The sequence below is a fragment of the Alosa alosa genome, chromosome 5 (assembly GCF_017589495.1).
Source record: "Alosa alosa isolate M-15738 ecotype Scorff River chromosome 5, AALO_Geno_1.1, whole genome shotgun sequence".
In the NCBI taxonomy this organism is placed as follows: Eukaryota; Metazoa; Chordata; class Actinopteri; order Clupeiformes; family Clupeidae; genus Alosa; species Alosa alosa.
Genome location: NC_063193.1, coordinates 21,005,492 through 21,525,491, shown reverse-complemented (window position 1 = coordinate 21,525,491; position 520,000 = coordinate 21,005,492). Strand labels below are relative to the sequence as shown.

The following is a 520,000-nucleotide window of genomic DNA, read 5'->3' as shown; positions in this document are numbered from 1 at the left end:
TTACAGTATATTCTATTCGATTGAGGAATTTTCTGGATCTGCTCTGGAGCATTCCACAGGATATCCCAAGTGTCCTGCCTCATAATCCCTTTCATTCGTAAGATATAGATATTTTATCCAGTCTGCTATTTCCATGTCCATAATTTCCAGAGTCATAGAATTCATATCTTTTAGTATCAAGGGTGATGATTCGACTCGGCACCAAATTACTCAATTTTCCTCTCCAGATCTCCTGGCAAAGGGAGGAAAAGGTTAATCTTCTTAAGAGATGATACTCGCCAGCCTCCTTTGCCTTTTACATTCTACCCCACTGGGACCAGAGGATCAGAGAGAGTGAGGTGCAGATGAGCATCATCTAGCAGTTTAAATGCAGAAGTTGATATGGCCATAGTTAGACTCTCAAGTGATAATGCTGCTTTAAGTATTAGATTTTGTTCAGCTACATCCAGCAGACAGGTGAGTTGAGATGGATATTTGTATTCACAGACAGCTAAACTCAGTTGGCCTTTTAACGTAATCCACTTTGGGTTCCAGCGCCATATGAGGTTATGAGGTAGCTAAGGTTCAGATCAGGTCATCTCCATCCATAGACAGCTCTGTTCAGATGCCTCTATCTGAGGGGCCCATGCATTCTTACCGGCCTTGATCTCAAGCCAGCATGGCCCAAAATGCTGTGCTATCTAAGGACTAGTTGGCACTTTTAACTTATTGGACTGAATTCACATTCATGTTTAAACAACTTGCTGCTGTACCAGGATCAGTGGTCTGGGGGGGAGTTGCTGTTTATTCCTAGAGCAGTGTCCAGGGGGCTGTGCTTTTGTCAGCTCTGAAAGGACACCTGGATGATGATGTCTCTTCTAGCAGGATGTGGCTTCCATTTTGATCCCAAATTCGTGCTTTGACATCAAAGCTCAGTGCTCGCCTTTCCTGTCGGGGGACTCAATGAGATTCCCATCGGGGTGCCTGTTGGAATTAAAAACAATCAGCTGTAATAGACAGCATGAGAAGAGGGAGAGAGTTCAAAGTGACTTTATATAATTTACGACTCCTTTATGTGAGAGTTTTTCATGAGAGGACAGATATTCTGTCCTAAATTGCATTTACTTATCCTTTTCATCCTAGTGCAGCACCAAGCAGCAGCGCATCCCATGTATGGTGTTCTAATGTGGCCTACCTTTGGGCTTTTTAGTATTAAGGCTTGTATAGGATAGGAAGAGAGGATACTGTGCCGACGACCAAAGTTCAGTCCCACTGGGATTGTGTAAGAGTTTGTTGTGCCACTTGCAAGAGTTGGGAAGAAGTTGCATTGTTGTGAACAATTAATTTATGTATCAGTTTACAAATGCAAGATAATACATTTCTGGGGGACTACAGTAATATTCTACATTAAACAAATTTCTCTAATCAAAGTCCATAATACGAGAACACATTAGTTCAACTCCAAACTCCGCACGACACGCACAGTAAATGTGTTGACCCTGATCCCCTTTTGGCTGCCTCACACTGGACGTGCACACGGACTGCAGCAGCAGCACTGCATTGTAAAGCAGTGTGTCCTCCTCGGCTATTGATTTATTGTTTTGTGGCTAAATTCGTTGGCAAGGCGAGAGGTCAGACACAATGACATCCATCAACCATCCAATTGGGGTGTGGTAATGGAACTCATTGTTAGAGGTCGAGGGAACGGGGGATGTTGGAGAGAAAAAAGAGCAGGAGGAGAGATCTGACTCCTGCTCTGTCTCGAGGGCGTAGGGCAAGCCAGAGCAATCGGACGGGGTCAAGGTTCGGCTATGTCCGGTCACATATCATGGGGGTAGAGGGGGATCAGGGGATTGGTGGTGGTGGTTTGGGGGATAAAGGTGAATCCTAAACGTCCATCTCCGAGGAAATGGGGTTTTTTTTTGCATCTGTAGAAAAACTCTTTCAAATTAATCTAAAGACCATTTTCTCCTTATCCCACTGGTCCACCAGGACACTGTGTCTTTCTCTCTCCTGCTGTGTCTTTCCTACCGAGACTGTCCTTCTCTGGCAGATTAGCTGGCCTCACGGCGTGGTCACTCTGTCCTCAACGTGCTGCTGTAATAATGTCCATCTTTCATGTCCAAATAGTGACTCACCTCTTCTTCCTCTGAGAAATGTGAAATTTCACTAGCCACCCAGAAACATGAAAACTTTTACTTAAGGTGACCTGGTCCATTGTTTTGGGTTCCACTCAGAATGGATAAGGTGTGTGTAAACCTGTCACGTTGTCACCATAACAAATATATGTGCTGATGCTCCTTTCTGAGACCCAGAGGTCAAGGTGTTTTGCAATATACTGAAGCTTGGTGGTGTGCTTTCTGTGTTGTTCAGCATATAACAGAACCATTCAAGTCTTGCCTCGGCTATTCAGTATCATGGCCATGTTCCACCACAAAGCAGACAAGATGACTGAGGCAGTTAACATACCTTTAATGCTGAAGGACAAACAGTTATTTATACTGCAGTGTCACCCAAAATGTAACTTCCTGTATGTCGTTTTCTCCCTTTTCTTTCCAGGCTTGAGGGGTCCTTCTACGAGGTCATGTCCGTCGACTTTGAGATTGACAACTTTATCAACCTGAAGTCCACCCAGACTATCCGATGGCAAATTGAGTATCCAGCCATGGGCCTGCAGGCAGAGGTCCTCTCCCATATCTACATCAGCCAAAGGGACATTGGGGGCATAGTGCCCCTGGCAGAGGTAAGACTTGTTAAGTGCCTTTGCAGTGAGAGCTCAGTTCTATGGAGCACTCTGGTCATTCATTTCTTTTTTGTTTTATCAAACAGTTTATTTGGTTTAGCTTTTTAGTGTCTTGTATCCTTTTATTGATGGCTTGGGTTAACTGGCAGACATAGAGACACCAGAGGAGATGTTTGAGAGGTTTGCTGTGTCTTTTGGAAAAGTGGAAAATTAGAACAAATCGACTTTTATTTCATTGCATGTCCAGTTAGTTGTTGACAAGAGGAACTCCGCTTGTGTCGGTTGACAAAGGCCAAATTCCCTTAATGTTTAATGGATAAGTTTTAGTGATTTCCCAAATATCCTGATCATACTCTTTCTGCATTTCTGCCTTAATGTGAAGGCCTAGCCCACTAGTCAAGCCTCAGGCAAGTTGAGTAAGCCATCGTTTTCCAAGAGCAACGCAAATACCGTATTTGAGTCACTAATTTCTGACACAGTGGCATTTTTAACAAGGCTCTCGTTTCCACTCATTTAACACCGAGTGGTCAGGGCCAGAGGGGAGGACCCCCTAAATGTCACAGGCGCCCATTATTTGCACAGCCCTGGTGCTTGGCCGCGTGTCTGTCCTCCAGTATCACACGTTTCCATCTCTTAATAAGAACCCGCAACTTTCTCATTGGGCTTAATGACCAGACCTCACCGCCCCCAAGGTCTGCTCACTCAACTTTGTTAAAGGTCAGGATGTGTTCACTCCCCAACCTCTGCCACAAGCATCCCCCCTACACACACACTGACACACACACACACACACATACACCTCTGCCACAAGCATCTCCCCTACACACACACACACACACACACACACACACACACACACACACACACACACACATACACCTCTGCCACAAGCTCTTCCTCCTACACACACACACACACACACACACACACACACACACACACACACACATACACCTCTGCCACAAGCATCCCCCAGCACATACACACACACACACACACACCTCTGCCACAAGCATTCCCCCTACACACACACACACACACACACACAACACCTCTGCCACAAGCTCTTCCTCCTACACACACACAGACACACACACACACACACACACACACACACACACACACACACACACACACACACACACACACACACACACACATACACCTCTGCCACAAGCATCCCCCAGCACACACACACACACACACACCTCTGCTACAAGCATTCCCCCTACACACACACACACAAACACCTCTGCCACAAGCATTCCTTCCTACACACACACACAGAGACACACACACCTTCCCTCTCCCCTCTGTAGTGCATCTTGGCCGCAGCTGGTGGAGATGAGAGGTGACGGGACGCGCGGCGGTGGCGTCCAAACAGAGCGTGCTCTCTCCTGGAGCTGGGAGCACCGCACCGCACCGCACCGCACTGCTGTTTGTCTCTGCCACTGGCCTGCCACCACCGGGCTGTCTGGCTGACAGCGACAGACCTCCCTGTGGGGAGGTGGAGGTGTTGCTTCCTGACCTTGTCCTCCCTGTTTATCAAAAAAGGGGAGGCAAGACATTTCAAACTGAAAACAAAAGCAAGGGACAGAGCAGGGAAAAGGGCTACCTGTAAAGCCGTCAGGTAAAAGGACTACAGTACCTGTATGAAAGTGTATGAAAGGCTGTGTTGTCCTCTCAGGGAACAATAAGTGCTATATCTGGCCATCTATGCCACATTTTCATAACATTAATATCCAGAAAACATTTGTTTGAACTTAATATTAGAATTTTTATATCTAGCTGTGCTAAAAAATATTCGCTGATATTAAATTTGTTACTCCTGACAATCACTCTGTCCTGAAGAGGTGCACAAAGCATCAATAAAATACAATAGCTCCTGTGAAATTCAAGTCAGTAGAAACTAAATGGGTGATCTCATACATACATATGCCAGATACCAGCAGTGTGGGCTCACAGTGATATAACCCATTGGGATCGCTGGAACTTTTATACCATTTCAGCATCGAGTCTCACTCACATAATCTCATTTTCTGAGATATTTTGCATCTAAATTTGCCAAGGTGGAGATCAAGAGATAATTTAAGACATTAGATTTTAATACTTCCTCTCCAGATGAGACAGGAAGATTCTCTCAAGACTGAGTACAATTTAATACCTTCCCACAAATGTGAATATGTGATCTTATTTGCTGCTGGTTTGAAGGTTAGAGGTGGTTAGGATACTCTCAGAACTGATGATGGCCTGGTGATAACGTGGCTTCTGGAGAGGCAGAGAGAGGATCCAATCTAGTACCTGGAGAGGTACACAGATGAAAGCACTGGAGGAGAGGCTGGGAGAGATCTCATTAGACCTGCACTCTCATCTGGATTAGCACTGGGAACTGGACCTCCACTGGTGCCATTAAGGACTGCCAATTGAACACCATCTTGACTTGAGCACAGCAAGGCTTGGCAAGAGTGTCCATACAGCCACACACTGTAACTAAGAACAGTGTGTGTGTGTGTGTGTGTGTGTGTGTGTGTGTGAGAGAGAGAGAGAGAGAGAGTGTAAAGAGTTTCATTGGTTCATATATCCAAGTATTTTCAATACAGACACATATTCTCTCTCTCTCTCTGTCTGTCTGTTTTTTCACCAGCAGACACAGAAAGGATTTTAGGTATCATGATATACCTTACAAAATATGATTTAGAGCGGAGTCTACTCAGTTTTCCTGTTTTCAAACAGTAGCAGGTCCTGTTTTTGGTCATTTGGTAAAGAGAGGTCCTCCTGAAACTACCGTCCATTACATGTGATTAAGCTCATAGTGTTGAAAGCTGGCTTTTTATAACGGAGAGGCCTGGGAAGAGGTGCATTTTGGGTACCTTTGACTTGAAAGGCTGTGATAAATTGGATCTGTGAGGTTGTTGCTTTATCTTTAAAGCATGGTCATTACTCTGCTCGGGGCTTGTTATGGTACTTTTGTGTCCCTTGCTCAACAGAATACTCTCTCTTTTTTTTCTGCTCCATTTCAACATGATTATTGGTCCCCCATCTCTCTCTCTCTCTCTCTCTCTCCGTCTCACTCTGTTTGTTTTTCCCTCAGAAATATGCCATATTTTTTTCTCCCTTCATGCTGATTTATGCGCTCGCAGTCCCAGCAGAGTCGACAGCAGTGCAGGGTGGATGATGCGTAATTAATTCTTAATTGGAACACTTGTTTATCTTTGTTGTTTGAAGATTCTGAAGAGGCTCTGGAATAACCAATGGGCCTGGCGCATTCAGGATGGGCGGAGTTCAGAGCTTGGCTGTTTAGATGGATCCCTCCTTAATTTGCATTATTTTATGTGGAAGGCAAAAAAGAGAGAGTGACAAAAACAGTGAAGTTTAAATTTAATAAAATGCAGCAAACTGTTTCAATAAAGAATACACCATAACTGCACAATCAATCCCTGAGTTTAGCAAACACTATAGTTATTGTGTTTATGAGTTGGCCTTAATGATGGAACATTTCAGCTTGCTTTCTTCAGGGTTTTCATGGAAATAAATAGTTTTCGCTCTGTTAATAACCTTTAGATGCTTTGTGCTGTGTACCACACCTGAAGTTTAAACTTAAAATATTTTGCGGTTGACTGATTGTGATTATGAAATGGTGCGTTCCCTGCTTCTGCATGTGATTATAGGCTAAAGTAAGGCCACCAAGCAGTGATTTTTTTAATTTGTAAGGTGTACACTGTGATCCTTGCATCATAATTCATCCCCAGCTTCAAGAACGGCAATATCATCAAATATTTCCAGCGCGGAAATGCATAATTGTTAAATAATAAAGTGTTCATTATGTTTTTCTCAGTCTCAGCCTTCAGTGGTGTTTTTGCATTCCCCTCCTGAAGGCTCGAGTGTTAGTTGCTCATGCAAATCGGATGGAACTGAAATGTTCTCCTCGGTCAGATTCGCTGGCGACACATCTGATTCATTTCCTCTCCTGGCAGGAACCCCCTGCAACGATCTTCCCGTGACTCCGCCACTTTGAAGCGAAGAGGTCGTTCGCGTCAAAGGGCTAGATTACGCGAGCGACGGCACCGTGGTGTTACCAGTACATCTTCCCCGACCACTGCCGCCCTCTTATCTCCGCCGCGTTAATGTCGCCACACAGAGGCATGGGGCTCTCCACAAAACAAACCTGCCTGGATACATAAACATCCACTCTCTTTGCCTTTGCTGGCACTTCAAAAATGCTGTACACGCCAACCTTACAACCGAAACAACAGTGGGGTTGCAATCAAGGCCCAATTAATCATGTCATATGTCAAGCAGGGCCAAACAGCAACCGGGTCATCAGGAGATTGGAGCTGGGGGGGCCCTTCTGAAGTCCATTTCCATATGGAGCCAGCACTCCAATCAGTCAAGCGCTTATTAAGCTCCATCACTGTTATAAATAGAGCTGCAGGCAACCTGTCGAGTGTGTGTGTCTGTGTGTTTCTGTGAAAACAATGAAATTGGGACAGGATGTGTGGTCGTACTTGAGGGAGGCAATAGCAGTGGCTGAAACAGTAAAACAAGCTGGTGGTAAGGTGCTGGGTGTATTGACTTTATACTTTCAGAGGTGTTTTGTAGAGGGACATAAAATGAAGTCTGAGTATGCAGTTGGAAATTAGAATCGGTGATGCCATGAGTTTAGTTTAAGTAAGTAAATAATAGAAAGGAAGAGAGACACTGAAACGAAGAAAGAAATGGAATGAAATAAAGAAAGATGAGAAGGAAGGATGAAAGGATGATGGTGAGGAAGAGTGGAAGAAGGAATGAGGGATAGTGAGGAAAGAAGAGGAGAAATGTACCCAGCGGAGCTGCTGGCAGGAGAGCAGAGTAGTGAGGAGAGAAAAAGGCTGTTTCAGACAAAATTAGGCAAGTTCTTAAAGTCAATTTGACAGACATGTAAAATGGAAAGCCCGGTGGAATTCCAACAGAAGCCTGCTTTAATAGGCCCAGTGGGCGGCGGAGGCACCGCTCTCTAATGCAATTAGAGGCTTTGGAAATTGAAAGAATGATCCTCCTGTGGATGTTCAGATGGGCCATTAGGTTTCCTATCTACAAAATGTCTTCATCCTTTATCTCCATTCTCCTTTTCTCTTCAGAATTTCCCCTTCTTCTCCTCTCCCTCTCCATCTCTCCTTCCCTTTCCCTCTCTCTCTCTCTCTCTCTCTCTCTCTCCCATCTCCCTCACCGTCACTCGGACTCCCACTTTGCGGCTGCCAGCTATTCTTATTCTCGCTCTCTCTCTCTTCCTCATTAGCCAAGAAGACCCGATGCGAAGCAGAGCAGCTCTTGTTGTAGGCTACAGCATATTTATCATGGGCGTAAGCAAGGGGCTGCCGCGTGTTGTTTTAATAATGTGGCATGATGAATGGCCGTTTCCCCCGTGGGTCACTCCGTAATAGCGGATTGGACGCTCGTCGGCGAGAAATCACGCAATCAAATGCGCCGCTCCGTGTGTAAATCGAGGGGGCCTCACATGCTCCTGTCGCTGGGGTAACGGAAGAGCTCTGGTGGGGTGCCTCGAGTGAGATTCCCCGCACACAACGAGACAGATCCCCCTCTGACAAAATGGATTGCCTCAGGTGTGCTTACAGGACACACTTGGCTTTGTTGTTCATGGGTTACATGTCATAATCAATCATACCTCTGTGGTGTACGTCGCAATCACGGCACACTCTTTAAAATGTAACGCCTTTTTACTTCTGAAGATTTAAGGTGATAGCCCAGCGGATACCAGGAAATAGTCATTTCAGTGTTCATTTACCTAATTACATCTGAGTTTATAGACTGTAACTATGTTAATAGCTGGAAGTACCCCAGAATGCTGCAGTGCAATGGTAAAATATGGGTGAGAGTGTTTCGATAAATAGTATAATGCATTGATGCAGTGTTTTTCCCCTCTGTCTTTAATGGTGTTATAATCAGCCATCTGCACACAATTATCATCGACTTCTCTGCTTTTAAAGGGTGTTATTGAGTTTGTCTCGAGAGAGGGAGAGAGCCAATGCACTGACCTCTTCCGCGTGTTTGTGTTAATTTTATAGACTCTGTCACTTTCAATTTAAATGGGGGGAAATTGGGTTAGCGGGATGGTAATTGGCATACCCATTTGCAAGCTTACAAATAGCCGTCAGCCGCGCATCTGTCTATAGGCAAGTCATTTTGAAGACGGGGAGGTGAGAAGTCGAGACTTTGGAGTTGTAGGTGTAATTAAAACTCATCATCTTGGAGCGGGGGGGTGTTTGAGGGTGTGTGGGCGTGCAGCTCTAAAGCCTGTCAGCAGTCCTAGTAGCCACCAACCACCCACCCACACCCCCTCCCCTCTAACTGGTGGTCATTACTCTAACTGGCGGTCACTACTTCCCCCCAGGGCGCTTCATTAGTACTTAGTACTAATGACTATTAGTGCCCTCTGTGACCAGGCTGGGGCCCCTCAGGTCAGGGATGCCACCGGATCATGGGTCAGCTGGAAGGGGGCAGCTTAGGGCTGCTTACTGTTTGGGCCTTTAGCATGACCGGACCTGCTGTGTGACCATGGCCTGTTTAGGAGGAACGAGGGGGCAGGAATGCATAGAGAAAATAGTGTTGCTCCTAATAGACGAGCTGTAATTAAGATTGTCACCCAGCTAATTGTCAATTAGTTCTGTGCCATCGGTCTCAGACGGAGTTGGGTTTTTATCTGTTTCGGGCAGACTTCCCAGACGCCTTCCTGCTCCCCCACCCAAATATTTCACCACTTTCTCTACCTCTGACAACTTGCCCTGTGGATCTTTTTCTGTGCCTTTTGACTTCAAAGCAAGTTAGATTGCTTCATAATTTGCTTGGGTGAAATGGAATTGTGAGCAGCATATATGTGGGTGTGTGTGTGTGTGTCTGTGTGTGTGTCTGTGTGTCTATGTGCACGTTGTGTCTGTTAGTGTGTTTATGTGTGTGTGTGTGTGCCCGCGTGCACATTGTGTCTGTCAGTGTGTATGTGTGTGTGTGTGTGTGTGTGTGTGTGTGTGTGTATATGTGTGTCTATGCTTTGTTTGCGATTCTGCAGGGGAGATTTTCAGTAAACAGTTTAGGAATGTTCAATGTTCTCTGGGCCGTAGACAGAGACGAGGTCCTGAAAGGATGTCATCAGGGGTGCATTTGTCATTTCACACAGCCAAGCGGGGTTCCAATTTCATTCATTTGAATCCGGCGCATGTGATCTGCCTTTTTTAAACACCAGCATGTGTTCCCACCCCCACCCCCACCACTGCCACCATTGCAACCCCCCTCCTCGCTCAATTGTCAGAGTTCACTTATTTTCATCTAAACAAGGACTCGCCCGCCGTTTGTGGAACAAATAAGTGATGCATTAAGGCAGTTAAATCTAAATTTGTCTCCTGTGTGGTGCACAGAGCGGCGCGGAGCAAGCTGGGGGCAGGCGCGCTGGATGCACTTGGTGTGTTTAATGGGTCCACAGTAAATCGCTGCTAAGTGCCTTTACCAATTTGCCCCTCACAGCTCAGGAGAGTAAAACAAGGGAGACAGAAGATGCATGGCTAGAACGGAGGGGTGGGAAAAAAAGGAGCACCCGAGAGGAGGATCAGAGCTGGAAGGGTGGAAAGATAGAGGAGAGAGAGAGAGAGAGAGGACAGAGAGAGAGAGAGAGAGAGAAGGAGGGAGAGGGACAAAGAGAGAACGAGAGAGAGAGAACGTGTGAGAACGAACGAGAGAGAGAGGGACAGAGAGAGAATGAGAGAGAGAATGGTAGAGAGGGACAGAGAGAGAGAGAGAAGGAGGAGGGAGAGAGAGAAGGAGAGAGAGGGACAGATAGAGTGAGAGAGAGAGAAGAGGAGGGAGAAGGACAGAGACACAGAGCAAGAGAGGGCAGAAAAATGGTGGAAAAGATCAATTATTTTTCAAATTGCTGTGGAGGGCTTGGGGAAGGGAAGGGGCATCGGAGAGAGAAGGAGAAAGAAGGTGCTCGGTGGCAGGCTCTGTTGTGCACTTAACATGGGTGGGTGTGTGCCAAACAGCTACACACTTGTTAGGGAGATGAAAAAAAAAGGCAAACTCTTAGGCGGCCTGAAATATTGATGGCGAGAATGTCCCCACGGTGGTCCTGCGTTAAAATTTAAAAAGACATTCCCCACGCAAAAGAGAGGAAAAAAAAGGAGCGCAGTCCACGCTACGATGTCGTCCGGCCACCACGAAAACAAGTTCGAGACCGCTCCGGCGATAGGCTGAGACATCACTAACGCAGTCATAACACAATGGTTCCTAATTGGATATTTGGACAGTGATAGAAAGAGCGTGAACTAAGCCAATAATAGACTGCTTACAAGAGGGAAAGGCAGTGCAGAGGTGTAATCAGTCACCCCTGTGTGATACAGATTCAGCTCTACCAGCAGGCCGGAGCTGTACCCACACACATTTATGTGCCCTCTTTGGGTTTTTTCACCAAACGAGCATTAGCGATTAGAACGCTTGAGCCTTGTTTGTTTTCTACTCCCCCTCCCCCCTCCAAAACATTTAATCGTTTTGATTTTGTCCTCTTGAGCTTGTTAAAACAATGTTTTACCATCTATCACCATCAGAAGACTGTCACAATAATAAGCCAAATGAACATGAGGCCGATTGAACAGGATTGGGCTTTTCTGAGGGGACCGTTCTCTTTTGTTCAGTCACCTGATTGCTTCTTGCAAGTTTTGGCGTTAATGAGAAATAATTGCCTCTTCAAGCCGCCTAGAACACAATAGCATGCTATGAGAGATAAAAATAATAATAATAGCAGTTGGAAAGCAGTGTGATGAATGCTTCCCTGGCAACGGGATGGTTTTGATTATTTCACGTTAAATGAATTACTATTGAGCAAAGCAATGTCATTTGGTTTAAGTGACATTTATTGACTGTCATTGTTTGAATGTCTCTGAGCCATCTCTCAGTGCTTTGTCAAGCAGTCGTCAATGGAAACACTTGGAATAGGAATTAAGTGTAACAGTGTTGACAGCAGAATCCCACAAGCCATAGAGAGAGAGAGAGAGAGAGAGAGAGAGAGAGAGAGAGATGCTGTGTGTGTGTGTGTGTGTGTGTGTGTGTGTGTGTGTACAAACATGATTTCTACATCCACATACAGTGTAAATCCTATGTCTGTGATACTACACATCCTGTATGTCTGTCCCCTTAGCAAGTTGTGTTTTCAGTCAGTGGCTGCGGTTGCCCACCCAGTGCACCAGCACGCCCCCTCCAACCCAATTAGCCAAAAGTAGCCAGCTGAATCGAAGTGTCTGTCACACGAGGGCACCGGCCTTATAGGCTTTCAAATCCAACCCCTCGTTAACCAATTAGCCTGGTATTTGATTAGCTTCAGTAGCCCGTGTTTTCCAGCATTTTCCATGCACAGCTTTCGACCAGACAGAAATAGTAGTCATTATTGGCCTGTAATAAAATGCATTTTTTGCACAGGAGCCCGAGCAAGCCCAAACGTACGCCGCAGTGCTTCTTGTTCCGTACACACAGACTCAGGCCATTACCTATTCCCTCGTCTACTATTTATGAATGAGTTTCGACTGCATGCATGCTCTCTCAGCACCTCTGTGGTAAATACATGTGTGCAGTCTGTCGTGCACCTCCTCTGTTTCCCTCCAGAGCTCGAGAAGTTGTGAGCGATTCTATTCAGATAGATCACTAATTTGGGCCCGAGGTCATGGTGATGCTTTATTGATCCCTTCGGGTCATTCGGCTGAGCCACAGGGACAGGTGAGTTGTTGTGTCGTGTTTGTCAGGACTTTTTTGGAAGTCCTGGAGTGTTATTGTAGTTCTGTTTTAGTGCTGTGGTAATGCCGTAGTCCTTCTGACTGACTGAACTCACAACAGTCCAAGTCCAACTCAATCTCATGGCAGTGAAGTGAGATTTTTTTTACTACGTCTCCCATGGGTTTGATGTGACTGCTCTTCAAGTGGATTGAGCAAGAAATTGTGAACAGTTATGAATAATGAAATCTTAGAGGACGGCCACACTGACAATACTTCAAGTTAGGCCGAAGGAGTGCTGAATACTAAAATATGATACTACTTTATTGTCAGTTTACACTGAGATCTTACCACATACACTTATACAAGACAGAATACATAAAACAATTCTCAACAAATCTTACAGCACATCACCTACTGTAATGTCCCCTGGATTAAGAACGCATTGGTTCAACTGGTTTTGTTGGTTCAACTACAGAGTATATTGGTGTAAAAAATCATTTTTATGTCTGTTGTGTGTGAAAGAAAGGACTCTAAAACACCTGTTAGAGGCCAGAAGCTCACATACCAAAGGAAATCTATAATGGTAACGCAATTGTAAAATGAAATACTGTAGCTTCTCACAGGATTTGATTTCAGCACTGGCTTTACATTCTTTTAGTAGCTCTTGCCTGTACACATTTAGTCTAGTCTAGAAAACAGTCTTGAACATATATTATGCATGCTGCACAATTAATAGCTACATTTCTGAGATACATTTTGACTAGTAGCTCTCATGCAGTGGAAGGAGAAATGGTTTCAGATAAGTGGATTACTGGCAGTTGGCAGACCACAAAAATATGATCAAGGGTCACAATTGATTTGGGCTCAGGAGCACTCACAGCCTCCAAATGGGCATAAGACACTGGCTAATAAGCCCAGCTGTGCTCGGAGCTCCTCACTCAATGGCCCTCTCGAACAGGCCTGGCATCCTAATGACATGCCAAATGCCAATTTATTTACGGAGCTGATTTAGGCCTTCCTTTTCAGGGCTGATGCTTGATGCCTTTTGTCAGCGTGTGTGCGGTGAAGAGTTCTAGCAGGAAGTCACAGCTTCTGGAGTGCCTCGTTTGCTCCGAGAGTTTGCTTGAGTTCAGCTCACGACAAGAAAATATCAGTTAGTCCAGCATGGCGACAGAGCCTTAATTTGGATGGTGATGGTGGCTGCTCCTCCTAATGGCGCACCTTGTGCCAGATGCGCTGAAGATTTACCAGAGTGTGACAACAGATAGCTGACAGTATTGTGAGTTTTGTTGTGTACCGCTTTGTTCACTTTCTCTCTCCCTGCTTGTGTGTGTGTGTGTGTGTGTGTGTGTGTGTGTGTGTGTGTGTGTGTGTGTGTTTGTGTGTGTGCGTGTGTGTGTTTGTGTGTGTGAGCTTGTGTCTTTGTGTACCAATTAAATAGCATGTCCTCCCTAAATAAATGTCATCGTCTACACTAAGAGAGTAAATTGGTTGGTGTAGGGTGTAAACAGGCGCTGGACCGTAGCGAGAGCGAGGACCGTTAGAGGAAATAAGATGCATGGAGGTAAGGGCTGGGGGGCTCAGGCAAGTCACAAAATTAAATCCCCAATTTCTCCAGACGGACCCGCAGCGATAGCCCACTCACGTGTTATCTGAGCTGTGAAAGTGGCTGACAACACGAGACGCATTATTATGTCTGCCAGGTTAGGTTATGTAACATAATGAACATGATTTGCTTTTTTGTTCCCCACACAGTGCCACATGAAACTTTCCCAGTAAGAGTTGCTTATTGTGTTGCTTATGACACAACTACCGGTAACTCAAAACATTCTTCTTTTTCTGAGTGGGTATTACATGTATGTTAATCACTACTCCTCTTTCAAAAGGATCCTGAAAGATATTAGATGTTATTATGCATTGTTATAAACCTTAGAAAATGTTAGAATATGTTTCCCATTCCAATTGTCTTAGTCAGAACCAGCTTTTGTGTAAAGAGTTGCAATATAAGTATTAAGTATAAGTATACGTATATATACTTTTTTGATCCCGTGAGGGAAATTTGGTCTCTGCATTTAACCCAATCGGTGAATTAGTGAAACACAAACAGCACACAGTGAGGTGAAGCACACACTAATCCCGGCGCAGTGAGCTGCCTGCGTGGCCTTCGAGGGGGGCAGTGAGGGGTTAGGTGCCTTGCTCAAGGGCACTTCAGCCGCGGCCCACTGGTCGGGGCTTGAACCGGCAACCCTCCGGTTACAAGTCCAGAGTGCTAACCAGTGGGCCACGGCTGCCCCCCCCAAGATTATTAATATTAATGAACTATTAATTAAATGAATTAACTCATTCTGAATACGCTCTTTGCCCTATCTTTTCCATGGCCCCCGTTGACATGCATCCTCAATTTGCATGGTATCTTTATAACACTGTTTTCATAATGGTTTATCAGATAGGTCTTTCTCCGCACCCTCTTTCTGTTCCGGAGGCCTTTTCTGTTGTGGAGGCCTCGTCCAAGTCTCTGAGGCAGTCATGGTTTGAATAGTCACAGTAAACCCGCGTGCCTGCTAAATGCATTAGTTGCAGGCAGGTGACCAGTCAAACTGCGTTATCTGTATCCGGCGCCACAGACAAGGAGCTGCTGCTTTTGAAGATTGCACAATGCATGTCATATGGGAGAGCACATAGTAATTTGCTGGGACAAGCATGAAATATTTCCTCTCCTCCCCCTTTTTTGCTTCTTTTTCTTTTCTCTTTTGGAGACATCAAAAGGATTGTAAATTTCCTGAAACTGTGAAATATAGTTGCACAATTGATATGAAGAGATTTGCGGTAAAGTCCTGTGACTATCATTTATTGCAGCGTAGAGAAATGGTGTCTTTGACATATTAATCAGTGTGGTCAAATTATTTGATGTTGCGACAGATTAAAATGGACGCAGCACTATGAAGTCGAAGAGCTAACCCAAAATGTGAGCCTTTGAGTGTGAGTTGTGAATGCAAGGAAAGACTCCCTTTGCTCCAGTTCGGAAGGGTAGTAAGTATGTTTGTTGAACATGTACTGTAACTGCAACTGTGTACACATGTTTTAAGTAAATTATGCCTGTGGTCTGATGTATTTATATAGATGAGGCTTTGTTGATTTCATCAGATCAAAGATATTTTTCTTTCTAAGCCTTAGGTTAATCAATGCATAGTACACATACAGCAATAGCCATGACAACACGTTTCCTATTCATGTCTACTTTTGCCTAAGGGCAAAATTACTGCTCTACTTCTCCTCTCATCCCTTACCACTACTACTTTAGATTTCATCCACTATCTTGTTCAGGGTTTACGTAAAGAGAATTGAGCTTCAATGACTATATAGAATGCCCAACTTCAACTCTGGAAAGCCAGATTTAAAATCGTCAAAGCCTTAAAATGAAGTTAGTGTGTGTGTGTGTGTGTGTGTGTGTGTGTGTGTGTGTGTGTCATCACATTATATGTCTTCTTTAATTTACATACTGTACATGTTAATACGTTCACAGTAACTAGCACCTCATCTTCCGAATAAAAACAGCTACGATTTAATGGACTATACTCTAAATTAAACTTTACTGTAAATCAACTTTGCAGAAGTTGTTAATGTACTGCAGTCTCACTGAAGCACACACACATACACTACTGAGCCTGACTGAGTAATCAACTAATCACATTGTTTGCATGTGGCAAAAATGGGAGGCAAGGCCTAATTGTTTGTTATTTCTCAGTTGGTGGCCCTTGGTAGAGCAGTGAGTCTGTCTTGATTAGAGCTGCTGCTACAGGGCTCAGCTAGCCGTAAGAGGAATCAAAGGGTTTGTTGTATATCTGCTTTTTCCCCACTACACTCCCTTAAGGACCGACACTGCTGCACACTCCAGTCTGTAGATCCCTGTTCAAATCACCACTCTGGAGACGGAAACAGGGAGAGTCAGATATCAAGGCAGACAACAACGACTGGTGGAGTGAGGCACTTGGGTGTCACGTCCATCTGTGGATATCACACTGCGGTCCCTGATGTCGAAAGGAACAAAAGAAATCTATGGCTCTCCAGGAGAAAGTCTCCTGGAAATGATTTGTAGATATCAGGATGGAAGATGGATTCCTGTCTTTGCAGCTTCTCGCGATGTAATACATAGTTGTACTGAATAAAAGGCCTTAGCATGAATCTCAATCATGCACGCCATGCCTAAGGAGCTTCAGCAAAGATACCTACAGTAGTATGATACAGTAGTAGATACAGTACAGTGTGTATGTGTGTGTGGAAGTGAGATAAATGCCCATGCTTCAGGGAGTACTCAGAGTAGGCAAAGGAGCTTTTACAGTAGGCAAGAGTGAATCACAGCTCCCTCTCCTCTCCTCTCTTCTCTTCTCCTCTCATCGTCTGTGGTCAGTGGAAGCCTATTCTTTTGGTCCCTATCTTCTCCTGGCTTGCAGTCTGTGTGTGTGTGTGTGTGTGTGGCATGGCAGCGAGGTCATCGGTGAGGCTCCTGCTGTAACACACTCGCTCGTAATTGCCACGGATACGGCTGATGGGGCCGTCCAGGCTGACCCGCTCTCTCAGAGCAATTACCGGGCTTTTCATAAAGTTGAAATGTCATTCCGGCTTGGCGATTCCGAACGGCCACCAGTCCCTCCTGTGATCCAGCCTGGATAAAGCCGGAGGAGACTGTGTCACCTCCCCAGAGAGGGTTGGGGGCAGCGTCGGGGTGGGCTGTCGCACATTAAATATTTATACAGTAAATACCGAAATTAATATGCGCCTAAATAACTGCGGAAGGAGAGCTCATTGCTCATTCTGGAAAGGAGGGGGGCTCAGACTGTAATGAATAGCTAACGTCCTCACGTCAATGAGCGGGGGTCGTGATATTGATCCAGTAGCCTTTGTGTGCTTGTTATCATCTGCATAAATGCATAAATGCCACCCTTCAGATTATGCTCTTGCGCATTTTGAAGTGGCAAGTTTTTTTTTTATTGTTTTGTTGTGTTCTGAGCCAAAATTATTCATGCATGCAAGATGTGTTTGAGATAATATAATACAGGCGTATACCCAGTATTTCTAAGAGATTGGATTGGAGAAGAGTTAACAGAGTGAAGGTACTAGTAAGTTTAGAGCTCTCTGACTTCAATGCTTTTGGACAACACTGTTGGATGACACAGATGAATGCTTCAGTTACAAATGCATTAAAGGGTTACTTTTCCATGACATGCGGGGGTCTTACTAAGGTTTATCCATATCTTCACATACTGTATGCATAAACCTTTATACAACCAACCAGCAGATGTATCCCCAGTGTACAGTGTAATTGTATAGGGCTTAGTGCTGCCATTTTACAGCTATTACCAAGTAAACCTCTGATGAGGGTAAATGCTCACTTTTTCTCTCTCTCTCTCTTCTCTCTCTCCCTCTATCCCTCTCTATCTCTCTCTCTCTCTCTATCCCTCTCTCTGTATATCTTTCTTTATGTTTCTCAGGACACAGAGATCCTGAACACTGCCATTCTGACTGGACAGCGCGTCTCCGTCCCAGTGAAGCTGGTGACCGTGGAGCAGGACGGCACCGTGAGGGAAGTGGACGGCATGGTGGGCTGTGCGTCCACCGATGAAGACGTGGTGAAGGTACCCCCCAACTGCACTCACTGAAGCTTAAATCAACACCACACATTGATCTTTGTCTTCTCTCTCGGTTTTATCTCTCCCAGTGAAAATTCCCATCACATTTAATCTTGTTGCCTACAGTGTACCTCAAAGGGTATTACTGCTGTTGTTGTGGCAACGTGTAACCATAAAGCCTGAGACGTAGGCCTACTCTTTTGTAGCATGGATCCACTAGAACGTGCATATGTATGCATGTTGTAAAAATAGCCCTGACAGAAGCACAATGCCATGTCCTGGACTCTGCCCAAAAACAGAGGTTGGATCTTCCGACAGATTCAATATTGAAGCAATTTCCTGTTACAAGAAGGGAGGTGGCTCTTTAAATACAATCAATACGGCCGAGCAAGAAGCGTTTTCCCTACCAGCAGAAGAAGAGAAACTACAGCAACAAAGCGCGTTATTAGCGCTAACGCTTGCCTTCTCAATTGCTGGCTTTGTCACCACAGCACCAGAATGTAGGATGTCTGTGTACCTCGGGTGGGAAATTGAACTGAAATTCTTTGTCAAGTTTGTCGCTTGAAAAGATAAAGCAAACAGAACTGTGTGTGACCTAACTGACAATTGGAAACAACCAACATGACAACTTACATTAGAAGCAAACAAATACCTTTGACAGATTTTCCCGGAGCCTTTAACAGGGTATAATTTTCTCTCTGAAAGTGACCCAAGGGAAACTGTTTAATTGTACCTACCGGTATTTATAACCACTTACCTTATAAAAGTTGTCAATATACTGTTATACAATAAACAATATACTGTAGACAATACTGTTGTCAAAGGTAATATTTAGGTTTGCAAGTAAAGAGTTTTTTAAGATGTACTATTTTTCCCAGCACATTGCAATAAAGGCTAAAATGTGATGCAATTTTTTATTAAAAACATATGAAATGGGAAGAGTAAAATGCTGCCCTATACTGCAATGACAGCATTAGCAGTCTTAAGGATGGCTGACATGAGTTTGAATCAGCCTTCATAAATATTTATGTACACTTACATCAGTTGTCACGAAGGACAAATGTAAGTTATCACATGAAGAGAGCCCAGGACTAAAGCATTACTAAACCATAGCTAATGTCATGTCAGAACAATCACCTGGTACAGTCGAGGTGGGAGAGCATGCTGGAAGACTGCTCTGTGGATTACGCATGGAGGGAGTGGGGGTGCGCGGAGGTTGCCGTGGTTTCCAGTGTTTCTTAATTGCGTTTTCATGGGCTGAAGGGTGGGCTCATGATGGCGCCTGGATAAAACAAATAAACTTGTCAGCAGTGGTCCTCGAGGCTTAGCATTCAAATCCTCTATTTAACGGCACGCCGTTAAGCGCCCGGCGTGGAGGGGTTACGCGCGTAATTGGCTGTTGTGAAGATTCCCCCAGTAATGTCCGTCCTAATTGAATCTGACAAAGAGAAAGAGGGAGTGGTAGCTAGTGTCTGGGAGAGGAGGGGGCTCCGTGTGTGTGTATGTGTGTGTGTTTGTGTGTGTGTCTGTGTGTGTCTGTGAGTGTGTGTGTTTTGTGTAGAGATGTGGGGGTGGGTAGGGGGTTGTAGGGGTTGTTGGAAAGGCGGGTGCCAAGCATACAAAACAAAGAGGATTACAGATTGATCGTTTTCTTTTTTCCGATCCGACATTCATTTAATAAAGCGGATGCTTTGTTTGACACGTCTCAGCTGGTTGCATGATTGAAAGTGTCCTCTGAAAGAAAGCTGGGCTCTGTGGCTGTCTGTGTGTAGATCGCCAAGCATACAAAACAAAGAGGATTACAGATTGATCGTTTTCTTTTTTCGATCCGACATTCATTTAATAAAGCGGATGCTTTGTTTGACACGTCTCAGCTGGTTGCATGATTGAAAGTGTCCTCTGAAAGAAAGCTGGGCTCTGTGGCTGTCTGTGTGTAGATCATCTGTGTGTGTTAGTGTGTGTGTGTGTGTACCTATCTTGCGGGAGGGGGCAGAGTTACAAGTATGAGATGCAAGCGAAGCAAACTACGCGGGGCTCGTGGGAGGGAGCAAGGTGCCCAAGACAGCCCTTCTGCTCCTAACCTGATCAAACTTTACCAGATTAGCATCAACTCTCTGGAAACCTGTGTGTGTGTGTGTGTGTGTGTGTGTGTGTGTGTGTGTGTGTGTGTGTGTGTGTGTGTGTGTTTGTGTGTGTTTGTGTACGCTCTCTGATGATAAAGTGAATGAATTGGTAAGTGGATTAGTGCAGCACACAGCAAATACCCACACCTCTCACTCCTGTGTGTGCCATCTAATAGACTTTAAGAGGGCTAACATGCAGCCGGCAGAAGCCTTTCCAATGCACATCATTCTCTCCTTTCAGACTCAGCCAGACAGGTTATCAGCCTACTAGGCTAAAAAGAGCAAAGAGAAAAGAACCCTTCCCTGTCTCATATTTCAGCTGCTTTAAAAGCCCCTTTGAAATGGTACCAGGCCATTTTGGAATTGTTTTTAAATTGATTTAACTGATTTTTTAAACCCCATTCATTGGCTTGTGGTGTGTCAGTTCACATCCAAAACAGTTCACTGTCAGTCCCTGTTAGGAATCACCTTAACCTAGAACAGTAAAATGCATAGTGTATCTTGATAGACATTTAGATGAGGCCTTTTCTAATACAGCTCTGGCCTGAAATGCAAACTGACTTGGTCATCTGAGGAACATGACCAGAGTTTAGAGTAGTCTTTTTTTGTTGTTAGAGCAAAGCTAGAGACCCCAAGGCATCACTTTGTGTTAGCAACTAAAAACTAGAAAAACAAAAACTTGTTCCCACACCTTTTGCCATGTGTTTATCAATTTACTTGCTGACGGGCTTACTTTTATGTTCTCTTTTGTGTTACTGTTTTGTTTACCTTTATTCGTTTTGAATTAGGCTAATCTCTTCTTTCTATTTGTGCTGGCTTTTATTTAATTATTTACTATAAGTTCATTTTTGGTATATAATTTTTTTCTTGATGTATTTAAGCATTGTTTTGGTCTTCCCTTCTCTTTTAATGTGTCTGAGTCCATCTGTTAGCAGCATTGTAGAATGCTAAAGAACTTTGCAGTCAAATGCATACATTAAATGTACAAGCACATATTAGTTGATATTGGTATTATCTACTGTATCTACACCCCTCCAGAGGGAGTTCCCAAATCCCCACTCCCATACATTTGATATCAATTAAAGGTCCTAAATGTCCTCTGTAGAGAACAAAAGCAGTTAGTTCAGTAGTATGCATGATATGGGAGATAGTCAAGTGTACAAATAGAGGACAAAATTGGACTGCTGGTAGTCAGGAGGATATGCTTTATACAGATAAATCTCTACTACTAGATTAGTCTGTCATTTACCTTTTTAAAAAGCTTTCAGCATTCAGCAACACAGTATGGAAGGATTTGTTGAAAGACACATTTAGATTTCGTAAATGACACCATTAACACTTGATGGAAGTTTCAGAAAAGAGCAGTATGATTTCATCTCCAGAGTGTGGAGTAGACTGAAGGGCAGAGTGACCTTGAGCAACCCTAAGGAGTACAAGGTTGTCATACAAGGCTTCAGCCTGAGCTGTTGTAGCCCCCCACACTATAAACCCCCATAAACGTAACTGGCTCTCAGATCAATAACTAATTAGCCTGTAATTACTTTACAATGCTGACACATCCCCACCCAAAGAGCCTGTTGAAGAGGCTCATAGTGGCTCTCACTAAAAAGGCTCCCTCGACACTGATCCGTTTCCGTAATGGACACACCTCGCTCCGCTGAACTGTAACTCAGGCCCAGGGAGCTCTGCCGGTCAGGGGAGGGTCGTTTGCCAGCTTCCGAAAGATTTCTGGCCTGACCCTCCCTGGTCGCCTCTCTGAGGAAAGCGGCCATTCTCCGCCCCCCTCATCCACCCCCTGACAACTGGGTCCCCCCTCCTGAGGACCATTATGGCTCTTCTGCTGTGCATTAGCGTGCCATCAGTCGCACACAGTGGAACAGCCTGCCATTACTAGCCTACGCTAATGCTCTCTCTGTCCCTCATCCTATCCTCCACTGTCCCTCAGCACACATTTAGACCCATCGCTGGTGAGGAGTCTTTCACAGATGCACTGTGGACCAGGAGCGATAGCAGTAATAAATACATCAAAGAGCTTATCAGCATTTAAAGTGTGTTAGCCATCATATTCTATACAATGGTGATAATAAATAAGGTTGAAAGAAATCTGTCAGGAAAAGCTAATTATGTGCATTATGGTATCCATTCTACAAAGATTGGGGTTGAAAGGCATACAGTTTGCATATTAGTAAACTACAAACCCCATCAAGCAGTATGACTGAATGAGGTTGAAGTTCTAAGGGAGGAAAGCCTCAGACTCCTTTTACTGTAAATAACAATACGACTGGGGCTTCTGGGTTTTTACAGAGGAATTATCTGGCTCCTTCTTTGTCTCGCACTTTAAGGAAATCTCCTTGCCGTGTATGTGTGTGTGTGTGTGTGTGTGTGTTAGGCAATGGCATGATAGGATCCATATGGGGAAACAAACAATGAATCGAATGCAAAACACAAACAGCAGCTCTGGGGGGGGGGGGGGGGGGGGGGCAGGCACCACACACACACACACACACACACACACACACACACACACACACACACAAGCTGCAGGTAAAGCGTCACCTGCTCCGTAATGACAACGGCTCCTGTTTGATATGCAGGAATCTGCCAGTGCCAGGCACCTTGTGTTTGCACACCAGCGTGTGCATCACCAATTACAGCTCTTTCAGAGCCATTTCCCCCCCAGCCCCCAGTGCTGCGAGTGTGGCAGAATTCAAATGTGCCCTGTCACACCAAAGAGGACATTTTCTGCAGGAGTCGTGCACCTGAACCAAATTTTTTATCCCAGCAGTGCCTCCTGCACACAATAACAGCCACCTGTATTAAAACGTAGTTCATCTACAGGAACGCCACCTATTACCGCCTATGCAAACCAAGACGGCGGATTCCTAAAGAAACGCAAGCACCCACACTATAAGTGTATCTAAATTAGCTATGTACCAATGACATTTTACTGTGACTCAAAGAGCTGTAAACAGTGTTGTAAGGCTGCGTGTAGAAATCCGCTTGGAGCTCTAGTGGATTTTTTATTTGTGACGAGAATTCTCGGTCTAACCATTCATGTGCCGTGTGAAAGGGTAGAAATAGGCTCCCACTAGCCCTGCACTAAACTCAGAACGTGGTAAACAAAATAGGATATTTCAGGCAGGAAAAGCCCTGGTAAGAACCAAACCAGATTTAGTTCAAATCTACACACCTACTGTATGACTACTGAAAAATGTAAGGTTAATTTATCAAAATGTTATTTTGAAGTATTAAAAAACATTGTTGTTTTAGAACAGTGGTCCCCAAACTACGGCCCGCCACCTCATTTTGGGTGGCCCCCCAAAACATGTCTCTGGTATATAGCATCCGGCCCGCACGGGAGTACAACATCGTCAAACTATAACCTCCGTAATTTCCCCCATTCATTCTCTATGGCGAGTCTAACAATACACATGTAATATTATTTTTGTCCACTGGTGGTTGTCTGCTCAAAGTATTCTAAAAGTGTATCAAGACACAGAGTTCACACATTTTGAATAAAATACACTTTTGGGACTCCCAGCTAATACCTTTGGGAATGCTAAAGTCTTTTTATTAGTATTATTTCATTTGAGCTACATTTTACATGGTATGATGGCAATATAAACACAGCTAACAATGGTATTAAATTGCAGTAGCCTATTAGCCTGGCTAGCGCCACCACTTCTCAATGAGACGTGGTCTGGGAACCAAATCAAATTTTCTCGTATTTGAAAAAAATGCCCAGATCCGTTTATTGGGTGCCACGGATGTCTATCAAATGTGTCTGTGCATAGCTCATCATCGTCTTGCTTTCCCCCCTGTTCTGTGATTGGTTCCCTATCTGAGGCAAACATTAGGGTGGTAGTTTCTAGGCTGCCTTAGCAGCGTGAATCAAATCGCGTGCAAGGCAGCATGGGAACACCCAGGCTAGTAGCCTATGATTAAATGTAATGGAATATTCAACTAAGGTAGACTGTTGTTGTTCACAGCACAAAGCTATTTATGGTTACTGATATACTCCAAGTCTCTGGCCCTCTCTTAGAGCCAGGCATAGTGAGCTGGCCCTCGGAAGAAAAAGTTTGGGGACCACTGTTTTAGAATTTTCGAACGAAAGGGGCGGTAGTTGGTGCTTTTACGATATATATTACGTTTCATGTAGGGAGTCTTTACTGTTGGTACTGAGGTGAAATACCATAACAGATTGCATTTTTCATAAGGCTAGCATCAGTTAGCAACTAGAATAACTTGTGGAAGTGTGTAGCCTATAAATGTCAGACACTATACCTGTGCCCTACAAAAAAATGGGCAATTTCTGATATGTTTCAGACATTGATGGTGTAGCAATTTCTCTCACCGGCTCACATTCTATTCTCGCTGTTCAGAAATCCATTATTGTATTATGACACATTGCTGCCAATTCTACCGTTTATCATCCATTTCCCAGCATAGGATCTCTGCAGCTCACTTTGGTGACACTGAAGTGCCATTACTGCTGTGTAGAGCAAGTCAAGGGAAAGTCAAATGAAGCTGTAGTGTCTCAACTCTCTCCTTATGAGGGAACATTGTTTTCACTGCATCAAATACTCATCGGGGACACGGTCTGGAAAGGCTTATACCACTAATAATAATATACCCGGAGACACATTCAGGGCACACTTGACTTATATCCCTATGCAAATACTTATGTAAATGGCTGAATCTCTTTTTTTACCACTAAGTCCAGAGTCCTTTTTAACTCTCTTTTTCCCCTCTCTCTGTGTCCCTCTTTGTCCAAGCCTGTGTCTCCCACACGCCGTCTCCTATTTCATATTCCTTTAAAATGTGTGGAATTGACTCCTGTGTTATGTATCTGATTTTATATCTCTTTCCCTCTCCTCTCTCACACTGTTACTGTGAGATAGTGTGAGTGAGCTAGTGGGCTGGCATGCGCTGTAAACTTCAAGGATTGTCTCTCTGTCTTCATCCTCTTTTTTTGTCTGTATATCGTTTCAATATTGCTCTCCTCAGTCTCTCTCTTTACCCTCAATCTCTGCCATCAACACTGCATTGGAATGGGCCATTAGGGAGCAGTTTGGTTCCAGGTAAATGCGAGGTGGCGGGCAATATGATTATCCCTATGATTTTTCAGAAGAAATGCTATTAGACTAAACATATAAGAATGATAACGTGGGGAACCGCTAAAGTCGTCTGGCTTCATTGGGAGAGCCTGCCAGGCAGCCTCGTAATGTGCACTAGGTGCACAGTGGATTGATGTGCTCTGCCCCCATAGGATATGATTGAGAGATGGAATCTCAAACGCGTAAAGAAAGTTTGCTGTCCCTGAAATCCCTTTCTCCGGTGCCAGGGGACCCAGCTGCCTCGGGCAATGTCACATTCAATGCTCCAAATTTAAATATTTGTCTTATCCTCCCGAGTGGGAGAGGCCGTTTAGATTCCAATTTAGTCCAACTCAGTGCGGTCAGATGGAGCGGCGGCGGCAGCAGCGGTGAGTTGTTTTTTGGGGGGGTGACTGGGATTAAGGCGTGATTTATGGCGTGAATGCATCAGCTACGTCCAGCAGGGGTCCCTCCGTACACAAACGCGTGGATGACAAAACACGGCAGCGTCGGGCGGCACCCAGTAACAGCCCCCGTTGGCTCGCACCGAGCTGCTGCTCGGGAAATAATGTGGGGAAATAACAAGGAAGATCCAGCCCCTTTTTTACTCTGAAAAGACCTCTCATTGCCTGCTTTTGCTTTTGAAAGGAGGTGCCCGCGCCGTTCCCCCAGCCATCCAGGAAATGAATTCACCTGCTCCTCTTGCCTGCTTTCTCTGCTTTGAAGCCCTTTTTTTTTGCCCTGCCTTGTCTTCCATTTTCTATCGCTTCCTCCTCTTTCACTCTCCTCTGGCCTGGCACAAAGCAAGTGCCAATTCTTCCGAGTAATTTGATGCCCGGGCCTATGAAATGATTGGTCTATCTCGGCTCCGGCAATGTTTTGCATTGTCAGCTGAATAATCCACCATTTGTCACAGTGTGGGAGAGCAAGCGCTGAAGTTTTTGGAGGTTTGCTGTGTGCGTGTACTGTATATGTGCATGTGTGTATTTGTGTAAATGTGTCTGTGTGTGTGTGTGTCTGTGCGTGTCTGTGCCTTTGTGTGTATCTGTGTCTTTGTGTGTGTGTGTGTGTGTGTGTGTGTGTGTGTGTGTGTGTGTGTGTGTGTGTGTGTGTGTGTGTGTGTGTGCACAAATACTTTGATTGCACAAACTGTGTTGTGGGATACTGAGAAGACAAACACGTCCTGATTGGTTGAGTGGTTGCTTTTTTTAACATATGACTAAATGTATTATACGGTTCTTCAGAATGCTGCAGAAAGTTCCATTAATATGAAAGGACCTTCCCAACGTTTGGAGGGTCCAATAATTCCGCATAATGACCACTGCAAAGAATTAATGACCACTGCCAGTGGCAATGGATTTTGTACTTCTGATTCAACAAGTCTTTCATCAGTCCTTGAGTAGTCCATTCACTTATGACAATGGAGCTTCATTGAAAATGAAAGTCAGCAAGTAATACTTTGCCATGAAACATCTGGAACTTAAAAGTTGTATTTGTGTGGCAAACTATTTGTTTCGAAACGGTAACAAAATCATTTAAAAAGACACATGTGAAGGTTCTTTTCTTGGCAAGTTCTAGAATAAGCGTGATAATGTGTTGTCTACTGGTCATTATCTGAATATAAGTCCCTTCCGGACAAAGCAAGACCAAGTCCTGTTCACCCTGTTGGGACTTATGTAAGGGATAATGTACTGTATTGTCCGCCGGTAATTATCAGAAAATAAGTCCCGACAGGGAGAATTTTCTGATAATTACCGGCGGACAATACATTATCCCGCTTATTACACAGCTACTTGCCAAAACGAGAAAAGAAACCTAACACAATGGGTCTTTAAAAATGATTTTGCTACCGTTTCGTGTCATCCGCTGACAAAATAAATAGTTTGCCACACAGATAGAACTTGACAGTTTCAGGTGTTGCGTGGCAACGTCTTACTAGCTTACTTTCCCTTCAATGAAATTCCATTACAATAAGCGAACGGACATCTTGCGGAGGGATATGAAAGATGTTAATCAACCCGTTGCCATTGACAGCGGTGATTATATACTTTGCCGGTGATTATGTAAGGGATAACGGTCGCCGAGGTGTCCTGTTATACAGAATTAATGGACGAGGGCGAGGGGCAAAGAACTCCCCGGCGCGCAGCGGAGGTGGAGTTGCCTCCGGTGGAGTCCATTAATTCCATATAACTGGACACACCTCGAAGGCCGTTATCCCGCTTATCACCCAGTTGCCACTGTAAAGCAAAGGAAACACGTGGTTCCGTTTAAAAAGAAGCTCACTAGTTCAGCTTGTTGTACAATTTTCGTTGGCCCTATAACAGTGATAGCATGGACAGTTAGCTTGTTTACAGTTGATTCCATTGTTGCGAAGCCTGCCTCCAGGCTCAACTGTTGTCCTACTATCGTTGTTATAGTTACCATTCCTAAGCATTGATATGAAACAGCGATTAAACTTTTCTTTTACCAGATCTACTTCATAGGTGTCCTGTTATTCAGAATTAAAAGCCACCCCGCCAGCCAATCAGAAAAGAGTATTTATTTTCTCCGGGTGATAAATAGATATAACATAGGTCCGAATGTTGGGAAGGCCCATTCATGTGAATGGAACTTTTTGCAGCACTCTCAAGAGCCGTGTAATAATGTCCATTATACAACAATTGGGTTCTATGGAACTATTTTTTTTTTTCTGATTGGCCGAGAGACGTTCCATGAGTTGGAATATCCCTGGACATTTCAACTCAGATTAATAAATCACTCCGCGATACAATGATTTTGACACAATGTTCTCATCCCAGCTCTGCAATGGGTCCCTAATATCTTTTACTGTCTATGGTTACTTTCAAACCATAGCAAACAGTGCTTCACTTTTAAGCCACACAGTCAACTCAATGTAATAAATAAACGAGGATGCTAATTGTTCTCAGCATTGCCAGCATTGTGTATAATATGATTGTCACTTGGAGGAGACTTGTAGATAACTGAGCATAGTTAGCAATGTTCTAGCATCCCGTCAGGCTGTGCAATAATGTCCATTATACAACAATTGGGTTCTATGGAACTATTTTTTTTTTTCTGATTGGCAATGGGTTGGAATATCCCTGACATTTCAACTCAGACTTTGCAGCTAATAATTTTACAATGTTTGACACAATGTTCTCATCCCAGCTCTCTTTCAAGCAATGGGTCCCTACAGTATCTTTTACTGTCTATGGTTACTCCTTAAAACCATAACGAAACAGTGCTTCACCACATCTGTGGATTAAGCCACACAGTCAACTCAATGTAAAGTAAGATAAACGAGGATGCTAATTGTTCTCAGCATTGCCAGCATTGTGTATAATATGATTGTCACTTTGAGGAGACTTGTAGATAACTAACGTTAGCATAGTTAGCTAACCGCTGCTAACCTGCTAGCATCGTCACGTCAGGCTGTGCACAGTAGTGTAACATTTATTCACCATAAATTAATAAAGTTGAGTGGTTCTGCAATGTAGACTATGTTTCCGTTTTTTTGCAGTACCATGTCCCTTACATGGCATGGCCCATCCTTGTAACATGCATGCAGCAAACCTAGATAAGAATGTGATTTCAGCCCGACTTTCAACATTTCTTTCAAGAAGACACGTAAACCACAAAGACCCGTAATGAGGGATCTGGAATGTTGGTTACCTAGCAACCAAGACGCTGTCTATTGAAAAGGGAACTATTTTTTGGTGCGTAAAGAACGATGTCGAAATTAACATTTTTAAACAATAACGGGATTGTAGGATTGACAATAACAGCCCTCACCCACCTGGAAAAAAGAGACTCATACGTGAGATTGCTGTTTATAGACTTCAGTTCTGCATTCAACACCATAATACCACAACAACTCATCTGCAAACTTGACAAACTGGGACTCAGTACCTTCCTCTGCAACTGGCTACTGGACTTCCCTCTGTCAGAGGCCTCAAGTAGAATGCGTGTTGGCAACAATACCTCAAGCAGCATCACACTGAGCACAGGAGCCCCCAAAGCTGGAGTGCTCAGTCCGCTGCTCTTCACCCTGCTGACGCATGACTGCACTGCAACCTACAGCAACAATCACATAGTGAAATTTGCTGACGACACAACTCTCTCATCACCAAGGGCGTGAGACTCAATATAGGTTGGAGGTCGACCATCTGACCACATGGTGCAGGGACAACAACCTCCTGCTGAGCGTCAGCAAGACCAAAGAGATTGTTGTTGACTTCCGGAGAGGTCACACCCAACACCTGCCACTGACCATCGATGGTGCTGTGGTGGAGAGAGAGCAGCACCAAATTCCTGGGGGGTGCACATCAGTGAAGACCTCTCCTGGACCACCAACACTACATCACTGGCGAAGAGAACTCAGCGCCCGCCTGTACTTCCTCTCAGGAAACTCAGGCTGAGCAAGTGCTCCACCAGCCATCATGACCACATTCTACCGAGGCACCATTGAGAGCATCCTCTCCAGCTGTATCGCTGTGTGGGGGCCGGAAGCTGCACTGAATACAACAGGAAAGCCCTGCAGGCGCATAGTGAACACAGCTGGAAGGATTATTGGTGCTTCACTCCCCTCCCTGAAGGACATTTACACCACCCACCTCACCCATAAAGGCGACCAAAATTGTGAGTGATGCAAGTCACCCCGCTCACAATCTGTTTGATCTACTGCCCTCTGGGAAGAGGTACAGAAGCCTCGCTCCCGCACTACCAGACTCACCAACAGCTTCATACACCAAGCTGTAAGGATGCTGAACTCTCTCCCTCCTCTCCCCTCCACCCTCAGCTACATAACATCCTGGACATTGGACCCAAAATGGCCGCCTGCACTACTCCACTTGCACACTTGTACACTTTGCAACTTGTTGAAAACACCTGAAAACACAACACTTCTGCTGCTCTTACATAACTTGCACCACTATGCCACTTTCTTTCTTACTTAGATCAAACAGAACTACCCCAGCCTTTTATTGGCCTGACTTTGCACTAGTATTTTATTGACTGTCTATGCACAATTTCAACCAAATTTTGCTGCTCTTATTTTTTCATTATATGTGCCCTCTTATTTACTTATTTACTTACTTTTTTGTTTACTTGAATGTTATGTTTGTCTGTGGACTTAAATTGGCAAAATATGTCTTGTCTTCACCGTGGAATAGTGAGAAACGTAATTTCGATCTCTTTGTATGTCTGGAACATGTGAAGAAATTGACAATAAAGCTGACTTTGACTTTGACTTTGATGTTTTCAGATTATTTAGTTTGTGGTAGAATTGTTGTATAAAAGCAATATAGCACTCGTGATCGTGGGATTGGTCATGGATATTCCCACGGCTGTTGTTGCCTGCGCCACTCGGCCTCCGGCCTCGTGGCTACGGCCGAACAACACCCGTGGGAATATCCATGACCAACCCCACTCTCACTCGTGCTATATTGCTTAAATAATGACTGGTGGACAATAGCCTGCATTATGCCTTACATAAAATAATGTTTTTCAAAAGTATCTATGCAGTTTCCTTACACACTGGTGTTTTAAATCCCATCTACATCTCTACTAACTGCATGTACATGTTTATCAAATATTAATTCTACAGTGTTTGGAATTATTTTTTTAGTGGAGAGAATGCATCACACTACGGGCCTTTGCATACTGACAATCAATGTGCACGTTTAATTCTAACTGACAAAAATGTCGATATGCAAAGTGGAGAGCCATAAATGTAACAGGACTCCTTCTAAATCATTGTGGCTTGTCTGGTGTTGTTGCTATGTAGTTTGCATAAAAGTGAGAGACTCCCGAACAGTTTTTATAATTTTGAAAAAAAGGAAATCCTCCATTTTCTTCAGATGTATTTACAGAAAATTGATGGGGAAAGCTGAAAACATAAGATAATTTTGCCTAATCGGAGTCTGTAAATGATGTGTGAACCGTTGGAATTGAATTGCTGCACAGTGCATTTTCCCCATGGTAATTTTGTATTTTGCTGTGAAATTTTGTTACTAATAGCTTTGGAGATGTTTAGGGTATATACCCCCCCCCCCCCTTCCACACACAGACACACAAATCTCTGAACGATTTATGCGAATGTCCTCTTGGGTGTGAGACTGTAGCCTTCATCCTTGTTCCAGTTCAACCATAATTTTTTCTCCTTCCCTCTCCCTCCCTCCCTCCCTCTCTCTCTCTCTCTCTCTCTCTCTCTCTCTCTCCCTCTTTCTCTCTCTTTTGGCTTTTTTGTGGGGACAGCTGTCTGGCCTCTGCTCCGCAGAGGAACCTTGTGCTGCCATGCACTCTACCCCTCCACACACACACACATACACACACACCCTCCCCACGCCATCCCCCCACCTCGCTCTTTAAGAGAGAGACAGAGATTAAATCAATTTTTCAGTGTCATCAAACCCATGGCTCAGCTGTTTGTGTTGACAAAGGGGAATGTGTTTACACTGCCCCTTGTAGCTGCTGCAGAGTATGCCATCAAGCACTGGAGACTGAGACAAACAAGTCCCGGGGAGGAGGAGCAGGGAGAAAAAGAGTGGCAAGAAAAGAGCAAAGTCACACATCTTATCCGTCGCGCACAAACATGTCTTCAGAAAAGCAGACCCGGCCAGTGTGTCACAAAGATGCGCTCGTAACATGTTGCTTAGCTCTAATTAACGGCCTAATCAGTGGCGCTATTTAATTTTAATATACAGGTGGAAGCTATTGGATCTGACACGTTTGTCCTTGTTTGGATTATAGATGAGCATGTGACTCATCGCAGCGCTTTCCGCGTTTCATTACAGTGCCATTAGGGCTGCAGATTTCCTGTCTAATCGCATGGCCCTTGACAGGCAGGCTCGACAGATGCCTCTCCACACTCAGGCGCGGGCCAGCCAGCTTTGATATCCCAGCCCCTGCCGAACCAACACCTGCCTCTCAATATAGATGGAGAGCGTGAGAGTGAAGGAGAGGCTCACAGAGAGGGAGAAAGATAGAGAGACACAGAGTGGGAGAGATGCAGAGAGAGAGAGAGTGTTAGAGAGAGACTTGAGCAAATCTGATGAAGTACAGTTAATGAAAGGGAGAGGGGAGATGCTGAGACTCCTGGCAAGAAAGATGGAATTCTGGGTAACTGCTCACTCAGTGGTGCACACAAGAATGATACTCTGGCAGACAACAGGCCTCATGGAAAGAAAAAACTCCTCCTGCCGTGTCGTTGGTAATAAGTGAGAAGTTGGGGGATGCGTAATAATGTTCTTGAGCATATTAGACATCTGACTGTCACCATCGTTTCCCGCTAATCTGAGAGCACCGTATGGACAAGAAAGGCTTTTATCATTGTTGACAAAAAGATGTTCAAACTCATCAGCTTGCCGACACTCATTACCACTTAATATCAGTTAATTGTGGCGTATTTCATTCAAACTCAGTGTTAGGGAAATGAATACTCTTTTCCCTCGCTGCCTATTCAACATAATATCTATTTGCTCTTCAGCAAATTTTCACACTCTTTTTGTCTTTAAATGAAAAAGGAGCCCTCATCTTATTACTAGTCTCTTTCTGAACACCATCATTCCCTTGATGGTCTCATAGTTATACTGAAATTACTCTTTGTATCACATATGTATTGTATTATTACAATGTAATTATATGATATTTTCTTTGTCATAGCATCCCATAATGTCTTCACATTTAAGTGTGTGTGTGTGTGTGGTGGGGGTGGCGGGGGTGAGGGGTTGGCATGGCGGTGGTTGAGCTGAGTATGTCTGTGTGTTTAGGTGACTTGATAGCCTTCACAATGCTTCAGAAAACCTACACTGATGTCTGCTTCACTGAAGCCTTGACTCTAAGTGTGTGACCATGAGAGAAAGGGGTGTGTGTGTGTGTGTGTGTGTGTGTGTGTGTGTGTGTGTGTGTGTGTGTGTGTGTGTGTGTGTGTGTGTGTGTGTGTGTGTGTGTGAGTGTGTATGTGTGTGTGTGTGTGTGTGTGTGTGTGTGTGTGTGTGTGTGTGTGTGTGCGTATTGGGGATAAATATGACAGGAAGTAAAGCATCGGTGGGTATGGCAGGGCCCTGAAAGCTCTCTGGCTGATAAGGGAGAAGAGATGGAAGGAGGTCACCTCACACATGAAAAGCCTGTATGTGTGGACGCTACAGTAAATGCCCCCCAACGGGCACACACACACTGAGACACTACTCCAGCAAACACACGGCTAGGAATGCCTACAGAAGCACACAGGCATGCACTCATGTCACACACACACGCACACACACACACACACTCACACACAGACACAAACAACACACACTGATTCACTCTCATACAGACATGTTTACACCCACACACATCCACAGATTTGCACACAGACACACACACACACACACATCCACATATTTGCAGACACACACACACACACACACACACACACACACACACACAGATACATTATTTATATATTTATTTGATCATTATACACATACACACACACACCCACAACCACCCGATAAACACACTCACACATACATACACACGCACACACACACACACACACACACGCACACACACACACACACACACACACACACAGGCACTCTATTAAAGCCACATCCGCGTGTCCCCTCTGTGACCCTGAATAGGAGTCAGAAAAGTGTGACACATCCACAGCTCTGGTATGCCGCACTCTGATGACTGCTGCTGCCACCGGCAACCAAGCTTCAGCGTTCCGAGGAGATGGGCGGTCTGTATCCTAGGGCAACGTCACACTCCTCGACAGCCAACAGAGCCTCATAAATGTCCTTCAGATTCCACTGTCATTCCAGTCCTGTAAAAGTATGGGGAGAGAAATAGACACTGAAAAAGAGAGATAGAGAGATAGAGAAAAAGAAAGAAAAAAGAAAGAAAGAAAGAAAGATACAGTAGGTAGAGGGAGAGAGGGAAATTAATGTCTCTATGCTTCCATGCTTTTCAGACAGTGTAGTTTGTATCAATATCGTCAGCAGATTGTCAAGGCAGCGACCCATTGTGGAGTCGCATTAAACAGACTCAGTCTCTCAGCTTGACAGGACAGCTGCTAGACTAGAGACATGCACATCATAGGAATGAGCACAGCTTTGCTAACAAGAGACCAGCAGGTGCCAGTAGACAAGCTATAGAGTTTGGTCAGTAGGTTGTGTACATCATTTTTACCCCTCATAATCAATTGTGTGATCTATTCCTGAGTTGCATGTTGTATTCCCTGTTATTTAGATGGCTCATATGTTATCATGTGTTTTGCAGCCTTATTCCATGTAAATATACTGCTCAAAAAATTAAGGGAACACTTCAATCATACACTGGATCGGTAACCTTACTCTGACACTGTTTGGTTCTGAGCACAAGTAAAACTTTTGAGGCGAGTGTTTTATTTTGCAAGGACATTCTGTGAATGTAGTTTGAGAATGGAGAAAAGGGTGGAAGGTTTCAAAAAATGTGTTTTAACAATTGTGGAAAAATGTAAGTGTTCCCTAAATTTTTTGAGCAGTAGGGGTAGGAGGTCTGTGGAGATGCCCTGGGTGAAGGATGCTATTTAACTCAAAATATTGTTATTATATGAATGTGTAGTGAGGGCATATATGAAGTCTGAAGCAAGCAACCTTGAAATGATTTTGAAGTCAAGAGGAAGTTTAAATAATCTGCATTGTTTGCAAAATTGAAAATCTGCTTAACATTCTTCAAGCAGCTAAGCACTAAATTTTGAGTCACAGATATTTTCAATAGCTTTTTTGTTTTGTTCAAAAGAGAAACAAGTCATCTATTAGCAGCAAATCAAAGATTCAAATAGATACCTTGTGACAAATAGATACCTTTAGACTGATTGTTAATAAATGTATGAGGAATACAGACCAGAGAGAGAGAGAGAGGGAGGGAGAGAGAGAAAGAGAGAGGGAGAGAGGGAGCCGGATGAGAAAAATAATGTGAAAGAGAGTCAGGGATGAGGCTAAGGAAGGTGTAAGAGAGATAGAGAGAGAGAGAGAATAGAAAGAGAGAGAATAAAAGAGAGAGAGTCCCATTGCAAGGCCCTGACTTCCACTCCCTCTCATCTAGGTGTAATTTGCAGGTAACGGAGTGGCGAGCCATACCAAATGGCAAAGCAATCACAGGAAGGGATGTGTGTCATCATCGGATCCAGCACACAGAGCTTAATCACCCCCTTTCTAATCATCCGCCACCTCTCTGGCTGTTGTTTTTTTAACCACCTCTTCCGCAAGGATGTTAACAGTCAGTGAAAAAACACATTAGACTTGCAAATACATGAGATCTTTTTAAATCGGCACTCTCTACTCCGCAAAGTCAGTCAATCTAGGCTGATCAGCTGAAATTCTCCCGTTAATTACCAGTAGAAAATGGGTTGGCTTTCCTTCGTTTTTCCCCCCTATGGAGCTATTAATTAGGCTCCCATTGAAAGAATGTTTGAGGGACACCTTTTGGGAAGCAAAGGAACGCATGTGATTGCAGGCTTTGGCTGTTACACATCCATCCGAATGGTACTACTGCACCAACTTCACAACGTTGGAAGAACCAGTTTCATAGTGAACAAAAACAAAAACACAGCAACAAAATGCCAGGCAAGGGAGCGCTTAACCCAATGGAACCTTTTAGCCTTTCACTTTCACCATGGCTACCAAAATAATCGGTTCCCAGTTTAAAAATAGTGTTTTTTTTAACTGGATGAACATTAACATGCTTTCTTATGCTATAGCCTTGTGTGTGTTGGCTTGTGCACTGTGGGGTATATGGTACAGCTGCACATATAGCATAGGTAAGATGAGCAACCGTGCAGAAATGTAAATAACATTTAGAGGGCTGAGATCCAGAGGGGCGTAAGTGACATTTTTGGCGAAATTGAGATATACATCAAATGAATGCTCTTTATCAGCTCTTTCGACTGTCAAAAGGAGAACATCATTTTAAAAGCAATTAGTCTAATTAATTTAGAGTTATTAGTGAAAAACCAAAGGACCTAACACTGAACACAATCAACCTAGCCAGTGAAATGTTACCATGCCAGCAGTGACTCCAGCAGCAGCCTTCTATCATGGGAAGGTGGCCTAACAGTGAATGCATTACTTTACCAACACACAGTCACACAAAAAAACAACATATAGGCAGCAGTTGGTTCAACAGCAGCATGGTTCACACTGTCACACCCTTTCAGACTTTGTGGAGATGGGGTGTAGCATTGCTGAGCATCTGTAGACTAGAGCAAAGGGGTTAGAGTTTTACTCATCTATTTTTAAGGGAGGAATTGTCAATGCCCATGAAGAATTTCAAGCAACTCGTAGTCTGACTAGAAGGAAAGAGAGGTTCATGAAGTAGTTTGAGGGAGATCTCCGCCGGGGGGGACTGGTCGTGAGTGACGTGTGTAAATGGCGGCTTTGTTCTCGGCGCTGACACCAACGGAGTCCTGTCAAAACAAACTATGATGCTGTGCTGAGCCGTGTGGCTCCACACAGCACACAGCCCAGTTAGCACAACAAACAGTGTTATCATAGACAAAGCACAGGCACATGGTGTGGGTATACTCACTACCATATACACAACATAGTAAATATGCATATCTACACACACACACATACACACACATGCACATGCATTTCTCTCTTTTGTTCTCTCTCCCTTTCTCTCTCTCTCTCTCTCTCTACTACTCCACTCTTTCTCTATTTCTAACTAATTCTCTGACACACACTCTCAACATATATATATATATATACACAACTAAACTAAACAAAGACATGCATAAACACAAACACTAAGCCTTGCATTTACATACACACTCTAATGCATACATACAACTGAACACACTAAGCGCAGGGACATACAATATGCATGCATACCACCTTAGCTATCTCTCATGGCATGGAACAGGCTCCAGGGCTGTATATTTAAATGAGACCTTCTGCACTTGTCACCAAGGCAATTACACAGTGGAAGTACATGTCAGGCCCTTCCCTATCCCTACATACAGTATATATATATATATATATACACAAGGAAATATATCCCTCGCATGATCTCTGAAATAGACACACACTCACACACAGACACACACAACATAGACACACATTTGGACCAACACACTCACAAACACACACACACACACACACGCACAAACCCCTTTGGCCTCATCTCTGTCTGACAGATATGATCCCTAACTAACATACTCACACACAAACACAAACACACACACACACACACACACACACACACACACACACACTTTTGGCCTCATCTCTGTCTGACAGATATGAGCCCTAACTAACACACTCACACAAACACACACACACACACACACACACACATTCGAACCCCTTTGGCTTTGGCTGTCTGAAAGATACAGTACGATCTTTGGCTAACACACACACACAGACACACACACATACACACACACACACACACACACACATACGCACACACACACACACACACACATTGCTGACTGCCTCCTCTGTCTGCTTGTGTGCTCCCAGGTATCCCCCGGCTGTGATTCGGTGCTGGTGAATGGGAAGGAGATGCGTGGGCGCCAGTCCCTGATGGTCAACTTCACCTACCTGTACCTGAGCACACAACTGGAGCTGACCGTGTGGGTGCCGCGCCTGCCCCTGCAGATCGATGTCTCCGACACCGAGCTGAGTCAGGTTAAAGGCTGGAGGGTGCCCATCCTCTCCAACAAAAGGTGTGTGCGTCATATGGATGTGTGTGTGTGTGTGTGTGTCAGTGTGTTTGTCACTTTCACCAAGAGCTCGTTTCTTCATTTCTTAGGTTAAAGATGTTTGTATCTATGTGTTCATTTGTGTCCGTGTGCCTGTGTGTGTGTGTGTGTGTGTGTGTGTGTGTGTGTGTGTATGTAACTGCCAACCATTCTTTAGAGCAGTAGTTTAGAGAGGTAGCTGGCTGCACACATTCAAATCCTCTCTCTCAGTGAGCAGCACCTGGGCACCTCCCTCTGTGCAGGGCTGCAGAATGAGCGCTGCTCTTGATTATCACGCTCCCAGTTCATTTAGCCCTTTCTCATCCAAGTCTCATTGAGCTGCCGCCAACGTCACAGCGGCACCCTAATCTCCGCTCGCCCAGGAGGCAGCTCGCCGCATTACCGGGGGCTCGTTCGGGAGGGCCGGCCGGCCGGCGGGCGTGATGAGTTGCGTTGTTATCGGCAGCGCCAGGACCGCAGCCTTCACTCTCTGTCTCCTCGCGCACTCTTCTTTCAATTTGGCCAATTTCTCCTGTCGCCCCAAACACGCCACGGCATACGCCTGTGAAATGGGGGAGCTTCACCTTCGCCACTGGAGAGACTGTGTGTGTGTGTGTGTGTGTGTGTGTGTGTGTGTGTGTGTGTGCATCTGCGTGTGTGTGTGTATGTGTGTAAGAGAGAGAGAGTGAGATAGAGAGAGAGGGAGATTAAAATACCTGTTGCAGTTCATAGGTGTCATATTTTATTCATGAATAGTGAGATAATGGCTTTAGATAGTGTCTGTTCTAGTCAGTAAAAGTGATGTAACTGGATGTAACTGCCTGATTCATAATAGTAATACAGTATAATTAGGTTTGTATCACTGTTTCCAAATCCATAGCCTTAATGCAATATTATAGTGTACTACTCTCTGTAGTCTTTACTGCACCAGCTGTTAGCTGTACACTGTGTTTGTGAGAGGATATGAAGGAATTGGTGTGTGTAGTGTTTGGACATCTTCATCAACGGAATATGTTACAGTGAATTAGGACAAAAGGGAGGAGTGTATCCAGAAGAGGCGTCTGCATGCGATCGGGAGGTAACCGAGAGTTCAACGTGAACATCTGAATAATTAAGAGCTTTATCTCCGGCATCCCCTGTCGATTTTATGGAGGCGATAATAAGGAGATAATGGGTGCATAATATGAAAATGTAAAATTGCGAGTGAGATGCCAAGTCACATGCCTCTGAGCACAATGCCACTGTAAAACTGTGATGCCCAACTTGGAAGCAGCCGCTAGTGTTAAAAGCACTCCAAGCAACACCATTATCTGACTATCAAAGCCTCTTACAAGGATAAAACCTTCAGATTGGACTCGAAATGATAGCAAGCCAGGATGAGACTAAATTAGCTAAAACATAATGGTGTTGACACGAAAGGTGCCTTGAGCATCTAATGCGTGGAAATGTGTTGGTGTATTTTTACCTTTGGCAAATGTTTTGTGTACAAATTGTCTATATGTGTATGTTTGTCTAAGGTTGCAGTTACGTGTTGCGAAATGCTTTCCAGTTGTGGACAAAACTTAAACCCAGATTTGTATCTGTGAGAATGCTTAAAAAAGGCAAAAGAGTAAATATGCTGTCTGAAAAAAAAGTGCTGGACTAATTTAGATTTTGAAATTCCACAGAGGCCTTTAGAATCAATAACAAGAGTTCAAGCTGTGTTAACCTGGAGGCAAATGCAGACATCACAAAAATGAGTTCTAGTAAATATTAAAATCTATTTGTGTTCTATGCAGTCAGGCATTTAATTGACAATCTAAAAGTTAGTTTGAATTAGAATTGTTCTTTTTTTTACAACTCATGCTGGGTCTATTTCATCTGCTGTATAATGCATGAAACATTTATCAAGATGTTGTACTTAATCAATTATTTGGCCCATGCCAATTGGAGAGTGATCATGTAGAATTATATTCAGTGAATGCAGCACCTGTTGTAAACAAGGATGTGAGCAGCTTTCCGTCAGTGATAAACCAGCAAGCCAAAAGCCTCCTCTTAGACCACATGATGTGCTTTTCTATCCAGTCATCTAAAGACTACAGGCCTACAGTCATTTCCTGTGTATTAGCTGCATTGTGTATAAGCCGCAGGGCAGTGTTTTATGCAAGTTAAAAGAAACAAAGCCATATTAATACCTCCGTGTATTAACCTCATAGTTGAAGAAATTTTGCAAAATCAATATATAAACCTATAATAGCTAAATAGTTGGGAAATTACAGCACAGTCCCTGAATACAATACTGTTGACACTGTCATTGCACTCACTTATGTGATGTTGGCTAACGGATAGCCCCTCTTCCTGACACCAGGCCCACACGGGACAGTGAGGATGACGAGGACGACGAGAGGAGAGGAAGGGGCTGCGCGCTGCAGTACCAGTACGCCCTGGTGCGGGTGCTGACCCACTTCGTGGCCGAGCCGGCGGACCCGGGCGGGGAGCTGGTGTACATGCTGGGCGCGGACTGGCAGGCGGACATCACGGAGATGGTGCAGGACTACCTCAAGGTGGAGGACCCGCGCATCGCCCGCCTCATCGATGGCCGCGTCCTCATGGGCAGAGACCTGGGCATCACAACCATCCAGGTACGCCAGGATGGCACCTTTGCCTTAAACCTCGGCTCTTGCCCTTGGCCTATGCCTTTTGCCACCATGTAGGGTGGACATTTGAGAGTGACAGAAAGCGAGTCGGAAAAAGATGGGCTGGGAGCAGGAAATGACTGTGGGCCAGAACCCAAGCGGGTACTTGGACCTGAATGTGCTACAGATACTGGCACTTGTGCTTCAGCTGCCCCAGGCACCAAAGAATCCAACCTAACCAAGACCTCCAAGGCCACATTATAAAGGTCTCAACGTAGTTCTTGAGGAAGACATTCCCATACCCCCAAGGCGCTAATAACAAGCTCTGCCCCTCCTTCAAGGCGCTCATAACAAGCTCTACCCCTCCCCTATGTGCACTCTGATTGTGAGGGCAAGTGGCACTGACAGACTGCTTCCAGCATCTGTTTATGTGTTCATGGCTCGTAAACCTCTATCTCATAATGTACCTTTGTGCCTGTTAAGTATGTCAGGAATAGGCGGGTCTTGTGATATTGACAACACTACGTACGCAGTACACATCTGTCACATCAGGTGTGAAGGTGAGACTTGCCACATCTACGTACCTACATGCTAACAAGCTCAGTCCCAGGATAGAAAACTGAGATCACTGTTCAATTTGCTGCTTACAGCCCTAAAAAAGGTATCAGAAGAAGTGGCATAATATGTGTCTCTTTGTGCCTCCGTGTGTGTGTGTGTGTGTGTGTGTGTGTGTGTGGAGGCAATCATTTGTACTGCACGCATACTGTCCAGGAGAAATCCACTTGTTTATTGGTACAGCGTGGAGTTGGGAGCGGAGTTGTGACGGCCCCCCTTGGGAGGAGCTGCTGTGGCTAGTTTAATGGAAATTCCCCATGAATGAGGAGTGTCAGCTCGCACACTCACTGCTTGTCCCTCACTGTCACCGTTTAGCGCGCCTAAGCTCTTTTGATTTCTTGACGCTTCAATCTCCATGTCTCCCACCCCCTTTCTCTCTCTCTCTCTCTCTCTCTCTCTCTCTCTCTATCTCTCTCTCTATCTCTCTCTCTCTCTGTCGCTGTTGGAAATCCCAGTGGTGTCAGTCAACAAATGCCTTGGCATGAAGACATTTTGCTCAGAGTTGACATTTATTCTAAATTTCCCTGGTGCTGAAATCACAGCCTTCCTTCCTTTTGGTTTCCTGTTGGTGGCATTCAACACTATGCTTTGGTTTCCTGTTGGTGGTGTTTAACACTATGCTTTGGTTTCTGGTTCAGTTTCTGGTTTTGTTTCTGTTCCTAGCAAAACATCAAAAGTCTCTGGTTTTCGTTTTCGTTCCGTTAACCGGTTCAAAGCCTTGCTTCATAATAATATTTAGTGTGATTGCTTTTTGATTTTTTTTCAATACATTTTGATTCAATACATGTTGATTTAAACAAACCACCAGGATTAACTCAGCTGTACTGTTCATTCTGGTTTATGATTTCAGCGCAGGCTTGGTTATTTATTGCTTATTCTTTGTATCAAATCACAGTAGGGGGTTTGTAAAGGGTAAAAAGCAACCATCTGGCTTTGAAAGCCACCAAATGCAGAATGCAGGCTTTGTGAAAATGATAGCTTTTCTTTAATAGGGGATTAAGCGGAATTGCAGTGGCAGAATGGGGTCCTAGACATGAATGGGGCTTTTCATGCAGCCCACTGATGATTACCTTGGCACTTGTTTTGCAGGTAATCTCACCGCTCTCAGACTCCATCTTGGCCGAAAAGACGGTCACGGTCTTGGACGACAAGGTGACCATCTCAGATTTGGGCGTCCAGCTGGTGGCCTCCCTCAGCCTGTCCCTGCTGCCCAACCCTGCGGACGGCCGAGCCATCTACGTCACCACCACGGCACAGGACCTCCTCCACACACCCAAACAGGTGACGGACAGACACGACATCCATCTTGTTTGTGTGTGCCGCTATTTATCGTTTTAGATTGAATTGTAGTAGGACTCAACTGATCCGAGTTAATGATACTAGAGGCTCGCGACTCATGGGTTAATTTAAAGACACAGGTGAAAGATCCGAGTGAGTCACGACTCAAACATCTTTAGTTTTTTGGGCAGCTTGTGCTTTGCCAGTGGTGTGACTTACTTCACTCAGACTTCATTATCATAGCCCCTTACGTGCTGGATAGCAATGCAACAAGAATATACAGTTGAGACATAAAAACACGAGAGAGTAAAAAGAGATAATAAAATGAGATAATCAAACATTGATTAAAAATAAAAGTATGTATTGGTCACTGAATGATGCACGTCATCCTCATATGTGCTTGAAAAGCATTGTACAAGAGTGGAGTGCCAATTAGAGGCTAATCTGAACTTTAATGGGAGCATGATAAAAATGGTGCCAGTGTATAACAGTTTAGTGAGGTGTCGTGTCATTATTCGAACCCCACACTTGGATGCACACACAGATGTGCAGCCGACTGCACATATTTAACCCTGCTAATGTAATTCCGAGGGTGTGAACAGAGCACACAAAAAAGGGAAGCAAGGGTCAGAATCATTTTCTGTCTGATTAAAAGAGCTGGTTGAAGCATGGCTCCTTTAATAGGTCTAAATGGTAGAGCTACATTCCAGGTCTAAACTCTTATGCTTTGTTGGAGATAATGTGTCCAACTCGCCTTGAGCAATTCCCAGCAGTTTAGTCATATATCTGCGAGGAGTAGCCTAAATTACTATTGGAGATTAGAAACTCAAACACTATTTCAGTCCTACAGATGTCTACACAGAAAAGCTAAATGATTTAACAGGGTGCCTGTACATTCATATGGCAAAGTGTTATATGCAATATGATAATAATATTATTATAATTATTTCCCCCACTAATGGTTGCTGCTGTAGCTTTCTTTGTTATGCTAATGTATGGTAATATAAAATACTCTTTGCAGAGTATGTGCAACTGAACTGATATTTTATCCTACAAACCCATTGAGTTCATTGTGTGTGATCTTGTTAGTATCTATGTTTGGTGTATGGACATGTTTATTACGTTACAATGCATGCCATGTGTTTGTACCTTTTATTTCATTGAAAAAGTGTGAGGTGCACAAAGGTGTTAGGTGTGATTAATTCACATAATTACTTAGTCATTTACACAAGTAAATACAAGTAAAAACAATTGCACCTGATGTACACATTTAACCACTCTTCTTTAATTGTTTTGGGTCTTGCCAATGCAAGGCACAGTGTTGATTAAAAATAAAACAGCAGTGCCCCTATTTTATCCAGGGAAATAAAACATCCTGCCTTCTTCCAGACTAAAAACAACCTCAGCTGTCTGGTCTTATTTTGTCAGCATATTGTACCAAGTCTGTGTGTTTCTTGTGTGGTTTCAACATTTTGGGTTTTGCAGTCATACTGTAAAAAGAAGCATTTCATGTGCTCTCTGAAGGTCAAAGCCCTCTTTTCATTGAGACAACATGCATTGCATCTTGTTTGATTCCTGTGTGCTGTGCTCCATAGATTTAAATTTGAAATGTGTGACATCTGAGTTTTTGAGTTTATCTCCTCTGATTTGTCGTTTGTCGCTTCTCCTGCTTTTCAGGAAGCTGTCATCAGTGCCTGGATTCAGTACAGCGATGGCTCTGTGACGCCCCTCAACATCTACGACCCCCGGGACTTCACCTTGACCGCCACCTCCTTGGACGAGGCTGTAGTCTCCACCTACCAGGAGTCCCCGCAGAAGTGGCCCGTGGTGCAGGCCGAGGGAGAGGGCCAGGGGGCCTTGGTCAAGGTGGAGATGGTCATCTCCGAGACGTGCCAGAAGTCCAAGCGCAAGAGTGTGCTGGCGATGGGCGTGGGCAACGTGCGTGTGAAGTTCGGCCAGAACGACGTGGAGCAGCGAGGCGGCGGCAGGGGAGGTGGGCAGGACGAGGGCGAGGGAGGCCTGGACAACAGCACCAGTGAGCAGAGGAACAAGGGTCAGGGAGAGGAGGGCAAAACGGGCTCCGAGTTCACCAAGTACACCAGTGCCGCAGCTGACCGCGAGGATGGCGTGGTGAGGAAAGTGAGCACCACAGCCAAGACCGTGGTGACCAAAAAATCTGCCGGGGCCAAGCAAGGGGGCAGTAGCGGCAGTGGCGGCCAGACCCCCGTGGACTACACCAGCTTCCCCGCTCAGGTGGAGCTCCCCGGGGGTGCGGAGAATGACCTGACCCAGAGCCCGCGCGGGCTGTCCGACCTGGAGATCGGCATGTACGCGCTGCTGGGCGTCTTCTGCCTGGCCATCCTGGTCTTCCTCATCAACTGCGTGAGCTTCGCCTTCAAGTACCGCCACAAGCAGCTGCCCGTGCTGGAGCAGGGCAACATGAACCACGCACACGACTGGGTGTGGCTGGGCAACGAGGCCGACCTCATGGACCACCACCACCACCACCACGCCAACCACCACGGCCCCCTGCCCCACACGGACGAGTGCACCACCGCCATCGACCGCAGCGACAGCTGCGAGGAGAGCAAGTACCTGCTGAACGGCAGCGGGACGCTCAAGGGCAGCGTGTCGGCCCACGGCCAGACACTCCCGCGGACTCTCTCCGACACGCGCGGCCCGTGCGTGGGGAAGGACCAGTCGGGCAAGGCCGAGCCGCTGAACAACTCTCCCCGGGCCTCCAAGGGCAAGCGGGTCAAATTCACGTCCTTCGCCACGGTGCTTCCCGACGAAGGAGGGCCCTACACCAACTCCATCCTTGTCGGGAACGAAGACGACATCAAGTGGGTGTGCCAAGACATGGACTTGGGGCAGTCGGCCGAGATCAGAACCTACATGGAGAGGCTACAAGACAATCTGTGAGAACACAATGTTGGGGTGGGGAACTGGACTCGACAAATCTCACCTGTAATGCCTTTGCGGTTGCTGTTACTTTTTAGTGAAGGACTTTGACGAGGCGACGTCAAGTAGTTTGGAATGCAATGCAAGTGACATTCATTGATTGACATGACAATGACTGAGCAGGGTGAGGGGTGAATGGGTGTGTTGAACAGTTGCCCTGGCTGGCTCTGAGAACTTGAACTAATGCCAGTCGAGGGCGTGGAAAGTAACTAAGTGAAAATGAACCACTGGATGGTGAGACCACGTAAAAGCATACAAGAATGGTGTACATTTATTTGAGCATAAGAATTTCGAAGAGCGAGAATTGAGTTAACTTTTTTTTTTTTTGGTTCAAAAATTCCATCAGTTGGTTTTGTTGAGTAATGTGTTTTCTGACTTTATCTAGCATCGCAGACTGTGTGTGTGTGTACCATCTCATGCAGTGACCAACACTAAATGCCTCCATCAGTTGTATCCATTTCTGTGATCTACATTGATGGTTGGCTATCCCCCACACCTTTGCCACCACCCCCATTCGAAAATGTATGTGCTTTGTGTCACTTGTAGACATCATTTAATCCCATCCCGAATCTGACTACATCAACCCAAAACTATAACCATCATGTAGGCTTTTAACTGCCCATGTAGGCAAATATTTTAGACATCCCAACAAAGAACATACCTGTGCCAACCATGCCCCAGCCAGAAGAAAAATATTAGAAATCCTTTAATAGCTTATGAACGTAACAGTGCCGCCCTACCACCCTTTTTTGCAGTGAATGTTTGAACTGGAGAAAGGAGAAAGAGATTTTTCGAGCGTCCTTCACAGTGTCCCATTGTGGCTGACGGAGGCGCTCACTTGCACAATCGGAGGAAGCTGTGGTGGTCTCTTTCTTCTCCTCCTCCTCCTCACGCTATTCTCACTATAGCGCCGCCTGCCCTCCCTTAGTCTGTGTACAGTATTAGGACGACTGCACAACCATACCAGTAGCGCAAGGAGCTCCACCCTTCCCTCCTAGGCCTGGATGAGTTGGAAAAGTTCCACGGTTGGTCTCAAAAGTAGCACTTCAGGATCTAGAACTAAGGGAAAGAACTGTCTCTGAAGCGATAGGTGAACATTATTCTGTACAGATAGATATTCTTCTACTAACATATATGGTCAGAGTGTGAATGCTTGTTTTACATTGTGTTTACATTGTGTTTTTTCTTTTCTTTTCAAAGGTGTTCATAAACTTTATTTGTGATATTCCCACAAGTTCAAAGACACAAGGTGTCTGTTTGCTCCATTATTGGTTTTGTTTGTCCTGCAGTATCGCTCCACTCTCTAATTTATTTGACAATTCTTGCAGGTGAGAAGAGGCAAAAATGACCTCTTGAACAGCTCAGGTGAAAAAAAAAAACAAATGTATAAAAGAGAAATTGATAGGATGAAATCTGAAAAAGTAGATTGTAAGAATGCAATATTTATTTGTAAGTGTAACATGAAATAGGATGTAAATAAAATCACAAAAAATCTTCTGAAGAGCAAGACTAGGTCATGGCCTACATGGTTAATTTTGTACATTTTGCATAGAAGTGAAACAGAAGGTTTTGCATTGATGCACCATCTTGGATTAGTTTCCCAAACACTATACATGGCTGTGATCTTCATAACTGAGAGAGTTGTCTGTGTGAGATTCTCTTGAGTTATTCTGTGATGGCCGTAGACACAGTCAGCACTCTCATGTTTTTGGGAAACTGAACCTTTTGCTTTTTTTTAAAGGTCCATTCCTTACCCTTGATCATAACATTCATGGAATTTGGGATTGCACAGGAATACCGATACAAGGCCATCAAGGCTGGGGTCACATTTTGTTTCTTGTCAGGATGCTATATTGCCACATAGCTGGACCTGCCACACAAACAAAAAACATACAGTATGGGAAGAAATGGCCACAAGAAGGATGTCCAGCTCACTTCTCTGGCGCATTACTACTGTGTGGGGGTGACAGAAAAGAAAGCAATTTTCTGAGCCAAGGTTTCAGTAGGGGGAAAATAATACCACTCCCGTAAAAAATGTGGGCTGCTGCACTGATGAGAATCTGTCAACCACTGAATGGCTTGTTTAGCCAAGTGGGTGGAACATTTTTTTGCTTTTTAAAGAATAAAACTTTAAAAAGGAATCACAAAGGTTTCAAGGCGACGAGATTCAACAGGGATTCAGACGCAGTCATTCTTATTCTGTGATGTACAAAACTATACAGTCACCGAAGCCTCCTCTCCCATGAGTATTCAGTCAACAATCGTAAAGAGCCAGTGTTCCCTTTTCAAAATATAGCATTCAACTAATGAGCATTATTATATGGACTGATTGTAGCCATTTTTTGTACTCTTAAGTGCAAGTGTGAGTGTTCTGGGCAGTCAGAGCACTTGGCCTTCTGTGAATCATTGTAGTAGATTCATTTTTTTGTTAATTTTTTGGTTTCCTTTTCTTTTTTGTATTCCATACCTCTTTTTACAATATGAGGATGTGTACCTGAACAGTAAAGAATATGTATATAAAACCTTGAAATGTTCCCCATACCAATGTCTCTTGTCACTTATTTCACTCCACTACACAAGATATGTGTACAGATACCGTTTCCTCTGTTCAGGTGTTTCCAGGTGTTTTTTCAGTCCTCCAGAAACCATATAATGTTCTATAAGCATATTGAGAGGCCCTTCATTTGGAAATAAACTATGTTTTCAGCCATCTGAATTGTTCCTGAATCTATAGACAAATATATTTAATTTCTCTTTTCAGTGCTTCTTCCTAACAACCATGTAACCCACTACATAGCACTTTGCTATTGGCTGTAACACTGACTAATCAGGACTCTTGAGAGTCAGAAAGCATATTAATGATACTAGATGTAATCATAGATATGCACTTTGCATGCTTTTAGGACTTAGTGTCCACAGATGTTCTGAGATGTAATGACAAGTGTAATCATACACACACATCCTTTGAAGTCTGCTTTTTATGTGAGCCCATTTTAACCTCTGAAGGAAATAAATGTGTCATGGTGGTACATCCTAGTACTGGCATTACCATTGTTTTATTTATTTATCTATTTTCATATGGTGACATTAACAGATTTATCTATTTTCAAATGGTGACATTAACAGAGAAAGAAGACTTTTGGAAAATATCACATAATTTCTTCCTATATACACACGTCATGTACCTGATATTTAGTTTAATAAGGTGTGTGAGTTTGCTATATATATCATGATTACTGTATATTTTAAGCCACTGTGGTACTGTGGGGGGGCACTGAATTGAAGCCCAAGCTGCAGGTTAAACATATACACAGAAGAATGGTGTCTGCCATTTCGTTACCTTGACTACTATGGAGCTAGACAGAATGTGCAGAATACCTTTTGCCACCTTTTACCTGAATTATTCTAGGACCTCCTTGGGAAAGACATTATCTAGATGACAGCATTTGTTGCTCAAAACCTATATACATATCATTAAGCATTATCTGTACCTTTCCAGATGTGCAAGCTACCCATACCATATAGGCACTAATACACCCCCATACCATCATGGATGCTGGCTTTGGAACTTTGCATTAGTAACATGCTGGATGGCCTCTCTCCAGTGTGCAGTGTTATCTGAGGTCCCAAAGACCACAGCCATTCAATATTGTTTTTCAGCCCTGTTTCTTGTTTACAAAGATTTATCTTGATTCTGTGAATATTTAATGATATTAGCATTATAGATGATCCCCAGATTATTTTCCATTTCACATTGAGGAGCATTATTCATACATTGTTGCATTATTTGGCCAAAGGCTTATACAGAGTTAGTTCTTAAAGACTCTGCCACTTTGTAATGTTTTTTATACCCAACAATGGTGAGAATTATCCTAATTTCTTGTGAAATGTTCCACAGCGTCCCAACGTTATTGAGGATGTAGCCTTGCACCACGGTCGCTGTCCGTGGTGCTGAACGTGTACCACAGTCACTCCCTGGTGCTGGGAGAAGTTGTGCAGAAATAGTCTATTCCCTATAACCATCAACACAACTTTATCAGAATAACTTCTACTTTTCAGATGTTTATTAGATGTTATCCCCCCCCATATACAGTCACACTATCACACACAAATTAAGAAGTAAATGTCTTTGCCTTCTCCAACTGGCGCGTGCTCAGTTCCCCTTTCAAACAAATTCTATTTCAATTTAGTGGCTTCCATTAACATGTGTTTCCCTTCCACGGCGTTGATTTACTGCAGTTATCAAATACATATTGCCAGCCAAGTGAGACATGCAACCTTTCATTTTCACGCCGTCGCCTTACAAATTCGACATGCTACATTAACAAGAAAAATGACTGCGGAGGCCGAGCCAAAGGGAAGTGGTCTGTGTCTTCGCGTGACATTTCGTTTTCATTCCACAAACATTAACCGGCTCCATAGCGTTGCTTAGCGGTGCAGGATGGCGACCAAAGACAGATGCTAGACACAGGTAGCCCAAGCCCAGACCTGTCGCCCGACCCGAGATGAATAGTTAACCTATAGACCAGTGTGTTTGTGTTATTTTTTCATTCATGGCGCGTGTGAAGTTGTGCAAGCAGAGTTTACTCAGGAGGGTGATAGAGCAGGCGAGACCCATAGACGACATTCCTCTCCTCCGTCAAGACCAACATTAAGCGGCTACAGCACTGCCCTCAGGAAAGGTTGTTATTTTCCTGAGGCGGTCACACCAAATACTCCCCTGGGGCGGCTAGCTGCAGGGCTTACTTCCTTCATGTATGTTTCCTCAGAGATTTTACCACAGGCTTTCTAGGAGGCACACTCACTTTAATACGTATTAAAAGTGAACTCCCACTAACAGTTAATCCCTATAGGGTTATCTATTATAATGTGCAATTGACGTCTATACACTAAGGAATAGAAACACCCCAGAAGTGCATGTCTTTGGTTAGGAGTATGCTGAAAACTGACAGTTGATTAACTCAAACATACATAGGCATGTGTTAATCCAACTCAATCTAAAATTCAGTCAAGTGACATATGTAAGCCTACAACAGAAGCACTTTTCAGGGGAGCACACATAGGCCTACATGATTTTTTACAATTGGTTTTACTTTTTTTTTTTTTCAGTTCATGTGGTAGGCATACTGTACTTAACCAAGCCCTTGTGTAGGATGCAATGTTCAGTGAAATTAAGTCTCAAAGTCAGGATATGTGGATTGAATCCCCATCCACCATTGTTCAATTCTGTGCAAGCACATTAGCAGACACCATAAAGAGAGATGGCCCTTTTCTGTGCCTCTCACGTCCACCAGTCCAACAGTGGCATGCGCTCCATTAGGTCACAGCTGACCTGATAAATGAGCGCCTTGACCAATGTCTTCCTCTCTCTGCGCTCTTCCCTCGGTCTCTGTCTCGCAGCATAACCAGAATAATAGGGCTGAGAACGCAGCTGCTGAATAAACAACTTCTTATCAAAGGTGACATTTGCAGAAGCTCACGCCACCACCTGAGCAGTGTGGGAAACAAGAAGCTCACGCCACCACCTGAGCAGTGTGGGAAACAAGAAGCTCACGCCACCACCTGAGCAGTGTGGGAAACAAGAAGCTCACGCCACCACCTGAGCAGTGTGGGAAACAAGAAGCTCACTGGTTTCGTTGTTGCCACAGCTGTCATTTCATGACGCACAGAGTGCTGTCCTCCTTTCTGATAGTTCTGATGCAATATTGGAAGTATTAAGGGTTGACACTACATTCTCAAAAATATATAACTTCTATTTCATCCCAGCTTCTGAGTATTGAATATTTCAACTGATCTGGATGATTAAAGGTTTTGTCAAAAGATTCCATCCAGTATATTGAAACGATACAAGAGCCATTAATCATAAAAAAGAATATCAACAAGTGCATAAGATCAATGGCTACCTAAAATCAGGCTCCTGTGATCTCAGAGGCTTATTCTCCAGTCTTTTACCAGCGAATCAGAGCTTGATAAACTATTAATAAGGATACAGAAATATGGTCATGGGAGTAATGAGTCACATTGTGAGAAACCATTTTCTTTGTGCTCGGGCAGATTGAAAAATATGACTACAATATAAAACTGGATATACCATCAAAGCCCTGAATGTCAATCATTAATAAATGAAGAGGCCTATCTGTCGTCATGTCAGCATCTATGCATCGCTCAATGAATGATTTAGGGACTCTGTCTGCCAATGCGCACACCATGCTTTGACTCAGCTGTGATCTAACTTTGCTTTAAAGTCTGTGCATATGCATTTTTTTGTTTGAAATATGCTCAAACGTACCCGTGGGCTGTGGCACATGTCTCAGAGGTTGGAGCGGATGCCATCAGAGAGGTACTGGTACAGCCCCGCCACCTCCTATCAGTGAATTGTTCCCATGAACCTCAAAGTGAAGTAGCACAGAGAGACTCAGATTCACTGACAGGGCCATTGGGTTGTCAGTCCAATATAAAAGGTTAGGCAGGAACAGGGACAAGGAGGTAGTGAAAGGCAAACATTTTCATTTCAAATCTCTGACTAATCTCTCTGGCAATTGTTGTTTCAAGACATGGTGATGTTTGACTTTCTTCATGCCCATAGTTTCACAGCAGGCCTGCCACCTGAGTTTTTCTCAGTTGTTCTCATTTACACATTTTTGAGTGGCATAGCCTTTTGACATAGCCTACAATGAGGTGTCGCACCCGCAAGTTTCTTGCAGTTCCTCATAGGCAACATGTGGTGTTTTAAAAACAGATCAGAGATATCTGCCCAGCACATCTTTCTGCACAACAGCCCTCATCAATCTGCCCAAAACATGTACACACACACATACAGTACACACACACACACACACACACACACACACACACACACACACACACACACACACACACACACACACACACACACACACACACTTTCCTTCCCCCTTCCCCAGAAACAGCTTAATCACAGAAGCATATGCACATCGTCAACCATCGTCTCCTTGCCCCCTTCTGCCTCGGAAAAACTTTGCAATTCCTGTCCCCCTTTACTGATTTGATGTATGGCGAATGAGGGTGATGCACGCTTGAGGTTCAGCCCATTTCATCTTCCTAAATGACTTCCCATCCATTTCTTCCCACTCTGAGTTATTTAATGAAGGCTGTATATTTTTAGTCCGACAGCTTGGGAGTCTGGAGATGGGAAAGGAGGAAACGTGTAGGGGGGTAGGGGAAGTGGAGGGTGTGTGTGTGTGTGTGTGTGTGTGTGGAGGGGTGGGGGGGGTTGAATTATGGGTGGCATCCAGGCAGCTGAATGTTTGAAATGTATGGCAATTAGTTATTAGGCTCTGGCTGCACTTAGAGACGGTTAGAATAAGCCCCATCGACACGCTGGATACACAGCAGGACACCATAATCACCACTACCTGGTCCAAAATAATTTTGCCGTTTTATGGACCTACTTTATCTGTCAGACATGTAATGACGTTAATCATGGTTGACTGTGTAGCATTAAATAAACAATAGAAGTCTGTATGTATTCATTATGTGCTTGTTTGAATGTGCTTTGTGGTTTGTTGTGGCTTAAAGTAACACTATGTAGGAATTCCCTTTTTCATCAATTTTCAACATAGCGTACTGATTAGGGGGTACCTAATTAACCTGAAACTTACAAAAGGGGTCATGCTCCTACCCATGGCAATGTTACATGCCATAAGTACCGAGCATGCATCGGCAATGTCAGACACTCTCTGTATTGTAGCATTAAAATGAGCTTGAAGTCACTAAAGGTAAAAGAACTACAATGCTGGTTTAATGGGTAGTAGTTTTAACGTCTGCACAGTGGCACAAACAACTACAGACTGCACCAAAAGCCATAATACAATACACACGAGATTCATCTCAGGTTTGAACTAGTTGCTATAATTATAAGGACTTGTGGTTTCAGATGACCAGAATCCATCTATACTCATCTGAATTTCACATGGCTTTCCAACGGTTTGAAGTGAATAACTTTGTAGATGCAACATGAAGGTCTCCAGTCACGCCCAGGCAAACGCCCCAATCACCAGCGCCCTTCCAATTAGTCTGGCTAGCAGGCATGACTAGAAATTATATGTTGCCAATTAGGACATTAATTCGTTTAAATCAAATAAACAAGGGATGTGTTGATTACCACAGCAGCATCAGACAAAACTGAACCACTTTTTTCACAATGCCAATACAACAGGAAATGCATCCAAACAGCAAGGTTTTCATTTGCCTTAAGAAGTAGTTTTGTTTGCTTATTTGTTTTGGAAATATTTTGTGTTCTTTTTCTGGGAAAACAGTAATTGTTTTTGTGGGCAGGGTACCCAGAATCCTAAAATGAAAGCTGAAAATGCTGAAATGTCAGTCATGAATAAATAGTTCAAAAGAGTGTGTGGCTACTCTTTCTTTATTTAGAGTACACAGACACAGGGCCAAACTAGGGCCTCCTGTTTAAAGAATATGATAAACACATTCTTGTGTTTGACTGCATAATGACTGCATATATATGCTGTTGGGATCCTAAGGATTAACATTTTATGCAACAAACTGTATATTTGACAGTTTGTGTCAATGTGTGTGTGTGTGTGTGTGTGTGTGTGTGTGTGGTGTGCCTAAGCATGCATATGCATTTGGATTATTTTCCAGTTGTCTTGGTCTGAAACAGTGGCTCAGAGGGAGGAGTATTCATAAGTTAATTTTGCCTCTAAATTCTGTCCTCGTCACCCTGTTATGTTTACCACCAAAGCGGATGAGCTGAGCTCAGGTGCATCTGGACAGGAGTGCCCGCAGTGATCTCAGAAGGAGGCGGAGGACCACGCCTTCCCATCATCCCCCTGTGTAGGTGCCCCAGTGCCCACTGGGCTGCCTCTGTGGGCAGATGGCCGATAACTCCCCTGGTCCCCCCGTCCCCAAGCCCCCTAGCATGACCATCCTAGTGATATATGACTCGCTTCATACACAGATTACTTACTACTACTTTTCTCTCCAACTCTCTCTCTCTCCTTCTCTCTCTCTGTCTCTATCTCTACCCCTTTCTCTCTTTTCTCTATCTCTCCTTCTCTCCCTTTCTCTCTCTTCCTTTCTGTCAGGGAATCCTAGAGCTACAAGGGATATCTGAAATAGATTAACAGCCTCTATCTTCCCTCCACTGCCCAGTCGGTGTGAAAATTACTTTTCCATGCCTTGCTGAATGCTCATATCAGTGTTTTTCTGTTTTTGCCTTTTATTTTATTTTATTTTTTTCATTCTCTTTGTCTGGGGACGTTCAAATCTCCAGCACTACGCTTATTTCCATTCCCCTCATCGCTGGGCATCCTCTGCTGCGGCACACTCTCTGTGGGCTGGCCACAGAACAAACCGTCGCCACCAGAGTGGGCTTCTGTGTGGCTCAGAAGAGGGTTTTGTTATCCACTAGTCATGGGCATCATTTATTGAAGCAAAATAAAACTCAGCACTGGCCACTCAGAAGGACTGAAGGACAAATGGTGGTCAAAGCAGTTTGAGGATTGTGGTAATATGTAATACAATATATATATATATATATATATATATATATATATATATATATATATATAGAGAGAGAGAGAGAGAGAGAGAGAGAGAATAAAAGGGAGAGTCCCATTGCAAGGCCCTGACTTCCACTCCCTCTCATCTAGGTGTAATTGGCAGGTAATGGAGTGGAGAGAGATTTCAGTGTTTGCAACCTGCATCTATGGTTTAACATAATAAATGTATCATATGTGGAAACAGTATACAGTACATGAGTATGGTGTACTGTATGTACAAAAGACTATACTCCAATATGTATAGCAACAATAGCCCATATTCACCACTAACTTGATTATTTCAGCTGGTCACCATAAAATAAAAGCTGTCATATAGGCACAATGAAAACATGGTGGTCTTTTCTTTAAATGGCAATACAGCAATTATGGCTGGATAAAAGAATACCTTGTAAGTATTTAAAGTGAGAAAAAAACTAATGTCAGAACCCTTTGTTTATGTGGTGCTTTAAAGGAATCTGGTTTTGGAGTGAAAGTTTTGTATTGATAAATTCATAAATTGGCCCTTTAACAGCCCTATTATTTCAAGACACCGGAACCCCTTTTTACTTAAACTAATTAAGTCGGGACAGATAAAGCCACATAAAATGGAGGTATAAAGCATGTGGCAAGAATTTTATACTGTCCACAGCCCTGCAGAGAGACATAGAGAGGGATTAAATTTTAAAATGCAGCCGGGCTTGTAAATCTCTTGATGTTCTCCTGGCATGGGCCGCAGATAAGATGAAAAGATTGAGAGTTGGTTGAATGTCATTTTTATAAAAGTATATCTCCCTTTTGTTGTCTCCTCCATCCTCCATTTCCTTCCACATGGCCATCCAAATTGTTCAATTCCTCCCCCCTCCTTTTTCAACCACAGAGGAAAATGCAGTTTTAAAATCTTCACTTCAAAGAATGCCTTTCCCAATGCAATGGCGTAGATCAGTGCACAATGTAATAATTTCCCATCTCATTTCACACCCACTCACAATGTAGCCGTGGCGGGGAGGCACATTTGTACCTGTCCTACATTATCACAAGTTTAAATAGTGTGCAGTTGTGCGGAGATGTTTAAATTTGTATTTGAAATACAACAGTACTCTCCAACATTCACAATATTGACTATTTTCTTTCATTTGTATTATAAGACACTGTGGAGGTGAGAATGTTGTAATATGAGCAGTCTTATCTTACTATTATCCCCATTCTCAACAAGATATTTTGAACAAGTTTTATATCATCACCTTATCTGAACTTTTAGAAACTGTGTCTCATATGAAAGTGTCTTCCAGCCCTCTTTATATTGTACCAACTAAGTTCCTATAAGAGGTAATGGAATCTGTTAGGCCCTTCCTTCTCTCCATCTTTAACAGTTTCTTGTGTAATGGTAGTGTCCCTGATTATTTTAAAACTGCCTGTGTGAACCCTTTGCTAAAAAAGCCTGGGGCTTGATCCCTCTTCCTCAAAACTACAGACCTATATCCAAATTACCTTTTATATCTAAAAATAGCGTCCAATCAATTTCATTCTGCTCTTGATAACAACAACATTTTTGAGAGGTTTCAATCTGGTTTCCGAAAACATCATAGCACTGAAACAGCACTACTGAAAGTTACTAATGACCTTTTAAGAATAGCTGATGGTGGCTTGGGCTCTGTTCTGATACTTCTGGACCTTAGGGCGGCCTTTGACACAATTAATCACTGCATACTGTTAGACAGGCTGAGGCATTGGGTGGGATTATCTGGTACTGCATTGCAATGGTTTACATCCTATGTCAAATAGAAGGTTCTGTGTCTCTGTGAACAACTATGCATCTTCGTATTCTTCTATTAAATATAGTGTACCACAGGGGTCTGTTTTTGGACCAATTTTATTTTGCTTATACATGCTCCTCTTGGTCACATTTTCCAGAAACTTGGAGTCGCTTTTCATTTCTATGCCGATGATACACAAATTTAACTTCCACTTAGAACCTCAGATGCTAGTAGCTACTAGCTTAATTCACTGAATGACTGCCTTAGTGATGTTAAAAGCTGGATGTCAAAGAATTTTCTCCAGCTAAATTCTCACAAAACAGACATCCCTGTAAGTAGATCCCAGCACATAGTGAATCAAATTTTGCCATTTTTAGGTCCCTTACAGGATAAAGTCAAGCCTGTTGCAAAGAATCTCGGCATCTGGTTTGACGGCAACACCATATGAACACCATATTGCAAAGTTTGTGCAATCTTGTTTTTACCAACTAAGTAATATTTCCAAAATAAGACCTATTTTATCATTCAAAGACACAGAAACCATCTTACATGCTTTTATCTCCTCACGCCTGAATTATTATTGTAACAGTCTTTTCACATGCCTCACTCAAAAGTCCTTACACAGGCTTCAAATAGTCCAGAACTCTGTTGCCAGCTGGCTCCTAAATAAGACCAAATGGTATGAACACATCACTCCTGTTCTAGCATCACTACACTGGCTCCCAATATGCTGGAGAATTGATTTTAAAATGTTACTCATTACATTGAAAGCTCTTCATGGCCTTTCCCCTGGTTACATTTCTGATATGCTAGTGTCCTATAGTCCTACATGCACATTAAGGTCTGCAGCCAAAGATTTATTAACTATTCCCAAGTCCCGACTTGCTACTAAGGGGGACAGATCTTTCTGTGTTAGCCCCAAAGCTCTGGAATGCACTGCCTGAGCTGTTAGCTGATTCTGTGACATTTTTTTAAATCTCTTCTTAAAACTCACTTGTACTGCAAAGCCTTTAAAGAGTTTATTTAAGCTTAATTTTTGTTTTGTCTGGTTTTGTCTTGTTTTGGTTTTGTTTTGCCTTGTATTCTGTCTAATTCCTGAAGTTCTTTGTTATTTGTATTGTTTTTACACATTTAATTTTGTTCTGTTTATTCTTTTATGTAAAGCACTTTGTAACTTTGTTTAGAAAAACGCTCTATAAATAAAGATTATTATTATTATTATAAGATGGGTGATGTTTATAATCGATGCCAAGAAACTCAACTCTGATTAAAACAACACTTTCGACCCAGTCATGTAAAAAGCTTGACCAAGCAGCTCAACCACAAGTAATGCAGCAGAGATGACTGGGGAGATGAGAAGGATTCTAGATTAAACAAATTTCTCGTTAATCTCGTTGTTTTTGGGTGGTTCAGTTTTGATCTTTTTGTTTGACTTTTCTCTATTGTGTGAGTAATGAAATGTGTTCTAATTATCCTGGCCTCCTCTCAGCTCCTGATGCCTTTTGCTGCACACATTTACATAAGGCTCTGTCAGGAATCTAGGGCTAGTGACTAAGGCAACCGCAATTCATCCCTCAGTTTCTTATCAAGATATAATTACCAGGCATGAACAGATCTGCCCCCATACCTGTTCCATCTCCCCACTTGCACCCTCTCTAAAAGGTCCCTTCATCACTCTCTGCATTGACCCCGGCCATATTTTTGGTCCATACAAAATCTACAGTGCCTCTTCCTCTCTCCCTCCTCTGCCTCGTTTTTTTCTGTATTTGTGAGGTCACGGTCACTTTGTTTCTGCTATGGATCCTGACTCCGTTTGTTACATCAGTGAGTAATGGCCGACGAGAACAATGGCCCCCCAAGTATTATTGAGCAACCGTGCGCTATCCTACTATCCCACCATCCCACCATCTCTGTCTCCTTTCTATTTTCTACTTTCTACTCTCTCTCTTCATGCTCAATATATAATCCATTTGAGGAGCGAGAGAGGAGATGGGGGGGGCAAGGGTGGAGGGCAAGTGACGGAGTGGGGTGGGGTGGGTGGGGTGGGGGGGGTGCTCATTGTGGGAGGTGTGAATAATGAGCCATCCTCTTAACACTTTAATCAATGCTTGATTAATATTTATTCATTTTCCTCTTGCAGGAAGGCTATTGTAATGGAATCGGTCGGCTGTTTCCTCCTCCAATTGATTGTAGGAGAGAGGGCTTATTATGCAGGACTGATCAGGCCCCCACTGCCATGCTTCCATGTAAGACCAGGAATCTGTGACCTAGCTGTGGCATCCTGCCATTTGCCATTTCAAGTGGTTGCTCCCTTGTGCTTGTTGAACAAACTTCCCAATTTCTCACTGCTCTAGTAGATTTGTTTCACTGTTTAACTCTCATTGGCGAGTGGAGATTATGCAATGCTTTTGTGATGCCTCTGGCAAACAACAGAACACTACTCAAATCCAGTAGTAGAGACATTGATTGTTTTAAGCACAAGCAACTGAACATTTGGAGCACAATTTGTCAGATGCAGCTTTCAGCAGTTGTAGATTATTTGCAGATACACTTGCATTAACTCACTATGCTATATAGATATTGAAAGCATGACTAAATAAACTGTGCTACCAGCTGATTTACAGGATCTGCTGTATGTGAATGTGAACTGAATGTATAGACAACATACATTAGCCTTCGCTCACCTGCACTTTTGCTCACGCAGCCCAGTAATTCATGGTATTGTACGAACACAACACAGACTTGATTTCCCCGCTCCGTAATGAGATGTCTGAGCTCTGTTCTGTTGAATGAAATTAACTCCGCACCCCAGCGTCCTCACACCAGCAGTGGCGAGGCGAGAGCCTGTTATAGCACATCAGGTCTGCCGCGCCAGACCGCCACGCTCGGCGGCCCTGGCCACGGCGTCCGCCACAGCTCAGGCAGGCCTCACACCGTTCATTCCTCCCTCCCTCTCTCCTTCCCTCTCTCTCTCACTCCTTCCCTCCACTACACTCATTAATAACATAGCCTTGGGATGTCAGTGGGATAAAAGCTGTTTGAGAAGCTGAAGATCAGCACGCCTTTTTTTCTCCTCTTCGTTGGCTCTTTTTTTTTTTTTTTTTTTGTAGCTTTCGCCAGACCAATTTAGTTGTAATACACCCTCTCCACTTGGGCCATGATATGTTTACTGGGCTGCCAGGAGGAAGGCAGCCACTGGGTCTTTGTGCTGTATAACATGCATCTCTATCCCCCTGTGTTATTCCTTCACTCTTTTACCTCTGTATCTTCCATTCACAGCCGTTTCCTTTGTATCGACCTTTGATTCGCGCATCATTTGCAGAGACAGCCGTATGTGAAATCACAGCGACGAGCAGTGATTTATGGCTTGCCATTGTCCTCTGCTTTGCTCCGAGTTAGACGGTGAGTCCCCTTTGCATGCTGCTCATCTTTATCTCAGAGGAGGCAAGCACTCGGAAACGGACGTTTCAGACTATGGCCGCCTGTGGAGAGAAGAAGAGGAGATTAAATGAAGTCTGTTAAGAGGCCGCTGGACAGATGCTGGCGTCTACTGGACAGGTGTCTACTTCCGCCCCGAAGTCAGTTAGATGGACAGACCTTTAATTCAGTGAGATGCGTTTTCTACAGGGTCCTGACACCAGGAAAAGAAAAAAAGCAGTCACTGTAATGTTATGTTTAGCCCATGGGTGACTGGAGCTTGCAGCCATTAACATCTCTAAATGAGACATGACATCAAAGCAGGTATCAGTTGTGTAATGGTTTTCTGCAGAGACTCTCTCTTTGGAGATGCACTCTCCAAACCACTGACCATGACGGAACAAAACGTGTGCTAGGCACTATCTCTGTAATCTTCTATATTATGTCTAAAAGTGCTTCTAGAATAATTTATGATGGTGAACTGTTTTTGACACTCAGTGAGAATGCAGCTAATAAAAAAGCATGATCAATTTGTTCAGTGGTCAAAGGAGCAAAGCTCTTTATCCCTCATACAGAACAGTAGAATACTTCTACTCCTGACAACAAGCAGTGTGCTGCCAAAACACAAGGCTCCTATTGCTGTGTGTTTGTCTGTTCTTCAATGTCTTCCACTCTGAACGGCGATCTCTCACACACAACTCCCAACTCCTCAGCCCTTCAGGATGCCCTGATTCATTCACCTGAAATAAATTCTGACCCACACAGGTGGAAGCATTCCATTCCCAGATAGCAGAGCTGTGCCCACCACTGTTAACACACACACACACACACACTCTTCATATGACATCAATCAGTCAGATGGGACTTGGTGTGGGTAGAATGGCACATCATCCGTCACTGGTTAGCAACTACGTCAATACTTCAACTCGGCGGAGTGATTCACATGCAGAAGTGTTAGCGGCTGTCATGCAACCAGCAGACAGATCATCTGCTCCATGTCCTCCCATCCCTTTTGACAAGGACACAGGCAGCACACACTCGCAGGTAAATCCAAATGATACGGCCATAATGGAACCAGCACCAGCAGCAGTGTATGGGTGGAGCCGGGGTGTGTTACATGTCAAATGAAGCAGCTAAATCATTGCTGTCAACACATTCAGCCAGAAAAAAAAAACTCAATCTATTCATTCCTACATGCATCAAGGTGGATGCACTAGTGGAAAAGTTTAGTAGGTCTCCTGTGATGATTTAGCAGGAAATGAAGGGCGGGTTCAGAGATGACAGAGGCTGTGTTCTCGCCCCCAATCTTTGCTCGTTTCTTCTCTATTCTCTCTCCTACAGCATTCATCTGAGAATTGTGCATTGCCTCGTAGCCCTACATTTAAACACATCAACAAAGACAGTTTTACTATTATGTCACTGAGATGATGGTTGCAGTGGGTGCATGTGGCTTGACTGCACTGGGGTGCAAGATGAATTGAGCACAAGAGTGCACTGGGTTCCATGTGAGAGACTCAATCGAGCACTAGAATGAAGCAGATTCAAGATTAAAAACTCAAAGTTTCCATCCTGTGTCTGTGGCAGGGAGAAAATAAAACACTACTGCCCGCATTCACTTCACACCACCTGGTAAAAAACTTTTTATAAATACATTCTGCATGGAATGGGTTCCTCCGGCTCGAGACAGCAATGCACTTGAGTTGCAGATTAAAAATGTTAAAGCTTTCATCACTGGGCGGAGGTCAGGAACGACACCGTGGCGCTCACATGAGGAGTGGGGAAGTTATGAGCTGACGCAGAAGCTTGTCTTTGGACAGATGCATGCTGGGAGATGAGGTGGTTTGTCACAACTGCTGCGGCTTTTGCTGTGGCTGGGACGCTCTCTCCACACACGCACACACGCACACACGCACACACACACACACACACACACACACACACACACATACATACACACGCACACACAAGGCAAGCATATTGAAATGATGCGAACCACCACCCAAAAGCGCTCCATCATCCTGATGTTTTCATTTTTATCTGTTTTCAGCTGATTTATTGTTGGATGCTGGCTATTTATTACCTTAAAAATGGCCCAGGCCTCTGAGCAATCTGACTTTTTATTGGAGAAGACATGTCCCTCTCTTTCTTGGCTTCTTCCTTGCTTTCTTCACAGGTTGGAGTGTAAAACTGTATTTTAGCTGCCGTGTGTCAGTTAGAGTCGAGGTGCACAGGTATTCCTTAACTAAAGCAGAGGTGGTGTATCTGCAGGCCCTCTGTGCATGTATAGGTGCATCTATAATGCAGTCACTAAGTGCTGAAATACTCTCCTGTATGTATACAAGGTTGATGGCGCAAACGTTAAGCAAAAGTTCCACAGGCTTCACTGGAATGTTGTGGAGCTTTTGGTTTCATTCACTATAAAAATCACAGTGCATACAGTACCTTCCATTCCATCAAATACATTTGTTTACACATCCCAGATCATACACTACCAAACGTGTGTTTAAAAAAATATTTAAAAGAGAAGCTTGATACCAATCCAAAGTTTTTATTTATTGAATCTACTGTGATAATTCACAAGACCCTGTGTTGTGTTTAGACATTTTGAATTGTTAATGTCTCACTCTTTCCACCTTCCTGTGGGCTTGTGCTAGATTACTGTGTAATGCTAGTGCTATGATTGCAGTAATTACTCTATTCTATTCTATTCCAACTACACTATGTAATCACTCCAGTGAGAAGGTGATGTTTTTATAGTTTTGCCGATGTCGGCCCATGAGTCTCCTTTCCCTACGTAACGTCTTTCCGAAACACGGTGGTGTCAAGTAAGCAACTTCACAGTTGCTTTTAAGTTTACAACAAACGTTTTTAACAAAAGTTTACAACAAATTTTTCAACAAACGTTGTTTAACAAAATACCACAACCAGCATAGTCTACTCACCCTAGAAACAAATTCGGAGGATTCAGCCAGCTACATTGGTTTACCTTGTAGTGGCTCAAAAGCATATGCTCAGTTACGTTATGATTTCCACAGCACACAGTTGAAATGTATGCCTTTTTTTTTTATCATGGGATGTGCCAGAGTGAAATAAAAAAAATAAACTATTTAGAACATCCAGAGGGCCAGACATGCATTTTTAAAGAGAGTCACGAGGGTGGGCACTGATTAATATGGCAGAACACCAGGTAGGGCAGGTGCGGCTCCATTTCTCAAACACATAAACAGGTGTGGGTCAGCGAAAACTGACCCAAGCTCCAGGGCCACATGGTGACAAGAGAATGAGAAGCCGAGCACATGCTACCAGAAGGCTAATTTAGATGGCGCTTGCACTCTGCGCTGTCCTGCTGGGGTCATTTTGCAAGTGAGCGTGTATAACATGAAGCGAGGAGATTGTCAAAGTCAAAGTCAGCTTTATTGTCAATTTCTTCACATGTTCCAGACATACAAAGAGATCGAAATTACGTTTCTCACTATCCCGCGGTGAAGACAAGACATATTTGACCAATTTTAAGTCCACAGACAAACATAACATTCAAGTAAACAAAAAAAGTAAAGTAAATAGAGTAAATAAGGGGCACATATAATAATAATGAAAAATAAGAGCAGCAAAATTTTGTTGAAATTGTGCATAGACAGTCAATAAAATACTAGTGCAAATACTGTAAAATACTATAAAATACTGTTTGACCTAAGTAATAAAGAAAGTGGCATAGTGGCATAGTGGCATAGTTGTACTCGGTTCCTTCATGGTGGTGTAATATCACACCACTGATTGGCTGAGACACCTGTGCTGTTCATTTTGGTAGACAATGAGAGCCGTATAGGCCTAATGGCTCTTCTTAGGAGGGAGTAGGTTTTATTGCCTTTCAGGGAAAATGGGATATAATCCTGGAGCTTATATCATTATGTTTCCTGCTTATTACAAAAAGTAAATCACATACAATTTGGGTGTCATTTTAGGATTTAGGAGTTTTGCTAGATGATGGTCAGAATGACACCCCATCCTATGCGATATGCATTCTCTCATGATTACAATGAATGCCTTAGTCACTTAGGCCTGGACGCTTTTACACAATGTCTTTGGATGGTGTGATTTTCATTTGATGCAAATTATAGAGGTAAAATGTCCAAACACACACACAAAGAAACACACACATATCTTGCCTAGGAGACTTGCATTTTTAGGCATCTTCATATTATACCATTGTATGCTGTTTTCAAAGGATTTAAACTGTGTCTTAAAAAGTACCAGTACAGTGTACACTGTTGCCTGCACTGAAATGGACCCTGATTGGATGGTATTCATTTAGGTAAAAAGAAGGCAGACAACTGGATTGTGTTTCCTCATGTTTAACCCTTAAAGGTGTAGGTTTTTGAACATTCTAAGTTCCGCAACAATTGAAGGTTCTGAAATTCTATGTTGAATTCAATGAACCCAGATATTCTTTAGAATGTTCATTTCTCAACATTCCCGTCACACCGGTGTGACGGTACTCCTTTAAGGGTTAAGTAACCTAAGGACAAACCTTTCTACAGAGAAAAGGGAGAAATCAAGAAGACATGTACACACACAATGACTGTCCTGGTGCTCCAGAGACTAGTGTTGACAATTCAAAAATGCCAGCAACCTTCTGTGTTTCTGTAGAGATAGAATTAGGCACCATGCCTGTTTCTGTAAGGGCAATAGCATGCAGGATTTACAATTTAAATGGATCACAATGAATGACAAGCTTCATATGCTCTTAATACAGTGGATGTCTCTATAGTGTCACATTGTGGTCTTTAAGATCCTTTTTAACAGCTTTCCTCTCCTAGTCCATGAATCTACTATGAATTGTGCTGTAGGAAAACTAAATGCAATTCTGTTTCAAATCGCTCCAATACATACTGTACCCACATACCTATATGCCCCAAAGGCAACAAATCCTGCACCAGTGTTTAAGCCTTATCAAAAAGACTCTTCCCTTAACATCAACAACCATGAGGTATAGCAAAAATGTTTACATTAGCACTTAATGCATTACTAATGCACCCTATTCCTGTCTACAGAGTTGTAGGGGGGCATTTTTTATTCAAAGATGCGTTTCAATCATGCTCTACGTTCAATTAGCATGCGGCTCCGGCTTCAGAGAGATGGAATGTGATGCGGGGGATGCCGGTGATTCTGCTTTCTTGTGACAGGCCCGGGCATCATTAGGGACTCTGCATGCAGACAGTGTGACAAAGTGTCATTTCGCATGACTACTGATGTTGCGAGTGTCACCTGGAATGATTCGCTCTAATCAAAGGCTTGCTTTTGGTGGAGGGCTCCCTCAGATCATCCGAATGAGTCAGAATCTCTGTGCAAAACACGTATGAAGACTCCCACAGACACACAAACACACACACATGGGTGCACACACACACATGTGTGCACACACACACACACACACACAAACACACACACACACACATACACACACAAAACACAAATACAAGCTCACCGATATGAAACACCAACAGAAAGATGCACAAACACACACACACGCACAGACAGAAAGGTGTTGACTGAATTATCCATATGTATGAATGTTGCCCATATCTAAATTGGATATCCCCCTCCTCTCCTCTGATGTGCAGGAATTGAAATGGAAATATCGATTTCCACAGAATATATATTTGCCGCTGATTTGACACTTTGTTTATGTGTAAGACATGTCAGGGGAGGCACAGCTGTGTGTTTGGAGTCGAATCGTGACACGCAGAAAGCCAAAGTGACATTTTGCTGGAAAATAATAAGTGGCCCAGCTGTCTGGCCTGCTCTGGCCCTTCCTCAGAGGACACACTTTGCAGATTTTTATTGTGAGCATCCCACTGCTGCACTTCACCACTCGTTCGTGTTAGTCTAATTCAAACAATAGATGTAATGAGGGCAAGTATAAATGGTGTTTGTTCAAGTGGGTCATTTATTATCGGTGTGAAGTAGAGAAGGAGACAGAGGCATTTTGCAGCTCAATTTCCACTACCACACAGGCCAGGCTAAGACAAGAGGGCCCTACAGTGGTGCTCTATACATTGCATCTATATTTTGTGAATGATGCTAACTTAAAGTAATGTTCCTGAGCAAAAACAACCTAGTTTCGAAAGATTAACATGTTATTGTATGAAGGGTGTGTTTTTAGCCTACCTTTGCTGTCTTCCTGTCGTGGCCACCTTGAATAAAAGCTTCAACAAGTAGATTAACAAGAACGATTTAGTGAATAAGACAGATGGATAGATAGGACAGATGGATAGATAGGGAAATTAAAAAAGGACCATCTCACTGTTGAACCTAAACATTGTTTAAGAAGGACTATGCAAATTGTGTTATTTATTTATTTATTTATTTATTTTCCTTTGTATTCAATGATTTTGCTTTTCTTCAAGGGTGGAAATAATGAATGTAAAGGGGAGAAAAGAAAAAGAAAATGTGTTCCTCAGAAATGGAAACAACAAACTATGATTGTTATAACTTACTGAAAATTGAATGAATGAACACAATAAAGTATAAAAAAATAAATAAAAAAAAGTCGTCTACTCTTCTTTTGCGTTCATTGACTGTGATTTGCGCTGCATTCGTTAATCGACTTGTTAAAGGAGAATTCCGGTGTGATATTGACCTAAAGTGTGTTGAAACATGATACCGAGTGTGAACGTATGTCTCATAGCCCATCTCGGCTTGTCCCCTGCACTCCAAAATCTGGCGCTAGATAGCCGATGCTACCAACAGCTTTTTCAATGGTGGTGCTTCGGCATCGGGCTAGCCATGCAAATAAATCACTGTTTTACACCATTTACGAGGCTCAATGTATCTCCACACTTCATTGGTAGACTTCCGAGGGCCCTGACATTTAAAACGAGACATTGAGAACTTTGAAAAAGCACTGGTAGTTTACTTACAAGACATCTATATACATCATATTGTATTTATGTGTGCATGTGTTCACACGCTAGCAGTGCTTGTCCCTCCTGCCTCTGGGGAATCAGCGGAGGCCTTTTCTCTGCGAAGAGGACTCTTATCTTGCTCCTCTGGACCTCCTGTCCCACTTGGAGACTGAGATAAGATCTGTGAGGTTGTGATACAGCTTGTCTTTATCTCTCTTTCTCTCTCTCTGCCTCCCTCTCTCCCTCTCTCTCTCTCTCTTTTTCTCTTTCTCTCTCTCTCTTTCTCTCTTTCTCTCTCTGCCTGCCCGTGGAGACTTTTAGTCACTGTTACCTTGTATGTGTGGCAGTGTGACTGCCATAGAAACCAAAACGCATAAGTACACAAACACAGACACACACACACACACACACACACACACACACACACACACACACACACACACATATGCACACATTGATACCCTTCAATTGAGTACAGTATCCAACACAAAGCATGGAATAATCAGATGTTTCATCACAGGGTAACAATGATTATTGTTTAGCTTAATTGCCATGGTGATTGCTACATCAATCCTCCCTTGACTGCCTACTCTAAGCGACATACCCTTGAAAGTGATTGACAGGGGAGAGTGTGTCAAGAGACATTTAACATTTCTAGTCCACCTGAAAAATTATTTGCATACTATTATCAGGGCAACATTTTTCCACTTGATTATTAAAGAGAGATGTGCAGTCAGTCACCTGTCTTTCTTTGCTAAATGTTTACTGTTTCATTATGTGGAAGTCTATGAATAAGCATAGCTCCCACTGTGGGGATGGATGAGGATGTTGATAATGATGATGATAATGATAATGTTAGTATTAATATTTGAAAGGCATCATTACATTTGTCTCTTTTGGGATTCATAGCAACTCAAATCCAGTGTGAAACAGTGAGAACTGTGATTGCCACTGTAGTAATGTAATATGCTTATGATGAGAGCTCTTTAGGGACACTATGTCAGTGTCTGCCTCAGAGGTACATTTAGGATAATGGATCAGGGGCCGAGTGAATGCACAACAGATGTTTGGAAAAGTATGACTGTTAAGCTTTGTTTTTCACACTATTCAGGGTGATGGAATTGTGTGTGTGTGTGTGTGTGTGTGTGTGTGTGTGTGTGTGTGTGTGTGTGTGTGTGTGTGTGTGTGTGTGTGTGTGTGTGTGTGTGTGTGTGTGTGTGTGTGTGTGTGTGTGTGTGTGTGTGTGTGTGTGTGTGTGTGTGTGTGTGTGTGTGTGTGTGTGTGTGTTGGGGGGAATAAATGGTTCATCTAAACTAGCTTTAAACAGAAACCATGAAATGAAAGAAACCTTTTAAGAACCCCATGATTTGCATACAGTTTTAATCTCTTAATGTATTATCACAGCACATCGCTTTCCAAACCAATATAAAATGAATTCCACCTCAGACAAACTGCAGGTTTTCTTGCAATAAAACAGAGCCAGTTAATGCCATTGTTACTGTTTTATTGCCACTCTGCCGAGATGCCAGTCAGTTCTCATCTGCAGTTCTTAAATCAGCTTCACCCATAGAGCTGCTCAATCTGGAACTGACCCAAGTCATCAGCAGAATCTGGACCGGATCTGTTTTGAATCCAGTCTTCTCATCGGAATTGATTTTAAAAATCAGTCTTAATCTGGTCAGAATCTGGTCTGACTCTGAGGGTTTTTTTTACTGAAATCTGGTTTGAATCCAGTTTTACTGTAATCTGACATGACTCGGGCTCAGATTTGATTTTACAGTAATATGATCCAAACCTGGTCCACAATCTAGTTCACTGATAGGTCAGTGCTTTCTGTAAATCCAGATGATGACATGTTCTATTCTCATACAGAGAGGGACAGACAATATGATAATCTGAATAAGGACAACTGTTTCTGTGAGTGTTCATTGGAAAGGCAAACATAAGGGGAGGCCTGCCCAGCATTGGCACACTGCATGAGACTTAATTATCCGTACTCTGGAAATGTTTTATAATTACTTCTGAAGTCCTCGATAGCGTTCTCCCCAAACTGCACACATAAATCATTGCTGGGTCTCCACCAAAGCTCTGTCGCAGCAGGAAGGACTGTAATGAAAGAGCGACTGAATGAATACAACACTTTTATCAGGGCACCCCTACGCTGGCTCCTTTGAAAGGCATTTTGCTCACTTAAGCAAAAAAAGGAACAAGATCGCTTCTGAGTGTTTTAGCGCCGTTATTTTTTGCTGTAGTAATGCATTCCATTCAGATTGGGTTGATATGATAATTTAACTTTCCCACTGCTTCCCAAGAGCATATAGGAATTACTGCTACTGTAAATATGATTTCATTTCTTCCTCATTTTATGATTCTTGCTTTCCTACAATAGAGCCTGCAGGTTAGGATGAATCCATCACATTGCATGGCTATTTGCTCAGATATACAAATTACAGAGTAACACATAACAAATAAAATCTTTACTTTTCAACCTTTTAACCAGCAGGGCTTAGCACAACACTCACTTGTTCAGGATGGCATATCCGCATATCCACTACTATTGTGTTGGCTATACTATACTGAATGGAAGGACCATTCATCCATTGCCATCTCAAATCTCTCTCTCTCTCTCTCTCTCTCTCTCTCTCTCTCTCTCTCTCTCTCTCTCTCTCTCTCTCTCTCTCTCTCTATATATATATATATATATATATATATATATATATATATATATATATATATATATATATATATATATATCTGTGTGTGTGTGTGTGTGTGTTTTATTGCCTTTGCACTATATTGACAGTATTGTGTTCATGGTAGTAAAAGAGGGATACATGAAGAAGATGTATGTTACTCTAAAAATGGGGGGAGGGATAAAAGGAGAAAGGAAGGAGAGTTCTCCTCTCACTTTCCATCAGAAAATACAAAACCCTGGCAGCCATGTGAGACATTACAGGGTGTGACTTGACTGAACATGACACCATTTGCAACAGCACCATTTCACCATTGGCAATTCAGACAGAACAGAACATCTCTCTGCATGCCACTCCAGTAAAGAGACTCACCAGCCCCCTCTGCAGGACTGGAGTGGCTCTGCACCAAACTAAAACACTGCCCCTGAAACCAAGAAAGCTCAGTTCCATTTATTTCCTCCGTTCACTGGTTTACGAGCGCATTGACAGCTGGCCACTGAAGTGCTCTTGATCGAAGGATCTGCAGGCGGCGTTACATGAGAGGGTGCAGGAGTTTTGAAGGAGGCTTTGGAGGACCTAGTCAAGCTGCACTTGCCATGCTTGCTTAAATTTAGCTCATCATGGTTTATTCTGAAATAAAAGTCCAATGAGAGGTTACGGCCTGATTACTGCAATTAGTGCATGATTTTTTCACCTGAACTGGATGATGACTATTTTTGAAAGGCATTATCTAACTAAATGTCTCGTCCCAGGCCTTGAACCCAAAATTACAATTAAATACAGTTCATCTTCATTACAGTTTTTTTTTCAATTGCTTACCATCTAAATCTTTGCCTATCACATCACACACATACATGCGTGCACACGCGCGCACACACACACACACACACACACACACACACACACACACACACACACACACACACACACACACACACACAGTACAGTTTTTTAACAACTGTTTACACACATTTTCAAAACTCTGTGTCTATTTTTCAAATTTCTACACACAAAATGCAAAATTCCTTAAATCTCCAGCAAAATGACAAACAACATTCAAAATGTCATAAACACATCTCTAAAACAAACATTCACCTCACAATACTCTTGTATGAAAATATATACAGAAGCCCATAAAAGACACAAGAGCTTTAGGTTTTGAGCAACAGTGTGTACATGATGTATCCAAAATGTCATATGACAAAAGTGTTTACAATGTGAGGCAAAAGAGATGTGTTTATGACATTTTGAATGTTGTCATTTTGCTGGAGATTTGAGGCATTTCGCATTTTTTGTGAGCAATAATAGGTTTTGTTTGTAGCGTTTTGAAAAAAAAGAAAATGTGTGTAAAAAATAATATAATATAATATAATAAATTAATAAATATAAAAAATATTTTCAGAAAAGAGAGGAAGCTTAAAATGTGGGACATATTTCAAAATAACTGTTTTAAACTGGTCTGATTTAAGGAACAGGTCACTAAATATGGTGCTTAGGAACAGATTTTGCACAATTCCAACATGTATTCCTGTTCTGCTAAATGAAAGAGATTTAAAGGGTATCATAGGTCATAGAAGTGCTCTCCATGGTGACATACATTGATGAGGGATAATATTCCATTTTCAGTTATTTGGACTCTGGAGACGTAAAAAGTAAAGTTTCATTACGGAAGCCACCGCACACACACACACAGCACCACTTCTCACCCCACCCCCTGTGTTCTCCAGCCAGGCACCAGGCTCCACGCGTGGGCCGTAAACGGCACAGAGAGGGGCTGCATGTGCACTCAGGCCTCCATGATGGCTGTGTTTTGCCCTAATTATCCCTGCAGGGAGCCATGGATCGGCAATTAGTTCTAATAATAAAAACACAAGGAGGTGTTTGGGAAGTGGGGGCTGGGGTGGGGTGGAGTGGAGTGGGATTTGTGGAAGTGTTATACCCACCAGAGTATGCAGACATTCTCCACTTCTCTCTTTCTCACACACCATATTTTACAGTAAACAGTTTGAGGTTCACGATCACACCTCTCTGTAATGAGGTGGAGAGAAGAGATTATGGAGCGTGTGGGCCGACGTTGGCAGTTCAAAACGATTGTCAAGTCGTATCCTCGGGAAGCAAGAGCCTCTGAAACACACATCGTGTTACCAGCCACTTTGAATTTCTCTCTCTTTTCACTGTCCTCTGCATGTGTGTGTGTGTCTGGGGTTTGGTATGCTGAATTGAGTGCTTTGTGTGTGTGTGTGTGTGTGTGTGTGTGTGTGTGTGTGTGTGTGTGTGTGTATTTGTATGTGTGCATTTGTATACGTGTGAGTGTATGTGTATTTGTGTGTATGTGTGTGTGTGTGTGTGTGTGTGTGTGTGTCTGTGACTGAATCCCTGCCTCTCTGATTTCCACACGAGGCGCGTGGTGGAGATGAGAGCAGCTCATCTTCACAGCGGCGACCTCCCCCAGTCCTCCATCTGTTCAGGCTCTTTGTCTGGATCCCCAAAGACACAGAGGGACCAGAGAAGTTTACCAGTCAAAACATCGTCAGCAGGAGGGGTTGTTGGGAGAGGACTTTGATTCGCAAACAAACCCTAAGCTTGCATTTCCGCCCAATAAAAAGACAAAGAAAATGACAACAACAACAACAACAACAACAACAACAACAACAACAACAACAACAACAACAACAACAACAACAACAACAACAACAACAACCACAACCAAGCTTCTGGCAACCAGCCGAAACATTCAACATCTGTGCTCCTTCATTGTGCGTCCAAGAAGTGCCTTTGCTCTGAAGGACGTGATGACCGGAGCTCCATATTCTGAGCTACAGTATGTGTGAGGTCTTGTCAAGAGAGAGGAGCTCCGTGCTGGACAGCCACCCTATCACACCTTGCTGGTGCGACAGACTGAGTGGGCATGAGCGGCCAAGTTGGCCAGACACTGCAAGGTGTCGCTTTGTTTCGTGGGTGACAAGACACTCATCATTCGTTTTCTCTCCCACATGACGCTGTTGCCAAGGACTAGTTATTATGTAATGTCTTTCCAAGAGGTTCTTTTGTTTATGGTTATGTTTAGAACAATACAAAATGATACGATTTACCAAACATATTTTGACAAATATAGTGTTTAACAAAGTATTCTTGTCATTCACAAGTGTCACATTTTCAGACAAATTGGATCCTCCCTTTGGAGGAAGGGAAAGTGCTTTTAGCGCTCACTTGAGAATCACACAGCATCTGGAATTACACACATGGCAACGTACAACAGGCCCTGTTAAATATCCATCTCATGTTATTATGGCAGATTTACATTCCCAAGCAATTTTCAACAGTGTTTACTTACAAGGAGTCGACCCAGGGGAGTGTGGGAAACCAACGCACTGAACATGCCCCAGAAGGAGCCTCAGCCCATGCACAATACACAGCGGTGTATGGGTGGATGATTAAAAAACTATATCATGCAATATTGTGTGGGTTTGAAACTCTTAGCGATTTATCACTGACTAATTTGACTGGCTTCCGCACAATGCTGTTAGACCTACAATATGTTGGTGGATACTAGGAGATTATCAAGCCCATCAAGCTTGTTAAAATGTAATGTGCGCTGCTGGAATTTCTCTATCTCCCTGAGCATGCCCAGTAAACATAGTGCTGCTATCTCAACATCTTTTTGCTGACTGTTAGCTGGTAACATTCACACAGAGATTAGTGATTGCTCTTCAATGGAGCAAGCAACATATTTCAGGTAGTGGATTGCACCTGACAAGACAGACATTCTTGTATGCAAAGTCTGCCTTACTTGAAATCGTTTAGAGGTTTCACAGAAAAGGTGTTGTTTGAAGGCAGCCATTTAATTATGGAAATCATGTCTGTAGGTGGACACACATTGCACTGACAAATTGTGACTAACTGACTAACCTTACACTTAGAAATCTTGATTATGTTATAAGATTTGCAAAAGGATCTGCCATGATTTTTATCTGCCATGAACTTCATGCATTGCTGTGCTGTCCATCAATGAAACTGTAGGGCCCCTCATGAATCTGTCCTGGTAGTGCATTTTGGGAAATCTACAAGAAACCACAATCAAACCGTATACAGTGTATGATGGCACAAATTTGATGTAGGTCCTGCAGTGCAACTGGTATAGAGATATGGAAACCACACCAAGGCCATGGGTTCACTGGGTTCTCCCGTGTGTATCTTCACTGTACTTTAAGTCACATCAGATAAAAGCATCTACTGCTAAATGAATAAATACATGCAGATATATGGAGAGGTCTAAGTCCTCAGTTATATTGACCAAGCTGTGAACACAGTAACAAACACAGATCATTAAATTGCCCTTGTGGATAAAGTCTGTGGCACGGTTGACCTGCAGCGCTGGCACACACTCCCACATGTGAGAGTTGTTTAATATATATGCAGCTTCCTCTTGGCAGAACACAGGGTCTCCAGGGGTCATGGAATTTCTGGAATATCATGGAATTTTGGAAAGTCTATTCCAGACATGGAATTTTTAGCATTTTTGGGGCAAAGTCATGGAATATCATGGAATTTTATTGAAGCAGTTTAAAATTGACTTGCCAAAATACATTAAAGGCACACTCTGCAAGATTTTCACCTTTACGAAGCCATTTTGACGGTAAACAAACGTGTAATAGGCGAATCGTTCGACTAGCATAGCTATATAGTATAGACATAGCGAGTCCCTACCGAGAAAACCAGCAATGCAACTTCTAAGAGCAGCGCCATTTTTCGTGGCCTGTTTGCTGTAGGTAGCCTGACATGGTCTAAGAAGCGAATCACAAGCTGTTTAGTGTCTGACCCCTGTTTTCTCATGGGCTATTTTTGTTTTTAGATGTGTACACTATAGAGTTTTGTGTTTCTTTTTGTCCTTTGTGTATAGTAACTGCTACTTAGTTAGTTGCCATCTCACTCTTATGCATGGCCTCTGTGCTGCAGGTAATACTCCACTTACGACACTTCATGGTGTGACTTTTAATCTCTTGTGTGTGAACTTTTCTTAGAGTTAAATTACGAAATGCAGTGCTATGTGCTATGTGTGCAGTGCAGTGCTATGTGTTCTAGATTTCATAGTTTATTTAGAGGCGTCCATCATATGTAGTGTGTCAAAATAGTTCTGCTGCAGAAAAAGAGCATAAATATTGCTTTAAAAATCTTTCAAGTAAGAAAAAAATCAGTGAGAAGGGGTAGCATCCACTTACAAAAACGATTTAATAAAGTTTTGCAATGACACAAAAACATTGTATTACTGAGTGGAGTGTTTTTGTGAGCTCTTATTTGTCAGAAAGGTTTCTTTCATCTGGATTTAACTTTTTTGATTTTATTTGTGAAGTCCCTTTTCATTCAGAGTGTCGAAAGAGGACTTTTATGCAAATGTTCATATTAGTTTAATGAATTGATCAAAAGCATTTTTTATGCTTTTGAGGATGTAGAGAGTATTTCCCATGAGTTTGTTAAAATATTAATTTACCATATGTAGTCCTAGGGGTGTGCTTTTGTTGGGTCTTCTAATTTGTTGTTGTTGCTTCTAACGCTTACCTAACTACTAAGGCAGCAAGGGAAATGAATCTACAAATAGTCTCAACACAAACACACTCTGAAAAAACTGAAAAAGCTCCCAATTACAGTGTTCTCTGGAAATGTGGGGATAGTGGTGGTAGTGGGGGTGGGGGTACTTGAAGGTGAATAAAGCTTTTGCACTGAGAGAGATGATGTCAAACAACAACACAACAAATCTATCACAGTCAAAGAGCTTTTTAGTTTTGCTGCATTGCCACCCATTATAAGCTTCACAGCCACAAAGCATCCATAGAGCAACCAGTGATAGCATTTGGCATTTAGTTGATTGGATTCTGTTTAAACAAATCTCAGCATCTGCCTTTGGAATCTACTCTGCTATCCATACCTGGTATATGTGTCAGCTTTCAGTGTGACCAAAGTATACAATGCACTCACACAGACACACACACAGACACACACACACAGACACACACACACACACACACACACACACACACACACACACAAACCACTAATCTGTTTTCTGTTTCTGGCATATCCTTGGGTGGAGGTTGGGGGGCCCCTCTAATCCCTCTCATTCTGCCAGGCTACATAGATAAGGTCTGTGGGAGGGAAAAATGTAGCAACCATTCTCTTTCCATGTAGCCGCCTCTGAAACGAACACCACCTTGCAATGGCGGATAAGCCAATCAGGCTGCCAAACAAGACGCTGTTGTTTTGTCTGTGTGCGCTGTACACATTCAGATCTCACTGCTGCGTTCTGAAGCACTGCTTCCACCATGGGCAGCATTATGTAATGGAATATTTGTACTGTATGATTTCTGCTCTGCAAAACTGCCAAATGGAGTCCGCTTGGTGCAGGGCCACTGTAAAATCAGTCATTCCTTCAGCAATTCCTCTGAGATTGTCTTTTTTTCATATTTTCATGCTTAAATGGTTTAAAAGTACAGTACATATGCTCATCTGCAGAGAACTCGGATACCTTCGGGGATTTTGATACAGATGGATGGACAATTATAGACAGTGAACACCAGTTGTTTTCCCCCTCTTTTTTCTATTAGAATAACTTCAATATAGCGATGCTGAAAAAAAGGGGAGAAACGTTTCAACTTTAGGTTTCTTCCATCAGGACTCATCTTAACAAAACATTTTTCTTAGCTAATTAAGGAAAATATAAATATTTAGCTTTCACCTCATCCACTTGACGGTCATCTTAAAAACTGTGAAATAGGCAAATGGGACTGAATATATTATCCCACCAAGAGTAAGGCAGACGTTCTGATATTGCAGAGTAAATTTAACTTAGAGGACACTTTTAATTCTTGGAGGACAGCGCCATTGTTTTCCAAACAGTGCAACTGAATGACCTCATCTATTAGTCGTTTCATTCGTTGTCTTTATATGGCTTTAACGACACCAAGGTGACTTACCAATATCTCTCACTGATCTCCTCACACTGTGGTATCTAAAAATAGTGTCTGTAATCTGACACAGCATCTGAAAATACCCACTGCATAATGGTGAGAAGATGGTGGAACAACGGCACAAATTTGAATTTGTTTTTGTTGTTACCAGCTGAAGGCTAATGAACTTCTCCTAAGACAAGGAAAACAACTGGAGCCAAGGCTATGGTTTATTTTGAACAATAAGTGATCTTCAAGTATGATATCCAAATTTAAACTGAATGCAATGTTTTAGGGCCTCAGTAACAGTAGATAACAGAGGGATGTGGGAAAATAAGAGACCTGTTTTTGATTTGGCCTGTTTTGACAAATTAAGTGTATGGATTTGTCAAACATGAAATACCGTAGTGGCTATGCCCACTGGTTCTCCTATTTTAGCATCCCACTGCTGCACATGTCCTCACTTAACACCATCTTTAAATGGAAAAAAGCTTAGTTTATTTCCGAGCAAAATTAAGAGCCTAATGAATCCATTTGAGCATATCCCAGAGAAACCACTTCATGGATTACTCCGATAAGTGTCTTTCATGACTGTGTGGTCCTTGTGCTGCACCAGAAAGTGAAATTATACAATTGAACAGGAAATGCAGCCTACCATATGTGACATCCTGTTCAAATAATTTAATGTCCTTTGAACTGACATCACCCTGTGCTGTGGTACAAATTAGGTATCCTTGTATGTTGTGCATCATCAAAGCTGTTCTATTGGGAAATCCATGATAAAAGAATTGTCTGCATGTCAGTCAGGGCATTCTTTCACTGCAGTGTGAGGGGATGGTTTAGATAATTACCTCTATCAAATGCACATTTAAGGCCTGCTGCTTAGGTGTAAAGACATATTGCACAAACGCTCCCCTCTCCAAGAAAGTTGATTATGATTGCAGTATATTCTGAGTATAATCTCTTTATAATCTCTGAAAACAAACTATCCTCTTAGTTGAGAACAATTTGCCTCTATATGGTGCTATTCATAAAATCCGATGTAATTATATCATATTTCAGTATATACCGTGGTGTAATGTATTCAATCACTTTCCACTGCAGACAATATGTAATTTCCCCAAATGTCTTTAAATGCAAGAAAGCATAATTGTCAGTGATGCTAAAGTCATTGCACAGTAAATCAAAATGCATAGACGTCTTATGTTTAACCTGTCATAATTACCTTTAAATACATCATATGTACACTCCATACTGTGTATTACAGATATGTACAGCATATAAGACTGATGTTTTACTACTGATGTCTTACTTACCATACTAATAGGCATAGCTTCAGCCTCAGTTACCAAACAGGCCCATGTTGGACAGTCTAATAGAGTAGTGGGTAGACAGTGAGCCTATGTCTTCCTGTTCATTATATGATGCATTTTCCATATGCCTATAAAACAAACTGTTTGAATGTTGGTCACTGCTTGCAAAATAAGTCAATTGTAGCACATTACCACCCCTGGTTGTCAATCAAATCTCTCCCTCTGCCTCTATGCTTTGACCTCTACTCCATCTCCTTGTGCCTCTGACGGCCACAGGTTTGCCTATTTCAAGGCACATAAACTCACAAGCATCCACAGAGCCACCACCGGCACTCTCATTGCAACTGTAAAAGCCTCTTGTGGGCCCTCCTGATTTCAAACCTTGTTTTAACATGCTGTACCAATGGACCTGCTAGTGCACGCTGTCCTCCGTTATTAAATGTGAAGGCGAGATTAAGGTGGCAATTCTGTGAGAAATCAAGCAGTGCGGCCGGCGGCTCGAGCTGGCTGCCTGCATCAGTCCCGGGGCAATGGTAATGCCTCGCATTAGAATTTCAGAGATCGGCTGGTGCCGCTGAGACTCAGTAAGTGATCTGACACAACTGTTGTTATTTCTCACCGGCCTGAAACATTTTAATGGGTTTGAATAATAATAAAAGGAGACGGCATCTTCGCTGTGGATGTGGGAGCGAAATTCCGTCGTAGCAGTGAAAATTGAAAAAAAAAAAAAAAAAAAAGTGAAAAATCAGAGCACCTATCCCAGGCTCAATGGGCCTATCAGTGCAGAAGTACAAAAAAGTTAGTAACTGTATTACCTATAGTGGAACAGTGCTGTATTAACCATAATGTAGATTGTCATTACAGTGTGACAGTACAGTGTTTTAGAAAATATTGACAACATCTGCATGAAATGACTATTAGAGGATCGCATACTGATATTAGCTAATTTAAAATTAGAGAACAACCCCTTGTTTCAGCCATGTCAAGTTACTTGAAGAAGTCATAGTTTAGAAACCAAATGTGTTGGTCATTATCACTAGTGTGGACAATAATCTAAAAGCATGTACAGTACACTAATCCCGAGAGAGTTCTTTGACAAAATATGTAACTTTGGTTGTCAGTCACAATGATGAGAATGGAGTTTCTTACTGATTACTCTTACTGATATTACTTCTGATGTCACTTATCAAAATAAAGTCCTGTAACTTTGTCATAACCCATCCACTAAACGCCATCTAAAAACTATTATTCACTCAGTCAGTATTATTAATGCAGTTAAAGGTGTAAAAGCAGTGCTTTGAATTTTAGTGACCCCCAAAACGTTGCATTTGTCCACGATTTATCACAGGTGAAATGATGGCTACAGGCGATGAAAGACTAATTAGACATGATGGGGATGAGGCAGGAGAGCAGGCTGGGGAGAGAGGCGCGGGGACAGAGTGAGCAGGGTGAAGGATGCCTTTGCCAATGGGGGAAAACTTTGATTTCTTTTTTTCTCAGCTTACTCTGACTTACTCTGAACTGGCCAAAGTTTCTGAGCAGTAAAAATACTCGTGCCAGAGTGCCATCAGATATACAGTATCCTGCTTGTGGCAAAGCAGTTATCAATTTCAAATAATGGGTCATTCCATGCATGCCAAATCACTGAGATGTCCCCAAGGATGGTTGGTATAGAAATTGTATAATTAATAGCAGTTTATTTTCTTGAAATTTTAGTTGGCATGGAATGATTGCAAAGTATTTTAGTGACTACATTTGATGGCATACATTGCATCTTGATTACACCATGCAGTATGTGAAGTGATTAGAAGTGATGTCAAAGTAGAAATGGCAAAAAGATGATAATGTTTTTTATAAGCAAATATTAACATTCAACAAACCTTTTAGCTCATGCACAAATGGAAGAAGTAATTTTCTGTAAAAGGTATAATGTTTGAACGCATGCTAATTAAACCTGGATGGCTTAGTAATGCTTGTCATTCTTTATGTCAAAACTTTTGCCTGCTACCAAAGTGTAAGTCTTACACATCTAGGACATAGACCTAAAAACCTGTTTGATGTCAAAGAAAGTGCACTATTCTGTCTGAGATAAGGCTGAGATCACTATCAGTTGCTTGTAAACAATGAATTTCACATCTCTCAGAACAGAAGTCTCTCTTGCGTTCCTGCTGTTTCCTCAGTTATAAACTTCCCCAGGGTACAGTTGAGCATAATATTGATTTCCACTGATATGCAGATAAGAGTTAGATATATGAAGCAAGATGAAACTGTGCATCTTGCTGAGGAGAGTGTCCTTGTAAAGGTTTGGCCAACTCAGAGTTTGGATGCAAAGGATTATGGGAGAGGAGTAGCATTCTTTCAGCATTCTGTCAAGAAGTGTTAGTCTAAACCTTTCAAGGGCATCAATGTCTAGTTTCTATGTTCAGCTTTACTTACTCTTTCAAGGATACAAGGATACAAGGAAGTTTATTGTCACATGCATATAGTTACTGGAAGTAAGAAATGCAGTGAAATTATGTCTGGTGTCAGCCTATTTGTGCATTAATGGGGGGGGGGGTAAAAAGTGCAGTAGAAGAGGGGTTTAGTAGATTAAGTGGCAAGGGCTGCATAAAAAAAGGTGGGGGAGGATTGGGATTGGGTGGGGGGCACCAACAAGGAGCACCCAAGAGCAACAACACTCTTCTATGATAGAAAACTAAAAATCTGGGTGTGTGGTCAAAACAAGACATTTAAGGAAATAATTACTGATCAACATTTTCCCCCACTATTTTCTAATATATTATCTTCCAAACTAGCCTGGGAATTCCCATACAAATTTGAGATTTGCTCTGCTGGTCCATCTGGCCAAGAGGCCATTGAAGCCCATTTCCAATGTCCCTAAAACACGGGCACGCAAATACAAACGCTAATTTGGTATGGGCATGTATTTCTTTGGAATTGAGTAAACAACTGCATTTAAAACCTTTGTTTACAAGACTGCTGCACTTCTGCAATGATTTGGTAAGAGTTGCACCAATTTAAGTTTAATTTCACTGCTAGTAACACCCCTGCTGGAAGTCGTAAGTCAACAAATTTTTGTCAGACCCACTCTCAATCTCAAGTGAGAAGGGTCTGGTGTCAACGAGGTTACAGCCAAACAACTAATCGATTAATGAGAAAATAACCGATAGATTATTGATAGATAAACTAGACCTATGAAAATAATTGTTAGTTGCAGCCCTAGTCCAAAATCCAAGATATCTTTTGTCTCAGTTCTTGTCAAAGTTTGCAGGGACAGTTTTGACTTATTTTATGGAGCGCCATGGTCCAGCAATGAGGAGCCTTTGCTACTGGCCCTGGGGCATCGTCTTGTCTGTTGTTGGCAGGTAGAGACAGCCTCTGGCGTGCCAACATGACACAATCTCCCAAAACAAGCATTCCTTTGTTATGCTGCTTTGGGTTTATTCTAGCATCTGTCGCAGATAGCTTTACGCCTGTTGCTCTGTGAACACTTTTGACACCTGTTACTGTAGGTCTCCTCTCAGTGGATGTTAGCAATATCAGCCATGGGACTATTTTCACTCTTTCTCATTGGATAACAAGTGAGAGGCCCTTTACTGTTTGACTTAAAAATGACATAGAATGGAAAATTGTTTTTACCTTAGCTTTGTTGAATAAGGAGAGTTCAGAGCATAGCTACTATGTACTAGTAACACGGTTGTTCCCAGCCAATCTCAGACCACTAAAAAACAATTCTGAACAAAGACAAACTGTGACACAAATAGCCTACAAACTATGACTATCCCTCTGATCATCGGCCCTTACAGTACGTTTACATTTAGAGTTGAGTTTGAGATTCAGGAAGAAGTTGCTGGAGCCTATTGTGAATGGTCTTTGTTGTAAGGGTCACTTAATTATTGATGTGGGTACCAAATAAATATGAGGGGCGCTAGATCTCATTATGTCAAGCTTCCTCTTCAGGGCTGCAAGCTTCCGATGATCTTAAGTGCCTCGAAAAAAATCCTCATGTTGCACAAACCCTACTGAACTGATCTCATCAAACTCAAAAGGACTAACTCCAAATGGACATCTGGCAAATATAGACAGCTATATAGCATGGATACATCTATTGTGTGAATGTTTGAGTTCCCCAAACTTACAGGATAAGAGAAAACATAGGTCAGAGTTACAATAGGCTTAGTTTCACATAAAGTCAACTAATTTATGTGGCTTTATAAAACACCCCTTTTAAGTTGAAATAAAACACTTAACTGCATTACAACTCAGCACAACTTGAATTCCTTGATGTGGCTGTAAACGTGATTTAAGTGTACCTCCTGCAGCATTGAGAGAAAAAAAAAGGGTTTCCAATTTCTCCTCTCGACAGGGTCCGTGAGGCAGGCTTTTGTTAGGATTCTGCTCCATTTGTTCCAGCGAAAATTAGGAGTACTTAACTAACCATTGCACTGTAAACGGCCATTATTGAAAGCCTTCTGCATCTGGGGATAGTGAAGTGGGTCTCCAGCAGGGAGTCATTAGGTGCTGCTGCATTGAAAACCAGCACTGGCAGTGAGACGTATTCAGCAAAGTGCAGAGGCACATCCTAGAGACAAGGCCATACGCTGCCTGGGCCATGCATGTTTCAATCGCTTAATTGGCTTCAAGTGAACTTTACTCCCACTGTGTGTGTGTGTGTGTGTTTTTATGTGTGTATTTAAAAGCACAATAGGATAAACATTTTTGAAACAATGTATACTGTACAGATGTTTAAGATGTGATAGAGGAAATACTACCCTTTTGATTTTTGAGCCCTGTGCGCTGCTTTCGTGCTTTCTAAATAATGAAGGATCTGAAAAATACTACATTATAATAGGCCACCCAGGATCCAGAGCCCCACAGGCTGCTCCAGGCACCCGTCACCATGGCAATTGGTTTATGTATTGTAAATGTGAGCGTACTGGAGTGTCACTGGGATGGATGGTGGGAGATGCTGTCCATCAAGCAGGAGTTGAAGGCAGCACCTCAGGCCGACAGCAGTAGGGGCAGCAGAATGTTTTTCTAAGAGTTATTCTGCGTGTTGGTGGGACTCACATGTCAGTCTGGCTCTGAATTTAGCAGTTCTGTGGAGTGTGTGTCTGCATGTGTGAAAGAGTATGAGTGTGTGTGTGTGTGGGTGTTTGTGTGAAATAGAGTGTGAGTATGTGTGTGTGCATAGACACATGTGTGTGTGTCTGTTTGTATGTGTATTATGAGAAAAAGTGCACTTTTGGGAGCTATATGCTAGCTGGTGTAACCCACTTTTAGTGAACTATGCTAAACTAGGCGGTCAGACTGCGTTATTGCACACAGCAAGAGGAGAACACATCCTCTCTGGGGTACACTGCAAATAAGCACATTTCCCAAAAAGTTGGTGTGTTCCTTTAATTTTATGGAGTCAGATAAATCGTGGTTTCTTGTTATATTTACCACTAATGCACTGTCCCTTAAGATTCAAGATGCACTTAACCTTTTCAGCCAAAGTGTTTATAGTGGCAGTATTCTCTGTAGGTATTTCAATGATCCAACTCCATTGCAATTGGAGCACACTGTAAGTGAAATATGACAGCTCCAAAACAGTGGAAAACCCGTTATAGTCCAGTTCTTCCTCATGTGGTCTTGTGTTAATACCAACAAGGATGAGTACAGAATTGCTAAGGAGCGATTAAAGACTAGTTTCCTTTACGTTTCTATGACTTGTCTTTAATGGACCTGCTTCTAAGTAATACACAGAGCAAAATGAATCATTAACTTAAAATGGGGGGGAAAACAGGAAGTATATTCATCAAAAAGTACAGAGTGTAATTGATTACTTGTATTATGAGGACAGCACTAAAAGAGATATCAAAATGGATTATATATCTTGATTAATATTGTTGATTTTTGGTTCTCATTTTCTCTCCAAGCTCACGGTCCTTGAACGTGCCTCCTATTTAAATAATGGTAATGTGTAAGAAATGTAAGCATGTCATGCCAGAAAAACACAATTTCACATACCGGTGTGCATACATACATTCACATCACCACATTAGTCTCTATCGGTCAGGGCCGGTGAGGCCAGGTAAGGGACTGTGGAACCAAAAGCAGACTCAGAAGCTGATTAAAGGTTAATTAGGTTTTAATGTTGAAAACAAAAAATAGGCAGCCAGGCAAAACCACTTGGTAGGCAAAGTCAACTTAGTAGGCGAAAAAAAGCACAGGCAGCAGTACAGGCAGGGCTCAAGCAGATCTCCAGAGTGGCAAAAACAGGCAGAGTTCGTTACACAGGTAGGCCGCAGGCAGTTAAGCAAAGGGGCTAGGCAAGACTCACGTGTCAGAACAGGCAGAGGTCGGAAACAAAGAGCAAGCAAAGGTTTCCAAAAAGGTTCAGGCAAAATAACAAAGTCCAAAAACAGTAAATCCAGCAAGAACACGAGACAACGCAAGAATCCACACTGAAAGACGTGACGATTTGGCAAAAAGTGTTCTACATGGCATGGCTTAAAAGCCATGGCTGACGAGGAGAGTGGCAGCAGGTGTAGCAGAGCAAACACAGGTGATTGGACGCCTCCCTTGTCAGTCAACCAAAAGCCAAGGCAGAAGGAAAACCCGGACCGGAGCAGCAAAGGCATCTCAAGTCACAGGCTACGAGGCTTCTGGACCGGGTTGTGACACTATCAAATGTATCCTGTCATGTAATTGAGTGGTTGTATTGGTGTGTCCTTCACTGGAGGATCCGGCGCATTGATTGAACATTGTTGCCTTCACCTGGCTTCTGCATCACCTTGACCCTTATGCATATGCTGATTTCCTGTCTGACCTGCAGGTTTCCTGGGAAGCCGCGCTAACACCGTGCATCAGGGGGAAAGCTAAACTGATGTTAACTGACAACAAAACGCCTCAGCAACACCATCAACAAAAACTGGGCTTCGTAAAAACTCAAAGTTGCTTTATTTCCTGTGTGGAAATGAGGCCTGGCGCAGACGACCATGAGAAGGGGAGTGGGGAGTGGGGGGGGAGGAGCGTTGAGAACCGACTGCATCTTTATATGGGCATCATTAATTTTTTTATGGATTCAGCAGGTTGTGCTCGGAAAGAAACCGTTTATTGATTTTAGATTTGGCAGGACGGGGGGGAATCGGTGGCGAATGTTAGGGGGCTGAGCTTTGAGCCTCGTCTCTCCTCGGCTTTCCCTTTCTATTTGAGGAGGGATTCAATCCAATACCTGGGCATGAATGTAAAGGGAGAGATGAGGTCATTCATCAGTATGACTTTGTGTCTTTGTAAATCAAAAGGGATGAGACCGGGCTTGTGCCAGCGTCCTTTTATTGAATATGTAAAGTGGCCACTCTGCATTAATCCCAGCCCTGTTCGAATCGCAGCCATGCGACAGCAGATGTGAGGAAGCAGGAAACAGCTTGGCCTTCATGCTGATGAATGAAATACATTAATTGTATGGGACACAATTAGGACAAATTGGGAGTTTTGAAGTGACAGGCAAAATAACACAGAAAAAGAACTGTGTCGGAAAAGATCTAATTATTGATTATATTAGGGTATGTCTTAACTGTTTCACAAAGTAAATAGAAACCAATATAATGTAAACATATCAGTTCACAAACACATTTCTCTGTAAACCTTGACAAGTTAAATTAACTCAAAATATTTGAGGAAACAAATTACCTTTAAAAAATTTAGACAAATGTAGCCTACACATTAAAGTGACCAACCTATGGTTGGAATAAAGCATAGGCTATCAAAGCAGTTAAGTTGCTCTTTATGTATTTTCAGGTTAAATTTGTATGAGTCACTTTCATTTTTCAAGGATTAAGTTGTGTTAAATCATTATTCTGAGTTAGTTTGACTGTTCAGGTGTAGCCTACAGGGTTGTGTTTGTTAATCAACACACTGTCTAACCTCATACATTTTAAAATGCTTTGGTCACCCTTTGTTCAAGGAATAGCCTACATGCCTGGAGTTCCTTCAGTGAGGCCCCTCCAATGAGTTTTTTCCCGTTAGGCCTACCCTTGACTTGACTATCCATCTTACTACTGCCATGCGGAAAGGCCACTTCAGGTTTGTCACTGCTCTCTTGACAGAACTGCCATCAAAATATTATGTTAGACATAATATCATTTCAAATAGTTTTCTAATGATTAGCCACATTCATCCAATTAGCATGTGAAGTAAAAATAATAAAGCCTTTGGAAATAGCCTCATAGTTGGCAGAGATGAAGCTTCCAAGGACGAACAACATTACTAAGGTTAATGGTAATGTTTAAATAATCATATTGCTTGGCATTAGTAAGTGCTCTCAGGGAGGATTCATTTTTCATTATTGTCAGGGGGAAACATTCAAGGGATCTATCTGCCAGAACTTGTAGAACCAACACATCCCAAATGAATAAATTGCCTGAAACAAATAGCGCTATTAAATGCCAAGTGATATATTTTCACCATTGGCACTTTTTTTCCTGTTTAAAAATGTAAATTTTACATTTAGCTTAAGTTTGGTGCTTCTCCAATATGCCCACACACATCCACAGAAAGTAGCAGAGGGCTTGTGTGCCAACCAAAACAACTTAAGCTGATGCCACCTTTTCCGTGCCAGTGCCAGATTCTGGACTGCAAGGTTTAACATTGTATAGCACATAAAATGTCAAAATAGAGGCTAGTAAATAGTCTATAGGCCTACTGTACTAATTATGAGGATTGACTGTCCAGTGAGTTGTCAAGGCATGCTTGTGTATGCCTACCGGTAGAACCATATCACCACTTTTGTTCAGAAATTCTCAGAAAACAATGTTGTTCAGAAAACAAGATGTTTTTAACACTTCAAAATAACATTTGCTAAATCAACCTTACATTTTTCAGTAGCCATAGGTGATACATACAGCGGCGCCGGAACGAGTTTGAAAGTGGGGGTGCAAAAAGTCTACCAAAAATTGTCATTATGTTAGGTGCGTGGTTAGGTGCTGTGTAGTGATTTCGGGTGGTTTCATTCAAGCTGATTGGACTGCAAGTAGCGTATTTTTACGCACAGAGTGATTTAGTCTAGGCTACAAATTCTAAATGAATAATCTGCTAAAATAAACTGCGCCTGATATTGACAGACACAGACACACCAGCATAACCTGAATTTCCATTTAAGGAATAAAGGAGGTAGTCTATAGCAGCCTACAATAATAATGATCACAGTCTCCATTTTCTGTCCTGTGCACGCAGCCTTGTCAATGACTGTGATGAAAAGATCTGCACGTAACCTACAGTACTTGCTACATTTTGAAGGTTAGCGTAAAAGGTCCCCCGGTAACCTGTCACTGTTTATCCCCGTAAGAAAACGACACTAGAATTAGTTACCCAACTGTGCCTGTTCCCTTTGTGTTTGACTGTAATCATGTTATACATTAATTAGTGATTAAAATGACCTTTTTGCGCTCCATATCTGTAACACGAACTGATCTGACCTGACTTGACCCGAGTTTACGTGTAAGCCTGTCTGTGCCTGTCAGCACTCATGATTCTACAACTTTTTACTGCATTGCCATGAACAAAGTAAAGGCAAAAAAGGTGATCTTTGTCGAACAAATTGGGATGCAATGTGAGCCTTGAATTGAATGCCATGCAGGAATTTGCTAGGATCTCAAAACCGGATTATGAACATTCTTTACCATAGAGAAACACACAATAGCGTTGGATTATAAACATGCTTTGCCACAAAAACAGAGAAAAACGTGAGGTAAGTCGAGCTATATGAAGTTATTATTTTGCTGTCACTTCGTCTGTTTTATAACCCAGAAGGATGTACTTGGTATCAAATGATAGCTCTGTGTCTCCTCTTTCATCTGCGTGGCTCTATTCGATGACAGTTCCGCGAGTAATTCAAACGAGAGTAATGGGTGTGCAGTTGGTTTTTGTACATGACGTTATTATTTTGCAGTCACTTCGTCTGTTTTCATAAGCCAGAAGGATCGACATACTTGGTACCAATGGATAGCCCTGTGTCTCCTCTTTCATCTGATATGCTTGCCATATCTATGCGTTCACGGGTTTCAAACGAGAGTAATGGGTGCGCAGGTGAACGCAGAGACTGTAAATATGATGCAATTTGATTTAATTTCATGAATTTAACGTACAGACAAGTGCGTGATCTCGTTGGAAAGCCCCACTTCTGCTCTGTCACACAATAAAGGCTTCTCGCTGCTAGTTGTGGACCAATGTAACAGAGAAGAAAGGGTGTGTTTTTTGACGCACTTTGCGCCAATCGGCTTCGAAAGCGTTAAAATCTCACGTATCCCCTGGAGTGCCTTCACGTGCCCCCATTTGGGAACCACTGGGCGATGCCGTGTCGGTGTTGTGGTCAACAACTGCCCTTTTTTGTTTTTCCCCCTAAAAGTGGGGGTGCGTTCGCACCCCCTGCACCAGTGCTTCCGGATACATATAATGGCTCTGGTTAGACCCGAGCATTCTCGTAATGAAATTAAAATTCCACTGGAGCTCCAAGCGTTGCAGGCCTACAGGCATCCTTACAACACTGTTTACAGCTCTTCAGTCACCGTGAAATGTAATTTTTGGTACATAGCTAATTAAGATACACCTATGGTGTGGGTGGTTGCGTTTCTTTAGGATTCCGTCGTCTTGGTTTGTATAGAAATGGATATTAAGTGAATTATACACGCAAGACGGTGGAAATACGGGACCGACGGTAGGCTAATAGGGAGAGTTCCGATAGGCTGTTGATGTTAGTCTTAAGTAATCGAGCCGCTCATCGGTTTGCCTGTTTGTCAAGGCGGCAATTAGAAATACTTTTTAAGGTTAAAATCAAGGAAATAATACCTTGGGAAGATGGCCGAGCAAGGACGTGCAAAGGATTGAACATGAAAAGGGAATGCTAACCACCATGGGCATAACATACTGTAGGCCAGTGGTTCTCAAATGGTGGTAGGCTACGTGAAGGCACTCCAGGGGGTAGGCTACGGTATTTTTTAAACACAATTATTTAATAAATATTTCAAGAAAATATAAGTTCATAAAAGGAATTTTATATTTCAGTAGGCTTTTCAATTTCATTATCCTAAAAACCCAGAGCCCCCCCCCGTACCAGGATGGTTCGACCCAACCTGTCACATGCCACCCGCCATCACCTGTCAATCACTGTCCAAACTCAAACGGTAATTCTTGTGAAAACACGGAGGGACAAGTGGCAAAGAAGGCCAAACCAGAGCCTAAAGAAGGCCTAACCAGAACTAAAAATGCTTTGCGCTGGTTAGGGGGTACTTGGTTAAAAAAAAAAAATTTTCACAGGGGGTACATCACTGAAAAATCTTTGTGGCAAGGTAACGTTGATACTAACTAATGAAACTACTTAAGGGTCTGTTTTACTGTCTGTAATGCAATGTTTGTTCTCTGTAAAATGTGTAGCATACATATAGCAATTATAAATGAGCCTATTAGTACACTTTCAGAAGTAGCCTAAACTTTACCCCTTAAAAAGTCTGCACTCTTGTTGCAGTCAGTTAGGCCTACCTATGTATTTTGTCTTAAACATTTGCTATTCATTAGCCTACTGTAATGTAGCCTACATCAACATTCTTAAAAGCACAATTCATAAATGTAGCATGCTAAGTGAGTGCATTTAGCCTAGCCTACTTTAGAATGTCATAAATGTTAGAGGTTGTTTGGCCTATCCCTCAATTCCGCATCTTGCATGTCCCCCTCACCCAGACTCAAAACTGTGTGTGTGTGTGTGTGTGTGTGTGTAACATTAACATTTAGATGGAAGAAGTTTTGAAGAACAAGAATATTTTGACTAATAATTCCACAAACTAAACACTTTCTGACATAAAAACACATCTCTGTTGCTGCATTGAAAGTTGTATGTCATCATTAGGTGTATACAATAATTGAGCAATTATATGTATTGTTGTGGTAGCGAAAATGAAATTGAAGATGAGATTGCAAATAGACTCATCAAATTATCATCAGTTTGGGGAGATGAGTGTTTTACAAATGTGCAACTATATTTTATTACTACTAGCACTCCCTGAAAAAGTGTTGGTCCCACACATAAGTCAAAAGCCAGCCAAAAGAAAAGTAGGCCTAAATGACAGTGTACATGGAACAACAAAACAAAACAAAAAACGATTAAGCTCCTAGAGTGAAGATGCACTTTTGCAAACTTACCCTATATAATAGTATACACTTTAAAAATGGCCGACTGGTGCAGATTTGTTCATTGCAGTCCATACAGGTTTCCTCCTAAACACAGACCTTTCCACCATCAGCACTATCAGAAATCCCTGTGTGAGTAATGCACTGGTATCACCACCTTATTGATACAGTGATCAATGAACTGTGCCATCCATCACTGCCAGCAGGTGGATTGTGTCTGACTCTAAAGAGGTGTCTTATTAGGGTTTAAATGTTAGTGTGTATACTCAGAAACACATTGTGGCCTTATTGAGACATGCACTAAGTTACACTACTGGTCAAAGGTTTTGAAACACCTACTTGTTAATGGGTCTTTCTTTTTCTGACTATTACATTGTGGAACAAAACTAAAATATGTAGTATGAAGTAACACCTGTGGGGTTATGTAGTAAACAATAAAAAAGTAATAAACAAAGCAACGTGTTTTATATTTCAGGCCCTTCAAACCAGCCAACCTTTTCTATGATAATAGCAATTCAAACTCTTGGCATTCTCTCAGCCACCTTAAGTTAGACACTGGGAATGGTTTTCCAGCAGCCCTGAAGGAGCTCCCATAAATGTTGAGCACTGCTTTTCATTCACTTACCGGTATGTTACACATTCCAGCATTACAGGTCAACATCGGGGTCCGGGTGCATGTAGGCCTACTTGTTGAGTAAGGTGGTTGCTCTTATTCCTTTATCATCCTTTACCGTCAGAAAACACATTGTTCAAAACATTGCAACCTGGCTTCATGCTGGTGCAAGTGATTACTTTAACACTAATGGATAGTATTGATTTGAGATTTGAGTTTTGTGTCTTTAGATATTGATATGGAATTAGAATAGCACACAAGGCAGACCTACTGTATGCCAATGATGTTAGCAGAGGGAGAATACTGTAATAGTGTCTTTGCGGAAACAAATGAAAGTGAGACATTTATATGCTGAAATAGTTCAAAGTAATCTGCTGAGTTCGCAGTCTGTTTCCCCCTTGTGGTCTGACGAGGGAAGGCACTTGAATGAGAATAATATGGATGGTCATTATTCAGGCTAGCCTACTGCGTGGTATTGTTGTGTTATAAGTTGCATTCATGCAGACCAATCCATAACAATGTTGCTAGTTACATTGTTGATACAATGTGTGAGCAGTCATGTTATGATTTTACCAGGATATAACTTAACCTTTACCTAGAGCATACGTACATATACACAGGTTATAATGATGGTCTTTTACAACCGTAAGCCTCTGATTGTTAGTTGCCATCCCAACCGTTATTTGCTCCTGAACTATTTTATTTGACTGCATTGCTTTCGTTATGCAGACAGAAATACTATGTCATTTCATCCCATCAACGAATTAGTTTTTTTTTTAATGTATCAATACAAATTCTCTCTAATCCTGCATAATAGACTTATTTCTTCTCATTGGCCTCTTGCCTCAGATTCCTGGGGGGGAAAATAGATTTTTTTATATCAAATGATAACAATCTTTTTTTTTCCCCTGCCCGTGTTAGAGTTAATCACCAACGGAGCAGTAAGTCTGATAGAACGCTGTGCATACTGATGATGCCATCATATTTCTCTTTATCAGATCTGCTGTATGGAAGTGGAGGTACGAAGTCGGAGGCATCAGCCATTACTGATGTCCCCCCACCCAGAAACACCTGGCACCACGGCGATAACTCCTCCTGCCTCCTTTGTCAACATTAAGGGAAGTGGATCCTTGGAATTGCATGAATGGAGACAGGTAGGGACGGGGGAGGAAAGATAAGGGCTTGTGTTTCGCGTGGCGTGCCCGTCGTGTTCTCTTTGTGGTTCCTTTCATCCGATTGTTTTCCCGGCCCCTTTATCTGCACCCTGGAAGAAAAATGCCGCCATACCAAGCTGAAATGAAGTTTCTCTCCTTCGCTTGCAAATGTTTTTTTTTTTTTTTTTTTTTTTTATCAGAAGGGGGCTGGAATTGAAAAATGCGCTGTAAATTCTTTCCAAATTGCCCTGAAAGCCATTTGTCTCTTGTTGTCGGTGAAAAAGAGGTGTCCCGCGCTCACTTTTGTGAAGTTGAGCAGCTGATGTGCTTTTAAGCATTTGCCCCTGTTAGCTGATAGATTGTACTTTTTCACCCCTATTCAGACAAGTGGGTGATGAATGAGAGGGTCATTGATTCAGGCATTGGAAACACGTCCTTTTGCTCTTATGCATATTCTCCTTAGGCAGTAGCAGCTCACAGAATGCATTCATTATGTACAGGTATTGATTATCATGTGATCAGCAACCTTAAGCATAACAAGTTTGGCTCGTCTACAGATTCACTGATAACATAAGTGGACTCTGGAATGTGTATGACAGACACACACACACACACACACTCACTCACTCAGACACTTAACAGGAGTTAAGTGTTATGGTTTATGGCATTTTTCTTCATAGCCCACATTTTACATTCAGTTCTTATTTGCCCAACTGCACAAGAAACAAACCGTGTAGTCCCAATGCTTCCGTCCCAGGGTGAGGAACATGGGACCAATTTCAGACTCTTTCTTATGATGTAGCTCCCTGCCAGAAGGCCTTAGAGAAGTCTTACTAAACACTGTTGTTTGCCCAAGCATCAGATTGAGTTCCATTGAACATCAATGAAATGGTAAGCCAGTTTATGGCCCAGATTACCTTTCCCAGAATACTGTTATCATCACAGCAATGCTCGCAGAGAAAAGCAGCCCCTCTTTCAATACATCTCAGTGGAGAGAGTGTGTGAGAAAGGTATACGCAGTGATGGGCAGTAACGTCGCTATTTACAAAACCAAGTAACTTTTTAGTAGCTAAACTCTTTTTTTTATTGATCAAGTAGCGCAGTAGCGTCCTCGAAAGCTAATTTCTCCTGGACATTTCTGACATTTCACACATAACAGCGTTTCCCTGCAGCCATTAAACACATAAATTAGGAAAATAGGATGTTTCTGTGTCGACGACAACACGCCAGGTACAAGCGCATGCGTAGGCATACAGACTAATGTTCACGGTGACGACACACCATAGACAGCGACACACACACACATACAGACACTGGAGGGAAAAGACAGAATAGCCCAAGATCCGTTGTAGAGCATGAACATGTTACCCCATGGCCATACCTTCAAATGTAGGCTAAGTCACTTTAGTCGAGACCAACGAAAATAAATATATTTTCAGATGCCTTCTGTGTGTAATCCAAAGAAAAAGTTCCTGTCGATGTCAACGACATCCAACACAAACATACGAATACACGTTCAGGTGATTGAATTTTATTGAACTACCGTTTTCCCATTTTGCATCAATGAATGAAATTAAGCTTATATCAGCTAACAAAACAAATTAAGTAGGAAAAAGGTGGGAGAATGGAATAATTGATGAAGTTCAAACAGTTAGATAACTCATGGCAATTATTTTTTAGCCTTTATCTGACTGACAGTTGTGTTGATCACTAAAATTGCATTGACTTGGCATGCAGTTTGATTAACTGAAAGTAGCTACTAATGTAGCTGATCAAGCTACTTTTGACAGTTTGTAACTTAGCTTGCTACGGTGCCTACGGTGTGGGACGCCTGACACTGCACTACAGCACATTTTTCGGTTACAATTTGCCTAATTAGTGTCATGATGTATAACGGACAATGTTTTCAAAGAGCCATGGACAAAGCAAACCAAGAGAGCGATCACCCCCATAACCAAACTTGCACCCTGACCCAACCCCTCACCGCACTTTTCAGTTCTCCCATATTTTTTTGGGGGAAAACTGAAAGTTATAATTTACTTATAGTTATAATTTACTTGAACCCACACAAACCTGTTAGCAAATTTGATATTGCTCTGCAGGTTGGTCTGGAACGGAGGCCATTGACGCCCGTTTCCGAATCACCAAAAACCCAGGAACCTGTGTAACACCCACCAACGTAATAACTTCCCACCAATGTAATAAAGACCGAATGTAATAAAAATCGGCACAAAATCAGCACGTTTGAAACATAATAATCCTACCAACGTAATAATTTCCCACCAACGTAATAACTGTTGCCTACTGCCAACGTAATAACCCAATTTCCCACCGTTTGCAGGAAGTTATTACGTTGGTGGGAAGGTTAAAACATGATTACATTAACTTCCCACCAATGTAATAAATCACTGATTTAGTGATATTATATCTGTTTTATCAGTTGTAAGGGTATAGTTGTCAATAATTGTCACCATCTAAACTATCTCATGACCATAAAACTTTATACCCCCACATCCTTTACTTATACCTCAACTTATTATTCATCACCTTTCCTAGGACCCAAGCAAAGCTACATGGATCTTTTGTTATTATTTCATTTAAATAACTGTCATATTTGCAGTCTGTGGCAGCCCTAGAACCATATAGTAAATTATTTTTAAATGTAGTATACTGTATTTATAGGGACAGGTCCCAGACTTTTTTGACAAAGTTTATTTGTCATCCATTGTGTTTTTACTAGGGCTTTCAAAATAACTGATTAATTAATTTGAGAAAAAATAACTGATAAAAAATAGCACAGATTAATCATTTCTGTATGACCTTTGACCCCGAGCCGTTCTAGTCAGACTGTAAGATAAAGGAGAGGGAAGAAAATGTGTTGCCTAGATCATTGATTGGAACTTTATTTACTTTTAAAAAACGGCCTGATGGTGTTGATAAAAATAAAGTGTTGATTAAAATAAAGTCCTCTGCAATGTCTGCAGCAAGGAATTTGCATATCACCGGAGTTCGTCAACTCTAAAGTCGCACATCAATGCAAAGAAATAGTGTTGACATTAAGGGGAGTGTTAATTTATTTTCATTGTGTCCCCTAGGTTATATCTGTGGCCTGAAATGCCTTGTATGTGAAAAAAAACTTCTTCCCGAAGCACTTTTGAATTTATTTCCTCAGCATATTAGGTCATATCATAGATTATTACAGCCATTATTTGAACAGTGAAAATAATAATAAAATATCACTAATGCTGATTATTCAATGATTCATTTGAATTTAAATATTTAAAATACTTTTACAGCAAAAATTATATATGCGATTAATTCAGATTAATTATATCACAGAGTATGTAATTAATTTGATCGATTGACAGCCCTAGTTTTTGCCTTACACAACACCTTTAGTGGGGGCCAAGCAGATTACTGCATAAGATATCATTGTCTTTCTACCTTAGTTATTTTCATCATCTTTTTACTGGGGGCCAAGCAGATGTGAATGCACCCATTGTGTTTCTGCCTTCTCTTACTGGGGGCCAAGCAGTAAAACTACAGTGTTTCTACTCTACTGACTTATGTTTTGTTAATATAATCGATGTGCCCCAATATACAGAATTAATGGACAAGGCTGAGGCAGAGGCAAAGCAGATCTTCTTGACTTTAAGGAGATAGGTAAATTACCCCCAGAGCTTGAATGACTAGATGATGGACATTAAGTAGAGAGGGTGAAGGGAATGGGGGGTTGACTATGGCCTGCGGATTTCTTTTTGTGAGGGCCACCAAGTACCGCTAATAACTGCCGTACAATGTAACTTGGCACTCCAGACCCACAAGTATCGTCTTTTAATTAATATCACTGAGTCTTGGAGAAGGTTATACTCAAGTAAAGTATGTAAGTGTAGTGATTATAACGACAGAAAATGACATTATATAGTGATATAATATATATAGCCTAATACCCAAAACTTGATTAATTAACAAAATGCTGTTTACAAACGGAAGTTCGGGAAGAGCTTGACGGAATTTGCCACGCTTCCTTTTTCAATCAGTCAGGTTACTTATTAGCAGTCTACCTGCCGAAGTTGCAGCATCGGCGTTACTCCGCTCACACCTCCCCTCACGACACCCGTCTTCCATAGTTAAAGAATAAAGGGGTGTGTGGCGAAATCCTGCTCGACTCCTGCCTGCGCAGTCGACTCCTGCACGATCCCGCGAAACACTTCAGGACCATGGCCAGATACTTCACCAAACATGCTCTTCTATTATGCTATTATGTCTTTATGCAAATTCTGGAATATGAACTAGTGAAACATAAGTTAGAAGGGTTGCATTCACAACTGTGTGGCCCCCAGTAAAAAGGTGATGAAAATAACAAAAGGTAGAAAAACAATTATTGCCTATGCAGTAATCTTCTTGGCCCCCACTAAAGGTGTTAAACTATGTGTAAGGCAAACACAATGCCAAAGCAACTTTGCATAAAGAGTCAGGGACCTGTCCCTATAAATATACTACATTTAAAAACGATTTACTACACGGTTCTAAGTGCTGACACAGACTACAATTATGGCATTTATTTAAGTGAAATAATAACAAAAGAACACAAGGGTTTGAAAAACCTTGTAGCTTTTGCTTGGCACCTAGTAAATGTGATGAATAATAAGTTAAGAGATAAGTCGGAGGGGGGGGGGGTACAAAGTTTTATGGTCATGAGATGGTTTAGATGGTGACATTTTTACCCTTACAACTATACCCGTACAACTGATAAAACAGATATAATATCACTAAGTCAGTGATTTATTACATTGGTGGTTAATGTAATATTTATTTACCTTCCCACTAACGTATTAACTTCCTGCAAACGTTGGTGGGAAATTATTACGTTGGCAGGATTATTACGTTTAAAACGTGCAGATTTTATGCAGATTTTTATTACGTTGGTGGTTTATTACTTTGGTGGGAAGTTATTACGTTGGTGGGTGTTGCAAACCTGTATTGTCTTTGGAATTAAGTAAACAACTGCATTAAAAACCTTAGAAGAAAGATGTGTTTGCTGCCCTTCTGAAACAATTAGGTTTGGTTTTAATTTAGGTTATTATAATTTAGGTAATTTCACTGCTGGTTACACTCCTGGAAGTTGGATCTGCAAAGCAAATTCAGATTTACTATCAAGTTTGTCTGGGTTCAACCCAGGCTATAATTTACTAGAAATAAAGCTAACCTGTGTTTTAAGATAACCTGTGTTTTCCTGATATCACATACCCAATTTGCAAAAAAAACCCCCCACAGGAATGGCAATTTGTAGAACAGGTATTATCCTTCCTTTCTTCAACTCATGAATTGATTTTCAGTTTACTGGTTGGATGTACAAAATGGAAATAGCTGGTTGTATTGATAATTCAAAAGTGAATAAAGCACACACAAAGGGTGGTTTCAACCACACAAGAACACTGAATCCCTGGAGAACTTTCCCACCAAAATAGTCAATGATTTCTTACCCCACAGACGTCAGCCAAAGGGGCTGTTTTAAATGGGGAATTCTCTGTACTGGTCTTTATGGGACAGAAATGTCCTTAAAGGAGAATTCCTTTGGATTTTGCGCATAGATCTCCGTTTCTCAAGGTCACCAAGTACAGTATCAAGTACTGTTGGTACGGGAAAACCCCCCAAAAACAATCGGTTTTAACCTAGCTCGAGTTGTTGCAGCCAGCAGCTAAAGCAGTTAGGCAGCTACAACGCTACACTCTGGGGGCATGTTGGTGAGCCCCCATGTTCATACCCCAGAATGTAGCGCTGTAGCTGCCTGGCTGCAACAATTCAAGGTTCTGGGTTCTTTTTTCTCGGTGACCTCAAGAAACGGAGATGTACTGTATGTGAAAACCAGAGGGCTGGTCTGGCATGCTGGTCTGGCATGCCATTACAGTAGACTCAGATATGATCTGATACCACCTCAGTAAGCTACAGAATACCATCTTAGCTAGTTACTGACAGCTACCTTAACGGGCCACTGACTACCACCTCAGCTAGCTGCTTGGAAATGGTGTTGGTGAAACAGAGTCAAAGTGAAGGAGAAAAAGCGTGCAACGGCCACCATTTAATCTCACATGCAGTCATGACAGTTTATAACTTTTTACCCATTCCGCTGCACACACACGGCGCACACACACACATACTGTAAGCACGCACACACACAAACACACACACACACGCATGCCAGCACACACAGTGTGTGTCCCTGCAATTGACAGTCGCAGGCTTTAATTGGCTCATCCTCTTCTTTGCTTTCCTCTGCTTTTCATGGATGGAACGGAATTAATTTGGCATCAACCTGCCCAGTGTTGCCTTTCATCTGACACAACTGAAGGGATCCAGAATAAACTTGTTTATACTTTTTTTTATAAGACATTCTTAGGCTGCCCTTTAAAGGAGGTTTAATGGAGGAGAAATGTGTTGTGTGGCCTGTTGGTCTACCTTTGGTTGTGCATCCGGGGTTGTTTGTTATATGTAAACCCCTTATATGTAAACCACCAAGACCATAACATATTTTTTAATGGTAAAACAATTGATTGATCATATTGAAACTATTATATACCTATGACCTGTTTCATTGGGATCTATCTTTGATCAAATGCTAATCAAACAATAGGAAGCCACAACAAAGTGTGTGTCTACTACTCTCTGTACTGAATCACAGTATTTAAAGGGACACCATGATGCTTTTTCTCCACAAAACTCCCCCTCGCTCGGTCTGAAGCTCTTTTCCTTTTCTTTGCATCTTCCGTCAAGAGTTTTCGCTGCTTCTTCGCCGGCTCTGCCATTATACACACGTTTGCAACAATCGCTAGCGTTTCGTTAGCCTGCCTCTGTGCTGTGGATGCAGGATGTAAACTGAAACGGCTTCAGTCGCCGGGTACAAAACACTGAACTTGCAAGCGGGATATTCTTCCTACAGGCAGTAGGGGCGGACGAGAGAGTCTTCATTTGCCCTGTAATGAGTCATTTAACCATAAACCGACTTACGAAGATGAGTAATTAACACGAAAACGATGCCTGGTGTCCCTTTAATGATGACATCACCATTGTATAGCAAAATATGAAAGCATACAAATGCACACATACAGTTGTTTACCAGTTTTAACAATAAGTTATAGATACTCCAAGACAGTTGATCATTTTTTATGAAATGTTTCAAATGATATATATAATCGTTTGTAATGTGATGATTAGCAATCATTTTGGTGTGAATAAAGGAAAATGTAGCTGTTACCAACTAGGCCATTAAAGATGATCGGATTTGATGACAACAGGGAAGCTTCTTTGCTTTGTGGTATGACTCTTCATTTTTGCTTCCTGTTGCAGGCTCCCTGTGTACACCCATTGTTTGATCACCAATCACCAACACCTGAACATGCCCTGCGTCTGACCAGGTCTGTACAAATGCCCCGAGCTGCCAGCTTGGGCTTGTCCATTCATCTGCCTACAGAAGGAAGGGAGGCAAATTCAAAGGGCAATCACCCCTTCTCTCTCTCTCTCTCTCTCTCTCTCTCTCTCTCTCTCTCTCTCTCTCTCTCTCTCCTTCTTTCTCTCTCTCTCTCCTTATGCTCTCCCTCCACACTAATCACACACTAGACAGTTCCACAGGCTCCAATTCCACATCAAAGCCAAACCATTTCCAGCAGTCTGAAGGGCTTGTCACAGCCCCTGCACTGGCGAGGGTCGGATAGTAGTGGTGGGGTGGGTGGGGCGGCGGGGTTGGTGTGTGGGGTGCGGGGGAGCAGTGGAGAGGGTGGGTGGCAGGCAGATAAAACGCATCCCAGGAAAGGCTGGTGTTAACCGTTTTACCGCCCAGGAAGAAAAAGGTGCATAAGCATGTCTTTTACTTTACGGAGCGAAAGAAAGAAGAAGATGAGGAGTAGGAAGAAGAAGAGGAAGAACAAGAGAAAGAAGACGGACAGAAAAAAACATTGCTTTTTTCTTTCTCTCTCTCTCTCACTCTCGTTCTTTCTTTCTTGGCCCTGAGTTGCCTTAAGTGAGAGTGCCGGTGTCCTCATGTTCGCTGCCTCGGCACGAATTGAGTTGCATCCCACGTGTCATTGTTAGGATAATGGGAAAAAGTTATCTTCAAAGGGGAGCCGGGAGAGCCGGAGGGGCCCGGCAAGAGCTTCCTGCGCCGGGGCTAATCCGTGAAATTACACCTGCCACAGCTGCCACGCCGATCCTTGTAAAACTATTAAAATTAACAAAAGTTTGAGATAGGGACTTAATTAACACCCTGGCCTCTCCCGTGGCATTGCATGGCCACAGGTACCCTTTCATGTTGGAGAGAGAAGAAGAAGTGGAAGGTGTGTATGTGGGGGGGTGGGGGGACTACGTTAAATTGGATTTGGATGAGAAATTGCCAAGGGCTTGTGGTTTTTCATACACCTGCACGGCACTTTCGGAAGATGAAACGAACGAGACGAGCTATTTAGTGCGCAATCCTCGTCCACGCGATCCACGGCCTGCTCGGTGCCGACGTCCTCTCCCTCTCTCTCTCCCGCTCGCTCCTTTTATCAATGCGAGGTTGAAAAGTAAATACGAAACAAAGAGGAGAAAGTAATGACTCTCACTTCCAGCACATTCGGTGTCCTGAGGTGCTGTTCAGTGACTGTAAACAAGCAATTTCCTCATGTCACTCTGTGCTCTCGCACCACTGAGGTATTTCCTGTGATGAAAAAAATGGGCTGTAATGATGAAACACTCATGGGGTGGGGGGTGGGTGGAAGCAAAGCCATTTTAAAGACATTGTGGTTCATGGTTCATCTACCGGAATATATTGACAAATACACCAAAAATGAAATTCATAGTTTTTTTGTTTTCTTTTTTTTTAGTGATGCGACTCCTGCTTTTGTCAATATTGTTCTCTTCACTGCAGAAGGAAAGCGCTCACATTTATGTATTTCATTTAGCTTTCCTGGCAGAGCTTTGATCAGTGAACTAGCGCATATTCTTATGCAAAAGAGAAAGTGTAGCTTTCCACATTTGAGATTGAATTGGTCATTTCACAGGCTCTGCATTGAGGATGGTGCAGCATTGTGTAAGCCAAATGGGTTTTGAGAGAAGTCACTGGCATATGTGACCTGTCTGAGCCATAGTCATCATGAAACAGGTGGTCCCACTTGACAGTCACATCACTCTCTGAGAAGTCACAGCAAATTCGGACATTGCTCTCGGCTTTTGGGATATCAGTGCTCTTTGCATGCCAGTGGAGGTTTGCTCTCCTTGAAAGGAAAACTCCAGAACAGGCTCATGTGAGCAGTTAGCTTCAGTGTAAACACATACAATCTTTACCCACAGAGAGTTTTTAATAATCATTTTCTACCATCAACTTTACATTTACTTATACATGTCCAAAACAGCTCTAAAACCCACATCCTTTAACAAGACACCCTTTTACCATATAGCAAAGCAACATATTGAGTAGGTTTGAGTATAGCTGTACAGTACGTAGGCTTACTAGTCCAGGTGGACGGTTCTGTATGAGGGCTTTGGACCTCCTCCAGGACCTCCCAGTTAATGATTTGCGTAGAGGAGAGGAAAGGGCGGAATAATCTGGTCCATCTGGTAACTGTAAGTAACACTCATCAGGACTAAAAGGTGAATGGCTGCGTTCTCATCCCTTTGAAAGCAACTTCCTTTCAACTGTCAGTGGAAGAGATCAAAAGGGCCCTGATGCATCCGCAGCAGATTCAAAGCGCTGGATGGATTTATCAGGTAAATAAAATATGAATGTATTAATGAATCAGCTGCAGCATTTTTATATTTCATATGTTCAAAAATGTGCACCTGTTACTCAACTGATGAAACGGCTCGGTACGTGTGGGCTGAATTTTTTTTATTTCAGTTCATTTCAGTCAAAAAATGAGCCACATTTAATATGTATATGAAAGTAAATGTGAAAAGGGGCAGCTGTGGCCTTTGTGGCCTATAGTCATGTATTATATCTGAAAGTAAAACTAAAGACATTTGGTAACACTTTGTTTAAAATCAAAAATCTTGACCCACATTTTGAAACCCATGGAACCCCAGAGAAATCTAGTGCAAAAGTATACTTTGGCAGCATTCCATAGATAATGGATCCAGATGAATGCCACAAATGATCCGTTTTGACAAAACAGATAATGTACTCCTTATTTGTTGCTCATGAGCGTCATAGTGTTATAAAACAACAAACAAACTGGATCAGCAATAATAAAAGTTACTGACTGACAACTCAAATAACCTGAGAAGATAGATAATGATTTTATCAGGACAGAAAGGACAGAAAATGGGAGAGACAGAGATAGATCGAGTACAGTAGCTCCCTCTTTGAAAAAGAGGGTTAAAGTAGTACACCCAGTATAACCCTGTTTCCTGTTTGTGTAGTGCAGCCCCAAAAAAAAATATCTTTGTCTGAGCGTACGTAGAGGCGGTAGAAAGATCTCAAAGGGCCTATGAGAGGTGTAGAGGGTGGTGGTTTTAGAGCTCATCAGCTCACAGCATCTCCCCCACATCCCTGCCCCCTCTTCTCACACCTCACCCCCACTCTGGCCACTGAGCCCTATCAGATGTGAACCAGAGCCATGTGCGAACCAACCCGCCATCTGTCTCCTCAGCGGCCTCGCTCGCACGCTGATGGCCGCCGGCAAAGCCAGCACTTGGAACTGGAATGCAGCTGGGTGCGAGGGGAGCTGTTTTCTAATCAGAGTAATTGGAAATATACAGATTTCGCTGGTATTGAAATGGAGTAATTAAGGAGTCTGGCTGTCTCCCCCCCTGTGGGTTTGGTCGGAACCGTGCCTCCCTCACCTCGGATAGGCCAGCGTGCACCTGCCACGACTGGAATAACAACGATGCCACTGTTTATTTGGAACCGTGTCCTGTTGCCATGGCACCAGTGGGCGGACAACCTCTGCCAGCTTTACAAGGTCCATGGCAACATCGGGGGTCATTGAGATGACTCTGGAATGGTGCCAAGGCTGTGGGCGCCATGGTGGCTAATTAGTGTCATTGGTGACATATAGTAACATCCTAAACAGACTTTTATTTTGACCTAATCAGACCTTTCGCCTCCATGCTCCTGGTAGTGACAATTGTAATTGGTAGCTGAAGAGGAGGAGTTTATATATATATACAGTCTGTTCATGACTTATGGACAGTTTGACTATAGATTTTCAAAAATGTTTTCTCCAAATGTTTATTTTCCTTTTAGTCAAACTCAACAAGTGTTTGAGGGCTGAATGGCACTTGGTGTTGTTTGCCAGTGTGATTTTGTTGTCAGGATTTGTCTGAGAGGTTTGCCATTGGTGCTGTGCATCTTTGCACTTAGTGAGGGTTTTAAACTTATGGTCACATACTGTGGGATTCCCTTTTTAAGAGATCTATGAAGGTTTTATTGTGCTTCCTCTTCTGGGTGATATCCACTCACTGTCTGACTCCAGACTCCCCAAAGTAAGTGTAATAGGGGAAAAATCATGTCAGCCCCTCTAACAAAGAATAGTGAAAGAGAAAATGCCCTTACCTTCTCAGCTGCCACACGTCACCCCAGGGAAAAGGTTATCAGGTTTTTGTCTGCGCCATTTCTATTTTTAGAGAAGAGGTGGTGGCAGGAAGTGGTGGTGGTGTGCCTTTTTTTTTAACACCCTCTCAAAAGACAGAGTGAAGGTACAATTTGATGGAGTCAAAGAGGGAGTGCATTGCAGAAGAGTGGAGAGAGAGAGAGAGTGAGAGCAATTGAGCTGATATGACTGTTTGCATAAACATGTCATAGGAGACTTCATCAAAAAAAATCAGAAGCAAAACAACAGGAGAGAGAGAGAGAGGAGGAGGGAGGGGCGGAGGTGTGAGGAGAATAGGGAGTAAAAAAAACCTTAAGTCATTAAGTGCGGAATCCCTTGACCACGACAACAATGCCTCCGTGGTCGGGGCTGGGTAAATGTGAGACGGATGATGCGCTAAAGTACGTGTGACAGATTGTGAGGAGCTTTGTTTGCCCACACTGCCGCCCCCATCCATCACACTTAGCATCCATGGCTACAGATGTCAGGGGCAAAGCCATGGCAGTGTGCCCTGGGAGCCCACAGGAACATTTGATAAACACCTCCATCGGTGGCAGGGGAGAGGGCACCGCAGTGCATGCCCGTGGGCCTGAGTTATTGGACCGGGGGGGGGGTTGCAATACACAGGGACGAGAAAGGCAATGTCTGTGCTGATCAAGAGCAGGAATGTAGCAGGGTGTAGGTTCACTGTGCTTCACTTGACATGCTAGAAATGATTACAAGGAAGATTTTTTTTACCTTTCTCCAGTTCATTCAGCCGTTCTCTGGCGAGTCTGGCGATACCACTTTTAGCTCCAGCCTAGCATAGACATGGGCGTAGGTTTAGGGTGGGACGCTAGTAACTAGTCCCAATAAAAATTTTGAGATGACAAAATTGTCCCCACCAATATTTTAGCGAACTCCTTTGTGCTATTTGGACTAGGCCTATTCCAACGGCAAGGACGACAGTAAAATAAACACTGTCATTTGATTGGCTGAAACCAAAGGGGGTTTATCTGACACACACAACAGAGTCAAAGCATAGCCTAGGCCTACTTTGTAGTGACACTGTCAGAAAAGCGAGCGAGAGTGTATGCTAAGTTATCGAGCGAGTGAGTGTGTATGCTAAATTATCAGGGATGTCTACCAATACATAACCCAAAAGAGGCCGGTGTAAAACATTGTAATATTCCCTTTGCCCTTCAGCATGCACATTTTGCCTCTTTTGCGCTTTGTAGCCTAGATCAGCTATGCCGCCAAAGAAGAAAAGGAACATTCGAAGCGTTTTCATTATGCAGAGTCTAAGTAGGCATAGTAACTACAGACTGTGGCAACTGGTGACAAGGTTTTCAAATGCGGATTTTACTAAGGAAAATAGAATTAACTGTTAGGATATTACCCAGGATATTGTTACAGTTAACCTAGCTTCTGTAATCTTTCAACCAAGGTTAGGAGTCATGTTGAATAGGGGTGTGCTGCACAGACAGTGGCATATAGCACAGAATAGAAGTCACCATCACTGACTGTTAATTGGGCTACCAATCTTGCAGTCGCAATAAACAATGGATCCGAGACATTTTCCTGTTCCTATATTCTGTTGATGTAGGCTAATGTATTTGTGAATGTAGGCTGCACAATGCAAAGAAATAAAAGACAAACTATGGTGCATATACATACTTATAGAAATGAACATTGCGAGACACTTGCGTATCTCCTTTTATAATCTCATTCAAGAAAGATTTTCTTTGACTCTTTTTTTGAACATTTATTTTATCTAATGATATAGCAAACATGATGAATTGAATCCACATATCCTTGCACTATGCGAAACTATTTTCCACTAGCCTAAAACCGTGAGTTTGAAAGATAATTGCGTTCACGTTCTCCTTAAAGTGACAGGCACACAATTAAACTTGCACACCACAAATGTGATGATATTGTAGACTAATAATTTAAATATCATTATGATGTATTCAAATGACCAAATATGTTTAGCTATTAGTAATTATGCAGATCATAAAATGCTATAAATAATTAACAATATACAGTATATAAAGTTTATATGAATACCAAAATAAGAAATAGAAACCTGATGACAACCATCACTTTCTGTGTGTGTGTGGTTTGGGTGTGTGTGTGTGTGTGTGTGGAGGGTCAATCAAATTCTATGATTGCCACTGATGTGAAATCACACAATATTCAATATTACTGATGCCGTCAAATCAAATTTAAAAAAAAAAAAAAATTAGAAGGTATCGAGATTCTTCACTTGGTATTGGTATTGAAACAATAATGTTGGTATTGTGACAGCAGGAGTTGGGGATGTGTCCCCACCAAAGCTGAGACCAAACCTACGCCTTTGAGCATAGACCATTGAATCGAATTAGACCATTAGCATCTCGCCTGCTAGCATCACACTTAAACATTTCTGGTAATTTTCCCGTTTAAAACTTGTCTCTTCTCAAGTTAGAAAGTGTAATGAGACTACTGGAAAATGAAACGAGATGATTTTCTAGACTGATTTCACATGGAACTATACTCTTATTCCGGCATTATAATCTGCTGCAGCTCAAACTTGTTGCTGGAAGTTATAGTCTACGGGGACTATTTTCAGGTGCTGCGTGATATTGTGCTGCTGCGCCCGTGGTACGTTTGCAACGTTCCTTAATTATTATGCTTGTTTATTGAACGTTATAGGTTCTAATCCCTCATGAGGTGAGCTCGCTTTTGTTCCTGACTACATGTAGTGAAACTATTATATTTAACTGATGTCATGTTCCTAATGGTCTCTTGATGTAGAGCAACTATAAATATTTAATTAACTATTATTGTGTCACGTAGGCCAACTCTTACTCAAAAGTGAAAGGAATAAATAGGATGCAAACTCTGGTCGCGCGCACAGAGTACCGATGTGCAACAGTTGAGCTACGAGATAGCTTCAGCAATGTAGGCACGCTCACTCAAACACTTAATAAAATATTTTGGGTGTGAGTTAGAAATGTCAGTCTTGAAGTGGAGGAAACCGCACTCTCTTGTGTATTATACTTAGCCTAGAAATCTAGACGCACCCTAGCGGCAGCAAATTAAATTTGCTGCCAGGGCTAGTCTAGCAACTCTCCGTTGGCTTGTGAGCTCGAAAAATTAAACTTCTATCAGGCCAATCAAATCGTGTAGAGAGTCGTTAGGCGGGCTTAACATAATGATTGATGGCAGAGTTGCAACGGTTTGGCTTGAATTCCCTGCTACTTGAAAACAAATAAGGTAGCCTAATGTTGCTGTTGGCGAACAGTGTGACACGAGTTAAGCTTTTATTAAGTTGGCAAAAGTTTGAACTAGCCAACTAGCTCCGCTGGTGGGAAACATGGGACTCATAGCTGTCCTATTGAGTGCAGAGGGAATTTGAAAGACAACCGATTATCCCGCCCCTCGGACTGAACACTGCAAACGGTGAGTGCCCAGACCCTACATTTTAATGTGGGTCTGGCTCGTCAGGCTACCCAGAAACCTCAATCCATTACTGTATAATTATTAATTTGCACATAAATAACTGGCGTCAGTGACGTCTTTGACATGAGGATCCCCTGAACTTAGGTGGGGATCACATTAGCCAGCGGCAAGCGGCAGGTTTCCTATTGTTCTCTATGGTTCGGCAGCGGAACGGTGGCAACGCTAGCTTAACACTAGCGTTGAACAAGCTGAGCATTGAATTTGGTTCAACTTTCAAAGCGCAACGCGAGCGTATTTAATTGACAAATCGTTTGTGTTGCTTAGGAACGAGATAAAACGTATTATGGTCTGATCGTTGCGTTACGTTTGCCGCTGCCGCTTGCCGCTGGCTGATGTGATCCTCGCCTTAACGATGTAGCTTAACGGTGCATCAGACTATGTAAGTTGCACCACAATAGTTCAAACTATCGTTTAGTTTCAACCATGTTAGTTGCTGACGTAGCTGCTAACTATGCTTTTGGGAAACGCACCCCAGGCCAACATGAACCTGAGGCAGGTAGACCGGTATAGGGCCACTGCAAACAGTATGCTCCAGGATTAATAATTCCAAAAAACAGTTGGTAGGATCAATTGGAAAACATCTGTATTGCTTTCTTGGGGATGATTCAAGCTGTTTATCGGAATGCCATTTGCATTGCATTTGCATGACTTTAGGTTTACATTCACTCATGTAGTTTTCAATTTGCACCATTTTGAGCTGATATCAATTCTGACACCGAAGTCGGAGCCTGATCACTGCCTGATATTTTGTGGGGAATTTTGTCTTCATGAAGTTTCTAATTCCTCTAACAGTCTCCATCATCCCTCATCTCAAACAGAGAAGAGAAAATGCCAGGACGGCGCCAGGTTTTAATAGGTCTGAGGCAGGATTTTTGATCTGTCATGCCCAATTCGTCCACATTAATTCTCAATTTCTCAATGCTCCTGTAAGCCCACCCTGCTATCCCAACCGGGGAGCTCCCCTCCCCCTCCATCTCATTCACTTGGTAAAAATTGCACAGATTTAGAAGGTTTTGAGGTCCCATAATTCATCAGCATGTCATCTCCTAGCACATTAGAAACTACTAAAGATGGGGAATCAGCCACTGTCATGTTTGCTTTATGTCAATGTCTGAGCAGGTCACAATCTGATTGGCTACAATTAGACTACTTCAGAGGAAAATAAGCAAGTGCGCGGTGTTGCCAAGCAACCATAACTGTTAGTGGTCATGGCAGCTCCTTGAAGAGCCTTGACAGTAATGTCCAATGTTAAATGTCCAAGTATAGCCCATTAGTGGATTTTAGACCCTCAGCTTATGTGAGATGTATAAAAACAATTCCTAGTTTGAAGACAAAAACAATGTATTGAGTAATGGCTAATTGGTTTGGGGTACATTGAAGTAAATCTTATTTATTGTATGCCATGCCATGCATTACCTGCCAAAACAGTTGAGATATTGTCCTCATTTAGGCTAATTGATGGTTTTGCACAGAACATATACAGGATAAAGAATGAAAATAAGATGGCTGCGTATGAATAATACAAGGAATTTGTGTTTCTGCGTTTGCTTTCAGGCAAGTAAAAATAACTGCACTTATCTGCGCTTTTGGTGAGCTAATACTAGGCTTCCACCATCTGTCCTGTGGATGGACTTGAATCCATAGGGGGACCGAGCTCATCCCCTGTGTGGTGTGTGCATGTTTTTGTGTGTGGCTCTCAGTTTGTTTTTGGCTGTGTGCATAGTGTCCACATATCTTATGTGTGAAGCTGTCCATGTGTGTGTGTGTGTGTACGCGGTATGGGTATGGGTCTGTGTGTGTGTGTGTACATAGGTACTCTGTATGTGTCATGTGTCTGAGAGACATAGTGAGAGAATGAGGGAAAGCACCTGCATGACATGATTTAATTAAATCTGTATTACCAGACAGATTACAAAATCGAAACCCTTTAATGCAGTGAGGAAGAGGGCAATGAAGGCACCCAGATGGAGGGATTCCACATAGTGCCCAATATCGCTAAAGTACTTAAGCATCATCTTATCCTACACAAGCTCACTTTCATGACCTATGAAAGAATGGGCCCCACACCATGCAGAGAGACATTTAAGAGATATGCATTGTTCTGTATGAAATTCAAGAGAAATGTTAAAGAACCAACCAGTTCTCAAAGGACTTGGCGAACAAGATGTAAGCTGCACAAAAAGTAGCACATTGTCAACAAAGTCTTTTCGTCTCTCGTTCTCTCTCTCTTAGCCCCTTTTCTGACCCTGGTTGAAGGCCTTGTTTTGTTGTCTTTAAAGGCTGGACCGGCCCTAAGGGATTACTAGGGCAGTAATTGCTTTCTTGTGCAGGGGTTGACCTCTGAGCTCATTGGGAAATGAGGAACTTCTATCCTGGATCTCACAACACGGGTGATCGATGCCCAAGCCGGTCTCTGCATGCTTCTAAAACAAGAGTTGGATGTTTGGTGGTGTTAGAACACACAGAAAACTTCACAAATATAAAAAGTGCAGTACAGTAATAGTCAGGGGGCCCATGTGGTTTCTGTGGGTTTGAGATGTTAATTTTTGGAGAGTGGTTGGACTGTCTGGAGAGGTCATTGAACATGGAGAAAAATTATGTCTCCATTTTTTTTTTACCTGTTTCAACCCTATTTTTCTGAAATTGTATATTTCACTGTAATTAACACCAAACATTTTGCTTAAATCACTGAATAAAGTTCACAAAACAGTTATTCAACAGTATGATTGAATGTCAGTATTATGATTGTATGTCAAACAATTAGAGATAAGATCAATAACCAATCAGTTTCACAAAATACACATACTCCATTGCTGAAAGATAACGAAAACATAACAGAATCACAGATGAGACCTCAAACAACATTTAATTCATTTACATATACACAACATGTAGCTGCTCCCAAACGTATTCTTCCGGTCAGATTAAAACGTACGCTTCAACTGATGTTTGTTGTTTCTTTTATTGCATTTCTTCGCAACTTAAGCTCATTCAATCACCATCAAAACACCGTCAAACACCATGAAAAACTGAAATAAAATACATAATACATTCTCACATGAGCATATTGTACATAAGCATGTTCTTAAGAGTCCATGAGCAAACATACATCTTGCTCACGTATTAAACTAGTATTAATGGCCCTAAAACATTGCACTATTATATTACAATACACTCATGAAACAACATCACAAACAAGCATACCGTGTGCGCCTTCTGACCAGAAATTTAGGAGTTGCTCTCACAATAACTGTTTACTCTTCCACTCTTTCTCTGGCACACCTAACTCCGTGTGCAGCGTAACACCAAAAGGACTTCAAGCTTATTTTGCACTGCTATTAGTTAGGCTGATCACATGACCACAGTAACTTAAATGAAATGCAACTAACTAGTTTGACCTGTAGGTGCCACTATTTTGCAACCCTTGTAAACAAAACTCACATAGGCAAATTATTATTAATATTTACATTACATTATTGTAAAAACAAATAACATAACAAACAAGTATTTTAAAGAGTTTAAGAAAGAAAAAGACATGTGTTCTCAGCGACAGCTACACAACATATTAGATCTCACCTCCACAATTTCCTCATCAAAATCTACAACATGTCTACCAGACCCTATTCCTACTCACCTTCTTAAGACTGCCCTCCCCTTCCTGGATAGCCTAATGTTTTGCTCTAGATTATAAATAATTTAATGCTATCAAGGTATGTACCACAGTCATTTAAGACATCTGTTATTAAGCCATCAATCAAAAAAGCTAGCCTTGTATCAATACTGGTCCTCCTGGACCTCAGCGCTGCCTTTGACACCATAGACCATGACATACTAATTAGGCTTGAAAATTTGATAGGCATCAAAGACTCAGCACTCGCTTGGTTTAGATACCTTCCTAACGGTCAACAATTTGTACAGGTCCATAATAAACCATCTACCCAGACTATTGTAAAATATGGAGTGCCTCAAGGCTCAGTACTGGGGGCCCTGTTGTTTTTATTATTCTAATGCAGATGATACACAACTATACCTCTCCATAAAACCTGATGAATTAACCCCGTTAGCCAAACTTGACACATGTATAAGAGAAAGATATAAATACATGGATGATGAATAATTTCCTGCTTTTGAACTCAAATAAAACAGAACTCATGGTTTTACAGTTCTAAAAACATGACCGGTTCTAAAAACATGAGGGATATCCTATCCACATCACAGGCTACATAGCGATCCTCCACTGACCTTATCCACAAGTGTTAAAAACCTAAGAGTTATAATTGACCAGGACCTAGCACTAAATAATAACATAGCACAGATCACCAAAACTTAATTTTACCATTTAAGGAATTCCAAAGATAAGGAATCCTTAACCTTACCAGATGCCGAGAAATGAATCCATGCTTTTGTCACCTGAAGGATAGACTATTGCAATGCTCTATACGCTGGCTGTAATAATACCTGTCTAAAGAGCTTACAGCTTATACAAAATGCAGCTGCTCACACACACAAAAAAAATATGAACACATGTTAACAACATGTTAAAAGTCATTGACTTCAAAATATTACCTATATCTCTTGGTTGGTTGCCTGCATTGAAAGAGGACGCCTCATGAAGACGTTCTTTTGTCTGCTTCTGACAGAAGAAGCACTTATCTATGCTGGCAGCAGTTGCTGCTGAACAAGTGTACAAAGTCCCTCTAGATGGAAATGATGCAGTTGCAGGTGTTTCTGCAGGTTCAGAAGATTGTCTACCACGTCTTTTCTGAAGACACTGAGGGCCAGATGTACGTACATTTGCGAACGTAGCGTTATCAGCGCCATGGACACACCCCAGATTGCGAGCGCTGTCAGACCCAAGTTTCTGTCGTATTTATCAATCGTTCAATCCTTAGTGTAAACTGTGCCTTTCTCTGCCCTTCTCCGCCCATAAACGCAATTAACGAACGTCCACAACTGAATGGCAGCGCCTACAAGCGCAGTTGAATGAAGTTAACTGATAACAACATTAAAAAGAATCAAACGTTTAGCGATCATGAAATAATACCATACATGATAAGATGTCAACAAGCAGGGAGATAATGAAGATCAGTAGTTCTACTCAAACTACTTGTGCACGTAGGCTATGGGAGATTGGTCAAATCTAGCAAGTTGGAAAGTTTAAGTGAATGACGTGAAAGTAAGACATGCGAAAGGCCAACGAAAGTTAAGGTTGCTTTTGGTAGTACAAATACTTTCACCACAAAAACTGGTGTTCTAAATAGCGATTCTGTTGTCTTTGAAAGGTTCTCTTATTGACGCATTGAACTGCAATGTGGATTAACACCTGCTTTTACAAGGCGGAAGTATTTAGGCGCAGAATAGACGTGCGCTTTCAGGAGCAGTCTTTGTACATACCGCGGAATACATAACTAGGCGCTCTTTACTCTTCCCCTCCTATCTTTTTACGCTAAACTCCCACTTTCCCCTGGATCCTCCCATGAATGCATACATCATTGCGGCCTGTTTGTACATACCTCGCAATGATTTTACACGCACATTGCGAAACAAATACGCCTAAAATGGGCGCAAAAGCGTTAGTACATCTGGCCCTGCCTGTCTCACATGATTTCTAGTTGCGAATCTTAGCATGCTGCAGATGCTCACTGTTACAGGTGGATTTGTAGCAGTTGGGGGCAGCCGTGGCCTACTGGTTAGCACTTCGGACCTGTAACCGGAGGGTTGCCGGTTCGAACCCCGACCAGTAGGCACGGCTGAAGTGTCCTTGAGCAAGGCACCTAACCCCTCACTGCTCCCCGAGCGCCGCTGTAGCAGGCAGCTCACTGCGCTGGGATTAGTGTGTGCTTCACCTCACTTTGTGTTCACTGTGTGCTGAGTGTGTTTCACTAATTCACGGATTGGGATAAATGCAGAGACCAAATTTCCCTCACGGGATCAAAAGAGTATATATACTTACTTATACTTAGTTCCTGTGCCAAACTGCTTTGTTCTGTTGTAAAATAACTGCACTGTAACATTGTAATCGTTGGCTGATTACCATCTCCATACTCTCTCATGGACAAAAACAAGAAATTTGGCATATGTCTAGTGATGGGTCATTCACCAGTCCACACATATCTGCCACTGGATACATAGCCCAAAATCTGTTTCTTTTAGAATATATGTGCCATCACCTGACTAACAGAAAGACACACTCACCTGTCTGTTTGACTATCTGATCCTTTACCCTTTCTTTTCTTCACACTTACATAGGCTACGGAAGGCCCTACAGACTTCAGCTGGTACTAGCTATGTAAAAGTCTATAACTTGATTTAACAGAGATGTTAACTCTGCATTTTGTGCTCTGAATGGATGTAGATAAGAACTGGCATAGCAGCCTAGGCCTATACTCAAGCATACTAATAGGTATGAATTGATAGTATTGATATTGAAGTATTATTTTTTTAAGCGGACAATTTTGAGCATTTTAGGCACAATTTCTTGTTAGAGATCAATCATCAGCCTAAAAATGTTTTATAATGTTGTATTGTTTATGTGGTCCACTTTTGCACACTACCTTGTAGAATATATTTGCTTTTTGGCACCAAACCCTATGCCATAATACCAGCAATGTGAGGTTTATGGGCAAAACACCAAATTTGACCTTTTCTGAATTTGACCTTTGATTTGGGTCCGTCAAAACCTTCAAAAAAAATGGAGAAATTTTTACTCTTAAGAACCCCTAGAACAAAGATATAATACTCTCCAAAAATGAACATGCGAATCCCACAAGCCCCCAAATTAGACACATAGGCCCCCCTACTATAAGCATGTATAGTAATGATTTAAAAAAATGGACTTTACATTTTTGTTATATGGTGACAGAAATGTGATGTCAATGACTATGTTCTATAATATAGACATAAACAATAATATAATGTACATGTAACTATTTGAAGATATTGGAGATACTATTTTTATTTGCCTTCAAGATCTTCTACATGCTGAATATATGTTTGAGAGTTTATCCCATTTCAGAATTATATTTTGTCCATTTTCCACTAAGCTGGCTTGCTGTTCCTGGCCCAGCTGATATAGACTTTTCCATCACCTCAAAACTCCTAGTGAAAACAGGCATATAAATATTGTGAATGCATTTCCAGCAGAATATCTAGATTTGAATGATCTTTTGACACGTTTTATCTTTTTGTGTTTGAGGAAGAGGAACCCTCTTTAAATTACTTGGGAAAGCAACCTGATGTAGGCTTGAGATGTCCCAGTTCGACAGGCACCGTTCACCCCAATGTGCCGCATCTTAAGCGTGTGTGTGAACTCAACTTTATCTGTCAGACTTCAGGTGAAGCGGTTCAGATCAAACGCTATCTGCCTCCACAAACTCTGTTCTTAAAAAAAAGTGTCTGCTTCTGTCAGCTGCTTGAGTTCCAGCCGCACCAAGCGTTGTTTGGAAACACCACAACACAAAAAAAAAGTTTCATAAATAAGCATATATTTTCTGATTTTGGTATAATACAAAAAAATGAGAACTCCAGTAACAGGTCGTCAAATTTTGTGATCACCCCATAAAAATCCTAATGAATCACCAGCTTATGCATTGTAGTGCATTAACAATGCATGTTAAAGAGAACAATGTTACACAGGGAATTCAATACAATTGATCATAATTGATAACCCCATTAGTCCTCCATTGATTAGACCGTAGGGCTTTGCAACATCTACATTTTTGCAGCTCTGGATTCAGCAGCACTGTATGAAACAGATAGAGATGGAAAGAAATGCACTTGTCATGGGGTCCCCAAGCCTGCCATCCATCCCACCCCATCACTACAGAAAGAGTGGCTGCAAGACCTATGCATCAGCAAGACAGAGTAGGAAGACCATTGTCATTTGTGTGGTGTCATCATCTTTCATAGGCCCGATAGTCAAGTCAGGCCGCTATTGCGTTGTGCGCGCGTTGAGAAGAACACGTTTAATATTCTGCCCATCAAAGGGAGCTCATTGTTCCCTAATCCGAAAGCTCCTTAACGGAAAATTAAAAAGCCAGGATTAGTCCGTGTCACTTTATTCTTCACGAGCCACAGTAATTACCCAGTTTACACGCTGAGATGACAGGATTAAGGGGCGCTTTAGTGGTGTTTTTAAGGAGTTTTTTTACATGAGTGACAGTGCTGACTAATGCCCTTCTGTGAATACCTTGGAGGCAGACAGACAAACCGAAGAGTAGTCATTTTTATTTAAGCTTCAGTGGAAACAATGTCAACATTAATGCTAGATGTTTTAATAGAAAAGCTTTGTTGTTTACCACTATCAATTTCTGTGACTAGACTAGACTAAGATGTGGTCTTCATGTGAAGCTGTCATAATGAAATATATGACATTGTTTCAGCTGAAAAGGTCAATTAGGTGTTTCTGCTCTGCTATTAATAGTTTTTAAATGTGGTAAAGACACTGTAATGTGAATGAATAGTTCTCCATCAAGTATAGAATTGTGTATTGTCCAGTTGCATTGTGCTGTCACAAAACAGTTAGCCTCTGCTTTAAACTACGTTTTTGGGTCTATCGTACAACCCAGAAAGGCAGGGATGGTTTTTATTTATCCTTCTTTTGGAAGACTGACATGTTTCTAATCTATCTTTCATCATGGTTGTATTTGATCTGATATGTTTGATGTCAGGTAAATCACCCAAGTGAGATAGGTGTCTCTTGCTGCTGATATGAGTATATAACTGTCAAACACCCATATTATACTTGGGTGTGAAAAGGTAGTTCCCCAATCCTTCCTGGAACATTTAAACTGACTATTTTTCTCTTACACACAGACACTGAAAAACCCTCACACACACCCAATTACAGGGATTGAAAATGTAGCTTGTTCCCTGATTGGAAAATTGACCTGTGTGTGATAAGTGTTTGATTGTACATTGTGTTGAGCAGATTCCCCCATCATAGTGGTATCAACCAATTGGCCCCTAATTGGTTGGCTTTATTTAAAGCAGGGCTTTTCTGCCTGGGTGAAAGAAGTCTAGGAGAGTGCATGTTGGATGCAACAACTTGTTGTGAGATTGTGCGCTGAGAAACTTTTGCATTGCAAAAACGGTTGGTTAATTTTCTTTTGTTTTGTTGTCAAATATTTTTGTTTGCTATTTGTTTGCACTGTTTTTGCACTGTAAATAAATCTGCACTCTCCACCAAAATCCACGTTTGCTTGCTGTGTCTTCACCCCATCATCACTTCACCTCAGTGAGTCCTAGCCGCTCATCTTGCGTCTGAGTATGGACCGCAAGGGCCGTATTTAACACTTGGTTTGGTGTTAACTGGGATTTTCTTGGTGCCCTTCTCACCATTTAACATTTGTCATTGATATTGATTAATGTTCATGTCAGTTATGAGATTGGTCAGGGTCGCCACGTCGAGGAACTGATCTTGACCACAGATGAATTACTATCAGGTCACTGTGTGGTCACCATGTCACGGTAAACATTGATTAGTGTGTTGAGGTTGGATGTAGTCTTCTGGGTGCCCAAGGCGATGACGGGCCACCTACTGAGGCCTTGAAGGAGCAGTGAGGATGCTGACCACTGCTTGGTCAAGAGTTAATCTTGTCAGTGATTCTAATCCAATACATTTTTGGTCAAATTCAGCAAATGTTTCCTCACAATCTTCTAGCTGTCCTTTCTGTAACGGTGGAAAAATGGAAAATGGTTTCAGAGTCACAGCCCTGGCTCTGTAAATAGGAAACATAGTGGCTCAGCCCAAGTCAATGACAATTCCACCCAATCGGCACACTTCCTCAGGGGCACAGATGGGAGTGGTGTGATTTGATTGGCTCCTGACTTCAAACTAACTTTTTTCACCAGAACCGTGCACACTGACTTTAAACATGAACATGGCTGCATATTGGGCCTGGATGTTGGTGGCTAGATATGATGGAAGGTGCTGTTTGCTCAACACATTGGTGCATCATACTGTCCATGTGGATGAACAACCTGTTGCTACCTCCTGGCCGGTGAAGGAGCACCTCTGCAAATATTTGTTGAAATACCCATTCACCAGCCATACACTCAAGCCGAAAAAACATGACCCAGCTGGTCATAGTGCTTACTGTATCGAATTAGAGAAACCCTGTGGGCAAGTGCCTCAGACTATGGGAAGATACACTGTATTCTTAGTCATCTGTTATTTTAATGCACAGCCACTGATAAAGTCATTGAAAGGGCTTCATTCAGCACACTGACTGGCATTTGGTTGTGCTTAGAAACGCCATACTTTTAAATGTTTTAGTCTGTTCGTTTTCTAATTATTATTTTTTTTTTTCTGTGATATTCTGAGATATAAGTGAGTCTCTAGACAACGAATTAGATGAGAAGAGCACAGCCAGAGAGGGTTAAAGCGGAGCTAGTAATCAAGGATCTTTGGCACAGCACATGAAAAACGTTATTTCAAACCCTTATTTTCACTTAATCACACACACACAAAAAAACATTTTTGTCTTTGTTATGGTACTAGCATTCCTACAGTAGAAGCTACAATGTACAGTATGAAAACAGCACAGATCGCATGGGGGGTGACTAGAAGGTGTATCACTTTAATGTTTAACTATTTGCATAAAATCTAGGTTAACAAATGCTAAAACTCAAGTTCACAAAAGCACTAAAACTAGACATTTCTCACCGTGTCAATTTTATCCACATTGGTACGTCAGAAAAGCAGGCACTGCAACCTTAAATTCACTCTCTGCCAGACAATGTGTCGCGTCACCTGATATATAACACACCGCTTTCCTAATGCATGCTTGCTTTAAAACCTGCTGCTACACCTAGTGCCTGGTTTTATATGGTGTTACCCTGAGAGCTCTCGGTGGACCAATTAAAATATTTTCCTTCCTGTTGTAGTGTTTTCAGAACCTGAGTGTCTAACAGATGGCTGTGGGCTCGACAACAACAGTTGGCTTTTGTCTTGGCTGGTCAGACATCCAACAAGAGTGTTTCCATGTAATTGCCAACAATAGAAAACTCAGCACAAAGGCATTGGCAAAAAATGCCTTGATCTCAAAGGAACAAAAAAAAATACATGTTTAAATACAGGGAGATAATGTTAACAGGAAAATATGCCCATGGGCAAAACAATCCTGTGGAATGAAATATTGGAAGATGTAAAAACACTCCCAGAACCAGACAAAATGTCACAGAAGAGCTTGTATGAAGTAAAACTAAAGCAACAATACACTGTTATTACAATGCAGGTTTTTGGACCCCAGACTACAAAAATAGGCCTGATAGATCTTCAGCAGTCATGAAAACAGACTAAAGGCAGCTGGGATTGTGAACACTTTATGCTTCAGATGAAATGACACACACTTGCTGTATTTATTCTATGGACCAATTGGTTTCAATTAAATGCTGTTCATCATGAAGCATGATTTGTTACCTTAAGGATTACTCTGTTGTATGGCTGTTACATTTGTTCATAAACATATTTAGTACAATATATTTACAGTAGATACAGTAACATGATTTGGCCCATTCAAGAGTTTTATTAAAGATAATATTTCAGTTGTTAATCCTAGATTAAAGACCTTATTTTAAATTAAGCTAAAATGAAAGCCTACAGTTACTTGTAAGATTAATTACTTCAGATAAAATACAGTAGCTGCCGTGCCCAATCTATGTATGCATCTCGATAGACTGTGGTTATGATCCAAACTGTATTATACCTATTGGCTGGTGGTTGCAAATCATTTTTAGTGGGGTTGATGATGTTATAAACTGATAAGTGGCTAAGTGTAACATAGCTGCCACAGAGCCACACTAGCACTGAGATTAATATGGAGCATTGAGCGTCTATGAAACCCACTCAAACAGCATGCTGAATGGAACTCAGATTGTCCCTATTACGGCAGGATTGATCACATCAGGTGACTGCTCTCCTGAGTGTCCACCATCTTCGAGCGACCCCTGTGCGCCTGGAATTGTGCGGAAACAACCTGGATAGAGCGGGCCTGTGGATGTGGAACAATCGATTCCCTCAGTAATTCTGAACAGGATTAAGGATTTGATCATCGCTTTATAAAGGCTTGGGAAACAGTGGTTGTTAAAAAAAAATCAAATCTTGTTCAGAGTCACTGTCTTTTGGTTGCTGACTGTGGCTAAGACAGTGAACTACAGGGATTCGGTGGACCCGCAGAGGAAAGGTCTGCGAGTGAGTTCGATTGAACCTTGAGGTTTCAGCAGCTGGGTCCTTCTAGGGAGTGTACATCTCTTTTAGAGCATAGCAACTGATATTGATATCACAAAGATATAAAAAAAAGAACCATGTATGAAGACTGCCATGAGCAAACCTTCCACTGTTAGTGAGAGAACACTCTGAGAAAAGGGCATGACACCAGGAGGCCCATTTGTGTGTGGCTACATGGACAGAATAGGAGGGAATGTGCTAACAAGCCAGGAAGGAGACTAGACAGGGTGTAATAGATTCCTGTTGTGTAAGGGATTCTGGATCAGCGGATTTATTGGAAAATGAACAGGATTTTAGAACAATGTCTGTGACTATAATGTGTGTATTGTATTGTTTTACATTTTGTCTTGTTTTTTTTTTTTTTTTTCATTTTGAAAGTTGCTGGGGTATTCTTTCTTCGCATAGCATAATTTTATGTACAACCATCACTTGTTCAGGGCATTGCCTTTGATTGAGCGTTTTGTAAATCTTCCCACAGGAAGAGGCCGATGAGGGCAGATAACAACGATGTTAGATAAGCATGATAAATGTTACCTGAGGGACTTCTGTCAAGAGTTTTGGAGCTAGGCAAGTGCTCGCTTTGTGTCATTTCAACAAAAGTCCTCCCTCATCGTAGACACAGAGTTGTGTGATTTAAAGGAGCGATTTGTAGGATTGTTACCGAACGTTCTTTAGGCCAAAATCAAAACACTGGTGAACGTTCTCAAGACTACCTAGACCATACCTGTCAACACCCAGGTTTTTTTTCCCGGGTTTCTCCCGTATTTCAAGGTCATCTCCCAGCACCCTCCCGTTTTGTTATTTCTCCCGGAAAACTCCCGTAATTTGGCCATCAAACTTCATTTTAAAATCATTGATGCATTCAGGTTGCCAGATTGTGTATGAAATACACCCTACACATACACGATCACTTAGTTTCAATTTCAACCGTTTTGTCATAGGCTAAAACCTGGCAACCCAAAACCCAAATAAGGAAGCGGGTGCCAACTGCGCAGCCTGAGTCTCGTCGTAAGCAAGCGGGCTAGATGAATGGCCTACTCCAGAACTAGCTGTTGTGAAATTGTTGGGAATTTAATTGATTAACACATCACATAAACTGTTATTGAGTGTTGTTGATACACTGAACTTGTTCCCTCGGAACCAAATCTGACAGCAAGCAGCTTTGGCGTTTTGGAAGTAGGCTGCAGGCAGGCAGCTGGTGGATACATAACTGGCATGCGTAAGGTAATGGTAAGGTAAAAGCAACGACCGAAATGCAGTGTTGAAACACGTGTATGAAACGTATTAAATATGCAAACACAAATCCGGTACAAACACTGACCCCCAAAAAAAAAAAAAAAAAAAATCTCCCGTTTTGGAAAGCTAAATGTTGACAGGTATGACCTAGACGCGAGCCTCTTCTGGGTTGCCAGATGTAATGCAGACTTAGTTAACGTTAGTTGACCTGCAGCTGCTTAAATGTTTCTCCAACCATGACCCAGCTACACATTACGGAAACAGTGAAAACCAAAAATACCTCTCTAACCTATTTAGCTGAAGTTAGCGATGCATATGAAGTTTAGCCTAGGCTACCTGTTGTGGAGAAATATGGCCAGCCCCTGCGTCAGACTTTATATTCTTCGTTTAACGAAGACGTCGCCATCTCAGGAAGCTCCTCCGATGTCCACTTAATTGGTTTCTTGTTTTAATTTTGGTAATGTGCCTGCCTCTCGTAGGATAGGCTACTCGTTCATGACTAGCCTACAACTGACAGCTGTTGACAGTTGGCCTTTGCTAATTTGGCAACCCAAATGGGGGGACGCGACAGCCCATTATTAATACGCTATTCTAGAATTAATCGTTCAAAACATAAATGAAAATTCCAAGAGATTCCGCCCCGTAACCCATTTTTTCACTGGTTTTACGGGTATAATCTAGTAATGTTGTCAAATAAGCCATTACTTCAATTCATCGTGTTTCCTTACTCTCTGATGACATCTGGTGATCATTTTTGGAATGGTTACAATTTATTTTCCATTATTTCCTACATACTGTACTGGTCCTTTAAACCAGGAGAGCGGCGTGCAGGAGGCGAGGTGGGGATGGAGGTCGCCAGGGCCCCACCCCAGTTATATCGTCTGCCATGTTTGCTGAACACTGCTGCCCATTACTGCAAGACCAGAAGCCGTATGACCTCCATGGGATGGGGTAACTCTCCTAGAAACTTACACAGGCACAAACTCTATCACAGACATACAGTTTCATACACACACACACACACACACACATGCACTTTCATACACACACACACACACACAGGCATTCAGGATGTACCCAAATCCAGATGTGATATTCTGAAAAGGCTGAATAACGTGACATAAACAGATACTGAATCTTCCTGCATACAGGCTATTTTTCAGAAAAAAAGTCATCAAAATGTAACAGCTACTGTGTTTACTGAAATCAATTAATGGATGGTCACAGGACAAAATGCCAGTTCGCAGTGTCAGACTTTGTTCTCACAAATTGCATTAGCCTACTTTGACTAATTTAAAAGAGATCACTATTTCCTGAACTCTGAAGTCGCCCCACTGTGTCAGCATGGCCATTCCTGCCAGACTATCAGTCAGAGAAAGGTGGTGGATTTGCAGATATCATTTAATCAACACCAAACCCCATGACTGTACATCATTGTCAATTTTAGCTTTTAACCTCACCCATTAAAACAAGTCCCAATATAAAAAGCGAAGTTGTGGCAATACACTGTCAGTAATCAATTATAAACAGACAACAGGGAGTTCAAGTGAAAGCCATATTTAATCAGTTAAAATATAGAGCTTAATATTTAGTTTGGTGACATGCTTCTTTGACTTTTTGAGTCAGAGCATGAGCGCAGCCCCTTGTAGCCTGTCTTTAAACACACCTTGGCAACCGCTCCTGGTGTGTGTGTGTGTGAGTCTAGACTAGTCTATTGTCCAAACTGATTTTTCATTGACCCTCGTAGCCTTACAAAACCAAAAATATACCATATTCCTAGTCAACATTGACTGGTTATTGTTGCTAAGCTAATGTAGTCAACATTACAACATTGTCGAATGTCATTGTGAACAACATTCGCAATGAGATTCAGTTTCAAAGTACTATATCTGTATAAACGTCCACTTCCAAGTCCCCAATCCGAATACAGATACAGATCATTTTTTGGTTGTACAGATACAAATAGAGATAAGAGATAATGATGTGACACACACACACACACACACACAAAGTTAACACTGGGTCTCCGAAAGAGAAATTCCTACACAGAGGAGAGAAGGGTAGACCAGCCTGTCTAATATGAAAGTGACCTTTGTGTTGCCTATCCTAAGAAACATATTGCACCTACTTTCCGATTCTAGTCCACGCTGTCTTCTCCTCCCCAGTGTCCTGTCTTCAGGATGCGCCCCTTGTTTCATGTCTGAAATGAAACAGTAATGAAACTGAACATCTGAATCAAGAGAGACTTTGGTAACTCGAGTGTCCAAGGTAACTGGGGTGGTAATTGTTAAGATGTTGGATTGGTTAATGGAAAACGAGTGCTAGATCTTGTGTGAATATAGAATTAAAAACATAGTATACCCGAGGGTTAATTCATTTTCTTCTGCAGGTGATGACAATTAGATTGTAGAGGTGTTTGTGATTTGTAGTTGAGACATTAAGTAAATGGATGAGCCTTTCATGCTAACTTAAAGGTTAGGTCCACAGTTCTGGCAGCAGGTTGCTGATATTGAGTGAACAACCAATCAAATTACACCCTCCCTTCCGTGCTTCAGAAGCAACATGTTGATTGGCTAGGATTGTTTATGGCTTGGCCTAAGCAACATATGTAGTTCCTTTCCCAGCTCCAGGACTGCGTATAAACACGGGAGCGTATTTGAGCCAATGTACTGAACAGACATCTACAGTATTACAAGCTCACAGGATTAGAAACTCAGACTGCACTTATAATCTAGCATTATTTAATTTCACTTTTATTTCACTGCTACATGCCCTTACAGAGCCTTGTCCATGTTCACTGCAGAGACATTTTGGTGGCAGTTTGAGTTCTGTTTTTATAATAACACCTCTAGGAGATGGCACAGAGACCATACAGTTACAACTGTTTTAAAGTGGCTCAATATTATTTGGCCCGCCAGATTTTTCTGGTAGTCCGATTTTTTAAAACATTTTTATTTAACAATATCGAGTTACAAATAGCCTATTCACTAATCAGACCGTGGTGCTTAAACAAACATGAGAAAGAACCCTAGAATGCAATAGGATCCTGCTAGCCAACTGCCAGCACTTCAATGATGCACTTTGTGCTGCTGTCTGGAGCGGACTGGCCACCTTCAAGGTGCCGCTCCGTCTCGTAGGCTAGTGCCGTCTGATATTCTTTTCAAACAACGAAAGCATCGTAGCATATCGGGCACACGGCCTTTGCATTTGTAAAACCAGGTAAGATGAACGCCAAGTTTTCTTTCCATTCCTCTTAATAGGCTCAACGTTCATGGTAAAACTAGTCTCTTTAGACTTTTTGACTAAGGAATTTTCTCCCAGCTAACTCCTGTAGTTTATTCCTCACTCTGCACGCTAATTTTCTTGTAGGCAATCAATAAACATTGTAGCACTGTCAATGTCAGAAGGTTGGTCAACCAAGTATTTAAGAATAAAAGTAAATGACTTTATCCAAAGGAGTAATTAGAATAGGCTAGGTTAAGTTATAAGGCAGATTCCATGTTAAACAGTCCATCATTGTCAAAATTATTGTAGCCTAGGGCAGTGTTTCCCAAACTTTTTTTCTGGGGACCCACTTTTTAAAAAGGACAGACTATAGCGACCCAACTCGTGACTGGTAGTTAACAAACTAGATCCTAATAGAAAGCTGTTAGCTTTCCTAAGCTATATAAGGTATAAGCTAGGGGTATTCCACAACATACATTTTCACTAGGCTATGCTGGCGACCCAAATAAAATCTCCTACGACCCACCTGTGGGTCGTGACCCAGTCTTTGGGAACCAATGGCCTAGGACATTTACTGTTACCAATATTGAAAGGGGAGATACTGTAAAGCAAGTTAATCAAGACCATTTCATTACTCAAGTAGACCATCAATGGGCCCATCCATGGTTTATTTTTATCTATTCTCCTTGTAGATGCGTGTGGACTACCATCCACCGGTGCTACGTTTAAATATTAGTATACTCTGGCCCGCCGTCTATTGGTTATGTAAAATAATGGCCGATGGCCAAAGTTACTTGCCAACCCCTGCTGTAGGTGTTTGTAAAGAAAATTACACAAGTGAGAGCTTCCACCAAGACTACACCCTGCGCATGTATCAACTGAAGTTACAGTAGGCCTATTTGTACTGCATTTCAGGTTATGCAGGTCAGGTTGTGCAATCTCGGCAGAGCCCACAACTGTGTTGCCCCTACCTCACAAGTCTTGGGTTACACTGCGGAAGGCTGTCAGTCAGCTGTCACGCACAAATCTAAGCAGCATCTCCCACAATCCACATCATAACATGACAGTTTTTGTTGCTGTCAAACATTGCACAGCAGCATACTGTACCTAACCTTAATACTTTAAAATGAGAGACTTGCTGCCAGTAGGATTCAGAGCGCTGGGTGACAACTTCACCTCATCATTTAGCCAGTGTTCCATCATGTGTATATTTGTTCTTCCAGGCCTTTCCTTCCCTTGATGAATGTATTGTTGTGAGTGATATTAATACTGAAGCGAAATGGTTAGTAGCACACACGGAAAATGACAAAAAAATAATTAAATATTGACAGTCCCTCAAGGCTATACTTTGTTCTGCACAGAGCCGCCTGCAATGTCCTGAATTTGCCATATATTGTAAATATTAAATTGAACATACTTTTTTATGTGTTGCATGGCTGTAAATAGACTAACACTGTATATACAGCCTGTAGGGGACACTGGGGGTATGAGGTGGTGAGGGTGGAGGTGGAGGTATAGGCGGGTGTTGAAGTTATTTTCATAAATAAGCTCTTCACTCTCACTACTTGAAAACACCACTGTGTACAATCCCCTGTTTTGTCATTTGAAGAGTGACCAATTGAGCCTTGAACCAACGGAGCTAACCTGTTTTTCAGCGCGCACTCCTCTCCACACAGATGGTAAATCTCTCAGGCACACTCGTGATTCATCAGTTCTTCTCCATCTCAGCGGGATTGGGTGCATAAATCTGCCCTTTGTGTAACAGGAATAACTCAGGTCACTCTCAAGAGATGGCTGTAAAATATCCACTTCAGAATCTATTAGGTTCCCCAGCTGCAGTGGATAGGAGAAAGAAAAAAGGACGAGAAGAAAATAAATAAAGTTGAACAAATTTGTGATGGCAAAAAACCCTTACCCCATTCAACAACGTAATCTGCATTCAGAGGAGTTACTGCATATTGATTGGAGCTTATAGAAAGAGGAAGAGACATCAGGGTGGAACATAGGAGGGGGAGGACACTTAGGGTAAATATTCACTTTTAGCATGTTTCTAAAGTTTGACAAATACCTGCCAAATACAGGCCTTTCTGAAACCCCCACCCCCCCAAGCCAATTTCTTCCAGGCATGTCACTGGATTAGTGTTTGAAAAAAGCAAGTTGCATTCAAATTTTTTGAAGCAGCATCCTGAAGCCCTGCGGGTCCATCGCTGAGCTGCAGAAAAACACAGCGCACTGAGCTATTCATTACCAAAATTGATTTAGTTACATCCCCACGGAATACCACAGTCTGCTGTTCTCCATATAGATCTGATACCAGACTGAGATTGCAAATACATAAATATTGAGCAGAATCTTAATGCTTTCATTATAGTGCTGCTTTGAAACAGGCATTACAGAGTAAATAAGTTTATGACTCGCGTGCCATCAGAAATGCCCTCAGAAGAATCCACAAGGGCTTAAAGATTCGGGGTCCCAATTAGGGTCAGTCCAGTCACATATGTATAATTAATGTGTAGAGCTGGGGGGATTTTGTTTGTATTTGGTTAAATTCAGTATTACCGTAACATTAGCGTCAGCAGTAGAGAGAAAATGTAAAGAACATTGCAACATAAATTCAGGGCTTTTAAACATTGTCTGAGTGCATCCATATCTGAGCACCTCCATTCATCCAGGTCATTAGTCAGCTGATATAACTAGAGAAGTGACTTTACCTTGAATGCTATCTGGGCCATCAAACGGCATGTTGAATCAAGTGTTAACTATTCTGGGAACATATGAATAGGCCTAGAGATACCGTTTGAGCTTGTAGCCTTGTAATTTGCTAAGGAAGGATGGATGCACTGCTCACTGAGCTCTAACTCACCATTCCCCAAGCGTGTGGAACTACAGTCTCAAGTTTATTTACTGTAACAACAGATGCTGTGAAGGGAAACAAAACAAAAATATTCTGACTCTAGTATGTTTTCAAACACAAAAGGTGTAAAGCAGGTGTAAGAATACTTGTCAAAGAGGCATGCGCTTAGTGTTATGATAGTGTAGCATTTTGGATTGCACATCTATGTAATGATTGCACAGTTTCTGACAATGCCTCCAGGTGGAAAAAAATGCACAAATCCAAAATGTGCGATTTGTTTCTACTATTGTGGATTATACCTCTAAAATAAATTAAGTGTCTTTCTGTTTTTAACACTAAATAAATGCCCCATTAAGGCTTTGTATGCTTCGTTATCACTGTATTTTTGGCAGCTCTGCTGTTTACTTCCACTCTTCAGTAATGAGAGCAAGTCATTTCAACAATAAGTTTTGTTATTTCTGTCTAACTTTATCACTGTAATTAATAACTGCACAGTTTTCACTAAATCAAACAGTGGCCTAAATTCATGAAGCTGGGTTAAAGCTAGATTTGGGAAATTGGGATGCTGCAACTTTGTCGTTCTTCATTTAATTGTTTTTTTTTTTCCATTCAGCACAGTGGCTTTCACCTACACATTAGGAATGAGCTTTAGTTATTCAGCCATATCAATGGTTCTCTTTCCCCAATTAAACCCCTCAAACTGTTGGTTGGTTGCATTTGAAAACACATCAAAGCAATGAGAAATATTGTTTCCTAGGACTAGAAAGATGGCGGAGGACAGTTGTACCACATAACCATTAAACTGCTGAAACTTATATGGGACATCTCAAAAAAAACTATCAGATTTGTAGTGAAATTGCCCAGCATCGATTTGCCCATCCAAACTTTCAGGCGATGCAGTAACACAGTGCTAATTTGAGATTACAACTTTCTGTGCAGGCTTCTCTTTGGTCATGCCTCACCCTACCTCTGTCTTCACACTCATCTGGTGCCTGTGTGAGCCGCTGCCCCTAGCGTCAGTGCCTTTCTTTGTGGACAAACAGATCGCTCCACACCACTGGTCTCAGTTTACACAACAGTGTATATACATGGGAGAATATTACTTAACACAAGGCAATTCCCAGGGAATACATGGGAGAATATTACTTAACACAAGGTAATTCCCAGGGAAGACAGGGAGAATATTACTTAACACAAGGTAATTCCCAGGGAATACATGGGAGAATATTACTTAACACAAGGCAATTCCCAGGGAAGATAGGGGGAATATTACATAACACAAGGCAAACAAGAAGATTGTCATATAAAACACTACAAAACTGGGTGAATTATAAATGCAGTGGAATAAATCTTGCTGGTTTTCTCAATACTAAATAGCCTCAGTGGGCAGAGAGAGACTTGTCTTTCTAAGGAATCTCAAATCTACAGACGAGTCAGTTCAAGGCCACACAGAATCCTCTGTCTCTGCCTTTGCCTTTGTGAAGGGAGGAGGTGGATATGGGGAGAGGGTGGGGGGTGTGGTGGTGGGAGGTAGGTTGCTGCTGACTATGCAAACTTAATCAACGAAAGGCATGGGAGAAAAATAGGGATCCAGAAACAATATGAGGAAATACAATTTTGCACGGCTTGCCCTGATCCGCCGAGATTCAATGTTCTTTCAGGTCATTCAGCCAGTTCACATTTCCCTATCAAAAAAAGTGTTTTGCATCAACAACAAATATGGTTTCAGGCTATGTGGAAATCATATACACAATATAAGATATAATACTTCACTGTATACTGAAAATAGACCGTTTTTGGGCTCTGTCGGCTGTTTGTATAATATCTTTGAAGTTGGAGTGAGTCAAATTAGTGGGCCCTATACATAACACTGACTGATTTTCCATGCTGTTGTTCTTTTCCTATAATTCATTTCTAGCATCTTCTGTGAAATATTTGGCTCCTGCTGTTTAACTCCCAGCAGATAGGGAGAGGCTAAACAAAGCAACAGTGAGAGAGAGAGAGAGAGAGAGAGAATAATTTTTCCTGTTTTAGGAAACAGCTGAAGGTAACCATGATAGGTGAAACATTCTCTCGGTGTGACAATTCCCTGGAGACATCCACTTTGAGATGGCTCGCTCGCGGGGTCTTGATAAGGGAAGGATGCGTCTCGGAAAAACAATGAAGAACCATCTGGGAGTAATAATGGTGGCTTGTTAGCTGGGTAACAAGCCTTGCATCCCGTCACCTGAATCAGCCCGCTCCCTCCTCTCAGGGAAGTAATTCACTTCAAACAGTACAGAGGCTTGCCGATTATCCAGTCTGACTGTTCGTATTAACCAGTACGATGACAGTGTTTAGACATTCTTTTTTTGTTTCTGTTTCTAGTGTCAATGGCTGTTACTTTGTATTGTTTCATATCACTAGTGTATCGTTTCAGAATAGATACAAAGATATTATTATTATTGTCATTTCCCATTTACTGAATAACAAGAGAGGGAACACATCTCTTTAAGGAAAAACTCAGGAAAAACTAAGCTTTTTCTCTTGTGAATGAATGAAACACAATATTATGTCACTCTTTTTGGATTTAACATATATAAATAACAAGAATGATATGAGGTCGCTGCGTTTTGATTGAGGTGCAGGATTTCCTCGCCTCACAGATACACAGCACTGCCATAACATCTTTCCAATCATTGCCTGTAGTGTTGACATTATTACAGTATTTTTGATACATGCCGTGGCTTCTGTATTTTGTGGTTTATTTGGATACATTTAAAATGAGTGTAATTGGTATTTTAATTTAAAATACATTTGGATGTATTTTGGCCCATCTCTGCTGACAGGTGACAACTGTAGTGGAGAAAAAACAACGATGCTCAATAAGAAATAGAGAAACTTGCAAAGAAAAGAAGGTGACCTAATTCTTTCAGTAACGCAGGGTATTTTCAGTGACACCACTTATCGCTGGGTGGCCTAGCTCAATTCATGTCTGAAAAAAAGGCTTGAACGTGTGGAGCAGTCAGAGAGGGGAAATAAAGTTAATTAAAATGTTTTTTCTCTCTCTCTTCTCCTCTTCTCCTTTTCCTGGTACCATTCACTTGTATTAGACAGTTTAAATAGCTGTCATTTTGCCAAGGAGGAAACAGGCCCGTGCGTGTGTGTGTTAGCAGAGCCTTAATTAGTGGAGGAAGATAGTCCAAGCCCATTACCTCCTCTACAGCCGAGTCCAAAAGATAATGATTAGGCAGTCGGAAGAGAAAGTGGCTGAAGCACTCACATACTTACCTATCTTTCTGAGATGTGAGAGAGAGAGAGCTGGGAGGGAGGGAGGGAAATATGCATATATCAATTTGGTTTCCCTAAAGCATGGCAGACCTCTGTTTCCCGCTCAAATTGCCTTGTAATTTGAGAGTGAATAAAAGGGGGGAAGGGGGGAGCTAATGGAATGGGAGAGGACAGCATGTGATTTGAAGAAGTGTCGAGGAGTGGATACTGCAACAGTATTGTGAGAGAGAGAGTGTGTGTGTGTGTTTGTTTGTGTGGAGTAGAGTATGTGGGGGTTATTCATCTGCCAAAAAATAAAAGATGTCTCAGTGAACGTGGCTGGTCTTTAGGTAAATGTACATTGATTTAAATATTTACAGAGCATGATAAGTGGCACAGGAGCAATTTGTTTGTGAAGCTCGGCAACTTTTGAAACAGGCTCTCTGTCACAAAGTCAATATGATGGCAATCAGAGACGATACCTATAGATTCACAGAGGGCGACGTGGAACATATGTGCAGAACAGTGCTAGTGATCTGCATAGGGGACGTGTAGGATGCATGCAGCAAATGATGCACACTCTTCACAATACAGATGCAGAGCACGTGCAGAGCACATAATGCCTGGTGTTATAAGCAGTGCAATATGTTTTTACAAAGACTATGTATTCATCAAACCACAGGTGCTTATTCAATGTCCTGTGAGCCCTATGTTGCTGATAAGAATCCCTGTATTGTTTTTGGGAGTCCTTTTTCAGTGTGTTGACATAAGCTTCTTATTGTAAAACCCTGCATTTAATGCTTACCGGTATTGCAGTGTTTTGTGACAAATTGGTTTGTTATCAGTTGTGCTTTGTGAACAATGTTGTGATGTTAGACATAATTTAACTGAATAAAGGACTCAAGTTGAGTGACAAAGTTAGTCTTTGCAAAGTCAGTGTATTTTGTTGAGATGTTTTAACGTGAAGAAAACTAGACATACTGTGTTTGAACAATGATATTCCTTAGACCAGACTTTAATAACTGTTCCCTGTGTCTCTGTCTCTCGGCTCTCTGAGAAATTATATAACCAACACCAGGTTTGCTGAACTTTCCACACCAAGGTTCTCATCAGCAAAGGACAAGCATAAATGTCTTTCCAATTATAAAAAGGACAGGCTTCTTCAGCACCCCATCTTAAAAATAGTGGGTTCTTTTGGGGAAACAACAAAAATACACACATTTTCTGCTGCCATCTTGCCAAACAATATTACAAAAGCAATTCCAGAGCTCAATATAGTATAGGATTGCTTCTCATCCTTGCCCTCCCAAAGGAGCTTCAGAATCATCAATATAGATTTATCCTCCAGCACCTAATATATCCAAACGCCAATACAGACTCACCCTAAAAATGCATCTAGCAATCTTCCCCAATTTCATACACTGTAATAAAAGTGCTCTGTTATTGATAAGCTGCTACCTCGGACAGAGGCTGACCGACTTTCATAAGGAAATTGGAGGTGGTTCCTCCTGCATCTTGATGTTGTCCATCACTGTATGTCTAGGAGCACTAATAGGGGAAATGTATTTGACATTGCCCAACATGGAACCACTTGTCAGCTTGTCAGGTGATTCCTGTTCTATGGCACGACTGTGATAAATGTTACATCTGGCACAGGTGATTGAATGGCTTCAAAAATGATGTATTTCCTGAAATAACATTGCACGCTGACATCCAGTTTTCTCCAAGATATCGATTGTCAAATTCATGGCAAATGTCGGTTATGTAATGTTTAGAAGCTATATCATTTAATAATGTGCAACTAGCCTCCCTCAAAAGGATTATGATAACATTTTCATAGAATTGTGTTGCAGTTTATCAGCAGAAAAGTATTTTGTCTCTAAATCTAAAATAACAAATTTCTTTCTGCATCTCCTGGTTATGGGTCATATGCTCTTACTAGTTCTTGTTTTATTTTTGATGAGGTGCACAGTTGTGGTCAAATTGATAGTTTGGAGATGTAAACATTCTCATTGCCATTTTGAAAAATATAAATTCTAAAATGGATAGTTCCGGTCCGGTCGATGGCGTTGTAAAATCCAGCACAAACATACACCTTTACTGCATTTTGTTCTATATTACTGCGCTACCACAATTTAAAAGTAGTTACACAAAATTTAGAGTAGCTGCGTCTCAAATATACTTCTTAGCGGAAGAATAGTTATGTAGAAATAAATTGTTACATTTCTCGTTGCTATGCCTTTATTTTATGAAATCTTGCCAGATATACGTATGTAGTAACCGTTTTATAAAAGCAATAAACCAATAGAGTCCGTAGGGGACTGATTTTAGAACAGCTAAAAAGGGGGGGTTTTAGGCACTCCACTTGCATGTTGTGCCTAACAACACCCCTTAGCTGTTCTAAAATCAGTGTAATCTATGGCCTCTCAGGGCTTTCAGGGACAAAATATCAGAAAAATACTAGCAAATTGCCTTACTCCAAGTCTCTGGGAATGCAACTGACATGCAAACCTGGCAACATGAACGCTCCGGTTCAGCAGAATGCAGTTGTATTTACACTTTATCCTTGAGAAACTGACATCACATCTGCAGGGAGATGTCTTTCAGACGTCATTGTTTGATTTCAAAGGTGTGAGGCCAGAGGCTTTGATGACTCAACAAAGGGCCGCATGTTCTGTTTGAGGGCCCTGACATTCTGTCGCTGAGAGAGGGGGGGATGAGAAGAGACAACGCAAAAAGTTCCATCTGTTCCCCCTCACACCCGCTCCCCCTCCTCTGGGGCATGGAGTGCCAACATCAGCTGTCCCGAGTGAGAGAGAGTGGGGGGGGGGCTAACGAGGCGTAGTGCGACTGGCGCTGGGGGGACATCGCCACAGCCAGATGGAGCGAGCTGGGACACTTCTGACGAGGCACCTGCACTGGCATCTGGTGCCCGTGACCTCCATCGCCACGGCGCACTTTCCCGAACGGAACGTTCGTACGGGGAGAGTAGGGAGGGTGATGGGGAAACGCCTATTAGCAAAAGGGTGAGAAGTTTTCACAAACGTGCACTATGGCTTTAAACAACAACAACCACCATCAAAAGTGTGACATCTCCGAAAAACCGAACAAACCAAAAAAAGAGGAGAGACGAAAACATTTGTGCGTTCTGGGTGCCTTATGTTTCGGCTGCGAGGCTCTGTGCTATTCCCCCACCCTCATGTGTCCCCAGGACACATTACAGCAGAATATATACGCCTGGCATTTTACCATTGCATTACAGGATCATTTCATACCAGTCACATTGTCTAGCACCCAAGTCAGGGAATAGATTCAGCCTTTAAAATAAGGATGTGCTGCAAAAATGGCTTCATCTGTGGAGCAGATGAGAGACTCACAGCCCATTGCTGTCCCTATCTCTCACTCTTAACGGCACAGTGCTTCTGGTTGGTGGATAGCAGGCTGTATGCCAGATGACGCCATGCTAGACTTTCTGTATCCATGCTGTAGTAGGGAGTACTGATATGTTGTTCTAAGATGGAAAGTGGATCTTCTCAGGTGCTATTGTAAAGCAGAATGCAGTGCTAAATGCAATAAAAACCATTGTGGTGTTTATGCTGAACATTAGACTGGGTGCATTAGGCATTGCAGTGCAGATCATCTGCTTTTTATTGTAATTTATACAGGTATTCTACAATTATTAAGGGAGATACCATACATCCATACTAACATCGATCCATACTGTATCCATCTATCCATCTATACATACATACATACATACATACATACATACATACATACATATACATACATACAAACATAATGAAAGGAGATGATACTCAGTGTTTCCCACGGAATTGGATTCAATTTGTGGCGGTAGCTGACTTTGACAACGGGGGGTCTCCTTGGGACAAGCACTTTTGAATTTTGGAAAAAACTTTTCCATTTACATCGGGATTTTGCAAACATTCAGTGTCAGAGTCAATGAAATGAGCCCTTCAACGAAATTGACAAGCAGCTGTAAGTAGACTAGCATGCGTAAAAAGCGCAGCTCAATGGCAATTACACATAATATATTCATCTGTGGCGGCCGATTTTTATTTCGTGGCGCCCCGCCACAGATTAGTCAATGTATGGGAAACACTGATACTGACTTATAAACCATACTGTATGCTCCTGTCTGAGAATGAGCAGGGGATCATTTCAGAGGGTATTTGTCTACCTGGTACCCCCTGTGGGTCTCACCGCTCTCCTTTAGCACAGAGGACTCTCACGGGATGATGGTATTGTCACTTCATTACAGGATTACACTTCTGGAGACAACGTGCTGAGAATTTGACTGATGACACATTCCAGTGTGGACAAAAGCCAAGAAAAGACAGATATTAGCAAAAGCACTATGGTACTTTTTTTTATATTTCAGATGCCCCCACTCTTACTTTTAGACACTCCATTACAATGTGTACAGAACTCTGAATAGGTGGCGAACTACATACGTACAGACAGTAAAGGAGAGGTGTTCATCACTTTTAAGTGCCATTAAAATGTTAAGATAAACCCAAATACTTACATTTCAAGCCAGATTTCTTCAGGAGCTGTTGTTGTCACACCCGTTCGCCACCTGTTCAGAGGTGTTCATCTTTTTTAAGTGTCCCCCGGAAACACTTCCGTTGTGTTGTGAATTTTGTAGCGCGTTTTTGAAATGTAAATGTTCTCTGAATTTGCAGCGTGTTTTCTAAATGATGTGCACGTCATCAAATGAAGATGAAGATGTTTTCTTAAGTTGGCAGTGTTTTATCTATTTGCACATGTTTTGTTGATTTGCATCTGTTGTCATAAGTTGCATGTCGTTTGCACCTGTCAGCCACCATAGTCCTCTCTCTGTAAATGAGAAAAGTGGCTCAGACTAAACATTTTCAGCCAATAAACTTTCAGGAGCAGAAAAGGGAACAGTATAATTTGATTGGTAACACCTGACCAAAATCACAGACTGCATCTTTAATTGACCTGACATGAGAACCAATGCCTGTCCTGTTATGTTATATACAGTATGCCCCTAGTTTGTGCCTGGGTAAAAATAGTGTCATAGGATGCTTTCCAATATCATGTATCATTTGTGGGGACCAATTTTAGAGTGAAGAGCCAGCCACAATTTTCACTCTAAAAGGCCTGAGAGTCTTGGAATTGTGCCTCAGTAATAGCTGCAATCACAGCTTCCATGTTGTCCCTGTGTTTTTCTCTCTGGTGGAGATCAAAGATAGGTAAACACTCACAGGATGTCTGAGACTGAAAGCAAAAGCCTCCCCCTTCTTCAGCTGTTGGGACTTTTTTTTTTTTGCATAATGTTTTTCTTGTGCTGCAAGACGACAGTAAATGTGATTGTTATTGAAGTTTCTTTAAATGTTTATCCAAAATTGTGAAGACACGAAGTGTGACACGCAGTGTTGATATTTTTCCCCACCCTTTTTGTCATATTCCACCATCCCTGACAGCGATTGGGATTGATTTGGCACTTTCTTTGCGAGCCCCCCTTCTCATGATTTCTCCTCCACTGATTTGAGAATCGATGGCCATGCACAACTGGTGGTTGGCCACGGTCACGTTGCTTTTTCCCACAATCCCGCTCGCTGAGTGCAGAAATTTGGATTTGTGTGTGTGTGTGTGTGTGTGTGTGTGTGTGTGTGTGTGTGTGCGTGCGTGTGCCACCGGAAGCGGAGCGGCAGAGGCTCCGGCACAAGCCCTCCATCATGTTCACTTCTCATTGGGAAGAGGGAGTGGGCCCCAGGGCCGCCCGTTGATGAGAAATTGCCCCCCGTCCCATGGGCGCCAGAATAAACAGTGGCCCTCTCTTGCCCAGCATCACCTCACTGTCTCCGCGAATCCAGCCTCGCTTTCATCATCCACAAAAACAAATAGCCAGGGCTCTACTGGACCTGGGAGAATCATTTATTTGTCTAATTTTTTTCTTGCCGTACAGAGCAGGATGGTTTATTTGTTCCTGCAGTGATAGATGTGCTGGCAGTTTTTTGATTACTAGACGCTTCGATCCCCTCCCTTCTGCAATTTAATAAGAATAAATGTTCAACTGTAAAACCAGAGGTAAGGAGCAGTCAACAACTGCTTAAAACACTTACCTGCAACTCCAGCTTGTTCACACATTCTTGTTGTTCTTATTTGTTGAGGTCCATCTCAAAGTTTGTCCCACTGAAATAGAACCTCCTTGGCAACTTTAGGAGACTTTGGTCTCTTTTGATTCAGGTTTAAATATAAAAACCAATGTATCACTGTCTCATTACCCTATCCTACGGGAAGCCTGACTTTCCACAGAACCCATCTCCTAGTTTTTATTCTGTGGGTGAATAATGTAAAGAGATTGGATTGTATATATTGCACATAGTACTGTATATAATGTTACTGTACTATTAGCGTATGCAAGTGTGTGTATGTGATGCTTTTTCTAGCTTGAGCCTGATTTAGTGTTTTTGCAGCCGGCAATTGTGACAATAATGACCTATTATGCCTGTCACCTCCCGGTGCCTCTGGATGATTGACAGCCGACACCAGGCCTATTTGAAGAGAATGGGCAGGCATTTAATCAGCCTAATGTATTTTTTCAATGCTAAGAACATTTAGACAATAAATTTGGAGTTGTTGTCACGCGGCAGCCACAGAGCGCATTTACCAAAATCATTTTGGCGGCGGCCGAGCCACAAGAGAATCATTTGGCTGTCAGCTTGCGTTTCGTTAGGTGCTCTCCGACACATACAATCCCATCAGACCGACTCCTTATAAGCTCGTCGTGGCCCCAGATCTGATTAATGTAATTTCATATCAATTAAGAAATGAGGAAGGAAGCTCAGGGGCTCGTCCCACACAATGAACTTTGAAACAGATTCCATTTTCATTGCTGACAGTGCTGAGAATATACGGTGGGAGGGCGCAGTCCAAACAGACAGTGACATCCTCTGGTTCTCCCTCCTCCTCCTCCTGATGAAGCCCAGTCAGTTTGTGACTGCCGAGTATGCCATCACATTTGGTGCGTGTGCCGCTGTCATCCTCGAGCACAAGCTGTTGGCACAGCCGCGACTAGCTGCAGCTGTACACTGTAGAGAGAGGATAATGACTCGGGTCCTCACGGAGCGGAGCTTTTGCGCAGGTCTCTCAGGCCTGCGGTCTCCAAAAAGCCACGCGCTTTCCAATCTGCTAACTCTCAAAGGCTTCCTCTGGGCTCAGATCTTCAAATGGCACACATCATTCAAGTCCTTACCCTCGACTGGATCTTAAAATGGATCTGAAGAGACAAGCTGAGAGGCTCTGAGCATTTTCATCAAGGAGCCTTGCATTCATATTCAGACAGTCATTGTTATTTTTACCATGTGACTACAATTCTCTTGCTTCTGCATTCTATTGTGCCAACCTCTTGGTTGTAAGAAATGGTCAGTTGTATTCTAATAGTTTAGTTTTAATTTTAACCTCTATAAATGAAATTAATGGTAGTTTATAGAGAAAATAGAGATAGGATTGTGTTAGTATTGTAATTGTACAAAAATGGTCTTCATGCTTGTGAGAAGAATGGTGTTTGTGAAAGACTATGGCTGACAAGGCTGTCTTTTTCTGCTCTTTCACTGGGAGAGCAGCAATGGTGATTTTGCCATACTGTTGAATTTTATCATTCCATTCACATACTTTGTTATCAAAGAAAACTGACTTCATGAATTCAAACACGGTGCGCGACTGACAGAAAGTGTCCGATATTGAAGCGCTTTATCACAGGTGTTACCAAAAGATGACATTGTCATTTTCATTTTCTTCTTTAGAGCTTCTTTTTTTTTGTTCCTCAGTAGAGGTGGTTTTATTGGTTCATTGGATTTGTTTTTCGGAACATGGTGTACCATCACTCTAGGCTGAAGTATTACATAGGCACACACAACACACAGAGGAAGAGAGAGAGGGAGGGAGAGGACTGTAAATATAATTGCACTTCACCTGTACTTCAAAGCTTTTAGCGCCGTCAGCACAAAACCAATCAGTGAGCAGAGAAGGCACATGTCTCTAAATTGTATTTCCTTGTAATTGTCCCTCAGATCACTGGGTACCTGAGGCTTGCACTTTGAAATGTGACACAGGCTCATTTTCGCTGGCCGCTCTCCCCTTCCTGTGGCAAGTGATACAGGTTCTAAGAAGTCAGTGTTCTTAGTACTGTGTTTAATTTCAATTTGGCCTGTTTGTAGCTGTTATGTTAGAGGATGGTGTAATGTGCATGATCTGTGTAGCATTGCTTGCAGTATCATAAAAGTACCAATTTCCACCCGTTTCGTTCGAAAATATGTTTTTTAATACTTCAAAATAATATTTGATTGATTAACTTTTTTTCAGTAGCTATAAGTGTGTAGATTTAAACAAAATCTGGTTTGGTTATTACCGGGAGCTTTTTACCGTGCTCAGAGATTGGTGCTGGGCTGGTGGGTGCCCTATTTCAGCGCACTCACTCGGCACATCAACGGTTAGACCGAGAATTCTCGTTGCAAAATCAAAATTCTACTGCCGCTCACACGCAGCCTTACAACACGGTATACAGTTCTTCGAGTCACTGTACAATGTCATTTTTGGTACAGAGATAATTTAGATACCCTTATGGTGTGGGTGCTTGCGTTTCTTTACGAATTCGTCATCTTGGTTTGTATAGAAATGAATATTAAGTAACACATACACATAAAAGGGTGAAAATAGGGCCCAGAAATAGGTCTCTCCGATATTTAGATTTCTTCCTCTTGTTCAGCTTTTGTCAACTATTCAAATTGATTGTCCAGTCATTCATTTTATTTCATCTTTAATTTACTTTGAAGAAACCAACGCAGTTAGAATTAAAGAACAGCATTGAGCATAGCATGAAAAAAGCTGCATTAGCATAATAAACAGTAAAAAGGTAGCAGGAGAGGGGGAAAATGTACTCTACTTTTACCTCTACTTTGTCCAATGTATCAGAAGCTTTCAACAACCAATCAGTAGAGGGCTATCATTACAACTGAATGGGCATTTTTCTACACCAACCGCAAAATTCACAATAACCATAAAACACATCCTAAAAAAATGTGTTCAGTGGTCACAGTGGCCATATAGTGTCTTTGTAATGATATTGAATATTTTGATTCATAGTGCAAAAATAAACACAAAAAACAAGTCCACAGTGTAATTGTGCTAGTGCTTAAACAGTCAGACATTATAACTGCAATCCAGCACCACCCGCATGTGACGATCACCTATTGTCTCTGGGAGAATGAATGGGTTTTTTGCTAATTCTACGGAAATAAGGTGTGAGCAAAAGTCACAGTAGTAGAAAACCATGACAATTGGTTTGGTGAGTTAAAATGTATGTATCATTCAGTCTTTTGTTAGAAACTGTTGTCTCGTAAAAATAAAGATGTTGTCCGAAACGTTGAAGCAAAAATTAAGTGGACTGCATGTTGCTTGCTTGGAGCAAAAAAAAGTAGTAGGCCTACTCTCGAGAGGTACTACTCTACTCACTCTTATTGGCTTTTCATGTAACTTTATGTTACAGCCATAGTACCTAAAACATCTGATTAATACTATCCAACAGATTGTGGCTTTCAACCTCCTCAGTAATCAATATGTTAACTTAAGTTAACTGTGTGAAAGTGGCGAAAACTTCTGCTTGCCTTAACCAGGAGGCGCTTTGTAGTGCTGTGTTAATCTTTTAAAGACATACAGTAACAGACGTAACAAATCCGCAGAGACAACATACAAGCTGAATTATTGAAAAGAAATGAATGTGGGGTCACTCAAGCGTTATTTGTATGATTTCCCATAACCCCATTCATTCTCATTTTTTCCCTATAGGAACCAGAACATGCAAAAATGCTAATCCGCTACATACTGTACAAAATTACGGTGGTCATCTCCACATTCTATCACCCCAGTTATAGATGCTGCAGGCATCCTGAGGTCCACTCTGTGCCTAAGTTTCAGGGGTGTGAGTCCTCAATGTCGGAATCGGCTTATCAGTTTGTTCCTTCACAACAGGTGGTGTTATGGATTATCCCATATGTGTGAGGCTTGTTGTTGGGGTTGTTGTTGTAGGAGTTGTCTTTCTAGACGGTGAAACTCCTTTGTTGTAGAAGTCCTCTCTTCTACTTCCTTTTTATGTCTCTGCCTCCTATGGGTGGCAGGCACAATGTTTTCTGCTCGTCTGCCTTTCAATTCCATCCACTCAGTGGAAAGGCATTTTAGAATCTTAGGATTTGAATCTAACGTGTGCATACCCCTTAAGTGGTTAACTCATGATATCTCCTACACAATGAGCAGGGACTTGTCCGATGCTCACATACATGGGGGTCATGGGGTCAAAAGTACATACATGGGGTCAAAAGTCAGGGTTAATCCAGAATCAAACAGCCACCATTACATTACATATATTTTCATATTATTTTATTTTCTAATATTGTATTATGCTCTAAATCATGTTGTTTTATATTATTTAATGCAAAAATGTTTCAACATGTCATATACACCATGTTGAAGGGCTGTTCAAACCAAGAACTAACTATAACGATAAAAGCAAAAATTTATCGTTCTAGCTAATATGAATGACGTCCACACATAAACTATAACTATAAGACATGAAGAACAAAATCGTTGGCAAACAAACTTTTTTGAGTGATTTTGAGAACGATAAAAAGCTGACAGCCAATCAAAATCCATAAAATTTTAGCCGTCATATTCATCAACACGAGAGATTTTCATTTTTGTCGGTCAGTGTGGCCGCTTTTATCGTTATAGTTATCTTTATAGTCATCGTTCCTGGTATGAATGGCCCTTAATTCTTGGTTGACGGTATGTCATGGTCAAGGACAAAGCCATTGCATCACACAATTTCTCTGTTTGGGGAAGTATAATGGTAAAAATTCCTAAACCTTCATGAGTCAAACAAATATACAAATTAAGTAGCAGCGGATGTTGATACAAGGCATCATGTTCTACTGTGCTATTGGTGTACCTGATACTCAATTTTCAAGGTGTCAAAAAAACACCTTTTTTTCTTATGCTTCCCTTTCCTCTGTGGAACACAGTTCCAAAAAGAGGCTCCAAGACGGTCTCTCAGGTTGATTAAAACAGCCTCTGAATACAAGATACAGTCACAGATTCCCAGACATTTCTAGCCTGACGTAGTCATACTCAATTCTAGTCAGAATATGAGTCTGATACTGCTCCATTGGGACGTAATTATGGGGCGTGTTTCAACCAGTACGGGGATGCCTCTGCACTCAATTGAATAGACGTAACCAATCAGAGCAACAAAATAGCTTACCGTGAGGTGTAGGAAGAAAACACATGAACCATCCTTCTTCTCCTATATCCCCTCCGTTTTTAAAAATAATTCTGTTGAACAGTGATATGCTACAAACATGTTAAACAGCTGGGAAAGGCTGTCGCAAATCCCTCGAACAGGTGGTCAATCAGAGATTTTAAACGAACGAGGGAACATGTCGCAATGCAACAACGCTGGTTTCCCTTGATGAAAGTGAAACCACAAGTTTTCCCACATCTCAACTTTGGCCAAAGTTTTCAGAAATAATCGTTTTCAGTGATACAACCTTATTAAATAATATGAATTTTCCATATGGGGTCTTAAAAGCCATGTATCCTTCTAGCCACAGCATTTTTGTTTCAAACATAAGCCAAATATAAGCGTGCTCAGATGACGTGATAGACCAGGCACTGTTGCTCACCTGTCCATCATCATAAAGCCTGATTTGATTGGTCCTCCCGATATAGGGCGAGCATACTTCCACCACAATGGAGCAATGCCAGACCGAACTTCCCGACCTCAAATGTTGTGGGCGGGACTAAGTTCGGAAAGGCACCCAGGCTAAGACATGTCAGCTGATAATCACAAATCAGCTGATTACAGCAGTGAGTGAACTCAGAAGTCAAAAGAAATTCAAAACTACATGCAGATGGCAATGGGAGTTAAGGTTACTACCAGTTATATTTGCAATCCGCATAAAAAAAATAACAGTAAAAGGCACTTAGATAGCATAACTGCTCAGAGTTTCCACAGCCAGACTCTCGAGTATATCCTGATACCTCTCCCAGGCACACAGCAGTCTGTTGGACAGCAAGAACAATTTAATTCAGCATGTAAGGGCAGCTTGCCGAGTTTTCAGGTCATACCATTTCTCATCTTTATTCAGTTGCCCAAGGCCTGCCAAGTGTGGTTGCAATGATAATTTCTAGGATTTGTAGAAACAGAAATTTACTTTTAAACTTTTTTTTTACTATTTTTTTACCCGTTGAGCAGCAACCAAGTCACCAATTGCTTGCTGTACCTTGGGACCTGACTCTATCAAGAATCAAATAGAGACTCACCAAAGGCAGGGGTGTGAAAGTGCCAGTGAATACAAGATAAATGCAAGATATCTACATACAATTACATAAAGACCAAGACCATAGCATTGCATATCTAGTCAACACTTCAGATCGGCTCTCCATTCATAATTCATTAACCTTTAGAACATAACTAAAAGTATGCCAGCCAGTGTACAATGAATGCTAATAGAGAATCTAGCATTGCCTATTTCGATAACTTTTCCCCCATTAAATGCAATCAGTCAATTACTAACAAATCAATAGATATTCAACATCAATCGTAAAATTGGTCCTTATTCACTATATCTGCTCTGGATGGTGATGCTGGACCTCTTTCTGTTATGCCGATTGGACGTATATAATTTAATTTCCCTTTGGGGATCAATAAAGTATCTATCTATCTATCTATCTATCTATCTATCTATAAGGATGTATGTATTACATACACATCGAAGGCATCGCAAATTTGTGTGCCGCAAATGTCATGATATGATTGTGCAATATAACACTTGTGTTTGTGGGGTTGGTGAAGGATATCCCCACAGCTGTAATTCAGGCGTAGGCACAAGGCTGGAGGCCAAGCACAGCAGTTAATCACAGCCATGGGGATATCCTTTACCAACCCACAAACACAAGTGTCATATTTCTTTTATACCACTAACCAATCCAATTTGAAGACACTGAAATGTTTTGTTGTTGGTGGTGATTAGTTTATTTGGATTTTGATTATTCCTTCTCCATTCCAAAAAAGTATTGGAGGGTTCAGTGTGAAGCATTGTCAAGCATTGAGTCTGACCAAAACAGAAGGCAGCCAGCTAGAAGCTACCTCGCTAACTTCCACTGTCACTTGCCATAGCAGGCATCAAGGTAATAGCTATGAACTTTGTTTTATACAGTTTTATACCGAAGTGTCTTCAGTAATGTTGCCTTCACTGAATTCTCTCATGGCACCATCAGGATCTATGGGGTGCAGGGAAATGGGATTCCTGCTGAGTTTCTCTGCAAATCTCTCTCTCTCTCTCTGTTTCTGTTTCTCTCTCTCTCTCTCTCTCTCTCTCTCTCTCTCTCTCTCTCTCTCTCTCTCTCTCTCTCTCTCTCTCTCTCTCAACTGTACACGTAAGAGCATCTCAATGCTGGCTCCGGGCCTGGATGGCCATGGAAATGCATAATAGGCAAAAGGTACAATGAGGCGAAACCGTATTTTTCTGATGTGCCATTTGCATCCACTGAGAGACGCCCAATTAAAAACCTTTAAAACCTTACACAGAGGGCTGATCAATAGGCCCACAGCCCCCTCCTTGAGAATGCTATAGGCGGAGATGGGATGTGTGGGGGTAGGGGGGCAATATTTATGATTCAATTCTTCTTCATTCCCAGGAGAGAGGAGAGCTATTGAAAGATTCGTATTGACTTTTCATGCCAGGCTTTCATCTTGTTTTATTACGTTTTGGTGCAGTTTTTTGGGGAGGTGGGGAGGGCAGTAGGGGTACATGAGGAGAAAGGAGGAGAAATGGATCTAGTGTCTGGAGGTAAATGGGAGGCTGACTTTCCCCAGGATCCCTCTCTCTCTCTTCTCTCTCTCTCTCTATCTTGCTCGCTCCGCGGGGAGCTCCATTACTGCGTGGAAGACATGTCATGAGAGGAGGAGGGCAATCTGAGCCGCGCTCCAAGGCGAGCTATCCCAGCATGCCAAGCAAGAACATGATGCCGACAACCACCCACTCTCACACTGGGGTCTGTTGTTTGGGAGGGGTTTTTTCCCTGATCATTTTAGTCTTTCCAACTGGAAAGTTTGGGAACTCAAAAGTGGAGAACCAAAAAAGGGCCAATGAACTGTGAATAACATTTTGTATTAGATGGTTCATGGCTAACTAGTCAAACGTGAGCGATGTGCTTGTGAGACTTTGACATTTTTGAATTGGAAAAGAAAATGGAAGCTTAAGCAAGTTCTGTCAGGAAGACTAATGCTACATCAACCATTCATTTATTACTCCTGATCAGTCATCGTTTTGCTTTCCTTGTCTGCTGCCTTCCGGTGCATACATTCCAATGTTCCCCTCTCTCCTCCCCTACCACCACTAGGTTGGTCTCTCTGGAACTGATTCTTAATGTTCCAAGACCTGGAACGAAGAGGGGGCCTATGCAACTTACCTTGCAACTTTTAAAATCCCTTCAAGGAATAATATTATTTTATTTCACTTCTGGTTCCTTTCTGGTAGAAATCATTACTTTCTGCTACTGCCTTGAGTGCCTCAACTACCTCAAATACATCAACTTCTGTCCTTACAAAGGACTTAACCAATAGGAAATCAATGATGTGTGTCAACCACATTACTGACAGAGATTTGCATGCGCTTCTTTGTACCTGGGTTATTTGTATTGACTTGAAAAAGCCAAGCATTGTTAACTTATGGCTTTGAACTTTAAATAGATATAGAGACCAAAATTGACTCCATGTGGGAAAGAAGTTTATACAGTAAAATCCATGGCCGCAAAGTTGTGTGTAGCCTATTCAAGAGGATTAGTTTTATTTCCCTTATCAAGAAGAAAGGAAGCCCCAGGTAATTACAGATTTTTGCTAGAGTGTAAAATATCTATTTGTGTGCTGAAACCTTTCCATTTTTTTGGTTTATGTTGAGGATATAATTACATCCCTTCTTAGGGGGGGAAATGGAATTTGGACATATTCTATCTAACATTAGAGTGTGTGTGTGTGTGTGTATGTGTTTGTGTGTGTGTGTGTGTGTGTGTTTCTCTCCCTGTCTTATTTTGTAATACGCTTATGTGTTGATCTTAATGAGTTTGAAATGTAATCTGAATGAACTGCTGATAATACCTCTTCAGACAGTGGGGTAAACAGCAGATTTGAAATAATGAGATCACTCGTGCAGAGTTTAAGCTCAAAGCCAACCTTGCCTCCGTGAGAAACGCGCACATAGAATGATTACACAACTAAGGCTAATGGAGTCGAGGATGGCTAATTATTCTGTTCACGAACCGTTTCTCTTTTTTTGTCTTCCTTGAAGTATTAGCTTGCTCACCGAATGTGTTCTGATTGAGTGCGAGTGGTTGACAAAGCTACAGTGGGTTCACAGACACTAATTTCTCTTTCTAATAATTACCCAACACTTCCTTTGCATTTAAATGCCAAATAGCTCAAGGGCTAAGGTTGTACACGGTGGTGGTTTAATTAAAAATGCATACTTGAGAATGGCAGGCCTCAGTCATTTTTGAAAAGCGAGAAAAAGGTCACCATGACAAACCCATCTGACTTCACACGTTCAGTGGGGAAGAGACTCATAAGCTCTGTTGAGATACTATTGTGTGACAGTTGAGAAATGATTGATAGTAAATGGAGTGTGGAACTCTGTGTATTTCTCAGCCAATTCTAGCCTGTGAAAGGTATAGGACACGACTGCCCCCAAGAATGAGGGAGAACACTGGGGGGAATTATGGGAGATATTAGGGGCTAGGAAGATGGGAGAGAGCTGCTAGTTATATTGTATTGTAGTTTAGTTTTATTTTGGAAAATCAAAGTATGCTGGAGTTATTGAGACTTAAGGATAGGAGTTTTTAAGTATTACAAATAATTGAATGTGTTTAAAAAGTGTAAAATGCCAGAGGGTTCTTCAACATTGTGGGTTTACTCTCTAAATAACAGATTCTATTCCTGACATTCATTTTTGAACTTAATTTGACAACCAAACATACCTCATATTTTTGCCCTCAGTATTATTTCTTTCTTTCTTAAATAAATAATAGACCACTCTATATCAACAATAATAAATAAGTAATGGGAACTGGGGCCTACACAAGAGCTTTGTATTATTGAGACTGGCCTTGTTAGATGATGTTTTACTAATTCACCTGTTTCATAGTTTAAAACAAATGAGCAGCTTTTTTTGAGCCATGTGACATTTTAAAAGTATGACCAGTGACTATAATTGATATAAATTGAAATAAAAAATAAATGATTGACGTCTAACATTCAGCATAGCAATTAGAAACCCATCTATAAAATGATACAGTACATGTATGCAGAATAAGTTGAATGTGTCCACAGAACATCCTATGTTTGGCTATTTTATCAGAGTCAAAGTTCAGAAGTCCATTTCAGTTCTGCTGAATCTATATGGCTTTTCTGGGGCTCACTCTGCAGTGAAAACAGGTAAATGTGTTGGTGTTCACTGGTAATCAGTTTAGCAGACGACAAAGTCTCTGATGTTACAATTTCCCGGATCGATGGGCAAACCTTAACGCTGATCACTCGTCCATGAGCTCCCTGATTTATACTTGTTTACCCAAAGTCTCCTTTTAAACTAGTTACATACGGGAACCCCCCCTTCATCTCGGTTCTGGTAACTGATTTATGCATAATGTACCTAATGTGCCTGTCAAAGTCATGAATCATGAGTCATCCACAGTGGGTGATGACCTGTGTATGAACGTTACACACTATCCAGAGGAAGGAAGGAGAGAGGGGAGGATGATGAAGGAGGGAAGGAAGGAAGGCAAGAGAGGCTCGAAAAGCTTGCAAATGAAGTCCATCAGATCATTAAGCAACGAGTTCTGCTCCTCCTGCGTACGACTAGGATGGTATATCTCTATAAATTCATCTGTTTAGCCCTGAGCTTGGTGCTTGACTCATTGACACGCCCTGGTAATTTAGTCCCTCCCTACAGATCGCTATATGTAAAGGGTTTAATTACTAATGGCTTCAGTGTGGGAGGTGGTTGAAGCTCAAGAATGGCTACTAAATAAACATTATAATGTAATATCTCCTATTTTTCAGATACTAGCAGTAAGAAAAACTACATATCCTCAACGAAATAATCAGATGCTAAAGGTCCATCAGGTAAAAAAAATCTCTTTGTAGATATAGTTATGTCAGTGGAATGAGCATGTGATAATGGTATGGTCTGTAAGTGATTTTCCATTCTGCTGCTTCGGAAAAATTCTCACAACACCCACTCGGTCTCTGATGTAGAAAATGAAATATTAATATTAATATTTCTTCTGAACATATAAATTTAAAAAGCTCTTTGTATAAAACCTTTGAAGGACATCATACAAAAACAATGACGAAAATAATAAAAACTTTCACTAATCTATTTCTGTGTTCTTGACTTCAGACTGCCAGAGGGGGGTCTCTCTCTCTCTCTCTCTCTCTGTCTCTCTCTCTCTCTCTCTCTCTCTCTCTGTCTGCGTGTGTGTGTGGGTGGGTCTCTGTTTTTGCCAGGAACTCTGTCAAAGTTTTCATCTTGTGACTGATGAAGTGGCTCTGCCGCACGCACTCTTTTATTTAGCACTATCATGAAATGTGTCGGGCTTCAGGGTCCCTCAACTCTCCTGGCTGCTTGTGTCATCATGGAGGTGCAGGTCTGAACTCCTTATTATCTCCTCACGTTTATTTCACCATGGAAATAATGAGATTAAATGGGACTTAGGTTGGATTTAGGTTTAGTCCACTCTTGTCCTGTTTCTCAGATTTCTGTATGAACTAAAAGTCCAAAACGCTAATCTATTATAGGACTTAACTGTTAGCTAAAGGTAGGGGGCTGCTTGGGGGGACCCTGTGACAAAGGGCCTTGTCAGAGTCAAACTTATGTGCAGTACAAATTCATTTAGAAGTTTCATTTTATATGCAGTTTTCAACCAAAACTGAAAATCACATATTTTCACCATTAAAGTAGACAAGAAGAGTGTTATGGAGAAAGCTAAGAGGATAGCTAAGAGATTTTTTTGTGAATTATTGTTTATTCACAATAAAGTGCCCCTTCTCATCTTGGTTTCTATTGTTTCTTCTCAACTATTTTTCAAACTGAAGTTACGGAAAAACAATAATCTTATGATATGAAACAATACTCTTTGAGAGACCAATTTTGTAAGATTGATGGCACACTTATGACACCAAAACACTATATTACCGTTGAAGTGGGCCTAGTCAGCCTGGACTACCTCTAAGGCCTCAGAAGAAACGTCCACTAACCAATAACTGATCTGAGCTAGAATACCGTCACATCACACTGTTTTCTTGCTCTTGCTGTCCAGTCCAGTTTCAAGTTTAAGCATTGTAGGATTTAGTGGAGGCAGCGCTGTAGATGTCCACTGTCAGAAATGAGATGTTGGCTCAGACGGTCAGGAGGGAGTGGTGGCATTCTGAGACCCGCGGCGTGGGCCGGCCTGAAACAGCTCTCCCCCTGGTGCTCGCTCTGATATTTGTGCTGTGCTCGCTCATGACCGCCTGTCATTTTCTCTCCTTCGCTGTGTCATCTTCCACAGAACAGCACCATAACATCTTTTCAAGGAATAATACTAAAATTGGCCTTTTTTATATTCCCATTCTCTAGAAGACCACAACCTTTTATGCTGAAGCTACCTTTTGGATATCAATCAGGTCATCTACAGTATTTTTATGGCTCAGGTCCTGAGATCACCATCCAGTGATAGAATGCTACAACAAGAAGCACAGCGCACAGCAGGTCCACCATTACACTGAGAAACACTAATAACCACCCTGCCGATGTGTCAAGGTTGTTTTTAGGAGTTGTGTATGAGTGAGATGTCTAGAGAGGTTCAGATGTGCACACTGGGTAAGAACATAAAAGCCCTTATATGTGTTTTAGTACACATTTTATTGCACGTTTACAATGACATAATGGCATAAACTCACTTGGGCATAGCATTTCTATACAAAGGCTCTGGAAGGATTTCCCCATCAAACTACTCACTTGTACTGTCTTCTTTTTTGTCTCCTGTCAGGAAGAAGCCAGGAGGAGTGTAAGGTCTCAGCTTTAGGAGATGGACCAGAGCTTCTACCCAAAGAGCTCCCCACCAAATGGCAGTCTCTTAGGTGATTACCATACTGAAAGGTTAAGTTCAGTGTTAGGTCCCAGTGATTTACAGACAGACTGGAGCAGCAAGACCTCGGTGGCAGAGAGTACAAAGTGAATTAATTACCCACGCCAAGTCTCGCCTTTAAAAAGGGCACAGGCCAGGCTGTGTCATCCCATGTCAATTTCTCTGGAAAATGAAGCACATCTAGAACTCATTTTTGAAGGATGAGCAACAGAACACATGGAAGTGTTTTTAAATATGTGGAATTTATTTGAGCAGATGCTGTTTTTCCCTTCTCTCAGATATTAATTTTTTCATAAATTCAGTTAGGTCTATTTTGAATTCTTGATCAGTAATAGTTATATTGTGTAAGCAGTATATATTTACGTCCTTGTTGAAGCTGAAGTGAAATAAGTCAAATAAGTTTTTGTCTTCTCTTTTTGTGAATGTGTGATTGCTCAATGCTCACCTTACAAAGGTGTCTTTGTAAGTGTGTCTGTGTGTGGGTGTGAGAGAGAGAGAGAGAGACTGTTTTAGAGTTCCTTTGTTCTACATGGCTGTTACATGGCTACATACATTACTACTTACGTACATGTACGTACATGTAAGTGTAACCTATACTGGCATACAGACTTAACAAACATGCTATTTTAGATGAAAGGATTTTCATGTGGTGAGAGGGTAAGTCTTCTACATAACACATTTGAAGAGATCACCTGTAGCGTACAGATCCACATAGTGATTGGTATGAGCCAGGCTTGTACTCGAGTCACAGACTCGAGCCCTAATTTTAAGGATTTGTGACTTGGACTTGGACTTGAGCATCGACTGCATTCGGACTCATAAATTGGAAATGAGGACTTTTTTTGTCACTAATACTTACAGTATAAGGTATATCTATCTATAAAGCTAAAAGCGTCTGTGTGTCCTAATGTCTGTGGCATGCATATCTCGCTGACCGTTTGTCAGACTGACCTAAGATTTCGTATGTGGCTCGCGCGTGGCACAACGGTTTGCAATCTCGATTTTGAAGATTTTTGAATGCATATTTCAAAATATGCTTATTTACGTAGGACGTTTATCGCTGCACTGCACTGTTTCCAAGGGGACCAGTTTCAGGGGAGCTCCACCCCATGTCTATTGTGTGGCTAGGTCTCACTTTGATGAAAGTCACCGAGAAAACACGCTTTGGATTCCAGCGGCTGAGTAATTTCACCTCATCTGCAATTTTCCGAATATTTGTGAGGAACTCACTATCAGTAACCCAATAGAGTACCGAAGCCATGACGTAGCGTTGCCAAGGCAGCAATTTCACTGGATCTAAACAAATCAATCTAACCATTGAAATCGCCATAGCGGTGGCTTTCTTAATATATTTCAATAATTTTACAACGTTTCTAAGACGTTAGTATATTTTTTTACACTGTAGGAATCACATACTACAACATATGTTAATACCAACACGATCAAATTCGTGACTACAGAGTTTTATTTTAGCATGGGTTTCCTCCGTAAAAGAGACCTGCATGTAACTTCACAGCATGTGGTTAAAATCCTTAAATTCACGGACGTGTTTTGGCTTTATTTTTTTGGCAAAAAACGTCGCTCTTAACAGCCGCCAGTCTTTGAGAAGACGTGAAATATCCACTGGAATTTTGTTTCTTTCTATTACACCTGCCAGGGAATCCGTGTTATGTGGCTAAGCTGCTGCCTAGCAGGTAAAACACGTTTAAATGGATATATTTATTTTTATTAGCTAGAAATGATGCCACATGTCTAAAGTCAATGCTATTTATGCCACTTCGAAAGTTTGTTTAGATCCAGTGATTCTGCTGTCATGGAAACGCTACGTCACACTTCGGGACTCTATTCGCTTTGGATTTGTACGTCTGAGTAATCTCATCTCATCTGCGAATATCCGAATATTCGAGAGGAACACACAGCAGTATTTACACCCTGAGTAGCTGCTAATCTCATCTCATCGGTAAATCTATTTAGCCTACCTGTCTTGCGGAGTGGTTCTAATAATATTCAAATAGTTTTTAGTGAATATTAATGTTTAATGTGTATATGTGCTGGATGGTGTGCGTACCTACGGGCACTGCACTAGTTATAGTATATGCCAGGACCAGATGGGGAGATGAATTTAATGAGTGTTCTTCTCTACTGAGGTGGGCTCATGGGTGAAATGTGGGTTGAGAGTTCGGTGTGATAGCATACAGCATCAGCTTGAGGCTACGTTTATACATGGCCGGCTATTTTCATAAACGGACATTTCACCCTCTCCGTTTTCAAAAATAACATCATGCACACCTGTCAGTTTTCAGAGAAGTTTCCCCGTGTATATATGCCGTCAAGAGCATGCCAAACCTGTCGGTGGCAGTGTAAGGAAAAGCTCAATCCCTCGTTAGCCAATCAGAATCCCGAAATTAGCAACAGAAACAAATCACTTCCTATTTCTCTTTTGAACTATATTTGCAAATGCAAACAGGCCTAAAGCGTTTGCACAAACGTAAAAATGAGTACCACCTTAATAGCATCCATAATCACTAGCCAAACAAACTGTAAACATAGGGCGCTCACATGAGGTTAAGCATTTTCTGGCGCGTAATGTGACGTTTTAGAACATAAAACCCCGTTTCTCCCAGTTGACACGACAACACATAACCGGCGTTATCAGAAATCTCCACTTTGGCCGGAGTTTTAGAAAAAATCCTTTTCTGTGATAAAAACGGGGTTTTCGTGTAAATGAGAGGCCAAACCGCAGGGAAATATCTGCATCTTCTCTTCGTGTAAATGGGGCCTGAAGCTTGCTGTGAAGCTGTATTGAGGTAACTGTGAGTTTGTATTAACTCTGGCTGGTTTTCTTTGTTTAAAGTTTTTTTGCAAAGTTTTTTATCTTGTTGGACTCAACTCAGAATCAGTGAGACTCAACTCTGACTTTTTTCAGATTTTTAAAAAATGACTTGGAATTAACTCGGACTCGAACACTATGGACTCGAGACTGAACTCAGATTCGACTACAACACTGGTATGAGCTGGTTTAGTTTGTTTAATATCAGGTTGAGAGGTTAGGGTGCCAGATGCTAAAATACGTTACTGGGATCACAAGCTCTCTATGAAGTTTCTCTCTATTGATTGTTTTCACAGTAGTATTTTTATGAAAACTTGGGTTCCTGGGTCAGCTGTCTGGTTAGTGTGTGTGGTGATTAGTGCTCACATCCTGAACACATGCTGGTGTTCTGATAGTCAAATCACACACACACTTGTCATTTGCCACGCTAAAAGTACACAAAAGAGATGGAGAGGCTTTTACAGTAATGGTGTTGCATGTAGTATTCCTGACAAAATAGCACCTGGGCGAGAATGACAAAATAATGTTCAATTATCTTAATCTGCTCCTGAGCTGAAAACTAATATTCAGCATTTGTCTCGGATGAAGGTTATAGCTGTACTCTATGCAGGGCCGGTGGAAGTCATGGGCATTCTGGGCAATTGCCCAGGGTGCCGAACTACCAGGGGCGCCACAGCGTGGCGAGCTATACGCGAGGATCACATCAGCCAGCGGCAGCGGCAAACGTAACGCAACGCTCAGACCATAATAAATTTTATCTCGTTCCTAAGCAACACAAACAGTTTGTCAATTGAATACGCTCGCGTTGCGCTTTGAAAGTTGAACCAAGTACAATGCTCAGCTTGTTCAACGCTAGCGTTACTCCAGCGTTGCCACCGTTCCGCTGCCGAGCCATAGAGAACAATAGGAAACCTGCCGCTTGCCGCTGGCCGCTGGCTAATGTGATCCCCGCCTTAGGCTACAACATTGAAAACATATAAGGACATAGACGATTTAAATGCGGGAACAGCAATTAATTTTTTAGTGATATCGGTTAAATATGAATGAGACGTTCAAAGCCTAGTGCTGCAGAATTCAGAAAAGTGCACAGGTTGAAAAACTTTTCTCCCGCATATGGGTGCTGATCTTCAGCCTGAATTGTCAGGTTGCTAGCAGTGGAACGTAGCAGAGGGGGCGACAATGTAATAAGGTAAAATCTGAATTATGGGGAGCAATGAGCTCGTTTCCCCGCAATAAGACAGTCCTATAACGGGGTGATATGAGACAGCGACACTCGAAGTGCGTTCCTAATGTCACGTTTCAATGCACACCTAACAGACGGCATCATATTAAATAGATTGTCCAATTTATTCCATGAAAGACTAATTGCTTAATTTAGGCTACCATTTTTTCCATGAGGACTGGTCGCAATTGTCCCACAACATTTTTTTTATTTTTCCATGCAGTCCAGGGCCCAGTTTCCCGATAACGACGGAGACACGCTCTTAGGAGGGTTTTCTACGATTCATCTTACGATCGTTCGTTTGGTTTTTCCGACTGTTTCCTAACATGCATGCTCAGAAGCGGAACGCCGCGTGCACTGCTCTTAAGACGCTTTTAAGGGAGCTGTCCACGTTAATAGTTCTGAAATATCCTCTGATTTGATGGTGATGTCAGGTGACTGCACGTCACAGCTATAGGCCTACTGTTTAAGCTTCGGATCTACACATTAATTCACATCAATACAAAAATAAAAACACTTTGACATCTGCATGTAAGCATCCCAAGTAGGTTATATACCACACACAGACATAAATAATTGTAATTATTTAAGATTAGATTGTTGCACCATGCAATAGGTTACTTTTTCGCTGTGTCACTTAAGAACACGTTTGAAGATAAGAAAGAAGTCGAGTAAAGTGAGGAAATGTGTAGGCTTAGATTTTGATGCAGTAGGCCTACAGACTAAACCACATGTTCCTTTCTCTGCTTGTACCCTAATAGGCCTAATAAAATATAGCCCTCACTTAGCAAAGATAATGGCAAACTATTCTGTCAATGTCTCGTTTAATAACTTGATTGCATTTTTGTCCGCTTTTCATCACATTATTATGACCATTAAATGTAGGCTATTTTGCACGCTAAAATCTGATTCATCACAGGTAAACACAATAAAGAATGGGAACGTAAGTTGGATTATGTATTCTAAGTTGTAATTCCTCTGTATGTCCTGTTGGTGACCTCAGTGAGAAGTACTGTTAAAGGTGCCATGTGTAATGTCCGCCAAAAAATCAATTCATCCTCCACATTCCATAAAAAATGGGGGCAGTATACCTCCAGAAAGTAAGATGGTCTACCCTAGAGTAACAACCGGGAAACGTGTCTTGCAGTTTGGCTGGCGGTTATGTTGCCCGCATACTGCCTCCCATGGCCGAAACTGGTATTATGACACCTGTCGGGCTGTGGCTAGTAATTTAGCATGCTAATTCAGGTTGATATATCTGCAGCACTATACCTTGTCATTTTTTTTAATGACATAATCGCCCTTATTTCTTCTCATTCTTTTGATGCGTGTAGCTCATTTTTTGGATATTTTTACCTCAATTCTTACACATGGCACCTTTAAGACGCTCTTAGCCGGTAACGACAACTCTGGAGCGCTGGAAAGTAGCAACGTTGAGCCAAGGTAGCACACAGTCAAAAGTGGCACACAGTCTATGAACATGGGGGCGACATATTCCTATTTTGCCCAGGGCGCAGGATTGGCTTCTGCCGGCCCTGACTCTATGGGTCACCTGAAAATGGAAAAAAAATATACATTTCTCGGAAAGATATAAAAGATACCCTATGCTTTTTTTGTGTGACTTTCAGGTTTTTTTTTATGGACCATTCTGTACATGGGCCCTTTTGGCAGTGTCCACATCTTGTCAGTATTTGGAGGGTAGCCACATTAAAGTGAATAGATCAATACAAATGTATTGATCCATAAGCCAGAAGGATCATAAGAAGTAGAAATGTTTATATCTGACAGCATTTAGTTCACTGTGGGTTTTCTCACAGTTCTTATATTTTAACTAGAAAATATTTTTCATATTTGCTTTACTGTATGCAATATTTATGCAACTCAAATTTTAAAGGGATTAAGTGTCACCTTTCTTCTGGTAAATTTCAAACAAATGTGAGCTGAAGTTGATCTGGAGAGTTGAACACTCAATCTCCCTTTATGAAGAAATCAGGTCCTCTCTTGGCATTTCAGCAGACGGTGACATAACAGAGGCATCACTCACACGTTTAAAAAAAAATACACAGAGGAAGTCAGTCTGCCATCTATTTTATCCCACAAAACGTAGGTGGAACAGCAGGAGCCTGTGAGTGTGCGTTTTTTCCCCTTCAAAACAGCGCCGAGGCTGTGCCATGGAGGAGTAACTTAATCTGAGCCAGGGTCGGAGCGGGTCAAACGTCTCATCTGGACTCAGATGAAAAGCAAACAGCAATCGGCGTCTCAAATACACATGTCCTTCGCAGCAATTGCTTCCCTTTTTTTGCAAATGTAGGTTTGCCATTTATATTTCATTGGACGGATGGCGCTTTAAATTGAGGCTGCAGTGAAAGCAATGCAGGGCCCTGCTCTGTGCTCTCCAGAGACCGTGCCAGGTTAATCTGGTTCAAACATACATTGTAAAACACGAACAGGCCAGAGCGTTGTTTAGGGAAGTGTTGTATCCTAAGATAAAAAAGAGTACCTAAAAAAGCCTTCTTTTGTCTTGTGGAAAAAAATAACCTGCCTTCTCCACACTTTTCAAACATCCCCATCAGAATTCATTTCAGGTATAAAAAGGTCTATCTAAATGGTGATATAACATGTTTTCAGCTTGTAAAGCATGTGCTAAAAGTATGATAGTTTCATAAAGGTCATCTACAGGTTAATTATGCATGTTACTGTATGTGTAGTTTCTCGCGCAGTTAACAAGGCTCCAATTACCATAAAATGAATTATTATTTTAAATTAGCTGCAATAATTAGCGGAAACATCTCATCTTTGGCTAGTACTAGGATAACCTGAATAAATTAAATTCCTCTATGAAATCCAGCTCTGTTTACGTTATCAAGTTTACAACACTACAATTTTTGTTTTGAGCTGAAGGTTCAAGTAGCCCATTCATAAGCTCATGTATATCCGTATAGCCTATCTGACTCAAACTATATGTGATATGTATCTAAATGGTTTTAATTGCACACTGTCCTTTACAAATAAAATTGAAATTGAATTTAATTGAATGTAGAGGTAGGTAGTACTCAACTCTTCAATTTGCACCTCTGTACTGGTTTCAACAGTTACTGCCACCTCTACACACAGGTTGTCAAATGTCATACCAATAGCAAAACTTGTGAGGGCTATTTCTTCAAGCTGCTCTTAGGATACAAAATGATTACAGAAGAAATCATAAAAAATACAAAAGTTACATCAACTCTCGCTGGCACAAAACCAAATTTTCCAATCAGTAGAAACCATGTTTGACGTTTGACAACCTATGACAAATCTGGTTCAGGAAATGATATATAGAATGTAGTCTTGCTTAGAATATGCTGACTGTATGGCCAAATGCAATTCTATACATATCGGCATGTAAAGAGACTGAATTCAGGAAGATCCGAAGGTGCTTTTTGCTCCATAGGTCTTTGTCCCCATACAGCACAAATGGAGGGAAGGAGTGGATTTCAGGCTGGATAGCGGTGATCCTGGGAACAAAGGCTTGTGTGTGATCTGTGGTTATCACCACAGACATTACACATTTACATATGAATCTAGGTTCCTTCTTTGTGACTTTGCTTGGAATCATCTGCTCCCAATACCTAAGGGTATTTCTGAAGGTGCCTTTATGAGCACTTAAAGGGTTCAGGGAAATCGTATGTGTTCCACAACATATCCGTAGACACTGCCATTGAATAGGACTCGGTGAACCTGCCAACTCTCCCTGTTTCTCTTTTCTTGGCCTAGTTTCTTGAACAGGAAAGTGTGTGTGTGTGTTTGAGTGTGAGAGAAAGAATGAGAACGAGTGGAAAGATGAAGGGGGTGCAAACGAGAGAGGAAGTGTGGAAGGGAGAAGCTGGCCATTTGCCTGAGCAAACAGGGGGAGCTGACAGCTCAATCTCTCAGCGTTATTAGAATACACACGTCAAGATAAAGGCTCATCTTGCACTGAGTGTGGAGTGTTTATCCTTCACCCTTTATCAACACATGTTTACATCTTGGTGAGTGAGCGAGTTAGTGTGTGTGTGTGTGCGTGTGCGTGTGTCTGTGTGTGCATCTGTTGGCTTCCGCTGCACACTTTTCATTGCCACTGCCAAATAAGAAAATCTTATAACTAAATGTATCCACGTTGCCTAAGCAGTATGACTCTACACGGAAAGCCAACAAAAATGTCCTAAATACATCTGCATTGCCATGAACCCTATTTTAGAACTCCCAGTGCAGGACATACAGTAGGGATCCCAATAACAGTAAATATGCCCCCCTGGTCATTTAGTTACCAGAGCAACCACCACTGAGTGTGATTTGACCAGTAGGCGTGTCCTGCGGAGCAGTGGAGACATACAGTGCAGTGCTGGACACTAGGCCACATGAGACCATGTCTCACCTGAGAAGTGTCAGTCAAGTAAGGGATGATGAATTATCCATCGGTCAATATTGGAAAATAAGTCCTGACATGGTGAACAGGACCCCGAAGCAAATGACAATACATTATCCCGCTTATAAATACATAAATTATACTTGATTATAACACATAATATATGTTTTTAAATTCATTTGTTACCGTTTTGTGGTCTCTGCTGAGAAACAAATAGTTCACCACGCACTTCAAACTTCAGTTTCAGATATTGCACAACAACATACTGCTTGCTGACTTTCACTCAATGAATTTCTGTGGTGATAAGTGAACAGACTGTTTGCAAAGTGATATGAAAGATGTGAATCAGAAGCACGAAACCTGTTGCCACTAACAACGGTCATTATACAAAATTGTCGGACCTTTCGAACTTTAGGAAGGCCAGTTAATGTTAGTGGAACTGTCTGCAGCATTCTAAAGAGCCACGTTTATAAACCTTTTCAACCAAATCATTATGATGTATGATCATCATAATCCGCTTCACGTCGTATTGCCGCATTACCACCTCGAACGTGCATCAACGTGCATACTACTTTTCTGTCCATCTTTCATCTCTCATCCTGTTGCAGTCAATTTGAAGCCTAAAACTATTTGATAGTATCAGAATGCTTTTCCTCAGTTGTTGTCTAGGTGACCTACTGACATATAAACCCATAATCTGCACATTGTGCAGTTTAGTAACACAATCATTGTTTACACTTCTGAGAGGCCATACTGAGTGAAAGGTCAAACTGTTTGAACTTGAGCAAAGTGTTCCTGTGTCAGCTTGTGTTGCATCTCACCGCAACTGTATCCAGATGCTCTTCACTGGCTTCTCAAGAATACAGAGGGTGCCTTTTAACTTCATACCTTAAAGGAGAATTCCGGTGTGATATTGACCTAAAGTGTGAACGTATGTCTCATAGCTCGGAAGTCTACCAGTGAAGCGTGGAGCTACTTTGAGCCTCGTAAATGGTGTAAAACAGTGATTTATTTGCATGGCTAGGCCGATGCCCGAGGCACCCCCTTTGAAAACCTGTTAGTAGCTTCGGCTAACTAGCGCCAGATTTCGGAGTGCAGGGGACAAGTCGAGATGAGCTATGAGACATACGCTCACACTCGGTATCATGTTTCAACACCACTTTAGGTCAATATCACATTAACACACTTTAGGTCAATATCACAATATTCAATTTAAGTCATGTATATGAAAATGTAGGTAACACTTTACTTGACAGTAACAACATAAGAGTGACATGACACTATCATGACACATGAACCCTAACCGTAATCCCATCCCTAACCCTAACTCTAACCCGAACCCTAATCCTAACCCTAATAGAGTCCCGAAGCCATGACGTAGCGTTGCCAAGGCAGCAATTTCACTGGATCTAAACAAATCAATCTAACCATTGAAATCACCATTAGCGGTGGCTTTCTTAATCTATTTCAATAATTTTACAACGTTTCTATGTTAGTATATTTTTTTACACTGTAGGAATCACATACTACAACATATATTCATACCAACACGATCAAATTCGTGACTACAGAGTTTTATTTTAGCATGGGTTTCCTCCGTAAAAGAGATCTGCATGTAACTTCACAGCATGCGGTTAAAATCCTTAAATTCACGGACGTATTTTGGCTTTATTTTTTAAGCAAAAAAACATCACTCTTAACAGCCGCCAGTCTTTGAGAAGACGTGAAATATCCACTGGAATTTTGTTTCTTTATATTACACCTGCCAGGGAATCCGTGTTATGTGGGTAAGCTGCTGCCTAGCAGGTAAAGCACGTTTAAATGGCTATAGCCTACATTTAAAACAATTTATTAGCTAGAAATGATGCCACATGTCTACATTCAATGCTATTTAGGCCACTTTGAAAGTTTGTTTAGATCCAGTGATTCTGCCGTCATGGAAACACTACGTCAGACTTCGGTACTCAATCCTAATCCTAATCCTAACTTGTTATGACAAAAACAGAATGTCACTTAATAACAGAAGCGCTATGTCATAAACGTTTATGACTTATTTATGACACGTTCATGACAGTGCCATGTCATTCTTATGTCGATACTGTCAAGTAAAGTGTAACCGAAATGTATATACAAAGACACCTTTTAAGAGTGCTGAGTTAGAAACCATATTTTATTTCTGTTATGGGCGATCATTATAAATTGGCAGCATTATCAACTCTAAGCTGGGGGAATGGGTTGTGTCTGTGTTTGTTATGTAAAGCTCTTCATCAGAGCTCCCTAAGTCTTGTTGCCCAGATGTTTGTTATCCATATTATGATCCAGCATTACCCATATTTTGACATGGTAGTGGCCTGTCAATTTGTGAGATTTCAGTTTCGAATGTAGGTCAGATATATTGCATTAAGAGAAAGTTGCACACACGCGCTGTATAAATAAAATAAATCTATCCGCTAGCACCTGTACTGTAGGCTACAACGAATCATGGGGATCATGAGAGATATCTTCCTAATGATCTGGGTTCATGGATTTGGACTTGGGAGAAGACAGAGAGAGGGCAGGCTGGTGTGCACCAGGCAATGAACGTGCACCTCTGATGGCAGCGAATGGTACTCATGTGGACTTTGATCTGGGATGTGATGGCGCTGATGAGGTCTTTGTGTGCGGAGCTCCTCTCTACTCCGCTCTGATGGGCGCGGCGGTGGCGCGGAGGCACAGTGGTGTTCGGGCCCCCGCTAGGCGCGCTAATGAAAACAGAAATACCAGCACGCCTCGCCTCTTTTTCTTCTCTCACACCCACGCTGAGCCAGCGCCTGCTCCACATTTCACCTATACAGGAATCCATTCAGATACATACTGAACACACACAAACATGCGCACACACACACACACATGCACACATACACACAAGCACACACACACACGCACAGTCGCACACACTCACTCACTCACACACACTCACTCTCTCTTTCTCTCTCACACACATACACACTGAGGCTTTCACTTTCATGTGCACACACACACAAATACAGTACACCTTTATTTACACAGATACAGATGGTGCATTCACTCTTCATGGAATCTTTATCGCATATCTCAGTTCTATAGAATCCCACACACGTACACACATCAGTGAGCTGCACAGTCAAGCGTACTCATTTGTGTGAGTGTGTGTGTGGATACTGAGGCACCAGGCTGAACACTTGCACGTGTTTGAGTTGTCTGAGGATTTCTTTTCAAACTCCTGCTGCTCTTGAACTGATGCTGGCCAATAATGACCTCCAAGACAAAAATACTTCTGACCTTCACACGGACACAATGGAGGTCTTCTGCTTGTGGAGTTTGTCGGCCAAAAAAAAAAAAACTGAGTGCATGTCTTGTCCGCTGCGTCGTGCCCAGAGGTGGGGTGGGAGTTAGAGTCAGGGAGACATGATCTAGACAATTAACCAGCACAGCCCAATGACATAAAGGCAAGTAAACAAGCAATTGCAGGCCTCTTTTATGAAAACATAAAATGAATAATCTTTAAACAGAGTGTTGCCATGCGATAGAAAAACAAGGAAATTGCATCATTAAAAGTGGCACTGGACACGACTCCTTGATTAATAGCATTTTATGGACTGCTGCAAATAGTGTTCTGGACAGGTGCCAACCACTCCAAGGCATTCCCTACCTAGTGAGGCACAGTGGCCCGGGTGTGATGTATTCTGCTTAAACTCAATGTGCAACACAGGCTGCATATTAATGTGGCTAAACATTACACTTGTTCTGCATTAATGGCTGGGAAGATAGATGTTTATTGGGTTATAGTTCTCATATCCAGTGTGTGTGCTCTTCATTACAGTGCGATTTTGTGATCTGCCCGTAGTTTTGTTGTGTTGAGCGGGAGGGAAAAAATCCAAGGCAAGCCATTTATTACAGTGTTTTTATTAAACAGTGTGTGACTGCTGCACTGTCATTACAGTTGGTGGACTTATTAAACTGGGTTCAGAATGCAAATCGGGGTTAACTAATGGTGCTTCAAAGCATGGCCTGATTTTTCTGGTTCATCTCTGCGTTGTGTGATCTGCGTTTTCGCCTCCAGACCTGGGCCCCTGATACACACACACACACACAGAGTGTTTTTTTTTTTTTTTTAAATCAGCGGTTAATCTTGGTCGCCACTCCTCCTCACCGCTCTGTGTTTATTAATGATGGCAGAGTGGAATGAAACCGCAGGAAAAAAGGTCAGTGTGTGTTAATTAAGAAACAGGCCTGGTGTGGCAGTCAGTTTGGATCAGGTAGGAGAGGCAGATGGGGAACACACACGCACGCACGCACAAACACACACACACACACACACAACAGACACAGACGCACACACACATCTAAGGTGCTACAGTATATCAACAGTAGAAGTCCTCATTAGTGTGTGGGTATGTGCCATGTAGGCCATGCCTCGGAGGGTGAAGATGCCAATTTTAATCACAGCGCGTGTCGCTCAGAGATGTTTGAGTTCCGGCTGGTACTCCAGGGCCTTGCTACACAGCCTTATCTGAGTTCTCGTGTCCACATGGGCGCAGCCAACAATGAAGCCAATTAACAATATCAACCATTTCACATCATGTCCACCTCCAAAAGCACTCCAAGGCAGAGATTAGTTTGAAACATTCAAAATAACAACACAAGAGAAAATGAGTCTTTGGCAAAAGTCCATCCATAGGCCCGAAAGCCTTCCTTAATGAACAGGAATCAAACTGATGATCGTGGTGGAGGTGATGACTTCAAAGATGAGTTAGAGAGTCTGACATCATTTTAAACAACAGAAACAGCACTCTCAGCTACTCTCAGCTACAAAGCAACGTACACATGACAAGAACTCATTCCGTCTATGTCGGGGAGAAGATATTGATAGAATGGCATAACCCACAAATAGCATGAGAGGAAGAACTTGTGCTTAAAGCCCAATTACTGAGGGTTATTGTGTTCCTCAGTAAAGAGTTGGCAAAGCAAAATCTCATTTCTTTCAGAATGATTGTAATTGTTTAGGAGCTCCAAATATATTAAGTATATTAAATGAAAATGAAATTAAATCATAAACATCTAGAGCCATTGAAAGTGATATAAAGTATATATATATATATATATATAAAATATATATAAAGAAGTGTAAAAATGTACACCTTTACCAGAATATGTACTGCATGATCCAGTAGATGCCACATCTACATTTGTAGTTGGAGCAAAACTTGTAAATATATAAATGTCTAATGCAAATGAACTCATATTACATATGCTGCATATTTGCATAATATAGGTCAGACACTAAAAAAGAACGAGAAAAGACTAAACATTGACTAAAACATTGGCACATTAAAAACACGTACAACCATATTAGCAAAAAAAAACAAATGAGAGTAAGCCAGTTGGCTTCTCCAACATAAACTGCAAGGTCCATTCTTTCCTCTGAAAGCGCTTCTTGCCTTGTATGAAAGACATCTAAAGAGTGAAATAGAAGGCAAAGGCTGTCTGTAATGTATTAAATGACTGCCTGTGGCAAGCCTCTCTGGGCAGAAAATCGACTTCTCCCAGATAAAGTTAACTTCACCTCTGTGGCTTAGACAGTCATCACTTGTCAACATCAGAATCAGCTCCTATGACACCATTTGTGTGTGTGTGTGTGCCTGTGTGTGCTTGCTTGTGTGTGTGCGTATGCATGTGTGTGTGTGTGCATGCTTGTGTGTGTGCGTATGCATGTGGAGTGTGTGTGTGTGTGTGTGTGTGTGTGTATGCCTGTGTGTGTGTATGAATGTGAGTGTGTGTGTGTGTGTAGTTCTCTCACACACCTTGCCCAGACTCCAGCTAAATGAAGAAAGCCTTGAACACCTCTTCCGTGTGGCCTTTTCCTATCAAATCATACGCATTGCACACCTCCTCAGCTGGGTAGCTGGGGGCCTTCCCACAATCCTTTGAGGGCTCTTTACAGGATGTGTGGCCTTATGAACAGGGTGTGCTTCAGAGGGCGCCTCCAAACGGCCTGCAGCTGTGAAGTGTTCAGCTTGGCTTCCGTCATGCCAGTGTTTATGGCCCTGGTCAGATGGGGCCCCTGGACTGAGGCGATGCAGCCGTGTCCTGCAGAGACCAGGGGCGTTTTACATCAAATTAGTATCCACCTCGCCGCTACCCTCCGAGGCTGTGCAGCACCTGAGAACACCTATGTGGAGATGAGATAAATGCCCACGATACTGAATGAGATGGAGATTATGCTACTTCGGCTGAAAAATATAGACAGGAATCATTTAACTCGTCACCCCTTACCCCAATAATTGCTAAGATTATTATGCAGTGACATAGCTGAGTTGAAACTAATGATTCCAAGTCATGGCACAAAAGATGATGAACACCTTATTAACATAAACTATCTGGATTAATTGTTACAATTAGGTGAACTGAATGTTAAATAAACCCAAATGGATACAATTAAAGAAAAGTCTGTAAAATTATGTCAAACGGAGAGAGAGAGGGAGCTTGGATATCTCATTTGCATATTATTTGCATATGCCCAATAAACAAAACTACCACTGAACAGTAAACCGAAAGGTGCTTTCATATGATCTGCCTTCCACTTATGTTTTCCCCAGTATGAAGTGAGCTATAAATGTAGCCAGAGGGTTTTGGTGAAGATTTGGTAACACTCCATAATAAAGTGCCATAATAAATAGCAAACTAGTAATTACCTAACCCTTTGTTAATATTTGTTAAATGTTACCAACATATCTATTTGGCACAAGTTAATAGTTTTTTCATCATCTAATTAAATATTTGTTGTTTGCATAAAATCTGTATGTTAATGTTTAGCAAATATATTAACTAATATTGTATTAATATGTGTTAATAGTTAACTAAATGTCTTTTTGGCACTAATTAACAGTTATTTCTTACATCATTTAAATGTTAAATGTTTATTTACAAACTATATGTTAATAGAAAAGTTAATGACTTATTATTTAACTAATTGTTATTAAACTGTGCTTCTGCCTTACAGGACCATTTTACAGTTACAAAATTAAAACAAAGTGGAAAGTGCTTTACACAGTCAACCTACCCAATGCAACGCATACTGCTTCTGATCAGCTATGGCAAACAATACAAGGACAAAATGCAGCAGAGCTGCAGTATACTGTTTCTCCAAAGGGGGCTCCAAAACACCAAAACTTAATAAAGCTGCTTAATTACGGGTGAAAATCACATACAAACACTAAACTACATTTCTAACTTTGTTACACCCCCTCCCCTGAATTTCACCAAATTCAAGCAGCAACTAAATACTTCCAAAGGCAAAGAGTACACTACTTTCAAACACTAGAAAAAACGCTATCAGAAAAAGTGGAGTCAGGTCTCAGAAAAAATGCTGTCAGAAAAAGTGGAGTCAGATCTAAAAAAAAAAAACGCTGTCAGAAAAAGTGGAGTCAGGTCTCAGAAAATCAGGTCTCAGAAAAACGCTGTCAGAAAAAACAGAGTCAGGCGAAAAGTCTCAAATGAAAAGTTATTGTGGGGACAGAAGAAGGCGACAGATACAGAGCGGTGAGTTTAATATTATGCTTAATACATTTATTCTGTCACTGGCATGTTATATTTGGTGCTTGGTTAGATGTAGACATTATAAGTAAAGGTAGAAAGTGATCCAATGGTATACGCATTGTAGGAAATCCATTGTAGGAAATCGCTAGTATAACATTAGCAGCTGCTGTAAGGCACATACCGGAGTAAGCTACGTACTACAAATAATTTGGTATTATATGGTATTAGTGAGGTTAGCTAAGTTACATACATGGATTTCCTACAATGTGTATACCATTGGATCACATTCTACTTATAATGTCTACATCTAACCAAGCACCAAATATAACATGCCAGTGACAGAATAAATGTATTAAGCATAATATTAAACTCACCGTTCTGTATCTGTGGTCTTCTTCTGTCCCCACAATTAACATTTTTTGAGACTTTTTTCTGACAGCTGCTTCTTGGAGACCTGATTTTCTGAGACCTGATTTTTCTGAGACCTGATTTTCTGAGACCTGACTCCTGAGGCAGTTTTGTTTGAAGCAGTTTTATCTGAGGATGACAGAGGTTTTTCTTACGCTGAGGCAGTTTTGTCTGAAGATGACAGACGTTTTTCTGAAGCTGAGGCAGTTTTGTCTGAAGATGACAGATGTTTTTCTGAGTCTGGTTTTTCTGACGCTGAGGCAGTTTTGTCTGAAGATGACCGATGTTTTTCTGAGTCTGACACCTGAGTCTGAGGATGTCCTCAGCAACAAAACTAATCATTCCTTTAAACAACACAACTTGTGGTCTAATCAGTGTACACATTCAATCAATCATTGATGAGCACCAGGGCTGTAGTGGAGGCTAAACATTAAACGAAATTTCAGAAATACAGTTTATCCACCTCTCAAAATAGTTTATTCACCAATTGCAACATTCAAAAATCACACTGTATTATCCACATTCACAATATGTACACTCATCAACACTCTAGGAACCATTTAATACCACTGGTATTGTTGGAGAAGGACCACAACCATCATCAAACATGTTCTGAATGCCTTTTTTAAAAAATAATAATAATCTGATACCACATGGCGCAGTCTACCTCATCATGATCACCGAATTCATAGTTTAACCACCTCTTATTTTACCACTACACCCCTGATGAGCGCTGTTAACCTACTGAAGTGAATCATTAGTAAATTCTACATAAGATGGCCAGGTTTAGATAACTAAATAATATTCTGAACTGGCCCAGAACATAGAAAGGAAATAGAGGTAGATGTATACACAGCTTAGGCATAAGCTAATGCAGGGTTCACTCTCCTCACCACCCTCAAATTACCCACAACACCTCATCTGACCCATGGCTGCAATAAAGGCCTCTGTTGTCCCCCCCTCTCTCTCTCTCACACACACACACTTTCCCTCTCTCTCTCTCTCTCTCTCTCTCTCTCTCACACACACTCTTTCCCTCTCTCTCTCTCTCCCTCTCTCACTCTCTTCTGCCGCCTGCACCTTCACCACCCCCCCGGGGGGAGCCACTCGCTGTAGAGCTCACCTCCAGCCAAATCCTCCCTCTCTCCACCTCCCCCCTCCCTCCTGCTCCAGCGCCCGGTGCGGAGGAGGAGATGTCAGTAATGAAAAGCCCGCATGAAACAACTTTCCCTTGTAGCCGCTGCCCAGCCAGCCAGCCAGCCAGCCAGCGGGTTAGTGACTTCATCATCATCTCAGGCCTGCTGACAGGACTGTATTAGTCCTGCCCGCCCGTCACTGGCCACCTGTCACGACCATTTGAACCCAGATGTGTGTGTGCGTGCGTGCATGCGTGCGTGCGTGTGTGTGTGTGTAGCCCTCACTACTCGTGTGTTTTAATCAAGGCTTTCAGGGTGTGAGAGTCAGACCAAGTCCTACCATTACAGAATCTCATTGGGATTAAGGTGAACGGTTGTACAAAGCTGATACATGCGTGTGAATGGCATTTGTATTAGTGCAATAGATAAAATCCATATGCAGTTACATGCTAGTTTTTTCAATAACACATCAAAACTATGTTTGCCTGCCACCCTAAGCATGGATTTATAGGTAAAGACGTGTGTTTTACTTGAGTGAGGTACATTAAGCCAATATTCACTGAAAAAGTAAATGAATATTCATATTACAAATTGTATGCATGTAAGAGGAATATGATTATGGCAATGAATATAATAAATAAATATATAATTCTTTATGTAATATAATTCATATAGAATACATTTGTTTGATGGGTTTCCAGTACCCCAAAAGTATACTTCAGTGAATGATGGTGGGCTTAGCCATTGTAGTCCACATGGCCTAATATGACTAAGCTAAGGTCTCTATGGATGCTGTCTGACGTTGGTCTACTGGGTTTAATGACGGACGTCCCAAACCAGGCTGATGAAACCTGACTGTGGCTGATGACAGCGCTTAAGATGGCCTGCTATTACAAGCTTAGCCTAATGCCGTCTAGCCTGTTATGTGAGGACTGAGAACTTTCAGATAACTTATCTTCTCTGACCAGAATCATGACCCTTCACCCAGTTCACGACGCTTTGGCTTCCCCAATGCATGTGCTTGTGTAAGGCTGCCTGCATTCATATAACATGCACACGCTAAACATATTTTCATTGCTTGTTTCACCATGGATATGTGTATCTGTGTCTTAATTTGTGTAAATAATCCTGTAGCGAAGGTTGATTAAGACTGCAATATGACTGCAAATATGGGGAAGAACACTAAAAGATGGAGTAGAGTGCATGTTGAATTGAATTGTTATGGTAGACTTATATGTAAATTGATACAGTGAAGGGTCAATACAAATGACTTAAATAAAGCGTAGGCAGACATTGAAATTGCTGATCACATAGAAAGAGTACAAATTAGCATATCTGTGAGTATAAGCTGTTCGCAATATATTCCTCAGAACTGGGATACCGCCAAACCTAAACCATGACACAGGATGCTCCATGCGGCAGCTGTTTATAAAGAGCACATCCACATGGTAGCCTCATAGCCATGCAACGGCTTTGTCTAAGATTGCTGCCTATAAAGTCTTCCCTTACCCATTATTTATTTGCCACAGAAAGTAGCACAACCACAGCTTGGCATTTTTCTTCGATGATAAGCAGCCATCAGTTGACCTATTTGGGCTAAATAAATTGAAGGTCTGGAGTGCTAATGTAGTGGCTAACAAAGCATTGGCTGTGGGCAGTGAGTAATGGCCGAGACAAGTCCCGCGGGAGAGCAAAGCACTCTGGGTCATAACTCTGAGGAGGTAGAGGAGGTCTGAGGAGGGCAAGACTGATTTTCCTCTGCTGGGGGTTTCCATGTTGAGTCTTAATCCCTCTGTTTATATTAGTGTCTAACACACTTACACATACATACACAAATAACAGCCATGATTAGTTGGATTAACAAGAACCATTTATTGGATTTAAGCATTGCAGTTTACCAACATAATATTACTTACTGAAGATGTTTTCTACACTTGATGTTTTTGTTTCTTGCACCTTAAACTGCAACAGGCACCTGTGCGTGGGCCATCTAAATCTAGCACTGGCACAGGAAGGTGCCAACCAGCCAGGTGTGCCACCCCCCACCCAAACCCACATCAAATGTACATATCGTACTGATACTACAATGAATTGTAGATGATGATCAGATCAGAGACCACAGCATCAGAGGCAAATCCAGGTCCCTGTGGGCACTTGCCACAGCTCCCCCATACAACTCCAGTTTTTTTTTCTGGAAGAGCCTTTGGTCACTTGAATGTTCAGATGAGTGGGGCTTTGCCCCAGACATCAACATGGTGCCCCTGTACTGCATATACATTATCTGAGTGTGATGTTTATACTGTATCTTTGGGACTGGGGTTGCAAATTAGCCAACTGGCTAGAAACCTTTTATGTAACACATCTACAGACATTGTTATGGCATTGACTGTGATATTTATAAATGTAATAATGTGCGCTGCATTGTCCCTGACAAATAAACGAATAAATAAAATAAAATAAAAAAATCTCTCACACGGATTTAGATTCAATTAATAGATTAGATATGGAAAAATGCCCCAGTCCCAAAATCAAAATGTACTCAAATGTCAGAAATGTACTCAAAATCACTGCAGATACGAGTTTGATGTTAATGATGTTTGTAATGATTTAGATTGTCATTAGATTAGATATGTAAACCTGCCCCAGTCCAAATAGTGGTGCAACAATAGTCGGATATGTCTCCTAAAACATTGCCAATGGCACCTGACTAGTGGGACTTCATCCTTCACGGCTGGATAATGGCACATGTTGTGATGACTTACGGGGTGTTTAGCTGGGTCGGGCCAGTGGAAACTCTTTAACAAATGGCCCCCTGAACAAGATAAAGGACAGGCCACAAACTTTGACCAAGGTCACTCAATCTTCAGGGGGGAGTGGATCACGGGCAGATTTATCTCCAGGCTAAACTGGCCAAACTTTTTTTTTTTTTTTTTTTTCATTAGTGGGGGTCCTCTTGTGTTCTTGCGGAAACGTCTCCTGCATGCTCGCTCAAATAAGAGGCGTTACAGGGAGGTGCCCACAAATCAAGTGTGCGGTCCCAAGGTCCTATGTGTGAGGAGGGGAGGGGGGTGGAGGATGGTCGGGTGGGGGTTGAGAGAGTTGCCGCACAGACAACATCATTTCATTTTTATTTCTTTCCTTGTCACTTCCCTTTTCGACAATGTCATTTTGTCTCTAGCTGTGTTGTTGTGTCTGAATTTAAGGTTGAATGATATGAAGTAACAAAGTAACAAACTGTAATGTAACAAAATGTGATGTCAGAATGGATGTATTAATTTCATTTTACAAGACATGTATAACATTTATAAACTCTTCATTTATGAGAGTTTAAATGCTATAAAACTTATATGCATATAGACATGTAGCCTGTGCAAGCACACACACACCCACAGCAAACCGTGAGCCTGTCGTCTGCTTATAATTCCGCCTTAATTCACAGCCTCTGAAAAGACCAAAAATAAATCCATACACTATGTTGCCGAGACCAGTTTATAATGATTGATTATTTTTTTATCTTAATAGTAATGAGCCAAAAGTTGAATTTGGCATGTTATCCATCGTTTCCACAGACTATGATCTTTTGACAAGCATAACAGATAAAATAGCTCGGAGGGGGAGTGAATTTAAATTCACTCAGCAATAATGAGGAAAGTTTCAAGCACTGGTTTAGAACATTAACCAAACCTACGAGCCTTATTACAATATTAATGAATGCTGATGAGAACCTTGGAGTATGAAATAGAGTAATCTCGAAAATAATAGAGCGTTCTTCTCACATTCATTACATTCAGTGCCACAGATACAAAAGGAGGGGTTTTACTGAGAGGAATGGGGAATTACATAGCTTTTACCTGGCATAATGAAACTCACCATCTCCCTTCACTGAACCATATTTCAACAGTAAATACTAGTGACAAGGCACACAAGGTCTCCTGTTTTTTTTATATCGATCCATAATACAAGTGTGAAGTTCAAGTAGGAATCATGGTAGAATCAAGTCTCAAAACGTACAGCTCATTAAGACCTTGCTTGCTGTTCTTGCTGAGTGATCAGAATGGAACTGAATTAATGTTTGTGGGTGACTGTTCATTTGACTGAGCATTTTTCCCTCTGTCATTAACATTCAAACAAAGATAACAATCTGTCCAAATACGCAAACCCTTGTCTTGAGCATCAATCAAAAGTGCTCTGAGAGAGCACACAAAGACAGAGAAGGGATTGCAACATCTCTTTCTCCTGGTAATCCATTCCCTTCCCAACTGGTAATGTAAGCAGCACTCATCATTATTGTGACATGATGTTCAGTTTAGCACAGCTTTATAGTGTAAGAGCTCTTTGGTTCATTTTCATTCCAGGAACTCCTGTGCACAGCTAACCTTAACTAATAGGATCACATTATAATATCCATGCTCCTCATGGTCCTGTGATACAGCTCCACAAACAGGATTAGCTACTTCTGCATGGAAATCTAATCTAATACCAAACACTAATAACCTCTCGCATAAATCACAGGGTTAAGGGTGTGTGTACATGCACATGTATTTAAGATGTTAACATTAGGTTCATGCCATGGATAAGATCTTAAATTATGGGGAATTACAGACCGACAAGGACATTCTTGATTATATTGGCTTCATGAGACGGGGACTGACTGAACAGCCTGCTACAGTGCAAACATCATTAAATAAAATGTAAATGAGAGGACTTACGCCACTTTAAAGAATGTAATCGTACAGGTAAGTTGTGGCACAACAGTGAATTGAATGTTATACTGCATGCATTAAACATTATATGCGGTACTTATACGCCTAAATGGTGTAGTGACTATATGCTAATCACGACTTTATACAACAGTGTAATAACATTGCTGTTACTGGATTGGGCACATGGACTGAGTTCTGTGACAACTTGTCTGTGTACACACTTCAGTTTTTTTAACAGTAAACATATGTGTAGTTCCTGTACAACTTTTTGTTCTGCTTACTGCGTGCTACACATTCACACAGAAACAAATGGGTCTGTTCACTGTAGTCTTGACAGAAACTGGGTCCTTTGACACGGTCCTCTGCTGAGCGGCCCATTTGACACATTTGTGCTGTGTTATTCTTTGACACCTATGCCTCACATGAGAATTGATCCACAAGTCACATGTCAACCATTAAAGCTAATTAAAAAAAATCAACGACTGCACAAAAACCTTACCACTGTGTTGTGTGGTATGCTACAATATTAAACCGCACTCTGACTAAGAATGTACAAGAAGACATCAGAATGCTATGGTCATACAGGTTGAGATAGTAGTTACAGAAAAACATTGTGTGTAAAGCTAAGCACACAACAAAAGTAAGGATTTTTCCTTGGTGCTTAACCAAAACGTCAGCCCCAACATGCTGTGTTCAAAAAAGCCTGAAGTGCTTCCCCAAACAGCCACACTTATGGGAATAGGGCAGCGAGCCCAGATTCACAAAATAAAGGTCACTCATTGAATGTTTCTTGACAACCAGCGAGATGTGCTAAAAGCAGGATGCCATACTAATGAGTGAAATGAGCAGGATCAGGCCACAGATCAAGAGCATGCTGTTTAGTTTAAGGGCTTCAACTCTCTGCCCTTTTTGCCTCTGTGTCTCTTCTATTAGACTGTGAAAGAAAGCCTCAAAGACATCGCCATAGCTACTGCTACTCTTACCGGATTTGGATGCAGCTGAGGGATAATGTATTTGAAATTAGGCTATGTTTTTGAACAAGCTTGAAAGTAGCAGTTACCTACAAGGACATTAGAGCAGATGTGAGAGTGAGAGAAAAACAAGTCAAAGATGAAAACAATGTATATAGGGAATGGAAATGATCACCTTAAAGAAATCTTGGATATTGAAGATCAAATAGCATAATTTCACTCACCCTGACAAGGCAGCTGAAGGAGTTTCTATGGAAATGCACACCTTAAAGAATCTCCTGTTGAGAAACAGGGAAGTATTGCATATTAAATTAAGTATACATAAACATGACCTCTTTGAAAGCCTGATATAACCTGACTAATGAGGGTTTGGTCTGACATCAAGACTTGGAGTATGTGTACTAAAGGTCTGACATCAAGACTTGGAGTATGTGTACTAAAGGTCTGAGATCAAGACTTGGAGTATGTGTACTACAGGTAACCAAATAGTTATTTTCCAGAACATGCACACACACAAAAAAACACAAACCCATGCAACCCAGTACCAACTCTTCCCCTAACCACACACACACACACACACAGAAAGAGAGAGATAGAGCGAGACAACTGACCAAGCCCAGCCCACCCCACCCCATATTTCCCACACCCTCCTCACTTTCCTGACGCTCCATGAAAATTGACTTCACAAGGACTGCACTTTATATTCCTCTTTTATTGGGTAACATCCATTCCTGTCAGACAAGAGGGTGGGGGATGGGGGCGATGGGGGTCTGTTCAGTAGGACAGGCGTGTGATTAATCTGACTACAGCGCCCTGACTGCCCCATTTTTCAGATGCAGGTTGTTTAAGAACCTGTGGCTCCCGAAACCCCCCTCCCGGCAGTGTATGCATTTCCCCTTGGTGTTTATTGATATTCTGTTTCCCTAAATATAGCGCTATTCGTCTTGCCTGTCGCCCTGCAAAACCCCCCCCTTCGCCACCCCTACCCCCACCCAACTGGACCGTGTGCGGGAGCGGTCACAGAAAGGCGCTTTGATTGATGGGCGATATCAGATTGGCATCTGCAGTTTCTCTCAGCGAGCGCGGCATCTGTAACACCCCCGCCATCGCTAGCGCTGACACAGGTGCCCCCTCTCCCCGCCCTCCCGACGCTTGCTCACTCTGAAAAGCACTAATTGCCAATGTCCTGTCACTAATTGCTGAGTGTACACGTCTAGCGGTATAAAAATGAATTTGTTCTCCACTCTCCCGCTTTTTTTTTATGGGCAGGCCAGCTGACAGCTATTTAAAGACACATGGCAGCCCTCTGCATCCTTACAGGCCTCGGATCAGTGAAAGCTGTCGTGAATGAGCTGCAGCTTTGTGAACATGCTGTAAAGTTCGAATGCTTTTCATGCTATGCGATTTCAGATGTTATTGATGTGCCACTTCAGTTGAAGCGAGCAACCTAATTGGTGTTTGATGATTCAAGGTTTTCCGTGAGCGAGCTACATGTAACTGTGTCTTAAAGGGGAAAAAAACTGTTAGACACAGAGGAAAGAGGAAGAAAGAGGTGGCAGAGATATTCTTTTGACATACTCTTATACTCCAAAAAGTGATTTTGAGTTAAAGTTGTTCTATTCATTTTCTCAAAAAGTACTTTTCTGAAGTGATACTTTTTGTATCTATGTGGATCAATTGCAGAAAGCTGTATTGACCGCATACTCAGTTCACTTCATCCTGGCCACCTTCAGGAGACATGAATGCAATATCAAGGACCATGTCTGAACCACAGTGCCAAAGTGTGAACCAGAGCTGAATAATTTGTACATGGGTAATTATTGGGTTACACTTTGCTTGACAGTATCGACATAAGAGTGTCATGACACTGTCATGAATGTGTCATAAACAAGTTAGGTTAGGGTTAGGGTTAGAGTTAGGATTAGGATTAGAGTTAGAGGTTAGGCTTAGGGTTTATGTGTCATGATAGTGTCATATGTTCATGACAGTGTCATGTCACTCTTATGTCGATACTGTCAAGTAAAGTGTTACCAATTATTGTGTACAGTAAACGTGATTTACTGTAATCTTTACATCACACCATGTGTTTTAATGTCTACCCATGGACTGTGTGAAAGCCGATACTGTCCTTGATGTGGCCCACTATGCCTTATTGTTCATCGTACATAGCTGATGTGGTAACACCATGCCGAAGGACTTCCTTTATCACTGAGAACAAACACAAGGTGAGCATGACCACTGAACACATCACGTACAGCTCAATCTGGACCAAGGGCCACAAAAGGCTTTTTCTGCTGTCAAGCTTGAACAAGTAACAAAATAAAAAAAAGTCTGTGAAAAAATACACAGGGTGTTACTGAAATGTAAAGAAAGTTCTGGAAATAATAAGGGCAGTTTTCATCGTTGAAGCAACAGGTATTGAAAAGAATGCAGACCACTAAACTTGAACTACCATCTTTTTAAAAATATTTTCTCCACTGTATCTGTCTTTCAGAAACATATTCATTCACACTTCAGTCTCAGCAGCCCTGTCAGATAGGGGTCTGTCTGTGTCCTGCTGATGCCAGCGCAAACTCAGCTGGTTGGTCCAGACTCCACAGGAAGAGGCGTATGGATGTAGGGAGTCGAAAGTGACCTTTCACATGCGTCACAGGTATCTGTTGCAAACGTGTCACTATCTGATGCCAGTGGAGCTGTCTGTGTGTGTGTGTGTGTGTGTGTGTGTGTGCAAGATTTTCAGTCCTTGTTGAATTTAGCTGTACAGTATTTCAATATTTCTACAGTTTAAATTACTTTCCTTCACATTTAACATTTACGTAAATTTACACTGACATTTTAATGGAGACAAATTTGTAACTTTATTTTATTCAGAGTCATCTCTCTCAATGTTATAGTACTACTAAGGTGTTTGGGAAAGATTGAAGAGACTACTCTCTGAAATTTATTGATCCAATCACTCCATTCTCCAAATGTGTTTGCACAGAGTTATGTTTGTCATGGCGGTAAAAAATTGTTTAATTTTGAATTTAAGAGGTCATAAAAGACAAGGCTTTGCATCAACCCAGCCCTGGGAGAGGGGTTGATATCAGTAGCGTTGTCATTAATTGTTCAACAGGAGAGCAGTGTATCACCAATGCACACTACACGGCCACACTGTCAGTATTAATTTGAACTAATCACCTGGTCTTCAGCATGAAAAAAAACACTCATCAAACAGACTTGTCTTTTTTCTTTGAATGTGACAGACAGAGAAGCCAGAGCAGGGAGAAAGGAAATTACTTTGCCAAACTGGCATGTTGGCCCATATCTTCAGGAAACAGTGTGTGTGTGGGGGGGGGGGGTCGGGGGTTGGGTATGCTTACTGTAAGCTTCATTTTAAATACATAGGCTAGTTATTTCTTATCAGGGGAAAGTTTTGTGACTTGTCATGTTTTGAATGGCACTACTGCTTTGTCGTCTAGTAATTCAATTAAGGAGATGCAAATCTTTGCAATTAAGCATTCCAATTATTTCGAGTCTTTGAATTGTAATGAACATTTTTTAGGATTTCTCTCCACACTCTTTATGGCAAGGCAGTTGTGATAAGGCCTACAGTTTCATCAGAAGGTTACTCGCTCTCTATTGTTCCTGCTACTAAAAATGATGACTTCTGTGCTGATTAATGAGGCTTGTTCTTGCAAAATTGTAAGTTGTAGCATTTTTCTTTTTTTTTTTGAGGGGAAGCTACCTTGATCTCAACTTCCTTTTCCCTTCAGCTTGTACTTTTGTCTTCATTTTCTCATGTTGGCGTGCAGATCGAAGAGATGAAAACAATCCTGTAAAAGCATGCCAGGCCTCTTCTCGTTTACTAGTAGTGTACTAGTGCATGGTGCAGAATCACAGTTGCAGATTGCCAAACTTGCCGTCACAACAGTTTTTGAGATATTTAAAAACGCCTGCTGGCAACTCAAAGGCGATGCCCACAGTTGTGTCAAATACAGTGCAAAGCCACAATTCAGTGTGTGAACTGCAGAATGATTTCAATAAAGAATAATACCATGAAGGTGCTTCACAGAAAGCCTATTCCATATCCCCCGGGGCAAAAGCCTTACCATGGCATACACTCTGTTTCAGTAGCAAGTGAAAGTGTTTGAGCTGCCAAGGACAGTCTGTAAGGTGGTTTTAATCCTCTCTCAATAGGCCATGTTGTATCTATGATGAGGTCCTGTTTCAGATCTTTAGTCACAAATATGTAAATAGATGAACCATATGCAAAACTGTGCATTACTGGATTTGTTTTATGGCATCCTAGTTTGTAGTTACTTATTGTTTTATCCAGATAAATCAATATCCTGCAAGACTCAGTGGTCTTCACCAAATACTCAGCTCTATAGAGTAAACAGTGGTCAGTCGTGGGCAGTCGTGGCCTACTGGTTAGCGCTTTGGACTTGTAACCGGAGGGTTGCCGGGTTCGAACCCTGACCAGTAAGAACGGCTGAAGTGCCCTTGAGCAAGACACCTAACCCCTCACTGCTCCCCGAGCGCCGCTGTTGTAGCAGGCAGCTCACTGCGCCGGGATTAGTGTGTGCTTCACCTCACTGTGTGCTGAGTGTGTTTCACTGATTCACGGATTGGGATAAATACAGAGTCCAAATTTCCCTCACAGGATCAAAAGAGTATATATACTTACTTATACTTAAACAAGAGCAATGTTTGCTGGGGAAAGTGCCTTCCAGTATTGTTGGGACATTATGATTTGTATCACAATGATACATATATATATATATATATATATATATATATATATATATATATATATATATATATATATATATATATATATATATATCGAGAGAGAAAGAATGGTATGATTAGCAAATACTTTGCAGGAATATACAGTTGCTAAAGGACACAATTTCATTATATCTGCTTATAGGATATAGGAGAGAATAATAATAATTAATGTTGAATTGTGTAGTTTACTAAAGGATCTGTCCTACAACTTTGCTTTTTAGATACTGGCTAAATATCTGAATGGTGCTCAATCATGCATTAACGTGCACACCCACACACTCACACAGACACACATACATTCATACATACAGTATATCCCATTTAGGGCAGGTCTGTTGATTCCTGAGGGACATGTGTCCAGCCCACTGTGTGAATAAAGATAGGATGGTGTTTCACCCGGGGCCAAGCATGCCCTGACCACCCCGTCACTTATCAGATGGATTAATTGTCTCTCTAAGAAGCCTATGATTGATGACCCATTATTGGTAAATCAATAAATCCATTTGACCAATAGTGGGTGTGTAAAAAACCATCATTTGGATCACAAGTACTGCTTTATTGGACAAAATATAAAAGCTTAGTCCTGTTAACATGGTCTCATCCTCGCCATTGTTTTTTTATTAAAAAGTTGACTTTTAGAGAGTGCTACTACAACTGGAGTTATTACTGGTCTTAATTGTCTCCAAGCAAGACGAGTCCCCTGACAGGTCATGTGCTCAAAGTTGTCCGCTGTGGTGAAAAAACGACTAATGCATTAAAATTGAGAATAAACTTTTGCTAAACAAATATTGTTCTCTAATTACCACGGTGCATGAATTCATAGTTGCATAAGCAACTACACCCATAGGGCTTCTAATACATTGGAACTGTGAAATGTGTCGAAGCCTGCATCTCTAATGAAATAAACAAACCAGCATGAAATTCGGAAATTCCAGACACTTTTTCTGAGTTATTCATGACCTTATGTAAGTATTTCCACCCTATAAACTCTATGGTGGTCCTAAACATTCAAAATTGAATAAGGTTGGTTAAGGAGTCTGCCTCAGCAGAATAAGCGTCTATTGAAATTAGACATGTTGATGGCACTGCTGGCCAAATATATGACATCTATACATCCATCTAGTCCACTATCACGTTGATTCATGCACTTCTCAGCACCGAGTGTAATGACAGGGGCTCAGTAAGTGGGAGAGACTACAGCCCCTCTCTTGTCCTCCTGACTATGCCCCTGACAAGGTGTGCGATTAACAAGTTGCTGTGTTACTGCTGAACTACGTACATGGTCACATCAATCAAGGTCCCTCACACATTTTGATAGCGTCTCTCCGAGCCTCCACCTCCTTATTTCTCTATCCCCTTCTCTCTCTCTCTTTCCACATCTTTCTCTCCCCCCTCCCTCTCTCTCTCCCCTCTCTGTCTTTTTTTAGTCAGGCTGTGATGTGCCGCCTATGTAATGGGAACATTAATTTTGAGCTCCTTTCTTTATCACTAATAGAAATGTAAATCTCGGACTGCCTATAAATTTCTGCTAACCCAGAAGCTGTCTCTACCATTAATCATAATGGGGGACCTTCTAGTCTGCTTTTTGATGGCGACTCACGCAATGAAACACTCAGGAGGTAATGAGAGATGGAGTGGTGGGATAACTACCGGACATGTGTAGAACAAACCCAGAGGTGGCTGCCCGATGACCGAGGGGACACTTTGATAAGGGGCGGCCTCTGTAGTCATCCAAGTAGTCATCTCTGCAGTCGAATAGAAAATACCACAGCACTAGAGGGTAAAAGGAGAGGAATGCTGAAATAATTAATATGACTTGATAAGACTCGGCCGATTTAAATGATGTTCCAACCCCCACATTTTAATAGCCTGGAAAATCCAGACCCTGGTAATCTAGAAAGATTAAGGGTCTGGCCATGAACAATGTAATGGCCCAACTTGAGGCGCGGCAACAAGCATGCATTTAAAAATCTCACTGCACGCAAACACTAGACCATGTTTACTCTGAATGATTTTGGACTTTGACGCAATCGGATAACACTACGACCAATGTGTACTGTCCTCCAACGTTGCAGCGCTGTCTTTATCAGTTTAGTTGGTTCCCCGGAAAGCAAGAGGAAAAAGTAACATGCATCATTGCTCATTGCCAGAGTGTCTCAAGAGACACAGAGACAATTCCATTGTGCTTTCGCGAGAACTCTGGATTTCCAGGGTTAACATTTTAATAGTCACTCAGGTGCAATCATAATCACAAATGGGCTGTAACAGTGGAAGCTGATGAAGTATGTATACTGACATGCATTTTTGAACCATGACAGCGGTTAATCGGTTAAAAAAATGAATCCTCGCCAATCTGTGGAGCCATTTTTACCCTAAATGTTTCCTCTCCCCAGCAATTCGCATGCAAATGTGGGATGTTGTCATAGGCAACTTCGACTGAGCTGTTGCCGGGCCTCGCGTGGGATAATTTCCCATTCTGGTCACCACGATGACCTTGACCCCTCATAAATGGCTGTATTCATTTACAGAGATAAAATGCAGTCGAGATGTAATGCCAGTGACATAAACGGCCTCACAAAACCTGCTGAGCAGGCAAAAAAAACTAGCGCTAATAAACCCAGAGACCAGTTCTAATAGTTTAATTACAGCTTCATCGTGCTACTAATACCCCCTCCTCCCCCCACCACCATATTAATAATGCCTATGTGAGACATATATGAAAGCATGGAGGCTTTTACAGTAGCTTCCATTTTTATGACTAGTTGATGCCCGCTATGTGTGAGGCCTTCTCATCCATCCCCCCACCCGATTTCAACCCTCTTGCCCACGAACCCCCTCGCTGGCTTCCCCCCTCGGCCCATCCGACAGGACTGTCTGCCAAGCAGTCCGAATCCTCTGATAATTACAATTAAATCCCACCCAAAGCCGGCGCGCTCTGCGGCTAATCACAGCAACAGCGGGCCACGTCGGAGCCAGGCTAATAAAATAGCCCAGCAGCTCAGAGCAATCCGGAGCATCATCCGATGTGTGTGTGTGTGTGTGTGTGTGTGTGTGTGTGTGTGTGTGCGTGTGTGTGTATTGGGAAGGGGGCACTGAACAGAAATGGGTTGATTCCATCACAGCAGCCCTGGGGGACTGGGAGAGGGAGTTTGTGTGTGTGTGTGTGTGTGTGTGTGTGTGTGTGTGTGTGTGTGTGTGTGTGTGTTGTGTTGTGTTGTGTTGTGTTGTGTTGTGTTGTGTGTTGTGTTGTGTTGTGTTGTGTTGTGTTGTGTTGTGTGTGTGTGTGTGTGTGTGTGCGTGTGTGTGCGTGTGCGTACGCTTCATCCCAGAGTCTCTGCATCCTCGCCGGTGGGTCTCAAACTTCATGCTGGTCCTTAAATCTGAAGACCACATCAGGTTTGAGGTCTGATTAGTGAGATTGGAGGCTGTTGAGATGAGAGCTCAGGAGAGCCGATGGATGAGAGGGTGATTGCCAGCAGCACTCCTTGATTCCATCTTCTGGAATGTTTTTGTTCTTGAATGTTGCTCTCGAGTCAGCATGACACCCTTCACACTGCAACCTAATTAGCTCTGTCATTATACTGGAGGACTGTGTCAGAACACTATAAAGTACAGTGTTATAGGCTACTTACACCATAAGGCACTGTGCAAGATGCAAAAAAAAAAAAAGACACAGGAATACACAATTGGGCTATAGAGTAAGCGTCAATATGTTTTTGGTTGATAATGTGTTGCACTGTGCTTCAAGCTATCTTTTACAGCATAAGAAAGCTTTTGTGACAGTGTCACACGTCTCTCTCTCTCTCTCTCTCCACTGTTTAACGGTTTGCAATTCTCTGAGGACATCTGACCCAATGGCCACTCTGGTCAGTGGAGCTGAACTTCAAGTCAAAAGTATGAGCTGCAGCATGGGGTTTGAAATCAAACTTTATGACATCATCTATTAACCTTTGTAACTGAAACTACTCTTTGTGAGTGACAAAGGTGGCTAAGTCCTTGGAGGACTTTCTTTTGAAAGATTTCACCTTTTCTGAATTTAAATGGTGGATTAACTGTCCTCGCCTTTGCTGTCCACTTCACCAAAAGACAGAATTATGCCTACAGGGCCACCGTACAGGACACCATGAACGGTGCTGCAGAGATGATAGGACAGGTGAGTAACACCTCTGACACTCAACAGCTGGATGCAAGGACTTTATATTGAATCAGCACAGTCAGAGCAGAGGTGTAGTAGGACTCTATATGAATCAGCACAGTCAGAGGTGTAGTAGGTCTATACAGGCATGCCAAGTTTTGTTCTGATTTGAGTTGACCTGTCTCAGACTATGTGAAAGGTGGCTTTGAGTTTTTTTTTTTTTTTTCATGCCCTGAAATTAGTTTTTAGTTCATGGTGGTACTTCGTTGGCATCCACTATGCCTGTGCATCCAACAGGGACTGAACCCCAAAACAGAACTATTAGTTGTGAATACATTAAATTAGTGTTGCTCCCTTTTCTAAAGTAAATATTAAATTCTCAATTTGCATCCTAATGTCGCCTCTCCTTTGCCAAGATTCTATGGCTCTCTACCTCCCTCTTGTGCCAGGAAAACTCAATTTAAAAAATAATCCCGGTAATCTCAGGATGTTTTAGATTCTGTCATTCTGACATATTTTTTTACCTCGTCGGAAAGAGATGATTTCATCTTAAAATGGAAGTGGATGTTGTTCTTCTCTGTCTTATAGTGTTAGATTGTTTAGCTAAGTGCGACGAGCACAAAGGGAAAACATAGGCGTCTTAGCCTCACGCTATTGAACTGGAACTGATTGAATGTTGATCCTCTTCTCCGTACCTGTTTACTCCAGCCAAACATATTCGTCCTGCTGCATAAACGTGATGGGAGGAACCGGCATCCGTGACCACTGACCGGAGAAATCTCACCACCTAAATCGAACAAGCAAGGTGATTGAAAGTGTTGGCTACAGAAATGAAATAGCCTATGAGTAGCCAACTAGAAACAAAACAGAAACTACAAAAGCTTTTAGATAGAATTGGAGGATGACGAATTTGTAAGTATTAATGTAATCAGATGCTTTCATCCAATGCATGAATGAATGGGGGTAGGCTGTAGGCTATACTTTTATCACCATGTGAACTTCTTTGGAATTGAATAGCCTTACTTCCTACTGCCAGTAGGCTATAGGACGCGTTTACAAGTGTAGTTGAGCAACAGAGGCTAAACATATGTTTGTTTGTTTGTGTGTTTAGTCAGCAGTCTCAATATTTTTCACTGAAATGTCAGCGGTCAGCTCAGTTGACATTTAATAATGCTCAAGGACAGTTCCTACTTGGTGGAAATTGTGTTAAGAGAAGGTGTCAAATAGATACAGTACGATCGATTACCTAAATGTTAACAGAAAATGCTACAGGAGGACAATATTCCATCAACTAAAATGTCGTTCTACCTAAAAGCTCCCAACTGGATGCTTTGATGTTGGTATTAAAGGCCCCATTTTTATGTTTATGAACTCTCATCTCAGTGGAAGTTTTGATACTCCTTCTGAGGGTTTTCCGGCTTCTTTCCACACCAAAGTAGGCCTACCAATGTTTTATTCATCTTGATACTCAAGAGTGGTCTAAACGAAACAGCCTGACAGGCACGCATAACATTACAACCCCTAGTTTCCCACCTTATCGTCAGTGGCACCAAGCATCAACCTGTAGTTTCACAAGGTAACACGAGGCAGTCAAAAGACCACTTAAACAGTTATAAAGAACAATTCAAATCAAACTGTGTGGTCTGAATGAAGGACAAAACCCCAGACTCCTTCCAGCACCCTCCATTTGCCTTTGGTTTTCGGCGTAGAGGCCAACTCTTTACACACTGAGGCCATTTGCGCCTCTCTCTAGTCTGGGCTCCTTCCCTTGCCTCGGGCCCAGCACTGTCCACTGAAGAGCAGTGAAATGAAATGGCTCCTATAAGTATATTGTCTCCAGCTTAAGAAAATAGAGGATCCTGTGGAAATCCAGTTAGCGGGATAAAGGTGCGATGGTGAGAGCCGCCCCTGCCCTCGGCCCCCCCTGCACGGACCCCTCGCCCCCCCCCCCGCCCCCAAATTAGAACCTAAGAGGGTTTTACGTAACAGCACTTATATTGATTACCACCATAGATTCTCCCAAGTCATTGCCAGAAGAGAATCTCGCATTCAATTACAGAAAACTTGTTTCATTGATTTTTCATCTGTGTCCCAGTCCAGCTGTGTGTGTCTCTTCCACTGTGTGTGTGTGTGTGGGTGGTTGAGTGTGTGTGTGTGTGGGTGGTTGAGTGTGTGTGTGTGTGTGAGTGTGTGTCTGTCCCCATTCCCCTGTCCTTGAAACGGAGAAGGCTCCACTAGTGTATACCTAACAAACAGATGGTCCTTAATAGGCCTTTCTTGTAGCAACGTGCAATTTACCGCGTGGCCATCAAGCACGTGTGTCACCCTCCATATCCACCATCATCAGGTGTCATGCGGATTGAAAGAGGGGCATCAAATGTCCCAATCTCCCACTGCCCCCAGGTAACAGAAATGGAACTCATCTAACAGACTCTGCTGAGCTGTACAATTGAAGGATCCCTCGACAACAGTGTAATTTAATTCCAGAATTATTTCATTCAGTATTGTGTTGCATTTAAACAAGAGAGTGGGTGGTCCAGATGGAAGGATGGGTCAATAGATCTGCTTAACACAGAATAGCATTTTCTTTTTTAAACCGACCTTGGTATGAAATCCTACAGTAATAGTAGTAAGGACATGGAGACAGTTGTTTTCAGACTTTATTTTGTGTTTTGACTTCCTCATTCAGATCATTATTTAAGGTCAACATTCCTGTGTCCTGAAGAAAACTAATCGTCATTGGGACATTATTTCAACAACCTTGGAATGGCATAACCTTTGAATGATATTTTTGTTTTTTATGTTAATGCTTCCCCACCATATATTCTTCTAATATAATTACTGAAAAATGTTCCATTTAGGCTGTAGTTAATTATTTGTTTAAGGAACTTGTTCACCTTCACCACTTGCACCAGATCTAGATTGATATGTAGATTCACACCCTGTAGGCTGCTAGTGATGCTACTATGCATTGGTTGCTACTCAGCTCACATTTTCTTCGTCTAGATTCAGATATGATGCGCTGTATGTAATCACTCCCCTGAGAACTGAAACTTGTATCCAATATTTCAAATATTTCATTTTACTTTCTAATTCCTGATACACAACAGTGCTTTTGAGATACATTCTGAGATTAAAATTCAAATACTGGGTATACAGTATGTATATGTAAAATGCACTGATTTCTCCCTGGAAGAATTAATGTCACTGAATATTACATTAGTGGGGTAAAATATATTAAAAGTACAAATCCCTTGAAATGCAAACAGAGGCAGGCACTCAGAGCGTATTTAAAGACCTTGCACTGGGGCCCACATGCTATTCAGATTATATATTTCTTCATGCTTATTCTATTTAGACTCAGGCAAGGAAAAGCAACCCCCAAAACACATACACATGCACACACACTCTCCTCTCTCTCTCTCTCTCTCTCTCTCTCTCTCTCTCTCTCTACCTGTGGTCCTTCCCTTCTGTGCTGAATCACCAATGAGGCAAATGAAATGGCTGAGGCTTAGGGAGGTATCCTGCTGCACCTGGGCCTCGCCTGCAGGGGATGGACCACTCTAAACCAGACCTCACATCCAGTGGAAGACATTCTGTGTGGCTCAGTGAGTTACAGCCCAAGAACATGGCCTTCATGTTGGACTGTTCTTGTTGTTGTTTATTTGTTTGTTTGTTTTATTGGGGAGGACTAGTGGACTGTTACATCTGTATAGTTAGGTCATAGAGAGAGAAGAGAGAAAACAGCAGACCATGGCCATATCATTATGATCTCTCTCTCTCTCTCTCTCTCTCTCTCTCTCTCTCTCTGTGTGTGTATGTCTGCAGGGTTATTCATTAATTTTATTCGTTGACTAATTAGCTGATTTCAGACACATCCTCCACAGTATATGCGGATCTTTGTCATATATGAAGGTCAGACTCTTTGGGTGATTCAGATATAATGCTTACACAGAATCGCCGCGTGGTTGAAAAGGTTGAAACAAAATCTCCGCATGTTCTTCGCTTTGTTCAGACATGAGCTCATTTACATAATGTCCGTCGGAAATACTAAGAAAGTGTATAAGAGCAGCCAATTGTCCGTTATGTTGTTCAGATACACTTTGACATGTTACACCTATGTCTGAAATCAGCTAATAACTTTGTGTGTCTGTGTGTGCAACGTTTTTCCTACTGAATGACATCTGTATGTTGGAAATCAATATGCTATCTATTTCTTTATATTAGACCATAGGACTGTATGTTGTGTGCAGCATAGTGGATTCATACAGTACATCCAACACCCAAGAGCTCACCTCAGATGTTTGTGAGCAGCATTCCATTAAAACCTAGCATTCCATTCCCCTAGCATAATTTACTTCCTTTACTTGCAGCTGTTAAAAAAAAGCAGGTCTCGTCGTAGACACTTCAATAGCAAATAAATAACGCTTTGATCACTGCGGCTCTTAGAAGATCAGGCTTATCAGTCTGTCTGCATGACTTCAGCGTGGAGGCCCAGCTCACCTGTTCCTCCTGTTTGCCTTTAGAGCAGTGGAGGAGTGACACCCCCGGAGCAGATTCAATTAGAAAGCCAAACTTTCTGTTTGCCTGGGGAGATGTGACACCCCGGGAGTCGGAGCAGCTTGAATCCGAAAGCCAAACTTTCTGCACACCATGCGAGTGTGAGGATGGAGGTGCAGGCTATTTACAGGTTTTACTATTTACAGGTTTTATAGTAGAGCATATCAAAACAAAGAGGTACAAAATACAGCGCCTCTATGATAAAAGTTTATTGCAATATGAGAATTCTTGTAGGCCTACTAGTGCACACAGTGATATAAGAGCAACAGTGGCAAGTTCCCCCCCAATTCCTATAACGCTGTTAATGTTTTTGTGACATGCAACTGTCTGCTATGTATCCTCTCTCACTCCATCACCGGGGAAACCAACAAAAACAACCTCCAATGAGCCTGGTTCAAAATCACATCCACTACTCTGGGATTATTGCAGCACTGATTGTAAAGTACATGCAAAGCAGGCTTCGGGTCCATGGTGGGTCAGCGATTATACGCGCCGGACGCGAGATGTTTCCATTAAACCGAACAACACCGCTGGGGCCTGTGCAGTGTGAGAGAGAAGGGCAGTGGTGTGTGTGTGTGTGGTCAGAAGCTTGTGAATTCCCTGTGCACACACTGGTAATTACTGCCATGGTAATTCTCCTGACAGTACATCATTATGGATGCTTAGCAGTCAGCGCATAATATTCAGAGAATGGAGATATTAGATTATGAAGTTATTGTTTTAATTGTTTGGTAAGTAATGTTTTTGGGCGATGTTGTTAACCCATGTTCGTCAGATGTGTTATGACTGGGAGTATCTGCATCAGCAGCTGCGCATGTTACTTATTTCCTTTGCCAGTAGGCCCATGCATCCTAGAGTTGATTTAGTTTTAATTTATTTTTTATTTTTTTTGGAAGAACAAAATGTCAGGCTGCTGCTTTCTAACTAAAGCAGCTTCCTGGTTCTGTGATGAGGAGCCCAATTCCCCGCTGTAGCTATCCCCCTCACACTCACAAGCATCCACATGATGGATCTGTGCTCCCTCTGATTACTGATAGGTCTGTGCGCCATGCCACAGCAGAGCCTGAGCCGTAGCCTGAGCGGCGCAGACGGAGAGCCAGACAGACAGGGTGTCAACTGGCACTGTTTGTTTGTTGTGGGCTGGTGACTTAGATTGCTCATCAGCGAGTTCCAGCAGAACTCGGCACATGGGATAATTGAGTGTGATTGCATTTGAATGCACATCCTCCATTCTGCTGATTAGCTGCTGGGGAGTGTGTGTGTGTGTGTGTGTGGGGGGGTATTATGTGTTATGTGGGTGTGTGTCTGCCCACGGAGTTTGCCTCAGATGGGTGACTCATGTTTCTTTCTTTTCTCTTCTTTTTTTGAAATTCATTTGAGAAAGCTGATGACAGTGACAAGTGAACAGGGCTCCTTATGCATGAGCTGGCAGTATACATATGTGTTCATACTGCTTTATGGAGTGTGTGTTGGGGTGAGGGGTGAGTAGATATTGTTTTTACAATCTCACTATACTTGTTTTCCTGGATGGGAGGGCACCGTCACCATAAAAAAGTTATTGACATAATTGGTGAAAATGGCTTAATTTCTTCAGTGACTGACATGAAAGGGGGGGGGGGTCTATTCCAGACATGGAAAGTCAGGGAATTTTAGCATTTTTGGGAAAAGTCATGGAATATCAGGGAATTTTATTGTAGAAGTATGAAATATGAATATATTTCCCCTCAGAATCAGTGTATGTCTGGTTATTAGCTTTACTGCTTGCTCGAGTAGTTGTAGTTAATCAAACGTTTATTCAATGCCCATTTATTAATCTCCCGCTCTAAAAAGGTAAAAGATTCTTGGAAATTGTGGCTGCTCTGAAATATTTGGTCGGTCTATTGTACCATTCATTATAAGTCATGGAAATTCATTTTTTTTGTCATAGAAAGTCAGAGAAAAGCCATGGAGTTTTAGATTTGCCTTAGAGTGGGAACCCTGTGATATTTCATGTGCCAACATTGGCACAATTGTTCAAAAGTCAGAGAGTCCCAAATAGTCTCTGCTTTCAAATGTTATGTTTGATCAGAGGCTGCTGCTTTACCATTCTAGACACGCAGGGGGGAAAAAACGTGTATAATTTCTCAATATTCTAGGATGCAAATTGTATAAAAAGATAAATTGGCAGGCGTAATAGAACTCAGGGAATGATGATTTGCAATGAATATTGCATATCTGAGTAGTAACACAAGCGCCTTCAAAACTCACCATTAGCTTGTCTTCCAACAGATGACAAGGGCCAGGCGAGCCTGCCCAGCACAGAGAGAAGAGCAGCCCTCTGTGCACTTGATGGGGTTTTCATATGTACTGATTGCCGCCATGTAATCACAGTATATTCATTTTAACAAGTGAGATTGCCCCATCACAGTATACAGTACATGAGTACTTAATTACTTTAACAATAAATGGACATATGAAACAAAAATGCATAGAATATAACAGCTTGCATCTTTCATTCTCAAATTCATCTAAATCACAAACCTATCTATCTCTATTTTTTATTTATTTATTTTTTTTTTTTTGGGGAATCATGGGTGAATTGGTGTAAAATCACATTTTTCCCTAATTACTCCAGTTTTCATTTCTTAATTCTTTTCTTGTCTAATGAAATATGGCACCAAGCTTGAGTCCCCTGGAACACATGCTTACATCTGCCAAAATGGTGGCCACAACTGACAACAGAAAGCTGCGTCCCCCACCTCCACACACACACATCCCGACTGAGCAGACTGGCACCCAGATTGTGCGAGCCTGTGCTGTGCGTCGCCCGGGCTGCTGACGGACAGACGAGCAGACGCACCCAGACGGACAGACACACTTCACAGATCCTAGATTGTATTTACACTTGGAGATCTCTGGAGCATCAGTGGCCACCCACACTCCCTCTGCAAAAGGAACGTTCCCGAAAAAAATTGCAGCTTTTCTGCTCTAGACCACAATCCCTGCCTGGAAACAGGACTTGGAACGGCATCCTCGGCAGGCTGTGTCCACTCCAGCTTAACTGGGATTAGCCGTCAAATGGGATGGCGATGGAAGTAATGCCATTGTTCATGTTTTGATGAACGCCTGCGACAAGACTGTGTCCTGTTGTTTGATTTCATTTGGCTGGCAAGGTCCCATTAGATGTGGCTCAATAGCCTTCACACACTTTGCAAACCCCAAACAACACACACACACACACACAGAGGCTCCTCTGATAGTAGTATAGTATAGTAGTATATATACTTTTTTGATCCCGTGAGGGAAATTTGGTCTCTGCATTTAACCCAATCGGTGAATTAGTGAAACACAAACAGCACACAGTGAACACACAGTGAGGTGAAGCACACACTAATCCCGGCGCAGTGAGCTGCCTATTTCAACGGTGATAGCCATTGTGTGTTATGTAGTCCTGTCAGAGGACAGTTGTGTTGTGTGTATGTGTGTCTGTGGTGGGGGTGATGTTGAAGCTGTTTTCCCTGAGGCATCGGCTGTGCGGTATATCCAACCTAAATCATTTCCCTCAGAGAATTTACAGTGTCGCAACCACCACTGACAATGCTGAGGGGGAAAAACCTCTCTTGTTTTCAACCTTGAGAAGGATGTCATTGCTTGGCTCTTATCTTCTGAGGGGATGGTGGAACAAACAGAAAATCACTTTAATAGTGATGGACTGGGACGCGTGTCATCCATTTCAGATTCAAGGTTCACCGGTCTCCATTCATAGCACACACCCTAAAGTTCCCCCTCACATGGCATTAGTTGCATTGTAGCTAACATCAAGTCTTGTGCCAAATGAAAACAAAAGTGTTCAGATGATTCAAATGTCTTAACAACTCAAGACTGACTCTAGCCTATCTGAGAGACAGAGCAGGTGTATTATCCTAACACATTGCAAAATGACTGATTATAAGTTTATGATGGAGCAGGTATATTATACTATAATATATTGCCTGCACATTTGTTTTTAAGTGCCAAATTTCACTTCCAGGGTGAAATAAGGGAGGCACTGTGCACCCCAGCTTGTTTGAACTGCCTGAAGCTGTTCCATTTCCAAACTGAAAAAACAGATAATTAGGTGGGCCTGGCTTTGAATTGTATATCACTTGACTACATGACAATTATTCTACAATCACCCCAAATATGGCAAAACATATTTTGGCACATTTGCCTGTTTTAATGTTGACAGGCACCTGGTCATATAAATTCGTATTTAAATATGATTAGCTTGATCTGCTTCTATCTGGCATTGAATATATCACTATCACCTATACTATCAATTATATATGCCATTAACATATACCATTACTTGAACAAAAATTAGAAATACACTTTCTGTGGTATTATTTGTGTTACAAAATGCCACAAGGTATACACTTTAAACAAAACCATGAATTATTATATTAACTACGAATTGTTATGTGTAGACTGTCAATATCAGTTGCACATCCGAGCTATTTTTTGTTTTATTTTCAAGCTTCTTAGTTTAATCAGAATTCATCAGGCCAGGAATACTGCCTTGTTAATGATAAAAAGCTCACTCTAGTCCTTTCATAACGGTGTACTGTGACAAGAGCTTCCCAAACAAGCTTCCTTACATCCTTAATCAATATCACAGTTGTCAGATATCTGTCCCATGCATTTGTTCAGATCGGTCTTAGTTTTGAGACTTGATGACAGCATTTTTCTAAGCCTCGCAAAAGTGTGATAACTGTAGATAGTCTAGAACGCCTTCATTGCAGACCCAGATGGTTTTGAATTGATCACCATCCAGGTTGGAAGGCTTCAGTCACAACAAATCTTTCAAACAAATCAGCAAATGCACCTTCTGCAATGGGACAGTCAGGCACAGTCTGCATGTCCTGGTTAAGCAAGATTGGTAAATAAAAAGTTTAAAACAGTGTTAAACATTGGTCATTATACAAAGGGTATTGGGCTTGCAGTATGACCTTTAGGCAAGGTTAAACAGGTCAAGCAATCATGCATGTGTTTCATTTCATGACATAATCAAGATTGAAATCATTGCAACACTGATAGGGGTGGTACAACTGTATCACAAACATTTCTCACACATAGACTGAAAATATGTAAGATGGTTTTCCCTTAGGTGGGGAATGGTGGGGGAAAACTGTAAAAAATGTTGTTAAAACCACCGGGAAATTAAAAGTTGAAATGTTGTGTTATAATTATGATTATGGTGTCACAATATGGTTGCGAGCTGCTCTTTAATGGAAATGGCCCAAGGCATTGCGGGGCAGCAAATGATTGAGACAATTTGTTACCAAATTAAAAGGGCGCAGATTGGTGCTAAGCAAGCTGCACATCACATTTCCGTACAGCCCCAAACACACGTCGAAACGACCTACAGGCGCTGTTGGGTGAGCAGTGAGCACGGCAGAAAGTCACACAACAGGCTGTGCGGTTAGACAATCTTCGGAACATGGCAGAAATCCAGAACTCATGTTACAGTCGAGTGTTGTGGCATGTGTTCTGGATTTCTTCCATGTTCCAAAGATTGCCTAACTGTGCAGTCTGTTGTGTGACTTTCTGCCTCTGTCTCATTTCAGTCACAACCACATTCATTGAAAACAATTGTGAAATATGTGAAGCTACAGTCTCAGACCTGCAGAGATGCATGCACTTGTATTCATGTAGAATTATTATCACAATGTAGATTGTGTCTGAGGCTTTCTCTCTCTCTCTTTCTTTCTTTCTTTCTTGTGCGCCTTCTCTCTTTCTTCCCTTTCTTTCCTTCTTCCTTTTTTTCTTCCAATCTTCTATCTTTCAGTTTTACCACACTTGTTTCCTTGACAACACGTCTGTTGTATGAGTGAGTGAGCTGTCACTGTGGCCCTCATGAATCCGCTAAGAGGACAAATGGAGAGGGACACCGACTGCAAATAGAGAAGCTTTTGTGTGTGTGTGTGTGTGTGTGGGTGTGGGTTTGGTTGAAATACATGGGTGTTTGTATGTCTTTATGAGTAAATGTGTGTGTGTGCTTTTGGCTGAAATATGCAAGTGTGTTGGTATGCCTTTATGAGTGAGTGTGTGTGTGTGCGCGTGTGTGTGAGTGTGTGTGTGTAGATAGAGGCCGTAGGCGGGTAAATTAGGCTGTGCAGACTGCCAGTCATGGTGAGCCATCACTGGGTGTCCCATCCATTTGTACGCCTGTCTCTTGTTTTCTGCTCCCTTTCTCCCTCACTTCTTTCTCTTTTTCACCCCTCATTCTCTTTCTTTCTCTTTTTTCCTTCTTTCTGTCATAGTCAGCACACATCATCACCCACACAGGTACATTATTCTCCTCCAAGTTTGCAGTCAGCTATCTTATGTCAACTCCTTCCGTCACAACGGACTAGATTATTACGTTCCGTGAAGATACACAACAATCAACAATCTATCAAACTCATTATGGCAAAATTCAGGAAAAAGGAGTTGATATGGCAAATAGCAATGTGAATCAGAGAGGGGGGGGGGGCTATCAGGAGTCATTTTTATTGTTGATGTGGGGAGGTGTGAGGTTTGCACATTAAACATATCCAGGCTGGATAGAGAATGACTGTCTAAAGCTCATCTTCCTCGCTTGAGTGGAAACTGTGGAACTCAAAAGCAATCCTTGCATCATCTTGTCAAATGGCCATTCACACGCACATCAATATCCTCCACGACACTGGCCTGACAGTCTTAATGGTCCATACCCGAAACGAGAGAGAGAGGGGAGAGAGAGAGAGAATAGGAAAAGGAAATGGACAATGAGAGATAGATGGAGAGATAGACAGAGACAGAGAGAGAGCGATAAAGAGAGGGAGAGAGAGCCTTCTGTACAACACAGCAGTGTCCCAGTGGATGCCTGAGCCTAAATAAAGGCAAGGTAAAAAAAAAAAAAAAAAGAAATAAAATAAAGACGAATGTGGTTACAGCAGCTGTGTCTCACCTCCAGGCAATCCCATCTTCCCCTCTCCTGCTCAGTTGGAGCGCGAGAGAGACCCCCCTGAGACGGCGCGGGGCAGGCCATGTGATCTCACGCCTGTCGGGGCCGTTTTTCCGCACTCTGAAGAGGCCGCGGAAAGGTGTCCAGGTGCTCAGCCGCCGGTGGATGAGGAGACGCCGCCACGCTGCGCTGGCTTTTGGGAACAGTTGTTCCTGACAACGGAGGTGAAGTCATTCACACTTCAATATTCAAGAGAAGTAGGGGAGAACGTTGGAATTCACAACCACTAGTCATCAACACAGGAAATGTTGCAAGGCAGAACAGATTACACACACGATAAATGAAATGTATAAACATACACTCTGTTTGTAAACATACATTTTACCATTTCAATCCACTTGAGTAATTGGATTTGGATTTTTCATTTTGTAAAAATAAAAAAAATATTCTGAATACATTCTGTTTCTGTCGACTGTGTGGACATGGTCAAATGCAGATGTGTTAGAGATCTGCGCCATTTGAGGGCTGAGAATGGGATCCTCAGACAGTGGCAGGTCCTCAGTAGAGCGCAGAGTGTGCAGAAGGCAGCTGGCTTTGCTTATCAAATCAAATAGTGATTACACAGAGCTGCTCTCGTGTCACACAGAGCACTGCTGCCTGCGGAAAAGTTTCCTGTATTACTTACTCACCTCGCTCTGTCCACCCTGGGGGGTGGGGGTGGTGAGGGGACCATCTAATGGACCTGCATGGACAAAATGGAAAGTCCACCGCCACAGACCAAATAGATTCAAAGATATGCATCTTTTTTTTTTTGGGGGGGGGGATGGTCAACTGGTCACAGTCAAATTTGTTTCCTGGTGTTTTCATTGTTCGAAACAGATTTAGCATCAGACTCCAAATCCACCAAATCTCTGCTCCTTGCATAGAACCACATAAACCCTATATTTAGTCAGCAACATTCTCTAATGTAATGCAGATGGACTACAGTCTAATGCCTTCACGTCTGAAATTTGTAAAGACCACCCCCCCCCCATTTTAATATCAAGGTATTTAGCTCTTCGTTTCTCCCCCCATGCCTGAATTTACAAAGCTAAGGATTGTCCTTTTTATTGTTGGATGGAGAGACATACTCTACTTCTTTTTATGTAACAATCTATTTTTATAGCAAAGTCTGCATTTGGTCCTTATTGATCCGTTGGGATGCCTGCGCTGTTTCAGATAAGTGTCTGTGTGTGTGTGTGTGTGTGTGTGTGTGTGTTGGTGTTGAGGAATGATTCAGGTGGTGGGTCTGCTATTGTTGCTATTGTATTTGCTATTGTATTCTGATAGTAAAGAATATAGGGAATGTATACTCAGGGTTGTAGTACAACTGTGATAATAGTGATTAAGTCAGCTCTCTGGGGTGTCGACCACACATGGTCAGAGATATTAAAATGGTCAATCCTCTTAGGAATAATTAACCGCAGCCCAGAATTGTAAAAAGGTAAAATCCTTTTTTATAATTTTTGAAGATTAAAATTCTGATGGTTGAGCAGAAGTCGCTGCCTAATTTCCAGACGAGGTTATTTTTAGTAGTTCGGTGAATAATTCAAAGAACTGCAATCGCTGCAGGTGTTCCGGAAAACAGGAGCGCTCACCCTCGCGCATACACTGGCTCCCACGTTATTGACAGGTGAGCCAGCGTTTACTGACCTTGTCATGGAGTCCTTGCCAGAGTGTAGGAAGGCTCAGCTCTGTCTTGGGCAGCTCAATGCATCCCCAGTACCAGCATGGCTCTCTACTGCCCTCCTGTGGTCATCAGTGACACTTAGCCTGAATAGACTGACTGAATACACAGAATTGATAACAGGGTACAGAAATCAAAGTGACCTCAAATAATAACTATTACTATTACTACTAGCTACTATTTCAAATGGTCATATAAAAAAGGAAAATGTTGGGACTTAATTGTATGTTTCTCCAACGTTGATGCCATAGAAGCTCATGAATCACCACATAATCATATTTTGCATCACTAGACATCTCTTCTTCTACCGTTTGGATGACTCAGATTAACAGGGGGAGGAAATGACAGGTACATTAATCTGAGGGTAAGACATAACAAACCCCAGTGATTGAACACCTGCATGGTGCAAGCACTAAAGAAATTAATCAGTTTTATTAAGTAGAACTATAGCGATGTGGGCAGGCCTATGTGGATAATAGTGTTGCCTCCTGTCTGTTGGTGTCTTCGCACCTCTTACCCTCATTCAGAGTTTCCATACAACAATCATACGACTCTAAAGGGAGGAGCACATTCTAGTAAACATTTGTGGAAACGAGGCATGACACTGTTTTAGCAGGCAACACCACCTGGCCAATCAAGCAGCTCTGTGTCCAGTCTTCACAGACAATCAGCCAACAACCATCATCCCTTGAAATCCTGCACTGAACTAGTGCTGTCCTGTCCACTTCCACTGATGTACAGCCCACATGGACAGCATGTTGTGTTTTTGGGTTAAAACATTGAAAAAATACCAAGAAATAGCAACAGAATGAGAAGGCAACCATTTTGACAATGTCAATAAGGCCTATGCTCTGGTGCCCAGATACCCACCTAAGTTAGCTTGATAATTCGGCAACGATGGGCCGTATCTCTTGTAATACTATTTGTACATCAGTGGAGCTGTATTATCAGCTACAGCTACATGCTAATCAGCTACAAACATGCTATAACCAGCAGGACTCCTGCCATTCTGTTGAACGGTCTCTCGTGGAATACGCTAGGAATGGAAGCTGCACTGAAGAGCACCACAAAGCTGTCTCAACTCCTGACGTGATATGAAGTGACGCACACACAGAGTGTCTTCAAAGCACAGGCCATAACATTGGTCAATTGTTTATTTTTTTTTTCTAACTGTTGCTTTGCCCCCATTTCATAGAAAACTGGAAAAAAACAAAGAAAAACAAAGAAAATGTCTTATACAAACATTTACAAATGTCTAACAGAGAGAAGCTGTACAAAGAGAGGGTTAGGGCAAGAGTGGAGCAAAGGGCATAGTCTGTAGTCTCCAGGGAACAAGTCCCACCCCCACAGGCACCCTTTAGTGCGGTCACAAGTGTCCAACAGTGTCCTGTCCTGGCGATTCGAGCTTATCTCATGGGGCAGGAAAATGGGGGTGTCCTTTCTGGCCCGGCAGGAGGCGATGGCTCAGAACACCTCCTGGAGCTCCGCTTGGACTCCCCCCCACCACCTCTAATCGCTTCCATGTCGGCGCCCGAGCGTTTCCGTGGGGGCATCTTAACCAGGGTCTGATCGTCTGTGTGTGAGTGTGAGGGTAGGGGTGATGGCGTGTGTGGATGTGAGTGTGAGGGTAGGGGTGGGGGCGTGTGTGGATGTGAGGGTAGGGGTGGGGGCGTTGGGGCAGGCAGAGGGGTGACTGATGACGAGGGGGGGGGGTCTTAGCAGAGTCTGCTCAGTACAACTTATACAGGGATCATCATCTGTCAATTCTATACATCATTGGCACCATTTTCTTTGTACACATTTTATTAGACAATAAAAAAAGAAGAAAAATGACCATAGTTTAGTATTATCACCATTATCATTATTCTTATTATTAATAATAATAATAATAATAATAATAATAATAATAATAATAATATCCTCATTATTACTATTCAGAGAAATAATTTGAACCAGGTTCATCACCATCCTATGGACAGTGCTTTCCTTTGGGTCAGGGAGGCTGGATGAGAGTAGGGGAGGGGGGACGAGGCACATATCCCAGGAGAGAGCACCAAACGCGAGCGAGTCTGCCGGCTAACGGGCCCAGGCTGTCAAACGCGTGGGGGGTGGGGGTGGGGGGGGGGCAGGTTTTTTTTTTCCCTTCTCCAAGACTCTTCAGAGGAGAGATGGCACGACGGAGGAGAAGAAAAAAAGTGCTATTTGTTCCGGAGCAGCTCCAGCTGGTCCTGGTACTCGGTGAAGAGCCTCTGGAAGCGCAGGTTCTGGCCGATGACGGGGAGAACCTCGTGTAGGAGATCCCTCTTCCGCTGGCCCTGAGGGGGGGGACACAGGAGAAGGAGCAGTTCAGTTTTAGCCCACCGCAACACACAACAGTAAACACACAGAGCATCAAAGGGCATCAGTGGCTCAGCTGGGGAGTCCTTCTGAATGTGCGGAGAGTCCAGCACTCACACATTTGGGATTCAAAACAATGCATTCTAACAACCCACCTAAGGCAGATCCAGAGAAACACCAGCAATGAAATGCTTGCCATTTTGTGACAAGTAGCACAAGTAAGAGAATTATGTGGCTTGTTGTTTGTCGTTTTTTTATGAGGAAAAGCTTCAAGCGGAAATTTACACTTGCGGCGTTGACGATGCATGACGCCGCTGAGTATGAAAGAATATTACCAGAGAAATAAAGGATCTGGCAAACAAAGATTGGCCCTTTGTATTTCACGCTTTGTAAAGGAAACGGTGACTTGGCACGAGGAGAAGAGGAAGGAAGAAGTGCGTGGTTATTACCAAGACAGTGGGCTCCCACGAGCTGCCAGCGGATTTGTGGACTGGTCCCAAAAGGTCTTTACACAGCTCACGCAACCGCTGCTCATAGCCTGAAATTCACAATAGACAGGAATTACACATGTTGAAATATATCCGATATCTCGCCCGCCCGTCAGACACACACAAACTTAAGCACTCGAGGTTTAAAGTATATTCTCTATTTTAAGTCTGACCTCCATTTTTTTTTTTTTAAGTGACAATCTTTTTCACTGTATACTGGCGATCGAACCCAACGATGGCGTTCCACCATGGCCCAAGTCTGTGCACAAGAGGTACTTCCAACTCACCCTCGTTGACGAGGAAGCGTGTGTAGACGATGAGCCAGTGGCGGTACTCGGGCGCAGAGGTGAGCGTGAGGGCCGACGCCAGCTGGTTCTCCAGGAAGGCCAGGGTCATGCCCTGCTGCAGGTGATGGGGAGTGGACGACAGTCTGGAGGCCAGGCGACCAGCGCTGCAGACGGGTAACACACAGACACACACACACACACACACATTACAATGTCAATAAGTCAAACAGGTTGGCGGAAACAGAATCGGAGACAGACACACACTGCCAAAAAGCACATGACCCAGAAGTCCCTATGCAATGAGACCAGGACCAAGGAAGCCCTGTAATCTGAACATGAATATGGACTTTAAAAGGATTTACTTGCATTTGCAGAAAGACACAAAAACTCATATATGCATACCTGTATACACACACACACAAACATACATTGCAAAGACAACAGAAGGGCATGTAAACCTATGTACAGATACAGATACATGAGTCTGGCTGCATATGGCAGAGATATGGGGCTGAGGAGGCGTGTACCTGATATTGCGGCCCTGCATGATGGCCAAGGGTCCCGTGGAGCCCAGAGCATCCTGGGAAGTCAGACAGTTCCTGAAGTCGGCACACTGCACCAACGAGTCCTGCTTGTCAGCAATCAGATTCCTGAGAGGGAACACATAGTGTGTTAGTGTGTGTGACTCTGATTGTGTGTCAAAGAGAGAGGGAGAGAGAAAAAAAAAAAAAAAAAAAAAAAGAGAGAGAGAGAGAGAGAGACAGGCATTTGGTATTCTAACCCACCACCTAAGGCAAGTCCGAAGCAACAACATAAATGAAATGTTTGCTACGTTGTGACAACTAGTCCAAGTAATAAAACGTGGCTTGCTTTGGTAATTCTATTTATCTAGGAGGTGCCTCGAGACGCCATTCCGCTTGCAGCATCGATGGCGCATGATATTGAGTAAGGAAACAACATTACAAACAGAATTACAGATTCTTGCAAATGAAGAGTGTCCTCGCTCAAGGCTACCACAGACAGCTAAACACAACACACATTTCACCCCTGTCTCCCTGCTCCCTTCCAGTCATGTTTCATCACAGTGACTATTAACAGTACATGCTCACAGGGTTTCATTTTCAACCTCCCCCTCCCATCATCTTTAATTAAATGCTGTATCGGGGGAAGTGGTGTGTGTGTGTGTGTGTGTGTGTGTGTGTGTGTGTGTGTGTGTGTGTGTGTGTTGCGTATACTCGGCGGTGCGAGCCTTACCAGGTCCCCAGGGAGGAGCTGAAGCAGTAGGACTTCCCGTTAGAGAGGCCGATCACAGGAACGCCCTGCTGGGTGAGCAGGGACTGGGTGACACTGGTGCCTGAGCCTGCAGGGAGCACGGTGGACAGGAGGATGAGGGGGGAGGAAGAGGAGGAGGAGAATAATAATAGGGAGGAAGAGGACAAAGAGGAGAAGAGGGACAAAGAGGAGGAGGGGAACGAGGAGGAAGAGCATGAAACGAGAAGACAAATAAAAACGTGGGATGAAGAAAATGACATGAGGGAATCAATCCAATTCCTCCAAAACCACCTTGTGAGCAGCACCCACCTCCAAAACAAGCCTGTCTTAAGAGGGGATTAGACTACTTGGCGTGCCATGCCAAGGATAACACATCCACGCCAGCTAGCAGCTAAATATATATCTGGGGCCCTTCCACTACCCAGAAGCCAGCCATGGACTTACCCCAAATGAAGACGAATTGCATTTGGACAAAAGAAAAAAAAACACACACACCAGTGATGTAAATTCTCGGTTTCTGGACGATCACTCACCTGAGAGGATGGTGTGCAGGGATTCGTTTTTGACAAGTGCCATCTGTTTTTGCACATCCCTGTATTAAACAGAACACACAGCCAGACAGGCAGACTGTGAGAGACTACAAACTGCACAGCACATACCGTCTGATGGTCCTTTCAAGGACAAAAAACGATTAATGAAACCGCCATCTGTCCATAAACATGACTACCATGACGGCAGCGTTAAATAAACTAGGACATTTACAAAATGCAATTTATTTTGAAAGCGTGTAAACAAGAATCCCTTTCAACTAGTAGTATAGTACTAGAACATAATGAAATCATGCACATGTAAATATCATTTGATAGACATTTCTAAGAATACAGACATATTTTGTAAATAAATCCTCAGACTCTAACACTCTGTAAAGCGTTATGTGACATGTGTAATGTTTTGGCGCTCTATTCACCTTATTCAGCCCCGCCCATTTTTTTTAATTCCACGTTGTCTTTAAACTTCCGGGGTGACTAGCTACGTCCTAGTTAGCTTCATTGGGATAACACGCAGAAGAGGATAGAGAGGCTAACTTTACAGAACAGCCGCCCCAAAGTCAGTTTTTCCTAACTTTAGATAGAAAGCTGTATAACAGAAATGTCTTAAGTCACCAAAATCCTAAATAAACGCTCCTAACTTTAGGATGACCCATAATATATGATGCCAGTCATCCTCATAGAGCTCTTGCTATCTCAATGTATCGAAATGGGATGTACTGCTCAATCGGAAGTTCGAGACAATGTGGGCAGTTTAGCTCTGGCGTTTGCGCCACAAGGAATAAGTGAAATGAAATCGAAGTTGAAATGGAGACTCTTTCGTCGTGTGCTGATGGCGGTGGTGGGGTGTTCCTCACCAGACGGAGAGCGTGGCGGCGGCCGTCAGCGCCATGGCGAACCAGCCGGAGCAGTGCAGGGCGGAGATGGGGGCCGGCAGCAGGATGGACGGGATGAGCCGCCGGCCACACGACGAGAAGACGGACAGCGTGCGGTCCTCGCATGCAACCGCCACCACCTCACTGGACACAGCGATGGGGAGGAAGGGCAGAGAGAGAGAGAGAGGAGAGAGAGAGAGAGAGAGAGAGAGAGAGGGGAGAGAAGAAGGAGAGAGGGAAAGGATTACCCAGGTGATTTATAATGCAGAAGTAAATGGGGGAAAAAAACGATCAGGAAGTAAAGTTGATCATGATCATCATCATCATCATCATCATCATCAATAAACAGCTCCACCCAAGTGTAAGGGAGGGCTCTCTAATGGCACTCATTTCATATGAACTCAGTGACGCCCGCCTAGCACAGAGGCTGCTGCATGGCCTCTCATTGGAGAGCTGCCTCGCATCAGGTCCTCTCACTTGAAGGCGCCTCTTTAATCCCTCTCCCTCTGAGTAAGGAGGCACCCCTTCAGCCTAACAAATCAGTCATTCACATCTCCTCTGAATGCAATTACTGCTTTACCCACGATAGACTAATTAAAGCAGCGGGGACCGCTGCCTAGCACGCTCCTGGTCGGCCGAGTAACAGGGTGGCACACCAGGCCTTTGCAGTCTTGTGCTCATTCCTGGCTAATTAATTGTCGATTCATTACTGGCAATTAAGCTGGAGATCATGTTAGGCTTTAGTGACACCTTGAGTTTGCAGAGTTCTTAAGAGACATTAGGCAGTTATCAGGGCTCAGGATGTTCTAACCCTACACTTCTCCAACCCCACACCTCCAGAGGCCAAGCACAACTGATTTATGAAAATGTCTCCATCAATGAGAGTAATGACTGATTTGTTCATTTAGTAAAGAACAAGAGAGAGAGAGAGAAAAGGAGAGAAGAAGGAGAGAGGGAAAGGATTACCCAGGTGATTTATAATGCAGAAGTAAATGGGGGAAAAAAACGATCAGGAAGTAAAGTTGATCATGATCATCATCATCATCATCATCATCATCAATATAAACAGCTCCACCCAAGTGTAAGTGTGGAGGGCTCTCTAATGGCACTCATTTCATATGAACTCAGGGGTGACGTCCTCCGTCTAGCACAGAGGCTGCTGCATGGCCTCTCATTGGAGAGCTGCCTCGTGCATCAGGTCCCTCACTTGAAGCTGCGCTTCCTTAATCCCTCTCCTCTGAGTAAGGAGGCAATCTCCTTCAGCCGCCTCAACAAATCAGTCATTCGCCATCTCCTCTGAATGCAATTACGCCCGTTTTACCCACGTATTAGACTAATTAAAGCAAGGGGACCGGCTGCTCTAAAGCACGTTCCTGGTCGCGTCGGAGTAACAGGGTAGCACAATCAGGCCTTTGCAGTCTTGCAGTTCATTTCCTGGCTAATTAATTGTCGATTCATTACTGGCAATTAAGCTGAGATTATGTTAGGGCTTTTAGTGACACCTTGAGTTTGCAGAGTTCTTAAGAGACATTAGGCAGTTATCAGGGCTCTGTGATGTTCTAACCCTACATCTCTCCAACCCTACACCTCAGAGGCCAAGCACAACTGATTTATGAAAATGTCTCCATCAATGAGAGTAATGACTGATTTGTTCATTTAGTAAAGAACAGTAGCATGTTGATGATGATTATGATGATGTAACTCTAATCTGCACAAAGGGAACTTTTAGGTCTCCAAGGCAGTGGCACACAGCTAAACAGCTGGTGAGGGTTCCCTTACAGCACAGCCTGCTATTGGTCTCTATCAGAGAGAGAGAGAGATTCATAGCAAATCTGAAGTATAGTATTTACCTTAACATACAAAGAAATCTATAATTAAAATCACCATCATAACCACATCCAACACAAATCTGGAACTTTTTTTTCCCAATTTAATTGAACAGTTTGCCGGTATAGGGAGCAACTTAACTTAACAAATGATCAATAGAAAGTCTATCAGCAGTGTTGGGTCCTGATACACAAGGTAACGTCATCTATTAAATTCTAATAATTTACGACCTCCATTAATTAACATCACATAATAATTGAGTTAGTGGTCATGTGTGGACATCACACCCCCCTCCCTGCGGGATGCTCACAGGCTGCCGCTGGCGATGAGGATGCGGCTGGGCAGCAGACCTTCCCACTCACGGCCGTCTCTGGTGCAGCGCACCTGGCTGAGCCGAGCCCCGGCAACCGACGACACCTCGTTCTCCACCTCCAGGTACACGGAGGGGTCCGCACTCACCTGCGCTCAGGACAGAGAGGGAGCGAGCGAGAGAGAGAGCGAGAGAGAGACAGAGAGAGAAAGAGAGAGACAGACACAGACACACACGCCTTTTAGCTGAGAACAGCTGAGTTCTGTACTTCTGTTTTGAACATATTAATGACATAGTTTATGTAAAGATTTAGACTTCAAAATAAGAAGCAAAAGCTTAGTTAAACTTTTCCATTTTACAAAAGATTAAATTTCATGTGCTCCGTCTAGTCATCTAAATAACCACATTTCAGCTACTCTATGTGTCGGTAACTATGTACTTAGCATAAATGCACACCCATCTCAAATTTTCAAGAATGATTTCAATCCATGAAGCCGTCTTTACTTTTCACTGCGTAGAGGTACTGGGGAAGAGTGCTTAGCCCACCATGTGCAAATGGACTGAAAAATAATTCCATGGAAATGCATGGATTCCAGTTGCTGCTACTGGAAACAACTGGAATCCATGCATTTCCACAGAATTATATACCTTATCATACCTGTTCATTCGTACTCGTCGCTTGACTTATCGTGACTAAATTCAAGATGGCGGCGAACGGTAAACTTCCTGAAGGTACGGTCTGTATAAATCGTCTTGTAAATAAACTACCAGTGCTTTTTCAAAGTTCTCAATGACTCATTTTAAATGTCAGGGCCCTCGGAAGTCTAACAGTGTGGCCCTCGGAAGTCTAACAGTGTGGAGCTACTTTGAGCCTCGTAAATGGTGTAAAACAGTGATTTATTTGCATGGCTAGGCCGATGCCCGAGGCACCCCCATCGAAAACCTGTTTGTAGCATCGGCTAACTAGCGCCAGATTTCGGAGTGCAGGGGACAAAGCCAAGATGACCTATGGGACAAAAGTTCACACTCGGCATCATGTTTCAACACACTTTAGGTCAATATCACACCGGAATTCTCCTTTAAGTGTGTGAGACAGAACAGACAGTTCCTCCATGTGCGGAGGCAGAGAGCAGGATGCCCATGTCAGGGCCCATGAGCTGACCTGATGGGTGAAAGACTTCTGTGCTGACGGGGTGGTGAGTTTCAGCAGCACAGCGGGCGGAGCGGCTACTGCTGCTGCTGCTACTCCTGCTGTTGCTGCTCGAGCCGGCTCCTTCTCCACCGCCACAGGGGTCTGTGGGCAGAACAAGCAGACATAACCAATCGATCACCCAACTGGGGGCAAGGCCAATATATCCAGCCACATCCGGCAATAACCTAACATACTCAAGGTAGTTTGTGGCTCTGGGCCACAAAGGGAATCAAAGTGTTTATGAGAAGATAAGAAACTCAGGCCATATAACTCTACTAGTTTACCGTATTTTCCGGACTATAAGTCGCACTTTTTTTTCATAGTTTGGCTGGTCCTGCGACTCCGGTGCAACATATATATATTTATGTTTTTTTCCTCTTCATGACACATTTTTTGACTGGTGCGACTTATAGTCCAGAAAATACGGTACAACTGTAGCTGTAGTTAAGGATGCTGGGCTATGCCACACTACCTGTGGGAATGGCTGAGAGAGGGGCATCATCATCTTGGTGTCTTTCCTGGGCCGGCCCTTCTTCCTCTTCTCCACCACCTCCCCTCCTTCCATCTCCACCTTCCTCTTGGGCGCCGAGAACGACTTCATGGCCATCTTCTCCTCACTGTCACTGCTCGTGTCGTCCTTCAGCTTGGAGTCCTTCAAAGTGCTGCTGTCTTTAGCTCTGAACACACACACACACACAACTTAAAGTGTCAATGTGTGAGGTGTTCACTGTTTAACAGTAATGAATACCAACCTGTATAATGGCATCTAACACTAACACACACACACACACACACACACACACACACACACACACACACACACACACACACACGCACACACACACACACACACGCACACACACACACGCACCTGTCCAGTGGGGTCATGCCTACAGGAGTGGAGGTGATTGTGAGCCCTGGCGTGGCCTTTGACCTTTCGGTGAACCTTGAGTCCAGAGCCTTCATGGGCTCCATCTTGGTGGCGGGGGGGAACAGGCCGGCCTTCATGCCGATAGAATTAGTAGCCAGGGGGGCACTGCAGGGAAAGTGAGGAGACAAGCAAGAACAGCTATGGTTTACACAGTTTCCATTCATGAGCAGGAGTATTTATGTTCATATACAAGATGATGACACAGTGTTTGTCCAATCCTTCTCCTGTACGCTTCCAGCTTTAAAAAACGTTCGAGCCTCTTGATTAGCTGAACATGTTTGATTTGTCTAATCAAAAGCATTCTAATGACCCTGACCAGGTGAGCTTGGAGCAGCGGCCGACAGGCTGACGATATGCAGGGCTAGGTGGGCTCCAGGTGCAGCCCTGTGGTTTTAGCTGGCCAGCGTGGGCACTCACCCATCTTTGTTGTCCTCGGCGCCCTTCCCCGGCGACGTGTCCTGGAGCGGGCGCAGGCCCAGGGAGTTGGAGGCGTTGGACTCGGACGAGAGCTGCGGGGTCAGTTGGTTGGACATGCTAGAGCCTGGCAGGATGGGCGCGCTGTTGAACAGGGCCGGAGAGAAATCCCTGAGCAGAGGAACACATGGACAAAGATGTCAGGCTGATGCTCAGAAGGCAGAGCAGGACGAGCAATGGGGTTGTAGCCAGGCCAATGTGCACGTGTGGAGTGCCGTCCTAGTGGCTCATAGGTCACTCAGCATCCATTTTGTTACTACCCCTCCGCAGTTTACTGGGTAAACAATTTCAGGCTCCTTCACAAATGGTGAGAGATCAGCTACTCCCCTCTGAATGGTTACAGACATTAAAAGTACATCACATGAATCCATATATGAAGTGGACAATTATTTTTGAGACCAACAATAATTTATGAATCGTGTTTCATTTTGCTGGACTTCCAGTACCAAATCCGCTATATACTCCCTGTACATTTTACCAACATTGATTTGTGTCCTCCCTTATAATCTAATAAATTATGGAACCGATGGATGTCAAGGTGCATGGACAAAACAAAATTATTCATGTGTAACACAGCAGGCAAAACTGGCTAAAGAAACCCTTAAACAGAAATTGGGGAGCTTCTTAATCTTCTACAAACAAATCATGCTATGCTATCTATTTCAAAGAACATCACCAATGTTTACTGAAGAGGGCACCTTTTAATGGTATATACACTGACATATGTGCCATAACAAGGGTAGTCCTTAATACTCTACTAAGGTGGCCTGTCTAAACTATTTAATCCTGTCTCAGTAGGTATGTGTGTGTGTGTGTGTGTCCCACCCTCTAAAAAGCAGAAGTTTTACCCTGTGTCAAGCTGTGCGATGCACAAGGGGGTAATCCTTCGCCGGCCATCTGCTGTCCTGGTCTCCACTTGCTTCTTCAGCAGATTCTGTCAACAAAACACGACACGACAGAACTTTGGGTGCAAGCTCAAGGTGGTTTCATTTAAATGTTTGTTCTGTCCTTCTGCTGTCTCACTGTTAGCCGTTTCTAAACTAAAGCATATATAAAAAAACAACATTAAAGTAATGTACAACTGATGTCAAAACTATGTTGAGATATTGGTTTTATAATGATGTATTGTACATCAGATGGTAATTCGTCTGATCAACTTCTTGCTTTATGGACAAAGTATGAACAACACCTCTGCAGCTGTTCAAGGTCACCTCAACAGCTAGCATCCTAAAGCATCACTGGAGTCATATCTCACCTTACGGATGTCTTCGAGGGACTCTCCGTTGACCACATTGGTGAGCTTGGGAGTCTGGTTCTCGTGGCCGACGCTTGGGACCGCGCTGGCCCGCTCGCCCACTTGTCTGTCGGGCTGGTACTTCAGCATCTCGGGGTTCTCTATGATGGTGGTGGAGAGCTGGGCCTCAGTATTGGTGATGGCTAGGCTCTTACCGTAGATGTTCTGATGAATGGAGTTCTGCATAACAACACATGGATATAAAAGTTGTAAGAAATGATTCAGATTTATGAACAAGGGAACAGTCACATCACATAGGGTTTGCTGATCAAGAATAGCAAGTGTCCAGTTCACATTTAAGTGGGGATTTAGGCTAAACCTTTAACATGTACTGTAAAATGTAAATGTAAATCAGGTTTCTTGGCCAAGTATACTTGCGTATTCAAGGAATTTGGTCACTGCATTTATCCCATCCGTAAATTAGTGAACATGCAGAGCACACAGTAAACACACAGTGAGGTGAAGCACACACTAACCCAGAGCAGTGAGCTGCCTTGCTCAAGGCCACTTCAGCCGTTCCTACTGGTCGGGGATCGAACCGTCAACCCTCCGGTTACAAGCCCGAAGCCCTAACCAGTAGGCCACGACTGCCCTCATCTTATGTCAGAATAGAAGTTAAAATCAGTGTATCAATTCATATGACATTGCAGGCCAAATGTTGGTCATACCTTCTCCTCTTCATTGAGGGGGTCTCCAAGCTCATCCAGGTTGAAATCCAGGAACGCTACAGTGCCATCCATGGAGCACACCAGGATTCCCATGCCATTCAATGTCCTACACAACAGCAGAAATTACATCACATATATATCTCATTTTCAGGAAGGGGGAGACCAATAGAAGAATGTAATGTAGGAAGATACAAAATAGAAGAATATACTTGCCATGTACTTTCCAGCAAATTACCATGTTACACACAAGTATTTTATTCCACACGGGTAACTCACCATGTAATATCCATGATAGATTTGTCAAACAGGTCATGGATCACAACCAAGGGCCGTTTCAGTGATGTCAACTGAAAACCATGAAAACACACACACACACACACACACACACACACACACACACACACACACACACACAGCAAGGTGATTAATTTACTTCAGAGACATGATTCACTCCTCAATTCTGACAGTAAGTAAGCCACGTCACATCAAGCCTGATTCATTTCAGAATTACTACACATCATCTTGCCATTGAGAAAATAACAGGATGACTTGAAAACAATACAGCCAAACTCCTTAGCCAGTGAGTTTTTATATTTATTAAGCTTTATGGACTCCACCACCCTGGAGACCGGAGAACATCATCCTGCTAAAGAAAACGTGCAGGTAAGCAGAGAGGCAATGGAGAAAGACCAAACTCAACGTCTGTTATCTGTATAAAATATAAAACCTGCCTTGTCAACTTCAACAAGGTAAATAGAAATGCAGGACTGAATTTCTTCTCAGAGCTGATATCAAGATATTATCAAGCTTTTTTCAACTACTGGATCTAATCTACACACAGAAAGACCCGTATTAATAACCTTCATCTCAGTGTGTTTTCTGACCCTGATGTGAGCGGAGTCACACATTAGTGATATTGCCAATAATGCCTTTATCCCAAGACATATTGCACAAGTGCAGCCTTTTCTCTCAAGGGCAGCTACTGAGAGGTCAGTTCATGCATTGTTATAAACAGACTAGATTGCTGCAATGCTGCAAAAATCTATCAACCGCTTACAAGCCATTCAAAATACAACAGCCCACAAAAAGGGTTTGGCATCCCTTTAATTTTCTCTCTTTAGTTAGCATTTTAATTGTTTTTAAAAACATTTATCAACACATCTTCGCTTTAACCTTTTTACTTCCTTTTTTTGTCATTTTACTGTTCTAACCTTGTGTTACAGTCCTTGTATGAAAGTCGCTATAAAGACTGATTGACTGATTGAAAAAGGGCCACTAGTTTATACATGGTGAAATAGGCTTAATAGTCCTAATGTGCGTTGGTAATATAAACATGCAGTCAAGCCCAGTTCTCATTTTCAATTCCATCGGAAACCAACCATGCAGTGCTGGTTCAGGAGATGTTTTGTAAGTCTGTACATGTCTAACTGCAGTGAAAATACTGCAGATAGCAAGTTCAATACAAGACTGAATTTGTGTATGAAATTATACAGTGTGTGTGTGTGTGTGTGTGATAGGGTCAGAGCATAAGAGAGCGAGCGAGCGAGAGAGTGAGAGAGTGAGAGAGTGAGAGAGAGAGAGAGATGCAAGATATAGAACTGGTCTTTATAAGGCCCATTGGTATGTTAATGACTGGTCTATGTAAACATCCATATGTCTGCATGTTCCTTCCTTACCCATACGGAGAGGGAGCGGTCTTTGCTCCCCACAGCACAGCAGCAGTAGGGCCCGCTGCCCTTCTGAGAGCTCCCATTCTTTTGTTTCTTTTTAAAGATCTTGGGATTGAATTTCTGCAAGAGAAAAAGGAGCTGCACGTTCAGGCTTCACATAAACAAGGAGGCTCGGCTGGCTGGCTAACTAAAAAGAAAAGAAAGTCTGACTTCAGCATCAGTTTGTATCTAAAAACAATATTTCTCTTTTTAAATTTAGACAGCTGTGAACGCCTAAGAGGTGATTTACAGAGCAGCCCTGGCCTTCAGTGCGCTAAACTGAAACTAGGGTCAGCTTAAGTAAAACACTGCTTACATGGTTGGTGAGGCTTACACGAGACCGAGGGTAGAGTAAAGAACAGAGGGCCGAAAAGCATCACTGGTTGCTTACCACGACAGTGACGGCCTTCCTGTGTCCGACAAAGTCCATGTTGGTCTTCCAGCCGTCCCTCTCAACGATCTGAGCGGTGGGGCCGGAGTTGTTCATGGCGTGAGCGGACACCAGGTACTGTCCGTCGGGAGACCAGCTGAGACGGAGCACGTGAGTGGTCCCACCGCACTGCAAAGAGAGGCACAAGGAGAGACCATGGAGGGCATTTAATCACAGTGTCCTAACAGGAGAAGTTAGGACATGTTACATTTTTTATACTAAGTAATTACTAAATTTGCTAACGATACAAATCACAAGAGACACCATGGCAAATGACCAAGAATTACATATGAAACAATATACACGAGGGCCTGCTCTTTTGCCCAGAGAGGAGCAATGGTGATTTAAAGCAATTCAATTATACTATAAAACCCTAGCAAACAAACCCAGCACATAGATATACCTGCCGTGACACACTGTACTTCACAGACCAACTTCCAACTGGAATAGACCATTGACCTTGTAGCGCAGCAAACACAAAGGTGTCAGCCATGTTATACCGAAATACTTTTAGGCAAGTCCCTCCACTCGGCAGCCAACAATTATCGCACTTATCGGGCATCTTTTTCAGCAGAAATGCGTGTGCGCAAGGCTGCACGACACCAACCTTGCTCCAGCGGCGAGATCAGTATCATCGAGTATTTTGAATGGCCTCATTACCAGTACTGAAAAGAAATGCATGCCCAACTCCCCTTTCAAAGCTATTATACATGGCTGCACCACACACACACACACACACACACACAGCCATATCAACTCCAACACCATTGTTATGCAAAGCGATGACACATGAGAGCCCTTGCACCCTCTGGCCTTGTGCCTCACCTCGTTGAAGGGCTTGGTGATATTAGTTTCCAGCTGCCAGTCCATGGTCCTCCACACCTTAAGGCTGCGGTCGTCTGCCTGAGAGGCGATGTACTTCCCCACAGGATCCCACGTGAGGCCCTTCACCAGACCAGTGTGACCCTTCAGCGAAGTTATAATCTCTGGGGAGGAGACGAGGGACAAAATGACGTTTCAAGTCATTGCAGGAGATATATTCTGTGCCACTGTTGTTGTGTTATCTTGGTTATCACCAATGGCTCATTTATCTATAGCAATTTAGCTTTTTTTCTGTGTCAACATTTTTCACCAATAAAACAGATTTAAAGATTCAGATTCTAAATTGTATTTTTTAACCAAGTGTATTCATTATCTCCAAACTTTTGAGTTTTGAGCAGGCTTAAGGGTTTAAAGATCCAGCTCCCTTCCAGCATTTTTCATGGAGTGGTTTCAAAGGGAATACACTCTGCATGCATCTACATACCAGCTATCCAAACTTCGTGAACACCTGAAAAAGGTTCTTAGAGAGGTTTTGAATAAGGACCTCAACTACACTAATCACAAAAACAAAATGTAGCTAATAAGTATCACTTCTGTGAACCCACCTGGAAATTTGCGTGCATTCCAGATGACAATGGTGTTGTCCACACTGCAGGAGGCCAACCACACATCATGTGGGGACCATGCCACATCCATTACATCTGAAAAATACACCAAAAAAAAAACAGTACATTGACAATACAAATGCAAATTCATATCTGATCATTGTCTTTGGAATATTTTGTAATGTAATGCATCGTTTTAATTTGTTCGTATAGACTTGCTCACCTCCGGTATGATTTCTCAGAATGGTCACGCATCGCCACTGTTCCACATTGGCAAGCTTACTGCTGGATCCAAAGACCGTGCTGGGGCCAATGAACCTGTTCAAATGAATGAACAAATTAGCACACAATTTAATATTCAACTGGATGATGCTGAGGATATTACCTCTCCAGATTTATCATATGCTTTTCATGACCATTCATATAATAACAAAAAACACACCCTTAGATATGATCATTTTTCCAGCTGCTGAAATTGGAATGTGGAAATATGGTATACATGCAAAGCATACGTGTGTCTGTGTCTGTGTGTGTACATGCACATGTGTGTCACTTACGCTGCTCGTTTCCACACCATAACCAATTTGTCGTCTCCACCTGAGGCAAGGTACAGGCCATTGTTGGACCAGCGGACGCAATTTACACAAGCTGCAGACAGGAGAAGACAAAAACACGACGAGTTTAGTGATCACGTCCTGTGTGCACATTATGTACCTCACATCAAATGTGCTTCAGCAACCAATGCCCTTATAAGCCACTGCCAAGAACACCATGTGAATGGCTAAATAAGAAGCCCATTTGAATGGCTAAATGAGACCTAGATGATTGTCCATCTGGCAGAGCATCTTGGGAATGTTCTCATTCTTCTCATCCTCCTCCCGGAGGACTGGTGCCATGTTCCAAATGACCACCTTCCCAGAGTCCTCCCCTGTTCAATTACAAAAAGTTGCCATGAGTAATCCAATCACTTCAAATGATAGCTTACCCTGTTCTGATTTATAAATATGGCCAAGGCTGAATTTACATCTAAAAAAAGCCTTGACAACATCACAATATTTGTTTTGTCATTTCGCCATTAAATGCAGTTCACTGTAATATGTTGGATTCTCAACAGGTCTCAACAGTGTGTAGTCTTTACTTTACCTTGGCCACCAGTAGCAAACTTGGTTCCATCAGGATGGATATCGACTGAAAATATTGGTTTTCCTGCAAAAGTGCAATCACAGTGAATGTAATGTGTCAAGTAAAATGCTGGAGTCAGCTCCATATACAACAACATATGACAGCCTTACAGTATGGATATGGATAACTAAACAGTTGCAGCAACAATGCATGCTGATTCTGCATACAGTGTTTACAATTCAGATTCTGTATGAAATGTTGCAAAAGATGGTAAATACAAATCTGCAACCATGTAAATTGCACTAAAATCTATGAATTTGCCATAACAACTCAGAGTAAAATGTGAGGGAGCCTTGCGAGTTTTCTATATCTTTGTTATTTACTTGACAGGCGTGCTCTCCTTACATGATTGGAGAGTGTAACCAGTGTAACATGTAGCCTAGGCATTCATTCACAAAGCCAACAGAAACAATGACCAAATCCATAAATTCGTAAAGTAAGTGTTGACGTTAGCTGTAATATGTGAGCTTTACAGATAAAAACAGATGCACGACCCTGTGCTCTAGCAGCATTGTAATTCAAGACATGCCGCCACTCGATTTAGTTGCCTTTGCAACTTCCAAAATGGGTCCCGGTGACTGCTGGATTAATATGTAGCCATTTAATCCAAATTCTTAAAAAATAACTCGTAAAAACATCGTACTCTCGAGGATAAGCACGTAGAACTAAGCGCAGGTGTTTACAGAAAGCTGCATCCTGGCTGATGGCAAGCCTATCGTCATCTTGGCTCGGGTAAGCTTGCCCCAAAAAACAACAAAAGCCCAACTTGAACCTCGGATTCCAGCACAACCGCGATTCAGACACTTACCATTGTGACTGACCCAACTTGGTTTCAGCAGCTTCATCTCAAGCCAGTCACCTTGAAAATAATCTGTTTCGCAACTTGATGTAGCTTCAACCGAATCTCTTCGTTGTATCCTTTTTGGGTTGAAGTCTGTCCGTTACTTTAGTCTTCACTGAAACTCCATTTCTCTCCCCCTCCGCGCATCTCTAGGTCAGTAACCGCAGCAGCAGCAACACAGGAAGTATCCGCTCTTTCCCAGTCCCTCGAAAAACACATGCTCAAGGAGAGTTCAGGTCCGCATCCAGTTTATTATTTGACTCTTTATGGGGAGTTACCTCGGTCCTCAAATGACATTGCATGAGTTAACTAATGACCATCGACACAAAAACCTGCCAAGAATGTTCGTTTTGTGCATTTAAAATGCCAAGGCACAATGTAGCGAATTTACCGACAAGCTATGAAATGCATCAAGAGGAATTAACTTTTGTTGATTTTATGTCTTCTAAATCGAATAATGTAAATATATAATTGTTCAAATGGTCATTTAGTGTCGTTTAAAGGTTGCATCATAATAATTTACTCTAATAAAATAACAAAGTATTGTTTTTACATCACCGGAAGTGTCATGTATTTTGACATAATGCCATGCTGCCGGAAGATACGACACTGTTCAAAATCTATGGGCGCTTATCTGTCATTGTCAAAATCTAACTTACACATTTTTCGCACGCAGTAAGTGTGCAGGAAAGTGAAAATGTTAGTTGTAAGTATATTTTATTGTTTTCACTTTGATGACATCGTAGTCCAGGAAAAGTCTGGCAGACATCTAACTGGACGGGCTCTGATCTACTCACAGGTGGCCATATTTTCCCCATATCGCAGCAGCTAATTGGAGAACAGATTCGTTCCATCCATTATGCAACGTGTTCAAAAAGGACACCAAATCTGACTCCCCATACAGTACAGTCTATGATGGCTCCCTTAGCCTAGGCGGGGCCTACTTCAGTTGACCATCTGCATCAGGCAAGATTTTGTTTGTTTGCTGCATTGTAAATTCATACATTTGGATGAACCTGAAATAATAATAATAATAACAAAAATGTAGACTCCATCAGATTTTCTACCTCCTCAAACAACTGACCACGTGAAATGTGTTCTCCTGAAACATGCATGCCTTTTAAGATCATTAGAACTCGACCCTAATGACACCCGAGTCGGCTGTAAGGCCTGAGACATATGAAATATGGGAATTACATTGTAGGGCCTACACAAGCTTTGGTCTCTGGTTTGAAGTGTGGCCATCCCTCACACTAGTTCATCAACACACACAGCCTAAGAATACTTTACTGGGAAATTTGTGGAAACCAGCAGAATTGGAAAAACAGTCCAAAAGAAAACACAATAACAATTGTTTTTGTTTTTTATTATTATTATTATTATTGTCACATACAGAATGGAAAATGAAATTAAAAAAAGAAAAATACACAAGGTGAACAGAGATAAGAAGGGAAAGCATAACTTCACTTGTCTCACTTAGCAGACGCAACAGGCATACAAAAACATACAGCACACACACAAGATGAGCACTGAGCATCACAAGGTTTAGTAATAGTTGTACTAACTAAAGAGCAAAAGAAGTAAATCCCAATGCCCTGAATATTTTGGTCACAATGGAATCCATTTATCACTCTCCTTCCAAAAAAAAAAAAAAAAAAAACCACTGCATCCACTCGCTTGAATCATTCTCAACATGTTTGCTGCTACGTGAGGTCCTTTAATTGAGATTCTTCCACATCTCAACTTAGAACGCCAGTGACCAATCTCAAAGAGACACCTCACTGACACATCCTGTCACTCTTATTGCATGACAGTGCAACTTTGCAACAAAGCACAGTGACATCAGTCAGTAAAGTTGTATAAAGAAAAAAGCACACACTGAAAACTCCCCTCTTGCGGTAAATAATGAGATGTGGTGTTTGGAATGTGTCACCCACTCCAATCAGGCAATCAAGCACCCACACAAGCACATGGGAACAATGTTTTTTATCTTCATTTGAACCACTTCTTCAGCATTTACACTAAAAAGTGCACACTACACAGCCAATGCCACAAATGGATGGTGGGTGAGAATCTGTACTGTGTAGAATCTGTAAGCATGCTCAATTACACATGGAGTTGTAAAAAACAGGAAGTACAGTTTAAGGCTTTTATCAGGATAAATGATTTTTAAGCACTTATTAAATGCCAGTGCTGTATCTCAAGGGTATGATCAAATAATGTCTCCGTTTTTCACAATCCAGCACTTAGACACACAATGTGACAATTCTGAATATTTTGAATGCCATACATCTTTGATTGGTTATGCTTTACAAATAAAAGCAATGCAACATTTTAGGTCATTGAAACTGAAATTGTCTACATCATTTTCAGTTCTTTCTATCGGACTCATCACTCTGGTGAGTAAATAACTGAAAATAACATTCATCCTAGAAAATCAGATTTTGGTTAAGCTTTTTTCCCCCTATCACTGTGCAGGCATTAAATGAGATGCTAGTCCATAGCTTAATTTGAGAAAAGGGCAAAGTGGGTTGCTGGTCAGCAATAATGACAGTGGGGCATGGTTGAAAATACTGTACTGTTGAGAGGAATGGACAAACGATTTGTAAAGAGTTTAGCATGAACATACATTCCACACAGATTTTATAAAAAGCACATTCAGGTTAGTGGATGCTTTGGAATGCCTGCTAAAATGACTGGCTCACAAAGTTAGGTTAGCCTCCATGAAAAGACATTCAATTTATATATTATGATTCTTTGTTAATATTTAATTGTCATGTATATACGTATGCTCCCTTCAAAATAATAAATAAGAAAATAGAAGTCTGTGGTCCATGAGGTACAGATAAGGAAGGAAGGGGGGAATCAAATGTTGAGTTTACGTAATTCGGTAAATACCTCCCCCGCTCACGTACACATAATAACAGTGAATGAGTTGGGTGGCAAAAAACAGTACAGGCCCAAAGTGGATATGAGGGTCAATAATCACAAAAACAAAGACATGATGGGAGCAAGTCTTAGAAGGTGTCAATTCAGTGCACCCTCCATTCATTCATTCACTCATTCACTCACTCATTCAGTCATCATGTATTCATTCATACAATGCTTAATATCAATATGCACCCACATCACCCCATCCACACAAACAGTATTTACAATGAAGCAATAGAAAACTAGCACTCATATTTCCTAGCAGAAATGAAATAAACAACAAAAGGTTTCTTGCAAAGCTCCAAACAGCATGGTGAAATTACCCCTCTCTTTTTTGTTCAACATCCTCCTACGTCAGATGTCTCATAATGGGTTTGCAGTGTCAGACACAGGCTGCAGGCTACCGTGCCAGGCTCAGAGCATACTTGGTGGGTGTGTGGGTGCGTGTGTGTGTGTGTGTGTGTTTAACCTGTGACACATCGCCGTGACACAGTGTAGTCACTGGAGAAGATTGAGAAGGAGAGCCACCCAGCCTGGCATTCCAGGAGTGTAATGGAGTTGTTTGCAGTCTGTTGCCAGACGTGACATGACCCGATGTGCGCGGTCGACCAGCATTTCGAAATTCACATTTGCACTGCTGAGGATGAATGAAGTCCGTTCAAATCCATTCAATCATTCTCTTTCTCTATTTTTGTTGTTTTTTTGTGATTGTCTGAGACTGAACCCTCGCAGGCGTGGAGCCTGTGTTCACCCTTCCTCCTGCAGTCTGTGCCCAGAGGAGCTGGCAGTGTCTGGTACTTGAGAAGGCTAAAGAGGTGATGTGTGTGGAGGGTGAGAAGTGTGGACACTGGCCACCATATCCCATCTCCCACCACTAGAGGGAGCCCACACGCCTGGGAGGAGTGGCTGCCCGCAGTGTGCAGTGGCCAGAGAGAGAGAGAGAGAAAATCAGAAGAGGGCTTTGGATCCTTGGTTCTCAAACTCAGACCAGGCGTCGTTCAGCTCCATAAAGATCATTTTAGCATATTCTTCGTAAGGCTGACCTGTGGCCTAGAAAATGTTGATAAAAGAATGTCATGTTTTTTTCATTTTCTCAAAATATATTTTTGATGAAGCCAAGAAATGAATCATGGAACTCCACACCAGTGATACAAATGAGAGAAAAGCAGAAGCAACTCTATTGCAGTTAATGAAACGAGTAAGGGTTTTCACCTTGTCGGGATGCACCACGAGCACAGCTTTCCTGTAAGCCTTCTTGACCTGATCGGGGGTCACCAGGTCGGCCATGCCCATCGGCCTCCATTTGGTCTCTCCCTCCCACAAGACCGTATGAAGGGTGGAGATCAGGGCCCGGATGTTCCGCTCCTTCCCCTCGATCCAGTCCAGGATCTGAGCAGGTTCAGGGAACAAGAGAGGGGGACATTCAGACACGGCGATGACCACATCTGATCACACACCACTATGACCATCCTCATGAGCAGCAGTAATCCACAACCACTCACAAGCTTTCACATAAGCATAAGTATAACTAAACGGTCATTCCACATGAAATCAACCCGACTCTGTCACTAGACTTTGATGAAGTCAAATGTGTGTGTGGGGGGGTGGGGTGTGGCGGGAAGGTTTCCTTATTTGGCCTCACCCTAACACAAGTCTAGCCTAAAGAGAACATTAAAGACGCTAAATCAAAGATTCTTATCCAACCAACTCCTGAAGGATTTAGGGATTAGGACGTTGAACCTGGAGTTTCAAAGGATCCATGTCTCTGGACAGCTCCTGTCTCCTCATCTCAGCGATGGTTCGGGGCCCTCTCCTATCTGGCTTGGACGAAAAGCCCTGAGTGGACAGCAGGTCCCCAAAGTCATCCTCCTTCACTTTCGGTTTTGGGCCTAAAATAAAAATAAGACAAGACAAAAGAACTAAATAACAAGTCGTCACAGTAAAATAACACAATTAGTTATCCTTTCTCTTAATGATCAGAGACAAAACACAAATAATATAGGATACATTTTTGTCCCTTTTCACAAAGACTATTTTCACTTGCCGCTCTCACCAAAGCCCGGGCCCCTGATGCCTCTCTCCTCCCGTCCCCCGATCACACTGAAGTTGACGTTGTAGTTTGGTTTGCCGGACTGGGGGGCAGATTTGGGTGGCTGGGGCTTTGAGGCCGAAGCAGGGGGCATCCAGCCTTTACCTGCCCCTGCCTGAGAGCCACCAGCCGGCCACTGTTGGCCTCCGCTTTTGGGGGCAGCTGAGGGCCCTGACTTCATGCTGAACCCAGAGCCAGAGAAGCCCCCGCTGGAGGAACCTGTCAATATAAACAGCAGGGAAGTTAGAACAGTCTGGTGGAGACCTCAGGGGTGAAGAGGTCTTTCTGCTGATGTACCCAGGGCTGTGACGGTATGATTATTTCTTAATGCGGTTTTAGCTAAATAAGGATTCTAGTGTTAATATTTCCAATCTCACACAATATAACTAACTTTCAAAGGACAAATACAAGAAAAAATGCGGTAATGACCTCAACCCTGTGGTAGGAATCACATGACTGCGCTATTATGGTGATGCGTTGAGGCATGACCTTACCTGGTAATGTGGCTCCCAGGTTTCCAAGATCAGCAAAGGGATCAAAGCTCTGTGACTTGGTCTTGGAGATGGATGCCACACCCGGCGCTGGAAGTTTACGAAAAATACTGTTACATTTCAGTTTTTTTTTTTATGTTATGCATGTATTTGTGTGTGTGTGTTTATGTAGGAACAAGGACAGGAATGAAACACAGCCCCTCAGCTGCCTTAGTTTGTCTGCCTTCCCACAGACATGCTGGGTGGTTCCCTGAGGTGGTGTTATTTACCGGGGAAGGAGGGTTTTTTGGGCATGGCGTTCATGCTGGCTGCTGCAGCGGGTCCACCACTTTTCGTCCAGCTGTCCCATCCTCCAAGCAAGTCTGGCTGGCTAGCGGACGAGGTCATTTTGGGAGGCTCGTTGGTCAGCTTATCTGAGAAACGAACAACAGACAGACAGACAGACTTCACTATTCTGCATCTTCAGACTGGTAAACAGTCACTTCACCAATCCAGTCTAAATCAGAGACTGACAACAACTACTTTGAAAGTGTTATTAGCATGCAAGGTTGGTGATAATGGAGTGAAGGGAGGTAACGCAGACATGCATGAGAGAGAGAGAGAGAGAGAGAGAGAGAGAGAGAGAGAGAGAGAGAGAGAGGTCACTCACTGAGGTCAAAGAGGCTGGAGTTGGAGGATGGAGGCGGGTTGGAGTTGCTGGAGGCTCCCTCTGAGCCAAGGAGGTCCCCAAACAGGTCGGGCTCTGACTGCTGGTGTGCAGACGGACCTGATCCCATTCCGAATGGGTCAAAGAAGTCATTCACTGCGGAGGGAACAAAAAGGACACGCTAAAGCCAACCAGTTCACTCCTGATTAAGAAAACAGTCGTCACGAGCCAGGCTGCTAGGCAACATGTTGCAAGTATCCAATCAGAACACTAGGAATCAGTCATGTGATTGCCAGGCAACATTGCTCAAAAAGTTAGCCCATGTATCATTACCTTTAGATGTGAATTGTTATGCTACGGCCATATAACAAAACTAACACTTGATCTTACATTTGGGAGGCTGGGCTGCAGCCGTGGTATTGCTAGGCGCATTGTTAAAGAACAGGTCCTGGTCCGCTTGGTCTCCAATCAAGTCGTTGCTGCTATCTTGTCGCACACCGATCCCGGGTGGGGCAAAGAGGTCGTTCAGGAGGTCACTGTTGCTGGAGGAGGCCTTCATGCCACCTTCTGTGCTGGTCTGCGGAGGAGCCGGCGGGCCGGGAGTGTCCGAGTTCAGGCCCAGCAGGTCTACAGTGTCGCTGGGCTGGGGCTCTGGAGGCAGGGTCGGAGACTGGAAGTCCGTGTCGAACAAGGGCTCGCTGGCATCGCGGGACAGTGGTTCGCCCGGCGGGCCCGAGTAGGAGTAGGACTCGTCTTCCGAGGCATCGCTCAGGTTGTCCTGGTCGTCCATGGGACCAGACAAGCTGTCCGGCCCATCGTGTTGACCACTAACATCTGAATAAGACAAGGTGGCATCTTAGAGTTGAGCTAAGCTATTATGGCTTTATAACGTCATGGTCTTCATTTAACATATAAATACCTAAACAGGTATCTATGCTAAAACAAACCAAAACAAAACAAACCAAAAACCAAACCAAACCAAACCAGAACAAAACATAATCATCTAGGAGGTGTACAGTCATCACACAATGTGAAAAATGTTAGAGCAGTAAAAATAATAGTGGTTGCTTACCCTGCCAGTCAAGGGTCTGAAAGAAGTTGTTGGCGTTGGGGTCGTTGTCCTGGGGGGACTCCGACTCGGACCTGTTGGAGCCATCAGGCGTTTGCTCCGTCTGGGGCGATTCAGCGTCATAGAAGGCCGTGGAGCCTGGTTGCCGTGGGAGCTCAGGCTTGCCTGGGTGGGCAGGAGGTAGAACAAGCAATCGGTCAAAACAGAGATTTACCCCGTAAGTAGTGCTGTGTGAGTGATGAAGAAACACAGAATGTGTAACTGACCTAAAGTCCATGATGTACAAGAAATGTCTAGAGTTGACAGCCTTGATCAAAACACTTCCATAGGCACACACAAGAGGCAGAGTGGTCTTAATGACGTACCAAACTTAGAGAGAATCTCCTGTTGCTCGTCACGGCTGGAGAAGAGGATCTTGGGATTGAGGCCTTTGGTGGCAAAGTTGTCCCATGGTGGAGATTTGTTGCTTGGGCGATCCTGAGGCTCCACCTCCACGTTCAGGTTGGCCTGGAAGAGGTCGGGATACTTCTCCTGGATGTCACAGGCGTCTAAATCATACCTGAGCAGCAGACAGAAAGCACCCTTATAACTCAGATCATACCGTGTTCAATCATAATATAATACGACTTTCAAAACGTTTGATACCAGAGAGACAGTGTGGACATGGGTGGGTGTGTGACAAGAGACCAAATGTCTAGTTTCAGGATCCAGTACTGGACTAAACTCAAAGGAAAAGCCAAAACCCTACACTTTCGGTAACATCGGACTTACTTTGCAAACTTGACTGTGGTAGCATTTCGCGGCACAAAGCCTGTGTGGAACTGGATCTGGAACATCTTCATGGAGGCCATCTACAATCACAAGACAGGATCAGACCATAGCACATGACAGTGGAGCATGAAAGTTAGTTTAAACTCTTCTGTATTAAAGACTAACAGCAGGGTGTTTCCTAGTGGTCAGTGTGTACCTTGGCTTGAAGACGGCCACCCAATGTGGAGCGGGCGTGATAGATGACGATGAGCACGTCCCCCTGCACTGTGATGTCAAGAGGAATCTCAGCACGTCCATCCTCTGATTTAAAGTCCCTGCAAACAAGGCAGACATCAGTCCACAGATTCTAGGGATCCCCTAATGAGGTGCTGTTTAAAGAAACAGTATGTAGCTCTGCCTAAAGGTTGTTGATATCTGAACTCAACAGACAATCGAATTACACGCCTCCCTCCCTTTTGTTATCCTGAAACAATATGTTAATTTGCTGGAACTGTTTATGGCTTAGCCTCAATCACACACTGCACCTTTAAGTCATTAACCAGACAGCCTTTAATAGCTAACAATACCACACTTCCAATTTGGCCATCCTTGGGTTGAAATGTTTCCTTGCACATAAGTCACCAGTGATTTTTACCCGACATGTCTACTTCACTGGGGGCTTTCCTGTTCGACTGTGCTGGTGCTTGTCAAGAACGCTTGGCCTCATTCTCCTCGACATGAGCTCTATGAATACCCGGGCCAAATCGGTATGACAACCGAGTTCAGCACCTAAGACAACGCCCTTGCATAGAACAAATCACAATACACGCCCAGTGCCATCGTGAGGAGCACACGCAGCCGAGAGCTTCCTCAGCATTACCAGACTGATGACATCAGTATAAACGGCATGTCACGGTGCGCTGCCTTTATAATGTGCTATAAAACGCTGCCAGTACAAACAGACCTCTGATCCTTTAGAGAAATTGCACGCAATAGAACTTAAGGCTTTTTCTTCCCAAAGGCCAGCCCTGGAGACGTTCTAGTAAGCCACTGTGGCACAGACGTGTCCCACTTACAGATCAAATTCAACTGACGGCCAGATGCAAGTACACATCTACTGCAGCTCCCCTGTTTATCTCATTATACTTTGGTGTATGTGTGTGTGATAAACAGCGCTCTCTGCAGGGCGTTTTGGGTGGGCTTACTTCATCCTGTCGTACTCCTGGGAGGTGGTGGCCACGCGCTCGTCGCCCACGTACACCTCGCAGAAGGGCCGGCAGCCGTTGCGCTGCTTGTTGAAAAGGGGCACGGGCGTCATGGCGATGGAGCGGATGAGCAGGGGCTTGCTGTGAGGGATGATGGGCTCCTCGGCCATCATGTCACACATGTACTCGATGTACCTGCACAAGACACACGCGCGCACACACGCACACATATACACACACACACACACACACACACACACACACACACATACAGTGATTCAGTGCTACTTATTACACAATACATAGTGTATGAGTCAGCACACACTAACGCTTCTGAGGCAAAGTGGGCCAGCTCTGAGTAAGCAAGGCCATGAGAACAATGCCAAACATCAATGAGTGCTCATGGGTGGGAGCTGATGTTGTTTATCTTCTCTACACTTCATTATAGATAACACACACTGCACTGCACTGATCTTAAACGGGATTAAAGCTCTTTTACAGCATAAAGCTTTTCAACAGGCATATAGTGTCAGATCACTGAATCATCAGTGCATCTCAGTGATGCACTGCAACTCTATATGTAGTTCACCTGCTTTGCTGTCTAGTAGGTGATATGTAGGGGATAAGGATCTAGTGGCACAGATGCGTCCCACTTTCAGATTCAAATCACCTGATCAGTGAACTGAAGACCTGGCATGTTCACACACCAACTGCAGTTCCTCTGTTTACTTCCTCAGAAACTGGCACACAATTCTAATCAGATCAATTTGCCAAATCCAAATCCAATTTCACCCATTTCAATTTGATATCTTCTTAACTTCAAATACCTCTTGACATCATGTGTTTTATGATGTATGAGCGGTCTTCAACTCTGATATCGGAGTCCAAGCAGGTGGCTTATTGGACTATACTAAAGCTGAACTGAACTACACTGAACTGACCATTGTCCTTATGATTAGGACAGCAGAAAGCTTCAAGACAACCCAAACATTGCAAAGAACGCAACTCATTGTTACCAGCTGCATTAGAAGGCTGGAGTGTTTGAGTGCTAATTCTTTTCCTAACTGAACTGAGTGAACATTAAATTGTGATCATTTCACTATTCATTTCCCACAAGTCTTAATGAGGAGCAATCTTACACACTAACCTTACCAATGTTACTGATACATTTATAACATATAACAGACTTACAAGATCAACAGTAATCTTTATCTTATGGATTAATCTCACTGATTCACTTGTGAGAAATTACCACCATGTGTTCAATACCTGCCATGTAAACCTACCTCTCACTCTAAAATGGTGAAGTCTCTAATTGTGTGTGTGTGTGTGTGTGTGTGTGAGAAAGAGAAAAAAAGGGAGAGAGAGAGAGAGAGAGAGAGAAAGAGATGCCCCTCAGTACCTTTTGTGTGAGGGGGCAATACCCGGCGGGCAGCGTTTCATGCTGAACATGTAGACGGCCGCCTCAGCTGTGGTGAAGAGACGGCAGAAGCACAGGAAGGAGCACACGGCCACCGCGGAGGCTGCACGCCCGTCCTACCGGTCAGCGAGAGGGACACACGCCAACAATGATTAGTTACACATTCTAAAACTGATAGTTCCGTTCCTTGATTGTGACAGGCTGAATTGTGTTCGATGTCGTTGTAAAATGCAGCATAAACATCCACCTTTACCGCATTTCGTTCTATTTTACTGAATTAAGAATGGTTAACTATGAATAAATCGTTACATTTCTCTTTGCTGTGCCTTTACTTTATGAAACTTTGCCAGGAATTTATAGTAACAGTTTTACAAAAGCAATAAGCGACTCGAGTCCATAGGTTACACTGATTTTACAACAGTTAAGGGGGGTTTTAAGCATTCCGCTAGCACATCGTGCCTAACAACACCCCTTAGCTGTTGTAGAATCTGTGTAACCTACGGCTTCTCGGGGCTTATTGCTTCAATAGAGTACAACACACATTAAAGTACATGTCATAGAAAAGTGATGCATCTTGGCACATCACAGATACTGAAAAATATATCAATCAAATTTCAGAAAATATGAAAGCACTTAAATCAGTTTTAAGACCTCTAAGCAGTTTGGGTAAGTTGGCGAACACAAACTATGATATAAATGGCATTATAGAACATAACAGCGGTTCTCACCAGACAGTGCACCACGCAGATGTTCCTCTGGTCCTGTTTGAGCCACTGGTGCATGTTCTTGCAGATGCTGTAGAGGTTCCTCAGGTTGGGGGCCCGCCTCGCCTGCCACCCACACTCAAACACCTGCTCAAGAACACACTCAGGTTTAGACACCTGGAGCTAGGTGGCAGGCGCTTTCAACACACCAAATATGCTCACTGAACAACAATAACAAACACACTAAAATGTACAGTAGCCTCAGTAAATATACATATCAGTGGAGCGGCAGACTAGCGTACCCTGTTGTGGAATCGGGAGGGCCGGTAAGAGCGCTTGGAGAGGTTGTAAATGGCATAGTGACCCGGGTGGCGCGAGTCCAGGAACAACCGCACGTCCTCTATGCTGTTCTTAATTGCAGACTCAACTCCTTCAGCTGGGAAGGACATCACTGTGCAAACAGAAATTACAGTAAGACATAAAACCTCGTAATTCTTTTAAAAGATTTTAATAGATGAGAACTTCCTAATTGTAACTGCTTGAGATGGGTTTTTAACAATCTTTAAAAAGGTGGCATACCTGCTATTCTGGAGGTGATGTAAGAAATGTCGAGGTCTCCTTTTGCATAGCTGTTGGGTAAAACAAAGTCAAGATGAGCGATCAAAGGCAACCAAGCCCTGGATATGGTTGTGGTCATGCATCAAACCACACTCTAAATCTAAGATCATTTTTAATTCATGTCAGTGCACACAAATACACACAATGTAGACAGCTGAACATTACAGTCCATTAGACTAATAATCTACGGTCAGTTTACAAAGATATTGAATGAGAGAAAAGTCACAATGCACAAAAGGTGTGCTTTCCAAAGACTGATTTTAGTGGACAAGGTATCATCTAAAGAACTATCTACTTCTACACGATTTATGGGATGTAGGCTGGAAAACAGATGCAGACAAACAGAACAAACAAAAAAAAAAAAAAAACACACACACACACACACAAACACGGTGTGGCACAACTCAAATCACAAACAGAATGCATGTGGTATCCCATAATTACCTGGGGCTAGTGGGCGGAGAGATACGACCACAAGACGAGAGTCGAACAGAATTCAGCTCTCAGCCGTTCAACTGCAGGGCCTACAAGTAGAACATTACAGTCCATTAGGTTTCTCAGCTCAGCACCCTCTCAAGGCACAATTGCATGGGCTAGCAAGTTAGCTTTTAGGTTTCTCAGCACCCTCTCAGAAAACAGCACAATTGCATGGGCTAGCAAGTTAGCTTTTAGGTTTCTCAGCACCCTCTCAGAAAACAGCACAATTGCATGGGCTAAAGCAAGTTAGCTTTTAGGTTTCTCAGCACCCTCTCAGAAAACAGCACAATTGCATGGGCTAGCAAACTAGAGTCGAACGGAACAGAATGAACGACATTAACATAAAGAAACAGAACAAAAATATGGGCAAAAACGGAGAGATACGACCACAAGACGAGAGTCGGGAACAGAATGAACGACATTAACATAAAGAAACAGAACAAAAATATGGGCAAAAACAGATTGACCAAAAATGCACAACTGATGAGTGGGAGATGAGTGGGAGCTGGGGGTTTGGGCATGGATGGGAGATGGAGATGAGCACAGCAATGGCTTCACAAAATCCATTCAAATTCATGAGTCTCGTGATGCTACTATAACCCAGCCCCTACCAAAAGAATCAAGCGCAAACGGAGCTGAGCGATTCATAAAGGTCCTCATCTCCGTGGAGGCAACTTCTGAGCTCTCAGAAAACCGTGCAACTGCACGGGCTAGCAAATTAGCTTTTAGGTTTCTCAGCACCCTCTCAGAAAACAGCACAATTGCATGGGCTAGCAAGTTAGCTTTTAGGTTTCTCAGCACCCTCTCAGAAAACAGCACAATTGCATGGGCTAGCAAGTTAGCTTTTAGGTTTCTCAGCACCCTCTCAGAAAACAGCACAATTGCATGGGCTAGCAAGTTAGCTTTTAGGTTTCTCAGCACCCTCTCAGAAAACAGCACAATTGCATGGGCTAGCAAGTTAGCTTTTAGGTTTCTCAGCACCCTCTCAGAAAACAGCACAATTGCATGGGCTAGCAAGTTAGCTTTAGAAAACACACAATTGCATGGGCTAGCAAGTTAGCTTTTAGGTTTCTCAGCACCCTCTCAGAAAACAGCACAATTGCATGGGCTAGCAAGTTAGCTCAGCACCCTCTCAGAAAAGCAGGCATTCAGCACCCTCTCAGAAAACAGCACAATTGCATGGGCTAGCAAGTTAGCTTTAAGGTTTCTCCGCTCTTCCCCAAAAGAAGCAAGCTCAAAGTTTGCAGGGCAGATTCATAGAGGTCTTCATGACCTCTGGGGATGTCCCTTCTGGGCTCTCAGAAAAGAGCCCAATTGCATTGGCTAGATAGTTAGCTAGCTAATTCCAATCCAGGAAGAGAGGAGAAGCTGTATTAAAAAGCAGCTATACAGTTGCGGTGGGCAGTATCCCGATATACCATAGCTGAAACAACAGCTATATCGGAACGTTAAAAAATACTGTGACAACTCTCTGGTCATACTGCCTAGCACTACTGAAGGTGTTGAAACTCCGCTTAGAGCTTGTGTTCATACTGAACACACATTCCTGTGCAGAGAAGCTAAGTGAGTATTACAACATAACAATCAATGCAAAGCAATTTCACGCAACTCTGGAAGATCCAGATATGGGCGTAAACTGTTAGATCGAACACTGAATTCAAATAAAGGGTTTTAGAGATCCAGTAAAATAAATGAATGACCCCACAGATTAAACTACAAGTAGGAGCTGCTCACTAAACAGAAGTGTGAACAGCAGGAGGCCAGATAAATCCATTTGGAGCAGATAATCTGCCACTACATCTCAGTCTTGCGCTCTATTGACCTTCCCAAGGCAGATGGTTCATTTACCATTCACTAAAGTTAACCCTCAACCAACTAAACCAGACACAATCTACTAACCCTACATCACCCAAAAAGTAAGAGTGGACAATGACATGAGTGAGCAGAACTACTGAAATGACCTCACACTAACACTGTAGATGGCAATAAAATAATGGCATGAGACTGCTATTCACTATTGAATACCTTACTTACAATAGGTGCTGCACAATATAGGCCACTGGACCCCTGGTGAATGTCCTCTTGGCTGACTCAGCCTTTGACCTCTGAACTCACTCACCTGGCCACAGACTGGATGACCTTTGAGGAGGTGTCTTTGATGTTGGTCAGGAAGCGTTCAGTCCCTCCCTTGAGGATGTCCAGGAAGCCACTGCCTGATTGGTCAGGATCAGCCCCATACATCCCTAAGCAGAGCAAACACAAACCAAACATTTGTCACTGATGGATCAATAGAGGTGATTGGTCACATTTGCTGTTTGTGTTGTCAACAAGTTAAATGTTCTGCACTGACAATTAGCATTTTTGAAGCAATCATGGTGAAAACACAGCGGACACAAAAGTTAGGATGAAGTTCATCAATATTTAATTTAATGTCACAGAGGGGAAACTCAATCAGACCCACACTATACTAGTTTCATGTAGGTAACAAAATTGTTAATGAACACCCAACTCTACCATTTTGAAACACAATACATGGCATCTCAATACACTGACCACAGCTGTAAAGACCGCCTGCTCGCCCACCCACACACACACACACACAAAGGCAGCACAACCACGGTTGAATATAACGTCCTGCCATAAACCCATGCAACAGGTGTCACGCCATTAGACTATTGCCTGATGCACAAGGCACAGCACAGTGCACCTGCACTCTAATGGGACTGCCATGACGGTGGCCGTCACTTTCCTGCCCACTCACTCATCTGAGCCACTTCTCGTTCTCAGCAGATGGTGGGCTGCTCAGAAACAGCAATCCTCTTACAAGACGGCACGGAGCCCCTGGAGAAATTTAGGAGGTGCAACAGTGCAACAAAGCAGTTTGCATGAATACTCACTGCAGAAAGCACAAAAGTACTGCCAAATGGTTTTTACAATTAATTTGAATGGGTTATACGGGTTGTTAGCAAAAGGCCACATTTGATGCGAGGTTGGAAAATGAGAGTGTAGCCATTAGGCAGTGACAGAGCTGCAGAGAATAAAGAACAATCTAGAACCTGGTTTTATGATGGCTTTATGACCAGGCTCGGGTGCTGACCCCACATTTAACCAACTGCACTCAGTTTTTAAGCATCAGTCTAGAACTCATACTAGGAATTAAATGTACAAAAGAATGAACCCACACACACACATAAATCAGACAATGAATTATATAGAGAAGTGAATTCAGGAGTGTGCTTGCCACATAAAACACACACACACACACACACACACACACAGACAGAAATAGAGACATTCCCCCAGCACTCACCTGCATTGTGGATGTTGTTGATCTGCGCTGGCAGTTGGGCTCCGTTGTTTCCGTAGCCTCCGTTCTGCTCCAGGAGCTGCAGAGATTCATAGCCATCGTAATTGGGCTTCAGGCAATAGTAGGGGCTCAGCAGACTCATCGGGACAAAGGTCACAGACTCAAACAACAACAACAAACAACAACAACAACAACAACAACAACAACAACAGGGCTCCCGGACACCAGTACAGACACACTGATGCACTGACGAGTGGCTGAGAAGAACTGGAGCTTTTTTCAGACGCCAGAGCTGTGATCGTTTACATCTCCCGCAGCCACGACTGCCGGTGTGAGCAGCACAAGAAAGCCTTCGCCACGTCAGCCGACGCAAAAACCCTCTCCAGTACCGCAGCCAGCCAGACCTGGTCTGGCTTCTCCTATCTCTCTCTCTCTTTCTCTCTCTCTCTAGAGGTAGTGAGCTGCGTAATCCACAGGGAAACCCCAGCTTAACCCAGATCAGCTGGGTTTTAAAAATCTGCCCTCGCAGACGTGCGGCCGGACAGCCAGCAGGCTGGTCTCTCCAGGCAGGGGGCGACCCCCACCCCTGCTACCCCAATATAATGACCGCCCGCCTGCCTGCCGTAGTCACTCACACCCCACACACACACACACACACACACACACACACACACACACACACACACACACACACACACACACACACACACACACACACACACACACAGGGCAGTCGGGCTCAAGTCACAACTCTACTCCCAATACGATAAACAAACCCCTCAGGACTGAGTGAGATCTATAAACAGAGACTGCAATACAGCCACTGTTGAGACTAGAAAAACAAAACAAAAAAAAACAATGACTAGACAAGACAGCCCAAAACCACATAAAACTGATGACCTAATAACCTACACTCCGTTACCCAACAACAGGCAACACATAGCTTAGTTCGAGCATGTTCAGAGTCCAGAGATAGCAAACTCACAGCCCTAGACCCTGCCACCAGCCACAAACAACACAAGCCAAAGCCAGTTTGTCAACATCTGACGTTTGGTCTTCTTCAGAATCCCCAACATACTGGTGTTTTCGTCTTTTTCCTTGTCTCCCTTACTACAAGATCTCTCTATCCACATATGTCCCTCCTTCCGCTCTGTGACATCACATGCCATTAGGCTGGGCACAGAGGAGGAGATCAGAAGCTTCTTTGTCTGAGCGACGGCAGAGAGGGGAGGGGAGGAGGAGGAGAAGAAGAAGGGAAGCAGTCTTCCAGCGGCGCTTCAGAAGAATGCTTTGACTACAAACGGGGGGACTTGTTCCTGTTTACGCTCGAGGATCCGGGGGTGTTTACAGACAGCCCTGGAGAACTGAGAAGACCTTGCCTTGAACGTGAGCCAAGTCTCACCATCTCTCTGCACTGATCTGACTTGAGTATATGACCACCACATTAATTATTCACTATAACTATTCATGCATTTAGTTGACACTCTTACAGAGTCCAATTACAGGGACAGTCCTCCTGAAGCATGTCAGGGTTGAGTGCGTTGCACAGGGCCACAACGGTGGCAGCTTGGAGTCGAACCCACGACTCACTTCTGATTTTTCTATATTTCAACGTTACACTGTCACACTGTAGATATTGCAGCAGTACATGGACATCACGTTACACTTTGTGTTGAGATTGGAGCGAGGTTGCACAGCTTGCAGAACATTCCCTCCAAAGCAGCAGACACTTCATGTGCTAAAGGAGCAGCCTGTTAGTTTTAAATTAAAACTATCTAGATGTGCTCTATGACCTGATCTTTGAACGTATAATGATATTTGAAAGTATAAACAATGAGTGAGGCTAGCTCAAAACATGAGAGCTCTACACACTGCTCCCCCACTTTCCCAGCATGGTCCGCTGTCAAACACCCAGGTGACCACACAAAGCTTTCTGTGCGACCGCACAAAAGTGAGTTACCGTCAGTGCTGTGCTGGGCTGTGCAGGGCTAGGCTGACTCACCTCCGTGATGGGGGACTTGGGATTGACGTTCCTAGCAGCAGCAACCTCCTGCAGCTGGTTCACCAGCTCGTTGATGGACAAACGCTCCTCTGGGTTGATCTTCAGCATGGACCCTGCAAGACAATCAACAATGTCCTTAAGGGAGGGTGCACACACAACAATAACAAACAGCCACTCAAAGACTGATTCTTATCAAAGTATTATAGAACAAAGGAGAACAAATCTCAAAGGAAGCTATTTATATATTCTACAAACATAACAGTAATCTATGTATACTCAACAAATAACAAAGAGTGCAACATTTTGTATGATGCCAAAACATCCATAGATTCATAAAATGAATGCCGAGTGCTGAATGCATGGGGTTTCTTAGACAGATGCTCATTAAGGAGGTAATGGGCACTGCATTTTCACTCATATGAGAATGTGATGGCCAATATGGCCCAAGCAAGTCCTCAGTGATTATTTACACTCAAGAACTTAAAAAAGGGACAGCTTAGGAACATACAGGAATAACCATAGGCCACTGGTGCACCTCTCCACACCTTTCCAACACATCTCAGGTATGTAGTCCCCACCCCAGCCAGAGGCAGAGATACTCACGGATGAGCTCGTGAAAGACAGTGTACTTGACGTCATTCTGCGGGATGGAGTATTTCCCATTCACAATCTGCAGCTTTGCACCCTCCTCAAACGGGTGCTGTTTAAAGCAGAGCAGAAAGAGGATGCATCCTAGGGCCTGCGGAGAGGGCAGAGGAAGTGGTTAAAGCAAGAGCAGGGTTGGGCTCCATGGCAAGCACTAGCAGATGTCACCTAGCACAGAAAAATAACTGCACGGACATTTTTTCACTGTTGCGAGAAGTGCAGAGAGTTTTCTTATTGTCAGTTATTCTGTTTGTTTTATCTCTCAACAACCAAATATCCTGAAACAAACAATTAACGTTGCTTCTGATACAACCACAGGAAGAGGCAAAATTATGTATTATTTGATACAAATTCTACTGAGTTCAACAGAGTTCCTTCCTCACCCAGATGTCCTGCTTCTCATTGATGGGGAAATTAGAGTACATGTCGATCATCTCAGGCGTACGGTAAGCAGGAGTAGTGTTTCTGGTGATCTGGTAGGGAGTAGGAGGGAACACAACATTAACATTGAGGAAATCACATACATTACACACATAATAACAAGTAACTCATTTAAACAAAACATTAATCCAATCAACACAGTGGGAAGCAGGCAATGACCGAGAGGAAATGCAAAATTAGATATGAATTCATTTCTATGACGACTACCTGCAGAACAACGGGGCTGTTAGGTCGCCGGTGCACTCATGAGGGCATGAAACAAACCAGAGTGTCCTGATTCAATTAATCATTACATGGCCCAGGAAACAAACAGCCTGCTAAATACAATTCCTCTAAGCTACTTCAGGAATTATGATCCTGACAACAACAGCAATGTGAGAGGTCAACACAGATTCGTGATTCTATTTCTGTAGCTGTGTATGTATATGTTAAATAAAAAAAGGATCTTTCAAATCGCACCTAACAAACAAGCCAGGGGATATTTTCCACACAGAACTGAGTGATTGCAAGTGACAGCCAAGAAAGGCAGGTGAGCAAGAGGCATTCACCTGAAAGCACTGCACAACCCATCGGACCAGACATCTGACATATCCAAATATGCATTATACTACATGATGCATGAAAACCAAGACACATAAACAACGGTGAAGAAAACGCAGCATATATGTGGTCGTACCTCATCCTCCACCATGGACCTCTTCTGAGCAGACCAGCTGTAGTCAGGGTAGTGGGCGATTGTGGTGGAACTGCCAAAGTCACACAGCTTAACGGTGCCCTGTTGGCTGATCAGCAGGTTCTCAATCTGGAACGCAAACATAAGGCATCACGATGAGATGGCTGAGAACACATTAGCATCATCCATCAGCAACACGTGTGAACTAGATCACCATCCATCAGTCAGACGTGAATAAGAACAGTGCATATGAAAACATTTCACACATGCCAATCTAAACTACTGAAGACTGTAAACAGAACACACATGTCAATCTAAACTACTGAAGACTGTAAACAGAACACACACGTCAATCCAAACTACTGAGGACTGAAAACAGAACACACACGTCAATCTAAACTACCTGAAGACTGTAAACAGAACACACATGCCAATCTAAACTACTGAAGACTGTAAACAGAACACACACGTCAATCTAAACTACCTGAAGACTGTAAACAGAACACACATGCCAATCTAAACTACTGAAGACTGTAAACAGAACACACACGTCAATCCAAACTACTGAGGACTGAAAACAAAAAACACAAACCAACCAACAGTAAACATAATGTAGTTCAGTTAAGTAGAATAGGATGTAGTAGGTAAAAGAGAACAGGCAACCATATTATTTTCACCACCAGTTGTTACTTTACATTAGTAATCAATGTGAGAGAGTATTATCCATTGCATGAATGAGAGCAGCACCCATCATTGACAAGTGCAGATGATGTGAGCAGCACCCATCATTGACAAGTGCAGATGATGTGAGCAGCACCCATCATTGACAAGCGCAGATGCTGTGAGCAGCACCCATCATTGACAAGCGCAGATGCTGTGAGCAGCACCCATCATTGACAAGTGCAGATGCTGTGAGCAGCACCCATCATTGACAAGTGCAGATGCTGTGAGCAGCACCCATCATTGACAAGTGCAGATGCTGTGAGCAGCACCCATCATTGACAAGTGCAGATGCTGTGCGTGCACGGGGCGTCACCTTGAGGTCGCGGTGGATGACGGGAGGTTTCTGCTTGTGCATGTGCTGCACGGCCCGGCAGGACTGGTAGAAGATCTTGAGGATCGTGTCACATGATATGGAGCCCTTCTGCTCCACACGCTTGATGAAGTCCACCAGCTGACCTGCAAGACAACCCGGGGAGAGCAGGACGGGGGGGAAGTAGGGTGGGGAGGTTGAGACAGAGGAAGCAGACGTTTGAGACCGGATGTATGTGACAAGAGGGCTGCTGCTGACTCCAGGGCGGGAATGCTCACTACACAATCTGCATGCTCGGCATTCTGACGCTGAGACAAACGTTTATGAGTTCCCATTCAGATGTGTGGAAATCTCACATTTTTTGAGGTGGTGCAGACAGGAAGTGGATGGTATTGCGCGATAACAAAAGGGCTCTTTAATACTTCAGACTAGAACACTCTGTTGATGTACGAAACACAAAAGCATTTTATATATTGTATTCACAATCCACTCTGTGTGTGGAAGAGACACAATAGAACAATTGTAGGCAACAATATTAACTGACAATCTGTAAATCTCGGCCAGCATACCCAACGTTTTCAGTTAAAGTCTCCAATTGGAAAGTGTGTATTAGGCCCATTCACACCAAGAACGATAACGATAACTATAAATAAATATCGTTCTCGTTAATATGAATGACAACGTTCACACATAAACTATAACGATAACGACATGAAGAACGATATCGTTGGGGATCACTTTCAGAGCAATTTTCACAACGATAAAATGCTAATAGCCAATCAGAACCCATCGAATTTTAGCCCTCACATTTATTAACACAATAAGAGACTTTGTTTATCGTTGTTCAGTGTGAACGCTTTTATCGTTATGGTTATGGTTATAGTTATAGTTATCGTTATTGTTCTTGGTGTGAATGGGCCTTTAGGCCCTATGTGTCTGAACATAGAGAACTTGATGGATGTCTGTGTCAGCTTTGGCATACTGAGCGTGGGAGAGGACGAGGACACTGTACCTTTACACAGTTCTGTTAAGATAAGGAACTCCGCTTGACCCGTGTCTGACTCTTCTTTCCCTATAGAAGCAGCTGAGCAGAACTGCACAACATTCGGGTGGCCAGACAGCTTTTTCTGATGGATAACACAAACGGAAGTTTTAGTTCGAGTACAAATGAGCAAATGATAATTCTGCTTTACTATTTAAGCATGCTCAATATATTCATAGTGCAGTTAATGTTATGTGTCTGTAATTTCACAAATAAAAAACACAATATGTAGCATTAAGCATTCACATTAAGCACGTGTAGTACCATAAAGCAAAAATAACATGTTATACCATGAAACAGACTTCTTGGATGATTTCTTTGTTCTTCTCCTCCTCATGGGACAGGAGTCGCTAGAGAGAAATACGTATTGAGAAAAAAAAAAAACATTCAAATGGTAGGCTTGCCAACTACTGGCAATAGTGTATGCAAATCCATTATCCGACTGGCGTTGCATGTTATGTACAATATATTCTGATAAGCAATTTTGATTGAACAGTGTCAAACATGGATAATTAAGAGGCTGGCAATAAGAAAATCACATACCTTGAGGGCATATTCTTTGCTGCTACCTAAATCCTGTGCTTCATACACAAAGGCAAATCCCCCTACAAGAGCAAAAAAAAACAAAAAACATTTGAAGTCTAGAATAATATCAACAAAATAGTTTGTTACATTCACATTCTTATTATGTAGAAACAGTACCAAGAAGTGTACACATTTCAGAGGAAAACAAAATAGAGCAGCAGGATGCATTCCAGGAAGAGGTCCATTTAAGAATTAGTCATCTGGTGGTTCAGTGAGTCAGCATTAGCCTAGAAGTCAGCATACAAGTTTGCAAATTCTCTCCGGCACTCTGTGAGACAATCCAACTTCACTCAACTAAATGACCAGTCCTTCTAAAGTTTGTGGAGTATAGTCATATTACTCTGGGATGATGGTATTCTATAAGTAAAGCAATAGGCCTAGTCACAACTATGTCGGGCAACTGTGATTAATACTAAACCTACACACAAAGAATGTTTTTATTGAACAAGGTCAACAGAACAAGGGCATAAAAAGGCATTTTTACATCTCTTTTCACCCTATAATTTTTCATCTCTCCACAGTTAAAGGTTATGCACAAACTCCCATATATGTTACGTTGCTTTCATTCAAGTATACATTACTTTAAGTAGGTTGTGCTTTATGGTTTGCCTATTATCCTACAACCCTCTAAAGACCCAAAACAAAATCTGCACCAAATGGCACAACAGAAAAGAGGTTTCGGTATGCAGTGTGGCCAATGAAATCCTCAGCTCAGCAAACAAAGACAGACATAGTTCAAACACTATGTGTAGTCCTATCAGGCTTCCACCACTTGAATAGTAGCAACAGCTGAGGCTGTGGAACCAGTTTGTGTACAGTTTCAAGACACTAGATACCTGGCACAACAGTCTGGAAAGAAGGGAACAGAAAATGGCCAGTCAGGTGGCTTCAATGTCTTGGTCACCATGGAAACTAGTAAATCAGTGGCAAGTGCCTTTCTGTGCCCTGGTCTCCTGGAATGAAAAGGCCTTTAAACGTTCACGCTTCCCAGTTGTAAATGGACTATCTACATGCTGAACAACAACATCTTGACAAAGTTGAAAGAGAGCAGAGGGGCACACCAAAGAGGCACTGAATTAGAGACGCTCCATTCATACACCAGAGACTCATTTCCATTAATTTAGCCAAGGGATTTTACTGCCAACATGCCTGGTCTTCAAGCATTTTATTTTTCAAATAAACATGTAGGCCTGCCATGTGTAGGACTGCATTCACAACTAGGTTTCTTTCAGAAAAACTGTAAGGATAAAATCATATGAAGCTGACCATTGCCCAAGCCATTCAGTGGGCTCACAAATACAAATTGCTGAGTTTAATCACTTAGGAAGTGATACATTTCCTTTCCCACAAACTTCCCTTGCTCTTCATCTGTGTGCATCAGGAAAGGGAATGGTGGATTTAAGCATAAGATAATATGACAATCAAACCACTTGCAAACAAAGTAGCTTAAAGAACCCTCTGGCTAATTCTACACAGGAGCTTTTACAGATATCAGCTGTAAAACGCCATAGTTATGCAATGTTTCGTCACACTGGGTGTTAAATTACACAACTAGCTATCTTGTGATAATTTACAAGCTAAGAGAAAATGTTTCAGATGATCAGATTAAGCATAACGTTACTTGGTACTGTTGCCTAACAGTCTAAGCAACCATTACAAGGCATACAATTTTTCAGAGGGATAACGTTAGTGCATATCATTAAAATGAAAAGTGCTTGGCAGGGGAAAACACTCCCTTAAGTTAGTTAGCCAAGGAGCTAAACAAACTAACGTGACTAATTGTGCAAATACAAAAAAGTAGAATTTATCTTCGTTAGCTATCAATACTTGATGCAAGACAGGGGCTCATTAACGTTGCGTTAACGTTAGCTTAACTAGCTCCGGATATTAGCTCAATGAAGTTTACGGATCGATAATTATTAGCTTAGCGTTCAACAGCAGAGCTGTCAGCACCGAATATATGAACTAAAGTTATACACCAAGAACATCGAACGACACTACAAGCGACTGGCATACTAAGCTTAGAGTTGGAGTGTTTGTTATATGGGGTGTTTGTCAAGCTAAAGCTAACGAGATAGCTTGCTTGCTACGTGACATTGCTAACTGACACGTCAAACGAATGGAAGTTGCTAGCTTGTACTAGCTCATAGCAGTCAATTGCTAGTTAGCTAATACAACAGAATAGAATAACAAGTAAGGTTAAGGGTTCGTTTACCTTCTGCAATAACTCTTTTAATTCTAAGTTTCATATCACCAAGCTCGACAATCTGCCCAACAAAGTCATTATGGTCCCGACTAGCAGCTCCTGCCGAACCGGGCCCAGCGAGGAAATCAATTGCGGACTGGAAGAGGGACATTTTGTCCGGCGTCCCTCCGTCGAACACCTTATGTTATCCAAACGTACGAGGGCAATTTTTGCGAAATATAATGCCTTTTGAAATGAGTAACGACACTCTCCTCAGCCGAATTCCAAAATGACTAGTTGAACATATGATCTTGGATTTAGCTAAACATTCTCGTCCCAATGGTTTAAGACGACTATATTTTCACTGTATTTCCGTAAGGTCCTGACGTAGGCATGATGTCATGCACGTTACTTCCACTTGAGTATATCAGGTACCTGAGATTGCTTTACTTCCACAGTTGTCTGTTGTTTTTATTACATATGTTTGGCATACATGGATATACAAGTTTAACCTTAAATATTTCTTCTAGAATAACTACTCTAGCTGGTCGTTTTCTTCCTAAGGGTAATGTTTTTAGCTGAAGTCCATCTGCTATAAATGGTTTAGTCCACAGAGACACTGCAATGTAACAGCTCTTTCAAATTCTTAAAGCAAGAAGGAAAATTCAACAGTGGTCAGGCAACATACTCAAGATAAACTACGTCATATTCAGTTGGAAATGGAAAGTCAGTGTGATGGGCATTACAACGTTTAGCTTTTAACTTTCTTCTTCAATTTAAATGTACACCCAATCAAGAACAATTCCTGCACACTATCAATGGGAGTAATGTTTTCAACTTTTCATAGAAAACATTCAGTTTGGCATGGTCTTACAATTTCAAGCCACACAACATAACATCACACGACATTCCCTCACAAGAGAACATCTCGGAGGAATTTCAAGTAGACTACGTGGTTTAGTTACAAATACTGGTAAATTGGTAAAGTAAACCTCCTAATAGAAGGATGCTGTGGCTTTTTGCTAGGAGGATGAGGATCTACCACCAAGTTAACTTACTCAGGTTTTGTCACTAAACCACATACACAGAATATCCCCCTGGTGTTTACCTTGATGTTGTGGGATAGAAATATAACATTCACAGTAGCCTTAAATACATGCTGAATGACTGAATTGGGTTATGTAATCAGAAAACTCAGGCAGGAAATGTCAATGCCTCAAAATGATATCCTATATTTTCACCCACAAGAGGTCAGCATTGACCTTGTTTGATAAGATCAGACACTTTCAGGCCTTCAGCAACCACTCATTGGACCGATTTCAGTTTTAGCAATAACATTTATTTTTTTAAAAATCATAAAAAATGAAGCACAAATATACAGTTGGTATAATTTAAATGCATAGAACTACATGAAAAGTAAGATTGAATATAACTAATAGGTTTAACAGGAAGATGTTTTCTGGTTAAATAAGCTAAGAGGGTACAGGGGCCCTAAAGGGACATGGTGGGAATTTATTCTCACTATGGAGGGAATACGGTTTTTTTGAGCTCCTATTGAGTTCCCTCACAATAGTTTTGCGTTCTCTCGCAATACGTTTTGTGTTCCCTCACAAAGACAAAAGTATAGCAAGGGAATGCAAAACTATTGCTAAGGAACGCAAAGGTATTGCAAGGGAATGCCAAGCAGGGAATGCAAATCTATTGCGAGGGAATGCAAAAGACAACTCAAAAGTTGCTCAAAAAATAAATTCCACCCTTATATACAAATTTTCCACCATGACCCTTTGGGTGCTCTGTGGGAGGGTGAGCAGGACAAGAGGATTTTACAGTGGTCTTCTAGAATCAACAGTATAGAGAAGGTATACATTCATTGTGTTTGACCTTTCAGGGAGACTGGCTTTCAGACTTAGAGAGCGAGAGTAGAACTCCACCAAGGGACACTTCTTTGACAAGATGACAAGACCGCTCCAAAGAAGCATCAGTAATGAATACTGAAGTGAATCTGTTCCTGGACATTAATGTCAATAATAAGACACTGTGGAGGTGATGGGTCATTATTCTCTGTACAAATTCTCTTCATAAAAACACCATGACCAATGGGCTTTTTTTAGGATAAAAAAATAAGTGTTTTGTTTTTGATAGAAGAGACATTCTGGGTCTATTGCAGCGTGTGCTGGGATGCTAATGCTGCCAACACATCTGGATGTAAGAAGAGTGGGTTCTTAAGTGCAGCGTTCCAACATTGCAACGGACCCTTTGTGTCAAAAAAAAAAAAGAATAAAAAAAAATATATATATGAATGTGATAAATGCTGATTCACCCGTTTCCCACTTCAGAGTGTGGGTCCATGGTGCTGAGCAATCTGGAAACTTTATGAACGAGGTAGTAATACACCGGTACAGTTTGCATTTCTATTTCTGTAACAGCTGCAAACACATGTTAATGCAAAAAAATAGACTGGGGCTTTGCAAGTGAGTCACACAACGTGCTAGTCCAAAGACAGGGGCAAAAGGCGCACGCGGTCTGAACAGAGGTGTCTCAAGTACTCCTCTATTTTGGCTGTACTTGTACACGGCAGTGCAGTGCTGCTGGTGTGGCAATGGTGCAAAAGTTCCAGGATAATTCACCACAAAATGCTTAAAATAAAAAATTAGCAAGAACAATTTTATATTTAAGCTTGTAGGAGTGGCAGGGGTCACAAAGACTACCGTTGCATTTCTTTTGTGTGTGTGCACAAGACACAAGCTCTCTTAACAGCAAGAGATGGGGAGGAATGCCACTTACATGCTTTTGGCTGTGCGGGTGTGTGCGTAGTTTATTATGGCAGATTTAAGAGTCAATAAAAAGCATTCTGCATAAGGTATTTGATCTACAACAGCTTAATCAGATTTGGAGCCAACTATGGCAGAAGATCACTGTGCATGAAAAAAAACCCATGGGTCATAATACCAGACGGAGGGAAGTGAAAAGTGACGAGGCACGTTGGCTTTCTTCCTACTGGATGGGCCCAACCAATAATAAGAGTCAATCTTGTTAAGGCATTAACTGCGCTCGTCTGTGTGAACTATTTCTTCGAAACGTTCTGATATTTAAAACAGAAACATTTTAACAAAACTTTGACATTGGCACAATATTTGTTGGCCGTGATGTGTATGGATTTTTTTGTACATTTCTCAGCTATGTTAGTGTTAAGCGACAGACAGACAGACAGACATTTACTGTTAATATGAGAATGGAAGACAACTAGTGCTTGAACACTGAAGCAACATTTTGGTTAGGTTATACGAAAGAAGAATGTTTAAAATCAACAATAAACCAAAACAGTAGCTTACATGAACTATGGAGTCTGGATGTGACGGCATTTGTTCAATACTCTAACACGTAAACCATCTAAATATTTCAAATATACATCAATTTTAATGGGTATAATGGTGTATAATTGTTCAAAGCTGACAGGTTTTGATTACCCTGGAGAGCCTGAAATTGGGAAGCATGAGCGCACCTCTAGGTGGTGCTACAGGCCCATACTGTTCCTGCTTGTTTGGATATTAATGCTTATTGCTATTAGCTGTGCCATCTTGCAATAATCATTTGCAGATATAATAATCCCTGAACTGACCCATGCTAATGACATATTCTGTTATTGCTTGAATGAACTTCAAAAAGAGTATGCCTCTATTTTTTTTTTTTTGCACTGTGCACTGTATGTGTGTGTGTGTGTGTGTGTGTGTGTGTGTGTGTGTCGGAGGAGTTGGATTATTGAAGACTGTGGGACTCTCATCTGTGTCAGGCCTCGAGGCCTCACTCTATTTCCACGTCCTCAGAATGCAAGCACATCCCTTGCTGTCTTGCAGTGAAATTATAGCATTGGCAAAGATCGACTGCAATAGAAAAAAAAAAAAAAAAAAAAAAAAATACATTCATGGAGGACACGCAAATGTCAATATGAGACGCAGGTGGAATCCTGAGTCAAGTCTGGGAATCGCTCACTCAAACACTGCATACACATCGCACACAAACACATGTGTATGCACTCAAAAACACACACACACACACACACACACACACACACACACACACACACCAATGGTGTGCATCTACTTTTGTGTGTCAACAGAGCCTACGCCACAACAGTGTGGTGCGCTGCTCAAGTCTCATGGCGCCCGCTCCACACTCAGTAGCTCCCCGTTAGTTGGGAGGGGAACTGACCGTCGAGGGGTCCCTTGCATCCCCCTTTGTCTGTGGTACTGTGTGTTGATGCCTCACCAGAGACATCCTGTTACGGGGCCAAGGGGCAATGTGCCTTGGCCTTTTTGCCACCACCGCAACACCCCCACCTTCTCTCTTTCAACTCCACTCTACTCGTGCTAGGGTGTAGATGGTGTGGCTTTGATGTATGTGGTGGGTGGGGGGTGAGAACGAACTCGACGTGCTGTGAATGCCTTTCCACGGTTTCGCCCTCAAAGGAACATGTACTGGTTGTCGATGGCCCGCTTGTGGCTCCTGCTCGGGGGCTCCAGTTCGTAGTCCGAGTCCCGCTGGGGCAGCAGGGGGGGCAGGGGGTTGGGGTGGCGCTGGAGCATCGGCCGCCGGCCCACCGACTCGCTCCGCCGGAGGGGTGGCGGGGCTGGCCGGTCGGGGAGGGCCGGGGGCCGCTGAGGGAGCGAGGGGTGCTGGTGCTGCTGGTGCTGGTGGTGCGGGGACGTCCCCGACGGAGCCAGGCCGGACGTGGGGGAGAGGGAGTTGGCCGAGGGGGAGAGGCAGGAGCGGCTGGGCGGCGTGCAGAGCGCCAGGCTGGGCTCTGAGCTCCAGCGGTGCAGGGAGAAGGGCACCAGCACGGCCGGGGAGTTCTGACCTGTGGGCGGATGGAACACACACACACACACACACACACACACACACACACACAAGAGACAGGGTTTAAGTGATAAGGCAGGTGTGCCGTTTGTGTGTGTGTGTGTGTGTGTGTGTGTGTGTGCATGAGATATTACTATAACAATAGATAACATAGATAACAATAGGGAGCGAGAGCCAAGAGTGCACAGGTTGTGCAATTGTGTGTGTTTTTGAGTGTGTGTGTATGCGTGTTCTGCATGAATTCTCAGAAGTGCTCAGTTGCTGTCTCAACCACATGACAGAAGTGGGAATCCTGGCCGTCAGTCTACCCCTAGTCTGTCACAGACCATCTGTTCGAGAGTCTCTCAGACACTCAGACACACACACACACACACACACACACACACACACAAAAACACACACACACACGAACACACACACGAACACACACACAACACACACACACACACACACTTCAGAAAACAACGGAAGCGCCCCATTCCAGTTCTCATTAACAGCCCTACATATCTGTAGTTTCACTTTCAGCCATCAGGTACACCGGATAAGTGACACAATCTGACACAATCTGTGCTGTTAGCCTAGATATGGGCTCTTGGGGCTCTGGGATCTGTGCATTTGTTGTAGCCTTTTAAAGACTGTGGCATTATACAATATATGGAAATGAGGGGTGTATTCGAGTGTAGTGGCAGTGCATGAATGTGTCTGCGTGTGGTTCAGGTTGCGTGTGTACTACCTTTATCTTCTTGTGACTTTGAGCACCTGAGGCATGCTCTATGTGTGTGTGTGTGTGTGTGTGTGTGTGTGTGTGTGTGTGTGTGTGTGTGTGTGTGTGTGTGTGTGTGTGTGTGTGTGTGTGTGTGTGTGTGTGTGTGTGTGTGTAACTAGATCCGTAAATGGCATGTGCGTGTTTGTGTGTAACTAGATCCGTAAATGGCATGTGCGCGAGTGTACCTGCTGAGGTGGCACTGGCCACTACGTAGCTGGACAGCGTGACGTCGCAGGCGGCTCCACACTCCAGGGGGATGGGGTAGAGGCGGAAGTGACTGAGCATGTCCATGACGGAGGGGAAGCGCAGATGCTGCACGCGACACTGACCCCACTCCGTCAGCGACAGGCGCAGGTGCTGCGGAGAGGAAGGAGGGAAAGGAGAGTGAGAGAGAAAGAGAGAGAGAGAGAGAGAGAGAGAGAGAGAGAGAGAGAGAGAGAGAGAGAGAGAGAGAGAGAGAGAGAGAGAGAACGGGACAAAAGAATGGTGACAGGCACCAAATGCCGTATCTCGCAACTGTAGCAAAAGTGGGACGTTTTCGGAGGCACCCGGCGAGTTCACTTAAGGGGGTTTTCTCTGGCCTCTGCTGCACCTTTCCACCAAATTTCATGTGAATTGGCCCGTGCAGTTTTTGCATAATCCTGCTCACAGACAGACCACACAAAAACTCATAGACTCTGTGGTGGAGGCAATAATGAAGGAGTGAGCAGGAGAGAGAGAGAGTGAGTGGGTGGAGGGGTGGTGGAAGGAGAGGTTACAGAGGACATTTCACAGAGAGGTAAGACAGGAAATGACTTCTCTAAACATTGCCGGATTAAACTATGCAAACCACGCATCCCAAGTGGGTCCCAGTACTGCGGCGGCGCTTGAGCTCCTTCAACCGGGGGAGCGCGGAGCCGACAACACCAAGGTCACTCTGTAGGTGCAGGTCCATGGGACCATGAGCACTTCTCCATGTGTGCCTCTAGAGTGCTTTTCAATGCATCTGATATACATGTTGATATGTATACAACTACGAATCCTTGAATATTTGGTAGAGTCTCAGGTGTTTTTTCAGGTGTTTTTTCTTTAGGTCAAGTTGTCCGAAAGTTGTGGACTAAGAGGTAAGACAAGCTTATAAGCAGTTGGTTTCTGATGTATAAAAGGGTGATTAATGAACCCAATGCTGGAAAAAAAAAGTGTTCACGTAAGCACATGCTAGAAAAACAAAGACCACCAGTGTCATTAGCGGACATGAAATATATGTAATTATCTGTGTCCTAGTGATGTGTCCCCGTCTTCAGGTTTTCATAAAATACGGCTGGAGTGGACTGTGCAGTTGCAGGATGGCCGCGGGGGCAGAGGGAGAGTTTGTGTTGTCTCATCCTGTCAGATTTATGTTGTCTTTTGTTTTGCCAGAAAGGATGTATTTGAGGATCTGGAGGCCTAGGCCGGAGTACTGTTAAATCTTCTTCAGATCTGGAAGGAGATAGCATGTCCAAACTAATGGAACCATTCAGTTCAATTTGGGACAAATGAAAATGTATGCTACACCGAAAGTCTAGTAAATTAATGTGCAGCCAGTTGTAAAATAGCAACTGTTTTTGAGATATAATTCATCCACAATTCTGCCAAAAAGTTGTCGCTGTTTGAGCTCAGCCAATCAAACTAAAACCCTTCTTTCCGTGCTCCTAACGTAACGTGTTCATTGGCTGGGATCATTTATGGCTCAGTCCAGGCCACTATGTTTCTTTCCCATTTTCGACTGTGTGTAAATGGCTTTGTGTACAAAGCCCAGAGCTTTTCTGAGCACCCGAACAAAGTGTGCAGTCAGAGGACCGTGGGGACCATTTCACAGAGATATGTTCGCAAAAGGTGTACTGGATCAAAATCGTGGACTACACCTTTAATAACACCGCTTTCAGATAAGTTTAGGTTTTAGGGTTTCCAAATTGAAGGTGGTATTTCCATAAACAGACCAGATGGCTGACTGTTAAATGTAAGCCAGCAACAAGTGTTGCCACGGTTTCGTGTGGGTGCACATGTGGCAGAAATCAGACCAAAGAAGGGGGAGGAAAAAAAACGTTGGCACAAGCCAGGAGTCCATAAAACATGCGCCAAGGGGGCGAGAGGAAAGGTGCCCTATTTATTAATAAGCCACAGGTGGGTGACGTTATCTAAGGGCTAGCACCAAACAATCAGTGATCTATCCCCATGTGACCTATACAATCCTAACACTATTTCAAGCTGCTTTGGACATTCAATTTATAATGGATAATAATGTATACAATGCATTTCAATAAAATATCAGGTTTCTATGAAAATAATATCGTAATGTGATTATGTTTTTAACTTAAAGAGTGATAAATGAATTTGAAACCCATGTCCCATAATGAGACAAATATCTCTAAAACAAGTCCACAGATTTACATTAGAGTTAGCGGCCATTAATAAGAGGAAAGATTTGTAGCTTAAGTTCCAAAATGCCATGCTAATCAGTTCTGACTGGGATGAGTGCCGGTCCTGGTGCTGTACCTTGGCCTTGCTCTGGTAGTTGAAGGTGAGGACGTAGTCCCCGCGCCGCGTCTCACTCTGGCGCACCAGGAAGACGCCGTGGCCTTCCAGCCCCGAGCTCTGCACCAGGTGGGCCGCCTTCACCCGCGAGATGGGCCCGTGGAACCAGGGGTACGATGACAGGAAGTGATGCGTCTTATGGTACACCCGCTCTGGTGGCGAGAAGGATGGTGAGCCTGCAGAGGGTGGGAAGATGTGAGATATGGCTCACAAAGACGCGGACAGTGTACATTTCAAACAACCATGAGTCAGCTGAATGAGTCTTCTGATGATATTATAGTCTCGAGATTTTGTCTTTTTTATTGCAGTATCTCCACCTATGATTGAACATAAGTAAGGCTTTGCTTCATAGACAAAAAGCTGCTAGTCTTTCCGCAGCACCTGACAGCACACCCATATCAGGGCCCCAAACTCAGAAACCTCAGAGGCGCTCACCCACCTCATGATCACAGAGATCAGAGATGCAAGCTACGCAGCGATTTCTGATCATGAGGTCTAATCTCCATTCTGTTCCTCACGGGCTGTTGGTTACAGGTTTGTCGGGATTATTTGATTTGTTGCACCGGTGAATGTGCAGTCATACACACCCTGGCTGGTCGACTCGGAGCTCTCTCTTCTGATTCCTGTACTGGAGTCTCCCAGAGAGGGAGATAGCAGCTGCAAATCCACACTGTCGGACCTAACACACACACACAAGCATATGCACACACACACACACACACACACACACACACCTGATGAATATGATGTGGATTCATCATATACATTTCAACCAGAACAGGAACAATCCAACATAACATAACATACACAGCCCAATATTTGCATTCTGTTGCATTATGTTATTCTCACGGGTAGGAGCATGACCCCTTTTGTCTGTTTCAGATGAATTGATAGAGGAAATAGGCCCTTGACTCTGTGTGTGTTTGCAAGTGTGTGTTGGGGGTACAAGATGGCCTACTTGATAAGTAAAATACTGGCATTTAGTCTCATTCCGTGTCCATTTACTTCAAACTGGGTCTATCTTAATTTTCCGACTATTAACTACATTGCATGTTGACTGCATGATGTAAAGCTATGTCATGTATGTAAGACATAATCAAAATGCATCAAGTAGTCTTTTGTTATGGCTATGGGATTTGGCAGACACTTTTATCCAAAGCGAGAATCCAACTCAAAAGGTGGATCCAGGATTGTTTTTTTTTTCTTCGAGGGCATTTTATGAACAGAGTGAACTGTAGGTTTGCACTCTCCAAGTGCCTATTTATTATTTATAATTTGCTTAATTATCTTTTTTATTAAGTGCAGCATACTACCCTCAGCTACCCCAACTGCCTCTGGACCCTCGGTCATCCTGAAGGATGAGCAACTGACCCAGGTTCAGTTGGTCACCACGATTCCGATCCCCACGACGTCAATAGGAGAGGAAAGAAATCGCTCAGATCAGATTCAAAATAGGAAGTGTGTGAGAGGGGCAGACCAAAAGGAGGGAGGGGGGATTGGGGCAGGGGTCAAGGGGGTCAACAGGAAGAGAGAGACGAGGAGAGGGCAGGGCAAAGACAGAGGCCGACTCCTTGAGGAAGTACATGAACACAGTGCAGAGCGAGAGAGAGAAAGAGCGAGAGAGAGAGCAGAGAGAAAGGGAGAGAGAGAGAGAGAGAGAGAGAGAGAGAGAGAGAGAGAGAGAGAGAGAGAGAGAGAGAGAGAGAGAGAGAGAGAGAAAGAAAAATGGGACAGTAGGGCCTAGAGGAAGGGAGGGAACCCACACAAAAGCCTCGGGGCTAGGTCAGGAAGCGTCCCTTGTAATTCTTGGACAAGCAAAATGTTATTGTATGTGATACCCAAGCAGCAGCGCCATCCTACACAGACCCTAAACTACATGTGACATAGAGACAGAGGGGGGGAGAGAGAGAGAGAGAGAGAGAGAGAGAGAGAGAGAGAGAGAGAGAGAGAGAGAGAAGAAAGAAGAGAAAGGGTTGAAGAGACCAGGGTGAGAGAGAGTGAAAGACAGAAGGAGAGAGAGCGTGAGAGAGAGGCAGGCCAGCTGAGATCCTGCTGAATTGCTGACTTCAATTCTCAGTAATCTCAATAACAGGAAGGCAGCACATGCTAACTCCTGCAAGCGCTCTGTATGTGCCTATGCACTTCACGTCTCACAACTCTCATTCTCTCTCTCTCTCTCTCTGTTTATTCTCATTGCACTGATTCCCTGGCTGCCTGCTCTCTCAGGCTTGCTTTGTTCCAGGTCTGTCAGCTCCAACTCTCTTCCTCCTCCTTTCTCTCCTGGTCCCCTGCTGGGTTTGTACAGTTTATGTGTGACTGTGTGTGTGTACGTGTGCATGTGTGTGTATGAGAGAGAGAGAGAGAGAGAGAGAGAGAGAGAGAGAGAGAGAGAAGAGAAGAGAAGAGAAGAGAAGAGAAGAGAAGAGAAGAGAGAAGAGAGAGAGAGAGAGAGAGAGAGAGAGAGAGAGAGAGAGAGAGAGAGAGAGAGAAAGAGAGAAAGAGAGAGAGAGAGAGAGAGAGACTGTGTATCTGAGAAGAGGAAGTCAGACAGAGAATTCCAGACATCTGCAGAAATGTGAAAGGTCCTGAGATTCCCCCAGTGAGACCTCCCCCGGCTTCCTCTTGAACAGCTCTCTCTTTTGCGCCTCACGCACACACACACAGAAAACATCCAAGAAAAATACACACACACACATAGAAAGCACACATTGCCATCTATCTATAAAGCAAGAAGCGTCTGTGTGTCTGTGTCCGTGTGGCTGTACTGTACTAAAGCGCCTCGGCCGTTTGTCAGACTGACCTAAGATTTTGTATGTGGCTCGCGCGTGGCACAAAGGTGTGCAATCTTGATTTTGAAGATTTTTGAATGCATATTTCAAAGTATGCGTATTTACGTAGGACATTTATCGCTGCACTGCACTGTTTCCAAGGGGACCAGTTTCAGGGGAGCTCCACCCCATGTCTATTGTGTGGCTACAGTAGGTCTCACTTTGATGATAGTACGCAGATTTTGCAACAACACGCCAACAAACATGGGTATAAAAGTATAAGCAATAAACAGACGCATCGAATAGCCCAGGCTACTTTGGACTTGAGACTTTGACTAAACAAACGACAATTCCGACTGCAAGGTCCCAAATTGAAATGAGCGATAGGTTAATGCAACATAGCTAGACAACAAGTGGCAGACTGAGCGACGTCACTTATGCTAAAGACTGTTTTGAGTCACATCGTTGCAAATTTCAAACAATGATGCATCATTACACAAAATGGTTTGTCTTCAGTATTAGGAAGTTATTCAGTAAGCTTAATACACATTTAGCCTTAACTCAAAACAGTTGTTAGGCTTATGTCATTCTGATCTGTAGAAATGTCACATGCAGCCATGCCTAAATTTATTACACATTTATTAGAGGCCACGTTAACAGAAATGTTCTAAGAAATGTTCTAACAGAAAACATCTAAGAAGATGCACACACACCACTTGTATTGTCACAACACTGTGCGCGTGCACGCATAAAATCATGCGGGCCAGCGGGCGCACACACACACTCACACAAATGCAATTGCAGCATACACACAGTCACAGAATAACCATGAGCAGCTGACAGTATAGATGGAGTGGGTGGACTCACCTGTTGTTGATACATTCTTTCAGTTCTGTAGTCCAGGAGCTGACCTGCTGGTCATTTTCTGTCTCGAATATGAGACTGCCTGGATAGTGATTAACCTACGGGAACAAGCACAAACCTACCGTCTTTAACAGTGTGGCAGAGAGGAAGAGCTCAAGATCAAACAAACACACACACACACACACACACACACACACACACACAGCTAATGGATGAAAATGACTACCGGATGAGATGAGTGTCACTTAAGGTCAGAGAGCCATTCATTCTTAAAACAAAACAAAAAAATGAAGCTAAAAATAGACATGGAAATATTCCGAGGAATTGGAAAAAGAAAACCAGGCTCTCCAAGTTTCTGCTGCTGCTCCGAGGCCAAGAGGGAGAGGAGGAGAAATGACTTCTGTTCAACGGAGAGGGGGGGGGGACTAGCGTAGCGTCCACGAGCTAATTTTGTGGCTTCTCTGCCGTCTCACCTTTAAAACAAACGTGTTGATATTGTCAGGCATCTCCAGACGATTGCAGCGCCGAACCTCCAGGATGTCTGAGCAACGGGCTGTCAGCTTGGGACTCGAGCCCTGGAACAGACAGACAGATGGACAGAGATAAAACATACAGCCGTGCACACAGACAGATGGACAGACGGATGCATTGGCAGACAAGATGTACAGACAGAGAGAATATGAGAGAGAGAGAATATGTGAGAGAGAGAGAGAGAGAGAGAGAGAGAGAGAGACAGACAGCAACCAACAACACTAAAAACCTACTTTTAACAGTGTGACACAGAAAAAAAGAAATATCAAGTTTTAACACCCTCCCCCCCAAACACACGCACAAACACACACACTCATTGAATTACTGTAGCAGTGATTTTTAACAAAAAAATCTTTAACAGACAGTAAGTTCCTTGAATTTCCCCTTGGGGATCAACAAAGTATCTATCTATCTAAGTTCAGTGTTCTCTCCGTGTGGCTGTACTGTACTAAAGCGCCTCGGCCAGCTCGCCCACACACTGGGGCCAGGACACTTTCCTTTATTATATTTACACATGCAGGTTACAACATGGAGTCTTTTTGCTTCCTTTTGTGTATGTGTGTGTTTGTACGCATGCATGTGTGTATGTGTGTGTGTGTGTGTGTCTGTGCATGTGTGTGTCTCTCCTCCTCATGATGACTCACACACTCTTTTCAATCCTCTTCCTGGCGAACAGCCGCCCTCGACGCCGACGAACTGGCTCTGCCTCGGCAGGCCTGATCACCAGCAGCTCAATGCCAAAGCAAACCGGGGACCTAATAAATGGGCCAAGATCAAACGCGGGCACTCCCCCACACAGAGTCAGTCAAAGGGGTGGGGTGGGAGTCACACGGGGGTGATTCACTCTCCCGTCTCCTGACGGGACACAGACGTCGGTTCCCAGGCCGCGTCGCCGCTCTCCGACTGGCCCCAGACCTCAGGGGCTGTCTGCACATCTGTCAGCTTCTCCGAGCAATTAGCCTAATTTCAGCCTTCCAACGTTCCACCTCTCTTCCTGTATGTGACACGTATGTGTGTGGGTGTGTGGGTATGTGTGTGTGCGTGTGGGTATGTGTGCGTGTATAATAGATGTGTGTGATATGTATAGTAGTCCATGCATGACATGTGTACGTGTCACATGTGTGGGTGTACGTGTGAGAGATCGAGAAACTGAAAGGGAGAAAGGAAAGACAGAAAGAAAGAAAGAAAGAAAGAAAGAAAGAAAGTGATGGAGAAGAGGAGGTGGGGAGGAGAGTTGCGTGGAGAGGAAGTGTCCTGGCCAGCTGTTGACTCATCGGGGTTCTGAAGGTTTTGGACATGAGCTGGACTTGGTGAAGCACACAGTGCTTTTCCCTCTCTCTCTCACTCGCTGACTGTCTCTCTTTGTCAGAGGCTGTCTGTGGGGATTAGACAGAGCTTGTCTCCATCTGGACATAAAGCAAGAGCAGAGTCTGACCTAGTGCTCAAGCCCTTCACCTCCGCCTACACACACACACACACACACACACACACACACACACACACACATGCATGCATGAGCGCACGCACGCACACACACACACACGAGCGCACGCACACACACACACACAGAGAGTGAAGGAATCTCTCTGTCACACATACACACTATAAAAACAAACAGAGACAACACACACACACATATATGTATGAAGGACAAAGAACTCATACACACACACACACTCTTTCTCACAAGGACATAGGAAGCACAGGGTGGGGGTAAGACGACTGAGAAGTGGGAGAAAACTCAGGAGAGGGAGAGGGAGCTAATGGGAGGGGGCATGAAGATGGACAGACAGAGAGACAGGGAGGGAGGAAGGGAGGAAGGGAGGAAGGGAGGAAGGAGCGTAATGGATTCCTGGAAGTTGAACGAGCTGAAAAGTAACTCTGACTAGAGGAATGTCTGTTTGCATCAGCCAACTTCTCATCAGTCTGTGTGTGTGTGTGTGTGTGTACATGCGCATGACTACTTAGCATCGATAGACTCTGTAGTCATTTCTCTGTATCTGATAATCGAATGCTACAAAGCCGCAAATCAGACACAACGGCAGGGTCTCGCATGTGCATACTGTACATGTCATGTCAGCACACAGATGTTTTGTTTCTTTGCTTCAGCTCTCGCCACTCGCCCACTCGCCTGCGCCCACGGCCTTCCCGAAGCGTCGGGAGTATTTCAGTCAGCGCAGTGGAACGTGTGTCACACAGGGGGTGGGGTGGGGGTCCCCTTTGTCGCCGTGTCCGAGTGGGGACTCGACTTCTCTCCCAGGCCTCCGGGGTGGGTCTCGCTCTCACACAAATCAGAAAGTGCCGCATTTCCTCCGACTGCCCTGGACGCCGTCATCCACAGTCAACAGGCCAAACTTAGAAGGCCGCCACACAGCACAGCAGCCAGGTCATCCAGGCAACTCGAGAGCAAAAGAAAAATAACAACCCCTGAAGATTGAACACCAGCCCAACGCAGCAGCGAGGCGAACATAAACGCCCCCGACGTCAGCCCAACACAGCAGTCGACTTCCAACTCCACCACTGCAGCTCAAAATAACAGCATAGCCTGGAATGCCCGGGCCCCAGCCCCCCCCCACCCAAAATGATAGCTTCAACTCAAAAATCATAGCTTCCGCAACACAACAGCACACAGTCCGAAGACCGGCACACGTGAACTCCAAGCAAAGAAGCACAAAACACAAGAGCTCATAGGCTTAGTTAAAGTAACAGTACTTCATTCAGTATAATGGCTATTTAACTCTGTATCGGTTAGCTATATAGCTTGGCCTGTCTTCAAAGCAACAGCAACACTTTTTGAGGTATTGTTTCACAGGTTACTAGTTTTGATATCGTCTTCAACTTAATTTTGATGGCTTTAATTTTGGACCACATAAAATCTTCATGACATCGGCAATTACATTGGCATTAGAAAGTCTGTTAGCAAGCTTTTATCAGTGCCAAATGCGCTGGTATTGGTGTTTTCAAACGTTTCATTGGCATTGATTGCATGCCTTTTGAAGTAGTTAGCTGACTGGTTTAGCTCTAGAGCCTTCTGAGGGAAATCAATCGAGGAGCCTGCTGTCTAAACACCTCTGAGGAGGCATGGCAGCCAGGGCCCACATAGGTCGACTCAGCCAGCCAGAGAGAGAGAGAGAGAGAGAGAGAGAGAGAGAGAGAGAGAGAGAGAGAGAGAGAGAGAGAGAGAGAGAGAGAGAGAGAGAGAGATTGAGACGGCCATCAGCCTAACTGGCACGCCCAGAACCTGACAGCATCATCATGACTGAAAATCTCCACGAAGGAGGAGGAAAAGCAACAAGAGTAAATATCCAAACTGCCGCTCTTTTGCTCACTTACTCGTTTGCTCACTCACTTCCCTCTCAATCGTTGGCCCCTCTCGACAGAGGCCCCCAGCAGGAGGGAGAGAGAGAGGGGGGATGCATCTAAATTAAAAAGGACCAAAATTCCAATGAGTCAGTGTCATAGATACAAGACCTCGTCAGGACATCATTACAGGAAACAAGGAGAAACACACACACACACACACACACACACACACACACACACACACACGGACCGCATCTGCATCTTGTGACCGGAATATTTACCTCTTCTGTACACAATGCGCCTGGCTTGTTTGTCAATCTGCGGCCAATTTGTTTAGCGTGTGCATGCTCCACTCCACTCCCACTTCCTCCTTCATGTGTTGTGTTCAGCCCGGCAACTCAAGAAAGCAACTGACCAGGCTCTAGGTAGAAGAGGACCAATAGGCCTTTATCACGGCAGCCGAAGTAGGAAGTGAACAGCCCTGTTCCTGTGTGAGCACAGGTGTTTCTAATTAAGTGTCAGATTCGGCCACAGTTACTTCAACCAGAGGCCTCGTTAATGTTTTTAGGAACACCTGTGGTTTGCCTGCCAACAGGAAAGTGAACAGCCCTGCTTCAGCTGCCGTGATAAAGGCCTATATCCGGCCCTGTACAGCCTGCGACCGGTGCCCAGTCATGAACACTTAAGATGATGACCCACAAATAAGAGGGCGCACAACAGGCCAGCTTTAGAGACTAATAAAGTGGGGTGTATTGAGATATTTGTACTGGATGAACTAAGTGGGGCCCACAGGATACTAACAGCTGTTCAGGGCTAGAGGAGGCGGGTAGATGAAGTCCACAGAGGAGCTTGTCCACTCTCGGTCCACAACATCTGCAGCCAGAGGAGAGCTGGGTCTAACTTGCGTCCGATTCACACCAGAAATGTGGCGTGTGCGTGTTGGCTGCGTTACCCATACGTTTTCATTTTGGCGCCCATGATGACAGGTTAGAGCATTCATATTGCCTCAAGCCACGCTGCAACTATCAGTGAGATAGAAAATAAAAGTGGCACCCATTTCTCACGCAAGAGCAAGTTAGTTGGAAGCGATCCTGTGAAAAGGATACAATGGAAGACAGGCAAGTAGCAGTTCCTCAGTAGCCCCGCATTTAACAAGGTTCCTGGTGTGAATACACCAAAGCAGTGACCGTGCAAATACCATGGATCTGGTGAAAATGAGCCATTAGTTAGACTTACTCAGAATGAGAAGAAAAAAAACTCACCCAGGACACACCCACATATTTCAGTTCATATACATCCTGTGTAGTGTTGACACGATACCAAAATTATGACTTCGATACGATACCAGCCATAAATATCACGATGCTCGATACTGAAACGATACTACGGTGAAATCCTAAGATATCTGGAAAAGAAAGGACTCATACCTCCTCCAAGTGTATTGGGTCATTTGTGTTGAATTCAGTGCACTTTTGTAGTGTGCAGGTCAATTCTGGGTTCTAAAATTCTAAACTTCCTACATAATAATTATTTTTTTATAGTCAGTAAAATAGTAGGCCTACTTTGTGTGATTAAGTCCTTTATTGTTCTTTAGTTCATTTACATTGTGTTTTGGCAATAAAGTAGCTTTAAATAGCCAAAATAGGCTAGATCAAGGTCAGTGTTGAAATTACTGCATGCAAATCACTGAATGCTATGCAGAGGGGCCTAATCTTTATCTTCATCTGATGTACAGTATAGGCTACCCTAGGCCTTCCCGTGTTCATGGGATTTCTTTGACAGTTGCAAAGGGAAAAATGTGAGGATAGTCTTCTTTGCGCCCAGTGTACAAGTACGACGTTCCAACCACTCAGGTCTTCGTCAGATAGGCCTACACCATTACCTGTTGCAATATAGCTGTGTGCATTCCTACATTACGTCTATTTCTTTGATAACATGATTTGCTACCACGTAACAATAAGCCGCTATTGTTATCAGGACTCAACACGCTTTGGTGGTAATATGCTGTGGGCTTTAATTAGCGCATTTCGGGTAGCCTATCCAACCTCTGGGCAATAATTATTGAACAAATTGCAGTCTACATGCCATGACAGATATTACCAGTAGTACTGACCGAACATGAAATAGATTGTTTACAAGTTATGGTAATGATATTCTGACGTGAACATTGCGCTTTCATCACATGATTAGGCTACAGCTTGTTATGTCTCGTCAAAATGATTACCTCGTTATGTCTCGTCAAAATTCATTGATGAAGGAAGGTTCGCTTTATCCCAGAAAATCCCTCGTTTCACTTAGGCTAGACTAAAGCAGAAGAGAAGAACTTGGCACTAACCATGTAGTCGTGTTTTCTATAGCATATTCGTTAACCTGTCGTTCTTTGAACTCTTTAAAAATGCTGGGATATGTCTGCGAGGTGTTTAGCCATGTGTAGCCTAGGCTACTGCTTATATATATGACTTTGAAACATATTTTACAAACGGGCCTCTGTGTACCTGATGGCTTGCCTTCACTACTCCCCCTGATGGCTTGCCTTCACTACTCCCCCTGATGGCTTGCCTTCACTATTCCCCCTGATGGCTTGCCTTCACTACTCCTGATGTATCCCATATAGTTCCAGATGTCACTTCACCTTTTGTTTTATCCACAAGGCAGAGTACTGTCGGCAAAAAACTATGTTGACGTTAGCTGCGCACTCACTCACTCAGAGATGCCTGCTTGACACGCCCACTTGCCTAGAAGCGTGCAAGGAGTAATGAGAGCAGCAGTTCACACAGACGCAGAACGTTATTATTTTACTAAAGTATCGATTCTAAAAACTTCGGAAATCGTATCCTTTTTTTGCGTGAAGGCATCGTGATACCTTTTTAGTATCGATACACCGTGCAACACTAATCCTGTGTATATTTACATACACATCTGAGAGAGCGAGAGAGAGCGAGAGAGAGAGAATGTGTGCTTCAATTCAGCATGTGCAAGTACATATTTGCATTTATTAGACCCACTCAAATTACTGATAAAAATGATTCCCCTGATTTCATTTAGGTCTCTAAAAAGAAATGTCCCTCCTTTCTTCATATCTCAGAGTGCTTGCATATTTGGTCTACTGAGCCTAGCTTCCAATAACCAATGGCCTCTATACCCAATGACTTCAGAGAACCTCAGAGGACCTCAGCTGTATGGGGCAATGATTCTAGCTAATCCAAAAATAATAAAAATGTCCCTTTATATGAAGCCTCATCTAGAATGCTGAGACTGACAATTATAAAAAGAACACAGCGACAACTTCTTGACAACGCACCCAGGACACACCCAAATATTTCAGTCCATATACATCCTGTGTGTATATTTACATACATATCTGAGTGTGTGTGCTTCAATTCAGCATATACAAGTACATATTTGCACATTTCTTTATCTGTGTGTGTGTGTGTGTGTGTGTGTGTGTGTGTGTGTGTGTGTGTGTGTGTGTGTGTGCGCGCGTGCATTTTTTCACTTAGTATGTGTGTTGCAAGAGAATGCTGCTTTCATTGACATACGTCACCTCACACGCAAACACACAGACACACACAGACACACACACACAGACACACACACAGAGACACACCGCTCATTGAGACATTCTGGCACAGCGAGCAGTAAATCACTCATTTCCCTTTTTGCGCAGAGTCAGAGCAGTATTAGCCACACTCTCGTAAGTGTGTTATAGTTATAGTCATAGCTACTTCACAGGAGACGACACAGTTCCACTGTTATCAATAACACAGTCGCATAAACACACCTCACCATTCAATTTCATAATGAAATTCTTTGAAATCTAAAAACCCTCTAAGTAACAGGTTCCTGGGTACCAACACATGAGTCACCTCACCATTCAATTTCACAATGAAATTCTTTGAAATCTAAAAACCCTCTAAGTAACAGGTTCCTGGGTACCAACACATGAGTCACAGACACCTCATAGATAGTGATGAGTCACCGCTATCAGAACATGAGTCTCATCATCTCAACATCTCAAATTGCTTAAGGTTTGACATGTCAGAGTAGCTACTGCAATCAGCTATTGCATTTGTGGCTGAATGAGTTGTGGTCAGAACAAACTTAAACTTGCTGCAACACATGTAAGCATTTGGTAACCTTTGCTTGTGCAACTTATTTTGTTGCATCAGCTTATAATACGCAAAGTCAATAAGGGCACAATCAACATATCTGAGGATATTAACTGAGAAAGCTGTGCTTTGCTTCTGGTACTGTCCTTACACTTTAGTTATGAGTGCATAACACAGTCACAACAATGCTCATGTTGAATTGAAAAGTAGGCTGACTAATTAATTCATATCAAATGGCTCGCATAACACTGATAAAGATTCTCCTGATTTCATTTAGGTATCTTTTTGATCTACTGATCCGATCTTGCAACAACCAATGGCCTCTATACCCACTTCTCACTTCAAAGATTTTTTGAAGGACCTCAGCTATATGTGACAATGATTCTTGCTATCCCGGACACAAAAAATTTCCAAGAAACCTCACAAAAATGTTGAGACCATCAATTTCAAAAAGAACGCAAAGCACTTCCTTCAAACCGCATGCAATAAACCATGGGGACAAACAAATGACCAGACAAGCACAAAGACGAAACAGTTGATTTCAGTTGACGAAGGCAGCGCTGCCTGGAAGGCGCTAGGGTTAGGCATGGGCTAAGGTTAGGGTTAGAATTAGGTGCCTTTAAGTCAACGGTGGCAGCGCTTCCCACTGATCTATAAAGAACACTTTTATAGATCAGTGGCGCTGCCTGGAAGACGACGTTGGGGGCTTAAAACACCATCGAGCAACCAAAGCACTCCAATCACCTGCCTGTATGTCACATAGGCCTAACACCAAAGGAATTTCCCACATACTTTACATCAGAATTACAGGACATCTTTACTGTTTTTATCAGTTAAAGATTATGTTAGATTATAGCAACTAACTTAGGGCTAGAATTTCAACAATTATTCAATTAATCAATTAGTTCTCAACTACAAAATAGAAATATACCTTGTTGCCAGTCTATCATTGAATAATTAGTTTGAGATTTTTTTTAAAGAAAAGTAGTTAAAACATCGGAGTGGTTTCTTTCATTTGAATATATTTTGTTTACTTAACTCCTCCATGAGCGTACACTGAATAATGGCGTGTTTAACGTCACGACATGACCTTATTTTGGGCTTTGATAAACAATGATCAACATTTTTCATCTGTGGTCTTCTCAAGCTCAATTCATGCCTAAAAGTAACCTATGAAACAATGACTACACTCAATTCAGCAAAAAAAAAAAAAAAAAAAAATGGTTCAATGCCACTACGCTGTTACCCAATTCCTGTGGCATACCCTTGACACAGAAAAACGTATGCCTCTAGTCTATTTTGTGTTGAAGACGGCTTTGATTTCAGTTGTTACTAATACATGTATGGAGTAGTATACCGACACGAACATCTGATAGACCCAGCAGCCACAGGTAGGATACTCAACTGACAGTGTTCTTAGCCATTTCTCAGAGGCAAGCTGCATTTCAATTAACTTGTCACGGTATACTATCTGCATACAATATCCTGTGTCGCTAGCATCGACACCTCTGGGCTGATTACACTTGCGTCTCTTTTCAGCAACTCTTGTAATGAGAGCATGCTCACCTCTCAATATCACTCACCACTCATTCTAGGAACAGATGCTGACTGTTTAATACCACAATAAGCAAACCAAAACGAAGAAGAAAAAACCTGTGTGCCATTGCGCAGCTTTAGCGCTCTCTTAGCTTTGACCCAGCATCAGATAGTGGCTGGCCAGGCTGGTGTGAAGGACTTTCGCATCTCTGTCATGGTTTTTTTTTTATAAACATGGCATTTTATATTTTTACCCTCCCATCTCGCCACGTGAAATAGTGAAATGTCAATCAGTCTGACCTTTCAGCCATGCTCTCGAAAGCGTGACCGCAGTTTCACAGAACGTTGTGGGCCCGACGCTTTCTGAGAAAATAAAAAGAGAAAAGAGGCGGGGCATAAAAAGAGCAAAAAAAAAATATAATATATACAGCTTCCTGTTTCTTCTGTCTCAGTAGCTCTAAGCTTCAGGTCTCAGCTCTGTGTGTGTGTGTGTGTGTGTGTGTACACAGTTCAGATGTTGCTGATGCAAAGCAAGTGGGGAGGCCATTCATGGAAGACGCAGGCATAGGGCAATTCACAGTAATCTAGCCAGCATCTTATCTGTTCTTAGTGGGACACAGCCAGTGCTAACCGCTTGCTGTATCACCACTGCATTAGACATCCTGGGATGCACAGAAGTAAGATTCATCCAAACTAAATGATGCCATCGCAAAGGACTCAGTACAGTTCATGTAGCAGTAGTGGAATTATCTATGCAAATTCTGGGAGGCAAGAGTCTGTCTGCATGCACGTTTGCAAATGCAGACATCTTCTATAGTTAAATGACAAAAAAGGAAAAAGTGTCTGCTTGTACAAGGGTTTGACTGCCCTTCAACAGACAGACAGACACACACACACACAGCTCTGCACTTTTTCGGCCTCTGCCCACGGCTCCTAAAACAACAGGCGCCCTCCAAACTCAAAAGGGCCGGCGATGCTGTGAAGATAACTAATCTCACAGGAGCTGCCAGCTTAGGAGGACCATGGTTGTGTGAGTGTGTGAATGAGTGAGTGAGTAAGTGTAACTGTGTGAATGTGTGTGAGCGTGTAGCTTCACTGACACTGCAAACAGCATTGATACTCAGCCAGGTCGAGCGTGCATCCTGTTTACGGACTAGAGACGGTGAACCACAGCTCAGGCTGTCACCAAGAGAGGCAGAGGGAGAGAGGGAGGGAAACAGAGATAGATGGGTAGATGGGGGAGAGAGAGAGAGAGAGAGAGAGAGAACAGGGGCTTTCCGTGGGTAGCTTAGCAAGGTCAGGTATGCTTGTGCATACAAACACTATCACCAGTGCCCACACACACAGCTCACAGGTAAAAGTAGGGGTATGCGTGCGCTATCACACACACACACACACACTTAAAAAACACAATGATGAGCACAAGAATGCAACACATCACTGCATCACCAACTATGCATGATGCGGTTTAAACACAACAAAGAACAAAACAACAGCACTCAGTGGAACAGACTCCAAGTACCCCAAACAGTTGGCCTTCCATATAAAGCATACCATAAACACACACACACACACACACACACACATTTTTACACCAGCTGAGCGACTATCACAGATATTTTGCGCAAGCTAGCGCACCGAACCACTTCAAACCTCTTTCTGATCCTACAGATGTGACGAGTGACTCTTGAGAAAAACTACACGAGCCCAACAGAACTTGCTCTCTTTTTTTGGCTTTTGATGGACAAGACGAAAGCAACCACAAAGTGTCACTTTCCGTGTCATAATTGACAAGAATAATTTTCAGAAAGTTTCAGCTCTGCAGAATAGTTTAACACCTATACAAAACTTTTAAGGCATAATGACTTGTAGGTAAATTTACTCAGATCTGCATTTGACTAAACTTTTTTTTTTTTATTTATGCACTCATTAAATAATTTTTCTAACTTTGCATACCAATTATTCAAATATTACCTGCATACTGGAAAAACAAGGGAGGTGAGGGTATTGGATTTGTTTCTCCTCCTCAGTTAGGGCCAAAGTGTTTCACACAGCTCCAAACCGTCTCTGTAAGAGTGGGTGAGGACCGTGGAGCCAAATTGAATTTAGTTAATTGCAATTAAATTCCCTGGGTTCAAAGACACCAAACACATCCCTGCCTAAACTGAGAAGGAAGTTAATTTGGAATTTACAGGGTGCAGTTCTTTTGATTAGGTAATGCCATTTTCTGAACGTGTCAGAGAAACTGAAAGTAAACTAAATTATGAAAGTCTAGTGTTGAGGGCAAATCTGAACATTAAACATGTTCAGAAATTAACTGCATAAGCCTATTATTTGCAGATGTCCTTTTTTTTTATTATTAGTCTATTTTTTGCAGAATTGGTTTCAGTTCATCTCCTTGAAACACTCACTAATGCTACTATATGAAGCACTGGGTAAAATAAATAGAGAGCATTTAGCCTATCTGTGCAATATACTTCACTGCTAGAACACCTGTGAGATAAAATATATTAAAGTGGGGGCAAAAATAGCTTGACCTCTCTGGAAAGCTCTATCAAACAGAATCTCACACAGCTGCCTCACAGCCCAGCAGAACCAGTCATTCAGAGAGCCTTTGAAGTCATTCAAAACGACTATGGTTTTGTACTCCAAAGCAAGAACTCGCTAGCAATCTACGTCCTAGCCTTGCCCTAGAGGAACCTCAGTTTTCACATCCCAAGTTCAGCCAGCATTAAATTATTTGGGCATTCTAATCCACATTTCTAACTGTTACAAGGCCACAGAAACATGAACTCAACAAACATTTGTTTCTCCCTCTCTTCCTTTACAGTGCTTCATCTATTTCTGCAAATCTCTTGGGACTTGGTTTCAGGGAATCCAGCACTTTGCTAGGCAAAAAGGCAGCATGATAGTTGCTATTTGACTTAAATGAGGACGCTGAGGGCCTTGGACAGCCTGCGTACCAGCTTGGGCTATGGCCCAGTGTGAGAGTCTGTGCAAGCCTGCGGAGTGTGGCTGTAACGCAGAGCAGCTGGAAGGATGCGGTTTGGTAGAATTAGAAATATTTTCCATCACACTGGTGGCAATTATGGAACAGAAAATAGAATGCGCCCAGTCAAGGCTCAAAGAAACAGATGGGGGTGTGGGGGGGCAGGGAAGCTAGTCAGATCTTTTTGTGATAAAAGGATGTATGGTGTGGTGGTAGGCTTTTTTCTCTCTCTCTCCTCTCTCTCTCTCTTTTCTTTCTCTCACTCCCTCTTCTCTCAATTTTGTCGCACACACACAAAGTCAGAGACACAGGAAACCCTGAGGAAACGTGGGCTATTAAGAATTGCATTAAAAGACAGAGTTGATAAAGACTGTACGGTCACGCCACATTTAAAGTCGAATTCCTGGCAAATTATTCTGGAGCAAGTAGAAGACGTGAAACCCGTTTCAAAATCACCTTTCTGAAACATGCACACACACCAAGTGTGACAATTTAATCGTGTTGGGGTACACTGAAGCCGCCCCAAGATACTGTCTGACCACATCCCCTAGTTTCGCAGAGGCACGGCAACTATGACGTCCGAACATAGCTCTGCCACTGCCCAGTGTGAACTTAATGTGCGCAGCTCGTGACGTTTTTCCCAGTTTAAAAGGGGCACCGGTCTCTGAGGACAAGAGCCAGGCTGACAAGCTCAGACTCTCCAGCTTCACTTTGAAGAGACTGATGATAATAATACCGGCGTTTCTGTGTAATCTGACTGCAGATAGGCCCAATCTAGGGCATTTATCTGCTGCTGCACACTGCACACACACATGCTTTTATTTAAGTTAGGACTTCCCTGCAACAAGACTTTCTCACACTAGGAAATTATCAGCCAGCGTACAGCTTCCTCCTTCTGCAAAACAACAGCGACGCGAGGCTCCTATTCTATTTGAAGGGTCCGGCAGCATCCAAAGTTAGGTTTCTCAACATCTGCTAAAGCAGCTGCACCACAGGCAGTGCTGGGGCTCACGTGTGTGTGTGTGTGTGTGTGTGTGTGTGTGTGTGTGTGTGTGTGTGTGTATGTATGTGAGTTAAAATTCATATTGCGACTGTGTGTGTGTGTTTTTGTGTGTTCAACACAATCTTGTATTGCCCCCCCCTTGTATTGCCCCCCGCCCCCTTCACCCCCCTCAGAAATAGGGGCCATACAGGACAAAAACACTCCACACATAATCCAGTTTCAATGCTTCTCTTCTTCTCGCTTTTTGCTTTGAACTGACAGAGGACAGTCCAAAACACACACACACAGAGTCGCAATATGAATTTTAATGTGAAAAAGAATTACAAATGAAAACTCAATAGCAATAGTGGTTAAGTGTGGTGAGCAGTGAGCAGCCTATGGGTTTGCGTGTGAGTATGTATGCGTGTGTGTGTGTGTGTGTGTGTGTGTGTGTGTGTGTGTGTGTGTGTGTGTGCATGCGTGCACGCACACACCATGCTCTCTCTACTGTACTGTAACCCTTCCTTTTAAGGTCTTTCCCTGTTGCTCTACGCCTCCCTGCCAAGATTCTTCAGCAGCGAATTGCAGCTTCAATAGCACTTTCTCCTGAGTGCAAAGGCCGCTCCATTGACCACTTCAATGGACCAGGCAACACTGCCTAAAAACTTAAACGTCCACACAACCGAGTAGAGACATCGACAGCAAAGAACGTGGTGAAAAATGACAAGCCCATGACTTAAGGCCATGCCAACGCCTCATGGGAGGACATGAAAATAGTCTGATCAGCGAGAACAGATGGTTCTCTTCCGTTCCTGCTGTCCATGTTAAGCAAACTCACAGACAAGCCTAATCACCACTGTTTGGCAGTAAAGGTTAACATGAATGCAAATAGCAGAGAGATCTATCAACACTCAACAAACAAACAGTTTGTTTCTTTACTGAAACGTTGCTGCTGATTTAAATGTCAAACAATGTCAAACTAACTGCAGTGAAACAAAGTAGGACACTGAACCCATTCACAACTAGATGAAAAGTCCAGACCTCCGGAACGGCCAAACTGTCTCATGCTAAAAAAATAAATAAAATAAACAAATTGTCAAGCCAACCCGTGAGTTGGATCTGCAAAATTCATGGGTTCATTCTTGGCCCTTGGTACCTTCACAGCAAGTTTCATGAAAATCGTAATCCTAGTTTTAGCATGTCTTGCTTACAATCAGATGAACAGACAGACAAACCACACTGAAATCATAGCAGAAGGGAGAGTGGGGACAGGCCCCCGCTGCTTACCTTGGGAGGGTCGTAGAGTTCCAGCTGGTATATCTCTGGAGCGGGGCGCTCGTTGGTCCTCCTCACCAGTAGGCGGCAGCGCTGCCAGCGCGGCTGCGAGTCTGAGATAGTGTCGTTCACCAGCAGGTACCTCAGCTGCCCCTCTTTGCACGTGCTCCTGACCTCAGCCCGCTTCCGCACACTGGGCCCCCGCAGCTTGCTGGCCAGCCCCCACAGGAACGCCGTCGAGGTCGAGGTGTGCGTGGTCGCCACCGAGGGGGCCACTTGTGGCATGAGGTTGTGCGCGGCCGGAGGTGTCAGGGGGCAATCGGCGGACATCGGAGAGATGCCCACCGGTCTGTTCGAAGTGTCCCCCGAGTCCTCGGAGGAGGAGGGGGCAGCGGCGGGTTCGTCCGGGGCCGGCTGGGGCCGCTTTTTAAAGATCCGCCGCACGCTCTGGCGGAGCTGACTGGAAAAGTGCATGACGTCCGAGGCGGGGGCGTGGCGAGGAGGCGGGGCGTACCGTTCGGAGGCGGCCCGGCGCTCCGCCGACTCCTGGCCGAGGCTGTGCCTGCGCGGGGTGCGCGCCGCCGTGCTGCCCGTAGTGTCGGCCGGCGTGCAGGACCGCGTCAGCGGCTGCTCCAGCTGCAGCGCCACGCCCAGCCACTCTGGCTCCGGCTTGGGGCTCAGCACCGCCACCAGGCCGCCGCCCCCCGGCCCGACGCCGCCCATGCCCCCGGGGCGCCCCGCCTCCCGGTAGTCCAGCGCGCCCGAGAAGGAGGTGATGCGGAGGCGGCCGGTCATGGCCGACAGGCGGGGCGATGGCGGCAGAGGAGGGAGGGCCGGCGGCTCGGGACTTTGCGGCGGCGTGGGGCTCTGCTTGGCGACCTCGAGGCGGAAGTGCTGCTGGAAGGCGTCGCTGAACTGCCGCGAGAAGCTGTCCGGCGGGACCACATCCTGCTCCGGGCACTCGCTGGCAAAGCGCCAGTAGTGCTTGGCGAGCTCCCGGGCCGTGGCGCTGGCATGCAACTCGCAGAACTCCCTCCAGCCACAGGTGTGCACAGCGGTCGTCGTCGGCAGTGTCTGATGGATAGTGTTACCATTCATTGCAGTAACCAGCACAGCTGAGGATCGCTGATGGAGGAGAAAGAGGAGGTCAGAACCACAGTCTTTTTTCCTCCTTTACAAACATGCTGGGCATTTCACAACAGAATGAAAACGTCTAAAAATGTCAACTAGGCTTTCACCCAAAGAAGAAGAGCACATCTGAACCATGATCTTTACGGGATAACTCCCTGAGAACTCAAATCAAGTTCAACTCCCTGAGAATACAACTCAAGTTGTGTAAACTGTTGTTACCAGATGCTCATCATTGATTACATGAGCTAAATTACAAATAGCTGAAAGCATGCATCACTTGTCACTGCACAGCAGAGGAAAACGGCTTAGCTGGCTACTTAAGCATACTATAAGTATTATCATCATCATCATCATCATCATCATCATCATCATCAGTTCCTCATTGAGACGGATGTCTCATCCGGCCACCTCCCAAGATACAGAACGACAAAGACCAGTCTTCATTGCTTTGGATACAAATTCACTATGACCAAAAATAATTTTGTTAAATATTTATTAAGCCTAAATATATTTAAACAGAAATGTTGGAATTTCTATTTTTGAGTGGATGTTGAGTGCTACTTTGATGGCTGGTTGCCTTTCTGGGGGTATGAAATGAGGTGTGAAACAAACATTGCTTTTTTTTTGTCAATGGTGGAGGAGCTCAAGCCAGAAGTCAGACTAAGAGTTGCTCCTGAGCACATTCAGTTACTGAAATCAAAGCTCCTCAGGGATGAGTAGCAGAGATATTTTTAGTCCTTCAGCAAAGCATGTTGCATGATAACACTACAGTCATTTTGGTACATTTGCAATAGACTCCCACATTAGGCCCAACATCAATAGCATTAAAAATGCTTTAAAACCAGACTGGGTGAAGAGAACAACATCCCTAGAAAACATGTTGTCTCTACACTCTTCCTGGAGAGGAGGCCACTGTTTCCTCTGAAGCCTGTTAGTCAAAACGAGCAGGGGCTCAAACTATGAGGTCATCCCCTCCGCATCCCAACAGACACCTGCACAAGGGAGAGACAAACATTCCTTTTGTAGCGAGCAGGGCACAGCGCAGACATGACTGGAACCAATCTGTTCTGCGTTCATCTCGCCACATCCGCTTTGATCTGGAACTTGCCAGTAAAACACGCTTCCCAATTAAGAATTTCCAGACTGTCTGTTTGCATTTTAACACAGCTTGAAAATCCCGTAAAAAAATGGCTGCACTTTCGCGGAAGCCCTCGGTTATAACGGCCATGCAACACCCCCCCCCCCCCCCATTCATCCTCCTGCATGACAGGGGAGCTTTTACTAAACTAGGCAGACCCACAAGCTTGCGACAGATCGCAAAAACCACAAAATTCGAGGGGGCAGGGTCTGTTGCATGCTGGGTATGTCTTACCCAGCATGCAACAGGGTGCTTGTTATCTTTGGAAGGGAAGTGGTAACCTAAATAAAAAGGGTAATCCATGTAACATTTGGCTTTGCAAAGTAGACTAGGGTTTGTTTGGCATGTGGGACCGAGTGGTCGACGCAATTGTGACCCACCACCTACGCCCCCCCCTCCTCCCTGGCTGCGTAGCCTCGCCTTCCCCCACTCCCACTCCCTGGCTGCGTAGCCCCCCCCACTCCCTGGCTGCGTAGCCTCGCCCCCCCTCCTCCTCCTCCTCCTCCTCCCCTCCTCCCTGGCTGCGTAGCCTCGCTCCAGTCCTCTTCCCCCTGTTGTGCACGCGCCCGCTGCTGGCTGTCCTGCCCCCCTCTCTCTGGCCCCCTGGGTCACGGCTTCTATCAGCGCTGCCAGCCCGCCGATGACTCAGCAGGATCCAGCACTGCTGAGGTCACTTCCTCCCCCCAGCTCCACTCGCTCCCACCGGGCCACATCGGGGCTTTTTTCAGCACATGGTGATGCCATCTTGCTCTGTGAGGTCAACTTGCACACTCGCCAACTCCATCGCCATCGCCATCGCCATCGCCTCCCCCCCCCCCCCCACCCCACACCACACACACCCCTCGCCCTTAAAAGAAATCACCAAACAGTCACTGTCAGGTCACACTCACTGACTGCGGGGGACACTAAGGTGACCAGTCCTGAAAACTAGCTTGTCAGACCTAGATGACACGCACATGAACACAGACACACACATACGTCCCCATCACCAAGTCAGGCAGCGCATTATCTATACTGGTGGAACTCCTGTCAGGGTGGTCCTATTTATATCTCTGAAGGCGATATCTGCACACACACACACACACACACACACACACACACATGTTCCCTTGTCCCTCTGCATGATGAGTCACCCAATCGGAGACATTTGTGTGCCTCATTTTACTACAAACTAACAGCACACCAACAACCTTTGGACCACTATATCGTAATGAAGGTGTGCCGAAACATTAACAGTCAGTAGCCATTCAGCAGTGAGGCCTTGTTTAATCCGCAATGAACCCTATACAACAAAAATAAATAAGATGCTAAACCTTCAAAGAGTTTTGCTGCAAAGAATCCAGCAACAAGCATCAGCATTTTCAACTGACCTTGTGGTGCAGCTGGTTGGTGACTGACCCTCCATCTGCATGAGTGGGCATCGTGTTTGCACAGGCCCCTGACTACCTATCTGGGAGGACGGACATCACAAACCACTCTCAAGGACTCGGCAAACAATACCAGCTTATTCACAGTCAACAACCTCTCCTCACTGATAGGCCTTGTGCCAGATCAACTGCCCATGCGTGTGTGTGTGTGTGTGTGTGTGTGTGTGTGTGTGTGTGTGTGTGTGTGCACGTGTGTATGTGCGTGTGTGTCTGACGCACAATGCAGCCAGACACAAGCATCCCTGTCAGATGTCACTGTGCAGCTGATGCAATAAATCTGTTCGGAGTCAAAAATCTGTGACAACTCACTGTTCCTCTTCTCTCCCATGCCGTATCTGGCCGACTTGAAGCACCACAGAGAGTGCCTGCTATTAGTCATCCAACAGATTTGAGACAGCACATCTAAGGGCCTGATTCAATTCAGACTGCATTCTTGTGGTGCTCTCCAGGAATTCATAACGGCTTTGCTGTGAGTGTGTGTGCACGCCTGTGCGTATGTCTGTGTGTGTGTGTGTGTAAATACAATGGTAGTACATGTATGAATCAAGAACTTGTGAATGAGATAAAAAATAAAAAATAAAAATGTACAAAACTAACCTCTATTAGTTTTCAACATTGTATTGTTGCATTGTATTTCAACATGTTGTATTTACCAAACTTGTCCGCCATCACTGATGAAGAAAAACGGGAACAGACAGACCGCGTGAGCAGGGGCATAAAATTCATCCTGCCGCGAGGGGCTGAGAGAAGCAGCAGTGGGAAGAAAATAAACACCGCAGCCAAACAGCCCTCTCACAGGCACTACCCTCAGAGACAGGAAGCCCTGCCCAGTGCCGGCAAACCAGCTCAAACTAACTCCAAACGGGACGAGGCCTTTTGGCCCATCGACTCTTAAAAGACCACCTGATGGCCAGCTCAAATAGTGGAGTGAGTCAACCCAAATGAGGCACTTCACCACTGCGAGTTCACCGGAGACAACCAATTCTAAAAGAAGAAACAGGTCATAGACAAGACCCAGCAAGTTATGGTCAAACTGAGAAGCTTTTTAGGGTCGAACTGTGAATTTTGCAGTGTGTTACTTCAGATGTGTGAAGTTGGTGAAAGGAGCAAGAATGACAAAAACCATTGAGGGTTAAAGCTTAATACAGTTAGGCACACACACACACACACACACACACACACACACACAAAGACTCAATAGGTAGTCTAATAAAAGTTCCGCTATTGGTCACAGGTCCTGACAAAAGACAAGGGTGAAAAGATAGTGGAAATAAGATTGTATGGTAGTCAGAGCGACAAGACTTAAAACAACTTGTTTACCTTTCAACTAGAATGCAAATCAATAGAAATACTGAAGAACAAACAAAATGTGTTTGTTTTGAAATACATTAAAGTTAAAATATGGGCTACATTTCACATTTTAAAAACAAAAGAAACAAAGAAAAGTAAACATGGTAGGGGTCAAGACCTTACTGTGAACACCCTTGGGCAAAACTTAAATATGTTATAGGTCAAGACCTTACTGTGAACACCCTTGGTCAAAACTTAAATATGTTATAGGTCAAGACCTTACTGTGAACACCCTTGGGCAAAACTTAAATATGTTATAGGTCAAGACCTTACTGTGAACACCCTTGGTCAAAACTTAAATATGTTATAGGTCAAGACCTTACTGTGAACACCCTTGGGCAAAACTTAAATATGTTATAGGTCAAGACCTTACTGTGAACACCCTTGGGCAAAACTTAAATACCAGCGGCCTGTTTCCGCAATCTCCACTCATTCCACTCAGGCATTGTCCAGCCTTTGTTTATGTCCATTATTGTCCCAGAGTGGTCTCGTACATGGGCAGTCTCGCCACACAATGAGAGCGATTCTGTCTCGACTCCACTTAGGGAGTGAAAAAGGCTCAGTTTCCTGAGTTTTCAGCCAGAGAAAGGTGCAGACAGGAGAGTGGCCTGTGCCTCTCAACACAAAGCAGAAAGCAACCCGTTTTATACTTCAGGTTCTACTGTCCACAAACACTAATCAAACACAAGGGACTGTACCCATTATTTTAACAAAAAGGACATGGGAATGTGTCATAGACATTAAAAAGCTGAGACCTCTTAAGGTAGACAGCTGAATAGCAGATAATCAATCAGAAGAGTTGTGCAATTAACAATAACATACCTTGTAGGCCCATGCACTCATCTACATTTTGTTAGGGTATAGGACAGTCTAGAACAAAGTATGGTGTGCACGCGAGTATGCATGTGAGTATGCATGTGTGTGTGTGTGTGTGTATGCATGTGTGTGTTTCTGTTGCTCTCTGCCAAGCCACTTCCTGTATGCGAGTGTACCACTGTTTCTGTCCTCTCTTCCTCTCCACAGAACGACACACACACACACACACACACACACACACACACACACACACACACAAACACCTCTAGCATTAGTGTCAATTCTCCATCATTAAAGCTCCACTGAAATACAAGCTTTCTGAAGTTGTTCAAAGCCAGACAAAACAAAACAAAGAGCACACAAAGATAGGAATGAAGCAGACTGCCACGCTGACATCAGAGGCCTGTAATTTTCCCTAGGCCTGTTGGCACAGGCCCATGCTCACACGCATCTTCCCAGTGTCAGCTCATTCACAAAGAAAGACATTTTGTCATACCGAATGTCACAGCGCACACACACACACACACACACACACACATAAGGGTCCCAGCACAGACTCCAATCTGGGTGCCTTGATAAACCTGAATAAATACAGGAGAAATAGGAAAAAACATCCTACACTGTATTGGATGCTTTTTATGCCACCTAATGATCAACCCTGACAGGGAAGCATAGGACCCATTGCAGGGCAAGTGAAATAGTCTCCACCCAAAAAAAGACGGTATGGCTCAATGAAGCAAACCACGAATTCCTTCGAACACATCAGCACTTGTTCTAAATCCACATCACTGCTAAATTCCGCTAAAATTCAGGGGCTGAAGAAACAAAATAGTTGTTCAAGCCGGCATGCCAGCATAACAAGTTCACTTCCCTGGGTAAAGAAATCCACAAAACACACACACACACAAACACAAACACACACACACACACACACAGTAGCAGCAGACAAAAAAAATCAAGCTGTCATTCTTTACACTACTAAGGCAGGGTCAGGAAGGTTCTGATAACACACCGACACATTTTCACACACTGCTCTACATAGATGGGAGATGAGTTGGGGGACCTTTTGGGGGACCACTCATCTCTGTGTACAACCTTGTGGCCTATTATACCATCAGTGAATATCTCCCAGCCTGTTCAGCCTACCAGAACAAAGTCTCTTTCTCCATTGGAAGCCCACATATCTCTGACTGGTTTAAGCAGTGCGTCAACAAATGGCCAAGCACAGGCAAGTGGACACACATGCAAAACATACACACTAACCTCTCTCTGTTGTAACCAACAAAATTGTTTTTCGAGACATCCTAAAGGGTCACCAGAACACATTTGAACACATACATAATGAGACATGTGCAAACGATAACGAACAAATATTTCAAACTATTATAATTAGCTGCTTGAAGAGAATGGCAATCATCTACATCTGCGCTAGCATAGAACAAAACCACTGCATTTAAAAAAAGAGATCAGTTTAAGACGGTTCTGCATTGCGTTAATTTAGACATACAATCAACTCACTGATTATTACATAAAAATGTAAAAATCTTTATTGTCTCCCTAAATGATCATATAATGGAAATAAAGCCTAAAATAAACACAGCGAAGGGGGGAATTGATTTCAGTTCTTTGCATTAACGTTGCCTTGTCTTGAATTTCCCCTAGGGATCAATAAAGTATCTAAGTATCTATCTATCTATCTTGCCGCAAGCAACGCTACACTTCCCAGACGGATAGATAAAACTATGAAGGGAACACACGATCATTCAACACCAAGGCAACTATGCTGTAGATATCGTGAGAACTTTGATGCCAATAAGTGCTGTAACGTCAGACCCAAAGCAATGTTAAGTGCAATTCACAAGCCAAGGATGCTCCCACTAGGTACTTTATTAAAAACTCTGTGGCGATATAACATTTACCTTAGTGTGTTCAGCTCCTTAAACTGAACAGGCAATTAACTTTAGCTAAAATACTTAAACTAAATCAGGTGCGATAAGTAAGCTAACTATTCACTTTAGCTATAAGTTAGCGAACTTGACAGCCATTTAAACTTTTCAGTCGCACGGCTATTTCTTCGCGTTTTCGTGCATACCCCATTGGCATTAGTTATTTTAGTTGATAAAATTCTAAACTGTAATTAATGTTCTTCTTCAGACTTGAGCTAAGTTACAGTGGTCAACATCGCGACCGTCATCTCTTCCCCTCAGAGACGCTCAGAGCGATGGTATTTCTAGTCACAGCCTTAGAAAAACCTCAGGACTCTGAGCGTCCTTACAACGCAAACACACGCAAGTTCTCCGTTATCTGGCAAAGGCAAGTGTACTTTTTAGAGCTACAAATGTCTAGCTGAAAATCTTCAATTGTTTCTGTACATGTAAACTCTAACGTTTCCACGCGCACGTGGTGAGATGTAATGATCAAGTTACCTGCAAGCCCAGATGCCCGTTAATTTCTCTCTCATGTTGAAAGTGTGCAACAACACCAGGCTGAACTGCGAACAGCGCTAAGTGAAAAGCTATGAGGCATGAGGTAGTTTCAAAATAAAAGGCCCCCTCCCCGCGAAGTATTCTTCTTCTTCTTCTTTGGGGTTTTAAGGCAGCCAGCATCCAAAAAGTTGCATTGCTGCCTTCTGTGGGAGTAGCACCTTAGTGCACTATATTCTGCTATACAGTCCAGTGTCTACAGAGAATGTAGTGTCTTAAAAATGTGAGAAAAAAACAGCGTTTTCCCCTACCGCTTGACCCTACTTCTAAAATACTTTTCAGCGATATTTCTTCCAAGCATTTTCTCGCAATTCTCTGAGAAGATCCTGTCTTTGGTGGTCATAATGTCTTAAACCAAAACATGTACTGTCTCAGGTTCCTGACATGAACACTGTTTTCCTAAAATAAATAAAGTGCTGTTCAGACGTGTGACCAATCCTCATTCTAGAAATAATAACCTGCTCCTTATATCTTAGCCCCCCTCTTTTACAAACATTACTGAGTCAGTTACTCTACTAGATATTGAGAATAGATGCCTCCCTTTGCTTTCTTGCTCCCAGAGCTGTTGCCATTTTAAAATTGTTTTCTTGCCACACATAGGCTACTTTTACCCTCCGCCTTTGATAGATTTTTTATATAATTGTTTGTTTATTTACTTTTTAGAGATTACATTGGAGTCCCAATATGCATATCAAACAGAATATTAGATCTTTACCATCATAATCTCAATTACAACAAATTACTCAGTCACACAATACAATATGGCTTCCACCCATAGGCTACACATAACATCCACACCCATATCCACATACCCTCCAACTACCCCAGTACCCACCCCCACATACCCACACCTAACAAACATCCACATCCACACTCACAAACACAAAACACAAAAGGTTCCCCATCAAAGCCAGCTCATCCGTTTTCTTTACTTGGGTCCTTCAAAAAGCATTATAGATTTCCTGCCATATTAAACTGCTGCTTTTTATTTCTGTCCTCATGCATTGCTTTTTCTATTCTATGTTTAAGTAACATCTCATCAGACTAAGGAAGAGAACATCACCCGCCGTCCCATTAGGTATTTCTTTTGCCTATGCCTTTGATAGATTTATGTTGAAATCTATGTTTTCCTTTTGAGCAGCTTCCTTAACCAACTTATCAACCTTTTCATTTGTTGTAATGCATACATGAGCTGGGACCCATATGAATGATATTTCTACCCCTCTCCTTTTCACATCTCTTAATTGCCAGAAGAATATCATACAAGGTCTTGTCGACTCTTTGATTACCCTTTCCCAATACTATTGATAGCTGACACAAGTCACTACATATCAACATTTTATGATTCTGAATCGGCTCAGACCATCGCACTGCCATCAGGATTGCATATAATTCCACTGTGAACAAACACACATAGAAAATTTGAGGTTCTCTTAAAAGTTTGGGCATTCCACCTCTGAACAACAAAAGCTGCTCCACCTGTTTCTTGATCCTTTGAACCATAGAAAAATGTAACGTTTCTGACAGTTTAATCTGTATGTAGACTACACTATAACATGTTTCTAGAAACCAAAAACGTTGGGAACTCCATGACTGAGAAACGTTTTATCACTGGGCCTACAACTTTCAGGAACAATAGGCCTACCAGATTTTCAGTAATCAAAATCAAAGATAAAATTTCAGTGGATTATATTTCAGAACAATGAATGTTGCAAAAGATGGAACCAGATTAGGAGGTTACATGAAATGGAAAAAAAACTGGTGGTGACCATAAACAATAATCCTTGTGCAAAGGCATTTGTTTTACCAACCATGGCATGCACATTCTAGTACATGCAGTTGTTTTACAGAATTTAAAACCACTTACTTATGAAATGGAAAAAATAATCTCACATAATTTACTGTTGTTACAGAATTTACTGCTGCTTTTAATTTCCATGGTAAACTAGGCCTACAACACCTGTGTACAACACTCTGGAACCAAAATGCACAGCTTTGCCTGAGCAATGTCTTCATATTATGTATAGTAACTTCATCCTTACATTTATTAGAATCATATTTCTTAGGTCCACTAAAATTGAGGAGTGCAGATGCTGCAGCCTGTTCATCTAAGAGAAAAGTGTCAAAACTGGTTTGTTTTAAAATGCCATTGAAAGTTTAAAGTAGACCAAAATAGATTAATGATACATTTGATTACACAGAGACGGTCAAATAAATTGTCTACACACGGCGATCTATGCGCTCTCATGAACTTTTACGAATTAAAGAATGAAACGCCAGTGAAAAAGGACGCCATCTAAAACCGGAAGTGTGTTTTGTCTGATTCTAAGGTTCGGAAGTGTGGGGTTCTATGGTAAGTTTCCTTATTTTGTGTGTTTTAAAGTTATATTTATATGCCGTGATATAGCTGAACAGCACTGTACTTTGGTATGCTACTTTTAAGGGTACGTAATACAATGGAAAAAGCAGATGTTTGTAACTCCCTTCTTGAATAGTGGACCTTGATAGCAGCTAGTCGTTCCTGTGAGCAATGCTAAGTGCGTATCTTGAATGTTAGCTACTAGCTAGCTAGGTATGATAGCAGGTTAACTTCTGTTACAGTAAGTTAAGGAGCTAGACATTACTAACCACAGCTACTGTTCGATTTAATCGACTGTCATGTTCTGCTACTTTAACCATCCGCCCTACATAGTGTCACTTGATTGTGGTAATAATAAATAAAGGTGATCAACGTTATCACTTCAAGTTATTGGCTAGCTAACACCAGCTGATTGCACAAAACCAAGGAGCTGGTGACACCAAGCGGACCCAATCTTTTTCCTTAATTAATTTGGGTTGCGTTACTACATTTTTAATAGGGTCGATGGAGTTTGATGTTGTGATGGGAAGGATACGTGAAATAAACAAGCCGGCTGTCATTTGTTTAAATCATGAAGATACAGTTGATATGTCAGTAAAACGTTGTGGTGAAATCGATGTCTAGAAGCAGGCGCTGAGATCAGGAATTGTAATGTGTTTTATCATGTCCACTCTAACTATAGGAAGAGATGTCAGGAGAGAGCGTGGTGAGCTCCGCGGTGCCGGCGGCTACAACACGGACCACCTCGTTCAAGGGTTCGAGTCCCAGCTCCAAATACGTCAAGCTGAACGTGGGGGGAGCGCTGTATTACACCACCATGCAGACCCTCACCAAGCAGGACACCATGCTGAAGGCCATGTTCAGTGGGAGGATGGAGGTCCTCACGGACAGCGAAGGTGAGGCTTGTTTGCATGGCATGCCTACACACACACACACACACACACAAGTGGAAAATGTGTTCCTACCGAAGTATATGAGCTTGGGGCCATATGAGCTTGGGCATCCGTGGCCTACTGGTTAGGGAATCCGACTTGTGACCGAAGGGTGGCCGGTCCCTGACTGATAGGAAAAATTGTGTGTGTGTGTGTGGGGGTGATTGAACAGCGCTCTTCCACATCATGGATGAGGTGCCCTTGAGCAAGGCACCTAACCCCCAACTGCTCCCCGGATGCCAGGATTAAGGTTGCCCACTGCTCCTGGTGTGTATGTGTGCTCCTAGTGTGCTCACTGCTCTGTCTGTGTGTGTGTGTGTGTGTGTGTGTGTTTGAATCACTACCCCCAGACGCGTAAAATTCAAATTCCTTTTATATGTAAGTATACTTGGCCAATAAACCTGATTTACATTTTACAGAGCTTGGTGCTCTACACATTTTCAAAAAATTCCTGAAGACCCAGCTCTTTAGAGAATGTCTCCTCTCATAGCACCACTTACAACAAGTCTTACTGATCCTAGCACTTACCAGCCGTCTTGAACTGACACTCAACTGTTTAAAAACAGCACTCACTGATGCACGTATTCTTACTGTACTCTATCGTTTTTAAATTGTTGAGAGAATTGTTTTAAAACTTAACTGTTACCATGTTGTTAGTTGCTTTTGTTAAAAATGCGTCAGCCAAATGTAATATAATGTAATGTAATGTAATCTTAAGTTTAAATAATGTTCAGAAGTGTCAACAACTCTGCTTATTGAAAAAAACTCATGAAACATGATTCATGTCAAAATCCACCTCTTTGTGAAGCATCATGGAGCCTGGTCTTTGCAGGGTTATATCTTATATCTAGTAACACTGCAACACAAACATAGTGTGTGTTGGAAATAGTGCATCAATACATTGTTGCAGTCTATCACAAGTGAGAAGCCAATGTTCACAAGAACCCTCTCTTGTGTGGTTCCTGCTGTCCTCTAGGCTGGATCCTCATTGACCGGTGCGGGAAGCACTTTGGGACCATTTTAAACTACCTGAGGGATGGCGTGGTGCCTTTGCCAGACAACCGGAGGGAGGTTGAGGAGCTCTTGGCCGAGGCCAAGTACTACCTGGTGCAGGGGCTGGTGGATGAATGCCAGGCTGCTTTGCAGGTATATTGCAGCAACTTCCATCAGACTTACATGATCAAGCAATCAAGTCAACACTTACAGTATCTCACAAAAGTGTACACCCCTCACATTTTATTATATCTTTTCATGGGACAACACTGAAGAAATGACACTTTGCTACAATTTAATGTAGTCAGTGTACAGCTTGTATAACGGTGTAAATTTACTGTCCCCTCAAAATAACTCAACACACAGCCATTAATGTCTAAACCACTGGCAAAAAAGTGAAAAGTGAAAATGTCCAAATTGGGCCCAGTTAGCCATTTTCTCTCCCCGGTGTCATGTTACTTGTTAGTGTTACAAGGTTTCAGATGTAAATGGGGAGCAGGTGTGTTAAATTTGGTGTTATCGCTCTCACACTCTCTCCTACTGGTCACTGGAAATTCAACATGGCACCTCATGACTAAGAACTAGGGCTGTCACTTTTGTGAAAAACTCCTGTTCGATTCTTGAGACATAATTGTTCATTGAATCGATTGTAAAATCGATTTTTCATGTCTAAAGACGTTTCAATTTTCAACACCAAATATAGGACAATCCACGAACAACTAACAGGCATTAGGACGAACGTAAAGGGGGCGCTTGAAGACGCACAATGGCGTGAAGTTTCGTGCAAAATAATTTAGGGCCTATCACTCGTATCTCTCATGTCGCACAGGTTGATCGTGTTGTCCTCAATTTTTTGGCAAAACGCCAGCATAGTTGCAGCACTGTCTCAGATTGTTTTCATGTTTTCTTTGCCCTTAGATCTTGTAAGCCCTGTTTGAGCATTAATATCTTAAAGTATTATTTCTAGCTTGCGCTAAACTTTGTAGGATGGCAGGACCATTAAAACTTTGTACTGCATGCCTATTGATTTTATATAAGGCCCTAGATTCTACATTTGGAACAAAGTGCAAAAAAGAGTTATATTCAGGGTATAACTTATAATAGAACAATTGTGCCTGCTTGATTATCAATCTGTATTTTGTCTGCAAATACAATGTTTTATATTGTTTTATATAGCAGCCGATTGAAAAAGCTGTTTCCGGTGCGTAAAATTGGTGGGAATTTTCTTTTTAGCTTTCGTAATGCTTACTGCACTTCGGAATTCTTTGTTATTTTTCTGCTTGTTCCTGAGTTTTGTTACATCTATCTTTTTCATTTGTTTAATTCGTTTAAAATTAATAGTGTACATATTTGGTTAAAATCGATTCCCTATTTTAGTTTTCGAAACTTGTGTTGGTTGGTCCAATCGATTGTGCAATCGATTTTCGAACGTAAAGTGACAGCCCTACTAAGAACACTTTGAGGATCTGGAAAAAGAATTGTTGCTCTACATAAAGATGGCCCAGGCTATAAGAAGATTGCCAACACCCTGAAACTGAGCTTTAGCACGGTGGCCAAGACCATACAGCGGTTTAACAGGACAGGTTCCACTCAGAACAGGCTTCACCATGGTTGACCAAAGAAGTTGAGTGCACGTGTTCAGTGTCATATCCAGAAGTTGTTTTTGGAAAATAGACGTATGAGTGCTGCCAGCATTGCTGTAGAGGTTGAAGGGGTGGGGGGTCAGCCTGTCAGTGCTCAGACCATACGCCGCACACTGCATCAAATTGGTCTGCATGGCTATCGTCCCAGAAGGAAGCCTCTTCTAAAGATGATGCACAAGAAATTCCACAAACAGTTTGCTGAAGACAAGCAGACTAAGGACATGGATTACTGGGACCATGGTCTGATGAGACCAAGATAAACTTATTTGGTTCAGATGGTGTCAAGCGTGTGTGGCAGCAACCAGGTGAGGAGTACAAAGACAAGTGTGTCTTGCCTAGAGTCAAGCATGGTGGTGGGAGTGTGATGGTGTGGGGCTGCATGAGTGCTACCGGCAGTGGGGAGCTACAGTTCATTGAGGGAACCATGAATGCCAACATGTACTGTGACATACTGAAGCAGAGCATGATTCCCTCCCTTCGGAAACTGGGCTGCAGGGCAGTATTCCAACATGATGACGACCCCAAACACACCTCCAAGACGACCACTGCCTTGCTGAAGAAGCTGAGGGTAAAGGTGATGGACTGGCCAAGCATGTCTCCAGACCTAAACCCTATAGAGCATCTGTGGAGCATCCTCAAACGGAAGGACATCTCTGTGATGTCATGGAGGAGTGGAAGAGGATTCCAGTGGCATCCTGTGAAGCTCTGGTGAACTCCATGCCCAAGAGGGTTAAGGCAGTGTTGGAAAATAATGGGGGCCACACAAAATATTGACACTTGGACATTTTCACTTAGGGTTGTACTCACTTATGTTGCCAGCGGTTTAGATATTAATGGCTGTGTGTTGAGTTATTTTGAAGGGACAATGAAAATATATAATACAATATTTGCAGAAATATGAGGGGTGTACACACTTTTTATTTGTGAGATACTGTACATGACCAGCAAGTGAATTTAAAATTCACTCTTTGCAGTGGAACAGTTTAAGCAATGTGATGCTATGTGTCATCTTTAATGACGTTATGAAATAACACAATTCCTTCTTCTAGAACAAAGATGCATATGAACCTTTCTGCAAAGTCCCGCTGGTGACATCGTCTAAGGAGGAACAGAGACTCATTGCCACCTCAAATAAGGTAGGTGGAGAATGCCATGGTTGAAATTTGACCGACAACAGAATCTGTTTCTCACACCTCCCTGATTTCCTTGGAAACAGTTTATGAACTCATTAGCCCTTCGGCAAGGGAGTTTTGATAAATTCTGGATGAATGCAGTCATCAACAATGTAAGATTCTAAAATTCCATGCTGTATCCAACGGACCGAGACATTCTTTAGAACATTCATTCCATATTTTCACACTAGTGTGATGGTACCTGCTGAAGTGCACTCAATAGAGATTGCTAAAACACGTGACCAAGATTATAGGTACGTTTGGCAGTTTACATTGGTTTACATGGGCATGGATTGCCGCGGATCCCCAAAATGCTTTGCGTTCACCAATGGGAAAATGCCATAATGACGACACCTTCTCAATCTCTATACATTTCTATTTAGGTGTCACCCATCCACATTACATACAGTTCTGTCCAGTTTTTAGCCCTCAATGCTCCATACAGTTGTTGTGCTCATTGCACTTGTTTGTTCACAGCCGACCGTGAAGCTGTTATACAACAGGAGCAACAACAAATACTCCTATACCAGGTAATAATAATTCTTTGACAACCACAAGTACATCTTCAAGAAGAAGAAATCAAGAAATCCGGTGTGATATTGACCTAAAGTGTGTTGAAACATGATGCCTCCCTAAATTCTCCTTTAACTAGAGGGTCATAGTATCCGTTAAGCAGTTTGTGAGGAATTGCTTTTGCGTACTGCCAACTGCCATGCAGAGTTGTTATGTTGCCATGTGCATCTGTAGAGGAGGGGCCATGTTGATTTTTTTTAATTGACTGCTCCTGTCACCTTCACAGCAATTCTGATGACAACATGCTGAAGAACATTGAGCTGTTTGATAAGCTCTCTCTGAGATTCAATGGACGTGTCCTGTTCATCAAAGATGTGATCGGGGACGAGATCTGCTGTTGGTCATTCTACGGGCAGGGCCGCAAAATCGCAGAGGTGTGCTGCACCTCTATTGTCTACGCCACAGAGAAGAAACAGACAAAGGTAACATTAACTCAAACCGTTTCCTGTGGTCAGAATTATTTCCGTCCAGTGTATGTTTCTGCATGTGTTTGTAGAAGTCTGTGAGGTCTCTGTGTGTGTGTGTGCTGCAGAGACAGCTGAGTGATAACAAATGCACTGTGCTCTTCTGTGAGCAATAAAACTGACATTTTAAAAATCCAACAATAAATAAGTGTGCTCACAGAGCATAAAACATCTGATCTCAAGCTGCTATCTAGACCTTTTCCCCCTTGCTCTGTGTATGTTTCCTTCGCGTGTGTGTGTAGGTGGAGTTCCCAGAGGCACGTATCTACGAGGAGACGCTCAACATCCTCCTGTACGAGTCGCAGGACGGCCGCGGGCCGGACAACGCCCTTCTGGAGGCCACAGGGGGCGCTGCCGGCCGCTCCCACCACCTGGACGAGGACGAGGAGCGCGAGCGTATCGAGAGGGTGCGGCGCATCCACATCAAACGGCCCGACGACCGCACGCACCACCACCAGTGACCTCTCGCTTTCTCCTCTCCTCCGTCGGTGACCTTTGGTCCCTGTGATTCCGTCTACACCCTCTCTCTCACTTCCTCTGCGGCTGTGCCTTAGAACCACCAGCTCTTCTGCCCCCCTTCCTCCTTGTCCTGCCTCTCTCTCTCTCTCTCTCTCTCTCTCTCTCTCTCTCTCTCTCTCTCTCTCTCTCTCTCTCTCTCTCTCTCTCTCTCTCTCTCTCTCACACACACACACACACACACGCAGGCAGGTTTGCAATTGCCTTTTGTCCTGCAGTCAAACCTGAGGTAGCTGCAGGTCATTTAACAGATGGGGAAGCATCTAGGCCAAGGCTCTGAGGAAAGATCGCAGTTATATGTTTGCTTTTGTTTTGTTTTGTCTTCTGTTACAGTGAACAGTGATATTTTCGACTTGACAAAAGCCGACTTGACTATTTTGTTAGCAAAAACATAGGCCCCACGCAAGGACATTTTGTTATATCTAAAAAATGTTATTAGAAAGAAAATAAAGCTGCCATCCAGTGTGCAGTGACTGTGCATTAGTCATTAGACTGATAGATGGACCGATCTGATGTGCTGTCTATGGTAGGGAGAGCATTGTGCAATCTGGGTTAACCTGACATTTTACTAGATGGATTTACAGCTAGCCTCAATAACACATTGTTTACAGCTAGTCTCAATAGCATAATGGTGATTTTGGCATTGTGTTTTCATGGGGTCCAACTTTACAGGCAAACAAATTCCATTGGTTTCAGGACAGTAAAACATGAGCTAAATCGAGCTACTTTCACTGTTGTACTGTAGTGCTAAATAATTAATAGATGCAGGCTGTGGAGGGACTATGTCAAATACGTGAGTTGCTCAATAGCCTGACTATTCCATCTGTCCCGATATATAGAGTGGCTAGAGTCTTTGCGCTATTGTCTTCAGTCTAATATGTAGGTGTGCCTCAGAGCCACTTGTGCTTTCAGCGTGATTTCAATTTGATCACTTTTGCATGTTTTTGTGTTGTCTTTTATGTTTTTTTTTTTTTTTTTTTTTTGTCTGAGTGACCTAATTGTACTTGTTGTATTCGCGTGTGTGCGCATATGTTCCAACGGTTTTGTGGTTTCGAATGTATTTCTGTGAGAAGTGCTGTAGTATGCTGAAGGTGAGATGTTTCTCACCATCTCTCTTGTATGCACTGAGGTGGAGTACAGCTAGTTTTACCTCTGGAGGGAGAAAATATGTTTGTTTTTGTTGTGTGTTTTACCTTTTTTAAAGAATGATTTAAGAAGTATTATTGAAGTTCTGGTTTGTACACACTGTGGTCTTGGTCAAACCTTGTAGAACAACCAGAGTCATTAAATTAAGTATGTATGTCATGCTCATCTAAAACACATCCAAATTATGACGTGAGCGAGGCTATGAACATATCAAAGTCTGAAAAATGATTTCAATTATTGAAGATTTTCCAACTTGGATGTGCTGTGTCCACAGGCAGCTAGTGGTGGTTTGGCCTCTAGAGGGCGACGTTGTTCTGCAGAAGAGGCAGCCCAGGCTGGGAGAGCTGTAACTGGTCTCCATCCTCTAACTGCAGTCAGACGGCCCAACAGTCGTAGCACATTATTTTGTACCCCCACTATCATAATCTATGTAGGGCTGACAGATGCGGCAGGAGGACGGCCATGTAGTTAAAACCAGATCATGTTCTACATTTTGTTTAATTAATAACATTTAACCTCATCTCCCTTGAAGTCAGATTGGTAAGTGATCGTGTAGAGGTTAGAACCTGAGACATGGATGGGGAGGTGAGGTGTATGTGTGTGTGTGGAGGGGTATGAGGTGTCAGTTTGATCTGGGGATGATGGAGTAATGGATCTTGAGGCCGAACTGTAACTAGAGACGTCACTAGCAGGAAGGGTGAGTGCCCATTGAACCACCGCTGAATATTGACAGACACATGAGGAGTCGTGTCTCCTTGGTTTTATTTCTCGTTAAGAAGTATGTCCTCACATTTTAAAATGATGTTGTCTTTTTGGTTGAAAACGCTTGTTCTTTGTAGACCAGACGTGTTTGTACAGAATATGTGAACAATAAAAAAAATGTTTTGCATATATTTATACCTAATGTCCCCAATAAAGATTGTCATATTCCTTTTATTGTTGTATGCAGCATTCATCTGTTTAGTATAAAAGCATTATATTGTACATATATCCCTATTACAATAATTACATTTTCTAACCCAGCATTTTAGGACCTGTGCTCTGAAACATTATAAAAAGGGAAGAAAATGATACATCGGTATAGCACAAATATCCAGTGAGACTTTGTAGTTGTTTCCTGGGTCTATTGGAGGCTTTGAGCATTAGAAACAAAGGAAATGGACTTGAGATTTCATAGAGGATGTCTTTTGGATCTCCTGAGCTTTCTTGGGTCACCGGGACTTGGTGCGGGTGGACACCTAATGTTGAAAAGAAAGTACAAAGAATTTTGACTGAACAGACTAGTCTTCAGTACTTGAGTTTAGACTAGTTTGAACTCTGTCAGACGTTTTGGATGTCATGTGAAACCTCAAGGTGGAATTGACATCTAGATGAAATTTAAGTCAATATGTCAAATATTTGCTTCACTTGCAATTATTGGATAACAATATTAACAAACAATAGTATTATCTCATATACTGATACAACTTTCTTTCCTTTGCCATTATCTGTTTTAATGTAAGTAATTGTTTACAGAAACTGTTACTTACCACCATTAGGTGTCCATTTTTAGCCTTGTAGCACATGGGTTCTGGGCCAGTGCTGAAGTCTACAAACCCCTCTTTACCTGCCTGGAGGTCAAACTTGATGCTACAAGGAGACGACCAAATCATTGAGGAAATTCAGTTAGCGTGTGACTACATTCTGGGAATCAGAAGCGCAGATCATCAGCATACACTAACCTTCCCTGCTGGACTTTGATGGCATCTTGCTTGTTTGCGATCACGCTTAGTTTGGTCAGTGCCTCAAACAGGTGATCACACTGCATAATTAGGTCTCCCTGTGAGAAGAGAACAAGTAATGGTCGGACACTCAACTCACAAAGCCAGTCACACCTCAAAAAGCTTTAATTATCAGCTGGAACTAGAGCCTCTTGGGGAAGACGCAGAGTCCCATGAGACTTCATTAAAAACTCACCTTCTGTTTGGGATCCTCACAAGTAACATGGAAGATCACGATGCCATCACTCAAATTACTGACTGAAATACCTAGTCATAAAATGGACAAGAATGGTTTATATTACTAGCACGAAAATTAATCTGCATTTTTTCAGAAGTACAGTGCCTATAAGAAATATCCATCCCCCCCTTGGATATTTCAACTTTTACTGCTTTTATAACTGGTCTCTTGATCAGTTTAATTTGGCCTTTTTTAGGATAATTTACAAAAATACAATCTTTAATTTCAAAGTGAAAGCAGATTTCTACAAAGTAATTTTAATTCATCAAAAATAATGGAAAATAAGTCATTGCACAAATATCCTCTTCAATCAGCATTGAGTAGATGTACTTTTGGCTGCAATTAAAGCATGGAGTCTGCTTGGATAGGTCTCAATGCTTTTATGTATAGTCTCATTTATGTATAGTTTTTGCTGCATGCTTTGGCTTATTGTCTTGCTGGTGAGTATATCTTCTCCCAAGTTGTAGTTATCTTGCAGACTGAATCAGATCGCCATCCAGGATTTCCATATATATATATTGATGAATTAATTTTACTTTTACCTTGACAAACCTTTCAGGGCCTGCTGTCGAGAAGTATCCTCACAGCATGATGCTACCATCACCATGCTTCAAATTAGGGATGGTGCATTTTTGGTGATGTGTAGTGTTTGGTGTCCGCCAAACATAGCATGTATTCTAATGGCCAAAAAGCTCCATTTTGTTCTCATCAGACCAATGAACCTTCTTCCATTTGACCTTGGAGTCTCTCATATGTCTTTGGGTGATTTGCCACTCACCCATAGAGCTTTGACTGGTGAAGAGCTTGGGCAAAAGTTGCTTTATGCCTAGTTTCTTCCTCAGCTGCGGAAGCTTTTAACTTCTTCAGAGTTGTCATAGGTGCCTTGGTGGCCTCCCACACCATTATTCTCTCACTGAGTCTCTCAGTTTGTGGTGACGGCCTGTTCGAGGCAGATTTGCACATTTGCCATTTCCCTCACATAGATTTCACTGAACTCCAGGGGATGTTTTTGTATCCTTCCCCTCACTTAAGTCAATAACCTTTTTTTAGTGTTCTTTTGTCTTCATGGTGGAATTATAGCCAGGAATACTGATTGATCAGTGACTGGACCTTCCAGACGCAGGTGTCTTTATATTATTATACTATACAAATTCATGGCACTTAGGCGATCTACATTTCACTAATTGTGAGACTATTAGCACCAACTTGCTGGACCACTGTTGATTTAGGTCAGTTACTTAAAGGGTGGTGTGTGTGAGTATTTATGCAATCACTTATTTTGCATTATATATTTCTAATTAATTAAGTTTTGTAGTAATTTTCACTTTGACATTAAAGAGTAGCCTGGATGCCAGCCAAACTAGCCCTGCCCACAACTGTCTAGAATTGAGTATGACGACGTCAGGCTAATTAAAGAGGATTTTTGTAAATTATTGTACAAAAGGCCAAAATAAATTGACAGAGTCAATTTATTAAAGCAATAAAAGGGAAAATATCCAAGGGGGGTGAATACTTTTAGACATTGTATAAACTGTCCAAATTGTTGAATGAGTCACCAATCTAGTTCTCCTAGACACTGAAAGCCACAAAAGAAGAGAGTATATCCTGTCGAATCACCTTTTAAAGATGCATATGCCACTGTCTGCTTAACCTTGGTCTCGTCTGCAACATACGCTGCAGCCTGGGTGAAAATAAGCTGTCGCTGTCTGGGCTTGAAGCCTTTGCGATCATACTTCACCACTGGAACACTGTACTGGAGGAACGGACCATCAAAGAGGTTGGGAGGCAAGTTGTAGAGGAAGAGCAGATCATATGAAAAAGGCATACCATGACATTTACACTATCTATATTTCCAGCTCCCTCTTAGAGTATCTGATTGACTGATCAGATGCTTACCTTGACACGCTCATGGCGCACCATCTGCAAGACCCTGATGTTGATGTCGTCTTCACCTACATGTCAAACAACATGGAGCCCCATCACACCACAATCAAGGCTGAACTATTCAAGGACCATTTGAATCATGCAAATGTATAGTTTAATATTGCAGTGTACTGACTGATCCTCGTTTCCACAAAAGGATGGGCAACACTCTGTGGGTAGGAGTCTTTCTTGCCCTTGAATATGGCACTAGTGATTGACTTCAGTGTCAGCTGTGAGGAAATGGAAAATGTAGGCGCAATTTATTAACCACTGCACATCATGCTTTTTGGCTTTTTGACCCCATTTTGGATGGGGTCATTGATGGTGAATGATACAGATTTATACACTTTGGTTTTCAGTTCTTCCAATGGTCAACAAAAGTCTGTAGGCTATATGTGATAGAAGGCTCATAGTGGGAAATGGATAGATCACAATACTCATTCTGATTGTAGATCTGTACCTCTGCTTTTCTCTGTGGCGTGATGCCTCGTACGTACTTCCTGACCATGAGGCGGTAGTGCAACATCCGCAGTAACTCTGAAGTCTGAAGTTAAGAAGAGAAGGCCTTATGAAGACCAGATTTATACTGTGTTCTTGGACAGTTCTCTTTCACATATATTTATGTGTGCGTGCATGTGTGGGTGCGTGCGTGCATGCATCGCTACATTGAAGTATGTGCTTACCTCTGTGAGGACAGGTGGTGGAGTTTGCCAAGTAGTCTTGTCCAGGACTGTTTTGGGGAGGTTCTGTTTCAGTCGATTCAAGTAGTTCTGCCTCACAAATGCCAGGTACTCAGAGTTATCTGTTGTCTTTGCCTGGCCTCTAGTCATATAACCTTTAATAAACCTGAAAAATATTAGGCATGTGTATTTACTGTGGAGACAAACAGATTTAGCATGTTGATGTGACCCCCTTTGATTCTTTGGGTTATGAATTTAGAAATTAAAGTACAGAAGTAGATAGATAGGGTATGCTAATAATGCTGTGACTACACATTAACATTAGAGGTGGAAAATACTTAAATATCGTGATACTCGGTGCCTCTGTATCAATTATCAAAATTGTCATGATAATATACTGAATCGATTTTCCCCCTCATCTCAAAAACATATATTCACACATACACATAATGCCCATAATTTGTAATGTGCCACCTGAACACATCAGCAAGGCAAGTGAGAGAGGACTACTTATGCTACGGAGCTCATTTACTGAAGGGCTCGTACTTCTTGATGACTTTGACAGCCCAGGCTCTCTTCTCCCTCTCCTTTCTGGCCTGTGCTCCCCGCCAGCAGGTCTCAATCTTTGTGGCTGAAACAGACACCACTGAATGAGTTGCACGGCCAAGCACAGCTTCAAGGTAAAGTGTAAAAGTAAAGTAAAGTAATAAAGCTTTCAGATTTGAAATAAAACCTACCAGCCTCTTTCTGTTTCTTAAACTCCCCTTTCACCCTGTAACCTTTGTATTTCGCCTGGATTTTAGTTGCTGGAATGTCGACAAATTATATTAATGGGCATAATTCTTGTACAATTTGCAGACAATCTCTAAATCTTTTTCATGTGCAATACTGACCTAGATCATGTTTACAGATCTCATAGGCATCCTCTGTGGCAAATAGCGTTCTAGGATGGCGAATGAATATCTTTGTTCTGTTAAGGAGATGAAAATCATAGATTAGGAAAATGCGCTTCAAAATCTGCCAAGATAAACATGTAGCAAGTACATTTTAAACTGCTACAATAAAATTCCCTGTATTCCATGACTTTGCCCCAAAAATAATACAATTCCCTGTGTGTATGTGTGTATGTGAGAGTGTGTGTGTGTGTGTGTGTGTGTGTGTTTGCTCATGAGAATATGTATTTCACCACACACACACACCTCTAGTAGCTCTAACAGAAAACAGCTCACCTGCCCATTTTATACTCATCATGTTTGTACCCCAGATGCTTGACCAGTGTCTCCACTCCCTCCGCAGCCAGTCCCCGCCAATGGGGCCATGTGGCTGGACATAGGGGCTTGTACCTGTGGATGGATCCACTTGGCCCTCAGTTTACCATAACAACATCAGTTCAGAATCAGCAGTATAAGTATAAGTATAAGTATATATACTCGTTTGATCCCGTGAGGAAAATTTGGTCTCTGCATTTATCCCAATCTGTGAATTAGTGAAACACACCCAGCACACAGTGAACACACAGTGAAGTGAAGCACACTAATCCCGGCGCAGTGAGCTGTCTGCTACAACAGTGGCACTCGGGGAGCAGTGAGGGGTTAGGTGCCTTGCTCAAGGGCACTTCAGCCGCTTCCTACTGGTTGGGGTTCAAACCGGCAACCCTCCGGTTACAAGTCCGAAGTGCTAACCAGAAGGCCACGGCTGCCCCCAAAATCTGCCCCCAAGCATCTGAACACTGATCAGTATAAGTGCCTGAATGTGAAGTTCTTTCAGTTTCAGTGTCTTTCACCCTCACAAACACATATATTGAGCTGCTTGAGCCTTGACAGGGTTTTTACCTCTGTAAAAACACATCATATCTGCGCCTGTATGCAAACCCAGCTCGTCTGACCCTGAGGTGCTCCATCAGTCCCAGGTATTTCACCTGATGCCTCACCAGCACATCGTCAAAGTGTCCTGGAAGCCCACAAAGCACAAGCCTACATGACTCACACTTTTCTAAGAACATAATTAGGCACTGAAATTAGATTGTGAAAGAGCATTTTCTTTTAGCTGGAAGACTTAATGTTTACTTCAATTTAATGGAGGATAACATAAGCATTAATTCTATACAGTCAGTAATGGTCAGCTATTTGTCCATTCTTGTACTGGTAGAAAGGAGAGGAGAGGATGATCACCTGGCTTTTTGGAATCATTTGACTTGAGGCAGCGCACATACCAAGCCTCTTTGGCCATTAGAATCTCTGTCAGTTTCTGCAGACTGTTCTTGAACTGAGTTGCAACCTTTTGACAAAGAAAACAAAGAGAGATGGGTAAAAAAAAACACATAGTGGCATTACCTTCTATTGTTCTGCACATATAGGGCTCTTAGAGGCCCATGGAGACTCATGAGGCTGTGGGGGAGATGGAGATGCAATGAAGTGTGCCCATGGAGACTCATGAGGCTGTGGGGGAGATGGAGATGCAATGCTCATGGAGACTCACCGTCTCTGGCCGTCTCCGGATCTCCGTCTCTGTAGATGGAAAACACTGCCTGACTATGGAGTTCTTAGAGTGATGCATCACCTGCAAAGGGCACAAGTGCAACACAGACAGACACATTTGCACCGATTGGCACACACACTTATAGAACACATCACAAACACATTTTATACACACACACACACACACACACACACACACACACGCTCACAAACCGGATATTAAAGACCTGACTGTCCAGTTTACCGCTACCGCCTGTTGTATTATTCACGCTAATTCACCTCAAGGGTTAATAATTAAAGAAGCCTTTGAAACAAGTCATCTTCCTTTCACCCAGCACACTTCCCCCTTAATCCCGCCCATCAGCGCCAATAATCATACACATACCCCCTTAATCCTGCCCATCAGCGCCAATAATCATGCACATACCTCCTTAATCCCTCCCATCAGAGTCAATAATAATGCACATACCTCCTTAATGTTCCTGTACAAAAGGTCGTTGTTTTTGTCTATGAAGCCTGGAATAAACCAGAACACAGGGCCCAAGGTGAGAGCCACCCTCATTCAGAACATCGGTCTCATTCCGAGAGGCAATTCAACTCAACAGGTAGGTGGAGAGGAGTGAGAGAGATAGAGATCTTACTCACCCACAACTCAACAGGTAGGTGGAGAGGAGTGAGAGAGATAGAGATCTGACTCACCCACAACTCAACAGGTAGGTGGAGATGAGTGAGAGAGATAGAGATCTTACTCACCCACAACTCAACAGGTAGGTGGACAGGAGTGAGAGAGATAGAGATCTTACTCACCCACAACTCAACAGGTAGGTGGAGAGGAGTGAGAGAGATAGAGATCTGACTCACCCACAACGCAGTAGGTGACCTCCCCGGCGTAGTGCAGGAGACGGAAATCCCCTCGTTCCAGGGATCTCCGTGTGCTCTTGTCTGCCAGCATGTGCCTATGGGTGGTAAAAAAAAACCAACAACAACCTAACACCATGGTCAAGTATTGCATGTTTCACCGATGGATGGCAAATCAACTGGTACCAAAAGAATAAAGGCGTGAAATGGCGAGAAGTATGTTTGAGAGTGAGCTTCACTTGGTCAGAGAGGAGGACTCACGTGACAAAATGCGGGTGGTGGCCCATCTTCTCCTCCAGCTTCTCCAGGAAGGTCAGGTCAGTGGCATCCCCTGGCCTGAGGCACTCCTCATCCTGGGAGGTACCAAAGGGATAAAGGACCATTATCCAGATGTCCATTAATCATGAGGTGTGGAACCTCTGTTGAAAACAAGCAATGTTCAATTGTTCCTATTTCTATTCAGCCCATTCACTGGCCCTGTTGTTAACATTTCCATGTCATTGGGGAAATCCCATAGGTGTGATAATTGCACAGGTGATTGGAATGCATGTGCCCCTAAGAGTAGTGTGGCTGTAATTGCTTAAAGGTTTAGTATATGATTCTAATCCCATATACAGTGTTTTGTTTATTGTCAAATTCAGGGAATTTCCCCTCAGGGATCCTTTAGCTGTCAAAAACCCCAGATGATTGTACACTGTCCTGGCTCTGTAAATATGAAACAAGCATAATAGCTTGGACCAAGCTACATCCAATTCCTGCCAATCAACACGGTAGTTCATGAGCACAGAGGCGATGGGGGTAATTTGATTGGGTATTGAGCTCAAATTCCAACCTCTCTGGAAACCGAATCACAGACTGCATATTTAATGTGACACACTTCTTTTACGTTTCACTGGAGGTTACAGTAACCCCGGACATGATTTGTGAGGATCTCACCAGCACGGCGATGATGCCTCTGTGTTTCTCTTCCACCAGATCACAGATGATTTTATTATTGAAGAACTGCACTGGCTCCCACTGCGGAGAACGAGAAATGAAAGATAATAAGTTCCACTGAACTGATATTATGATGTGTATGTTGTTAATACATATTTAATATTATGCTAATACTATTATTTTTATGAAAGTTGAGTCAATGTTTGTGATCATAGTTTGTTCATATCTGCCTGTGACATAGTTATAGAAGAATAGTTACAGAAATCCATTTTGTCCCAGCTGTTCTATATATCTAAATGTGGAAGGCCCCCCTCAAAGCACATGTGGAACTCCCAGTCAGTGGGCAGTGCAGTGCAGTATGTGCAAAAGGCTTGTTACCTCGATGCCCTCCGCCTCGTACTCCTCCTGCTCTGCCTTCAGAGTCAGCTGGATAAACAGCTGCTGGAGCTTCTCATTGCAGTAGTTTATACAGAACTGCTCAAAACTAGACACGCATACATACAAACAGACACACACACACACACACACACACACACACACACACACACACATTTTGTTTGATATCTGTTTTTCTTGCTTTTTTTTTGGTTATTTTTATTTAAATACATTTTTTATTTGTTTTATTAAAATATATAGTTATACCTAATATGGAAAACCATGCAAAGTGGATAATGCATACCTGTTTACATGGAATACTTCAAAACCATAGATGTCTAGCAACCCAATCACTGTCTTTCTACTGGGATCCTGGTGATGGGAAATGCCAAATTAACATTTCCCAAAACAAGCTTCTAACATGGTAATCTAAGATTACCATCAATAACTAAGATTACCAACATAAGCCTACGCTCATTATTTTCAGCTTGTCAGAGACAAGGATATGAAGAACATAATAGTTAGTGCCGAAAGATCTCTCTATGCCTCGCAAAATAGCAAAAAGTAAATTAATGAAACATCTAAAGTGGTGCCACGCTAATCTTTTTGATTCTTGATAAAAAAAAAAAAAAAAACTATGCTGTTGTAGTGCATGTCAGCTTTGAGCTGTGAACTTGAATTAAAGAGAATAAATGGATAGAAATGCAGAAAATGTAACCAATGAATAGTAGCTTTACTGCTAACTGCGTTTCACTCTTCATCAATAACGTTTACCTTGTCAAAATGCACCATGTTACATGCAAGTTTGATACTTTTTAGGTTCTTTCAATCTCCACCACGTAGCCTACTAGTAGAATGGAATTGGTGGGTCTTCAATACTTGGTTTTCCAAGCATTTACATGAAGCACATGATATGCCGAGTTGACTGAAACGCATTCCATTCAGATAGGTGGATACCAGGCTCATAATTCACTTTTATTTGCAAAACGAAATGTGAAGCAATGTCATTGCATACTTCCATTTCCAAAGCAATGAAGGCTGCTTAAAACAACTTAACATTGTGCATATTATTGTTAATATTGTGCTATCAATATAACTCAAACAAACAAGGCTTGTAAACAAGAGCTGGCAAAAGGGCATTATGAGAACGTAAAGATCAATGCTCTTAAAGTGACAGTGCACCATTTATAAGTAAAACAGCATTTCTCCAGAAATGAATGTTTAAAAACACACAGTAATAGTCTGTAAATAATAGGCCACTCACTTAGGGCACTGAAATGGCCAGCAGGCCACCATCTTGACATGTCTTTATTAAAGGAACCGTATGTAAGAAATGTATTTCAATTAATCATAAAATGGCCCTGATATGTTATAGACATTAAGAAATCATGTTCATTTCAAATACTTATATCACTGACAACAGTAGTCTGGCCAGGATATTGTCATTTAAAAAGTGAAGTTGCAGCCCTCAACTGATGTTGATGTTGTCATGTTGTGTTTTGGCCTGATGCGCCACCGTCCACCTATCTACTTATCACAAAGTCAGTAGTGTTTCGGCATCCGGGTTGCCAGCTCTGCCAGTCAGAGGGGAGGGGAAGGGGATACAGCGCTCTGCAGTAATTTGAAAGTGATTGTAGTACCAGCTTTGGCCACAATCTTACATACGGTTCCTTCAAGCTTTGATTTACAATATAGTAGGCTCTCCATTGATTTTAATGAGCAGGCCTTAAAGTTACAGTATTTCTATCACAATGTACCAGACTTTGCCTGACCTTTTGTCGGTTTTTAACAAAATTCTGACTATTGTTGGATTGGATCATGAACACTGTGCCTAGTGCATTCTACTGTTGTTAGCCTTAAGCCTAGCTCAGTCATTATGCTATACCACATCTCCCTCCATTGGAAGAGCGATGAGCTGCATTGAGCATAATAAACTGCATTTAGAATGGCAAATCCATATTTCTAGATATTTTGGTGAAAGTAACTTAAAAGTAATTCAATGGTAGTGTTACAATTCAGAGACAGTAATATTATAATGTAACAAATTACTTTGAAATGACAGTAATTAGTAATACATAATACATTACGATTTTGAAGTAACTTGCCCAACACTGGTCATATAAAACTAGGTTGAACGACAGGCGAGGCCTCCAAACCTGATTCTCCAGAGAGTGGTTGATGCGATTTACCAACCAGTTGAATGTGCGTCCATAAATGGCCTTGGCCAAGGCATCCCTGGCATAGATGGCATGGTCAACAGTGAAAGGACTCAACACCTGCAGATTAGCATTGAAGGACACAACAGATGATCTCTCAATATGATCATTAAAATCATTATTAGAAAAAACAGAATCAGAAATGTTGAATTTAAACTTAAAACTGCAGACCAGATGGCAGAATGCACCTTGACACACACACAGATCCTGGGTCAGCTGATATCTACTATCCAGGAACATTCAAGCTGTCCCAGACCCACTTGCACTATAGGGAATCTCTGCCCCTTAAAGCCTGAGAACTCCATGAGAACTCCACAAGAGGAGTCTACAAAACTGTCAAGTCTCCTGAATGGGCTGCATTCTGAGCTATTCCAAAGCCCTGAATTCTGACCTTCTCGCATAATGTATGTGATGTGTATGTGACTCACATAATGTAAAGTAAGAGAGGGCAGTGGCATGTCACCTAGGAAAGACTTACCTCATCGGTTTTGGCTTCAATCTTCCTGTAAGTTAATGCCTCCTGTAGAACCTGAACATTAACACTAAGCAGCTATAGGGGGTGGTGTGGGGTGGTTTGGGGGGAAGGACAAAAAGACGGGGTCAGCTCATTTACACCATAAAAACAACTTTAAAAAACAACATAATAAACTCATAGAGTAGAAACAATAATCACCTTTGACACCCAGCGTAACTCTGCATGCCCAAATAAGGTGGCAGAACCTTTGCTGTCTCTTTCAAAGTGGACATTGCCCAGATGAAGGACACTGGCAATGATCCCAAATAGATGCTGAGAGAGATGGACAGGTGTGAAAGGAGATATGTGAGGGGAATTTCATTTACACAAAGTCTACAGTTTATGATGGCTCCCCACCATTCTAGTGTCCAGCTACAAATGAAAAAAATACCCTAACAAGACAGTAATAATGATCTATACACACCAGTTACAGAATAGTTGCAGAACATACAGCGTACATGCATATGTAACACAGTGCTTTTGTATGCTGGTGGGGGTAGCGTTGAACCTGGGCAAGCATGCAGTAGCCTGAAAAATTGTGGGTTCAATTCCTGGCTTCCACCGTTGAGCTCTTGAGGAAGGCACTTAACCCCAAGTTGCTCTGGGGACAATATAGTCCCTTGCAATAGAATTGACATACATACTGTATGTAAGTCACTTTGGATGAAAAGTGTCTGCTAAATGAATACATGTAAATGTATGTACAGAGGAACCATATGCCATGAGAAATGTTTTACTAAACCCAATTCCAAAAAAGTTAGGATGTTGTGTAAAATGTTATGTTGTGTAAAATGTCAATGAAAACATTTACAAATCATGTAAACCCTAATTAAAAATAAAAATCTCATATCAGTTGTTGAAACAGAAACATTCTACTGTTATTTTAGAAAATACATATGATTTTGTCATTTTGAATTTGATGCCACTAATTTAGAATTGTATGTATCCTTACTTCAATGTCACCCTTGTCAAAGTCAACAACAGAGAGGGCATTTCTCATCGTCTTCCAGTCATTCTTGTCATTGATGGAGCTCACGGTAGAGCATTCACCCTATGAACCAAAGCCAGTCATGTTCATTTATGGACAAAAAGGGACATTTTCACTTCAGGTTACCAACACAGCATAATCCTATGGAAATATACAGCACATCCTCACACCTGCGCCAGGTACTTGTAATGTTGGACGTTTTTCTCCAAACCCAGCTGCCGCAGTATGTCTTCCTCACCACTCTCGATCAGCTGGTAGAAAACATGGAAGTTTCTCTCGCCGTGGTTCTGATGGACTACCCTGGACTTCTCCAGGAGGTAGCTGAGTATGTGACCTCCAACTGCATCCCCCTACGTGAGAAGAGGCCCATCATCCCACAGTCACAACAAATTAGACAAATGAACCAGAGGAGCAGCTACAAATCCTCAACAAATCTTCATACTAAGGCTTTTAACCTGCCCTACCTGAGCGTTAAACTGGATATCCATGTACTTCCCAAAACGGCTGGAGTTGTCATTCTTCAATGTTTTGGCATTTCCAAAAGCCTGTGATGGTGAAATGAGAGTTCAGACGAAACTTTGGGTAAGAAGACTAGAAGATGGTATTGAGAAGACTCTATCTATAAACAGGTGATAGGAACGCATACACTATGCCTTTGTTTGCAACTGTGTGTGTAATAAAAAGAGAGATTCTGTGTGTGTGTGTGAGAGAGAGAGAGAGAGAGGGAGAGAGAGAGAGAGAGAGTATTTATCTACATGCATATGAATGTGGCACTCTTCTTTACAACAGGCCTACAGACCTCTAGCACAGGGTTAGACATGAGCATCCTATCCCGCACTGTGTCCAGGATGGCCAGGCTGGGGCAGCTGACCGCGTAATACTGCAAGATCTTCTTGGAGGCCTCGGTCTTGCCCGCTCCACTCTCCCCTGAGATGAGGATGAAGTGGTTGTTGGCCTCCGAGAGCATGGTGTGGTAGGCATTGTCTGCCAGCGCATAACTTTGGACCGCAGAGCAAAAGGTTTTTAATGGAAGTTAGGAATGCGGTAGAACAGATGAAACAGACAGGCAGAAAATTACACAATTTCACACATGTGCATGCAAATAAATGCCTAAACACAAAAGCAACACACACACACACACACACACACACACACACACACACACACACACATTTGTCATGTTAATTTGAATTCTATTCTGCAGTGCCCGGTTGATTGTCACGGCCCAAGAGCTGACGTCGAAACTGAACTCTTCTGTGGAACATTGTCAGATAACTCTTTCCATAATCCGATCAGATTATAATTACTCCTAAATTACACCTTTGAAAATAGAGCCGAGTTTATTTCTTTGTTTCGTGGACGGTGGCCTGGCCTCTGGCTCTTTTCTCTCTCAGTGTTTCATTTACTGGTTTGCTATTGTTACAAACAAGAATTAATGTGGAGACTATTCTATCATGCTCTTGACATCCGCTTCAACTCCTGACATAACATAAATATTTACCTTGGTTTTTCACCCTATATTATCCAATTTAATTTTGACACCACATCTTAATTTTCTTTTTCATGTGCATTCTTTACTTACAACATCAACAATCTTTATATCCCCTTTTTGGATTTTTACACACATAATAATAACAGATATAACAATAATTGAATTTATATTACTATAAGACGTATCGAGATGAATGTATACACCAAACACTAACCAAGTAAAAACTGATACTAACATGTGAGGGGGTAACTCAAAGAAGTTGACCCCCATGTAGATCTCCATCTGCTTCTTGTTGTAGATGTCCAGGTCTTTATAGGGGTTCACCGAGACCAACAGGGTCCCTATGTATGTCTGCAGGGAAAGGATGATTTAGTCCAAAACATTTCGTCCAGTTCACATGAGTGTTTTTTTTCAGGGTGAAGCGTTTTTTTTCTGATGGCATATGGCAACTTCTGAAGGCATCATAGAATGTTATGCTTTTGCTGATAAAGACAATTGGTATAGGTACATCATATTGTTTATGTTCCAGTTCCTTGGTAAGAACTGATGTTGTTCATAAGCCATGAAGCCATGAACTAGGACTCACATAAATGAGGTCTTCAGAGAATCTTTTCTTCAGGTTGTCCAGGAAAGCTGTCTCACTGGTGTAAGCATCCAACAGCACAAAGTCCTGAATGCCAACCCGGTCTCGAGCTATCAAAGCCCCTTCCAGATCCAACTTTCGGTTCTGATGTCAATCATAGGAAAGAATGAATGATTTTGGGTTAAAAATATTTTTTGTTAATTAACAATATTAATATAAACAAAACAATCTCCAGAATTCTATTGCAGTGAAAGGGAATTGGGCAAGGATTGCTATTGTGCTTCCATCCTATTTTGGCCTACATTGCACCACGATAAAAGCTTCTAAACAGAACACATGTTGTTATGGCGATATTTTACAAAGTGGGAGGTGGAAACCCAGTTGGACTATGTTCTGTTTTTCACTCCATTCTACAAAATCAGCTTGCTTTTTCTTAATTTTTTTTAAACGTGGTTCATACCTGCCATCAGAATTCCCAGAAATGAGTTACAGCACATTTCTATTCTATCTCATCTCATATACACATTGCAAATATATATTCCTTAATGCAATTTCAATTCTAATAGCCTATATGTACCGATGTTCTTTCAAGTAGTTTGCCATCTTAAACAAAGATCAACTAAATCAACAGCATAATCTCCTTTTGCGGTTGAACATAAGTGCTGGATTATCCTTCAGGCTTACTCTATGCATGCCAGTCCTGTGTAAGGAGATATCATCGTAAATGGGCAGGCCCTCCTCAAGTTTTTGATTGACACTCACCGACTTCTAAGAGCTTGTTTAAAGAACAGCCACTTGTTACTGGTGATATGCCCTAGAAAGCATATCAAATATCATTCTATTCACTGCACGTTAAACACAGAGAGTTGTAGCGCACCTTCATGGAGGCAAGCCACAGTTAAGATTTGTGCAAGTTGCCTGTAATTCCACCTTTATTGCAATATTGTTTAGAGAGTCAAGCAAGTTAGCATCATTTGAATTACAGTTATAAGACAGGCTTCTTTAGAAGTCGTAAAACATGTGGGTGTTGTCTTTGTATTACTGTTGTTTGGGTTTTCTACTTGTTCTTGTTGACTATTGTTGTATGTATCCTTTCTGCAAAGAAAGGTTTCTCTAACGATGGCTACAGTGAGGGTTCTGGTGGGAACAAACCATTCATCAATGTTTATGCTTTATGGAGCCACTGAGAGCTACGTGAGTGGGGCTTGATGTATCGACACACAAAAAAAACTGTTGTACATTTCAAGTACAGCGGACTGTGAAATATTTTGGCAAAACTGGTTCAATCTGGTCGTGTGAATGTCTTTTTTTTCCAGTTCTTGAATTTGTATCTTCTTTGTGTTTCTTTGAAGGGCAGAAACTAATTTATTATGAACTTTAAATGTAAAAAAAAACTCCAGAGATAATCCATTGAATCTAATTGACTCAAGCTCCAAAGTTCTCCACCTCCACCCCCACCCCCCCTCTTCCCCCCATAACCCTCGTTACCCCCTACAAAAAACTTTTTCTTTTTTTTGTCCTGTAAATTCCAAAGAAAGGGAACAAAAAGGGGTGCTTTTAAAATGCAGTCTACATTCCATTACATATATTCTCTCTGCATATGCTTTCAGTAATTATTCATTGCAAAACATTTAACGTCACAGTGAATTTCACACTGGCCGGTCTAAACACAATGGAGGAGATTTGGCCTATTTGGGTTGAAGGGGGACCATGGTTGGATTGGAAGAGGGTTGAGGGTGAGTGTGGAGGGGAGGGGGGCAAAGGATTGGGGAGGGAGAAGGGGGGGTGCATTTGTCTCATCTGAGAAGATCTGGGGCCTTCTTGAGACAACAGCGCCGACTAAATAGTGCTGTAACGGTCCATGCCCCACTGCTCACAGTGACACTCATTTAGTGTGCCCTGTGGCCAGACAATAGACACTTGTTCTTCGGCAGTGTCGGGCTGTGATCTGGGCTTTCTTACATGCTCTCCCCATGCAGCTCAGCTCAGCTCAGCTCAGAGTTGGAGGCGGAGGATGGCAAACAGATGAGAGAGAGAGAAAGAAAGAGAGAGAGAGAGAGAGAGAGAGAAGAGAGAGAGAGACTTTCTTACACCTGTCAGCTACTGAAAATCTCATCCCTTCTATCTTACATAATGCCTCCATCAACCCACAACAGCAAACCCCTCCACTGATCCCCTCGTCTCTCCCTCCTCTCCCTCCTCTCCTACACCCCCCCCCCCCCTCTCCCTCCATCCCTCTGTCTCCCCCCTGCACTTTAACCCACAGAGGCAGGTGAACAATATCATTGAGAGAGCCCCATTTGAGATGTCAGAACCAATCTCAGTATGTGATGGTGGCGAGAGGATTCTTAAAAAAAAGCAACCCCCTCCCCCCCCAAACACACCCCTCCGCCCACCTACAACCTACTTGCTCCTCCATGGATGGGAACAGGCCTCATTCACAACGATGTGTCTGGAACAATGTAGACATTGACAGGGGAGGGCCTGGGCTCACAGTGTGCACAACTGAAGATTCAGCGCAGACATCATGAAGGCAGGCCGGGCCCATTGTGGTCGTCCCCAAAAGTGTTCAAAGCGAGGGAGCGAGTGTGTTTACAGGGCCAGTCACACGAGAGCGGCCCGGAACTTTCATCATCCCTTGCCCACTCACACACACTGCCCTCCGAATTACACGATCCGTCATAGAGTGTTTCAATCCACGCCGGCAGCAGAGTGAAAAGTCTTTGATGCGTGTCTTTGGGTATTTTACTTTGGTGCATGACAGAGGATTTATTGTCTTGGGATTATCATTTCACTTTTTTTTTTTACAGCAGATCAACTTAAAAATATTGCACGTTTTAGCACACTAAAACTTTATTTGAGCAAAGTGACTGCACATCATGTCTCGTGCCGTTTGCCCAGAGAGAGTCAGCTAACTTATTTAAATAAGTTAAATTATAAATTAAATGCAAATAAATCACTGTTTTACACCAGTGCTTTTTCAAAGTTCTCAATGTCTCGTTTTAAATGTCAGGGCCCTCGGAAGTCTACCAATGAAGTGTGGAGATACATTGAGCCTCTCGGGAATGGGTATAAAACAGTGATTTATTTGCATGGCTAGCCCGATGTCAAGCACCACTATTGAAAAAAGCTTTTGGTAGCATCGCTAACTAGCCAGATTTTGGAGTGCAGGGGACAAGCCGAGATGGGCTATGAGACATACGTTCACACTCAATATCATGTTTCAATACACTTTAGGTCAATATCACACCGGAATTCTCCTTTAATACATCTGGGCCCAGGGGCCCGAAAGTTCATAATCCGCCCATGGTGACATTAAAGTTCAAAAACTTTTTTATTATTATTTTCACTGTTCAAATAATGGTCATAATAATCTATGATATGACCTAATATGCTGAGGAAATAAATTCAAAAGTGCTTCGGGAAGAAGTTTTTTTCACATACAAGGCATTTCAGGCCACAGATATAACCTAGGGGACACAATGCAAATAAATTAACACTCCCCTCAATGTCAACACTATTTCTTTGCATTGATTTGCGACTTTAGAGTTGATGAACTCCGGTGATATGCAAATTCCTTGCTGCAGACATTGCAGAGGACTTTATTTTAATCAACACTTTATTTTTATAAACACCATAAGGCTTTTATTATCAACCATGAGGTTTTTTGAAAAATGTTCCAATCAATGATCTAGGCAGCACATTTTCTTCTCTCCTTCATTTTACAGTCTAATGGTTACTGACTAGAACGGCTCAGGGTCAAAGGTCATACGGAATCGATTAATCTGCGCTATTTTCTTTTATCAGTTATTTTTTCCTCAAATTAATGAATCGAAATTAATCAGTTATATATATATATATATATATATAATATTTTTATATGGTCATCTTCTGTGTTACCATGTCCCACGTTTACCTGGTGTGACACAGCAGAGGCGCACTTAATGTGGAAAGAAGAGTTTTGCAACGAACCCAATCACCCCAGCCCCCCGGTCAAACCAAGTAAATTAGCACACCTTCTCAGTATTGCACCTTATTGTTTTTTAATTAAGAGATGGTTCTTCAGAGCAGGCTAGGGTGTCACCTGGGCTAGGGAGGGATGACCTCATCTGAGAAAGAAATAAGTCAGACACAGATAGAGTGTGTGTGAGAGAGAGACAGAGAGAGAGAACAGGGGGGATGAGAGAGGGAGAGTGCAGGGGAGACAAAGAGAGAAAGAAAAACACTCAGAGAAAGAGAGAGAGAGAGAGAGAGAGAGAGAGAAAAGAAAAGCAATAGAAGATGCAATGGAGCCTAAGCCAAGGCACCAGTCTACAGCAGAGAGGGGGAGGGAAGCCTATCTGTCTCATCTGGGAGAAGTGAGTCTGTCTCTTTACCACGGTGGCCCAAGGGGCTATCTCTCCACGGAGACGGCAGGATCCACTTACACCTGCTCATAAGACAAATGGGCCACAGGAACACACACGCACGGCACAGAAACAGGAACAAGAGGGAAATGGGTCACAAGGACACCGCCGTGCAGAGGTACACACTCTTGACCGGGTCTTTACAGTATGCCTGGCCCAGGACATTAGAGTAAACACACCTGAACATCAACCAAGCTAAAAAGAGTTAACTATTGATCATCTATTATAATTGAGCAGACAAAATTGAAAGTAAAGAAGTCAAGTATAGACATGACATATAAGCCCACACTGTTTGAACCAAACATCTCAGGGCATCGCTGTAAATGGGCCCGATGTTCAGTCAATTACCTCGAATAAAAGCTATTGTTGTGTGAACTGCTTTGTTCTCAGAAACCAATACATCCTTCACAAATGGTCCATAAGTTGTCGTCTCAAGAATAATACAGAGACTATAAGAAAGTCATGGAAAGGAGCATAGATTGCAGGTTGCATTTGTTTGCGATCGTGCCAGCACCATACCTGCATCTTGCTAATCCTTCAGTAAGACTCTGAGGTAAATGGAAAGAATCCCAGGTCAGTAGCTTTTCTCGGACAGGTGGTCTACTCAGTCACATCGCGGAAATCTCTCCAGATGGTCGGTTGTACATCTAGGGTCCTGTGAGGTTTAACAGCCGGTTCAAACCCCTGAGTGTCACTGTAGCGTGTCCTGTCCACTCCAGCTACCCCTACCACCATAAGAAATGACAGGTCAGTTCACCTGCCTGGTGCACCTGTGCAGTCCACCTGTGGTCCTGTTCTCCGGCAGAGTAACCCATGCTCGCCGGTGCTTGTGAGCTGGGTACTCAATGATTCATGGGGTGGTCAGAGCGGGGGAGGGGGGTTGCGTGGAAATATCTTATTCAGGACTTACCCAGGCTGGGCGCCTACTATTGCCACTGGGTGTAACACAAAGATATAGTGTAGAAACACAATCCACTTCAACCTCTCTATCAATCTCTCTGTCCCCCTACACACACCAACACTAATCTCTCTCTCTCTCTCTCTCTCACACACACACACACACACACACACACACACCACACCCTTGTAACAGTGGCCACCGGACTAACTTACTGTGCCAACCTCCTCCTCCTCTTGCTGATCTTTGATTAGACAATTACATTACAGACTAATCACAAGCTGCTCAGCAATTCAAAGCGTTCGCACGATGACTGTATGCCAGGCACCATGGTGTGTGATTTTGTTTGGGGCAGCCTGGTCACTTGATGCCAGGTTGGCATCAGCCCTTTTTAGACATCTCCGCTTGATGCTCTGTCCAGCTGACCGGGTGCACTCAGGCAGTAAGTGATCCTTACAGCGTAGGGATCCATGCAGGCATTCTGAGTCAGTGCGCCAAGGGAAACAAACACAACTGACATATGCGGTTTCAAGCACTCCCTCTCATGCCATCATCAACAATTGGAAAAAAAAATTCTCTGAATCAATTCCAAGAAGCTATACATTTCTCAGCTTCCATTGTATTCAAACTGAAATATATTTCTTGGTTTTCTATTTTTTTTAAAACATTGGAAAATCACAGCAATATATGTTTATATGAATATATGGTACTCCAGCCAGACAGAATAGGGTTGTCTGTATGAGCTTTACAAATAATTGTGATGTATACTCAACAAATATGAATAACAGTAATGTTGCCTCCTTAGCTGGAAGGAATATAGACTGTGTATCATCCCGGCATATGTGTACTGTGGATTGTGTACTGAGAACTGTGCTCAGAGTTGTGAGACAGAGAAACAGCTGACTCCCTTGAGTCAATGAATAACCTGCTGGAAACAGACACGAAGTGAGGGTGTCTCTTTTCTCCAGCCTGATTGGCATTAAAGCCCTGAAGAATAGATAGAGTTTCTCTCCACCCTGTAAAGTCCTCCTTCCAGGATCTTTAAAGGACGATTAATCCCTGTCATTTGTTTTTGTTTTTCACACTTCAATTCCCATGGTAATCAAAAGGTGAGTGCAGCACTGTCATGCCTAAAGAGCAATGCATAACATCACACACAAAAAAAGTGCTGGAGCCCGCTCACTAATAAGGACAGGGTCAAGTTTGTCCCAAAAAGTTTGTCCACTGTTGCCAAGGATACGTGAACTCCCTCTCCACCCCCCAGTAAAACCTAACTCTGGGTGTATACCACACCTCCCCTCTCCTGTAATGCTTGTCCAGACTTAACAAGCTTTGTGCTACCCACTGGGCCTGGGTTCAGCACAAGAGCCGACAAATCCCATCTCACTGGAGTCAAAGCGCCCCATTTTCCCATTAGAGAGGCCATGCTGGGAAAGAGGGCTGATAATAACGCGTTCCCACCAGGTCTCTCTCTCTTTCTCTCCTTGCCCTTCTCCTTACCCCGTAGCCCTCTCCCTCCCTTTTCCTCTGTGCCTCCCTCCCTCCCCTCTCTCTCTCTTTCTCTCGCTTTCTCACTTGCTCACATGAAAACACTCCACCCCTTTCTTCTCACCCTTGTGCTGTTTTTATAGATTAATAAGGAGGGCCTGGTGCTGACAACCTCAATCAGTCTCTGACTTCAGGGTCATGGCTAGAGACTTTTTTTCTCAAAAACAGCTCTCTTGAGAAATCTACACAACTGCTGTGGCACGTTAGAGGAGGAATCTGAAGAGTTCCCTCAAATGAGATGAGGATGGAGAGCATGATTGGAAACTCTGTAGCAGATTGAGGAGACATTCTATATGTGGTTTAGAAGCAATGATGTCCAGCAAGCATGGCTCATGATCAGGGAGCCAGGATCACTGTCACTTATGATATCTGCGTATGTGTGTGTGTTTGTGTGTGTGTGTGTGTGTGTGTGTGTGTGTGTGTGTGTGTGTGTGTGTGTGTGTGTGTGTGTGTGTGTAAGCGCGCTCAAGAATTTGTGCATGCGTGCATGCATGGATGTGTTTGTGAAATTCCATGTGCAATGTTCAAATTCCACTTACATAAAAATACATGAAGCTCTGCAAACCTTTAGCGTAATTTATGAAAAACAATATTGTTACATATTCCTTTTAGGCATCAAAAATGCTTTAAATGTCACATTACATTTTATTCAATTCATTTTTCAATTGAAAACAGCAGCAATAATCAGGAAACTCATTAACTTTTTGTCAAAACCCGGGACAAACTACCCAGCAATCTGACTTCCTTTGACCCAGACGGGGAGATCCTCATCAGAGTAGACCATTTTGACTACCTCTCCTTACAAACACCACCCTGACCATCCACAGATGAGGGGCAATTTCCGTCCTCCGGCCAAAAGGTTACACTGGGTCACTTGTCGTTCAGAAAGGACAACTGACCAGAGAGAGAGTGTGAGTGCCTACTTGCCACATTATGGTAGCAGCTTTGGCTAAACTCTCGCTGTGAGTCACAACAGAGAAAGCTCGTCCCCATCGCATATCAGGCACTGGTCATTATGGTATTATGCGTGACCATTTAAGAAGAAAAATGCCATCACAGGAGTGCTTTCATGCTGTATATGTATGAAGGGCCTAGTTGTAATCTGACATGCACTGGGACCATTAGCGTCAGATTGATTAACCTGGAAATGCAGAGAGAGAGAGACTGAGAGAGAAAGAGACAGAGAGAGAGAGATCATACTCTTTACACAAGCAAGAAATGCCTCACGTCCGCTGACTCTTTAATCCATTTGCATCACTTTGTTTTCCCTTTAGAAAAATAATAAAAAGAAGCCAACAAGAAGCCTAAGCTAACTTAGGCTCAACTTAATTGGCAAAAATATAGCATTGTGCATTTTAGGCTACTTTAAAATGCATATTGGTCTTTTGAGTGTAAATTAAACAGTTTCATTTCCCCCCTTAATATAGGAACAGGCTTTAGGACCTGGTGCATGTCCTTGGTTTCCAGACAGGTTTTCGGCCGTTGGAATTGGGCATTGATTGAGCCTTTTGTGACACTGCGATTAACCATCTGTGGTGTCCCATGTGGTTTTTCTGCTGTCAGCATCTCATCTCATAAACATAGGGTGACTAAAACACTTAACCCAAATTTATTTCGTTCTATAATCGATGTGTTTAGTTCGTAACATGGCCTACTTAAGAAAATAAAATACCATACAAACTGAAAATAGATCCAGAATAAAGTATTCAGGGACCCTTTTAACAAACATGCAGTGCAATTATTTAGCCTAATTTAGTCATTTTACTACTTAAATGCTGATTTAATAACTTGAAAGAAAAATATTCGCTGAAGTAGCCTATAAATAGCCTATGGATGTCCTCCATTCCGTGTGCACCTGATGCGCGCTTCTTTGACTGCCTTTCCCGCTGCTGAGCGCCAGTGGGAGCGGGAGTAGTGGCGCTCTAATATTTCACCCGCAGTTTTCAACTCATTCAAGGAACACAAATCGGTGACCGCTGCCTGGAGTGCACTGATACTGTGAATGGCTGCAAGAGTAGGATGGGAACTTATTACATGCCTGAACTACAACAGATGAAAGTTGAAAACAAAAAATAGTCTAGGCTAGTTCGATTTATGATACTTTCTTGTTACCTAATTTAAATGCATGGTGTTTCAGATCTGCAGTAGCCTAACCTTTTAGGCTAAACGGAATGAGAATACTTACAAGGGTAAGTTTAAAATAATAGCACAGACAATTTGTTTAGGATGCAAACATAAATAAGGGAATTATAACGCTTATCTTTTTGATGTTTTCACTTGTTCTTTACTTTTACTGACAATTTGCATGTTTCAAACAATAACAAAGTCAACATGTAAACCTTGCTGCATAAACTAGCCTTCTTTTCTGTCACAACTCGAGGAAATAGATGATGTTTAGCTTTATAGGTTCCCTCTTTTTCGCAGTCGGTGGGCGTTACATCCGTCGTTATTACAGTGGCAGCAGCTGTCATTGAGATCCAACCCCCTGAAGTATTTCGAACTCCATTCAAAGACTGCGCATGACAGCCTGGAGGACAGTGTCGGAGAGGGAAATTTAAAAACGGTTTCGGAAGACAAGTGCAACAATACTGTAACTTACTGGGATATTGGCTTCCATAGACCTCGACCACAATCAAAAGAGGTGAGCTCTTTATTTCTTTTACGAATGCACTCTTTATTTGTTGGATCATTGGCCTATTTCATTTTCACCTAATATTTCTAATGAGCTGTTCTATAGTGATGAGCAAACATGATTCAACTAAACAACTTTCCAGACAACGATAAATTGTTCTCCTGATGTTAAGACCATGGTTGAGACAGGATTATTTTGCTAACTGCTTTGACGGTCCAGAAACTAGCCTTCATCATTCATTAACTCAGGAACTGATTTAGTAACATTACATTGTTGATTAATTATTTGATACATTAGCCTACAGAAAGCAATTGGAATTTAGGAAACATGTTTTTGTGTAGCCAAGTAGGCTATAGACTAACAGCTAGGATAGATCTCACGAAAAAAAACAAGCTAACACTTTACTAACTTTTAGACTAAGTTTACTAATTAGATGACAACCTCTGATATCCACCACCGTTAAAAATAGCCTTTACTTATTAACTTCACATTCAGATTTCCCTACATTTATTTCTCACTTGAGTGAAATATGATGTAGTCTAATGTTATAACGTTAACGTTGGTCCTCTATTTTCGCTTCTACAAAGTCATTTTATTTATAGGATTTTGTAATTGTAAAAAATGTGACAATATATCAGTCATAGTTTAGACAATTTCAGGGTAAATAAGCACCATATGTAGGCCTAGGCTACTGATTTTTCTTTTTGTAAAAACTTTTATTCAATTGATGTGGTTACTGAGAAATATGTTCTTTCTGTGAACCATTACAGGTTTTTTTTGCATCCCAGAAAATGATAGAAAGTGGAATCACAGCCAGGGTGCCTGGGGTTATGGAGAGCCAGCACGCTTCCCCACAGGACTTCAGGTAGGACCAGAGCTTTTTTATGCATGCACGGCTACATATGCACCATGCCTATTACCTGAACATATTTTAGGCAATATCCTGTCCTTAAGGTTAGGAACTGGTTGTGAGGGTATTTTAGTATGGCCTCTGTGGCATTACATTTTTAAATATTCATCTAATAGACAACATTTTTATTTTTATTTCATTTATTTTTTTAATTGTTATTTTAAATAGGCCTTTGTCAAGCACGTTTGCATAGCCCTAAAAACGATCAACAAGTATTAGGGTATATTTATAGTTATTAGTGGACAAAGGGACCGAATAACAGAATCCTTGAGAATACATCATTTGGACTTTGAATGGATCTGTCAGACCTCATCAGCTCTGTTTACACGGCCGCTGTCGGCACAGACAGCGGCTGAGCCCTTTGCCCAGGCGGGGTTGGGGGAGCCGGGGGTACTGGGGTCACTGCCTAGAGCCAATGGCTCCCAATTACTATGATGATGGGAGGGGCGGAGGGTGAAATTTTGCTCGCCCGCAGCCTTGTTTCTGAAGATGTCCAGAACGGGTCCATGTTTTGCCTCGTTGAACAAGTAAAATATATGTTTGCCCCCCATGTCTAATTGGATTTTAATGAGTAGGCCTAAGCCACACAACAACACAGCTTAGTATACTATCCAAGTTTGAAATGAGAAACTTGAAATGTTTGAAAACTCAGCTCAAGACAAAGTTTCTAATGAAATAATTATATTATTATCTCATATGAATACTTGATGTACATATTATATATTTATATATATTTTTTAAAGTGATATCACTGTCTACCATTGGGCATTATGTGCTGGACGGGAGAGGGGATGTGAGGATTCAATCCTTCCTGGAAAAAAGTAAATCTACTAGCCTAACCCCTCTGGATTAATGATAACATTGTATTATCATGAAGAGACGTGGAATACCAGCCCTATATTTTTATTGACCACTGGTTATGATACTATTTTCAAGTTGGTATTAAAAGAAAGGGAAAAATAGACTTTCTTGTAGAATATTATCTGTAATTAGATTGTGTAGATACAACATGCACAACTCTACGGTCCATCAGTTTAACAAAAGTCAAGGGGAGATAAGAATGACAGACAACTACTCATTTTCTTAAACGTTGCATCAAATATACTTTTTGTCAGTTGTCTATTTCTTTGTCTCAGCCACTGACATACAAAGTAAAATGTTTCAAATGAAAGGGATTTCTAATGAGATTAGAAATTATACCTCTTGTAATATATTTAAGCATTACTGTAGTTTGAAGCATTGGCATGGAATAAGCGTTATACAGCTTGGATTTCAGGCACTATTTACAGAGGAGGCAAAGCCTTAAAATAAAAAAGTGATATGAAATAACTTAAGTCTTCTTACCCCATTGAGGAATACATATTTTTGTTTCCATTTTAGAATTTAACAGTGTAACACTGACTTTATTTGGTTCACAATGAATATTTGTCTACTGTTTGTCGTAAACTTTGTTGAAGCATTCTTTTCTCATTCAAACTTTTGGTTGCTTGATGATATTAGCGCATCTAGAGCCCCATATGACAGCTGGTGTTGAAACGGAAGGTGTCTTTGTCCTTTAGTAAGGTGCAGTTTGTAGGGGAAGTTGGAGACAGGGGGATGGGGTGCACATGACACTTCAAAGCAGAGTGTGGTGTGTGCAGGTAGTGCTGCCGTGAGTCTGATTTCACCCAAACGGGTGTGTCTGGATTATTCATGAGACCTTTTCCTCCCTGAGCCACCATGACTAACCCCCCTCAGACAGCCACCACCCTTCCCCCACAGCCTGTGTCCTCGAGACCCACAGAGCTGAACTTTTCTGACTAACCAGGGTGAGCCCCCTCAACACTCCTCATCCCATCACCCCCTACCCCAACCAGTCATCCATCCATCCATCCCCCTGTCTCTCCTGGGAGAGGTTGGGGGTGGGGTGGGGTAGGGTGGGGTGTGGGGCCAATGTAAGGCCAGTGGCTGGATGGAAAGGGACAGGGAAACAGATGGCATCCTATTTGCGGCTGGTCTGTGAGGCCTGTCATTCCAGCAGATTAATGCAAGTGGGTTGGTTAAGAGAAAAAAAAACGGTGGAGACAATCAAGGAAGGGTCTGGGGGGGAGGGGGGCAGGGGGAGACAATAGAGCCACGTGCCACTGGACAGATTTGTCGTTTGGGACACAATAGGTGATCATTTTTCAATAGACAAGGCCAACTGTTACACACAACGTGTGCCACAGCCCCATGTTTCAAATGGCCTCCGGCGTTGTTTACGTACGATTCAGCCAATGGTACGAGGGGGTCCATGGTCACCTGATTTGGTTGAAGAGGGGGAGCATGTCTGGTTGTGTGTGTGTGTGTGTGTGTGTGTGTGTGTGTGTGTTGAAGTAGTTTAGATGGGGGTGGTGGTGGGGTGTCTACAGTGTCCAGACCAACAAAATAACTGAAAAGTGAGGGTTGTCATAGCGACCCCAATGACTGAACCCATCCGTCTTTAGCTGTGAGTGAGCGAGTGGAGGCTAAATAAGGAGGGGAGCTGAAGAGGACTCCCCTTTCTTCCTCTGACTCGGCTCATGTGAAAGTCTTAATCTTTTTTTTCTCCCCCTCCATCAATGTACAACAGAACCAGCGCAGAATAATAATAAAAAAGGAGATTTTTTCACGTCTGAGGAAACCTTTTCAAAAATATGTGTGGACGCGTCAGTGGTTGCTCACTCAGAACTAAAACTCTTTAGATGAGAGGCTTAATGCAATCTGATTATCCCTTTTGTTTTCACTGTGTAATAGGCCTGTATGATAACTAAATAGATGGATTATAGGTGTCTCTCTCCAGCCTGAGTGGCTCTCTCTGAGCGCAATGAAAGCTTTTACAACCTGCTTGCAGAGAATAAGCCCAAATGCTTTCTCTTCGGATTTCCCTTCCATCTGTTTGCACTTCTCGAAATTCAACATGATGTCATTAAATCTCCTATTCTTCCGCAGAGCAGATTATTAATATTTGTCTCAGTGTGAAATGCTGTCTCATACTTCTGTGTCTTAACAATGTCACTAAGAGATGTGTGTGTGACATAGAGCTGTTGAAGAGTTTTCCCTCCAGAAACAGGTGTGTGTGACAAGGGCTGTTACTGGCGGGTTGGGTGGTCTAATGTTAGAGGCATGTAATCTAGAGCAGTTAAAGAAAATAGTGTTTTCCACCATAGATGATTGTTTTAGGAGAGGGGTTTGATTGGGTGTGATTTACACAGAGCTGCCACAGAGAATTTGTTTATTTGCGAGAGGCATTTTGCAATGGACTGCTGACAAGAAGAATGGCTTCAAACGCCTTTCCTCTTCTTCAGTGCATGTATTTTAGTTCTACACTGCACCATTTTGCCATATAGATGATTACATTTAATCTGTATGGTAATAGAACATAGATTATTTTTCAAATTGAGTTTGACTTGCTGTCTCCATGTAATTTCTCCCTTGCCTATCGAATTCTCTGTTAGGGAACGGTCCCACCTGTCTCCAGCTCCCCATCTGTTCATATCCTCCATGAACCATCTCTCTCTCTCCCACTCTCGTCAGTGCACCAGGCCACCAGGCTGGCCTCTAATTCAGCACAGCAGTGCTGCTCAACTCAGCTCAGCTTACCACCATCGCAACCACAAATGTTCTACAGGGAACTTACGGCCTGGACTGACCACATCACAGACATGCCCTGTCCATGTAAATGTGCATAGAGTGTGGTTGGAGAGGTGGGGGTCTGGTCACACCCACTGAAATGTGCAGTACAACTCTCTTTTGTTTCCTTTGTGTTAAGTTTGAGTCCATAGTTTGGGGTGCAGAGTTTGAAAGCTGGAAAATGGAGTTGCACCTGAGGCACTCTTATCAAACCTTAGGTTCTGTCCAGGCCACTTAACATCTATGGTTATTAGTACATCCATTCACTTTACGGTGAATCCTCAGGCTCCAACAAGACTCTAATTGGACTCTGGTACGCCGATGTAATGACTTAGATAGTAATTACTTAGTCTTAGCTGAGAGGTAGAGGAGTTTGTAGCCTACCTCAGTCCCAGCTACACGAGACCCCTTATCCTAATTTGTGTTCTTGCTCTTGTCTGACCCCAACCTTGGAACCCCTAAGTGCCTTCTCTGTTTTGCTATACTGCTAACTCAACACTCATTGTTTGCACTTTTGTCTAAATTGCTTGGAAAATCTTCATAATGGCTTTATAGATTCAGCTGCCTATTCATGGCACAATTTGTGGTAGCCCTTAGTTTTAGAATTTACTATTACCCTTGTCTTATGGCCTTGTATCTGGTCAGTTATCACAAATAATTAGCACTTTTAGCGAAATTATGTTGTTCAACAGGTTTTGTCGACACGGATAAAAGAGCTTGTTAAATGCATTTCCTATTAGAATGAAACGATAGGCACGTGTTATTGTATAACCTAGTGGCTGATAGTGCCATGGCAGTCTCTTTCAAGGACTGTGGGCGCTCATTTCAACTCGCCACCACGCGCACTACGCCCTGCAAACCAATATTTTGCTAATATGTCAGGTCGACGTCGCATGTCGCAATGTAGCAGAAATCACTTGAATAATTTGTAGCGTTTTATTTAACATCCATGCTTACTTTAGCATACACCACAATACTTTATAATTTCAATGATGGCTGTTTTATGGTGTTGTAGGCTAGGCTACAGTACATTGTTGAATGGTCATTGTTTTGCTGTAAGGTCGCATATTAGTTTTCGACGGTTTAGCAAACATCGTGAAATAAAGACAATCAACATTCCATGAGATAGACAATAAACAAACAAAAAAATGGTTAGGCTACAAATTAAGTTTCCTTATATCTTGGTAACTAAAGGCTGTCAGGTGAAACTCTTTTAATGATGAAGCCTACCATGTGTGGCCTGGCTGTGTTTAACAGAGAAAGGTAAATATGTCTACCCCTCCTCTCCTAGGTTACTCACCACAGACCCCTCTCAATTGAACAAGGAGGACCTCCCGGGTGACCTGCAGTCCCTGTCATGGCTGACCTCTGTGGACGTGCCCCGCCTCCAGCAGATTGGGGCCAGCCGGCCTGACTACAGCGGCTCAGCCCAGGCTAGTCTGCTGGACCAGCAGGCAGGTGAGTCAGAGATGTGCTATTGTTCTACTAATGCAATGTGTAATATGAAGACAGTAGTATCTGGATTACTAAACCATGATATATCTGTTATAATATTGTAATTCAAATGAAATCTATTGTTCGTAAATTCAGATTAAGTCCAGGTATAATCATTGTGAAAGATATTATAATCTATAAACAACAACTATAATGCAATATGTCTTTATATGATATTGATTAATTATTAGAATATTCGTATGTGAAATACATTAGTTTCTCTAAACAGTCAGTACCATGATTTGTTTGAGTGGTCTGCTGGCTCATATTTAGGTTCATTAACAGGCTTGTGTGTGGAATGGTGTTGTACCCACAGCTCAGATGAACAGCATGACGTTGACTGGGGTCCCAAACTCCATGATCCACCTGCAGAGCAACATGCAGCACAGTCCTTTGGGAATCAACAGCGTAAGTCATTTATTCAGCACTGGGTCTACTAAAACAATCACCCAAGGACTCATCAACCTGCATGTTTTCATTAAGAAAACAGAAATCAGTTTGCTGTATACTCAGGCAGGGATAGCTTAGAACTTAGTGAGGCTTAGAACTTACTGCACATTATCACCAAATCTGATCTGCCCACCTCCCCATTCTGAAGTGTCTGCTGTCTTGTCTCTGTAGATGGCCCAGTACCCTCTGAATGGGCAGCACTCACCAGGGTTCCCTTGTCCAGCCTCCGTCTACCAGCCCTCCAGCCAGCAGGTGCTCACCCTCACCCAGGCAGGCCAGCAGGTACCACTCACACTCACACGGGTCCCATATGGAATACAGATTATGTAAATGTAGTGCGTGTGGAACTGTACCTGAATCTTTCTTAGAGTCATGATCGTATACATTTCTGTTTGATTGTATACATGTCTCCTTGTTGGAGGATAAGACATATCTATAATGTATTGGGATGTCAATAACTAAATTGTCTCATTACATCTAACTTTTTTTCATCATCCATTCTGTAGTGTTCACCTGTTGGACTGTACGGCAGCTACAACAATCAGACGCTGTTCTCTCAGCCTCGGATAGCTCCACACAGCAACCAGGACCTGCATCCAAAGTCCTTCCCCAAACCCATCTACTCATACAGGTGAGCCATTCAGGAAGGTGCATGAAAGAAGTAACTTAAAACTTAAGTAACATAAAAACTCCATTATTTGTTTGTCCCCATAGTTTCCATGTTAATTCTTGGTTCTTAAGTTTGTCCAGAGAAGTGATGACTTTTGAGAAGAGACTGACCGTACATGTTATTTGCTCATGTCCCCTCCAGCTGTCTTATCGCCATGGCGCTGAAAAACAGTAAGACGGGTAGTCTGCCCGTCAGTGAGATCTATAATTTCATGAAGGAGCACTTCCCTTACTTCAAGGTTAGCGCAATACCTCATAATCTACAGTTCTACAAGTCACAAATGTCAGCGTTTGTAGTTATGTTTTATGTTATTGTTGTTGTTTTTTTACGTTGCCTTTTGTCTGCCGTTAGACTGCTCCTGATGGCTGGAAGAACTCGGTGCGGCACAACCTGTCCCTGAACAAGTGCTTTGAGAAGGTGGAGAACAAGCTGAGCGGCTCCTCACGGAAGGGTTGTCTGTGGGCCCTCAACCCGGCCAAGATCGACAAGATGGAGGAGGAAATGCAGAAGTGGAAGCGCAAGGACCTGCCTGCCATCCGCCGCAGCATGGCCAACCCAGGTGTGTGTGTGCGCCCCGCGCACTCTCATCTCTCTGAGCCCTGGGTCATACTGTAAAGCTACCCAAGCCACCATTTTTTGTTAAACACACATACACAAACACAAACACACACACATACTGTACATAGCTATTATTTCTGCCTATATTATGATGGAGCAAAGCCAATCCATATTTGGGCTTTTGCAGACACTCCTCACTCCCTTTGCTGTTTCATAAAACGTTTTATATAATCATGAGAGGATCAAAGCGAACACATACATGGTCAATATCTTAGATTTATTACCCCTTTGGGAAAAACTATCCCCTCTATGGACCCTTTCAAGAGAGTTCCATTATCAGCATCATAGTTGGCCCCACAAGACTTCCGTTTTAACATTCCACATGTTATCTTAATGCAGAGGAAGTAGATTGGGGCCCAAATAGAATGTTCAAGCATTGTTTTTGTTTACCTTGTTGAAAGGGTCTATAACTATTAGTAGTTTTCTGCAGAGGTACTAAATGGTTCAGCCAAGGGGCACATCAGCGCACCCCATGGCTCAGACTCTGTTTGATCTTGTGCTCCACCAGATGCGATATAAAATACCACTGTAGTAGCTTGTATTACAAGTGAAAAGTTAATGACTTGCTGCTGAGGTTAATGCTTTGGTTGGGAGTGAGTCACTTGATTCCCAAGCAGTTCATTTCACTTTAGTTTGAGTGGCACTTGTAACAGTGTATATTATTACAAATGGATTTATCAATGAAATGATGGATTTAATAGAGGTTCACACTTGTAAATGAACATGAACACACCTTGCACTTTGATGCTACATTGAACACCTTGCAATCTGGTTAGGAACATTTTGTACTGCATTTTGTAGTTTAATTGTTTTTGGCAAATGATAATAACACTTAATCTAATCTAATCTAGTCATATTTCTAATCTCTCTCTTCCCTGCATCTTGCCTCATCTAGACGAGCTGGACAAGTTGATAACTGACCGGCCAGAGAGCTGCCGGCGGAAGGCCCTGGAGTCGGGCATGACCCGTCTGCCGGTGTGCCCGTCGGGCCCCACCATCCCTGTGCAGCCTCAGGCGGTGGCCACGCTGGCCCTGCAGTGCCTGCCCCTCCACCAGCAGCACCAGCTGCAGCTGCAGCTCCAGAGCCAGTCAAGGCTGGCGCCCATGTCGCCAGCCCCAGCCCAGACGCCCCCGCTGCACGCCGTGCCCGACCTCAGCCACAGCCCTCACCCGCAGCAGCACCAGGCCCGGCCGCAGCATCACGACCTCTATGCCATGCACGGTGGAGAGGTCAACGAGGTGGACGCTCTAGACCCCAGTATCATGGACTTTGCATTGCAAGGTGAGCCCATTAACAGTCAGTGGCACCCTCAAAACAATTTTTATTAAATATGTTTATAACACATTCAAATTTGGAACTAGAGGACAGCAACTAGTAGAGTTAAATCAATTGAAGGCTGTAAAATGTATTTCATATTAAAATGTATTAGAAGGACAATAATGTTAACACATTCACAGGTCATATTGATAAAGTTGTAAAATATTAAAGAAATGCAGAATTTCATACTTATACATGTTGGTCCTTTTCAGGTAACTTGTGGGAGGAGATGAAGGACGATAGCTTTAACCTGGACGCACTGGGAACCTTCAGCAACTCTCCCCTGCGTCTGTCCGACTGTGATCTTGACACCAGCGGCATGCCCCCCGTCTCATCCAGCGCTCAGGTCCTGCAGTACCCCGACCTCCAGCTGACGGGGGTCTACACATCGGTCAGCGCCCTCGATGCCCTCTCCACCCAATACATGGGCTCACAGGGGGGCACCAAGCCCATCATCCTGCTTTAACGCACTCACACCCAAGCCACGCCTCACCAAAAAGGAAAAACAAGATCCATTTCTAGGAAATACTACGGATAAAAAACATATTCCTCTGATGTTGATCCCACTTCTCACGGCAAACTAAGGGAGGATAAAGATCTTCAAAGACCTGTGTAAACATTTTTTTTTCTTCTACAAAACACTTGAAGTGTTTATCTGAGCTCCTTTTTGTGTCAGGATGGAAAACCTAAAGTCCTTGACATTGACTCTCTTAACATGAAACTCAAGAGACAGTATCAAGAACAACTGAGGGGTTTTCAAAAGGGACTGCTTCCTAGGACTTTTGAAAAGACAACCTTTTCAACATGTATAGTTTTCATACACAAGAAGAGTTCTGTGCTCATATCTACAAAAAGTAAATCAATTTCTCACCATGTATATAGTGGAGGTCAAAGGTCACTTTATCTTTGACCCATTTTCTGATAGTATTGTGAAAGGTACTCACCAGATCCTTTGGTTAGTATTGTTACTGTATGGTAGCTGTGTGCATTTTTATCTGTTGAGTTGTGATAGGCAGTATGACTGTATTGTGTGTCTTTTTTTATGTTTATTTATATTTATAAATGGAGGAAATATGTTGATTCTGATTTTGTACATAAATCCTGTATTTTGCAATTACCCTGGTAGTAATTAAAATGTGACAAGTTCTTATGCAGTGAAGCCAAACACAGATATGTGCCAATGTTTCCAAGGCGTACAAACAAACTAGATTTTGAAAGTTAATCCATGTATAAATGTGTTTTCACTGTTGATTGGGCTGTTACAGTTGAAGCAAGAACATTCTAGAGTGTTTCTATGTAACTCTGGGTGAATGCATGTCAAATACTGTAGAATAAACGAGTGAGGGAAAACACTATCCACGAGGTCTTGTTTCTGAGGTCTCGCGTAAAACACATTTATCAAGTGGTCTTTTCAGTACAGTGGCACAGACAGGACAACAGTGAAAAGGATTTGGATTTGCCAATGTCCCAACGAGTATAGTCATACAGCACTTGCATTTTTGTGGCTGTGTATGGTACAAGGACAGTACAGTCAAAAATATCCATAACATTGCATTCAAAGTGAAACATATTGAGCGGGAAATGTTGACAACATAGTATAAAAAAATAACATTTCACTATGTTTTTTCTTCAAATACACATACATTCAAATCCTAATCTCTTAAGTACAAACTAACCCAATTCATTTTGAAGAGAGCATAGCACTTGTGCTATAACAATCATTCCTTACACCCTTGTGGTTCATTCATCCGTGAATTCCCTTAAACAGCTGTGGTGGAGGCACTAAAGTTCAACATCTTTGGTAAAAACAGTCAAAGGCACAAAAGAAAATAATTCATTTTTGGTACACCTAAAAATACCTTTTGAAAAATCCACACAAATCAAGTGGCAAGTTACACATGCATGATTAAACTGAGGCTTGGGTTTGTAGGGTGACTCTTGAAGCACTTTGTGATTTAGCTTATTTCATCAGTTGTGATATCCAATATACAATACAGTACAAATACAGTACATTCAGCAGTATACAAAGAAATACTGGAAAAGCCCACCATCAGCGCAGATTAAAACCGTAGTGTCAGAGAGAAATGCTTACTTCCCCTTTGTCATATGCCCTACGTGGTGTACAAAGTAAAGAGAAAATCCAAGGTAGAAATCAGCTGTTGATGTCTTTTAAGGCAACTCGGTGACCAATACTGTTGAATGCTGTGGCCTGAAAATGGCAAGTGTGTCTGGACTCACCTCATCCCTATTGTCAAAATAAAATCACCTGCGGTAACATACCACAACTGAATTACCAACACAACACAAACTACCATGATCCTGAGAGAACCGTTGTGCGTTTATACAACCGTTTGGCATTTATTAGCTCCACTGTGGCCAGCAGATAAGTCCTACCTCCTAGCTCCTAGCTTCTGGAGGCTTCATAAGGGGGAATCTACACAGACTTCATATACAGTCAGAGGCCCGATCAGTGAATCTAGTCATCTAGCCATCAGCCACTTTTGTCCAAAGTCATTCACACTATTTCTTAAATAGACAGCCATCAGTATACGTGTTCCCACAGTATTGAACCCATGATCTTGGTGTTGCTAGCACCTTAATCAATAACTGAAGAAGTCATAACAGTAGCTACTCATTCTCAGCTCATGCCTGATAAACAGTTATTGGAATAAACCAAAAACCAATAAGTGATTTCATTCAATAATCCAGTAGTGGCATACAGTACCTGCGGATGTGTTTGAGGGCGTAATCCCTCTTCAAGTATTTGATATTCTCCCTGATGGCCGAGCGTGTGCCGTCCTCCTTGGCCAGGTGCTTCTCCAGCCACTCCACCACCGCTTGGTTGTTATCCCACAGGTACGCCTGGAACACAACACACTCCACGTCAGAGAGGGTTGAAGTCACCTTTGTCCACGTCACTACAAGCCCAGTGGGGACTGGACCGAAGTTTGAGCTCAGAAAGTAACTATGACCTACTATGAACTTGGTCCACCTACGTTAACAAATGAATTTCACCTGCTAGTCTCCTACTACAGCTCATGTACAAACATATGACTGATTGAGTCATAGGAAGGACACGTAGAGCATTAATTCCATTTCAATAATATATTCACAGGAGAGAAGTGGCTCTGTTGTTGAGGCCACACACACACACACACACACACACACACACAGCACCAGACCCCTGAGTGACTCTGCTGGCCTCACCTTGACGGTGCCCTCCGTCTCCACAAACCAGCGGCGCAGCATGGACTGGACATGGCCGTCGCTGAGGTCGCGGTTGGCCTGCAGGACCTCCGCCTTGGCCACCTCCTCCAGCAGGAGGCGTCTCAGGCGCCAGTAGAAGAAGGAGCGAGCGCTCTTCCAGTCCAGAATGTCCTGCACAGCAACAATTCATTCACTCTGTAAGTCACTCTGGCTAAAAAAAGTCATTTACATGACAAACAACTAGATGTACCGCAGAGCGGTACAAAATATGACCGCCGCCCAGTCCAGCACATGTTTTCCACAAAAATAAATCACGCTGAAAGGCCTATATGATTCTAACTGTCTCACTAAATTGCATTATCCACACTCAATTCTCACTGGTATCTGCTAGACAACAAGTACCAAAACATGATTAGTTCATAGATTTCACATGTAAAATTAATTTCATACAACCCCACCTCCATTTTGCCTGTTCATAATTCTGAGAATTGTGTGCATGTGTGCATGTTTATGTTATGTGTGTGGGTGTGTGTGTGTCGCGTCGCGTGCTTGTGTGTATGCCTCATGTATGTGCCTGTGCATGCATGCGTACATATGTCTACCGTGGTGAGTATGTGTCATACGTGATGATTACTGTGAATGTATGTGTGTGTGCGTGTGTATCTGTTTGTGCACATGTGTGCACATGATATGGGTTAACATGACCCTGAGGCAAACATACGAGGAAAAAAAATGGTCATCCTAGGCCCTACAGTTCTCAAGATATTCACAGAGAACTGTGTCTGCCCTACCCTCCTTTCTCGCGGGGTCCAGTCCAGCTACAGATCAAAAACGAAAAATCCACGGTTCCATGCTATCCATGTGGGGTTACATGGCCACCAACTTTGTGTACCCGGTGTCCCGGGACTTTGTTGGTGTATGCGCCACTAAATGTACACATAAATTATTTTATTGTAAAGCCCCCATGAACGCAAGTACACTAAACTTGGCATGCATTCGGGAGGGTGTCATAATGATCCTACACTTTAATTTTGTGCAGTTTTGACCTTGTCAGCAGAGATATTGTGATGAAAACACCTAATTTTTGCTTTTTTAATTTTTTTTAACTAGGTGGCGCTTATACATGAAATAAGTGGTAATGGGATGGGCTGACATGCCCCCTTAAGACCAACATACATACAAAAGGTGGACCTCCTAGACCCTACGGTTCTCGAGATATTCACAGAAAACTGTCTCCGCCACCTACAGGCCAGTTGGTGTATAGTAACAAGAATTAATTTATTGTGTGGCCCCCCATGAACGAATTCCACAAAACTTGGCGTTGCATACAGAGGGTGTCATAATGATCCTACACTTCCAATTTCGTGCAGTTTTGACTATGTTAGGTCACAGATACCTGCGACACAACACCTCATTTTTACTTTTTGTGTTTAACTAGGTGGCTATACATGAAATGAGTGGTTATGGAATGGGTTGACATGGCCCCTTGAGATCAACATAAAAAAAAAATGTCCTCCTAAACCCTACGGTTCTAGAGATATTCACAGAAAACTGTGTCTGCCCTACCCTCCTTTCTTTAGGGTCCAATCCAGCGGTGGGGCTACAGATCAAAAAGCAAAACGATGGTTCCATGCTATCCATGTGGGGTTACATGCCCACCAAGTTTAGGTGTACCCGGTCTTTCAGTGTCCCGGAATCCTTGGACGGAAATTTGGGCATGCTTGAAAATGGAAAAAAACTAACAAAAAAAAAAAATCTGACTAAACCTATATGACCGGCGGCTGCTGCCGGGCGGTCATAATAATGAAATGCAAATTTGGACCAATGCCTTCAATGAACAAGTGCAGGGGGGGCTATAATCTAAGCGAGGTATGGGGTGTTTGGGTGGGGTGTCTATAGTTTGGTTGGCGCGGTTTTACTCACCGTGATGACACCCTTCTCCTGCATTCTGCCCGGGGTGTCGTGGAGGTCGGCGAACTGCACTGCCACCTGGTGGTATATGGGCAGAAGGAACTCCTCCCGCGCCCTGAGCCTCGCCTCCACATCTCTCCGCTCAGCGCCAGACAACTCCGGTGACCCTGCGCAAGAGGAGCAGAGCATACTGTAAACAAGCTCTTCTGCTCTTCCAGCAGTTTACACAACTTCATTAACAGATAAAAAATTAGTCAGTGGCACACAGGTCTTTCTTTTTCAATTCTGTTATAACTGACAGCACCAGTGGAGTTTGGCGAGCTTACCCAGCTGATCGGCCAGATCGGCATAGGGACGGTCAGTCCGGCGCATGGTCTTCACCAGGTCTTTCTTGCGGAACTTGATCTCCACTGTGCCCTCCGCCTCCAACACACCACCCCTGGAGGAGCGAGAAAGGCAACACGAGCGGGAAACAGAAAGGAAGAGAGGGAGAGAGAAAGGAAGAGGAAGAGAGAAAGGAGAGAGGGAGAGAGGGAGGGAGGGAGAGAGAGAAAGGAAAGGAGAGAGGGAGAGAGGGAGGGGACCAATAAGACACAGGTGTCCAAACTGACATTACTTTCCATTCTCACTTAACGAGACGTTGTTTTCTCTCTGGAGCACCTGCTCTCCCTGTCTGCGTAGAGCTCCATGAAGAGTGGGTTGATGGTGGGGTCGATGACGACCCATGAGCCTCCTCTCAGCTCCGCGTGGGGCGGGATGTAGACCAGCACGGGCTGCCGGAACTCCCGCAGGGCATCCACTATGTAGGCCCCAAACTTCAGCACCTGGTCATACATGTCTGGTGGACAGAGAAGAAAGACATTAACTTCTCAGTGAACTGTTCCGGTCCCTCAATAGTCTCAAAAACCCTTTTCAAGAATGGTTCCTTCTCATCAACTTGTTCCAATACCAGAACCAGATTTTATGTTTCATCTACTTAATATAGTCTTGGATACAGCCTATTCCACTTACAGTGTTTATGAATGAAAGGGGGAGGAGAAGGAAGGTGTAGGACTAGTTCACTTCTCAATTAACTGTTTAATCATTCCATATTGGATTCCATAACAGATCCAGATGTAGGTCACTCAACAATATATGGTTTTAGATTCACTTACAGCATGTTTAAAATATACATTACATTAAAAAGAAGGTTGTACAAATACACAGCACACATGGTGCACAGCACATACACAGCACAGAGTGATTAGATTGTCTCACCTTTCATGCCCCCAGAGAAGCCTCTCCAGTTGGCGAAGACCATGAGAGGCAGACGCTCACGGTTGAAATCCTGGATGGCCTGCGCCGTTTTAAAGGCCGAGTCTGGGAACCACACCTGCCCTGCCTGTTGGATGACCTGAGAACAAATAGAAAAGGGAACAATTCAATACAAAAGGTGCATAAATTGATGACTATTTATTGTTACTAGCATAGAAGCAACTGTCCTGAAAAGGTAGAGATGAACTGAGCTTGTGGAGCTCAAGTGAACCTACTTTAGCTTCAGAGTCCAGATTGGCCGGATCTGCTGGGATGGCTAGCTCAACCGTCCTGGTTTCCACAGCGATCACTCCCAGAGGAATTCCTCCCAACCTGTGCACCATTACATAACACAGCCTCAGCAATCGCAGCTAATGCACATTTAACCCATGTGTTGTCATTGGTCACTGTGTTTCTATGAGGTGCCGTTAGAACTGTGCCATACCTGGCTCTGCCCACCACCACCGTCTGCGCCCAGGAGCCCATGATCTCCATGAAGGAACCGTAGTCAAAGAAGCCACTCTCCCACGCTCCCTTTTGGGCTAAAAACAGAACAAATGGCTCAGAATCACCAGTCAGTGAGACACTGCAATAGCCGCAAACTCGTAGATTACAGACACTGCGAAATATTCTCGTCCTTTACATATGCACTGTACAGCCGTTTTTACATTTAAAACAAATGTGGTCACTCCAGAAACTTACAATTACATTGTGTTCTCAAACTCACAACTTTGCATGCAGTCAGTCAGCCCACATGTAAGAGCTGCAGCCACAGTATACGTCATGGATGGCCATAAATGACCTACACACAGGGCTGGGTTGCATAGTGGTGGTAGTTTTGCACACAGAGGGACTTACTGGGATGAGGTCGGCCGCACAGCAGCCAGCGTGGATCATAGGGGGCTTTGGTGGGGACAAACTCAATCTCTCTCTCCACCGGGTCAGAAGGGGGCAGCACTGGGGGCATCGCGGTCTTGTTCTAATTATAGATCGCACCGTTCAGATACGATGTACTGCTGATAACGGTCTTAACCACAGGCCTATAAAGTACAGCAGTAGGTCTACGATGACTAAACTAAACAAGCATAACCACAAGCACTGACAAGCACTCTCTTGAGAAATGGGAAGCAATGACCAAGCCACTGACAACACAGAGGAAGAACCATGTGAGCACTTTGAGAAGGAGAGCTGTGGGACTAACATCAACGCTTCACTTTGAGGAGAGGAAAATCGGTCCATTGGGATTCATATTTAAAGTGGAACTCAACCCTAAAACAACATTATGCTCACTATAACATAGTATGCTCACTATAACATTTATAACACTATATTTCATCACATATATATAGTTGATTGTGCTAAATGATAAATTACCCATGATAACAGGCTAGAATGTCTTGAGTTCAATTCCCCTTTAAGGACGCCAATGACAACTGGACAGCTACCTTTGGCATGTAAGACAGCCACTGCAGGATGGTGAAGACTCCCTCGAAGTCGTCTGGCACCGTGGTGTGTGTGACGCCGTTGTTGTGCATTATCTGGATGCCACCAAGCTGGTTGTTGGATGTGTACACTTCACGCCCCAGCACCTGTGAAGGTAAAAAACAATTACTTTTTCAGATGTGTATACCGGAACATCAAAGTTTGCCTGAAAGTTCATCTTTTTGCCATAGCATTTCTGTTGTTTTAGGACAGGTAACCTAGTCTAGCAACTCTCGGTTGGCTTGTGAGCTCAAAAAATTATTTTTACTTTTATTAGGCCAATCAAATCGTGTATAGAGTTGTTAGGCAGGCTTAACATAATGATTGATGGCAGAGCTGCAACGGTTTGGCTTGAATTCCCTGCTACTTGAAAACAAATAAGATGGATGTCGCTGTTGGCGAACAGTGTGACACGAGCTTTTATTAAGTTGGCAAACGTTTGAACTAGCCAACTAGCTCCGCTGGTGGGAAACGCATGAGACTCATAGCGCTGTCCTATTGCGTGCAGAGGGAATTTGAAAGGTAACCGATTATCCCGCCCCTCGGACTGAGCAATGCGAACGGTGATAAATGTGCAATATCACCGTCAGGCTCTATGTTTTTCAGCCTGCTGAGAGTTTGTGAGCAGGTCTGGGGTGCGTTTGGGAGGGTGGCAGACGTACCTTGTTGAGCGCTCCTGCTCCAGTCAGGATGATGTGAGAGTTCTCCACCTGGATCACCCTCTGGCCCAGCCGCACCAGGTACGCCCCAATGCCTATGGCACGGCAGGTCACCTGAATGTCCACACACACACACACACACACACACACACACACACACACACACACACACACACACACACACATTACATTGTACTCCAATTTGTGGTTATATGACACTGCAGCGTTAGAATAGCTGTTGAAAAATCTTCAGCAAAATCAAAATCGATCAATAGGTGGAATATACAGGCACAGAAGTAAGTAAACACACAGACACACACAGACACAGACACACACACACACACACACACACACACACACACACACACACTTCCAAATTTACATCTAAGCCAGTAGTAACAGAGATAACAGAAGCTAGAAGGAAGTACATAAGCTGTTCACATTTCATTTGGGGGGTGGGGGGTAGGGGGGAGGGATTAAGATCGTCTTGGTAGTGTATAGGTCTAATTGAGTGCCTGTCACTTTAAGACGTTTGAGGGAACCCTTGCAATTGTAACACAGTTGAAAGGCTGCTGATGTGTGGATGCAATTCATAACGTTTTCTACATAGTTAAAATAAAGGTTCGTACTTCTCCTTGGGACAAGCACTTTTGAATTTTGGAATGGCATGCTCAGGGTGCATTCAGAGCACCTCGGAATGATAAGGACCGCCCCCATGGCTACTTTGTTTTTCCGACAGCAAGTGTTCAAGTGCTTGAAACATTTAAAACAGTTAAAACATACACTCACTAATCCTAAACAAAAGACTGTATTTGCTTAAAATATAGTGTAAGATGCTCGTGAAAGAAAGATATGCAGCTTTTCAAGTGATAAAAAGGGCAGGGATGATTTCATAAGGACAGGCCCATTTCCATATACCTAATAAATGGGAGTGCCCACATGTTTTCATTTCCATATACCTAATAAATGGGAGTGCCCACATGTTTTTATGAGTAATGAGTAACTACACACTGAGATGACAGTCAGTCACACAGAAACACAGACCCAGGGCATCTGTGAGGCAGTCCAACGATAAGACCCAGTGATTGTGAGGTGAGGTTATGTGTGGTGTAGTGTGGTGTACCATGCTGATGGTGATGATCTCCTGGTAAGCCAGAGAGGACTCCCCGGCGATGGTGCCCGAGCCCCGCAGGTTCTCCACGCCCAGACCCTCCTCCATCCCGATGATGTCTGTGATGATGTACCTGGAGACCAGCAGGGAGAGAGACACATTAACATCACCTGTTGGCTGATTGCCTTCAACAGTGTTAAAGGCACTCACAATAAACAAACGAACAATTGATGTGAATTGAGAAGTGAGAGCAGCAGACCTGGACTCCCCTTCTTCCTCCACGTGGTGACAGTGCACGGAGTTGGTGGAGCTGATGCGTGTGTAGTCCTGAGGCGTCAGGTACAGGTACTTAAAGCCCTGCAGGCCAGAGCAGGGACAACTCGGGGTCAATACAGGCATCGCTCACCGCACAGATTTAACATTACTGGGGAGTTAATCTAGCACTCTATCTATCAAAAACATCAGAGCAAAATATGTCCATGCAGGACCATTTGCCCCAAACATCTGTCTATTTCTATGACTTATTAGCAATTAGCAAAAATACCCAACAGTCCAAAGCATTTGTACATGTTATTGTATGACAATAAACCAAGTGTGTGCTACAAAGCATATGAGGCAGTTAATGGTAACGTAGTGTGTGTGTGTGTGAGAGAGTGTGTGTCAGCCTACCAGCCCACCAGCCTACCTTATAGGGGTCAGCGGGGTCTATCCACGCCACCTGGAACATGTGGCGGATATCCTCGGCCAGGCCGATGCGCGCGCCGCTGTTGGCCGAGATGTAGATGCGGGGGATGCCCTCGGCGCGGGCCAACTCCGACGCCCGCAGGAACAGCTGGTCCTCCTGAGGCCCAAACGAGCCGATCATGTAGGTGATGTCATTACAGATGACGATGAGGTCACGGCCCTCCGGGTATTCAGGGGTCTTCATGCGCATACGGAATGCAACCATGCCACTCTGGGGAGAGAGAGACAACACAACACTGGAATTTACAGAACACAACTGTTATGCATACGACTTAAAAACCACTTTCATTGTCTTTTCATTATAATGATTCTTTGATCTTTTAGATGTCCTATAAATGAGAATCAAATATGAAAAAAAAAAAAAAAAAAAAAAAAACTCACTTGCTTATCATCACCATTGTCTTACATAAGCAGTACACATAAGCAGCCTACACAAACAGTGGCACTACTAGTGGCTAGTATCAGTAATGGCTCCTTTACTGAAGCAGTGTCCAGCCTTGCTGGACCAGACCTAAGCTCTCTACCTCGTTGTCTCCTGGGAGTCGGTTCATCTGCACCAGTCTGCCCTGAGCGTCCAGCACCAGCTCGGTACACGAGAGCACATCTTTAGGGTAGCGGTCACCAGGGCCCCACAGCTTAAACAGAGCCTGGAGGAGAGACACACACAGTTAGAACTACCTGCCGCAGACCACACAATAACGCCATCCGACAACCGTGACATTGTGATCAGATACAAAAAAAACATTCTGAGACAGAGAAAGACAGAGACAAAGACAACCCCCATATGCATTCTTCAAGTCACAGACCTTTGGATGATAAAGAGAGAATGGGAAGTAGGGGGTACCCACCTGTCTGAACATCTCGGGGAAGTCGTACACATAGGTGGTACCCAGGGTCTGGGCCTGGAAGCGTTTGGCCTGCAGCAGGTCTTTGGTCACATACGGTGTGTTGATGAGCATGCCATGCAGGAGACCCTGCTTATCCCCATACGACTGAAACATGATCTACAAACACACAACCAGCTATGTGAGCATGGATCAAAGTGCCTGAACAACACACAGCATGGAGAAGGTTCTAGATCTTTGAATTCTGTGTGATTGTTATCCACCATTCTATTCTATTCAGTGGTGTTCTATTCCACTCTATTCGTTCTATTCTACTGTACAACTATTCTCTTAGCCCAGTAAAAAGATAAACTAGTTGGTGACTCTTTTACTCATACCTGTCCAGAGCTGGGGTCAGTGACCTCCTTGTAGAGGCTGATGTCCAGGTAGTAGCCCGACTCATTAGTGAGGAAGAGACGGACGGGGACAGCGCTCCCAGTGGCGGTCAACCGGATGTTGATCTTCACCTCTGCCTGCAGGACACGCAGCTTCCAAAGCCGGCTGCCATAACGCATCACCATGGTGCGCACAGACTCCTCAATCTACAAGAGGCAGTCAGGGACTTTTCATGACTACATACAGAAAAAAAGTCCTGAAAACTAGCCATAATCGCACAAAGTTGTGCTAAGTTTGATGAGTGAATTGACACAGCATGGATGTGCAGAGACCTTGGAGGGGTCCATGATGACTGTGGGGACAAAGTTGAGGAAGATGTGGTTGCAGTCGGTGCGGACGGTGGTGTTGCTGAAGGCCACCTCCAGCTCATCCATAGCCTCCAGCAGCAGCCGCTCCCCTTCATTCTGGAGGTACTCAAAGGAGGCCTCCTACAGGGAGAACACAGAGGACAGGATGAGAGAATACACAGAGAAAAGTTGGGGTTGATCAACAACTGAACGTATAGAAGAAGAAGTTTTTAAACTTTTAAAACTTTAAAACTAAGAAACAAAACTATTCGAGAAAGCCTTTTACAGGGTTTTGTTTATTGACCCAGAGGAAGCACAAATACGTGAGGTAAAACTGTTTACGAAAAGTTATCAATTTCTAGTTAACCTTATCTACCCCATGACACACTGTATGGGTGGAGCATTGTTACCTTGGTGATTAGGTCAGAGTGGCGGATGATGGCCCGGATGAAGAAGCGGTAGTCGGTGACCTCTGCTCCCTGCTCGACACGGGCGGCGCCCCGGTACAGGTGCATCTTGTGGTTGGCGCAGGGCACAGCGTTCAAGTCAAAGTTGCGCATGCGGTTGAGCTCCAGCTGGAAGGCCAGTGCTGGTTCCAGGTTCCTGTAGATGCGGTCCTCCTGGAACTACGGGAGGAACAGCAGATGACAGATCAGATCAGCAGGGACTAGGGAACTACTGTCTTAAGTCCTCAAAGAGAGGAAAACTTCTAGTGTATGAAATGATATGCAAAACAAGTTTTGTACAAAACATCTACATTAAATTCAAATGTTTATACTTTGTAATAATATTTCATATTTTACCTCATCTCTGGCTCTGAAGGTGAAGAACTTGGGGAATTCCCGCTTTATGGAAAAAAAAAGAGAATTTCCTTCACTTGGCAAACATCTTAAAAAGAAAAGCCTCAATTAAAAACAAAGTTTAAAAAAAAATGTTGGTACCTTACCCTTTGAGCAACTAAAAATGTAATTCTTCTGATGCCGTAATCGTACAGGAGTGATTTCTGTAAAGATGTACACAAAAACAAATCAACAAAAAAAGGCTTTTGTTACTAGCCTAGAAATCTAGACGCGCCCCTAGCGACAAATTACATTTGCTGCCAGGGCTAGTCTAGCAACTCTCCGTTGGCTTGTGAGCTCAAGAAATCGAAACTTAATCAGGCCAATGAAATCGTGTATAGAGTCGTTAGGTGGACTTTAACATAATGATTGATGGCAGAGTTGCAACGGTTTGGCTTGAATTCCCTGCTACTTGAAAACAAATAAGATGGATGTTGCTGCTGGCGAACAGTGTGACACGAGTTAAGCTTTTATTAAGTTGGCAAACGTTTAAACTAGCCAACTAGCTCCGCTGGTGGGAAACGTAGGGGACTCATAGCGCTGCCGCTGTCCTATTGCGTGCAGAGGGAATTTGAAAGACAACTGATTATCCCGCCCCTCGGACTGAGCACTGCGAACGGTGAGTGCCCAGACCCTACATTTTAATGTGGGTCTGGCTCGTCAGGCTATTTTGTTCCACTACAGTGAACAAACTTTCATCAGAACAAAAGCAGCAGAGACTCTTCTGCGGTACTGACCTTAGACTGGGCAAAGGTGGTGAATTCAGTGACCAGAGTGTCGTCATCCTCTGTGTCAGCCGACTTGATGGACACATTAATAATGTGGATGGGATTCTCCCTCATATTCTATAAAGGAAACAGAGGATGTGCAATTGGTTTATTATGTGAAAGCATTAGACCTTGGACCCACACCTTTTCGACCACGTATAGTAAGCACAAGCAATACTACAGGCTTCAAAAAATATACGTACAGACACAATGCAGCAAACAGAGAGATTAAGATAAAACCCTTCATGCAACAGCTTCACCAGCATCCCTGTACGCTTGCACTTGTTGCGAGGTGTTGCAAACTACAGTGCCCCATAACATGCAGACAAGTGCTTGCTCTTGAAGCAACACCAAAGCGCTTTTCCTCTGTCGCATGCACGCTACTCGTTTATCCAGCACCGGCTTTGGAAACAACAACGTCCACAGACAAGGTAGCATTTCTAGAGTATGTTGCATGTTGCATTTCATATGTTATATTAAAGTATGATATATTGCGACATCAGAAGCAAGGCAAATTTGTAGAAGTACAGATCCGCTACCGGATCTGGCAAACTTGCATAGTGCGGTTATAGCCGATAGAGGGTCGCAAAGCAAGACAAGTGCCGTTCACCCTGTTACGAGGCACTTTTAAGGTACAAAAACTCTTTGGCGTTGCTTTAAGGGCTGCTGGTTTGGCGCCTGCCACAGTGCCACTCACCCTGGTGCTCTCCTCCTCATACAGACTGGCGGTGGAGGCCTCCGAGAACAGAGGGCTGTCCAGAAACGGCTCAGCGAAACAAGCAATCACTTCATCAAAGTTCCTGTCAATAAGGACCATCGAACCAAATCAAAACACAGACATTGCACAAGAACATAATATTAAACACTGCACAAGAAAATATGGACTGTATCTCTATGCATGCAGAATGGAAAGGGTTCTATGAATACAAAACAAATAATCCTGAACCAAAGAAAGCTTATGAAAGTTTAAGAATTCATTGGAATGATATTGTCCCATTGTTCATTGTTCACTGTATATCTGAAACCTTAGTCTTTATACATTAGAATATGTGCTCTGTGGTGGTCACAGACCTCACTGGAGTCCCACAGACCCATGAGAGTCTCTCGACCCCCAGCCTTCATTGTGCAGACTGTTTTGTTTTTCTTTCTAGCCGTCTGCCTACCTCTTGAAGTCGTCAAAGCACTGGAAGGCCACCATGACGCCCATCCTCTGGCACGGGGGGGAGAAGGCCCCCTCCAGGAAGAGCTCGCTGCTCTGCCGCCTCATCTCCAGCTGCTGCCCCCCTGAAGAGCCACTCACTGGCACCGACAACCTGGAGGAGGGGGGTTGAAAAAAGAGTCCAGTTACCATGGACACAGCGGAGGAATAATATGGCACTATGGTGTACTAGGGGCCCTAAAACAGGCTCCCAAACAACAGAGGCAGAATCCATTATGTTAATGGAGCTGTGGGTGAGGATGTATGGAGTCCTCAGAACAGTGTGTCTATTGTGTCCACTCATTCACTCTGCGCTAGCTGGCCATTTATAGTGTGCCTCTGAATTACTTTCGGCCAAATGCAAGAAATCTTTGAATGCATATACAGTAGACCCACTCCAAAAAACCTACATGCACAATTGGAAGAAGGTGTGTGTAAACAAATACTCTACATGGGCACAACTGCGTTTACACTATCTACATACTCACAGGGAAGATCAAGAGGTGTACAGAACACTAACTAAGTAAATGGCACCGAGTTCTACTGTTAAGAAAGCCACACACACTGCATGCAGCAAACATTGCTATGACATCCAGCGTGTGGGGGCTTCTGATAGGCCACAGCAGGGGAGGAGAAGTGGTACTCTACCTGTTCAGTGTAGGGCTGCTGCCTCTGAAATAAGACAGGTGTGTGTTAGCAAGGGGGTCAGCATCCAAATCCTCTACCAAGGCATCAGCAGCAGTTTTTATAGCACACAATTTTTTTACACAGAGTTTTATAATGCACTGTTCTTAACTGGTTATACTGTTGTTACTGTTTACAGTTACTGAAATTAAGGAGTCATCAAAGCTTAGCATTACAGATGTTAAAATGTGCCAGCCTTGATTAATGGTCTGCTGCTTTGGAACAGTAGATGGGAGGCAGAGAGTGCCATGCTGGAATTCAACAGGCAAATAGCTCTGATCATTAATTGCACCACTTGTAGATTACATAAATAATTACTAGAATTAAATGTATATATTTTTCAGTCATTTGTAAATACATAGTGAAATACCTTCTCTCCCTATTAAAACCATACCTGTATGCCATAACCATAACTAAAAACCTAAAGCTGAATGGTCCACTAAAGGACTGTATGAAGCATGTAAGGGCAACATGTAAAACAGTACAGTAAGCAGGAGCAGTGCAGGGATAGGGATCCACATGTGTGGGGTAAGTCCAATATGTGGTTGTTAGGAGAGTAAATGGTTGAGTGACTGCCCTGATGAACACTCATTCACATTCCTAGTTAGGATTTCAGTCATTATTAGAATGGGATAGTGGCAAACTCTTTCAGAGGTGCTGAGAAAAGTAATCAAAATGTATTACTTGTTTTTCGCCATGGAATTAGTCACTCTGGCGTGAAGCTCTCTTGTTGGGAGAAACGAAAGACATAACAATAATAATAGTGTCAGCTGGTAAACGAGATGGGAACCAAATGAAGAAATGCTACGTTCAGATGGTTTTGGTAAGTAAAACTACGAGCCACAGAAATAACACTGTTTTGTTTGCCATTTAACATGTATGTCACAAGTCACATATTTTGACTGAGGGCCGAATAAAGCCCTAGAACCTATAAGAACAAAGTGGGTACCCTAGTCGGCCTGGTGTCTCTATGGGCTGGGACAAGCTGCAGATGGTGCCGTAACAGGGGGCAGGGGAAACCAACAGGACACAATTGTGATTACACAGATCCAACATGGATGGTTCATTAAGATTTTGAAAACAAGCACTGAACATCCGTAGGGCTTTGGCCTTAGGGCTTCAGGATCAAATTTCAATCCCGCATTTTAATGTCACTCTATGATTGAATGATTGCCACAAAACATCACAATATAGTGCAAATTTATTGCAATACCTCTCATGCAATAAATAGCAAATGTTGTGGTGATGATGATGTGCTGTTGGGCCTAAGAGTGTGATTTTGGGAAACACATGCGAGAAATTCTGTGATTGAAATGCTGAACGGCTTTCTGGCCGGTGCTACCTGTTGGGGTGGGAGGTAGGCAACATGAACTGAAAATCAACGACACACGTCCCATCCTGCAGCTGGTGGTGCTGGAGGCTGTTGAGCTCATAAGCAATGTATCCCCGCCGCACGTACACCTGAATATATACAGAATATATTAGGGAGAGCGTAATGACTACAATGTATCCCTGTCGCACGTACACCTGAATATATACAGAATATATTAGGGAGAGCATAATGACTACAATGTATCCCTGTCGCACGTACACCTGAATATATACAGAATATTTTAGGGGGAGCAGAATTACTACATACAGAATAAACGACAAATTAACACCTGCTCATTTCAGTACATATACAGAATGGCAAAGAGTTTTAAAACATGATTGCTTGACTACTTTAAACTATTCTACTATGCATATTTTGTTGTGAAAAAAAAAGAGAAAGGTGTACAAATAACAACTGCACTGATACACATTATAATACACTCTTTTCAGAATGAAGGTTCAACAGAAACTCAAATAAATTCAAGTTTGGCACACCGTTTACCTAAAACTGTAGGAAACTGTTGAGTCAGATGTCAAAGAAAAACACTTGCAGGAGACTATTTGCTGGGAATCTCACCTCAAGTGCGGCCATGCACACCACACGGTTCGAGTGGTAAAAGAAATCGGGCAACACATCAAAGATGGAGGTCTCGGAAAGGATTAGTTTCTGTAGCAAAGAAGAAAAAAAACAAGAACAAAAGTCTGTAAGTGAATGAATCTGTTTTATGCAAATTACTCTGAGGTGAATGAATTTGTGACAAAGTGGGTGAATCTGTGGAATCCAATTCACCTTGAGGTTTTCCGGGCAGAACTGATGGCCGTACATATCAATGGCCGACAGGAAGATGGACTCCACTTGGTTGTGCCTGAGCTCATAGGAGGGCAGGTGTGAGGCGATCAGCACCTGAGAAAAGAACGCCCCTAAGTCATAGAAAGCCTCCATGGACCAAAGGTCAGAGACACACAGACGTGTGGTGTGGTGTGGTGTGTGGAGACTGACTGACTGTCCTGAGGAACACGCCGCCTTTTCTTACTTACTTTGGTGTAGCACAACCTAACCTTTTTACTGAACATTTCAACCTACAACTGGACCAACCTGTTTCTTCATATAAAAAAAAAAAAACCAATCAAACAAACAAAAAAAAAAAAACACAATAGAGAGACATTTTCAAGTGTACACAATAGGGCCTCAACTACACTATATTAAGCATGATTCTCTTCTAGTCTTAACCACTTGGCTATTGTTAATAAGCAACATGTTGGTTCTGTGGGAGCAGGTCCCCGATGTTCATATGGGCATACCTGTCTGGCGCGCAGGGCCACCTTGGAGTTCTCCATCTTGCTGAGTTGGGTGAGCTCATTCAGAATGGTCATCAGCTCATCAGCGAGAGTGGGGTCCCTCCCACACAGCTGGTCCTTGAAAACCAAAGCAATCTCCACATTATAACAGAGCAGAGCACGCCTCACCTCAACTTCTCACGTCATGCCTCCATACTGTAAGAGCAATTTGCTTCTATTGCACCAGTTGAACTTCAACAGCTCTAAAACTGTATGTATATCAGCAAACTGCAGTCCGTCTTTAGATTAGATTAGATCATTAGACTTTAGACAGCTTTAGAATGAATTCAGTTGCATGTATCCAGTTGGATTTGAGCCACATTTAACAATACAATCACAAATATGGATCCACTTAAAACACATAGGAGTATGGAGCACAGCCTTACAATGAGCATGGTGACCAGGATGTTCTTCTTGGAGACCTGGGCGTGGGAGAAGATGAACTGCAGCACAGGGGCCATGTCTGGCTTGTACTGCTCCCTCAGGTTAATCACACACTTATCATAATGAGCTGGGGCACAAAGCACAAAGTCAAATAGGTAAACTTGGAAGGACACTGGAAGTATGGAGTCCAATAAAATTTAGTAATTTATTTTCAAAAAACACAACATCAACAACTACTGTTGATAGTATATATACTCTATGTAAGTTACACAAATGGAAAGAATGTGTAGACATTTACCTTGTTGAAACTGCACCTCCACTTGCAGGTATCTCTTCAGCAAGTCTAACACCACAGATTTCATGTAGCCTCTGATACCACTGCGATACCTGAACAAAACACATGGAGTCAATCAAGTCAAAATGACACCTAAGTTACACTTTAATTAGCTTAATTTACACTGTATGACTGATGACTTTTTGCTGTCGTTTTATTCACTAGAATCAATGTCAATCAATCAATGTTTTTTTTGTTTTTTTACTTTATTTGAATCAATGTCTTTTAATGGAATATTTCCTCCACCTGGACTCTTCCTTTATGTTTAAATAGACGTGTACAGACTGCTGTGTTCCCACTGACACTAGGGAAAAGGTCAGTCAACTCTACTTCCCCTTCGACATAGCACGGACCCTGAAAATGGGCACCTTTACAACTCTTGATATATGACAGGGAGGTTCTGACCTCTGTACCAGCTGTACGATGCTCTGGGTATTCATGAAGAAGACCTCACGGTCAGCCTTCCTCTGCAGGGTGGCAGCATGGCTGTCAAGTATGTTTGCAATCTGTTACGTGATGACAGAAACAGGCTTGGAATGACGTCTAGGAATAATCTGCTATCAGTTGAGAAGCAGTGCACAGAGATAAGAGTGACTATAAACATGGCATGTTTTTTTTTAAAACCAGCAAAAGTTGCCAAGTAGCCTCATCACCACAAGCTGTACAATTTTGAAATGCCATAGTACCCCCCTGAAGGTCAAGCAGGAATACTTATGCTGCATCATTAATGTGCACAGTGCACACTTTTTTTGCAGACATTTTGCTGATATTTTTATATGAGACTGTGATCATTAACATTCGATCTTTCAATGTTTCAACAGAACTGTAATTGTAATCCAAAGAACAAGAGTCTTTTCACATATACACAGGAAAAGGTGCGAAAGGGAGATTACCCAAAGTGGCCGATCAACATCAAAGTCCATTTAACAATGCACACAGTATGACACAGGATATAACCACAAAAACAGCAAATTAGCTGGCAGCAGTCACAAAGACATGTTGTACCCGGGATCTGTCAAAGGCCATCACTGATGATACAACATGCACTGCCAATATGCCCAGGCAAACAACCAAAGCAGCAAAAAAAACAAAAAACAAACAACAACAAAAAAACATCACATGCTTAAAGCAACAGAGTGAATGGTGTGAGCACTGACCCTCTGGCCGGGGAACTGGCAGAGGACGGAGGTGATGTTGCTGGCATACTGCGCCATGACTTTGCGGATGGCCTTCTCCACGGTGACGGGCACGCGGCCCGACACGCTGGTCATGATCTCCTGCAGCTCCAGCAGGGGCAATGAGGGGTCACGCAGGGTCTTCATCAGGCTGCCCACCCACTTCTTCATCTGCAAGACACACACACACACACACACACACACACTAACAAATGTCAGTCACACACACACTAGGAAAATGGTGGGCCCACACTACACAGAGGACACAAGAGGACACAAACGCCCAACCTCACAAAAAAAAGCACAATTCTTCTTATTTTTAATACAACAAGAATGCAGGGTGCAAAACACCAGGTTCCTTAAGGTTTTCAGTATGAAATAAAAGTTCAGCTATCATCATTGAGATTGGCGTCTGGGCAAGCGTGTCCTCTGACCTTAATACTGAAGTAGGGTTCCGGGAGGCAGAAGCCATCCATGATCTTGACCAGGTTCTCCAGCACGCTGTGGAACACCTGATGGAGCTTCTCCCCCACGATGGGCAGAGGCTCCTGGGGCGGCAGGGACGCAGTGTTCAGCTCCACCTGGAGCATGAGAGGAGGAGGAGGAGAGAGGTAAGTGGTGTGTGCTGTCAACATGCAACTGTCTTTGTCAGTTAGTCAATTTTGTCTAAATTTTATTCAATTTCATCCTTGTCACTTTGGATGAAAAGCGTCTGCAGTATGGCTAAATGTAAGTGTCAATCTCGTGTGACTAAACGGACACCAATGACACAAACACATACCAATCACGGCCTAAATGAAAAGCAGAGCTCCTCTACCAAAACTCAGAGCTCAACCTGAACATCTCACAACAGGGCTGAGTGATGTAACTGTAAAGCAGAAGAAACCAGGTGCTGACCGGGTGGATGCTGCTAGGGTCGTCCAGCTCCAGGCGTGCCACCATGCAGCCCGGTTCCAGCACTGCCCCGGGCCTCTTCACAAAGTGCACACAGCCCGACTCCTCCACGGTCAGGCTCATGACCATCTTCATCACCTACAAAAGACAGCACACAAATCAACTATTCAGATGTTCAAACACATAAGCCTGAAGACTAAGCTACCCAAAGTGCATTATTAAAGAGGTCAATGTGTATGTTGGGAATGATGGGTCACCTCTATCTCAGCGTAAGGGTGACCTGCACAGATATGACCCCCGTCCTCCACCATGTACTGCAGCAGCTTGCCTGCAGAGGGCGATCTGAGCACCGTGGGATCTTTCTCCTTCTCAAACACACACGTCTTGTTTCCAACAGTAATGCGATACCTGCAAAGAACACACCTTAAGTGATCTGCAAAGAACACACCTGTGGGCTATACTACGAATCTCGATTAGTGGGTTAGCAAGGTATGTTGCGCTCTAAGCCAGGGTATGCTGTGACATGAAAGTGCCTCTGTTTTAGCGTCTCTGTATCACCATGATGTCTTATGCTGCCTACCAAACCTGGTCGGGGCAGGTTATGTGCTAAGTTATAGCTCAAATCGTGTAAAGTTACTGCCTACTGACCAATCAAATATCTTGAAAAACGAAGTTCCCTCACGTGTAAACTAAAACACTAAAAATGACTGCAGTCTAGACTATCGCTCATCAATGCGGAAGTAATCGTTTTTTAATATAGGCGGTCTTGTGCGTCTCCACGTTTCACAATTGGCCAATATCATCCCAACACCGAGAACGCGTACAGATCTGAGCTGAAAGCCTAGTTTTGCAAATATATCACATAACTGCTATCGTAGTATCACTTAACTTATACCTCTGAGTCAAGGCTTTGTGTAGCTTTGATATGTCTAGATAGCCTAGATACAGTATGTCTAACGTGCTTCGTAGTATACCCCACTTAAGTGGTCTGCAAAGAACACAATTTGCGTGAACAGTGCATCTGCTCACTGTGAAATTCTGGCCAAACGGCTAAAGGCTGACATTGGTTGCAGAATAACAATGTTTGCACGTTTGCACATAACAATGCATGTGCATCAACAGGCTTAAATAGACCACCAATTTGGGTAAACAGCACACGATTTTGTTCAGTTTGTCAAACCTGGCTAAACAACACAAGATTAGCTAAATCTGTGAAGTCTGTCAAACCTAGCTAAACACCTCTTTTAACCAGAATCTCCACAGTCTAGGGATTGGCGGGATCTGCATCATGGTTGGGTGGACCCTCACCTGTCCACCTCCTCCTTCATGTAGGTGGTGTGACTGCTGCCGTTGTAGGACAGCAACAGACCTCCGTCACTCAGCCGGTGGACATCGATCTCAATGTCAGAGCAGTTCATGACGATGACATAGGTGGTAGGGGACTGGCGTGCCACCTGAGTAACACACACACACACACACACACACACACACATTAAGAGAGCAGTGGCCAGGTTAAAAAGAGGTATTTCCTTTAAAAGGTAAATCTCAGAATGACTGCTAGTATTGAAATGTTTTGTTTACCTTAAGGTAGTATTTCACTCCATCGTAGATGAGGTCAACCTCAACAAAGTTCAGGAGACTAGCAGCAGGAAGAACTTGGCCCCTAAATGGACAACAAAAGCCGGATGGTCAGTAGGGTTTTCTCGTAAGACAACACCCACATTATTTGTTGTGTGTATTTGGTGCAGTAGTAGAACCTTTCAAGGGAGTGAAGGAAGTCGGCCATGCTCTTCCTGAAACAAGCATCTGCCACATGCAAGGAGCCACAGACAACTCCCAACATGGTGTCCGGCCTCTCGGCCTAGAGAATGAAAGAAAGAGAAACAAAAGTTTATTTCTGATGTATTTGTTGTGGTGGCGGTTATCTTTCCAATTCCATTCAGCTGGGCTCGTACTTGCACTTTCTCTGCAATGAGGTAGTCTAGCCAGCCAGTGTCGATGTCATTATTCCTGAAGCTCTCCGTCTCCAGCAGCTTGATGAGGTACTCCACAGTGGTCCGGAAGTCTCCACGTATGGACAGCTCTTTCATGGCCACCACCATGTTCCTGTTACACATTAAGACCTGTGTTAGCCATTTCTACATGACTAGTAAAGGAGGAAATAGGAAGCCTCCATAAAAATGTGAGTTTGGATGGTTTCCTTCTTAGAAAAATTAGGCTAAGTCACTGAGCAAGTTTCTGTGCATGTCATTATGAATACAGGACCACAAGTATAACAACATTCATAAGATTAATGTTAATACTTAAAAATGGGGCAAAAACACTTACGAAATTGCCTCCTCACGGTTCTCCCCCCAGGAGAAGCAGTGGCCAAACTGAGAGTCGGCAAACTCATGCAGACCGCCTGCAGCTCCGACGCTGAAGTAGCCCCACACGTTCTTACTGCTCCTGAAGTTCAGCTCCTGCACAGTGCCCGAGCTGGGCTTGAACCCCTACAACACATCACACAGCAGATCACAAGGCAAATGATGGAAACACATTAACAAAGAGACATTGAACTAGTAAGAACTAGATGTACAAACTAAAAAAAAAACTTTGACAAAACATATATGACCTCACTACAGTTGCAGTTATAATGGCATTTCCATTGATTCATCTATAATAATAATAATAATAATAATAATAATAATAATAATAATAATCTTTTTGTATAGCACATTTCATACACAGAATGCAGCTCAAAGTGCTTTACATTTGGAACACTAGATCTAGATGATGCTTTAATCCAAAGCGATCATGAGAAATGGCCATATAGTCATCCATAACAGAGCTGTATTAGGAGAGGGGCACTGTATCTATACAATATGTGTCTATTGGTCCTAAAGAGCACTTAGTAAATAGCATTTAACATGTGGATCCAGGCAGCTGCCTGTGCTCACCTCGTCTGGGTTCTCACTGGTGATGCGCGCGGCGATGACGTGGCCCCTGGCGGACGGAACGCTCTCTGGGGCCTCAAAGTTGATCACGGAGTCCCCCCAGGGACACTCACCGTAAAGCATACGGATCTCTTTGATCCTGTGCAATGGGATGCCCATGCCAATCTGCACAACAAATACAATCAAAAAGCAATCTGCACAACAAATACAATCAAAAAGCCATTAACATTTAAAACAGGACAGGTTTTTTTCTTTTTTGAAAAAGTAATATAAACATCATTGTGATGGTCCATCATTACTTAAACCTGTAGTTTTTGTCTTTCTAACCATTTGACTGGTCTTGCATGTATTTCAAAGGATGAAAGTGGCTTTTGCTAAGGCACGTGTGGACAACACACTCAACAGTGAGCTCAAGTTCCCAGTGGTGTGGGAATTGTGCCACCTGATGATCAGATGTCATGCTGCCCTGCCGGCTGTGTGACTACGGTACCTGTAGCTGAGCGGCGGGCAGGTTGACGTCTGCGATCATCTCAGTGCAGGGGTGCTCCACCTGCAGACGAGGGTTCAGCTCCAGGAAGTGGAAGTTGCCGTCTTCGGAGAAGAGGTACTCCACGGTGCCCGCGCTCACGTAGCCCACCATCTTCGCCAGACGAACGGCGCACTGGCACACACGAAAGGGACGGATCACTTTTCAACCTGATCTCAGTCAAAACATTCATGGTGACCCAGGAGGACCATGCATAATTAATTTGTGAAGATCATCAAGGAACCTGACAGGTCTGCAAAGATGCCCAACTTCAACAGTATGCAATGTCATTTGCTTCTTTCAGCCCAGTCGCTCAGCACTATTGGGTGAATGCAGATGAACGGTATATTTATCTCACCCGCTCCATGTATTCGAATGTGGCTGATGCCGCGATGGTGGCTGGCGCCTCCTCTATGATCTTCTGGTGCCTCCTCTGGATGGAGCAGTCTCTGCCAAACAGGGAGATGGCGTTGCCGTACTGGTCAGCCAGGATCTGCACCTCCAGGTGGCGCGCGTGCTGTGCCAGCTGCATGATGAAGATGGGCGAGCCTGGCACCTCCGCTTGGACCTGGAAAACCACAACAGCAGTAGGACTACCCACGTCATCTTGGATAATCAATGACCAGAAGAGCAGTGTTCAAAATCTGGCCACTCACTATCCAAACCAATCCCCCTTTATCAATCATTTTCTTTATCGGCACAGTCTATATTACATAATCCAGCGGGCCACTGTGATTTGTCCACTCAATGCGGTCGTACAGCTTTAAGTGGAGAGGATAGAATAGGAAAAGTCCCGCAGCACTGACCTGTCTGAAGAAGTTGGGGAAGTCGTCAGCACACTCCACTTTCCTGATGCCCTTTCCACCTCCTCCCTCTGACGCCTTGATCACGATGGGGTAGCCAATCTTCTCTGCACTCTAAATACCAAATGAATCAGATGCAAATGAACATGGAACTGAACACATAGGATCGTTACAAAGGAGAATCGGAAAATGACAATGGATCAGCCTCAAACCTGGATCTTAAAAATCAACGCCATAAAAACATAGCACAACACCGGCCACAACTCAATACTGCACACTCAATACTGCTCACTGCAGTGACCCTTTCAGAAGAGTGCCCTTACCGCCATCCCCTCGTCCACGTCCCTCACACACCCTTTAGCGTACAGGTCTGGAGGAACACTGATGACACGGCCCAAACTTTGGTCCTCCTCTGCCCACTCCACCAGCACGCCTGCGGTGACCAAGAGGACACGATTAACCTCCCACTTTTAAATCTCTTACTAGCCTATGTTCTTTTATCAGCTCACTTTATTATAATTTCATATGATAAATTTAAACCATCCCAAGTAAGCTCTGGACTGTGAGGGTGGTATGACAGTGGAGAAGAGGGTAGTCTGGGTGAGGGGGTAGTCTAAGTGAAGGGGTAGTCTGGGTAAGGGGTAGTCTAAGTGAAGGGGTAGTCTGGGTAAGGGGTAGTCTTGGGTAAGGGGTAGTCTAAGTGAAGGGGTAGTCTAAGTGAAGGGGTAGTCTAAGTGAAGGGGTAGTCTGGGTAAGGGGTAGTCTGGGTAAGGGGCAGTCTGGGTAAGGGGCAGTCTGGGTAAGGGGTAGTCTGGGTGAGGGGCAGTCTGGGTAAGGGGTAGTCTGGGTGAGGGGCAGTCTGGGTGAGGGGCAGTCTGGGTGAGGGGCAGTCTGGGTGAGGGGCAGTCTGGGTAAGGGGTAGTCTGGGTGAGGGGCAGTCTGGGTGAGGGGTAGTCTGGATAAGGGGTAGTCTGGGTAAGGGGTAGTCTGAGTGAGGGGCAGTCTGTGTGAGGGGTAGTCTGGGTGAGGGGCAGTCTGGGTAAGGGGTAGTCTGGGTGAGGGGCAGTCTGGGTGAGGGGTAGTCTGGGTGAGGGGTAGTCTGGGTGAGGGGCAGTCTGGGTGAGGGGCAGTCTGGGTGAGGGGGATACCTGAGCCGCTCCAGGGGAGAATGGGGATGTCCGCACTCTGGGCCACAATGGAGGAGGCCACCTTATCCCCCAAAGCCCACATGGCCTTACTGGAAGGACCTGAATATACAGACACATACATTAATTAATATACTGTACATACAAACATGCATACATATAATACACACACACTCCTAAGTACATTTATGCATATACACTCTCACATAAATACATTTTGAATTACAATTGAATTGTACTTATAGAGCGCCAAAACATTACACATGTCATCATGGCGCTTTACAGAGTGTTAGACAATCAGAGAAAAGAAAAGAAAAGAAAAGAAGGGCCCATGGGGAACAGGGACGAGGACAAACTCCCTAGAAATGGAGATACATATAAATACATCAATACACACACACACATTAACATCTATCCGTGCATGCATGCATAACTGTGTATAACTGTGTATAACTGTGTCAGGGTGGTCCCGAGTGGTTCACCTAAGAAGATGATCCCAGCCTTGTGCAGCAGCTCTGGGAGTTTGGGGTTCTCTGATGCATGGCCCCACCCCGCCCACACCGCCTACAACCAGAACATACATCACAAACCATCAGGCAGGGAATGCAAATAACCACTTTTGACAAGATCATTACCTCCTGGTTATAGATTATCCATATAGATTCAATACATTTCTGAATCTGCCTCGATAATTATTCTACTTTGTCTTTTATTACTTTTTTTACTACTTTTGCCTTTGCTTTTTGCTTACTAATTATTCTTTATTTTTAAATGATTTTACCTTGTGTTTTATGTTTTCTTTTTATTATGATCTTTACCTTTTAACTATTCTTTGACTATATTGCCCTTCTATGCTTTTATTTGTTATTATCGTTTGGTTTTGTTTATGTAAAGCACATTGAATGACCTCTGTGTATGAAATGTGCTATATAAATAAACTTTACTTGACTTGACTTGACATTACACTACCTCATACACTTTCAGTAAAGCCAGTTTATAACTCTGCTTATCACACGTTCCATTGCTTATCACACGTTCCACAACTGACTATGGCATAACTCCTAATTCAGTTCACACTTTCACACAGTTTGCATACAAATGCCTAGAATGGAGAATCACCATGTCATCTTATGCCCTATTCTACAGCTGACACATGTCATACTTTAGTATAAGTCCAAAACATGACATCATTGACCTGCACTGGAATTCTCTTAGCGATATCCACAATCAGCTCCACATTGGCGTAGTTGTTGTTATTGGGGCCCCCTGGGACTGGCACGTAGTGGTCTGCCATCTTTATGTATTCTGGAGGAAGCAAGGAGACTGATATGAATCACTGTTCTTGGTTTGAAACACATGAAAGGGGAAGTTACTATTTGGCCTTTGGCCATACCTGCGTTTGCTTTGAGGTCCTCTGGGGTGACCATCACCACAAAGCGGATGGTTCTCTCGTTGCGGAACATGTCGTACGACCAGCGGCGGATGGACCGCATACATTTCACCGCTGCTATGCCATTGTTGGCGATGAGCACCTTATAATGAAATCAGAGAGAAATTTTGAAATGAAATTTGATAGTGTAAGGGCCAGCTGTCTCCATGGTGCATTATGGAGTCCAGTCATATAGAGCAGAACATTTCAAACAGTTAAAAATATCTACCTGGATTTGATCATTAACACAACACTTTTGACAGGTAGGGGAAGTGTGTGAAATTATCTATTTACAGTTTCACTACGGCCTGGATTTCCTACCTCTGTGTGTTTCCTCTGCTCCCTGTGGGAGTTCTTTTGACCTACAGCTAACCTAATCTCAAAGCTCGTAAGATTGTAAAGTAAAGCAAGGGCAGCAGTAACTATTTACACACAGACATACACACACAACAATCCTACCTTGTCTATGACCCGGTTCCCCCCGAATCGCGTGACGAATTCGGCCGGGGAGGCCACAGTGAAGTCTCTCTGTAAGTCCATTTTGCGATGCTCTCGTCCCTTCTTCACCAGGTGGGTGCCTGACATACTAGGCCTTGAGAGGGAGAGAGAGAAAGCTTAAATCATGTCATAGCTCAAGCTCAAATAAAAAAAAGTGAACTTTACCTCCCTTGCACTGACTAGCAGATAAGACTCAATGCCTCAAAAACATATCTGCTGGCTATAAACAGTTTCATCCAGTAACAGTTGTTTCTCTCGGAATCATAGTAGTGCCATACTGGCTATAGGCCTGCATTTCTTTTGCTCGTTTCACCTTGAAAGTGTGCAAGAGGCTTGTGCAGCACTGTAGTACTATTTAAAGGAAACCGCTTTCATAAAGAAAGAGAATAAGTGCATCACTGTGATAACATCAAACTTTCATGAAGCAGAAAAGAAAACGAGTCAGCAGCTCTTGAACAATTTTCTCTATTCAAAATGCTATGCATTAATACAATACCTTTGGTGTTCATACTCCAAACATAATCTTAACATTTGTAAGGCAACAATAGAACATGAATAAAGTAGCCATTGGTAAAGGCCCTTTTACCCAAATATCTAAGTTTTTAAGTTTTCTTTTTTTCGATTTCAGAGTATTTTTCTTCCTTACCGACAGTCCCGTCTGTCACCTCATCTTGTCCAGGTGCACTGAGCTCATATACATGCTCACAGGGCGGTAGTGGCCAATCACAAGTTAATGTGTTATCAAGCCCTATCAGAACGCTTCAATTGATTTAGTACAACAGAATGGAAACACCTTCTCTAGCATAACTCTATGCAGAACAGATTTATAATGCTTTTGAAATTAGCAAAAACATTTTAATTCAGGTTATTGCCTCTCAGTGTTATCACAGATTTTGTTCAATTCCAGGAACTGGCAAGTGGAGACACAACATTGCAACATTAAACATTTAAGCAGGTTGTTTGACAGGCTTTCGATCACTGTATAGTGAGATTTCAGTTGACAAAATTGTGTTAGTGACGGAATTGCTGACTGCCGCAATCACCTTGTCTAAAATTAGATTTATCACTACTCCAAATGAGACACCTCTGCGCACCATGTTGGCTATAAGGCATATTAAAATTAAATTGGTTGAAAAATAAAGACTTGAAAATTAGGCTATAGTACCTTGGAGTTAAGTTACAATCACCGATCTATAAAGAACACTTCTTGTTCTTTACAGATCAATGGTTACAATATGCTTAGTAGATTCCCAAAATGGCAACAGTAGAATTCTCATGTCTGTGACATCACCTAGGAATCCTCAATAGCCTCCACTTCCCTGGAAAGTGGATCACTTTTACATTTGGAGGTGCGGTTTCCTCAGTACACTGAATCGCTGGTCTTAGTCAGGCAGTGAACAACCCCAAAACACAGCTTTGTTATATAAGAATTATATATAATTGCACATCTTTGTTATACCAGGGGGCATTGTTTTGTGTAACAAAAAAGGCAAAAGGGGCTTCCAATAAGTTTCCCAAGAGTTTTAATACCTAGAACAAAAATACTGAAATGGACACTGGGCTCTTGAGCTAATAAAACTTCAGCATAAGGTTTATAGAGAGTTATAATTCTCTAAAAACAAACAAAACACAATCCATGTTTTGGTTTAGAAGCACATAGACCAAAACCAATCTAGCAGAGTTGTGTGTCTCCCTCCATGATGAAAACAAGCAAATACAACCCACAAGGCTTTCTTTTCTTCCTTCCGTAAGCCCCTGTCAATGTTCCAGGTGCCCCAACATGCACATGTCATTTTCAAGATCAACGAAACAAAATATCCAACAAAAATAACAATTTCATCAACAACAGACACTATTTTACAGATAGAAAAACCTAGCTACACTGTAAACAGGGCACATAATAATTTCAGATCCTCTTTTTCAAAATAGCTAAGATTCCCCCCTCTTTGGAATGATGAATTAAACAGAAAAAAAATAGATCAGTCTCATGTACACAAGTTAACCTAATCAAAAAGCAATGTCAAAAAGCATTTTTCTTACCTCTTCTCTCCCCAAGTTTTCCCTCCATCTTTATTCTACAAGAGGTTCCCCACACCAAAGTGCAAAACCAAGCTTTTTCTCACGCAGCTGAGTCTAGAGCCCCTTTATCCATAGCGACAGGGGCAGCCCAGTGCCAATTGAACCTGCGTCAAATTGGCTAGTGCAAAACATGGGCCACCACCCAAGTACCTGAGATTTTCAACAGGTCACACTCTTGCATCCAGCTTCACCAAAAAATGAAACACAGCAAAGCAAGACCACAGGCACCGACCACAGGTGTTCCTGTTGTGCGTAGCCTCTCTAAGCATTCAAATATTTAACTTTTTTTTCACAAGAGCAGCACCTCTGAAAAACAAATGGTGCAACGTCGGACCAAAATTGCAGCAGGTCATTATCCGGCTGCTTGTGAAAGTCAAAGGCAGGCACACTTGTACCATTAATAGTCCAGGGATGTGAAGCATGCAACAATAACACAGAAGAGAGCGTGCAGAGGTCGGGTGCTCCAGCAGAGGCAACGAGGGTGACGCTACACCCACCCCAACAGAAACATGAAGACAACATGACTGAATGACTGTATGCACTGTATGTCATGGCTTCACAAGTCAATCAATACAATCAATCAATACAATCAGTGATGTGTACTTTATTTTACACTCACTTTTCAATACACACCAAACAAGTCAGTAAAAGTATCTTGGTATTACTGACTTCACCTTGGCCTTTGATTTAGCCTTCAGTTCAATAAGCCTGCTTACCGAATGTCTCATCAACTCGTCTCAAGCTCAAAATGCTTTCAACTTGACTATTTTGAACACCATGTCATGGCAACAGGTTTTTTTGTTTCGTTTTCAAACTGGTTCATGTTCAAAATATCCATATGAAACTGTCACTTTAGAAAACAATTTGCTGAGCATAATACCCCAACACAGTCAAATGCTGAGTGCACGTTCCCAGAAGCTTAAAATAGACTGAGCAAAGAGTCTTTTGACATGTTGTACAGAATATGCCTAGCCGCTGACAAGAAAGGAGGAACTGAACTTCCACTGACAAATCAAGCCTTCAACCTCAGCGGGGTAGGATCCAGGAGAAGAGGTTATTTATCAAATTTACCTTCTGCTTTGTTTTTCCGACATGACTTGTATCACAGCTTTAAGCAAGGGAAATTTCAGTGTTTTAAGCTATCTGAAATATTGTAGCCATTCTATAAAATAATATATTTTCAAATCTAGCCCAGCACACACCTGATTTTCAGGCACAATGGTTGAGAACTTCAAGCCCTTTTATGTACCTTAGCAAAACAACTTGGCTCAAAGGCCTGACTGAAGATCAAGCAAGGGATGAAACTAGTGTGCTTTCGCATTAGCCCACTTCTGTACTTATTGAGAACGTAACATAGTCCTAGCCCCCAGTGACACAGTTAAGGAGAAGCACAGTCTGCTAGGTTATAATAAGCTTTGATCCTGAATTACACCCATGGTGTGCCATTGTAACAACTTCTGAAGCTTAGGCACTTGAGGCTAGTAAACAGCTGTGACTGAGTGACACTGCTCAGTCACAGTTGTTTAGGGCGCTGCACAACACTTCTGCCATGTGAGGTAGATTTATGGCAAATCTATTTTTCTATTTAGCTATGGAATGCAAAGAGGTAAGAGAGACAGTGCATATGACTCAGTCACTTCATAGTTTTCCAGTGGAACAAGACAGGCAGTGATCTTGGCCTGTGTTTATTGCCCTTCATAGGTCCAAGGGCAACAGCATGGTAGAAATTTAATCTAGAGCACCCTCTGCAGCCTGTTAAGCATGTTTTCAAAAGAATGACAGCAGGAAGAGATAGGCCTTGCAGAGCCTATGCTAAAAATACAGCAATAACCCTGCGGCTGCCTTTGCATTCATGTTGTTTTAACCCAAACTCTTAGAAACATACACAATAACACAGGTGGCTAGAAACAGCCGAGACTGGACTTTTTTGTACACAGTGAGGATCCAGTTACTAGAGGCTCTTGGCAGCCTGCCATGACATAAACATTGGTGTGGAGGGAAAACACAAATTTGTCGGTAACCAATATTTACAGTATCTGTTTTGACAGATACCTACCTCATGCTGCTTGAGGAGGGAGGAGCGGCTGGTCTTGGCAAAGGCTGCGATGGTCTTTCAAAACTAGTGGATAAGGATGGCACTTGCGGAACCTTGTTGGAGCTAGGCCTAGCTGCTGGAGGCTGAAGCATAATGAGAGGTTCATCATCCGAAGAGTAGTCCTCGGAGGCCCCCAGAATGAACTTGAGCTTTTCCCTGCTCTCTGAGCCCCCTCCGAACCTCGGCCTGGATGATGAGGCCTGACTGGGGCCTGGAGGAGTGGATGATGGACCTGGAGGTTCTGTACCAGATGGAGGTTTACTGGCATACGGTCCAGCTGTCCAGCTGGAGGTCTGAACGACCTCCTCCTCTTCATCCTGTGCTTTCGGAGCGGTGACTGCTCTGGAATGTTCCTGAGAGGGATTATTTGGTTCTGTGGATCTGCTGGCCTGCATCATCCCTGTTGCTCAGAAGCAATGGTCCCGTGTCAGCTGCTGGCAGTGTCCCAGTTGATCTCTCCGTGACGTCAATGTTTAAGATTTGACTGAAGAGGGTGGCCGATCCAACCTCCTCAATACACTACATACACAGACCCCTGGAAAATAAACGAATTATTCACTTCATCCTTTGACACGGCATATACACATACATGTATGTATACATAACATATAGATATGAGATATTGTGATGCTATATCCTGTGATGAAAATAACATAACAATGAAAATAAAATAAACTGGTTTCACTTCCTGTTTGAGTGCTAAAGTAAGTGCATCCTTGCTTGTATAACCTCAATTTATTGTTACCATGCAAAACAAAATGAACATTTCTGAACCAATCATCAAATGAGAGCCTAAACATATCTGACAACCCCAAGACCTCTGGAATACGCTCACTTAGAACCGCTGTTTGCTTTATCTAACAAACAATAAGGAATGGGCAGACAGCAAATCTGAGATATATGATAATGTATAGCGTGTTACTTAATTGGCCAATAACCGAATGTGAACACATACTGTGCTGAAGTGCTGTCCGCTCACTATGTAAGCAGACCGTCTCTGGCAGCTGTCTATAGCGGGGGCAGTATATGCTTGCCTCTAACGTTATCCTTGTGCCATTTGGGGGAAAGGTGAATGATCCGCCAGGAATGAGGGGGAAGGGGGCAAGAAGTGGGCTACAACCTCACAAGCAATATCAAGAGAGATATGACAGCTTCAAAGGTCAGAAACGAGCTACTTAGAGTTCAGTGTAAATTAGCCAGATATTGTTGGCCGACTCATTTGCCCACGTATCGCTAGATATATTTAAATCCCACTCCCAAATTTGCTAGCCACTGACTAGCTAGCTATAAAAACAAAGGAACAATTCACTTTTCATCTACAGTTAAGATCAATTGAATTGTAGAGCTCTACCTCTGTAGAAACAAAATGTTACCAATACCTTTCTTAATATTTGGTCTAGCTAGGTCTGCATAAGGTAAATTTAAAGATAAACAAAACATGCATTAAGGCAGCAACACTCCACTTTATTTCTGCGAAATCAGGCAGTATTTCGTGAACTGCAGATTATACTTATGACACTTTTCAAAATGTTACGCGAAACAGCTAACGATCGATCTGCTATAAAACAAGAAGAGGAAAACTTGAGTAGCCTATTATTTCCTCATGCGGTGTTGACGTAAAAAGTTGCGCATAACGTGGTGATATAAACTTACCGTTAACTTTCACTTCATATCCACATCATCGGCTGTTCTCTGTTAATCTTCACAATATTTGGATGATGTTAATTTAAGGCAACAGCAAGGTAAATACGGTCTGTCAGTCATGTTTTAAACTGTTGTGCCTAAAGTTAGTTTGCTGAGACAACCCAACACGAGTCAACAACAACCTAAACTTCAATCACGCGAGTTCTGCGAGACTGACCTAAGCACACCCACCACCTTCACGACAACACAGAGCAGGAAGACACGTGGAAGACCCATAGGCTACATTGCTATAATTTGTGTTTTTGTTTTACGATGGAATCACTACGCAAAGTCCTTATAACGTCTTTTCTATACGCAAACTTAAATTCAGTTTCATTTGACTCTTATCCAACTGAGCGTCCACATTGTAGTCGCGTGCAATCATACACCCTTTTCCATAAGTTATTTTTTTTTATGGAAAACGTAGTTGACACAATTACAGCCCATCATCCTCTCGCTATATTTAAACACGTCACATAAAAAGTTCAAAATCAATCAGTATATCAAATCAGGACAGGCGGAGCAGGCAGCCCGAATAAAGATTCTGTTCACTGCGCTGACTGCTACTGCATTATCCCTTTTAGGAGAAAAAGTCAGATAGGGGTGAACAAGCAATGGCCATTAATGAATGTGCCCATTTTCAAGGTAGAGAAGGCTGGTTAGCACGCAGAACTTATCAGTTTGAGAGTGAGTGAGAGTGGGTCTGGAAAAGGTTCATTGACTTACGACTTCCAGCAGGGGCTAAAAATGAAATTAAACTTAAAATTGTGCATTAAACTCTTTCAACTCAAACCGTTTCAGAAGTGTAACAATCTCGTAAATGAATGGTTTTAATGCAGTTGTTTAATGGCCTCTTGCCCAGAGCAAATCCCAAATAATATGGGTATTCCAAGGTTAGGTAGAGAGTACCTAGGTTTTAGAAGAGGAAGATCAAAAGCCACAAGTATTGATACAATGCTTTTCATTCTAGTATTCCACCAGCACATTCATTTACAATGAAATCTCATGATTGGTAAAACATACTGACCAGAGGCCAGCTGTAAGCATTTCCCTTAAGTGCACAGATAATTTGTTTCACATACCTGGCACATGTTGAAAGGAAAATATAAGATCTAGCATGGACAAATGTAATGCTTTTCACCTGTTAAGTTATACATGGATAGCAGTCCCATTTTCTTTGAGCCAGTGTCATATAAAGCGCATCTACCAGGGATATAACATGATCCTCAGTTTTGATTCCAAAAATCAAAGTCTGTTCTTTTTATGTCAAAATACATTATTTGGTCCATGCACAAGCCAAATGACAAACATCCTTTGTCAAAGTCATTCATTCAAATGTCATGCTTTACTGTGTTAATGGTCATGTTTCTTGGTGAGTTTTATTTAAGACACTAGATATTTTCGAGGCAGGTCTGTGAATGGAGTTCAACCATCAGAAGCGGTATGGCTTTGTTGCATTGAGCAAATGGGGCGGAGGGTCCATCTGGGGTGGTCAGTCACGACGCTAGGAGCTCCGTATCAGCCTGACAGGCAGATCTGTTTGTGGAATTCCAGGAGTCTTGAGTCTCCGGCAGCTGCAGCCTGTTCCACCAGTTTCTAAAGGGGAAAAGGTGACAGATCATGTCAAGTGTGTATCGTATATCGCATATCATGGATTCTAGAGGCAGAAAACCAGTGTCTTAATGGGGTGAATGACGGGCAGCCTCCTCACATCCATGAGCTCCAGGTCGTCTTTGGCGTGGAGATGGCGGAGGAGATACCAACGTGCAACAGATGACACGGTGTCAGGCTGCTCAGGAGATGCGTAGTAAACAAGCCTCTCCAGCAGACGACGGGTTTCTCTGTGAAGGGAAAACATGCAAACTAATTATTTTGATAGCCTAACAACACTCTGCAGGTTTGCATTACAACTTCTTTGAAGAATGCGGCAACTTCTTAACAGCTAGATGCTCTCAGTATATAAACATTATACATTATGTATCATTAAGGATAGTTTCTGTAAAATGCACACAATCACAAAAAGCACACTGCCTTAAGTGAAGTGAAGAAATGAAAAAGGGAGCTGCTCCCACCTGGCCTCCATCTTGGTGGAGAACTGCAGCAGAGCCTGGAGGAGAAGGGCTACGGGAGAAGGACCCAGTTTCAGGGCCTCAGTGGTGGCCTCCACGACCAGGCTCTTCCAGTCACTTCCTGGATGTTTGGCCTGTCCATTGACATGAATACAGGGCTTAAAGTAAAGAACATTTCTAAGCCTGTCATTTTTGAAGATGGTCTTTGTCCTATAGGCATATTGACTTTTTTCAAATCTTCAACAGCCTAGCCCACGCCTGAATTCAGGCACAGTGCCTAAACGCTTTAAGCCCTGTGAAGTGCCCTTGAGCAATGAACTATTCTTAGAGTTTTGCATCTGCAAATAAGAGTTTTGAATCAGAAAAATGGGACTTTTCCCCATCAACACATGAGTGCACTTCACCCCTCACCTTTTGACATTTCACTGACAAAATACAAACCCTGAACCCTCATTAGGACTCTTAACATCTGCTAATTGATGAACTATTCTTAGGGGTCTGGGTTTTGCATCAGAAAAATGCCAGCCTCAGCAGGCCCCCAATCTTCCCACTGTAGTGGCCCAGCTGAGAGGCCAGCTGCAGGCTCTGTCTGTATGCCACCGAGGCCTGGGCCAGCAGGCCCTGGGAGAAATACAACCCTGCCAACCACTGGGAGGAGAGCCAGAGGTGGAGGAGAAGGGACCAGGGCAGGTGGATTGTTGGATATTTTCAAAAAAGAGACAGAAGAGAGAGATAGAGAAAGATGAGGAAAAGATTAATTAAGTTAGTCACATCTCCATACTCTAGGCCAGTGGTTCTCAACCTTTTTTCAGAGATGTACCCCCTGTGAAATATTTTTTCAGCCAAGTACCCCCTAACCAGCGCAAAACATTTTTAGTTAAGAAAAAAATACTTAAAACAGAGTACTGTGCCATCAGTGTCTAATTTATTAAACTTTGGAACTGATAAACACATACAAAATTCAAACATTTGGGAAAAAAAATATTTTGAACATTTTAAATTTAAATAATCCATGACTAAATTTATTGCAAATGATTGTATATTTTGCAAATGATATGTATATTTTAAAATCTCACATACCCCCTGGAGTGCCTTCACGTACCCCCAGGGGTACGCGTACCCCCATTTGAGAACCACTGCTCTAGGCAACCTGTGAGCTCAGTCACCTAGACCTACCAAACTCTGTAAAAAGACTGTAGAAGCCTTAAGGGCTTCTATTCTGTGAACAGGGTCATGCTGTCATGGACGTAAATCTGTATGAAGCTTTCACCTCAACACTGCATACACACTACAATGAGAACGACTTGAGCTCAGAGAGATGTGTGTTTTGGGTCTTAAAGGAGCGTTGGGGTAACTCACATGCCAGGCAGACACTGAGGTGGGGTTGGCCATCACAGCTGCGGAGAGCTGCTCCAGCACAGGCACGGGCAGCGCAGTTCCAGCCTGCTCCACAAGGAGGCGCTCACACTGGAGCTGCCTCAGCTGAAGCAGCACGGCAGGGTGGTCAGGAGACACACTGAGCACCTGGGGGACGCAACGCCAGCAAGAGAGATTACTACCAGCACAAGGTTAAGAAAAGCGTTTATAGTTTACATATTACACTTTGTGTGAACAAAGTCAAATTTGCACAGTGGTATAACTTAAAGATGGGGGGGAAAGCAGTGGTACCTGAGTGCACAGGGCTTCAGCCTGGGCATAGTGTGTGGCCTGCCTGAGGCCTGAGAGGGCCTGCTGCAGTGCCCAGCTCTCCACAGCATGGGCCAGGGGACGCTCCTCCACAGGGACTGCCTGGGCTGAGACAGAACTGCAGAGTCAACACAACACACTACACTACCAGGACGCTGGACACAAAAAGTCACACATGCACACCTACACATATTCAGTGCATGTAAGAATGGTGAATGGTGTCCCATTCCACTTCATCCACTATTAGTTTGTACACACTGACTTCCATACAATCGCACGGGTTAGGGACTTTGGGTCAGGGCTTGTTGCTAGACAGAAGTTCCTACCAACGGACGCAAACACACACACACACACACACACACACACACACACACACAGGTTGCACACACAGATACACACACACACATACACACACACACACACACACACACAGGTTGCACACACACACACACAGGTTGCACACACACACACACACAGGTTGCACTAACCTTTCTCTGCAATGGCGGCCATCAGGGGGCGCTCTAGACCCTGTCTGAGAGGGGCAGAGCCGGACAGAGCGCAGGCCGTGTTCTCCGCATAGGAAGCGGCCATCAGCCCAGCCCAGGCAGCCAGGTCATCTGATAGTGGAGAGAGAAAGAGGGAGGCAGAGAGATGGAGTGACAGAGACACACACACAGAGGAATACAAATTGGGGAGATAGAGAGACATTTAGGCATTGCCCGCCTGAAAGCTCTCGTGAGTGGACCAAGCCACGGCATCTTACCTGGACATAGCAGCACGGCTCTCTGTATGGTCTTCAGGCCATTCCTGGAGCGGTCCTCACCCGCGTGTCTGCCAGCAGCTAGCTGACTCAGACCACTGAACAGTAGCGCCCTCTACAGACCAACACAACTCACTGTGAGCCCCACTACTCAACTCACTGTGAGCCACACTACACATCTCACTGTGAGCCCCACTACACATCTCACTAGTGATGGGCAAACGAAGCTTTGGTGAACCACTAAACCACAGCAGTGTGAAGCTAGCAACACTAATGAAAAAATCCAATATGGCTGCCACATGTAGATTTTTCAACATAAAAGTCCTTGGTTTGCTAAGGACTTTTATGTTGAAAAATGTATGTATGGCGGCCATCTTTTTGCTTTTCAGCTAGTGTCGCTAGGTTCACACTGCTGTGGTTCAGTGGTTCACCAAAGCTTCTTTTGCCCATCACTACATCTCACTGTGAGCCCCACTACACATCTCACTGGCTCTAACTTCACCATTACACTGTTTGAAACAATCGACTGTTCTGCTATAAAATGAAAGAGCTAAACAATAATTCAGTGTCAATGACTAACAAAAATACAGTGACAATGGTCATTATGAAACATCTACACCATCTGTTGATAGAATATAAATGTCTTATTTTAGTGTTGCAGTCAACAGTCAACTCACCTTCCCCTGTGTCATACTGGAGAGACAGGCCACACTTCCAGCGACAGCACCACCCTGAGCAAAGAGACCACCACAAACACTTTCTCACTTCTGCACATACAACTGGTCCACACAACCCACAAACTCTTCTCTCCTTTGTCTGCCTTGCATGCATAATGGCAAGGTCCTGAGGGTCCAGCCCTCGGTCCTGTGGTTGCCCAGTGTCCACTGTAAAAGAGCTGAAATGGTTGAGTACTCACTTTGGCTTGCCTAGGGTGGTACTGTGGCACCAGGCGGGAGAGCAGAGCCCAGAGGGTGGCGTTTCCTGGGTTACTAAAAGAGAGAAGAGAATAACAAATGCAAGATATTCAACTGTAGGGAGCAAGATGTGTGTTTAAGATTTTGAAGTTCAGGCAGTCCTCTCTAACTGCCGATATTGCATGCCAACACCCAGGGCCGGTTCTCCCTATACGCACACTACGCAAGTTGCGTAGGGCCCCGCAAGTTAATGAAAGCCCCCTTCCCTGTCTCCTCTTGAGTCAAGCTATAGTGAAAGACAAGTATACAGTTATAGCGACAGTGCCTCATACATTAAGAAAATGATCATGAAACCGAATTACCATTTAGGGCATGAAAAACGGAATAAACGTCACGAGAATGAACAGCGGGAACAGCAGTCAGGTAAACTTGCGTTCGTTCATGCTTTGATGTCAACATGCATCTATCTAGGCCTACATAACAGGGAAGTGAATCCCCTGATCTGTCTGTGGCTTGCTTGCCAGCCTTTCCTAGTCACAGTACTTCATAAAGTTGTGAAATATAATCGCATATCCCATTTTTTTAATGCGGGCGACTGGCTACATTTAAAAAAAAAAAAAAAAAATAACCGCATCTTTAAAATGCGTTCATAATAACGCGCAGCTCGGGTTAGCAGTTTTTCAGCAGAAACATGCGAGGACCCATCTAAACTAATAGGTGATTTCACTTCCCATACATTTTTAAAAGAACTAAATTGTTTTACAATATTTCAGTCAACTTTAGTTATAGATAGCCTACAACTGAACGTATGCAAATGGGAAAGTATCCTGTATTAACTTTGATTTGCTGTGCTGCATGGACAATAGATGCACATCGTAAATTAGGCCTAAATGAAGTATTAAAATGATTGGTTAAAATAGTCTACGTTTGAAAAAATATTGAAATAATATATAAGAGAATCATGGGAGCCAGTTCATAGCCTATGTCTTTGGCAAGTAGCCTACTACAGACACACAGGTGAAGAACAGTCAGTCACTAGCCCAACCTGACCCTTACAAACCAAAATAACTGCATTACTTCAAGTGTCAAACTGCAGATTTCTGAGTATGAAATGTATGAATGTATGTAGAGTGGTTGGACTGTCTTTAAAAAAAGCTGTTTTAACCCTATGTTTGTGAAATTGTATATTTCACTATAATTAACACCATAAATTTCACTAAATCACTGGCTATGTTGAATAAAGTTCACAAAACAGTTATTTTCTTATTTTCAACAGTATGATTGTATGTCAGTATTATGATTGTATGTCAAACAATTAGAGATAAGATCAATAACCAATCAGTTTCACTAAATACACATACTCCATTGCTGAAAGATAGCAAAATCACAGAATCACAGATGAGACCTCAAATAACATTTAATTCATTTACATATATACAACATATTAGATCTCACCTCCACAATTTCCTCATCAAAATCTACAACTAGTCTACTAAACTATTACTTACTAAACTAGTCTACCAAACCCTATTTGTACTCACCTTTTTAAGACTGGTCTCCCCTTCCTGGATAATGTTTTGCTCTAGATTATAAATAATTTTATCAGGGCATGTACCACAGTCGTTTAAGACATCTGTTATTAAGCCCTCCCTCAAAAAACCTAGCCTTGTATCGATACTGGTCCTCCTGGACCTCAGCGCTGCCTTTGACACCATAGACCATGACATACTACTTAGGCTTGAAAATTTGATGGGCATCAAAGACTCAGCCCTCGCTTGGTTTAGATCATACCTTCCTAACCGTCAACAATTTGTACAGGTCCATAATAAACCATCTACCCAGAGTATGGTAAAATATGGAGTGCCTCAAGGCTCAGTACTGGGGCCCCTGTTGTTTAGCAGATGATACATAACTATACCTCTCCATAAAACCTGATGAATTAACCCCGTTAGCCAAACTTGACACACTAAAAGACCTGATATGTTTGTCAACAACCTTTTTTTTTTTCCATGACTAAGACGCAGACGATGACGAGACGGCAGTAATGTCCTGAAACACTTAAGACATCTTAAGATGAATTATTGTTGACGAAAAAAAGATAAGACTAAAATGTTTATAAATAAGAACTAAGATAAAATCATTTTCGGAGAAGACAGAATATCTAGCTGTTATAAAATTTCCTGCTTTTGAACTCAACCCTGAACACGAAAACAGGAACAAGAACACTCAGAGTTAGGTTTTATGGCTTCCCAGAAGTTGAAAACAAATTAACATCCACCAGAATGTCCATACGAAAATGTTCATCATGATATCCTGATCAAAGTTTGCTAGCATCAATATGGAAAGTTAAAGCTAGGCTACTGTTTTGGGGATATATGATCTTCCATGACAGTGTTTCTGTTTCAGGACCACTCAACCAGCAAAAAAAAAAAAAAGATTAGTTGGGAGGCCTACTACTGAACCACCTTGCTTATTGTCTTTGCACTTTGACATACTGTATGGGCATATCTTACATAGACAGTGTTGCTAATACAAGTTGGTTCAATATTGCAAACAACTCATCTATATTATATTTTACCAGATCCACCAGTGAAACTTTGAAAACACTTTTAATATGACCATTTTTACTGTCTATGGAACATAACTTCAAATGATAAACATACTGGACTGACAAAAAATCAGAATGAGTAATTATAACAGACTTATCCTATTTGACCAGGTATGCCGACTAAAATGTGTTGACTAAAACTTAAGACTAAGATTTTAGTTGTCATCTCAGGATAGACTAAATATGACAAAGACTAAAAAAGGACATTTCGTCATTAAGACTAAATTAAAAAATAGGTGACAAAATTAACACTTATGCATGGCTGTTTTGAACTAAAAACAGAAGTATGGTTTTAGGTTCCCTGGCAACATATATGATCTTCCAAATCCACAAGTGTTGGGAGTTATAATTGACCAGGACCTAGCACTACAGCAGATTATTTTACCAAAAACATTTCAAAGATAAGGAAGTCCTTATCCTTACCAGATGCTGTTTTGTCTCTCAAGGATAGACTATTGCAATGCACAAAAATGCTGGCTGTAATAATTAAAGAGCATATTTGCCCCATCCCCATCCTAGCATCTTTACACTGGCTACCTGTTAAAAGTCCTTGACTTCAAAATTTTACTTCTAGTTCTTGGTTGGTTGCCTGCATTGAAAGAGGACACCTCCTGAAGACGCTCTTTTGTCTGCTTCTGACAGAGGAAGCACTTATCTATGCTGGCAGCAGCTGCTGCTGAACAAGTGTACAAAGTCCCTTTAGATGGACTTGATGCAGTTGCAGGTGCTGCAGGTTCAGAAGATGGTCTACCACGTCTTTTCTGAAGACACTGAGTCCTGCCTGCTTCCCATGATTTCTAGTAGCGAGTCTTAGCATGCTGCAGATGCTCACTGTTACAGGTGGATTTGTAGCAGTTCCTGTGCCAAACTGCTTTGTTCTGCTGTAAAATAACTGCACTGTAACAATGTAATTGTTGGCTGATCTGTGATCACCAATCTCCATACTCTCTCATAGACAAAAACAAGAAATTTGGCATATGTCTCTAGTGATGGGTCATTCACCAGTCCACACATATCTGCCACTGGATACATAGCCCAAAATCTGTTTCTTTTTTTTAATATGTCACCTGACTAACAGAAAGACACACCTCGGAATATAACCTAACTAGACTGTGCCACCGTGAACTATGAAAAAGTGCTTGCTATCATCAGAAAGTGCCAGCTATCATCAGCCAACTGTCACTGGTAGTCAGGGATGGATTAGACTGTGCCACCCAAGGAGTCAGGGGGCCCAAGCCATTGCATGGAATCATTGCCTCAATATCAACACATCATTTCAACACATACTGTAGGCTATGAATCTGATTGAATTAAAGTATTGGCCATCCCCAAAATGCACCAGAATACAGGAAATCAAATACATTTTTAAAAAATGTCCACCGCAACAATTAGTGAGTGGCTGTAAGGATCCTAATTACCAGGCTGATGATAATCTTTTCAATCATATATTGACTCTTGATCAACTACTAAGTGTGGGCCTCCTGTCACATGTTCACAGGAGCACAGGAGTTAACTATAGGGACAGGAAATATAATCAATTGTATACCTTGTCATGTCTTGATTGATTTACTCTCACTACAACAATGGTCTCAAGTTGCATCAAATTACTCTCAAATCAGCTGACCTCCAACCATGTGATCCCAAATCAGCTGACCTCCAATCATGTGATCCATATCAATGTAACCAACCACAAACTAGGTACTATTTAAGTGAAGTTTACAGAGTATTCTGGGAGCCATTCTGTAGTCAGAATCTCCCGCACCACTAAGGTGTGTAGTCATCATCCTCTGAGCTGGTATGTTCATTCTCTGATTGCTTCATATGGTTTCCTAAATGATCCTTTAACCTGTTTTCGTAGCTTTCACATTATTCATTTAGATGTACCTTCTATAATGTATTGGATGAATAGCTTGTATCTGACAAATAAATTGTTATGTTCTGACCCGTATAGCCTTTCTGTTGTACTTGTAGTCCAGAGTAGCAGTTTAGGTAACGTTACTAGCATAATGGACGATTGGGATTAGTTATTGCCGCCGTAGAAACTAAATCACCTGGGAGATGGCAAGTTATGATGAACTGACCAAGCATTACACAGCGGTGGGCAGTTTGTCAGCGATGGTCTAGATTGGTCGCGAAAACCTAGCACAGCCTGACCCCCTGTAGCATAGGAATTTGCTTGACTGTCTAACACGCTGGTGAGTATCGCAGTCTGGATCAGCATGTAACCTCTGACCTACTTCCAGACCAATACGTGTTATGTTTAGGAACCGCCCGAATTAATCGGCAGATGGAGGAGACCTATAGTATATATTCCTAAGCTTGAGCGCGTCATAAGAAAATGAGTTAGGCATTCTCACTAACAATATGCAACTTTGAAAAAACTGCAGTTATTTTTTGCAAGAGGATATGTACAGCAAGCATCAAAAGCAAACAGCCCAGACACTTTATAGGGAAAACACTATATTTGGTAACTTTCATAGACATCCAAAATGGGGTGGGATGATTGTATTGGGAGCACTGAGGTGTCAGATGATACTATAAAAAATGGTTACATTTTGGCGCTCAGAGTTCATGTAGAAGGGCCCCTTAGCAGGATTTTGCTTAGGGCCCCATGGAGGTCTGAACCGGCACTGCCAACACCCTGCACAAATACCTTTCAACCACTAAACTTCAACAAACTTTGTGCTTTTATAAAATAAAAAGCAGTTAAAATATATTTGTTTAACGTATCTTTTCTATGTGCTAGCATGTCAGGGAAAGTGTAGTGTAATGTACTGAAAATTATTTGCACACTGCCCGTTGTGAGAGAGAGTGTGTGTTTGTGTGTGTGTGTGTGTGTGTGTGTACATGTGTGTGTGTGTGTGTTACCTGTGCACGGCCCTGGCAGCCTCCCTGGGCACGGCGCTGTAGTGTCCCTGCAGTGCCAGCAGGGCACAGGTGAGGAGGCAGCGTTGCTCCACAGCGCCCCCTGGGCCCCCGGTCAGCTTCAGCAGCTCGGAGAGTGCCGCCGTGGCCAGGGTGCCGTCCCCATGGACCAGGCCCAGAGCGCACAGACACAGCAGGCTCTCCGATATGGGCTCCTTCAGCAACGAGCTAAACACACACACATACAGGCAAAATATATTTACCATCATTTAAGTATTTAAGTGAACAGACACATAACCCAAGCTATCATATAGACGTGACGCTCATACATAACAGTACATTTACATTAATGTAAACTATACAAACTCTTCATTACATGGCCCACTTTGGGCAAGAGCCTAAAGCTTATTACCAGCTTTTGACAAAAAAAAAAAAAACAAACAAAAAAACAGATAGCCTTGGGTTTGCTCACCACTTGAAGAGCAACGTTTTGGCCGTGTCCATGCTGCCCAGTCTGTGCTGGAGCAGAGCCAGTGCTGTGAGGATGTAGGCCCTCTCCTTCTCCGTAGAGGCCACAGACAGCGCCTTCTCATAGGCTACACAACACACACCACAGCAGCGATTAACCACAGTGACCACTACTGCCAGTATACCCACACAGACAAAAGCACACTCACAAGGTAATTTGATACCTAATGTTTGTTAAGGTACATAGGTAGTACAGGAGAGTGAGTGATGGTCATAATGTACACCCTTCCCAGAACCCTCCTTCATGAACAGTGCAGTTCCATAACACAAGCACACCTGGGTATCAGCAGCCAAAGCTGCATTTCTTGGCCAGGACATCAAACTTTGAGAACGACAGTGGGACACTCACCAGCGAGGCTTTCCTGCAGGTGGCCTGCTCTGAAGTAGGCCAGGGCCAGCCCCACCAGGTCCTGCAGCTCCCCCAGTGGCGTGGAGGAGTACACACGCACAGCATCCTCACACTGGCCTGTGTCACTGCAGGGGGAGGCACATAGCGTTGGGACAGCAGCAATGGGCACGCTCATGTGTAATCATGCATGATGAGGGACACTGAAGATGTAGTCCTGCCATTAAGGTGCTTGACTAGAAGAAAAAAGCAGTAGTTACCAGAGGGCACGGCCGTAGTTTCTGAGGGCGAAGCTGAGCTCGTCTACGTGAGGAGAGGTCTGGAGCAGTTCCACAGCTCTGAGGGAGAAGACATACACAGTCATGAGGAAAACAGCAAAAGATATGCAGACACAGGAATAAGGGTCATACAATACATCTGAATTTGCTGTAATATACAAGGTAAGCCATGAGTAAGAGTCCTTTCCTCTTTTTTACTGGTTTTATGAAGATTTACCACAGAAGGTCACCAACAAAGGCATTGTTTATACTGTTTATTAACGGAGTGGGCATCAACAGCAAAACATTTTGAAAACATATTGGAAGCCTAAATAAATATGGAGCAGGAGTCATTTGAAATAGTCATCAACAGCATTTTAAGTAATGTAGTAACACTACTGAGACATACCTTCTGTAGGCTACAGTGGCCTGTCTCTTGAGTTGTAGGTGTTCATTGAGATATCCAAGCATGACAAAAGCTGTGGGGTCTGTTTGAATCCTCTCTACAAAAAAGATTTTTAACATGGCTTTCTTTCTGTACTGATAGGTGCACTGGTCATCCAATCTGACATATAGACCCTTTCAACAATAAAAACAAAAATAATGCTTGAACGTTCTATTTGGTTCCCAATCTACTTCCTCTGCATTAAGATAACATATGGAATGTTAAAAAGGAAGTCTTGTGGGGCCAACTATGATGCTGATAATGGAACTCTCTTGAAAGGGTCTATAAAAACTCTGCGTGGAGGACGTAACGCACCTGTGTACTTGCAGAGGGCCACCTGGGCAGCGGAGATGGCGTTCATCTGCAGGATATTGTAGCGGTAGAGCTCAGAGTCCCGGTTGCTCTTGTCCAGCAGCGTGGAGCACACAAAGTGGGCATAGCCTTTCACTCCCTCAGTCTGATACAAGAGTAGAGCAAACACAGGAAGTTACCACTGAATTATCCAATGAGTTGGATAATTGTCTAATTGGTCAAACTCAACCACAGTCAAATGCAGCCAGTAAACAAGGTATAATGACACCCATAAATAACATGAATAAAAGGCTGTGGTAACAGCCCAATCTAAGTGTTAAATTGTGAACTGTACTAAATAGAATGTTTTTTTTGTAATGCTCTATTTTATTTATTTATTTATTTATTTTTAATGGGGGGGACAGCATAATATAATATAGGAAACACCAATCTGTCAGCTGAGAAGGCATGGTCAAAGGCAAGACAGACTAGACAAAGCATCAGAGCTGTGGGTTCAGATAAACACCAAGATGAATGAGACACTCACGTGTGTGTTGAGCTCTGTGGTGTGGCGGAACAGGTCCATGGTGTCGGCGCTGTCCACCATCTCTGCAATCAGAGCCTGTGGAGAACAGCCACACAGCAGTGAAGCAGTATTACAGGTACACATTTCAATTAAGACATCACAGGTTTCAAGCAGTCTTCACTGTATTTAAACTGAAATAGCAGACCATTTCCAGACGGTTTAGTATATTATTGCCTGTGCCAGTGTGATGCAATTCCAATTTACTATAGACCTGTTAACTGACAATCTGCCAACTGTCAAATTTCCTGTAAATCTCCTGTAAGGTAAACATTACCATACCTGTCCAATCCAGCAGTTGACGTTTAGCGGCTCTAGAGACTGTGCAACCTTAAAGGCCTCATGGGCAAGCTGCAATCAAACCAGCAATAGCATTTCAGTTAATCAAGAACAGAACAAATATTCCCACTTGGCTTACACCCTCTTCATTGTCTTACCTCAATGTTTTCTTTTTTCAGGTACAATACACCCAGGTTGGTCCAAGCTACAACATTCTACAGAAAGCAAAGACAGTCAGCAAACGACTCAAGATACAATGTCTAATGATTTAATTGTGTAGAGGATATGCAAACAAATGTGAATTTGTTTTGTACTTACATTTGGTTCCACCTTTACTGATTTAATGAAACAGTGTTGTGCCAGAGCAAAGTTTTCAACACCTGAACGGACAAGATGAGTGAGGAGAAGTATATAATATCAGAGAAGAAGGAGAAAATGGCCACCGTGAATATCACCATGATCCAGTTAAACATCAGCAAACCTGTGGCCATGGCAACAACTCCCAAGGCATTCCAGTAGCTGTTATTGGCACTGTCCAACATGACAGCCTTCTTTATACACTAAAGGGCGAAAGAACAACACAAGCTTATAGACTTCAACTCCCAACATGACCAAAATGTGCTGCTCAATGACCAAGAGAGCAGATCAGCTGAGGGGGGACCTCCTGTTGGACCTGCAAGGCCTTGAGTACCTACCTGTAAGGATTTTTCCAGAAGCGTCTGGATGTCCTGCTCCTGGTTGAGGGGGAGGAGCTTCTGGCACTGGCGGTAGTAGTTGATGCCAAGGTCACACCACAGACTGGCAGCCTCTGGCATCAGCTTCAGGGCTTGGCCATAGCACCTACAGTTCCGATCAACATGTGGAGGAACAACATAAATCATCTTCATTCATCATACAAATACAAGAAATCTTTGCTTGCTTTTTGCAAAAAAAGTAAAATTTTTGCTATTTCTCCATGCTATTTTAGCTGGCAAAAATCAGACCATGAAGGCAAGTGGATGTGTGTGTGTGTGTGTGTGTGTGTGTGTGTGTGTGTGTGTGTGTGTGTGTGTGTGTGTGTGTGTGTGTGTGTGTGTGTGTGTGTGTGTGTGTGTGTGTGTGTGTGTGTGTGTGTGTGTGTGCGTGCGTGCGTGCATGCGTGTGTGTAGACTGTGGGAGAGTGTGTGAGGCCCACCTCTCGCCCAGCCTCAGCAGTGTTCTCTGATCCAGGCGGTGGTTCTGATCCGACGGGCTGTCTCCTGACAAGGCCCCTGGGACCATCACGTGAGCCCTCTCTGGAGCCACGGCACCGCTCAGACTACAGGCATTGCCCAGCAGCTTCCACAAACATGACAGGTCCGGACGCTGCTGGACACCCCTGGAGAGGGGAGGGATGGACAGGACACTTTCATATCAACGCAACAGTCAGATATCCATCTTCATATTCATATCAATCTTCCAATACACTGTAAGATATGCCCTTTTTTTTTTACTCTGAGGAAGACGCAGTGTGTCGAAACGTCAGTCGATTGTGCACTACAAAAAAAGTTAAAAAGTTCTCTGAGTGCTCCGGTCATCCCTGGGTTTAGTCTCTTTGAAGTGGCCCAGGCAGTCTCTCTGACACTGTAAGATACACTGGAATGTTCTAATTTAGCAAATAGCTAAAGCTAGTCATTGAGTCCAATGTGAATTTTCAACAGTGAGATACCTGAACAGGTATTCAATGGCACTTTGAATGAAGTCCACTGCTCTCCCATCTAAGTAGTCTTCCAGTGCACCCCGTGCTAAGGCGAGAAGGCACTCTCCAAGACCTGAGGAAGAATTCAAATAGATTAAGTTTCTGGATCATTCTCGTGGGAAGTAGCTGAAATGACACTTCAGTTTGATTGCATGCAAATCCTATTTGCTTACTGACACAAGAAAGACAGCAGACATGATTAACACAATGCACATGCAGACACACACACAGAAACAGACACACACACACACACACCTTTCAGCGCAGGTACATAGTCCTCTCGCTGGACAATCTTCATGTACTCTCCGGCAGCCTCCTTGGACTTGCCCAGGATCTGCTTGATGGCGGCCATCTGGTAGAGGCTGTAGATGGAGTCGGGCTGCAGCAGGTGGGCCTTGGTGAAGGCCTTGAGCGCAGTGGTGAAGCTGTGGCGGTGCAGGTAGGCCTCGCCCAGGCACTCCCAGCACACCCAGTCCATAGGGTCCGCCCGCAGCGCCGCCTGCAGGCTAGAGGGGACACAGAGGAGGATGGTGACGTTATTTGGATGATGGGTTAAACCAAGTCCTGTCCCAAGTCCAAGTGAAAGGTGGAGGTATGTACTCTGTGACAGCTTGCTGGTGCTCATTGATCTTGAGGTGATATAAGCCCCTTCTCATCCAGGCCCACTTGGCTGACCCAGGGGTGGCTCTCTCAGTCACTGACGTCAAAATGGCCAAGGCAGATTCCTGTCAAAAAAAAGAAACACACACACACACACACAGAGTATATAAACCCCTGTCCTGTTTCACATGCAATGAGTTTGTGCGAAGGTTTCTGGTGTGTGGCGCTCACCATGTCTCCTTGCTCCATGCTGATGTCGACTGCTGCCGCCCCTGCCTCACCATCGCTGCCGTCCAGCTCAAAGGCCCGCTTGTAGCATCCATGCGCTCGGCCCAGGTCACGGGCCACCTCCCGGTAGTAGTGGCCCAGATAGCGGAACACAGAGCCCAGGTGAGGGTCAAGCTTCGCAGCCTGACCCAGACAAACAATGAGAGTAAGGTGAGAGGAGATGAGACCATCAAGACTAGTGAGGTGTTGTTAAGACACCAGCAGAACTTACAATAAGACCCCATAATAATGACACGATTTATAAGAGTCCATTCAGCTCTATTCAATTCCTTCATATGTACTTTAGAAATAAGTATAATCACATACAGTACATTTAACTTTAACAAAACCATGGGCCAGAAAACAAAAAACACAGTTGGGTGGTGATTAAGCATCATATTTATTTCCTCAACATGGAAAAATATTCTATGGGGAAGATAACGATTCTCTGGAGCGGAACATGAACCATTCAGTCCATTTGGAAGACTTCACAAAAATAACCATAGACAAGTGAGGCATCTATCTCAGAAGCCTGTGGAGGATGGATGATGGTGGCACAACAGTCACACTTTGAACCAGTCACAGGAATAATGGGCTCATGTTTTCCTCCTCCACCATGCCACAGTGGCTATGTACTGAAGTAACAAAGATAAAGATAAATTTAGTAGGAAACGGGAAGTGTTTCAGCCCAACCTTGAGGAGGTGCGTGTGTGCTTTATTGCGATCTCGACGCGCCTCTTCCCCCATGAGCCAGTAGAGTCGGCCCAACAGGAAGTAGAGCTCTCCTGAGTCTGGGCAGATTGAGAGGGCCTTCTGGAAGCTACAAAGACACCAAAACAAAACAGACATGGGAAGAGGAGAAACAGACATGCTCATAGAAAAACAACATGGGACATGTGTATTATACTGATTGATATGTGTCTGGGTGTACTGGGTGTGTGTGTGTGTGTGTCAGTGAGTGAGTGAGTGTGTGTGTGTTTGTGTGTGTGTTTGTGTGTGTATAAACACACACCTTTCCTCTGCTTGTTGGAGCTCATCCCGTGCCTGATGGATGAGCCCCTTCAGCGTAACTGCCTCTACAGAGTCAGGATGGGACGTCCCCAACTCCGTTGATACCTGCATCAGGAACAGAGGACAAGTGACTAATTCACCTTTAGTTGCTACATTTACCTAAATATGCTCCCAGTTCCAATTATTTGAGGGCTGTGGAAATATAAAATCACATGCACTAAGGTGATTTATACCTGCAATGCTTGTTCAATTTGGCCTTTCTGCAAGTAGATCCTGCCTTTAAAAGATAACAGGACGGGATCATTTCTGAAATCAGATATCTAAAAGAAAGGGGGGAAAAAACACATTTCCATTGCATTAGATTTACATTATGAATGTCCTCTGTATGCATCAGTGTTTGAGCCACACATATGTGTGTCCACTGTTAGTGCACCTGAGTGAGTGTGTCCAGCGCTTCATCAGATGTGGTTTCAGTTCCACTCCTCACAAGAGACTCCAGCTTGAGCTTCTGCAACTTCTGGCTCAATTCTGTATCACTGTCCTTACAGCAACTCAGTCCTAAGTTGAGCAACCACACACACACACACACGAATGCACACAAACACACACACACACGAATGCACACAAACACACACACACACGAATGCACACAAACACACACACAGGCAGACACACAGACACACACATGACATGACAATATTGACAATAATGACAAATTGACAATACAGGCTTTAATGCTCTGACACACATATGGATATAACTGATCAGGTGGAAAGTACACTGTACCTTGACTGCACGCCTTGGCACTATCTGTGTATTTGTGAATCTTGAGCTGAGCCTGGGCCAAGCTATACCAGCCAACCACAGAGGAACGCATCTGCTTCAATCCTGACGGAGCACAGAGATGATGTTTAGGCTTTTGATCAAATGTTGGGAAAGGCTGGCAGGTGAAACAAACAAAACATGCGGAGATATATCCAATGGCATTGTTGCAGTCTGGCTACGTATGCACCTGGTAAAGAAGGCATCTATACATGCACAGGTCTTAAGATTAGGGAAGCCAATGACATTTACCAGGTTTGGGATACATCCTTCTTTTGCCTGTATTTAAATCTGTCTATAGGCACATTCAAATTAATGCAGTGCTGCGCAGATCTGGCTGACCGTGATGCATGTTTGCATTGTGCAAAAGTCCAGCATGCATCACGGTAAGCCAGATCAGTGCAGCGCTAAATCACGTCGAATGCGTCTTCTGCTACTCTGACTGATGTCATGGCCACTGCCCCCACACTCACCCTGAGACAGGCTCTTGATGGCGTCCTCATACTTCTTCTGGTCCAGAGCCGTGACTCCCAGGCCCAGGAGAGCTGGCCCACTGCCTGCGTCCAACTCCAGCAGACGCCTGAAGCATCCAACGGCCTCCTCACTGCATGCTCCTGCCAAGCAACATAAGGCACAACACCACTCACCAAGTTCTGATAACTTGAAGAGATAAACCTATAAAAACACTTATTCATGTATAAGTAACATGCATAATATATTGTTGTCATAACAGATTTTGACTGTTTTTTGAGTGTTTGTGAAGCACCTGTAATAAACATCAGACTATTTATGCATGTTTTAAATGAGATATTAACAGCTGAAAAAGACAACAACATACAGTAAGTTCAATGCCTGAATTACAAATCCCAATTTAAGGCAGTCCTTACCTGACTTTAGGTAGTGTGAGCACAGGACCTCCAAGGGGAATTTTTGGGAGGGGTAAGTGGACAGCATCATCTCACAGACTTCTTTCAGTTTGGCTTCTTCATGTGGAAGCTGGACAGAAAACATGCAATTGTACTCACGTTGGGACTGACATATGGGCTAGAGTTCATTTAATCTATTCAGTTATACATTGAAGTTATCTAATGCCATTCTAATCTAATGCAATTACGGTTATTATTAAGTAAAAGTAGTTCATTAAGTTGCATGTCAGTAAGAGGAACAGGCTTGCCTTTGACAGACATGTGAGGAAGTCCATTGAGAGTTTCTTGTGGTCTTCACAAGGGGCAGATTCTGTGAGAGTCATGGCTTTCTCAAAAGCAGTTATAAGCTGAGAGAGAGGGACCAGAGACCAGTGTAAACTAAGAAGGTCTAACAAGACTTAGGCGAAGATGATAACGTAAATTCACTGCATAAAGGTTTCCTGTAGACATGTAGACTTTACTGAACTACAAATCCTGAGCACAGCAGCAAAAACGTGTCATGAGTTCGAGAAGTTTACATGTGTGCACTGCCACCAAACCATCACACAGACAGACCAAATCTGTTACTACAAAATGTAGGTGAGCTCTGGCCCTGAACCTGGCCTATTAGAAAGCCTCGGTGCTTTTGACAGGGTTGGCGGGGCTATTTCTGCACTTACGTGCTGCTGGGTCTCGTTGTCCTGCTCCTCCACGCTGTCCTGTAGGATCTGCGCCATCTCCCTCCAGAGCTGCAGCTGCTCGGCCTGGTCGGCCTCACCCTCCTCCTTCAGCTGCAGCAGCCTGCTCCACACACGAGCCACCTGCACACAGCACACACCACAAAACACAGAGGCCAGTGAGAACAGTGCGGTAAAGGCAACTTGATGGTGGACATTTAGAAATTCCAGAAATTCATGAACTCTTCGCTACAAGAGTCAGGAGAAGACACTTAGTCGAAACATTTTAAATGGTTAAAGTAACAGGACAAGAGTCATCATCGGATCTGGTCTGCATATCTGACAAATCACTTGATTTTTAATGCACACCTGCAAATAGTCCTTCTCTTGGAGGTGGAGGTCCACCAGCTTCCTGCTCACCTCTTGGCACTTGACTTTGTCTGAACTGTAGGATTTGACAGGTCAAATATTACAACCACAGAGTAAGTCACAAGTCAAATAGTTACACAAGATAACATCCTAGAATGTGTCAATGATGACGTAAAAGTTCACCTTTCATACAATGTGATGAGTTTCTGGTATACCACAGGGAGTTCACTCTTATCTGTCTCGTTGTTCTTCTCATATAGGTTTGCCAATCCCTTCAAAGGAAAACTTCATTTAGTCATGCAAATAAAAGCATTTCTTGATTGAAGAAAACCCAAAACAATTATCAGATGAATACACAATTTAACTAAGAAAAATACATTATATAAGTAGGTCATATGTACTTTAACATGGCACCCAACCAAGACGAGCATGACTATGTTGCCTAGAGATTCAATTCCAAGGCTGCATTCCTACCTGCCATGCCAGTAGCTGGTCAGGCTCGAGCTCGGCAGCCTTCTTGTATGCTGCTTTGGCCTGGTCAGGCTGGTCCAGCTCCCCAGCGGCCACTCCAATGAACACCCAGGCATTGTAGTTGTTCTTCTCGAGCTTGAGAACATTCTGGAAGAATATACACAACTTAATATTGACTTCAGCCTTTTTTCCAAAACAAATCATCCTAGATATCTGGGCAGGGTGTACCTTGCAATGTTTAAGTGCTTCTTTGTATTCTTTGTTCTTGATGGCTTCCCTTGCACTTTTCAGGGCAGCCTTCACCTCTTTACTGGACATCCTTTCCTATAAAAGAAAATAACACAAACCATTGGTCCAATTTCGCTACGGAATGGGTTGGCCTTCAGCTTTCTGACAACTGTCAACTGCCATTCTGCTGATAATCAAAACCAGCTAAGATAATAAATTTCAGATCTGTCATTTTATCATAAATTCTACTATTCTGTACCAGTAGTGATTCACTGACTGTATACTTCCAGTATATTTTGGGGCGAGGCTTCTCAGAAAATCCAAAACAGTGTCGTGGCACGTTCCAAACAGTATCTGACACGTATCTTGAGCAGGCTTCGAAAAATAGTTTCCAGTGTCACAAAATTGAACCCGTGCACCACTGATGGCTGTGGTCCAGAAATTTGACTAGTTTCAATTGCCAAACTGTGTGGTGGTAGAAGAGTGCCCCCTGAATCCAGCTTAGTGAGTGCTTTGACATGGCTAACGTTAACCTAACTTATATCCGCTCGTTAACGTTATAGTGGAGCATAAAATCACAGACTTAACGTAACGTATTACGTAAACATAATTGAGACATAAGAAATCATAAATAAACAGTAAGCTAGCTAAGTTGCCCTAGCCAATTAGCTCCTATAACGTTAACGTTAACGTTACTGACATGCAAGTCAGCTTTGGCTAGCAGATAGCTATTCAGAGAAATAAGTTCTACTTTAGCTGATATTCCTCTAAATCTAGCAGCAACGTCATCGGGGACGAGTATTCTCCACGACTTTTAATATATAGTGAATGTGTCAGATGATAAATTTTAGCTGTTATTTACCTGGTGCCTTGTGTGGGAAGGCTATCGAAAGAGTTAATCAAGCAACAGCACATAACCTAACTCCTTGTTAGAGAAACTACAAATCATCCCATAATGCACTGGTTCGAATTGTAGGCGTGAACAAGGAAACTGGTTTTAGCAGTTCATGAAAAAAAAGCTTTGGTTTGTTATTCTAATGAGAAGAATGACAGATAAGTAAAAATGCGACTGTTTTAAGAAAGATGGGTTGAGCTAATTCAGTTTCACGGCAACAGAGGTTGGTCTGGTGTTTTGTTGATTGAAATCTCGTGATTTGCCTCATCTGGAGAGCTGACCTAACGTACCGCTAGGTTTTCAGAAGTGACATGATGTATCAACTTCTACACCACCTTCTGATTCTCCTGTTGACATTTTACCAATCCACTGTGCAATGTTTGAACTTGAACTTCACAAAAACCAGGCCTAATATTGTAGTGGTGCTGTCTGATGCCTTTGTAAGTATGTTTACAAGTATTATCTATAAAATAGAGTTTGTCTATTGATTGTATTGTACTGGCAAAAGTTTTACTTGAAAAACGTGTACTCCCATGAAGGATGGAAGGTTGACATTTGCCCCTGGTAGAGATGTTGTTCAGTTGCCTTATATCAATTACATGAGGGAATTGGGAGCAATATTTTTGAACTCCTACACAAACTCTCCAGTATGCTGTCCTTCAAGAGCAGGTGAGTTGATGTGAGATGGTGCATGCTTTTATGTGTTATGTCAAAGTTACTACCTCTGCTGTTTGTGTGTGTGTGACCGTGCAGTACTTCTTTTTGTCCTAATAGACTGTTGATATTTTCCCAGCTATGTGGAGTGGTCGTTTTGTGCATTTGACTCAGTCATGGAACAATTACAAATGCCTTGATGCAAACGCCACCACATGGATGGATCAGTTGAAGCAAAGTGGATATCAGACGCTCAGTTTAGGAAAATTAGACTTCACGTCAGGAGGTCACACTGTCAGGTAAATGTCAGGTCTAGCAGAAAATCATCTTCAGGGGCATGCAAATGATTTGTCCTCTTATTGTATGACGATTTGTTGTAATTCAGCTAGTGTGCTGAGCCACTCTTATGTACTGGATGTGATTGTATCATTAACCACAATGGTATGTCATCCATGACAATTTTATAATTTTTACCTATCAGCAATCGGGTGGAGGCCTGGACTCGAGATGTGCCCTTCCTTCTCCGCCAGGAGGGTCGACCCGTGGCCGATCTCGTCGGTAACTCGTCCACTGTGCGCGTCATGACCCATGACTGGAAGAACACAGACATGGCCTCCGAATGGATACGCCACATTGCTCAGCCATCCCAACCCTTCGCCCTGTACCTGGGCCTCAATCTGCCACATCCATACAAGACTGAAGCTCTGGGGCCAGATGCTGGAGGCTCAACATTCCGCACATCACCCTACTGGCTAAAAAAGGCACTGCAAAGACATTTCATTCTTCTGTTCTCAACTAGAGCACAATGTACATTACCTAGTTATAATAGCAAGTTTAAGTATTATGTTGTTTTGTTTTATTTCATGCAGTGTACTGTACTAGACAGAACAGTGCTCTATACAATGTTAAGAAGAGTCATAACAGAAATGGAAGCCTAAGCACATCCAAGAGTAGCAGTGCCAGAAAAGTAGTGTTGATTTGACTTTAAAAATTACTAATACTTTTTATTGACCTTTCCCAGGTGTCATATGAACACATCTCTGTGCCAGAGTGGTTGCCTTTCTCCGAGATGCACCCAGTAGATTACTACTCCACCATAACCAAGAACTGCAGTTCCAGTTTCTCACAAGAGGAGATCAGGAATATTAGGGCTCATTACTATGCCATGTGTGCAGAAACAGATAGCATGCTGGGTAAACAGTAATTCCCTGTATTAAGCATATTCATCATATAGCATACTTTATTCTCATGTTTGGTTATTATGTGCTAGAAATCTTGAAGCAATGGCCCCATGTATAATCGAATGTATTCAGCAGTTTTGAATGGTTCCTGAATGGAATTGCATAGTTACTCACCCAAATTTGTCAAATGTATCACTACAGGTGAGGTGATAACAGCCCTTCGTGACAAAGGGCTACTTAACAACACAGTTCTGCTCTACACCTCGGACCATGGAGATCTGGCTATGGAACACAGACAGTTCTATAAGATGTCCATGTTCGAGGGCAGCTCCCATGTTCCTCTGCTCATAATGGGACCAGGAATAAAGTCTGGACTGCAGCTTAGTCAGCCTGTCTCGCTGGTGGATATCTACCCTACGTTAATGGGTGAGTTCCGCTAAGTTGCCACTTGGCAGCCATCTTGCTAACGCCTTTAGGCAGTTATTATTTCAGACTTACAAGATCAGGCTACTATTCAAATGAATCAGAAGGCACACGTAACTCCAAATGGAGAGGTCATATTGACATGAAAAGTAGATCAGGCAAATCTGTGTTTAAGTCTAAATTGAACAGTACAAATATCTCCCTCCAAATCATTAAAATAAAATAAGGTAATTACACTAACTTGCTCACACGCATGCGCCAACATTTTGCTGCATGGCTATTACCATGGTGACTGGGTAGTAAACAGAAACCAAAAGGTTAATCATGCCGTTTCCAACAATGCAATTGGTAACTTAGATTACAGGGCAGGATTTCCTGCTCGGCCGACAATTGGCCTTTGGCAGGTTATGTGTAGTAGACATGGGCAGGTTATGTGTAGTAGACAACTGTCATCTTGGCGTTATGAACTGTCTCCATACATTTTTATAGAGGATTCTGTAAGTGCCTTGTCTCCTCATTAAAGCTGCAGTTGGTAAGATTTTTTTGATCATATTCACTGAAACTGACACTATGCTCTGACAGAACAACATAAATCAGCCGGTTTTAGAAAAAAAAACGCACTTCTACCTCCACCTAGAGCCTGTTATTTGTTTTGCAAAAATCCACAGCTCCCGGTTCTTCTGGTCCAATCAGAGCAGGGCAGTGTGAGATCTGACTGTCAATCACAGTCTAGTGCAGTCTGGTGCGCACTGACAAGCACAAACTCGATGAGAAGGTGCTCGGTGGTAGTGGGGGAGGGTCATGAGAGTTGTAAACATTCAAAATGTTGGCTAAATAAAGTCTCTGTTTATAGTTCTATTATTAAGCAATCACTTTTGTATAAAGTGACTTAAGAGACATTAAATAAAGAATATGCAAGGAGTGTAGTTGTCAAGAAGGGAAATATTGTAGGCCTGTACCATATCATTTAAATAGGATGGTGATGAAGCAGTGGCTGACCTACAAAGAAGACTGACAGATGTAAATTTAATTTTAGCAGCTTATGGAAGCCAGAGGATGTTGACTAGAAGAGGAGTTACAATTGTCCTTTTAGGCTCGATGCTCAAATGTGCTGCCACATTCTTTATCATTTGCAAGTCATGTCACCTTGGAAATGGATTTTTTGGATTTTTGAAATACAATCTATGAAATTACTTTTTCATCAAAACTATAATTTGTATTTTGTATCAAAATTGTACAATCCTTACACACACACACACACACACAAACACACACACACAAAAAGTCCTAAATTACAGAAAATACTGGACTTGGGTAATTTTGTTTGAGTGAATAAAGAGTGCAATTCAGCAATATCTTTTATTGGCCAAAATACTTTATTTGATTTATCAGTGAGGGAAATAAAGACCAATAATAAAACAACTAAACAAACGGTAGTAATAATAATAATAGATACAGGTGTAGTCTTCTGATGCCACATTGCAGTCATCCAGTCTAGTACAAATGTAGTCATCCATTACAAATGGAGACAGATGTTTGTCCTCGGCAAAATATCCTGTGCCATAATGTAAAAGAGGACATGCATTAATTCAACTCAATCAGTTCATTGATTTATCAGAATCAAAGTGCTGTACCCAGGGTTATGGGACATCCTAATAACTACTCAACTCTTTTTTTGTTCTTTTGTAATAATTATTTTTGAATATCTAGGAACAAAGATATTTCCCTGAGTTTCTGCTTGTTTGAGCAGCTTCATACCTTGGACATCTCCCTTCTCTGTTTTCAGTTTGTACTTCGTCCTCCAAGTCATCATTTTCCAGTTCAGGCTGGACTCGGTGCCTATCAAAATTCATTCATTCCAAATAAATATCAGTTAAAAGGTACAGCTTGATTTCCAATACCAATTCTATTCCAGATCCAATTTTTCAGTGTTCTCAACTCACTCATTTCCACAGGGACAGGAAGTTCTGTTTGCTTAACCAGGCTCATCTCCTGCTCCCTTCCCTCCACTGGTTCCTCCTCACCATCACAGGCAGGACTCTCTAATATAAAACATGCTTTTATTATTGAGGCTCAGTCATTTATAATAAGTGTCTCAGTCCAAACATTAACCTAACCATTCTGAAATACAAATGTTTTAATTCTAGTCCACTATTTCACTTACGTGTCCTCGTTTTGTCCTGGATGGCTGGTGTCCCCTGAATGACCATGTTCTGCCATCTCTGGCTGCAGGCCTTTTTGCCTGACAGGGGTGCACAGCCTGTAGAAAAGATCAGACAACGAATTGCTGAATTACACTAAAGCATTCCACGTGATCGTATATTCTATTTTTACTCTTTTTCTTAAGTTTACTTACGCTTTTCCATGTTGTCCTGGACAACTGGTGTCCATCCCAGGATCATATCCTGCCATTTCTGGCTCCAGGCCTTTTTTCCCCTCAGGGGCAAGCAGGCTACTGAAATGGTAATAGGAATATTTGGTCAGCCATTATTTCAAACACTACTGAATTACCCTACTTTAATCTCATACACTTCCTGTTCTTACTCGGGGGATTGATCTTTGCGTCTCCATGACCGCAGTTCGTCTCCCTTGGTGCCTCGGCCTGCACCTGTGGGACCTCATCAGTCTTGTAGTCCTGGGTGGACTTCTCCTTTTCAACGTTCTCCATGTCACCCAGATAGTGGGGCCTCTGGGCTCTCAGCTGGACCTTCAGGGGTTTCCGAGAGTCCTGCGAAGCCTGCAGGGTGATATCCATCTTCTCTTGGACTTTGGTCCTTGCTGGCTTGCCCTCTTCCCCCCCCGGCTTCCATCCAGAGGCCACAAATCGAGCTCTTCCCCTGTCCTGCTTGGAGGACTTCGATTCAGACTTGGGCACCTTTTCCTCTGATTTTACTTTTTTATTCAGTCCCCTGTTCCACTTCCGGTCCATCCTCTCCATGGCCTGCATCTTGCTAATGCGCAAGTTTCTGCGGCGCTGTTTGTTTTTTTCTTTTACTGACCTTGCTCCTGATGCTGGCCCAGACAGACCTCAGGGCATCAATGAAGCATCCACGGGACTCCATTTTCAGCCCTTTGAGTCCCTTCTTAGGTTTTACCTTTAATCTTAATTCAAAACTGTGAAGTAATGGAAAAAAAGAAGCAATAGCAGGAAGAATGTTTTCCCTAATGCTGTCTCTGTATCAGTCTGTGTCAAAGTGACAGTGTTTTGTTTGAATGTTCATAGCAGAACTCTCAGCTAATTATGTCATAGACATAAGCATGATGTCATAATTGATAAATGCAAGAATTCCGAGAGTATGCCTGATGAGGTTTTGTTTATTCAGCTCTGTAGACTATATAATAGCCTAATAATACTACTACTACTACTACTACTACTACTACTACTACTACTACTAATAATAATAATAATAATAATTTTACATAGCACTTTTCAAGCACACAATTTTAGCAACAAAAAACAACAAAAAAATCAGAAACACTAATTTAAAAAGATTAAAAGGAATATACAAAAAATGTACTGTGTGCTCTGTGCCGTTTATGAACTGTGCACAAAGAAAAGGCAGTAATAAAAAAAATACAGTAAATTAAATCATGCTAAAATAAAAATGATAGTAATAAAGTGAAATAAAAGAAAACATAGAATGAACCCCTCACTGAAGAAACTCTATTTTGTAAGTGTGTCTTAAGGGCAGATATAAAGCCTGACACTGACGGCGCAGAATAAATGTTGTGAGGGTTGTTCCAGAGTTTAGGGGCCCTAACTGGAAAAGATTTGTTATGGAATAGCCAAAAGACCTAGGATGGAGGATCTGAGGGGCCCAGCAGGACAGTAGAGGGTTTAACTAGATCGGCACATAACCTGGACATCATGATTGATGACCGACTTAACTTATCTGAGCATGTAGCCTCAATTGCAAAATCATATCGGTTTATCCTTTCTGACACAAGATTCCACACAACTTTTTGTACAGGCCATGGTTATCTTAAAGCTGTCACTGTTAGCTGGCCTACCTGCTTGTGTAGTAAGATCGTTACAACTGCTTCAGAGTGTTGCAGCACGCCTGGTCTTCAATCGGCCAGGGAGGACACATGTAACTCCTCTCCTAGTTACCCTCCATTGGCTCCCTATGGTGGCTGGAATTCAATTTAAATCTCTCACTTTGGCCTATATATGACTGGATCTGCTCGCTGCTATCCTAATTCAATGATCAAGATGTATATCCCCAACCACCCACTGCGGTCTTCTGATGAGCGTCTGTTGTGTCGACCAGCTATAAACGCTAGGTCAAATTCAAGACTCTTTTCCTCAGTGGTTCCTTGTTGGTGGATTGAGTTGCCCAGTGCTCTCTGTTCCTGTGATAGTTTTGGGTCTTTCTAGAGGGGTCTAAAGGCATATCTGTTCAACATGCACTTAGTTTCTTAAGTGTTTCTTAGACGTTATGGTTTGTACATTATAGTATTTATTTATTTTCATTAGGCAATTGATTGAATTGACATTGTGGTTTATTATTTCTATTCTCCTTAATGTAGTCTTACCAACTTTTTTAATTGTTTACTGTTAAATTTAACTTTGTATTGTTGTTATATGTGTGTCGCTTTGGACAAAAGGGTCTGCTAAATACCATAACCATAACCATAAGTTGGTGGTAGTTAGTGTTTTCTGTGAGATGGATGCTGAATCGGAAAAGTTTATAAGGTTTATAACATGTTTCATTGTATGCTCATGTTTAATTGCTTATGCACATTTTAAATACCTTTGTGTTGCAAATCATAGTGCTTTCCTGGATTCTACTGCAGTAGTTAGCATTATTCAATTGTTGGATTTTGTTACCTAGTAAATGTTACATGCATTCTTTATCTTCCCAGAGTTGGCTGGTATCCCAAGCCCTGGTGGTCTGAGTGGTTTCTCCCTATTGCCTCTTCTGTCTGGGTCCAATGGCTCGAGACCAAGCTGGGTGCTGAGTGAATACCATGGTTGCAATACCAACGCCTCGACATACATGCTGAGGATAGGCCAGTGGAAGTACATAGCCTATGCAGATGGCACTAGTGTCCCCCCACAATTGTTTGGTGAGACCCTCATACTTCTTGAATTTCCCCTTGGGGATCAATAAAGTATCTATCTATCTATCTCATACAACTTTGTATTATGAATTTCATGTATCAGTTGAAATTCATGATATATCATGGAGCCAGCTCCACTTTGATTAAAGAACAGTTATATCTCAGAGAAAAGTAGGTGATTGTGAGGGACCAAGGCGACCACCCCACGTTTAGGGAGGTGCGCCACTGGATTAGGTGGTGTTGAGGGAAGGCAGGAGACAGCAGTTCCGTACAAAAATATAGTCATTTATTGTCCATAAACAAACAGGCAGATCCAGGAGCACAATTGGAGTCCAAACATGAAATGCAGGGTTCTTCAGTCTACAAACATGTACCATGCCATAAAACTAGGCACCAGGAACCTACTCTTTCTAGGCTCCCTGTCCAAACAAGGTGACCTTGTAACTTTGGACCTCTTCCGCGTGTCTTCCTGGTTATCGTGTCTCTCTCCCGTGTGAAATAAGCCTGCCTTTAAATATGCTAGGCAATTACCCCAATCAGTATGTTGGGCTAAACCATTGTAGAGGGGTGAAGGTCTATACCATTATGCCCACACAGTTAAAATCTCCCAATATAAAGACACATACATACACCTACATACACAAGACATAAACAGCAATAAAACAAACTGAGTGCAGGTGAGTGTGTTTGGCTGCAGTCCATGCATGTGTGGCACAAGGCAGTTTTTCAAATGTTTGTCGTAGGGGAAAAGGAGAGGACTCCTCCTTTTTCACAGTGATCTATTGTATATCTGTACCATTTATTTAATGGAGGTCACTTTTCCTTAAACAATGTTCATCACTGAGTGTCAATTTACAGTAGAAGGTGGTCAGCAGATCACTTGAGCTAGTCTGATGCAACGTTCTCCTTTTTTTAGATCTTTCTAAGGATAAAGAGGAACTAAAGAACCTGGCCTCATCCTTACCTGAAGTGGTCCAGCATTTGGACTTACAATTGCGCTCTGCAGTGGACTACCCCACTGTCTCCAAAGAGGTTCACCTCTACAACAGGCAAGAATTTCTCTCATGGAGACAGAGCCTGGGAAACAACTACACTCAAGTTATTGCCAATCTGCGCTGGCACCTGGACTGGCAGAGAAATCCGCAGGGCAATATGAAGGCCATTGAAGAATGGCTGATGGCTCACCCGTGACTTATTTTGATGCTGGATGTCATTTGTGAGGTTTCTTTCTTCAAAGATGTATCTTTCATCTTGTACATTTTAGTATGTTTTCTGCTGCTTTTAATTAATTGATGTCTATTTGTCTTCATGAGACTTTATGATCAATAACTTTGCATCAAAGCTTAAGGTCTGTAGATGTCCAGGGGTGAGATCTATCGTTTTGTCTCTGTCACTCCACTCATTCACTTGAGCACTTTTTGGCAGATTCTATCTTGATATGTTGATACATTCTGTCCTTTCATCACCTAAAATAAAATAAAGTCTTATTTACATTATTTTATGTATGTTTTTGTATGTATTAGCCAGGCTACACAATCTTCCACTTGATTTATATTTGAACAATTTGCAGTTTGTTGGGACAAAACCTGACTGCAAAAGTTCAACAGACCTTGTTTTCCTTCCCCATTCCACACCGGTTGGTGGCGACAACGTGCCAGTTGCTAAGGCTATCGGAAGAACACTGTTGACGAAGTAGTTCTACATTGGCCATGTGAGATGCTTTGGTCATGCACATTTATTTTGTACAGTAAACATTTTTAGATTGTTAATCGCTTTTGTGAGTAATATTTAACAAAATGAAGAGGAAGGTTGAAGAAACTACTACGGACGGTGACAATGAGGTATTGTTGTTGTATTATCAGGATTGCTATTAAGAGAGTATAAGGTTAGCTATGATACATCTCTGAAAGCTTTTAGCCACCGCTAGCATGTCTGTTTCAGCTGAGATCCTTCTTTTCTTGTACCATGTTTGTTTACAATACATCGTTTTGGGCATGGAGCACAATACATTTCAAGAGTTTTGGCAGTCCTGTCTGTGAACGAACTAATGAACGAACGAACGTTACCAGTCAGTTTAGTCAACCAAAACGACTCTCTTGCACAAGTCCTTGGTTTATTGATAAACCTTAATATTTGTAAGGTACAAGACGTGGCAGTGCAATGAGCCAAAAGGTTGTGCTTTCGACGTAATGTAAGTTAGCGTTACAACTTGCCTGTATACTGTATGTTTTTTGTTTCCATGCAATGTCAAGACGGAATCCATTGAGCCGAATCTGGATGAAGATGGGGACGAGAGGCCGACGAAAGCCCCCAAAGGCGATTCAAAGAGAAAGGCTTCAAATCCTGACCTCGTTCGCCCACTGAAAGTGTCAAATAAGGATTTATACAAAGCTCCCACTCCAGAGGAGTTGAACCAGCTGAAGGAGACCGAGAGTCTGTTTCATTGCAGCTTGTTGAAAATGCAGGTCAGTAGGGAAGATGATGCATTTGACTCTCTCCCACCTTGGCATGTTGGGAGACTATCAAATTGATGGTATCAATTAAGTGCAGCATCACATGTCATTGTGTGTTTGGTCAATGTATTTGCACTTTAATGTGTATCTTTGTATGTGATGTGTATGTCATACATGAAGAATTGCTTTACTAACTACTTGTTTCCCTTTAATGAGCAGATGGAGGAGCTCCTGAAGGAGGTGGCTTTAAGTGACAACAAGAAGCGACTGGTGGACTCCTTTGTGTTGAAGATAACTGAACTTCTCCAGTCTGTGCCAGAGTCCTCTGTGGTTGAGGTCAGTGTATTGTAACGGAATCTTAGGGCCAGTGTCCAGCCTTTTAACAGCAGGAGTGTATATACATCTATGAGCAGGAGGCTTCTGACAGACCAATCTCATTCTGCCTTCTTTCTCTCTTTATCCTCAGGTGAGTGACACCACATGGCTGTCAAAGGTGGAGGTGCCATTCATTCTGGTCCCCAAATCAACCAAAGGCAAGTTTCACATGGAGCCGCCAGCCTCAGTGGCCCTGATTGGGAGCTATCCTCTGGGCACCTGCATCAAACCACGAGTTGCTGTGGACCTGATGGTCACCATCCCTTCTGTAAGTCACATGTATTGGAAAACAACATAGACGTTTTTGCATGGTATCCATTGCATATTATGCACGTGTAATGTATTTCTTACATATGTTTTATGAATATTTTTCTAAAATGAGAAGGAATATTAAAGGGGCGTTCTGTTGTGAAATTCTGTAAGATTTGAGTTGTCTTAAAAGCACCATTACTTTCGCAATGATGCCCCTCCATTGACTTGATTTACTATTGTTCTGCTTCTTAGAGTGTAATACATCCAATGGATGCCATCAACCAGCGGTACTCCCGGAAGAGGGCACTATACCTTGCTGGTCTGGCAGAGCATCTCCTCTCTTCTAAAGAGGTTGGAACGCTGCGCTATTCTTGTCTCCATGGCAACCGCCTCCGGCCCATCTTGCTGCTGACGCCTCCAGGTAAGTGGCCTGGTCTTCTCTTGTGATCTGTTTGCCTAAATCTTAGTGCACTGCACACTTTTATTTAGCTCTCCTGATTTAGCCAGAGAGCAGCACCTGGTGACTGAACCCATGTTTTATGGACTATCAATGTTTACTAAAAGTGTTGTTTGCATCAGCATCTTGGTAGATCCAGGTCTCTGTTTGGTAAGTCTGGATTTACGTATTCTGCTGACAGATTAACAGCTCTCCTTTCAGCGAAACCCTCTGGCACCCAATATGCCTGCTGGGACAATGCTGGAGAGAACATCACACACACACACACACACACACACACAAACACACACTCTAGGGCTGTCAATCTTCTTCCATAACCCAATGCTCAAATTTAGCCTATTATTCATATTTACGATGCATCTCTCTATACACCGTATAAACCGGCTTATGCATTGCCAATGCCACTATAAACGTGTGGTTTTGAACAAAAGCTCAGTCTACCAACGATATCTGTGCAACTTGAATGGTTTCAATTTCTTTTGGGCAGATGCTGCGCACGCACACTGAATGAACGCCACTACCACTTTATTGAATTCCTATGTTTGATGACGCCAAATTAGCAAGTATTTCCTGTAGCTGCGTGGTTCCTCGTCCTCGGACTGTTTACCTACCTAGCTTGTCAGGTGGGGTATACTACAAATCTCGATTAGTGGGTTAGCAAGGTATGTTGCGCTCAAAGCCAGGGTATGCTGTGACACGAAAGTAGATCTGTTTTAGCATCGCCGTATCACCATGGTGTCTAATGCTGTCAACCTGGTCGGGAGCAGGTTATGTGCTAAGTTATAGCTCAAATCATGTAAAGCTACCGCCCACTGACCAATCAATTATCTTGAAAAACGAAGTTATCTCACGTGTAGGATTCTGTCATACATCTTACAGGTGGAGCTCCGCCTCTACACACATTTTGGATATCGTATGCGCTTTAATAGTGTTGTACGTGCAAATATGCCACTATGGACATGGATGCAATACAACATCTGATGACAATCGATTTATTTGATGTTTATTTATTTGACTAAAAATAACCGCCGTGTAGATTACGAAAATTACTCAGATTACTCATAAATTCGGAGGTAATATAAAAAAAATAATAATTTAAAAGTTGGGGCAGCCGTGGCCTACTGGTTAGCGCTTCGTACTTGTAACCTGAGGGTTGCCGGTTCGAAACCCCGACCAGTAGGCACGGCTGAAGTGCCCTTGAGCAAGGCACCTAACCCCTCATTGCTCTACTAGCGCCGCTGTTGTTGCAGGCTGTTGTTGTACTTCACTCTCACTGTGCCACCTAATTCATTAGGGGATAAATGCAGAGACCAAATTTCCCTCACTGTATCAAAAGAGTATAGATACTTATACTTATACTATACTATAGTTGTTTTTTTAATAGCCTATAGGCGTTCTTGTGTGTCTCCACGTTTCACGGTTGGTCAATATCATCCCAACACCGAGAACGTGCACAGATCTGAGTTTAAAGCCTAGTTTGACATATCACATAACTGCTGTGTAGTATCACTTAACTATACCCCTGAGTCAAGGCTTTGGGATAAATGCATATGTCTGCTACATATTCAGATGTGCACTCAGGCTGCTTGCTGCTACATATTCTGCAGATTACGACATCATTAGGCTAATTGTTATTTCTCCGTTTTCTGATGGAAATCCAAAAACGTTCCACACATCGCTGAAATGGTCAGGAGTGATCTCCACATCGCTTCTGCCATATTTAGATTGTGCATTAGACGTGACAAAAGCATTTAATTTTCACATATTTGCTAAAGTTAGCCAACACATAAAAAAACTCCCTAAAAAAACACATTCGAATAGTAATTTCCAAATTCGATTAGTATTGATTTTTTAAATATTTGATTTATATTCGACTTTAGAAATTCGTTCCAACAGCCCTAACACACACACACATTTAATGTTCCTTGATTTAAAGAAATATACTTTTGAAGACAGTCTGATTTTACTTTTGTGCAACCCACAGGTAAAAATACTAGTAGTCTGACGTTACGCATCCATGCCTGCCCCCCATCTGACTTCCTGAAGCCGAGTCACCTCAACCCCCGCAAGAGCAAGATCCAGACCGAGTGGTACACAGGCATCGATGCCCCACAGCCAGGTAACGAGACTAGCTCAGTGTTTCCCACAGAATTTGATTGAATTTGTGGCGGTAGCATGACTTGGACACAAAGGGGGGGGGGGGGGGGGGGTGTATAGGTCTAATTGAGTGCCTGTAACTTTAAGACGTTCGTGCGGGAACCCTTGCAATCGTAACACAGTTAAAAGGCTGCTGATGTGTGGATGCAATTCATAATGTTTATCAATGATAATTGAATGATGTTCCTGTCTGAACTGGGGCCAAAGGTTCCTTCTTTCAGATCCATATCCATTTCAGTTGGGCTAATTAAAGTAGGGCTGCAGAATTCTCGCAATATGAACCAACGCAATTACCCAATCACAAAAGCTATAAATAATCGTGCACAGTTGATTTTGTCACATTTCTGACTTTTATATTGATTTCATACCCATTGACTATGCCACTTCTGGTTGGTGGGTGTGCGTAGTGCGTGAGGGGCACAGAAATTCTGATTGGTGAGCTTCACAGTCGGTTGGGGTTTCTGCCTCTTGTGCACTGGGCGTGCTCACCAATTAGTGATGGCCCTAATTAAAGAGACATTAGGAATATTGAACCTAATCAATTCATTGATACAAAAAAAAATCACAATATCTGTCAGAAAAATCGCAATTAGATATTTTCCCCAAATCGTGCAGCCCTAGTACTGTATGTAGAAATGTGTTTCTTTATCTGCGTGCTATTGACTTCCTCTGTCGTTGTTTATGCCGTGTCTTTCCTAGGAGGCGCTGACACCCCCACCCCTTATTACAACAGCACGGTGCTGGGAGACCACCTTCCTGGAGCCCATCTCCAGTTCCTGTCTGCAGTCCGAGATCAGTGTGGCGCCTTCAAAGACGCTGTAGCCCTACTGAAGGTGTGGCTGAGACAGAGAGAGTTGGATCAGGTGGGTGCTCCTCATACACTCATTTGACACTGATGGATAGTAGGGATTTCTGAGTTCTCACTCTTCAGTATGTAAGTATCTTTTGATCCCGTGAGGGAAATTTGGTCTCTGCATTTATCCCAATCCATGAATTAGTGAAACACTCACAGTAACACACTAACCCGGAGCAGTGAGCTGCCTGCTACAGCGGCGCTCGGGGATCAGTTGGGGATTAGGTGCCTTGCTCAAGGGCACTTCAGCTGTTGATGTGGGCAAAGGAGAGCAGTGCTCAACCACTTTTTCCAGCCACTGGCTGCCCCTCAAATAGTATCATTTAATTTAAAGTCATTTAATGTAAGTCATTTAAAGGTTTAGTTTTAACTCTATGGAACACATCAACGTTGGCTTTACATGGTGCATGTAACAGGATTCCTGTTGTGGTTGGCTTTTCAGCCCTGTGTGAAATGTGTATTTCTAAAATTATCCCTGTTTTCGTCACCTTCCCCTGTAGGGCTCGGGGTGTTTTGGTGGGTTTCTGGCCTCCATGTTGCTGGCCTACCTTCTTACTTCTCACAAAGTCAGCAACCACATGTCTGCCTATCAACTGTTCCGGAATGCCCTACACTTCCTGGGTGAGGACTCATTTTCAACCCTCCCTTGGCATTTTAGGACCATTAAACATTGGTTCATTGTCACGCATACATCCTAGTTTGTGGTTTATGTGGTTTTTAAACTGCCACAGGGACACATTTTAAAATGATACAATTAACTCATTGAAAGCCAAGCTGTTTTCGGAAGCTTTGTCCTAGAGTGCCAGCAATCTAGACCATTGTTGATGATTTTTGTACAGCCACAGCATATTCTGTGTTATAGCTATGAACACATACAATGGCACGTTTGAAAGGTGAGACTTTAAGCTCTCAGTGGGTGCAAACCGTGTATTTCTACACGCCTCTGTGACCTGGCGAGACTGCCACCTAGTGATAGACCCACGAAAATGGCCTGGTTTTGAGCTGACGTGCATGCGTCACTGATTCGACCCAAAGCGGCAACCGAGTTATGATAAAATGTCCAGATTGTGCGTTTTGATGTTTTCGATTCGTCATATATTTCCATTCATCACAGAGTTACCAAAATCACATATAAGGTGTGTTAGAGTGTCTAGTTTCGTAATTAAAAAAAAAAGCTAAAAACGTAATATTACGTTTTTGGCACTCAACGCATGGGAAGGAAAAACGTACTGTTACGTTTTTGGCACTCAATGAGTTAAAATGTAGTGCAAGCTTTTTCTCACTGTTGTGGTTTTGCATGTGACTCACATGATTTGTACTCCCTCACAGCTTCAACAGACCTGACGGAGAATGGGATCACCCTGGCCAGAAACCCTGACTCTAAAGCCGTGAGTAGTTTATCTCAGGTCAAAACATGTGGAGTATGTGTGTGTCTTCTCATTTGTTGAACCATTCATTAAATACCCACCTGCTCTCTCCAACCCCAGCCCAGCCTGTCAGACTTCCACAGTGCATTCCAAGTAGTGTTTGTGGACCCCTCTGGACACCTCAATCTTTGTGCCGATATGACCACCCAAACCTACAAACAGGTGAGACCTAATATGCACACTAACCCTCTGTAAGTTCATGACTGACTATGTTGATTGTTTTTAAGTTTCTAATTTGTGCTGATGTTAATAGTGATTGAGGTGTATTTGTCAGTTTAGGTAGTTGAATTTGGGTATTAATGGCTATTGGGTTTTAATGCAATCACCCAGATCCAGCATGAAGCGTCGCTGTCAGTGCGGTTTTGGGACGACCCCACCATGGACGGTTTCCAGGCCATGTTGATGACGCCCAAGCCTCTGGTCAGGACCTACGATCACGTCTTCCAGTGAGTAGCCGAGGGAACGCTCTGCCTGGTTTTGCCAAGTAGTGGCTATGTCCGGTGCTGGAATCAGTCCTCTGCTTAGGTAGACTGCTAATGGCAGACTGAGGGCTGAATTTGTCATCTACATTTGGTGACATTGTTTTTTCAGATAATCACCTCATTACATATATGTCTTTCTCTCTCAGACTCAGTGGGTTGGCCAAAATGCAGTCCGCATGCAAGAAGCTCGATCTCTTCAGCGAGCTCATGGACCACAGCGGGAACTACGTTGTCACTGCGCTTCCTCTTCTACTGTCCCTCCTGCAACGAGGACTAGGAGAACGGATCCACGTGCTCGCCCACTCACTGCCTTCTGATCCTGAGGTGAGGCTTGTTGGTTGGTTGAGGGGTGGATGATGGGTGTTTATGTAGTGTCAATTACTCAGTTATGTCTCTCAGAAACAATTTGGGGAATGCATACATTTAAACATGCTGCTGACTCCCCCTGGCTACAGCTACCTATTTGGTTGTTAAGTCCGACGTCACGGGCCCAACGGCTTTTTGGGCAAAAAAAGTTTACTAGCGCAGCCAGCCAGTTTTTGCAACTTGGAAACCTTGTCACCATCACCTACATTTTATTAAGGGGAAAAACAAAACCGGTTAACTTTTAACAGAGCAATTACTAAAGCTGTGCAGCCAGATGATACAATCAAGAGTTACGTGCAGGCTTCCGCGAAAAATAGGATTTTATTAGGTTGAGGATTGTAGGATGACAATTTTCTTAAAGGCTACACTGAATAGCGGAAAAAGATGTTTATTTTACTGTCTATGGAGAAAACCAAGCGGCTCTGAAAGCCATTGGACCCGAAAAAGATTTATTAGCCTATTATTGCATCATCACTTAATAACAGAATTAAAACCTTAAGGCGATCACATTAGCCAGCGGCAAGCGGCAGTGGCAAACGTAACTCAAAGCTCAGACCATAATAAGTTTTATCTCGTTCCTAAGCAACACAAGCGGTTTGTCAATTGAATACGCTCGCATTGCGCTTTGAAAGTTGAACCAAGTTCAACGCTCAGCTTGTTCAACGCTAGCGTTACGCCACCGAACCATAGCGAACAATAAGAAAATCTGCTGCTTGCCGCTGGCTAATGTGATCCCCGCCTAAAGGTGTACCATCACACCGCTGTGACGGGAATGTTGGAAAATAAACGTTCTAAAGAATATTTGTTGAATCCAACATAGAATTTTATAACCTTGAACTATTGCAGAACCGAATCTTATGTTAGAATGTTCAAAAACCCACACCTTTAGGACCTGAATCCACCAAACACGTTTTTTTGTGCCGATGGTGGCTATTTTCAATACAAATCCTATGAAGTTCAGCTTTCACAGTGCTCAGCGCCCTCGGAGGAAAAAAGCCCTCGGCGCTGACCGTTTTTTTTCGGCGCTCTGAGCACTTTTAGAAAAGTGCTGGGCTCGTCAATGTCACTGCTCTCTTGCTAGCCAATTGAAATCAAGGAAGGGGTGGGACCTACACTGTCAACAATGTTGGTAGTGGCAGAGAAAAACTCAATCCTATTGTGACTAATATTAACCACAGTGCTCAGCGCCCTCGGAGGAAAAAAAGCCCTCGGCGCTGACCGTTTTTTTCGGCGGTGCTCTGAGCACTTTTAGAAAAGTGCTGGGCTCGTCAATGTCACTGCTCTCTTGCTAGCCAATTGAAATCAAGGAAGGGGTGGGACCTACACTGTCAACAATGTTGGTAGTGGCAGAGAAAAACTCAATCCTATTGTGACTAATATTAAACAACTGCTGCAAACTGAATGCAAATTACAAAGCCTAGAGGGATGACCTAATCTATTGTAATGCCAAATGAACTCCTTTTGTTGAAGTCATATTTAGCGAGCTCCTAAACGATTGCTGCCATTTCAGTTAGCTAGTTAGTTAGCTTTAGACAACGTTCCTAAAAGACGTGCTGGCAGAAGATTTTGGTAACATAGCAACAATATACACTTGACCGAAGCGCTCTGAAAATGAGGTTGAGGGCGCTGTCGCCGCAATTGGATTGGTGGACACAGGCCCTTAAGGGTTAAAACTCCGATCAGTAGGAGGAGGGGTGGTGTAACTGACGGTGATCTAAGCGATCTGACTGTTAAAGAACTGTTTGTGATCTTGTGAGTGAGGTGTTGCTTGTACTCTGCAGTGGCCAGTGACCAGTGAGCCTCCCAAACACAAGGACCAGCCGCCCCTGTCCTTCGGCCTGCTGCTCAACCCAGACCATCTGGTCTCTGTGCTCGAGAAAGGCCCGGCGGCAGACAGCCCAAAGGTTAGTGTCCTCGCACATCAGTGATCCCTTACCTCTCTGTGTGTGTGTGTGTGTGTGTGTGTGTGTGTGTGTGTGTCAAGAGACTGTCAGGTTACTATTGTTATTTTTGAGCTCTATCAGTTTTAGTATGATTCAGTTTTACCAGGCCTGTATGATTCCTTCAAGCCAAGTTCACTATATGTGAATGTTTCTCCTCTGTATGGTGTCTGTGTTTCATGTGTGTCTAACTTTGTGTGTGTCTCTAGGCGGCAGAGTTCCGCCAGCTGTGGGGTGACCGCTCTGAGCTGAGGCGCTTTCAGGACGGCTCCATCACAGAGGCGGTGCTGTGGGAGGCCTCCACCACCTGCCTCAAGAGGCTGGTGCCCCAGCAGATCATCAGTCACCTGCTGCAGCTGTGAGTTCCACCTGCCACACACAGTCACACACTCACTCTCTCTCTCTCCCTCTTTCTCTCTCTCTCTCTCTCTCTCTCTCTTTCTTTCTTCTGGCACAGATAAGACTCTTTGATTGTTTGAAAAGTTAGGTAACATGACATAAGCTATCTAGTGGGAAGAACATCAACAATGATCTCAGTCAGAACCAAGTGTAATACGTGTTGGTTGTTTTGTTTCTTCTCCCCAGTCATGCTGATATCCCCCCCTCCTGTATCCGCTATGTTGGTGGGCTGCTTGATGATGTGATCATAGTGCGAAAAGAGGTAGGCTATGCACCTGTGTTTTTTGTACGTTCTTCTGGCCTCCGATTTATGATGGACTTATTCCTTTTAGTTTTTTCTTACTTAGTAATTTATTTATGCATTTATTTGTGTATTCGCGACTAAAGTTATGAGACACAACATTCTGGCTAAATGAAAATAAATTCTGTGAAGTTTTTTAACTGCTTTGCCACTTTTGTCCAGAAGGAGGCAGTGCTGCAATAGCAGTGGTGGTAGTTTGAATCATGATGCTGAGCCAGATACAGTATTCCATGATGGGTCCACTGGTCATTGAGATTGGCTTTATGAGAACAAGGCGTCTTTGTTTGCCTGTGCTGTGCAGTGTGTTAACATGTATGATTTATTCAGCTATGTGGACGTGTATGTGATTGCATTGTGTCTTTTGTTGCTCTGTGTGTGCGTGTGCGCGTGTGCGTGTGTGTGTGTGCGTGTGTGTGTTCTATAGAGCTGTGGCACAGGCGAGGAGGAGAGCCTGAAGGTTGTTCAGAGTTATGATGACCTGAGCCGTAAGCTATGGCAGCTGGAGAATCTACCGCTGTCAATCACCTCAGTACAGGGAGCCCACCCTGCCCTCCGATACACACAGGTCAGTCAAACACACACTTCACTCACTCACGCAAATATGCATGCATACATGTACTTTTACTTGTGCACCCACAGGCATGCACATAAATACTTTCTCTCTGTGCCTGTTCCTTTTATCTTTTTTCTTTCTTTCTTTCTTTCTTTTGATCTGTGTATCTCCAACTTTCTCTTTCAAACACACCCTCTCGCGCACACACACACACACACACACACACGGTGATGCTACCCATCACTGAATTCCTGCCGTTTGTTCAGAACACACACACACACCACACACACACTCACACACAGCAGAGTGACCAGTAAATATAGTTCAATACCCTTTGGTAATTATGCTGTCTCAATTTCTAATTATCTATCCAACTTCTTGTCTCTGTAATTATCTCCCGAGCTGTATCATATTACTGTGTGTTTGAAAAAGCCAAAGCTTTGTGGTAAATGGCATGTCCAGAACCAACCGAAGTTAGCTAACGGTCTCCCCACCAAATATGCAACCATGCAGAGACTATATGCCGTGTGCGCCTGATCAACTAGTCTGCTAGGGTTAAGCTATGATGGACAGCATCTTTCTCACCATAGGAACAAAGCTACACCTCTAGTAAGGTTACTGTGTCAGACTAATGAGTCTAATGTCCCAGGTTTATAGTAGATGAAGTAAAGATGGCTGCCCTATGTGCAGAGGGTGCAGTGTGAAGGCTGCTTCTGTGGACGAGGATATAGTGTGACCACCACTCTGATTTTTAAGCACATTATATCCCCTTCCCCAAACCCTCATCATTTTGGTCACTGTAATTGCAATGTGAAATGTTCATACCATTCCAATGTGCACATATATCCTGACTATATTCATACTCTTCTCACCACAAAATGCACACAGACACACACTCATAGATATTGGGTCATTCCATGTCAACAATAAGGCTGCACCATCTTAGATTTTGTTCAAACCTTCTCTATATCATGAATGGATCCCAAAACCAAGGCCTGAAAAATATATGTCCAAATCTGTATTTTTGTAGGAGGGAAGGCAAACATGTTCTCAATATGACTGAAACACTATAACGATTCAATGATGCTCATAGATTTTAAGACCTTTGATGTGATAATCAGGCACACACAAGATTGTTAGACACCAGACCCTTTCATAATGTGCATACATACACAAAGAGATAGTTTGTTTACATACAGAGGGATTAATTATACATGAACACCAGACCTTTGCATAATGTACATATAGAATGAGGAAAAAACAGGGTTGAATAGCAAAACTACTAGTCCCCACTCGAAAATGATTCATCCTCTCTCTCACTCTCCTCCTACCCCCCCCAGGTCATCCCCCCTGTCCCAGTGAAGCTGGACTACAAGCGCTTTGACCGGGAGAAGCACATCCGCGCCCTCCTGCCTCAGGAGGGGAAGCCCTGTCCAGCCTACATCACCCCTATCAAAGGTAATGCCCACCACAGAGCAAAGACGTTCACCACAGACATCTCCGACGTGCGTTAAAATGAGCAAACCGTTTTTGTATTCCTTGAGTTTGCTGGGGACATCAACGAACAAACGCAAAGCAGTCTGAGAAGGTTCTTCCTGGTGAACATACTTGGAGGCTTGACTAAGACTATAATTTCAGTCGAACAATTTAGAATGATTATACAGAAACGTTCAAATGTAGAAGTTTACCGGAAGTCAGTAGCCTGAATTTGAATACACCACAAGGTTTCAGTGCTTGTATTGGCGTGCTGTTTAGACAGCTCTGCTACATGAATGTATCAGTAAACAACGGGCAAACAATGCCTTTGGCCAAGAGTGTTTGTGTAGTTGATTGCTTCATTGTTCTCTCTCTCTCTCTCTGTGTGTGTGTGTGTGTGTGTGTGTGTGCGCGCGCGCAGTGATCTGTCACATGGAGGGCAGTGGCAAGTGGCCGCACGACCGCTTGGCCATCCGTCACATCAAGGCAGCATTCCATATCCGCCTGGCAGAGTTGCTGAAGAACACCCACAAGTACCCCTGCAACCCCACGCCAACACACCTGGATGTCTGGAAGGTAGCCCGTGTGTGTGTGTCTGTCTGTCTGTCTGATAGATTTTTTCCAGATGAGCTATGGAGAGCTGAATGTCCATTATGGTGGTTGGTGTAGACATGGCAGGTTTTGTTTTGTGCACTGTGATTGACTCTGTATTCATAACTCACGAACCTGTCAGTGAACTCAGCAGGTGTTGATTTATTGGTGTTGTTTTATTGATAGGTGTAGGTGTTGATTTATTGATATTGAGTCATGGCCTACTCTGGTGTCACTTATCACTGGCTTAGTCACTGATTTCCCATGTGTGGACTGACGTGATATGGGATATGTTATGTGGGTGTTTGTCTGGGTGGAAAGCTTGTGTGAAATCTTAGTGTGTATCCTTGTTAACAACCCAGTAAATAGGAGGGTAATTGTGTGTGTTAATTCCGGGAGACGGGAAATCTGATCAAAACAATTTCCCGATTCCCGGGAAAGGTTATGGCGGGAAGCAGGAAAAACGCAAAGGAGTGTCCGTCTTATTGTCATGCGGTAACGTTGATGCAGGCGACGGTGCCGTACCGTAGGCCCTCTTCGAGTCCACCAACAGGAGTCCACCCCAACTGCAACAGTTGTTTACAACTCTAGTACTATTCAGGCTACATTTGTGGAGGCGGAGACAGCGTTTTGTATCTGCGGCCAATTTGTCACGAAAGTCCGAAACCGCCTGAGTGCAGAGATCTGTCGACGCTCTCTGCTTTTTGAAAGCACACTTCCAGAAAAAAAGAAAGAAGGGCAGGGTGAGAATGAATTGTAAACTAAAAGAAATATGTAGCCTAAGTTGTCACGAGTTCAATTCAATGCTGAAATTGCAGCAGAGTGTTTAGCCATTTTTTTTTTACAATTCAGTTTTACATAGGCCTATGGGCCTGCCTTTTTGCAGTGCAAAGTTGTTCATTTCTGTGGGTTGTTTTCTTTAATTTAGTTGAACTTATGTGTTTTTAAAAGAAAAATATGCCTGCCCTGCTCTAATAAATAAATATTTGGTTAACTCCGAGCTGCTTACAAATCTCAACAACCACAGAATGGATTTTGTTTAACAGAATGGTTTAGGAGTCATTCAGTGGTTTAGGCCTACTTTAGCAGATTTTGTTAGTTTTCATAATAAACAGGTCATCTGCTGGAAAGATTAGGCCTATTTTTTGGTCAAAGTTTTCTCCATGGATTCCTGGTCAGAACCCCTATTGGAACAGATTAAAACGTGGGGCATGTTGAATTTTGTCCAAAAACCAATATGGCCGCCGTATTCCAAAATGGCACATTTTTACACACTTTTTGCTATGCTATGGGGACATTTCTGGTAAAAACAGTGTCATTTTAGCAAAAAACTGTTTTATAATTGCCTAGGCTTTCAGAAGACAAGTCACAGACAATCCACTTGGCATTTCATAATTAGCCATGCAGCAGATATCACGCACGCAGCTCACTTGATCACACAGCAGAATTGATCTTTGCAAACTGTGTTGATGATGGACATAAACTGTGCTATTTTGCCCTAATAATGATACAAATAATATAAATATGTCAGTTTGGGATTTGGGAACACATATTTTAATGATAACGATACATTACTTGGGCTAAAAACAAAGCTACAAGCTATTTCCCAGGAAATAGGTCTTCTTTTCCCCGTGATCTGATTCATCTGATTTTCGGGAAAAATATTAAACCCTAGTGTGTGTGTGTGTGTGTGTGTTCACAGGACGGTCTAGCATTCCGGATCCAGGTGGCATATCACCGTGAGCCTCAGGTCCTGAGGGAGGTGGTGTCCCCGGACGGGATGCTGCTCGTGCGCGACAACCCCGAGGCTCAGGCCCTGGAGCTGGAGACCCAGCATCGGCCTCTACTCACCAGCACACTGCATGGGTACGACACACACACACACACACACACACACACACATACATATACATCAGCACGCTGTGTGGACATGTTTGTGTGGAATGTGTGACACACACAAACTAACAATCAAACACCTTCTCACGCTGCATGGATTCTGGTAAATTCCAGTGAAGTGAAGTTTAATTATGTAGCACATTTAAAAACAACAGGATTGTCTGTAACTTGTAAGTGTTCCTCAGAATGCTTCCTTGATGTGACGGCTGGCCAAGCATCCAACGTGCGCGCACACACACACACACACACACACACACACACACACACACACACACACAGCGCTACCAGTGTGCTACCCACTGTGCAGCAGATTCACGTACACGTCTTACACACACACACAGGGTTTCCGCAGGGTTATAAGAAGTCATAAAAAGTCTTACATTTAATAATAAGATTTTTAGGCCTTAAAAAGTCATAGAAACGTCCAGATTTTCCATACAAGGTTATAGATTACATTTAGTCACGTCTTAAATGTATTGGCTTGTTCATTCTTGTTCATTCATTGATTCTACCATCGCCTTTTTCCCCTGAAAAATGCGGTGGCGGCGGCATTCATTCGTTCTGCTTGTTGTTCTGTCTGAGGAATCTGGGTGTTTGCGAGAACTATAAGGTCCTTGCATCACTGCAGCAAGCAGACTTGTCTGAAAGATTTAATAGTCAGACTTTTACAGAAATCCGCAGGAACTCTGATGTTCCACATTATTAAGCATGCCACAGGTTTCAAGCAATATGGGAAAGAAAAAGGATCTCTGCTGCTGAAAAGCGTGAAATTGTGCACTACCTTGGACAAGGTATGATATTTCCCGAAAGCTTATGCGTGATCATCGTACTGTGAAGAGATTTGTCGCTGATTCAGAGCACAGGTGGGTTCGTGCAGACAAAGGCATAATAAGGAAGGTTTCTGCCAGACAAATTCATAGGATTAAGAGAGCAGCTGCTAAAATGCCATTGCAAAGCAGCAAACAGGTATTTGAAGCCGCTGGTGCCTCTGGAGTCCTGCGAACCTCAAGGTGTAGGATCCTCAATAAGTTTGCAAGTGTGCATAAACCTTAGGGGCAGCCGTGGCTTACTGGTTAGCGCTTCGGACTTGTAACCGGAGGGTTGCCGTTTCGAACCCCGACCAGTAGGCACGGCTGAAGTGCCCTTGAGCAAGGCACCTAACCCCTCACTGCTCCCCGAGCGCCGCTGTTGTTGCGGGCAGCTCACTGCGCCGGGATTAGTGTGTGCTTCACCTCACTCTGTGTTCACTGTGTGCTGAGTGTGTTTCACTAATTCACGGATTGGGATAAATGCAGAGATCAAATTTCCCTCACAGGATCAAAAGAGTATATATACTTATACTTAAACCTACTATTCGGCCACCCTTAAACAATGCTCACAAGCAAAAACGGTTGCAGTGGGCTCAGGAATACACGAAGACTAATTTTCAAACAGTTTTGTTTATGGATGAGTGCCGTGCAACCCTAGATAGTCCAGATGGATGGAGTAATGGATGGTTGGTGAATGGCCACCATGTCCCAACAAGGCTGAGACATCAGCAAGAAGGTGGCGGAGTCATGTTTTGGGCCAGAGTCATGGGGAGAGAGTTGGTAGGCCCCTTTAGGGTCCCTGACGGTGTGAAAATGACCTCAGCAAAGTATGTAGAGTTTCTGACTGACCACTTTCTTTCGTGGTACAAAAAGAAGAACCGTGCCTTCCGTAGCAAAATCATCTTTATGCATGACAATGCACCATCTCATGCTGCAAAGAATACCTCTGGGTCATTGGCTGCTATGGGCATAAAAGGAGAGAAACTCATGGTGTGGGCCCCATCTTCCAAGCAGCAGCTCTGGAAGGCTATTCTGACATCCTGCAAAGACATTAAAGCAGAAACTCTCCAAGAAACTCACAAGTTCAATGGATGAAGGTGATCCATATCAATATCAATTAAGGGGTCCTATGTTAACATGTAACTTGGCCTGTTAAGATGTTTTTGATTGAAATAACTTTTGATTTAATTTAGATGATGCTGCAAATTCAACAAATGACCATTTTTAGTTCTTTACAACCTATAAAATGTCTTGAAACTCTGTTGTGCATAATAATTTGGAACAGTGCATTTTGATTTTTTTGATTTTTGAAAAAAAAATACTGTTATTTTTGGGAGGTTTGTTCTATAAAATTAGAATTTATACTCTTAACGGTTGATGACTTGAAAATGATACTCACCGTCGTTTGCATCAACGATTTAGGAAAATCTGCGAAAAATGTAATTTGCATAATAACTTGGAACGCGATGTAAAAGGGCCTGTCTTACATTTGACTGACTTAACCCTGCAGAAGCCCTACCCACACACACACACACACTGTTACAGATACTAGTGCGAGCATACTACTCAAATGAGTGTCTTTGACAGGCTCCAGCAACAGCACCCTTGTTTTGGGGCCGTGTGTCGGCTGGCTAAGCGGTGGCTGGGAGCGCAGCTGTTCAGCGCAGACGTCTGCGAGGACGCAGCCGACTTGCTGGTGGCCTACCTCTTCCTGCACCCCGCACCCTTCACCCCTCCCAGGTGAGTCGGTCGTCACCTTATTCAGGAACACCTGGCACGCCTTTTAGAAGGTCTCTCTCTATGTCTGTCTCTCTCTGGCTCTGTCTCTTTCTCTTTCTCTCTCTCTCTCTCTGTCTCTCTCTCTCTCTCTCTCTCTCTCTCTCTCTCTCTCTCTCTCTCTCTCTCTCTCTCTCTCTCTCTGTCTCTCTCTTTCTCTCTCTCTCTCTCTCTGTCTTTCTCTCTGTCTCTTTCTCTCTCTCTCTCTTCTCTTTCTCTTTCTCTCTCTCTCTCTCTCTCTCTCTCTGTCTCTCTCTCTGTCTCTTTCTTGTCCTTCTCTCTCCCTTTCTCCTCTCTCATTTGACACCATGCTCTTTTCCTTTCACCGTGTATAAAATAGCCAGGGCGAAATGTCCCAGCGTTCTCTGTAGTCGAGGTATATAAACAGCCAGCGCTCTTGGGCACCTCACCACCCAGGCCTCCATAATCAGCGTGAAGCCTGTGGCATGCAGATTATAAGTAACGTTTGAGGCCTACGCATTTGTGGTAAGCCTGCACTATGGGAAGGTCCATTTACTAAAGTCAGGAAGGGTATGAAAGGAGAGGAAGTCTGAACGTCTGTTTACCTTATGCTAAGTAAAGTTGACTCCAGCCCACAGACGTTGATAAGTATCCATGTCACGCACATATCCAAGTTTTGGATTTGGGCGGGTTCTTCATTTTGCAATATGTTTATTCCACAGGTTTAGTAGGTTTTTTTATGTGTAGTATGTCCTGTTAAAGGTGCTGTAAACGATGTTATATGGTTTCTAAGCTAAAACATTTTTTTTTGTCACATACAGCAAACATCACCTCACCATGCGCTAGCACTATAGCCCAGGCTCCAAAAATGGCAACAAAAACAGCCTGGTCCAGCTTGAATCATACAATCATAGCAAACTGTTCCAACCAATCCCCAACAAGATGCATGTTTAGGAGATCTTCAATTGCACGGGAGGGAGTAGCGAGCTAGCTAACCCTAACGTCAACAGAAGTGACGTTATCCAACATCGCTTAGGGTACGTTCAGACTAAGCGTCTTTATCGCAGCTGCCGGCGTCCGTTTTCCATTATAATCCTATGGAGTAGACCGTGTTTTCAAAAAAGTCGTCGGCTTCTTTTAAAACGCGACCGCAACCGACTTTTTCTGCAGCTCAGAAGTTGAGAAATATTCAACTTCTAGTGGAAAAACGTCATACGACATGTTTTTGTATATTTTATTTGTTTATAGTATTAAGTTTCCTGCTGGTATATGTGATTGTGAAATATCAAGTTATTGCACAGGGCTCTACAGTGCGCAGCATAAAAACCTCCCATCACCTCCCTACACCTCCCATCAACGTTAGCAGTTTCGCGTTGTGACTCGCTAGTAGATGGATTCACAAATAAATAAATTAGCCTACATTTGGCAGGATACTTGATATACAGACTAAATGCAAATATGGCAATGCATTATATTATTTTACATTAACAAAATGTAGGAAAATAGAACAGACTGAAAATAAAGTAGGCACTGATCTTTAAAATCCTGTTTCCTGTAGCCTAAATGTTGTCAGTCATTCTTAATATTCGCAATTGGTGCACTGGCATGTTTAACTGTTAGCTGCAGTATAATGTTAGATTATGTGTAAGTTAAGTACAGAACTGACTGTGCTACCAAATTTTTGTCTGTGCTCCTAAATTTTTTAACTTGGGCGCACAAGTGCTCCTGAAATTTTTTTTTAGTGTAGAGCCCTGTTGCAATAGCAGGCATGGAATGTGACTCATTCTCTACTTACTGGCATCTGCTTTATTGTCTCTTTCCCGCTTTTCTTGTCATCTTGCTCCGTCTCCTTCCTGTTCTCTCTCTATTGCCGTCATCCCTCCTTTCTCAGTTCAGTTGAATTTGATGCAGATTCAAAAACGGACATGACCTATGGCACTGGTATTGCTAAATCAGTTATTATGTAGAAATAGGAGACTGTTCATTGCCTGAATAGAAGTCAGAATGTCTTGGTGTGTGTGTGAGTGTGTGTATGTCTGTGTGTCTCAGGCGCATGCTCTCTCTCTTTCCATTCATACACTGTACAAACACAAACACACTGAGACATTTTGACCGTATATAGAGATAGACCCTTGCATAATGAAAATAATAAATGTTTCTCTCTCCCTCTCCTCAGTTCTCCTCAGGTCGGGTTCCTCCGGTTCCTGCACCTGCTTCCTCCTGCAACCAGGGTTGTGCAAAAATTAGAATTGCAATTCTGCCCTGTTTGTAACCATCAAGTATTAGGGCCACACATGAAGAAAAAAAAATATTTTTGCCATGGCGAAAGATTAAACTCCCCGACACGTTGACTTTAAAGTCGACATTAAACCTCGACATTATCCCGAGAATAAAGTTGAGAATGTCGTCAATTTTTAATGTCGACGAGATAGATTGCTAGTATCCTCGCGATAGATTGCTAGTATCTCGCGATAGATTGCTAGTATCTCGCGATAGATTGCTAGTATCTCGCGATAGATTGCTAGTATCTCGCGATAGATTGCTAGTATCTCGCGATAGATTGCTAGTATCTCGCGATAGATTGCTAGTATCTCGCGATAGATTGCTAGTATCTCGCGATAGATTGCTAGTATCTCGCGATAGATTGCTAGTATCTCGCGATAGATTGCTAGTATCTCGCGATAGATTGCTAGTATCTCGCGATAGATTGCTAGCTCTTCCTTTGACTGGAGGAACAGTCCACTAGTGGTGAACCTCAACAGCCAACTCACAGGTACCCTGCAGCTCTGGGCAGACCCCCTGCTTCCCTCGTCCACTCCTGCACACCAGGGTTGTGCAAAATTAGAATTGCAATTCTGCCTCCTGTTTGTACGACGAAGTATTAGGGCCACACATGAAGAAAAAAAATATTTTTGCCATGGCGAGATTAAACTCGACATGTTGACTTTAAAGTCGACATTAAACTCGACATTTCGAGAATAAAGTTGAAATGTCATGTCGACTTTAATGTCGACGTAGATAGATTGCTAGTATCTCGCGATAGATTGCTAGTATCTTGCGGTTATGAAAATACCATGCACTATGCCATTTATATAGCTAGAATAATACATGTTTCCAATGATATAATGTTTCTGGAGTACAAAATGTTATTTCACTCTGTTTTACGTGGGTAAGGCCACCGCACATCCAAATAACTGCCCTTCATGACCCACAGGCCGTCACTCTCCATAGGTTAACATGGCAAAACTCATTTTTCTAAAACTGCTTTTCCATGTCTCACCTGCAATAAATATAGTAGGCTATAAACACAGATATGTGTGCATTTACTTAGAATACATGGGGTTGCCTGGTCGGGAGGACAGCAATAGCCTAGGCTGTTTTGCATCCATTAGCCTACAAACAAACATGCAATGTGAAAGTCTGGGATTGGGGAGAGCACTTAGTATGCCTAGTCTAGTGCATAAGCATGAAGTTGAACCTTTAGATGAAAAACACTCTTTAATAATAGGCCTAATAAATAAATAAACCGCTAATGATGTTGTCTACTTTTGACCATCGCATTTATCGCCTGTAACTCCTCTCCTAGTTACTCTCCATTGGCTACCTTATAGTAGCCAGAATTAAATTTAAATCTCTCACTTTGGCCTATATGACTGGATCTGCTCCTAGTTATTTTAATTCAATAATCAAGGCATACATCCCCAACCGCCCACTGCGGTCTTCTGATGAGCGTCTTTTATGTCGACCAGTCATAAACACTAGGTCTAATTCAAGACTCTTTTCCTCAGTGGTTCCATGTTGGTGGAATGAGTTGCCCAGTGCTCTCCGTTCCTGTGGTAGTTTTGGCTCGTTTAAGAGGGGTCTAAAGACATTCCTGTTCAACATGCATTTAGTTCTTTAAGCGCTTCTTATGCGTTATGGTTTGTATAATATTGTTTTATTTCCATTAGGCTGTTGATTAATTTGACATTATTGTTTATTATTGATATTCTCCTTAATATAGTCTTACCATGTCATTGTTTTTTATATTATTAATTGAATGGACATTATTGTTAACTATTGCTTTTCCCCTCATTTTCATTGCTTATTTTATTAGGCTATTGATTAGGGTGTCACGATTCTCCAAATCCTCGATTCGATGCAATTTTCGATTTTTAAAGTCACGATTCGATTAGATTTTTTCATCTTTTTTATAATATTAGTATTAATGCATTCCTTATATGTTATTTGCACTCTTTGGCCTTTTCCTTTTCTGTTTCGGGGGGCTTTTATTTTTAAACCGCTTTTTATTTTGAAACCGTTCCAACCGCGAGGTTGTGATGTAAACAGAACCAACATTAGGCTAAAACAGAGACGTGAACATAGTGAAATGAAACAACACAGAATGATAATTTGATCGTTTCAGCACACTCCGAAGAGACCCAAGGTTAGTGTTCATGGAATATGTACTTATCAATGTGCATTTTAAGCCTTAAAGAAACTTTGTACTGTAACTAGATCATCTTTCCAACTTGCTAAGTTGAGTAGACTAAGTTAGTTTTAATTGACGTGAATGAACGAATACTTCCACACCGGTGATTTCAAAGTAGCAAGAGGGGCTTTGATTTCGGTAGGTTGATGTGTATATTTTAACTGGCTGCAGCCTAAAATTAGAGGAGTGTTGATGCTGCAGTTCAGCGACGCGTGCATTTGTCGTCTTGGCATACATGCTGGATGTGACATTGGGGGTGTGGCTGCATCGTCGATTGTACTTTTCAGTTCGAAGTTCGAGATTGAGATGTAATTTCGATCGATTTCAATATAAAATCGAAATCGTGACACCCTTACTATTGATTGAATTGACATTGCTGTTTAATATTGCTATTCTCCTTATTATAGTTTGACCAACATTCTAATCTGTTATATTTTTAAAGGGACACCGGGCAAGCCTGATGCTTTTTCTCTACGAAACTCCCCCTCGCTCGGTCTGAAGATCTTTTCCTTTTCTTTGCGTCTTCCATCAAGGGGTTTCGCTGCTTCTTCGCCGGCTCTGCCATTATACACACGTTTGCAACAATTTCTAGCGTTTCGTTAGCCTGCCTCTGTGCTGTAAACTGATCCTGCTTCGGTCGGCGGGTACGATACACTTGCAAGCGGGATATTATTCCTACAGGCAGTAGGGGCGGGCGAGAGAGTCTTCATTCGCCCTGTAACGAGTCATTTAACCATATACTGACTTACAAAGATGAGTAATTAACACGTAAACGTTGCCTGGTGTCCCTTTAAATATTATGTTGTTTTTGTATTTGTGTGTCGCTTTGGACAAAGGCGTCTGCAAAATGCCATAACCATAAGAAATGCATGCATTTGACAGCTAAATGCACGGCAAGGTAGCATCCTCTCAGGGATATCACAGTATCCTAATGTAATGCATTTTCTCCCCTCGCTGTCCCTTCACGCTGTGTTTTTTTTAATTGCTCAGTTTGCGAATGAATTGAAGTCAGAATTTGTGACTCACGTGTATACAGTATTTATCTAAAACCCTTGACTCTTCATGCATTAGCAGGCCTATGTTTGGTAGTGAGTTGGTGGTGGGGGATCCGCCGATATTGAGCGGTGAATGGCTGATCAGAGAGACATTTTTTTCTTGCCAGTGGCTCAAAGTTCTATTTTTGTGACGTACCGGAAACCGCAATCTTTATAGGCTTTAGTATAGTGGCATGATTATTGCAAGGGAAATAGTATTGCCAAAGTATAGAACATCCAGAATATATCTGTAGATCATAGAAATCTAGATAATAGCTATATAGAGAGAGAGCATCAAAACACTAAAATAATACAGAATCCTTTGAGGGTTTGTGCAGTTACTCTCCTACCCAGCAGCGATTCCCTTGTGAAACCACATACAGTTTGTTCATTCAGCCACTGTGTTCAACTAATTTTCCCTTAGATAAACTGACTTGACTCACAGATGCCTTGGGGGCGTAATCGCCACTATCTCAGTAAGGGTTTTGATCTTAGGCAATCCTGATCCTGAACAGTGAAGGCCTAGTCCATTAGCCGTGGTTTGTATGAGCTTGCAAAGTCTCTCTTGCCCTGACAAGGTTTCTCTTTTCCTCTGAAGTGGCTGACTACACCGAGATCAAGAATGCCTTTGTGGCTTCCAGAGAATCCCTGCCCACCATGTTCATTGGCACGCCAACTGATAGGAAGCTGTCTATGTGGACTGCAGAGGCTCCATCTGTACAGGTATGCGCTTGCTTGGGGCTTTTTAAAAGTAGATTACCACAGGTTGAGTGAGTAACAAACAGGACCCGAGTGATAGAGAGAGAGAAGGGGGTGGGATCGGAAAGTGACCACACATCGCGGTCAAACACAGATTAGGCCTGAACTTGGTGCTGCCGCTCGTGCCACAGCTGCCCCCAGGTGCTCACTGGGTTTTTGAGCCTTCATCGTGCCCTCCACACTTACTTGTGATGTTTTTAACACATCTCTATGTCCAGATAGGATATATGTCCAATTTGTGTGGGTTTTTACCACATTGCTTTGTTATACTGTGTACGCTCTTACAAAAAATGTGTTGAAAATAACACAACACTGTTAGTATTGGGATTCCAATGCGGCATCAGACTCAGAATCCACAAAGGTCAAAAACCAACGACACTGTCACTTCTTGTCCCTTCTCTCTATTTCTCTGTTACTTAGGTGCCATGGTGAGGGAAGAAAATAATCCTCCCTAGACGTTGTAAATGTTGTTAGTATTTCTGTTATGGACTCATTGCATCCAATGTAGCTCCTCTCACCAGTGAAACCATAGCATAATGATCTCTGAACATGGGGTGTGTGTCAGGAAGCATGTGTTTTATAGCTGTGCTGTGCTCCAGCTTATTTATCGTGTGGTTTTGGTCATTAACTCTCTCTCTGTCTGCCCCACCACCCCCCTCCACCCCGGCCTGTGTTCAGATGCTGCAGCGCATCATCACTGTGGCAGCAGAGAGCCTCCACGTTCTTGAGGCCCAGCTCACAGACCGCACACAGACGCAAGATGTGCGGGTGAGTAAACACACACACACACACACACACATAAACGGAAATAAATCAGCCTTAGGAGTCAGATTTTGTGATGGGTATAGTCCATGGGCTGTATGTGATCTTCTTCATCTCTCTCTCTCTCTCTCTCTCTCTCTGTGTGCCTCTGCTGCTGTGTCTCGTTAGGTTGCCTTCCGGCCACCCCTGGACGTGTACGACGTGTTGATCCACTTGAGGCCCAAGCAGGTGCCCCTGGTGGAGAGTGCAGTGGACCCCCCCAAACACCCGCCTCCCCGGGGGGCCCACGAGGGCGCCGTGGCTGGAGGGGTGCTGCCCGTGGTCGACTTCAACCCCGTCAGCCTGTACCTCACAGAGCTCCGAGTGAGTCAACCAACCATTAATTCTGTGTGTGTGTGTGTGTGTGTGTGTGTGTGTGTGACAGAGAGAGTAGTTAAGAAGTTCATGATCATGAACTTTCCATGTTCCTCTCTTTTTCCCCATCGTTTGAGTTGCTGGAAAGCCTATTTGAATCATTAGCTGCTTTCAGTCACGTCCTCTGCAGTATAAGCGGAGCTTTGTCAAACGGAGGTCCGACCCTTCGGGTGATTCAGATATAAGTAGTGTAAGAGCCAATGTAAGAGTGTAATTTCGGAATTCCAAATAGTAAGGGTGTCACGATTTCGTTTTTATATCGAAATCGATCGAAATTACATCTCAATCTCGAACTTCGAACTGAAAAGTAGAATCGACGATGCAGCCACACCCCCAATGTCACATCCAGCATGTATGCCAAGACGCACAAATGCACACGCACGTGCTGAACTGCAGCATCAACACTCCTCTAATTTTAGGCTGCAGCCAGTTAAAATATACACATCAACCTACCGAAATCAAAGCCCCTCTTGCTACTTTGAAATCACCGGTGTGGAAGTATTCGTTCATTCACGTCAATTAAAACTAACTTAGTCTACTCAACTTAGCAAGTGAAAAGATGATCTATTTACAGTACAAAGTTTCTTTAAGGCTTAAAATGCACATTGATAAGTACATATTCCATGAACACTAACCTTGGGTCTCTTCGGAGTGTGCTGAAACGATCAAATTATCATTCTGTGTTGTTTCATTTCACTATGTTCACGTCTCTATTTTAGCCTAATGTTGGTTCTGTTTACATTACAACCTCGCGGTTGGAACGGTTTCAAAATAAAAAGTGGTTTAAAAATAAAAGCCCCCCGAAACAGAAAAGGAAAAGGCCAAAAAGAGTAAATAACATATAAGGAATGCATTAATACTAATATTAAAAAAAAGATCTAAAATCGAATCCGATTGTGACTTTAAAATCGAAAATTGCATCGAATCGAGGATTTGGAGAATTGTGACACCCCTACCAAATAGCCGGTTATGTTGTTCAGATATACAGCCCAACAGCTTGACATCCGCAGAACATGCAGACGTAGGTCTGAAAGCAACTAGTGACCAACAGCGGCAGCCTCCGCTGAGCTTGCTGACGTGTTTGTGTTGGAGGATGAGCTGAACTTTGTTGCCTTTGCTTTTCTAGGAAGCTTTTGGAGATGTCGCCCTGTTTTTCTATGACCCCTATGGCGGTACGGTTATTGCGGTGCTATGGAAGCCAAAAGCCTTCACCCCTCATCCATTTAAGGTTAGTGTAATGGGTGTCTAAGGGGCTAAATGTGTAGATGTGTTGTCTGTATATACATGCATGTTGCTTTAGCTCAGTGGTCCCCAAATTTTTTCTTCAGAGGGCCAGCTCACTATGCCTGGCTCTAAGAGAGCACACACAGCTCAAGTTGTGAACAAGTAATATCTTTCAAATAATTTTAAGTTCTCAAACTAAGTTTTATGAAGTGCTGGAAAAAACATCTGAAATGACCACCATTCTAACTTTCACTCACCTGGTGAGAACTGTGTGAACTCTGCTGTTTTTGTATGACCATTTGAACGAAAATAAAAATAGAAAATATAGCTGCAAGCAGCAATGAGGGGGCCAAGCAGAATAGGCTGGAGTAGCCATGGCGACAAGATAGAACTCAGCAGACATCCGCGATCAACACTTTCAACTAGTGTCACATCAAAACATGAAACAGGGCTGAGAATTGCCACCGCCTCCGCCAGCCAGCCCCCCACCTAATCACCCCTGCCCGTCCCACCCCGTCCTGCCCCGCCCTTGCACGCACGCATTAGAATGAACTGGATGGAACATGTTGTCATCAGTTTCACAACAAAAAATAAAAGATTGATAAAACACTACAGATCAAATTGCAATATTGCTAATTGCAGCACCCCCTACAGGTCAAAGGTCCCGAAGTTTTTGAGCGTCCTCCTAATGGGGTCATGAATTCATGTAGTAAGGTTGGTTATGATGCATGGCAGGGTTGCTGAGATATGAGCTCACTTCCTGTTTGGCAGCTTCGCCGCAAATTTCGATTTGGCTGTTACAGCCGAAAGCTTCTGTCAATTGTTCCAGACTTGCGAAAACTTGTACGTGTTTTTGATTAAATCCAATATGGCGGCGAATCAATTATGATATCACAAGTTGGCTTGGGTCGGCCTAAGGACCTCCAACAGTATTACCAGACACCACTAGTGTGTTTTAATTCTAAGCACAACAGCAGCTACAGGCCAAAAGGCATGTTTCTAAATTACAGCGCCCCCTAGAGGTCAAAGGTCACCAGATTTCTTGAGCGTCCCCCTGATTGGGTCCTGAGTCCGTGTACAAAGTTTGGTTATGATAGATTAATGGGTTGCTGAGATATGAGCTCACTTCCTGATTGGCTGTTACAGGCGAACGGTTTTAGTTCTGAAGACGGAAAGGAGTATCTTTTGTGAGGCTTGGTCTGAAGATCATGTGTGTCAGGTTTGGTGTCGATTGGACAAAATTTGTGACCTGTGAAAACCAAAATGGCGGAAAATCCATCATGGCGGAAAATGACGTCATAGGGTGCGTTGAACTCGGCTTGGTCCAAGGATTCCAACGATACCTCATTTCTGACAATCGGGCATACGGGTCAAAAGTTACGTGCGTGAACGCATGTCCAACTTTGGCCTGTTGGTGGCGCTAGAGTGCTCAAGGTGCTGACATGAAACTTGGTGAAATTAAACAAGGGACTGTCCCCAATCGGTGTGCCAAATTTCACAACTTTTTACCAGACGGTTCTATGGGCTGCCATAGACTCCAATGGCGGAGGAAAGATGTTAAATAATAAATATAGCTGCAAGCAGCAATGAGGGGGCCAAACAAATAAGCAGAAATTGGGATTGGACTGGACTAGACTAAGACTGGACTGGATTGCATTGGATTGAATTGGACTGGATTAGATTGGATTTGATTGGATTGGACTGGACTGGATTGGGATTGCAGAGATATGAGCCTACTTCATGTGATTGTTGATTGGATTGGATTTAATTGGATTGGATTTGATTGGACTGGATTGGGATTGCTGAGATATGAGACTACTTCATGTGATTGTTGATTGGATTGGATTGGACTGGACTGGCCTGGATTGGATTGGACTGGACTGGACTGGACTGGATTGGATTGGACTGGATTGGATTTGATTGGACTGGATTGGGATTGCTGAGATATGAGTCTACTTCTTGTGATTGTTGATTGGACTGGACTGGACTGAATTGGACAGGACTGGATTGGAATGGACTGGACTGGATTGGACTTGACTGGACTGTATTGGGATTGGGATTGCAGAGACATGAGCCTACTTCATGTGATTGTTGATTGGATTGGATTGAATTGAACTGGATTAGATTGGATTGGACTGGACTGGACTTGACTTGACTTGACTTGACTTGATTTGGTTTGATTTGATTTGATTTGACTGGACTGGACTGGATTGGGATTGCAGAGACATGAGCCTACTTCATGTGATTGTTGATTGGATTGGAATTTATTGGATTGGATTTGATTGGACTGGATTGGGATTACTGAGATATGAGACTACTTCATGTGATTGTTGATTGTATTGAATTGGACTGGATTGGATTGGACTGGACTGGACTGGACTGGATTGGATTTGATTGGACTGGATTGGGATTGCTGAGATATGAGCCTACTTGAAGTGATTGTTGATTGGATTGGATTGGACTGGATTGGATTGGATTGGGATTGCGGAGATATGAGCCTACTTCGTGTGATTGTTTATTGGATTGGATTGAATTGGACTGGATTGGATTGGGATTGGGTCTTGAGTCCTTGTACAAAGTTTGGTTTCAATCCATGAAAGCGTTCGTAAAATATGAGCCTAATTCATGTCATAGTTTTCCCTAGTGGTTAAAAGACACCAAATGTATTGTAGCTATTCAGGATGTGTTCATGAGTCCACGTACCAAGTTTGGTGTTGATACGAGAAAGTCTTGCTAATTATAGCACCCCTAGTGGTCAAAAGTCACCAAATTTATTGTGCGTCCTCAGGTTGTGACCACGAGCCCACATACCAAGTTTGAGGTTGATATGAGAAAGTATTGCTAATTATAGCGCCCCTAGTGGTCAAAGTACACCAAATGTATTGTGTGTCCTCAGGATGGGGTCCCAAGTCCATTTACCAAGTTTGGTTTTGATATGTGAAAGTGTTGCTGAGATATGAGCCTACTTCCTGTGATTATAGCGCCCCCATAGTGGTCAAAAGTCACCAAATTTATTGAGCTTTCTTCTAATTGGGTCCTGAGCCCATGTACCAAGTTTGGTTTTGATACGTGAAATCTTGGCTGAGATAACAGTTCACTTCCTGATTGGCGGCTTCGCCGCCAATTTTGATTGGTCGTCACGGCCGACCTGTTTTGAATAAAGGTCAAAAAAGCAATGCGTTTGTGAGGCATGGTCTGAAGATCATCTGTGCCAAGTTTCATGAAAATTGGATGAAATTTGTGACCTGTGAAAACTTTTAAGTGTTTTTGATGAAATCCAATATGGCCGTCCAATCAATTATGTTAATGTCAAAAGTTGATATGTGTCAGCCTAAGGACCTCTCAAAGTATTAACAGAGATCACTAATATGTTTTAATTTCAAACACATCAGAAAAGTCGAGGCAGGACCAATCGTCAAAATTTCGATGTCCACCACTCTAGTTCATACCTGTCAACATTTAGCTTTCCAAAAACGGGAGATTTTTTTTTTTTTTTGGGGGGGGGGGTGTTTGTACCGGATCAGTGTTTGCATATTTAACATGTTTCATACACGTGTTTCAACACTGCATTTCGGTCGTTGCTTTTACCTTACCAGTACCTTATGCATGCCAGTTATGTATCCACCAGCTGCCTGCCTGCAGCCTACTTCCAAAACTCTAAAGCTGCTTGCTGTCTGATTTGGTTTTGAGGACACAAGTTCAGTGTATCAACAACACTCAACACTAAATAACAGTTTATGTGATGTGTTAATCAATTAAATTCCCAACAATTTCACAACAGCTAGTTCTGGAGTAGGCCATTTAACTAGCCTGCTTGCTTACGAGATTCAGGCTGCGCAGTCAGCACCCGCTGTCTTATTTGGGTTTTGGGTTGCCAGGTTTTAACCCTATGACAAAACGGTTGAAATTGAAAGTAAGTGATTGTGTATGTGTAGGGTGTATTTCATACACAATATGGCAACCTGGGAGATGTCAGACTAATAGAAAAAATGAATGGATCAGTGATTTTAAAATGAAGTTTGAAGGCCATGCAAATTACGGGAGTTTTCCGGGAGAAATAACAAAACGGGAGGGTGCCGGGAGATGACCTTGAAATACGGGAGAACCTGGGAAAAACGGGAGTGTTGACAGGTATGCTCTAGTTCATCCAAACAAACCAGAAAAGGGACTCAAAGTGCTAAATACCGGAATTTTCCTTTAAGACTCACCATAGAATGAATGAGGGAAGTCAAGGAGGTTATAGTTTGACGGTGTCATATCTTTGTGCAGGCCGGATGCTATATATCACAGACATGTTTTGGGGGGCCACCAAAATGAGGTTGCGGGCTGTATCTGGCCCGCAGGTCGTAGTTTGGGGACCACTGCTTTAGCTGCTTGAGGTTGAAGATGACTGAAATTATGGCAGTAAGTGGCTCAAATGACCAGTCAAATCTCAAACAACATGGCAGTGTCCTTTTTTAATCTCCATATGATATACACCACACAGCAATGTTTTCATGGCGTTTCTTGAACCTTTCACATACCTATGCAAAAGTTTTGTACAAGTATTCTCTTTGGGATTTTATGAAATAAATATGATATCATCCACAGAAATTTGAAATGTGACCCACTGTTCACACTCTCTCTCTCTCTCTCTCTCTCTCTCTCTCTCTTTCTCTTTCTCAGACGGGGATGATGGGCGCCCGTTGTGTGGAGGTTTCCGAAGACAAAGCCTCCACTGTGCCAAACGTAGAGGCCATCCTGCACGACTTCAGTGTCCTTGGTGAGGGGCTGGTCCACAAGGTGGTGCCAAGGACAGAGAAATGGGTTGTCTGAATGTTCGCTCGACGTAACAAGATGGGACAAGTTGATTGTGAAACTGAATAATGGCTTTTTTTTCCATGGAAAAGTTGACATAAAACAAACTACTCCAAACCTTTTTGAAGTAAGCGTGCTTTTTTCCTCTTGTATTCACCAATCAAATTACAGTAACAAGATGAGTCATGTCCAAAACCCTCGGCGATTAGTCACCACTGAGGCCGCAAACCACAGTCAAGTTTTGTTATTGTGGGGCTCATTTTAATGACTTTGGTATGGTTTTATTAATGGTTTCACTATGTCGTCATAATCTCATATTTCTTTTGGATGTTAAAGCAATACCAAAGTGTTTTTTGTACCTTAAAATAATGTTTCCAAAATCGTTTCAGTGGTTCATCAACTCGTAACAGGGTGAACGGCAATTCTGCATTAAACCCAGCGACCCTCTATCGGCTATAACCGCACTATGTAAGTTTGCCAGATCGGGTAGCGGATCTGTAGTTCGATGGAATGAGACATAAGAAACTACAAATTTGACTTGCATCTGATGTCGCAATACATCGTACTTTTAGAAGTCATGCAAAATATTCAACCTTGTCTGTGGACATCGTTATTTGCAAAGCCGGTACTGGATAAACAAATAGCCTGCGTGCGACAGAGGGGAAGTTCTTTGGTGTTGCTTGAGACAGATTAAAAATGCAGTTATTGTGTCTTTTCCAAAATGCTGAAAGATAGATTGGAATGTTGCAAGAGTAAGGGATGGAGTAGGAGATGGAGACAAGTTGACAAGCTTGATTTAATTTCGCGTACAGGATGAAGATGTACAGGACTGAGCAGCGGTCATATTTTGTACTGTTATGCGGTACATCTAGTTTAAAAGTTATATATAACATTTTCATGAGTGAGCCCGGAAACAAACAAGGGAACGTTGTTCAGACATGCAAGTAATTAATCTGAACAAGCCATGTTCACCTGGTTATTTGAGTGTTTACTGTGAATCATTCCCAAGAAATGTATTTAATTTTCATGTTCACAAGAATCAGGATGCCTGCTGCCGTTTCCCCACCCCAGTGTTTCGTGACGTATAAAATGAAAAAATCTTTGATTTTGTTCCTTGGGATTTGGATAGAATCCCAAAAGATAGAGTATTATTTACTGTTGACATGTCTGTACTGTAGGTGCAAATCCTTCCTCTGGTTCATATACTTCGCGCAAACTACTGTGAATCAATTGGTTCGGAATGTTTGTTTCCCAATGCAGAAAGTTTGTGTTGCCATGATAACTATAATTTATCATTCACTCTCATTTATAATTTATAAGAAACTGAATATGACTTGTTGTAATTTCATTTTCAATAAGGTTCGTGAAAAGTGTTTGAAGTTTGAGATTAAAGGCTGTTTGATAATAATGGCCTCCACAGACGGACTGTGTTGGATTTTCATTTTGCTGGAATTTTACGCTAGTGTTTTGGATTGTTTTGTACTCTACCCAACTCACAGTAGGCTACCATGAATCCAGCCCATGCACATGAGTATATATTTAGAACGAAATATGGTATTATCTACACAGGAGGCATTTAAGGTCTGCTGCTCAGTGCTTATATTACAAATTTAAAACTTTGCTACTGGTATATTCGGCTTAGGATAAAATTCATTGTGACATCTAGAACTGGTTAGTTATAAGGTTGGACAGAAAACCAGTGTGCACTCTTGACTAACAACAAACTTCTCAGCAACTCTGATTCAGGGCGTCGCGTAAACAGACCCAGTTGTTTTCAGGCATTTCACAACTCCACATGTTGTTGCTGGGGAGCACCAAATCTTTTCCAGGCCATTCGCAGTTGTCGGTTACGAGCTTCTCGGGGGTCAGTAACTACCCCTGCTGCGCCAGTAGGCTACAGAGTGCTGTCGTGTGGGGCTGTGCTTTGCGGGCATCTCTGCATTCATGTTTGATTTTAACATGCTGCGCTCTGAAAGGAAAACAAAACGCATGCCATGGTCTGCATGATGCGTAAACACTTCCACATGGCTAATGTCTGGTGTTTGATGGTGGATGACATACCAGACAGACAGAAAAGTCTACTGTGTGTTGGAACTAGGTAAAAGTTCAGTTTGTGGACAAAAGAAAATCCTTGTGTGAACTTTTGCGTGTACATTTTGTGGAAGTAAAGTTAATCTAATCTATCTCTTACAACATCATTATCGTGAAGTTTATCAAACTGTGACCGGCGTTCTATACATTATCCCTTACTTAAGAAGTACATTTTGTGTTAACATGTCATTTAAACATACATGCTGGATTTAGTATGCGTTAACATGTTGCTTTGCTTTCATACATTTAGTTCCTAATAACCGTTAACATGTATCAACATAACAGTATCAACTGACATTTTTGTAACAGAGACTTCCATTTTTGGGGGGGCCCAAAGGCCTATAGTTTTGTGCCAACCCTCGCAATGAATCAAATGTGAGTTGTGCAATCTGACGCGAAGGACATTCTTTTGTAGTAGCCTGACAGGTTCACATCACTTCCACTGTGTTCCAGTGGTCAAATGTATCATCTTGGTCATCAAGGTCAAATATAGTGACAGTACACCATGAATCAATGGGTCACAATCAGGGTAAGCATTTGATCACAGATTAATTCTGCCTAGGGCATCCAAATGGCCAGCAGCGCATTCCTATAGTAGCCTGACAGGTTCACATCACTTCCACTCTGTCCCAACAGTCAAATGTATCATCTTGATAAAAGGTCAAATATCTTAAAGTACACCATTTGTCAATGGGCAGTGTCAGTCAGGGTAAGCGATTGAAAATCTCAACGAAACTCCAAATATGCAGACATTTGCATAGTTTTCTAGGGATCTATGGAATACCCTGATAATATTAATAAATTATACTACCCCTTGGCGGCCCATTCACATATGGAAGTATTTTCATTTTACTACATGCCAGTTTACTCTCTTAATTTATGTCAAAAAAGAAAAGATTAATTATTGAAAAATTATTAGCTTATAGCAACAGTATCAAGCTGTCAAGACAGGATCAGTTAAAAGAATATCAAATGAATCTTCTGACACAACAAACAAGGTAAACATTGTTTAATATACTGTTGAAATAGGCCTGTTGTTTATTTATTTATTTTTTTGAGGGGGGGGGGGTATAAACCATAACCCTTTCATGTTATTTGTGTTGACATTTTAATTAAAGCCTTCTCGCTGCACATTTTGCTGACCCAACACAGTAACTGGTTCTCTCTCTCTCTCTCTCTCTCTCTCTCTCTCTCTGATGTGTCCACTTAACTGAATAGTTGTTTGACCTAGAATCATAAGGATTTTGGGAGGCATCCTCTTTATGGCTTTGTTTTACACAATGCACAAGCAGACTGGGTGTCAAGTGTGGACAAGGAAAGAAAAAAAACCCCACAGATTCTGGGTGGAGGAAGAATGAGATCCTGCCATACGGGTTAAAACTGCACAATGCAAAGAGGGTGTGAACTTGTAGAAGCGAAGCAGGGATGGTGATGATAGAGGGTGTGTACACACTGATAAATGTGTACATGACTGTAGTGTGTGTGTGTGTGTGTGTGTAGAGGGTGTGTGCTTCAGCAGGCGGGGACTTTCAGTCAAAAGGCTGGACCTGTTTGGATGAAGGCTTTATAAAAGGAGGATGGCACATCTCAAAGTGTGCTCTGACAGAAAAGCCTCTCACAGCCCCTACACCCCCTCTCAGTGCAGGAAGACAGGTCTCCAGACAAAGCTACAAGGATGGGAAGACAACAGTACTACCTGGATAAGCTCTCCCGCACCTTCCAGATCCGCAACAAGCTCTTGCGTCAGGCCCTGGCCGAATGTCTCGGGACCCTGATTCTCGTGGTGAGTACTGTGTCTGTCTGAAGTATGGTAGAATGTTGGCTAGTCAGATGGTCCCATTTTGTCCTAAACTAGGTCAAAGAGGATGAAATTCTGACCACAAAGTTGTGTGCTTTGTGTGATGGCATTTAACTCAAAGGATTTGAGTGAAGTTATAATTTATTTTGTATGAAAAAGCAAATATTTATTTGGTTCTATTACATTCTAAGTTCTCAGAGACACAATGCAATTTTAGAAGTGACATAGGCTACAGCTGGTGAACATACATACATCATACGTGGAAGTTGCACAAATTGCGTAGCTTCCTCTTTCAATGTAATGCCTAGATCCTGTTACTCAGATGGACATAACCTGTCTTTTGTAAAGTTGACTTTTCTCTGTTGACTTCAGCATTATACCTGTGTCAGTGTCACTCTGTATACACAAGTCTCCTGTCACCTGAGCTCTGCCAGTAACAGACATTTAAAGAGCCAGTATCATAGATATGGAAAAGGAGCAAGTATACCATAGACATTCAAAGAGCCAGTGTCATAGATATGGAATGGTGCAAGTATACCATAGACATATAATGGTGCCATTTCTCTAAAAGGTTGTGTGCTTCTCTGTAGATGTTACCTGTTTGAGAGCACATTCTCGTCACTGTTGTGATGTTTAAGGCAATGAATGTTGCTGGCCTATATGTGTACCAGTAAAGGATACCTATTGTATGACGTTAGAAAAGGGCCAATGGTGTGTTAGTGGCACCTTGGGAATAGATGGATGAATGGGAGACCCATTTTCAACATCCTGGTGCTCATCCCACCCAAAGCAATTCAGCTGAAATGAGGTGGAGATGGGGTCTGGTATCAGAGTCGTCAGGACAAATAAACAAGGGGTAGGCAGATTTCCTGCTCTAACACAAACATCCTGACAAAACGCACAAACATCTTTGCTTCCTATTTCAGCCCAGAGTTCCTGCTTTTCATGGTCAGTTACATACGGTTCATATTCATTTACTGTATCTACTGATGAGTTTCACAGTGATATTCGCTTATGACCCTGTATGGTAAGAAGGAAATGTCTATGTAAATAACACTCTTAGTATGAGTATGTGAAATCATGAAGGTGACTGGGCACTAAATAGGGAAGATTTGGAAGGTTTATGCATCCTACACACAGAACCTGTGTCAAGTTTCCAACTGTTAGCAGACCATAGTATACTTAAGCATATTCCCTTAAATGTTGAAGTCAGCAGAATCATTTTAAATATGGCGATCTATTTACAGCCCCTAAACCTCTAACCCTGAACCACTAAACCACACTCTGGACATGTTATCCAAGCAGTAACGGTGCTTTGTGTTTTCATTGGCCCAGGATTCAAAACCAAAAATAATTCACACTTTACTTCCTACAAAGCATTTGACTGTGTATGCATGGCCTGCAGTATATTTCCAGCCTTGGATCCTTATCTCAAATACAAAAGGATGTGATTTTAGCTGATATGACGTGATGGGGAGTGACGGGTCCAAAACCAATGACGACACTGATTCTACATTCCATAAATGTTTTACTCTGGTCCTGTGAGTCTATTTGGCACATGCCGATGACTAACACTATACACAGGTCATAAATAATAATTAGTTTTGACTGGCTATGAGCCAAGGCTGACATGATGAGAATACATACTTCATACAGGTGTATGTGTGAGTGAAAGAAAGAAAGAAAAAAAGAAAGAGGAAGAAAGTATTTTATAAGAGCATTTTTCACGTGTGTATTTATTGAATAATACGTTCAGATAAGAACTAGCAACCATAAAAGAAGGGTAAACTCTGTCATCAACATTATCAAAAGAACTGGCTAGTTCAAAATGGTTTGTAGAAAAATATGATCTTTGCCAAGCACCAAGTGGTAATAATGCACAACAAATCAGCAATCCATCAATATTAAAGGTGTTTTAATCTTATGTGATCATGGTCACACATTACAGTTAATTACCTAGACACATTTAGCTAACTTGACTTATGTTTACTTATCTAATTGTTTTGTGGATGGATGACTGTGAACAACCGCCTTGGTTGTTCACACTGCGGCCGCATTGAAATAATCAGACCTGGGTCTGATTCAGGACCACATATGGAAATGGTCCTGGGCAAGATTTGAGTGTTCACACTACTTCTGAAGAAGTCTGACCTGGTCACTTGACCCCCCAAAAAAATCAAATTTGGGCCACTTTTGCCTGCAGTCTGAACGGGGACTTGCAGGGGCTTTTCATTCCTCCAGTTTATGTCAGGTGAAGGGGGTCATTCACTGTCTGGTCTCAGATTATCACAGTTATCCTAAACAGCCCTTCTTTGTCCCTCAAGGTGATAGTGTTGAGAGGTATAAGTCCGTTTGTCCAGAAGTTGGAACTGGAGAGAAATGTACACATGGGGCAAACTCTGTCCTTGAGATTCTCTCCTGACCATTCTGCCCTGCCATTGCTGGTTCAGTGTTCAGAACAGAGGAACCAGTGTGACAATCAGAAAAGATCTCTTCTCACTTTCTGCCAATTGGTTTATTTGTGTGAATACCTGTGTGACTCATTTTGAGTTTTTAAGTTCAGTCTTTTTGGGGAGGTCTTGACTAGACTTGCATGCACACAGAATTGAAGGGTGTGGAATGTGTGATTTTGCTGTGACGCTGCTGGTGTGAGTTGTTAAGCTTTCTCTTCTTTACCCCTCCTCTCTGCAGATGTTTGGCTGCGGTTCAGTGGCACAACTGACGCTGAGCAAGGGCACACATGGCATGTTCTTCACCGTTAACTTCGCCTTTGGCTTCGCCGCCATGCTGGGAATCTTGGTGTCTGGCCAGGTGTCAGGTACGCACAAAGCCTTGTTAAATGAGATTCTGAGCCACTGCGCTACGTGAGCTCACAGCTATGCTCAGTAGATCAAAGAGGCCTACTGAGTTTACCCCTGGAAGGAGAGGTGCAAATGTACACCAAATACGAGGTGCTGGCAACTTAGAGTAAAACTTAGTGAAAGGAGAGAAGTGCCGCACACTCAGAGTTTGAAGCTAAATTCTTTATTAAAGGGCCCAGTCATAGCATTGTTGTTTGGACACTGCTTTTCGGTGGTTTCTCTTGGTGTGTCTCACTCAGATGTTCTGCTTAATCTGCTCAGGCGGGCACCTCAACCCTGCTGTGACATTCGCTCTTTGCCTCCTGGGCCGAGAGAAATGGAGGAAGTTTCCCATCTACTTCCTGGCCCAGACCATTGGTTCCTTCTTGGGTGCCGCTGTAATCTTTGGTCTCTATTATGGTGAGTGTAAGCCACTGTTGCCCAGCCGTATAATAACAGTATAATATTTCTACAGGGTTTCGGCCAATCAGCTTAATGCTTTATTCTTCAGCTTATTCCAGTAGTAGACTCTTTAAACTCTCTCATTAATGTTTTTCTCTTTTTTTTGTGGAATCTTGTATAACTTAGTCACATGAGTATGAAACCATAATATAGCTAAGCACAGTTACAGTAGCAAATAGTGAATATATTGAAAAATATATTGATTTTATCAGTACAGTTAAATATATTTTTAAAATGTATTTGTAATGTACTCTTCATCCTCAGATGCCATTTGGGACTTTGCTGGAAAGATGCCAGATGAGCTGTTCGTTGAGGGTGAGAAGGCCACTGCTGGGATATTTGCTACATACCCGGGCCCGCACCTTGACATTGTTAATGGTTTCTTTGATCAGGTGAGTGGCTTGGACTCGCGTACTGTATTGATCGAATGATTCAATGTCACCCTCGAGCTCTTTCAAGTGCAAAAAGCCCCATTGCACAATGAAAGGGTTGTTTGAGGTTTCATGATGTTTCTCACCAGAATTTGAATACTTGCAAGCTAAAACCACAGAATAAAACATGAATAGAATAAAACTTGCCTGAACAGCTTTTTCAGGAAATAGACACCAAGGATTTGGCATGAGCCAACCAACCCGAGCAATGGATTAATAATTAAATACAACCTTCACTAAATAAAGGTTGTATTTAATATAAAGAGTTTGGTTCCAAAACGCTATATCTCCATTTTTAAAAACATTACAAACTAATGTAAGTAAGTAAATTTAATTTATAGAGCACATTTAAAACAGTTTCCACTGACCAAAGTGCTGTACAGAGGATATGGCTAAAAATAGAAAATAAAAGCAAATCAGAACAAGCAAAATATAAAAGGCAAGCACAGAGAAAGTAAGCAAGACAAATACAGAAATACAATAGACAAATAGACAGCCCTAAACAAATAAATAGCAACAGTACAGAAGACACTTGAATATGAAGAAGAGAGGAGAGAGAGGGACAGCTAGGAAGCAGGGAAGGCCAAGGAGTAAAGGTGGGTCTTTAGTCTTGATTTAAAAGTGGTGATGGAGGGAGACAGTCTAACATCTGGGGGCAGACAATTCCACAGACGTGGGTCTGCTACCGCAAAAGCTCTATCGCCTCTTTGCTTGAGGCGGGTGAGGGCCACAGGGAAAAGACCCTTATCGGCAGATCTAAGGGACCTGGATGCTGAGAGGGGATGGAGGAGGTCTGAAATATATGAGGGAGCCAACCCATGCAGTGCCTTATAAACAATCAGAAGGACTTTGAAGTGGACCCTAAAACTAATGGGGAGCCAGTGTAAGGAGGCCAGTACATGGGTGATGTGTTGGTATTTCTTGGTGCCAGTAAGCCTAGCAGCTGCATTTTGTACTAATTGCAGACGAGAAAGTTGGGAGTGGGGGAGACCAAGATAGAGGGAGTTGCAATAATCTAACCGGGATGTAACAAATGCATGAATTACTGTTTCTAAGTCCTTGGGAGACAAAGACGGTTTGAAATGGGAAATAATTCTCAGCTGATGGAAGCTACTCTTGATAACAGAGCTAATCTGCCTTTTAAAACAGGGCTCTGAATCAAGGATGACACCTAGATTTTTGGCATGTGACTTGTCATTTAATTGTGTATTAATCAATAAAATCAGTTTACTAAAAAGAAAGGTTTTGGCAAGATGGCGGCGAGCGGAAACACCAACTGCTAAAGTGAGTTGTTCATAACCTTTCTTTTTAGTAAACTCTGTGTACACAAACAAAGTATACGTAAGTATAAGTATATATACTCTTTTGATCCCGTGAGGGAAATTTGGTCTCTGCATTTATCCCAATCCGTGAATTAGTGAAACACACTCAGTACACAGTGAACACACAGTGAGGTGAAGCACACACTAATCCCGGTGCAGTGAGCTGCCTGCTACAACAGCGGCGCTCGGCGAGCAGTGAGGGGTTAGGTGCCTAGCTCAAGGGCACTTTAGTTTACTGGTCGGGGTTCGAACCAGCAACCCTCCGGTTACAAGTCCGAAGTGCTAACCAGTAGGCCACGGCTGCCCCAAACAATGTTCTCAATGTTTCTTGAATTTCCCCTGGAGGATCAATAAAGTATCTATCTATCTATCTATCTATCTATCTATCTATCTATCTATCTATCTCAATGCTCGAGTCCATTTGTAGAGACCCTGGTGATACTACACAGTATGATCGCATCAAAATAGTAGTGCCCCTAGCACTCCCATTCAAAAGGCGAAATTCAAAAATTTGACCCAAAAACGACTATACGGTCAATCTTAAAAGTGGCGCTTCCATCCTCATTATGCTTTTACACCAAAGTTTGACTCGGGTACATTCACAAAAAGACCCTAGGTTGTATTTTGGTGAGAGTTACGCTTTAAAATGGAGGATATAGCGTTTTGGAACCAAACTCTTCATAATGTACCAAATACCATAAGCCAGACACAACAAACAGTGACTGACTCCAAGATCACCAGTGTCTAACTCCTATCTGCGTCCTTGCAGACCATTGGCACTGCGGCTCTGATCGTGTGCATTCTAGCCATCGTGGATCCCTACAACAACCCCGTCCCTCCAGGCCTGGAGGCCTTCACCGTGGGCTTCGCCGTCCTGGTCATCGGCCTCTCCATGGGCTTCAACTCCGGCTACGCCGTCAACCCGGCACGTGACCTGGGACCGCGCCTCTTCACCGCCATTGCTGGCTGGGGCACGGAGGTGTTCACGTAAGTCAGGCACATGACTCACTTGTCATCAGTGATTAGTCATGCAGGTTGTCGGACCGGCCACCTGTGTCGCTGCACGCAAACACCCTAGCAACGGGATTAAAGGGGTGTGAGTCAGCATGTGAAAGTTTTGTATTGTGACACACAAGGCATAATTGTTGACATTAAGTATCGATGAGGAAATATTCCTTTCACTCCCTTTTTTTCTTTCTAACTTATGTCCAAACCTTTTTTTTTTCAAAATAGGGTAGGGAAGTGTTGGTTCCTGGTGCCAATCTTTGCCCCTTTCCTTGGCTCCATCGTTGGGGTCATGGTCTACCAGCTGATGGTGGGCTTCCATGAGGAAGGGAAGGTGCGCGACAACAAAGCTGCTATCGAGGAGACGGTCAAACTGAACGACATCACCACAGAAAAGGACGGGAAAGACGGCACTGTCGCATGAGACAGTCATCATGCCTCTATCTCTTTTCAAAGGAAAGTGCAGAACTCTGAAGACACTGTGGGCCAGATGTACCTACATTTGCGAACGTAGCGTCAGCGTCATGGACAAACCGCAGACTGCAAACGCTGTCAGACCCAAGTTTCCATCATATTTATCAATCGTTCAATACTAAGTGTAAACTGCGCCTTTCTCTGCCTTTCTCCGCCCATAAACACAATTTACGAACGTCCACAACTGTATGGCAGCGCCTACATACAAGCGCAGTTGAATGAAGTTAACTGATGACAACATTCAAAAGAATCAAACGTTTAGCGATCATGAATAATTTCATAAATGATAAGATGTCAACAAGCAGGGAGATAATGAAGATCAGTAGTTCTACTCAAACTACTTGTGCATGTAGGCTATGGAAGATTGGTCAAATCTAGCAAGTAGGAAAGTTTAAGTGAATGACGTGAAAGTGAAATAAGGCCAACGAAAGTTAAGGTTGCTTCCCCCCCCCAGCTGTTTGTCAAGAGCCATATGACATCCCACTTTAGTTCTACCTCCTGATCTTACAATTATCCCAGCATGTCCATGGCTTTCTTTTATTCTCGCTGAGCCTGAAGTTTACACCTTTGTGTTGTTAATGTAGAGGAAGAACACAACACCGTTGCTATGGTCTTAAGTTTTTCATCTTTTCTCCTCTAGTGTTTCTCTTTTGTCTGTGCGCAGTCTAAAAGGACTTGGTTAAGGGGGAAAGCGAGGATTGTATTGTCTTAATCATGTCTGAATAATTTGTATTTACTGCCCATTTTAAAGCCAAGAAATACAGAGTAGTACAATAGATGTACTTGTACATTTGCAGTGATGTAGACTAATAGTATTTTTCTGGATTTACATGTTGTATTTTATTTATATTGAAATATGTGTTTCATTTCTACATTTACAGTCATTTACATTTCTACATTTTGTATTTCTGAGAAATAATGATTTCTGGTATACTAGTATTCCTGTAGAGGGCAATAAAATGTTTATTTCTTTTGTAAAGTTGGTGTTGGCTCCATTGATGTGACATTTCAACACTCACTCATTTTCATATTATGAAATATATGACAGCTGAACATCGACCAAACTCTACGACAAACAAACTGATGTGTATCCTTGTCCTACATTTCCCACAACCCTGTTCCTTTATTGTGGCCCATTATTCATTATTTTGCCTCACATCTGTTCATTTTGATGGGAATAATATGTCCCTTTCAATAAGATTTATTTACATATATCAGATGCTTTTGTTACCGGCCTCAGACCTAGGGGAATCTGGGCAGGTAGCCTACAAGACCACAGGCTGGATAGCACTGTGGGTTGGAAAGAAGTGGAGATACAGAAATTATGTCTTTCTCAAGCGCTGGACGTTTATTTCTGAGTAAAAATCATTCAAGAGAGAAATAACAGATAGGCCTAACACACACTATGACACTGGATGACACTGGACATATTCCAAAATATACCATTATAAAATATACTATAATAATATAATATATAAATATAATATAAACATTGAAATACCTCTTGATATTATAAACCATAGTTTCAAACATTACTAATATAATAAATGCAATAAATAGACCAATATAGAAAGCATTGGCATATATAATATACAATACAACATTATGAAATAGACAGTAGTATACCTTTATAATATATCCAATATGCTTCAACAAATAACACTATACATCGAATGACATTGTATGTAAACCATACAATGTCCTAATACATTCCAGTATAGGCTACATATACACAGGCTACTTGGCTATCTTATTATCAATTAAAGCAACACCAAAGAACTTTCCCTCTGTCGCACGCACGCTATTTGTTTATCCAGCACCGGCACCGGTCCACAGACAAGGTAGAATATTTTGCATGACTTTGTATTGTATTGAATTTGTAATTTCTTATGTCTCATTTCATCGAACTACAGATCCGCTACCCGATCTGGCAAACTTACATAGTGCGGTTATAGCCGATGAAGCGAATGCAGAATTGCCGTTCACTCTGATACGAGTTGATGAACCACTGAAACGATTTTGGAAACATTATTTTAAGGTACAAAAAACTCTTTGGTGTTGCTTTAATTCTTCAAAGTGAACACACATAAAATAACAATGGTTACATTGGGTTACTTTTATCAAATACATTAACAACATTTTCATTAATCAAATACTTAGAATACTATCCGATAACTAGAAAAGCATTTCCTGAAGGAAATACAGTGCATGCAAAGTTGTTGCTGGGTTGGTTGCTAGGGTAATTATAGTGGTTGCTATGCTATAAAGTGGTTGCTAGGCTGTTGCTAGGGTAATTATAGTGGTTGCTATGCTATAAAAGTGGTTGCTAGGTGGTTGCTAGGTTGTTGCTAGGGTACTTAGGGTGGTTGCTAGGCTGTTGCTAGGGTTCTTGTTGTGGATGCTATGCTATAAAAGTGGTTGCTAGGTTGTTGCTAGGGTATTTAAGGTGGTTGCTAGGCTGTTGCTAGGGTCATTATAGTGGTTGCTATGCTAAAATAGTGTAAATAGTAAAAAAGTTAAAAGTTATTAAAATTAGGAGAAATAAAGAGAGGGATAGAGAAAATGAGGGAAAGTGAAGAAAAATAAGTGAAAGAAAGTTGGGATGAGAAGTGAGCTATTCAGTTGAATGGAGAGGGACACAAAGAAGAGGTTCCATTGAAGTTGCTACAGGCAGTCAGTGAGAGAGCACAGGTTCAGTTGATTGCATTCTATTTCCTTAATAGCCTATTATGATGTCATAAAGCCATGTTAAGTCTATGGAGAATTTTAAAGTTTAGTTTTTATTTAATATCTCAAAAAGTAAAAGTCGTAGAAATATGAAAAGTCATAGAACGAAAATTTGGTTCAAGAGCTACGTGTCAAAGTTTGAACCAGGTTTCTACAATAAGCGGTTCAAATTAGGGCCTGGAAGAATAATAATAACTAGAAAAGCATTTCCTGAAGGAAATACAGTGCATGAAAATGCAAAAATATGATGTAAAATATCATACAGAGTAAAAACAAACTATATTGGTTGCTAAGTAGATGAGGTTTAATATAGTTGGAATGACTGAACAGTTAAATAGGTGGATAGTTTAAATGGTTAAATTATTTAGGTAGATAGTTGACGATAACTAACAGTTGGAATGGCTCTAATGTTTGTTAGCAGTTATGCTAACTATGTTAACAAAGATAATAATGTTAACCAAGTTACTATGCTAACTAGCATGCTAACATGCTAACTATGCTAACCACGTTACTTAGCTAATCATTTTTAACAGTTTTGTTAAAAATGCTAACTAGCATGCTAACATGCTAACCATAATACTTAGCTAACATAGCTAATCATTTTTAGCAGTTTTGCTAAAAATGCTAACTAGCATGCTAACTATGCTAACCATGTTTCTTAGCTAACTTAGCTAATCATTTTTAGCAGTTTTGCTAAAAATGCTAGCTAGCATGCTAACTATGCTAACCATGTTACTTAGCTAATCATTTTTAGCAGTTTTGCTAACAATGCTAACAATGTTAGCAATGCTAATATGTGAACTATGCTAACCATGCTAACTAGCTACAGTGGGTAGGAGTCATAGTTGATGACAAGTAACAGTTACAATGGCTGAACAGTTAAAAAGTTTAGTAGTTTAAAGGGTTAAATTGTTTAACAGTGAAATATTGTAGTGAGGACTTTTATTTTGAAACAGTTTTTGGCAGAGGAAGCAGTTGAACAGGATGTGTAGTCTTAATAGGGCCAGTTTGTATGCTTAAAGCCTGAGACTGGCAGTTGATCCAGGTGGCCCGAACACCTGCCATAGGATTCTAATTGCTTAACGGCCGTATTGTACTTAGTTAACTTAGCTAATTATTTTTAGCAGTTTTTCTAAAAATGCTAACTATCATGCTAACATGCTAGCATGCTACCTATGCTAACCATGTTACTTAGCTAACTTAACTAATCATTTTTAGCAGTTATGCTAACTCTGCTAACTAACATGCTAACTATGCTAACCATGTTACTTAGCTAACTTAGCTAATCATTTTTAGTAGTTATGCTAACTATGCTAACTAGCATGCTAACATGCTAGCATGCTAGCATGCTAGCATGCTAACTATGCTAACCATGTTACTTAGCTAATCATTTTGAACAGTTATGCTAACTATGTTAACTAACATGCTAACATGCTAACTATGCTAACCATGTTACTTAGCTAACTTAGCTAATCATTTTTAACAGTTTTGTTAAAAATGCTAACAATGTTAGCAATGCTAACATGCTAACTAGCTACAGTGGGTAGGAGTCATAGTTGATTTTAAGTAACAGTTACAATGGCTGAACAGTTAAAAAGTTCAGTAGTTTAAAGGGTTAAATTGTTTAACAGTGAAATATTGTAGTGAGGACTTATTTTGAAACAGTTTTTGGCAGAGGAAGCAGTTGAACAGGATGTGTAGTCTTAATAGGGCCAGTTTGTATGCTTAAAGCCTGAGAATGGCAGTTGGGACAGGTGGCCTGAACACCTGCCATAGGATTCTAATTGCTTAACGGCTCTATTGTGATGTCATCAGCCCATGTTAAGTCTATGGGGAAATTTTGATTAGTTTTTAATTAATAGTTTAAAAAGTATAAAAGTTACAAAGCTGAAAAATACATAGCACCCATGTCCTAAGTAAGACCTACGTAACATAGTTTGAATGAAGTTTCTACGTTAAACGGTTGAAGCTGCATTAAACGCGTTAGAAGAAGAAGAATAAGAAGAAGCCTAGGAAGAACAGTACAGTGCATTTTCATGCACTGTAATAATACTAGAAAAGCATTTCCTGAAGGAAATACAGTGCATGAAAATGCAAAAATATGATGTAAAATATTATACAGAGTAAAAACAAACTATATTGGTTGCTAGGTAGATGAGGTTTAATATAGTTGGAATGACTGAACAGTTAAATAGGTGGATAGTTTATATAGTTAAATGATTTACTTGGTAGATAAGGTTTAATATAGTTGGAATGATTGAACGGTTAAATAGGTGGATAGTTTATATAGTTAAATGATTTACTTGGTAGATAAGGTTTAATATAGTTGGAATGATTGAACGGTTAAATAGGTGGATAATTTAAATGGTTAAATTATTTAGGTAGATAATTGACGATAACTGACAGTTGGAATGGCTCTAATGTTTGCTAGCAGTTATGTTGACTATGTTAACAAATATAATAATGTTAACCAAGTTACTTAACTTAGCTAATGTTTTCATTTTTAGTAATTATGTTAACTAGCATGTTAGCAATATTAACATGTTAACTATGTTAACCATGTGACTTAGCTTACCTAGCTAATCATTTTTAGTAGGTATGCTAACTAGCATGCTAACAATGTTAAAATGCTAAGTATGCTAACCATGTGACTTAGCTAGCTTAGCTAATCCTTTTTAGCAGTTATGCTAACTATGCTAAATAGCATGTTAACATGCTAACCATGTTACTTAGCTGACTTAGCTAATAATTTTAAGCAGTTTTGTTAAAAATGCTAACTAGCATGCTAACTATGCTAACCATATTACTTAGCTAACTTAGCTAATCATTTTTAGTAGGTATGCTAACTATGCTAACTAGCATGCTAACGATGTTAAAATGCTAAGTATGCTAACCATGTGACTTAGCTAGCTTAGCTAATCATTTTTAGCAGTTTTGCTAACTATGCTAACCATGTGACTTAGCTAATCATTTTAAGCAGTTTTGTTAAAAATGCTAACTAGCATGCTAACTATGCTAACCATATTACTTAGCTAACTTAGCTAATAATTTTAAGCAGTTTTGCTAAAAATGCTAACTAGCATGCTAACTATGCTAACCATGTGACTTAGTTAACTTAGCTAATCATTTTAAGCAGTTTTACTAAAGTTTTACTAAATTGTAGCATTTTTACTAAAAATGCTAACTAGCATGCTAACATGTTAGCATGCTAACTATACTAACCATGTGACTTAGCTAACTTAGCTAATCATTTTAAGCAGTTTTGCTAAAAATGCTAACTAGCATGCTAACTATGCTAACCATGTGACTTAGTTAACTTAGCTAATCATTTTAAGCAGTTTTACTAAAAATGCTAACTAGCATGCTAACATGTTAGCATGCTAACTATACTAACCATGTGACTTAGCTAACTTAGCTAATCATTTTAAGCAGTTTTGCTAAAAATGCTAACTAGCATGCTAGCATGCTAACTATGCTAACCATGTGACTTAGCTAATTTAGCTAACTAGCTACAGTGGGTAGGAGTCATAGTTGATGACAAGTAACAGTTACAATGGCTAAACAGTTAAAAAGTTCAGTAGTTTAAAGGATTAAATTGTTTAACAGTAAAATATTATAGTGAGGACTTTTATTTTGAAACAGTTTTTGGCAGAGGAAGCAGTTGAACAGGATGTGTAGTCTTAATAGGGCCAGTTTGTATGCTTAAAGCCTGAGAATGGCAGTTGGTCCAGGTGGCCCGAACACCTGCCATAGGATTCTAATTGCTTAACGGCTCTATTGTGATGTCATCAATCATAATGTTAAGTCAATGGGGAAATTTTGATTAGTTTTAATTAATAGTTTAAAAAGTATAAAAGTTACAAAGCTGAAAAATACATAGCACCCATGTCCTAAGTAAGACCTACATGTAACATAATTTGAATGAAGTTTCTACGTTAAACGGTTGAAGCTGCATTAAACGCTTAGAAGAAGAAGAATAAGAAGAAGCCTAGGAAGAACAGTACAGTGCATTTTCATGCACTGTAATAATACTAGAAATGCAATTCCAAGGAATTACCAGTGCATGAAAATGCTTAAGTTGTGATGTAAAATATCATGTATAGTTAAAACAGATAATACAGAGATGGTTACTACGGTGATGCTAGGATAGACATGGTGGTTGCATAGCTTTAATAAAAGTTGATAGTTTAAAAGTAGACTGTTTAAAAGCTGAATGTAGATAGTTTAAAAGTTGTTGATAGAGAGTAGATAGTTTAAAAGTTGTTGATAGACAGCTAGTTTAATAGATAGTTTAATGATAGTTTAAAAGTAGACCGTTTAGAAGTTGAAGGTAAATAGTTTAAAAGTTGTTGACAGACTGGAAGTTTAATGAATGTTGATATTCAAATAGTTTAATGGCTGTGTATAGGTAGATATTTGACGATAACTGAAAGTTGGAATGGCTCTAATGTTTGCTAGCAGTTATGCTAAGATTTTTAACTATGCTAACCATGCTACTTAGCTAATGATTTATTGCAGTGCTAGCAATGCTAACCATGCTACTTAGCTAACTTAGCTAACATTTTCTAGCAGTTTAATGAATGTTGATATTCAAATAGTTTAATGGCTGTGTATAGGTAGATATTTGACGATAACTGAAAGTTGGAATGGCTCTGATGTTTGCTAGCAGTTTAACTATGCTAACCATGCTACTTAGCTAATGTTTTATAGCAGTGCTAGCAATGCTAACATGCTAACCATGCTACTTAGCTAATGTTTTCTAGCAGTTTTGATAAACATGCTAACTATGTTAGCAATGGTAACTATGCTAACCATGCTACTTAGCTAACTTCACTAACGTTTTCTAGCAGTTTTGCTAAACATGCTAACTATGCTAACAATGCTAACATGCTAACTATGTTAACCATGTGACTTAGCTTATCATAACCTAACCTAGCTTATCATTTTTAGTAGTTATGCTAACTACGCTAACTAACATGCTAACAATGTTAACATGCTAACCATGTGACTTAGCTAACCTAGCTAATCATTTTTAGCAGTTATGCTAACTATGCTAACATGCTAATTATGTTAACCATGTTACTTAGCTAATCATTTTTAGCAGTGTTGTTAAAAATGCTAACTAGCATGCAAACAATGCTAACTATGCTAACCATGTTTCTTAGCTAACTTAGCTAATCATTTTTAGCAGTTTTGTTAAAAATGCTAACTAGCATGCTAACCATGCTAACCATGCTAACTAGCTACAGTGGGTAGGAGTCATAGTTGATGACAGGTAACAGTTACAATGGCTGAACAGTTGAAAAGTTCAGTAGTTTAAAGGGTTAAATTGTTTAACAGTGAAATATTGTAGTGAGGACTTTTATTTTGAAACAGTCTTTTGGCAGAGGAAGCAGTTGAACAGGATAGTGTAGTCTTCATAAGGCCAGTTTGTATGCTAAAGCCTGAGACTGGCAGTTGATCCAGGTGGCCTGAACAATAATAATAATAAGTTGTTGTTGTTGTTGTTGTTGTTGCCTTGGAAGAACAGTACAGTGCATTTTCATGCACTGTAATAATAAGTTGCCTAGGAAGAACAGTACAGTGCATTTTCATGCACTGTAATAAGAAGTTGTTGCCTAGGAAGAACAGTACAGTGCATTTTAATGCATTGTAATAAGAAGTTGTTGTTGCCTAGGAAGAACAGTACAGTGCATTTTCATGCACTGTAATAAGAAGTTGTTGCCTAGGAAGAACTGTTTATTGCACTGTAATAAAATGCCTAGGAAGAACAGTACAGTGCATTTTCATGCACTGTAATAACAGTAATAGTAGTAAAGTAATAGTAGGCTATCAATAGCCTAATTATAATCATAAACAATTTATGTATCGACTATGACTTTTCTGCTGCTCAGTCTTTATCAGTTCCTCATCAAATAAATTAAAAGAGGCTCAATAAATGTGCCACATGTGATAGCCGAATATAAGATAACCCTTGCCTATCCCATTTCAATTAGGCAGCAGTACACCACCACGAACAAGCTGTCATTAAGTTTTTGCGTTTAGTAGGGCTACAACTTTTATGACGTGACGTTTCTTGGGCATTTAGCTTCACCATCACGTCAAGTTGTAATGTATGCGCAATGCTCATCTAGGCTATGGATTTAATTGGCTTAAAGGCAGCAAAAGTGGGATATAGTGCAACTGCTTCCCCAAAACAATTCCTCCATAACTGTGTATTTAATCGTTTGATATGTGGATAACTTTCAGTTGACTAAACAAAAGGTATTTTGTTATCACAAGGCTAGCTGGTTCGTTATATGGCAAAGCATATAGCCACTTTGTTTGCAGCAGTGAAGCTGAGTTTGTTGTTAACATTGTTGGTAACTGTCAGGGAATTTAACCCCAACATATAGATACAAGAATAACCACAACACGTAGTATGGCTTTGCCCACAAACTATGGTACCAAATTGTACAGTACAATTTTGAGGGATCTGTACTTTACTCGAGTATCATTTTTGGGGGGTACTCATGACTTTACTCAAGTACATTTGAGGGGCAAATATTGTAAACTCCACTACATTGACATGGAAACCCTCAATTTGTTGTTTCCCTCTCAAACGTGATTGGATTGTGCAAGCGCCACTGATTGGGATAGCCTGTCAGCAATCATCTTCAGCTTTCCGCCAAAGTCAACTCTATGGTCAGATTTAGATAAGAGATGAAACCATGGACGAAACAATGGATGAAGATGCAGCAGGTCCATCCCGGGAATGTGCCAACCTGTGGCTCCACCTCGCCAGACTATTTTTTTACTATTATTTTCTGAACAAGTTAATGATAGTTTTCGCTTCAAGTGTTTCAATTAAAAAATAGTATTTTGTATTTTAAATACATATTTTAAATACATGTATTAGAAATACTGCCCATCCCTGGCAACATGGTAAAAAGAGGAATGATTTTACTTTCAATTCCTTTTACATTCTCCAAGGTATTAACATTAACATTTTTCATAACTCCATGTAGGACGTTTCTGTAAATGTAAGCACTGTGGCAGTAGTAATGCAATATTTAGAAAATGTAGGCTCTTGTACTTTTAAAAACAAGTACTTTTGTACTTTTACTTAAGTAGACATCTGACTGTTGTAATTTTACTTGTACTTGAGTCAAATTTAGCAAAGGGTATCTGTACTTTTACTCAAGTAATGAAGCTGTGTCTGTCCGCCTCTGTCTGGTACCAAGGAGAGCCTGCTAATGTAAGGAAGAATTCCTCACACCATCAGTCTCTGACTCTGCAGCCCAAAAGCTGTGTCTTTTATTGTACAGATGCACACAGAAAATAGGAAGCATAGCCTACGGAAGCGTATTGCTGCCACACTAAAATAAATAAAAAGGCTCAGTATTATGTAATTACGTGAAAAGTTTCTTGTTATAACAATATCTTTTTCACGTTTTAACAAGATATGTATGACGATACTGAATGTTATTTAAAGATATGATATTTTTACGTTTTTACAAGATATATATCATGTTATTACATGAAATGATCACGTTATTCAAGATAATGAAACTAAACGAAACGAGAGGCAAGAATCGAAATAGGATAGGATTGATTTGACTCAATCAAATTCTATTTTAAGCTCGGTTTAAGACATTCTCGTTATTGAACACGGTGGATGATATTGTTACCTATAGCCTATGCGAACACCCAAGCATTGTCCAGAATATTTTGCATCTGTGTGCAGTAGGCTAGCGGAGTTGCAATCGGGAGAGTTGGGAGGATTCCCGATGGGGCCGGGCTGAATACAGTGTGATCTCAAAAAGCACATGCTTTTGCTGTTTGAATATTTAATTTGCTGTGCTCTCCAGCAGCCTGCACTGTGCGACTGCAGCGCTTCACTTCTCACTCCCTGCGTCCCTTCCCCACAGCCTTAAACGTCCCACATACTCGACGCACCCGGCCGGTAGTGCGACAATGTGACGTCACAGAAGCGCCATAACCATTTATACTCACGTGTGGTGGTTGCGACACTAGTTGCAATATTCTCCTGAACAGAGGTGTCGCTGTTGTGAAAAGATTAACGCTAACTATGTTACACAGCAGAAGAAGCTGCAGTAAGAAACACTAGTAGCAGAGAATGTCTAATAAGGGGAGAACTGCCACTCTCTGAAAACTTCCGGTTTCTGAACTGGTTGCAGTTCCTTCTGTGGTTCCACATGAGGGCACATGTCCACGAGTGCAGAATGCATGGAGGTCTATGGAGCTGTACCCCTCAAAATCCACTTTTCTCGGGTTATAATTTTTTTCCAAGTAATTTGAATATTGTATTCGAAAGGGGAGGCAAAGAAAATACACTTGGTTGAGTATTATATTTTTTAAAGTCACTTAATTGTTCTAAAAAGCCTTTCAAACGTGTCAATGATGTCATTTATTAGCACAATGCTAGCGTGTTATGGGCAACAACGACCCAACCGGTAAGAAATCAAAAGGACATAAGTACTCGTTCATTCAACTTTTTACCTATAACCCATGTTGAAGTTATACTAACTACAATCAAATCTGAGATTTGTCAACGACAATCAGGTGAAAGAGACAAATTTAGCCGTCTAGCTCCATTGACTCCCATTCATTCTGCACTCATGGCAATCGCCCCCAGTGGAACTCTGGTGGAACTGCAACCAAAATTCGGTACAATGGGACTTAATACGGAGTGGCCAGGCTCTCCGTAGACGGGCTCTGCTAGTAGCTAGCATCTGTGATGATGGTGCTTCAGACTTTGGTTGCTACTATTCACAACTACCACCATCATTATCATCTAGTTTTCCAAGGTGTGCGCCATCTACGTCATTTTGTAGATAGATAGATAGATAGATAGATACTTTATTGATCCCCAGGGGAAATTCAAGGTCTCAGCAGCATACAGACAACACAAACATACACATTCTTTAACAGCAGAAAGAGTAATTAAAGTATATAATATAAAAACACAACTAAGCAATAAGGACAGTAGAAGATAAAGAATATGCTAAATATACTAAAATACAAATTATACTAACTAACACTTAAATGCAATATATAAAAATATACTAAAATACAAATGACAAAAATACAAATTATGCTAACTAACACTTAATCTAAATCAATTCTAAAAACAGTATCCACATAGTGGTGATTAATCAATCAGAGGCGCTTGCAATGACTGAGGCAGGGACTGAGCCTGTGATTCTCTGTGCATAGTCAGGTATGGTAAGGTGCTCTAAGGTGCTCTGTGTGAATGAGTGTCATGGTGGTAGTGCAATGGTGATAGTGGTCATGGTGATCGTGCAAATGAGTAAGTCCAACAGTGCAACAATGCAGAAATAAAGTAAAACTAGATGTACCGCAGAGCGGTACAAAATATGACCGCCGCCCAGTCCAGCACATTTTTTCCACAAAAATAAATCACACTGAAAGGCCTATATGATTCTAACTGTCTCACTAAATTGCATTATCCACACTCAATTCTCACTGGTATCTGCTAGACAACAAGTACCAAAACATGATTAGTTCATAGATTTCACATGTAAAATTAATTTTATACAACCCCACCCCCATCTTGCCTGTTCATAATTCTGAGAAATTCTTGAATTGTGTGCATGTGTGCGTGTACATGTTTATGTTTATGTGTGTGGGTGTGTGTGTGTGTGTGTGTGTGTGTGTGTGTGTGTGTGCATGTGCATGCATGCGTACATATGTCTACTGTGTGAGTATGTGTCATATGTATGATTACTGTGAATGTATGTGTGTGCGTGTGTATCTGTTTATGCACATGTGTGCACATGGAATGGGTTAACATGACCCCTGGAGGCAAACATACGGAAAAAATTGGTCATCCTAGGCCCTACGGTTCTCAAGATATTCACAGAAAACTGTGTCTGCCCTACCCTCCTTTCGGGGGGTCCAGTACAGCGGGGGGGCTACAAATCAAAACAAGAAACGATGGTTCCATGCTATCCATTTTCCATTTTCCAAGTTTCGTGTACCCTGGTCTTTCAGTGTCCCGGGAATCCTTGTTGGTGTACGGTCACTAAATGTATACATAAAGTATTTTATTGTAAGGCCCCCCATGAACGAAAGTTCACAAAACTTGGCATGCATTCGGAGGGTGTCATAATGATCCTACACTTTCAATTTCGTGCAGTTTTGACCATGTCAGCCAGAGATATTGTGATGAAAAACACCTCATTTTTGCTTTTTTTATTTTTAACTAGGTGGCGCTATACATGAAATGAGTGGTTATGGAATGGGTTGACATGGCCCCTTGAGATCAACATACAAAAAAAATGGTCCTCCTAAACCTTACGGTTCTCGAGATATTCACAGAAAACTGTGTCTGCCCTACCCTCCTTTCGGGGGGTGCAGTCCAGCTGGGGGGCTACAGATCAAAACGAAAAACGATGGTTCCATGCTATCCATATGGGGTTACATGCCCACCAAGTTTCGTCTACCCCGGTCTTTCAGTGTCCCGGGAATCCTTGACGGAAATTTGGACATGCGAAAAAAAAAAAAAAATCTGACTAAACCTATATCTGACCGCTTCTTCGCTGCGCGGCGGTCATAATAAAGTCTATATATCTATTTAAATATTTAAGAAAATGTATAAGTGTGGCCACAGTTCGGCTGTGGCATGGAGGGGGGGGTTATGCATATGTGCTAATATAGCACGCAAACAGTGAGGTATAAAGACAGTGGTACAAGTGGCTGGTGGACAGACAGTATCCAAACATGGAGGGGGTGAAGAGGCTATGCAGAGAAGTCTATCTCTCCTCTTCACTTAAGTGAGGCATTGAACAGTTCAATGGCCCTAGGGACAAATTACTTTCTCAGTCTGTCAGTTGTGCAAGGCAGTGAGCGAAGTCTCCAGCTGATCAGGCTCTTCTGCTTAACAATAGTGCTGTGGAGTGGGTCACACAAAAAAACAAACACTCATCAAGCAGCACTGTGTAGGCCTAATAGCAGTCAGGGTGCAAGTTCAGACACGACTAGTTATCATTTATGCCAGCCATGAGCTCTCGTGGCCTCGTTTCGTTATTTTGAAATAACGTGATATTTTCATGTAAAAACGTGATAAATATCTTCTGTTCATCACTTTATTTTTGATGGCACTGAACTGAAAATGTTGATGGATTTTTTCTTTAAATTTAACTCATTAAAACTTGTATCAAACCAGTTTTTGTCTATGTTGTCAAACGTGGATTATGTTCCCAGTTTTTATATTGGATGTCATCATTTTATAATATATATCAGAATATTCTGTTAAGCCCACTATGAATATTAAAATACACAAAAACATGTTTCCTGTATCATACAGCTTTTCTACTGGGAGGTTTACAACTTATTCTGAATCAATTTACCCAAGTTTGTCACTAAACCAGGCCTACTTGGAATACCCCTCAGATGTCTGAATGGCACTGATCTCACTTAAATGTTTATGGAACCTTTCTGTGAACTGTGAATAATGCTGTTGATGGAACTTTTCTGTCAACTGTGAACTATATTTAACTCATTAAACTTGTATCAAACTAGTTTTGTCTATGCTGTCAAACATGGATTATGTTCCCAGTTTTGATCTTGGACGTCAGGTCACCTTATCATATATCAGATTATTCTATTACTATTAAACCCACTATGAATATTAAAATACGCCGAACCATGTGGCCTGTATCATAGCTACATATATGACCTTTGCAGCAAAAAAACCGCGTGAAAATCTGTTCGGTATTCAGTGAGGTATGATTAATTAATGCGCTGACAGCTCATTGCACCAGCCAAACAGATTACACTGAGTGGAGTGGATGACCGATCCAAGATGGCGGCCCCACGTCTCGTCAGCGCTAGTAGGAAGTAGCGGTCGATGCGGCGTCTATATGTCTATGATTGTGACATCTCACCCACACACACACACAGACAGGGTGCAGTTCCTGTCTGTCTCGGTGCACACTTAATCTCTGTTCTTGGAACTCAGCACAACAACATTTAACTTGAACTCTCTGTTCTTAGAACTCAGCACAACAATATTTCTGCTTACACAAACGGTTACAATGATAATAATAATTTCCTTACAGTAACGTAAACGTTTTCAGGGTTCTCAAGTCTCACGCAAAGGGCGTGAGACACACGCAATTCCACAAGTTCACACGCCACACCTTGCATTTCTCACGCAGAAATATTAGGCTACTAGAGATGTCAAGGTATCTGCATAATTATGCCTATTAGTGGAAGCGCAGGGATACGAGAGGATATCTCGCAGGGTTCAGAACTAGCGCACCACTCACCAGCCAAATAAATAAAATAAATAAATAGCCACCGACATCCAATCAAAAAATAGTGTTCGTTGTATCCGGGTAAAATTCCAAAATAGGACATCCCTCCCTGCAACCACGTTATGTTTGTGCGCTTTTGTGGGGTTACACGTTTAAGATGTCAAAACTGCACCAATATTATTTTTATTTAAAAATGCAACTGTCTGTCATTTTGGTAATGGCACTTTAACAGTGTGTGTAAATCAGGCCTTTCTACAAACACTTGTAACGTGTAGGCTAGCTTACTTTATGGCAAAAATATTTTCCTATTTATAAACTAAACTGTCGGTCATTAAGAAAACATAATGAAGTGTCGTTGTAGCTTTGTGTAACCCAGACATCAGCAACGTTCATTTTATACGACCTATCACTCTGGTGGCTGCCTGCATTTTCCCTGTCGTCACGGCTGCAACTTTCGCACTCGTTTGTGCTTTTTATCGGGGTGTTCATCAGGTCCCGGGACACCCTAAGCCTCCATGGATGGACCATGTCAACAATGAATGAAATTAGCTTATTATCAATGAGTGTTATCAATTTGAGCGAGTATACTACACATACATTTTTTTCTAAAGATACAGGACTGCTAGGCTACAGACAAGCTGCCAACCACCATAGTGTAGCAACCCAAAATTAACTTGCTGTCCTTATAAAAAATAAAAAGTTGGTCTCGGCATGCCCATTCTTGATACAATGATTCAGTGGCAATAGACTACTCAAGTGAAAAAAAAACAATTAGCCTAATAAATAAAATATTTGTCTCACTCAGTATATCTCGTAAATTAGTGAGCCATAGAATATCCCACCGTCAAGATTATTATATTTGAAAATTCCAATCTATCCCACCTAAATATCAAAAGTTATTTCTACTGGCATGCTTCCTGGTGACATAAAAACACAAATGGTTTCCCCTTGATATAAAGCTGACATAAGAGACATAAGCTATGCAAAATGGATACAAATCCCAGACTGTCCAGGAAAATAAACAAAAACAAGATATAGGATGTATAGGCCTATAATGACAAATTCAAGGTCTCAAAGTGTTAATGCTTCTTTCCAAAAATCTCACCAGAAGTTGTTATTTAAAGGAATTATCTGGAGTAAATTGCACTTTTTTTTTTTTATCAATTTACGGATGATTGGGAGTACATACGTTGACTTGACATTAAAATCATGTCATTCGGATGTGTTTTGAGAAAGTTCGATTTTACCCGGGCATGTCATTTCACATTTACAGTAACTTGAACTCTCTGTTCTTAGAACTCAGCACAACAATACCTGGAATAAGGTGGATATGGCTCTGGGCCAGGCCACCTGCATCAACTGTCAGTTTTTAGGCTTTAAGCATACAGTCATACAAATAAAGACAAAAAAAGCTTTGCTTGTGATCTGTCACTGTCTCCTCAAAGCTCTGGTGCACAGCCACTTCCTCAGAGGCTCTAGACTCAGAGATGGTTGATAAACTAACCTAATAGTGAACTGAGCCTAGCTGGTTCATGACTGAACTCCCATAATGCTGTGCAGTGTGTGTGTGTGTGTAATGTTGATGTTGGTTTTAGTATGAGTAATTGCGTTTACCTTGTCATGTATGTGTTAGCTGGTATAGTCTTTCTTTATGTTGTACCTCATGTGTTTACCCTGTGTATTGTATGTGACTACCCTGTTTGTGTATCGTGCTTGTTTAATTGACTTCCTTTGTGTTGCCTGTGCAATGACGTTCATGTGTTTTGATGCGTAACCAGTAAAACCTAGAATATGTCACATGAAAAACGTGGGGCCTAAGAGAATTTTTTAAGTCATAGGGGAAGGCCCAGGAGAATTTTTGGCCTGGGGGGAGGGCTGAAGAAAGTTATTTGTTCCTGAACCAAAATCCATTTTCAGTATTTTAAATGATTTGTAGGCCAAAACATGATTCACGTCTCTTTGACAGAGTGGGCGAGTCCAAAAAGTCGCAACCTAAACCTCCCACAACCCCCCTCAAGCTTGCAGGTCACCCGCTGTTATGAGTCATAAACAAAATATTTTAATGATATTCGGGTCATTTGCGGCCGGGTCAGTTAAAATTAATTAAATAAATATTTTCTACAAATAGGCCTACTTAAAATATCACGAGAAGGCTATAGCATCAATACAGTAAAGTCAACAGTAAAGAAGCTGAAGACTCGAGTTAAAATAATAAAGACACCCCTTCAGGAAAAGCGATATAGGCTATGGGAAATATTGGGAAAAGTTCTTAAAGAAGATGACAGTAGTACAAGTTATGGTCTATGTAGGCCTACTTCTTGCAAAGCCATTTAAAAGTATGACAGCCGAAACGGGCGGGCAGCCTGCAGGAATACATGTTATGGCACAGACAGCCATATCTACCGGTATGTATAGGTTCGCGCATGCATAAAAGTTACCTTAGTTCGTTGTGTTTGTGACTTTAAACAGTGGGTGTGCTTTAGTAAAGCTTTGTGCTTCATTCAGCATTTTAAACCAGTTCTTACGCTAACGTTTTGACCAGCAATGTATCTCTCTTGCCTACCTTGCCTTATCATTTCTGTTTTCGAAAGAAAGTATGTCCATGGCCAAATTTTATCCGTGTTCTAATCCTTGGTGATTGCGTGCGTGCTTGCGCTCTTATTCTCATTCTCTCTCCTGCGCAAACTTTATGTCCTGCATGCCTACTGCGTGTAGTTCTACTGCATAAAGTTTTGCAAATAAATTAGTTTGTTTTACAGAAATGGACTAAAGTCACACTGCATGCAGGCTATAACCAAAAGCACCCATTTTGTAAATAAGCGGGTCGGATCGCGGGTCGGGTATAATTTTGTCCTAATTAATATTTGCGGTCCGAGTTGCGGTCGGGTTGATTAAAATATGGGGCGACCGCGGGCCGCTTGTGACCAAACCCGCGCAACACTGTGTAGCCTACCTGTGTGTGTGTATGTGACATTTGCTGGCCATTTTAACCTTGTAAACGTACTTTTCCGACCAGTTTTATTTGATTCACGAAGGGTGGAGGGCCTAGGAGAATTTTTTTGAGCTGGGGGGAGGCCCCTGGGAAAAAAAATTTGACCAGGGGGGAGGGCCAGGCAGAACATTTTTAACCCGATCGTCTGGCGACTGGCCCTCCCCCCCCCCCCGCTAAATATCGTACAGTCCCTTAGAATGCTTGGATCAAGCCAGGTTCAGCATAGCGTATGTCACTGTCTGGTCACGTTGGGCAAGCACACTTTCGCAGTTCCCGCCGGAAATGCAGTCTAGTTCTACATTAAACCTTATCTACCTAGCAAATAATTTAACCATTTAGGGCAGGGATGCCAGGGTGAAATTAGACAGGGGGCCAGATTTTTTTCAAATGAGACCTCAGGGGGCCGGATTACTAGCCTGGCGAGCCAGACCCACATTAAAATGTAGGGTCTGGGCACTCACCGTTCGCAGTGCTCAGTCCGAGGGGCGGGATAATCCATAGACTATACAGTCTATGGGATAATCAGTTGCCTTTCGAATTCCCTCGCAATAGGATATTTGTTTTCAAGTAGCAGGGAATTCAAGCCAAACCGTTGCAACTCTGCCATCAATCATTATGTTAAGCCCACCAAAAGACTCTATACACGATTTCAATGACCTGATTAAGTTTCATTTCTGGAGCTCACAAGCCAACGGAGAGTTGCTAGACTAGGCGTGTCTAGATTTCTAGGCTACCGGATTACAATTTCGAACTGAAAATGCCAAACACATGGATAGGTAGGCTATTTGAAATTATTCATGCGCACACATCAAAAAGAAATTCCATTGGTGCCAAAATAGCCTCACAATGAGCCCTACAATTACATAACCTAAAGCAGGAGACAGTTACCCTCTAAAAACATTTTCCTATCCATGCAAGTTAGCCTACATTTATAAATTAGAAATGCAACAAAATAGACTAGGTGCCAACGAAACACATTTCCTATAAATAGCACAATTGTTACTTTTATTATATTTACTGAAGGCTTGCACATGAAAACACGTCAATGATTAATTAGGCCAAGTAGCCTCGGCCTAAAGGAGTCACAGAAAGTAAGCGCCAGAATAAAGTAGTCCAACAATAGGCCATGTGATTGAATATCCAGTAGGAATTAGTAAAACAAAAAGACACCTTTTAACTTTCACCAGCTTGTCCATATCGGGGACAGTTTCTGGGCAGTGGCTATTGGGGAGAACTGGTACAATTGTAACAGCGGTACAAATGGGACATAACATCATTCAGATGTTCGTGCGTCAGGCGATTTCGCACTTTCGATTTATTAATATTCATCACGGAAAAGGCCTGCTCACATAAATATGTTGTCCCAAACATACATTTACACAAGTATTTTACCTGCAAAGGCTGTGAGCAGTGTTGCCAACTATTTCGAATGAAAAGTCGCTAAATGTCGCTAGATGACGTCACGCGCTAATTTGCATATTAATTACGTCAGCACGTCGTACCCCCAAAAAACGGTAATGCCCCTTCAATTCCCTTTTACTCCTGTTTGCTTTTCTCCTACTCATATAGGCAGCTTTAAGAGCCTAGTTTAAATATATTTGATTTAATTTACTTGTATATTTATTGATAGGCTACAGAAAGTAAAGTGTAGCCTATCATCTAGACTACACTAGCATCAGGTGGCTGAAAAGCAGTCCAACCTATTCACTGCTGCATCTGCTTTTCACTGCTTGAAGTCTGATTATAATGTGACCATAGGGTAGCCTAGACGCAATGTACCCTTACGGCAATGGCTATATTTTGGATATATTTAGGACAGAGCGATAGAATTTTTTTTTTTTTTTTTTACTCAGCCGACAGTCCTGCATCAACTTGCATTGACAACATTGAAGCTAGGCCTACATAGCCTAAACGAATGCTATAGGTTTTTCTAACATTCACTGCTTTGCTTGTGAATGAAGTTGTAGGCTAGCGTGTCCCTGTTTCCCTGTCATCATGTCATTGCTCTCGTCTCGTTGACTCTCTTGTTGTATTTTCAGCCGAAGTTGCTGCACCTTCCAATGAGCGTTGTCTGAGCTTAGATCTATAGAACATCTACTTCCTTGTAATAAAATGGGCTGATATAGGCAGTCATTCCTTTTATAATCATGGGGCAACGCTTTGGGCAAATTCACTAACGAAACAGGCATGACGGGAGATTTTCTGACGTTTCAACAACGAAACAGTTTGGCATCTTTGAGAGAAGATTTTTCTCACGCTTTAAGCTGCTGCTGCAGTCAGCCTGGGCAAACCGAAGGATAACGCATAGAGAAAACAAAAGTCGCCAGACACACGAAAAAGTCGCCAGATTTGTTGTCGCTAGATATACTTTTCAGTCGCCAGAGACGGCCAAAAGTCGCTAAATCTACCGACAAAGTCGCTAAATTGGCAACACCGTGAGCAATGGTTACTGTGGTGGCAAGGATTGATCATTCGATTGCAACAGATAGGCCTACATAGGCTAATCCTTCGACGGTGCACAACACTGCAGTTTTATCAGTTCCATTTGGATCGCCTCTGGGTCAATCGTGAATGGAGAGCAAAAGTATTTTTCCAGTCCTTTTTCCTTTGTCAAACTCATGCCTGAATCCGGAAAGCAAGTTTGCGTAGCCTACCTGTCCATACTCGATTAACAGGCTGAGATTTTAGACAGGGGAAGTGGGCTGCATTGCGCTTGGAGAGCTGCGTCTTCCATAACGCCAGTTTACTTTGAAAAGCACAAACACTATCATAATACTCTGTAACGAGTTTGATAACATTTCGATAGCGAATAGCCTACCGTCAGCACTACTGGCGCTGCTGCAGCTGAGGCGAGCAGCAGCAACAGACCAACTGGCGGATTCCACCGAAAATTAAAGGAACCGTATGTAAGAAATGAAATTCAATTAATCATAAAATGGACCTGATTTGTCACTAGACATTAGGAAATCATGCTAATTTCAAATACTTATATCACTTACAACAGTAGTCCGGGATATCGTCATTTCAAAAGGGAATTTGCAGCCCTCAACTGATGTTGATGTTTACATATTTGTGTTTTAGCCTGATCCGCCACCCTCCACCTATCTAGTAATCACAAAGTCAATAGTGTTTCGGCATCTGGGTTGCCAGCTCTGCTCTAGTTACCACATCTGCGGTGTACACCGCTCTACAGTATTTTGAAAGTGATTGTAGTACCAGTTTTGGCCAAAATCCTACATACGGTTCCTTTAAATAAAAATAAAATAAAAAATATGTTCTCCCCTTATCACCCGCGGGCCGGATGTGACAGGCAGTCGAGCCGGGTCCGGCCCGCGGGCCGTAACCCTGGCATCACTGATTTAAGATATCCATCTATTTAACTGTTCAGTCATTCTAACTATATTAAACCTCATCTACCTCTCGAACAATTTAACCATTTAAACTATCCACCTATTTAACTGTTCAGTCATTCCAACTATTAAGCCTCATCTACCTAGCAACCAATATAGCAACCACCTCAAGTACCCTAGCAACAGCCTAGCAACCACTTCCACAGTTACAACCTAGCAACCAATATGACAACCAATGAGTTTAACCTAGCAACCAGCATAGCAACCACCACAACTAACCTAGCAACAGCCTAGCAACCACTTAAAGAACCCTAGCAACAGCATAGCAACCACCACTACTACCCTAGCAACAGCCTAGGAACCACCTCAAATACCCTAGCAACAGCATAGCAACCATATCAAATACCCTAGCAACAGCCTAGGAACCACCTCAAGTATCCTAGCAACATCATATCAACCACCATAACTAAGCAACCACCTAAGTACCCTAGCAACAGTCTAGCAACCATGTCAAATACCCTAGCAACAGCCAAGCAACCATCACAATATCAGCCTAGCAACCACTTAAAGAACCCTAGCAACAGCATAGCAACCACCACTACTACCCTAGCAACAGCCTAGGAACCACCTCAAATACCCTAGCAACAGCATAGCAACCATATCAAATACCCTAGCAACAGCCTAGGAACCACCTCAAGTATCCTAGCAACATCATATCAACCACCATAACTACCCTAGCAACCACCTCAAGTACCCTAGCAACAGTCTAGCAACCATGTCAAATACCCTAGCAACAGCCAAGCAACCATCACAATATCAACCTAGCAACCACCATAGCAACCAAAAGGATTACCTAAGCAACCAGCATAGCAACCACTTAATTTGGCATAACAACCAACATATGTACCCTAGCAACACTATTGCAACTATATCTGCATTATTTGTTTTTACTCTGTATGATATTTTACATCATATTTTTTGCATTTTCATGCACTGTATTTCCTTCAGGAAATGCTTTTCTAGTTTATATTGAAATGTGTTTTGTTATCAATGTTTGAATATCCCAGTCTCTACATTTTGTATTTCTGAGAAATAATGATTTCTGGTATACTAGTATTCCTGTAGAGGACAATAAAATGTTTATTTCTTTTGTAAAGCTGGCGTTGGCTCCATTGATGTGACATTTCAACACTCACTCATTTTCACATTATGAAATATATGACAGCTGAACATCGACCAAACTCTACAAAAAACAAACTGATGTGTATCCTTATCCTACATTTCCCACAATCCTGTTCCTTTATTGTGGCCCATTATTCATTATTTTGCCTGACATCTGTTCATTTTGATGGGAATAATATGTCCCTTTCAATAATATTTATTTACATATCAGCTTTCATCCAAATAAAAGAAAGCAATCCAACCACAGAGTACATAACAGCAGAATGTGTTCTCTTAGGGCATAGAACCCATCACCTGTACAGCGTTAGTGCTGGATGATCTAGATTCTAGAGGAATTCAGATGAGTTTTACTCCCATTGCTGGGATTTGACCTTTGACTTGGCAGGTGACACAGAGCTGCTGAGCTATTTGTTGAGCATTTCATGAAGTAGGAGGTTCCCCTCAACTTCTGCTCTCAGCTGGCTGTTATCTATGAGATCAGCATCACATGACTCTCACTTGGGTTCTCATGGTTTTCTTGGCCAGTACTCAAGTTTTGCCTTTCACATTATTAGGTCCTTTGTGGTTCTGAATAGTGGAGTCCTAGAGTTTCAAAATCCAGGCACCTTCGATCCAGTTTTCGTGACAAGACCCTGAATCGCTAAAACCTTTGCCTATTGTTTTGCAGGTGTTGGGCCCTAACCCCTGCCGGTATTTAGTGTCATAATAAAGGCTTTTGTGCATGTGAGTCGAGTTCTGTGGGGTTTCACAGATTTGGTTCAGTGATCCAGTCCTTTTGTGCTTTATCTTTGATGCGTCTTAATATCCGATTCCCAAAAGAGCTGGATTGGGTTATGCGCTGCCTCTCACTAGGCCAAGCACCACATCTCTCCAGACTGTGAACCTGAAATGGAAAACTACTCTGGAATCAAAACCATGCCTGTGCCCACAGTTCTGATACCGTGCCCACGTATTCAAGATCAAGGTGGGTGGTGCTGGTTTCATAACAGGTGCTAGTGCTGGCATCGCTGCCCTGCCCCACACTTCTTCCCTCCGAGACAAAACACACATGTGTGCGCCATGTGTGTGTGTGAGCACCCACCTCTGAGGAGCCAGATCAACAGAGCCTTAAATAATACGTCTCAAAATATTTTTCTGTAAGTTTTTTGGAAAACCTCACAAGACAACCTCACTGCTACAACCTTGTTTTCGTACTCTCCCAGGATGGCACTGGGATAACTTGAATTCTGCAGGTCTTCATACATACAGTGCACAGTATGAAGACTTTCAACAGGACGTCACACCTTATGCCTTCTGCCCCATATAATCACAGGGGGGCCTTGCTATTTTGGCAGACTTGATTTCCTAGGAAATTTCCATAAGCTCCACCAGAAGCAACATGTCTTGTGGACAACTAATAATATGGGGTTGGCCTTTCAGACATGATAGTTGCAAATTGATTTAAGCTATTCCCACAATATCAGTGGTTGCCTCAACTTGCCTGTCCCAGATTCATGCTTTCTCGTGAAAGTACTCTCAAACTGTAATGTCCTTAAACAAACATCATGGCAAACCATTTTAATCAATGATGACCACAATCAAACCTTTGCTCCACATTTTCATATTTGTCCTCACAAACAGGGCTTTCAATGCAGTAGGTACTGTACATGCTCCAGCTTGAACAATGACTAGGCTCAGTAAATCAATAGTAGGCTATGTCTACCCACACATTCCTACAGTTGCCCAAACCTGCAGCAGCTAGCAGAGGTGTGTGGCCTATGCTGTGCATGTTCAGACATAGCCAGATAGAAAATCAACATGTATGCATGTTGTATGCATTTTCTTTTAAGGTTTAAAGGTTTTTACCTTTCCTACTATGTGCAGGGTTATTGCAGGTTTTAGTAAGCCAAATTTAAGACCTTTTAAAGACATTTTTAGACCATAAAGATTGAAATTTAAGACCTACACGACGCATTATCAAAAACATATTCAAATCAAAGAAATTCTGAAAAAATCATTGAAAAGTCATTGAAAAAGAATTAATTTAATTTACACAGAAGTAATCTTCCACATCCAACGTCTACAACCCAACTGCTTTTGACATTGCTCACTTAGGCCCTACTCAAGGAAAAACATCCGTGTCACGTGCCAAATGCCTGGAGGAATGGAGGCATTCCAATTCAAGCTTATCAGATGATGACTCGAGTTCCCATGAAGTAGGAGACTGGTTTCATTGAAAAATTTAAAAAAATGATTATCCTGAGGTCAGTTCAGAGCAGAGTGTGCTGATGCAAATTCACATTTTTAAGGACTATGCCGCAAAATTACAGCATTTCTATTGCTGGCCTCAAACTCATGGCTTCTAAACAGCCAAACTCTGTTTTCATATCTATTAGAGGGTTGTGGTTTTTAGGGTGAAACATTGTAAAAAGAGAAGATGAATATGCCCTCTCTGACAGGGCTGCAGAGACTGTCTCCCAGCTCTAGTTACACTAGCCAACGTTTCTCCAAGGAAAGATGAGCAAGTGAGCTTGGGCAACTGTACGCTAATCATTATGACTGAGATTATGATCTAAACTTCCAAGAGTACAGATTCTTCCGACTTCAGATAAGACCACTGACTGTCTGGCCGAGAGAGGGTGCACTGCATCAGCTCTTCCATACGGGTTCACAAGTGAGCAGGCAAGATGACGTCAAAGGCAGATTCCCATTCCTCTGACCGCCTTGGTAAGGCTTATTCATAAATCTTTGTGTCACAATACACCAACACACTCTATCTATTTTCTTTATCTACGACCTTGTGCAAATGAATTGAAACAAAATGACAGGCTCCATTTCACCAAAAATTAAGAAATAATGGCCAACACCCAAAGCAAAAATATTCCTGGAAAGTAAAAACGACCATAAAAAGATAAACGATGCATTCTAATACAGATTTAAAGGATAAATTAATAGAGGTCAGTTCTTCCTGCTGTTTGCAGGTATAGCAGCAAAATTGTTTCAATTAATTTGCAATGGAGTTGGATTGGGTTTACATTTGACTACATGTTGTACACCTTTTATAACAAATGTATGTGACAAATACAGCTGTTGAATCATGAATCTCTTAAATGCGGTGTAACCAAGATTAAGAAGTCCTCTGGCCCTTGACTGTCAATGCTCTAAGGCCTTCCTGAACCCATTGACCCAGCAGAATGCTTTGTCACAGGAGACACATGCAGGCATGCCCTCGCTCACATTACACACACACACACACAGATAAGTGATGTAACTAAACATTCTACATTTGTATCTGTGTATAATAAATGAAAAGACTAGAGGCACGGTCATAGCGAGAAGACTGGGCAGTTTCCACAGAGTAGGCAGAACCTGCACAGGCAAACCCAGCGTCATGAACAGCAGTGACCTCAGTCTGTTAGGATAAAAACATGTAAAAATGACCAACTGCCGAAAGGAATTTATCAATATGACATGTTTTACTGATCATTAGTTTCCTTCACTGTTTTCCCTGGCACTTACATGGGCCATTTCACATGTAGAGCATCTGAGTCAAGATGCTTGTGAGAGGTGATAGTTCATATCCCACTATCAGAATTTCTAATATCAGATTTTTACATATATAGAGGAGCCAGTAAGTTACATGAGCCAGTAAGAATGACATTCAAATCTGCATTCAACATTATGCTTATTCAATTGTACATTCAGAATGCAGTTGCTAACGTTATAACGCCATTTAGTATTGTGGATTCTCAACAAAGATCATGATCATTTTTATAATCTGACGTCACACAATATTCCTTCACAATGACATACACATACAACGCATTTCACATTAGATACAGTCTGTCTGCAGCATATTAATTTTGACAAAAAATACAAAAAATGTTAGAAAATGTTATGCTACAAAATACTATAGGACTGTAATTGGCATGAATCTACCCCAACACAGTGTTTTGTGAACATCCCTTCAGGGCGCTTAAGTAGATTTTCAAAGAATGCAGTCGCAACCTAATCTGCCACCATAATATTCTAGAGGTCAATGAACAGCTTGATGCCCCCTAGACATCATGTTTATATTTTTAGTTGTATGTAGTATTTGTTTTACAGCAGTACCTCCCTTTTTAAGGTCAAAAAACAAGCTAGACACAGAGCATAGCTGTTTTTGACGTTACATCAAAGCAGTTGTTCACATAATGTTGCTATTTTTAGGTCATTTTAAATTTTGGACGTTTTCCTTATCAAACCTTGGCTTAACATGACATAAACATGAAGTTTATGTGAAATATTTTCCTCCTGAAGGCATTTTTCATTTCTGACAACAAACACAGCACAAGCTCATCTAAGATGCTCCACTTTCCAGTGTTATATTTAGTGCATACACATAGACCACCAAACCTTCTCCACATTGGACCTGCGTTGGATTTACGAGACTCCGGGAACCCAATCAGTCCAACCTCCTCTTTGCTCTCTGCCCAACTATTCTGAATTTCATCTCATTTTGGCTTTGCAGAGGAATGGGAGGAATGAAGGGCTCATGCCTTTTCAACTCCCCTTAATCAAAAACAGAGTGCACAGAGCAAGGAGAGCATCATCCCAAATACAAGGCCGGCACACACACATGTGTAGAATGCTTCAACATTACTCAGATATTCCATCAGTAAAAAACAAACAAAAAACAACAATGTATGTATGTAACAGTAGTATCCATAGTGGTAGTAACAGTGGTTACCCATTTTTTTTTTTTTTATCAGTTAGCAAGTAACCCAATCATTTTGCCTGGTAGCTGCTGTCAAACAGTGGTGTCACAGTTCCATCTTTCCACGCCACGAAGATCTCCCCTCGTGGCAGACAGGGGGAGTGTGCTGCTGGCTGCACGGGGTTCTGGGTGAGGAGAGCGCGGTCGTGGAGCGAAGGGGAGCCGGGCTGACTGACCTCCCCTGTGCGTGTGTACGACTTCAGCACAACCACGTTCTTCTTCCTAAGTGAAGACAACAGACAGACACACAGCAATACATTAGCCCCTGTATAAGCCCTGTATATAACCTGATACAGGGGTCACAGAGGAAGCATGTAACCCCTCATGCAATAGGAACTGAGGTGAAGAGGGTGTCTCACCTGTTCTGAAGAATGCTGAGGATCAGAATAACAAAGCCCAACACAAGAGCCAGGGAGCTTAAAACCAACATGGCCACCTTCCAGCTTATTCCTGGAAAATGTAATGTAATGCCAAGACATTAGTGACAGCTCATTTCTCCTGTATAAAACCAAGGTGTATGAAAACATAATAGCAGATAGAACTGGCAAGCTGATGGAGGTAACCTGGGGTCAAGTTTCTTGAATACAATTCCTGTTTGTCTACTGCCACCCAGAGGATATTTGCATGCATTGCATCTCTGAAGTTAAACTGATTTACATCATCCATACATGATCATCATTGACTTACAGTGCAGAAGTAAACTTCCATCACCATCTATGTGAGCTCTCTGGGAATCGAAACCAAATTCATGAGGTGCGTTCAAATTCGCAAACACAGGCGAACGTTTGCAAACAAGTTACTGTTTGCCTTGAGTTTTTGGCGAACATTTGCAAACACTCGCAAACAGTCAGAGGAGGTAGGCCTAGTTCTCCGTGAACATACAGTGGAGCTGGACATGAGCTTGACATAAGGTAACAATACAATTACGTTACAATGGAATGTTAATGCCAAATCGTTCAGATTTAGCTGTTCAGAGAAAACATGTTCATCACAAATGGTCGCTAATGTTTGCCGAATTTGAATGCACCCCTGGTGTTGTTAGTGCCTAAACTACCAGATTAGTATTCTAATCTTTTCTTTCCAAAATCTCCTGCTATGAAATAAAACAGGTCAACCACTATCCAGTCACCCTACCATGGATATATATATATAAAGTATAAAGTATGTGTTGGCTCTTGTGGAATCATAAAAACCTTTTGGCATGCTCACCAAAATCCATGTTGAAAAGGTCCATCATGCCTTTCTCTGGAGCAAGACTGCTGTGAGGCTGAACAGACCACTCAGTACTCGTGTTTTGTTCAGTGGGGCCAAGGGCAACCAGACCCTCACCCAGATGCACTGCAGAGAGAATGTCATTATCAAATGCACCATAAATCCCAATACTGATGAATAAGGGGTCAGTGTACACTGTATTGTCTCAATCGGTGATTAAAGATACAATCTGATTCAAGCAGAAGGTTCTGGAGCTCAACAGCCAATCAAATAACTCCTGTCCCTGACATGCTCCTGAGGCAATACTCAGGACTATACTTTCATTTATTTTGAGCACTGACACAGAATGAATGGCAAGAGGACTGTGAGGACAAATTAGCTGGATTGACACAAAGCATCAGATTAGACTCACAGACTGCTCCCTTAAATTACTTCCTGATTGAACAAGGAAGAAAGTTACAGCTGTGCAAGTAAAAGCTTGGCCATTCACAAGAAACATGCCTCATATGTAGTAGGCCTATATCTTACGTACTTGCAGAAATTAAACTAGACCTGTATTGTAATGAATGAGAATGTATTGATTAATCTGAAAGACTAACACAACAAAGTGCATTGTTGCAAGAAATGCCTGTGTTAGGCTACAAATGTAGACCTGGAACACCAAAGAGATTACTTGGATTCAGAGGTGTCTTATTTTCAGTGTGAGGTGAAGGTGGTGAAGGTGGTGTGGATGGTGTCGACGTGGGATGCTGCAAGAGGCTGTTGTGGCGCTTGTGGCACATGTCACCACCACTGCCCTCTCCACAAACAGAGCTGTTGCTGAGGGTCCTCCACTGGCTGGCCGGCCCTCTGTCCTTGGAGAGGTAGATGCTCTTGGTCGGGTGCTCCTGGCTGTGCCTCTCACTCAGGTGAAGACGGGCGCCTTGAAGAGTCAAGTGGCCCTTCTTGGAGCAGCTCCAAGCCTGGCCTTCTCCACCATCCACCCCATCCAGACAGCTGCGCAGGCGGACACCTTCGTGCTTTGGGTACGTGCCACTCAGACACTCTTCGGCCTCAAGGCTTTTGATGGAGCAACTCTCTGGATCCCACAGCCACTCTTGGGAGGCAGAGCCCGACTGACAGTCAACAAGCTCAAGCCTGTAGCGCCCCCTATGCTTCAGTACTGCAACACACTTGCCTGATTGTTCATTCCTGATACTCAACCCCACAACAAACTCTAGAAAATGAAAGGAGAAATAAGTGCAATATTGTGCAGACGGTGTCAGAAATTAAAACCATTCCTGTAAGAATTATCGATTAAACTTTTTCGATCTCCAATTGACGGAGTCTGAAACGTCTCCAAATATATAGGCTAGTGTAAATCTTGCGCGACATCATAGTCAGACGCAGCCATGAATCAAGCAAAGACTTCAGGATGAAGCTGTGTCAACCGATGTTGTTACAAACATATAACACGTTTAGCTGTCCTCACAGAAGAAACCACCTGTTGCATATTCGTAACACGCAAATACGTAGTAACCTACGTCCATGCAAAGCGAGTTCTTTCTAAACATTACTTCTTTTTTTACGTAACGGAGAGCTAATGCTGACTCTTTACACAACAAATTGGCTAGATGGAATGGAAATGCACATTGTATTTATAGATATACAGATATCAGTTTAAAAAGCGTTCAAAAATCTTACCTAGGAAAAGTAGTGTAACAACAGTGACAGCGACAAGTTTCTGCCATCTTTCCATGATGGCACCGTGCCCTTCTAAATAGGCTGGTTAGCGCGGACTGATTTAGCCTAGCTCTTTTCCTATGGGAAATGAGATATCAGGACAACAGACACCAAAATGTAGTTTATCGAAAGTTTACAGGGTTTGCGTAAAACAACTTCCCACGTTTTCTTCGGAAGCTGTTGACACCTGATTATGTTTTATAGCTCTAAGCCCAGCAGGTCGAGCATGGAATACTAATAGACTTGTAAGAAAGAAAGGGCAATAAAATAAGCTATTTACAAAAGCACCCTACACATTCCAGCGTTTTTTTTCTGTGTGCAAGTCCAATGCCTGCGTCACTAAGCAACAAATCTTGATATTAGGTGTATTCTCAAAGTCTGCACTGCCATTCCCACAATTCTGAGGATTACAAGTGTAGGCTACTCGGTTTGCCAACTCCTCCAGTTTAAAAAGTGGCCTACCATTTACCAACCATTTTAACTGTCTGAGCTGTAATTTGCAGAGATGTAAAGCACCTTTGTCGTCTCTATCACATCTCTACAGTATATTATATCATTTATGTGCAAAATGAAATCAGACAAAAATGCACCCCATTGCTTCCGGTAGGGTTTTAATGGAGTTATGCTCTTGCGACTAAATTGGAACAGATTATGTCACCAGGTGTATTGGTGGTAGGATAAATGTCCACAGGTCATCCCTAAATTATAGCCTAGTAGGCTCATGTGCCAAAATACTGACACATCCTTGTGCTCATTTGTTGTTTTCTGGATAAACAACCACTTTTAAACAAAATAATAAATCCACCAATCACCATATGCATCCTGATATCGTTCCCTTGGCCTTTGAAATTAAAATAGCCCCATCCTGTTGCTGTCAGTCTCTGTTGTCCGTTTTCCAAAGAAATCCGTAGCCTAATATTGAATTGCTTCAGAATCTCCTGTTAAAAGACGGGTGGCCTTTTACGGCACACCTCCCCCCAACATTCTAAATCAATTGTAGGCTATGCACTGCCAAGTATTGAGCTCAACTTGGAGTGAGATTTCAACTTCAAACTTCAAAAGGTTGGTAACTCAGCTCCCCCAGAAGATTTTTTTGTGATCTATTTTTTATTGACATCAATTGTAATATTCAACACTTACAAATATTTGCTTTTCGTGTTTTACGTTTACAAAATCTTCCTGTACAAGTGGAGTATATTGACGTCTTTTTGTAATAAGTTCCTTAATCACATCGAATGATATATGAACACAGAACTAGGCTATGCGTGTTGTTTAATAGCTTTCAAACGGTACATTTAAAAACATAGCCAGAGGACGTATTGCTTTAATATAGGCTTACATTTTAAGGCTTATTCTCAAATTCAGATTGCGTTAGGGGGGCGGGATTATTAGCTAATTTCAATCGGACAATTTGACCGGAGAGATTTAATTTTGTCAGACATTTCCTTTTTTTCCCGGCCAATGTCCGGTACTGACAACGGAAACCCTGTTCAGAACTGCACCAAATTTTATGTGTATGATTACCCTGACATTCTCTGGGGGTATGCCAAGTTTTGTAGAATTTCATCCATGGGGGGGGTCTAAAAAAAATAAGGTATGTGTACATTTAGTGATTGTACACTCATTGACCTGTAGATGGTGGTGCACACATATACACACGCACGCACATACTATCGGTATCGGCAATTAGAACAGCCGATACATAATTACAAATTCAGCAGGATTAAAGGAAAACCAAATATTCATCATTATTTGGCTGCATTTCCAGTATTGGCGTTACGTAGTCGTTTGTCCACCAGATGGCGCATCGTTGCAGTGAGACGTAATTTTGTTGGAAGTTAATCTAAAGTGGGTTGGAAAGACAATAGACGCTTCCTACAAGGACAACACTGTAGTTTACCGCAGAGAATATCTAATAAGGGTAGGATGATTTTCACATGAAATGTAATTCCCATTTCTTCTTGAAGCCGAAATAAATCTGAGAATGTTTATCAGACATGCTTGGTTACGTATATCAATAGCCTACGACCTAGGTAAAATAATGTTAGGCCTACCGTTAGCATTGGTTGAGTAATGGAGGCCAATTTGATTAGGCTATTGGTGTATTTGTAGAAAACCATAAATGCGGTTACCAAGCAAAACAGTCAGCGCTGTAATTGTATCTTTCAACTGTCATCTCATTCTTTTCTGAGACTAGCCTACAGGAGCTAAGTGAGTTAGCCACAACGCGTTCGCTAACGTGATGGTTTTCTAATGGAAAATATAGGCTTACCTGAAAGATAACCTGAAGCATCCTACACAGGCTGGGACATTTCTGCTTGCTAAATACTGTAGGTTTTTCTGCTGTTGATTCGCTCACAGTCCTTGGTGGTCCTGTCAGTGCTTTGTAAAGTGTTGCATTAAGACCACAAAAAGTCTCAAAAAAGTCTCAAAAAGACTTTCATTCCCAAAAAGCATGTGTGTGTGTGAAGTATCCAAACAATGATAACACTTTCATTATGGCTGCTTTAGCCACAGACCTTCAGCTAGGCTGCTGTACAGTGGGTCCCATTTAGAAGTGGCCACTTCATTCACGCTTTCTGTGATTCACGCAGCTGGATGAAATGTATTACAACTTTTCGCCAAGAGGTGGCAGCTTAAGTCCGCTTGATACTGTAAGCCAGATGTTTTCAACCAGTGGTCCGAGGACATTGCTGGTGGTCCCTGACCATGGATTCAGTTGCAATGTGGAAATCAGTATTTTTCCCACGAACAATAACGGAATGTGAACAGTCTAGCGACGCATTTCATGAAGGCCCTTTTGGACATGTCAGTTATTTGTACCACTGGTTAGATGTAAAACTGCATTTTGTTGGTATTTAATTTGTGCATTGACAATAAAGTTGAATATCAAATTAACTATTAAGATGTTAAGATTAACTAAAATCGTGCAAAAAAAACATTCACAAAAATCCATGGTATGACCTCTCTTCTTGATAGCTGTTCATGGAAATGTTTTGTTAGTAAATAAATAAATAAATAAATGTAAAACTGATACCTTCTGCTTTCCCCAAATACAATGTAGCTTACAGGTGTACATGACCTTTCATCAGTCCAGTTGCAATGGATGAACTGTGATGAACTGCCCTACTTGTGATTGTTTAGAGATTTTAAAGGTTTTATAACAATGCTACAAATTTTTTGGCTAGTGCTACAAAATCTATTCACCTTCGCAGCGCCAGTAGACTACTTGCTGTGCGGCCCGGAACGGATGTACAGGACTGAGCGGCGGTCATATTTCATACCGCTATGCGGTACGTTCACTTTTGGCCTAAGCAAAGAATTTATTTGTGGTATTATGTAATTTTAAGAATAAACAATTCCATGATTCATCCTTGGTGTGCAATGTGCACACCAACAGGTACACACTTCAAAACAGTGTTACATGCTTAAAACTTTATTGTTCAAAATGAAAGTACTTTGTTGCAATCACTGTATTATCTATATTTCACAGCAAAGGTGTGACACGAGGGACACCTTTGGCATAGTGCACTGGCAACCCCTCTTAAAATCTAAGTACAATATATACAGTAGCTTTCTTGCCTCTGTACTGACAATTTGGTAAAGTTTTGTTTCCCTTTCCCTTAGGCTTAGTTTTACAGTTGATAACTGAGAAGGGTTGTGTACTTATCAAAGATTCTAGAACAGAGCTCTGTTCTAGAATCTTTGGTACTTATCCTCAGATGGGCACTACCCTCATATGGTGTCCCTGCCTTGCCACAAACTGCATTGATAACATCGTCAGTTGCTTTAATGAAAGTGTTTTTGTCCTTGCAGCGGTTGCTATCAGTTTCAGAGATCTTTCTTTCCGTATTAATGACATGGTTACAAGCGTTTTCCACCATGTTGCCCTTAACATGTTGCTCCTTAAAATTGGCATATCGCTCTTACGTTCAGCATAGGTATTTCCATTTAAGGCAAGCATCGCTCAAGAGGACTGGCCGACTCTCAGCAATCAACTGAAGCGTGGGACAGTCCTGTTATCTTTCATGGACAGGAGGAACACTTGAACTTTTACCTCCATATCTTAAGATGCTGCATCATGTTTGTGTGTCTGAATGTTGCTAAAAAGGAAAACATGGCAAGCGTTGTGCAAATGAAACTTCTAACAGTCAGTTGGTTGGTTCCCACGGGTCCTGAAAAGCCGTGAGAATTTATGAAAATGAGGGTGGAAATCAAGGCCTTGAAAATGTTTCAAAATAGACATAAATAGATATAGGTAATTAAAAGCATTTGAATGTCTATTTGTTCTGTTAGAGAAGACAAGATAACTACTTTGTCAGCCATCACTGAAACATAGCTCAGTTGATAAGCATTGATACATTCAAGGCTTTCTCTATTGTAAATGTTTGTCTCTGAGTTTCTGTAAAGCTATAAAGTTATTGTAAACAATTTGTAACAATTAACCTTGATCCATGTCTTAAACTCTTGGGTCTTTCAGTTTGAGGAAATTGGACCAGGAAAATACTTGAAAAGTAATTAAATATTTAGAAGGTGTGGGAACATTGGGTCAGATTAAATCTCTTTTACAGTGTACATGGTTCAAACTGATTATGATTAACGTTATAATAACAGACAAAGAGCACAACATTATTCTTTCTGAATCTGAAGGACCACTTTCATTTCTTTTTCCTGTATAGCTGAGAGGTTTCCTGAAACCTACAAATAACTACACTAACTAGTCATGTTTCTCTTTAAAACATATTTTGCCACAGCAATGAATTTATCCAACAGAATCATGTAAGATGAAGATTGGTTTAGATGATGACAATTGTCGACAATTGATAAAACAGATATCATTTCACTAAATCAGTGATTCATTACATTGGTGGGAAGTTATTACATTAACTTTTTTAACCTTCCCACCAATTTCCCACCAACTTCCTGCAAACGTAACTATTATTGGGTTATTACGTCGGTGGGTGTTACAGAGCACTAAATGGTCTACTGAATAAGCATGAAGTCGAACCTTTAGATGAAAAACACTTTTTATTAATTAAAAAATACAAAATAAACTGCTAATGAAGTTTACAGTTTTTCTCAGTCGCTTTGGTGCTATTCTCAGATCAGAATGAAAATTCTCATAACTATTAGTTCAACCTCCACAACATTTAGTCATTTGTGCACATCATAGTAGCAATTTCTCTTCCCTTTGAACAAATTGCAAATGCTTTTGAACATGTATCAGTTGCTTTGTCATGTCAGTCAAAATGAACTATACTTATGGATGCTGAATAGTCAGTCGTTCCCAATAAAACTAATAGTCTTCATTTCATTGCTTGAGTCATTACATACAAAATTGGTGAACTAGTTATCAAATTCTGTCACAATGCTGTAGAATTGCAAAGAGCATATACAGTATAACTGTGAAACGTACATATTCAGTGTCTTGTACTCACTTACTCCCCTAACTACAGCAATTTGTAACTTTACTGTAGTTTTCAAATGGCTGTACTGTACAGTGCTGTCTTGAGCATTTGCAGGTAGTGTCACCGAGTTCTGACCTTTTTTTCCATGGGAAAACACTGAGCATAAACTGTCGTAATGAAAACATGACAAAGCCATTTGACTATCTTGTTCATAAACAATGGTGTCAAGACTTCTCATTTTGATGACACTGGCAGTTTCATTGACATAAATACTTGCTTCTGAGGAATGGACTATCCATTTTGAGCAAGTGACATGCTTTTGCAGGTTATCCACTAGGTTTTGCAGTTTGCACTAATTGTTTTGAGAAATGCACTAACTGCTGTGCAAATGTTAATAGTGATGTGAGAAAAGAGAGTGCGTGTCATGGTGAAGGTGCAAAAAGCAGTCCAACAGTAGTCTAACAGTGCAACAGTGCAAGAATAAGATACTAACCTGTACTGAAAATGTCCTGCTGAAATTCAGTGGAAATGCAATTAGCTAACCTGCACTGAAATTAAGCTATATTAAAGGTCCCATATTATAGGCCTACTTCGTTTTCAACAAGACAAAATGGGTTGCACACAACATGTCCCCGAAGCTGTATGCAAAAAATCCCCTCAGATTACACATTATCAACAGCCCCATTCTTGCCAGTTTCAGTCGCTTTCAGAATAGGCTGTTTCTAAGGCCATTGCCTTAAACGCAAATGAGCTGTTGTTGGCCACGTCCCACTCCTAGCGCCTTCATGACACATCGGATCTTCAGAAATTCTGACCTCCGATAGAGGAAAAATGACTTGAACGCAAAGTCAGGTCGGACTTTTTGCTCGGACACTCATACGGAACTCTTGTCCCCCGAGTTATCCGACTTCACGTCACTATCATATTCTCCAATCCCTCCCTTGCAACAACACAAGAGGCGAATTTTAACTTTCATTACAAATAGGCAATAGCCTGGGTTTTCCCATGCTGCCTTGCGCGACACGATTTTATTCACGCTGCTAGGCAGCCTTGATTCCATGGACTTCGTTTTTACCTCAACGAAGGAACCAATCACAGAACGGAGGGGGTACAGCAAGACGATGATGACACACTGAAGCGGTTATGAGCTATGTACATACGTATTTGACAGACATTCGTAGCGCCCAATAAACAGCTCCGGGCAGTCGTAAACCACGTTTCAAAAACAAGAAAATGAACTTGTAGTTCCCAGACACCATCTCAATGATATGAGGTCTGATGTTAGCCAGGCTAAATAGGCAAGGTAATTTATCACTAAATTAACACTACAGATAGAAACACTCACCCAGACATTTTCCTTCTTGCTCAACCATAATAAGCCTAACGTGATTTATGCGTTTCCTGTGTTTGCTTTCAAAGCTGATCTCATGAACACACTTTTTTGGAGGTCGGGATTTTAAAAGTCTGGTCCTCCGAGTTTACGATTGGCATGAAGGCAGTATAAGAGTTGGGGCTAGTGTTTGTGGTGTGAATGGCCCTTAATTGTGTATAATTATTTGCTGACCTATTCTGCTACAAAACACACCTGCGTAAAGGGCCATTCACACCAAGAACAATACAAGGATACAAGGATACAAGGAAGTTTATTGTCACATGCATATAGTTACTGGAAGTAAGAAATGCAGTGAAATTATGTCTGGTGTCAGCCTATTTGTGCATTTATGGGGGGTAAGAAGTGCAGTAGAAGGGGCAGAAAGGCTAGGCAATCAAGGACATGGGTAGATAGATGGAGGAGAAATCAAAAATAATAAATAAAAAGTTCTATGGAGATGTGCAAAAGTTGGAGAAAGTCAGATATGTGTGTGTGTGTGTGTGTGTGTGTGTGTTGTTGTGTGTGAAATAAGAAAATAAATAAAAGGTCTGTAGCATAGGGAGAGGGATGTAAAAGTGCTAAAAGTCATGTAGGTGTGTGTGTGTATATGTGTGTGTGTGTGTGTGTGGGGGGTAATGAGTGCTGAGGAGTGAATGTGTGCAAAGTCAGTATAGTGTGAGTTCAGAGTTCGGATGGCCTGGGGATAAAAACTTCTCCTGAGTCTCTCAGTTCTGGCTTTGTGACTACATAGGCGTCTTCTTGATTTCAGCGGTAGGAATAATCCATTGTTAGGATGAGAAGAGTCCTTCAGAATCTTTTGGGCTCTTAGGAGTACTCTTCTGGAATAGATATCTTGTACAGCAGGGAGTTGAGTTCTTATAGTACGTTCAGCTGAGCGCACTACTCTCTGCAGAGTACTACAATCTCTAACTGTGGAGTTCCCATACCAGGTGATAATGCTACCAGTTAGAACACTCTCAACCACTGAAGTGTAGAAGGCCTTCATGATGGATGTAGAAACTTTGAATGTAATCCACTACCATTTCCTTGGTTTTAGTCATATTCAGTGTCAAGCTGTTAGATTGACACCACTGTGCCACCTCATCAACCTGATCCAAGTAGAGCTGTTCATTGTTGTTACTAATCAGGCCCAAGATCACTGTGTCATCTGCAAACTTGATGATGGAGGCATGACTACTGTTGGCTTTGCAGTCATGTGTGTAGATGTTGTACAGCAGTGGACTCAAAACACAGCCTTGGGGAGCACCAGTGCTGATGGTTAATGAGTCAGATGTCAAACCCCCCACTCTAACCACTTGTGAACGGTTGGTGAGGAAGTCAAATATTCCTTAAGTCAAATATATAACTATAACAATAACTATAAAAAAAATATTGTTCTTGTTAAAAATGACATGAAGAACGATATTGTTGGGGATCACTTTCAGAGCGATTTTGAGAACGATAAAAAGCTACCAGCCAATCAGAACCCATCACATTTTAGCCATCACATTCATTAAAACAAGGAGAGACTGCTTATCGTTGGTCAGTGTGGATGCTTTTATCATTGTGGTTATAGTTAGCTATCGTTCTTGGTGTGAACGGCCCTCTAGAAACCACTGTCGAGTTTACTTCGACAAGATGCGTACTGAATAAAAAAGCCGATTTAGTCAAATATGGTGTCATATTTCGTTCGACATCCACTCCACTAGGTGGCAGACATGTCATACGTCATCCCCGAGTCCGAAAAAGGTCATGGTTTAAACCAAACTTTTAAGCTACAGCGCATTGAATCAGTGCGTGCAATACCGGAGCTAGTGTGCGTGTGAGCCACTTAGTCAGAGCGATATTGTCAACGTTAGCGAGTATTTGCATTAGATTATCGTCTAATGGCATCAAAAAAGTTTACCTGAAATGAAGTGTTGGGTCTTCTATTCAAGGACCCTGATTCTGAAGGGGAATATCTGCCTTCAGGAAATGGCGGTGATTCGTTTAGTGAGGCTTCAGATGCGTCCCTGCCTTCAATGATGCAGCTGGACAAAGTGAGAGTTTACTCCATAGTTTAGCTTACACCAAGCACAAACGTTGAATCGTTTGCCCAATGTCACTGGTGGGAATAATGTTTCACGGGTTCGGTGTTCATCGGGGAAGTTAGCAGGGTGTTAGTGGTGTGGCGAACAAGGCTGGAGGTAGCCTAATAGCGCCAGCTTCTGTCTTTGCCTCTCCACAATCCGGCTGGCGACAGTAACGTGGTGGAGCCTTTGTCTAATGCGACTGGGTATGTTAGACGAGGTCAGAAGTGCTCATAGGAGAGTTAGGGGAAACGTAGTGGCAGTGTGGGAAGTCGCAATGAGAATGACAGTAGGCCTAGTCCGGCCTGCGCAAATTCTCTCCCACTTTCGGCCCAGGCAGATCTGGCCATGCTGCTCGCATGGTGGAGGTGGTGACACGCCCTCTCCCTCTCCCACACACACACACACACATTAGGTCATGCATAGTCTATCACAAGATGATGGGAATGCGGCCCTGTATGGATAGGGATAGGGAGTCATTATCTCTACAGCAAAAGGCCTGCTACATAAAAAAAAAATGTCAGCCATTTATTAGTAATGATTTACACTGTTGATTTGCTATCTATTTCCCTGATCATTTAGGGCATACACTATGTGTTCCTTTTTGTGTGTTCATGTCCTTGTGATGTGTGTGTCTTTGTCAGCTAAGAAAAAAAACATCAACAAAAACAAAAAAAAAAAAAAAATACTAACATTGTCTCTTGTCTTGTCTCGTCATCTCACTCCTGATCTGTGCCTTGCCGTGGCAAATGAGCTTTGAACTAAACAGGTCTTGTCTACTTGTGTTTGTGTGTCATCTGAATAATCTATATGTGCCCCATACATGGAATCAGAGTGCCTACTGTATGTAGTAAATGGAAAATCTCTACAGCAAAAGGCCAGTCTACCGCTACATGCATTTGGTTTGTTTCGCCATTTATTAGTAATGATTTACACAGTTTGTTCACTACTTACTATTTACCTGAGCATTCGGTATTGTGCAATATAGCATACAGAAGGTGAGGGACATTTTGGGGAAAAGAAGTGGTGCATTTTATCATTCAAACATGGACTTTTCATGAAAATTCTATAATCCAAGATGGCCGCCACCATATGACGTCATAATATGCAAATTAGATATACACATTTAATCTCTACATAAACTTTGGGGTCATCCTTAATATTTCTCTAATTTACAGAAAGTCTCTATCTCTTATCACTTTTAAGATATAGCCTTTTGAAATGAAGATGTCAAAATTGATCGTTTCGGAAAAAAAACCTCTGGCCCTAAAGGGTTAACTCCTGTGCCTCCCCTTTGTTATACAAGTACAAGTACAAGTACAAGTACAAGTACAAGGAAGTTTATTGTCACATGCATATAGTTACTGGAAGTAAGAAATGCAGTGAAATTATGTCTGGTGTCAGCCTATTTGTGCATTAATGGGGGGTGCAGTAGAAGAGGGGTTTAGTAGATTAAGTGGCAAGGGCTGCATAAAAAAAGGTGGGAGGATTGGGATTGGGTGGGGGGCACCAACAAGGAGCACCCAAGAGCAACAGGGGCAAGGAAAACTCCCCTTACCAAGGAAGAAACCTTGGGCAGATCCACGGCTCAAGGGGCTAACCCAACTGCCAGGGTCTTGGTGTGTGTGTTGGGGGATGACAGGGGAGATGGGATAGTGTGCTGTGTATGTGGGGAGAGGGCAGTGTGCAATATGTGTGGAGAAGCTTCCTCATGAGACAATGTGCTGTGTGTATTGGGGGCAGTGTGCTGTAAGTATGTTGGGGATGTGTGTTGGAGAAGCTTCCTGATGAAATAATGTGCTGTGTATGTATGGGGCAGGGACTTACTATTGCAAGCAGAGTACTGTATGTAATGTATGTGAGTGATGACAGTGAAGATGTGTGTGTGGGCGGGAGGGGAGTGGAGCAGTGACTGTGTGTGTGTGTGTAGTGTGTAGGTGGGTAGGTGGGGGCAGTGTGCTGTAAGTATGTAGAGGATATAATAGCATTATATAATAGCATAATAGTTTGTTCAGACTATGGGGAATAATGATAAGGCAAACGCAAACCCACATCAATCAAGAACCTCTAGAGCAGTGTTTCTCAAACTTTTTCAGACCAAGGACCACTTAACCAGTAAAAAAAACCTCACGGACCACCTAGCTAATAGACACAATAGGCCTACTCACTGAACCACCTTGCTTATTGTCTTTGCACTTTGCTTATTGTGTCAGAGGATTCATATGATTTAAATGGGCATATCTTACATAGGCAGTGTTGCAGAACTGTTTACATACAAGTTGGTTCAATATTGCAAACAACTCATCTATACTATTTTTTACCACGTCTGCTCGCGGACCACTTGGGATATCTTGCGGACCACCAGTGGTCCCCGGACCACACTTTGAGAAACACTGCTCTAGAGCGTTGGGATTGTGAATCTGACTGTCCAGATCCCAGCAGAATTTCAGAACAGTGATTTCATCTGACAGCCTGAAGACAACATAACTCTCTAACAGTGGATTAAGGGCAAGCAGCCATATCAGGCATGTGGGGTCACCCTGCAGAGCAGGGCAGACCTCCTGAGTCCAGGGATGGATTACTGCATGGGCCTACCGGCCCCAGGGGCCCAAGGGGTCAGGGGGCCCTGAAGCCCAAGCCATTGCATGGAATCATTGCCTCAATATCAACAAATCAGGATATAGACTATAAATCTGATTGAATTTAGTATTGGCCATCCCCAAAATGCACCAGAATACAGGAAATCACATCAAACAAATTAAAAATGTTCTGGGGGAGGACCCCCAAACCCCCCCTCCTACATATGCGACAATTAGTGGGGGGCATTAATACATCTGGGCCCAGGGGCCTGAAAGTTCATAATCCGCCCATGCCTGAGCCACAATCAACAAGTGTACGCAGATCGCTGGCCTCACTGATGCAAGTGTGCCATGGGTTTCCCCACAAAGGTGGCTTTGACCAACCATGCGTAAATGTGCACTGATAAAAGCCCATTTATCTGTAAACTAAGTAAGAGGGGCTTAAGGTGCCCCTGAGACCCACCTCACTCGCCAGTGTTCTCAAGCCTTACAAATGCAAAGTGTGTGGCCTCTGCTTAGCCTGGATTCTCACATCACCATTCACACACACAGAGGAGGGAGCCTCACACATGCACTGAATGAGGCAAGTGTGATAACCTTATTTTCAGATTTCCACCTGAAATATTTTCCCAGTGATTCTAAATTGCTTTTGCTTTGCTTTGCTTTCTTTAGGTATAAGAGTCCGTTGCATTGACCACCTGCAAGTCTGCATGTGCATATCCATGAGATGAGCCTTCCCTCTACTTGCCAGGACTGTGGTAAAAGAAAGTTAAGTCACATGAGCATTCGCACAGGGTCTTTACAGTTTAGGTGCAACGTGTGGAGAAAATGCTTTTGCCAGCCTGACAAACTGAAGTTGCATGCCAGGATCCACACAAAGAACGCACCTACACCTGCAAGCACTGCTCCAAGAAGTTTGTGTGCCTGTCCTATCTTCAGAGCCACCAGCACACCCACACAGCACAGGAAGGTTCTGAAACTGAAAGGGCCTGGAAACTCACTAGCTAAGCCGCACCACACTGCACCCTCATGAGTGTGAGCTGTGTGGTAAGACGTTCCACAGACGAGCCGGACACGTCCACCAGATGCATGCTACGGATCCACCAGCAGCATTCTACAGATCCACATGCGGATGCACACCAGAGAAGGGTTGTGCGCAATTGAAGATTACAATTCAGGATGCTTGCAGGTTTGTTTCAAGAATCTAACTTTTTTAACGTTTTGAAAAGTAAGAAGTCAAAACTAGAAGCTGATAATAATCAACTGAGAATTTTATTTATTATTTAGGTTGGAAAACAAACATACAGTCATACATGCTGTTGCTTCATGTTCACAACTGAAAATGAAACAAATAGGCTAGTCTGACATTCACATTAAAGGAAAACATCCTGATATTCTTTTGAGGACCCTAAGAACCACACTCACACAGTGACAGGTATAATATGTCCTGTTAAGACAGAAGGCATTTGATTATCATTTAAGCCAGTGTAATTAATTACTTACTATAACAAATGAACTTGACAGCTACACAACCAATTGACCTCTTTTGATGTCTTGACTTTTAACTTCTTCTGTTTGAGTGGGACAACAATTTATGAAGTGGTCCCAGCAAGCAGCTGATTCAGAAATTTCAAGGAGGGTGGTGAGTTGCTCTTATTTGGTCTAAACTCTGCCACTTGTGGTTGGGGAAGGTTGTCTTTCAAAGGGCTGACGTAGGAGCGAAGTGGTCCATTGACCTCCACTCCAGCTGACGGGTCTATGTGATGTGGCACACTGGTAATGGGTGGGAAAAGGCTGCCAGGCCCCAGATTGTTCCTTTGAGAGTTGATAGAGGTCATGGCAAGAGGCAGGAGACCTTTTTTATCTGGCTGAGTTTGGGAAGCCAAGGCAGGTCCTGGTTTAGCTTCGGCATTTGCTTTTGGATCTTTCTGTTTCTTCCCTGCTCCTGATGGCTTTTGTTGGGATTCACCTGCCGTAGAGTTTTGGCTCCTCCTCCTAGCTTGCTGACTTGGAACTGGTGTCCGCCGCTGCAAAGCAAACATCAGGAGACAAACAGTGCTGTTTAATTACTTTAAATAATTGACATGTGAACACAGCACACTGTGGATAGACAAGTTTGGAGTCACTGGGTATGGAGTCGTACCTGTTGAGGAGGAGCAGGTTTGCGCTGCGTCACAGACACACAGCCCTGGGCCCATGAGTCCGTGAGCAAAGGCGGGGGCTCCGAGTCCTCTTTCCAGGTGCTGTCCGACTGCTCACCCGCATCCTGAACCAAGAACCGCCACTCCAGTATCTCTAACAATGTGTCCCTGGCACGGGACACGGTGAATGGAATCAGCTAAACACCACATTAAGGAAAAACATAAACACACATTTCAATTGATTGCATCAGTTGATTAACAGTTTTAAAACAAAGTGTGAGCAAAAAAAATCTTCACTTTAAAACAACTACCTGTTGCTTCAGGTAAACTTCCTTGCACTTTTCCATGACATGAGTCATGAAGTCGTCCAGGATATCTCTCACAACCTCCTCCCCCTCCTCCTGTGCGATCATGGTCATCCAGAAGGACTGCGTGAGGCGACCTGGGACGATGTCCACAACATCCTGGCTGTGGGCTGCTGGAGGAGGTGCAGGGGTGGCAGGACCACGCCCCTTGTCAGCACGACTCTTGGATGCAGCTCGAGACATTGTTGCTGAAAGAGGGGGACACCTGTCTATTTAGAGGGAAGAAAAAAGCAGCCACTAAACTAATGTAGCCTACTTTTAAATGCATTTCGATCATAATAAGCTTAGGCTACTTCTTTACATCCCTATAGTCTGATTTTCTTAAACAGGTTTTTTTTTGTTCATTTTAAGCTACCAATTTTGACCAAAAATGTTAGAGTGATGTGCATCTGATTGCTTCATCGAGAAGAATTAGTTAAAGCAACTTGGTATTTCTGTAGGCTACTCTAGACTGTGTAGGCTACTCTAGACTGTCCACATTTAGAAAAACTACTGTTATCACAGTATCAGTAGCAGCTAGCATCTAGGCTATTAAGATAGGCTACGAAACAACCCCAAGGTAGGGCCTACTCCCTGTTGATGACAACTGTAAGCAGCTAGTGTACTTTACCTTATATTAAATGCGGAATCTGATGTTGATGGGTTGCGCAACCGCTGATAGATTTACACTACAAGCCTTCTCACACATTTAGATCTCATGGCTAACACACTAGCCCGACACTTCTTTCCTCCTGCAAAGACGAGGAATTCCATGGTTCCTAGGCACTGGTTGCTAAGCACCAGAACGCCAGTGGGGTTCAGTAAACAGAACAGACGTCACATCCCTCTGCTCCGCTCCCACCACTGACTGACTGCAGCCCCAGCCTCCTTTCTCCCAGAGCCAGAGGATTGGTAACTATGGCTGCGAAGGACGCTAGTTGACAAATATTGGTCTACTCGAACGAGCTCAGGTACGTTTATCAGCTATTTTATCGGTGTGACTAACCTATTTTCACATCTAGATAGGAAGCAAGCTAAGATATAAGTTTGATTTTGTAGACACTACTAGTTACGTTAGCTATGCTATTGCTACATGGGTCAAGCAAGCAAGCAAGCAAGACGACCAATGTTAACTTGTCAGTAGGGCAGCCTGTTGCTTGAATGATAACATAGTTAAAGGTAACGTTCACATGAAGTGCACAAAAAAACAAAGTGCGTTTTTTCCCCGAACTATTCTGGGTTCTGTGGCAAGATGATGATGTTCTGGTTGGTAATGATAAGTTAACGTTATAACAACCCAGTCATGAAAGCTAACTCGGCAATGTTAGCCGATAAGTATTAAGGCTGTAGGCTAACTAGCTTGAATAGATTAACGTTTGTGGCCAACCTGTAAATAGCCCTAAAACTAAAGCCAGTCCCTTACCCAGAGTTCGATAACATCACAGGCAATTAAATCCGATTTGTCTTGCTGGTCTGTAAACACCTTTGACTAGATCTCTAACAAACTGGAATGGTCTTTCTATTTTACAATTACAGATTTCGACGTGGCTGAATTCAAAATGGGTTACTCTTCTTCGCACTGAAATTAACGACAGAGAGCATCAGTATGTATCACAAAGAAAAGAGCATTCAGATCAAGAGCAGCGCCTCTGCGCTGTACAACAACCTGAGCGTGCTGCGAATCGCACCCCGCTCTCTCACTTACTTCGCTGTGGTGCACGCCAACGTGGTGAATATGGTCAGCGCCTCCTGGGATGGCCTCAACTACTCGCACCGTCAGCTACAGTCCAAAGAGGGCTCCGTCGCCACCAGTTCCTCCCTCATCATGCAGGCAAGATGTTCCAACCTGATAGCTATGTGTGGAGCAGGGACAGGACTGTCCACTTGTTTTGATGATGATAGTAATATCACTGTGACTTGTAAGTGTATCATGTATTTGTTTCCATCAGGCTGCATGGTGTGTGCTTCCCTCCCGTGAACTCCTTGTGCTCACCTCCCAACGAGGGATACAGGTGAGATGTGTTGGGTTGGTTATGTTTTATGACTGAGCACCATCTGTCCTCTGAGTTGATTGACTGAACCCCTCATTCTTTTAAACCACCTAGATGTATGAGTCAGACGGGTCAATAATGGTGTATTGGCACGCGCTGGACTCTCCTGAAACACCCACAGGTAAGCTACACACAACCCCTGCACCTGTACAGTTCTGTGGACAGCTATGCTGACATTTCCTTGCGTGTGCGCTGATCTGAGAAGTATTAATGGCTTTTGTTTCTGTCGTAGCCCAGGCAGTGTTTACGCGGGGCATTGCGGCAGTCAGGGAAAAGTACATATGTGTCGGTGAGTTACCTTTTCCAGCAAGACACCCTTGGAAATTAATGGTCTCTTAAAAAAAAAAAAAAGGAAGAAGCACAATAAACAATGATATTCATATTCACTGTTTTTTGCCTTTCTTGCCACCTCACAGGCATTTCGTCTGGGTCTGTATTGGTGTTTGATGTTCCCAGCAAAGGCAGCAACATCACCCTGTCTGAAGTTCTTGAAGAGCACAAGGAGTCCATCACAGACATGGCATCTGAATGCTCCGGCAGCCTGGTGTGTTGCATTTCATTAGCCTGTTGTTAGCCTTGTGTTGGCTATAGTATATCATGTTACAACGATTGAAAAGTGTCAGTGTCCCTGGCCCTCTCGTGGCCCTAACCTCTTATCTGTCGTCAATCACAGGAGTGCATAGCTGATTTGGTTAGCGCTGATGATTCAGGGCTTCTCTGTGTGTGGAAGTCAGGAGAGGATTTCCAGCTGCTCAACAAGATTCCAGGTTTTGAGTAAGTGAGAAACCCTTTTGTTGTCAGCATCAACAAAAATGTATTTTTGCACTTTGCTGTTTCTGCTCTGTCATATAACACGTCATATAATCTCTCATAATCCTGCCTTTATAATGTCTGTCATTATTGACTGGTGAGAGAAATCCCGCATGTCTTCTGCAGTATGAGCTGCTCCTCTGTGAAGCTGTGGAAAGGCACGGTGGTGGCGGGGTACGGCACGGGACAGATCCGTCTCTACGAGGCCGTCACAGGGATCCTCCACGCAGAGATCAACGCACACGCTCGCTGGATCTACTCACTGGACATCGCCCCTTTCACCGGACTGGTGAGGGAGACCGTTTGACCGAACCAAAGTTGCAGTTTCGGTTTATCTGTGTGCCACGCGTGTTTTAGGCTAAAACATTTTGTCATTTACTGCAAACATCACCTAACCATCTGCTAGCTGTCTGTGTCCTGAAAAACGCGATCTCTGTGGACAGCCCAGGCTCCAAAAACGGCAACAAAATCAACCTGGGTAAACCTAGCCCATAAAAACCTAACAAACTGTTCCAGCAAATCACATACGAGATGCGCGTTTAGGAGAGTTTCAATTGCACGGGTGCAGCACGGGAGGGAGGGGGAGGAAGTAGCGAGCTAGCTCTCTGTTTTGTTTGAAAGTCAAACAGAGACTTATCTAAGATTCTCTATCTAATATGTTTTCCTCTTTTACACTGTATTTGTTTGTTTTTGATCACAAATTGCTATCTGTTATTTTGTTCTTTTGTTCCTGTTTGTTATTAAGACCACATATTTGCCCATATGTGATTAAGCCGCTTGATTATGGACATTTACAGGGATGAGGTGAAGCCATCTGATGTGAACATTCTCTTGCTGTTCTTTCAGAGCTGTTTTTAATCTGACTTTTTGCTCCTCTGTGTGTGTTCAAAGCTACTGTCTGCAGCTGAGGACTCTCTCGTGAGAGTTTGGCACCTGACCATGACTCCGGAGACCAACAATGTAGAGGTGAGCCAAGTCCAGCACCTTTTATCATATTCCAGTTTATGCTGTAGCTGTGTAGCAGATGGGTTTTGATGTATGTGTTTTTTGTCTTCTGGCAGTGTTAGGAGAGGTTTAATTTGGGTCAGTTTTCTTTTTTACTGTTTACAGAATTGGGAAATACTGTCCGTGACTATCCGGTATTTTATAATTGTACTGACAATAGGGAATGGGATCACCTCTCCCATTCATTTAAATGACCAATGTTATGCCAGCTACTTTAGCTCAGGCATTGATTTCTTACATCTTCATACATTATAATGCAGTTCTCAGTCACCTGACTTTCTAACACCCATGATGGCTCATGACCTATGAGCAGAGTAACTAAAACACTACACTGATTGGCTCAGACACATGATTGACACCACCCTGTGGGAATCAAACTTGCTGCAGCAAATAAACTTTTCTAACGACTGGTCTTAAGCAGCCACCCACCACCCGTCTTTGCTTCCATGATTGTGATTGATAGTCGGAACTATCCAACTAGACACCAAAGAGCTGAATCACAGTTCTGCCAGAGATATTTTATCTTAGCATGGGCTTGACACAGCAATATACATATTGCCCTTATTTTCAGTGTATTGCCCCCAAATGTTTCAATATATATGTTTATAACCATACAACTGTTTGTACTCTTCACACTACAACACTGTGTTTCTCCTGTGAAGGGTGCAGTCGGTCAGCCAGTCTTATTCTGTCCCTGCTTCCCTCCCACAGATCGAGCACTTGTACAACGAGTGTGTGACTGACACCCAGATCTGTGGGGCTAAGTTCTGTGACGGGGACGGCTACGCCTTCGCTGTCACGGGCTACGACCTCACCGAGATCATCCGCTACACACAGGGCTAGCGAGGGCACATGGGCAGACATGTTTCTGTATCAAAGAAAACACACACACTTACGCACACACACACACACACACACACACACACACACACACACACACACACGCCAGAGCAAGCATCATACACAGGTATCTGTCAGTTGAGAAAGCCACAGGGTTGATCAGTTAGCACTGAGCAGCACTTGCCTTATTTGGCATCCATGGTTCAATGTCTCAGTTTGAAAGCAATTCATCATTATTTTCTACAAGAATTCTGAAGATGTTTCAAATGGTTTGAAACACTGGACTTGTGGCATCCTGACAATCAGACATTTCATCTCACACACTAGTGACACTTGCAGTTGAAGATGTTGGAATAAGGCATATCTAGAAACATTGCTCTCAACTCTCAAATAAACTACATGTTTCATGAGTTGTTATGGATATTGCTACTTTTAATGCAGTACCATGAAAGAAGAGATGCTTTTTGGCCTAAACTGTCTGATGTTTGAAGGCTTCTGATTGGTGGAGGAACACCTCCAGTTTGCTGCTGACTGCTCTTGTTTCCCGGTGTGAACCCTCACCTGACTGATGTTGTTAGGAAGGCCATGTATTATAGGTCAGAGGTCAAGTTTGTGTCCCTTGTGGTGTGCACAGCTAGTTGTGAGGCAAGGCCATTGTCTGTAGGAAATGGGAAAGGTCAGTAAAGAATGTCCACTTCTTGTAATACATGTGAAAGGTCAGAGGATTTAGAGTGTGACGTAAATGCACAGAACAGAACATTCAGCAGTGTGCATATTCAACCTCCAGGTCCCAACATGGCTCGGGTTGCCGTTGGAAAGAGGAATATTTATTAGGTGTTACACAAGCCCCTGTTATTTATCTGAATTTCATTGTAAAGGAAAGAAGTACTCAGAGGAGTTGTGTGTACACAGAGGAGTATGAGATACTTAAGACCAAATGTTATGTGGAACATGTTATGGATGTATGTGTTGAGTACTATGACTTTTGCATTCCAGAATTGAGTGTTTCTTTAGTTTTCATAGACCATTGATGTTACATTATAATGAATGTGGTTGCATTAATGTGAATAAATGTTATTGTATATCAAGGCTGTGGTTTTTCTAATAAGCTATTCAGACCTTTTTTCTAATATGCTATTCAGACAGTTTTTCTAGATTGCTAAGATGCACATAATGATACTGGGATCCACTTGATCTTGCTCACCTTCTTAGCACAGCAGTCACTTACAAATGTTTTAATGCTTTTTCATCGGTTTCACATGTTTTTTACTCACTTTTTCCAAACATTTAACATAGCTCTCATAGACTCCAAACCCTATTGGATTAACTGGGCTGAACAAATGGAAAACTACCCACAGCTAAAATATATTACTTTCAAAATTATGAACTTGTGTGACACTCCCTTGCACAATTCTTCATTATCAATCATTCAATCTTCCGCTGGATACCACCTCTGTTATTTGTTGCTATTTGCAAGCATGGATCAAGAGGCCAGAGGCACATGTATAGAACTTATACAGTATTCAGTTCAGTGTATGAATTTGTCTTTTCTAGGTGCTTTCTGCAGGTTTTACATGTCTGACAGTTACATCTCTGGAGGAATGAATACACTTTATGCTATGGTATGCTTGTCTGTAGACATACCTATACCATCAAGAAATGGCACAAACAGCAAAAATTAAGGTGGATTCTCCTCATATTGTATTTTGTTCTCCGTTGTGTAATGATTGAATGAAAGCACATACTTTGTATTTGTTCTATGTTTTAAAAGTCAAGTCAAGTCAAGTTTATTTCTAAAGCACATTTCATACACAAAGGTCATTCAATGTGCTTTACATGAACAAAACCAAACAATAATAACAAATAAAAGCATAGAAGCAATAAAGACTAGTTCAAAAGGTAAAGAACATAATAAAAATAAAACATAAAACACACAAGGTAAAATCATTTAAAAATAAAGAACAATTAGTAAGCAATAAAAAAAGTTTTGTCATGTAAGAGCTTTTTGCAAACAAAATGTACCACTTTGGCTTAAGTGCTTCTGTTTAGGCCTGTGTGTTAATTGTTTTGTAAGCATGATGTCAGAGTTAACAGAAGTAATTTAGAAAAAACTACCGGTATTAAAACCCCCACCCCCAAAAGCACTGTTATGGTAAAACCCTTGGTTGCTCAATGGGCTGGCGAAGTATCTTGCAGTTGAAACAGACGCCACTAGGGGGAGATCTTCATTAGGCCAATCCATTAACAACTTGTCAGCATATCCTGTTGTCCTGTCAGTATTTTATGGCCGTCAAAATGTTTTAATGACATCAACAAGTGAAACACTGTGTCATGGGTTAATACGAGTAATCTGGGTCACTGATTTGTGTGGGTCAGAAGGACTGCTTAACATGCGGATGTTCCATTTGGCGGTTCCGAGGTCAGCGCAATCTTGCAAGGTTATCTTAAGCAGGAGATGACAGTAAACACGCTGGTGCAGTCATGTGCTGTCAGGCAGTCTGCTCTGTGCCAGGCCGCCAGGCCAACATCGCCACCTCAGCATGCGGTTCAGCACTTTAAGCCCTAAAACCTCACCTCTGTTTAGCCTTATAGACTGATTTCAATCTCTCTCTCTCTCTCTATATATATATATCTCACACACACTATCTCTCTCCCTGTGTGTGGATGAATGTATCTGAATGTCTTGTCTGTAGGTCTGTGTGTGTGAGTGTGTGTGTCTGTCTGAGTTTGTGTGTGAGTGTGTTGGCATGCATGTCCGTGTGGAGTTTTTGCGCCTGCTGGTGGAGGGGTTAAGGGTGCAAACGTCAATGATCTGTCCTATCTGTCCACTGGCTGGGCTGGCTAGAGCTGTAATGGGGTTATGTAACACTGCCCGGTCCGGGGGGGAGAGAGAGAGAACGAGGGAGAGAGAGAACGAGGGAGAGAGAGAGGGTTTTAAGGTCACTGTGCTTCCAGGCAGCTGAGGTAACTAACACCATCATGCAAATTCAATAGTGATCTCTGTTTCGATAGGCCTCTCGGCCTGTCTACCTCGGTTAAATACCCACCATTTGTGCCACTGGGCAAATGCCATTATGTGTCACCTCAAGTTATTTATTTTTTGCATATGGAAGTCATAAAAAAAAGACAAGGTACATGTGTGTGTCATGTGTTGTGACGGTCCATAGTTACAGTTTTATCTTTTGTGCCTTTAGCCTTTGATCCTATGGGGGGTTCAATACATGTCTGTTACAGCCAACAGACACACTTCCTGGATCAGCTCCTGAGTCCCAATTTTGCTTATCTACATGGAAGAACTTCTTTTGAACCTTTTAAGAATCCTTTGATAAAGGTCAAAAACTGCATTGATTAGTTCACTGAGGACCCATTTTTGGGCAATGAGGATTCGTTTGATGAGTAAGCTTAGATAATCCAGGAAAAAACATCTCCTTTGGATACGTAGTAAGCAGTTTACATTTTCAGCAGTAATAAATACATAATTGTACAGGTACACAGTGATTTAATAGTTATTGGAAGAAAAAATCTGTCAGGATAGGTCAAGGCCAAGATATGAACGTATCTAAGAGGTAAGATTTGAAGAGGGAGGAATGCTCAGATCAAATGAATATGTGAGGGACCATGACAGGGCAGAGAAAATATGGAACACAGGAACAGCAATGGGCAAGAGAAAGATGACGAGGCATTTTACAGAGGAAGAAGAGAAAAGCTGTTAGTGGAGTCTTCACCAAGTTTTCCTGTGTGCCTGAAAAACACAGCCCATTCTTCAGGTTGAGGTCAACACCACTGGGATTGTGAGAAGCTAAAGTAGAATGAAATGTCTTAAGTTGTGTGCAGGAGCATCTCAAAGGATTTGTTCTTTTACAATAGCACAAGTACTGGTAGATTTAAGCATTGTTCAATATTAAAAAACACTTTGTTCAAACACAGCTGGTGGTGCAGGCTCAAGGCAAGCATGACTGCTGAGGTTGGCTGTAATGAGACAGAAACATAGTGACTGTGGAAGAAGATGATCTGACTCCTGCCAAGGTTTTTGTTTAAAGCATTTCAGGCAGGCTCCTTAGCGGGGGGATAGACAGTCTAATACCTACCCTGTCTGCCACTGTACCGATAGGCCACAAAGGTATGAGGCAAGCAGCTCTCCCGTGTAGCACATAGCCTGTCCAGGGTTAACCTATAGGGTTAGTGTGGGTAAATTGTGTGGGTGCTCTATTGGATATCTGTCCTAAGACCCTCCTAAGCATATGTTTATGTCTATACCAAATTAATTTCTGGGGACTTCTCATAGCCTGTCTGTCCCAAGAGAGAGAGTGAGAGAAAGAAAGAGAGAGAACTTGGAATGCAGTGAGGGATAGATGACGGGAAGGTGCCATTGTCACATGACACTCTGCCGATGATTCATTTGGTTTATTTCAGTTTTCCCTCTCCCCTCGAGAGGCATGTGTGCACTGCGCGTGCACACACACACACACACACACACACACACATGTATGTGCACAACTGTGCAAACACACACACACACACACACACACACACACACACACACACACACACACATACTTATGTGCACAACTGTGCAAACACACACACACACACACACACACACACACACACAACCTTGCAAAGATAGACACACACACACACACACTCATCCTTCAAGCTGTTACACCTCATGCTAATTGCAGTCATCTTAACGCCATTGCCTCATGATGGAGGACAAGCCCTGTCTCAAACACTCTACTGTAATACCTGTGTTATTATTTAAGAGGGTGGTGGATTTGTGGATGTGAATGTGAATTCACAACAGATTTTGTCAGAATGCTGTTGACTAAGAGGTTGTTGGGTGGATCTGGGTGTCACAATTTATGGTCATCTGTCATTTTGATTAAAGAAAAAGAAAACGTGTTTACTTCTTTGTGTTTAGAACAATTTGAATAAATGGGAGGGATTTTTCTTGTTGACTCATTGCTTAATGTCAGCCGTCTGCATATTTTTGGACTATTCATGACTCGCGTGACCATTCAGAGATGACAATATGGAGGGCAAGGCCTGTCTGAAATACCTGCTTGCATTGTTTTGCCTGTATTGCAGCTTTTGCATAGAAGTATCCTCACAGAGAATATGAAAACTATGACACATGCTTTAGTATCTAGCAAACATCACAACTATAGTTAAGGTATTAGGCCACTCCTTAGCACAGGATTACTTGTTAGTCCAGTCAGCATTTAGAAATAAAGTCTTTAGCCATAGATTTAGCCATAGCCAAGACTTGCTTGGTGTGTGTAAGAGGAAAATTCCACATTAGTGTCCCAACAATATACACACAAACACACACACACACACACACACACACACACACACACACACACACACACACGCACTCACCGAACCCTCTCCCTCTCTAAATGATGTCAGTGGTCTACTAGAGTGCGCATCCCGTCCTGGGTAAAGTCTTGTTAGATAAACATGTGCTGCCTTTGCCATCTGTGAGCAAACAGTGTTGCCTAGCAGTGGACAGTGGGCTTAGCGGTAGATGGGGACAGCACAGACAGCACCTTCTGAAGTCAATGGAATTCACTGCCGCAATTTCAGCCCCTGGTACCCATTTGTTCTTTCGTGTTGATGCAATGGTGCAATGGAACTATCCTTTCATGGTTTTTTGCTTTTCTTTAGAAAGATATGAAGTTGGGACCATAAAAAATCATATAGACTGTCTTTGGTTCTGACTCTGAGCAACTGACTCCAAATGCCATTTTCCTCTTACTAAAATCAGCTTATAAAGCTTTGCATCCACCATTCCACTGATTGCCACACCATGACAGTGCTCTTTAAGATCTTCTCCTGTATACAGTTGTCTTCTTTCTAGTCAACAGCAATATTGGCTCTATGAGATTTAAGACACAACAGCACCTGCCATCAGTTTCCTTGTTCTATTGCTCGACCCTCTGACTGGCCCACTCCACCCAGAGCAGGGCATGGACAGGCTGGCCGGCGTGGGCTTGAGGGGGCTCAGAGTGGGCTCAGTGTCATCTCTGGCACACAGATGCCCTCAGAGCTGTAGAGGGCACTCTGGCTGTGCTCAGTCCGGATTAGCGCATTAGCAGTTGTCAGAGAACTAGTGTCTTTTTTCCCCTGCAAAGTCTTTTTTTTTCTATAGAGGGAGAATAGACATGTTAGAAAAGGAACCATGTTCTGGTTGCCACATTTGATTTGTGAAAATCCGAGACATTCATTGCCGACCCCCAAAAAAAAAAAAAAAAAAAAAAAGTTATGATTTTGATTAATGTTAAATGCCTTTAATTATACTAGGCCTATTACTGGTTTTAAATAATAATGTATTAACAAATGCTGCGAATGTTATACTGTTCAACTATGGTGCATTCATTGTCACTTTAAGGTTGCTGAGTCTAAACGATTCTTATAATGCCCTTCACCAGCTCATTTAAGATACAAGGCTAATCCATAAAACATTAACAATACTATGCATAATATTAAGTTGTTAGCCTACCCACTCCGAAAAGTTACCCATTTTCACCCTGTCGGCGTTGTGTAGGCCTACTGTGTATCTCTTTTTCTTCGCCGCTGGCCCTGACTTTGATTGTAGGCCTATATCCTCCTCCGTCTTGCGCCCCATTTTATCAAACCGAAATTTATTTTTTACTACTGTAGGCTACCCTCTCCAATCTGTTGCCTACCCGCACGCACTCACTCTCTTGGACATGCTTGCTGCACGCGGCCGGTAGTTTATAGGTGATTCTGATGGTTAAGGTAAACTTTTGTTTCGCAGGTCTGCATTACATCAATCAAATAAGCGCATGCCTGCCTCCGACAGCAGGATACAATTAAGATGGTTATGGTTATGGATTTAGCAGACGCCTTTGTCCAAGGCGACACATAAATACAAAACAACATAATAATATTTAAAATTGAACAGGGAACAGATTAGAATGTAGGTCAAATATAATAAGGAGAATAGTTATAATACACAATAATATCAATTCAATCAATAGCCTAATAAAAAGCAATAAAAAAAGGGGAAAGGCAATAATAAAACAATAATGTCCATTCAATCAATAATATAAAAACAATGACATGCTAAGACTACATTAAGGAGAATATCAATAAAAAACAATAATGTCAAATTAATTAACAGCCCAATTAAAATAAAACAACATTATACAAACCATAACACATAAGCGCTTAAACAATTAAGTATATGCTGAATAGGAATGTCTTTAGACCCCTCTTAAACGACCCAAAACTACTACAGGAACGGAGAGCACTGGGCAATTCATTCCACCAACATGGAACCACTGAAGAAAAGAGTCTGGAATTAGACCCAGTTTTCATGACTGGTCGACACAACAGACGCTCACCAGAAGACTGCAGTGGGCGGTTGGGGATGTAAGACTTGATTATTTAGTTAAAATAACTAGGAGCAGATCCAGTTAGTGTCCTATAGGCCAAAGTGAGAGATTTAAATTTAATTCTGGCTACTATAGGGAGCCAATGGAGAGTAACTAGGAGAGGAGTTACATGTGTCCTCTTTAGCTGATTGAAGACCAGGCGTGCTCCAGCATTCTGAATCAACTGTAATGATCTTGTTACACAAGCGGGTAAGCCAGCTAATAGTGAATTACAATAGTCCAGCTTAGAGATGACGATGGTCTAAACAAGAAGTTGTGTGGAATCTTGTGTCAGATAAGGTGTGATCTTCCTATGTTGTAAAGCATAAACCGACATGATTTTGCAATAGAAGCTATATGCTCAGAGAAGTTAAGTCGGTCATCAATTACAACGCCCAAGTTTCGTGCCGATCTAGTTGGGGTCAGTGAAGTTGAGTCAAGCTGGATGTTAATCTGTTGGGGAATAGCTGTTTTAGTTGGAAACACCAAAACTCTGTTTTTGAGAGATTGTTGAAGGTGACGATCTTTCATCCAGGCTGAAATATCCTTAAGGCATGCAGAAATCCGGTGGGAAACACTAGAGTCTTCAGGTGGGAAAGACAGGTAAAGTTGAGTGTCGTCTGCATAACAATGATAGTCAAATCCATGGGAGCGAATGGTATCACCTAAGGAAGTGGTGTAAATAGAGAAAAGCAAGGGTCCGAATACTGATCCCTGAGGCACACCTGTGGTGAGGTCATGAGACTTAGATACCTGTCCTGCCAAGACACGTTGAAAGAACGCCCTTTAAGGTAAGATTCAAACCAGTCAAGAGCTTTTCCAGAAATTTCCAGTTCAGATAGTATGGATAGGAGAATGTCATGGTTAACAGTATCAAAGGCTGCAGATAAATCTAGAGAGTAGGACTTAGCTACTCTCAATGCCTCAGTCACAGACAGAAGAGCAGTTTCAGTAGAATGACCACTCTTGAAACCAGACTGCATAGGGTCTAGTAGATTATTCTGATGAAGAAAGTCACAAACTTACTTGAAGACCACTTTCTCCAAAACCTTTGACAAGAAAGGAAGAAGGGAGACAGGCCTGTAGTTCTTCACCTCAGTTGGATTAAGTGTACTTTTCTTTAGCAGAGGTGTAACCCTAGCCTGTTTAAAAGAATAAGGAACTATTCCAGAACTGAGTGAAGCATTAAATACATGTGTGATTGCTGGTAGAACAGCAGGTGAGATAGACTGTAGAAGAGTGGACGGGACAGGATCTAATGGGCATGTTGTTGGACGACTTCGCTGAAGCAATTGAGAGACTGTTTCCTAATCAAGAGGAGAGAAAGAGTCCAACGATGCGGTCATACTAACACAAGGCAAAGCCCTCCTTATAGGAGCATCAAACTGAGCACTTATTTTAGCAACTTTTTCAGTGAAAAATGAAAAAGTCATCTGCTGACAGTGAAGTAGTTGATGGTGGTGGTGGAGGATTGAGAAGAGATTTGAAAGTAGAAAAAAGTTTTCTACTGTCAGTGGTGCTCTCAATCTTGCTTTGATAGAATGCCTTTTTTGCAAGTGTAACAGTGGATGAAAAGGATGACAGCAAAGACTGGTAGTTACTAAGATCATTTCCATCTCTGGATTTACGCCATTTCCTCTCAGCAGCTCTAAGTTCCTTTCGTACTGAGACTATACTGTTCGTCAGCCATGGATGACGAGGTTTAGAACGAGTAGGTCTTGAGGAAAGAGGACATGCTGCATTCAGACAAGATGCCAGTGTAGAGCAGAGAGTCTCTGTAGCGTCATTAACCTCAAGTGCCAAGAATGAGCTAGGAGTAGGTAAAGCAGATGTTACTAATCGTGCAAAAAGGTCGCTTGAGAGGCTTCTGAGATTACGCCGGAACGAAATTGTCGGAGGAGGAGCTGCTGGGTTATCCAGGAGACGCACAGAGAATCTGATAAAGTGATGATCCGATACATGTAATGGATTAACCAAAACGTTGTCTGTATTACAGTTACGTACCAGAATTAAATCAAGATCTTTACCAGCTTTGTGAGTAGGAGGACTGTGGACATGTGTAATATTAAATGAGGAGAGTAAGATAACTTAAGAAAAATAGTAGGATTGCAGGAGTGGAACGTAGGTTTTATTGAAAGTGAAACTAGGGAATACATAAAAAAAATAAAAGGTCCTCTGCACCAAAAAACGGGACATTTGGTGTCCCGAAAAGATTATCAATTTTCCGGGACAGACATTAAAAAAGAGAACAATCCCGGGAAAACCAGAATGTGTGGTAACCCTATGTTCTGCAACGTTTTTCAAATAAACCCATATCTGGTACAGTGTGTCCACTAGTCACAGGTACATCACGTGAACATTGCAGAGGTACAAGTGACGCAGAAGTCTTGTTCATTATACTAAATAGTGGAGTGTGTCCCGGTGCACGTACCCTTCTGCATGTGACACAAGGCTTGTTCATTGAAGAGATGGCCATAAGTCATATGACTGTAGAGAAAGGTCCTGTCCTTTCAAAGACATATCTCCGTGAGCCATGTAAGAGGTTTGTGCTCCGTTGCGTGGTGTGGGAAAGACTGCGAAAGTGTCACTTTTCAGCAATGTCTGGCAGCAATATCTTCTAAAGTCTCCATTATCCTCAGACAATATTTCTTTCTCAGACATTCCTACAGGGCAGCAAGCCAGTGATGTTAGCATCAAGGCCACCAAGGGGTCAACCACTTACCAAGGGCACAACATAAGCACACCTAAGGGGTTTTTTTTGCACAAAGGTGGAATAAACTATGTTACCTTGATATAGTTATACAAACTATGATAACAAAACTAAAATGGATTTGGGTCAGTCAGTGGAAAGGCCAAACAACAGAAAGGCACATTTATAGTAATAACTTCTTCAGTTGCTTTGACATGATTCACCAAACTTTGATTGGAAATGAATGACATGTTCTGACGCTTTTCACTTTATTGTTTTCTAAAAGTGTACTGGAATTATTTTTCCGTTTTTCCGCCTCTCCTTGAATAACCCAATCGCTCTCAGCGACCAAGCTGCGCATATCAGGTTCAAACCCCTGCTCTGTACTAGCCTGGACAGCACAATGGTGGAATAAATAGACAAGTGATCAATAACATGGGCATGGGAAGGCCACATTTGTTATTTGTTATCTGTCACATCCAAAAAGTGAATCCAGCATTATGGCCCTCCATAACACAGATGGGTCCTGGGAAAGCAGAGGGGCCATGTGTCTGTCTGTGTCCATGTGCTTTCAAACAGGCCTTCATGGATTAGATAGAATAGCATTATATGTCATTAGGAGCCGTGTGTGTGACCAGGAACCATGGCCTGTGTGTGTGTGTGTGTGTGTGTGTGTGTGTGTGTGTGTGTGTGTGTGTGTGTGTGTGTGTGTGTGTGTGTGTGAGAGTGTGTGTGTGTGTGTGTGTGTGTGTGTGTGTGTGTGTGTGTGTGTGTGTGTGTGTGTGTGTGTGTGAGAGAGAAAGAGAGAGAGAGAGAGAGAGTGTGTGTGTGTGTGTGTGTGTGTGTGTGTGTGTGTGCGTGTGTGCGTGCGTGTGTGTGTGTGTGTGTGTGCGTGCGTGTGTGTGTGTGTGCGTGTGTCCTGTCCCAGCTGTCATGTCACTCATCTGCAGCCTAGGCTCCTCTATGCTCCCCATTACGGCAAAACAAGCCACCGCATGCTCCCAGCTTTTAATCACGCTCCAATGTCCTGAAACCTAACCTGGTCATAAACACACACACGTACGCACGTACGCTCACACACATATGTTTACATGCTTGCTGAATGCACCCAAACACTGACACTCAACTCCAGCTGAGGCCTGAAGTTACTTCATTTTTGGCGTAGGTCAGAAGTCAGGCTTGCGGATGATAGTCTATGATACTCTGTTATGCTTTTGTAAGATATGATGTATCAACAACCCCTCCTCCCTCCCACAAAATGTGCACCAGATTCAGCTACAAGTGGATGAACAGATAGATGGATAGATTGATAGATTGATAGATCTCCGTGTGTGAGATCTTGTTGCTTTTGCAATGTGTTTATTTGTCATAACTGTGTCGTGTCATGTGTTATAAGGGAAGGTGATGTTATCACAATATTGGGAGCTGAGCTGAACTTTTGAGCTGAAGATTTTACCATGCAAAGCAAATTAGCTATGGTTTGTTAAAAGTTCAGTTCCGTTTAGTCTTCCACAACCATGGGCATTCTCTAAACTGCCTGATTCTGTGGCCAAACCCTGTGGCTTCTGTGTGATGACACAGATCCAGACATTAGTTGTGTGTGGGCTTCCTACAATTGACTGTCCTGACTGAGGCAGTGATGTAACTGATCAAACACATCTGAGTCTCTAAATGGAACGCCAGCACATTTCCACTTTGCTCATCTGCTTCTAAGTGGGGCTTTAGTGAAGTGGACTGAACTAATGTAACTAATGCAGAAAACAGTTCAAGGGCTAATAAAACATTAACTGATACCATGTGACATCATAGTCCAGGCAAAGTAGCGTTTTACGACAGACTAATTGTGAAATGATTTTTTGCAGCTTAGATCATTTCTATGAGGTGTCCAGAACAACATACTAAAAGTCCTAAGAAATCCTAGTTGAGGAAATATGTTAAATTCTCATCAATCCAAGATGTGTGCCACGAAGGCCAGGCAACAATACACCCCCAATGGGGCTATTTTGCCTTTACTCCTATCAAAATTAAACTTTACACAATGAAAGTACCCATGAAAAGTAAAAGTGTTTGTATTACAATTTTCTTTGAAAATTAATTGTAATATGCAAATGAGCTATGCACTAATCGAATTTGCCCGAAACACGCCACAATAACACTGTACATAGTAAAAGTATATATGAAAAGTAACTGTTTTTGTACCACAAGTTTCTTTTTAAATGAATTTGAATATGCACATGGCTCCACACTTATTGAATATGTCCTAATTTGCATAGGCAGAAATACCATTCATATGTATGACAAATCTTCATCCGATCATCCTACTGCCAATGGGTGATGGCAATGCAAATGCTGCTTTTAGACTGGCCTCTAACCTGAAAACTGCCTGGCTTGGTAGTACCTGCCAGGGGTATAACCCCCGCCGGTCTGGTATAGTCTTCAGGGTCACAGAAGCACACACACAAGCCTCCCCATCATGACAAGGTAGCAACAACAGGGGAGTTTTCTTTTTTTTTTCTTTTATCTTTTTAATTTTTTTTTTTTTTTTTTTTCTGTAAAAAATCCAGCCTGGATCCTGGAGCCCTTCTCTGTGGCTCTTGGTTCTGGCAACCCCTCAGCTCCTGGTTTGTTCTTTGCTTAGTTATTCCCCTCTTATCTGTGGGGGAATGTCATCAGGCAAGGCTTGTTCGCAAATAATAATAATAAAAAGAATTTAGAAAGCAACTGGAGGCAAGATTGTGCAATCAATTCTTAAGGTCAAGTGTTGAGCTCATTTGCATATTTAAAATTGATTTTTTTCAAGAAACTTAAAAAAATTGTACTTTTCATGTATACTTTCACTGTGTGAGGTTTGATTGTGATAGGAGTAAAGGAGCCCATTAGGGTGTATTTTGGGCATATGCGATTAGTATATTGCTCATTTACATATTCAAATTAATTTTCGAAGAAACTTGTAATACAAAACATTTTACTTTTCATGGATACTTTCATTGTATAAAGTTTTATTTTGATAGACGTAAAGGGGGAAAATAGTCTCATAGGGGTGTATTGTTGTCTGGCCTTATACTGGCACACATCTTTACTTGGATTGATAACTAGGAGTTCTTAGGACTTTTAGTATGTTGTTCTGGACACCTCATCGAAATTATCTATGCTGAAAATAATTATTTTACAAATAGTTCTGTTTTTGGCTCCAAAATGAGTTACTACTGCCTGCCAGTGTGTTATAGTTAATTAGCAGAGGTGGAAAGTAACGAAATACATTTACTCACGTTACTGTATTGAGTAGTTTTTCTGTGTATTTTGTATTTTTTTAAGTAGTTTATAAAATCGGGTATTTTAAATTTTACTTGATTACATTTTGAGTGAAGTATTGTACTGCTACATCAAAATCCCATCCTTTACTTGAGTGAGTAAAAAAAAAAAGTTAAGACTAACGAAAACAGAAAGGGAGAGAAAAAAAAAATCAGCCCTAAACCACTAGCCTAGTGATAATGATCAGCATATAGCCTACAACTAATGAATCAAGCTGGCCATGCAGTCTTTCTGAAATTGATGGAGATGGAGCTGGATCCGCGAGATGCATCAGATTAGCCTAACCTATGAAAGTGTATTTTCCGCTATTCCAATGGGTTGTCTCAGTTTCGTTTAGCACCAATGATAGATAGATAGATAGATAGATAGATACTTTATTGATTCTCAAGGGGAAATTCAAGATTGATTCTTGCGGCGATATTCAAGCAAACACCATGGGATTTCGTGTTTTGGCGTTTGTGCTCACCTTTCTTTGGAAAAAGTTTATTAGCAGTTGTTTCCCCTCATTTTGATGTCTCTCTTTTTCCTGTTTTGGCCTTTGTTTTAGTAACTTGACTTGGCTTTCTTGGAGAAAGACATTGCACCAGCAAAAAACAATTAGCAGTCCACTACTAGCGATGCTCAACTAAATAAATAAAAGATATGAATTGTGCAGGCGGACTAAAACCATTAGCTCTTTAGCTAGGGAGAGTGAGAGTGACCTTAGACAGTTTTCACTATGTTTTGTTTACAAAATCCAGTCAGTCAAACTTTACATTTCGTCTGACATTCATTTTGACATTTCATTTGGAAGTTAAAATATTCAGGTAAAATAAATATATGGTGGAAATAAGTATTGAGCGGCAAATTTTTTTTCAGTAATTAGCCTAAACTTCCAGTGAGTCTATTCGAAATTTTCACCACACATTATATTAACACACATAAAAATCCAAACATAAGAGTTTGTGTATTAAAGTGGAATGACACAGGAAAAAAGTATTGAAGGTGCCTACTAAGATTTTTCTTCAACACTCTGTGGAAAAGCCTGTTTGTAAAGACAGCTTCAAGACATTTTCCTGTATGACAAAATGTATTAGTTGCAGTATCAGGTGTGATTTTGGCCCATTGTTCTAAACAGATTCCAGGGGTAATTGAATTTAATTGAATTGGCTGCCTTCAAGTGTTTCTGGAGCTTTCTCCGAGTGGTCCTTGGCTCTTGGAATTGACTATCCTTCTGACTCCCCTGGTCAGAAATATTGCGAGAGATCCTGTGCAAGGCCGGTTGATGATGCAGTGATGTTTCGTCCACTTGCAGATAATGGCTCCCATGCTGCTTACTGGAAGATTCTGAAGTTTTGAAATGCATCTGTAACCAGTTTCATTGATATGTTTTGCAACAATAAGGTTGCAAAGGTCTTGGGAGAGCTTTTTGCTTTTATCCATCATGAAATGTTTCTTGTGTGACACCTTGGTAATGAAAAACCTTTTTATAGCCCATCAATATGTAGGCTACTAACCAAGCTTATATTAATTTGCACAAATAGAAAGGATAACTACTCTCTAACTACTGGTTCCTTCCCTTTCCTTGCCTTAGTGCTTTTTTTAGCGTGTTCAATACTTTTTTTCCTGTGTTATTCCACTTCATTACACATGACTACTTATGGAGTTGTTTGGATTTTTATGTGTGGGTTACCGGAGTTATTACTAATGCCTGGTGAAAATGTTGTGCCCCCTGTATTCCACTTTTCAAGGGCCCTCTCCTTCCCACTTTCCCCCCCAGTTCGACGCCCTTTAATCTGCTGAACCTTCTGCTCGTTTCCAAATATAAAAAAACTCTGCAACTCAACATTGGCCTGCCTGCCTCAGCTGCTTGTGAGGGGCTTTTCAGTTGTGCTGGATTACTGTTCACTGCAAAGCGACCCAAGGATGAGTGCAACTAACTTTGAAAATCAACTACTGCTCAAACTTAAAGGAGAACTCCGGTGATTTTTTCACATAGATCTCCATTTCTCAACGTCCTTATCAGGCAAGTACCTCCACTTTCGGCCCATATTGCAACACTTTTTGGGCACTTATCGTTGCATCTATTTTGGCAGAAATGCGTGTCGCGTGGGCTTCCGACACCAATCTTGCTCCAGCAGCTTGAGATCACAACAGATGATTGACACGATGTCTTCACAGCACACCACATGATTGGCTCAATGTATTCACAACACACCACATGATTGGCTCAATGTATTTACATGTCGACGTTTTGCCGTGGAAGGGTTGTGATTTGTGTAGACAACTGCCATATTGGCGTTACAAACTAACCACATGCATTACTATGGAGGATTTTTTGAGTGCTGTATCTCCTCATTAGAAAGTCTCAGGTAAAACTGGTTGTTCTGGTACCCCAAAAAAAAAAAAAAAAAGTAACTAAGTAACTTTTACTTAAAGTACATTTTAAATGAACTACTTTTTACTTTTACTTGAGTACATTTTCAGATCGGTATTTTAACTTGTACTTGAGTAATATTTCATCAAGGTATTGGTACTTTTACTTGAGTACAATATTTTCGTACTTTTTCCACCTCTGTTAATTAGGTAAACATGGCAAGAGGGAGAGGTGATGAAAGTAAATCATATGACATATGATAGACACTCTAACCAAACTTTCTGACATTTAAACCATATTGTTAATATCCAATTGCATTTTTTTATTGAAAATTGTGGCAATCAAAAACAACTTTTCCCTGATTCCCTTGTGTTAAAATATAAATGGGAAAAGAAACACCCTCATGTTGTGCCAGTAACCAACTAGCTTATGTATAATGTCAATGGAAATGGACCAAAAAAACAAACCAAACCAAAACACCACACTGATTAGTGATCAGAGAAACAAACAATTGGTGATCTTTGTCTGAGTTAGAAAAAAGCACACTCTGATAAACTAATCAACCCTAAATTGATATATCGTTGTTCCCTCTCATGAAACATGAGTCATGTTTACTGTTAGTGTTTAGTCAGATTTTAATGGTAGAATTGGGATGTGACAATGAATATTTTTAGTGTTCGTTCTGGCAGATATTTGGGGAGGTTGGAGGATCTATCACACACACACACACGCACACACACACGCACACACACACACACACACACACACGCACACGCTCACGCACACGCACGTCATGCGAATAGACAAAAAAGCATGCCTAGCTTTGATAAGTGTGAAAACACATTTTGAAATCCCAGGTGATGTGCCGTTGGCAGACTGTTCGAACATGTTCTGTTTTTGCAGCAAAGCAAACACACAGGAGAGGGTCTGACTATTCCTAAACCAGGGAACTGGAACGCAACACACACTTCTGGAAATCTCTTGCATTTGACACCCATCTCTTCTCAGATGGATTCAGGAATATCACACTGACTGGATGTGTGTCTCCATCAGTTCCACATTCACTAAATCCCATTCAGTGCAGTTGTATTTGATATCATAGCGCCAAAACAGTTGGAAGAGCCTCAACGCTTATGAATGCCAACCAACATTTTGAAGACTCTTGAAGGACAAATCTTGTATGAAAGAGGATCATGATTGATCGGATCCACTGGGTGTGCTTCCCTATGACGGCCTTTCTCTACAGTCAGAGCAGAGGGGACCAGCTGTCTGGTTGGTTGTCTGGCTGGTCTTCACCTGTGTGCTGGGAGGTGACGGAGGACAAGACAAGAGTCTGAGAAATATGAATAATCTCTCTACAAAGATGTCAGTATCGCAGCGGCAGCTGTATTCATCCTTGTTTCCATGGTGACCCGGAAAGTGGCTGCTCGGAGAAGTGATACCACTAGGGAGGGTGCGACGTGTGCCAGAGCTTTGGCGCCTCTTCACAGCGTCTATTCATAGTGACATGCCGCGCGCGCGCGCGTGCGTGTGTGTGTGATGCGCCTCGCCCAGGCTGGGCACCGGCCATGGCAGAACTGGTACAGCACTGGGCCCAGCAAGACGGCGATGGACTGGCTGGTTGCAGTGAGATCTATCCTGTGGCGAGGCAAGAGACTCAGAGTTCTGTTTTATGTCGTTTCTGAGTTCAGAGTTTTTTTTTTTTTTTTTTTTTTTTTTCTTGTGAAAAGTCAGACAGGAAATGCACATGTGAAGTTCATCCAGAACACGTGAGCGGGTGGGCAGAGTGAGGCAGGGCGACGTGAGTGCTGGCTGGGTGGCTGCTGACGCACCCCTCAGTGGGTGGACACGTGGCTGGGTAAACCCTCGCTGTGGTGCTGCCGCTACGTCTTCGCGCCTCCACACCAGACGGAGGATGTGACACCTGTGGCACACCTGTGACTAATCAAACCCCATCTCAGCGTAGGGACCCGCTCGCTGGTGGTCAGCACACCTGTTGTCGCTTCTTTGGCAGACGCAGGTGAACACTAAATCAGCCTTGCTGTCTCTTTTTTGGGCCACCATTTAAATGAGAAGATGTCCTTAACAATTTGCCTGGTTAAATGAAGGTTAAATAAATTAATAAAGTCTCTCTTTTTTTGCCCGGTCATATCACAGAGGCGATTCACTGAATAATTTGATGCCATTTAGAGTAGAAAATCTTTTGTTTTTTAAGTGAAATTTTTAAGAGTTTTGGTCTTTCTTAACACCACCAATAACCCAGTTGTCATGCTTTGGTGATATTATTTGACAGTGAAACCTCAAAAAGGAGCAAATTGTTGACAGTGCTGGTTTTATTGTATTCTTTAAAACATGCATCTCCATTCTCCATCCTCCGCCTTTTCAGTGGGTGTATTCCTACATCATCCACCATTTTTTGACTGAACACAGTATTGTTTTGCAATAACATCAGACATGACGCCCACTGACACTTGTTGACACCATGTACTGATCTGGAGTCATTATGCTTTGGCGAGGCTTTGACGAAGGGTCTGTAGATCTCTCGGGCCCCTGAAGAGGCTGTGTTGGGAGATGCAGGGGCTTGGGTCAGTGGAGCTCAGTCTTGGTGTGATATGCCCTTTTGTGAGCGATTGTTCAAGCTCAATTGGCACTTCTGTGGCGGGTCTTTGTGGGGAGGATCAGGCCAGAGAATGGGGCGGCTCACAGCCCGCAGAAAGGCTGTCATTGTGGGCGCATAGGGGCCGTTGTGAGCCACATAGAGAGTTGCTGAGTGAAATTGATCTGGGCAGGATTAGCCCCAGCCTTTCATGTGTCTGTGCCATGGGCCACGATGGCTTTTGTTGAAATCAGCCTACGCAGGCCTTTCTGGGGCCCAGCGCTCAGCACTTTAGCACCAGGGTGGAAAAGGGAGGCAATGTTAGGGGGAGAGAGGGGTGGTTGTATGTGTGAGTGTGTGTGTGTGTGTGTGTTTGCAGTTGTTTCACAGCATTGAAACACCTTTCTGCTTCTTTTGTGCCCAGGTGCAGTAACAGGCCACAGGCAAAAATCGTGAGTGAAAAAACTGCTGGGCAAAACATTTTGGAAATAAAGGCTGTGAGTGACGCGAGAGCATGACACCAGTGGCACAGGGCAGAAAAAGTGCAGCCCCTCGCAGTATGATGCTGGGGCCTGGTACGGATAGGGGGAACAGGTTGGCACACAGTAGCCTTTAAAGGGAATGACAAACTCCATTCAAAATCACCCTAGTCCAACTCAGTGTTTTTTTGTACATATGTAAAGAAATGTACTTATTTTTGTAGCTACCCTCCTATCTCCAAGCAATCTGTTGGGATGTCTCGTAAAATCAATGCACTCAGCTATGTTAGCATGCCCCCACTGGGAGTGTCTACTGTGTGATGTTACTAGGTATCTCTCTTACACTGATGGTGCGATCCATTTGTCCAATGTGCTTGTCTTACGAGTAGTAAGTTGTCCAAAAAACAGGAAGTTATGCAAAATTGCGTGACGGCAAGCCCCCCTAAACTCGTCTGACGAGAAGCGATCTCGTACAAGTCAAAGGACCCCAGGTTCATGGCGAGTTCTTACGACAAGGAAGTTACGTCATTTCACAAGTTACGAGTTGTCACAACACAAGCAGTGTTGGGTCAGATTATTTTGAAATTTAATCCATTACTGAGTACAGACTACACGCCAATTTTTATAATCAGTAACGTAATCCATTGGATTACAAAAATAATGTAACGTAATCTGAATACTTTCGGATTACTTTTGGATTACTTCAAAGTAAAAAAACTCAAAAATTAAATACATTGAATAAAAAAGACACTCAATCAAGATCATTTTGCGAAATCAGCTGCGAAAAAGACGCTTAGTCTGTATGTACCCTTATTCGAGTTTTAATAGCCTAAATGTTTGGGATAAAAAATCTGATTTACAAAATGATTCTATGCCCCCTTTAAAAAAAAGGATTTTGAGTATTTTCAAAATACAAAAATACAGTATTTGTTTTGATACATTATGGATACAGTATTTTGTAGTTTATTTTGATACATTTAAAAAGAGAGTATTTGGTATTTTATTTTAAAATAGGCTACATCCTGATGTATTTTTGCCCATCCCTGTATACATTGAAACACATAAACAAAATGTAATACACTGTCACTTTAATCTGATTACACATTGTTTTACTGTAATGTAATCTGGTCTGATTATAGTTACTTATTTTTTGTAATCTGATTACTTGTAATCAGTTACTACCACCCATCAGCATGTACAAATGGAACGCATGATAAGTGAGGTGACTGGACATTCTTACAGTTTTGACCTTTGGTGTCCTTGTGAGGCCAACACCACACTTGAGAACTGATGCTGACACCATCTGGGCATCACACTCAAGAACACTGCCTGATACACAGCATGTGATGTGTGCACTTCCTTCTGTCTGCTTCCTTTTATGCAAGTTATGTTTAATGGGTTATGACTGACAGTCTCATAGCAATGTCTGCAGCTTTTTTTTTAGGAGAAACTCAGGGCACCCACGATACATGCAATAGCTCACACATGGACACTGACAACAGTGGAATTATTTTTAATTTATTTTTTTAAGGAAAAAATCCCATTTTGCACTGGCAAAGCCCACTATGATTACAGGTTCCAAAGAGAATATTCCCAGTATTATACATGTGTCAGACATGCTTCCTGATGCGGAGACAAGTGATCTTCAGGTGATGATACATGGTGCAACCTTTTGAGCAATGTTGCTGGGCAATCAGTTTCTGTTGTTCTAGTGTTCTGATTGGATGATCATGAAAATTTGTCTACTGATGATTAAAGTTCTTAAGAAAAATAAATGGTGGTCAAAGTCAATGAGGAAAATGCCAGAACCACAATACTTAAAAACATTGCCCAGCAACATTGAACGTTTCTCAAAACGTTGCCTTGTATATCATCAGCTTTAGGCTTGTGAGGATTTCATTGGCACATTGCATCTTAAAGGAGAATTCCGGTGTGATATTGACCTAAAGTGTATTGAAACATGATACCGAGTGTGAACGTATGTCTCATAGCCCATCTCGGCTTGTCCCCTGCACTCCAAAATCTGGCGCTAGTTAGCCAATGCTGCCAACAGCTTTTTCAATAGTGGTGCTTCGGCATCGGGCTAGCCATGCAAATAAATCACTGTTTTACACCCATTTACGAGGCTCAATGTATCTCCACACTTCATTGGTAGACTTCCGAGGGCCCTGACATTTAAAACGAGACATTGAGAATTTTGAAAAAGCACTGGTAGTTTACTTACAAGACGATTTATACAGACAGTATCTTCACGAAGTTTAGATTCCAAAAATAATTCAGTGGAAATGCATGGATTCCAGTTTCTTCCGGTAGCAGCAACTGGAATCCATGCATTTCCACTGAATTATTTTTGGAATCTGATCCCTTATCATACCTGTTCATTCTTCCTCGCCGCCTAAACTTCGTGACTAAATTCAAGATGGCTGCAAACGCTAAACTTCGTTGAAGATACTGTCTGTATAAATCGTCTTGTAAGTAAACTACCAGTGCTTTTTCAAAGTTCTCAATGTCTCGCTTTTAAATGTCAGGGCCCCTCGAAGTCTACCAATGAAGTGTGGAGATACATTGAGCCCTCGTAAATGGGTGTAAAACAGTGATTTATTTGCATGGCTAGCCCGATGCCGAAGCACCACTATTGAAAAAGCTGTTGGTAGCATCGGCTAACTAGCGCCAGATTTTGGAGTGCAGGGGACAAGCCGAGTTGGGCTATGAGACATACGTTCACACTCGGTATCATGTTTCAATACACTTTAGGTCAATATCACACCGGAATTCTCCTTTAAGGCTGGTATCAATGTGAATCCTTCCAGTATGTTGCCTGGTATCTGAAATAAATCAATGACTGAGTGAGAGTGAGTTAAGTTGGATGGACAATCTCATCTTCTCCACTTCAGTGTTGACTATAGGCATGTGGATTTCTGGGTGAACTGTCTCATGTGATAACATGGCCTTTTAGGTGCTTAAAAAGGGAGATTGGCTGAATCACAGCAAACCATGTAACTGATTTCCTCACCTCCCTGCAGTAGTTAAAAATGTATCCATGACTGGAGAATCATATTTAAGAGTTGATATTAGGACATAATATGCCCTGCACAACGTACCACATGTGATTCACATTATCCACTTACTAGTAAACACTCACACTTGTAAGGAAGATCAGCTCTACCTTGGCTGAGTGCTGACATTTTGTAGGAGAAATACAACCATGCTGACCATATCAGAAGTCTGAAGATCTAATTTCTCTGATTCCAGAAACACCTGCTTTAAATAAAACTACATATCAGTGAAGTTAGAGCACTTCAACATTACCATTCAGCTGTCTTCCGCTATCTTTTGTTAGTCAAAGACACTTGAATTAAACTGGATCAGACTGACTGCCCTCTGACACTTCATGTGACTAATGGGTTCAAATTGAAATTTTGTTTATTTTTACAGCCTACTTGCTTAGTTTATAAATAGGTCAAACTGTTCCACAAAACATGGCTGTAGGAGAGACAGAAATGATACAGGCTCAATTTTCATGGTAGCCTACTTTGATACATAAGAACTGCAATGTTTAATGAAATATCAGAAAACACATAGCCTAATACATAATCTCACTGGAGCCGCTATGTGCATGTGGAGCGCCGCGTGAACCATACTAATTTCAGCAACCAGTTCGCCCCACTAATTACGCATCTGATAAGATTATACACCATGCGCTATAAGTCTGGGTGCCCTCCTCGCAAGTGAAAGAGCTGACCTCCCACTTTATGAATGGATGGGCGTGGCGGGGACAGTTTCATAGCGCATACTGAAGTCTATCGGGGCTTCACGCCCGGGACCACACAGTCAGACTTATCGATGGTGAGGTACTAACAGAGTGCGTAGAGCAACGACTGGTTCCAACAGCCAAAGTTCGGGCGAGGCTTCAGGGCAGTGTGGTCAGACATAGGCTGGCTGAGAGGCTACACGCGCGAACGCCCGCAGGTTGAGCGGGAACAAAGGACCTGCATTCCCAGATGACATTTTGTATAACAAATTTCTTTGTTCAAGATAAAAAAAAAACAAGTCATTAACCATTAATGGGCATTTCAGAACGCTTTACGATGACCATGAACTGTAGCCTATATACTTTTAGTGAAACTTGGAGAAATGCGACAATGAATCTAGCATTCATAGACTGTGGGCTACATTAAAAGGGATTTAACAGAATGTCATTGTGGTGAGGACGAACCCTGCAAGACGTTGAGAGGTGTGACTGGACTGGGGTATGTCAGGGTGGAGAGTCTAATCCTGAAATCTCGTTTTTAAGGCGTGACGGCGACAACAAAAGGACGCGAAAACTCGCATCAGCACCAGTGAATACAAAGACGCAGAGCAGGCAAGTCTATTAATTGGCCGTGTAGCCTACCGCTATTGGGTCTCAGTTGTTCCGTTCCTTTTCTAAGAGATAAAGTGTCGAGTGTTTTCCCACAGCCACGACCATCTTCACCCGAACCGAGCGAGTCGTCAGTAGATTCTGGGTGATCTCTCCAGCATCACGTTGTACTAAGCTCACATCATCGTCTACGCAATAGTTTCAACGAAACCCATTTTCTTAAACAAATCTTTACTTTTTATTGGTGAACTGAGAGTATAATTGTTGCTCAAACAAAAGACTCGACAATAAGCGACCGATAGCAGAACCTCAGATCCAGGCTGCTCGGATCCAAGCTGCTCAGATCCAAGCTGCTGGCGTACGTGGCGCATAGCGAAACGATTCTTGAGGTGAATGAGCAATTGAAGGTAAGCCCGCCCAATGATAGTAGGCTATTCCGCAAGACATGCGAGCTGCTGTGTTTGTTGCCTGTATGAAATATAGCACACTTTTGAAATCTTGGTGTTTGTAGGACATGACACTGATGTTGCCACAGTAGGCTAAATCTCACCAGTAAGTTTCATGGCAACACGTGTATGATGATTGCATAACGAGAGGGATATCTAACATTAGGCTACTTCGGAATTGCGATGTTTTACATTAGTATTTAAGTCCCTTTCGCACTGTTAACTTTTCTGAATGTTTGGCCTGTGTTGTGATTATGCAACGGGTTTATTTGAAGAAACTGCAGGCTAGACTTTAATACAAAACGGACACTGAAAACATTTAGCAGATTGACAATTGGCTAGATACACAGTTCTCGATTTTCGACCTTTACATCCTAGTTTTGAAACAGTGAAAAATGCACTGTAACTTTAGATGAGGACGTGCGCTACTGGAGTAAAGAATGGAGAGCTATGTTTTAAACAGTTCAGAGGGTGTGTCAGCTCAGCCTACATGATCGGCTGACTGGTTTCGTGGGTGTCAGTGCAAGGGAATGCCCGCTTGGACCGCGCATCTTATCAGATCAGACAACAATCTGTATATCGAGACTTTTCAGGAAAAACCGCTAGCTTATTGATCTACTCTGAAACTTCTGCTTCTGTGGAAGACTTCTCGTTTTAACTCTTGACAGTGAAGGCGCATACAGATGAATTTAATATCGCATTTGAATGGTCCAGAATGGCCTGTCATGTGTCAAAAACGGGTCATTATTAAAGCTGGTTTTCATGTCTGGCCACAGTGGCAGTAAACTGATGCCCTCAGTGATGATGTAAGTCTGCAAAGCACTGCATTGTTTGCAGTGAAGATTTTAAAGCACATCAGCAAACTCTTCCAATGTAAACCTGTCAAATACAACCATGAACATCTTTTAACTGAAGGCAAACAATTTAGTTTTAGGAGGTGGGTCAGGTGGTGTGTAGTCGAGGTTAGGTATAATGTATGTTCTTGTTGTTGCTCTCTTTTGGAATTCAAGCTATTCGTCCCCAGGGCAAGTTTTAGTCTGTCCCACCGAATGCACTTGTCTCCAGAGAGGGTAGCCGTTGTTGTTGGTTACTAGTGTTAGTGGGGTTGCACTCCAGACATTCCAGCCTGTTCGAGTACCAAGAACACAGGCCAGCTCCACGCAGCTGGGAGCCATATAAGAGCCTGTGTCTTTGTGGGCTGTTGAGCAATATCTCTCCCCCCGCACTGTGAGGCTTTGCTTGGGGTGGGGGGTTCGTTGTGTGTGTGAGTTGTGGACGGGCGCTAGCGACGCTGGGCTGAATCCAACCTACAGCAGCCATCGCGTCAGAGTCTGTAACCGACACAAAGACACTCCTACTGACACACACTCAGACACACACACACACACACACACACACACACACACACACACACACACACACACACACACACACATACGTCATGCAAATAGACAGGCACACATGTAATCATGTATAGACGGAGAGACACAAACATTTTGGCATGTTGTGCACACACACACATCCACACAATCACACCCACCCACCCAAACACACACACAAACACACACACACACACACACACACACACACACACACATATACACAAACTCACAAAGAACAGGCCCATAGAGAGACATGGTCTTCCTGTCACAACGTGTCTCTGTAGGATAGCAGTACACAGTGGGAGGAGAGGCAGCTGACACTGAAATTGTCAGTTGTGTAAAGTTATTTGGCTGGCAGTCACCAAGGCCCATTGGTGTGAGATAGTGGGAGACAGGGGGAGAGAGAGAGAGAGAGAGAGGGAGAGGAGAGAGAGAGAGAGAGAGAGAGAGAGAGAGAGTAGTTGGCTCAAAGATGTTTGGGTGGAGGAAGGCAGCAGATGGATGGAGTATGAATTGCAGCAGGCAACAGCTGCAAAAAAGGGAAGAGAAAGAGACAGGGATCTTGTCTATGGCAGGCCTGGCTTTTCAAAAGGACTGGACAGTGGTAGAGTGTGTGTGTGAGTGCGCATGCGCATACAGTATATGTGTGTGTGTCTGACTGTCTATCTATCTCTCTGGATATCAGACTGAACCCTTTTTTTTTTCATTTTTAAACATAGACACACATATTATTCATTATTCAGATAGGAGACTCTTCACTTAGGAGAGGTAAATTGTTTTCAAAGCCTGATATTACTAAAATTACCCTTTACAAATAAGAGAATAATGAAAGGTGTTCTCTTCATGAAGCACATTTTGTCATTACAGATTTACAAATAGCCACAGAGTGTCACATTGGTGTGTGTGTGTGTGTGTGTGTGTGTGTGTGTGTGTGTGTGTGTGTGTGTGTGTGTGTGTGTGTGTGTGTGTTGTGTGTGTGTGATTGTGTGTGTGATTGTGTGTGTGGGGGATGATATGCACATGCCTAGGGAAAGGGTTGGGTATGTGTCTCTGCATGTGTTGCACTGTTGAGGGACCTGTTGATAGGGAGGTGTTGTGGCGGAAGTGAGGACAGGCCTCATGAGAGAGAGTGATACGAGCTCAGCTCCAGCCGGTCCCTACAGCATTACTCTGCTCCTCTTCACTCCTCTCCTCTCTCCTCTTCACTCCTCTCCTCTCCTCTTCACTCCATTCCTCTCCCCTCTTCACTCCATTCCTCTTCTCCTCCCTGCCTCCATGCCAGCTAAAACTCAACATGTCCCCTTAACCCCCACACTCTCCCTCTTCCTCCTCTCCTCTTCCTCCGTTCCCCAACCTCCCCCCCAAACCCCACCCCACACTCCCCAACCTCTCCTCTCCCCTTCCTTTCCTGTCTGCATGCCAGCTCTTCCCCAACTTGCCCCTGTAGACCCCATCCCAAGCCCTCTAATCGGCCCGTCAGGAGTTGTGTATGTGTGTGTGTGTGTGTGTGTGTGTGTGTGTGTGTGTGTGTGTGTGTGTGTGTGTGTGCCCTGAGGTCCACAAAGTCTGCACAGATAGGGCCAGTGGTTGCACAACCCCTGTTGACACACTCAATGGGATAAGAACTTGGCTCTTAAAGGGGAAAGGTTCCTTGTTGCACTACGCACTAGAATGATTTTGCGTCTAACGCCACATACACAGAATCTGTCGTCTTGACCGTGTAAGCTGGACAGCAGATACGTGTGGTTGTGGAGAAGGGCGTGTGCCCTCTCAAGTCTGGGTTAAGGTTTCCACATTTCCTCAATGGAGACATTCCGCGTCTTCATCTCGCACAAATACTTTAGACGTTTGTCTTTTTTTGCTCTTAAAGTCCCTCCAAGTTGTCTGAATGTGAACACATCACAAATTGTCGCTGGGTCTTGACCCTGATGCCTGCAATTGGATGCAAGTCTTGTACCAATAGAGGACATAAACTGTGATGACATAAACTGACATAAACGGTGGTAGTGTGTGTGTGTGTGTGTGTGTTGTTAGCAAACTGCCTGTTGATGGACTTTGGATCATTTAGGCCACTGGCTCCCTGTTCGTATTTTTTGGGTGAGATGGCATCTCTAAATAAGAGGCTGCTGGACTTCTGACCGTTAGAACATTTGCATTCACATACAGTCAGTCATCATCTACCTCTATAGTTGAGAAGAAGTACTATATCTAGTACAGATCACTCCTGTATACATTTCTGTGCTGTTTTTAGCTGTGTGCATGATTTGCAGTGAGTTCATTGTGAACAGCTTGTGTGGAAACTTGGACACTGGTCCAGCTGAAGCAGGAAGGCAGTGGAGTGTAAATCCCAGCAGCATCACCCAGGAATCTGTGCACTCCACTCACTGAGGGCAACAACTCGTTTCAGCTCGTCTGGTGTGCACCACTAGTTGGTGAATATTTCCTCTTTGCGTGATCAGTGAATGGTTTATACCTTATAGGACTTTGTTGATGTGTTTTGCTGAATATTCATTGTAGATCTGGGCGATATAGTACATCATACACATACACATAACAAAATACTGATTTGTTTGTATGTGTGCATGAGATTGTATAATTGCTTATTTGTATTTAAAGTATCTATGTATATTATCAAAGCAGAATACCTCTTCATACACACATTGTTTAGTTCTGCTCTAATTCATTAACATTTCTTGTGTATAGGGAGTCTTCCGGATGACTGTTTTTTATTTTTTATTTTTTTAAGTATATTTTTTGGGCTTTTTGCCTTTTCTTGGATAGGACAGTGAAGATTGACAGGAAGTGAGTGGGAGAGAGAGATGGGGTGGGATCGGGACCTGACCGCAGGTCGGATTCAAACCTGGGTCCCTGTGGGCACTTGGTCCCGTACATGGTATGGTATGGGGCGTTGTAGCCTGTTGCGCTACAGCACCCCCCATTTTTAATTCTCTGACTTGCCAACATTTGTCACCATCAGCCACTTAGTAAATGATTTTTGCCAAGTGATCATCATGCAGGTCCAGTGCTTGTAGGGAGTTAGTAGATTTTATTATCCTTGTCAGATGCCATAGTAAAACAGATGGCCCTACTTAAGGCTCACGTCTACTTCAGTGCACTTGAGACCTTGTGACAGAGCAAGTCAAAAGTAACATGGTATCAGACACCATATCATGTGGCACAATTGAAGGTGTTTGGTTGATAGAGTCACATTAAGGCAGCGCATTTACTAGCATATTGCTCTTTTTTCAGTCTCTCTTTACCTCCATAGTAGTCAGTGTTTCCCACAGAATTGAATTCTATTTTTGGTGGTAGGTTTGCAGAATTAACTTGAATGCAACAGTTTTTTAAAAAAAATTAGCGCATCGTGGTTATGATGCTAATCAGATTTAAGCACAATTTAGTACAACCTGGAAAATCATTGTGTGGTGGTCAATGTTGATATTGTGGTGGGCCGCCCAAATAAGTCAATGAATGGGAAACACTGGTAGTTATTCAACTCACTCTCACCTTTATTTTTAAATGTGTAAATCTTATATGAAGCTGAAGCACGGTGTGGTACAGTGTGGTGTGGTGTTGTAGTGACTAAGTTCAGAGTTCTGGCACAGACAAAGCGTCTCTCTCTCCAGAGAGAACTTCACACTGAACCTAATCTAAACAAACAATAATCCTAACTACTGACCTCCACTCAAATCAGATGATTCAGAGCATTGCCAGTTAGCAGTGACCGATGGCTATCTGTGACGGGTCAAAACAATAATCCTTCTATTCACTTCCTTCCTCCATTATTATGACATCAAGGCCACCGTTAATTGTTGTGTAATCCTCCAAAGTAGGAGTTCCTCTGGATGTGCTTTGCATGTGGTCACGGCTCTCAGTCTCTCTCTCACACACACTCACCACGCACACACACACACATGCACACGCGCCTGCACACACACACACACACACACACACACACACACACACACACACACACACACACACACACACAGACACACACACACACACACTGGTGGTGACATGTGGTCACATGGAGTGCACTGCCCAGTGACATCTGTACACTCGCAGCCGCCTGTGCTCCGGAAATAGCTGGATCCCAGTATGGATTTTTCCATGGCTTTTCCGAGATCTCGTTTGAATTGTGCAGCCAAGCGCGCCAGACTGTTGATTCCGGGATGGGGTGGACTAGGGTGGGGTGAGATGTCTCTGTGTGTTTGCAGGAGTGTGTGTGTGTGTGTGTGTGTGTGTGTATGTGTGCGGTGCACATTTGCCTATGTTCCATTCGTTTGAGGGCGCGCACATTGTAATGCACCCCCACCCTTCGGTTTTTTTATGCGAGGCTATTTTTGTGTGTGTGCATGTTAAACATGTGGAAATGCATACCAGCGCTATTAGAGCATCACACAAACACAACAGCAGGCCAGAGTAATCTCAACAAAGCTTCTTCCTGTTTCCATTAAAAGCCTCAGGCTATTGGGGTCAGAGGGCTCCGGTCATCTCAGGGTCCGTTGTGTGATGTTTAAAGTGTCCAGTTTGGGTAGCATGGTCAGAGGTGAAGCTCAACTGAGTCATCTGTTACGCCTGGATGTTAAAATGCCTTGGTGCATGTGGTTGCGTAACTAATTAACTTAAATAAAGGAGAACAGTAAACACAAACATGGAAGTAAATGATTGAGATTTATTAAGGTTTATTGATAAATCAAAATAAAAGTTCAAAAAGACAATCACACTAAAAGTATGTAGACTGCTAGGCCTAAGCCAAATAGTAACAAACAAGCACATAAACATACAAACACACAACCTCCCCACTGGGAGTAGTTTTGCCGAACCCGGCACACCCTGGCCACACTAGGCCAGTATTTTGCTACATCGTAGCCACTCTCCCCACTGGGAGTAATTGCTGCACTCGGCGCACACTACCACTGTAGTAAGCTTAAAAATGAGCAGGTCAAGATCACACAGCATGACAACAGCTCAGGACAATACACAACATAAAACATAAACACAGTACACACAGCCATCCATGGCTCTTACACAACCGTGGTTGCTGGCGGGCTCAAAGGCACTGAACTAACGCCATCTTGGGTCTTTTAAGGGCTGTCCAATCAACCCCAATTAGGAACTCCCTTTCCGGCAATCAGCAGTAGATGGGACCTAAACAAGGGCAAAGGCACAGAGACAGACGGATAAAACACACTAGGGCCGTAACACATCTCATGTTTCTGAAGAAGTGTGGTTTCCTCAAGCCTTCCGTCAAGCCTAGCATGGTCAGAGGTGAAGCTCAACTGAGTCATCTCATGTTTCTGAAGAAGTGTGGTTTCCTCAAGCCTTCCGTCAAGCCTTCAGTGCTTTGGTTTGCCAATATAGATGATCTGTCTCACGAGTACTGTTTGATGTGTGATCTAGATAACACCATGTAGATCCTTTCGGTCATCTGTGATGGAAAGTCTTAAACGTGCTTATAAAGTGGAATGATTGTTACAATAAGTGTTGGAGTGTAAGAATAAAAAGAGTAAAGACCTATTCACACCAAGAACGATAACGATAACTATAACCATAACGATAAAAGCGTTCACACTGAACAACGATAAACAAAGTCTCTCCTTGTGTTAATTCTTCTTTTGTTAATTCTTTCTTGAATTTCCCCTGGGGATCAATAAAGTATCTATCTATCTATCTATCTATCTATCTATCTATCTAATTAATGTGACGGTTAAAATTCAATGGGCTCTGATTGGCTATTAGCTTTATATCGTTCTGAAAATCGCTCTGAAAGTGATCCCCAACGATATCGTTCTTCATGTCGTTATCGTTATAGTTTATGTGTGAACGTCGTCATTCATATTAACGAGAACGATATTTATTTATAGCTATCGTTATTGTTCTTGGTGTGAATGGGCCTTAAGAGAGTAGCTGGAAAACCATTCTGTTTTTTTCTTTCTTTCTTCCATCTTCTCACCATCTTTGCTCCTCCTCCTCCCCGGCTCCCTTCCTCCAGAGGTGGACAGCATGATCCATCCGCAGCTTTCCTGCTGGCCGGCTCTGTTTGGCTTGGCACGCAAGCGTGTTTGATCAGCATGCTCCCTGAAACCTGCCTCTGTTCCCATACGCCGGTGTCCGCGCTCTCCCCCTTTCACCCACCCCCTTCACAGCCCCTCGGCTCGCAGCACACCATCTGTGCTACCACAGTGCAAGTGGAGTTTTCTCGAGGCAGGCCAATAGCCCGCCTTCAAGATGATTGTTGGGATAGTGTTTTGTACTGTTTTGCTACGGAGTTGAGTGTGTGTGTGTGTGCTTTGTGGAGTGGTCTTTAGGATGCCCTAGATGCTCTGATACGATGCTTTTGGATCATAAACTCGAGACAGTAAAATAGAACTGACCCAAAGTTTCAACCATGTAGGCCTAATGGTCTTGTGTGTCCGTGTTTGAGATTACATCCTGGTTAGCTAACAACCGGAGGTTGAAAAAGTTATTTTCTTCTGGTCAATTGTTTACTTCTTCTGCTCCACTAGCTTCTAAAGATTCACAGCAACCTGAAGCTGCTACGTTATTTGTTAACATTACACCGACAGCAAGGTGAGATTGCAGTCTGAAAAATGACAACATTATTCATTCTCCAAAACACTTGTATATTTTTCTTATCACTGAATATTTGCAGCTGCACATCACATGGACACATGTCCTCACTTTAATATTAAACACTGTTATTTGCTAGAACAGTGTTGCATTTCAACCTGCAAGAATTTGGAGACATAATTACTGTGTTTGTCAGTGATATGCACATGGAGTCATGGTAACAGAACTGGTACATCAGTTAACTATGCACTATTTTCAGGATAAGCATTTTTTGCTAAATCTGTCCAGATATGAGGCATATTTGACATGGAAGTTTACGACCATATTTAGACATTGTGCTGTGGCCAATGTCAGTACATAGTTCAGGGCTTGTTGATGTCCAATGAAATGTGTGGAATGAAAGATTTTTGGCAGCACATTAGTCTGTGTCACTGTCGGCCATGGGAGGCGACACCGTGAAATCGGTCAACAACAGCATGCTGGGCATAAGGTTCAGCAATAGCGTAGCACTTTCTAACCTTTAACCTTCTCATAATTAGGGTCCTGGTATGGGAATCAGTGGGGGGAATCTTCCATGGAAGTTGATATATGAGATCCTATCTTCTCAGCTGGGATGCTGAGACACCTACATCTTTTTGATGGTGATGCTGTGGGAGAGATGACAGAGACGTATGTGTAGGCTTGTTGAAGGAACAAGGGAACAGGTACTGTTGCTGATGGGACTTTCAGCTCGTCGCCTTTGTTTGCAGACACTCACACTTCCAGGACAAACGCCCTATATGATGTTCCACCCAGTCTTCTAATTTTCACACTGGCCTGCGTTTGTCCGTGTCATCTCCAAACACGGCGTGTTTGAGGCAATTTGGCGCATCTCCAGGTAAGAAAAGGTGCTCTGTGTGCTCGCTGTGTCTGGCACTGGTGCACGAGGATGAGGCTGGGCGCACATCCGTCAGGAGGCCCCGACAGGTTCCTGCAGGCAGCGTGTAGGTGTGAGTGCTTAGCAACAGCGTGGCGGAGCGTTCTGGAGCGTCCTGCTGGGACCACGGGTTACAGCTGCTGTTCCATGCCGCTATTAGCTCGAGCCAGCTGATGGCCTGCTTATCACAGACTCCTCTCTCTCTCTCGGCTTTCTCTCTCTTCTCTCTCTCTCAGTTCAATTCAATTCAAGGTAGCTTTATTGGCATGACAAATATTTCTTTGCATTGCCAAAGCAGGACATCAAACAATACAATACAGAACATACGATAGATAAGACATTTATACGTATAAACTTTGTGTGTGTGTTTGTGTGTGTATCTCGTGTTTGAGTATAGTGTTCTCTCTCTCTCCCTTTCTCCCTCCCTCTCTCGGCTCTCTCTCTCCCTCCCTCTCTCTCTTTCTCTCTCTCGGCTCTCTCTCTCTCGGCTGATGGGGTAAGACCCGACTCATAATGGGAGATGATGGACGCTTCTCACAGGGTGTAGGGTGTCCAGTGTTTTTTCTTTCAGAAGCACATTGTAAGTTTTAGCTGTTTTAGAATCACAATAAACCATCTGTATCCATAGCTCAACTGAAGCAGAAGCAATTGTCAGGATTCAAGGTAATTGTCAGACCACCCCCCCTCCCCACTCACTCACTCACTCACATAAACACACACACACACTCTTTCTTTCTTTCTCTCTCTTTCACAGACACACACACACACTCAGAGGGAGAGAGAGTATCGTAATAGAGTAATAGTCTTCGTATCCTTCCCCAGTTCCCTAGTGCGTGTGTGTGCTATTTTCTTAATGTGTGTCTTTTTTTTAGACATTGTTATGAGCTGTTGCTTGAGCCTTTGGAATTTTCAGCTGGGTCCAGGCCTTACTGCAACCTTCACCATGGATAAAGGAAGTTATAAATTCTGTTAGTCCTCATCATATCTGGGTTCAACTAGGCTGTGAACGCTGTTGCAGTCTCGTTGGCAACAGATTCCTCCTCATGTTTTTTTTCATTCTCTAACTATACTTGAACAATGTATCCAATTCTATGAAAACACAGGCACAGAAACGATTGAATGTATTTCAGTGGAAACTAGTTACAATCAAAATAGAAAAGTAGCCCTGACCTTTTGACCTTTCCCCAGATGTGTTGAATCCACAACCCAAGGAATGAGTCATTTACTGTACGAATATATCTTCATAGATATATTGACCTTTAAACAACCTCCTCTCTATGGCCCCTCAAGAGCCACAACACACAAAATTCTCTTCAGCCACAAACCATGGAGCTCAGCCTCCATCAAAACCCTCTCTCTTCCTCACTGCTGTTTATGCTGCCTGTGGAGTTCATCTCAGCAAAACCCATATTTGAATGTAAATGGATGCTGGTTTTGTGCGATCTTGTGTAGCCAGTATGTGTTCCTACGGCAGAATTCATATTATCAACTAGGACAGCGAGGCACAGTTGGAACATGATAATCGCTCAGCAATTATCTTTCTCGTAGTTTGACTTTTAAGAAAAGGACAAATCTGACCAGTTTTTCTTTTTTTTCTTTAGCCCTGCCCCTGATACAGTCAGAAAAATGCCGGCTGCCTTCATTCCTTTTTTTTAGCCATTGTTCCCCCTCAACTAAAATAACACACAGACCTGTGACTGACTGAGTCCCTGACCCTTGTCCTTCATGCTTTGCTTGTTATTTTACCTTGTTGGACTTAAAAAAAAGAGCCAGTCAACTTCTCTGAGAGATGGAATGCTGTCCATGCTGTACATCTGTTATTATCCTCTGCTCTGTGGTAGGGTGGTGTCTGTTCTTTCTGGGAAGAAGCCTTAGAGAGGTATGTCTGCGCTTTTGACTACTGGGTGTTGACAGACCAGACCCCAATTTCTCAGTAGCCCTTGTAACTATGAGAAAGAGACAGAAATATGAGAAACATGCTATCGATATCATTTGCATTATCTGTATAAGGCTAGGAGGCTGAGAAGCACCTTTGAGCACCATTCCTTACCTTTATCAGAAACTATTTTCCTGACAGCTACTTATGTCAGCTATTCAGGACATCCGCCTGTGACCCATAGTCCTCAGTTGAGATATTCTAATATCTGCTCTCAAGTTTTTTAAGAGAGCCAAGGGGCATGGCTTTTCCCAGACTATGAGCAAGTCCAAAAAGGCACTGCATTGATGTGCCTGCTTCATATCACTGTCCAACTTGACAATGATGGATAGGAGGTTTGTAGAATATCAGGACACGCAATCCTTCACAAAGCTAGATAGACGTCCATCCTAATATCAGGTGAATCCGATCATTCCCATTATCAAGACTGTCAATCTGTCCCGTAACTTCTTTAGCAGATGTTGGGGAATTGAATGGAAAATTATAATGTAATCAACAAAAGAAAAGATTTTAATATAGGACTATAAAATAGTTTTATTGACTAACTCGATACTTTTTATGTGCCAGTTCAATTTACTGTAATGTGGACTGAATCCACTTCTTTTAGCCACCAGAAGAGGGCACTCCACTTTTAGTTCAGCACCTCATACTACTCATGCACAGTATATTAACAAAATGCTGTCATTCAAAACAACTTCTCCAAGTATGGAGAAAGTATAAACTTGATAATTACTGGGAAGCAAAATTGTGTCTCTGTAGCTTGTACCTTGCTTAATTAGTTCAGCCATGAATTAGTGCATGTAATAAAAAATATAATTTATGTGAAATGTGACTGAATATCCAAGATATAGCAGGGAAGGATACACACCCATTAACAGATAAGGCGCTCTATGTTTTGCCTGTAAAACACTTGTTGAGAAACCACAGGGCACCCTGGCTTTGAATACTTTAGGGATTAGGCTACATGAGTTTTCCATCACTATCAATGTCAGGGGCATAGGTCCAGGCAAGATGGGCCCTGTAGTTTGCATTCTTTCTCTAGGAATGTGCATTCCAAGATGTCTGTCTTTCAGGGGTCTCTTGTAGTCTGAACAGTGGACATCTATGTGGGCAATAGATGAACTGCATTGTGTCAGTTCTTACCAGTTTCCATGACAATGAAAGATTTAAATAGCCTCAGATTATTATAACCAATTTTTTGCCTTGCATTCTCATTGAAAAAAATCTAAATGGTTTTGGAAGGTCTTTTTTTTTTAATCTTATTTGGCCTCACACCCGAAGAGAAATAAATATGGTAGGCCTGATTATTAGCCTATCAAAATACTTTGATAAGATTTTAAAGATTTTTCTTAATCCAGTCTGCTCTTGTTTTCTTCACATTCAAATGAAATAGGGCCTCCTGTAGTAAAACTTATCATTGATGTCATCACACTGAGCGTTACATTTCCAGTGAAAACTGATGTGTGCTCTCGCAGCTGGAAAAGAGCACGGTGAACGTGTTGTTCTCCACTATGTCTCTTTGAACAAGGGACTCCGTCGAACACAGAGCAATAAGGCATGGTTGGAAGAGCTGGTATGCCTTTTTTCACCGAATAATTCACCCACGTCGACTGTATACACCCATGTACAAAGGAATGCAGTGACAATTGGGTTAACGAGACAGACTCTCCCTCCCAGACGGGGCGGGGAGACAAAGCGACCACCATCCGGCGATTGGCTGTTTAGGATATTACATCACTGTCAAAGGCGGATCTCCAAGAGCCATGACGCGATACTGTAGGGGCGTGTTGTCGGGAAATCAGCTGTAGAAACAATAACAGAAAGAATACTGGAGGAGCAAGGGTTTGAGACGAAATGCAATTGCATTTTCGCAAGAAAGAAAGTAGTCTCTTTTAGAATCATCGACATTACCCCGCAGGTGTAGACAGAGGAAGGGAGTTTCGTAGTTGTCAGCGACATATTCGCTTCAAAAGCTTTGCCTCACTTTCAGCAGAGGATAGCGAGCGTGGAGATGCCGCCTATTTGACAGCTGTGTGGCTTGATAAGGCGTCCGACGACACATTAAAAAGTCCTACACCTTTGTAGCAACTTTGTTTGGCCTCTACTCCTGCACCCGGCGTAACGGGATCCAGGGGTGGAACTGAGGCGGACTGGCATGTGGGTCAATTCTGGAACAGTCGGAAGGTAGGCAGAAATGTCACTTGGGTGAACGATGAGTCACGTGTATGCTTTATAATTTCGGTGTTGGTTTGGGTATTCACGGCGTCTGTAGTGCCTTAAATGGTATGCTGGCTAGGCACTCTTCTGTATCGTAACCAAAGCTCGGAAAGTATTTACTCAATTCGCTTGATTTTATTGCAATCGTTTTATGACCATATTACTGTGCTTGCTTCCACGACTGGTTAGTGGTATTACAGGCTACTTGTGGTCCCTGCTGTAACCATGTGCTTTTACATTCCGTCTGCACCGAGATTACATTGCATGGCTCTTATTGTTCTGTTATGTCTTTCCTGGAGCTCCGTTGTTTCGCGCCATCACTGACATTTCCTTTGAAGTTTTCTAGGATTCTTGGCTTTCATTCAATAACCCTCTTGCGAAAAACGCGATTCATGCGAGCTATGAATAATTTTGAATGGGTGCTGAGGAGGAGTGTTGCAAGAGGTTGAATGAAACGGGGCGAATGGTAGCTCAGTCATGTGGCGCCCCCGTGTCTCTCCTGATGCAATGCCATGAAATCATGAAATATTCTGGCCGCTAGATTTGGGCAGGAGAGTGGTAGAGGTTCTCTTGATACCATAGAGAAAAATAAGCAGGATATCGCATACCATCTCTTTAATGCACCTTGCCTGAAACACATCTTATCACCCAGACACAAGACACACACACCACACACCTCTTCCCGTGAGGTCAGTGTGAAGATAGAATTTCATCAGGTGACAGGTGAAAGCACGCTAACCTACTAACCATATATGCACAGGCAGCGGCAGACTGAGCAGAGCCCTTCAGTAAGCCAACCATTACGCCTACAGCCAGAGACCACCCTACCCGTCCCAAATGAGGCCAGTGTGCTGGGATTCACATCTATCGCAGAGATAAGCAGCCCTGTTGTAGGAACACACTCGAGCCCTAGATTGTATGTTTCATTCAAGGCTCACCTTCCCCCAGCTACAGTACAGCCACGCATGCAGCTCCTACAGTGGTCATATCGATGTACCCACACATGATAACCAAACAGGCACACAGCTCCTACAGTGGTCATATTGATGTACCCACACATGATAACCAAACATGCACACAGCTCCTACAGTGGTTATATCGATGTACCCACACATGATAACCAAACATGCACACAGCTCCTACAGTGGTCATATCGATGTACCCACACATGATAACCAAACATGCACAGCTTCCACAGTGGTCATATCGATCTACCCACACATAGCAAGAAAACATACCTTTGCAGTTTAGCCCATGTGAAGAGATGCCCTCCTCCACCCTGACCCCTCAAACCCGTGTCTAACTCCAGCTCTCTCTCGCCTTCCTTCCGCTGCAAGCATGCGCTCTCAAGCATCCGCTCTGTGAGTGGCTACTTAATCAATGCAGAATAATAAACTCGAAAAGGGGGCAGCGTTATTCATTCTCCCCGAGTGGACAGTTAAGAGGATATTGATTACAAGGAACGCTTCCAAGCTCAGCAAAATCCGCAATGCCAATGACATGATGAAATGAACATTTGGTTAAAGAGAAAAAAAAAAAACTGCCGGGTGGTAAACATACTCTTGAAAACACACAATGTGACGATTTGACAGCAGGGCTGGAGCTGGAGACTGGGGACCCGAGCAGACAGACCTCTTGGCCCGCAGGCAGCCTGTTTGAGCTGCTCTCTGGCCCTGTTGACCTCCTGAAGAGTAAAGGTACTGTACTGCTCATATACCGTAAGTGTCGCTCTCTGTGAGGAGGCAATCATCGTCCGCCTACCTGCATGTGTGATGCTTGTGGGCTCGAGAGAGAGAGAACACTCGCTCTCTCGTCCGGAGTAGTCTGTGTGTCTATGTGAATAAATATTTCCCCCCTGATTCATTCACCAGTTGTTGCATAGAGGATCTGCAATCTCTTTCCATCTGACCGTCATTTTACACTATTTTCCTACTCTGTTCCAGAGGTGCTTGGGTGAGTGAATTTGTATGTTGAGCGGTTGAGCGCACTTGAAGGGAGAGATCTGTAGAGAGCAATCATGTCTCAGATGATCTCAGAGGTGCTGGTATCAGTCATGAGCTCAGAGTGTTTGTGATGTTTGGCAGTGGCCAGTGCAGGCCAGTGGAGGCCTGTTTGTCCTGGCCCTGCACCACAGACAGAGCCTGTTCAATTGAAGCCCCCTGCATCCGCATGTCCATGTGCGCTCTTACAGTGGTGTTAATGTTGGCCATCTTGGACAGCATGTGCTGCCAGCTCAGACTCAGTGGTTGTGTGTTGGAGCGGACGGGGCTTGGTGTTAACATTCCACTCTTATCACCTTGCCACTAGATTTATCTATGCACACCCCATACAGGCAACACACACACACACACACACACACACACACACTTATGCATTCTAGTACAGCCGCACACACTTAACTCCCCATCCCCTCTCTCACTCACACACGCACACACACACACACACACACACACACACACACACACAGGGTGGGAATATCAGACTTAAGGGACAGTGTGAGTAATAAAGAGAAATTTGCCCCCCCCCATTCCCCCCTCTCCTCCCCACCTCCTCTCTCTTTTTGTCACTTCACTCCTCCCTCCATTTGTTCTCATTGTGTGTCTGTCTCTCTCTTTCGCTGCTCTCCTCCACTGCCCCCCACCCCCCTCATCTCCCAGACCCATTTGAGATTCCTGGCACACTCTTGTCATGATGTTGACCTCCTTTTTCGCTTAAGAGGGCCCAAAACAACACAGACAGGCAAAACGGGAAGCCAGCATGGAAAAAAAAGTGCCTCTCTGGGTCCATGGGGATCCAGTTTCCAATATTATCCTTTCAATAGGCGGCAGTAGCAGCAGCAGCAGCGACATGATGAGACAGTAGCAACAATAGCAGCCAACGCCAGGAATAGATTGCAGACAGAGAGAGAGAGAGAGAGAGTGCAGTAGCATGAGAGGTCTGGCAGCGGCAATAGAGACAATGTCAGCTGCAGAAAGGCAGCAGCGAGCTGTGAGAGCGACCGGCAGCAGCAGCCTTTGAATTCTTAATGCGTGAGCAGCAAGCCCCTAATATAGGGCACGCTCAGGCCTGTTGGACCTGGACTGATAGTCGCGCAGAACTGGAGTTCATTCCCAGCTTATCCTGTAGCCGGCACAAAGGGAGGCCGTCGGCGTGGATTATGTTGTCCGCTGATCTGGGGAGATGGAAGCGTGGAGAGACGGAGCGGTCCGGGATTGGTGGCGGCGGCGGGCCGGGCCTGTGGAGCATGGCAGCAGAGGAGCGGCGCTAACCGGTGGGGGTGTGTGTGGGTGGGGGGTGAGAGAGGATAGGGATGATGTTGCTCGGCCGCTTCGCTGTTTACAGCCTACTGTTATGTAACCAGTCTGCACTGCCACCGTCCCAAGCCACTGCTCACTCTGACACATACGCACACATACACACACGCACACATGCATAAACGTACACTCAGATGCACACACACACACACGCGCATAGACGTACACTCAGATGCACACACACATGAACGCCCGCACGCACACACACGCACAGACGTACACTCAGATGCACGCACACACACACACACACACACACACACACACACACACACACACGTACACTCAGATGCACAAACACACATACATGCTCGCTCTCACAATCACAACATCTATTGTAATGAACTACAAAAAAAAATAATGTAGTCAAACCCCTTTGTCCCCATGTGCGTTTTAAACCATCCTGGTGCATTTGATACTCATATATATGGTTCCAAATCTCACGGATAGGAGCCTAGCTAGGCACAGAGACACGCCCACAGCCAGCCACGAGTAGACACAAAAATACTGTACATGCCTACTTGCATACACACTGCTCTTGCTTATGCTTTAGGCCCTGTCTGTTTTTAAGTTAGCATTAAAAATATATGACATGGAACACGAATATACACTGACACACATCTCCTGTATATACTGTGTGTGTGTGTGCAAGAGAGAGGGGGGTGTTCTGGTTATGTGGTGCTGAGACAGAACTGTCTCTATTACTGGAGCTGTTGCATAACTTCCACAGACGGGGGAGAGAGAGGGAGAGCAAGTGCACTGCTGCCACGGAGGGCAAGGCAGAGATGGTAGATATACGAAATGTGTGTGTGTGTGTGTGTGTGTGTGTGTGTGTGTGTGTGTGTGGGGCTGGGGTTAAATAATACATAGAGAGAGAGAGAAGGAGGACAAAGAGGAAGGGGGGAGAGAAGAGAGTGTGTGTGTTTTTTGTGAGAGAAAGAGAGTGAGTGACAAGACAGAATGAGCTGACTAGAGAGAAGGGAGAATGGAAGAACGATGTGGGTGATTGAATTACAGAGGAAGACGGCGAGAAAGAGAGAGAGAGAACCTAGAAGAATGCACAGTGTTCCAGAGGTGTTTAGAGAGGTGTGCGTGACTGGCACCTCCCACTGCACAGAGTAAAGATTCAAGACAGAGACGGTGTGTGCTGATGTGTTCTCTCTTTCTCTCTCCCTCTCTCTCTCTCTCTCTATCCCTCTGTGCCGGATCCTCTATCTGGAGGCTTCCCTTTGTACCCCCAAGGCAGACGCGGAACACAAACAGAGAGAGAATGAGAGTACACGGTGTCCTTTTGGTTCAGAATGCCTGTGGCTTCGGTTCAGCTGTTGTGGCAATTCGTGGCAATGTCAGTTTCAGGTTCTGTGAAGTCTGACAAGTCTTTCAGTGAAGCCTGAGAACCCTCTCTTTCTCTGAAGTTTTTTCAAGAGAAAGAGGGTTCAGTGGAAGTCGTTGAAGATGTTTGTGTGTGCTGGCCTCTCTCTTTCTCTCTCCCTCTAGGGCGTAGTAGGGCCATGGCGTTCTCTAAACGAGTATCAAGTTCACAGTTAAGGTATCTGGAGCGGGTTTGGTTGCTGAAACACTCCCTCTCAGTTCAGCAATAATGTGTGCCGTTTCTCACCTTTCTGAAGAGGCCACCCTCTCAATGGTCTCATTTCAGTAACTCAGGCCAACACGGCCTACATGTAAATTAATGGACAACATTACTCAGCAGGAAACTTTAAAGCAGGTTCCTTTTCTAGCTGTACAATACTGCCATTCTTTCCATTATAACACAAATCATGTAATAGGATAGGATTTTAGTAGGATTCTACTTGATTTGTAATAGGATTTATGAAAAGGATTCTACTTAAATAAATGATAAGCATTGTATTCTTAATTTGATTTTGTAGGATTTGACAGAAATAGTTAGTGATATCTGGTGTGTAATAGGATTGCGCAGGCAACATTTCTACTCCTATTAAGCCAGTTGATTTGGCTATGTGTGACACGTAACAGTAGTTGAAATAGCATGGTGGAAAACATTGCCGCATCAAAGGCACAGGAGGAGCAGTGCTGTTTAGCCTCCTGGATTAGTTTCCTCTAGCCCAAGATCAAAGGTTATCAAAGTCAAAGAGGTGTAGGCCTGCTCGGAGTTGTTTTTTCAGCTCTAGGTTGCATACTTTTCATCCCTCCACACCCCCTAGATGCCCTGTGTGTGTCTTGGACTGTGCCCTGCTAGATCTCACCCTCAAGAGGAGAGGGACCCTGTCTCATGCCCCCCACATATGTTTTTCATGGGTCATGTGTCATGCATCCCAGAATGTACCCCCCTCGCTTCTTGGCCTCTCTAACTCTCTCTTTCTCTCTCTCTCTCTCTCTCTCTCTCTCTCTTTCTCTCTCTTTTCTCTCTCTCTCTCTTTCTCTCTCTCTCTCTCTTCTTCTCCCTCTCTCTCTCTCTCTCTCTCCCTCTCTTCCTTCCTCTCTCCCTTCCTCTCTCCCTCTCTCTCTTTGTGCACTCTCTTGTGTGTGTTTTTTCTTTCCCCTGCCGGAGAGGACAACTCATTCCGTGGCGTTGCCAGGGGGGAGGTGTGAGGTTACATCGGGTGCCCGAAGTTGTGCGCTGGCATCCCTTTTTGCCCGGGCCCCCAGCCGCTTGCCTGCCTGCTCACTCAAACACATTGGCGCTGTAAGATACATAACACTCCCATCTGTGAAGTGAGACACAATTTTGGCACATCGGATCGGTTGAGATGGGTGGAGGGTGGCATGCGGGGCGGTGGGTGGCAGAGTGAACGAGTGGAGTGGCGGGTAGGCCTATGGGTCTGTTTGTGCCAGTAATCAATGTGTCAGATACCGCCTGTGGAAAAGTTCCAGCTGAGAGAGGAATGAAGGCTACAACGCTGTTAGTATTGAGCCTCTTTGGACATTCTCACTCTCTACTTCCCTCTTTTAGAAAGTGTGCAAAGTAGAAAGTTGGTTGACGTTCTCACTCTCTATGAGTCTACTTCCCTCCTTTAGAAAGTGTGCAAAGTAGAAAATTGGTTGGCAGACGACCAGCGGTCACTTGGAAGGGCTGTGGAACACAAAACACATAGAAATACATTTATCAGTGACCGTTATGATGGCTTTCCTTTATTTGATTTGGCCATGCTGGATTTCCTCTTACATTTGCCGTTAATGATAAAAGCACAATGATCTGATTCAGAGTATGTCCTTAATGCAAATCCCCAGAGAGAGAACTACAATCGGAATCTGAAGGTCTTTACAATCTGAGCTACAATATTTTGCTGTGTTTTGGGACTGTGGTTTGAGTTCACATTGAAGCATCTATAGAGAGAAGTCATAAAATGTTTAACTTTCCATTTGGTAGATGTTTTTTAAAGTGTTTACTACCAATACATTTTGTATTCACACTTGGTCAGTCTTTCTGAAACGGAAATCCTGCCTTGGAAATCCTGCCCTCGAAGATAGCATTCAGTGGCAACAAGGCATGGATTTTTGAAGGCAGCGTAGATGACTTTGATATTTTAAATATTTCATGCTGCCAAAGGTATGTGTTGTATGCATGTGCATTTGTGTCTGTTCTTCTAAAACAACTGCAGTGAGTAACATCCTCTCTTTCTTCCTCTCTTTCTTCCTCTCTTTCTTCCTCTCCTCTTTCTCCATCTCCATTATCCCTCTTTCCTCTTCTCTCCATTCCTCTTCATCTCTTCATCTTTCTCTCTTCTTCTCCTCCTGCCTCTGCCTCCCCCTCTCTCAGGGCCCTCTCCATGGATATAGACACAGACTATGAGCGGCCCAATGTGGAGACGATCAAATGTGTGGTGGTGGGCGACAACGCGGTGGGCAAGACGCGGCTGATCTGCGCGCGCGCCTGCAACGCCACCCTCACGCAGTACCAGCTGCTCGCCACCCACGTGCCAACCGTCTGGGCCATCGACCAGTACCGTGTCTGCCAGGAGGTGGGTAGCAGCTGGCGCCACCCGTCCGGGTGGACATATATGGCTGCTGAGTGTATGAGACAACAGAGCAATACATGGAGACACACACACACACACACACACACACACACACTAACAAACACTTAATTTGATTGTGTTAATAGTGTCACTTTGTCACCTTTATAGACACACCCCATGTACTCCCAAGAGTTTGAATAACCAGCATTGTAGCTTAGAATTCCTTAATAGGAAACTATGAGACACACACACACACACACACACACACACACACATACTGTACACATTACATACACACACACACACATTACATACACACTCTTAAAATACCTTGCTTTAAAATATGAATTGTAAATATGAATTCCTACATTTCCCTCATTAGAGTGGGGTTTTACATTAGTTGTGTGAGTTTGTGGTTTTGCTGGGTTGTTTTTGGCCCAGATGGGTACTGGTGCTGGGTTTGTGCAAGTGGAGTTGTTTTTTTGTGTGTGTGCTGCACTACAAACACGTGCATAGCCTCCTTGTATTGTGGACAGACTATCCTTTTTAATAATCCATCTATATATTAATCCATGCATCCATTCATCCATGTCTTTTGATCATTCAGATTTTCTGAGATGGTCAGTAAATATCTTTATGGTAGGTTTATCAGAAGAGACTTCAGCCTCCTTGTTGTACTTTAACTGGCCATATTACAAAGGTGTTTTGTGTGCAGTTATCGAAGTCTATGTTGTGTGTCGTAGGTGCTGGAGAGGTCCAGGGATGTGGTGGATGAGGTCAGTGTATCCCTTAGACTGTGGGACACCTTTGGAGACCACCACAAAGACAGACGCTTTGCCTATGGCAGGTGAGGAGTGTGCACACATTTCCACTGACACACACACACACACACGCACACACTAGGGGCGATATATATCGTCTGCGATAATATGTGATTGCTGCTTTAACGATGTGCAAATTGACATTATCGAGTATTTAAATTACTTATTTAAGTAATTTAAACACTCGAAATCACGCATTGAACCATCTTACATTCACTAAGCCAGGAGATGAATGCGAGAGAAGCCCCTGGCTGCAGCAGATCAAGTCACGTGATTGCTAGTGGTCCACGTTGTCACACGCAGCCTAATGTTTATTTTGTGCAGCTACTTCGTTCAAGTAGCATTGATGAGTTAAAGTCACGGTATTATATGTAAACATTAGGATAGCCTTTGAGTATTTTAATAGTCAGTTGTAAATAGGGTTGCAAAATTCCGGGAATTTTCAAAGTTGGAAACTTTTCATGGGAATTAACGGGAATATATGGGAATTAACAGGAATAAACGGGAATTAATGGGAATAAACTGGGAATTTTTATTATGGCAACTTAGTCTATAACAGGGAACTTAAATGTAGTGGACAAAACCCCATCTTGCAGCATACTATTAGTTAAAACAACCTGATTTAATGCAATTTCAGTCAAATTTCTACCCTGCACATATGTCAATCACATGCACACAGCAATCGGCATAGACTGTTAGACATAAAGGAAATCTATGGTGCGTTCATATGCATGGGGAAAAAATGTTCCAACCAATCGGATTTTGTTGTTGAGTGGTGTAGTGTATCTTGGGCAGTTCAGTGTTGCTAGTTTAGAGAATGGGATCCCTGCTAGCATGCTAGCTAGCTTTGTATGCTAAGCTAAGCAAAAATCCGAACATACAAATCATATTGCTTATTACGAAACAAAATGTTAATGTTTGTATATGAAACAGTTTGTATGAATTACCCAAAATTCCATGTTAATTTCCAGAATTCCCATTAATTCCCCATAATTTCCTTTAATTCCATGAAAGTTTCCAATTTGGAATATTTCCAAAATTCCCCATCTTAACTTCCCATGGTAAGTTTCCGGAAAGTTTCCAGAAATTTACCAGAAATTTTCAGCCCCTTTGCAACCCTAGTTGTAAACAAAGAAATCTTCTTATGTTACCTTTTTGTAAATGGACTGAAGTTTGCTCTAAATATAAACTTTTATAGATTATGCTAACCGTTAGCATCTCTATGGGATTTCTCATATACATTAGCCATAAGCTAATGCATTAGTTTCTATTCTGTAAGGTCTGCTTAGTTTTACAGTGAAACCAGAGAATGTCATTTAATAGGACATAGACGGGCTCATGGTGAAACCTAAGTAAAGGTTTGAAAGGAACTTCAGCTTCAGACTTTTTCTTGGGAAACTGTCAGGCCTATCTATCCTCTGTAATGTAGCTGGCTAGACCATGTCACACATACAAGTGGGGGCAGAATTGGAAATGTGTCAGAGTGACAATGCATTGGTTTGGTTAAAAAGTCATAGGTTAGGTTATTGGTTATTATTGTAATAATGCTATTCATAAATAATGAGCTGTAAAGTAACTCAGACTTTTAAAAACAGTTTTTCAAAGGATATTGACTAATTATCGTTATCGTCAAAATCACAAAAAATATCGAGATATTTTTTTTTTTCCATATCACACACACCTACACACACACACACACACACACACACACACACACACACACACACATAGAGTGTGTATACTGCTGGAAGAAGCATCATGAGTGACTGGACACTTTGCATTCATTTGAGTGGGTGCTTACCGCATACTCACTAGGCCTCACTGTAGGATGCATTAAAGGCACACTATGCAGGTTTTTTAGCTTAATGTGCAAGTTTTTTAGCTTAATTTACCTTCATGTCCCAGCTTCAGAGTCAGGTGGTTATATGAAATGGTGGCCGCCTTGCTTCCCCCTAAAAAAACCACCCTTGCAACTGTGGGCGGACGGCAGCCTCAGTGTCAGGAAGTATAACGAGTGTAACAATTGCTTTACTGCATTCAAATACATACACGACACCGGCTAGAAAAGGTAGCATGGAGTTTCTCAGACATTCGCATGACAGAGCAAGTGAAAATAAGCAGAAACCGAAAAAAAACAGTAAGGAAATGGCCAATAAGGTTTACCTTTAATAGGTCTATATATTACATAGTTTACCTTTAATAGTGTCTATATATTACATAGTTTACCTTTAATAGTGTCTATATATTACATAGTTTACCTTTAATAGTGTCTGTTTGCCCTGATAAACACACCCCACATGTACACAGGAGCCAGAATAACCAGAAATTGCTTAATGTGAAACTATAACACACAAATGCCCATGAAGCTATGACACGCGCTTTTAATAATAATACACATGCACACACTAGGGGCGATATATATCGTCTGCGATAATATGTGATTGCTGCTTTAACAATGTGCAAATTGACATTATCGAGTGTTTAAATTACTCGATAATGTCAAGTAATAGTAATTTAAACACTCGAAATCACGCATTGAACCACCATACATTCACTAAGCCAGGAGGTGAATGCGAGAGAAGCCCCTGGCTGCAGCAGAGTAAGTCACGTGATTGCTAGTGGTCCACGTTGTCACACGCAGCTTAATGTTTATTTTGTGCAGCTACTTCTTCAAGTGGCATTGATGAATTGATGAGTTAGTCACGGTATTATATGTAAACATTAGGCTAGCCTTTGAGTATTTTAATAGTCAGTTGTTGTAAACAAAGAAATCTTCTTATGTTACCTTTTTGTAAATGGACTGAAGTTCGCTCTAAATATAAACTTTTATCGATTATGCTAACCGTTAGCATCTCTATGGGATTTCTCATATACATTAGCCATAAGCTAATGCATTAGTTTCTATTCTGTAAGGTCTGCTTAGTTTTACAGTGAAACCAGAGAATGTCATTTAATAGGACATAGACGGACTCATGGTGAAACCTAAGTAAAAGGTTTGAAAGGAACTTCAGCTTCAGACTTTTCTTGGGGAAACTGTCAGGCCTATCTATCCTCTGTAATGTAGCTGGCTAGACCATGTCACACATACAAGTGGGGGCAGAATTGGAAATGTGTCAGAGTGACAATGCATTGGTTTGGTTAAAAAGTCATAGGTTAGGTTATTGGTTATTATTGTAATAATGCTATTCATAAATAATGAGCTGTAAAGTAACTCAGACTTTTAAAAACAGTTTTTCAAAGGATATTGACTAATTATCGTTATCGTCAAAATCACAAAAAATATCGAGATATTATTTTTTGTCCATATCGCCCACCCCTAGCACACACACATATGCACACACACACACATAGAGTGTGTATACTGCTGGAAGAAGCATCATGAGTGACTGGACACTTTGCATTCATTTGAGTGGGTGCTTACTGCATACTCACTAGGCCTCACTGTAGGATGCACACTATGCAGGTTTTTTAGCTTAATATGCAAGTTTTTTGCTTAATTTACCTTCATGTACCAGCTTCAGAGTCATTGGAATGGTTATATGACTTTTTTTGGGTTGAATGGTGGCCGTCTTGCTTCCCCTGCCTGTGGGAAAAACCACCCTTACTGCAACTGTGGGCGGTGGACGGCGGCCTCAGTGTCAGGAAGTATAACGAGTGTAACGAATTGCTTTACTGCATTCAAATACACATACACGCCAGGCACCGGCTAGAAAAAGGTAGCGATGGAGTTTCTCAGACATTCGTCATGACAGAGCAAGTGAAAAATAAGCAGAAACCGAAAAAAAACAGTAAGGAAATGGCCAATACTGCGTAGTTTACCTTTAATAGTGTCTATATATTACATAGTTTACCTTTAATAGTGTCTATATATTACATAGTTTACCTTTAATAGTGTCTATATATTACGTAGTTTACCTTTAATAGTGTCTGTTTGCCCTGATAAACACACCCCACATGTACACAGGAGCCAGAATAACCAGAAATTGCTTAACCCTTAGAACCCGATTGACGCGCAGTGTGTCAAAAAACACACCCTTTCTTCTCTGTTACATTGCTCCGCGACTGTTCATCACAACGAGATAAAACCTTTATGTTATGACAGAGAAGAAGTGGGGCTTTCCAAAGAGACTACGCACTTGTCTGTACGATCAAGTATGAAAATAAAAAAAAATCATGAAATTAAATAAAATTGCATCATATTTAAAGTCTATACTTCCCTGCGTTCACCTGCGCACCCATTACTGTCGTTTGAATTACTCGCGAACCCGTGATCGCATAGATATCGATCTTTCTGGCTCATAAAAACAGACGAAGTGACTGCAAAATATTAACGCCATGTACACAAACCAACGCTGCACACCCATTACTCTCGGAGTAATTACTCATGGACCCGTGGATCGGGTTATATATGCCAATGCGGTGTTAGATGAAAGAGGAGACACAGAGCGATCATTTGATACCAAATACATCCTTCTGGGTTATAAAACAGACGAAGTGACAGCAAAATAATAACTTCATATAGTTGGACTTACCCCACGCTTTTTGTCTGTTTTGTGGCAAAGCATGTTTATAATCCAACGCTTATCGTGGTGTTTCTCTATGGCAAAACATGTTCATAATCCGGTTTTGAGATCCTAGCAAATTCCTGCATGGCATCCAATTCAAGGCTCACATTGCATCCCAATTTGTTCAACAAAGAAACACCTTTTTGCCTTTACTTTGTTCATGGCAATGCAGTAAAAGTTGAGAATCATCATGAGTGCATACACCATAGTCACACATGCTAACAGGCAAACTTGGGTCAAGTCAGGTCAGATCAGTTCGTTGTCACAGATATGGAGCTTAGAATGGTCATTTTTTCATCGCTAAATAAAAATGGCATTTATTTCCGTAAATCACACACCACATATTTCTGTAAATTGCTCAGCCCCAGAGTATCCCTCCAACATGGCAATTATATTGCCCGTTTCAGGACAGTCTGCCCTACACACACATGAAATGCATGTAGAGCTATGAGCTTGCTGTGGTGAGATACAGGTCAACATATAAGAATTTTTATAATATGATTTTTATATTTTAATTCTTTAAAAATCTAAATAAAATCAATGCTAGTACTAATACATGAAATGATGGATGGACAGATCTGGATAGCCTATACTCTGCTGAAAAAAACAATATATAATATGTGTGTGTGGCACTTACAATGACCAGAATAAATCCTTATGAATAAAGGTAGTGAAAATGCCCTAAAAACAGCTTAGGGTTCTAAGGGTTAATGTGAAACTATAACACACAAACGCCCATGAAGCTATGACACGCACCCACCCACACACACACACACAGGGGCGATATATATCGTTTGCGATAATATGTGATTGCTGCTTTAACGATGTGCAAATTTACATTATCGAGTATTTAAATTAATTTAAGTAATTTAAACACTCGAAATCACGCATTGAACCACCATACATTCACTAAGCCAGGAGGTGAATGCGAGAGAAGCCCCTGGCTGCAGCAGAGCAAGTCACGTGATTGCTAATGGTCCACGTTGTCACACGCAGCCTAATGTTTATTTTGTGCAGCTACTTCGTTCAAGTGGCATTGATGAATTGATGAGTTAAAGTCACGGTATTATATGTAAACATTAGGCTAGCCTTTGAGTATTCTCCCACTGTGTACTGCTATCCTACAGAGACACATTGTGACAGGAAGACCATGTCTCTCTATGGGCCTGTTCTTTGTGAGTTTGTGTATATGTGTGTGTTTGTGTGTGTGTGTGTGTGTGTGTGTTTGTGTGTTGTGTGTTTGTGTTTGTGTGTGTGTGTGTGTGTGTGTGTATACCCCAT

The 520,000-nt window shown here is 42.6% G+C and overlaps 17 protein-coding genes and 1 long non-coding RNA gene across 44 annotated transcripts in view; 9 read left to right on the top strand and 9 right to left on the bottom strand.

Annotated features, from left to right (window-relative positions):
• Window positions 1-48,043, top strand: part of si:dkey-215k6.1 (transmembrane protein 132C) — a 187,859-nt gene extending 139,816 nt beyond the window's left edge. For both annotated transcript variants that reach the window (XM_048244171.1, XM_048244170.1), the window contains exons 4-9: window positions 2,539-2,722; window positions 17,959-18,102; window positions 37,813-38,018; window positions 40,381-40,654; window positions 42,353-42,544; window positions 44,219-48,043. In XM_048244171.1, the coding sequence (XP_048100128.1) occupies window positions 2,539-2,722; window positions 17,959-18,102; window positions 37,813-38,018; window positions 40,381-40,654; window positions 42,353-42,544; window positions 44,219-45,463 (2,245 nt within the window). In that variant the 3' untranslated portion in view covers window positions 45,464-48,043. The remainder of the gene's footprint in view (window positions 1-2,538; window positions 2,723-17,958; window positions 18,103-37,812; window positions 38,019-40,380; window positions 40,655-42,352; window positions 42,545-44,218) is intronic.
• Window positions 48,044-89,247: 41,204 nt separating this feature from the next.
• On the top strand, window positions 89,248-149,365 carry LOC125294810. Of its 3 annotated transcripts, XR_007193564.1 has the most exons (7): window positions 89,248-89,397; window positions 90,708-90,859; window positions 91,844-91,999; window positions 99,347-99,414; window positions 147,001-147,063; window positions 148,559-148,801; window positions 148,971-149,365. It is a non-coding gene; the product is annotated as an uncharacterized LOC125294810 (long non-coding RNA). The 3 variants fall into 3 exon arrangements; XR_007193565.1 differs by lacking the exon at window positions 90,708-90,859; XR_007193563.1 differs by lacking the exons at window positions 90,708-90,859; window positions 147,001-147,063.
• A 47,172-nt stretch (window positions 149,366-196,537) lies between these two features.
• LOC125295130 (protein HIRA) lies at window positions 196,538-212,936 on the bottom strand. Its single transcript, XM_048244302.1, has 25 exons — window positions 212,483-212,936; window positions 211,636-211,698; window positions 211,310-211,420; window positions 211,050-211,140; window positions 210,716-210,810; window positions 210,493-210,588; window positions 209,891-210,051; window positions 209,027-209,194; window positions 208,603-208,716; window positions 207,203-207,273; window positions 206,927-207,032; window positions 206,220-206,438; window positions 205,813-205,898; window positions 204,908-205,075; window positions 204,431-204,595; window positions 204,032-204,236; window positions 203,530-203,661; window positions 202,368-202,516; window positions 200,213-200,374; window positions 199,341-199,399; window positions 198,790-198,895; window positions 198,063-198,185; window positions 197,536-197,699; window positions 197,210-197,298; window positions 196,538-196,738 (listed from the first exon to the last, which is right to left on the bottom strand). Exons 1-25 carry the CDS (start codon window positions 212,517-212,519, stop codon window positions 196,622-196,624), a joined length of 3,057 nt encoding a protein of 1,018 aa, XP_048100259.1. The 5' UTR covers window positions 212,520-212,936; the 3' UTR covers window positions 196,538-196,621.
• Window positions 212,937-215,378: 2,442 nt separating this feature from the next.
• gak (cyclin G associated kinase) lies at window positions 215,379-237,207 on the bottom strand. 4 transcript variants are annotated; one of them, XM_048243207.1, is made up of 29 exons: window positions 236,859-237,207; window positions 234,602-234,663; window positions 234,349-234,408; window positions 234,029-234,143; window positions 233,020-233,162; window positions 231,987-232,112; window positions 231,253-231,342; window positions 230,828-230,963; window positions 230,225-230,337; window positions 228,226-228,301; window positions 227,035-227,158; window positions 224,883-224,888; window positions 224,400-224,449; window positions 224,123-224,271; window positions 223,845-223,967; window positions 223,099-223,232; window positions 221,697-221,891; window positions 220,709-220,826; window positions 220,513-220,592; window positions 220,107-220,300; window positions 219,745-219,906; window positions 219,063-219,506; window positions 218,676-218,828; window positions 218,296-218,439; window positions 218,030-218,116; window positions 217,491-217,754; window positions 217,187-217,335; window positions 216,659-216,835; window positions 215,379-216,496 (listed from the first exon to the last, which is right to left on the bottom strand). In XM_048243207.1, exons 1-29 carry the CDS (start codon window positions 236,998-237,000, stop codon window positions 216,395-216,397), a joined length of 3,918 nt encoding a protein of 1,305 aa, XP_048099164.1. In that variant the 5' UTR covers window positions 237,001-237,207; the 3' UTR covers window positions 215,379-216,394. The 4 variants fall into 4 exon arrangements, with proteins under 4 accessions (XP_048099164.1, XP_048099166.1, XP_048099165.1 ...); XM_048243209.1 differs by having other exon boundaries at window positions 217,500-217,754; XM_048243208.1 differs by lacking the exon at window positions 224,883-224,888.
• A 938-nt stretch (window positions 237,208-238,145) lies between these two features.
• Window positions 238,146-271,891, bottom strand: sh2b3 (SH2B adaptor protein 3). The gene is made up of 8 exons (XM_048243507.1): window positions 271,650-271,891; window positions 263,374-264,486; window positions 249,110-249,211; window positions 248,640-248,734; window positions 245,592-245,683; window positions 244,966-245,180; window positions 242,637-242,808; window positions 238,146-241,683 (listed from the first exon to the last, which is right to left on the bottom strand). Exons 1-8 carry the CDS (start codon window positions 271,827-271,829, stop codon window positions 241,289-241,291), a joined length of 2,364 nt encoding a protein of 787 aa, XP_048099464.1. The 5' UTR covers window positions 271,830-271,891; the 3' UTR covers window positions 238,146-241,288.
• Window positions 271,892-273,993: 2,102 nt separating this feature from the next.
• kctd10 (potassium channel tetramerization domain containing 10) lies at window positions 273,994-282,438 on the top strand. 2 transcript variants are annotated; one of them, XM_048242735.1, is made up of 7 exons: window positions 273,994-274,059; window positions 274,748-274,961; window positions 275,974-276,143; window positions 278,683-278,769; window positions 279,283-279,335; window positions 279,605-279,800; window positions 280,085-282,438. In XM_048242735.1, the coding sequence occupies exons 1-7, from the start codon at window positions 274,057-274,059 to the stop codon at window positions 280,301-280,303; spliced, it is 942 nt and encodes a 313-aa protein (XP_048098692.1). In that variant the 5' UTR covers window positions 273,994-274,056; the 3' UTR covers window positions 280,304-282,438. The 2 variants fall into 2 exon arrangements, with proteins under 2 accessions (XP_048098692.1, XP_048098691.1); XM_048242734.1 differs by lacking the exon at window positions 273,994-274,059 and adding an exon at window positions 274,121-274,150.
• myo1ha (myosin IHa) lies at window positions 282,418-312,441 on the bottom strand. Of its 2 annotated transcripts, XM_048242729.1 has the most exons (34): window positions 312,299-312,439; window positions 311,869-312,007; window positions 301,470-301,675; window positions 296,548-296,688; window positions 296,197-296,312; window positions 295,269-295,467; window positions 294,934-295,014; window positions 294,640-294,819; window positions 294,434-294,532; window positions 293,641-293,754; window positions 293,446-293,517; window positions 292,908-293,027; window positions 291,056-291,123; window positions 290,755-290,860; window positions 290,377-290,457; window positions 289,702-289,793; window positions 289,444-289,538; window positions 289,052-289,098; window positions 288,584-288,664; window positions 288,277-288,382; window positions 287,938-288,055; window positions 287,335-287,448; window positions 286,999-287,075; window positions 286,843-286,911; window positions 286,652-286,736; window positions 286,109-286,271; window positions 285,886-285,969; window positions 285,562-285,655; window positions 285,399-285,454; window positions 285,120-285,255; window positions 283,461-283,531; window positions 283,226-283,323; window positions 283,034-283,133; window positions 282,418-282,742 (listed from the first exon to the last, which is right to left on the bottom strand). In XM_048242729.1, exons 3-34 carry the CDS (start codon window positions 301,473-301,475, stop codon window positions 282,716-282,718), a joined length of 3,096 nt encoding a protein of 1,031 aa, XP_048098686.1. In that variant the 5' UTR covers window positions 301,476-301,675; window positions 311,869-312,007; window positions 312,299-312,439; the 3' UTR covers window positions 282,418-282,715. The 2 variants fall into 2 exon arrangements, with proteins under 2 accessions (XP_048098686.1, XP_048098687.1); XM_048242730.1 differs by lacking the exons at window positions 282,418-282,742; window positions 283,034-283,133; window positions 283,226-283,323; window positions 283,461-283,531 and having other exon boundaries at window positions 285,142-285,250; window positions 312,299-312,441.
• foxn4 (forkhead box N4) lies at window positions 305,817-315,584 on the top strand. Its single transcript, XM_048242733.1, has 10 exons — window positions 305,817-306,037; window positions 306,799-306,893; window positions 311,860-312,026; window positions 312,379-312,470; window positions 312,684-312,794; window positions 313,019-313,143; window positions 313,324-313,420; window positions 313,534-313,741; window positions 314,696-315,082; window positions 315,331-315,584. Exons 2-10 carry the CDS (start codon window positions 306,820-306,822, stop codon window positions 315,582-315,584), a joined length of 1,515 nt encoding a protein of 504 aa, XP_048098690.1. The 5' UTR covers window positions 305,817-306,037; window positions 306,799-306,819.
• On the bottom strand, window positions 315,520-349,486 carry acacb (acetyl-CoA carboxylase beta). 4 transcript variants are annotated; one of them, XM_048242724.1, is made up of 57 exons: window positions 349,241-349,486; window positions 347,549-348,122; window positions 343,375-343,507; window positions 342,880-343,018; window positions 342,682-342,791; window positions 341,969-342,050; window positions 341,490-341,588; window positions 340,665-340,774; window positions 340,345-340,455; window positions 339,897-340,106; window positions 339,503-339,673; window positions 339,016-339,177; window positions 338,405-338,568; window positions 338,032-338,182; window positions 337,834-337,937; window positions 337,658-337,739; window positions 337,385-337,530; window positions 336,334-336,484; window positions 336,080-336,214; window positions 335,617-335,763; window positions 335,165-335,353; window positions 334,413-334,513; window positions 333,972-334,060; window positions 333,676-333,800; window positions 333,254-333,367; window positions 333,048-333,053; window positions 332,742-332,855; window positions 332,529-332,618; window positions 331,923-332,041; window positions 331,530-331,565; window positions 331,265-331,306; window positions 330,545-330,568; window positions 329,862-330,011; window positions 329,396-329,498; window positions 328,669-328,776; window positions 328,039-328,095; window positions 327,896-327,937; window positions 327,503-327,718; window positions 327,078-327,233; window positions 326,748-326,951; window positions 326,374-326,529; window positions 326,050-326,172; window positions 325,467-325,736; window positions 325,041-325,138; window positions 324,794-324,914; window positions 323,674-323,784; window positions 322,975-323,118; window positions 322,388-322,508; window positions 321,975-322,071; window positions 321,766-321,862; window positions 321,494-321,629; window positions 320,897-321,074; window positions 320,563-320,675; window positions 320,249-320,403; window positions 318,326-318,496; window positions 317,844-317,980; window positions 315,520-315,606 (listed from the first exon to the last, which is right to left on the bottom strand). In XM_048242724.1, the coding sequence occupies exons 2-57, from the start codon at window positions 347,983-347,985 to the stop codon at window positions 315,549-315,551; spliced, it is 7,215 nt and encodes a 2,404-aa protein (XP_048098681.1). In that variant the 5' UTR covers window positions 347,986-348,122; window positions 349,241-349,486; the 3' UTR covers window positions 315,520-315,548. The 4 variants fall into 4 exon arrangements, with proteins under 4 accessions (XP_048098681.1, XP_048098682.1, XP_048098683.1 ...); XM_048242725.1 differs by lacking the exon at window positions 333,048-333,053 and having other exon boundaries at window positions 349,241-349,485; XM_048242726.1 differs by lacking the exons at window positions 331,530-331,565; window positions 333,048-333,053 and having other exon boundaries at window positions 349,241-349,485.
• Window positions 349,487-350,095: 609 nt separating this feature from the next.
• On the bottom strand, window positions 350,096-370,914 carry ttc37 (tetratricopeptide repeat domain 37). Its single transcript, XM_048242737.1, has 41 exons — window positions 370,831-370,914; window positions 369,969-370,064; window positions 369,744-369,887; window positions 369,453-369,541; window positions 369,270-369,345; window positions 368,904-369,044; window positions 368,493-368,591; window positions 368,206-368,314; window positions 367,792-367,932; window positions 367,283-367,384; window positions 366,930-367,054; window positions 366,730-366,816; window positions 366,498-366,601; window positions 366,179-366,305; window positions 365,450-365,629; window positions 365,219-365,343; window positions 364,874-365,124; window positions 364,589-364,691; window positions 364,076-364,258; window positions 363,597-363,741; window positions 363,383-363,461; window positions 363,220-363,281; window positions 363,060-363,116; window positions 362,905-362,973; window positions 362,587-362,661; window positions 362,064-362,205; window positions 361,713-361,806; window positions 361,307-361,384; window positions 361,050-361,174; window positions 360,645-360,768; window positions 360,176-360,400; window positions 354,702-354,774; window positions 354,463-354,516; window positions 353,789-353,900; window positions 353,514-353,642; window positions 353,008-353,132; window positions 352,699-352,863; window positions 351,860-351,987; window positions 351,343-351,513; window positions 350,982-351,111; window positions 350,096-350,866 (listed from the first exon to the last, which is right to left on the bottom strand). Exons 2-41 carry the CDS (start codon window positions 370,056-370,058, stop codon window positions 350,789-350,791), a joined length of 4,716 nt encoding a protein of 1,571 aa, XP_048098694.1. The 5' UTR covers window positions 370,059-370,064; window positions 370,831-370,914; the 3' UTR covers window positions 350,096-350,788.
• Window positions 370,915-370,976: 62 nt separating this feature from the next.
• Window positions 370,977-379,681, top strand: arsk (arylsulfatase family, member K). Of its 2 annotated transcripts, XM_048242731.1 has the most exons (8): window positions 370,977-371,303; window positions 371,403-371,532; window positions 371,657-371,816; window positions 371,999-372,278; window positions 372,539-372,710; window positions 372,900-373,124; window positions 377,988-378,191; window positions 379,102-379,681. In XM_048242731.1, the coding sequence occupies exons 1-8, from the start codon at window positions 371,175-371,177 to the stop codon at window positions 379,374-379,376; spliced, it is 1,575 nt and encodes a 524-aa protein (XP_048098688.1). In that variant the 5' UTR covers window positions 370,977-371,174; the 3' UTR covers window positions 379,377-379,681. The 2 variants fall into 2 exon arrangements, with proteins under 2 accessions (XP_048098688.1, XP_048098689.1); XM_048242732.1 differs by lacking the exon at window positions 370,977-371,303 and having other exon boundaries at window positions 371,447-371,532; window positions 371,638-371,816.
• LOC125294239 lies at window positions 374,466-376,087 on the bottom strand. The gene is made up of 6 exons (XM_048242736.1): window positions 375,666-376,087; window positions 375,478-375,576; window positions 375,286-375,381; window positions 375,065-375,163; window positions 374,880-374,960; window positions 374,466-374,676 (listed from the first exon to the last, which is right to left on the bottom strand). Exons 1-6 carry the CDS (start codon window positions 376,066-376,068, stop codon window positions 374,510-374,512), a joined length of 945 nt encoding a protein of 314 aa, XP_048098693.1. The 5' UTR covers window positions 376,069-376,087; the 3' UTR covers window positions 374,466-374,509.
• Window positions 379,682-379,838: 157 nt separating the features above from the next.
• nol6 (nucleolar protein 6 (RNA-associated)) lies at window positions 379,839-410,287 on the top strand. Its single transcript, XM_048244348.1, has 27 exons — window positions 379,839-380,026; window positions 380,438-380,650; window positions 380,858-380,974; window positions 381,105-381,281; window positions 381,518-381,686; window positions 383,707-383,841; window positions 384,579-384,742; window positions 385,233-385,353; window positions 386,062-386,120; window positions 386,220-386,321; window positions 386,490-386,605; window positions 386,788-386,965; window positions 388,789-388,911; window positions 389,157-389,305; window positions 389,533-389,608; window positions 390,072-390,212; window positions 391,541-391,658; window positions 392,098-392,252; window positions 393,970-394,133; window positions 396,560-396,712; window positions 398,886-398,924; window positions 399,424-399,482; window positions 402,813-402,937; window positions 403,652-403,741; window positions 403,904-404,098; window positions 405,276-405,377; window positions 410,039-410,287. The coding sequence occupies exons 1-27, from the start codon at window positions 379,982-379,984 to the stop codon at window positions 410,186-410,188; spliced, it is 3,435 nt and encodes a 1,144-aa protein (XP_048100305.1). The 5' UTR covers window positions 379,839-379,981; the 3' UTR covers window positions 410,189-410,287.
• A 3,564-nt stretch (window positions 410,288-413,851) lies between these two features.
• aqp3a (aquaporin 3a) lies at window positions 413,852-420,708 on the top strand. Its single transcript, XM_048244108.1, has 6 exons — window positions 413,852-414,044; window positions 416,751-416,877; window positions 417,182-417,319; window positions 417,626-417,753; window positions 419,884-420,101; window positions 420,348-420,708. Exons 1-6 carry the CDS (start codon window positions 413,937-413,939, stop codon window positions 420,541-420,543), a joined length of 915 nt encoding a protein of 304 aa, XP_048100065.1. The 5' UTR covers window positions 413,852-413,936; the 3' UTR covers window positions 420,544-420,708.
• Window positions 420,709-446,564: 25,856 nt separating this feature from the next.
• si:dkey-245n4.2 lies at window positions 446,565-451,627 on the bottom strand. Its single transcript, XM_048243701.1, has 6 exons — window positions 451,610-451,627; window positions 450,759-450,875; window positions 449,749-450,291; window positions 449,073-449,201; window positions 448,223-448,313; window positions 446,565-448,085 (listed from the first exon to the last, which is right to left on the bottom strand). Exons 2-6 carry the CDS (start codon window positions 450,811-450,813, stop codon window positions 447,875-447,877), a joined length of 1,029 nt encoding a protein of 342 aa, XP_048099658.1. The 5' UTR covers window positions 450,814-450,875; window positions 451,610-451,627; the 3' UTR covers window positions 446,565-447,874.
• An 11,851-nt stretch (window positions 451,628-463,478) lies between these two features.
• LOC125295239 (uncharacterized protein C2orf81 homolog) lies at window positions 463,479-465,480 on the bottom strand. 2 transcript variants are annotated; one of them, XM_048244499.1, is made up of 4 exons: window positions 465,342-465,480; window positions 464,678-464,919; window positions 464,369-464,563; window positions 463,479-464,252 (listed from the first exon to the last, which is right to left on the bottom strand). In XM_048244499.1, exons 2-4 carry the CDS (start codon window positions 464,912-464,914, stop codon window positions 463,818-463,820), a joined length of 867 nt encoding a protein of 288 aa, XP_048100456.1. In that variant the 5' UTR covers window positions 464,915-464,919; window positions 465,342-465,480; the 3' UTR covers window positions 463,479-463,817. The 2 variants fall into 2 exon arrangements, with proteins under 2 accessions (XP_048100456.1, XP_048100455.1); XM_048244498.1 differs by having other exon boundaries at window positions 464,678-464,940; window positions 465,342-465,472.
• A 73-nt stretch (window positions 465,481-465,553) lies between these two features.
• Window positions 465,554-469,534, top strand: wdr54 (WD repeat domain 54). Its single transcript, XM_048244497.1, has 10 exons — window positions 465,554-465,681; window positions 466,247-466,541; window positions 466,660-466,722; window positions 466,816-466,882; window positions 466,994-467,050; window positions 467,178-467,305; window positions 467,435-467,535; window positions 467,698-467,860; window positions 468,463-468,537; window positions 469,288-469,534. Exons 2-10 carry the CDS (start codon window positions 466,317-466,319, stop codon window positions 469,417-469,419), a joined length of 1,011 nt encoding a protein of 336 aa, XP_048100454.1. The 5' UTR covers window positions 465,554-465,681; window positions 466,247-466,316; the 3' UTR covers window positions 469,420-469,534.
• A 22,428-nt stretch (window positions 469,535-491,962) lies between these two features.
• The window catches only part of rhobtb4 (Rho related BTB domain containing 4), a 44,340-nt gene continuing 16,302 nt past the window's right edge, over window positions 491,963-520,000 (top strand). For 2 of the 14 annotated variants that reach the window (XR_007193528.1, XM_048243206.1), the window contains exons 1-3: window positions 505,221-506,051; window positions 513,135-513,336; window positions 514,077-514,180. Coding sequence is in view for 13 of the 14 variants with exons in the window: in XM_048243206.1 (XP_048099163.1) it covers window positions 506,023-506,051; window positions 513,135-513,336; window positions 514,077-514,180 (335 nt within the window). In the remaining variant the exon portion in view is untranslated. The other 12 variants (XM_048243201.1, XM_048243196.1, XM_048243200.1 and 9 more) reach the window with 12 other exon arrangements.

Excerpts from the sequence above, each read along its gene's own strand:
- sh2b3 (XM_048243507.1), bottom strand. The coding sequence starts at position 271,829 with ATGCTGGCTGCCTTAAAACCCCAAAGAAGAAGAAGAAGAATACTTCGC. Across the intron at positions 248,735-249,109 it reads TCAACACGTTTGTTTTAAAG|GTTAATCACTATCCAGGCAG; the intron begins GTGAGACGGCAG and ends TTGTTCCCGTAG. Across the intron at positions 245,684-248,639 it reads AAAGAATGTATCAACAACAG|GTCCGACAGTGTGGATTTGC; the intron begins GTGAGTCCACCC and ends TGTGTGTGTTAG.
- si:dkey-245n4.2 (XM_048243701.1), bottom strand. The coding sequence starts at position 450,813 with ATGGAAAGATGGCAGAAACTTGTCGCTGTCACTGTTGTTACACTACTT. Across the intron at positions 449,202-449,748 it reads TAAGACACCTCTGAATCCAA|TGCATCTGGGTGAGGGTCTG; the intron begins GTAATCTCTTTG and ends TTCTCTCTGCAG. Across the intron at positions 448,314-449,072 it reads CCTTTTCAACATGGATTTTG|GAATAAGCTGGAAGGTGGCC; the intron begins GTGAGCATGCCA and ends TACATTTTCCAG.
- acacb (XM_048242724.1), bottom strand. The coding sequence starts at position 347,985 with ATGATGCAGGCCAGCAGATCCACAGAACCAAATAATCCCTCTCAGGAA. Across the intron at positions 339,674-339,896 it reads CATTCGAATACATGGAGCGG|TGCGCCGTTCGTCTGGCGAA; the intron begins GTGAGATAAATA and ends CGTGTGTGCCAG. Across the intron at positions 322,509-322,974 it reads GGCTGTCTTACATGCCAAAG|AACAAGACCGCGATGCCCCC; the intron begins GTAGCTGTCCAG and ends ATCTATAATTAG.
- LOC125295130 (XM_048244302.1), bottom strand. The coding sequence starts at position 212,519 with ATGAAGCTGCTGAAACCAAGTTGGGTCAGTCACAATG. Across the intron at positions 211,421-211,635 it reads GTTTGCTACTGGTGGCCAAG|GGGAGGACTCTGGGAAGGTG; the intron begins GTAAAGTAAAGA and ends GTAATTGAACAG. Across the intron at positions 199,400-200,212 it reads GCCGCCACGCTCTCCGTCTG|GGATGTGCAAAAACAGATGG; the intron begins GTGAGGAACACC and ends TGTTTAATACAG.
- LOC125295239 (XM_048244499.1), bottom strand. The coding sequence starts at position 464,914 with ATGTCTCGAGCTGCATCCAAGAGTCGTGCTGACAAGGGGCGTGGTCCT. Across the intron at positions 464,564-464,677 it reads AAGTTTACCTGAAGCAACAG|CTGATTCCATTCACCGTGTC; the intron begins GTAGTTGTTTTA and ends TGTGGTGTTTAG. Across the intron at positions 464,253-464,368 it reads AACCTGCTCCTCCTCAACAG|CGGCGGACACCAGTTCCAAG; the intron begins GTACGACTCCAT and ends TTTGCTTTGCAG.
- gak (XM_048243207.1), bottom strand. The coding sequence starts at position 237,000 with ATGTCCCTCTTCCAGTCCGCAATTGATTTCCTCGCTGGGCCCGGTTCG. Across the intron at positions 234,144-234,348 it reads TCCAAGAAGTCTGTTTCATG|AAAAAGCTGTCTGGCCACCC; the intron begins GTATAACATGTT and ends GTTATCCATCAG. Across the intron at positions 217,755-218,029 it reads CCTGGGAGCCACATTACCAG|GTTCCTCCAGCGGGGGCTTC; the intron begins GTAAGGTCATGC and ends TTATATTGACAG.
- aqp3a (XM_048244108.1), top strand. The coding sequence starts at position 413,937 with ATGGGAAGACAACAGTACTACCTGGATAAGCTCTCCCGCACCTTCCAG. Across the intron at positions 414,045-416,750 it reads TCGGGACCCTGATTCTCGTG|ATGTTTGGCTGCGGTTCAGT; the intron begins GTGAGTACTGTG and ends TCCTCTCTGCAG. Across the intron at positions 417,320-417,625 it reads AATCTTTGGTCTCTATTATG|ATGCCATTTGGGACTTTGCT; the intron begins GTGAGTGTAAGC and ends CTTCATCCTCAG.
- wdr54 (XM_048244497.1), top strand. The coding sequence starts at position 466,317 with ATGTATCACAAAGAAAAGAGCATTCAGATCAAGAGCAGCGCCTCTGCG. Across the intron at positions 466,723-466,815 it reads CCTCCCAACGAGGGATACAG|ATGTATGAGTCAGACGGGTC; the intron begins GTGAGATGTGTT and ends TAAACCACCTAG. Across the intron at positions 467,051-467,177 it reads GGAAAAGTACATATGTGTCG|GCATTTCGTCTGGGTCTGTA; the intron begins GTGAGTTACCTT and ends GCCACCTCACAG.
- foxn4 (XM_048242733.1), top strand. The coding sequence starts at position 306,820 with ATGATAGAAAGTGGAATCACAGCCAGGGTGCCTGGGGTTATGGAGAGC. Across the intron at positions 312,795-313,018 it reads TCACCCAGGCAGGCCAGCAG|TGTTCACCTGTTGGACTGTA; the intron begins GTACCACTCACA and ends TCCATTCTGTAG. Across the intron at positions 313,144-313,323 it reads AAACCCATCTACTCATACAG|CTGTCTTATCGCCATGGCGC; the intron begins GTGAGCCATTCA and ends TGTCCCCTCCAG.
- ttc37 (XM_048242737.1), bottom strand. The coding sequence starts at position 370,058 with ATGTCCAGTAAAGAGGTGAAGGCTGCCCTGAAAAGTGCAAGGGAAGCC. Across the intron at positions 368,592-368,903 it reads ACAACGAGACCCAGCAGCAC|CTTATAACTGCTTTTGAGAA; the intron begins GTAAGTGCAGAA and ends CCTCTCTCTCAG. Across the intron at positions 362,974-363,059 it reads TGAAAAAAGAAAACATTGAG|CTTGCCCATGAGGCCTTTAA; the intron begins GTAAGACAATGA and ends GTTTGATTGCAG.
- LOC125294239 (XM_048242736.1), bottom strand. The coding sequence starts at position 376,068 with ATGCAGGCCATGGAGAGGATGGACCGGAAGTGGAACAGGGGACTGAAT. Across the intron at positions 375,164-375,285 it reads CCAGGACAAAACGAGGACAC|AGAGTCCTGCCTGTGATGGT; the intron begins GTAAGTGAAATA and ends GTTTTATATTAG. Across the intron at positions 374,677-374,879 it reads AGAGAAGGGAGATGTCCAAG|GATATTTTGCCGAGGACAAA; the intron begins GTATGAAGCTGC and ends ATTATGGCACAG.
- myo1ha (XM_048242729.1), bottom strand. Across the intron at positions 293,518-293,640 it reads AGTTACGCTGGGTGTCAAAG|CTGCTTAGTGTTAATGTTCA; the intron begins GTGATTATTGTT and ends CACCCCCTATAG. Across the intron at positions 283,324-283,460 it reads GTGAGGATCCCAAACAGAAG|GGAGACCTAATTATGCAGTG; the intron begins GTGAGTTTTTAA and ends CTCTTCTCACAG.
- arsk (XM_048242731.1), top strand. The coding sequence starts at position 371,175 with ATGATGTATCAACTTCTACACCACCTTCTGATTCTCCTGTTGACATTT. Across the intron at positions 371,533-371,656 it reads ATGCTGTCCTTCAAGAGCAG|CTATGTGGAGTGGTCGTTTT; the intron begins GTGAGTTGATGT and ends ATATTTTCCCAG. Across the intron at positions 372,711-372,899 it reads AGAAACAGATAGCATGCTGG|GTGAGGTGATAACAGCCCTT; the intron begins GTAAACAGTAAT and ends GTATCACTACAG.
- nol6 (XM_048244348.1), top strand. The coding sequence starts at position 379,982 with ATGAAGAGGAAGGTTGAAGAAACTACTACGGACGGTGACAATGAG. Across the intron at positions 384,743-385,232 it reads GACAGAGAGAGTTGGATCAG|GGCTCGGGGTGTTTTGGTGG; the intron begins GTGGGTGCTCCT and ends CTTCCCCTGTAG. Across the intron at positions 399,483-402,812 it reads CCTCAACAGCCAACTCACAG|TGGCTGACTACACCGAGATC; the intron begins GTACCCTGCAGC and ends TTTCCTCTGAAG.
- kctd10 (XM_048242734.1), top strand. Across the intron at positions 274,962-275,973 it reads GGTCCTCACGGACAGCGAAG|GCTGGATCCTCATTGACCGG; the intron begins GTGAGGCTTGTT and ends GCTGTCCTCTAG. Across the intron at positions 276,144-278,682 it reads AATGCCAGGCTGCTTTGCAG|AACAAAGATGCATATGAACC; the intron begins GTATATTGCAGC and ends TCCTTCTTCTAG.